Below are 563244 nucleotides of genomic sequence, written 5' to 3' on the forward strand. Positions count from 1 at the left end.
CCAGCCCGACCCGAGTTCGAATTGGTAATGGACGGGCAGCATAGGCCAAGCTTTTGCCTGCCCGTAAGCTTGGCTTAAAAGCCCGCTGCCCTCTCTCTCTCTCTCTCTCTATAAATCCTAAAGCATAAAAATAAAAGTAGCCGAAGGCTAAAATGAAAAACTAAACTAATAGAAGAGAAGAAAAATCTTCTTCTTCTTCCATGGCTTGCCGTCACTCTAGAGATCACTCACCTCCGTTATCATGAGCAAGAGGAAGAAGGCAAAGGCTAATGCTAGATCATCCATGGCCTTCCTGCACTTCTCCTCTGTCTCCATGGCAAGCTTGAGCTCCGATTTAAGCAATGCAATGTTATCTTAATTGTGAGCTACGTTTGATGTGGCCTTTAAAATTTGGATGCACTTTAAGAGTCCTTATCTCAAGCTTAGCCTCTTTAAGTGAGATCTTGGTTTGTTTAAGCTATTTGGTTTGCACATTGAGTGACTCAAGCATCTTCTTCTCAAATTCCTCGCCTTCTTCAATTCACCTTCTAAAATCTCCACTTTAGTCTTGCCATTTGTTGAATTCTCTAAAAAGCTTCTATTTAAAAAAATGGTATATTTCATCTCTTCGAGCTCTTGCGGGGGCTTGAGATTTCTCCTCCTTTGCCTTCTTAAGATCTTCTTTAAGCTGAACTAATTGGTGTTGCATGTTTAAAGCTTCAAACAATAAATGATCTAAAAAAAGAGGGAGGCTCAAGATCATGATGAGGTGCAAGGTGTAGATGAGGGTTTCAAAGCAAATAGACTTGTGAATTTGGAGGGTAACTTTGATATGAATCTCGCCCTACTCGAACCTTTTAGCCCGACCCCTCCAACCCAAGCCCACTATCTCATGAGCCGATAGACGATAGCATGCTAGATTATTCTAACCCGACCCAAATCACTTATGGGTTGGCCAGATAATAGAGCGTCTAACCTGGTTGGACTAGTAAGCCCGGCTCGCTCTGCCCGATGATTACCTCTACATAAGTATTATGATAGTTTTATGAATTAGATTTATGGTTGCATATTTTCTCCTATGTTTGCTATTACCATTTCTAAATGGTTTAAAGGAAAAAAAAATGGATCCAAAAGGCGCATCTCTTCTCCCCTCATTTATTTAATATATTTATTAAAATCTCTTATCTCTTGTGAAGGAAGTAGTAGTGCTTAACAATGATATCCAATCTTTCAAAAGTATGAATGATTGAGTTACTAGTCACTTGATGTATGCTAAGGATTTGCTTATCTATATTAATGCTTATCACTTTTTTTATAGTAATGTAATGATGACTTTTAATATTTATGAAAAACTTATAAACCTTTAAATCAACTTTAGTAAGTCTGAAGTGTTTTTATCATTCCAAGCTCCATGCTTTGAATAAAAACTCTCTTATGTACATCTATAGTATGTTGGAAGGGGGTTTCCTCTTTAAATACTTAGGGTCAATATTTTTATCTAAGTTGTTTGCTTAATCACGAGCACGAAGACTTCTTGCTAGAGCTGAATCTAGATTAGCGGGTTGAAAATGCACTTCCCTATCCAAAGCGGGGCATGCTTCCCTTATTAACTTAGTTGTCTATTCAACGCCAATGCATCTCCTCTCTTCCTCATGGAAGCCTCTTGGTCTAATCGACTAAGTTGCTAAGCTACATATCTAGAGAATTTCTAAAAAAAGTCTAATTATTTTTGTGGTCTTAACTTAGTCGGACGGGATAAGATTACTGTCTAAAAAAAGAGTAGCTCTATCATTTGTGAATAAAAATATTCTTAAGATTTTAAACAGAGAAAATATGCTTTGGAGCATTCTAGTAATGGCTAAGTATAAGGGCCTTCACTAATGGAGGTTTTGGAGGCCTAGGAGTTGTACTTGGAGTTGGTGATTGATCTTTGTTTCCATGGTGGCCATTTGTACTACTCTTTTTAGAGTAGGTTTTGTAACTCGAGAACCTAATAGACTTCTTATAATTATAGGCACAAGATGCGTAAAATTTGTCTTAACGTTGTTCCTAAGGTTTCAATAGTTCGTCATGTGTTAAAAACACCGAAAAAGAGTGACACAAAGATTCTCAATAGTTTTTTGGTACATGTTTGGCCATTAAGAGCACAATTAGTGATATTTGTTTTAAGCCACATAAATACTATACATACAAAGTCTTTTATGTATACCAAGAAGCCAACAAAATAATTATTTAACTTTTTTTAAAGATCAAAGAGGTAATATATTAGCTAGGAACACTTCGACCAATTGAACCAGTCAAAATGTCAAAAAATACAAGATGGAGCAGATCAATAGATGTTTGGCTGTCTTTCCGTAAACTACATATTGAGAGACAAATCCTGCCCTTATTAGCTGTTAATCTGCAGTGTGAGAAAATTACAGTCTCAAAACAAAATGAAAGACTAAAAATTTTATTTATAAGAATTATTAATCTCTAAGGGTCAGGATAGTCTCTCCTCATAATTCTAATAAGCTCAAGAAAATCAACCTCTATAACCACCTTAGCGTTATCCTTTGCCAAAAGACCCTAGCTTGACTATCCATGCTTCTACCTGTAGGACCGACCCAGAGGGGGTGGGCTCCCAAGCTGCAACAAAGAAGACTCCATCATTCTTCTTTAGGATGGCACCCGCCCCACCTTGGTAGCCATCTCTAGAGATAAGTGACCTAGTTTGGAGAGGGCCTTGTTCAAGTAATTTGGTTTATTACTCTAGGTGGAGGCATTTTCTTCTTCCACTTCACGTAGTCTTTAAATAGCTGAAACAATCTCTTGGCCACAATCTTGTGATGAGTTGCTTCACCACTAAATACCATAGAGTTGTGGTCTTTCCAGATGCCCCATAAGACAGAAGCTACCACAACTCGAACCCACATATTGCAAGGCTGAGTTAGAGATCGATCAACCACTAGCCAATCAAGGTCTAGCCAATCTACCCAATTTCTTTATAGCCTAAGGCCCTTGCCTATATAGGTCAATACCTAATGACACACAAAAAAGAGGTGTTCCACAATCTTCCTAAAGAGACCACAAAGCCCACAATTAACATTCGATCCAATTTTGAGCACATGTAAATATGTTAGGCCCGAGTTGGAATTCTTTTTTGACATAATTTTCAACAAAACCTCCTGATTCTCAGCATAACAAGAAGGGTCCAGAGGTGTTTCTATCCTTCCCATTGACTCAGGTCCACAAGATTTAGAAGAGAGTAAATTGAGCATAATTTTGGCAACCCCTTTAGATGAGGGTTGGTTGCACCCCCCTGGCAGGATTGAGGAAGCCATAAATGTTACTTTCGAGAGTCCTTCCCTCGTAAGGGAGTAACATTCTAAGCTGACCTAGTGATAAGGTTCATCAATACTAGGTTTTTTTATTCATAAGAGATAAGTAAATAATCCAGGACTACAAATTCTATGAAATAATAGTTAACTTAACTTACTAATTCAGGGAGAAATTTAGGTTGTTTATACATGAGAAGGTGCTTTTCGTCCTCCTGTGCAAAGCTTAACTTGGAGAGGCTTTTTATAACCGAGGCGGTTAATTAATGCATTAAAAAAAATATGACCCGCTATAATTGGATCTGATAACTTTGTTCAGTTTCGGATCGGCCGACGAACTAACGGGTTCACAGCGCCTCATTCTAATTGTCATCTGGTTCCTATCCGATAACCGTTCACAACAGATCCAACGGTTCACGTTGCATCTCTAATCGCACTGCAACCCTCACCATCTCCGTCCATAAATTCTCGCCTAGGGTTTTACTTCCTCGTGCTCTCTCCTCTCTGTTCCTTCTTGCTCTCTCTCTCTCTCGCGGCGCCTTCGCGGCCATGGTACGAATCGTTTCTCTCGTCCTCTTCTTTCTCTTCCTCTATTCTTCGATCTCTCTTCGCCTCATGTGCTTCGGTTCTTTTCATGTATTGTTTGGTAGGCATCCGAGAAGAAGCTGTCGAACCCCATGAGGGAGATCAAGGTGCAGAAGCTGGTACTCAACATATCGGTTGGAGAGAGCGGTGATCGTCTTACCCGTGCCGCAAAAGTATATCTCTTTCCTTTTGTTGGATCGATTTTGTTACTGATTTATTGGCTCGAATTAGTGATATCGTAGACCTCTTGAGTGATTTAGACATTAAACCGCATTTTGATTGGATAAACTTTTTTTGCCTTTCTGACTTGACACCTTTGTGAAACTAGATATCTTCCCAGTGAAGATGTATTCTGTGATTTGAGTCAAAACTTGCTTTTTATACTAGTGCTGGTTGATGCAACTGGATTTCATTATTCTTAATAGAAGCTTACATTTAGTGGAGCAAGGGGTTAAAACGAATATAAAGTTTTTTATTTTTCTTTTTGACAATGATGGTATCTCTCTCTCAGGGAGTATAGAGCTTGTCTGGTTTGATATTTATATTTATGCATTTGATGCTTAAGCAAATTTGTTAATGTGCTTTACGTACAAAAAATTTAAGTACCAGATGAAGTTTGATGTGCCTACTATATATTATTTCATTCGATTGTACTAAATTTTGGGGAGAAACATACAAGAAATTAAATTTTGTACTGAATCTCAATAGTATTAAATTGTATAAGCTAGAAGGAATTTGGTGAATAGGATGTTTATTTTCATTTCCAGCCCGATAAATTGTAGTTTTTGGGATCAGCTTTCTGTTTTTTTAATTTTTTTTCTATAAAAAGGGGATCAGTATACTTGAGCAGTAATGTACTCTATCATACTCTGGTGGTTTCTCTAGAAGATGTGATTATAGAAGCATGTGAAAAGTTCATAAGCGATGAGTCCTTGCCTCCTTTATGGCATGACTCAAGGCGCAAGTAATCTGCCAGATGATTTGATAGCAAACATCAAGGCTATATTTAGGAAGGGAATTGCTTGGGATATTTATGTTAGTCAAACTAGCCAAGCTTGCTATATTGGCTTGGCTTGAAATAATCAAAAGGGGAGCTTGAGGTTGGCTGGACCTTGGCCTGGTTTACTATCAAGCTGACTCAAAATCAGCTCATTAAGCTTGCTACATGATTTAGTAAAACAGCACAGCTACAAGGATGGGAATGTGAACCAGAAGTATTTATAAAGAGAGATAGAGATGGAAACAGGAGGTAAGATGTGTCATTGGGTTGAAAAGAGAAACTCAAGTGGGTTTATTCTGTGAGTTAGGTTCTCCATAGGGGTTCAAATGCTAGTTGTTGATATTTGATCTAATGACTCATTGATTTCTGTGGTGGTTCTCTACACCCTAGTCGTACGAATAGTTAGCCTATTCTTGTGAGATGGTAAGTTCATCTGTGGCATGCATTTACCTATTGGGCTTTGGCTTTCCACCTCCCGAGGTAAATTATGAAAGAGGTTGAAGTTTTGTCGATGAATTTCCTTTTGGGGGGCGCAAATTCTAGGCAAAATATTTGGGGGAAGCTTGACAATATTGAACAACTATGGCAATTAATGATGTTAAGTTGTTACTTTATCCCCTTTCTAAACAGACTGACAACCTATTATGGTGCTTTTGTTTATTACATTGCTGCATATTTATGGGTATTATTGGACACATTTTTTCATGACACTGGTTTAGAGAATAACTGGTTTTATTGTTCAGATGTTCCAGTGATTATTTTTTCATCAGTCAGCAGAAAAGCACAAATAGTTATTATTAGCTCGATCTTGTGCTATTTTTTCTTTTTTCAAATCAAGTATCTCTTCTAGATTAAGTGCTACTTTTGAGATGTGTTTTAAAAATGAAGTTTTTTTTTTGTTTAAATATGTAAAGAATTTAATCCAAGGAAGGTATATAAAATGTACTTAGAAGAAAGGAAGGGGATATTAGATGACTTTTGAGAATCAATGGGCAGAGGTTCAGCAATTTCAAGCCAATTGTCAAACTCTTTTCTTTTTCTGTAATGAGCTGTCTTTGGATTATGAACATTATTTTGTGCCATTTATCTAGTTTGTCCTTCTGGATGCTTTTCATCAATTTTAGAGTGTTCTTGAAAGATATTATCAGTACATGCTTGTAGAGTTATGGGTTATCATCTTTTAAAGTGACTAAACACAAATTTTATCTGCTGCTATGTTGTTAAATATATCTTTACTGAACTTCCGTGATAACACGTATTCTCATGCCTTATAAGGGTATTTAGCTTTCAGTACTAATCTGTCTTAATCTGTTTTTCAGGTGTTGGAACAATTGAGCGGACAGACTCCTGTATTTTCTAAAGGTCACTAAGTGAACATTGTGCTGTCTTTTTTTGCTTATGTATGCATGGATACTAAAACCCTCATTTTCTGCAGCCAGATATACTGTTCGGTCTTTTAGTATCCGGCGCAATGAGAAGATTGCTTGTTATGTCACAGTCAGAGGAGATAAGGCCATGCAACTTCTTGAGAGTGGCTTGAAAGTAAAAGAATATGAATTGCTGAGGAGGAACTTTAGTGAAACTGGGTGTTTTGGCTTTGGCATTCAGGAACACATCGATCTCGGAATCAAGTATGTCATCACAGAATATATTGACATTTTATGATATTTGAAAAGTTTGACATATATTAGCTACAATGGGTTTGATCTTTTTCTGCTCATATACATCTATTTAGATTTCAGAACCATCTTGCTGATATGACACGTATAGGTTAGACACTTCTAAAATCTCAACATAGAACTAATGGCTTGATTGCAAGTCTACATAAATATGCTTGCATTGGGGTATTAATGTGCATGCTAGTGATGAAGGCAAGCATGTGCAAGACTTCAGATTTCCTCTTTGCCCTACGAGGATTGATATTTATTTTGCTATTTTGTTATTTACTTAAAGGAGGGGAAAAGTGGCCTGCTTGATTGTAAGTGAGCTACACACTACTTCCAGCTTTTTGTTGAATCTGTATTTCTTCTTTTACTTGATGTGGATAAAAGAGTTTCTCCCATGGTTCGAAGTTTTGGTTTTGCCCCTGAGAGAGACTGAAATGGAATGGGTTTTAGTCTATTGTGATCTAAAATAAATATCAAAACCAGAATCTTGATAGTTTTGGTCTTTTGGGCCTTTTGGCCTTAACCAATGAGTTTCAGCTTTAATTTTTGTTAAGTTTCAGCTGTTACTGTTCTGTCTTGGTTGAAACAACAAAGTACAAACCATGGTTTCTCCGAGTATTTTTTTTGGCAGTGCTTTGTTATACTGTACCACTAAATCACTGCTTTTTTAGTTACCTACGGCTCTTTATTATCAGTCATAAACAGGGGCTGCTGTGATGAGTACTGCTTTCTTCTGACACCTCTTGTATGAGAAGGGTTTTCAAAGAGGCCCTTTGCTGAGCAGTTTTGCAACTCTCTGAGCTCCCTTACTGCTATTAACATACTACTGTGAGAATGAGATTCTTTTTGTGTAAAATTGCTGGTTTGCTTGTGTACAATTTGAATGAAGCCTTTTATTCTTTTTTCATGCTGAACAAAGTTTCTACCAAGCCCTTTTAGATTAGTTCAGTTGAATTAACCATTGCCACAAATTCTTACAAAATTGTTGGCCAGGTACGACCCTTCGACTGGCATATACGGGATGGACTTCTATGTTGTCTTGGAGCGGGCTGGTTACCGGGTGGGTAGACGCCGTCGCTGCAAGGCTCGCGTTGGAATTCAGCACAGGGTCACGAAGGAGGATGCCATGAAGTGGTTCCAAGTCAAGTACGAGGGTGTGATACTAAACAAGTCCCAGACAACTACTTCATAGGTGTATGAAGCTGTTGAATCATTTTGGGGGTTGTTCTATTTACTCTTATATGACCTCTTTGTTCCAGTCAAGTGTTCAGTACTTTTGCTCTTTCCAAGAGTCAGTTTTGTTTGAGTTTTATTATTAGATACTGCTTTTTGAATAGCTCTTTAGGATAATGAAGTCTGCTCTTATAATGCTATTTGGAGCCTTCAGAATTTCTGAAGAACTTTCTTCTGCTAGCTCTTAGCTCTTTGTGGTGATAAATGCAATTATCATTTTATAGCTTGCAAGAATTTAAGCATGGCGTGTACCTGCCCAGTTATTTCCTTGTTATGCAATTATTCGGTCTGATATATATTTTGCTAATTGCTATTCCAACTGAATGCTTTGGGATCTTAATTCCTGAAAAGTTTAGGCTTCAGGGGTGGGGGCCAGGTGATGAATTTTCTGGCAGCTTTGCTGTTTAGTCTTGTTTAGTCTGCACCAGTAAGTCATTAAATTGCAAAATCATTACACGTATTAGGGGATATCCTCCCACGCCTGCTGAGATAGTCATCTATTCTTCCATCTGTTTGTTATGGTAATTGCTATTTGAGTATTTGTGCTTTCATAGGTTTGCTTAATTGCTTCCCTGAGATCATGTAGCAATTATTATTTGGATGCTTTTATTCCCCTTGTGTGAAGTCACCATCATCTACATTGTCAAGTTATTTTAAGCTATTTGAATGTTGATTGAAAGATACCCTGCCTGTGTCATTCATACTTATCAAGCCACCTTGTGCTTGCTTATTGGAAGAAACCATCCTTGGCATCTCTTCCTTTCATGAATAGAATCAACTCTAGGAGTGGAGATATGACATTGCAATGTATGTAGCTTCATTGCAAAAACGAATAACAGCAGGAAAAATGCCATAAGACAACACAATTCCTTCCCATCTGTTCTTGATTTTTTTTTAAACCAGGAAAATATGGAGGATGAAGGCCATCCCTCGTTCGACATGTAAAATGCTATCCAGCGGATATGAGAGTCTAAATCTTCCATCGTTCCTTAATATACAAATAGAATACAAGAACCCATCAAACTAGCACAGACGAGCCAAAAAAAACAAAGCACGACACGAACCTACTGGGAAGAGATGGAGCTTTCAATGTTGCCTGCCTATCAATCATTTACTAGGTCTTATTTCAATAAATGAAGTAGGCATTGCATCCGTTCTTTTCCCTCCACTTCCTGGATGTTTGAAAGCAGCAGCGTTAGCCTTCATTCCAACACCATAACCTGCATACCTCTGGTCTCCCTTGGCTTCCATTCTTCCGGCGGCTACCGGCGCCGGAAGTTTCACCGCAAAGCCACCGCTCTCTACGTCGTCTTTGGCGACGTGCGTGGCTCTCGGCTTCGACAGACGGCGAGCGCAGAGCCGTCCGAGGACACATGCAATGATCGCAAGAACGGCGATGACCGCCAGAACGACGAACACCGGCCCGAACGAGCCCGTCGAGCCGGCGGCCGCGGCCCGGGTGGAGATGGACTGTGGATAAACCGTTGGCTGAGGCAAGGAAGACATGCTGAACTCTAAATTCTCTATACTGGGTCAGTGTTGTAATGCCTAAGAATGTGTCTTTTTATTGTTGAGCTAAAGAGTAAAGGTGTCTGCATATGTTGCTTTGAAGGGGTATGATGATGGCATTGCTCTGTCTTCCAGGTATTTGGTAATGCTTTGACGTTTGAACGCTTGGGAAGGAGAGAAAGCGTGGCTTTGGAGCCTTTGAGAGCTGTAGGGCTGCGAATAATTTCGTACCAAGAATTGCATTGGATCGAGGAGTGGGGGCAGTCCATCGATTTTGATTCTCTACTTTGGCAGAGTGGACCAGCCTCACTCTTTCAACTTTTCTTTGGCTTGTCTGGCTAATTGAAACATTTTAACCATTGAGCTCAGGATGTTGTCTAGCTCCAAAATATATTCATATTCATGGGTTTTTTTTTTTCTTTTTCTTTTAAAAGACTTTAGAGATATATTTAACAATAAAAAATGTTACTATGATTCCTTTCTTTATGTATCTGATCCTCATCTTTTCATATACCACATATGATATTCATTCTACTTGTCAGTATCATTTAAAATGACACTGTAAAATACTCATAACACTACCTTGTATTTAAGATGGATACATAATCTTGTCTTATTATTTCCTTTTCTTTTCTATGACAAGTGTGACAGGTGATGCATATACCCCTCGTACCCCTCTAACTATCTGAATATAGAGTCCTTCTATTAATTTGATTCGGACAAATTAAATAGTGCTAATCGAAATAAATATGTGTATTAATGTTGGGTGCAACGTAGGATACTCAATAAGCATTCTTCCATGGATAATAATAGTGAATGTTGATGCTATGCTTACAAAGTTTGTTTGTATTAGTAACAACTTATCAACCCTAGATAGTATCTTTTCATAGATTGGGATTCCGTCTGAGCCAACCTGAGTTGGCCCGGACGCATCATCCAATTAGAGATAAAAATAAATTGGATACAGAACGAATATTAATGTTCATTCGTATTTTTAGTTCGGATATAGATATTAGAAGAATAATAAATTTTAAAATTATATCTTAACTAAATGGATACAAATAAATTTTTGAATACGGATCGGATAATATCCGAATAGATAATCGGATCTTAAATGAATCGGATTATGATATTTTTTTGACATAATTAACATAAAATACTACGAGTTAAAAATTAAATTTATTATATGTCAAATACATATAAAGTTAACAAAATCAATATCTACATATAATATATAACACATTGTAAGTAACAAATATTCACTATTTAAATAAGTAAACTAAAAACTATAAATTATTTAAAAAATATGTGGATAAATAGATATTCAATATTCGTATAAGTAATCAAAAAATTAACCCGAGATGTATCTATTTTCATATCCGTATTAAAATTTTTTTTTAAATCTATTCATATCCGAATCTGTATTTTAGTCAAGTAGAAACTTTTTATACAAATCTAATTTGAATAAGATCGGATGGGTCGGAGTTAATTGGATCCATTTTCGCCCCCAGTGACAATACATCAATCACACATATTTTTATAACTCTAACCTATCTTGCTAACATCCTACGCTTATTCTTATTCTTATTAAGGTGCAATCGGAGCTGTTGAATATGAGCAACTAATTTGTCGACAGCCATTCAAACCAATCAACAAGGATTGGCCAATTGGAAACCGTGCTCATCTTTACACACCTCACAACTATCTTTATTCAGTATAGGTCATCTGTAGCATGTTCTCAGGAAACATTATTTTTTTCTATCAAATATTTTTCTTTTAGGTTTATGAGGTTCAGCATTGCACAGTAGAGCTGGATGAAGGTGGCATATAATGCTAGATTCGAATCAAAAGTAGAATTAAAAATAGTTGGTGTGGTCTATTCCTGCTTTTCCCCACTGTAGTCTTTTGTATTGGTGAAGCTCTTCTATTCTAGTATATATGGAAGCTCCTTTGAGGAGATTCTTAGACTAGTTAGTTGCCTTCTCTGATCTCCAAAGACCACCAATTCATAATTCGAATTTTGAAGATATAATGAGTCTCTCGAGGTGAGAGTTCCCAAAAATGATGAGGAGCTCCACAAATTCATGGCGTCTGCAGGGAAAGGACTCAAGGAGTCCCTTTATTTTGAACTTTTTGAGAAGGAACAAGTAGGTAAAACTAATTAGGATTGCCCAAGGGGATTAAGGTCTGGCTCGAGACAGTTTGCCTTTTATTAGGCTAGAGTTTGGATCAATTGGGGGTATGAATTATATGATATCTTTTTCCTGATTTAATGTTATTCTAATAAAAATGCATTTTTAATAATGGGTTCAAAATACTTATAAATTTAGATTTCTCTTTTTCTATGTATGAAAGAGAACAGCTAACTCATCGCTTGTGTGACAGTTCTAAAAATAAAAGGGTTTTGTCGGGCCTACTCATACACTATCTAAACTAAGAAATTCTGTGAAATGTCTTGACCGGTTCAAATCCTGTCATCCTTACCTATTACTTCTCCTATGGGCAGTAGCGAGGGATTAATTGAGATCAATTAAAAGGCACTTAATTGCTTGTGATGAAATCGACCGAACTACCGAATTGGAAAAATTCGGTGCTATCATAGTATCAGCTAAGTTCACGGGAAATACCCCTGATGAAACTATTTGGTTTCTTATATGTCAAAATATTGCTTACTCTCATGCATAACTTTTTTCTCCCGTGCACAAGTGTTAGGAATTAAAACAGGTCATTCTCTTCTACCACATAGGGGCTTTTCCTCGTGCCTGTAAGCTTTCCTCCTCCCCTCTCCTAACCTGAGTGGCTAGGGGGGGAGAGACCTTCTATCTCTTTTTCTCATTCATTTTCTCCTCTCCCCACTAAAACTTCCTCTCTGCCTCAATTGTCTCTTTTATTTTATTTTATTTATTTTTACCGACTATCATCCTCAATCTCTTGCCTTCCTCCTTCTCTATCTTTGTAGTACGCACACATTCTCTTTGCTAGGCTTTTCTTCCCCATCGTTTGTCGATGTCCTTCTCCAAGCTCACCTTCCACCCCCATTAGATAAGTGTTTTTGTTGCCACTACTTGTCAGGTCTACACATTGCCGCTTTCTTGTCTGATCTAAGACTCACGATCGAATCTGAGCCTTGTCACTGCTCCCTTAGCATATTTGGGTCTTGCCATCTCTCTCTCCATCTTCCTCCCTCGAGCTCACCTCTTTTCTCGACATCATTCAACTCCCATCCTTCCGCCAACATTATTGGCCATGTTGGTTTGCCGAGTTGATGCTTTTGCAAGATGTGGGTCTGGGACTCATACACAATAGTAGGTCGTGCTTCTCAACACTTTGACTTGTATGTTCTTGACGTTGTTGGAATCTTGACATCGTGCTTTTTGAGATTTCTTGAATCCGATTTTCTTTGCTCTGCCCTACTATTGGGTTTAGGGTGTTGTATGATTTTCCTTTCTTATTTTTTATTCTAGGTAGGAGATCTTCGATCTTTCTACTTTTGCAGATTCTTAGGATTGTGCTTTAGATTACCAAATTGATGAAACTTGCAGGTTGATTTGGGGCTCTTATCCTGTGATTTTGCTAGGGCTATTTTGCATTTTTGATTCAAATATGTGTCATTAGCATTGCATTGATACTTTGTTTTATTTACGGTGCTATTTATTATGGGCATAGTGTGTGACTTATGTTAAAGAGTTGCCGTGCTTTTTCCCTCCCTTATGTGTATCATGCTGTATTATTGTAATTTCTGGATATTAATAAATTGCTCTAGACTACATGCTTTTCTTAAAAGTAAAAAAACACTGCTTCTATAATTTTAAATAAGAAAACAAAAAATAATATTCATATTTCACTAGAATGCATAGTTGAATGTTTAAATATATATATATATATTGCACTTTATCTCTCCTGGTTTGACTTGATTACATAAAACCTCTCTGTATTTGAAATTCAAGGACTTAACCATTGTGGTCAGAAATGAAGTGCAACAATTTACTATTAACGGAAAGATAAAATGATGATAATTCGAGCTCTGTGTATTAAGTCACTGTAAATAATGTCTTACTTTTGGCGGGATAAATTGGTCAATAATTAGTACCATTGAATATAATTAAAAAAATTACAGTGTCACTTTAGTCTAGACGACGAGAGAATTAAACACACAGGTTGAGAATACATGGAATGTGGTGCAACCAACCAGATTAGGTACCATTGTAGGTGTAAAATGTTATTGTCCTTGTATACACCCAAATGTCCCCTTAGTAAATTCCAAAAATAAGAAATTATGTTCTTAAATATATATTTTTTTGAATAAATATTTAAGCTTGGAAATTGGTTCTAAGCAATTTCGTGATGTTCCTAAGATATTTAAGCTCTGTGTATTTAAGCTTGTAAATTCCGTGCCTCTCTCTCTCCCCCCAGAAAGAGAACAATTTTGCAAGAAAATTTCAGTTTGCTTTCGACCTCATTGGGCTCATCTTGGGCCCAAAAGGCCCAGATCCAATTAATAGGGGGGAGCCGCCAAATATCCTCGCAGAAGTCACGCGCGAGGCACGTGGCAGGCATACAGCGTCGGGCACGACCGCGACCACCACCGGCCCAGGAATGCTGCGCGTCGAAAGCGACGTGAGATCGTCACGCGCCGACGCGCTGTCTCGGCCGGCACCTGCCGACACCAACCCCCGTACGGAAGCGAGGATCCGCTACCCATCCTCGAACATCAAACACCAAGCCGACCGTCCCTCTTTCCCCCTCCCTCCCTCCCTCCCTCCCTCCCTCCCTCCCTCCCTCCCATCTCGGGTGCTGGGAAACTGGGAATCGATACCTTGCTTGTGAGAGTCGAAGGAGAATAAGAGCACAAAAATTAAAGCTCATATTATCAAAAAGAGACAGAGAGGTGAGAGGGGAGAGGGGAGAGGGGAGAGGGGGGACTTACTTCTTGCGATGCCTTCTTTTTGTCTGTGTCTGTGACTTCGAGAAGGAGGAGGAGGGAGTTGTCGGGTCCCACCTGGAGTGAACTTTCGGTTTAGTCCGCCTTTTATTACGAGTACCAATATATTCCACCCCTCATGGCCCCCATACGAATCCACTAGCCTTGCCCCGTGTCCGTTATACTCCCTCAGAATAGCCTTGGCTCGGCTTATTATAAAGCCATTCAATCCAGTACTTTCGATTACAGAGCCATTTAAGATTTATTTTACCAAAAAGAAAAGAAAAAAAAATTAAATATAGCAGTCATTACAAAATATAGACTATTTAATTTTAAGTATATCTTCTGGGAGGGGGAGGAGTGGGGGAGAAAAACAAAAAACAAATAGGTTACGTGGCAATTCAGAAATGAGGCCCATTACTGAATACAATTAAAAAAAAAGGCCGACAAAATCTGGAGGAGTTGTAGCTGAGCCATGTGTAGTAGTAGCAGTAGTGCAGCCAGTGAGCCAAAAGCCGATTATTAGAAGCGGCCTATAGGCTATAGCCCTATACAAATTGCATGGTGATGGTATGGATGGATGGATGGATTGATGGTGTGTGGGTTTGGGTGGGTCTTCGGTCTTCCTGAGGGTCCGACAAGGTGTGGCCCACCATCACCCTCAGTGACCACAGCTTATCTGCTGCTTTGCTGCATGCTTCGCCACCTTTTCCTCCCTTCTTATTCCCACCTCTCCCCATCTCAACCTCACCAACAACCCAATATCATATCTCCCTCTCCTCCTCCTCCTCCTCCTCGTCTTCCTCTCTCTCTCTCTCTCTCTCTCTCTCTCTCTCTACTTCTCTACTGTACTCCCATCAGCAAATCTTAAGAGATATAAATATAGATAGCACATCTAAATTAAGTTAGCTAGCTAGGTTTCATAAATTCCCTTATCAAATGGCTGCTACTTCAATGCATATCTGCATGGACAACTCTGATTGGCTCAAGGTAAGCAAGATTTTTGGGTAGAAATGAGTCGGAGAATTAAGTAGGAACTAGTGAATTCCATGATAAGTTAAATGTATTCATTTTTATATTTGTGATGCTTTTAAGGCTTCCCAATGCCTTAGTTTTGATCCTTCTCAGCTGCTGTGAAGGCATATTTATTTTAATTTTACTTACATTTTATTGTTTTAATTAAAGGGAGTTTCTTGAGACTCTACTAGCTAGTTTTGTTACTTTGGCACTGGGATGTAAGTTGACGCATGCATATGAATCAATCAACCAAATCACACGCATTCCGATGCATGCAATGCAGGGTATAGATCCCGAGGACGGCCTGATGGATCCTTCCTTCCCATCCACCGACCTGCTCACGTGCACGCGGCTGGCGCAGCCTACGCCGCCGCCTTGTTCCGGCGGCCTAGACCGGAGACTCCGGCCGCAGCAAGAGCAAGCTTTGAAGTGCCCGAGGTGCGACTCCACCCACACCAAATTCTGCTACTACAACAACTACAGCCTCTCCCAGCCCCGATACTTCTGCAAGACCTGCCGCCGCTACTGGACCAAAGGCGGCTCCCTCCGCAACGTCCCCGTCGGCGGCGGCTGCCGCAAGAACAAACGTCCCCCCGTCTCCAAGAAACCCTCCTTCGACAGTAGCACTCACCACCACCGCCCCACTGCCGCCGACCTCCACCTCTCCTTCTCCGACCTCCAATTCTCCCACTTCGACCCCGCCTCCGCCTCCGCCTCCGCATCCGCCGCGGTCGCCGACCTCAGCTTCATCGAGTGCAAGTACAATCCTTTCATGCTAGGGGGGTCCGGCAGGCAGTTTTTGTTCAGCGGAGGTGACTTGGGTGGCGTCGGAAATGCCAGTCCCGGCTTCGCAAACGCCACCGGATTCTCCTTGGCGCTGCCGTTCGGGGCGACTGGCGACCACAATGATGCTGCGGTGGCAGCAGCGGCGGCGGAGGTGAAGCTGAGAGATCAGCGGATCCTGGGGATCGATTGGGACGAGCAGCGATGCGCGGACGTGGGGCGGGAGCCGGTCGGGTACCCGAACGGGCTCGGACTGTGGGCCGGGATGATCGGCGGGCACGGCCACCCGGCGGCCATATGAAGTAGTAGCTAGGAGTGGCTTGTAGTGTAGTTCCTGATGGTGGTATTGTTAGGAGAAGGACTGTTTTGTCATTTCATCTTTTGAATGCTTCTTCTGTCTTTCCCTCCAAAGTGGTCCCAAATTGCATTCATGAGTTGGAATGTTTTGAGTGTTGATTGGGATCATTATTAGAAGATTGGAGTGGCTAAGTACTTTTGATGTGCTTTCTTTCTTTTATAGTGGTTCTTTTGTCATCTTTGTGCTTAGTTTACTTTGTTGTTTTAGCTCTCATCTTTGCTTTTAGCTTGCAAATGAGTAACTTTGTTAGATCTAAAGCAAACGAATCAAAATTGAGAGGAAAAAGAAAGAACACACAGATTTACGTGGTCTGGCAATTCTGAACTTATGATCAAATTTTGTTTTTTGTTTTTCTTCTTCTTCTCATGTCGAAGATCTTGAAACGTTTGAACTTAGCTAGAACAAACTTCTCAATTACTACAACTGCAAACACCAATTAGATCCTCTATCTATTAACTCACAAACTGTTATAAAAGCTTAAACCGTTAGAGAACAGTGAATTTATCTTTTTATAATTGACATTTCCTAATTCTGGACCAAAACGTTTTAAATGCAAACACCAGTTAGACCTTCTATCCATCCTAACATAGCTGGATAACCTTTCAACTTGAGTTTGTTTGTAGGTCCACAGGGTTTGATGTATGAGAGTTTCCAATTAGGAGAGGTACTTGCATTTCCTAAACTAAAGCTTGCAACTCTAAGCGTGACGCATGCTTTTCAAAAGATTTAAATAGCACTGTAGATTTAATCTATATCAGAGTTACATAGATCAATTCACCTGATCTGGAAAAGGGGTTTGGCTAAGAAAGAGGACGAAGAATCATGAGGAACATCATGTTGGTTATGATATCAACACATGATGTACTCCTATGTTTTTCCTGGCTACATTAAGGATATTTCCAAGAAATTCCAGTGCTGCTGTTCTGTAGTCCTTTTATCATCATGCATATATATAAATAAATAAAATGGTCAAGATTAGCTTTCTTTTTTTTCACTTCAGATTGCTTAGTTACACTTTTGCTGCTCCATTTAGGTTAACTAAAAAAGACTTCTCTCATCTCATGAGGTGGACTTGCATAGATTCAGGAAGAGAAAACTCCAATTAGTCAAATTGATATCCTCGAAAATCTGCATGTCAACACATCTTAATCTTATTGCAGACGGCAAAATCTATACTAAATCTTAGCTTCTTTTTTTTTTTTTTTTTGACTTAACAAAGAAGTCATTGATGGTGAAGATTACAAATTAAATTCTTTTGTCCCTATGGACCACTTGATCATACAAATCTGATACATAAATTGACATGTCTGTCGGTAGAAATTAATCGGCACGACGGTTTAAGTCTAGATCGATCATGAGATACCAAAGGAATGTGTAGTTTTCTAGCTTAGTAACCTTGATAGTGGCAGTATGAATTGATCAGTAGATTCAGTAGATTGAAGAGGGGGAGAGAAGAAAAGGATATGTCTTAAAGAAGCCACTACAAGTAGGGTCCAGAGGAAAAGTTAGCAGCACGACATAGACTACTCTGTGAAAAATGTGGAAGTTAAGATATAAATCCACAAGATGGTCTTCTTCTAGCTCTTTGTGGGAAGGCTTCCTGGACGAATTTAACGTTCTCTGTGGTTAAAAGAAACTTTGCTTACAAAAGTACAATAACAATGTCAGATGCTTTTGTAATTGTTCAGAAGCAAAGACAAGTAGTTGTGTGTTACTTACACAGTAGACGAGCGGTAGAATCTCTTTTGATTGTGGAACTGTTAGTGTCGAGAGAGAGAGAGAGAGAATTAAGAATTAATTATATTTAGACTTTTTGATTCTGAACTATCACTATTTTTTATCTACATTTACAAACGTTTTTATAACACATAGATCATATGAAATATTAAATTATCTCAAATATCACTTCCGTTTGCTTTCCATTATGTTTTTCATCCATACTTTATTGAGTGCAAATTGAGTGAGTATATTTATTCTTATGTTTTGAACGAAGAAAAGGGAACTTTTGGTTTGCTAAAATATTTTTATGGGTTAAATATATTTTACTCCCTATATTTTAAAAAGTCTTAAATTAATCTTCGTACTTATGATTAAAATGATATTGTTAGTTTTTTCATTCAAATTAATGAAACGCGCCAAAAAAATTTCAAAAATTAGACGGAGAGTTGAATTCCCTCAATTTTTAATTTTTTATGGACGAACATACTATTTTCTTCATATATAATCATTTTTTCTCTAAAAAAATCAACATTTTTTTCTCTTATTTTCTAGATTATACCAAATATAAAATAAATTTTATTAAACCTAGGTTTTTATGAAGTTTAATAATTATATCACATCTAGAAACAAGACAAATATGGATTTTAAAAAAATTCGATAAAAAACTCATCTATTTTGGCTAATAAATATGAAGGGGCATTTTAGTCATTTGAGCATTCTTTAGCAACTTTGATAGTAAAACTGACGATTTCACTTTAGTCATAAATACTGGAACTGGTTTAAAAAATTTTAAAGTACATAGGAATAAAATGATTTTGGGCATAAGTATAAAGGGGTAAAATATATTTAACCCTATTCTTATCTTCTTAGGGATATTTTGGTCGTTTTAGATTTTTTGTTTATAGAGTGGGGGAATTGAAGACATTTTCAATAGCTCAAGAGTTCTAAGTATAATTATTCCAAAAGATTAATCCATAGTTACGGTAGAGACATCAATACACTGATAACAGAATTACGATCTTACTGTATATACTATGTTTGGATTGATTATAGCTCCAAAACTAATTTAGCTACTCTCATTTTCTAACCTTGAATAAGATAAAATGAGTTTAGAAAAAATGGGTGCTTGATTGTAAACTAGTCTAGTATTATTATTATTATTATTATCTTTGATGTGATATCAAAATAGTGAATTTAAAAGATATTTTATATTAAATGACCACAATATATTTTATAGCCGATAGATGAGAAGAAGAGACATATGAGAGGAAATGATTAAAATGATTAATGGATTAAAGTGATATCTTAGGGCAATACATGAGTTCGACCTATTAATTTTTACAGTCTGGCTTCTTTTTCTCTGTTGAAGAGAGAGAGAGAGAGAGAGAGAGAGAGAGAGAAAAGAAAAGAGAAGTAACTCTATATATTTACAAGACAGCAAACAAGAACAAACCAGAAATTCAACTTCCGGAGTTTAATTTCTTTGGCTTGGAGTGCTAATAAAAGCTTCAATTTGCAAGCCTAGATTCATCAGTGGATCCACCCATAAATGAATTATAATCCCCGTATTCCATAATTTTATTAATTAGATGAATCGACGGGCTTCATTAGAGTATAAATTCGAGATATAATGACAAATAAACAGTATGTACCGGTAACCATAAACAGAGGAATGACAATAACTTTGAGAAACAAATTCTAGAAAACAAGTAAAACTCCCAGAGACAGATAAGCAGATTACAGCGAAAAAAGGAACATACTTAATCTGATCAGGATTTGAGCAAAAGCATAGGAACACCTTGAGCATATCCATCAATTTAGTCACAATTATGTAATCATCGGTGGCGCCTGATAACTATTTCAGAACATACAGAACAGAAGCAATTTTCAGAGCTTTTCTTTTAGATACCAAGAACAAGAAAACATGCATATCTGAAAGTTAAGAATAACAATTTCCACAATAGCTATTGAAATTATTGTGGGCATAGATTTTATTAGTCCATTCTCATGACAGGCTATTAACCCTTATGCTGTTCGATGAGAACTTCATAGGGCCCTGCAATTTTCAGACAATATATGGTAATTGCAAGAAAAATATAATATAGTTCCCGTTTCAGGTAAAGAAGACTAAACCATACATGATCTAGTAAGGAAGAAAAAGTAATAGTCAACCTTCACAACCATCCCAACACACTTATATAAAAAATTAAGCCATCAAAACACACTCTCAATATATCTATCTTCATATCAATTTCAAGTTCAGTTACCTCCTGACAGTATTCAGAGATTGTATTAAAATGTAGAAAAAATGACAGTATTTAATATTTGCATAAGTAGAAAGCTCGAGAAGATTTAAACGATGAATGCAGTAATAAAGAAGCTCAAAGCAATTGCTATAGCAAGCGGTCGCAACGATCCATTTAGAAGCACATGGAAAATGATGAGACCAAGGTTAAAGCTGAAATGTTTATCATGTAGTATGGAACATCGATACAGGAAGTCCCCATTGCGCAAAAGCAATTTTATAGGTACCACTAAAGGTCATAACATCAACATTCAGGAAACCTAAAAGAGCAGCTAGTCTTGAAAAGATAAAACAACTAACATAGAGGCAAAGGGACTACATGAGCTAATAGCGGACAGAACCATATTTATAAAATAGTTGAATTAAGGATGGGCAACAGCAGGCGGCCCACTCAGCATCTTATCAACCTTCTTCAGCAGGCCCTGCATCTCGCCAACCAGATTTTCTTTTATCTCTGGTTTTAACCCATCTGGTGATGCTGCTTTTTTCAGTGGCGAAGAAGTGCCAGTCAGAGATGATATCATCCTTTCAAGGCTTTTCCTTATAAAAGGAAGTGGAGGCTTTGGAATAGGTATAGGTGTTGGTGGTGAGCTCACTTTCATAGGAGGTAGATACCGGAGTTGGTAAGTAGTAAATGGGGGCCCAAAAACACCAAGTTTATCAGAGCTATTAAAAGCTGCCTCTGCATCGGTGCTCTTTGCAAACACAAGACGAGCAGAGCCACTATCTTGTAGCAGCTCTATCTCGGTCTCAATCAGTAACCCATACTTGCTAAATGTAGAGACAAGCTCCTCTTTGGACGGCAAGACAACACCAGGATTAAAATTCAAGAGAAGTGCAGCTGGATTTCCGTAGATATCTCCGCCCTTCTTTCTCTTCTGCCTAGAATTACCTACCCCTGAACCACTGGAAGCTTTATGACCTGTGCAAGGCAGAGTAGCACCTGTAGGTCCATTATTTCTTTTCCTCCTCTTTTGTTGAGCTTTAGATTTACCTTCTTGAGGATGATCTTTAAGTTCATGATCCATTACCATTGGGCTATTCCCATTAGCCACCTCTTTGCTCTTAAAACTCTCCAAACTCGCTTTAGCGGATTCAAGGAAATCAATAGAATCTTTAATTGAATTTACTGTCGTTCCACCATTAGCATCATCATTGTTCTTCTTATTCATAGATGCATAATTACTTTCTGCAGGAAAACTTACAGAATGGAGATCCATATTCATAGGAGCTTCAGTCTTAGATTTGTCCTCCTTCGCGTTCCTCTTCTCTGTTGGCTCCTTTTCTATGGAATGATTGGTTAAATCAGTAGCTAAACCCTTTTGCGCCTCTTCGCCACTTCCAACATCTGCCTTCTTCCTCTTCTGTTTTTGCTTCTTTTGTTCAGAGGTATTGATTGAAGCAGGAGTTAAAAATGTACCAGCCAGAGTCTCTCCACCACTTCCACCCTCTACCTTCTTCCTCTTTTGTTTTGCCTTCCTTTGTTCAGGGGTATTGATTGAAGCAGGACTTAAACATCTACCAGCCAGAGTCTCTCCACCACTTCCACCCTCTGCCATTTTCCTCTTCTGTCTTGCCTTCTTTTGCTTGGAGCTATTGATTGAAGCAGAACCCAAACACGTGTGAGTCTCTCCACCAGCTCCACCCTCATCCTTGTCCCCATTCCCCTCAGACTTCCTGACATCAGGATTATCTGCCACCTCTTTAACAGGAGATTGTCCTATTCCACAGCAAGAGTCTTTCACGTGCTTCTGGTATGACCCATAACCAGTAGCTTCAACATACATCGAGCTTCTATACATAGCAAAAAAGCCCCTGACAACCTTCGCCGACCGGTTCCATTTCAGGTGAGATGAACTTTGAGCTGTGCAAATCAGCTCCGAGAAAATCTCTCTTACAGACATCCCATCAGATTTGAATGGCGGGCCCTTTGTATTCTCTTCATTCTGGACCATCTCACTATTGCATTTCAAAATGCTTGCAGAATCACTGAGCAAAACCTGAGAAGGATCAGTACAATTCTTAGATTTCTTTGCCTCTGCAATCTTCGGCGGGACCAAATCTTTTGTATCAGTATAGGGAGGTGACAAATATTTGCTTTTCTTCCTTTCCCGTCTTCCAGACCCCGAACCCAACTCTTCTTCATTCTTAAAGCTACCGATCTCCACATTCATGCTCTTGCTCTTCTTCTTCTTGTTAATTTTCTGATCCTCGGGTTCCACATTCCCATCCACCTTCACCTCCTCGGCATCACTAACTTCAACTGTATCCAAATCCATCTCGGCAATGAGAGAAGCCATGCTTCTCTTCTTCCGACTCTTAGACAACTTCTCCTCCTCATCCTCCTCCTTGCCATCAATCAAGTCCCCTGCCGGGACATCAAGATCAATCTTATCCACCAATTCTGATATATTCCTGCGCTTGTGATACCCAACCGACCCACCGCACCAACCCTTACCAAGCGCAACAACCCAACCCTGAAGACTCGCACATTCGATCATATCAGCAAAGAAGACATCAATGGCCACATTGCGAACACAATCCAGAAACTCCATAGGCGAGAAATTTACAAACCCGAGCTTCTCCGACCGGCTTATTGGGCCCATACTTCGTGCCTCCGGGGGGATGCAATGGCAAGTGAGGCCCAATTCCAGACACCGGGAAATAAACCCTAGGGCTTCCTCGATGGCCGTGATCAAGCCCTTCGAGCGGCTTTGCCGCGCCATCTCGCCGAGGTCTTCCGAGAAGAAGGGCTTCAACTGCGAGGGTTGGCACCAAGCGAAGCTGCCATCGCTGCCAAAAAAGGAGACGAGAACGGAGGCTCCGCCTTTCCGGCGAGCAAGCACAGCTTGGTCCGACGCTTGGGTAGGGTCGATCACCTGTCCCGGCCACCACGGTTGGCTCTTGATCTTTCCCCATACGAGATCGCCGGCGGCGAACGGCGAGCTCTCCACCGGCGCCACCGCATTCCCCTGCTGCACTATTCCTAACCCTAAACCAAGCCCGAAATCATCTCCTTGGGGAACCTCCGCAGCTCCTCCGAGAGTTTCTAGGGTTTTGGGCTCGGGTGGCTTCTCGGAAGGACCGCCATCTAGGGTTTCGCCGGGGCCTAGGTTTTCCATTTCCGGAAATATTTCGTGGACCGGGAGCTTTCCAAAAGGAGCAGCAGCAAATGAGTGTGCGATGAGGACTAGAGAGTGAGAATAAGTTGGGATGCGAGGGGCCAAATGTAAAAAAACAGAGGGAGAGACACAAAAGGAAGGGGGGGAGGGGGAGGAAAGTTAGAAACTTAAGCGGAGGGGTTTTGTGAAAAATTCTCTTTTTCCGACAAGGGGAGGAAGAGACGAGAAGAGAGAGTAGAGCGGGTTGAAGGAAGAAGGCTGCAGACATTAGTGTTTGGGTGTTCGGAGGAGGAGCTTTCCCAAGAGAGATAAAGGATCCACAGTCCTCAATAGAACATCTTACAGCTTAATGAACCAATCGAAATTTGACAGATTCTTTTGCACTGTTGTCGTTAGCAAATTTTAATGATGCCTGTTTGCTAATAAACATCTGATACGCTCTTTTCTCCTGCTTCACTTGAGCAGTGCATGCATGTCAGGTTATATTACCAGCCTCTTAAAATTTTATATATACATAAATAAAAAATTAATTTTTTTAATATATATATATATATATATGTTTTATGTGTGCGAATCTCGGCGCATCATGCGTCTGGATATCACCTATTGTATTCCAAATTAATGAAGATAATATATATAAATTATTAAATATATTTTACAGCTTTGTACTCGTACTTAAAATTAATTTATCTTAAAATGTCTCAAACTATTTACGATAGAATTGAGACTTGTTAATTTTTCTGTTAAATCTAACCGAATATTTTTAGCAGTATTATCTTAAAATTTAAAAGAGAAAGACGGTAAAGTAATTTTATACATAAGTATAATAAGGTATATTTATAAGATTGACTTCAACAAAACTATTTGTGTAAAAAAAATTCTAAAAAATAATTATCAATCACTAAATCAAACTTCCAATCTAAATATATATATATATATATATATATATATATATATATGGAAGCACATACTAACTTCAATACCTTCTTGTTTAAAAGCAAATTTGAAGTCAGCAGCAAATTGAAGAGCTTAAAAACAGAGAAGGTTAAGATCAAAGAACAATTAGCCAAATAGATTAATGAAGCAGAGCAACTTGAAGAAAATAAAAGGCTTCAATAGGATTTGAATAATTCCTTATTTCCCTCTCATAATTTAGCTTCTAAAATTGTTCCCTTACTTGGAAGGACATGGCAATAAGAATAGAGTGAGCCAATATTTATCCAATTCGATTAAAGAATCTCTCATCAAATAAGAAGTGTGGACTTGTTGCATTACTCTGGGTGAAGACAATGGCCTCTATATGGCATAAAGTACTTGTTATGCCACCACCTTGTCAATTACCTTTAGAGTTAGACCACAGAGATTTGGACTTAACATCTTTAGTCTATTAATGGTCCATGACTTTTTCCGATACTCATGGATGTTTCCTTTAAAACAAACATCTAAGGTGCTCATTTGTTTCACTAATTTCAAAACCTTAGATTGAAAATCTATTATCTTGTAAAATTAAAACACCACATATAAATTATGGCAATGATATGTTAATCCTCAACCAATTGTGTCAATTTATGTACTCACTAACTACAGTTCACAAGTGCGTTTTGTTTTGTGTTACTTATAACATACTATTTATTTTTATTTACATTACACATAGGACCGTCTTAGTCTTATCGCCTAATGTGATTACTGATTGAGAGGCACATTAATATAAATTGGGTCAAATCGGGTCACATCATGAGGGCATTGGGTTAAATGAATTGAGTTTAGTTATCTTATTTATTTAGTTAGAGCCTTAGTATGTTATGATTTTATTTTAATTAGTTAAATTTAGCTCTGCGCAGTTTTGAAAAAGTGTTCGTAGAATATTCTACAGATATCCGAATAATATCAAAATAAGATCGACAACCTCTAGATCTATAACTTTGATATTCATGACTTCTCAAGATTTGGAATCTATCTGCGGCGAAATGAAAAGTTAATAACACTAATTTAGTTAGTTTGTTAGGGTTTTAACTTAGTTGTTTGGGTCCCTAGGGTGACCCTCTATAAATATGTGAATGAAATCCTAATTGGAGTGGAAAAGAATTTGATAATTGAAGTTGGCATTGTGCTTTCTAGCTATTGGTGCCCTCTCCCACCTCCTTTCTTCTATCACCTAAGTCTTTGGTCGACTTTCTCTAACTCTTAATCCTTCTCTTCTACAACAATTTCTCCCCTTCACACAAGGCATTTAACTAAGCATCTAGGCTATGCTAGACTTTAATTGATCTCTCGACCACTGTTTAGTTAATATCTCAAGATCTAATCGTCCATACCCTACAATCTTGGATTAATTGGAAAGCTTTTTCTAACAGAGACAGTATATCTAAAATTTAGGAAGATTCATCGATTAGATTGTTCACAGATTCTTTCAAAAATTACGAGTCTAATCGAGTCCAAAACTGTTTCGAATTAGATCAAGCCGGTTCATAACATACATTTTATCGATCGTAAATCCATCAATAACTATAATATCTTTCTTGGTTGTAAGCGAGAAACAACTATATATTGAATGTATTCTAATGCCTCCCAAGATTTTTTCTAAACTTTAGCAATTTTTTCCCTCTCAATTTCCTATTGATGCGATAATTACACAATTCATGCAAAAATAATTTGGGAATAGAAAAACCTAAATTACAATTTTGCCCGTTTAATATGATCTCTTTTCTATATACCTAGATTTATTCTTCACATAGCCTTGGTACGTTTGGAATATTGTTCCTTTACCAAGTTATCAATTGATATCTTTTATCAAGAAAGGAAGATAATATCATGTAAATTAGTACAAAAAAAATAGAAATAAAATAAAATAAAAATGGAGCACTCGAAAGCAAGGAACAATTAAAGTTATATGTGGTTGTTGGATATTGGATCTAAGGATCGAGCATAGCACTCAAGTCACACAAGTCACCTATAAAGATTCTCCTATCCACACTCCGCTCCACCCGAGAAGTGGAGAGAGAGAGAGAGAGAGAGAGAGAGAGAGAGAGAGAGAGAGAGATGGGGAGGGCCTTCGTGTACGTGATTCTTGGGGGCGGCGTGGCGGCGGGCTACGCGGCGCTGGAGTTCGCCCGGCGAGGAATATCCCATGGGGAGCTCTGCATCATCTCCGAGGAATCCGTGAGTTCTGTTCTGTTAGCCCGAGTCTTCTCTGTATCTCGATTCTTCGATGCTGTTATTGGCCTTTTGGTGAAGTAGTTTGCTTGAGATTTCGGGGATTGGATGATTTATTTTTTATCATTATCTTGCGAAGTCAAGATGAGGTTTTTTGTTGTTGTTTTTATTTTTATTATTATTTTTAGGGTGGTTTACCCATTCTCTGGTGTTGAACAGTTGAAGTGATTACAGGTTATAGCCACTGATTTAGTGGTATGGATATTGTTGATTTGTGCGAGAGAGAAGCGTGATTCTAATTGAATCTTTTAATTACTTACTTTAGGTAGTATTCTAATTTAACAATTTGAATCCAGTTATAAGGACTTGTAAAACAAAATTTCTGTGTAGCACATCAAGAGGTAAATTTGTGATATTTACTCTTGATTCTGTGCACTACCTGTCAGAAAAGTAAACCGCAAGGCTGTCCAATTTTGACGCTTCCGCTTAAAATTGTCGGGTTTTATGGAAGGTTATGAAAATCGGTATCGCGATCGGAATCGGCCGGCTGCAAAAACGATAAGCAACAGCCGTATCCCCCGTCTGTATCAAATTAGACTATTTTAATTAAATAAAATTTTAAATATTATTTAAAAATATTAAAAAATTTCTAAAAAATTATAAAAAATTATAAAAAATTAGAAGAAAATAATAATTATTCATATATAAAATTAAAAAATCTCTTTTCCTCTCTATCCCTCTAACCATTAGTATGCCGTATCCCCCTCTCTCTCTCTTTCTACTCAGTGTAATTTGGAAAATCTTCAATCACAATGAAAATGCCACCTTAATTATATTTAGGATGGAGAAAGAAAGACTCTAAAATTAAAAATAGATTCTTTGGAAGAAAAGGAAATGGAGGTCACATGGATATATTCAGAAAAAAAGATTAAAATAAATTCAGCTCAGCTTTAAGGAAGCTTGTTAATTAATAATAGAAGATATCAAAAGGATTAACTATTAAACTTGATTATTGAGCATAATTATTGCTTGGTAAAGTCATATATATGTGGTGGTTGTTAAAATTGGAGAGTTAATAAACAAGGGAGCTAAAATGATTGCAAATTGTGTTAAGAGCTTTATGCTAGTACAGGGGCCTTCCATTTTATTACATGATTTTCCAGCAGCACTTTGGGATGAGCTGTTCTCCAATTAATATGACTGTAGTTGGATTGCTATAAGCATGAGCTTGCTTAAGGTTGAGAAGTCAAAATATTTGTTTAGATGGTTTTTCTAATTCATATAGACTAAAACAATAAAACTTTAATGAAAGGAACTGTCACAATCTAGCTCCTTTGGTGCCATCTCATTTTTCACTTATTTAGTGTCTACTAGGTTGAACCGACTGTACTTCTACAAATCTAGGATTTAATCTAGTTTCAACTCTAGAATCTAGACAGGTTAGTAGAAATATCATTTTTCTGGCATGTTGCCATGCACCTGCATAGAAGTGGGCTGGGTTAAAGAAAAACCAATTAAGCTAATATGATTACGTTGAGATGTGATCTCATGTTGGCATGTGTACTGCATAATTATCTTCCTAAATACTCAATGGAACACATCCTAATAAGTCAAGTTTACTATTTGTTTTCAGGTTTTTAGCTGTTAGACTGTTCAGCTTGGGTTGAACAGTATAAAACTTTGAACAGGAAGTGTGTATGATTTGTATTCTGTTCCGTAGTTTGATTACTTATCATATTTCTACTTAGAGTTGGAGAAAGGTGGCCAATTCCAGTTTATAAGTATCAAATCCTTCTAATGCTCAGAGTTTCCACCAGTGACAACTACCAAGTTCCACAATCGCACCCAGTTATGTCCTGTTGACATAGATGCTTTGTGATAACTGCATGGTCTAAATTACATAGTTTGCCATTTCATCATTTCATCCATTAGGAGTTTTTCTTCCCTTTTCTTCCTTGAAACATTAGCCTGCCTTTATGTCATCCTTTTAGTTCCACTAATCTGCTGTCATATTAGAGTTGCATGGGTCCTTAATTAATAGGAAAGTCTATGCTTAATCCTTTTAGTTAGATTTCATACTAGATTTGCATTTATCCTTGAGTAAACAGAAAAGTTTATGCTTCTGTGTCCAAAAGTTTCGGTATATTGAAACCCAATTTTGTGCATGTTGAAAAGTAAAACTGAACTTGTATTAACTTGTGCATCTTTCTGCTAAATATGTACCTATAAATGCTGCACCCTCTTTAGTACATTGCCAAACAATAGTTGACACGTTGCCCTCCTCGTACCCCTTTTTGGCTGGAGCATTATGTGTCAGAATGCTTTTTATGTAATGTGCCTTCAATTTTCTTTCCAAGATGAACTAATTTTGTGTCTCATATCTCCTTAATTTGATGCCAGCATTGTTGAAGTAGGCGTAGTTCCTTTGGTCAAAATTGGTGCCACCGTATTTTCTTAGTACACAAATTATTTAGTGTCCATTAAATCTTTTCGAATAATGGAAACACTTTCTTTTCATGCTTAGCTCCCTGCTAAGGTATAATTATTCCTTTTATTATGAAGTAGAAAAGTGCATCTGCCAAAGTTTAAGGATGTACTAAACATTCTCACTGAGTTTGCTATGCCACTGTTAATTTGTCACAAACAAGGTACACTAGTATGGCTTTATCTTCTCTTTGAATCTTTAGAGTCAATTGGTCGAAAAATATTGATGTGTCAATTTTCTGAACAAGAAATCAAAATCTCTGACTGATCATTATGGTGAATTCTGTACACATTAAAAACACACATGCATGTATTGGTATAGTTTTGGTGACTACATAAATTACATGGAATCTAGCCTATCTAGGTAATGTTATATATTTCTCAGTGAGTTGTGCCAAACCTGTGATTCTTGGGCCATTATGAAATGGTTTTCATTTACATATAATGAAAAGACAACAATCTACTTTATTGTTTATGATGGCTTTCTACACATCAATTTCAGCTCCTATGGCCTAATGTTTTAACTGTCATTGAGGGATTATTTTTAATAAAATTACATGCTTGTCAGGTTGCACCTTATGAACGTCCTGCATTAAGCAAAGGTTTCCTACTGCCAGAAGGTACAATCATCTTTTCCTTTCCATGAACTTCAGATAACCATTTCATGGTATATGATATTCACAATTCTCATTCATTAAATATAAATACAGTGTATGGTAGGTTAATTTTGGAGCTCAGGTAACTAGAGGAAGCAATGAGGCATTCATCTATCTTCTCCCTATGACTCTTCCCTTCTTATCTCATCTCCATTTCTCTCGCTCTCAGAGAAATCATGATATATATCTCTCTTGATCTTTCTGTTGTCTGCCCTACTTGGAGAACTCGGTTAATTTTATCCAAGTGAAAAATATTTTAATATCAGCATGACTTATATCAATGTTGCTATCCACTTTTAAAGAAAGAATAATAATGTGGCTCCCTGAGTCTCAGTATACTGAAAATGTTCTATCTAATTATAGTTTGTAAGGATTGCATCCACTTAAGTGAAAAAGAAATGATTTTCTGGATTTTCAGCTGTTCATGGTGCTTGTATCTTAGCAATGTTCTGAATAATAATGTGGCTCCCTGGTCTCAGTATAGTGGAAAAGTACTATCTAATTATAGTTTGTACAGTTTGTACTAATATGTATCGACTGTCAGCCTCTAGCTCAAGGCATGGTTGGCTCTTTATATTTACCTTGGGAAAATCTGAGTCTTGATATCAGTTGGTAAATTGCGATTCTCTCATATTCATCAAAGTTATAGGAATAATAGTTTACATGGTAAACAACATGCTCTGATGTTCAGGAACTTTACTTTGTCATTTCTAATGCATTTATCAGATAATTCAGGAAAGTAGTCTTTTAGAGGCTTTAAGGTGGAATTTTTAAGAAGAAAAAATATCTATTGATCATACTGTATACTCGGTCATTAGCTTATAATGTTACTGAAAGCAACTCCACTATGTTATGTGTGATTCTTTACTAGATTCTCCTTTGCTCCTCATTCTTGGTCTTACCAAAATGTTGCTCTCTGCAGCTCCTGCACGCCTTCCATCATTTCATACTTGTGTAGGTACCAATGATGAGAGATTAACACCAAAATGGTATAGAGAGCACGGTAGGAAATTCTTTTCCTCCAGACAAGTCTTTATTTATTTACTTCATTTGGTATAGGTAACAGTAAATTACATAATTAGGAACTTTTAACTTATTGGTATAGTTATATACTTCTTTATTTGTTCCAACAGCATTAGATTATATTCTTTGATAACAAAGAGTATGTTACTGCTTTAACAGGTATTGAACTTGTTCTTGGAACAAGTGTAAAATCTGCTGATGTGAGGCGGAAGACATTGTTTATAGCAACTGGAGAAACTATCAGCTATAAGTTTCTTATCATTGCAACAGGTGCTCGGGTATTGAATCTAAATTTATAGTCACTAGGCTTTTATACTTGGTCCTATTAATCTTTTATTCCTATTATATGGTTTGAACTTTGGTTCTGGTTGGTTTTGGTTTTGACCCCTAGAGAAAATGGAAATTGATGGGTGCCAATACTAATCTGAAACCAATGTAAAAAGCCAGCAAATGTTGCTGCTTTCAGCCTTGAAAAATGACTTTTGAATTTTTGTTCTCAATAAGTTTTGGCTGGCATGTTTCCTTCTTGGGTGAAAGTTCAAACCATGGCTATAATATTTAAGAATCTCATAAGTCATATAAAAATGTCCACATATAAATTATATACTAACTGTTATCAGGAGAATATATTTTGTTTAGGCTCTGAAGCTGGAAGAATTCGGAGTGAGTGGCTCAGATGCTGAAAATGTTTGTTATTTACGCAATTTGGCTGATGCAATGAGGCTAGTGAATGTAATGCAATCTTGTAGTGGTGGGAATGCCATTGTCATTGGTGGTGGCTATATTGGGATGGAATGTGCAGCAGCTTTGGTTACAAATAAGATAAAAGTAACCATGGTCTTTCCTGAGAAACACTGTAGTAAGTACTAAACGCTTAGTTGAACAATGAATCTTGCAATTTCTTACTCATAAAACATAATACAGCAATCTGTACTTTCACTGCAAGAACTGATTAAATATTGAATGCTTTCCTTAGTGGCTCGTCTATTTACACCAAAGATTGCTGAGTTCTACGAGAACTATTACAAGTCAAAGGGAGTTAGATTTGTAAAAGGAACCGTTCTTTCATCCTTTGAGAACGACTCAGCAGGGAAGGTAAAATTTATTCTGCTATTTTCTTTTGTTGAAACTTGCCATTGTTCCATTGAACACAGTTGTTTCAAAATGTGGCTGTTTATTCTGAACATGTAGCAAGCATACGGATGAATGGTGATTGCTTATCAATTCTAGCCACAAGATCTAATTATAAGTTTGTAGGTTTACTTTTGATTGTTTTAAAAGTTAAGATTCCATTTTTCATATTGATGTCAAGTAAAATGATGGAAGATGCCAGACATAACTTAGTCAGACAGATGGACTATGCTATTTCATAGATCTGGAGGATAATTACTGCTGTCCGAGATTAGGATGAAAGGAAGCCCCCCAAGAAGAAAAGAAGACTAGCCTATGATAGATTTATGGAAAAACTAAATGCAGAACCATGTTACTCATTTTGCTTTCTGGAGAAGATAGTGTGAACATTTATCTCCATTTATTCCTTGATGTTCTAGACAGGGAGGGAAACCTGCTTGTGTTATTTGGGTGAAAAATCAATTTTACTTGAGAGCGAAGATTCTTTATCTATGTTTTCTATGCTATATGTACAAGTGTATTTGTGCATGATATGAGTTCAGCACTTCCTCAGAGTGCATGATATACCTAAAGGCCTTTTCTTTCGGGGGAAAAGACAACCATATTACTGCCTAGGTACTAATTTTAGACAGAGTATATCAGGGCTTCATTTAGGTCCTACCAAGGTGCAGATTTTGCTATATTTGTGACAATTCTAAAGCCTATGGTTTATAGGCAAAATGGAGTGCTTAATTCTATAGTCTTTATATCAATTTTAACTGTTCTTTCTTTTATAGATGCCTTGATTTACGGGTGCCCACCTAAGAATAAGCGGCTCCTTATCTGTCAGTCACTCTTAAAACTAGGATTGTGAGAGAAAAAGGGAGGGACTGGGAGAGGGAGAGTGAGGGGGGAGAGAGAAAGATGGGGAGTCCAAGAGTAAGAATTTTGAGGGAGAGTGAGCATTGCTGTTTTTCTTTTAAGTGAGTGAGAGATTATAGATGAGATGAGATGAGATAGGAGAGAGAGTTAGTGGGAGAGAGGGAAATAAAAGGTTTTTTCATTTGTGACAAAGGGAAACAAATATTTTTTTTATTTGTGTGAGAGGGGGAAGAGAGAGAGAGAGTGGCAAAGGGAAAGAAAATGTTTCTTTATTTGTGTGAGGGGGGAGAGAGAGAGTGGTAGAAAAGGATAGAGATAGAGATTGTGAAAATAATATATTTTTTAGTTTTAGACTTCATAATAATTTATATTTTATATCTTATTATTATATTTTCTAAAAGTTTTAGAGTTTTTTCATATTTTAAACTAAGGGCTAGTATTGACGGTCAATATATATCTTGTTTTCAGAAATCCAATCCAATCCCGATACTTAAAGCTTTGCTTAAACCTTGCCTAAAAATCATTGCTTATAGCATTACTTTCTAGTTTCAACTAATTTGTTACTTTTATCTTGATAGAAGCAAAATATAATTGTTTTGACTACCTTGATCTTGATGTCGCAGATAATATGTTGAAGATCATGTAAATCTAAAATAAGCTATCTGATATGGATTTGACTTTCATTCTTTCCCTTTTCTGTTTTAACTTGCTGTACCATTGAAATGGGGAGTGAGGGTGGAAAATATTCTCATGAAACTATATTGAGCACCTTCCTTATTGCATAATCTCTTGCAAGCTGTGACATTAATCTGATAAGTTCTGTTTGCAGGTGACAGCAGTGATTCTTAGAGATGGTGCACGTCTTCCTGCTGACATGGTTGTTGTGGGCATTGGTATCCGTGCAAATACCAGTCTCTTTGAAGGTCAACTACAACTAGAAAAAGGTGGCATTAAGGTGAACTGTCAGATGCAAACAAGCAACAATTCTGTATATGCTGTGGGAGATGTAGCTGCATTTCCCGTTAAGCTTTTTGGCAATGATATCCGCCGGCTTGAGCACGTGGACTCTGCTCGTAAAACTGCGAGGCATGCTGTTGCAGCAATTATGGCACCTGATAAAACTGGTGACCTTAATTATTTGCCCTTCTTTTACTCCAGAGTCTTCACACTATCTTGGCAGTTCTATGGGGACAATGTTGGTGAGGTTATTCATTACGGAGACTTTTCTAGTGGGAGATTTGGTGCATACTGGCTTGTTAAGGGCCAGATTATAGGTGCTTTCCTTGAAGGTGGAAACCGAGAAGATTACGAGGCGATAGCTAAAGCTGTTAGGCTTAAGGTGAAGGTCAAAGATGTAGCTGAGCTCGAAAGACAAGGCATTGACTTTGCAGTTCGAGAAAGCCAAAAGGCAATATCCGAAGGTGGACTAGTTGTTGAAAAGCCAACATATGCATGGCATGCCACAGCTGGTGTTGCTGTGGCTGTGACTATCGCCACATTCGCTTACTGGTATGGCTGGAGGCGCCGCAGGTGGTAGTATCATAAAATCAACTGCTATTAGCCCAGTTCATTGCTCGATGTTTCCTTGTATCTTGAGCAACAATACCATGAAAGATTGATGTAGCATTTGCAGTGATGGATCCAATTCAACATTGTTATTACAGGAAAAAAGGGCTGTACAGTAAAAAAGAAATAAGTTGGACAGACAAAATGACTGTAATGAGGTACTGATTCTACTCTTAATGATGAAGATGCAGAATAACAGATTATACAAGTATATTTTTCAATGATCTTGTGTTATGAATAATTACCTTTGCTTGTAAGAATGCCCTAATTGTTCCACTTTTTAACTACATAAGCTGGTATCCTGTGAACTATCCAGGTGCTGGTTCCGCGTTCCACTTTCCGATAGACACGCTGGCGATTCTGAAACTATCAGTTCTACTACTACTTTTTTTCCCCTCCCAGATTAACCTTAAATTCCAGTACAATCATATGGGTGAATTGCACAGAGCATATTCCCATCCAGCAAGGAATGCAACATTTCTACTACTAGTGTTTTTCATGATGGTCACAATGAGGCATCAATATGCATATTAGAGGCATATTGCTATCCTAACACACTGACCGTTGGTGAAAACTCTGATCAAGTCTTAGAATGAATTGAGCATTGAATGATACAAGATTTTTTGAAACTGCCATACTCATTGCCGTGGGATATTGTGAATTTCTTTTTATTGATTATTATGTCAGTATTTGATCTGCCGATTGATCGGTCATGACCCCTGTGAATAGGCCCCTCTTGCCGTCTTTGGATCCGGTCTGCTACGGTGACCTAATCAGACCTTTTATTTTTTATGAGATTTGTGATACCCTCGAGTCAGTGCTGTCCGGCGGTCGGGATGGTTACCATGTTGATTTTTTTAATGATTTTTAGAACACATTGGAACATCGTTGGTAGATCTATTGTTGATTGGGGGCAGGACTCGTTTTGCCTTAATTAAGATTCTTCATCCTTCCAAAATGAGTTAGTTTAGACCTATCTCTGTCAATGTAATTTATAATACCATCCTAGTTCTAATTCCTCCTTGAACGAACGCAAGCTTTCTCACTGTCTTGGTCCTATTCTGGGTTAGATCTTTGTCTGATTAGTGTCTTCCAATTGGGCCTGTTCAGGATCTGGAAATGGTTTCAAAGTTCTTGTCGGAGTCTAGGTCGTCGTCCCCCTTTTTCTTCCTAGATAGATGGCTAATGCAACCAAATACAAATTAAATGAGTCGTACTGATATCCACCAAATACAACCCGTCTAATAATCACTTTATATTCATATTAGGGCAAAGTCGTCCCAACCCAAATTCACTTTAACACAACCCGATTGCCAACCCTACCTCTAATCCCTTATGCCCTATATGCCACTTTTGAGAACACAACTCGTTGGCACAATAATTATTAGGTATCAAATTTTAGTTTCGTCAATATTAGAGTTGCGGCGAGTGGATCACCGGTATTAGAAGTCGCATTGTTTACGAGACGTGGACTCTTTGGAAAGTAGAAACGATGTGATTTTTTTTTAGCAGGACTCAAAACAACCAAGCAGCTATTGTTTCTCTCTTGCCCTACGGTTGAATCAGTTGCAGCTCACAAAACACACCCAAAGGGTATTCTCCATCTTACTTCTCTGTATGGTTCTGTTTCCTTTGCTCATTGTTACAGGGAAGATAATCCTGCAGCTAATTGGCCAGGTAGCCTGGGTAAAGAGCAAGGTTTCTCCTCTGTCTGGTCGATTCCATCCCATCCCCTGTTCACTCAACACTCGTGAGATAAAATAGCATTACCTTTCTTACCAAGAAAACAAAGAAACTCAAAAAGAGTTTATTAGACAATCAAATTATCTGATGGCACAATAAATGAGCAATTGCACATTAATGCAAGGTTCTTCAAGTGATTATGTGACCGAATTGCATTTAATGCTGTTAAAAGGCCCATTTTGAACCCTACAATGTGAAAGAAAGAAAAAGGACACTGAAGAATTAGAGAAGATCTCGTAATCAGCCATTATCATCTCAAATCAACTAAACCAGTAGTTTTGCCGATGAGATGAAATGATTCAGAAATTGAACCTGCAAAGAGTTACATAGCTCATTAGACGGTGGACAAAGGAAGCTGCACAGTTCAAAACACTCAGACGGTAAAAAGAAAAAAAAAATGTAGCGAAGTAAAAGGTTCAAAAGCTTATAAATTTAGGACTTAGAACTGCAAAGCAAGGTCTTCTAACAACTTGATTATTGTCACTTCTCAGTAACTGTGCAATGTTCTGAGTTTTCAGTCACTTTGTCAAGAGAGATAGTAATAATATCTGCATAGTACACTGATATTTCAATTAAGCACAAATCTTTGTTGTTTTTACTCATCCATAGTAGCTAGTACTACTGGGGCTATGGAAATGGATTATCTGGTTTATTCAGCTACATACAATCCAACAAGTTGACGGCTTTGAACATATACGACTTTATAGTAATTAGTCATCTAAAGATATATGTATAGAGTGCATTGTTGTAAATGAATAGAATATGCACACAGATAAAAATTGGACCCACGTTGTTGCATAAGCTCATCATATTTGAAACCTAATAGGCTAATATCATACGCCAGAAATCTGAGCAAGATTTCAGTATTGGCACCAATATTAGTAGTTGTATTCTCATGTGGTGATGATGGATAATCATCAGTCATGTATCTGGTTAAGATTTTTAACCAACCACAGAGTATACAACCTACTTTATAGAGAGAGAAGTTTGAGAAACTGAAAATCTTAGAAGGATTAAATGACAAGGAATTAGCAATAACTTCACTAAGAAAAAGATATCTTACCAGATGATATCTACAGCTCCAAATCCAACTCAATCAGCCTCACTGTAGTTACTGGACAGGCTCAAACCGGCAGATGCAGTCATATATATTTCCATTGAAAAGCTTTTCTGCCAACCTCTGATTCTTCACCATCGCAAGCTATGGGAAATAGATCACAGGGTCATGACACCAATGAGATAATTAACTTGTAGATGCAAGAGGAAAATGGACTATGGAAACATTACACAATTCTAGAGGACCTAGAGTGCTATTGCCTTCAACGTAAACAACATTTAAAAACTTCTTTATTAATGGTGAAAGAGTTGATTGCTACTTCATATGGATGAAAAAACCCATAAATCTTCTTAACTTGTTGGTTTTCAACTTTCAAGTGCTTCAATTGGAAAAACAGTCTTCCACAGACAACATTTTTTGGCTGAGCTCAGTTTATATGATATTTGACTGATTAGACTTGTACAAACTTATTCAGCACTTGATAATTGACTGGTTAACCAAGTATGTGATATAGAAACTGAAACAATGTTATCATAGTCATCATTGTACACTTAATACCTTAAGGGCATCACAAGTAAAATGAGCGTTGAGGTTAGTATGTAGAGCTCGGCCCATCCCTTCCAAGATTACCTGTGCCATTATGACATCAAATAATAAATTGAAGTTCTTGAAGGCAATTATAAAGATAATAGATGATAATTCAGGAGATATATACTGAAAGTTTCAGAAATGTGTAACTTCCTACCAAGTCTGCATCCTTTGCAGCAGCAGCAAGCTCTGAGCTGACCTGCCGAAGGTCTATGCATGGACTCCCACACCCATTCTCGACAACCATTAGCGGAACTGAAACTGATGTTTCTTTCAGGCCATCTTGGCCGCTAACCATCGCATCCACTAACAATCCTCCAGCTTCAGCAGCTTTTCTGAGAATATCACAGTGCTGCAATTTGGAGAGAGCACAATTAAAATTATAGTAGTCAAGAACTGAAATTCTCAGATATTACCAGAAAAAAATTAATAATATGGAAAAGAATAGACGCTGAGACTAATGATTCTTTTATTCCTTCCAACCTTTGCAGCCTCCGCAACAATTTCAGGAAGTTCATTAGCAGTAACATCATTTAAGGCAGGTAAAGAATTTGCAACTAGAACAACCTGCAAGCAAAGAACAGTTAGCATCTAATCTCATAGCAGAACCGACAATGGTTTAAAGAAGGTAAACAATTTGCAACTAGAACAAAGGTGAGAATATGATTTCTGGGCTGACAGTGATAAGTTTTAGGTTAGAGGTTTGTAAAATAGACATTCTTATTATAACTATTAGAGTTGTTAAAATGATTTAAAACATTAAGCATAGACAGATATTAATTACCGACCACTTCTGCAAGAAAGTTTTCATCCTCATGACTTGAAAAAAAAAATTATGCCAAATATTTCATGTGCAATGCTTATAGTCAAATGGTGATTGAATAGTTAAATTAAGGGCATTAACTCCTATTCCAGTCAGTATGTCAAGTGTTGACCACACCATTGTCACATGCCAACAGGCACAATGTTGGAGTTGGGCTTATAACTCTGTAGAGACATTCCCTATATTTTTCCAACATTCACAAGAGAGAGAATAGTTGGATAACAACCATATCATCCACAACATCCACATATGCCTACAAATGATTTAAAAGGCATTAAATAAGCAAGTTAATCTCGTTTGCATTCTTTTTCCTCTTTGATGAATTTTGCAGATAGCAGAGCAGAAACTGAGAATAAAACGCAACAATTATCTTTCTACAGTTCAACTCACCTCAGTACCACGTCTTAAAAATTCTCGAGCTAATGGAAGCATCCCAAGAACAATATCAGCACCAGAGTTATCAACAAAGAGCAGGGCTCTTTTATATGGTTGTTGCTTATTCCCTTCATTAGTAAGCAATCTTTTCTTAAACATATCAAAGTCGTCAACCTGTAAGAAAATCAGTTTTTGCTAAATGAAAAAAGAGTATCTTAATCATGACTTAACTGGCAATAATATGACAGAACTAAGTGATATATAATCTAATATAAGTCTTGTATACTATAGCATTGGATAGAATCTATTTATCCAAAGAAGAAACTTGCCCGCCAGGGACGTTGCATCTTTTTGCGGCTCATGCGATAAATTTCAATGATAGTTCCTTTGTGATAAAGGTCCACACAGGCACGAGATCCCCAATCAAATATGTTTGCAGCAAGGACACCTTCCATGAGAGCAAGCAGCCTATCCTCCTAAACAACAGATGTTTAAAATCATCAAGTACCAGTACAAGATAAAGGCGTATATGATTCTTAGCAAATAAAAATACTGGACTTCGAAATTAAAATCTCATAAACTGCACAATATACCATCTCTACTAAGTTTAACACCTGGACCACTTTTCATCATCATATAGCATAAGCTTCATGTGAAGCCTGTAAATTGTACTGAATTTACTGTTTTTCAGTTTCATTTGGAATATTTGTTTTCATCTTTTTATAGAACATTTGGAATCTTGGATATAAGTCAGAAGAGAAAAAAGAAAATAAAATATTAACGTTGAATATTATCTGCAATGGAGAGCATAAAAGTATAACTCCACAAAACAATTTTTCTTGAATAATGTCACATGAATGCAATGGCCTAAAGCAAACTCCCCTGGTTAAAGAAACTTATGACTGGTGTGGCATGTGGAAAAAGTCTACATGCTTCGCACACTGTTCTCGATGTCATTTATGAATAAAAATATAGATGGTTGAGTTAATAACAACTTAATAATATTGAGGCACTATTCCTAGGAAGTAAGAGCATGGTTAAGCAAAAACTAGATGAGAGAGTAACTCTTACGTAATATTATAATAGGTTGATCAAAATACAATACATCATCTGTGTGCACAGATCCAAGCACGATGGCTAGGAATCTAGGATTAGTACTAGATGAATTCTCTGGCTCTCATAAGTTATGACTACTAACTATCAGACTGAAAACTAGATATTACTGAATAAACATGACTATTGCAACCCATAGTGTTCAAGAAATAAACATTATAAATTTATAATTCTGATATGACGACTAGATGATTCACTACAGGATCATTCTACATAAGGGATGTCATTGGAAAACTATCAGTACCACTCTTCAGCTATCAGTATGATATAAACCTAATCCATTTGTTCATTTTCAACAAAGTATGAACATCCAACCACCAATGGAGCCACCAAAGCAAAATTTGTTAGTATATAATAAAGAAGAAAATAATTAATATATTTCATCTAGTTTGATATATGAGACATAGATCCCGACATATACCTCGTTCATTGTGTCCAGCTCCATAAGAAGGTCAGGTAAAACAGCAAGTGAAGCCTCATTTTCCCTATCCACGGAAAAAAAAAATGCAGAATATGAGCTTATGCACAAACCTAGCCCTGATACAAGGGAAAAACAGATAAAGAACTACTGAAGCCAGTTTATCTCAAAAACATTTACACACGAAGATTGCAGGACAAGCCAATCAAAATATCTACATGGTGTATTGCATCAGCAATGATCATCTAAAAAAGTTTAAAAAAAAAGAGTTCATTTTCTGGCAAAATAATGGCAAACAGATAAGTCAAGAAAATGATGGCTCAATGTCAATAATAAGATTTAAGAGGACCCCTCGAAGATATTAATTAAATATATGAGAGATTGTCAGTTGAGTGACTACCCTCAAAAAAATTTTGAGAAAAATCATGGCAAATAGATAAATCAAGCAAGAGATGTCTTGCCATCAAAACCTCAATGTGATGAATTGATTGCAGTGCAGGCTCATGCAACCAACTAAAATACTCCCAAATGTCTTAAAGACGAGAAAAGGACAAAAAGAATGAGAAAAATGGTAATTTCACTTGCAACGTTCTTGGCAAGTATTATCATGTAAACTGAGCTCTCATAAAAATCATGAGAGCTCGACTGCAACAAAATATCTGAAGTTAAATGTTCAATCAGAAATCCAACATTTTTATTAGACAAATCACATTAAGTACATTTGCAGATACTCAAATTAATTTCAGACGAAAAAGAGAGAAAATAGTAGACAATGTTGGACAAGTTACCTCTGTTTGATAGTGATATAAGCATCTACAAATTGGAACTCTCTTAAACATTCTTCCCTTAACTCCAACAGATTGGCCAAGCCTAACTTTCCATAAGCAGCAGGCTCCTCCATCAACCTATAGTTAAGATAATAATAAAGTTACACATGGCAACTGATGGATGTACAACAATGTCTCGTATTGGGTAAATGATGGACTCTGCTTTATATGCAGAAGATAACAAGTCATATACTGATATAATCGACAACACAGAAGATAACAAAGCATATAATGATATACCACTTAAAAAAAAATGAGACACAAAATCGAATATAAAAGTATAAAACAATATGAAGTTGAGAGACACAAAGGTAGCTCAATGAAATTCAATTTATTGATAAGAATCATGGGCATTCTACTATTGGCTTGCGGTTGTTTATAAAACATGATAGTTATGAGTACAACTTCTAAATGTACAAAAGTTTCACAAGAAATAAGTGATTACTAAGGACTTGATCAGTGAAATTATGCTGCATAAGCTCTGCCCTGATACTAATTCTATGGATGTACCATTGGCATAAGCCAGTAAGCCACAATCAAACATTATGTTTGACCCCAAAAGAAATAAAGTAAGGAGGATATAGATATTGAAGTACGGCAAAAGCAAGGACTGGAAGAGAGGAATTAAATTCCTTTCAAGAATACAATAATCTTGGACAAGAGTGAACTTGAATAGGTGAAAACAAGAATCTCATCTATTAGCTTGCTCAACTGGTAGTCTCTTCTTGACAATGCATGAACAAAGAAATCTGGTAGTATCTATGTATAGTTATCCACTTGTGAGAACTTAAGTACAGCTCCTCATTTAGTACCAATTTTATTTTATGCCGCTGAGTCATGCTAGATAATCACATGCTATGAAAGTGGCTGTCATCTATTTTATCATTTTGACTCATACTGGGCTACTATTTGCCTCCTATAGACTAAGTTAGCTGATGATTATATAATATATATACCATCATCTTCTCAATTTGTGAGATATTAGAGCATCCAGCTGGTGTCTTCAGTTGACTCATTGAGCTTGAAGACTCCAAATAGCAAAAAAATGCTCATGAGAAGAAGCATGTGGCCCATCTAGGCCATTCTTAACTTGTGCATTGGATTATAGTTGGATTCAGCAGAATTATACTGTCAAAAATGTGAACTCTGAGAATATGGGTATACAAGTTAACCACCTAGAGTCAATCCATGATGGCTAATCCATGACGGCTAATCCATGACTGCCAATTCATGACTGCTAAACTAAAGGAGTCCTTTACCAAGTAAGCTAGATAACCATCTTTACCTGCCTCAACTTATCTTAGCTCGGACATGCCAACAGCCAATACTTACTCCTTTCCCTAGGATTGCTATCCAAGATATGTTTGTTTTCCATCAGCTCTGACAAATCTGGGAAAGAAATGCATCTTGCATCTTGAGAAGCCTCTGAATAGGAACGGATTCGCTTACATCTTGCACCCTCCCCATTATGGCACCAACTGTAAGACGGCCAAAACAAAAGTAGGACAGCTGCCTAAAGACAAGATAAGCTACTAAGGCCTCAGGCTCCCTCACTCATCAAAGAATTTTTTGGCTTTAGCAAACCAAAGTCATTTGATTCCATTCCCCATGAGGATCACTCAAAACTGGGATCACAGTTCAAGGTCAGTAGAATGAGAGAACTAGATCAATGGAATGTGAGTCAAGCAGCAGTGTGAGATGAGAGTGGAACTCGTCCTGCTTGGGTCAGTGATAATAGCCCATCTGGACAGTAAAGAGATTCTGAATGAAGTTCATTTCCCTCCAAGATAGGAGAATGCAAGCAGCACTGTTTTACCCTACATAAAATGTAATTAGCAGGTTCTCTTGCTTCAAGACTTCCTCTTCCACCACTGTTGACCGGCTTTGCGGGACCCTTGGGGCCTGGGTACACTCGAGGCTAATTTTTTTGGGCAGTGGTTCTAAGATCACGATCCTGAACTTGAAAAGTGATACTCAAATAATGAAGTTCCTAGAACAACCTTCTGCAGAGTCATCTTGCTTGATGTGCTGGATGTTCCCTTACTTAGTAGGACAGGCCGGTCTATCTGAACTTGTTTAGGACTGACCAAACCAATGGGATAATGAGGAACTGAACCAGCAGAGATTAAATAGAATGCCGACAGAACTAAAAACATGCTTGGAATTGCTTCTGAGCAACTCAGTCTCGCACTAGATTGAATGTTGGATATTCAAAAAACTATTAACTCGAGCAAAACAAGTAGGCCTATATGGTGCACCTTATAAAGTAGTACATTACAGGAGAGAGTAACTCCATATACTTCTACTGGACCATTTACATTTCGCAAAAAACATAGATTAACTACTGCGGTAATGCCCTCTTCCTCCACCCCTTTTCACTTGATCCATTGATTGATAAATGATAATTGATCAACTATAATTGGATGGAATCATTTAGTACGGTCATATTTCCACAAGGAAAAAAGGACACAAGGGTGTAGAAAGTACTGGTCCTACAAAACATTATATGATTGCATCAAGCAGTGTGTTCGGGTTGGCATGCCATGTTTAATTTTATCTGTCAAACTGACAGAACCCATCTAACACGACCCTACTGCTACCTCTACTTATTGATTGCCAGGGGGAAAGCCATTGTATGTTTCCTTCCTTGTGTCAGAATTCCTTTTTCATTACAAAACTTGGAACAGAAAGCAGACTAGTCCGATACATAGCTTCTTAGTCTTTCATCAATTAGCCCTACCATAGTTTCATAATATGATGTACATAGTCAGTAGTCACAGGTTACCAAAACATTAATGAAGTCAAGAGAGTTATAAATGCAGCTACAATCACTCCATATATCTCAAATATGAACAACAGCAATAATATACATTACAAATGCAACTAAAGTCAGCTAATATTTTAACTTATTAACTTATTGTTAACTTGGAACACTTTCATCAGCAAACTAATGTGGGCAATTGCACTACTATTCAATGCAGTGTTCTAAAAATCTGTTTTAGTGGTCACCTAAGTGGGGAGGGCACTTAGCAACTCTGCATACACTATACATGGCCCTACTTTGTGGTTAGGCCACATATAGCACCAAAACAGTTGTCGTGGCAGTTGGTGCTAGAGGCAAACTCTTGGTGATTTAGGTGCATAGCCAATTGGCGGACCTTTTTCTGGATTTACTATTAATGTAATAAAAATATTTATTTTTAATAGTGAGCTAAAAATATTTACAAATTTAGGTTTCTCTCTCCCCACTTAGGAGAGAAAACAACCAACATGACGCTTGTGAGCCGGTCCCAATTAAAATCGCTGAAATTTTTAGCAATTTTATAAATGTTGAAACTTTCAGCGTTTTCTTTCAAGTAGATACCTAACAGGAAAAGTGAAACTTTGTAAGTATTTACATGTACTGGAATGAAAATGTTGAAATTTTCAACATCTTTGAAGACACTAAGACTTTTAGCATCTTTAATTAGAACTAATACTCTAAGCGCCATGTTAGTTGTTCTCTCTCCTACATGGGGAGAGAGAAACTCAAATTTATAAGTACTTTGAATTAGTAATTGAAAATGTAAGTTTGTGTTAAAATAATATTTAAACAAAAGAGGTCCTAATTGGTAAGCTAGTGTGTCAAATGCAATTTTATTAGATCTATAGAAGGTCAAAAGAGAGATGACACAAAATACCTAACTGAAAATCTATTATACCTTTTGATTTCCTTGAGCATCACGTCATCATCTCGGGTTCTCACTCCCAATGGAAGACACTCGCCCTACTGGCACTTGCTGTGCTAGTAGTGGCACATGCCGAGCCGTGTCAGTCAGACATGACCACATGCTAGTCATTGTGTCGATATAGAGTTTTTTTATAAATTTTTTATTTCCATTAATAATGATTAAATCAATTTTAATCATTTTCTTAACAAACAAATATGATATGACATGTGGAGTCCATTATTTAACTTTTTCTTCTTATTTTCATCAATTATCATCAATTAACTACTAGTCAAGCTAGATCTTCACGACCGATTACTAATCAAGTTATATCATCTTCACAATCAATTGATTCTTTAGAAGGCTTAAATAAATTGCTGATGATAAGACTAGAGATAATAACAATAATGATAATGGTGATAATGACAAGACTCAGTCTGGTGGTGGTGATGATGATAATAAGACATGCGTCCTTGCTATACAACATTCTCAGAGAGGTATTGTTTTTACAAAGGAGGAAAACTTTATACATGCCACCCAAGATCAACACCATAGGGCCAGACCTAGACCATCACGAGGCAGAATTTATCAGAAACAGAAGAAAGTAAATGGACATCTCAAGCTCAGCATAATTACAGTCAGATGAAGGAAAAAGTTGAGTCTATAGGTAGCAGGACATCAGGAGAAGTGTGCCCACAGGATGATGAGTTCATCATCATTACTATCATATCAATCACACCTATCAGAACCACAACACCCTTATTATACTCCATATTCACAATATGCATATGCTTATAGTGTGTTTGTGCCAGTGTTGGTGCCAGTTGTTCCTATGCATGTTCACTATCCATATCATATCATAGGAGAATTATAAATATTTTTTTTGTATGAAGACTATGTGAGACGTTACAAAAAGCAGCATTCTCGTGTTATTTTTGTGCCGGCAAATGAAGTCTTTGATTCTTCTTGCCATTCTACGTTGAACTAGATATTAGTTTTAATTATTGAACTATTATCAATTAATATTAGGTATTGAATGTTATTATGTGTTCAATTATATTATGGAGTATTCAATCATATTATGGAGTGTTCAATCATTAATATTAGTTTTAATGAATGTATTCAATTATATCATGTGTTGAATAATATTTATATTTAACTGTTACTTTATCTTTAATAAAATAGATTATTTATAAAAATGATATAAAGATAAAACATTATAACGTAGGTTGAAATGCCAAAAACTTAAAAATATTTCTAAATATTATAAATGTGTGTCAGTTGCATGCAAGGGTGTGCCATGCCAATGATGGCACGGCACATACCACTAGCACGACCATTGTTGATAATTATATTTAGTTATTTGCCATTGCTAAATAATTATCATTCCAAAAATGTTAGCTTATTTGTTTATTAAAATTATAAGGTGTAATCCCATGTAGGATAGGTTTTACATTCACACTCCAGTTAGTTACCTTTGCATATAATAAAATCGACTAATGTATAATCATTTTAATATTTTTTTAAATATCTTAAATTACCAAACCGCCATGGTGTCCACATAAGTGCCCCACTTGAACCATGGCTACATTTTTAGAACACTGATTTCAATGTAAATTAGGAAAGAAGTGTTTTAAGTCATATGCCTTGAAAGCTACATTAGCTGCATAAATATAGTTTTTGACCAAACTAGCCCTCCCAAACTCTTACGCATCTGGTACACTTCAAAAATTAAATACAAGACTAGTTATTTAAAAACGCTGAGTAGGGTAATGGATTCTAAATATATATCACTGACCCAACCAGCAACTTATATAGAAATTTTAAAATTGCAAAAAAATTGCTAAGTCTTAGAAAAAAAGATTTCCATATAAATTGCTTTTAGGTTCAGCTATTTATGTAGAAGTCACTGAACTAGAAACTGATTCATATAGAACTTTTTTCCTAAGATTTAGACAAGTTTTTTTACGGTTTGAAAATTTTCATAGAAGTAGCTGGTAAGTGACTTATATTTGCAAGTTGGTCCCAGTCAGCAATTACAAGAGGCACTTAATTTTGTATTTAAATTTTGAAGTGAGTAAGACACAAAAAAATTTGGGGGCAGACTTAAAATAGTTCAAAACTCGTACAAATAAGTGAACTATGGAAAGATATCATTCATTATTTATCAAATTGTGTGCCTAAATGGCTATTTGCCAGCAAGTTTTTCCAAAAATTGGCCTGTAAAGCAAGGAAAATGTCCACTGGGGTGATTAGCTTAACTCACTAAATGACTAGCTATTAGCCAGAATCATGACATTTCTAGGCAGAGAAACTCCTTCCAGTCATTGAGCGATGTAAATCCTACTAATGCATATGAATGAACAGGAAATTTCATAAGAACTTTCTAGAAATGTCAGACTTGGAGGTGGCTGATGAGCACTAGTGCATTTTGCACAAGAACATTCTCAAGCCAGACTAGATAATGTATAGTGCAACTTCATCTTAGTATTTGTAGCTTGGTCTCTGTATGCAACAGTTTCTCTAAACAAACAAGGAATTTCACTTTCCAAATTACTCAAAAGATGAGCCACTATGTCCAACACCATCAAGAGTCTGTAAATATGGAAAATGATGCTGAGGTGTTGAGAAGTGAATCATCATGGTTTATTGAAAAACATATATTTCTCTTATTTCTTTTACACAATCACACCCTTTTTGCTCCAAATAACATGTTTGCATATCACGGACATATTATAAGGTGGACCTTGATTTTTCTTGTTGATATAGCTTATTGAGAATAACTCCTCCATAATTCAATACCAACAAGGTTTTGTAAATGAAGTTTTCTTATATCATTCTTTATAATTACGTATCTCTTAGCAAACTTCAGAAGATTTACCTAGCTAAATGAGCTGAAAATGCATGTGCAAATGCATCTCCTCTTCTCTTCGCATCATCAGTTCCACCTTCACTAGCAACTGCCTGTAGAGTCATGAATAAGCATCAAATATCTGAATAAGTACCAATGTCCTCTAGCCTCTAGTTATACTGCATGAGAATAGAAAAACTCTACTGCATTAGAACCCAGGTTGGAGAATAGAATACTTGAGAATCTAAAGATTTTGAACCAATAATGACCATGATGATTGGCACTCAGCACAGGTTATGCCAGTGGCACAGCCCCATGACTAGGTATGTTGCACCATGTTGGTCGGCACGGGTATGTGCTGAACCGGCACGGACCGGTGCCGAAATGAAGTTTTTTAATTTATTTCACTTTAAAAATTAATTTGGGGTGTACAAACGATAGATCTAGCTCAAATTTGCTAGATCTATTATTTGTAAGGGTCATTCTACATAAACCTAGCATTTTGGTGTTATTCTATATAAATCTAACATTCTGGTGCTAGATCTATTAAAAAACCTGTTTAAAATATGGGAATCAAATGGAAATTTTGACTTCCCCTAAAATTGCCCCCAAATTTTGAAAAATCCATCATTAATATGTCATATTCATTTAAACTGGGTAAACATTGGTACATGAATATATTAGATTTCTCCATATGAGTTGATTTGAACTAACTTTATAATTTTTTAGCTAAATTTTAGCATAATTGGATTTTCCCTAAATTTTTTCCCCAAATTTTAAAAGATCCAAAACTGATATTGTCAAATCCATTCAAATTGGGTCAAAATTGATATAGGAGCATATTCGATTAACTACGTTAAAGTAGGTTTTAGTTTTAATTATTGAGCTTTTCTTAATTAATTAATGTATTCAATCATATTATGTGTTTAATCATGTTTCTACTTGACTATTGCTATATCTTTAATAAAATAAGTTATTTACAACATTACTTAAGGATAAAAGACTCTAATATAGGCTTTAATATGTAAATTTAAACCAAAAAAAATGTATAAAGACACTAAAAAATATATTAAAGGCATGTCACTGGCATGTAGGGCATAATGACCAGGTTTTGACACGACACATGCCTTTGGCACGGCCATCCTTGTATTGAACTATGAGATTTGGAATATTTTGACGCCACCGATAAGAAAAGAGATGCTAAAAAATTAAGAGATAAGAGCTGAAAAGAGTTGCATCTATATCAAAACTACGAGAGGGTTAAGTGACACAAATGGAAGTTCAAGGAGGTATTTTCCCCTTCAAAGATCATAAGAATCTATATTTCTAGATCTTATAGCAGAAATTTAATATTAGTCCTTCTACCAATACAGGCATCTATTTTGAACCCATCAGCCAACTACATATTAAGAAATCTCAGAAATCCTAGAATGCTGAATGATTAATAAAGTAATATATCTGGCTTCTAACATTGAAGAATGCAGTACAGGGAGTAGAAGACTAGAAGTAAAATGTTACCCAGTCGGTTATTCAAATATTAAGGAGATAGGTGGACAAACTGAGTTCTACCATGCAGATTCCAGAAAATGGTTTCTTGAAGAGCCAGTAGCAAAAATAATTGTAGTTAAAAAGTCAAGATTCAAGTTCATACCTTATCAACAAGGTCAGGCATATGCCCTGATAACACCATAAACCAATACCTATATGGTGCATAGCTTACAGATCAGTTACAGAAGAATTTCCAACTTTTGACAATTAATGTTCCGAAATAAGAAAGAATGTAGAACATACTCAAGCTCACCATGATCCGAGAGATCTATAGTATTTGGCTCATACCTGCACATTTAAATCTTGTATGGATTAAATTGCTTTATATAACCCGATGGTTCAGATGCTTACATAGTAGTCATCAACATGTCAAAGTAACTACTTCCTTTACAAAGAGATAATGTTCCCCATAAAAGACATGATGGTCGTTTAAACAAATATTAATGGATAAAACTGATACGTATAAAAAAAACTGCAAATATGCAGATAACATCTTGGAAAAGCAATATATGCACATTAACAAATAAAAAGAAATTGAGCAAAAACATGGAAAAACAGAGAGAGCAATAGTGATTCTTGAATGGCAGGCTGAAGAGAGCTTAAGTCATATCTACTTTGTGGTTTCAGCAGAAACTTTCCAGGACAAGGCCAAGTGGCTTGTTATCAGGCGACACTTTCCATCAGAAAGATGTTTACTGATTCAGATAAAAGAAAAGAAGAGTAAAGTGGCAGCGTACATCTTAGGGTCTGCTAACAAAGGGAACACCTCAAGCGTGGGCACAAGATGGAGAACACCGATATTCAATGCTGCACTAGCATCAGAACGCAATGTGTTTCCCCTTGAAGAAGGGCGGTCAAAACCTCCCACACCAGTTGTTCCAGGAGGAGCCATTGGAACAGGGGCTGTTATCTCAGTACCCTTCTGTACAAATTTCTCCATCCATGATATCTGCAAAGAGACAAGTATTCATGCTTTCACCGCATAAAAGGAAATCAGAAGAAAGGACAGAAATCCCAAATCTCACAAAAAGAAAAGAAAAAAAAAAGACCTCCTTCATGACTAAAACTAGCATGATCTCTATTTTGAGATTCAAAAAGTAATCAAATAAGATAATAAGATAATATAATATGAATAAGAGTTAATAGGACTGGTATATATAAATCTTGGAGCTATACGGTAACAAAATAAAAACGTTAAAATTTGAGAACAGCATAACCACCAAGTGCAAGGTAAGAATCTTATATCCTTACCTTCTCATTCAAGTCACTAAGAGGAGGACCATGAAACTTTCCTCCAACATAAGGAGAACCCATAGGGAACCGTTCTACCAACTGATGTGACATCAAGTCATCCAGACCATGCTTCTCATAGCTCATAAATGCACCAAGAGCTCCCAGAAAACCCTCATGACGCAAAAACATGGCTTGTGCCTGTCCCTTGGACCTACATAAATGAAGAATAAGAGAAGAAACTATTCTAACTAAGAATTAAATATCATTATTTCAAGAATACCACCCTCTAACAGTTTCCAAAACTGAAACTGATATGTGCATATATATATATATGCAGAGATAATACTGTGTAGTTAAAGGCTTAAAGCAAAAGAATGATAATCTCTACCATAAACTATTAAGTGTAAGTCTTAAAGCACATGAGTAGAACTATGTCCAAAGAAGTTACCAGAAATGGACGGCAAAAGAGATAGTGTCCATGGTGTAAGCATGACCGCGAATGAAAAATCCACCAAAAAATATTCTTTTGAGCCCATAACGAAGCGCATTCAAATATGAGATCTATCAAACAGAAAGCCAGTGAGCAATATGGAAGGTTAGAACATTTAAGACATTTTGGTTTGCATTTGAGGTAAAAGATACTTCGCAATGGAACCTATAACTATTGCTTTTCTGCATTTGTTTGTCTGCTTGCTGTTTTCTTTCTTTCTTTTTCCTGCTCTTTTCTCATGTTTTTGTGTATGAGAGAGAGAGAGAGAGAGTTCAATCGAAAACAAAAACAGATGAACTGCCTTAAAGAGCAGCTGCAAATCTACAGATATAAGTTATGACATGAAAATGGAGGCCTCAAGTGGAGCAAAATGTTATGGATATATAGAAGGCCCATATCTTATCCCTGGTGAGTCAACATGCAATCCATATGCACATATTCCAGTTCAAGATTATTAAGTGTCTTGAAGTATCACAAACATGTGAATAGATTTAATCAACTATATGAAGTTTAAATGTGCATTGGCTCTTTCTCAAAAATTAAGTCCAAAGGACTAAAAAAATTGGAGGTTGAGGATAAAAGCGAGTTAGCATGTCCACATAAATTGATGTTATCAGTTTATCACCGTGCCGCCAGAGTAGTAGATTAATACCACCAAGGTGATTTATTATCACAAAGGAAGATATCTTTTTGCAATCTATACAGATATCTAAGAAAATTTCTCTCTAAAATTAGTTTGCTTTCTCATTTATGGCTATGAAAGTATAAAACTACCATCTAGTAATACTAGAGGACAAAAGCCAGTTATTATTTCCACAAGTCTCACATAATTATGACGTTAATCAGCATGCCACAAACACTAGGGTATTATACAACCAACGTGTAAATTACCACAAAGGAAGACATAATTTTGGCAATCTAACCAGATATGTAATATAATTTCCATCACTAAAAGCAATTTGCTTCTCACTCTTAACAATGAAAATAGGATACTACCAGTACCTACTATCTCAGTATCTTATTATGTTAACCACCTTGTTTGAGCTCCTTATTTAACAAGACATTCCTTGAATATCTTCTTCTGATCAACAAGATTGAAAATATTAAGAACAAAAGGATGGTATTAGTTTTGAATGTTTTATGAATTGGTGCTAACTACCTTAGTGCATCAAAAGTGACTTTCAGCCCATTGACATCCCATAGTCACTAGCTCCAAGGAGATGGATTTCTTAGTTACCATTATAAATAGAAAGAGAGAGAACACTATGTTTTTTTTTCTCTTTTTTTCCTATTTTTGAGAGAAAGGAAAGAACAGTCAGCTCCAGTTCATCTGTAAGAATTCAAAAAAAAAAGTTCATGTGCATGAACGTGCAACTCCGTCTCTCACCTATTTTGCGACAAGAAGAGGGATGGCCATGAAACCCTTGGCCGAATCCTAATCAAAATCAAATTTTGCTCCGATAAAATAAAACCCTAACCCTAAATTTTGAGAGATACACTGAACTCTGTTCTTCCTCTTTCTCTCCTCTTCTTCTTTCTTCCTTGTCCTGAGTCGTGTCCTCGGATCGGCATGGCGGAGCACCGCCGGAGCATTCGGAGAATGCTACACGACCCATCAGTGAGTGCTCTCCCACTTCATAAAATTAAATTGAGTATTTTAGGGTGGAAAATAAATACCTAATTATTTGGGCATCTGCAGTTTGGCGAAGCTTGCCAGCCGACAGCTTGGAGTTGCTACCGCTCCTACTCCGGAAGCTTCACGTCCTCAAATTCATACCGTGCGTACCTCTTTTAGAGCCCTTGTGGATTGGATCGCTGTCGGCCTTGAAGTTGACAGTTGACATCGTTCATCGACGATCGACCCGACCTCCTCCTTTCTCGAGCACATGGTTGTAGTGGAGAGGAGTCGTCGGGTGCTGTCGAAGGATCTCCGGCGGCAATGCCGCTGCTAGTCCTCTCTCTCTCATGTTAGTCCCTTCAAGGGAGAAGAAGGCCCAAGTCTTCCTTCTCTTAAGTTAAGGGATTCAGGTCGGATTTGGATTGTGAACCCAAAAGACCCGACCCGACCAAATTAGTTTTATGAGATTGGGTCTTTAGCCCAATCCATTTAAATATGAATTTGTGGGTGGGTTGCGGGCCAGCTGTAACCCAGCCCAACCCTTTGGATTTGGATTTGAATTGATGCGGGCCAATTGCAGCCCAGCCTAACCCTTTGGGCTTAATTTAGCACATTTGAATAATCTAATTAGTTTTAAATTTTAGAAATCATGATATTCATTAAATTAAAATTATGTTATTTATTTAATATTAAAGGTGGTGATTTTTAGCATGTAGACTAGAGACTTTCGTTGTTTCACTTGGACTCGGGTGAGTGGGTTCACTCATATATTTGCTCAATTTATTTGTCTTAGACTTTATGCTTTTTATTATATCACATATAACTTGGTGTGCAAATACATTCTTATATTTTTGTATGCATATTAATTATTATATTTTGTGTCTAAAATATGACTTATTGCATTGCTATACTTCGTGCAAATAATAATTAAAATGAGAGTGAATATTAGTTGAAATTTGAAAAACATAATTGATATATGGTAAGACTTTGAGAACAAACATAAATTAAATATTCTTCATGCATCTCCCTATAGTGACCTAAGTCTACTTTGAAGTTCAAGGAACAAATCTATACCTGATCAGCATGTGATCCGTTTAGGTGACTCTAATACGGGAAGAAAATAGTTCCAGGCTAGATCAGAAATCTCTTTGAGGTGGCTAATCTTTCTCTTTGGTTAGTGAAAAAGATAGGATAAGTTTATCGCATAGTGACACCTGCTGATTCTAGTTAGATCAACTACAAAGAAAAAACCCGAGTATCATCTCGAGATGACTTCCAATTAATGTGAATCCCCAGAGCATTAACCTAACTAAGACATTTATTATTATTATTATTATTATTTTAAAAAAATTCAGTATGTTGATGCTAAGCATGTTATGAGATATGACTTACTCTGTTATTACATATGCCATTAATATTATTGTTATCATAAGCATGCTTAGTGAGATTTTCATTTGTATTATTAGACTTTTATTTATTTAAAGTTGTGTTTGTGGATTCAGATTTATTTGGTTTTTCAATGGATTTCACTCACTGAGCTATAGTTATTAGCTCATAGATTCCTTCTAATATTTCAAATATTGATCAACGTGATGGCTGAGCAAGATACACTAAGACCCCATCTTCACTTAAGATTTTATTATTTTATTCATCAATTATGTTAGACCTTTTATTCTAAACCATCTATTATTTTAGTTTGATTAGAGACACATTAGTGATATTATTGATTTTTTCTTTATTATTGGATTATATTTAATGGAGTTAGATATTCATAATTAAATTATTGTCATTTTAGGACTTATTAAAATATTAGTTACGGTTTCGTGTATCTCAAATGTATTGAGGTACATGGTCAGTCATGACTCCGATTTCGAGTCGTGGCATTATCTACCTTAGAGTGAGGCAGCAAAATGTTGTGGCTCTCGGTACTAAACAGCAAAAACTTAACTATCAATTATTGGCAAAGCTATTTCACAATGACCTAGTGAGCATAGTGGGTTTATTGAGAAGTCAAATCCTTCAACTTTCCCACCTTTTCCAATATGACACTGTTTCCAGTTATGCTATGAGATGCTTGAGATTATCCAAATACACCTAGTTTAGCCACTCAAATTCCCACAATAATTAAAGAATAAGGAAATCTAACCTGTCCAATGTTATATGAGATCATTCGCAAGAGAGAAAGAGAAATATCCTCAGGTCTGTAATCTGAGAGTTCCTTGTTTTCTGAGATGGTCTTCCCAAAACTAGAGGCAATAGTAGATGCTGAGAGGCCAATCTGCAATGTTTTGAAGAATTTAAATAAGCCAGAATATTCAAACACAATATGGAAGAAGCTCTTACTGTGTGCTAGTATGTAAAGAGCTTGAAAATGATCCTAAGTGTAAGAAAAGAAAGGAGAAAAGAGCATCAAATAATGAGTTGCTAGGTGTTTCTTTCTTTTCCTGGCTAAAGAAAAGTCCCTATGAATATGTACTTTATCTTTTCAATGTTTGAGCTTCCATCTGTTTCATTTTTCTTGTACAGAGTATAACTGATCCAAAGCAACAATCAACTCCATAAAACTAATCTGAATGAGAATGGAATTGTCAATCTTTTTTTTTACAAGGAGAGAATTTATCACTTCCAAGAGGATTATAACCAAAATAGTTCCAACAAAAAGTAGTTATAGAAAAGATTGTCGATTATCTTCTTTTTCAGGGAGTAAAAATTAATACTTAGCTATATAGGAAACCATCCATCAACGAGAACAACCAATTAGCTCATCCTAAACTACATGAAACACAATTAAGAATTTTGATCCTATTTTTTTCCTTCTTTGGTTCTTCTGGTGGCAGCTAATCCTATGACTGTTAACTCACTTTTTTTCTGATATTGGAGCAACATAAAACGTTCCTATTGCTTGCATCATCGAGTTTATGTAAAGGACTAAAATTATACCACCAGATACGAATAGAACATTTGATGTTTAAATAAGCATAACATGAAATATTAGCACTATAAAGATTTCCATCGAGTTGATCTGGTAGCAAGTAGCATCACAGTTGACCCAACCTTGTAAGGGAGCCGGCCATGATAATTTGCTAATTTACGGAGGAGATCGTCAAAAGCTGCATGTAAGGTTTGGACAGAAAAAGATATAAGCGGAAAAGGGTATCATATGATAATGGAAGCTTTTAGATTGAACTGGTTATGATCCAGGTGGTATGAAATCTGTGGAAAGCTGATAGAGATATAAGGAAGAAATGTAGCAAAACAATGACGTATAGCAATAAACAGTTTAAATGGAATCGAAGAATGGGTTTGTAGAGAAACTTTTTAAATTGAGATAATTAAAAGCTCACAATTTGTGATCCTAATAGAAATTTGAGAACAACATGAATTTTGAACAAGTCAGAGCTAGACATAGTTGCAAATATCTACAGGCTATATAAAAACTTTCCAAATTTAACCAGGTTGCAGGTTTGCAGCCAAATGATCTTCTGTAAATATCTTACAGTTAATAGGCTACATGTTCTTCAAATGATAAAATCAAGCAGTACATTGGAATTTATAACAGCATATCTTAAAGTTTGCATAAGACAAGAACAAGAGGTACCTTGGAGTAATCCAAACCACCATATATATCTCCAACAAGCATGTCGACATTGCTATTGTCCCCTTGCTGGCTCAATTCCAACAACTCGTCAAAACTGTGGTTGAAGATGTATAAATTACCAGACAGAAAGAAAGCCTTAATTAATTGCATAAGATAATATATTGATTTATCCCTAAAGGAAAAGCACCTCTTGCACTTTGTCAACAACCTTCCCAATCCCCAATACGTACCACCACCAACATTTGTGCCACTTACTCTTTGAAACTTCCCCTCCCCATCAACCTTAATAAAGGAAAGATTGAAGAGGTTTATAAAGACAGAATATTTGATATGAAAAGTGACCCAGTCAAAGAATAGGTAGGCTTGAATAGTACCTTAATCATACTAACTCCAGAACCAACATTAACAAGAAGGTATGGGAACAAATCATTATGATCAATCTGCACGAACTCCTTCTGGCCTTCCATGTGAGTGAAAGCTTCATGACGTATAGCCTATCAAACATAGTATTGGATTAACAGTATATGAGAAATTGTACCAGCATTTTGACAAATGATTAAGTTTGACAATGTACAAACCGGGTATATTAACAATGTGACTATCTTAATACATATGTTTTGTTTTTGTTACTATGCATCACCTATAACATTTTAAATTATTGTATAATTCTGTAATTGAATGTTACAAGACCACCAATTCAACCAAAATGACCTAAAATGTTACAATGCCAAAATTTAATCCTCCATTGTACATTCTTTCTGCCACTTCATAGTATAGTGGAAGAGATAAAAACTGTCAGGATATTGCAAAACTTAATTAACCATATTTTTATTATATTGCACAGAACTTGATGACAGCGGAAAGAATAGAATATCCTTTCCAAACAACACCAACATTTTCTCCAGCCAAATGTAGTCACAAGAAAAAATAAGTCACCACAAAATGTCCATTAAATGGTACCACACAAGCCTTTAGTCCCAATTATTGGAATTTTTATGGATCTTTTTCCTTCCATTCAGCTAATCAGCTCTATCTAACATAAGCTAAAAAAAGGCCGAAAGGTACCATGTGCATGAATTTGTCCCAAACTTATGATATATTGAAGTAAGCACTAATCCAATGTAATTGAAACTAATTGGTGTCTATGTATAAAGAAACCAGTAGTAAATATTAATCCATTTAAATCATTTTTTTAAAATTGGTTTATATATGACAAGGGGTATGGTAGCACATTGAACTTATCAACTAAATGGAAATTGTTGATATTGTCACTAAATGTGATCAAGGGAGATTCACGGATCCTTAACAAATAATATCATGATAGATGTACTGAAATATGCATGTTCTCAATTTTCAATCTTGTATAACTGCTATAACATCAATAGAGGTGATTAAATGGCCTGGCTTGCCCAAGCCTAGCTCAAAACCGTTCGAAATGGACCATGCTAAGTCAAGCCTGAGCCTGACTTGGCCTCGACCCAACCCTAGCCCAATTTAGTAATGGGTGATACAAGTCAGGCTTTTGTCCGCCCGACTCGGTCTGAAAGCCCGACCTAACTAGCTTGTCTACAGCCCGTGCAGCCCTATCAGCCAGAAATCCTTCACGTTCTCTATTCTGACTTTTTTTTCTAAAATGCTTCATTGTGTTGACATTTCTTTTTATATTGTTGATACAAGTCAAAGAGTTGACATTAACTCTTATTAATTAAAAAAAAAAGTCCATGAGATTGGCAAATTAACATGAGGGTATTTTGAAATGTCCAATGGCCTAGCCAGTTACTCCAAGCCCGAACTCGATATCTCACGGGTTACTTGGTAGTAATGAACTAGACTATTTAGCCGGACTCAAACCGGATCTGACCTAAGTGTCTCTCATGGGCGAGCTGCCGAACAGACGCCCAGCATGAGCCCGGCCCGTCTTGCCCGAAGATCACCTCTAACATCAATAACGCAAGCATGCAATAAAAATCATAGCACTAAAAAAGTACAATTAGGAGCTCTTGGATAAGTTGCAGCCTATGAAGCATGTATACGAATACAAGATACGAGGATTTGGAGATATGGATGTGGAGATACGACGATTGAATTCTTGCGCCAGATATTCGAACACCCAAACTCGAGGCTCGAATTCCTAGCCTAGCCGAGTCATAACATTGGCACGGCCATCCATGTGACGAACTAAATCTCTGATACAACATGCATAGGAGTGTATCCTACAAACAATAACCTTATAGATACATAATGCGTATTGCATGCCAGTAATCAATAATAAATCCATGTACGGATCTCAACATCGACAACTTATTTCGTTCACTTATGTTAAACTTCAATTTGGCTCCCACGAAACAAAACCAGGATCTTAAGCAAGCCACTAGGATTATATTAGCAATGGCACTAGTTAGGAGACAACGTGAGAGTTAATGTTTCATAGTAATGTAAAATTATGCCTGCCAACAAGGAAGTACACATTTAGATCAGCTATATTGACATTTGACACTAATAAAAGAACATGAATTCCAATATTGACATCTTCTATATTATATTTAGATCTTAAGCAAGCCACTAAGAATATATTAGCATTAGCACTACTTAGGAGACAACGTGAGAGTTAAGGCATCATAGTAATGTAAAATCATGCCCACCAACAAGGAAATGCACATTTAGATCAGTTATATTGACACTAATAAAAGAACATGAATTCCCATATTGACATCTTCTATATTATACTTAGAGAAGAGTGCTAACATGTAAAGTGATCATAGCAAAAATTTACAAGGAGTCAAGGGCACACCTTAAGCAAAAAATTTGCTCCAGCTACAAGACAGTCCATTTCATCCTCCTTATCGATACTAACTCCAAGTCTCTCCTTGAATACATCTGCAAATTTATATGCTCCACCACCTGTCGCCTTTCCATTCAAATGTAACCACTCAATACAGTATCTTATTAAAGCAATTGCAACCTAAAGAGCTGCATTAGGTGCACATAAATGAGGTGCAAATAAGTATATCCGTCGTCATCGTTGAAAAAGAGAGAGCAAAACTATTAATACAGTCCTATGGCATGCATGAACAGCATCAGATATGCATCAGGTATAGATACTAAGAACAAAATAGGAACTAATAACTAATAAGTAAAGTAGTGCTATACAAAAGAATATGATGAGAGCATTTTATTTGGCTGCTCCATCAGTAAGCAAGAATTTTTTTTCTGTTAATTTTTCCTTTTCTATGGGTGTATTTCTGTGTGTTCTCAGTTGGGTTTATAAATTTTTTGCTCCCTTGAAAGGTGCCCAATATGAGGCTCACATCGTTGTCTCTTGTTAAATAATAAATATAAAATAAAAGTATAAAAACCACCATTTTCTAACAACAAAAAATTTTAGAATAGTTTGTAAATTAACATAGTATCAAAGCAAAAGTCTTGAGTTTGAATCATGTCAGGCTCATTTGTTATTTAAAATATAAAGCATTCACTCATTTAAATTAAGTACAATTCTTGACCCTATGAAAATATCTCATTCTTGAAGTGAGAAAGTATTAAATATAAAATGTAAAAATTATTATTCTTTAACAGCTTAAATTTTTAGAGTAGTTGGTGAGTTAACACATATTCTAGGGAGAGCAAGATCAAACGCATAACTTAGCAGCAAGAGTTTCAGTTATTTTACCTAGACTCAGGTAAATGAGTTTACTCACATATTTATTCATATTGTATTTCGTGCTTTTTATTAGACCACGTATTTCTCTGTATGCAAATTTATTTATTATTTTTATTGTGTAATTTAATTATTATAATTCTATGTGTAAAATATATGATTCATTGTATCGCTATACTTCTTGCAAATAGCAAATTTTAGTAGGGAAAAATATAACTAATATTTGATATGACTTAGAGAATAATCCTGGTATAGATCTCTTACGACTTTCCAAGGTGACTCAAGTTTAGCAAAAAATTTAGGAGAAAATTCTATTAGATCACTGCATTGACTTTCTCAAGTGACTCTAGCGGAATTATAAACAATCTCAAATGAGATCGAAAGACTTTCTGAGTGACTCTAATCTTTTTCAATAGTTAATAAAAAAGACATAGTGCGTTTATCACATAATGACACATCTTAGTAATCCTAACCGAATCAGCTATGAAGAAAAGATCCGAGCATCATCTTAAGGTGACTTTTAGTTAATGTAGATCCATAGGATATAGACCCAATTGAGAGAAATAATATTATTATATTTGAGAAAAATTCAGTATGTTAGAACTGAGCATGTTATGATATATGACTTTCTGTTATTTATTATTGTTGTTATTATTGTTACTTTAAGAATACGCTTAGTGGAATTGTCATTTTATATCGTTGGACTTAGATTTTACCTAAGTTATGAATTTTGAATTTATTTGGCTTTTGAGTGAATTCCACTAACTGAAATATAGTTGTTGGCTTATGAAATTTTTTCTTCTAATATTTCAGGTAATAGTCAGCGTGACGACTAAGCAAAATGCACCGAAACCCCATCTCCACTTAGGATCTATCCCTTTTACCTTCCAGTTCTTTTAGTCTTTATGTTTTAGACTATTTGTTAATTCAATTTGCTTAGAAATACATTAGTAATGATATTAATTATTTTTATTATTATTGGGTTAAATTATCGAAATTAAATTTTTTCATTAATTCTTGTCATTGTGTACTTAAAAAGTATTAGTAAAACTTCGTGTATCTCAAGTGTATTGAGATACATGGCCGATCATAATTTTGATTTCCGATCATGACAAAGCTTACTTGAACCTCCATGCCAAATAGGAAACACAACATCATGATTATATGCTGGTTCAGCAGGGAGTCAACATAAAAGTCACATTATGTCCTTTATCAGTGTCGATAAGGCACTACACATCACATGCCAAATAGCAGAGCTCAGGACTCTACTAAATTTGCATGGTTGATATGGTGTGGCACAACCAATGCCAAACAACAAGTGCCAATTCAGCAAGTCTTTGGCCCAGGGTCAGCATTGGTTGGCATGCCTCTATATTAGTGCTAGTAATTCGCTAGCACCATACATGTTGAGCTAGCAAAAAGTCAAGATAAAAGGTTGAGCTAGCAAAAAGTCCATATCAGAAACTACAACTTAGGTATCACTAGTTAGCTGTTATGCATTTGATATTAATCATCATTCAACAATATAGTACAAAAATTATGTACAACAACACCATCTTTGGTAGACATTTAAGAAATCCCACAATTTTTACCTAAAACATTCATACAAATAATAGAAAAACAAAAGAAAATTTAGCCAGTTAAATGCTCACATAACATATCATTGGTATACTTGTCAGTATTACCTTTATTATTAGATTAGCATCAGGTCGATCCCTAGAATGCCATGAAGGTGAATCAATTCCTGTAACCTAAAACAGCTCCCATCAATAATATAATAAACAGAACAGTTAAGAACACTATGATATAAGATAAAGGCATAACAAGAATTGATATCCTAGTGAAACAGGGGGAATAAATTCTCTTTTTGACAAGTGATGCAGGGAAGAAAAAAAAGATGCTAGAAAGGTCAAACTTAATATGAACAATTAAATAATTAAGAACAAATAGTTCATCTCTTTTAGACTTAAATCTGTAAAAAAAAATGATTTGGATAACAACTACAACTAGATGCAAGTTATCTTCAACCGACTCATCAAATAATAGACTTTCCTAATGTCTTTGTACTGGACCTAATGAAAGAGGTGGAAAGAACGATTGAGTGAGTGAGAGAGACACTATCTAAACACCCGAAACACTATAACCAAGCTAGGTGTAAGTTGCCACATATTTCTTCCGGGAAGAGATTTGCTAGCATTAGAACCATGAATTGTTTTGGGGATATACACAATTGCATCTCCTTTTGCAGGGTTACCTGCAAACTCTACAAAGAGTTTCAGTTACACTTCCAAGGTGCTGATGGATCATCTCTTACGTCCTTATAGAATTATTCTAGAATTTGCTAACATGATGCTGCCATTAATGGATATTGATTGCGCCAGCCAAGCTTCTTAGCAACTGGTGGGATGATGAGTAATTCTTATTGCTGTAAGGCTAGCTGTTAAAAAAGAAAACAGGAATATTACTGAATTAAGAATACCAAACAGTTCTTAATTTGTTATACTGCTTTCTAGTTCAGAAGGATGTAAACTACAATATGAGGTGCAACATTCTGCCAGTACAGGTTTGCTAGTTTCACTAGTAGTAGTCGAACAACCAAAACAGTTGAGCAGCAGCTACTTTACATACCCATGTAGATCTAGCTTGGATTTTATTACACATTAAAAGCTAAATAGTAAAGCAGAACTTTTAGTTAAATAGTTAGTCCCATAGTTTTCTGTGATCTCCTAGAATCAGTTATATTTCTTAGCCTTTAAGAAATACAGTACGCACGTACCACCACGATGAAGTTGCTTAGATGAAATAAAATCCAGACATTCATTCAACTTCTCAGTCTCAAATTTTACAAAGTGGAGTCGCCCGCCAAGAATTGGGTAGCTCCTCCTGCTACCATTGGAGAGTCCAAACCTTTTCTTTATGGATCTTCTCCGCTTATCATCAGGTGAATGTTCCGCATGACGTGAAAAGTAAACCAACTTGATGAGTGACCCTAGCAGCATATGATAACACTAACATTTAGTTAAATAACATGACTAAAGAAAACTAACAAATTGGACATAGTTTAAAGGGTAATGACTTGGATGTAGACATATTTCAACAGGTCAATGAGTAACACGAAAATCTTGTCAATGACTAACACGAAAATCTTTTAAAGCACTAATTGAACTAACATGTAATTGATCAGCACCATAAATTTTTCCCTTGTGATTAGAAGTAAAGAGAAAACTCATTCATAAGAATGTAGCAACAACCTGAAAGAAAGAGTTTGTGGTCTCTCTCCTAATTGGTTGTCCTGGTGTCATATCAGCTTTAACTGGTGGGGCAGTAATTAAGTTTAAGGGTGCAGAAAGTGAAACAATAAAGGTAGGACTTCATAAAGCTATTGGGAATCTGGCATAATAACTGTGAAATTCAGGAACTAAACAGAAAATTAGAAAAAATGTGCAATATGATACACTGTCCAGTGGCATCAAACTTAAATAACAATCACAAGGCAGAAGCCAAGAACATATCACAATAGTAAAGATTACTGTTGACGCATTGAATTTCCAACTTATTGGAATAAAGAAATTACTAGAACAACATCATTACAATAACTTAAATTCTTATGCTCTAGAAAGCTAAAGGTAAACAAACCAACACATGATAGTTTGAGAAACCAACAATTAAACAATAGGAAGGCAAACCTCCAATATCCAAAGATAAATGTGAGATGTCATCAGACTGGTTAGGCAACAAGATTGTCGGGTTCCTCTCCTCAAAATTTCCCTGTATAGCCGCTCCGCTGAGGTCAAGCTGTGGCCGCGAGCTCGATCGGTGCATCGGGTTCGACGAAGTTGGGGCCATCTCTTTCTCCACTTCTGCCGTGTTAATCTCCTTCAGAGTTATCCCTTTGCTTCCAGTATCGCTACTGCTATTGGGGCTTCCAGCCATTAATCCGCTCTCTACCCACCTCCTGCCAAACCCCAACTGCCTCAGTTACTCATTAGACAAACTAAAACCACGAAGTATATATCTCATAAATAATAAATAAAACAACATCACAAGCCTCGATCCATACTAAAAGCATACCAATTTATGGATTAGCTGGCATAGGTTTATTATATGTAATATATAACAAATGTCAAAAACTAAAAGATACCTCAGATACTCTGTAAAAAGATCGCGGTAAAGAACAATAACAAGTCAAAAGTCTCAACTAGACCATCATATTCAGGGGAAAGATCAAATATTTCATATAAACACCCAAATAAAAGTAAAATTCAACTGCAATGAACAAATGGACATATAGACGAGAATCCACAAAACAACTAATAGATGGAAAATTGCCGCATACCCAAATCACCTAATCGGGATTAGAGCTCAAGTGAGGTGGGGTTTCGCGAAATTTCACAGAGGAAGACAGGAATTGTGTAGTTCTTTTCGACCTTCTTTGGGAGAGAAGGAAACGACTGTGAATTGTTCGGTCGAATGGGTCAGTGGTGCAATCGCGACTTTGCCTTGTATAATAGTAAGCAGCAGGATTACTATTTTGACTTATTGTCTACCGTTCATTTCAACGGCTGTGATCTGCAATGATAAAAAAAATGGGGCCCATTATTTGACTAAAACTTAGATTGCCTTTACTTGATCACCCTCATAGAGGAAATATATGAAAGCTGCAAGTGGATAAAATTAGATCTTATTCATGCATCATAATTTAATTTACTTTACTTATCTTTGGTTAAAGGATTCAAAATTCTCAGCTCACGAAAAATTATGAAGAAAATAAGGTTTGGTGGGTAAATTTTACACCACGGATAAGACAATCTATCTCTCTCCTCTCTCTCTATATATATTGTGGTTTGGTATTCATTGGTATCAAATATCAACAACCGCTTGACCTTATAGTCTAGGATTGAGTTAGGTGGATTTTATTTCCAGGGTTTTTTTTAAACAACAACGGCGCATGTGATCTAATCAATCCATTAATTCGCGTTTTTGCAATTTGTCTCTTTGAATGGTACTTAAAAGATAAAATAAGGAAATAAGTTATGATGGTGCTAGTAATTTGCTAAACCATATGGATCTTGTGTTTAAATCCTCTAGTACATAAATATGGTTGAGGTGTATCCTATGCTGGTTTTATAGTTAGCAATCATATTTTCCTTATTTATACGTATGGATCATATTTTCCTTATTCTTATTTATACGTATGGATTCTAAATTATTCTGTAAAAAAAGATTGGACACTTTGTTGCACTAGTGATGATATGAAGTTATCTCCCCTTCCAAAGATTCGTATAGCCCCTACATTGGGCTGTCAAGCTTGACAAGCAGCTCGAGCTTGGCTCAGTTGAAACTTAAGTCCGGCTCGATCAAAGCTAAGCCGAGCTCGAGCCGTTGTAAGCAGCTCAAAATTAATATCGAGTTGAGCCTGAGTCGCCACCCTCCCTTCCCACCCTCCCATCCTCACCCTCGCCCACCCCAACCCTATCCTCACCCCAACCCCACTGTCACTCGTCACCGTCACCCTCACCCTCCCCCACCCCCACTCCCACCCCCACCCCCACCCCCACCCTCACCCTCATCCACCACCGATAGCCTCACCCCACGCACCACCACCTCCTCCCTCTTCGTCGGCCTCCTCCTCAGCGTCGACCTTCTCATCTTCCTCCACTCAATCGACTTCCTCCTCCTCCTCCGACAAGCCGTTATCCACGCCGTCACCACCCACGCCACCACTGCCTTATCCTCTAATCAAGCTCGAGCTTTACTCATGCTCGACTCGGGCTTGGTTAAACTCAACTCAAGCTTGGCTCGGGCTTAGTTAGGCTCAGCTCGAGCTTAGCTCGAGTTGAGCTGAGCCGAGCTTGAGCAAAATTATAAGGCTCAAAAGTAATTTCGAGTCGAGCCTGAGCCAGAGCCGGCTCACTCAAGCTCGGCTCATTTACACCCCTACCCCTACACAAAGAAGTAATTAATTAGCATCCGACAAAATCATGCTGGCTCCTCCCTCTTGAATTAATAGGTCAAATGACTTATCAAACTAGGCTCAAGTGTGCGAAGTGGCAGATAGACTCTCATGTGTATCACATCACTCTTTAGCTAGGGTCTGATAAGCTCTGATACCAATTAATAAGCTTTGATACCACTTGTTATGCTCTGATACCACTTTGATAAGATTTGAAACCAAAGATAAGTTACGCAACGATTCTTTCAAGATCTGGATGTATTACACAAGTCAGGAAAAATATTCGTCAAATATTTTTTGTAGTCATAAAATTATGAAGTAATTGAGTTAGATCCATAACTTTCTAATCAACAACTTTTATATTTACGCCCTTCGCAGATTAGAATTGTAGCAGGGACAAAAATACAAAATAATGTGGGTGATGGTGGTGGTGACGAGTAGAGTGGATGTTAGGGTTATGAATGAGTATGGAGATGAATGTGGATTGTGGAAGTGGTTAAAGGATATAAACGAAGGGAACGAAGTGGTCGAGATTCCAAAGAAGAGGGCTCGACAGTCGAAACGGTAGAGGTGGAAGGTCGCATAATGAAGTTGGCTGCCATCCATATATTTATAGAAGCTAGCCAACAAGTCCTACAACAATATGAAACCTTAACAAACCAACTAAACCAGTATTTCTTATCTTCTCCGATTACCTCTCGCATTTAGCTTTTATTTTGTCACAAATAGATTCTGAATCTGGAGAAGCAATGAATATAAACATTGTGGATCTAGAGATTGGAAACTTTATGCAACTAGTTTGATATTATTTGGATATATGTAAAATATTCTACGAATATTTTCCTAAAACTATGCAGGATTTAGCTAATTAAATAAAATATTAACCTACTAACACTTTAACTAAACTAAATAACCAAATAAGATAATTAGACTCAATCCATTGAGCCTAATCTCCTTTTGATGTGATTCGATTTGATTTGATTCGTATCAGGGTCCTGACTTATGAGCCAAGATTATAGAATTACTCTGGATTTGTCAAAAAAGAATTTGCAGTGTTTCTTCGATATTAGTCAAAGAGTTAAGCAATAGTAGTTCTAAAGCTTATGATAGGAGCTACATTATTCAAGAAATTATATATAACTATTCGAAGAATACAGTATCAGTGACAAGACACTCAATGACCTTCCAATATGAAGCCAAGCTTTAGACGACATCTACAAAATAAATGACAGGTTGTTTCATCATCAAAGTCATAGAGTGAGCAAGACTAGGTCAAAATTATTTTTGAGATATCTTAAAAGGATATTAGTCGGCAACTTATATAAGAGTTGCATTTCAAAGCCCATTATAAATAAGAGTGCTGATATGAGAATCTTTGCATTAAAAAGAAGATTACCTAAGGGCAACAAAGAGGGATCCTATCAAATTATCATCCTCATTTCTAAGAGAGAAATTTCTATATGAGTTGAGTTTTGTAAAACCTTCTCAATCATTAGCATCTCAATTTAGTGGTTTTGACGAAGTGGCAAAATGCACATAATTTCAGATGCCTAAATTACACTTTGCCCCCCCTATATTTTGACCATATAAAGCGTATAAATACTCTCCTATGCCTTTGAAATGCTACAATCCCTTAGACGTAGTTAACTGAAGCCGTAAAATTACGTTTCTATCCCTTTATAGTTGGATGAAATTATTATAATTTATTAGCTTAAAAAATTACATATATATTTACCCTCACCTACCACTAATTGGACAACTCTACCTCGCACAATCACATTGCCCACATTGTCCACATTATTAGTTTTGAGAGAAGAAAGAAGAGAGAACGAGAGAAGAGAGATCTCAATTTTTCTTCCCTTCTAATCTCGTCTTCTTCTCTTCTTTATCCCTTCTTCTTCCTCTTTAATCTGTCATTCCCATCCCTTAAACTCTTTTCTCTCAAGGACGTCAAGGCACTCAAGCATCGGAGAAGACATAGAACGCCAAACATTAGAGGAGATCGAGCATATCAAAGAGTTTGTAAGGTTTGTCCACTTAAAATTTTTTTTATAATGTGTAGAATTTCCTAGATATATTGTAATATCAATATCTTAGTCCCCACCCTAAATTTAGAGTTTTTTAAGGGCTTAGCGAATATTCTGTACTCCACCCATCTTTGTTTGCTCTTCTTTTCAAGCATATAGAAAAATAGAATGAAAACACTTAGGGCTTAGGGAAGGTAATGGACTCGGAAAAAAAGTATAAGCCACTTTGTGGTTCATCTAAAGAAAGAGATGATGGTAAAATTGTCTAAAACATATTATTTTGACCAACATGAGGGTAATTCTGTCTATATGTAAGTAATCTACTATTCACGTGCTTGTCATGTGAGTTTTAATTCACGGAATGCTAATAGATGAATTTAGTTGTAACATTTCAAAAATATAAGAGGGTATTTGCACGCTTTTATAGTATAGAGAGGTAAAGTGATACAGAGTCAAAGTACAGGGAGGCAAAGTGTAATTAAGTCATTTCAAATTTAAGTTTCGAAGTGAATTAGACACCTTAAAAAATAGCTATGACTTAAACAGTAAAATCCATCTATTTATGAGTTTTTACCAAACTAAACCTCTTTTAAATTTAATTTACTAAAATAGATTACACCTTACACTTAATATCAAAATGGGTTTATTTCATGGTAACCCTAAGTAAAAAAAAAGCTAAAATGTCATTTACCTAGCCAAAAGTAAAATGTTTATCATATCAACATTTCTCTAAGTAAAACACTGATATGATTAATATTTTTATTAAAAGTAAAAATGCTGAAAATTTCAGCACTTTACTAGAAGAGGATACACATAAAAATGCTGAACAATTAAGTGTTTTATTATTTAAAATACTAAATTATTCAATGTCTTAAGACGCTAAATTATAAAGTTTTTGCGGATCATAACTTTCTAATCGATAGTCCATTTTGGACATATGATATGTCAATTATGAAGATGAAAGAAAATTGAATATAATTTTTTTTTTTTGATGAAACTTAATCGGACCTTAAACGAGAAAAATATATGTAAATATATAAATAAAAAGTTTGTAGTATCAAAAATATTGTGCTCAATTATCTACTTCAGGCATAAAATATGTCGTTGTAAAGATATTAAAAAGTTCTATAAGTTAGAACACTATAGTATATTGGCTAAAACTTGATAAAGCTTTTATACCTTTGTATCTAAGGATGATTGACTCTATATCTAGTCAATATTTAGCCTTCAGGCTTTTGAATGATAAAAAAAACGAATGACATAGTCATATTTCTGAATTAATTTGCTAAGAATTACACACACACAAAAGACCATCGTTCTTCCAAAATTTTCTTTTAATTTGTTATGATAAAATGCTCAACTCTTATAAAACGCTTTAGAAAACATAAATCGCTGAATAATTAAATGTTTTATAAAATAAATTTTTTGATATTTTATCTAACTCGGCGGTGTTTTATTTAGGGCTTAGTAAATTATACCTGATATTAAGGTTGAGATATAGATAATTTAGGTAAATAAAATATAAAATAGGGCTGGCTAGTTTGCTCAAAAACTCGTGTTTCATCTTCCAATAACTTGTCCTAGAAGATTCAGAATACTCTTATTCTTGATTGAAGAGAGAGAAAACATAATATATTGGGAATTACTTCTTCGTCTTTTTTCCTTTTAATTTCACATGGAATATTCCTGCCTCCGAAAAGTATTCCAAACCGTGGGCATTTCGAACGATTCTCATCTAATTTCTCATTCTTAATCTGTTTTTACTCCTTTCCATTTTCAATTTATTTACCACCTTTTTATTTTTATTTTCGGTTTTTTAGTTGATTTACTGGTCGATTCAGAGATGCCGGATCTCAGGATCGCTCTGCCGCTTGTCGGTTTCTGTCAAACGGATCCGCGATTCCAATCCCCCGTTAATGCAGATCTCGAGTAAGCTAAATAGTAACAGAGATATTCCAATTTTAAATTGTACTTTTGTTTAAAAATTTATATGAGCTAGTCAAATTAAAACAAATCGGTATAAGAGAATTTATCTGTGAATAATTGGATTTTTTATGTAATTAATCTGGATGAGCAGTTTCGGATACTGGAGTCGGGAGCAGCTTGGTGGAGTTTGAAGAATTAGACACTGCGTTGATACCCCTTTCCAATGCAAAATGGGGTAAATTTTAAATAGTTGTGTTTTAGTAGAGAAACTGAATAAATAATTTTCTGTTCTTTATGGCGTGGAGATGATATTTCAATCTCTTCAGTTCTCTATTTGATCTAATTTTTGTTCAAGATATAGGCGTTGTCTTGGAAACGATTTGGTTTAAGTGTGTGTAAAAATCTAGTCAAAGAGAACGTTGAAAATGGATTATGTTCCGACAAGGAGTGGAGATTGATAGGGACATTGCATATAAAATTAGAACATGATAGTTGAAACCGAGAGTGCCTCTAGTGTGTTGTGTGATCATCATGAACCCCTTATAGTAGGAAAATTTTATAAAGATAGTTGTAGGAAGATAAAATAAAGAAAGTCAGGAGTAGTACTTTTAGAGGATAATTTAGCAGTCATAGAAGATTGAGGTAGTTTGGACTTGTACACAGGAGACCGTGATAAAAAGAGTTCAGGAGTAGTACTTCTAGATGGAAGAATAGGATCCACATCCCTGACCTGAATGGCCAGGACATCTCTGTGTATAAATACCGGCTTTTGTTCATCTTCTAGGTCATAGATTTTATTTAGAGAGACATTTTATACTCCTTGCAGAGATTACCTTATCGAAAACTAGAAAAATTAAATTGAAAAAATTCTCATTAGCCGACATACATTTTATATCTCCACATATTGTGAGCTGTTCACGTATTTTCTGCTTATGAGTTGAAAACCAGCTTATGTACTAGATTATGCAGCATATTCTCTTTTAATACCTTAGCCATCATGTTGGTTAATTTATCTTGTAGGAGACTTGCTGAGTTGCTGGATATTTCATGGACATGTATAAGAAAACTTCTTTCATGCTTCTGACTTTTTATTAGATTGATCGTAAAAGTATGGGTACAGTTAGGTTATATTAGATTCTAATATAGTTGGGGGGAGAAATAGATAGAGATTTATTATGTTAAATAACATGATGGGTCCTATAGGAACAAGTCAAAGACTCAAATGAAATAAAGACTACTATCTTTTATTCTGCTTCTCCACAGAAGGTTTATTTGTCAGAAACTATTTACATGTTATTTGGTGTTTTGGGGTATGAATTTGAGGCAACCTTAATTCGAGTTATGATGTGACAAATATGATCAGTTGTAATTCTCTTTTTTATTCTTGCTTTTCATTAGGCACCTTATATGGTGGTCGGACATTTTGTTATGAATGCATCTGTCACAACTGATGACTACAGTTTCTCAAACAAATTAAAGATACACACACACACATGATACATGCGTATATTGCTTCAGATATGAATCAAATACATATATAAAATAATATTTACATTAGATCCCCCTTGCGTGTTTTATCCATGTTTCTAAATGAATAACATACCTTTATTAGTGTTTCCCATCATCCATGCTTCATAGTTGCTGTGTCGACAAATCAGTTTGCTGACAGACTTGTGCAAAGTGCAACATTGTCCCTACCATCATTAGATTTAGCCATTTATGTTCAAATAACATAAGCACATAGAACATGACACACTTATTTGAAGAAAGAACATTCTCTTTTCAATCAATGACCAATTGAATTATCATTATTACTCTATTTTGCTAATTAATTATCTCTATCCATTTGTAACACTATGTATCTTCTCTTATTGCAGATGGGATGCTCTTAATTACAACTACTGGTAATTCCTCTCCTCCATATCTGTTGTCCACACAATCTCGAGAACAGTTTTTACCTTTTGAGTTGGATTTACTTAATCGTGCAGGTTCTCACACTTTTCACAAAATAGTTGAAAAATACACAAATGATTGTCTTTTACTGTTTAATCAGAATAAGAGAGAAACAATATTTATGAACAAATATTTCATTGAAACCACACGATCCATGTGACTTAAGAGTTAAGACGGACTTTGAACACATTGGTGTGGCAAAAACAATAAAATTCCAGATAGGGTCAAATCAAAGCTAATGTGAATGGAGGTTAAGATAATGTACCAATTTCTGAACCCTGAAAAGCGATCTTGGTTATGAACTGGGATTTGCAACTTGTTAGCTTTCATCGGTGTTTGATTTTGTTATAACTTTTTTGTCTACTTGGCTTATAGAATAAACTTGTAAGATTTGAAAGAATCCTCCATCAGCCATTAGTACATGGGTAGCTGATGGATAATACTATGGGGTTTCATGCACTCTCAATTTATTTGATAATAGTGTAGCTCTAGATGTACGAAGATGCCTTTTAAAGATCTATATAGTCCGTTAGGCCATCACTTCAGCTTAGACAATACTATTTGCAGAATATTAATTACATACATATGGTTCATTCTCTAATCTCCTAGGAGTACATGATAAAGATATCTGCCACTACCAATTGAATATCAGAGAAGCAGTTTCTTCAAGAACAAGGTTTACCAGATTACCTCCCACATACAAGACTTGTGGAATATTTAGGCAAGCAATCCACTACTTTCATTCAGTCTTATTCACTGAGCTGAGATATCTTCAGAGGATTTAAATGTTTATAATTACTTCAGTGGGACTGAAGTATGCTTTTCCACTCCAGAGGAAGAGAATATCGATGACTTTATGGTATGGGTTGTCGGCTTTTTCCACAAGGTTCATCCTCTATACTTGACTTGTTCTGTATTATTATTCTGAAAGTTGAGAACAGTAACCGTTAAACTGGGTAAATTTTGGTGTTAAGGTTGTAGTGAACATGATTCCGTTTCTTAATTTGAAATTGTTTACAATAGAGGGTGCAACAAGGTCACAAGATGGAGCATCTGATACATCCTCTCCAGAAATGGAGATATCACTGCTACCTCAGTTCCTCCCTAGACTCCTCAATGTTGGGAGTCTCATGATTGCAACACCGTCTCTTTGACAGAGGAAATTTGCCTAAATTTTAAAATGACCAACCAAGAAGATGCTGAGGGAAATTGAACTTTTCTTCGCATCATGCTTATAGGACTTCAATAATTAGTCATCTAGCCGTTCATTTTTAGAGCCTGTCAAGACAACTCCTGAAAGGCTGAAGGAGATAATGTTAACATTTAAGTATTTAACAAAGACAACTAAGGGTACAAAATATCCAAAAGATTCCAATTTGTTGATCTGGGTACTCTTTATGATTTCCAGCATGTATAAAGTTAGATCTGTCAGACTCTTATATCATCCTCATTCTGCCTTTAAACTAGGCGTAAAGTAGTATAAATTTTTGTATGCAAGTATTGACAAATTCTGATATAACTTGGTCTCTTAGAACTAAAGCATGATGTAGAATCAATGTGATTGTTTATATATTATAAATCTCATTCCAATTTCTTCAGCATTGTTACCTAACTTGCTCTCTCATTCCATTCTTTTGCAGATACTTGTACTGAAAGATCCTGTAAGATCCTTTGTCTATTACTTTACTTCTTAATTATGAAATAATTTTCCTTTTCTTTAATATTCTTTCATTATCCTTATCCATGAATGTGGAGGACACTTCTCAGTGTTGTTCTTCCAATTTAATAATCAATATGCGGTCATATTGTCTTTACTTAATCTGATAAATGATTGTGGTACTTGAGGCTATATACTGCAACCCTTTTAATACATTGAGTTTGTGCTGTAAGAATGCACATTTTAGATCCTTGATCTGTTTTTTTTTTTTTTCCTGTTATCACTTCTCTGCTACTGGGAACTGAACTAATTAATTTATTATGTTGAGCCTTATCAGGATATAGTAGTTGAGCTATCGGTTGAGCAAATTGGCAACCTTAAATCAAAAAATGATCTTTCCCAAGAAATTAATGACATTCACCTACCTCTCATGCTGTCAAGTGTTGATCACCTAGCTTCTGGCCTTAAAGAATATGCTCTCAAGCATGGAAATTCTCCTGACAAAGAGTGCCAGACTTGCTATGAGAGTAGGTAAGAGAGTCAAAACCATGCGATAGTTTGTTGCGTGTTTATGCAGCTTCATGTCTCCACAACCATTTTAGGATCTCTGATCTATTACTGAAGCTATATTAGATCCAAAGCAGTACTGGGCTAAGGAATAATTTCATTACTCCTATGTATGTTTTGTCGTACTCTCTATTAGTCTGTTCACTCATTATCGCTTTGTGAGGAATACGTTGTCATATTTTAACACAACAGGACATTGCCCTTTGGAATTTATTGTCTTCAACCTCAAGAGGAGATCTAAATTTTATTCTTTATTTTATATATTTTATTAAAATAACTTGTACATCTACTCATGCAACCCTATAGTGTCCTGCTACACTGACAATGAGGCCATAGTTTGGTATATGCTTTTCTGCAGGAAAGAAGTGATTGAGAAAATTTTCTTCTTGAGTTCTTACCACATTTCTCGTTTGGCAACTTATTTAGTTATATTGCTTCTGCTGAAACAAATTCTACAATTTCTGAGTTATTCCTTTGTGTGTATAAGTGCTTTTTTTATTGGTAGATTTTGAGTCCTGTAGATTTAAAAATTGGGAGTGCTAAACCGACATCATGGACATATATGTGCAGGTTTTTGAGGCTATGAATGATATATGTATACACCAGTTACCTCATTGCTTGCCTGTGATAATATTATATTCATAGTTTCCTCATATAATGTGTTGGGCTGTAGGCCATGGACCTGTTAACAACCATGAGCTTCTAATGTGATCATATCTTTCTTGCCATTCAAGCATTTTGTCTCCTCTTTGCCACATTTGAGATGCATGTTTTATCTACAGTTTGTAAGTGCTTTAATCTGTCCTGGTCAGTTGTTTAGTGCATGACATTCTTCTGAGTTCTGACATACATTTGAACCCAGCTGCAGTCCATGTACTAGTTATAGGATTGAATTGCTTCATCATCTGCACAGGGAAATGTTGGATGTTTCGTTCTCTAGCTAAAAAACACTTATATTGAGCTTTTATTTTTGTTGTAGAGAACATTTAAAAGTTGGAAAAGGAGTTGCAAGCAACACTGGTAATATGAATACAGGAAAGATCGTTGAAGCGGTGATTGTTATTGCAGCTGTTGCATCACATCCATGCTGTTGGATGGCTAACTGTTCAACTGCACAGGTTTGCTTCATGTGGGAACATTTGTTTTACAGCTTACTCTCTGTGCTGTTTTAAGAGTTATCAAGATTAAGTTAGTCTGCACATTGCCTTATCTCTGGCTACTAGACATAGAAGGTACAAACAGAGGATATGTTTACACTCATTCACAAGTTGCATTAGCTTGTTGAGAAGTCTTACTCTGTCTTCTGTTAGTTCTTGTTTATGCCTTATTTTGATTACTTCTTGATGATTCTTAAAGTTACTTTTTATTATTATATTTGTATTGATCATATTGGGAATAGAGATATGCTGCAGATAAAACTCAATTCCTCTCATTGTGTAAAGCATAGAAAGTCTACAAGATATAGAGTTATAGACTAATAAATGCATCTATTTGGATTTAAAAAGGTTTTTAGACATCAATTAATTAAAGCACACTATGGTTGTTGGAAATGCTGGAAAAATTGTCATTTCATCAGACAGAAGTGTAGAGAAAGGAGAAGGAAATTGAATGACAAAGTTCAAATATTTTGTTTTTACAATGTTTACCTGACAATTTATTGCAAATTCAGATGTTTCAGCTACACTGGAAGATCAAATGACATCGATAACATTGAGCACACATCGAGAAATATCATTTGCTCTTTATGTGATGGAGTCTGCCACTTCTCATCTCTTAACATGGTTTTCCTATTCTATTCTGTAATTTTCATTTGCTCTTTATTTGGAAAATATTTTCTAATTACTTAGCTCTTGCAGGAAAATGTTGGAAAAATCATTTGTTGTTTCCACAAATTATGATGATATACCAATTCACTTGAGTCATACTGCTAGTAAAAGAATGACATATTTGGTTCTAACAACTGCAATGTTTTCAGGTTTTGCATTTCCAAGACTTTACACCTTGTACAATGTCACTATCCTCATTAAATGCACTGAGCAGCATCAACTGGCAAAATTATGGTCTGAGCTTAAAGGAAAAACATGTGGACGCAGATGGAAACATTGTACTTGAGTGGGAGATGATGACATTGTTTGCTCGCATGGACATTGCCATCCACTGTTACCACAGAAGATATCCGTACATAGTATATGAGCATATATATGCAACATGATTATCTTTAATTAATTAAAGCCATATATATTCTCTGTTCTCTCAATTGTGCAAAGTTGTCCTTGACCTGTTAACTAAAGTCACTGCAAAGTATACAAGACAGAGATCTACACCTGACAGAAACCTTGTCAAGAAAGCTGTCAAGGTTGCACTAGATGACTTGAAGGCAAATAATATAGGACTTTTTCTCAGCTCCCATTCTATAAAGGTTCTTATATTATCTCCTACCTTGGTTTATGATTATCTGTTTTGTATGTATTTAATTTTTTTTAGGCTTTTAAACTATGACCTTGTAGGAGTTATTCCATTTAATGCCGACCAAAAGGATACTGTCCTTAAGTATTGGCAAGTAATCTGATTCATATATTTCTACCAAGGTTTCTTTATCAAAGGCGAGCGCTCCAATCATTTATAGAGAAGTTTATTCTTTTCTTTTCTGGGCTTGCAGTTATGAGACTTAAGTGCTTCTAGTTGATTAGGAAGCAAGTTGACCTTCAAGCAAATTCTTTGATTTACTTCTCTTCCATGCAATGGAAGCAATCACTTTCACGGAGAGGCAACAAGAAAGCTCAGCTTCTCACAAAGTGGGAAAGAGGGGTTTCTTTGCCATTGGGCATAGTTTATATTACATCCCGGAAATAAAAACAAAATGTTGGATCAACAAATAAATAATAATTTCTATTGTAGCCCCTTGGTCAATCCATAATATAGTCCTTGATGAAGTCTTATGTCTTAATTATCTTGGGGCGTCTACACGATTTTTCTTTCTGTGATTCAGCTCTACATAGTTTCTTCTGGCGTACCAAGGTATATCTTGCCCTTTTTTTAGCTTGTCTTTGTTTTTTTGTTGCTTCTTTCTTATATTGAAGTGCTTTTTGGCACAAATAGTGCTGGAAAAGATTTCAAATTTGTTCCTGTTGTTTGCATATATTTTTAATAGAGGTAATTATACTTGAATCTCATGGGCTATCATCCTACTACTCATACTTCTCCTCAACTATTTTTTGTGACATATAGGCCCCTTTAACTATTAAAAATATCTCATCATTTTAACGTCGTAGATAAAAAATTTAAAAAGACCATAGTATCCCATAAGAAGGTAAGAATATTTTGGTAATTAAATTTTCTCTTTTTTTCTAAAATATTATATACCTGTCCATATGGACATGATAACTTATGTACAAAAAAAAAATAACAAAAACCTAACAGAAAGTTTGTCATTAAAAAAAAGTTTGGAAGAAGTATGCAAAAAAGAGTAATTGTTCAAGAGGTCTAATTACTCTTTTTTATGTTATGTTACCTTCCTGACATCATTGTTATTTTTGTTTTCCATTTACCAACTGGGATTACTGGCAAATGCTCGATATTATGCTATGGTTATAATTTATTGCTGTCTTGAGAACTTTCTCAGATTCGAGAGAATGCTCCCGAGCTGTCAAGAGCAATTGCTGGTTTAATCTTGTCTTCCAATGATTCCGAGTTCCAAGATGAATGCGCTGCTCTTCTTGGGCTGCCGTCAGTTAACTCCGGTACTGAAGGATTAATTGAGTCTTGCATCCATGAGAAGATCGTCGGGATTATAGAGTTGAATGATAAAAAGCCAAAGGAGGATAGAAACAGTGCACCTTGTCTGTTTGAATGTGAGAACCTGTACGAAGAAGACGCCCCTTTTGAAGAAGGAGAAGGTGCCGAAGAAGACAATATGTTGGATTTTTAATGTGTCATGTGTAAACTTTGTTCTAGTTATAGATGCACTATTGATGGCAATTTTGATAGGAATGACAGGACGAATGTATCAGCTCCTAACAGCCAACAGGGAAATACTGGATTGGAAGTATTAATGGAGAGTAAAGAGCATCTTTAAGACTTTGTCCCAGTTATGATGAATTATTTTGATGTTATTTGTAGGTTAAATCAATTCTTTGATTGCATCATATGCTATGCATGCTTATCAGTGATCGAAATTCTTTCATGGATTGGTAATTACATGACTCACAAGTGTTGGTTGCAATATCAATATACTTCTGTTTACTTGTATTACACTCTCTTGTTTGTTAACTCTTGGCTTAATAAATTTGAGATTGCATGAGTTGCAGTGATGAAGTTATAACGTACACGATCCTGCTTCCTTATATGCCAACTGACAAGCTGCTGTCCAGACAATATCATACAGTCTATCATGGTGCTACATGAGAAAGGTAATGTCCATTCACAATAATAATTGAGTTTTTGATCAAACTAGCTCTCCCAATCTTTTCCAGAGACATCCTCGTATAAGTCAATTTTCCTGTTCACAGTTTATATTTAGAAATAAGTGAATCAAAAAATAACTTATATACAATTTTCTCTTTAACTTAGTAATTTTTTGAGCAGTTTTTACATTTTCATATCAGGTTTTGTAACTCACTTGTTTCGTATTTAAGTTTAGCTGATAAAAAAAAATTGGTAAGACTTTCAAAAACTCATAATAAGTTTTATATCTTTCCTGATACAAGACATAAAATATGTTATTAAATGGTCTTGTTAAGTTGCAGTGTTTAGATGAACTTGTCAATTTTTCAGAAATTTGCATCTAACACCCTATATTTTGATCTATTTGTTGTTTACACCCTTCAGTTTTAATATTTGTAATCGTATGTGCATAAAGCATCTTAAATTTATTAACTAAACTCTCAGATTAAATTAATCTACTAAAAAGATTAAATGAAAAAGAAAGAAAATAGTAAGAGCATTTTAGTCTAAATTGTTCTATTTCTCTTGCTTTGGGGGTCTCTCGCCTATGGAAGAAGAAGCAATTTTGAACTTAAAATAAAGGAGGAGGAGGAGAAGAAAATAAGAGTATTTTAGTTATTTTAGGAAAAAATAATTAGTAGTAGTTTATTGAATAGCATGCGTAAGAAAAGATCCTTGTGGTGAAATGATGAAATATTCTCCTTTAATGTTATCTGCCCAAATGGTGTCACTGTTGATCTAACTATGAATATTTTCTCCACATATTTGATGAAGCATAAGACTTAATTTATAGATATTAAAAACTAGAGCGCTAATAAGTTAAAATGCAAATCTCTATGTAATAGGAAGGAAGATGTCTCCGAAGGATCTAAAAAGACAAGATTCTTAGAGGGAAAAGACTTTCCCATTTATCAACCAACTCTGCTAGTAGGTACCTTCCTCGTGACTAAAGAGGTCATAGGTTCGACTTTAATCTTAAACAATATTATGGAGAAATTGTTTAGTAGTTTAGTGGCCTGACTTGATTTAGTTGATGGCTCGATAGCGTAATTAACTTGGATGAGTAGCTCGGCAGTGCGACGGCTTGAAGTAGGTCTCAACAGTATTTGGTTCGAAATAATTGTTCAGCAACACATTTGACTTGAAACATATATTAAGCAAGCTAAAAGCTTGGTGGGGAACTTAAGTGACTCTGTATTTAAAGAGGATTGGCTCTCTGGCCCATATCTAGTCTTCATGCTCATAAATGATAAAAAAAAAATCTTCCCATTTTATCTGTTTATTCATTTATCACCTTTTTAACATTGAATAACAGTTATCGGCATAATCAAACATATATAAATGGTCTTATTAAATGTCAGCTGAACTTAAGATATGAGTTGAAGTTATCTTGTGCAACTAAACTCACCTTTCTCTTGATCAAATAAAGAGGAAAGATTATTTTCTTGACCTGTTCATCAATTTCTTTCAAGTTAGGCTTCTGCCTCTCAATATCTTTGCTACTGCTGCTTAAGTTGATTTCGTCCAAATAAATTTCCTAAACGTGACCAAGCAAAAAACAAAATAAGAAAGCAAAGAAAAGAAATAAAAAGTAATACTATGATGTGCAATAAATCAATGCAAATAACTTCTCAATGATTTTTTTAAGGGAAAGCCAATAGGCACAATTTTTCAATGATGATGCAGGAGATTAAACATTTTACAATCCAATCCTAAATATAGAGCATAATATACTTGAAAACAGATTGACCACATATTGGTAAGGGATGATTGGAGATGCAAACCACACAAACCATGTGAAAGTTAAGTTCCTTGATAATGCTATTAACCTGACATGCACAATGCAGGATAGTATTTTGCTCAAGATCTCATGGCTCATCAAATTGCTATAGAGAGTATAATAGGCTAGATTGTATACTAAATATTGAATAATTTACATTCGGCCTTTGAAGCATACTATGCATTCCAAAGGTCCAAATAGCACTCCTTATTTAGCTTACAAGCATATCACATATTTCACTGTCTTATACAATGGCTTTATGCATTTGCAGCTTTCTCAACTGGCAGGGGTTCGGTGTTTCCAGCTACTACCTTGGCTTTCTTAGCTTCGTAGTCTTTTACAGCAGCCTTGATTGCATCCTCAGCAAGCATGCTGCAGTGGAGCTTCACAGGGGGTAGAGAAAGATGTTTGGCGATCTCACTGTAAATTTGGTTAAGCAAATGCAAGTTGATTCAGTCGTCCAATTTAGGAAAAGAACATAGTATTACATTACAACAATTACATATCATGATGCATTTTTGCTATAACTAAGAAATCCTTAGAATACTTCATGCTGCCTCATAGAACCAAGTTTATGCACTTTGCCACAATGCAGAGGTTGCAATCTAAATTCTATCGTGCAATCGTAATGGCAAAACAGGATTTTCAAACAAAATTGTCTCTTAAGTCTTAAGTACAGTAGCACCATGATATGATCAAACTCACATAATAGAAAGACTACCCTGAATAACAAAAAGAAAAGACCAGCCCGGTGTAAAAGGTCCCTGCAGGGTTTATCAATCTCATGATCAAGTAAGCAACTTTATGCAAACCACCTAAATTGACATTCTTCCTGAAGTTGGTAGTTTTTAGGCCCTAAAGTCCACTGCAAGACAGTTGGCTTGACATATCAAAATTGACCATTCTTCCGCAATATGGTTGCTCTTTAGCTAGCTAATTTAAGACAAGACAATAATAGGGACCAAACCTTGCTCTGTCACTTTGATAATAATTTAATGATTTTCAACCTTACAATCTTTCCTACCTTACTAAAGCCGGTAGTGTATTACTTTGATTCAGACAATAAAACATAAAAACCATAGACTGATAGAAGAAGTAGAAAGGGACAGGAAATAATATACTTATTCTCAAACAAGGTCAAGAAATGGCTTATGAGAATCCTTTCCAGAAACGAAGAGTATATGAATAACTACTATTATCAGAAAGACTGAAAGAGTAAGAAATGGGAGAGGTGAACAATGTAATCACTTACGTGTTTTTGATTGATAAAACTTCTTCCGTCTGCTTTCCCTTCACCCATTCAGTAGCTGTAACAAAGTCATACCAGTATCTTCAAATTGCATAATCTATGCTAAAACACAAATCAGCCCAAAGCAACACAAAAACCATTGTTGTATCAAAACAAATTGCTATATGCTCAGTGAGCATCAAATGGCCAAGGCAATGAGTTTCATATTCTCTAATTGCATTCATGTAGACAAAAAGAAAAAAAAAATCTGGTTGTGGTACAAGAAAAGAAAAGGAAAAGAAAGAAGAAAATTCTTTATGGGGAATTCTAGCACGCCTTTCAATATTATCAACAACAAACCCTCGCCATTAATGTACAGAAAAGAACAAAAGTCTCAATTCTAATTGCATTCGACTATAAAACTACAACCTAACAAAAAACTCCAGTCGCAAATAATATGAAGAACATTAACCTGATGAGTTCCAACTCTTTTAAAACATGAAAACACCATCCTTATTTCCACGAAAAAATAGGTTAACCAAAACACAAATTTTTTTTTGAGCTTGGTTAAACCTTCTCCATGTTCTGCTGTAAACCAATTTAGTTCTATTCTATTAGATGTAATGAAACATAAAGTTACACTCATTTAATACAATAGAAATACACAATTTCACTACATCGTAAGTTTCATTGATATTTGTCACTAAAACTTCATAACATCAGTAACTTCAGTGTTAAACTAAATTATATAGCAGAAAAGTTTCTTCTTCTTCTTTTTTTTCTCTTGGTTGAATTTTAGAACAGAAATCTTTCAAATAAGAATCCTGATTACCAACGGAGGAGGAGGCGATGGCGGATCCGCATCCAAAGGTCTTGAAGCACGCATCAACGATCTTCCCCGTGGCATCGTCGACCTTGATCTGGAGCTTCATCACGTCGCCGCACGCGGGAGCCCCCACCAGCCCCGTCCCCACTGTAGGATCCTCCTTGTCGAACGATCCGACGTTCCTAGGGTTGTTGTAGTGGTCCACAACCCTCTCGTGGTACGCCCTCGCTCCCGCCGATGCCGCCGCCGGCCGGAACCCCAACCCTAGGATCCTCTTCGCCCCAACCCTCAGCATTCTTCTCTCTCCTATCTCCCCCCTGCGCTTGCTTCTCCTCGAAAGAGAGAGGAGATATAGGGTGAGAGACGAGTTTGGGATTCACTGAAAGACTTATAGTACAAACGATGGGTGATCTGGACACGTTTCGGCTGGTTATTGAGGAAGGACATTTGATTGCGCTATACCGCCAGGACTCGATCCGTTGAATAAAATTGATGATGTCGTTGTCCCAAAAAATTGGAGCCCTAGAAAAATTAATCCAATAAGCAACTGCTATATGAATATGATTGGATCGTAACCGTTTCTTTTTGCGTGTTTATCCCTCTGGAATCTCTTATTTCAGCGTACCCCTTAAAAAATCTGATATTTGTATGACTACCCTTTAACGCCTCCTTTTTTTAGATGACGCATAAAATAACATTGTCAATTTGAGAGTTTTTTTTATAAAAAAAATTATTTAAGAGTTCGAAAATTAGATATAGGCTCGATAAAAGGAGCTATTTTGCTTTTAAGCCCTTCTAATTGTGTTATAAAAGGAGCTCACCTCCCTTTAGTTTCCTCCAAATTCCAATCCATCGTTGCTGGTTCTTCGCCCCAAACCCTCCTCTTCGAGGTATCGACGAACCAACCCACATTCTCGGATCCATTGCATATCTTCTCGCATTTGATCGTATGTATTAATTATTTTCTATGCTTGTCTTGCGCATTCTCTTACAAATTGTCCTTCATCCTTAAATGTTATATGTAGAAGCTAACAACGTCAGATTATTGTAAGCGAGAATCTTGATGTTTAGTTGTTTCAAGATGATTAATAAGATCTTATTACTACTTTTGTTTGGCTTCATTTTATCAAGAAAAGGATCCTAAGAAGGTAGGGGAGAGGGATGGATTTTCACTCTTTCTTTGTATAATTTTATTCACTTTTACTCAATCTTGAGAGGTTTAGGACTTTCAAGAGTTTGAGAGAGATCTCTGAAATATGAATTATCTTTATAGTACCGGATCAATACTGCATTTGTTTTTATGAAGTGTTATTGTTGTGATCATGGACTGTATGTTTCACGATGGTAGGCTAATCACCAGATTATGCGTCAGTGAGGCTTGCACGATCTTGGTATCATGAGTTGAAGTCGTAGATATAATCTCTTCAGCTGGGGGGGGGGGGGGGGTGTGGTCGTGGGGGTGGTCAGATTGCATAGGAGGGTCAAGAGTGACTCATGAGCTGGAATGCCCTTTCTAAGCTTATTCTTGAACCATTGACATGTGGATGGATTGACCCTGGGAAGATCCATACCACACCAAGGTGATGCAGTTCAAAGCTGCCACACTTGTGCAAAGAGAAGATAGGATCAATCCAAGTTGAATCTGGATTGACCCAAAGGTGGCGGATTCCCAGTACTTTTATGATGGTCTACTAACTGGCCCTTCATGAACTGTGATACTTTTGGAGAAGTCTCTTTGGGCCATTGCTGCTGTGAGGACTCTTAAGAGGCTTCAAGAGATAGCTGAGACTAACTTATTGGGAGAGATAGCTGAAACTAACTTATCGGGAGATACTACCAAGATTTTTTCATAGAAGCTATCCCTCATCCCTCAATGGAGCAATGCTTAAAGAGGTTTCTAGGAAATATTCTTGGTAGGCTTGAGGAATGACTGTTTCTTTACATTCTCATCCCCTGTTAGCGAGGTTATAGAGTGCTGTTAGAGACTCGGCAGAATATGATGTTTCATTTACTTCATGTAACTATGATAGCTCTAAAAGACTAAAACAAAGACAACAATTTTTTCGTTTCATTTTCGGAACCCTTGGAATCAAACACCTGTGAGTTTGAGCAATGTTGGTGGATTTGGAGAAAGATGCACTTCTCATGTTATGTTACTTATGAGCTCACTGGTTGCTCTATTGTTTCTCCTCTTATCTGTATGTTAAGAAACCCTACGAAAGTGTTCACAACGTGTTAACTTGATTCTCAGGTAATTGCTAAATAGATGTTACAAGATGATCACTTATATAGAAATAAGACTTACTATTATAGCAGTCTTCTGTATGGTCATGCCATATGGAATCGACTCTACTACATTAACCTACACTCGATACGTAATTATAGAAATGCTCTTACAATCCTAGTATATCAATTTCTTTCTAGTTTCTACACTATTGGATCATACTCCTAGTGATCCTTCTTTTACATTATAATAGTCTATTTTGTACAAATCCTGATGAATAGTAGTTGAGGGGGTGGAAGACTTCCCACGACTGCACTTGTATGTACACCATAAACTAGTAGATTGCTTTACTATCAGATGGAATCCCAGTTGGAAACTATCTCGTCTTGTTCATGGATTTCCGCTCTCCAAACAGCTGATTGGAGGTTCAGTGGGGGCTTGTACATCTCCGTAGGCCTTCCAGCAAAAGGAATCATACATATGGTGATTTTCTTCCACTGGTTGAAGTTCTATGTCAGCTAAGTGAATGTTCGAGCATGGTGTGCTGTCACTGCATGCTAGGTAAACTGGTTGGACCGTGTATGTCCCTATGATGCCCTGGTACGTGATGTCTGACAGTGCCACTGCTGATGTTTGGTTCTTACATTTGCTTTGGTCACAGTAAAATTGGTTAATGACTATAGGTGTTTGTACCTCAGAGACTTGCACATTTGTATATCTTATGTTCTTGACAGAACCTGAGCCTCCCTGTTATAGAAAAATTAGAACAAACAGACAGTTTAATCACTAGCAGATAATCTCATTTATTTGGAAATTTCACCATATGGGTTAATCTTCATGATCATGAAATAACAAGAAGGTTAGAGAACTTTTAAGTTTTAACAATTTACTAGATATTGCCAAAGGTCGTGAAAAATACACTAATGAGGATGTCCACAATATTTGTGAAGTTTCAAGTAAGCAGAGAACTGTTACTGATTACACATAAGAACTTGCACAGAGGATGGATAAGGAAGAGTTTACCTGCCAGGTTTTGATTCTGATAGCAGTCATCGTCTTGGTGATTTTGACATCCTGGATAGTGATGTCGGAGACAATAGCTTGGCTATTGTCCTTTCCAAGCCCTCCAATGCTGATACCATGGCCTGGCCCACAGTTTACATCATGTATGTAGACATTGGAGCATCCTGTCTGTATGGAGATACAGTCATCACCTGTACAATACAATAAAAAAGCCCATCATTAGAAAAATAAGTTCACACTTAGTAACTTCAATCTTTTGTGTCTTACTAACTGATGGAACAAGCTAGATGTTCAGAAGTTCTTTCTTAGACAACCATGTTAAAAAGAATTTACTGTTGTACTGCTTGTTTTCAAAGTTCAAACTTTATCATCAGAGACAGAATCTACTTGAAAGATTGAATGGGCATACAAGCACATAAGCTTTTAAATTAGTTTCTGTACGAAAGTTATATTATTTCAATCCATTAGCAAGTTATCATCTCACTTGATTCTATAAATTTATTAAAGTTTAGTTTGTAACTTTGAGGTCCTGATTATAAAAAGACTAGGTTAACTTTTTATAAAGAGAAAGGACTATAAGTTGTGTATCGTGGAAGTTTTTATAGTGTGGCCTTTATCTTGAGGTTAGTCATTAACTATTAAATACATGGAGCCGTGCTGAAGATTCAATCCTAGAAACAGTTGCAAGCAGCTCACATTAATCAAGACAAGAAGCACTTCTAGGCAGATTTTTATCTCAAACTAGACAGAATCAGTGATATTATCATAGTTGTCAGAAGAAATCTGGGTGGAAAACAAGTGTCCTTTTAGGCTGTTTTTGAGATTTTTTTCCATAGTGCGAGTGATAATTGTTTCAATGGTTTTTGGAGGTCAAAAATTAAAACTAAATCATTTATATTGTGGTGTGCCAATCATTTAGTTGTTTCATTTTCATGGGACTAGTAGCAAGCAGGCAACATATCTATTTTGTCCCTTCTGGCTGAACCCACCTAAAAAGAAAGTTTCAGTTTGATTGTGTTGGAGATATCTTTATGTTTATGAGGCTTCGTCTTTTGTCTCCTCAGAAATTATATTGGGATCTGCTGGTTCATCTCCAGAAATTGGAAACAAAACAGAACATTGTTTGTTTTATCAATGTAAGGTTAAGAACTCTTTGTCGCTTGGTTACCATTTATCGATATATCTTATGGACATGGAGAAATATTAGGTAGCCCTGTTAGTTTCTACTGTGATCCACATATTGTCCTTCAATATTTAGTCCTTAAAGATTCTCTTAAAGTATTGACTGGAAAACTAGTTTCAATTATTTTTGATCTTATGGTGAATACCCAGTCTCTTGAAGCCAAATATTGAAATTATTACCAAAACCATTTCAAATAAGAGGTTCTGAAGTAACGTGGTAGGTAAATACTAAATAGTTTAACTTTCACTGAATCTATGGTCATTGGCAGTATATGAAAATATAGCTGGTGTAAAGTAAGACACAAGAATTACCACAAGCCAGGTCACTGTGATGGATGGTGACTCCTACAGAGTTCTGGAGATGTATTCCGTCTGTGTTCGGGCTGTCGCCTGGAGAAGAAACGGTGATGCCATGAACCACAACAGCTTGGCAAGAATCGAACTTGAGATGGAACTGCGGGCTGTTCTGTATTGTAATGCCTGATACTGTCACATTGGTACTGCCATAGAACCTCAGGGCCTGCCATTAGACCTAGTTATGAACTTTCTGTTTTAATAAAAAAAAATATGGTTGATAAAGAAGAGTAGGTCAGATTAATCAACCAAACTTGGCCTCAGGCATTATGTATTGAACAGAGAAAAAAATCAATGTGAACTTGTACATGTCAATTAGAATTTGTACATGACATGATAGGAGGTCAAAACTCTCCAGTTTATGGCCATCTGAAGGATAAAAAATTTGTACATATGATAAATTTCCTCAGGTGACACAATTTTTGCTTATTTAGCCTGTAATATTTATGTGCATGTACTTATCAGTTTTAAGAAACATTGTGATACGATGTACTTTGGTGATATTTTGATGACTTATAGGCTTATAGCATATACTATCTACCAGAATTTAGATTATGGGAGATAGTGCTTCAATGTTTTCAAAGAATATAAAAGGATAAGCAAACTTACTGTTGGCCTGATGTTTGGCATTCCTCCCATAAGCTCAGTGTCTAATTCCTGTGAAAATATATATACACATCATGAGTTAAACTCAATGAAGTACTGCAAATGTTGGGAAAGGAAATTGAGGCATGGTTTAAGAGTCTTACTGGGTTTTCATCTAGCTCAGAGTTCTTATGCCACCAAGAGCTGCCCTGACCTTCAATGATACCTTGCCCTTGGATTGTGAGTCCTTTTAGCTTTGTGAATTCAAGCCATTGTAGAAGTCCAGATCCCCAAGGCTTGGGGCTTGTTGGAGCAACAATTGTGCCATCAAGCTGAAGGAAATATTATGGTTTATTTGTAAAATATCATCACTTAAAATCTAATATTGACAAATGTTTCTAATGCAGATTTCTTTTTCTGTAACCTCTCTCACTTTTTGACAAGTAAGTTGTTTCAGAACTAAATGTATATGTAGTCATTATTTGAACAATTATATTTAAATTCTGATATGAGGGTGGGATTAGTGTTATGTTCAACATAAAATGGAAAGTGGAAGCAACATTTTTTTAAAATAATTTTTCCATTAGTACAAAAGAGTGCAATTTTCAGAGCCCTTAAATGATGAGTTCCTTCATAGTCAACTAATATGAGCGGTTAAATTATTGATTCTTTTAAGCAAATTGAATATCGGCTTCAAATTCTTCTGTCGTTGATTAGAGACAAATTTGATACTTGAAATAAATACTCAACTGTAAGTCATGCATGCTTTTAGTTGTTATATTCATGGAATAATTAAAAGCAGAGAATGACTATTCAGAAAATATTTCTTCTTCTTTCTTTTTTTTCAGAAATTCCTTTTCTTCCTTCTTTTCCTTTCTTCATCTGACTATGAACTTCTTATCTGCATCAGATCTATGCTAAGCATATTGTAGATGCTAAAATAGTCCTTACTCTTCCTGGACATGAGGGCGGGCATGCTTGGATGGTGCAATTTATTGCCTAGAGTGTCAAAATCTGGATGGTGGAAGCAAGATGTTATCGGAGCCTCAGAGGTAAGCAGTTACATGTCAAAGTAGTCTAATTGCCAATCTGTTCCTAGGAAGTTGATCTTTTATAAGCTAGGTTGCTAGACGAGCAGTTGGTAAGTCTATGCAAATACTTTTGCTTTCTTTGTTCCTGTACGTAAATATCTTAGCATGGTGACATACTACAATGCATCAAGTTACTGCAAAACGATGCTTAATATCACTACAAGAGAATAATTGTCTTCACTAGTATAGAACTGTACTATATTTATGATTATGCGGAAATTACAAACTATATCGATAAAAGGTGCATATCATCGTTAAATTGATTTTCCTATACTGTACTGTAGTATGATGCAAGTTTCATATTGAAAGCTAATGGATATTAATTTGATTTAAAGTCTATCTGTTGCAATTTCTTGTCATGCTTCCAACTAATGATACTTGCCTGGAACACAATGTTGGGCTGGCAATTAGGGCCTGCAAATGAGATCGGCCCAACTAAGAACTGAAAATTTGATGGAACCACAACTGTTGATGCGACCACTTTACATGCTGCCAACCATGTATTGAGAAACGCCTGCATCTCACCAGGTTAAGAATGTATTTTTGTTAGTACACAACAATACTAGTTTAGGATCTCAGATGTTTGCTTGTAGTGTATTTTTAGAACTACTAAAGCTTGAGATATGTATGGTTAAAATGATAAATGACTCCTCATTCAGTGATAATTTACAAACCAATTAATGAGCATCAGTTTTTCCATGAATTGTTTCATTTTTTTCTTATTATAATATGCATTATTATTGCACAATAACCTTAGGCTACTCCTTTTGAAACCTAGCATAAAATCAAGATAGTTTTTTAAGAAGAAGAAATGAAATGCTAGAAGCTTAGGGAAGAATGATCTCTTGATGACCTTAGTGTCATCGGTTGTACCATCGCCCTTGGCTCCGAAATCTAGCACGTTGAACGTCGTCCCCTGTGGCGCTGGCGGGCTTGGGGTTGGGCTTGGGCTTGGTTTAGGTGTTGGACTATGCTTTGGTGGTGGACTTGGCTTCGGCTTTGGGTCCGGGCTTGGCTTGGGAGATGGGCTTGGGCTGTGGTGGTGGTGACTGTTGCCGCTGGACTTCCCTTTCGTCTTCTTCTTAGCCAACGAAGAGGTGAGGTCACTCTTCCCTCTCCAATGCCTACCACTTCTTGCATCACAAGTATCAAAGTAGGAGCAAGTAGCAAAGAAGAGGAGGAGGAGGATCACAAGTCCTCTTAGACTTGAGCCTCCCATCTCTTCTCTTTCTATTACCTACTTTGAGTTGAGATGTGTATGTCGTGAAGAGAAGAGAAGAGAAGAGAAGAGAGAGAGAGAGAGAGAGAAAGGAAGAGAAGTAGTTGCTTTGAATGGAGGGAAGTTTACGTTGGTTTAAATAGACGCAGCCTGAAACTTCAGCACACAAATTTGGACTTCAGTTGCTAAGAATTGTTTTGTCGTATTCTTTTGCTCATGTTACCTCCTAACTTTGTTATATCACATTATAGTTCCTTTTTTCTTATACTCTTTGTGGTTTTTCAGTATTATCTTGATTCTTTTGCCTTATTTTGTTTGATAATATTTTCTTTTGCAAGTAGTTGCAAGTGTATAACTAACCCTCCTGTCCACATGCAAATGATCACGGGTGAGTATGTTGGTACTTTGTGTCTACTCCTCAGCAAATGGCCAATCGACAGATAGAAAAGAAAACCAAGTGCTGGGCCTACAAAATTACTTGTAAATCTTCCAAACCAAGCCTTCACTCAAGGAGGAACACTACGAGGAAAAGGAATGCAAGAAAAATGATCATCATAACGACAATTGCCGGATTCATTTAAGATAATGGTGAGTTGCATGATGTTCCCAAATCCCTGGTATAATGTTCAAAGTATGCAATCCTTTCTGGTGTCTTAGTTTCATGGAAAATAGAACAAGAGAAAGAGCTATGCTTGGATTCAGTTAGTTGATTAGAATTATTTTATGTGTTTAGGGTAATGACCCTAAGGTATTAGAGAAATTACATTTGTAATTGTTTCATAGACGTAGAAACCCTACTCATTGACAACATATTTTTAGGTATTTTTTTCGGTGCATTATTATTATTATTATTATCAAAATCTCTTCCACATTTCAGCATAACTGTTATTATTGATAGTTGGAGTCGATTCATGGGACCACTTGTACTGTGAATTGCAGCTCTAAGGCCTCTCTCTCTAATATTTTATATGCATATATGATAAGGATATATTGTGCAGGCCTCTGAAAATGATTGGTTTGACCAACTAGGGCATGCTTTGAGTATCCATTCTAAACCACTAAAAGAATCCAAGACCTTTTATTTCCAACCTTATTTCTTGCAAGTGTGCTCTTTTTTAGCCAAATGACATGCAACTTTTTCTCACCTCATTATGTTAGTACTTTAGCTCAGTGAACAGAGTCCTACTAGCTGATGACAGAGGCAATTAGTTAGATATCCCCTCGAAAAAGAAGACCTTCCGTGGCTAAAGGAAGCATCCTCCTTATAGGGATGGATGATGCTTCTTAATATATCTCACTGGAGTTGACATTTGGAATTTCTCAAAGATAATTATAAGCTAGTGTTAAGAAGTAGTGTACATATGCATATGCATGGTTGAGTGACTCATATGATCTTATAGGTTTAGAGTAAATAAAATTTCATGCGTGCACACATGGGCATTTTGGTGCGAGATGAAACAAAATAGGATAGATCCAATGTGGAGGATATAACGTAGATTTGCCAACAATAACCTAGTAGATCTCTAGGTTAGTTATTCATCTGGGCTTCTGACATAGGAATGGGGCCCATGGCCCCCACATTGTGGGTATAGTGGCCCACTGTCTTAGAATTAGTACTTTCTAGTTTCTAGTTTCTATGCATGAACTTCCAGTGCCATCCCTTTGGTGTACGCCAAACTTCTCGTTGTCGCTTGCACGACTTGAACTCACCAAGACAAGCAGGCTCACGATGTTTGAGAGGAGGATGATAAATAATAATAATAATAATATAGAGAGAGAATTTTGAAATATGTCATGGCGACTTTTGCAATTTAATTACATTTGGTTTTTTTATTTAAAATACAAAATTGAGTATATATATATATATATATATATATATTACCGTAGATGCATATTTTATTATAATAGAGTATAAAACTTATATATTCGGTGTGCACTAGAATTTATTATTGTAAATAAAAAAATTAAATGTAATGAAATCGCAAAAACCTTCTCATCATGGACTATGATACCACATTTTGGTCTGGTTTGCTGTGTCGAAAATTTTTAGGTCATCTAGTATCTCTCATATTTTTAGGGAGACTAATGTTTGGTTAGCTCTTGATGCAAAAATTTATTTCGCTTCTTTTTCATGGTCGGCTTCTTAGACTTTATATTGTTGTTCGTAGTGATATTTTGGTCTCAATTATTGGCGCCCACTTTATTTAGTAGTCTTTGTATGGGTTTGCTGAATCTTTTTAATAAACCTTTTTTAGAGGTAACTTCACTTAGACTATCTAAACTATTAGTTATTTTAACATATAAACTTTTTTGTTACACACAACCCACCTAAACTATTGAAAACTTCTCAAATCTCTTTTCTGTTAGCTTCGTATTACTTTTTCTGTTCATAAGTTGTCATGTGACTCACATGTGTTAAATTTGTGATCTTTATATCTTTATTTTTAAATGGAAGAAAAGAAAGAGAAATATTATGCACCGAAGTATCATTACAAGTAGAAAGATATTTTTGTCTTTTAATAAAAAAAAATTATTTTGTTTTGTTTAGGTTTTAGATTTTTCCTTTGGATATACAGAATCATCCAATTTTTTTTTGTCACTTTGTAGTACAATCCAATTCAAAAAGTTCAAAAATTATTTTGATTTTTCACGCCAAAAACTATTTTTGATAAAAAAAAAATATTATCATGTGTTCTTAAATTGCTATACATATCTTGATCCTAAAACATATTGTTTACGACTTAATCTAATAAAATCCAATATGGGAGTATAGATTTCATGGTGCCAAATCTTAATTAGGGTCACACTAATAATTAGGGAGTAAGATGGAAAAAGACCTTAATGACTCTTTCCTCAAAGACAGACTACTCACATACTGTAACTTATAACTTCTTGCTTCATCCACTTGACCTTAAACCTTAATTAATAGTATAAGGAGCAATTAATGGCTTGCACGCCATTTCCCAATCTAGTGCTACTTATATTTGAAATGGTGATTTATTTCCATGTACAACTCCAAAGTAGAAAGTAGATCAACTACATCTACTGACATTTCTCACTATGAAGTCATAAGATACATTGAAATCAAAAGAAGGTTGCCCCCAAATCCAAGTGAATCTATAGAAGAAAAGGTCTAATAAGATACATGACTTATGTTTGAAATAGTGATTTAGTTCTAGGTTTTTATTTTTATTTTTTGCAAGTATACCCTCTCTATGATTCTTTATCTGTGTGGATATCTTTCAAAGTTTCATATCTCCATGTACTCCTTTTGAATCTCATAATTTTTCGCATGGATATTCTTGTAAGTTAATTTGTGATTGATGAAAGTTAGAATCTTAGTAATTTAACGAGCGAACAAAAAAATAAATATTTTTTAACCAAAAGAAATGCGTGTAAATAAGAATAAAGATATTTATATCATTAAGTAATTACTTTGATGAAATTTTAATAGTTAGTTAGTTTAAGAGATATCTATGTTAAAAATATGATATTTTAGAAAGATATACATAAAAAAGAAAATATACACACTTAAATTCAATGCACAATTCTAAAAGAATATAATATGCTAACTACATCTATTTGCATAGGTCATTGTGATGTCATAATTTGAAATCAAAAGAAGGTGTTGCCTCCAAATCCAAGTGAATCTACAAGAGAAAGGTCTAAAATAGATGGATACATTGCATCTTGTGAACTTTTTGTCTAGTGACTTCCTCAACTCACTTAGCAACAAACATGAGCATGAGCATGAGCATGGTTAGTATGAAATTTTTCTTTGCTTTGCCGGGTAAGCTAGGTTGGCCCCCAAACACATGAGGAGCAATTGGTCCCATGAGCTAGCTATATGATAGCCCATCATACTAATATAGTGTTCAAATTTGCTGCACCTAAGACTTTCATATTTACATGTATATATCAAGAAGTGTCAATGTCTACTAGGCTTTCATCTCTTGCTTACTACTGTGGGCATGTCTCCTCTGGAGTTCTTAGTACACATCTCATTTGGTTTAATAGTGATATTTTGTGGACTTAATTTGGATATAGGGATAAAAGATGGCTGGATATTATTCACACAGTACTCTATCAAATGTTTCTTCTTTCTTCCACTGTTAAAAAGAAGCTAATCAAGTGCAGATAAATTCCGCATCCTTTCATCTTTGTTAATCGTCTGTATATTTTTGCACCGTTTTTCAGGCAGATGCATTCAATGAATCCTATAGGAAGACATGCATCTTCACCAATGTAATCTTGTTAGTTTTTTTAAAAAAATTTAGGCTTACTATTCACCTTTGCAAATAGAATGGCTTAGAATGTGAAGCAAGCAAAAGAATAATTTCAACCATGGTGTCATGCTCATATGTATATCTTGGTACTAGTTGAAAGAGACTTTTGCAAACTATTTCTCTGAAGGGAAACTTTTGGCATTGGCTTAAAGAGTTCTATCTCTCTCTTGTCTAGCTGATTGCAATCCTGATTGATTTCATATGGATTATGATCCTTGCTTGTATTGGTAGGTATTGTTGTACAAGGATTTAGTCCTTTAAGCAACTTCATTAGGAAAGAATCACTTAGGGACTGCAAGTGATGTTGAACAGTGGAGTGACATATACTGACATATATCCAAGAGGACCCATGGCTCTCCTAAACTTTAAAATCTCTTCCATTTTAGATGATTGTATAAGAAAAGTCTAATGGGCTCCTCCTTTGGTGGAATTCTAGCTCAGCACTTGGATATATTTTTTTGGATACTCAAGGGAGAAGGAAATTTATTATGTCATTATTAAATTGATGTTGTCGGGATTCAAATATAGAAATACTCATACAATATAAGTCTCTTTTTGATCATCAGAACATAACCCTGCTACTTGATGTTAGAGAATTTATTTTCGAGAAAAAGTTTAAATTAGTTAGATTGAGGTAAATCTAACGCTAAAGAGACATCAAAACTCTTATATCAAATTCAACGGTAATAGGAGAAAATGTCTGAATTTGGAGCCATCAAAAACTCTTATATCACTATATATAATATATCTAGTAAAGCAGAAGGCACATAAGAGACCCAAAGAGTAGAAAAAAAGTTATGAGACCTCTTCAGATTAGCTAGACAATCGGCACACTGATGCAGGTGGGCTTTAAACACATAATAAGTATATGGAAAAAAAAATCCAAAGGTCCTCCAAAATAATAGTCGCACTACCATCACCAGCCTACCCAGACTCTTTGCTAGATAATGTGTAGAATAAAAGTAGTTCTATAGATCTTTCAAGTTCTGGGATTAACCATTTCCTTTCTCTAATTTTGGCCGTTCTAACTTCTAACAGAAAGTTTCTCAATGTTGAAGTTGAACAACAGTAGTAGCTCTTTGTCCAGCCACTGGGTTGGGCTCAGAATGGATTGGGCTTACTCCCAGGCTTGGAATTGGGCCCAAGAATTTGATCCCACAGGTCAACTAATTGTTTTTATTTGACAAAAAGGTCAATTTATTTGTTAGATAGGTTAGTTACACCCATCCAAGGAAACGACAGGATTAGGCCACTAACCCCCCTGAGATAGTTAGGTCTCACCGTTGAGAAGCCCATCTACATTCCTACATAATCAACTTTATTCTCCAGTTTGCGTGCCGTTCTCGGATCCATTCAACCTATCAATATATACCACCCCAAGCTGCACTAGAGAGCTACAGAGGAAGAAGAAGAAGAGGAAGAGGAAGAGGAAGAAGAAGAAGAAGGAGGAGAAGGAGGAAGAGGAAGAGGAGGAGGAGGAGGAGATGGTGAACTTTGTAGAAGCCCAGAAGCCACTGTTGCATGGCCTAGTAAAGATGGCAGGTCTACGACCGCTCCTCATTGAGGTGGAGCCAGGCAACATGATGCACTTCTGGGTCCCAAAACACCACCTCGCCAGTAACAAGAAGATCGCACCGAATTCCTCAGACACTCCTCATGAGGATAACGAGAGCGAGGAGAAGAAGAATAAGAATAAGAAGAAGAAGAAGAAGAGCAAGCCGGCACTGCTCCTCGTCCACGGGTTCGCGGCGGAGGGCATCGTGACGTGGCAGTTCCAGTTCGGCGTCCTCGTCACCAAGTACGACGTCTACATCCCGGACCTCTTCTTCTTCGGCCAGTCCACCACCGGGAATGCCGACCGGTCGCCGGACTTCCAGGCGATGTCGGTGGCCAAGGGGCTCGGGAAGCTCGGGGTGTCGCGGTGCGACGTGGTGGGGTTCAGCTACGGTGGGATGGTAGCGTTCAAGATGGCGGAGGCGCGGCCCGACCTGGTGCGGTCGCTGGTCGTGTCCGGGTCGGTGATCACCATGACCGACTCGATCAACGAGGCGAGCCTGGCGGGCCTCGGGGTGTCCTCGTCGTCGGAGTTGTTGTTGCCGGAGACCGTCGACCGGCTTAAGGCGCTCCTCTCCATCTCCATGCACAAGAAGATGTGGTTCCCCAATAGGCTCTACAAGGACTATCTCGAGGTGAGTGTGGACTTCTTTTTTCCCTTTTCTTCTTGGTCGATCCATTTGAAACAACTAACTTATATAAAGATTAAATAGTCTTTCTTATGATCTAACTTCAGTTTTAATCGTGATTAGTTAGATTTTACTGACCGAATATTGAAATGATTTTTCCGGTAACGATTGTATTTTGAAATTGTGGATTATTTTTTTCTTGGCAGATAATGTTTGTGCACAGGAAGGAGAGGAGGGAGCTGCTGGAGGGATTGGTGATCAGCAACACAGACGCCAAGATCCCTGTTTTCCAGCAGGTATTATAGCCAGCACGAAAATTAAAGCAGCGCATTAAATTATACTAGTTGATTAAATCTTTCTCGTGAAGGCATTATGTATGGACCTCTTGGATTCGAAAGATCTACCTGGTTTTCGATCAATTTGATTAGATTTTTAAGAGAGAGAGAGAGAGAGAGAGAGAGAGAGAGAGAGAGAGAGAGAGAGGGTTAATTTACCAAACTTTCATCATCGTAAGCCAAAAAAATTATTAGTTGATTTACTTATGAAATGCTCCTATATGTGTCTCGTGAAAAGAGAACACAAATTCTTTAAGCAAATATATGTAATTTAAACCGCAATCTCGCAACTGCTCTTGAGATTTATTCATTTATTTTTTGAAGTTGATAAGGATGGCTATGTTGTTATTGTTGATACTTTATTTCCATTTTGATGCTATAGAGAGAGAAAGAAGTTATGATACTTTAATTCAATCACCATATTATATTATATCTCCTCGACAAGCTGAAGTAGAGAAGAAGATGGTTGACGATGTGAAATATGCCAACAAATTTCTTTGGTTATGCCATTTTTTTTCATAGGATTATATGGTAAAGACTTTGTTGAGCTATTATCACTGAAAGAAGTCTTATATCTCATCCATTATCATCACAAATTAATCCAATATATACATGTGGCTATAGATATTGATGTTTTGAATTGTTATTTAGTAGAATATTTTTCAAAAATTAATGCATCTTCTTATTTTGTTTGCAGAGGATACTGCTTCTTTGGGGAGAGAATGACAACATATTCAACTTAGAGCTTGCTAAGAAGATGAAAGAGTATGACTCCTATGCAAAGATATTCCTCTTCTTACTGCTTGTGTTATATTGCCCATGAACTATTCATGGACATGGAAGAAGTTTCTATGTTGATATAAGTTTTCAATCAGTAGACCATGTAAAAAAATTCCCCTTGTTGCATCTTTAATTTAGATATCAAACAATTTTTAAAGAACAAGCAACACTACAATGAACCTTAAAAAGTAATGTAAAGATGTACTTCAGGAAATTTTTTTATCTTGGATGTAAATAAGATTTGACAAATCAAACTTGGATTCATTTTCAGGCAATTGGGAGAGAAGGCCACACTGGAAAGCATACCCAACGCCGGCCATCTTCTTCACGTCGAGCGCCCTTGCGCCTACAACTGTGTCCTCAAAAAGTTCCTTGCCTCCGTTAATGCCGAAGATGCAAATTAACATCATATTATCATGACAATATTGTATCGATGTGTTATTTATTTTCATCTAATTACATTCGTCAATGTATGTCTTTCCATGGCCATCTATCAGTATTTACTTTCATTGAAATTATTTGGTATTGAATGTATTCATAAGAATTGTATTTCGTTATTTGCTATTATTGATGCTTTCAAAAAGCATACAATGAAAGAAGAAGTTTATTGTTAAATGTCTCTATGAACAGTTTGCTGAATTGGAGGGCAGGGATAGATAATTTGCTGCTGTTAGTTTGATATATTTCCATCCAGTCTTTATACCTCCTTCAAAATCCTCTTGCAAATAGGATTCCAATACTTGAAAGCTAGGTATTGCACACAAAGAAGAGGACCCATAAGCCTGTAACAGATTGGGCATTGCTGGCAAATACAAGCTATAGTCATTTCACAAGAACAATGCACAAACAGGAGAAACATGCATCTTCTACTCAGCTGGATTGGCCAAAGCTCTGGTAAAGATACATCAAGCACCTCTGTCATAGTCATGAAACATGATAAATCTTAAGAGTAGAGAGCAATCAATATACATCTAAACCACAAGCTTCTCATTCTGTACTTAAGATGAAAATATCTTGAGCACAATGACAGGTCAGGTGTCTATTAATCTTAATCACTGAATAGAGGAGTTGAACAAAATGCACTTATATAGCACGGAAGAAACATAATTAATCTTAATCACCAGTAGATAGCTCATCTACACTCAGAAAGTCTTTGGTGCAAGAAAAGGAAACTGTGTACCAAAAGCAATCAGAAGAAAGCCTGATACTTTGTGATGACCATCTCTCTCTCTCCATACAGCTACGGTTTAGTTGAAACCCATCCTTTCTTGACATTGAATCTGCGATAACATAATGTATCAAAGTAATTGATTTCTATGCTTTTCCTAAACCATAACGTCATTACGACGAGCTTCTGCTGGGCAGAGTCGCCTAGAAAAATTTTGGCTTTCAAAAATGCCAATCTGTATTCATGCTACAACAGAAAATTACATGGCTCTCAATTAGTAGCCTCAGCAGAGAGCTTGATGCGCTGATAATGCTCAGCTATTTTGTAATCAACTATTTCTCTGAAAAGCTGGGAATCCAATGTGCAGTCTGGATGGCCGTAAACAGCTGCTTGAATACTAGCCATCAGTTTAGCAATTTCTCTACCAGAGAAGCCTTCTGTCTTCCTTGCAGCCTCTCTAAGCAGGTCTTCCGTAACATCCTCAACAACTATCTTCTGTTGCTTCCTCTTAAATAACGTACTCCATAAGGATTCATCATTTTGTTCTTGTGAAATATATCGGTTCAAGTATAGTCTGAGCAGCTTGAAACGCTCCTCTTCACCAGGGAGTGGAAACTCAATCACTTCATCTATGCGGTCTGTTACAGCAGCATCAAGGTCACCTGGTCTGTTTGTTGCGAGGACAAGAACTATGTCCCTTGATTGATCACCTGTTCGAAAGAGTAGTGCATTTAGAGCACTCCGCTGAGCTTCACTCATGTGAGTGCTGTTGCGCCTGATCATTTGGGAGAAAAACAGCAAGCTCAGCATATAAAGTACAGAACAAAATAGGTTATGTTATGAAACAGCTTACTAGAAAATGGCAGCTAGTACGAAACATTAGAAGGCATAATGAGTATTTATTACTGTACTTAAGGAAAAGCAAAAATCATGTAGAATCAATCTAATGACTTGTAACAGCACAACTGCAGAAGTATCCAATGCAGAAAATGTCAGCATTAAGACTACACCTACAAGTAGGAACTACAAAGCAACATGCTATTCATACGATGCAATGAATATAATGATTACTTAGATGCAGAACAATCTTGCAAAGATGCAAGTGTACTCTTGTCATGCATTGAATGCTGACTCCAACATAATTCAAGAGAAGGCAGTCTCATGAGCTTTAAAGTCCTTTATTTGCTTATATACCTCTTCAAAATTATGACTGCATGTTTACTCTCAGAACCCTTCTTTTACTTTTGGTATGTTTGGACTCCTTGATAAACTACAACTATAATATAAACTATTTAAATACAAAAGGACAAAATACGTTATGAGTCCAGGAGTACTGACTCTATCCATACTTTAAGAGTATAAGAGAAAAATACTAAAGGTATTTTTCCCCCTAGCTTTAAATGTCTTCACATTTTAACTGTTGGTTAACCAAAGAGTAAAGTAACCTGAACACAATTCATGCAAAAGATAAGGTTTGATGGTACACAACAGTGACTTTATGGTAATTACAAGAATATATATATTTCCGAGCAAATGCATAATGAACTCTAAATTCTCAAAACCTAACTAGAAAAATGGTGTGGAAAAGGAATTTAGGCCAATTAATGTAGCTCAGGTCATGGATTTGGTGCTCCCAAGGATAAACACTGCCACAGGCAATCTGCAGCAGTGGATCACCTGTAGCATCTCAAGGGTGTGGAGACATGCCTTGCAGCATGGAAGGTCAGGCCATGCATCAGCACAGCATGAGCAGTGCCATGGAAATCCTTAGTTGGCCTTGGCATCTTTATTATACGACAGAAGGCTGATGATTCCATATGCTTGGTAAGACACACATGCCACCTTTATCATATTGCAGATGCTGGCATTTTTTCATGCTTGCCTAAAGGAACTAAGATGCTTATGTAACTAGATTATACATCACTAATAAGAATAACACACTTCCAGAAGAAGAAGAAACCTATTGTGTCAACAAATTTAAGACTCAATGTGCTGCTTTGTCTGTTAAAAAAAAGATTCCCATAATTCTGATATCTGCATTTCTAAAAACATACTTGACGCATGATTATCAGCATGAACTAGTAAATGATCTATGCTATCAAGCTAGACGTTTACTGTCAGGAATGGCTAAATCTCAGTACTCTCATCTAGAAAATCTCAAGTAAATTAGCAGTATAATTGAAGTAAAAATAAATGATATGTTAGACATGTCAGATGCCAACTTACTCGCATAAGAATGCATCAGCCTCGTCGATGAAAAGCAGTAAACCTTTTCTAGATTTCTTAGCCCAATCAAATATCTGATGAATCTTGGTAACAGCCTGTGTCCCCAAAGGCACAACATCCCCTCCTGTCATCATTGCATAATCAAGGCCCTGTAACATGAACCAATCAGCATGTAACAACATATGTGTGCCTGTACTAAAACTTCCATTTTTCACCAACGGTATGGTCTGCTCACACTATAATATTTATAATAGAAGAAAAAGATAAGGATTAACTTAAGAGACTTCCTCTAGGGCATGTTTGGCAACGGGATAAAGAAATATCCGTATAGGGACAAAAAGAGGACTTATCTCTGGATAAAAGTAGTTTTTATCCTAATTTCTTTAGGGGTGTTTAGTTGGAAAAATTGGGATAATTGTTAGAAAAAAAATATGTAATAAGAATGGTGTTGGTTGTAATAGTTGGGATAAGAGATCAAACTGATCTTATTGCCTTTTCTTAGTTTAATGTAAATAGATTTTTTTTTGAGAAAGATGGAAAAGAGGTTTAAAACTAAATATAAATTATAATTTTATTCTACAACTATTATATTATCTTCTCTTCTCATGATTAATTTAGAATTCTTGGTGCCATAATTTACACATAAATACTATCACAAATAGCATCATGGATGAACATTCCATATCAAACATTTTTACTATACATATTTTATTATTATTACAAAGTATATAATAATCACATCACAATGTGAGTACCTGAATCTAAATTGAGATAAAGATTGTCATTTCAATATATTACCAAGAGTAAATTGGTTATTAGTGAAATAACCTCTTTCTTATTCCAACCAAAACCTGGATAAAATTAACCAAAGAACCCTATTTATCTCCTCTTTTATCCTAACACTTTAGCACTCGTTGGACACTGATTTCTGGGATCAAAAGGGGTTTATCCCAGATAACCCCCTCCCAATCCCACTTTCTCAAACGGAGCCTTAAGGTCACACTCTATTCTTCAATGTCAAAGTTAGGAGCTTGAATATCAATTAATCAAAAACAGAGAGAAAAGTACATAACTATTTTATCTGAAATAAGTAGGCTTTATGATTTATGACCAAGTAAGGAGGTTTCGTAACTCTGAACTATTTTCATGTGTGTCATAAATCATAACAAACTAATCCCGATGGAATAAGGTTTTTAATAATATTTCTTAAGCCACAGGACATATCAAGTATGTCAGTACTTCGAAGCAGGCCACTCATTGCCTCTCGATGCCTGCTGCCTACTCACAAAATAAATAAAAAACTGCATAAGAAAGTTAAAGGAAAATTAAAAGAAGTGGTAAAGAATATTAAATATACCGATTTTTTAGCCATCTCCTTTGCCACTAAAGTCTTTCCAGTTCCTGGAGGTCCATAAAACAGCATGTTGCGGAATGGTGCATCATGAGACTTGGTGTTCTCCGTTGCTCGTGCAAGTTGCTCAATTCTCCTTTTCAGTGATGGGTGAAGAATAACATTCTCAAAGCTAGTCGCACTTTCCAAGGATGGCACCATTCCAGATGTTGAGCTGGATGATCTACCCTTGTTTCTAATCCGTGAAGCAAATCCTGACCATGGAAATTTATCTATTGATGATTCGCGAATCAACGAAGGCTGCCCCAATATTCGGTTAATGTAACCCCACATTACCCTAGCACCTTCCCTGTAAACAAAAATAACCAAATATAACAAGGATTTTTTTATCTCATGAAATTTGACAATAAACAAAGGCATAAAGATCTGATAGTTTTCATAATGTAAGGAGATATTCAAATTCAAAAAAAGAGAACAGCAATACAATGTTCTGAATAGACCTAGTAGTGTAAACACCGGCAGCCAGTGCAGTAACTCCTCCAACAGACATAATTAATTTACTTCGATCAGTTAGCAACATTCTCAAACCACCTATAAATTCAAAAAGAGGGTCCAAGATCAGCATGCAAGTTAAATCGAATTATATAACCAAAAAAGAAATTTTTCTACTAAATCTGAGACTACTAATACAACCTATAAATAAAAGAGATAAAGGCACAGATAAATCAAACTCTTTACAAAAGATTTTTTTTTTAGTAAAATAAGAAAGTAAGATATTTAACCATGATAACCTCAGAAGAACACCTTCTATGTGGTTAAAAGTTGCATTTATTGCAGCAAGCCACTTTTCTTTCTCGCCACTCATGCGTTCCAGAAGCATTCTCCTGCTTTGTTCTTCTGTCAATTTTGCTTCAAGAGCACGACCCTCAGCCTCTGCCATAGCTTTAACTCTGATTGTTTCACGCTCTATTTCAGCTCTCTCTTTCTCAGTTTGCCGTTGTTGCGCCTGAATTTGCTCTTCGGTAGCACGCCTAGCTTGTTCCTTTCTTACAGAAGATTCCTCTTGCATCCTAACAAGTTCTGCATTTTGTCGCCTCTGAACTTCATGTTCCGCCTGGAAATTGACAGTATATGAAATGTTGATATTAACAAAATGGAATGGAAATCACTGAATCAAAATTTGAAGCTAGCCAAAATAAAATTCTAAAAGCTAATAAACATTAGAAGAATGCACTACAATACTCTACTAAACTTAGAAATAAGAAAATGTTCAAACAGTAACCTGCATCCTTTTTCTGGCTAATTCATCTTCATAGCGAGCCATTTGTGCCTTAGCTTGTGCTTGCTGTTGGACAAGATTTCTTTGTTCTTCGGCCAGTTTACGCTGCTTTTCCTACCAACGATAAATTACACAAATATAAACAAATGACACAATTTCTTATACCTACCAAAAGTCAATTTTGTATACAATGATATAATTGCACCAAACAATTATGAGATGATTTTTGCCCAAAAAACAACTATCTATGAGCCCCAAAATTTCTTCACTCTACACAAACCTAGTATAGTGACAGAAACCTCAAGGATGAAATTAATGATTAACAACGAGATCATGGCAGAGCATCAATATAGGGATATGATTCTCCCGGAAAATTGTATGCTTCATCAATGTAGTATTACATAGACAAGTTTGATAAGTGTGGCTAATTACAGTGATATACAGGTACCAATATATCAGAAGTGTTCAATACTTCAACTCAGGTGAGCAAGTACCACTTAAAAAATTATCATGTCAAGTATCATTTGCAACTAAGAAATTACTCATGTACAGATGCTGATAAAAAAATCAAGTGGATTGCTGGTCTACAAGGTGAAGAGATAACTAGTTATAAATATGGAGGAAAGAAATACATAGGAGCATATATGATTTCCATTCTTACATATCTGACTGTAATGAATGTACTTTCTATTCTTACTCTAAAGTAAGGGAACTTGAGGATACTATACCTTATCAAGTGTTTGATAATTTGAGCAGCAATTAGAACACATGATATACTAACTAAGCAACACAAAAAATAACATCAAGAAAAAATGTAGTTTACTCCCTATAATTTGGCCCAATTTCAACTTACCCCCTTGTACTTCAAAGTTAAGCATTTAAGTTCCTATGATCCATGCCAAGTTGTAATTATTAGATTTTCCATCCAAAACTACTGATGCAAATGTTGGAATTAATGTGGTCCATTAGCACTAATATTTTCCATTATAAGAAAGTTAGTAAATGATCAAACTAACTCTACCATCATCAAATCAGACTATACTTTATAGAGGTAATTAAGTCTTTTCACATCTCTATTAACGGCTCACTAATAGTTGCAACTTGCACATAGGGATAGACTGTAAGTCTGTAATTCAACCTAATATCAAGTAATGACCCATAATAAAAATAGTTAACTACAGTTCTAGATAAAATCATATAGAAACCAAGCTAACTTCATGTTATAATAGGAAACCAGGAGAGCGACAAATAAGAGGAACAGTCATCAAGACAGGTTACAGACTAAACTTCAATAGCTAAGTAAATTAGTGAGCCAATACCTGTTACTAAGTTAAGCATGTCAATGGAAAATCAAAATAATTGAATTATAAATTGTGAGAGCAGGCAGTTTGTATGCTAAAATAATCTTGACTAAGGCAAACAAGATGAACTCTCACAGAACTGTCCACTGTTGTTACTGCCTTATGCACATCTTCAATGTAAAGGAAATAGAGGAACCTCATTTATCCTGCTGCCGAGATTATCTCTACAATTACTCAGCATCATTAGAAAGAATAACCATTTAACTATTTGAAATTTGATCATTTCCATTATAATTTTTTCGATTCTAAGTTTACAAGGCATGATTTATATATAGAAAAAAAAAAGAGATGAATAATCTATCAACCTCAAGATATTTCGTTCCTAGACAATGTCTATATCGATATCATAGGTCTAGCATATACTGAGGTTCACAATTGTCAGCCAACTTCTAGAAAATTCCAGCTGGAAAAACACGTTTCAGGCATTAATGGTTGTATTCACACAATCGCACAGGGCACAGGAGTGGTGAAATAATGACCATATGCTAAAAAAAAAAGATTATATAACATGCTGGACTGCTACAAAAATTTGCCCTTCAGAAAAATGCAGACTTTTTTACAGCTAATTTTCAAGTAATTACCAACCAAAAGAAATCCTTCAATACCGAAATGCAGAAGTGTCTTCTAAACCAAGAAACCAATTCATTCTCGCAACTAGAAATTATGTATTTATTCTACAAGTAAATGCTCACGATCTCAATAAGAGATTGGTTAGCGAGAAACTGGGCCTTCTCCGCCGCCAGCTCCGACAGCCTCGTCTCCTCCTGCTTCCTCATCAGCTCAAACACCTGAGAGAAATCCAAGAAACGAATTAAAAACGACTTTAAAAAAAAAAATCGAGGACAGAAAGAAATACCTGCTTTGAATATGGAGAGCTATTGATCTCACGCAACGCCTTCGCGCCCCTTTCCAGAGACTCGGGATCGAAACCACCCGATGAAGAAGAAGAGGAGGAGGAAGAGGAGAGAGAGGGCGCATCGGCGTAGACGCGGTTGGTTAAAGACTTGAGAGAGAACGCCACTGTCGCGGCGGCGGCGCCCGCCGTCGCGGCAGAGTAGCTCCGGCCAAGGCGCCGCATTTGCGGCGGCTGTGGTGGAAGAGAGCGAGGGTTTTATTTTATTTTTTTCACTTCTCTCGAACGAGGGTTTTAAGCGCAAATGGAAAGCGGCTGGCTGCGAGGTTTTTCCCTTCGACTAAAATTTTGAAGGGTTAATTACATTTTGATTCCTCGGTCGATATTTTTAATTACTATTTATTGTTTTGGCGATTTCCCCCCCTAAGAAATAAAATTAAATTTTTTACATTATTGTTTATAAAAACCTTATAAGACGGAGATAGAATCAATGGGCCTTCCCCTCAGGTTGGCTCGCTAGGCCTTTTCGATTGGCAGCCTATTTTTTGGGACCCAAAAAAGGTAATCTCCTGCATTAATTTATCTAGAGGGTCTTTCTATGGAAACGAGGAAGCTTCGATTTTGGATTTTGCCTCTACTATAAGAAGAGGATTCAATTTACCCCTCTAGGATGTTCGACCTTGTAGACAGATGTTCTTAAGGCAGTTGAGACCTTCTTTGTTGCAATTTCCTTCAACTCAAGTCTTAGATGCTAGATTAGCTTATAGATAGACAAATAGTCCCCAAAAGACACTTTGAGTAGCCAATTCTCTCCTCCTCTCCCCAATGTCCAAAAGGCTGGGGCTATGGATGAGACTCCCTCTTTGAATTTCTTAATTCCTTCCCAAAACATCAAGTGTGGATGATTAGAATTATTGGAGGTTATCCCCTTCTAGAATCTCTTGCTACTCTCCTCCTTACTTCGCTAGATGAACAGCCTATAGCTTCTCTATTACAGGTAGATGCCACCTACTCAGCAAGGAGCTTGAATGATATGATCTAGATTGAGTCCCGATATAGTAGGTCGATTGAAACTATTATTTACTTATTGCATTAGTTATATTATTTCCATACTGCATGAGTTGTATCTATTTAAGGTTCAATACAAATTTAATTTTAATTAATTTTGGCTGGGTCCTAATTGAGTTGGCTAGTCGAGTCAAGTTAGGTTAGGCTCAATCGACCTGCTATATAAATGTGGATGATAGCCTAATCTCTCTCTCTTACGCCCAGACTTGACTCATCCCTTTTGCAAAGCTGAAAAAGCCCTCAGACTTTCCCTAAGCCAGACTTTCCCTCAGACTTTCCCTTAAACCCCATTTTATCCTAAACCATGCCTTCCCCTTACCTTTCTTAGGGTCCTCCTCCTACCACCTCAATTCTTAATTTTTGAAAGTAGTGAAATATTCTCTACTCCTTAGGTTAAAGTTACTCAGCATGATAATAAATATTTAGGATGTTAACTGACGCAAAAATGTAGGATGCCTTTGAATAAATATTTTAGAAAATACTGTCAACTCAAAGACCAAAGTGAGCTAAAAGAAATGATATACTTCTAGGAATTAATACTATTATTGGATTCATTACTATCATATGGAAAAATACTAGTTTGAATTATAACCACTAGATATTGCAGCAGTCATTCTTGCATCAATTAATCTTTTAAGAACTATATGTAGGTTATACAGTTTCTTCTTTTTTTTTAAAAAAACTTTTTATGCTAGCAGTGATACATGTAGAGCCATTCTAGATCATCAAGTTAGCATCACTAGTAAAAGAAGCTATAAAATGACAATTTTACAGAATAAAAAAAAAGATATTACTTCATTGGAAGTTTCCCAATGCAAAAAATCTGCTTGAGATGAAAGAGTTGATACAATAATCAGATCAGCTTATCGGATGAGTTTGCCAGACACAAAAATCTGTCTGTTACAATGATCTAATCCTTTGAAATTTTATAACGAGAAATACAACAGGAACATCAGAAAAATGAAGAAAAGGAAAAAGAAACAAAAGGATCAGATTCTGGACCACCATGGATTGCCAAATCAAAGCCAGCAAATTAGTCTCGCAAGAAATTATCATAGGCTTAGGTTCAGAAATCATCTTCATCGTCCAATTCTTGGTCATTCTGTCGGATTCTCTTCCCTTCCCTTAATGCAATTCTTCCACCCTTTTTCGGTTTTCCTCTGAAAGTCAGAAATAAAGAAATTTGCATATGTGCCCTTTTGAATAGAATTAATCAGTGAAATAACAAATCAAAGAGATAAATAATAAGGTTATGATTGAGTAGGAAAGCATAAATGCAACCGAAAATTTGAAAATGCAACTGAACTTCAGCAATAATAAGGTTATGTGCCCTTTTGGTTGTTGGCTTCTCATTAGCACAATGCTCACTGCATGATTACATGAAACCCTAGAAGGTTGACAAGATGCAAATATGAAGGGAATCACATCATCCATTGCAGGCTATAGGTAGTGCAACACACTTCCTTCCCCAGAGGACGATGTGAAACATACCATCATTATTGTGGAATTTATTTCTACACTATGAAACTGAACAAACAATGCACCCAGGACAACAAAGTCCATAATGCTCTTCAAAGATTTGTCATAAATTCAACCCCCTAGTATATGCTAACCTTTCTAAATAATCATAGATGATAGGATAATATTTCAGCATACATTCAACACAGGTACACTGAGGACGGCACACACATGCACAGAGAGTTGTTCAGGTAACATATGAGCTTCTATAAGTCCATTCATTGACAGACCAACAAGGAGAAAGGAACCTCTTGTTGCTTGTTCAGCCAACGGACAAACATATGCATTATAACCACATAAGTAATTGGGAGAACGATCAAATAACTTACTGCCCATTTGCAGGAGTGCTTCCTCCCTTTGACCGACCTGGTCCATATTCAGCTCTTCCATCTGCAAAGATAACACAAAAATACAAGTCAAAACTCTTGATCAGATGGAACGTAACTCTTCTATCTTTCTACGAGTACTCACCATCTCGTCCAGCTACATGTTCTTCGACCTGGAAATAGAAGAGGAAATTGGCATTTAAAAAATCTGTCAGTGTAGAAGTATGTGGGACTTGAGAAATATCTCATGAACCAAAGATGACACAGCCTCAAAATGAACGTATTTCTAGCTATTAGTATTAGGTTGGTGGTCAATTAATGAGTTTTACGATGAAAATTTCTAGAATGACAACCCAGAAGTAATGTGACCAAGCATCCTGTAAGATACTTGTCATCATCAACTCGAAGAAGCCATAAGTAAATAGTAAATGAAAGAAGCAACATAACTGAGTACAAGTAAGTGAACTCAAAAGCAAGGGGTCACAAACAAAACATCAGTAGTAAGCTTACTAGCCTACTTTAAACATATTTTAATAAATGGTTGTAGTTACATACTGCTGGAGAGGTAACTGAGGACAAAGAGAAAAGCCTATCATCAGGCTGAAACTTCCTGGAGCGCTTCAGGCTGAAGGCACAAGTTTAAAGAAATTTGTGTCACAATATTATTTGAAAAACCAAAGGCATGATACATCTCAGCCAGAAACATTATGGGACTGGACAAGAAACTATAAGAATGAAAACTACAAATGAGTATAAGGGAAATTTGCAGATGGAAGAATTGATCAGCAAATCACATGTTATCAAGATTTAAATATGAGATCTGTGCAAGCTTTCTATTATCAAGGTGTTGTATATCAATATGCATCTCAAGAACTATTTCAGTACGAATTCCTTATTGCTTCTACAACTTAAAAACTCCAAAGGAAACATGGAGAAAATATAAGTTCTCATATTAATATGTAATCAGCCATATACTGCTCACTATTTAGCTTATAATTTATGTAACTAACGCAAAAACCATTTTCCGCAAAAGTTCAAAGACCCAAATATATGTTTTGTAGAGAGATAGTCTTCTCATATTACGCATAAAGCTGTTGAACTTATATTTTCATCTATCATCTAGCATGTCTCTGGGATAATAGTACATATGGAGATGCTCGTGGCTCATGCAAAGAAAGCCAGCCAAATAAAGAATCAGCAGCAGACAGCAAAACTTCACTTCATGCAACATGATATAACGTCCTCATTTAGCTTACCTACTGAATATTACTGGTAATGCCAACAAGTTTCTCGCCAGCCAGTCCAGCATGCTTACCAGAGATCTATCACATTGGAATCCGCAACTAGAATCCCAAGAAATGACCAGAAGTCTGATCCTTTTACTGAAATTAAGTATTGGCCTTCTGTTTCCCGTAGGTCCTTTTTTTAAGGAACCATTTTTAGCTTGAAATTTCAATAAGAGGTGAAGCCTTGCTTTTATAATCTACTAGCCAACTCACTGTATAATCCAAAAGTCTGAACACTTGAATCATGTGAAAGGTATTATAAGTCAATAATTATCTGAAATTTTATTGATGGTTCCTAAAGATTCAGGATCCCTGAAACTGAGATGGACTAGACCAGAAAAAAGAAAGAAAAGAAAACTGATTTTAGTAGTCAGGGTGTTTTAATCAGACTGGCACAATCTACTACATATGTAGACAATATTACTTGCCAAAGAAAATAAAAAACAGAAAATAGAAGTGAAAAATTAAAATTCGCATATATTGGCAAAAATATATTTGGCTAACGGTTGGTTCAAATTTTAAACAGTATGACGTGCAAATTCCAGGAAGGTAATGAATGCCCATATGCTATCTCTTGGAAAGGATAAAGGCAAACTTCCTAAAATTTGATCATGTTGCATATGGCGCATATAAAAATGAGAAACAAGAATGAAGAATATAGCTAGAACTTCAAGACAATTGATGCAACTCACTTTGCAGTGCTCTTTGAAGACGACAAAAATCCATCAAAACCTTTCAGTACACTCCCAAACTGATTTGATTCTTGCAAATAGGTGGTCTCTAAGTCATATACCTTGTGGCATACAGAGTATGAAATGTAAAGCGTTACTCATTAACATGAAAACCAAAAGCCTTCACTATTAATTGACTGTTAAATAAGCAAGCTTGGGAATAAAAAGAGAAATGACTTATTGGTCATGTTAAAACATTCTCATTCTCTTTCAGAAAACAACTAAATTCAGATACAGTTTTTCTCATGAATTATTTCCATAAGTTAATGATGATTCTGCCCTTTTCTTTTTCAGGAACAGGTAATATGTACTGTAAAAATCAAACGAATGACAAGAAACAAATCCAAAGAGTCTTTAGTACATACCATCAGGAGACATAACCAAACCAATGACAGCCAAAAATAGAGTTTCTGAGTAAAACATAGTCCAAAAGCATACTATAAACCAGAAATCTTGCAATTGACAAAACCAAAGACAAATATAACTACATTAAAAAAAGTGTGCGATAAAAAAAAAGAAACATCAGACTCAATTTTGTCATCTTCAAATAAGAATATCGAGAAGGTCAAGGTGTCAAGGAACTTTTCTATCTCAAGACATATATCAAGTAATGTAGCTTTCTTAATGTGGATCTCTCAGAAAATCAATTTGCCAGTTCACATAAAGTTTTTAACTTCTAAAATCTTGATTAATGACAAGATTCAACAAAGACCACATTAATCCATTCCTGAACTTCTTATTTGTTAGTGATTGATTTAGTTGTCTGCCTTGGAAATATCATAAGGAAACTTATAACAAATCTATATTTCAAATCTGCACAATGCCTGCATCGGGTTATTAAAAACTTGAAGTTGATTTTCAACCTACACTAAGAAGTTTGCTTCAGAAATCATTGATACAAACAGAAGGAAGAAATAATAAATAAATAAGTAAAAGTACCAAAAATGAGGTCTTAATTAAGCAATACAATTATAGTTTAGCTCATTAGTCGGAAACAAGCTGACCGCTACTAGTGGCAAAGTAAATCAACTGCTTGCAAGTTAAATATGGAATCCTCGATAAAGTAAAGCAAGTTGGATTTAAATTCCATCTCTTCCCACATAACCAAATAAATAAACTAGGGCAGAGAATCTACCGTGACCCCAGTAGTAAATTTGCAAATTAGAAGGATTCAGATAAAAAAAGATCAGAACTTCGCGAAGAAAGAAAGCGAATGGTTCAACCAATTGGACTTACGTACTTGCCTCTCGATGCTTCGCAGCTCCTCCTGGAGCTTCGTCCTCTTGGTCACGAGGGCCGAGAGCATGGCCGCGGGATTCGCCCTGTGCCCTAAATCCATGGCGTTTTAACAACATCGAACTTTATTCGGAGAGAGATCACGAATCGAACTCAAAAGCGAAAGAGAAATAATTTGCAAAACAATTCTAGGGTTAGGGTTTCTCCCAACGGTTACCTTCCGATTCCATCACTCCCGCGAGACTTCGAGCTCGCTATCCCAAATTATTTATATATATATATATATATATATATATATATAGCTATATATACCATCTCTATTCTCTCTCCCTCTCCATGAGACCACGATTCGAAATTTCGGTTGATGTTTGATCTTTAAGATTCGTGCAAGAAGGGATGGACGGCGGATTTTTTTTTTGTTCAAGTAATTATTTTAGTGGCAAATTAGATTATACATATACATATATATATATATATATACACGTCGTATATGTTTAATTATGAGTAATCTGCATTAAGGTAATCTCAGTACTAGATAAATTAATTACTAGAGGAATTGGCTGCCAAATTATCAGCTCAAAAGAAACTTGTAACATGAATAAATAATTTATTTTCAAGCACAAAATGTTGATATAACCCATGCTTAGCATATTGCAATCAAATATACTACAAAGAGATATTACAAACGCATAAATAAATAAAAAATATTGTACTGCAACTGGATAAACTAGAGCGTTATCATATTGCAGTTGAATAAACTAGAAAAATATCGAGCTAAAATCTAGATCAGATAAACACACATTAGAAAATAAGTAATTTTGTAAGAATCTAAAAGATTCTTCGAAGAAAAGCAATAATGGAGTCGATAAATTGCTAATTGGATTGGTGCTTGACATCTAACATAAAATGAGAGCTATGTTAGGTGATTTTCTTAAAAGATAACAAATGTCATTTGAACCTCCTCAACTATCTCTATAGTAGTGAGGAACTCAAAGAAGTCCCCCAGGAGAACATAGCAATCCAACAGCATAATTGATGAGGAGAATATGAAAATGATAAGGAACACAAGGTTAAGGGCTCTCATGTATATTATTCTCCTAGATTTCTAGGGTTGCATCCATGCAGTCTTAAAATTATTGAGATGATATAAGTTGGTCACATACCAGCCCTAGGAAGCTAAAAGATAAAAAGTGTCAAGGCTTCTCTTTTTCCTTTCACAAAATAGTCACCTACTACCTTGTTGGCTTCTCAGTAAACATCATCTCAAATTGACATCTTAGATAGTTATCTTGGGCTCTATCTATCAGTTTTTGGGGAATACATTTTAGTGTATTCTACTCACCAATATTATATCCTTTGAGTAATTAGATGTCCCTTCTTTCTATCATGGTCAAATGGAATTTTTTTTTAAAAAAAAGAGCAAATTTGCCATTACATGGTCATATGAATTTGGTGATCTTCAAGTATAGATCTCAAACTAAAAATATTATTACTTGTCTATCTATTATTATAAGAATAGAGATTTTTACATAATTATCATTTTTAAATATATGGAAAACTATCTATCCTCCTCGATATTATAATATAAGAGGATCTCGATAAGGATTCAATTATTCTTATTTAAAATGTTCGTTACATATACGGTGTAAGGAGACAAGTCTTAGCATCACATTAAGTATGTCTACGGACTTTCACTCTGAAAAAAAGAAGAAGAAAAAGAAAAAAAGAAACACATCAAGTAATGCCATTTGTTAGAAAAGGACTTTAAAAAAAGCAAGCAGACAAAGGCCCAATTAAGGGGAGGAGAAGGCAAGAGGGGAAGTTGTGGTTGAAGGGTGGGTTGCATGGTGGGCTCTAATGGTTAGAGGAAATAGTGACATGCCCACATGCAAAGATAGAGTGGTTAGGGTTTGACACCTTTGGTACCCCTTCTCTGGCCATGCCCTCATGGATCCACAGTTTAGAAGGTTGTCTACATCAAATCCACTTGCAACATTAACTAATTATTAAGGTTTTGTATAATTAATGGTGCTTTAAAATATTTTAAATGTGTAAAAAGATTTAGAATCTTTGTATGAGTATGTGCATCAGTTTTACAAAGGTTGGTGAAAAAACTTCACTAAAGAAACATATTTTCAAGATGTGGTTCTAACCATCGAAAGAAAATAATTCTAAATACATTTTCTGGATGTCGTTCTAATCAGAAAGTTAGAAAGTTATTTTTTTTTAGCTAAGTGTTAGAAGAATGGTTAGCTAGGTATATAAAAGAATTTTAATATTATCCTAGGCCATCTCTTTTATTATTGTTTGAAACACTTTTAAAGATAACATCATAGCTTTGGGACGCATTCCATGCTGAATATATTTTTTACATATCTCATTTGCTTACGATTTTAAAGAATCTTGTTTCAAGGTTACTAAGGTCGTAAATTAATCACGGAAATCAATATATCATGGGTCTGAGCGAGCAATACCTTACAAATATAGTTGTGGGTATTGACGGACGGTCAATAAATCTATCTTGTAACTACTATATTCGATTTTAATAATCGGTTTAATTTTAGATATAATCAATAGTTTTTTACCTTCGGTTTAGGGTTTTTTTCATGTAAAAAATATTTGTATTTGCGATTGCTTCTCTCTCTATTCTATGCTTTATTTTTAATAGTGTACTATATATCCAATCTCTTAGGGTTTAAAATTTTCACTATTTAATATTAGTCCCTCTAATTGACATAGAAGACTTCAGTTAGGAACATTTTAGTTCTTATTGGTAACATTCTCTTGAGTGATAAATCTCATCTTCTATCAAATACATTACACGGCATGCAATAGGTCAAAGGGTATCAATGATGTTTAGGAAATTAGCATGAAGAGATTTATTACTCCAAAATCAAAGACACTCTGCAGAGGTTGGAATGATCATGCTGAGATCATATGATAAAATGCCACAACTCCTGTAGATAATCTTAATAAACATATTAAATCTTTGGGATAATTACACAAAAACCCTTTGAAATATTGTCCATATATCCTCTCATTTATCTTTGGTGATACATTGAGCTTCTTAATTATATACAAAATGCTTCTTTCATTAATTATCCATCGTATACTTTTATTTTAAAAAATCATGAGAACGTCACATGATTAATTTTAAACTCTCTGGGGACCATTTCACTTATATAGATAAGAAAAGAAAGAGAACAAAATTGAGAGTTAAACGATCATTTAATATTACAGATAAGTGAGAGATTTTCTATAGTTTAATGAGTCAATATGTACCAGAGAAAAAAAAAAAGGCGGGCTGGAGAATTTCCATTTATCTTTGTTGCTAGAGATTTTACATTTGCAGTGTGTAATGCCTGAAAGACCACAGCTACAAAATCAAGAGGTTTCCTTGTCACATAGAATCTCATTAATTTCAACTTTCTCTTGGGGGGTTGAACTAATCCAAAACTCCCTACCCTATACACAATGTCATGTGCAATGTTTGTTATGAGTGGTTTTGATCTCTCTCTCTCTCTTAGATCTCTTTCTCTCCATATCATTATATAGATCCTCTTTGCCCACCTATCTCTCTAACAAAGACAAGTAGAAGACAAAAAGGAGCACAGGTAAGCAAATGCAGCATGTAGCACCACTCCTCCAAGTGGGCTAATAATAATAGGCAGGAATAAACAATGATCAAGTTTCAGAGAAGCTGTTCAGGGACTTGTTCAGGAGATGGGAGGCACTGCTCCCAAGACTAAATCCCTCTCTTTCTTTTATTTAGGAAGTCTAGGTCTGGAGGAGAGGGAGGAAAAGGGGGGGGGCCTCCCATGCAAGTTCCATGTTCATATGGTCCTTGACCTAGTTATGACCCCACTAATACAAACATTGTGATTCATGCACTCTTCCCTCTTTGATTGAGAGGAAGATTTGATGTGCAAATATGTCAAAAGGTAAAATTGTAGGGATTTATCACTCAAGATTACCTAAAAAACAGTCTAAGCTTGGTTTAGTCTACTTTTGAAAATAATAACTAAAATATCTAAATTATCTCTCCGATCAAAATATTTCTGAGGCATTTTTGAGAAATGACGGGCAACGCTCAATTATAGATTAAAAAGAAAATTTACAAAGGGAGAAAAATGAGGTGAAAGAAATAGATCACACATAGATCAACCAGCTCAAGAAGAAAGACAACCAGGGTGAGAGTTTTTTCCGTTTTTTTTTATTGTTGCCATCGTGATAAGATGTTAATAATAATATAAAATATAGTTTTTTCTATTACAAATTTATATATAAAAAAAATGTAACTGGCTATATGCAAAAAGATCATATCAAGCACTCCTCTTTAACCCACCCCCCCCCCCCCTCTGAAAGAGCTGGTCCCTGTCACTGCAATGCCTACAATGCATCTAATACAACTCCAACATCAGCTCCATAGCAATAAATGACCCATAAAGAATTTAAGGACCCACTCAGCCATGCATGCATGGAGGAAAAAAAATAATGCAAGTGGAACCATAAGCAGCCCTTAAAAAGGGCAAAAGAAAGCATATACATAGAAAATGTACACTGTTGAGGTTATCTCTTCACCAAAGAACTCAAGATAGTGCTTGACACACTGTACATCACCAATGAGAAAGTAGTAAGCAGCTGAGTCACTACACTGTGGTCCTTTTTTCTTTTCTTTTTTCTTTTCCTTCATATGATCATATTTGGGTTAATTAATAGCTTCACAATTTGTAGGATTTTATGAAGGGTGGCTCCTTTAATATGATCCTTTTAGACTATTTGTATGGAATATATAACTCTTAGGTACTCAGTTATTTTCACAACTGCAAGTGTCCAACTATTAGATTCTTATAATTATTGGGCAACTGGGGGGTAGTGGAGTCATAATTTTCAGATAGGATAGACAAACAAATTGACATATGCAAGTCAAATATATGCCTAAATGTGCATGTCAATTAAGGAGACTGTAAATATTGCAAAGTGAACAAAAAAGAAGAAGAAGTAAAAGCAGTGCTACAGTCCTTTGTTTTATCCTAAGTAAATAGGGTAATTCTCATTAAAAATACACTTTATATTTGCATGTCAAGTTTTTTTCTCTTCCAATTTTGCACTTATTAAGTAGTGAACAAAAAACTAAGTATGACTATCCTTTATTGAGATGAAAAAAGAGAATAAAATAAATTCTATCATTTTTGCCTCAGAAAGACACTGACATTAATAAATAATTATTCTCTCACATATTTTTATGTAATACGTAAAATAACTATGAATTATGTCCGATAATTATGAATTATAATAGACATAACTATGAATTATAAAAGTAATAACCATAAATTATAAAACTAATAATTGTGGACTATAAAGGGTAAAAACTTAGGAACTATAAGAGTAATAATTTTGAATATATTACGTAGTTATTATTATACTTTTTTCTTTGGTTGTCGAAAGAAGAAGAGAATTTTTAATTAATATAGAATTACTTATTCATTTTAACTAGAGGTCGGAGAAGAAGAGAATTTTATATTATTAATAACATATTTAATGGAGAAAATTATATATGTAATGCTGCTAATAAATAAATTGTATAACTCTTTTTCTTCTTTTCAAATGAATTGTGGGCAATTTGTAGGGCTGTCAAAACAATCGAGCCGGCTCAAGCTCGACTCGAGCTCGGCTCGATAATGCTCGATCAAGTTCGACTCAAAAATAGGCTGAGCTGAGCTTGATCATTAAAGCTAGGCTCAAAATTAATTTCGTGCCAAGCTTGATCCCGAGCCGGCTCGATTGAGTCGGCTCGATAAGGCTCAAATATATATATATATATGAGTAATATCAAACTAATATGAACCATCAGATCAAAACTCTTTCACCCATTCAAAATTTTAGCCATTATTTTCTGACACAGTTATCTTTATTATTTGTAATTTTTTGATGCAATTATCTTTGTTACTTGTAATTTATATTTTGGTTGCCTGTAGTTTTCTAACCCATTTATCTTTATTATTTATAATTTATATTTTGATAATATTTATATCTTTATAGTTGAATTAAGTTTTATTTCAAGCTTGATTCAAGCCTAAATTAATTCAAGCTTGCTTAGGCTTAAAAATGGTTTGAAATTGATAAGACTTGAAATTGCTAATTGAGCAGCTCGTTTAAGCTCGTTTAAAAGCTCAAAATTAGCTCGAGTTCGAAATTAGTTCGGATTGAAATTATTTTAATTCAAGCTTAATCACAAAGACAGGCTCGAAATTAATTTCAATCCAAACTTGACTAGCAATTTGGAACAAAATATTAAAAAGAAAAAAAAAAGCTTATTATACAAAGAAACAAGCAGGCCTCTCGTCTAATTAAAAACAAAATGTGTATTTTGTGCAAATTTCTCCTGTAAATTTGCCCCATGAGTAAGATTTCCTACGTAGCAAAGGTAAAAGTTCAATATGTAGAAAAATATTAAGAGTAAAGTGTGATACATAAAAATGTGGTGGATATTACTTATCTGTTTAGAAATAGTTGGGTTAAATTAACTCAGATAGTTATATAAAAATTATTAAAAAGAAACAAGGAATTAGATTATAAAATCTTAAAAAATGAGCTGGTTAGTTGTTTGAAATTTTCGAAAGAAAAGTATGTGTTGGACAGTGGGAACTAAGATTTTCTATATGCATATATATTAAGGCTTTTTTTTAATGTATATTTCTCAAAAGCTTCTGAGCCTATACCCTAAACCTTTTTTATTTTGTTTTGTTTCGTTAAATATATCAAAATTTAAATGAAAGTAAACTTTCATTGATATTGATGCAAAGACTTGAGAAAGAACAAAAGCCATGCATATTCCAAAGACATGGACTTTCTCTTCCAGCCAATGTATCTTTTTATTCATCTCCCTCTTTGTAACTCATATCCCTGCCCATTTATTTCTACCATCCTCCTTCCAGTATACTGGATAAGATTTTTGTATGCCAACTAGGGCCATAAGAAGAATGTGAAACATATATACATATATGTACATGAGAACTCTTTCTTTTTAAAACTAGATGTATTAGAAATCAAGGGCTCTTCTTTTCTTGTCTTTTAGTTTGTGGCTTCCATCGTTTAACTTATTCTTTCTTTAACTTAACCTTAGGTAAGGGTAATAGATATAAATATCCATCTTAGAGAGAGATATATGCATACAGATAGTCCATAGATATAACATATTGCAGCATCTACTAGGGCAGCAAGTGGATGCATGGGTATAGATCAGATACATAGTCAGAAACATTCTGAGGCCATTAATCTATCAGAAACTTTGGGGTGTCAAAAGCTCTCAGAGACTCTAAGAAGCAATAATAAAAAAAAATTCCTTTTTTTTTTTTTAATTTTTTGCTTATTTTTTTAACACCCAATTTGAAGCATGGCATAAGGAATAGGTGCATTGCATGAGCTCTATCTGACTGCATAATTTAGGATGTCTCAAAAAGACAAGTGGGTCCAAATGAAAACTTTTCTCTGGTATGGGACTTTGTTCATTTCAGTCCATACATTATGTATTTCTTTCAGTTTGCACCTCATTTTTTCATTTTTTATATTTTTAAAATTTCTGCTCTTACTTTTATTTTATTTTTTTATTACTTGGATATGAGACCTTTCATGTTACTTTTATGATGATACTCTTAATTAATATAAATAATAATAATAAGGGTATTTTTATCCTTTACTGTTAATTTAATAAAATCTTACAGTTACCTACATTGTAGGAATAATTATTAAAAAAAATCAAGGATTTTAAAATGCATGGATTTGTGCAAAAAACTAAATATTTTGATATATATATATATATATGTAGGATTTTTTTTAAGAAGTGAAAATTTAATAATTTCTAGTTAAATCGATGCTATGAATTCTAACAAAGTTACACTCATAATGTATGGTGTTAAATGAAAAAAATATATATATCACCTACTAATTTTAATTAAGCTCTCTCTCTCTCTCTCTCACTCAGCTTGAGATGCACAAGGCCACGTGATCCCAGACAAGGGATCACGTGCCATGTCAGCTCCAAAAATACCTGATACTTATCCATTCATATTAATTTTCCTTACGTACCCAAGTAGCCAATAAATTCTTTTTTATAAATAATAAAAAAATGTAATAAATCAACTTCATGCTATTTTCTCCAAATGATTAGATAGCAACAATAAATGGTGTAGAACTTAGGCTATTCACTGTTATGAGGGCCCATTCCCACAAAATAATGATTAAAAAAAAATTACAAAGAGATTAAAAGAGATTTACTACAAATAATTACTCTTTTTCCGTATTAAATTCTTAAATTAGGATATAATTTCACTGCTTAGTTTTGACCTAATCCTGCGTCACTTTAGGAATGTCAACCTATCAGAGCGGGCGAGGGGGGGAGTTTTTGGTGGCTCCCACTTGACGCAGGAGATAACTCTATCATTGTCCAGCTTGGAGATCTTAGACAATCCCACGTGGCAGTCATGTCAGGTGGGCCCCGTTCCTCCCATACGGACAGCTGTCATCCTCTCATTTACTTCCCCCCCTCCTCATCGCAAGGTTAAGTCTCCTTATTAGTATATAGGAATAGAGTTCAAACTCATCGTAGTATCTCTCCTTCAGAGACCAACTCCAAGCATCCCAAGTTGTGTTCTTGGATCATAGCTAGGATTCAAAGATGTCACAGTATATGAAATCTAATTCCTCTGCTTTAGAGAGACAACGAGCTAATCTCAATTGGAGACGACGACAACAACAACAACAACTGTTTGCTGATCATGCCACTGAGAGGCTCTCTCCTTCCTCCTCGCTGCTTCCCGACGTGATCGACGGCAAGAACGGCCGGAGTCGCAACGAGGTCCATGAACAGATCCACAAGCTTAGCGATGGATGGTCAGATTTCGCTACTGCCCATTACCCAAATGTTACTCCTGCCAATGCTGAAGAGAAGAGTGTTAAAGAGACCAGTAAGTGTAGCTCAAAGAAGAGGAAGTCTGAGAATTGTGCCAATCCAAAGGTATGGGCATCAATAGTAGTAGTAAAAGTACAAGAAAACGAATTACTTCACATGAATGAGTCTGAGCTGTTTCAAACTTACTTTCTCCAAACAGGTTGGTGCTAACAATGCAGCAGAGCTCAGTGGCAGCTCTAAGAGAGTGAAGGAAGACAGCAATGCAGGGGAGACCTCAAAGGAGCACACCAAGGCATCTGGGTCATCGGCGGCGGTGCCGACACCGAAGACCGACTACATCCATGTCAGAGCTCGCAGAGGCCAGGCCACAGATAGCCATAGCTTAGCTGAAAGAGTACGTGTGGAATTCTACTGCGTGTCAGTCTAATTCTCTCTTTCAATCTCTCTTTTTAACTTTTTTTTGTATTGATGTAGGTGAGAAGAGAGAGGATTAGTGAGAGGATGAGGTACTTGCAAGATCTGGTACCTGGATGCGATAAGATCACTGGGAAAGCAGGGATGCTTGATGAGATCATTAACTATGTTCAGTCTCTGCAAAGACAAGTTGAGGTAGTGATCACCACTACTTTCTCTCTTTTACTTTCAAGCATTCATGATTTGTTATAGTAGAGCACTAAAGGATCTTTTCTTCTCTTGTGACCTTAAACAGTTCTTATCAATGAAAATTGCTGCTATGAATCCAAGGCTAGACTTGAACATAGACAACTTCTTCAGTGAAGAGGTGATTCTCTCTCTCTCTCTCTCTCTCTCTCTGTGGTGGGGTCCAAGGTGGTCCTTAGTTTTCAGGACATATCACAAATAGTGGCTACTATGGTGACAAGTCCCATTTCCCCTGTCATCATACATTCAATGCACCCATGTACAGTGACATCTAACCTTAAGGGGTCTACTTTGGTTGCCAACTTTCAGAAGCACTTTTAAGAGAAAAGCCTTTTTGGTTTTAGTCTTAGTTTCTGTAAAACAAATTGTAGAACTTTGCTTTAGTTCTTTGGTAGCATAAAGATGTTAGATGCAACTTCAAGCACAATGTACTGAAACACCCTGTGATCTTGGTGCAGATAAATCTTGCTTGCAACTCTGGCTGCCTTTCAATTCCAGGAATTGATATGCTAGCCCAGCAGGTGAATCAAGCTTATCCTCAGTTCAACTCCTTGGACATGGTCATTGACACCCAAGAGCTGGCCCTACAAAGAGCAATCTCTGATACATTCTTGGATTCTTGTATCAGTGTAAGTACCCACACACCATTCTTGAAAAGTACCACTGGGAATTAAACAGGACTGGAGTAACCAATGTAATAGTTTTCATCTTTTTGTGTACATTTTTCAGGTGAATGACTCATCCAGTTGGGGCATTGGCTTGCACAATCTCTATGGCATGGAACTCCAAGCCAAGGGGGCTGCTGCCTTGCCACTCCAACCATTACAAGGTGCAGGGAACTTCTTCCCTAACAATCTCAAGATGGAGATGTGAGAATAAAAATTTTATTAAAAAAAAAAAACTCAAAAATGCTAAGGTTGAATATTCTTTCCAAGTGCAGAGGGTCCTCATATCCATATTCTTCAAGCAGCAGTAGTAGCAGTAGGAGTGACAAGTCTGTACAATGTTGACCATTTTCCTTTCTTGATTATATTTGTAACAAACAGAATGTGCCAGCATTCGAGTTTCGACGATATGTTAGCTACAAATTTACAAGAGTTCTTATGGTAGTAAAATACATTTGCTCTATTAACTATGTCATATTTGATAATTAACAATTATCATCATACTAAACAGATAAAACTACAACATGCTTTACTGACACTTCCAGGTGTACAGTAGAAAAAATAATGCTCTGCTAAACTTTGATTTGTACCAGGGAATGAAAAGAAAAGGCAGCCAATGACAAGTTGAAAAATAGATCAGGGGACAACATCTTCATTGAACTTATCATGAACAAAATGACAATCTAATTCAATGCATCGGTATGTTCCATTATGGTACATAAGCTATAGCTTTCTACTTATTAATATAAGCTATTTGACAAATGCCATAATTAAACTATGTTCATATAAAAATAAAAATTGAGAATTTTGTGGAGAATTTATCAACAAAGTGGATCCTGTACTTAGCAATGGAAAGGATCCTTCAATATAAAGGTAACTGCATATTAGCAACAGATACATATTTCAGCAGCATATGTGATAATAAAGTTGTGAGAGCCCTATATCGTCAATGTACTTCAGTAAGTGTTACATAAACTATTGAAATAATTACACTGTTAGCGACAAGCATTAAAGATGTTTCAGACACATTTCAGCACAATCTTGCAACCTTAGCTTCACTGGAGAAACTAAGTGTAGTTTTCTAAAGAGCAATCTTATAGCATCACACAATTTCAAGCATCTTCATGTCCTAAATCTTCATTTTTCTGTCATTTATAAAGGAATTCCGACCTTAGCGTTAACAGATTATCGATATTAAGAATGATGAATGTGATAAACTTCACACTATCATTATATCACTAGAGATATATATGGAATTGCAAAAAGACCAGCTAGTAACTTGTGAATCAAGAAAGCATAAAAGAAATTCCAACAGTTGGATTTGATGAAATATTGAACTCCAAGCAGGCATATTGCAACAGATGATGCAGAAGACTTATAAAGACAGATATCAATAGATCTTAACAGCTACTTTGCTTCATATCACACTCAAAGTTCGGTAACCTAACAATAGAGCAACTAGGACGAAAATATTATTCCATGGGTACTTAGCAAGGCAGTTTTCCTTGAATGAATGCTTCCTTTTAAGTCAAAAGGACTGCCGACTTGTAGCAACTTGAAAATACCAACTTGCCATAGAAGTTAGGAGAATCAGATGCAAACCTGGTACGTGGAGATGCTAGTAGTATAAATCTTTATATATAACACAGGAAGATGAATTCTATCTGACTCCTCCAACAATTCCTGTTCTGCTATCTTCTAACCCTTAACAACTGAAGAGTCATCAGAACACCCATGTCTAACAAAACAGGAAGACAGCAATCAGCTCGCTCCTGGTTCTCAAATCTAGCAGTCTCTTCACATCCTCCTTTCTCAAGACCGTGGTCACTGATCCGCACCTCACAAAGAGCACCATCGAAACATCCAAACCCACCTCACTCCCAACCTATAACTCAAACAAAAGCTCCATCACAGTCTAGATCCACATCAACCACACAGCCAAAAGAAACCACTCGGGTGCCTGTTAAAAATGCACCATCATCGCCATCACCTTCACCATCACCATCACCATCACCATCACCATCACCATCACCATCACCATCACCACTGCACACTTCACCAAAAACACAATCAAAAACTCTAACCTCATCTCAGTCCCCATCTACAACTCAAGCAAAAGCCTTGTCACCATCTAGATCCTCATTAACCACACAGCCAAATGTAACTACTCAGAAACCTTCTCAAATTGCAGGATCATCTCCGTTGGCATCACGGCATCCGTCATCGGCACCATCACCTTCACCTTCATCATTGTCATCGCCAACATCATCACCATCACCATCATCAAGGAGACCATCTCGACCGCAGTCACCGGCACAGACAACCCGGGAACAGCCATCCCCACCTCTGAGAAAACTATCTAAGCCGTCCAAGCCCTCCCCGACGAGAACTCCGGTAACCTCTAGATCTCCATCTCCAATTCAAAGTACTATGAACCCACAACAAGCAGGAACCCAAGTGCCTCAGATCCTACCACAACCCAACCAACTAGCCTCGGAACCTGAATCAACCACCAAGAAGCCAACTGAGCAGAAGCATGAATATGAATGGTTTCCTCTATTAGAGTCCCCACCTCAAGTAGTAACTTCGCAACCCCAAGACCAAGAACAACGCTTACTCCAAAAAGCCACTCAGCCAACTGTAGGAGAAAACCAGTCTAATGTGGATTTAGAGCCTAAACAGGTACCAAGCCAAGACCTCATATCTGAGAGAAAATCCGAGGAAGGGAAACCCATAGAAGAAGATCCAGGATCAAAAATAAAACTCTCCCAACTCCCTGAAAGTAAAGAACCACAAAAAGATACAGAACCAAAAGACCTCATATCTGAGAGAAAATCTGAGGAAGGGAAACCCATAGAGGAAGATCCAGGCTCAAAGCAAGACATAAAACTCCCCCAACTCCCTGAAAATAAAGAACCACAAAAAGATACAGAACCAAAAGACCTCATATCTGAGAGAAAATCTGAGGAAGGGAAACCCATAGAGGAAGATCCAGGCTCAAAGCAAGACATAAAACTCCCCCAACTCCCTGAAAATAAAGAACCACAAAAAGATACAGAACCAAAAGAAAATCTACACCCATCCCAACCTCCAAAAATCGAAAAAAATCATGAAACAGATGCAGAACTGGATGAAGACATAAAACATTTGATTGTCCTGCAAGCAGAAGAAAAACCTCAAGAAACTAAAGGGCAGCAACCAAAATCAGACATGGTTGTAAAGCATGAGATCAACACAAGTAACCGAGAATCAGAAAAAATGTCTGAAGATGATCAAAAGGAAATGAAGAAAGCAGCAGCAGAAATACAAGAAGCAGGGAAACTGACAACCATACCTAGTGAGGAAATAAAGGAAAATATAGAACAGGAGTTACCTTTAGCTGATCATAATTCCAAGCCAAGCAGACTTCATCAATATGAGAGTGAACACAGTACAGAACTTCTGAACCCACAGAAGCATATACAAGAGAAAAGCTCAAAAGGAATGAAGAGCACCAGTATGGAAGCTTCCAGTTCAATGAGGGCATCGTCTTATCATAGTGAACAGGCAAGTTTTCAAAAAGAGATCAAGGAAAGCATTTCCAGACTGATCAGTAAACTGAATATTGAACAGTCAGATCAGCTGGGAAGCAAGCAACCAACAAGCATCATAACCTTAGCTGGTAAAAACAAAGGGGCATCCATGTTTATAAGTCATGAGACTAAAAACAAAGAAAACTTTATTCCAGTTCACCAAGGCTACAGAGTTGATGAGAACAAAGGTGGGGAAACAAATGGGAATGAAGAGAGCCAGAAAGAGAGGCTGAACCTGATAACTGATGAAAATGCAGTTACTACAAGCATCAATAGCAATGTGCAAAGCATCAACAACTCACTACTACATGAGGGTTCTTGTATCCAAGGAGATCCAGGTGTTCACTTGATGCTCTCCAGAAAACCAGGAAACAAGATTCAGCTTGAAGGAGGCAATAAGTCGATTGAATCTCTCAAGAGTGTCATTAGCATAACACCACCTCAGAATTTTACATACAAGCCAAATGTCAGGAAATGCATAAGAAAACTACCCTTGGAATCTACTGAAAGCATTGAGGAGACCCCGCCAAATTTGCAGAACCACAGGTGCTATTACAGGTCTGAAGATTCAGGAAAAGGGAAGGCCAATCGGTGGCACCCAAATATCTAATAGAAGTATGACTAATTACTATGAAAATATCAGCAGAGCATGAAGAAGTTTACATATGAGTTAATGTTGTACATTCATCATATCTATGTATCATGAAAGGGGAAAAAGATTTATAAAATAGTCAGACATACCATAAATGTAGTCTGCTTTATGCCAGAGGCCTATATTGATGCAAATATATACTTATGGTTTATGTACATTGTATTTGCAGTTCACATATTGTAATTAAGCAAAAATGTATGCCATTTATCACTAAAAATAATGCATAAAAGTTTTGTCCAGCAGCAGGAAACAGAAAATAAGGTGACCTTGCTTTTAAAGTATCATATGCTAAACAACCTCTACTGTTAATCACCAAACAGAAATATAACTAATACTTGGTGGCTGATTCTGAATAGCAACAAACGCTGTCAAATAGTGCAATAAGCATGTACAGCATCAAATTGCAAAGAATATGTATCGAGCAAATAGACAAATATCTATGTGCATTCACCATTCATTCACATGCTGGCTTAGTGTCAAAGCTGGTTAAGCAAATTGCAAATGCCTGAAATGCAGATAACGGATATCTATAGTCCATTGTAAATATGTCTTTCCCTATTTTACCAAACTGGAGAATTACTTTCTCTTGCTCTTCTAGAGAGATCTGGTGTGAAGGATCCACAGCTGCAACAAGCTGAAAGTTTTTGACAGAAGCTACAGTTACTCGCCCTCGAAAGTTCAGGCACCAGCACTGCAGCTGCTCGTGCCACCTAGGGGCTTTATTCTTCAAAATTAGTGCCTCCCCACTGGTAGGAAGATGTGCAGGTGGCTCAGAGGTAAGACTCATAGATGTAAATTCTGTAACTGGCTCCTTTTCCTTCGCCACTGATAAGCTGGAGAATTGTTCATCTAGTGAGTGAATGAAGCCCGTAGGTGTTGGAGCTGTCCCGCCTTCCTGAATAGCCAAGACTGGAACATAATGCATGGTACACTGCATTTTCCTAGGTCCTCTAGTTCGGAGAACATTGAGTTCATAAGAGATGGTGGAAATGTTGTAATTCCCCACTGGTACTCTTGGGGTCACTTGCTTGGGATGGATCCTTCGGCGTGGACGGTTGTCTGACATTACAACAGCATCACAAGGAGGCTGGCTATCAAAGATGGTGAACTTGCAGCCCAGAAAATTTGACCTGATCAGATTCAAAAAAAATTCAGGGAGTCGGAATAGAAATTATATCAGCCATAAAAGAACAATGAAAACCACTTGCCTCAATTTTCCAATGTAGGCACTGCTAGCACGAGAGAAATCATCAGATGCCAGTGAGATTACAAAATCTGTGCTTGTTGCACGTCTGACCTTCCGAGCTGCTAGTAAAAGCTTGTCATTCTCACCCTGCACTGCTGCAATTTTAGAATTACTATTAACATCAGTACTTCATTACTTAGATATTTAGACACCATTGTGGTTCCAATGGACACAGTAAGAGAGATAACTTCCTTGCAAAATATTGAACCCTCAGCCTTCTGAATGGAATTTAATGAGGTCTTATTTAGGGTATAAGCCTACATCCAGGTTTGTAACTCCCACTTATCGGTTATTTGAATCAAGCAGATAAATAGTGCTAACCGACATTGTGCAATGGTGTGTGGTATGCGAATCCAAGATACCTAGCACTTCTTACCAAGGCTCGAAAAATCGGGATTGGGATCGAGATTGGCCTTCCGAAAAAACAATGCGTATTGGTCGAATTGGCCGTATCGGTCAGATCGGCCGTATCGGTCGCCCAAATCGAATCGGACTATTTTTAATTACATAAAACTCTGAATATTATTTTAAAATATAGGAAAATCTCTAAAAATTTAGAAAACTTGACCAAAAAAATAAGAAAATAATGATTGTTCACATAACCTAAAATTTGAATAAAAATACTAACTTACTTAAAAGTCAAAACTTTAATGAACTTGATTCTCGTAAATTCCTATGGTCATTGTCATCATAATCATTATAAATTTATAAATAATAATATCTAGGGTCAAGTGCTCCAAAAAGTGATTGCATCATATCATTCGTATAAAATGGATCTGATTATTTCTGAGGAGGATAATAATCAATATGTGAATTTTGTGTCTAAAGATATTGAGGAGGATACTGACTCGGAGCTAAATCTCTCGTTAGAAAGAGTGAGAGAATGAGAAAAGAGTGAAAGAGAAAGAGATTTCTAGCTTAGAGTCATCAATAATTGATGTCCCCAGGCTGGATCCAAGTTAGATCCATAATGGATCTAGCCTGGTATAATCAAAACCAGCCGATCCAACAAACCTTGCTTCTTGCGTAATAATTTTCATACTAAAACATATTTCCTATATATGCTTGATCGTCCTACAATCTACCAACATCATTGCCAATTTGTTGGTCATGATTTGGCTAGAGGCAAAAAAAGAAAAAAAGCAATGCAGGGAAAAAAGAGTACGAAAAGGTATGAATAACTTACTGTTGTAATGCATTCTATGATGCTCAAAAGCACGTAACATTTTCTGAGGAATAATGTTTCCAGAAAACCTAATTCAATAATCAGATTCTCAATGTGCATGATGGTGTATATTGTTATAGGCTTCTATGAGTAAAATAAGCATTATTCCAATATAAATGGATGCTAATGAAACAAACAATAGAGACCATATACTACAAGCACCAAAACAAGCAAGGTCTTACATGGGCTCATTCCTAGATACAGGCAATATGTTGATGTTGCCCGCTCCCTCCTTATAAAGCACTGAATCGGATTACCACGAAGTCCGGGCTACATCAATTGAAGAGAAAATGGTGGATTTTTTTAAGAGAGACAACTAGATAAGAATTGATAAATGCATCATTAACTCAACTATAAAGGGGAAGAGCGACCTGCTTGAGGGAGATGGGAAAAGTGATCCGACCACATTCCTCAGGTGTCTTCACCACCTCCTTGGTGATGTTCCGCCATGACCTACATACTGCTGCACAGGCCACCACATGCCTTCTTGCAGGCCATGACACCTCACTGGCCTCCACCCTCTGTATGACATCTAACAGCAGCTCAGACGGGAGATTTGCCCACCTCCCACGGTGCTTCTCCTGCTCCTGTTGCTGGTGACACAAATGCTGGGATCCTCCACGGTGGAGCCTGGCCCTCCCTTCTCCAACACCACTCCCTCTCCTCGACATGCTACCAATCCCATCTCTCATCTCCTTCAGCTCCCTAACAATGCTCTTAAACGACATCCTCACTTCCTCTCGTCCACCTCAATCAGTATGTAGAAAAAAAGGTTCCTAGTATGAAAAACCTATCCTTAGCTACTTCATTTTCCTCCTTTTCATAAATCGACAGCAGGTTTGCTCATTAATGACCCGCTACTTCAAAGGCAACAACAGCTCAGGTATCTCTGGAAATATCAAAAATTAGAAGTGAGTGGTTAACAAAAATAATTAATTTCTTTCAATGTTGCCAATCTCTATTCACTAGAATCAGATTTGTCCCCGAAATACAACAGAAAGTAGGAACAGCCTTATAAAATTGAAGAAAGTCCATACCTTTACTCTGAAATTTTTCTCTCTGAAGCGATGCAGGAGGTTCGAACTACTCTTGAGAAAGGATATAGGTCAACAGAAAGAATGGCTTGAATCCCAAAGGGAGCAAACTCTTTCTTCCTTCTCCCTCAATTTATCCTCTCTATTCCACTCAGATCGAGAAAATTCAAAAGAACCCACATATTCAAAGCAATCAAAGATATCAACTTTACCATAATCCCAATAGGATAAGAGGAAAAGGGGACAAATCTGTCTCCTTTTCTATGCAAACAAAGCAATGGCGAAGGAGAAGAAGAAAAAAAATCCCTCGAGAAATAGAAATCGCCTAAAGAGGAGCTTGGAATCCTTGGATCAAAAAAGAAAAAGCTTCGATTTTTCTACCGTGGGTGAAAAAAAAAAACTCTCTCCTTTCGCCTTAATAACGAATGGGTTCCTTCCCATCTCCCTCCTCCTCCCATTTCCATCAAAACCTCCACTGCCTTCTCGACTCTCGCCCTTTCCGGATCCGAGAAAGAACCCACATGCCTTCCCAAATAAGAGTTTAAATCATAGTATATATCTCTCAGTTTTTTTTTTTTTTTGAGTAAATGAGCTAGTATTAGCTATTGTCTCAGATGGGGAACTTCCCATCTCAACCAAAACGTACAGGACCGGAGGTATTGGTTCACCCGCTCAGATTATTCCGGCCTGGGTTGCACCCAATCCCCTATGCGCTGCCCAATCAACAGGCCTATTACATGTCCTACATACATGAGCTACAATGCACACCGCCAACCCATCCATCTGGGCTTTATAATCACGTATTATACTTTGGATCTGCCATGGGCATGGGCTATCCTCTCTCAAGATCTTCACCAGCAACTTTGAGTACGACTCCACCTCCAGCGGCTGCTCCGCCCGTAGTAAGCTCGGCCCAATTCTCATTGCCCATGCCTCCGCGTGTAAGAGTGACACTGCCGAAGTGGGTTCCCACCTGGCCATCACTAGCCTACCCATATCGTCTCGGATGACAGTCCCAGCACATGCTTGACAAGCCCCCATGCGGAAGGCCCCATCAGTATTTAGCTTCACTCGTCCTTCCCGTGGTTTGCACCACTCGACCACCTCTTATGTTCCTCTCTCTGTTCTGCTGATCGTGGCCAAGGCATACTCCTCAGCAATGTAATGGCTCCGTCTTGCCACTGCGCATGCCGCCTCCAAGCTCTCACCGAAGGCAGCTCAGTTGCGTTGCTTCCAGATGCCCCAGCAGGTAATTGCTACTAAGGCTCTAATATAGTCATCGCTCATCGAGCTTCTTCCCTATGCCATGGTGATCCATTTCGAGCTCACGGGAGCACCTAGCTCCGCAAAGTCCGATTGCACCTTACCTAACATGGTCCATACTTCTTTGTTGTATCGACATGTATAGAACAGGTGTTCAATGGTCTCCGTGAACAACCCGCATAGGCAGCACCTGTCGTCCCCTCCTAATTGAATAGCATGCAGCATCTCCTTAGTTGGCAGTCTTCCCCATAGGAGGTTCCAGCATAACATCCTGACCTGTGGCACCACCTTCAGCTTCCAGAGTCCTCTCCAACTGTGCCATACATCGCCTTCAGCATGCCTGAGGAAGCGGTTAATAGAAGCGACCTTCGGAACCCCCAGTGGGTGTGGCCACCAGATCCATTTATCCTTTGCCTCTTCTTCACCCAAGGTGGTGCAGGCAATCTCAAATGCCAGCTCTACTCTTGCCACCCCACTAGATTATGTCCGTTACCCGCTCTCCTTCGAAGAATCTCCGCTATAGAGAGGTCCGACCTTAGTAGTTCCAGGTGCATGACTTGTGGTTGCCACCTCCACGGCACCGCCGATGTCCAAGGATCATCTGGCAACGCCGAGTCAGTTCCATTGTAATAACCCAAGCCCAAGTAAAAAAAAAATGTAGTAACCTGGCCGAGCCAGCTGGCGCGGTGGGCCCCTGCCGCCACCGCCGCCGCCGCCCCCTCCCCACCACTTCTCTCTCTTTCTCTCTCTCTCGGATTCATTTTCATCTCCCTCTCTTTCTCTCTCTTTCTCTCTCTTTCTCTCTCAAACACCCCTCCTCTCTCACTCTACCCGCTGCCGCCGCCACCTCCACTAACGCCGGTGAGCTTCCCTCATTCTCTTTCTCTCTTTCTCTCTTTATCTCTCTCTCTACCTCTCTCTCTATCTCTCTTTCTCTCTTTGTCGGCTTTCTCTCGGACTGCCGGAAGATTGAGCTGTCGGCGAGAGGCCGGCCACTGAGTGGCCACCAGTGGCCGCACCCCTCCCCCATGGCCCAACCTTCTTCTTCTTCTTCTTTCTTCTTCTCCTTCTTCTTCTTCTTCTTCTCCTTCTTCTTCTTCTTCTTCTTCTTCTTCTTCTTCTTCTTCTTCTTCTTCTTCTCTTTCTTCTTCCTCTCCTCCTCCTTCTTCCCTTCTCTCCCTTGCTGCACCCTGCAAGGGGTGCTGGGCTCGGCCCAGCGCCCTTGCAGTGCCAGGCGCTAGGCGGAGCCCAGCACTATATATAATTATATATATATATATGCACAATTAATTTAGCTCAGTTAATTTACTGTATTTAGGTTATACAAATTAAATATAATTATATCATAGTTAGTAAATAATTCTAATTATACCATGTTTAGCAAAACACCTGTAATATAAATTACTATTATTATCCTAGGTAGGTAATAGTAATTATTAGGGTTATGTATGTATATTCTTACGTAATTATTTGTAGTAACTTAATTCTTATTTTCTTAATTATTAAGAAGAATAATAGGTAGATAATTATGTTTTAAATACACTATTAGATAACATAATTATGGTTAATAAATAGCAAAACAATTATATAAATAAAGAGTACATAATTACAACAAGAAACTATCTTTTTGTCGAGTTAATTTTAATTAATAGAAAGACCGACATATTTGTTACAAATAATTTCAGCTCCCGACCCCCCTGTTCAAGACCCCGTGGACTTAACTATCGAGGTTTGACCGTTATCGTAGCAACGTGAATAAGTGGTTGTTTGGTATTTGTAGTGGTGGTGAGTAGTCTTATCCCTTAGACGCCTTTCTCAAATTAGGTTATATTATATATTTATGTACATGCATGTTTTAGCCTCCAGCATATTATATGATTTTATCTAGAGATGATTATAGTCGAGCATATTTTATCATGCATTAGATTATGCTGATTTGGAATATGAGTATATTGGTGATATATATAGAGATGATTAGAGATGATTCTACTGTTATGATTGTTTACCGAGTTGATCTGAAGCATGAGTATGCATGTGTTGACGATATAGTTGGAGACTACATTGCATCATTTTCTCTTGATTTCTATTCCACCTAAATTCCTATTATCCATTGACTCGTTATCGTACTGAATATATGCATGTGATCTGACATTTAGAAGGAAAGCATGAAATGTGATTGATAGGATAGTTGATAAAAAGCATGAGGATACCCGAGTAGGCGCCAGGGTTAGGGGTGCCTGGAGTGATGATTATGGTCGCCGATATGCGATATCTCGTGGCCCATGTCCGAGGTTAGTTGAGTCTGTGCGCACAGATAATCAGGCACATGCCATTCGCCAGGGCATATGTGGCGAGTTATCCTCACGACGTTTCTATCAACTATGTGGGGTGCCTGGTCTGGATGGATGTTGATACCCTTAGTGAATGGCAGGGTATGGTTATATTTGAGATACTCCTTGCCGATGGCAGAGTATGCTTGGAGCTTTCGGGATGAGGTTGAGATCGGGTACCGGGTATTGACTGTGCATAGTGGTTTAGTATGATGATATTATACCGGGATGTCGATGATGATCGTGATGTTAAGAAATGCATATGATTTCATTATTATCTGACATACCTGATTATCGAGTGGTTAATATACATCATATATGATTGCATTTGATATCATAGCATTGTCATGGTCGGCATGCATCATATATCATATTTTTGAGAGAGTTATGATGATCATATAATGTGGTGACCTGTTTATTCATTGTCGAGGATTACGTATTCTTATCAGTTATGACATGTTATATATATTTCATTTATGTATTATCGAGGACACATTCATTTACTCATTCATGACATGATACTCTTTCTGATTCATATTATCCAGTACTTGATTTACTCTCTGTTTGACATCACTGATTCGGGGTAAAGTCTATTCACTGAGCCTTTAGCTCATGACTCTCTTTGTTTTCTCCTTTCCTAAAAACTCAGGTGAACGAGAGGAGCAGAATTCTCCCTTAGAGGTCTTGCCGGTGAGTGAGGAGTAGAGTGTGATTAGTGTTATATGCCAGATGAATTATCTTATCTAATGTATTAGTAAACCTTCTCCAAAGTGTATCTGTATCCTTGTCTTATATTTTAGCAGGTGACTTTGTACTTGTATAATTATGCATATACCTCTGTTGTATATATGTAGTTGTGAAAAGCTCTTGATGATGTGTTGTGGCCTGTATGGGGCCCAGGTAGGGTTATCTGTATGCTGTTGACAGTTAGACTTGAGTTATTCTCGGTTTAGATATTGTGGATAAAATTATGATGTTGCTACAGGTTTATTTGATTGTTAGTATCCAACCAAATGGTCAGGTGCTATGCACGTGCCGTATGGGCTCGTGCTATGCACGTGTTTAGGGTTTGGGTGTTACATCCATCGCCAATAAGCTTCTAGCAGCCCATTCTAATGGCACCTGTAGTCCGATTTAAGGCTCTCCAGATCCACGACGTATTCCTTCAGTTGTCTTGTCTCCATGGGTGCATTCCACCGTACTTCTCCTTCATGATTTTAATCCAGAGCGCGTCTTCTCCATTAAGGATGCGGAACACATGCTTGCCGAGTAGACTGGTCCTAGTTATTTGTAGTCTGCTTACTCCAAGGCTGCCTTCCAACTTTGGCTGTGTTACCTTCCCCCATCTAACCAGATGCAGTCCTTTACCTCTTCCATTGGACCAAAGGAAGGACCTCGCCACTCTGTTGATCGACTCCAGCACAGTTTCTGGCACCCAAGAGTAGCTCATCCAGTAGTTCGGTATAGCTAGCAAGGTGGACCTGAGGAGAGTTAGTATGCCGGCAAATGAAAGGTTGTTACGTTTCCAACCAGCTAATTTCTTGGTTACCCGCTCTACCGGCCAGCTTTGGTCCTGGACACTAACTCGCTTCCTTGATATGGGCATGCCAAGGTACCTAAATGGCATCCTTGCTCCCGGTAAACCCACCAGGTTGCGAATGTTGTCTACTACCCCCTTCTCATTCTAGTCAGGCAGGAAAAGTTCCGACTTCGCTACATTCACCTTTTGGTTTGTGGCACTCGAGTAGACCTGCAGACACTCCTGGACGGCTTCAACATTCTTCACAGATGCTTCCACAGTGACCAATAGGTCGTCAGTGTATAGTAGGTGTGACAGGTGAACCTCCCCGGCCTGATACCCTTCTAGTAGCCCTTGAGCCATTCGATCCTTAAATAAGCTTGACAGAATCTGCGACACTAGTGTGAAAAGATACGGGGATAGAGGGTCTCCCTGTCTCAGCCCACTGTGAGGTGTTATCCATCGTGTTGGTGAGCCGTTCACGAGGATGGCATATCTCGGTGACTTGATACAAGCACTATCCACCGACACCATTTGCTCGGAAAACCCAAGGCTTCCATCACCCATAGTACAGCATTCCAGCTAACCTTGTCGTAGGCTTTCTCCATGTCTAGTTTGAGCATCATCGTTGGCTGCGAGTGCTTGGAACTAACCATCGAGTGCGCAATCTCCTAGGCCGCCAGAATGTTGCCGAAGATATTTTGACCTCTAATGAAGGCCACCTGTTCTTGGTCCATTAGCTGTGGCAGAAGACCCCGCAGTCTGCCAACCAGCACCTTGGCGATTACCTTATATGCCACATTACATAATGAGATCGATTAGTAGTCTCTCACCAAAGTAGGTTTATCCACCTTCGGTATCAGAGTTATGTAAGTTTGCCCTCACTGCCGAGGAAGACTCTCATGCTCGAAAAAGTGCTTGACAGCATCACATAGGTTAGCTCCCATCTCCTGCCAGTGCATCAAGTAAACTTCAACTGGTAGGCCATTCAGACCCAATGCCTTCCCTATCGGCATGCTTTGAAGGGCTTCCAGGATCTCATTGCTGTCAACCGACTTCAACAGGTTCACTCGATCCTCAACAGATAGAACTGGCAGCTCCAACTCCTCCGACAAGGCCCAATCTTCCTCCTCAATTGGTCCCCACAGCTCCTCGTAGTGATCTGGGAGTTTCTTCTCTATCCGCGCCATGAGATGGAAGAAGTGAGTGTTTCGATCCCCCTCCTGCACCCATTTCAGACGCGATCGCTACAGCCACTTTAGATTTATTTGTCTGCTTAATGCAGCCTTCCTATTGTAACAGCATCGCATCATGGTGAGGCCAGCATCATCCAGTGCACCATTGGCATCAAGTTCCTCCAACTCCTTAATCTCCAGCCTCACGGAATTCATTTGTGACTCTAGTCGACCCAAGGCCGATTTGCTCCAGCATTTGAGTTGATGTTGCATGTTCGACACCTTATGTGTAACGCCCCCGCCCGGCACGGGCACGTGCACGCCCACACGCCCACACGGCGCACACGATAGGTCGGGCGGGGCCCGTCACACACCGATAGTCTCCTATATACATATAATCATGACATTATCAAATACTACCTACTAACATATCGATGATCATATAACCCATCACTAATTAAATCATACTATTAACCAAATAAACATGTTAACATATGAATATCCCAGTCCACAATAATATACATTAAACCATTACATAATCTGTCAGGACTCACATAGGCCACAACAAACTATCAAGATACAACTAAAACGACTAATATAAGAGTACACTATGATTCGACCTGTATTATACAATTCATCGTCTAATACAACATAGTACAAATATCAAATACTGATATAACTCAATTCCTATAAAAACTGTCATCTATATCGATTCGCATCTATAGCTCACCTCATCATCGCTCTAAAATATCTTCCCAAGTTATCTCAAGTCGCTATCACATACCACGTATCTGAGAGGGTTAAAAAAGAAATAAATAAAGTCATGAGCAAAAGGTTCAGTGAATAGACCTTACCCTGAATTAGTGATGTCAAACAAAGAGTAAATCATGTACTGGATAATATGAATCAAAAATAGCATCATATCATGAATGAGTATATGAATGTTCCTCAATAATACATAAATAAAAAATAGATAACATGTCATGTCATAACTGATAGAATATATAATCCTCGACAATATATAAATAAATCTCCATGTCATACCATTATCATAACTCTCTCTCAAATATGACACATGATACATGCCGACCATAACCATGCTATGATATCAAATACAACAATATATAATGCATATTGATCACTCGATAATTAGGTAACCAAATGATAATAAAATCATATGTATTTCTTAACATCACAATCATCAATCATCACTGACATCTCTGTATAATATCATCATACTAGACCACTGTGCACAATCAATATCCGATACCTAGTCTCAACATCATGTCCAAAGGCTCAAGCATACTCCGCCACCTGCAAGAGTATCTCTAATATAACTATACCCCGCCACCTGCTAGGGTATCAACATCCATTCAGACCGGACACCCACATAGTTGATAGAAACCTCGTGAGGATAACTCGCCACATATGCCCTGGCGAACGGCATGTGTCCGAATGTCTGCTGCGCACACAGACGAACGACCTCAGACGTAAGGCCAATAGGATCACGACTATGTCGAGCGATTAATCATCTCCAAGCACGCCCTAACCCTCGCGCCCACTCGAGTATCTTCACGTTTTCTATCAACTATCGTATCAATCACATTTCATGCTTTCCTTCTAAATGATAGATCATATGCATATATCCAATACGATAACAAGTCAATGCATAACATGAATTTAGGTGGAATAGGAATCAAGAGAAAATGATGCAATGTAGTCTCTAACTGTATCGTCAACACATGCATACTCATGCTAATCTATTACATGCATATTCATACTACAGATCAACTCGATAAACAATCATAATAGTAGAATTATCTCTAATCATATCTATATATATCACCAATGTACTCATATCCCAAATCAGCATAATCGAATACATGATTAAATATGCTCGACTGCAATCATCTCTAGATAAAATCATATAATCATCCTAGAGGCCAAAACATGCGTGTACATAAGATATAATATATCATAATTTGAGAAAGGCATCTAGGGGATAAGACTACTCACCACCACTACAAATACCAAACAATCACTCGTTCACATTGCTACGATAATGATCAAGCCTCGATAGCTAAGTCCACGGGATCCTAAACAAGGGGAGGTCAGAATCTGAAATTATTTAAGTAGGATGATGTTAACCGTTTATCTGATTAAAATTCGTTCATATAATATATGATGATTTAGAAGGTTTTAGAATTTCTACTTATCTGTATAACTAGTTAGATTTTTAACAGATAAAAATAAAAATATAGATGAAAACCTAACTATAATTATATCTTGATTAATTAGAGATTACTTTATAAAATAATAAATAAATACATAAGCCCATGTATTTTATTTGTTACAAAAATAATAATGTATAAGACATTAATAGAATTACTTAAAATGTATATCATAAGAATATTAGAATATAAATCTAATAATTATAATTTATAAATCTATCTATTAATCTAATATAAATATAAGTAAATAAATAAATAAATATAAGTATTACCTATATTTATGTGTAATAGTTTATAACCTAATTAATCATTAATTAATTATAATTAACAATAATTATATTGATGAATATATATTATTATTAAAATAAATAATGTCTAAATTTCTTTGTATTAATTAAAACAGAAATACTTAAACAAATAAAAAAACCAAAATATGGATTACTAGTACTAGTGCTGGATTAAATAAAAAAACCAAAATAAGCAGCTGAGGAAGAAGAAAAAGAAAGGAAGAAGAAAGAAGGAAGAAGAAGAAGAGAAGAGAAGAGAAGAAGAAAAGAAAGAGAGGAGGGGAGGGAACTGCGGGAACCGGCCGACGAGGAGGGCACTGGCTGCTGCTGGCCAGCCAGCGGCCGTCCTCTCGCCAACGGCTCGATTCCGACGAGCCCGAGCTCGGGTGTCAGCGAGAGAGAGAGAGAGAGAGAGAGAGAGAGAGAGAGAGAGAGAGAGGGGGGGGAGGGAGAGAGAGAGAGAGGAAGAGAGAGAGAGGGAGAGATAGGAGCTCACCGAAGCTTGCAGAGGTAGCGGCAGCGGCGATAGGCCGGCCTCAATGAGAGAGAGAGAGAGACTGAGAGAGAGAGAGTGAGAGAGAGAGAGATGTAGAGGGAGAAAGAGAGCGGTGGGGGGGGTCTTGGCGGTGGCTGCGGCGGCGCTGCGGCCCGCCGCAGCCAGCTGGCCGTAGTCGGTTGGCTGCGGCGATGCGAAGGGGGCGTGCCACGCTCCCCTCTTGCCATTGCATGGTACGAGGCCGGGTACACTGTGGCCGGCCACGTCGTGCCATGTAACTAGTGTTTTTTTTTGTGGGGGGGATTGGGTTGTTACATTATGTGTGAAGCCATGCATGGGGTTCCCATGCACGTTACCCCTCCAGACCCTTTCAATACCTCTCAATAATGCTCCTACAATCCTCATAATCTGTCCAGTATAGCTCAAAACGAAACGGCCGCCTTCTATCATCCGGCTCACTCGGCACCATGACCAGTAATGGTGCGTGGTCTGAGGCAGAGCGATCTAGGTGCACCACTCGGCTCCTAGGATACTTCCGGATCCAGTCAAGATTCGCCAGTGCTCTATCCAGTCTGACCCATACCCGTTTGTCCCCAAGCTAATTGTTGCACCAAGTAAACGACAGCCCTCCAAAACCTAGATCACATACCCCAGCATCCTCTACAAACTTGGCGAATGCGGAGGATTTCGGCCCAAGAGCAACTCGGGCACAACTCCTCTTCTCTTCCGCGGAGAGGATTGCATTGAAGTCATGGCAACTACCCACTCCAAGCCTAGACTCCCTAGGCTCACTAGTTCTTCCCATAGTAATACATGTTGGTCTTGCTGGTTACTGGCATACACTGCTGTCATCAGCCAGGTCTCACCATCCATGGAGGAGACCACCATATGCGCCGCATACCGCGACAGCCACCACATCAACGTATCCAAAAGTCGTCTTCCATAGTATTATCAATTCGCCGAAAGCTCCTTCGCCGGCAACTGTAAAGGAGGACTAGCTTCGTCCCAGTGCACGGCCTACCCCCTGTGCTTTCGTCCAATCTGCATGAGTCTCTAGCAGGAATATAAAATCCAGACAGTGCTCCTTGTTCATGTCGTGACATCTGTCGAGTACCTCCTTCAGGGCTCCTCGGCAACTCCAATAAATGGCTTTAAACATTAATGCATGGTGTTAGGTTAAGCCATTCTGTCGCCCTTCGCGGCAGATCTCTCCTGGTCCAGCTTGTCCATCTCCACCACCTTCTTCCCGTCCATGGCCAGTGCAATGAGTCCATTATTGCTCTCAATGCAAACCAGCGCCCATTGGTCGTCCTTCAAGCCTTCCAGCTCCATAGGTGCGTGGTCATTGGTTGGTGGGTTCGTCAGCGCCTCCCAGAGCTTCTTCACAGCTTTACTGTGCCCCTCAGATGACCCACTCTTCTCCGAAGGTGGCCTCGTGCCGGTAGCCGCGACCCCCTCCCTACAGATTTCCTCTGGATATCTTGCCATTTTGGCACCACGTTGATCTTTGCGTGTTTCCATGAAGGTAGGTTTCCAACTCCTTTCGTCCCCCGCGCCAAGTCTAATAGCAGTCCCATTGATGTCGACACAATCCTGATCTGATTCCGAAGTCGTACCTCTACAGGCGAAATCCACCAACCCATCTTGGCCAGATGGGACAGGTTCCTTCAGAGCCTGACATGCCATCTCCTCATCTTGCACCTTCTTCCCTTTACCCACCTTGCACAGGTTTAGACCACTAGTTAAAGGGGTTCCACTCTAGCTCGATTGCACCACACTATTTCCTTTCATGCTACCGGTAGGGTGTGCACCAAGCTGTGCTTAGTTCCCACAACCTTTTCTTTCCCCTTCGCTGACGTCGCACGATCGTAATTGAGGCTTGAGCTCCCTACCTGTTGGCTCATCTTCCTGCCCTGGCCCGTAGGCTTAGGTGACGTTTGAGCTTGCTCTGCCAGGTTCATCTTCCCGGTGCGTCCCATGCATGGAGCAGCTGTGTCATTCCGATGCTAGCTTCTATTTGTGCATAAGTGCAGCTCCCTGGCCTCTAGTTCCTCCTCCCTAGGCCCTATTTTTCCTTTCTCCAGCTTTGACTCTCTCTCATGGCTCATCGAGGTCCGTGCCTCATCGGACTGCTTCGCTTGTGGTTGCACCACCTTCTTCCGCCGCCTCGTTATCGTACACCATGGGCCGTAGGTCATGTTTTGTTCCATCATTGGAGGCTGTCCGACCCCCTCCTCAGTCCGAGCCTTCCCGCTCACTGCTTTTGCATCTACAGTTTCTTCCCCCCTCGCTTCTTCTCTCTTATGCTCACAGCCCGCTGCCCGATGGCCGATTCGACCGCAGAGGTAACAAAACACAGGCATGTTTTCGTATACCACTCTAAGGTCCACCTGGTCCTCCTTCGGCCCCAACCACACCGCCTTCTTTAGTGACTTCTGTAGATCTATGTCCATGCGCACCCTAGCAAACCTACTCCTGGTGTGGTCTAGCGTCGTCTCGTCCACCCTCAGTGGCTTCCCGAATTACCCCGCCACCAGAACCAACGCTTCCAGCTCCCAGTACTCCTGAGGCAAGTTCTGCAGCTGTATCCACACTGGAGCGGAAGTAAATGCTTCCACCGAGGGCTTGAAGTTGTTCCTCCAGGGAATAAGGCTGAGTACTCGTCCTTGTATAGTCCACGGCCCCTTCATAAGAACATGCACCATATCCTCCTCCTTCTCAAACCAAAATAGATAATATCCCCCGGACATGTCCTATGCTGCAAACTTATCTATTCCATTCCATAATCTGATAAGCATACGCTTGAGTAAATCTAGTGGAATACTTCTTCCCAAGAACCTCCCAAAGAGGGTGAGTTTCCATCGGCTTCTGCATTTTTCCAGGACTTCCGGGTCGATAATAATACAATCCTCTGTTTGCTCCCTTAATTTTTCCAGAATTTCCTCCGGAATGCGGCCATTCGTTCTTTTGGCCGACCTCCCACCCGACGCTAGGACGCCCACGAACGTCTCAGGTTGTCTTTCTCCTTCCCCAATGACTTTGGTTCGCTTGTAAAGTGGCTGTTCTCCCCACCAGCTTGGGCTGGTGGGGGATTCGCCTCCATCCCTTCGCTAGCCTCGCTGATGAGTAGTCGACCTCTGTGTAGCGTTTCACAATATTTCAAGACATGGGTGGAGAAAGGCTCAGAAGAAGAAGTGTTTCGATCTAATATATATATCTCTCTCTCCCTCCTCCGGCTTCTCTGGCTTACGAGATTAGGAAAAACAGTAGCCACTGATCATCTACAATTCGGTTGTAGGAATTATGTACATTGGGTGTCAAATACAATTCAAATTTGGGATTTTTATATAGTTGCCGCTGAAAAACTTTCAAAATATTATAATTACATCATTATAATTGCCGCTTATTGTTTTTACTCTTTCAGAACTATTATTATGACTAATCTTTATCAGATATTCCTAATGAGTTATTATTAAAGTTAATAAATATATATAAATGACTAAATACCCCTTTTAAATATGGAGTGCAAAATGTCTATCAACAATTTTTGTCTCGTAAAAAATAAGATATATTTTATTGTACTATTGTATTGGGTATAATATTAGATAGTTTTTAAATTATTTTTAATAATTTATATAATGACAAAATAGTTTTGTAATTTAAGTTGTGTGTTTAATTATGGTTAGTTAGGTTTAATAATTTATATAATGTTATTTTTTAAGGACCAAAGTGATTTTGACAGTAATTATACTATTTTAAAGAATGTCTTGACAATTATAATATTTTGAAATTTTTTATTGCAATTATGTAAAAAATCCTTTCAAGTTTTTCTCCAGTATTGACCGGTAAATCTGTTTAGAACATGTTTACTATATTTGATCCTACGGAACTAACTACTTGGAAAGGCTGGAAAGCAATCTGGCAACTAAGGATCCTACTAAAAATTAAGTTATTTATTTGGAAGGTAACCTCGAACCACCTGCCAATTATGCTCATGTTGGCAAGCTTGGATTTAGGCTACCTCAAAGTCCGCCAAACTTGTCGACTAAATGACGAGTCTTGTGATCACTTACTCTTTGCTTGCTCCTTTGCTAGATTTAACAAAATCTAGCCTATTGGGAATTCGAACCACTCTTGTTTTAATGGGGATTGGACCATGGCACCTTACTTTCAGTTATGATTGTTACTCTATGGACCATATAGAACAACATAAATAATATCCATTTTAATTAGCTTAAAGAACTTATGGGTATTCTCTAGGCTAAGGCAGTCGCCATAGCTATAAATAACACTAAGTTCTCTCCCCAAGCCCAAAAATTCATTATCGAGTTCCAACGAGCCCGGCAGAGCGGGCTTCATCTTGTGCTCCTCGTCGATTTCCTTGATAATAGCTAGAAGTCGCTGTGGCAGAATCCAATCATCAATTTTGCCCAAAGTTGCAACTTTGAAAGAAGGGCTATTCATGCTTTGCTCCAAGGATAGACTTATGTGGAGGTCGAAATTGAATTAGAATTACTGGTCAATGTTTTGAATGGGTAGCATCCTCCACCATGGACAATATCTTCCATTATTGCATACTTCAAGTGGCTCTTATCATGTTTTCTTTATATTTCTATGAAACATATCTATTGGGAAACTAACAAAGTATTGTATTGATTAGTTATCACCAGCGGAAATGATGGCTTTGGATGTACTTGGCAAGGGAGATTTTTGTCCCCGTTGGTATAGTTTTTGCTCACCGATAAATTTCTATCTTTTTTATAAAAATAGGAACACCGCCAAATTTTAGTAGTAATGATTTTGTGAATTTGAGGATGTAGATGATCCTCTCATAGATAGATGTGTAATTGACTCGAGCTTGATCAAGCTTGAAATTGAAAATAAGCTTGAGCTTAGATTTATGATCGAACTTGATTGAAATTATTTTAATTCGAGTCAATTTTGACGAGCTGAACTCGACTCCAAATGAACCGATCGCAATTTTAAATCTTAATCAATTCAAGCCTAATTTCAGTCCTAATTAAGATTGAATTGAATCAAACTTGATTTAGGCTTAAATCAAATTAAAATAAGGCTGAACTCAACTATTAAGTTTAAACATTATAAAAATATAAATATTACAAAGATGTAAACTAATAGATATATCTGTATATTTAGGAAATATATGATAGAATCAAAATTCCGAACTAAATTCTACAATATCAAAATACATAATAATCCACTTTAGTAAATTTTAAAATATAACAAAAGTATAATATAGTATAGGAAGTAGTACACATATTATATTATATTATTATTTCAAAAACCTTGTCGAGCCTACTTGATCGAGTAGGTTCATGATCAAGCTTGTCTTGAAATCATATTCGAGCCGACTCATGTTGAGCTTATTTTCTATTATTTTGATAGCCCTACTCATAGAGGTCCCGCAAGTATGCCATGAGTTAGTTGGATCGATAGTCTGACATCTTCCTTCTGGACTGGATATCATCAGACTTGATAGAGCGATTGTGTGAGATCTTGGCTTATGAGTGGCAACCATGTTATTTGTTTATCTGAGAGTGCTCATCTTGAGTAGATGAATCAAGGTGAAAGACCATAGGCCATTTATGAGTAGGGTGGAGAGGAGAATGGCAGGCTAGAAGAGGTCTCTCCTCTATATGGCTAGCAATGTAATGTTGGTGAATGCCACCCTCTTGGCTATCCCCACATACTCGACGGGGAGCACCTAGGTGCCGTCGTTGGTCTTAGAAGCTAGTGCTGCCTCGCAAAGCTCATGCATTGCTGTGAGACAAAGGCAGTGGTCGTGGCTTGCATTTAGTGAATTGGGATGAGGTGACTAGGCTAAGGAGGAAGGAGGACCATCTATTAGACGCCTTGATCTTGCCAAGTCTTCTTTACTAGGCAAACTGGTCTTTAAAGTTTTTAATAAGGTGGAGGTCATGTGGGTCCAAATCCAAAGAGCCAAGTATAGTGACTATGACCTATGGGAGGCAAATACATTGGCCTCATGGGTGTATGGCAGGTCATCATCTATACCGCTACAAAGATCAAAGGAGCTGTAGAAAGTTGGTGAGGAACAACTTCACAACAAAAGTCGCCACTTCTCCTTGGTTATCAGCAATGCCGTGGGAAAGGTAGCTAAAGGTTATCGCTCTAGTGCTTCTCAATGATGACCTCACGATGGCAGAGCTTCTCGATGAGCGCTCATGGGGTGTTAGTAGAATACTAAGGGATGGCATGGCATTAAGCTTGCGTTCAGCATAGCGACGCTCTCACTGGGATATGCCACCATTATTGTTTCGTGGATATAGTGACCACACCCAACGAGAAGAGCCTCGAGCGATGGAGATCTACGACTTCCTTCTCTTGCCTAAATCAGAGCGCTAGCCGGGATGGAAGATATTATGGCGGCAATTGGTGGCACCATGGGCAAGACTTTCTTCTACAGAGGAACAGGCTACCGACAAGGGAAATTCTTTAGGGTTTGCGCATCTGGCAAGCAAACATATGCGCACCCTGTGGTATGCATGGAGAAATAGTGGGGCATTTATTCTACAGACTACACATGCATGTCATGTATAATGTAGTTGTTTGAGGTGAGCTAGGGGATGGATGTACTTGGGGAGGTGGACACCATTGTGAACCAAGATGGGTTGATGTCCAAGTGACACCAAGATTGAGGGCAGGGACTTGGAGGATTGTGCCACGCTGACTAACTTCTTAATAAAGCCTTCTAGCAGGACAAAAGCTTCACCTTTAACATATATGTTTAAATAGTACTCCATATTTATGGTGTTTAAGCTTGTAGAAATTAATTTTGCTAATTTTATATATATTTAACATATAAGAAATAGTTCTTTTTGGACTTATAATATTTTTGTGTTAATTATCTCTAAATAAAATATTATAATTCATTTAAAATTTAATCTTTAATTTAAAAATTATTCATATTCGTTTAGTTAAAATATAATTTTAAATTTTGATATCCGTACAATATCAGAACATATAGCTACACATAAGTCTGAGATGTTGGGGTTACAAGATAATAGGCGAAAGTGATATATTACTATTATTGAGCTAAGGCAAACAGGGATCCTTTAGCAACCGAAACACACCTTGTGTTCTCCGGATAGCATCCGTCGTTTGCACGGTAGACCTCCACGTCCAAGAGGCTCTTGGTTTAGAGATGGGAGTCCTAAAAAAGTATTAGGAATAAAGAAAAAAAGACATTAGCTTTAAGCAGGCTTAGCCCAAGGAGAATCCATGCGGTTAGTCAACCTCCAAGTCCAAGCTGATTTATTATTAAGAACCAGGGTTTTATTAACCCGATCTAAATCTTTAATAATACCAAGTCCGCCACCGCAAACGGGTCTGCAAATACTGACTCCGCTTCCGAGATGGATAGCGACCAAATGTTACGAAGGATATGATAGAATATCAGAGAGGGAGAGAGTGGCCATGGCGATGGAGGAGAACGATAAGAGTAGGGTTCTGGTGATCGGAGCGACGGGCAGGCTAGGGCAAGAGCTAATAAGGGCCAGCCTCGCGGCGTCGCATCCCACCTTTGCCCTCGTCAGGGAGACAACCTTCTCCGATCACGGCAAGTCCCTCCTCCTCCGCTCCTTCGAGTCCCAAGGCGTCACCCTACTCAAGGTTCGTCATCTCCTCCTCCTCCTCCTCCTCCTCCTCTTCCCCGTCTCTTCTCTTCTCTTCTAGTCGAGCGAGAGTATTCTAGTGAGACTATTTAACAAGTGAATGCTACTGGTCCACCAAAGCTCCGAGCTCCTTATATTGAATTGTTCTGGTTACTTATTCTTACATCTTTTTTGTTGACATTAAAATTAGTTGCAATGGCGTTAATTGGGGAGAGAGAGAGAGAGAGAGAGAGAGAGAGAGAGAAGAAAAGGAGGAATTTGCTTATCAGAGGCAGAGAATTTTAAATTGCTCTTTTTCCTCTTGGTTTTTTTTTTTAAATTTTCTCAGATCCTTTCTCCTCATACATGTATTGATTTATTTAACTTGTTTTTAGGGTTCTTTGGAAGATCTTTCGAGCTTACTTGAAGCTGTCAGGCAAGTAGATGTTGTGATATGTGCAATACCATCCAAGCTGGTCCTTGAACAAAAGCTTCTCATTCGGGCAATAAAAGAAACAAATTGTATCAAAGTAAGTGAGCTTAGTAAATCCCTTTCGGTTAACCAAATGTGCATTTTTTTTCAAGACACTAAATTCCTTCAAAATTTCTTGCAGAGGTTTATTCCATCTGAATTTGGAGCCGATCCCTCTAAGGTTCAAGTTCTTAACATTGATAATGGATTTTATGAGAAAAAACTTGAAATTCGAAGGTGCATAGAAAAAGAAGGCATCCCTTACACCTATATCTGTTGCAATTTTTTTATGCGATATTTGCTCCCATCGCTAATTCAACCGGGGTTGGAGGCTCCTCCAAGAGATGAAATAAAGATCTTTGGCAATGGTGATATTAAAGGTTACATGACAGCCCTAATACTTGTGTTGCTACAAGTAGCTGCTAAAGTCAATACCTCTGTTTGCATTACTTCTTTTTAGTTAGTTCCATGTGGTTCTATAATACTTGTTCCATTTTCTGGATGATAATGAAAAGATTAGTTTGTTTTTTAATCTTTGATATGTTTTCGCAGCTGTCTTTGTTAAAGAGAGTGATGTTGCTATATTCACAATTTGTACCATTGATGACCCAAGGACATTAAACAGGACATTATATTTGAGACCTCCAGGCAATGTATGTTCAATGAATGAGCTGGTCAAGATTTGGGAGATGAAAATAGGTAAGGAGCTTAAGAGGGTTTACGTATCAGAGGAGCAGCTCCTGAGAAGTATTCATGGTAAGTTAAGGATGTTGATTTGTCGTGTTGAACATATTCATCTAACTATTAGAAGGATTTTCTCTCAAAGCTTTTTTAACTTGGAAAATCTGCCATTTTTTTTAATTCCCATTATCTGTTTTATTTTCCTATATAATTCTGTGTTTGTAAATACTTATATGATTTTCTTAGTGTCTTCTGACCTTCCCAATATAGTTAGTAATTTTCTACGTAAAATTACATACAAAATGTAATGTAGCTTTTCTGAATTTTTCTGATTAATCGAGATGCCTTTGATTAAGTTCAATTGTCAATTACACTTCCCTGAATCTCTGCTAGATCAATGGGTGTTCACAAACAAGTGCACTTGAAATGTAATTCTGATCTCAGTAGATATGCTAGATGTTTAGATTAGAGTTTATTTTAATATCACTTCATCAACTGTAAGGAGTAAAAAGAGGAAAGTACCTTAATAATTTACTTTGCTGGAGTCTTATGTTACTCCAGAACAAGTAAGCATATATTTATCACAAGAACACCTATGGTAGTGCAGAACTTCACTGTTTCGCATTATGGACTTGTCGTACCAAATTATGTAATTATAATTTCTTGTACTATTGCAGGTACACCATTCCCAATGAATATGGATTTTGTATTTATATATTCTTCTTTCGTGAAGGGTGACCATACTTACTTCAACATTGACTTATCAGGTTTTGATGGAACACATTTATATTCTCATGTAAAACACACCATTGTAAGTGACTTTCTAGATACTCTTGTCTGAAAAAAAAGTATGTATATTTGATGAAGATCGAGATGGTTTTCTAGATGTGCGATGACAATAATATTATATCAAACAATGGTTAATATGCAACTATGTCATTTATGTTGATCAATTCAATCCTCGGCGGATCTGAATTTGATCTTTGATTGAATCAATTATGATCTAGAATGATGTATTAGGTTTTATTTCATTGTTGGGTCAATGACTCAAGTTGGTTTTCTTTTAGACTCAATTTGGATTTAGTTTGAGTCCATTAGAGTCTTATTTGGTTTATAAGGGGGAAAGTAAAGATTGAGGCATCTAGTTTTGATCGCAGACTAGGCCTTAGGCTTTTCAAGATTGGCTAAGCGATATGGGTCAATTATTTCATTAGTATGATATGTCTGAGAATCTTAGGATTAGGTTCACCAAACTCAACTCAAGTTGACGGGGCAAGCCAAGCAATATTGGTTAAATATGGAGAGGCAAGAAATTAGGTTAGATCACCCACCACTTAAGCATTAAGGTAACATGACAGTCACATGAATACATAAGTCGATTTAATGAATTGATGATTAAATGTGATGTGACCGAGGATGGTAGATACATTATTGCTGGGTATCGTTCTAGTTTGAAATCTAAAATTGCACATGATATAAAGTTACACCCATATGATACATTAGAGCACTCTTTTTGGTTAGCCGTGGAATATGAAAAATACTCGAAAACTTCAACTCATAAGAAGTCTAGTTATCAAGTCAGGGAGTTTAGCATAAGCAGCAACACTTCTAGATGGAGCCCCAACCACAAAATAATAAGAGAAAGGTTGCTGCATCTTCATCCTCGAAACAAGGGAGCAACGCAACTCGTTGCTACAAATGTCGAGGAATATGCCATTTATGAATGTTTCACTAGGAACTTTGTTATTGAAATAATTAACGAGGACATTGAGGAAGAAATTGAGGAGGTAGCCCACGAAGCAGATGAGCCTGCTAGTGATGAAGATCTCCACGAGTGTGACTATGATGATGCCCAGTTAACGGTCATGAGGTATGTGGATGGATGATTGGAGGTGCACATCCATCTTTCCACACTTATTTTAAGAGTGGAGATAAGAGCTGCAGCAATGTACCTTCCATACTGTAGCATCATACCACTGACTGCAGCAGCGTACCTTCGATACCTTTGAAATTGTAGCATCGTATCGCTGATTGTAACAGCACACCTCCTTTACTGTAGCAGCGTGCTGTCAGGTACTATAGCCCTCGAAGTACCGAGAACCTGCTGAGTCGTTCGAAGTGTTGATTTTGAAACGGATCTTAAGGAATTAATTAGAAAAGCATAGGCCTTGCACTGTATTTGATTTCTTTGGAATATTATTAGTTACTCAACCGCTATCATTTTTTGGCATCTTGTATCGCTGAATTTTATTTTTCTTATGTCTCTGCCTCTTATAATTTGCATCTCATATGAGTGTAGGACTTTTAGATTATTCCTTTCGTATATCACAGTTTCATTGCATGTTTATTTGAGTGTGCATTTGATTTATACGCATTAGGTCTTGAATCCTAGATTGTCTTACATTAATATTTTTTTCTTCTAGTTCGCTAGTTAACGTTTACGACTACTTTGCTATTTCGAATCGAGTTTGGAAACTCAAAATAACACAAATACTTCTAGACAAGCAGAGAGTTGTTTTAATTATTCTTTTCTGCCTCCAATGTCAAATTGGTAACTTCTAACTCAATATGCTTTCTCAAATGATTTGTTTCCATCACTAACAAATATTAGAATAAGAAATAATTAATAGATTGGTCCTGAGCTGTGCTTTATTAGTAAAGGTTAATACAGAAAAAACACTTTCTATGCTCCAGTTGTATTTATATATCTTAAGATTCGTCTGAGGGATATGATGAGCGTAATATGTTATAATGTTTCTCTTCAATTGATTTGTTAGGAAAAACAACTAGATTATAAAGTTTGTTGGAAGTAATTAATCTTGACATAGTTATTGAAAGTAATTAATCTTGAAAAAAAAAAAAAATAAACTGGGACTTCTACAAAAGTGTCGCTCAAAACTTTCAAATTATCATCTTTCTACATTCTTTAAAATATTAGAGTCTCGAATTGCCATTAAGATTAATTTTTAACTAAATATTTCTAATAAATTATTATTAAGTTAATAAACACATCTAAATGACTAAAATGCTCCTCTTTTTTAAGTTGTGTGTAAGATATTTCTCAACAATGTGCATCCTGATCCAGATACATCGGATTCTGATTGTTTCACTTTGCTTTATATATTTGAAGTTGTTTAAGAAGGGATTTTTTTTTTGGAACAATCATGCTGCAATTCCCTTCAAGATACTATTTTCAATTAGTTTCTCCTGACATGCAGAGAGTCTGCTCAGTAACAAAGAATACATTCAGATGGTAAAATAATCCGGCCAAATTGTTCCTGATAACTATTTGCCCTTTAAAATAAGTGTTCAAATGACGAAAGTGTTAAGTGATCTTTCTATTTCATGAAATTTGCTAATCGATTTCCCTAAAAAAAATCTTAGAAGACTTCATCAGAGGAAGTATAAATCACTAGATTTAACTCTTGCTTTCTGTGGAGTTTGCAGAGACTCGATCGCCCAGGTTCCAGTATAATGTGAATTGGATGAAATTATTCAGAGTGAATTCTTCATTATGCCATTAATCTCAGCTAGATCCTTTCCAGATTTTCCTCCCTATTTTGGGACTGCGAAAGAGAAATAGCTAATACGTTATTTTCCTCCCAAAAGCTCACCTGGTTTACATTACTGCTAGCAGGAGCAAAGATGACAACAGTTGTAACTTATTTGTATGAAAGAGATGAAGGAAGTTTAAATACTACAACAACATTTGTCTGAAAGGGATGAATGAAAGTTTAAACTTTGTGATGATAATTGACTGTTATATAGCAATTGGCTTGGTGCAAAGTTTATGGTAGAAGCATCAAGTAGAAGGTAAAAGGAACAAAGAATTTGCAAGGGAGAAACTCCTCTTAAAGGAACAAACTGCAAGAGGATGTGCATTGGGAACTAAGCTTTAAGAACACCCTGGAGAATAGTATGATCGTCAGTTCATCTTGCATTCTCTTAAGATTAGCCACTGCATAACAATGTTCTAGTGTCTATCTTATATAAACAAGGAAATTTTTTTTTTTGTCGATCGCTTGTTGAACACACAGAGAATATAAGAACAATTAAATTAGCTCTCTCTCTAGATTTTAAGACTATATCAATAGCAAATATAAGTTTCATCAGTGCCTCTCTCTTTTGGGCACCATTAATTGATCCATAAAACACATAGGATCTTGTCAAATGAACAATAAATTATACCAACTTATTCATTGCAACCTAACTTTGCTTTCCCGTATGGCCATATATGGCTTGTGCTCTCTTATTAGAATCTTCTTTATTTCTGAAGGGCCCTACTGTATTGCTAACTGCAGACATCTTTCTCGTAGTTGAACCACAAAGTTGATCCACTAGAAGCAATCCTAAGCAGATCAACAACCTTATATTTTAGATGATTGGAATGCAATTTCTCTTTTTCGAATTTTTTAATTTCACTAAGAATAAGAGGAAGTCAATTATATGAGACATTATTAGAATCAAAGGAGAACAAAAGAATTGGAACTGCCTCAAATCAATTCCTATAACCACTACCCTCCCCGAAACAAAGAACAAAGAACCAAAGTACATTATTAACAAAAATTTTGTTCCCCAGTTTACCTGACAATATCATCTCCTCTTGTCGGAATCAGAGACGGCGCCGGTGCCGGCAGCGGTGGGATTACCACTCTTCTATTCTTTATCTGAGCATTCTCCATAGAATTCATGGACCTCCTTGCTATGAAATCATCCCTGACCTCTCCTACATATATAAAAAAGTGATGAATACTTTAATCATTGAGAACAACCCAAAAAAGAGATTAAATAAAAAGGGACAAGAATCAAACTTTTCCCAAGTTTAATGGCCAATACCTTGAGAATCAAGATTGGGTCTTGCAGAGGCTGACCAGAAGATGAGAGTTGGGGTGATAACAGCAAGAAAAGCCCAGAAGAAGAAGATGAGAACATAAGCCCTTGGAGGCATTCTCTTCCTATTCTTAGTGGGGGGCAGGAAAGAAGGGCAGACTTTTTGAGGTGCTTCCTTTTACAATGGAAAGAATAGGAGAGGAGGAGGAGGAGGAGGAGACCAACAAGAGAAAATAGCTGGCAATGAAGCAGGGAAGAGAAGGGATGGTAAAAGAATGTGGGCTCCAGAGCTGCTGCTATCATTTGCTTTATGATTAGTTTCATGCAAAGTCAAAACATATTACGAATTAGTCTAAAGGTATTTCTGCAAATTGCCAACATATTGTAACCTTCTAGATAGGATGTTGCTGAGGGGGGCCCAATTGGGTGGGCTCCATGGTTTTTTCTTTTGCTAAATTATATTTTTCTACCCTTAGAAATAATGGTTGCGATGTGATTCTGAGCTATTTTTTAGGTAGTTATTCATAATATTTAAGAGCAATTTGCTTATACTACTTAACTGGTTACTTATATTATACGAGTGTTCTAGGGCTTAAATCTTTATAGTATTAATTTAAATAGGGCACACTAATAGACTTTAATCTCATACAGATTTTAGTGTGGCTATGATATTTCTCTGGACTATTAAAAGTCGACAAGGAGCTCCCGCTAGCCTCTAAGGGTATTTCTTCCTAAATTGCAAGATTTTTTTTTTTCCTTTTTTTTTTCGTTCTTCCTCCTTCCATCCTCATTCATTTTATTTTCGTTAATTTTTTTTCATTCCTTCGATTATCTCCCTTAATATTTCCTTGTGGTTCCTCTCTCCTCCCTATTTTGTTTTGGCTGGCGTCATTGAGACCATGGTGGTCGCTACTGCAATCGTCGAGGCTAGGGCTATCACAATTATACTTGTCGAGGCCACAATCATCACTCCGGTGGCTCACCCATCTCCCCTCCTCGTTGATCTTCCCTATTGTGGGGTTGTGTGTCCTTTAGTTTTTTTTTCCTATCTTAGGTTGATGATCTTCGATCCTCCAACCTTCAGAGTTTCATAGGGGCCCATGTGTGCGATAGAAGGATATAAAGCTTGTAGAATTATGTTATGTGTCTCTCGAACTAGATATTATATTTTTTAAATATAATACCGTCTAAAATATATCAAGTGTTAAGGCTTGTGTTAAAGAATCGTTGCTCTGTTTTCTAAATTTATATATATCAAGCTTCATTAGTATAATCTTCAAAAATTAATGAATAACTATCACCTACATACTTTCCCTTAAAATATTAAAACTTGGGCGCCATTAAGTTTTCACAATTCAATAGCAGGTTAATTTGTCACAAATATAAGATATTATTTATATAACTACTTTCATAAAATAAAGTTGCATCGTTGCAATAACGTCATTTAGTGCAATTATTTAAATGGGTCTTAAAATTTGGAAGGTGTTCATGAACTCCAACAAGAAATACAACAGCGACTTTTTAATTATTAAAGTATTACCCGAATTAAATATTCTTATTTTTATTGATCTTTGTGAATGAGTGGAAGCCCTTCATTTGACTCGTTCTTAGTCCAAAACTAATTAAAATATCTGTGCCTTTTTTTTAAAATTTTCTTTGAGAAGAAATATGGCTACATTAAGACTTAAAAGAGCATGGAATCTGTCAAGAAAACACCCGATTAAAGTTCAATATTGGTAGCAGCAAATCTTATAGGAAAGATGAAGTTAAGCTGTTGAGTAACGCAACAGAAGTTATAAATTTTTCAACACATTGACAAGGTCATAGTGCCTCGGAATTCAAAGTAGGCATGTACTTTGGATAATTAGGGTATGGATTAGAGATCAATTGGGAATGAAATATAAACTCTCTTGGAATTTTTATTTATTTTTAATAAAGCACCTTTGCCTGGGTTGTTTTGTTTAGTTGGTTGTATTTCAAGAGGAATATGTAGATAGTGTTACACCTAGAAAGGAATATGCTTCGCTCCTTTGAAGTGTGGCAATGACCTAAGCGGTAAGTTTATAGGTAATTATATATATAGCTAATATAATAATTACCAACTTTTCATGTATTATGTTGTTATTCTTACTAATACCTGCTATTTTCTCATATATTATATTATTACCCATGACAAATAAGATATTCTTTTTTTTTTATATATCGTTGAAATCTAAGTCTAGAAATACTCATACAATATGAGCTGCTTCCATCGATGCCAAGACGGTGACTCAACCTCTTTATGTCGAAAAAGGACACAAGGTTGAGCTATTCAGCTAAGCTTCAATTGTCTTGGAGAGGCTTGAGGAGTTTCTTAGAAGACGCCCTAGTGGAACAACCTTGCTATCCGGTGACCAATGCCGATGTAGAGATCGTCCAATCGAACTTCCCAACTTTAGGGTTTCTCACACTAGTAGGGTTAACAACCATTCTGCACTTTAGGATTTCTCACACTAGTAGGGTTAACAACCATTCTGCACATAACCTTGCTAATATAAGGCAGGTATCGTGACAGACTTTACAATGTATGGTTTGATCCACCTCAGGATCTTGATGTAACACCGGGCTTGCATTCGGTCCGAAGACCTTCAAATAAAAAAGATTAAAAAAAATAAAATCATTTGAGCAGTATTCTATTGACGATAAATAAGATCCTTACTTATAGATAGAATTTACAAGTACGCAATGATGTACTTGTAGGCTGAGGCTGGAGCCTGCAGCTCTACTCATCTTGAATTCAAAAACTTATTCCATCTTAGCATTATTTCATTGGCCACGAATTAAGATCCCTACATACCCGTAGTATTTACAGCACGCATTGAAGTCCTTTTTGAAAAAGTTGTTTTTAGTTTAAAAAACCCTTTCAAATAATTGTGAGAGAGAGAAGGAAGAATCTCAGCAAGACATCTGAGTTAAGCTAATTGTGTTTCTGAGCACATCTATAAATACCTTTAGATGGCGTATTTTTTTCAGAATTTTAAGTGGTAGGTAGTGTAGAACTAGTTTGAAGCGTACTAAGGAAGGAAAAAAGTGCAGTTCATCTTTAGATAAAATTGAAGACAAGCAAATGCACACCTAGTTATACCTGCAGCTTAAAAGTAGAGAAGACTAACACAAGCTTACCAGGAATCCTTCAATATAATAGGCGAAACATGAACTGCTGGAGAAGATGACGATTTCACCAGCTCTAAATACTTTCTTTTCCCAGCCATGACGCACAATTTGAGGATTGCCATCACAAATTACTCAATATAGAAGGAAAATGAATTAGCAACTGGAAGTAACTTTCTTCAAATTCTGAACTATGTTTCAGTTTAAGTATTATGTAACACATCAAATATTTCAGGCCTCTAAATTGCCTAGTCTCCCCTAGGCAAAGGCAAAGCCAAGTTCAATCTTTGGCTAAACTGCTGCTTGCTGATGACTTCTTCCCACCATACCTCTGCCAAAGACATTGACATAATAATTGTAAGAAACTGACGCACACTTTAAAGGGTAAGCATAATGATAAATCAACTAAAATGTTAAGCGGATTTAGCATATTTGATCATTAAATGCAACTGCAAACATGTGAATGATAGGCCAAGAGCGGATGCATGAGCACAATAGCTAAAACAGCGATGCCAACCATAAAAAGTTGTACGAATAAAGAAACAACAGAATGACAAACTAAAGTTCATAGAGTCCTGCAAAACCCTGCACAATTGGTCTACCTACAATAGGCTATGCAAGTTGATGCATCAACTAGAATGGCAGACAAAATATGGCTGCATAACATTTGGTTGTTAATTGCACTGAACATGGTACATATCATAAGCCAAATAAAATTGGTGCAAGAATAAGAAAACTGATGCTGTGATGGCAACATTTTAATCAGAAGGAATCATCAGTAGCAAGAATCGTAAAGAACAAACTTTTACTAGAATTCACCAAATTGCTCCACGAGTTGGGTAATCAATATAATCTAACAGAAAATGGTGATTGCATGTATCAGTAGTCTACAGGTTTTCAGTTGCTCTCAACTACAGCACTAGAAGCTAATTAAAGCTTTTGCCTGGATCTTTTTGCATTTGACAAGTTCAAACTTACCTTTTTTATTTCTATTTTATTCTTCCTTAATTTTCCTTTTTGTTGGTCTGTGCCGAGAAACATTCACACCTTTTGAAATCTTTGTAAACATCTAAATGCATGGCACAGACACGGATATGGGACACGGATACGACACGATACGGACACGGAGATACGACAAATCTTAAAAAAAACATGACACGATACGTTTAGGACACGGCAAAATAAATAAATAAAAGCATTATATATATTATCGATACGTTTAAATAAATATTTTTCTGAACTTATAGTATAAATACAAAAGCATGCATAAATTATTCATGAGAGAAAAACAAAACGTATACAATACTACAAAGCCAAAAATGATAATGCTAATGCGTGATAATACAATTCTATATTATAAGAATAAATATCTAACTACCTGAGAATAAATAACTAACTACCATTACTTAACTACAATGGATGGCATAGGTGAATCTGTAATTTTATATTAATTTGCATTAATATTAATTTTCTTGTATGTACTAACTTGTGATTGTTGCATTATATTTCTATAGCATATGCAGGAATTTCCTAAAATTGATAATTTATGTTATCAACTTTTATAGTATATAATAAATCTTATGTCCAAAAAGTTTCTCAAGAGTGTCTAAAAGTGTCTAAGGAGTGTCCGAATTTATTCTATAATTTTTTAAATATGGGATATATCGTAGAAGTATCTGACACGTGTCCGACGAGTGTCGGTGTCCGACGAGTGTCGGTGTCCGACGAGTGTCGGTGTCCGACGAGTGTCGGACACGGACACGGCATACTATTTGAAGTGTCCGTGTTTCATAGGCCAGCAATCATGATAATATATATAAACAGACCAGTTCTCACCTGCTTCCCTATGTCGAATGGCACGTACTTGTATTTGATCATATGTAGAATTTGACGCTTCATTGTCAGTGCAAAAAGAACAAACCAATAGCAGAGAAGGATAGGCCAGAAGACAGGAACATCAAATACAGAGAAAAATGTCATCATGAAAGCGACACAAAAAGCTTTTGTGATACTATACCTGCAAAAGAAGAGATACCAAACTTTGAGCACTGTACGGATACCACAATTTACAAACTAAAAAAAAAAAAGAGTAATCAAAGACATGCAATCTTTGAAATATGCATCCTTAAGAAATAATACAAATAGAGACCAAGAAAAGTTTTACAATTAAATGAAACTGCTCCACTAAGAAAAAGATTAACATGCAATGCCACCTCGATTGGCTGATGCATATACAAAATATGTATCGGCACCACTCATATCCAACAACAATTTCTTACAGAATACTCCCAGTATCAAGCTAATACAAATGGATAACATGAGAAAAAGGTTAAACAGACGAGTAATCTCATGCTGCTAATTAAAAAGAAATCATCTATATCAAGTTATCAACAAACATATGAAACCACTATACATCCTTAAATGTCTCAATTAGTTAACTACCAGATTGTAGTGAGCCGCTTATCAACTTTCATGCATATTAGATTATCAAATGGAACCCAATAATTGCTTCTACCAAATAATTCACTAATTCAGAGGGAGGAGTACCTATTCATATCTTTAAATGAGAAATATGACCAAATGCAAAGATTTTCTTCAATGCCCAGCCATCTCACTCCAACACTCTCCAAAAGTAGATCGGTTGAAATCATCCATATAGCAATATGACCACATGTTGATGACGATATATATTTCCATATATACATATTGTCTATTTGCAGCTCAAATGAACCTAAATCTAACAGAATCTCTAGCACGCTTGGAAACAATTTTTTTAATAATTCATTTCTTTCTATTATTCATTTGAAAATGCAAATATTTACCTAGATTCGTCAAACAGCTCTTAAACAACTCATCTTAATATATCATGTTTCTTTTGTCATGGTCAGAGCACTTTCAAGGTAAATTTGTGGCAACGAATCCACACATCCACTTACTGACTGGACTCAGGTTGCACAGATATAAATTGGATATCAAGAAGCATAACTTATTTGGTGTAATGATCTTCCAATTTAGACTACAGTTTCTATGTGTGCAATTCAAGGTCTCCTTTCTTCTTTGTTCTTTTTCTTCTTTAAAAAAAAAAGGAGAAAGTTTGATAGGGAAGGTCCTCTTTCATATCACATGCGATTTGAGACAATGATTTCATTACTTTACAGTAAAATTAAGCTACACCTTCCATTTTCTTTCTTTATTTTCTACTCAAGCTTTTGACTTCCTATCAGACAGTAAAACTATTGCACTCGCCCCATGTTCAAATATTTAAAGGATTGAAAATTTTAATACAAGAAAACAACATTGACTAAAGTCATAAACAATGACCGTAATAATAAATCCTAAGAAATGAATCAAACTCAATAGACAAGAAAAACCATACCAAGATGTTAAGTTGCTTCGACAGCATTGCAAGAAACAATCTTTCATACAAGAACAGAAAAAGGAGTAGTCATAAAATTACATCATTGGAAGACAATTTCCTAAAAGCGATATTATAGACATAACTGTAGCAAATGGCAATGAAAGTTAAACATGGCTTAAAGAAAGAAGAAAAAGAATCAGAGATATGTGAATCTTAACCAGAATTTGAACTCGGGGAGACGGCGAATGAAGGGCTTGAACTCATCCGAACCCCTCGTCGGCAGCGCCGGCCCATCGGATACTTCCAGCTCCGGATCCACCATCGGGGACAGGAACCCGATCAGGAGATTTATCAAATAGATCCCAAGACCATATGTGACGACATAAAACCCCTGCACATAGTAAACCCTAAGCACATAGATGGCGGCCACCACCGCCGTCCCGACCCATCTCTCCACCGCGTGGGGAGTAGATTTGTCAAGATAGTACTGGAAAGTCCTCGAGAAATCGCTCCTCCACTTTGCCAGAGGAAAATCAGCGGCAGCGGCGTTACCGGGGGCCGCCTCCATGAGAGCAATTACAAGAACGGTCCTTTAGATCCTCCCAAAGATCGCCGCGAGGAATCGCACGGTAATTGCGACGGGAATCGATATCAGAAATGCTTGGAGATCCGGCGAGATCGAGGGTTAGCGTTAGGCTTTGGTCGCCAAGGGATCGAGATCGAGAGATCGAGAGAGAGAGAGAGAGAGATGTGAAAGGTTAATTCTCCTCGATAGCTTCGTCACGGTCAGTTGGTCCCGAACTGGAGGAGAGGAAAGAAGGGAAGAAATCCCCCACATCCAAGATTGTATGAAGTTACTACATCCTGTGAACGTGGCAGCTGTTACCCGGCCCAGACAACAGTGTATCAGGGCCAGCATTTCGGCCTGTTTAGGCCCATAAGCCATTTATCCAGACAAACCCACACAAGAATAAACAGTCATGATTATTTTGCAGATAACCCCTCATAATATTCTTGTATTAAGGACAGCCCCAAGTGATGTGTTTTTTGCAAACTCCCCCCTTCTGCATGTATATAATATTAGCAAATACCTTCAATAGTAAGACTCGACTCCACTGTAGATAACTTTACAATCTTATCCAATTTAACCGGATAGATTTAGTTGGCAACTTGTCGGAAAGAAAAGATCCCATCTCCAAACAAAATTATTGCAAACCATCCCAAAATTCCAAAACACAATCATCTACAGGAGGGTTCATGTTGGATCGATATCCTATCTGTTAGATTTATATCCAACATCATATCCCATCTGTTAGATTTATAGGCAACATCGTATCCAATCCGAGGCCAGGATACTGGGACAAGACGGGAATATTTTAGTGGATTTGTGCCCTAGCAATGGATCACATCATTGACCTGCAAGTTGTGATCTCAGAGTTCAAGCATTTGGCCAAATTATAAGCTTCAATTGATTAGGAGCTCCGGCCAGATTTGACTACTTGATTGATGATACGTGCAAATAATATAATATATATATATATTATATAATCATCAAGATAATATATAATATGTTATAGATATAAGATGTACACATATATATATCATAAATAAAATGATAAATAATGAATAGTCAGTAATTAAGTAAAACAATGCACATGCATGTCTTCGAATGTAATTAGAACATAAACTAATCGTCGTCATGCATTTAAACTACTCGTAGACTAATATAAAATCTAAACTTTGTTAAAATGTATCTAGAGTGAACCAACTGCCCTCATGTACATCGATAACAAATCTAACAAGGTTTTAAGCTTTTACATTTATTATACAAGTACACGATTGATACGATAAAGCGTTGTTTATAGATATGATAATTGAGGTCAACTTATGTCCATAATTATACATCATATTCCATAATATAAGTGTTCATCTGGCTTGGGAATAATTCCAAGTGATAGAGGAGGGTTGATAATATGCAAAGAGTTAATAATTCATGTTGCATCAGGAAACCAACGGTGGGATGCATAGCTTGAGTACCCAACCACAGTATCCATAGCAAGAGGGTGGTGACAAGGTAAAGCTTCTTAGACTAGTGATAGGTCGACACAAAGTCGTCGGCTAGTGATTTCTTTCGGTGAATCCCGAGGACGGAAACTGTACCAAAATGCTATACACATAATCAAATTTAAATTAACTAAACATAAGACAAGGTCACTCACTGGCAAATCGAGTGGACTCTACAACGATGAACACTGACCTTCGGTCGAGAAAGAGAGTGAGAGGGGGACTGGGGCAATTGGTGAAAACAACTGGAAAGAAAGTAAAAAGGGGGAGAGACGTGGGGGATTAAGTTTTGAAGAAATCCTTTCCTCCTTAGCGAATTCCTTGGGTTGCAGTAGTAGGAGTACTCATGGACTAGGTCGGGTTTGACTTGATTTGAAAAGAAAAGAAAAGAAAAAAAGCTTGCTTTGAAACAAGAATTAAAAAGAAAATAAATCTATTTAGATATGGGCGAGCCAATTGTGGGCAGACAAGCTAGACCTCAATGGACGAATAATTATCTACGGGCTCTAATAGACGGGTCGAATGCTAGGGGCTTGGACCAAGTCGTACTTGGACAAGGCTTAGCATGAGACAATCCAATAGATTTCTAGGTAGAATCGGGCCAAGCCGATCCAAAGTGAGCCCAGGTCGGGCTTCGGCCTAATTTTATCAAGTTGGACATTGACCGGCTTCGATCCCATGGGCCTTTGAGCACAACTATCAAACTACTTGATAAGTAGATTCAAACATAATTCAAGTCTAAATCAATATCAAATCAAGCTCGAATCTGTCTTAAATTTGAGTCTAATTCAATTAATCAAATTTAACTCATTTCAAATACCGATCCAACTTGATCAAGTCTTTTTGAGCCAAGGTCGAACCGGCTTGTTTATTAAAACAGCCCGAGTATATAGAACTAATAAGCCAGAGCTTAGCTTTCTTTTATCTCAAGTCAGAGATATATATAAACTAATCTCTGCTCACTCGAGCTTGGCTAACCTACCAAGTAAAAAAAAGACAACTATGAGGCCACAGATTTGATCACAAACCTAAGTAGTTGTGACTCTCATCAAAGCTAGTCAATATAGAACAAAGTAGGGGCCTCCATAGTTGCTTTTGGCTGGTGCAAAGGACAAAGAGGCCTAAAATTAGGGGGCTCTTTCTTCTTCCAATTGGCTCTAATACTCTATGCCATATCCCTTTTGGAATGAGGGGTGCCCTATGTGGCAGTGGCCCAGACTTTTTTTATGAACTTTAACTATTGGTGAATGATTGATTGCTTATCTGATCCAAGGCAATCATTTTGTATGAAGCATGATTGGCAGAGTGGGGGACAGAATTGTGAGGGTTTTCTTTCTTTTTCATTAGAGATTACTTTTTGAGTTTATAAAGCTTTTTATCACTTAGTGTGTGTAGTAGCTCATAGAATATCAAGAGAAAATACTAGTGGCTTCCTAGATTAGTCATAATTTTGTGTCAAAAGATGAATATATTTGGTGGGAATGATAGTTATAGCAACTATGTTCATGCACCACAACAATGAGCTGAAAAGTATCAATCACTCTATTATTTAGAAGGTAATGTGGATACGGGCGAAAAATAAATAAATAAAAATAGGTCATTTTGGGAGAGCGAAGAAATTCGCTTCTTTATCCACTGTTTTCCACCAAACATACAAAGTAAGAAATATTTAAAAATGTATTACTTATCTTCACTATTCTCCATTGGTCAAACACATTCTTTGGTGTTTGAAATTTATTTAACTTGACTCTATCAAAATCTTTTGGCAAAGAAAGTATTAAGGTGTGGAGATGGAATTAGCCTTAGTTAGACGAGTTCGAGTTCGAATGTCATTTCTAGAGAGCAACAGTTTGATAGACATTATAATAGGCATTGAATAAAACAACTAAAAAGCAACTTTTAGTTTGGACATCGATTTTCACTACTTCCATATCATTGGTTCAAACGCACCCGACGGAGTTTGAACATACCAATGAATACTTCACGAGTTGGGTTAGTTTTCTTAAAAGCCCTATATATAACTTATATCTAAAGGAGTTGTATGAGCAAGAGAATATTGTAAAAAGAATCTTGATAGCTTCGTAGAGAGAGAAAAGAGAGGAAGAATAGAATGCTTTTATTTTTTAGTTGAGAAGGCTTTCTCTCAGTTGTAATCTCTTTTTGGTTCTTCACAGTGAAATATGTGAAAATTCTATGAATGTAGCCTTAGTTGAGTAAACCACATAAAATTTGTGCTTCATTTATTTGTAATTTTTTGTTCTTCTTCTTGCTTTCTAAGTTTGGTCTCTAAAAATTAGTCTCAGAGCCCTAGTTGGGATTCAAATGAGAGTGATGGTAGAAGAAGAATAGCATCATATTAAGAAGTTTAATGGAACAATTTTGCTCTATGACCTTTATTTTTCCTAGGTAAATCTAAAAACATGGATGATGCGAATAATGTAATTGCAAGTGGCATCAACTAGAATTGACACTATGGCATGGCATCAACTATAATTAACACTATGACATGGCATTGAAGGCTTGGGTACACGAGCGATAAAGTAATAAAATAATAATTCAAAAGAGAAGCTGGATGGTCTTAGATTAGCGAATATGAATATTTGTGAATATTACATCTTTAGGAAGTAGAAAAAGATTAGTTCTACAAATATTAGAAGAACACATTTAACCTAAAACTTGTTCACGTTGATATTTGGAGACCGGCATAGGTATTTTCTCTTGATGACTCTCCTTATTATGTTACTTTCATGGATAATTTATTTCTTAAAATTTAAGTTTGACGTATTTGAAGTGTTTAAGAAATAGAAAGCTTTAGTTGCAAATAAGACATGACTGAAATGAGGGAAAGAGTTTGAAGAATTATATGCAAAGGATAGAATAAGGAGCAAGATGATTGCTCTAAGAAACACTACAACAAAATGGTGTTGTAGAACATATAAGCAAAACACTTTTAGAATGTGCTAGGAGCATGAGGATAAATGTTGGGTTACCAAAGCTATTTTGGACAAATATATGGTGCACCGTAGCTTACTTTATCTATAGAGGACCATAGTTACATTGAGATGCAAATTAATACATGAAGTTTGGATATAAAGAAAGGTAAACTTGTCACATTTGAGTTCTTGGTTGCGCTTGCTATATATACATTGATGCTAAAAATAGATTCAAACTTGATGGCAAAGTCAAAAGTATGTACTTTCATTAAATATGACACTAATTGCTTTGGATGCCGTCTTTAGGATCATAAAAGTTGTAAGGTTATTAAAAGTAGGGATGCAATATTTAATGAAGCAGCAATATACAAAGACTAAAAAAGCCTGAGGAAGCCTCCACAAAGATAGAATTTGTAGAGCTTGAAAAATTATATGTTAAAAGATGTAAGAGGACAACTAGATGAAAAATATGATAGAGCCAAAGACACCGCCCGTTGTGATTAGAAGATCAAACTAGAGTTACTAAAGCACGGACTCGTTATTATATATCTTTTTTTATTTCATTAATCTAGAGAGAATAAAGAGATAAAACATGAAATTATTTAGTTTTGGGTTGAGAGAATGTTCTCTCCCTATTGTAGTATTTTTATATAATGAAATCGGCGGGATCTCCATAAACATAAACCTAGTTAGATGAACGACATAAAATTTGTGTCTCCATTGCTTATGATTAGTTTTCTTTTTTTCTTACTTTTCACGTTTCTTCTCCCAACAGAAAGTCCTAAAATTTCGGCAATTTAGCGATACACTTAGTGCATAAAAGAGATACGTTTGTGAACTAACAAATAATTATAAAACAAAAATTAAAATTAATTTTTGTTTTCTCAATATTAATCTCCAAAAAAAAAAGTAGTACAAAATTTGCAGAGTTGTTAACTGAAATATACCTACTTTTTAACTTATTTATCAAAGTGAATAACACCCAAACTTATATATCAAAATAGGTCTATTTTATTATAATTCTAAGTAAAATGTTTAACTTTACTTAAAATGCAGATAAGATTAATAATTTATTTAAGTAAAACTTAAATTTTATGTGCAATTTTATTAAAGCGTTTTAGATAATACTTTATATCCCCTGATGTTTTAGTAAAATACCTAATAGTTATCATGCTTACACTTACACTCCCCCTGCATACCTCTAGACTCCCCCAGTCCACATTCTCCACTCGCTGTGGTCCTTTTCCTACTCCCTAGGCCAAATATTTTTTGGAATTCACACACAATGAGGTACAGGAAATTTCCGTGGGGAAGGATTCCCTGCAGCTCTGTATGTAGTAATATCCTTAAATTGGTACCGTATCCAATGCCATCTCGAAAAGTAACCGGCTGTTGTAAATTGCTGCAGCGGGAATTTTATAGGGTTGGATCCCATCTAATTTATGGAGTCTTCGCTATATAAAAACACAGCAGGTGGAATCCCTCCATAGGCCGAACGTTCTTCTTCTTCTTCTCTCTCTCTCTCTAAGACCGAGCTTAAGAGGGAGGAGGAGGGGAGGCGGATGGGTGCGGAAGGATATGCGATCCCCACCCTCCACCGCAAGAAGGAAGGGCAGCCTCCCTCTCGTCCTCCTCCGATCATCCTTGGCCTCCAGCTCTCCGCCCTCATCGACCATGTCGCTCGAGTCGACTGGTCGCTCCTCGATCGCATCCCGGGAGACAGGGGAGGGTCTCAGCAGGTCGAAATCGCCCAACTTGGCAGTACCCACTTCGCCTTTTGGTCTCTCCGATAGTTTCCGACAGATTTTGTTTTGATGTTTTCTTGGTTTCTTCTCATGTTTTCGGCGTGGGTGAGATGATATTTTTCGACGCCCACGCCCATCTTATGGAATTGCTTGTGAGTTTGTTGGGTATGATTTCTGCTGGGAGGAAGCCTTGATTTTTATTGTTTAGATTGTCTCAGAGCAATGCATCTCTTTGATCTGTATGCTCGGATTGTGACAAATTTTGGCCAATTTTGTTTTGAAGTGTTTAGGTACTATCACGACGAAGGAAGAGTTTTTGTTTGTTTTGTTTTCCTTTTCTTGGTAATTTTACAAGTAATTCAAAGTTTGATGTAGTTTATGCAACTAGCTGTACTTCTTTTCCAAAATTCGATATTTTTATTATATGTGGGCCTTTGTCATTCTCGAGTTTGACCACTTCTTTAAGGAGAGCTGTTTTTGCTTATTACTCCTGAATTCTACTGTTATATTGCTTTCCTTGTCATGGGTAAGACTGTGGGTTGCAATTGTTGGTTCCTTGGCTTGAACTGAAAATATTTATGCCATGCACAATTATCATACGCGTAGTGTTCAGAATTGTCATTACAGTACTTTAATGCCAAACTTTTGTTAAATTAATGATGGTTATTTACTTTCCCTTTGGTGCATAAGTTGCAAGTCTCATGTTTACTGAACTTTGTTCTTCCTATTTCGTCCTCAAATTTTCCGTTCACTACATTATTGGTGGGCTGAGATCCTCTCCAAACGCCGTAGATGACATAGCTCTTGGAACGCACTTTTGGAATTTTATGGTTCTTCAGGACACACTTTAACATTCTAATTTCTTTTTCATAGAAAATTCTCCAAAATAATTAATTCTATACTTCTATTACATGCTGACATATCTATTGTTTCTCATACTGATGGAAGTCCTCTCTTTCAGTGAACTGACAATCAGTCTGATGGTTTTTTGTTTTTCCTGTATAAATTTCGGACCCAAATACTTCCACAAAATTTACTTCTTTTGTTTTAACATGGATACCATAGTGAGTGATACTTGGTAGGTTTGTTCCTTCCACCTTTCTCTTTTGACTTTGGCTCTTTGGCTTAATTGTGCTTTAGAGAGGAAGACATATCGGTAACCAGAAATTATAATCTTTCCCTCTTCTATACAGTTTCTTTTATTGGACTTCTCCTGGTTCCATGAGCCTAATCTACAACGAAGAAGGCAGATTACTTTACCAACTAAATGGTCTTAAAGCTTTATGCGAATTCACAATATTGTTTGATTTTACCTTGGCCAGAATTTAGACATCAATTTCTACTGGGCTGATTTTAGATTGATAGCTGATGATAAAAATTCATAAATTCTTCTGAAGCCTTCTTGTCTTCAAGTTGTGCTATAGTCAACCCTGTACCACTGAGAAAAAGTTTGGATGATGATACTTGATGCTCTCATGTGTGCAAAAATTTTAGGAAATCATTCTGTTATGACAGCCAATTTATTCGTAATTAGCGCTTGAGGTCAACATTCTATTAAGAAGCAAAAATTTGTCTACTGTTCTCTCTTTTACATACTTCTATCTATCTCTCCTCATTATAACATTTATTCCTAAGTAGTGACTTGAGCAGTTTATGATGGGAAAACAGGTTTCTTTTGAAGATTTGAATCATATACTGAGTGAAGTTAACACCCATATTCTCCCATTCCGGAATGATCTTTCTCCTTTAAGGACAATGGCTGGGGGTAGTGTTGCCAATACCATTCGGGGCCTGATTGCAGGTTTTGGGGTCTCAAGTGGAATAGTTGGCGCTTGTGGTGATGATGATCAAGGCCGTTTGTTCATCCGTAATATGAGTTTTAGTGGTGTTGATCTTTCGAGATTAAGAACGAAGAAGGGACCTACTGCACAGGTGAGAGCTTGAACCATGTTGTTTTCCTTTTGGGTTAATCGGTAATGGCATCTGAAAGCTAAATATAATCTCTTACAGTGTGCATGCATGGTTGATGCTGATGGGAATCGTACGATGCGTCCCTGCCTGTCAAGTGCAGTTAAGCTTCAGGTAAGAAAATCAATCACTTTTTGGACTAAAATGAAAATCAACTTTTCCTTGACAGATTCTGCAGAAGTTTGCTAGTTGTTTGAGTATGCATGTTTAATTTCAGGCCAATGAGTTAAATAGAGAGGACTTTAAAGGTTCAAAGGTGATCTTTTTCTTTCAATATATTTGGGTCAACTTTATCTAATTATCTCATTCTGGTTTGGCATTTGCTGATAAGTCATAACGAATGCAGTGGCTGGTAGTGAGATATGCATATTTCAACTCGGAGCAAATCACTGCTGCTATCAGGATTGCTAAACAAGAGGGTGTTTCTGTCTCCATGGACTTGGCCAGTTTTGAAGTATGATCATATATAATCTCATGCTTATGTGTTTCTATTCAATGTATGTGAATGCCATGGTGTAATATTTCTAACCTAACTTCATTTGCCAACTATTGACCTCGTTCAGATGGTCCGTGACTATAGGTCGCATCTCATAGACCTGTTGGAGACTGGTAATATTGATCTTTGTTTTGCCAATGAAGATGAAGCTAGAGAGCTAATAAGGTGATTATCGTTTTCTTGCACCAGGGTGTAAATAAAAGCTATAAGAAAATGATTAGTAGCAGTAAGATCACATCTACAGCTGGAAGAAGCCTTCTAGCTTACAGCAAAGTGACATCATTTTGAAATTTATAGTTGTTAGACATATAAAAATAAGCTAATTTGAAACAATTTTTACTCCATTTACCTCTAGAAATTATGCGTTTAGACACTGACAAACTTATAACTCTTACTACTAGGTTATATGTGTAGTAACTTTGAACTTTATAGTACTTACTTAAGTAGCAGATAGTACTTAAAACAGTGATTCCTTTTATGATACAGTGTTTCCAAGGGACTGATGAGTCCCACTGGTAGTTGAGAGAGAGCAGTGCATAGAATTTATGTCATATGTGTGTTAACAGGGGAGAGCCAACAACTGATCCAGAGGCTGCAGTAGGGTTCTTGGCCAAGCACTGCAAATGGGCTGTGGTGACTCTTGGTTCTAGAGGCTGCATAGCAAAGCATGGTAAAGAGGTCAGTGGCAAGAACTTGGTGCTTTTTATTTGTAAACTGTCCGAATGTAATAATTTCTTCTAAACTTTTTAACTTTACAATTCATGAAGAAATTACTAAAATATCATAGATGGCATATAGAGTTTTATACAATCCATAAAGCAAAAGGAAGATTGTATACCAATAAAATCATTGACCACGAGGTATGGAACAACAAAAGCACCCTGCAAAACAGAAGTTTGCACTTTTGTGTGAGAGTTCTATAACATCCATAAGTTTAGTGATATTTACAGGTGTGAGAAACTTTTCAAAATGACAATGCTACTCCTATAGAGAGGTATTGTAGTCTGGAACTGTAAAGTGATAAGCAAAGCCATATTTCAGTTGCTCTGTAATAACGTTTTCATATATGTAAATTCATTATCTCTAAGCTTTATTTTGTAGTTTGTGATCAGTATACTCATTGAGTATCATTAAGACATTCCATCAAATACCTTCCAATGGGGCAAGAGTTCAGAGACTTGCTTCTAAATTCACTAACGGAAAGTACAAGTCATCTTATATAGAGTTGATACTGGTGATTCATGAAGGCATGGTCACAACATAGATAATCTGACAAGCACTACAATATTAGTATCACCTGATCTATTTCAGGTTGTTCGTGTTCCTGCCATTGGGGAAGCAAATGCTGTTGATGCTACTGGAGCTGGTGATCTCTTTGCTAGTGGCTTTCTATATGGACTGGTGAAAGGGCTCCCATTGGAGGACTGTTGCAAGATTGGAACTTGCAGTGGTGGCTCTGTGATCCGAGCTCTTGGCGGTGAAGTCAGGCCCGAGAATTGGCAGTGGATGTACAAGCAGATGCAATCTGAGGGTCTCTCAATTCCTGAACTCAACACTTGATATTCCTACGCCTGTTGGATTTCCTTCCACATCCATACTAATTTAGAAATGGCAGCAGAATGTTTCATTTTGGCGGCCATTTATGATGATTAGGTTATCTATTAGATTCAATCAGCTATAATATATGACTGAGGGGGTAGGATGGAATTTAAGCTTTCGTCGAAGGCGGGAGACTTGTGTGAGAAGTGTTCTAAACTCTTCCATACTATGACTACGTATTGAAGGTCTTGTGTATTATTTTTGTTACCCAGATCTAATGCTGTCAACTGATTTTTTTTTCAAATGCTCTGAGTTTGGATTCTCACTTGTGCTAAATTGAAGGAAAACCCTTGCAGTTGGTAACCAAAACCGCAATTGCAGGAATTTCCTGCAGTAGGTTAACCTGGCCAGCAAGCAAGCACTTCATTGATTTCAAAACCATGCATTAGATGAAGTGGAGAAGGTGAAACTTGAAAATCTCAAACTGATATCCTAACTAAATTTCTTTGGAACAACAATTTATAGTGTCACAGGTACCCGAGCTATCTATTTTTTTTTCTTCTAACTGAGTATTCAAACTTTTCAGAAAAATAGGTAAAACCGCTTTTGAAAGTGATTCTCTATCACAATCACAATCAACTATTTGCCATCAAAATGAGCAATTCTTTACTCCAATATTGTCTTAATATTGTTGTCTATTTTGCCAGAAAGTTCATACCAGCCTAGCTACATGGGCCTAGGTGGCCTATATTATCTATCACCTATTCAAGCATGTAGTTTCCAAACTCATCTCAAGAGCTTTTACAATTTAATTATATTTAGTTTTCTATTAATATATAAAACTAAGTGCATACATTTTCTATAATTGATGCATATTTTATTACAATAAAGTGCACACTAGAGTTTATTATTATAAATTAAAAAATTAGATGTAATTAAATTGCAGATGTGCCTTTTGATATGCATATTTTGGCGAAAACACCTGAAATGATTAAAGGAAACAAGTTCTTAGAAGTATTGTGCTTCTTGGTAAGTAGGAAAAAAAAAGAAGAAGAAGCTGATGGCTTTTGTAATGGTGTCTGACTGTGGTAAGGCTAATACTTTCATCTCTATCCATTTTATAGTTTACAACACACAAACACTTGCTAGTGGCAAACATGAGGGTCCCTATAATGGATTTCCTTTGAACTGGTTCAGAGAACCTACAAGGAGAGAGAAAAAGAGGAATTGTGAAATGCATGCAAGAATTAGATAAGCATATTTGTGCCTAATTGAATCCCACTTTGAATCAAATTCTATAGCACTCCTTCCATCAACACCTCTTTGCCAAAAGAAAAAAAAGAAGAAGGGAAGTATATAATTGGGTGGATAATAATATCTATTCCATTATGAGTCTTTATCATAATGTTTGATTATTATAATTAGTTTATCTTGTTTATTGAAAAACATTGTATTGTTAAACAACAATGAGACATGATTGATCATGATGACCAGCTAGCATCTAAGAGATCTTTTGGGGCTTTGGCTGATGGGTGATGTTAATTGCATTCTTAAATTCTTAATCTAACCTAGTTTGCTTTTTAAAGGAAGAGAAACTCTCAAAATATTCACTTGGCCCTTCTAAAATGCAAGGGAAGGAGGAGATAAAAAGGTGAGAGTGTGAACATTTTAAAGACTAGAAAATGGCCATCTAAACTTTTGGATCAAGTTTTGGGCCAGTCTTTATAATTAAGGGCCACTTAGTTCTTTTAGTTTGTTTTTTCTTTATGAAGTTTCAAATAGAAAAAGAGGGCATTAGGTCCTATCTAATAATACATATGTAATTTTGGGACCGTAAGAAATCTAGCATCCGTTTACTTCAGGGATAACTTTTTTTTTTATTCCAAAATAACTAAATATCAAATAACCCCATTTTAGAATACAAATAATATTCGTCAAAATTACATCTTATACCACACACTAATCCAATTACTAATTTACTCTTGATATCTATCTCATTAACCTACTTTATATCAAATCAAAGATTATTCCTAATAATTTCATAAAAATATATATATATATATATATTTTTTTTTTTTTTTTAAAACTTTCAATCACATCAAAGTTAATTATTACACTTTTATTTCAGAATACAAATAACACAAGAATATTTTTTTCTGAAATAAAATTTTTATTTTAAAAATTACAAAGAGGAATATCTATTCTAGAATTGACTTTATTACTAAAATAAACAAGGTTTTTTTTTTTTAATATAGGGACAGTGGGAGTCAGGCCTTTTAGGGCCCAGAGAGTTTGTTTACAGTTACGTATGATCATGAAAGTTGCATGCATGCAGAGCTAAAGGAGGATACTGTCTGCCATCTTATTAAGTGCATGGGTCCTCAATTCCTTTCATCCATACTATATGCTAACTAGAAGGGTGCAGAGATTTCTCTCTTTTTTTTTTCTTTTTTTTTTTTACTTTTGAAAGAAATTAAATGAAAAGGAGAGACGAGCTGATCCCAAACATGATTTCCCTTAATCAGAATAATCTCTCTTAACAATTTACATCACAAACTATTAGCCTAGACAAAGAGCCATCTATAATAAAATATAGTTTTTTTTTGCATGTATACTTTTTTTTTAAATCTCGTATATATATATATATATATATATATATATTCTTTAAAATATTTGGTTTTTTTGCATGAGTATCCCTTTTCTTATTTGTATATCCCTTTTTAGTCAAGACTTTTATTTATTATTATTGGTTAAATTAGCAAGATCTTAATAACTTTATTCATCAAAAAGTCACCTACTGATGAATATCATCCACAAGTTTTGAGGGGTATACATATCACTATGGAATTTAGAAGGCTATGCAAATAACATTCGAAAATATATTGATTTTTGAGTTGGATAAAATTTAAGGGATAATTACACAAAGACCCCCTAAATTCTTGCCTTATTTTGAGTACACTTAACTCTCTAAACCATATAAAATCTCTCCATCTCCTTGATAATATTAATGAAGAATATTAAACAACTAGTTTACTCCTAAATTTTCTTCTTCTTTTTTTCTCTAAAATAAGGGTAAAATAGTTCATACTCACGTATTATTATTTTTAATTTAAATTCTAATATATAACTAACAAAAGAGGTATTTTCTAAACCCCAGTTCACTTTAGGAATAACTTTTTTTTTTCTTCTTATTTTATAATATAATTCTTTATTTTTGAATAACAGCTAAACATTATAATAACCGTATTCTAGAATACAAATATTTAAAATTATATTTTTATACCACACCAACCTAATTACTAATTTACTCTTAAAATTTATCCCATTAATCTACTTTATATCAAATTAAAGATTATTCATAGTAATTTTATAAAAAAAATAAAATAAAACTTTTTATTTTTTTTTATATTAAAAATAATTATTATACCCTAATTCTAGAAATCCAGCTAAACATAAGAATAACTATTCTTAGGATAAACGATCTTATTTTGAGGATAGCAAAAATGAATACTTCATTAATTTTATGCAGTTAATAGGATCAAAGTATTAGGAAAAATAATTATCCTCCTACTAATTTTTTATTTTATATATATAGTTTACAAAAGGAAGCAGCAGACAGAACAAAAGACTCAGGAAGTCTTCCATGTGAAGCCGCCGCCGCGTTTTTCTTCCTTTTTCTTTTTTTTCTTCGTCTTCTTTCTAATATGCGTTGGAAACTGACGTCGTCAACGGGGGGCAAAGACGCGGCCAAATTATTACTACTTCGATTTCCATAAATGGAAAGAAACAACCACATGCGCCGCTGTGGGGCCTACGACATCGACTTTCCAAAGATGGAATAGTTTTCCTGGTTGTCGCCTGTCGGCGTAGTTAATATCCAAATCAAACCTCCCTTGCTGCTTGCTTGCTTGCCTTCTTTTAGTTTATTTTTATCTTTTATAATAAGAACAATACATAGGCCCAACCGTTAATTAGCACAATAGTTAGGTAGGTCGTTAGCATAATATATATATATATATATATTTCTAATTGTTCAACTTATAAATAAATAATTTTATTATTTAACTTATAATTTAAGTACTTTTGAATTATTAAATAAAATAAAATAAAAAATGTTCCATTTTAATTATATTTTATTTTTAATTAGAAAAAAAAGAATTACCTCAATTGGCACCCTTTTCAATAAAAAACCACCACCAATTTCGCCGAGACAGAGGTTAGGAGTTTAAAAAAGAAAACCAAGGAACATAAAGCTGACGCTGCTATTACTCAATACCAGCTGGTCTCTTCCTCCTGACGGAGATCCCCTCCTTTCGTAGCTGTACACACTATCTACATCCTTGTATGTGGCAGTTTCTCCTTGGTCTTCTGGTTGCGACGGGAACTGAATAGCTGAAATCCCTGCTGCCTTGGCTTTACACGATCTTCTGCTTCTCTCTTCCTTCCTCTAACACTACTGACCATTGCGCTCTCTCTCTCTCTCTCTCTCTCTCTCAAAACGCTCTTGCTCCCTCCGTCTTCTCGTCTCTCCGTTTCAAACCCGAGCTCGAGACCTAAACCCTAGGTCTCCGCTGCCATGGAGGAGCCTCTGAGCTCAGGCCTCGGGAGCCGCGTCGACGCCGTAGCCGGCGGCGGGGCGGTGGACTACGCGGACATCTTTGGCGGGTTCACGAGCTCCTCCTGCACCGTTCCCGTGCTGGAAATCTCGCCGCCCGTCGACGCCGTAGTGCCGGGTTTCGACTACATGGAGATCTTCGGCGGCGGATTCGACGGTGGGGGATTTGCCGCTTTCTACGAGGAGTTGGTGGCGGAGTCGAGGAGATTGGATGAGGGTGAATCTTCAAGTGGCAGGTGATAGTTTTTCTTCTTATCTTAGTAGAGAAAAATAGTTATTGAAGTAGTTTCTCTGAGTTAAATGCTCTGATTTGAGAGCAGAGTATCTCACAAGAATGGTGAGAATAGGGAGTACTCGATGTTTCTCTAAAGCAACGAGAACTTATTCCATTACTTCAATATCACATAAACCATCGAGGATGAGATTTGGATAGATTGACTGATGCTTTTTTCCTACAAGAAGCTTGTTACCTTACCATCTTCTCTAAAATCGTAGTTGCTAGAGAATGAAAGGTTCAATCCCTTCTATCAGAAGGCTTCCCCCCTCAAGTCTGGTCCTCATGCTCAGAACCGTAATAGAATCTTAAGATGTCAGAGAACACAGTTTTAATCTTCTGTATTTTAACATAATTCAGTTTTTCTTTTCCCTCATAAATGTCTTTTTTTCAAGAATGATTTTTTGGACATGTCTAAACTCTGCATGGTCTGGAAAGGGGGATTGGCTGGTGATGGATGCCTTGAATGTTACAATTAGATGTGACATCATGTTGGCAAAAGCAATATAAGATTTTTCTTAGAAGAACAAAGGTTGTAGATGATTGCAGAATTCAGAAATGCAACACCGACAACAAGATCATCATTACCGCCACCAATAACAATTTCAAATTGAGTCACTTTTTATACTTCATACTACATGCTTTCTTGGTATACATCTCATAACACTTTGACCAATCATTTATGGAAAAAAAAGAAAAGCTCTAAATTCTTTGTTTCTCTCACACTTCTAGTTACCAAGATTTAGTTTTTAGACCTTAATTTTTTTTTCTTCTTTTGTTCTTTTGAGGATGTTTATAGCATTAGTGAAGAAACGTACCCTTACCACAAAGCAACAGAGGCTTCTGAACTTCCTTATGAAGTGCTGGGTGGAAATAGCACTGCATGTTCAGGAGCAGATCAGATCTCTTCGAGTTCCTTTCTCTCAAACAAGGGATTATATCTGCATGGTGTGGAATATCACAAGAAAGCACCAGTAAGCGACGTAAATGGTATCGATTGGAAAGGACAAGCAGCTGAAATTCATGCTATTCCTAAACAAGTATCCGAGGCTAATGGTTGCTCATTGCCAAATTTAGAATGCAATAGTCCATCAGATCTGCCCTCAAATGATCTGTGCATCAGTGGAGATTTTGCTACTAGGAAAGCACGAGAAGAAAATGGAAGAATTCTTTCATTATCCTCTAAAGGTGACAGAAGAAATGGTTTTGAAAATAGTGAAGAAAGTAAAAACAGAGTGGTCAGTGAACCTCCTGCGATAAAAGAAAGACCTGCACCAGATGTCAGTATTCAGATGCAGCCTTCGAAAATGCCACCAACATCAAAACCACCATTTAAAGTAATTAATGAGCAGGAAATTGCAAAAACAAAGATATCCAGAAATCATAAATTTGAATTGGAAGGGGATTTGCATGAACCTACTATTAAACACCAAAGTCAGTGTGCCCAGCAAGTTTATAAACATAATGTACACCAGGAATCTGTCCGAAAATGCTCGAACCATTTCCTTGATGTGGAGATGGATGCTACCTCAGCCGCTGCTGCCGTGAAAAAAGCAATGGAACAGGCTCAAGATAGGTTAAATAGTGCAAGAGAGTTCATGGAACGAAAACATAGCCTCTTCCAAAGCAGCAGAAAGATTAGGTGCCATGTTGAGAAGAAGGAGAATAGGGTGATAGTGAATGTAAAATGCGGCAAAGAAGACATGACTCAAATAGCGGCTGTAAATGCACAAGAACCTAGGAAATCCATAATAGCTCCTAGTGATGACGAGAAGGAAACGAGTATGGTGGACAGTAAAATCTCGCAAGGAAAAGAGACTAAACTGTTTCAATCATCAGAGATTAATGGTAAACAGGAATTAAAGAGATTGAGAGAAAAATCAAAATCAAAGACCAGAGAGGAGGAAGAAAATGATTATAATGTAACTGAAGAATGTAAAAGAGTTAAAGAGATTTTTGATCAGGAATGCTTCGCTAAGAAATCTAAAGTAATTCTGAAGGATCCTGGTGAAACTGAAAATGAAAGTAAAGCTGCAGAAATGACAGATGAAAAGAATATGAGTTTCTACGTAATTAATGAGTCTCGTGGATGTGTTTTTGATGCTAGAGAGCATGCAACTTCTATCGTGATTGATAACCAGGAAGAATTTAAGAAGATGCTCGATGCACTTGCAGAGGTTTGCATGCCAGAAGAACATAATAATACCCTTGATGTATCTCCAGAGGTTCATGTGCAGGAGCGAGACAAAGTTAAGAGAGAAAAGTCCCTTGATATTTATCTGCAAGAAGAGACTGACGAGACGTTCAGACTGAGTGATGAACTTCATGTCTGTGCAGCTGAACAGAATTCAAATGCAGCTCAGGGATCTTTCACAGGGAAAGAAAAAGATTGGACATCTGATGCTTCTGAGAAATCTTGTAAGCTCGAAGAATTTTACCTGAGAAAAGAGGAAGAAAAGACTCCTTTTGCTGGTAAAAAGGATAGTGAATGCATAGATATTCTGAATGCAACTTTTGCACAGCTTGAATTTGACGAAAATGAGAAGATGCTACTGTCTAACAAGTCAGGGAAGCAAGATGAAAGCAATAGAGAATTTGAAGTGTCCAATGAATCATGCTTGTACAAAGTGAGCGAAAACATAAAAGAAGCTCAAGAGACTTGCACCTTTGAAGAAAGTGAGAAGACAGAAGAACTGTCTAATTCCTATTTTTCTGACCTAAATGACTATAAAGTTAAAAAAACAACAGATGTGAGGCTTGAGCAGGAAGAGCTCAAGGAGTCAAAGGAGATTGAAGGAACAAGCTGTCAGCTGAAAGTTGAGAAGAAGAAAGGACTCAAACTAGCAGAGGGAGCTCTAGGAGATACAAAGAATGAAAATAGTGTGGAAGATTCAAAAGAGGTCTGTCAGCTAGATTGCATTGAGAAATGGACAAGGGTAACTGAACTCCTCCGTCAGCATTCTGAGAAGAAACAAAATGCAAGACATGAGCAGGAAGATTCAGAGCATATGCTGACAGAAGGGTGTCAAGATACTGATTATGCGGAAACAACTGGGACAAGATTTTGTAAAAAGAAGGATAACAAGGAAGTGAATCTGAGCCAAGCTGTTGGAGAGGGATTTGAAAACTGCTGCTCTGAGTCTGTTGCAACTCTGTTGGAAAAGAAACGGAATGAACCAACTGTAAATGCAACAGAGGTATGCTTCACAGCATCAGCAGCAAAGACTACTTCACATATTCAGAAAGAAGATGAGATAAGAAATAAGGGAAGAACAGACAAAGACAGTGAAAAGGAGAAGGAGCTGATGAGAAAGCTAGAGGAAGAGAAAGAGAGGGAAAGGGAACGAGAAAAGGACCGTCTTGCTGTCGAAAGGGTAACAAATCAAGCTTGTGAAAGGGCAATTCCTGAACCTGGGAAAAGAGCAGAAAGGAGTAAATTGTTAGATGAAACGGTGAAGAAACATGGCAGAGTGAAGACAGAGAGTGCTTCAGTTGCGAGAGGAACTTCAGAGGCTTGGGAGCGAGCTGCAGAGCAAGATGCTTTAGGAGTAAAAGGATGCACAGAGAAATCAACCTTCTCTTACAGCAGTATGGCAAGGAAAGATGGTGAGGCAGAAGGGTTCTTTAGGACAAATGACAAGGAAAATAGTAAAATAATGCTAAATCCCAATGTAAGTAGTGAATAAGATACTGTTTAGCCTTATCCCTTATGTTTTGTGCACACATTTTGAATTAATGAATATTTGCAGGGTATGCCTGATGCTTCAAAGGGTCGGCAGATTCATACTTCTTATCAGAGATATTCTGGTCCACCTAATCATGGTAAGATACTATTCTTTTAATATATTTGCAAAAAATTTCAAACTGTACTTGCCGTTGTACTTTAAGAAACCTTTCTTCTCTTATTTTGCATATGAAATACAAATGGATATCTGAAGGCCCTAGGTTTGAGGGTAATTCAGCTTTAAGGTGTAAAGCAAGGTTAGAGAGGCATCAGCAAATAGTGGAGCGGGCGGTAGGTGTTTGAAGTTTATTGCTGTTCTTTGAATAAATGCCCTTTCACTGGATCTTTAGTTTTCCACTGCATCACTTTGACAGTCTTAAACCATGTGTTCAGGCAAAAGCTCTTGCAGAGAAGAATATGCGTGACATCCTTTCTCAAAGAGAGCAAGCAGAGAAAAGTGTAAGATATAATTCATGAGCTTTTATTTGCCTTTAGTAATATAGAGTGTTTTCCCCATCTGAATATTCTTAACCTATTTGTGTTACAGAGATTAGCGGAATCTCTTGATACTGATGTCAGAAGATGGGCAAATGGAAAGGAAGGGAACTTGCGAGCGTTGCTGTCCACGCTTCAATATGTATGATGCTTTTGTCAAATTTTATACTAACTGCAAACATCGATATGTGGTTGCTTCTAGGCATATTATATAACCTGACAGTTTTTTCTGAAGTCATTGCATTAGACAATTTTAGGAGAATGAGCATAGGGTATTAGGGTGTTTCATTGATAATCATTTCCTGACCTAGTAGATAGATTGATAATGTTCAATAGGGACCAATATTGTTCAATAAATCCTGGTACTTGTAGCTGAAATCACTAGATGCATGGTTTTATTGCCATCATAGCCGTGCTGAATATAAGGTATAGTTATCCAAAATGACATGTACATCAGTTTAACCAACTGCACAACCAGTGAGGGCAATCTCCTTCTTGCTATTGTTTTTAATTTTGATATAGTCTAAATAGCCATATCAATTTTCCAAAGGAGTCGAGATTTTCTACTGTGTTCAAAACTTAGATTAATAGGTTATAAAAAAAATTCTGCATTTTAGGCTTATTTTTCTTTTCTTTTCATGATATCTTTTCAGCTATTCTTTTCCCCTATGGTTCTGTGAGAGTAATATCAATTCATAATTTCATATTAAGCCATATCAATGTTGCTTGTTCTCTATGTGGGCCTAGGAATTATATTTTTACATCTAGAAATAGTTTAGCAAATTCTTTGGTAATCAGCACTGTTAGTCAACTTCGGACAATTATTGTTCACTTGCTGATTGTATTTGCAGATTCTTGGGCCTGAGATTGGCTGGGAACCAATTTCACTGACAGAGGTTATAACAGCTACTGCTATAAAGAAAGCATACAGAAAGGCTACTTTATGTGTTCATCCTGACAAATTGCAGCAAAGGGGTGCAAACGTTCAACAGAAATACATATGTGAGAAGGTGTTTTATCTCCTTCAGGTGTGCACCATGTTTCACAAACTTATCGTTCATCTGTTCCTATCACTGGGATTAATCTTCCCAAATAAATTTCTTTGAAATAAAAATCCTCTTCTAATAGTTTGATCAATGCTAGCTTCAATCAGATAATATGATAGACATTCCTGATTTTAGTGAATGGCAAAATTTAAGTTTGATCTAAGATTATAATGGTTCTTAATAAAAATGAAGCACTAATTAGACTAATGACCCAGTAGAGTGATTCAATTTATTCTATTCCTTAGTGTTGTTGCAAGGCTTGATTATCTGAGTCTTCATGTCTGGTCTCTACAGACTTTGCAATGCTAATTAGGTTGCAAGTAGTCAAATTTTTTAATCCTGAACAAGTACAATGGTGAACTACTCCAAGAACATTCAGAACTACTCAGATCTCAAGTTGCTTCTTTTAAAATGTGAATGAACAAATGTTTGATACCAAGATGTCCTGTCTAATGCATTATAGTTAGAATGTTGGATACTAGGAGGTTAGGCATGCAACATAGTTGAGGTGTTTAAAACATTTTTGAATTTAATTTACATCCGTTTAAATTTTAAATTCAAGCGATTGTGACTTAAAAGTAAGTTTATCACATTAAGTTTTACTGCATATGTTGCTCTCGGATTTGGGTCATTGACTACAAACTTAAAGCCCTTCTCTCAATCTATCCAAATTTTCTGTTTGCAGGATGCTTGGAACAAATTTAACTCTGAACAGCGATAACAGGGCAGCTCACCTTCAACTGCTTGCACCTCCGGTAGCTTTATATCTCATGCATGTTATATATTTTCTTGAATTAATTTCAACTCTATTTATATGTGCACACATGCACCACAACCAGTGTTTCAACCCTTCCATTCAAGAGCATTTCCACTAGTGCCACCAAATGTACTATCGAATGCAGTTGATGACTTCGAATTGAAACTATGGAAGATGCTCAACGTTCCTGAGAATGCTAGAGATTGTAACTGTAAATATAGTCTAATTAACACCCAACTCCTTTCTTATCTAATAGATATCCACATTTTTCGGTTGAAAATGACATTCACTAGTTTGGTAATGGCTGCAATCTTTGCAATTTAAGAGCTTCCTCATTACAATATAAACTATGCACAGTTAATTGATGAACACTGAGTACAAGCATATGCATTCATTTCCAATGTAAGGGCTTCCAGAATCTCAGATTTAACTTCTCTTACCTTCCAATTAATAAAAACTTCAGACCAGTTTCTGCTATGAATTAAAAAGCTAATTAACACCCAATTCCTTTCTTACCTAATAGATATCCACATTTTTCGGTTGAGAATGACATTCACTAGTTTGGTAATGGCTGCAATCTTTGCAATTTAAGAGCTTCCTCATTACAATATAAACTATGCACAGTTAATTGATGAACACTGGGTACAAGCATATGCATTCGTTTCCAATGGAAGGGCTTCCAGAATCTCAGATTTTTGTTCACCTTCCAATTAATAAAAACTTCAGACTAGTTTCTACAAACTCATTATATAATGCTTTCAAGAGAAAGAATTCTGTTGGATGTATTCATTCAGTTATATGTCATAGGCATTTATTATAGTTCATCCTTAAGCCAGTTACGGATCACGTAAAGTAAGAAGGCTGCACAGAATGCTACTGAACCAAAAACCACCAGAATCCGAACCCAAACAGATGAAATGAATGCTCTCCATACAAATGAATTCCAGAGCCAAAACCATGTAATACCACAGGTTGATCCCAGCACAGCTCCAACAAGGATTTGGCTGATGGTATGGAGCTGCTGCGATACCCGCAACCACGACTGCAAAAAAAAACACCAAAAAGGGCAAATTAGGAGTAAAGAAAGAAACATATGGAAATCATTTATGACTTTGTTCTTAGTTCTTACAGTTCAGAATTTCGCTTGCTTAAAGGTTGTATCATGAACAAAAACTAATTTTGTAGATATACAGAAAATGGTACTAAAATAGGTTAAATAATTGTAAAAGGTGATGGTGGAGATGTGTATACAATGACTACTGAAATGCAGAAAATGAAAAAAAAATCTAGCATTATAGTTGCAAAATATAAATGTGAAGAATCACATAACATTCTAGAAATGTCTCTTTGCTTCAGTCTTCATGGATGGTTACTCCATCTTTGATGGAGCATAGTTATCAAAATCGTAATGCTCAGTTATCAAACTATTTATTCTTGGCTAAGTGCTTACTTTCCCTCTAATTCTACTAGTACTGCATTACAACTAATTGATTCACCTCTACTAATTAGACTGATGTTTGCTAAGAATAACTTTCTTATCCAATATAGAGAATGATTCTCTTCTTATTTCATAAACTAAGATTGCTTATGCTTTTCTTGAAACAAAAAGTAAGATCGCTTATCTTGAAGCATGGATAAACATCAAAATTGGACTCAAATTTACTGTATCTAATATCCTGATATCCTCCTTTTCTCTTAATAATAATCTGGAGATTAACATTTTTCTTCAGCTCTACTTAGTGCTAGCATATCTTTCCTTACTAGCTCCTTGCAAATTAACTTTGGTCTGCCCCACCCCAAGTCACCTTAAATTGATTAGCATCTTTCTTTGTTGTAAAGGACATCTTTCTGGCAGCCAAGTTTTCACCCATGAAATAAATGCTGAATGAAACAAGAATCTTGGAACAAAATGATAATCAGCAATAGTAAAATCACAACAAATCAATTAACAACCAAAGATCTTTTTCTACCAGATATAGTGAGATTATATATGCAGTGAGTTATCCAGTGAAAAGCTCTTACAAGATAGGAACCGCATGCGAGGATAGCAGTCCCAAGCATCACTGTGAAAATATTTACTCCCAGCCAATGAACCACTGTATCACACAAGAATAAGAAACATGTATCATCATTTCTTCGTCTTTTTTGAGATAGAAATATTGCATGTTAACCATTATAAAAAGACATATTCTTAAAGAAAGAAACAATAGGATTGCAGTGACCAGAGGTGGTGAATTGAATAACTAACCAAGAAATTATACTTATCCATTATAAATGTCTTGCTAAAATGAATATACATAGCTACATTTCAATTATCTCACCAGTATTACATGCATCCATCAAAGTTGGATAAACATTTCAATTATCAACTTTTTTTTATTGAACATCTTGTTGCACTCTTTACCTTATTTCTCAACCTACCGCTTAATATGAACATTTACTCATGAAGTCCCGTGGTATGATAATTCTTTATGGGAAAAATCATATTCATCAGGGTTAACACCTTTCTTTGTGCTTTCCTTCTGGACTAACTGGTGTAAGTGTAACTAGATACCAGGCCAACTCTTCATCCAAAGATGTCAAACGTTCCTTGATCTAAACAGTTTTTGTGTTATTTATTGGAGCTTTAGATAAATGCTCCCAAAAATGTCCATGTACATGAGCCAAAAATATGACCAATTGAGAAGAAGTCTTGACCGGTCGAAAGTTATCTCCAAATATCTCCAATCCAAATAGGTCAAGAGAAGATGAAAGTCAAAATTAAAAGCAGATACAATATTCTTCTAGGATCGAGTATAAATTTTGTTAGGCTATATGAAAGTCTCTAGTGTTTAAATGCCTGACTTCACTAATCATTTAAAACTACCTAGCAGTTTAGCTTGTCTTGCTTCTCACATACTATCTTGGATCATCAAGAAATCATTAATCAATGGTTGCACTACAACAGACCTAATATTGTATTATCCAGAGAACCAAATAGGATGCGCACTAAAGATTGATTGATGTGGGCATTTGTATGTGAAAGATATTTCAATATGCCAATAAGGATATTACTTATTTAGATGAGGGGATAGTGATACCCTTTTAGCATAAGCATGAAATGCTCATGATGTGCATATAACATATGCGACAGAAGGTAGTGCTTCCTTTTGACAGAGCATAAGATAGATAATATGAAAACAACATATTGAACTTAGATACAATAAAAGTAGCAACTCCCTGAAGCTTACATGAAAGAATTGCAAATGCCGCTGCATAGAAGATGGATTGTGCATGTGATGATGGCATTCCAGGATCAGATCTCAGAGCAGAGGCAGGCCTTTGGTGATTGATTATCTGCTTCAAAGTAATTGAAAGCCATGAATTTACGACCGACCCCATTGCAGCCCACAAGACTTCAGCATCGTGCTTCCAGAGAATGACAATGCCAAACAGAGCAGCCACTACCCACTTGCTCTGGTAATAGCAAAAACAGAAACAGATCTTATGAAATAATGTAATAAGGATAAATTTCCCAAGTGATAGACAATCCAATTTATAATTCACAACAAGTTCACTGTACAATACGCCGAATGGAAATATTTGTAAGGGAAGGCAACTGCCAAGGGATGACAAAATAGAAGTAATAGATTTTCAGAAAGAAAGTATTTTGAATAAGACCTAAATTTTGATCCTAAGATAATACCAGAATTTATATTTAGAAGTAAGAAGTTTTAAGGATGTTCCTATTAAAATTTTGCTTTTCTCTGGCCAACACTTTCAGGACAACACACAAGTTGTATGACCTTCCCCTCGTATGATCATCTAGTTCACAATGTCGTAGTAGAAGTTTTCAGTTACAAAGAAGGGAAAACTTCAGGAATGATAGGTCTTGAATCAATGACCAAAGTCCAAGTGCAAGTTGATCGAAATGTCATTTGGCATTTCCACCAGACTTGGACGTCAATAATTGAAATATTGTTCTAGTCAAACAAATGCTAGATAATTGACTTCCTCACAACTTATGATGCATATAGTTTTCTTTCTTCAGTAAACTAAGAATGAGAACAACTAAAAATAGATAGTGTCATTAAGAATAGTTTTTCCCCTGCAAAAGTTCCTGGCTCAGACCTATTCACTGCCGCTAGATCGTTAGTGGAAGGCAGAAGACTATGACATATAGGAATTGGTAGAACTGATCTCAAATTGATGGAAAGATCAAAATAATATCTGTCTATTATTAAAGACGATACACTAATTATTCCACTTCAAGGTTAAAAACACTAAAACCATGAATCCGGACACAAGATTGTGTATCCCATATGAAGAATCGTGAACTTAAGTTTGAGAAAAGAAAAACGAAAATATCTCATTATTCAAAAAGTGAGAGAGCAAAAAAGGCTTTGCTACCATTCGATTTAGAGTTGATTCAACATCAACCCACGCCGGCTTCCAACTCGAATGCGACGACCCATTTCCCAGGATTGCATCCGCTTCTCCGGAACCATCAACTTGGAAACGACTACTACTCCCAAAAGTACCAACACTAACCACTTCCGCCATATCCCTCGAATCGGAAGCTCTCAAACTTCTACCAAGACGGAAATTGGACACGGACCCAGGTACCAAAATCGGAATTTTCAAAGTGGGCAGCCGATGAAACGAGTTGGGCTCGCGAGATTTGATGGGTGGGGCGTTGAGAGCTGATGGCATAATGTTAACGAGCATCTTTTGGCAGTCAAAGAACCTTCCTCGGTTCCAAGGGGCTTAAAAGGGTAGGGAAGAGAACAGAAGAGCATCTCTATAGAGAGAAGAGATCGAAGAATAGTTTTTAAATAAAAAATTCTGGCCTCCAATGGTTGGTTAGAAATGGCAGATCTAAGTAGAGGACATCGAGAAAGGAGACGAAGCAAACAAAAGGTCGCGTACCTTCGAGAGACAAAGACCCCCTCGAGAGAATTCACTTTTTGATAGCATTTTTGTGGATTCTATGTGTGTGTGTGTGTCAGTGTGTGTGTATTTTCATTAAAAAATTATTAAAAACACCCTCTTTTTATTATTATTTAGAAATAAAATTCCAAACTATTTCACGTAAACCCTCTCATTAATATTTTTTTTATATAAATAACCTTTAAAATATCTCTTTCATTAATTATCCATTAGATTTCTTAATAAAAAGAATATGTGAGTATCAAGTAATTAATTTTTAGACTTCATATAGACTATTTTGTGATGACAAAAATACTTTGCCTTTTGTTAAGGAACTCTTAACCCAATTCATTTTAGGAATATTTTTTTCTTTATTCTAAAATACAATCCATTATTACAGAACATCTTAATGCTTTTATCCTATAATTAAAATACTATTTATTAAAATTATATATATTTTTTATTTTATATCACGTCAAAAATAATTTTTACATTCTTAATTTAGAATACTAATACATAGAAGAATAATTATTTTCAAAATAATCTCTTATTTTGTTAATAAAAAAATATGAATGCCTTCCAAAAATGAGTTTCCGACCAAATTAACCATATTTTATATTTTATTTGTCTAAATAGACTTTATCTCAAATTTAATACTAAAATAGGTTTATAGCACTGTAGCCCTAAGTAATTCAATGTTTTCTTCTAGATAAAATGTTAAAAAAATTATTTTATAAAATGATCAATTATTCAACATTATATGTTTAAAAAATACTTTCTTTCAATCAACACTCTTCCCCTTTCGAATCACTGTGTCGAATCCTTGGAACTCAACACAAATCAGAGCTAAGATCATGGGAGATCTCCTCAGTCACAAACAAATCACCGGATCAGAGCCGTAACCAAATCTAGAGATGTGAGAGCATTGATAAGATGAAATAGAGTTGATGACCAAAATAGATATATTTTTTAAATTTATTTACCAAAATATATATCACCCTCAAATTTAAATCACAAAATAGGTATATTTATATCGTAGTTACAAATATACTTTAGATAATAATGCTTCGTATCCTTTAACCTAAACGATCCCCGCCCCCATAAGCATTTTAATTAGAGCTATAGTAAAATATATGGTGTTTAGAATTTAAGTTTAGTTGTAGTCTATTTTGATAAATAAAATTTAAAATATAGGTAGTTTGGTGGAAAAAAAAAACTCGAAGAAACGTACCTGGATCAGGAATCCGAAACGACGTTCGAAAGCGAGCGAAGGGCTGGGGTTAGGGTTTTGGGTCCTCCCCGAGGAGAACGACGACATCTCCTACTCCGTTTGTTCTTTTATAGTTTGTATTTGGAAATACTAATTGCTTTCTTTAACTGTAGAGAAGAGAGAGAGAGAGAGAGATGCAAATGGTATTGAGAGCGGAAGACGCTAAGGACTGGGTTTATAAAGGAGAAGGAGCAGCGAATCTAATCCTCGGCTATTGTGGCTCTTCATCAGCTCTGGTAGTTCGATTCGTCTTTCTTAAGTTGGCTTCGATGAATTAATTTTACATTTAGGCAGCTGTGCTTTAGGTGATTCTAAGTCTTTATGCAAATATTTAGTACTTGGCGAAACTTTGTTAAACTTTTATTGCTTCAAGGAATGTACTTGAGAGGTATTGCAATTCCGAGTTTCATATACTATTTTTCTTAAAAAGAAGAATATCTTCGTGCAGAGAATTTGTTTGCGTTGTGCCAACTTATATTATGTTTTGTGTGGCTATATATTCTGCAAGCTATCTTGCAGTACATTGTTCTTTTTTATTGTTGAAAGAAAAGGGGAAATTTCACTCGCACTTGGGGGAATCCTGTGGTTATGATTACGTGCTTTGTGAAACTATGGTTTCTATGTTCTGAGTTATTTCTTTCACCAAATAAAATTAATGTTGTTCACATGTTGGCAGTTCCTCCAATTTATGTCCTGTTATCTTTGTTACCGTGAGACTGTTAACGTCTTCTGAATTATGATTTGTGAACTATATAACAGCTCAACTCCGCTGATCTTCACTCCTTTTATTTCTAACAGCTTGGAAAAGTATTGCGTGTTCAAAAGGTCCCGAGAGACAGAACTGAACCTGCAAATACATGTGTTATACTATCAAAGCATGAACTACTTCTATGGGGAGAGGTTTCTGAAATTGTAGAAGCCTCGTCAAAGGATCACTTGGCGCAAATTTTCTCTGTGCATGTGATGAGTCATTATTTAGGTGCAAAACATATTGATGGTGGGGTATGAAATATTCTTCTTCTATATATCCATGAGTTTTTTAATCATTAATTGATGGTTGTGTCGAAGACGTGTGCTGTGTCAATACTTAGTCGACACGCCCTTGTGTGTCAATGGCATGCACTGATGTCCTTGGCATACCTCTAATATAGTTTTTAAAGATTTTAATAAATGTTTTTGGTTTGAATATACATATTAAAATCTACATTTGAGTCTTTTATCATTAGATAATATTGTAAATAACCTATTTTATTAAAGATAGAACAATAGTCAAATAGGAACATGATTTGACATATAATATGGTTTAATACATTCATTAATTGGCAATATTTCAATAATTAAAACTGAACCTAGTTGAAAGTAATTAATCTAACATGTTTCTATGACAATTTTGATCCACTTTGACAGTATTTCATATTTTTTATAATTTTAGGAAATATTTGGGGAAAAATCTAATTATATAGAAATTTTAGCTAAAAATTATAAAGTTGGAGATCAAATCAACTCATATGGAATTAAATTTAACTTCTTCATGTGCCTGTTTTGACTCAATTTAATGAATTTGATATATTAATTTTGGATTTTTTAAAATTTGTGGGAAATTTGGGGAACATCAAAATTTTTCTTTGATTCCTATATTTTAAAGAGTAATTTCATATATCTAGTACCAAAAATCCTAGATCTATATTGAAAGATCCTTACAAATAATATATACAACAAAGTTGAGCTAGAATATATCATTTACACCCCAATTAGTTTTAAAATGTAAAAAAAAAGAATATAAAAAATGTGCCGACCAACATGGGTCGGCACACCTCGGAATGGGGTTGTGCCATTGGCGTGTCTACCGGGACAACCATTCTTGATTTTATCTCCATTCTTCCTTAGCTAGTGAATTGGTCATCCTCTCCATTGAGTTCAAGTTGACTCTAGCACTTTACCACATTTACTAGCTTGGTTCCAATATTCGTTATCTCTTATATTTTCAATTGGGTCCAAAGAAGGCATGCAAGTTGCATGATTGCATCAGTTGACACGATTGGACCACATCCCTTAGTCAGGTGGGACACAAATATGAATATCTTCTTTATTTAACATGGTGCAAGGGATCGATCTATCAAGGACCATTCTCTGTGTGGATTTCTTTAACGGAAAAGTCATCAAATATTATCTCAGTTCGTAACTTTGGGAATTGTTCAAACTTAGTTTTGACCTTAGTGGTCCGTAGGTTTTCATGGAAAAGATGCCTGCTGTTTGAATTTCAAGTGGAGGCAATGATTTAAATTTCTGAGACATTTTGACACTCTTGTTGCTACTCTTTTATCTCCTTCTTCGATCATATTTTTCCCTTTGTAAGTAATTCCTATTTTGCGTAGGTTGATCTTAGGCTTCTTAGCCCATTCACACAAATGTAAATGTCAACCTCGTTAGTTAGGTTTGTTGAACTTATGACAGATAAAGAATATGTGAAGCAATTGCCAAATGTGACTATTGATTATAGCTTATTGACAATTTATTTCTAATCAGAGGATTTTTTCCTCATCATCCGAAGCCTTAATTTAAAAATCTATGAAAGAAGCATAAACTTGTAGAGCTGCCTCTTCTTATATAGGAGAATTTGATTGCATTATAATGGTCCGAACTCAAAATCTATAGATTTTATACTATCAGAGTATGATTACAGAAAATAGTTAAGACCTTAGTTAGGATATATAGGATATGAGGTGGTATAACCTATCCTCTCAATTTTGTCCTAGCTTTGCTAATCTGTTCAAAGTGTTCACAAATTGAGCATGTTGAAGCATCATGGTTCTCAATGGAACTATGCTATGACACTTGCTAATAATTTTAGAAAAAAGGAAAAGAATTGGTTAGTTCAATACTAGTATAAGGAGTAATAATTACAATTGATATGATATAACGTTGATATTAAAATATTGGAGAATAAAGAATTTGTATTAGAAATTGGTGATATTTTTTACCAAATGACGAAAGTACCATTGATTGGATGTAAAGTAGTAGTATAATATATATATTTTTGAAATTATAATATTTTTATTATAAATGCAAGCTTAAAATGCTCCACATATCTGTATTAAGAATAAATGTGAATATACAAATGCATGATAGTGTAGACATATAGCCATATAATGCATAACAATGTGAACATATAGTCATATAATGCATGACAATATGAAAATATAACTATATAATGCATGGTAGTACGAGCATATAATTATATAGTGCATGGCAGTACAAACATATAGCCATGTATTGTGTTGCAATGTGGATATATATAGTTATGTAGTGCGTAACAATACGGACATATAGCTATGCAATGCGTGAAAGTGCATTATTATGTAGTGCGTTGCAGTATGGATATTTATGTGACATGACTGTTTTTCAAAATAATAGAGAGAAAAGAGAGAAGAAATTTCAACTATATTTAAAATGATGTGTAATTAAGTAATGTTTAGTTTATGGATAATATAGTAGTGGGTTGTTATTAAATTATTTTTTAAAAGTTGTATGAAATAAAATGAGAGAGAATAATGAATTACTATACCAGAATAAGCTATTTTGTTTGGTTATTACACCAGAATAAGGAGCCTTATTTTAGAATGAGATTATTCCTATTCCACAAGTGAACGAGGGCTAAGTTTTTAGGCCATGTTTGCTTTGAGTTTAGAGACACCCCCTGCACTCGTTTAAGAATCCCTAAACTAGTTCAGTAACTAAACTTATTTTTATCTTCTTCATATCTAATCAAGTTTACTCCCCAAAAAATTTAGACTAAAAAATGAGACTAACTAATCGAATTCAGAGCTTAGTCTCAAATCAAACAAGGCCTTAGAGAACATGGTTAGCTTACATGGTACCAAAGCAGAGTGTCACAAGTTCAAATCCTGCTAGGCCTTTCTATTACTTAAAATATGAAATCTTTATCCATTTAATTCAAATGGAAGTCCTGGGTCTATAAAACTATCTCTTGCCTAGATGAGAGAAAGTGTTAGAATATATAGAAGTAAACCACTTTCTTTTATAGTGTAAGTTTGTAGAGAAGATGATGAGTTAACAACACTATTGATTGAGCTTGTCAAACTCATCATGGTTCTCAACAAAACAACAATTGAGTAAAAACAAATACAATTTCTATAGAGGCCTAAAATCTTCATTATGATATATATAAATTGATTAACTCAATCCATCATTGTAGCTTAGTGATTGAGTCTCACCAACTATGCCGGAGATTATGAGTTCAGTTCTCCTCATAGATATTGGGGTTGTAGAAATGCTACATATACATGTTTGAATTTGTTGTGGTCTGTTTCTTGAGAGGAATTGTCCAATTATCTAATCCATATATCGGGGAGGATTTGCCCCTTTGTTTAGCCTATTGTCTATAAGCTTGTGATCGATCAAAAAAAAAAAAAAAAGATTAAACTCAATCATTGTTTTGATATTCCAATAATAACACTTCTAGTGATCATATTAGCAAACCTTCTTAACTAATCAGATGATTGATTCAAATTATAAAGTTTGACTAATTTTGTTGCTTATAGATGAAAGTAGTGTTTGGTAGTTATGAAGAAACTATATAGAAACTCTATGAATTCCAAAATTTTGCCCTCAACATTACATAGCTTTTGTTGGTAGAAAAGGAGATTTCTAAAATGCACTCCCAGGCCTCTTGAATTCATGTTAGCATTGAAGTATATTAAGCCTTTACTTGTAAATATTTTAGGGAAAATATATTTCACACCACGCCTTTTGACGATTGAATAGCATCTTATTTCTGGATTGGAACTATATTTGGACCTTCATATCCTGATTTCTCTCCACTTTCACTTCCCCATCACTCTTGCTTCTTCTTGTGCTTGAACTATTATTCAAAAACGATAGCGGATAGGGCTCATCAGGTAGACTTGAATTTCCAATCTAAGGCATCAGTTAACATTGCGAGATTAGCATAGAGTGAAATGGGGAGTTCGATCATAGGATCTTCAGTACCTATGGAGAGCTATTCAACCATTAAAAATGTCGATAAAATAGCATCAAACAATAGAACATTCCATTCTTTGCAAAACTATAACTTGGTTACCAAGGATGGTCTTATTCTTTTTTTTAATAAGAATCAATCTCTTCCTTTTTTGCACCTCATCTTTTTGTCCATCAACCGAGCAAAGGGGAATCTACTCCTGCTAGTTTCAGATGGTTTGTTTGTAAACTAGCTGCCGTTATTCCCTTAAAGCCTGCCATCATCGATCCTAACACTTTGCTCTCTTGATCTTAGATTAGACTAAGGTAATTTTGGTAAATTTCTATAGATGTTTAACTTAACCTAAAATTTTGGTTAAACTTTGTTTGGCACACTAAAGAGTAAAAATACAGTGTTATGTGGGTAAAAACACGAAGATATAGGTGTATTTTAAATAGTGAAAATGCAGGATATGAAATGTAGTACGATTAAATGGTAAGGTTGAAGTTTTTCTGCTTCAGAATGTTTCTAAAAGCTAAAACTTGAAGCTGCTATTAATGTCAGACACACCCTATACTTTTATAATTTAGTCTTATGCTTTAGCTCTGTTGCCCTCCTCTAATCACAAAAGACAAATGTGGAATGTGAAAAGCATGTCTAAGTGAAATTCTGCAAATTGTGACAATAAAATCCTTTTTGTACTATTTAAGTTTTTATCTTTATAATAGTGAGAGTTTACCAACTGGGAAATTTCAAACTTGTATTGAAAATAGGTAACCTGGGAGGTGAAAAATGTGTAATTGCAAATATGCTGTTTAAATTCCTGGATAGGCAATCATATCTGAGATTTAGTAACAGACATCTTGTCTCCAAGTATTGATCTGCCTTCATAATGAATTAATAGTATTCTCTTCTTCTGTGCAGATTCGTGTCCTTGTGTCTACAGATTTCTTGGAGTTTGTTGAAATTAATATTCAGAACCACCGTCCTTCTTGTCGAGTTGATGTCACTAAAATTGATACCCTCAGTGATTCTGCACTTCTTATTTCTGACCATTCAGTTTTCACTGGTAAATGTTGATTCCTAGAGCTCTAAATCCTTTTAGACTGCCTGATCTGTTTCAACATCATTATGTAAAACTGTTGACATTCTAAATTCATATTGGAGAATTTAAGAATGCATGATAAATAACAGAGTGGTATTTTCATAAAATCATTGAAGTATGTAGGGAATTAATTGGAATGTTCAAATATTTCTGCTTGAAGTAACTATAGGAAAAATATCAGTTGTTTTTTTATTTGATTTTTTATTCTGAAGTAACAAACAGTTCTTCATGTCATAATTGGGTTAGCCATGTACTTCACATGCCTCTAACAATTCAACATGGAATCATCAAATGATACAACGCTTGGATTGTACAGTGCGAAAACTTCATTCTCAATTCTCTGAGAACTTTTATCAGGCTTATACCAATGAATAAAAGTCTTCTGGTTGCTGCGCCAAAACTGGGCTAGGGTGATAGCCTGAAAAGACATTTAATATGGAATAAAAGGTATAAAGGGACTCCTCAATCTCACTAATTCCTTCCAATTTAGGTTAATCTGCTCCATCAAGGCCAACTTCTAAGGGTGAAAACGAATCAGATACGGATTGGATAGTGCTTAATCCATATTCGAATCCATATTTTTAATCCGGATACATATATTGGACGGATAGCAAAATTTTAAAATCATATTCTAATTAAACGGATACAGATAATTTTCAGATAGAGGATTGAATTTTAAAGAATATTGATTGAATTTTAAACAAATTATAAGACATAATTAACACAAAAATATTAAGAGTTTCACAAAAAATAATTTTTTTGTATGTTAAATACATATAAAATTAAAAAAATTAATCTCAACAAATAATATATAGCACATCATTAGTAATAATATCAATATTCACTTTAAATAAGCAAACTAAAAATTATAAATTATTCAAAAATATATGCGGGTAAACGGATATCCGAATCCGAAAATTATATCCGACCCGTATTCAAATTTGTATCCTAGTTTTTTTTTTAAATTATATCTGTATTCAAATCCGTATCCGAATCGGATAGGAATTTTTTATCCAAATCCGATCTGAATCGGGTCAAATAGCGGATTAGGTTGGAATTAATCCGACCCATTTTCACCGCTACCAACTTCAGTTCTGACGTTACCTCCTCTCTTACTGCCCTATGAATCGTTGAGCACTGAGTTCCCAGACGAGGAAATCACTTCACAAAATGTAAGGCAAGGCCATATTTATTGGTCCCTGGTGGTGAAACCATTGTGCCTTTATCACATATATAAAGTTTCATTATTCACTGGCTTGTTGAGAAATTAATTTGATTGTTGGGATAAGTGGATAACAGAGATTTTTTTTAAGAAAAAGAAGAAACAGACTATTTATTTTTTAAAAAGGGAAAGAGATGCAGTTTTAGATAAATTTGACAATTGTCCACAGTAGATAGCTGTTTGAGTATTTTATTTTCTAGAGCCAGTTTTTTTTGTCTATCTCTGCATCTTCACTCCTCGAATGCAGGCATATTGATACTTTCTCGCATTCACTAGTAAGAAAATGTGATGTAGATTGCTATATTGTCAATTTGTAACTAACTTATACCGGTACAACTATAAATTATAAAAAATGAGCTTAAGATGTCACATATTGATCATGATATGATACATTTTACATTCTTAAAAAGTAAAAATGGAATTAATGAACGCTTCTTATGTGGGGTTTAGATGGTCATGAAATCAAAGTAGGATACATGAAATAAAATTTTCTTGGTTAATTTCTGTTTGGGTCTTTACTCTAAATCTCTAATGCGAGTTGTAGAATGGTAAGTATGTTTGCATGCCCTAAATGGTTAGAGGAAAGAAGAGCCAACTTGTTTTTGTGTGTGTTTCAAGGGCATTATTATTCATCTCCAGGTTCTGATACTTGTGCACTTCAGCCTTTCATTATCTTTTCTCAAGGGCATCTCGTGACCACATGATTTCACTTGTTTTATATACCTATTCCTTTTCAAGTCATTTCTTTTCTGATTGACCTGCATTCATCTAATTTGTTATGCTCAACTTTTTAATTAAGATATAATTGCCAGCCTGCAATTTACTCATAAATTGCTGCTTATGGCACAGTGATGTTGCAATAGTCATTGAATATATTGTTCATGTGATTGGTTACTATATAGTATAACTAGCATGATCTTTTTTTCTCATAATATATTCAGTGTTTCATCTCAGGTACTCCTAGAGACAGTGTCTGCATAGCAGTAGAAATAAAGGTAGGCGTCCCTAATATTGTCTTCACTGTTGTAGATTTTGTTTTACTTTGCCTTTGATTTGTTCATTTTGTGATCCACTGCCTATTCACATGTTCGATTGCATCAGCCTAAATGCGGATTTCTCCCATCTTCAGAATACATATCCAAGGTAAATTGTATCAAGAAATGTGTTACTCGATACAGGATGCATCAACTCCTTAAACTTCACCATGGAGAGGTACATAATTCTTCACAATATAGTGAGCAAAACTGAAGCAGTACATTTTTCCAGGCTATTTATAGTCTATCAGCAGAAGAACTTTAATAGTATAGCAGTTTCCCTTTTCTTGAATGTTTTGCCAAGTCAGCTAGGTTTTGTACTCACCATGTTCTTATCCATCTTCTCAGATATTAAAGACAAGTGAGTATGACCCACTTGATCTGTTCTCTAGATCGAAAGAGAGAATACATCACGCCATCAAGGCATTATTCTCTACTCCACAAAACAACTTCCGTGTTTTCTTGAATGGATCTCTCGTATTTGGAGGGATGGGAGGTGGCATGGACATTATTCAATCCCAAGAAGTCAACAAGAACTTTGAAGATTTGATCAGTGTCACTGGCCTACAGATACCTAGCTTTCTTGAGCTTGTTGGGGATGCAATATTTGACTCTGGTGTCCTAGATCAACTTCTAGCCACTCAAAATCTGGATATTCTTGATATTGAGGGAGCAATTCATGCATATTATGACGTCGTTTCTCAGCCCTGCTTGGTTTGCAAAAATATCACGGATACTGAACTGTTGCATCAGTATTCTTATCTCCATTCCCTTCCTCAAGAGAAGAAACTGAAAATTGCTCGAGAATATCTGATAGCTGCGACGGCAAAGGACTGTAGCCTGATGATCAGCTTTAGACCTAGAGAGAATGGAATCATGGTTTCAGAGTGTAATTCAGTATCTCTTAAATCATTGAACCAAATCTATGAGTACAAGGTATCTCTTGTTTTAATTGCTCGTGCAACTTGGGCTTTTTTGATATATAATGCTCCAGAATTAGCATCTTCAGGACCTATTATTGAGCTTTGTGTTCTTATCTTTTGTATATCTAAGCACATTTATATGTGTTTATGCATATTGGTTATTATATCCGGTGTCTGATATTAAATGATTCTCTTTCTTTTCTGGTAAGTTATTGTTTTTGTGGTATGATAAATTTCTCTTTTAATAAAACAATAGTGAAAGTTGAATTTTTTAGGATAGTTATTATCAGGAAGTTTAGTGTGTCATTAGAAACTTTTTTATGATAAATCTGTTAACTAGGAAGATTAGTAACAGGCTGTCATATGCTGATATATTCTTTTCCTATTCTTTCTAAAATTTAGCTTCCAACTGCAGGCATATTTCATTGACCTTGATATGAAACCCCTTGAGAAGATGATATATTACTACAAGTTAGATCAGAAGATAGTGAATTTTTATAAGAGCACTTTGGCATGCAGTTCTACAATTGGAGATAATAGTGAAAAGAAGATTCAATATCCAGACTCCTAAAGTGACGCGACTTCTAGCACTGTCCTTATAGTTGAAATACTGTGGTATGTCATCTTCTGTTCTTGTAGGCTTACTCAGCAAAGTATATAAGTGATACACATAATTTCAATGGGCAAAAACTGCATTTTTCATATATCTAATGATATCCTTAATTTGGAAAATTATCTATTTCGTGCATCTATCTAATACTCACTTATGTCATTACACTCCTTGACTCATTTTTTTTTCAAAATTTTCAAACAATTCTTTTTTAATTATAATATTTTTTCCCCTCACCTTCTCGCTAATGCTTAGATCCTTGCCATTAGAAAGCCTTTGTATGGTTCTTGTTGCATGAAATATATTATTGAAAGCCAAACAGTCAAGATTGTTTCACGAAACAGCTCTATTTTATTTTATTTATTTTACTTGAGACTTGAGACTTGAGATAAATGATTTTCTGGTGTTCCGTTTAAACTGTCAGGTACCAGTGGGATTCAAACCTGCGAATGCTCATTCGGCATTAGTGAACAAACAGCTGATTTTCTAAGTGGCTAAACACATTTGGGCTTTGATCATGAACTATTATAAATGCTTGCTTTGCATTCTCTGCTAATAGGCTGGAGACGGCTAGCTTGAGGAAGGCATTGATGTGCAACCCAAACAAAGGTGAAATCTCTAGCCATTATTGCTAATACGTTTTTGGCAAAGTTGGAATGCCCGGAACACTGTTAACTTCTTCTCTAAGAAGCCTGTATCTGATCATGGCATTAATTCCACCATCATTTGCATTGTAGAAGCAATTACCTGCACTCACTTTTCTCTCCATCCGAATCCTCTACGAGATCTAATTCGGATCAGATTGAACTTGCCTCAAAACTCAGATGGGGCCCACTCTGAGTTTTATGTTTACGATCATCTAATGGGTAGATTATTTCTGCAGATCGGAGGAGGCGAGAAAGGGCTGCAACTACTCAAGTAAGCTGCAGTGTTTCAGCATGAACCAGGTTTACAGAGAAGCAAATCAAGCATTAATTTGGCTGGCCTGGCCTGCTTCGCAAAAGAATATACTTACATTTTTTGGTTTGCTATGGAAATAATATGCCCATAATGATTGTTTTGTCGATACTTACTGTTTTTTGTTTGCGATGGAAATATGCCCATAATGATTTTTCTTTACCTATTTTGTCAGCAGATGTGTCGAGGTGTTTGTTCCAGGGCTAAACAGTAGCTGGATATATTTTGAGGGGCCTCCTTTGCTTTCTCCCTAATGCAATTAATTCACCAAAAAATAAAGAGAGATAGGAAGTGATGGTTACTTGTTTGCCCTTTTCTGTTTTTTGTTTTTACATACTTAGTGCTATATAAACGGGTTTACGTAATGTGCTAAAAGGTTTTAAATCAATGTCTATATTTATATGACTAAAGTGAAATTATTAATTTTTTCTATAGTGTTTGTTAGAAAAGATATATAACTTTTAATATAATGTAATAAAATTATTAAAATAGTTATGATACTCGGTTAAATTTAAAAGGTAAATTAATAATTTCACTTTAGTCTTAATTATAGGGATTAGTTTGATATTTTTTAAATAAAAGGTATAAGTGATTTTAAGCAAAATAAAATATATTTAACTCTTAAATAATTTACTGTTTCTAGTTGGCAGTAGTTCTTGGGGAATGACTTGCTGCGAAATGTGTACTTAGTATACTTCTATTTTCATCTTTCTGGGGGTAAAAACGAAGCGTAACTCCAATCTTATCGGAGCTGAGCTACGAGCAGGATAACCGGGCCGGAAAACGATCTGCCCGTATTGTTCGTTACTAAACTGGGACAGAGCCGGGAGATTTTATCACCACTAATTGCAATAGAAATGAGTGTCAATTAGAGGCTACGAGAAGTGCAATTTGTCTAATGATTGGTCAGTAGGATCCAACACTAACAACCCATAGCTGTCGTTTCCCGCGAAAGGAGAACCAGAAAGAACCAACACTGGTATTAATCCACCCTCTCCCACTGCGGCGCTTCCAAGCTTTCTTGATCTCAGCCATGGCCAGTAAGGCGTTCGTCGTGTTCCTCGGCGGCCTCCTCTTCGTCCTCCTCCGACGAACTGCAGATGCCTCCCCGAAGCTCCAGGTGGGGTATTACAACTCCACCTGCCCGAAAGCCGAAGAAACCGTACGCCGCGTAGTAGTAGACTGGCACAGGAAGGACCCGAAGGTCGGCGCCGGCCTCCTCCGCTTACATTTCCATGACTGCTTCGTTAGAGTAAGTACGAGGCAATGCCAAAGTTGTATATATATATTATATTATATTTGTGGATGATAATAATTGAATTTGTTAGTAAATTCAGGGATGTGAAGCATCCGTCCTGCTGGATGAGACCGCCTCCGGCGATACCTGGGTGGAGAAGTCGGAATTCACCAATTCCGGCACCCTCAACGGCCTCGAGACCATCGACGCCGCAAAGTCTGCCCTCGAGTCCGACTGCCCCGACACCGTATCCTGCGCGGACATTCTAGCGTTCGCCGCCCGCGACGCCATCGTCCTCGCAGGGTTCGAGGACTATGCTGTCCCATCCGGCCGCCGCGACGGCAGCTCCTCCTGGCCGGGCGACGTTGGAACAAGCATCCCGCAGCCGATGAAGCCCAACGGCGACATCCAGATTCTGACCGAGATGTTCCACAAGAAAGGGTTCTCGCTGAGAGAGATAGCCGTGCTCTCCGGCGCCCACTCCATCGGCGGCGCCCACTGCATCAATTTCGACACGCGGGAGGACGTATTAAACGGGAAAAGCAGTGTGGATGTACAGAGGGACGATACTCTCCTAGATTACACCGATGGACCTGAACCTCATATTCCTACTGACGCGAACTACACTAGAGCCCTCAAGAAGATGTGCCAAGGACGAGGGAGTGGTAAAGGGGATGAAGAAGACCTCGGCCCCAAGGTGGACTTCGATCCAGTGTCGCCGCTGAAGCTGGACAACTCTTACTACGTCAGGTTGCAGAAGGGGCAGGGGCTGCTCATGTCGGACAACACTCTGATGGAGGACGAGGTGACGAGGGCGGCAGTGAATGAGATGGCGAAGGATCAACGCCTGTGGGAGAGGGAGTTCATCGAGGCCATGATCAAGCTCGGGAAGATGGAGGTGCTCGTCGGCGCCGACGGAGAGATCAGGAAGAACTGCAGATTTATCAACAAATGAAGAGAAAGCTGCTGCTGCTGTCTGTCAGCTTAATTCAATGTTCTGAGGCAGTAATATTCTGTAGCATGAAGGGAATGTTTATACGTAGACCTCTTCTTAATTCGTATCTATCTATCTATCTTTCTAAAGTATATATATATATATATATATATAAATCTATCGATTAATATACTTAAGGATAACGAGTTCTTTTACATATAACCCTCAAATTGTTTATTTATTTACATATATATTCTTTTAAATATGATAAATTATCTTAGTAATTCATCAAATAAAAGATTTATATACTCGCTTAGAGTAATATATATATATATATATATATATATATCTTTTCCTAGTTAACTTGATGAAGGTATTATTAAATTCTATCTCTTCCATTATTTTTTAATTACTTATATATACTTGAGAGAGTTTAAGATTGATGTAAACTAAATTTAATAACGGATAGAGATAGAGAACCAAATTTAAATTAAAATCTATCTTTTATAAAGATAAAAAATTAAATTTAAAATATTTAGTATTAAATAATATCTCTTATAATTAAAATTATATATATTATAATAATATTTAAGAAAGAAATCTTATCGAAAGAAAAGATAGCACATAATCTAATCTTATATTCTTTTTTTTTAAGGTAATGCATTATTTGAACCGGTACCGAAAAATCAAAACAAAGTATAAAAACTAGCTATTATAACCGATAGATTAAAATTATAAATTGAAATATTGGACTTATATGTAATGTCAAATATTTATCCACATGTTCTCTTGCTTGTTCTGGGAAAATCTCTCCTGCTAATTCAAGGATTGCAATGGATGAACTAAAACAAGCAATTACCACATATATGAAACACCATATATACCTTTGTCATCTCATGCAAGTGTTGGATCACACGTCCTGCAATGAGCCATCATCTGTCCTCCCATGGAAAATTTACAAAAGGCCAATTAAATGGAACAAAATCAAAGAACATGAAGAAAATAATGTATCGAATGAATTGCTTCTATGAACTGGAGTAGGCATTTTTACATGTTGTAGTTGTCATATCAAAAAGAACCCTGTTGACACACACTCCAACGTACAAGCAGACAAACTTCCTACCATTAGCAGCAAAACATTCAGTGTTCAAGCAAAATTCCTGTATACCGTTCACATAGCGTTCTCGTCATCTTGATTACCTTTATTTATTGTCTCGCTTGAACAAAAAGTCAGGACATACTAATCTATTAAGAACTTCGAATCAAGGGGTACATAAGACGTACAATTCAATGCATTGCATGCACGTACGTGTTACAGGAGCGAAACAAAAGATAAATACACTGGGTGATCAAACTTAAATATTAAAGACCACTGAAGAATTTCAGGAAGTCTTCAAATGTCTCTCCATGCCTTATTTTCACCACCGATCCATTGTCCACCTGTAAGATAAGGCAAAATTAGAATTAAATATAGCAAGCTTAATCAATCTGAGAAGCCAAGACAGAGACGACAAGTTGCTATAGACTAACTAGCATCCGTACCCAATATTCAGGAGGTCGCATTTTGAGGTTGTAAGTTGAAGCCATGCTCATGCAATATGCACCAGCATCATGAACAACTAAGCCAGCTCCCTAAAATATAAGACCAACTGACCATTAGGAGCAGTAAAAATGTTTTAACTACTAGAACATATGGAGAGAATAAAAACCTTGGCTGGTGTTGGGAGCTCTCTGTCCTTCCCTAGAAAATCTGCAGACTCACAAACAGGTCCAACCACATCAAAGGTAGAAACTTCTGCATCAGAAGAGGGAGGAGAAACCAGTTCTATGTGCTGCACCAAAAGAATCACAGTAGAGCCATGTGAGAAACTCTCATAGTAAGATGTAACTGGATCAATAATTCTTCTGTACGAATGAAAAGATAGGGCCCAGGATCTTTATCACTTTTGAAAGAGTACAATATGATTTCAAAATGACGGTTTCTTGAAGGGCTTGTGGAATCCAACGTGGTAAAGATCTTTGTCTAAGCCATTCTCAAGAGAGAGAAACTCTTTATCAAACAATCACCTTTACTGAGATTGTTCTTATTTTTTTATGAAAAATTAGTTTTCTTGTTTCTCTTTACTTATGATCCAAGGAGATGATCATTGATATTTGTGATCCTCTTGTTTTGCTTGAGAAGAATTTTGTAAGCCTATTATTGTTAATTAAAGTAGAGATTTGAGATGATCTTAGTCCCGTAATTTTTTCCTCACAATTTTTTCATGTAAATTGCTAGTCTTTGATTGTGATTTATTTGCTTACTTTTAATTGTTGTTAACTCATTCTATTTGCATAAAGATAAGAAAGTTGGTATCTTGATGAATGTAGTCCCAGTCCTACTATGTATATGAGCATAGGCATTGAGGGCATTCTTCAACTGCTTGTCTTTGATTGTAGTTTGTTTGTTTACTTTTGATTGTTGTTAACTTATTCTATTTGACAAATGTAGCAAAGTTGGTATCTGGATTTGGGGCTCTTTCCTAACACTTTTTCAGAGAAATGGTTTTTGGAATACATTTGTCAGGTCCCATCCCTACTAATGTATATGAGCATAGGCATTGAGGGCATTCTTCGACTCCTTCCTAATTTGTTGACTTGAAAGATTATGAATTTTAATATTACTACCAGCTTCTCCTTGATCATCACAGCTATTATAAGAGTTACTATCAAAAAAGTAAAAGCCTTAGATAACAGATCTTCTTACTTCTTGAATGATCCTATCTACCAGGGTATATTCAACAAAAATGTGAATTCTGCATGTGTGATGCTCTCCACCATTTCACAGTAATCCTAGGCCAAGTCATGCTTCAACATTCTGCAGATTGCCTAAAAATAGATAATTGCAAATGCAGGATTCAATATTATGTGCCAAACAACCAAGTTATGCATTCCTTTTTCACTAAATAGCCAAGATTGTAATCTTTTGAAATGTCTCTAAACCATATGAGCATTCCAAGATTTTATTGGTGATAACCAGAAACCAATATCATGTCCAAAATTCAAGCTAAATTATTAATTCCAAAGTCATATCGCTAGAAAATGAACTCAACTATACTTTCTTAACTATTCATACAAATGATGTCTTAGAGGTCTAGCTAGTGTTATATAATTTCTTGATATAGATATGATATCCTTCAGAACTAAATAGATCAGTGGAGAACTATTAAGAAAAAAATGCATAAAACCAACGAATACTGGTGATCCTTAGTATTAAGAAAAAAAAAAGAATAAACCAAGGAATACTGGTGATTCTTAGTCGCAACTAGCAAGCTTCCATAATATTACCTGATATGCTCCATATAAACTAGGACGAATGAGCTCTGCCATGCTACCATCAACAACAATGAAATTTTTTGTGCCGTTGGTTTTGACACCAGTCACCTTATTAACCAAGCAGCATGTATTGGCGATAAGTGATCTCCCAGGCTCAATGATTAGAGTCAGATCTCGAGAGAGAACCAATTCCCGCACCTACATGTGCACCACAATTTAATGAATTATAACAGGAAGAATAAAGGAGCATGCTACAATGTCTCAGTTACTTTTTTGTGCATGCCTGAATAATAAATTTAACTGAAAAATGTAGTTACATGAGTAAAAGAATATGACCTACATATAAGGTGAAGCCACTAGCATGTATATTGTGAGGGAGGAGGTATGAGTACAACTAAAGCATGCTAAAGAAACTCAACATAGACATTGAGCTTACAGTATTGATAAGATCCATGGGAGTTGGAAGGACTGCATCTGTGTGATAGTAATCTATTCCCAAACCACCTCCTATATTCAAATACTCCAATTCAAAACCTTGCGCTCTAATTTCATCAATGTAATTCACCATAAGAATTGCAGCATCCCTGAAAATGTCCACCTATGCCAATACAAATAACCAATCAGACACATTTGCAGAAATAAATAACTTCTAGATCAAATTTGTGCATCTTTTAACTCGCTTTCCTAATATAGCATCAGGACCTGACAGCAACTGTGTGTTAAAATTGTTCAGTAAGAGATAATGTACAACTATCTGTTAGAGAGCCTCCTTCTACAGGCAGAATATGGTTGTCTTTGCATGAACACATCAGAATCACAACATTAATCTGATACAGAAGCAAAAGTGCAAAACTAAATTGCAACCTGACTCTGATTTATCTAAAGCTTGTTAGAAACATACACAAAGATCAAGCATGAACAAAATGGCAAATAAGCGGTCTCAGGGTAAAACATAGAGTCTCTTGTGAAACAACTAACAAGAGAGATCGATACTCAAGTGAAGAGCTACTGTTATAGATTGAAGAAAAGCAAGCAACCTCTTGCTTCCAAAAACAGCAGATTATTGTTGTCAATAATGAAATATTAGTGTTCTACAACCTACTGAGAGCTCTAAACTGAAAGACAGACAAAGATGGTACCTTTGTAATAGTAGATCCCAAATGACAATGAGCTCCAACAAGCTTGATTTCATTGGCGTGGGACTTGATAGCATCCAAAAACCACTGTAGTTTTTCATTTCGAATACCAAACTTGGATGTCTTGTTTCCAGTGGCAACATAAGGATGAACCTATTAAACAACAGATCAGATGAAATCTTAGAGCCAACTGAACCAAGAATTTCTGAGAAGATTGGAAGATATCTTGCAATCTCAATTTTGACAGGAAAAGGAGTAAACTATATAAAAAAAATTATATTTATGCAGGACAGATCATCTTAATTTATGATATGCTCCCAAGTTCTGCAACTCCATAATTAGATTATCCAGGAAGAAATGCTAGTTATATTGCTCCAGAAGCTTAGCCTACTTTCGTTTGCTTAACAAGTTGAATATTTTCTCTATTTGATAGCACATAAAACAACAGAACAATAAAAAAATTCATGCAAGCACATACAATATCAGTGAGTGCATTAAAGCGTGTAAAAGAATAATCCCCACAAATGCAAAGAGCATGAAAAGTATTTAAAGTTAACTGGGGCTTTTTTTGACAATGTCAGCCTATAAAAGTGTCAACCGTTAAGCTGGTACTTGTTAACCCAGAGTATATCTAGTAAGGTCAGAAATAACAGGTGCAGAAAAGTTTGAAAGTTCCCAAGAAACAAAGGTGCTTCATCCTATTATCCATCTAATTTACTAGATTTATATTTTGGAGATATTAAGGATGCCAAAATTCTAATGCGATGTGAGCTTCACATTAATCTAGCAAGAAGGCCTGTCGTACCTGCGGATCCACATCAGGGTTTATCCTCAGTAAAACTGGAACTTTCTTTCCTACAATTCTCGCAGCAGTGACAATGTTCTCCAAGTCGAATTCACTATCTATGTTTACAAATACTCCTTCCTGAGCAGCTAAAATAAGGTCTTCCAACTGCTTCCCATTTCCATTGAATATACACCTGATCTTCAAAACAAAAATTGAACATGTTAAACGTGACAAGCACAGATTAAATAACCATTTTGAAGAAGTATGAAAAGAAAAATATCTAATTTGATCGAGGTTCTGATATATGATCGAGTCGGACCAATCTACCACAAAATAGCAATACATAGATTAACTCAAAGGGTGGAAAACTACGGTCTCACCTCGCGGGATCGAATCCAGCACGAAGAGCGAGACGGAGCTCGTTCCCGCTCACCAGAACAGCTCCGCACCCGAGCCCCCTGAGGTGCTCCAAGATCTTAAGGTTGTTGTTGGCCTTGATCGCGTACCCTACGATCGACCTCAGCCCCTCGAGCGCCTCGCGGTAGGACTCGTAGTTGCGGGTGATCTGCGCTTTGCTGTAGAGGTAGAAGGGGCTGCGCTCCGCCGCCGCCATGGTATCTTCAACTCGGATGCCCTCGCAGTAGAGAAACCCGTCGGAGGACTTTGAGAAGCAGTGGCGAGGAGGCGCTGCGGCGGCCGGCGGAGGCGGTGAGTCGGAGATGATGGCTCGGAGAGATAGGGCCTTGGAACGGGAGGGGGAAGGGAAGGCGAGGGATGGCTTGGAGAAGGAGACGGAGAGAGATGGGCGCGGGATAGGGTTTTGGAAGGGTTTGGAGAGAGGAGGAGGGTGAGAGACGAGTTGGGCGGCCGCCATTTCTTCGGGAACGAAGTTGAGGGATTAGGAATCAGTGGGGTTTTATAGGAGAGAGAGAGAGAGTAGGAGTATGAGGAGAGTGTCTAATAAAATACGGAATAATTACACAAAGACCCTGCCCAAATCCAATATATATTTGTCACAAAATTTTATCTTTTGTTAACAGAAATTTCTCTAAAATTAAATTGTCTAGTGCTTAGTACTTACAATGGCTTGGGTAATAATTTGAACAAATCAGTTGTTTCTTGAGGGAGCAACTTAATTTTTTATCAACACAAATACAATCGATTCATGAATAAGTCACTAGCTAAAAGTTTTGTCTATCTTACGTTATTATTTGATTGGTCATTAAATTATTCAGAATGTCGAGTCAATTCAGATACACTATCTGATATATGTCAATACATCGATTATGTGCCTCCAATGTCAAATGTGTGAGATTGAAGTATTAATGCAAATCTAAAAGTGTGTGTAGATAGATCCACACAAGTTGGTATGCATCGAATCCATAATTATCAAATGTTGTATTATTTCTTTTTAATTATATTTTACTTTGCTTAATCAAATTGTGATGTTTTTGCGGATCATGTTTATAAGAAAGCTAACTAGCTTGCAAGTTAGTTGCTAAATGTAATTGTTCTATTTGCTAAGGCACTTCTAGAAATGTAGAGAATTCTCTTGCTAATTAACAGTTTTTGTATAGGATAATTTTGGTGATCTTTATATTTGCCAAAATTAATCTTTAACTTTGATGTTTTCCGTGGAATATAGAATTATTCTTCGAACAATGTTTTTTTAAAGAGGAAGCCACAGGCAAGATTTTATTCATAACATTAAAAGAGCTATAAAACTTAATATATGAGAAATACTAAGAGATACCACAAACTTCTCCACAACAAATAAAATAACAAAAGAAGAGGTATAAAGCCCTAACAAATAAAAAATAAGAGAGATAGGGTGATGACCCTTTCAATAAGCCTCCACAACCTGAGTAAAGTACACATTGCAATAAATAAAATATGGCATTAAGTTCGGCGGGCACAAAAATCACCAAAACATCTAGCTCCAGCAAAAATACAGGCACAAAAGGGTTTGATGTCTAATAGCTTCCTCACGACCTTTATCACACATAAACTTGTCGCTTGTGTATATTTAGTTGTGTAAACAAGCCGAGCTTGAGCGAGTTGGGCTCAGCTCGATTCGATTCAGCTCCAACTTGATGAGGCTTAAGCTTGGCTCGACGACTCGTGGGCTTAATAGGCTTATTTGGGGTGACGGCTTAATCCAAAATCTAAGTGTTATATTAAGCTAACCCAACAGCCAATTTCAATGAGTTTAGAAAGAATGATACTTATAAAGACTATCTATATTACCCAATTTTCGATATGGGATTAAACATCTAAGAGTCTCTATGGAAAAAAAAATTTAGAGAATAAATTGTATACGAGAGGATTTAAACTAGTTGGGTTAATAAGAGTTGCTTTAACCAACTATGATATATGCCATTTATACATTTATTGTGGTGTGTGTGTGTATATATATATATATATATAAAATATTATCTCACATATTATATTTTAAGTCAAGTCGAGCTCGGCTCAATTAACTTTTCGAGCTCAAAAATCCAACTTGGCTCGCCTCATTTAGAGCTCGAGCTCTTAATGAGTCGAGCTCACGGGCCTCGTGAACTGGTGAGCTTGAGCTCGACAACCGTACTTGTACTAGAGAGATTGAGGGAAGTAATGCCAGATAAAATGACACTCATATAGCAATCTCGGGGAAAGTAAAAAATAAATAAGCTCAGATTGCAAAAGAACGACGGTGTGGGAGAAAGTCAGAGTATTGAACCATTATTGAAACAATGAGATTGATTGTCACAAAAAATTTCAAATCTTATTAACCAAAAAAATCAACCCCAATCCATCAACCAAAGCTAAGGAAAAAAAAGACAAGAGAGCTCGACCACCCTTTGATCTCTCTTTATTGTATTAGTTGGAGGTCGGTACGGACAGTGAGAATCAATGATGTGGAGAGCGCCACTAAAGCCTTTCTTATGTCGTAACGAACAACTACGATGGGCGATAGAGTCCTAAGTTAGGAGAGGAGAATGAAAAGATAAGAAAAAGGGGAATATACTATGGGGGAGGAGAAGAGGAAAGAGATGGGAGGAAAAGAGAGGAGGCTCACAACGAGAAGGAGCCTTAACCGACTAAGGGATGGGAGAGAGTAGGTTGGCAACTTGAGGATATATCTTTCAAGAAAGAGGAAAAAATAAGAAAATTCTAGCAAAGTATCCAAAACCTTAATAGAGTTTCAAATATCATAATTGCCATTATATTCCTTAAAATTATTATTGCCACTAAAATCTCTCAACTCTTTCAAAATTGGCATTATGGTTAGATTTTCATGGAATATTCACAGCAGATTATTATTAAAATTAATAAACACATATCAATAACTAAAATACTCCGCTTCTTAAAATGTTGCGTAAAATATTTACCAATAAGTTTTATCTCGCATAACAGAAGATATAGATTTTAAATCATTTTAAATAATTTATACAAGGGTAAAAATAAAAAATTTATACGAGGAAAATTAGTTTTTTTTATCTAAGTTCGCTTTTAATCCTAATTAGTTAGATTTAACTAATTAAATGATATTTTTGAAAGAACAACTATCGAACAATTATAATATTTTGAAGAATATAGCGGTAGTTATAATATTTTGAAAAGTTTTAGTAGCAAATATGTTAAAATCCTTTTTTTACTTTTATTCTCTTCATAACTCGGCGTATCAAACACATGAATAATAAATACCAATCTCAATTTCACAATCTACCTTTGGATAATAGTCTAATTCACAATGTTTAGTTGGATTTAAATTTCATGTTCAATGGCACCATACCTTAATTCTCTCAACAAATAAAAAGATATCTAAATTCTAACTACTAGCTCAACAAATTCACAGTCAGTCTGTGAACTTAGAAAGAAAGCACGATCCACCTGCAATTAATTTTTGATTTCAATGATGCAAAAGAATCAAGCTTGAGTCAAAATTTCCGAGAAGCACAACCTGACCAACATTAAATATTTAAAATTGCTACATTTAATCTTGATTAGAATTTAGAAGACAAGTAAAAAGATATCTTAATTGCTCACGTTTGATGTATGAGTTCATGGGGCGCACCCTTATACTAGTTTATGCAATTTTGATTTCTTAAATTTTCTTTCTTTTTCATTTGTTTTTTTTAAATTGTAATATATATCTAAAAAAAAAATCAAGAGATGTCTACTTGTCCACCATGTTGCCCTACAAAGCTGGCAGGTAATTAATGGAGTTGACATTATAAATGGAAGAGATGTCCATCAATATCACCAAGTAAACTAATGATCTTAAGTTTGGCATTTTTAATTAATATTTATATATCACTCAAGGAAGTAGTCATTAGTGGCTAACTCTATTCTAAACATTCTTACAATTTAAACGTACCAAGCTAAATTGTTTAAAATAGGAGCTGTCTTTTAAGTTATTGTTTAAGTTAAAAGAGTTAGTTATAGTTAATTATAAACCCACCGCTTAAGACATCGTATAGATTTTAGGAGGAGATTGGAAAGAGCCATATATAGCTGTCCAGGATAAGTAGTAGCCGTTACTGGCGGTTGGTTCTTTCCCTCCCTCGTTCTCTGATCAGCTTTTGCAGTTATTGCGTTTAATTAATAGTAATAGAAACTTGTGGGGTTGGAAGGAATGGAGTGGCATGCATTTCGGCAACGTCTCCTTCTCTCACATCCCAAACGCGTAGAGATTATGAGATTAATGGGAGAAAAAAAAAAGAAAGAAATTTACCCAACTGTCGCTTTCTTTCTCTCTCATCCTCCCTTGTCGTGTCTCCCTCGCCGTCTCCTCAGCGTATTCTGTGGTCGTTTAAATCTAACCTTCAACCCCCTCCCTCTCCTCTTGCTAAATCCCAGGCCCGTCTCAGAGGTACAATCTTTTCCTTTTAGTTCTTCTCTCTGTTTCTGCCATCTGATTGCATTCCAGTTCATTGTAAGATCATCTTTGAACCGATCTTGTCTGTTGGTTTTATTGGGTTTGTTTCATTTTTTTTGAGCAATGATGGGTCGTTGCTTTGATCTGAATGGGGCTTAGTTTTTAACCTAACCTGGGGTCAAGATCTCATATGGGTATTTTAGCACTTGTTGTCATTAGTAGAAGAGGAGAAGAAGAAAGATCATCTTTCTTTGTTGAGATTTTATGGAACTTGGTATTACATGAGCTTAATATAATTTTTCTGACATACAATTGATTATGATTTCTAGAGTTTAGATGATTATATTGTTTATTCTAATGGTGGGATTTCAGGTGTTTGAATTGGCTTTGCCTGGTATAGCATTGCTGAGTTCTCAACGCTCCGCCCCTTTGTTGTCTTAAACCAGGTCCTGCTTGCACGCACGAAACACGATGACGGAAGTCATTTCGGCACCTCTAGATCGATTCCCAAAAGCCGGTGCGTAGAAGAGAAAATCTGCACTTTTTTTCTTTTTGAATATATATGAATTCAATTGTATTGTATTAGAATGAACGAATTCATTCATCTTTGTGTAGTTTGTCATTCATGCTTCTCTAAAAATTCGCCATTACTATTAGAATTTTGATAGAAAGAAGTTAAAGGTACATCTACTTGTTCTTATTACTGCAGCCTTTGACGGTTGTAATGAAGAAAAGAGAGACAGAAAATCCGACGTTGAGAACTCAGAGGATGAAAGGAAGACCAGACTTGGATCTCTGAAGAAGAAGGCAATCAATGCCTCCTCAAAGTTCAGGCATTCTTTGACAAAAAGGGGTAGGAGAAGCAGTAAGGTGATGTCTGTCTCCATTGAGGATGTACGTGATGCTGAGGAAATGCAGGCAGTTGACGCCTTCCGTCAGATCCTTATTTTGGAGGAGTTGCTACCATCAAGACATGATGACTATCACATGATGCTAAGGTCACATCCCGGTATCCATTTTTGAGTATGCTCTAGCTGCTATATATGTGGAAAATTTAATAATGAATGTGTCAATAAAATGCAGTAGTCAATGGCTGATTATATCACTATTAATGCGACAAACAAATATATGTCGATGAATGGAAAGTTAACTCATCTCTGAAAACAGGTTCTTAAAGGCCAGAAAGTTTGACACCGAGAAGACAAAGCAAATGTGGACTGATATGCTCCAATGGAGAAAGGAGTTTGGCACTGATACAATTTTGGAGGTAATCAATTATCGCTGCTTTCTTAATTCTCTTCTCCAATGGAAAAATTTTTAGTTAAGAATAGTTTTGCTTTGTCAATCAATTTATCTTTTATGGTTTCGTCACGGTAAGTATAAAACTTTTCCAAATCACATTGGTTGACATAAACAAGTTCATGAGAATGAGGAAAAATTCTCTATTTATATTCTTGTTTTGTTAATCTTATAGCGAGAAGGTCCACAGCACATATTATACAGAAGAGACACAAATTTGACTTGTAGTTAAGGATCTTCAGAAAAGAATCTGGAACCTAGAAGATTGTAGTATCACTTGAACTTCAACATGACTCCATTTGTTCTATATTACTTACCTTTTAGCAATTCGGTATGTGACGACATGTAACGGTGACGTACTACTGCTGACTCTTTGCTTATCTCTTTTCTTAATACTTAGGATTTTGATTTCAAAGAAATTGATGAAGTCTTGGAGTACTATCCACATGGTCATCATGGTGTTGATAAGGAAGGCAGGCCAATCTACATTGAAAGACTAGGACAAGTTGATGCCAACAAGATGATGCAAGTTACAACCATGGATCGTTATGTTAAATATCATGTGAAGGAGTTTGAGAGAAACTTCGCCGTTAAGTTCCCAGCTTGCTCAATTGCGGCCAAAAGACACATTGATCAGAGCACAACTATTCTTGATGTCCAAGGAGTGGTAAGTGAGGAATGATTGCTTCAATGAACTTCAATATTACCTAGATTACTTGCATCAGAATTTAAAATCCATAAAAGCCAAATTCTCTAGAGGAGTTTTCACAAGAAGCCCTTGTTAAATTTGGTCAGAATATGTTTAAGTTTGAAAGATAGTGATCTGAGGAGAATATTTTCACTGTGGAATAAATACTAGGGGTATAAAAACTTCAACAAGGCTGCAAGAGATTTAATCGGCAGGCTTCAGAAAATTGATGGTGATAACTACCCTGAGGTACTCTCTGTCATTCCAATAACCAAAATTTTGTACATCCATGCCACTAAATTGATATAGATGACAGTTAACATTCAAGTTTGTTCTTTCCTACTCCAGACGTTGTGCCGCATGTTCATCATTAATGCAGGTCAGGGATTCAGACTGCTTTGGAACACTGTAAAGTCTTTCCTTGATCCAAAGACTACCGCAAAGATTCATGTATGCTCTCTCCATTCTGTACCGGCTACTGTTTTTGACTAAAGAACTGCATAACAAACTATATGTTATTTTTTTCAGGTTCTGAGCAATAAGTACCAGAGCAAATTGCTCGAAGTTATCGATGCCAGGTATGGCTTAAAACCAGGAAGAAGTACTGCTATTATTTTGAGTCCTACATACGATTTTGTATGGATCAAAATTTCACTTGAGAATCTGCTCAATTTAACAAAAATCTTTATTTTGAATTGAAAAGTGCAACTCATTCAATAGAGATTTCTGATCTTTCTTTCTGTTTCTTACAGTGAATTGCCAGAGTTTCTTGGTGGTACTTGCAATTGTGAGGGTGGTTGTCTTCGGTCTGATAAAGGCCCATGGAAGGACCCTGAAGTTCTAAAGGTTTTCTATTACCTTTCCTCTCACCTTAGTTTTTTCTTTTTCTGGTTGAAACTGCTCTTCATTTTATCTATTTGCCAAGGAGTTTTAAATATAAGTTGGAAATGGCACGACATTCACTGGATACTTCTTGAATACTTCGATTCACAGATGGTTCAAAATGGAGTTGGGAGATGTGGAAAGCCAAACATGACTCCTTTTGGTGCTGAGGAGAAAACAATTTCTGAAGATGAGATATTCTATCCCAAGGCAAGATAAATCTCAATCTACTTTTCTCTCCATTGTCATGTAATACCTTTATATATTCATCCATTTGCTAAGTGTATCTGATATCGATGGCTAAATACATTTTCTTCGCATGCAGAAGCAGGAATCTTTCCGCAAGGAGACTAGTTTAGCTCTAGCTGATTTGCGATCTGTCTCAAAAATCTCACGTGGCATGATTGAGCACCCGCAGTTGTCGCCTGTGCGTGAGGAACTAGGATCTCAAGATTACCAAGTAGGCCTACAAATTATTAGCACTTTGTTTGAACCTTAACTGCTATTAACTTCTAAGCAGCTATAATCGAGCTTGGCTTTTTTCTGTCATTAGAATCTAACTCTGGCTTTAGCTAGTTGGCCCTATTACTCCATATCTAGTTACACTTCATCTGTCAGAAGAATAGATGGCTCAGCACATTGAGTCTAAATATTTCTAGTCTAATGGTCCTTTTTGCTGAACTTATCAGGTTTCGAAGGTTAATGAGAATTTCCCTCCTCCATATTCCTATGATATTCCTATGATCGACAAAGCTGTAGACAGTAGCTGGAACAAAGAAGTACTCAATGAGAAACTTGCCATATCCAAAGGTCAATATAACAACTTGTGACTTGTTTTTCCTCCATTTCTGTAAGTTATTGATATAAAAACTGTGGAGAGAATTTCTCTTTACAAGATCTTATGTTGTACCAGATATCTACAATAGGTCTGATGGGATTAGCAACAACATGTTTGGTGGTGTTGTGGCTCTTGTCATGGGTATTGCGACTATGCTGCGTGTCAGCCGCTCTGCGCCAAAGAAGATTGTTGATGCACAAATTGACTGTGCAAGAGCTGTGTACAATACAGAATCTAAGGTTGTTAAAGGCCAAATGCAGCACTTGCAGCTGCCTGCAACAGCAGTATCAGCTGCTGAATATTCCTTAATCATGAAGCGCCTTGCTGAACTGGAAGAGAAGGCAGTAGTTCTCAGCACAAAGCCTGCTGAGATGCCAGATGACAAGGAGGAGATGCTGAAGGCTGCTGTGGACCGTGTCGGTGCTTTGGAAGCGGAGCTTGCAGCAACCAAGAAGGTCATTCCCTTTCCAATTATGTTCTTATCTGAAACCGTTGAATTTAACGTAGCGATAGCATGCATTGTTTCTTAATTCAGGATCATGATCATAAGGCACATAAGTAGCACTAAGAATTCAGGATGCTTTTCACTACATAATTTGCTTATTATTATAATCTCTTGTCTCGGTAAGCTAAAAATTTAAGCTGATAACTATTTTGCTCATAATGAAGATACAATATACTCTGTAGTTTAAAGTGGTACTTGTTAGACTGTGGTATGTAGCAAATACTTTTCATCAGTGCACTTCAACTTCTAATGTGTATGCTCATTTTTATCCACTGTTTTCAAGATAATACTAGAAATTAAGCCTCTAAATTCTACTTCAACTTTGAAGGCTCTGGAGGATACTCTTTCTCGGCAGGATGAAATTCTGGCTTACATTGACAAGAAGAAAAAGAAGAAGAAGAAGAGCAAATTTGTGAGTCATTCTCATCTCAATAGATAGAATATCAAGTACCATATCTCCTTCAGATTATGTCAAGTTGGTGTATAAAACCAAATGCCATAGCATTAGCTTGATGATTCAGAGAAAGTACCAAGTCAGACTAAATAGTAGTTCATGTCTTACTCATGATGAGCTCTTTCGTCCCTCTTCTTTTTTGCTACTTTATCTATGTCTCAATCTAATGCCATTAATGAATCTAATGTCTGTCTGCAGAACCCATTTCGCTGGTGAACAGACGGCAAATGACAGGGTGTGTATAAAAATAAGGCTGTGAATCTGTTGAGTTTGGGTGATGTTTTTCTTTGTCAGCAAATACCTTTTGAGTGTAATATATGCCTGCATTTCCTAAACTGGTCCAAATTTTCATTGAACATTTACTCCTCTGATTCCTTTTGTTTTGATATTGGTGAGCTAAAGAGGAGAATGTCCTTCAAAAGAAGTCTTTATTAATATTGTGTATGACTAAGATGCTTGATGGCATAGCAGGATTTAACATGACTGTGGAAATTTTGCTGGAATGGTTTCAATCGAAAACTAAGGTCCACCATTCATTGATCCGGGTCGAAATTTGGGGTCAAAAGTGAAGCCAAATGAAACTTGGAACCATATTATAAATTAAAGTTATATAAGTGGTTTAGTCAGTACTCTCTGCCTTTCCATCCTTATGTTTTCCGTCAATCTAAGAAATAAGTAAGATCGGTTTACTCTTCCTTCTTTTTATACAATAAAAAGCTCTTGGGCAAATGGACCGGCATAATAATGAAAATTAAGCATCTAGCCGAGAGGGCAAATAAGATCAAAATAAAACAACCCACAAACACAAATGGACGGCTATTTCTAGTTTCATCCCAATTGTCATGGATATTGAAGCAGTGTAATAATTTGACCCTACATAAAACTAAAGAAAAGAGAAAAAAAAAAAAAGTGGCTCTACTACCACGAAGAACTGCCTCCGATATCTAACCATTGGAGGGGAGGGATATGACATGGGGAGCAGCAAAGAGTAATAGCTGCGGACAAAGAGGTAGGTCTAGTGGTGTTAGACTGCGGTAGTAAATAACGAGGTGGGTGTAAGGGAGGACGAGCAAGATAGGCAAAACAATAAAAGTTGACGGAAGAGACCACCTTAGCAATGAGGGGGTGACAACAGTGTGTGATGCCCCATCCTAGACTCGGATATTATGTGGTAAATAAGTAAGATTAATATTTATCAGTTACTATATTGTTAGACAGATAATTGGTAACCATTTTTATTGACTTTAGGAGAAACTAAAGTCTCACTTGTGACATTATCTAGTTAGATGAGATATTTATGACTTTTAATTTTATTTTGAATCTTATAAATATTTAGAAAAGATATTTAGGAGCTTTAATATAATCTCTAGCCTTTTAAATATCTTAGAGAAGATATTTAAAAATCTCATGGAGCTAAGTTTTTTTTGACCTCTATATAAAGGTGTAAGACGAGAAAATGTCGTCTTCTCTAACTTATTGAAGCCGCCTTCTATTTTCTTATATCTACACTTCTTTTTTACTTCAAGTTTTATCTTATTTTACAAAGAAGATAAAGTGCCGCGTACTAAGAAATCGATTAAGAACGATAAATTCATAATAGGCTCCGAATAGGATGAGAGCGAAAGAGAAGAGTGTAGTAAAATGAAGTCGAGAGAGAAAGAATGCCTCTCCTCGAGAGAAGAGAGTACCCTAAAGAGGTTTATTTTGCCGATTAAACCTAGCTTCCTTGAACATATATGATGCAATGCAAGATTCATGCGATTGAGATGCATGAACCCTTGTACTTCAAGGTATAAATAGAAATAACAAATAACGTCGGGTGTAAAATGAAAAATTCCTTACTTTGTTTTAGTCGGGTCGGATCCAGGAAGAACCTGATCCAATAGTTGACACCCTTGTGCCCTTTTTGGTAAATTCATGTGGCCTATAAGAGGAGTCCGAATATGGTGCCGTTTCCCAATTTCTCGTCCCAAAGTCGGTTCTCCAATTTCTATTATCTCACGTTGTTTTCCTGGCGATTTTCCTAATTCCATTCCTAGCTTCCGGTGAGTCCTCGAATCAAGCGACCAGTTTTTTTTTTTAATTTTTATTTTGAATCTACGGTTATACTCTCTTCAAAATTTTGCAAGAAAGGAGGAATCTTTTTTAGCGCTGGAATCGTTCGTTCCATTTGATTTCGGCGTGAATCTCAAATATGTATCTGAATGTTTGACAAAAATCGAGTCTATTTCCCTTCATTTGGAGGTGTAAAATAGTATACTTGTTGGTGATTGGTTGTCGAAGGCTATATTTGGTGGTTCTGTTGACAAAATGAATTCTCTTTTGTAACTAGGGTTACATCTCTTGATAATTTTAACAGAAAGGAAGAGTTTTTATTTCTTTTTTATTTCTTTTTTTTTTAGTTTTGGGAGGTAAAAGGTGTTTAGATACTTGTTGAGGACTGTTTTTGTGATTGGTGTTTTTTGACATATAATTTCTTCTTCATTTTTTGTATCACAAACTTCATGCTGGATTTTTGCAGAAAGATTTAACGTTTTCCTATCAATTGATTGTGCCTCTGGAAATCCCATGGCACATTCAATGGTTAAAAAGGTGCTGAATTTATTTCCTAAGGTTTAATATTAAGTTTGTAGTATTGCCCTTAATCCTTCTTCCTTACTTTTCATCTGTTAAGGGTAAGTGGCTCAGCTTTTGCTTGCCACCAAGAAGGACAAGGGATAGGCATGGCTTCTTCTGTAATGAAGGCAATGGCAGAGAAGGCAGGGTCTGCCATGCGTAAGCAGGCCCTAACATTGACAGATTCTGCTGCCTCTCGAATACACCATCTGCTCAGCCTTCGTCAGCGGCCATACCTTCGGCTTGGTGTTAAGTCTCGTGGTTGCAATGGCTTATCCTACACACTGAATTATGCCGGTAAGATATGTCATCTTCTCTTGTTTATTTTGGTTGTTCTTGTTTCCCGTTTGAATTTAATTATGCCTTGCCTTTTGCAATATCCATAACTTTAAGTGAAATACTAAGCTGGGGAACTAACTCAGTTTTATTTTATTATGTCTTGTATTTTGGTTCATGAGTCTCTTGCTTGAGTTCTTCATATAATTGATGTATCATATGAAACTACAGCTTCATTCCTCTTTTGGCATATTTCTGTCTTATGAATGAAGAAGTTTCTCATCCAGTTACTTGTCTCCACTTTGTCTAAATTTGAGGTCCAGATGAACTTTTGAACCATTTATTGGAGCTTGAATTATTGCTATATATTAGATATGTTGACTGCTGATTGGCCTTGAGAGTTTTTTCTTTCTTGTCAAGTCTTTACAGGGTCAATTGAGAGTAATCTAATCTTCAATCCTATGTCCTTTTCTCCTTTTGAGTTGGATGATCAGTTGATGGTTTTCTCCTTTTTTTAGTTATGTCATCACAGAAGGACATTGTTGAGTTTGTGTGTCTTGTTAATTACTATATTGGCTTGTTCTTCTAGTGCAGTCTGTGAATAGACATTTGATATTGTCTAAAATACATTGGTTGTTAGGACTAATTAGTACTATCAAATTTAGCATGTCAATTGGTATAAAAAAGGAACGGCACAGAATCTCTGCACTTCTCTAGTCATGCTTTTGCTTGTTCTGTTGCAAATTTAGTTCACACTTTTGTATTGTTAGCTTTTACAGTACATACTACTATTTGAGTTACTCTATTTTCCTTCTCTTGTTTGCTAGCTGATATATGCTTACATTTACCTATTGTAATAGAAACAATGGTAGAGACATTGGTAACCAAGGTTGGTCATGGATACGTAAATTTTCTTGCACACCACGAATTCCCAGTAACAAATCAAATGCATCACATATGTTGAATATTTCATTTTATACTTTGCGTCTTTTGGATAACTTCAACCATCCTTATTATAATGGCGTGAGCACTGTGTAGGTCATCACATGATGACTTGCAGTACATGGGGCTTACTACATAAATGTTCTCGCCTTCTTGCATGCCGCAAACCTCCTATGAGTCAAATGCATCCTTTATTGAATGAATTTTTATTGCTCTTTTCATCCTTTGGGCCCGTGGGTCCTGAGCATGTTGGCCGAAAAATCTTCTTGTTCTCAAAATTTGTGTTGGACAGCACCATGATGGGCAACGATGTAATGTATTCCAAGTCATGGACAACTTCAGTAATGGCAAGTTGCCCAACATGCTCGGTGGCGTAGTTCTTGTCATACCCTGGTGCATCAAGTTACATAGGTAGTTGAAGATACTTATGAAGGAACTTGAGTAGCCTTATTGTGGTGCATATATAGTTGAAGATACTTATGAAGCAACTGTAGTAGCCTTAATATGGTTCATCAGAGATGAGTTGGTATGTGGAAGCTTTTATCATTCTGTGAAAATGCTGAGGAGAACTGGTTACATATTGATTAAGCCTGCATAAGTTATCACAGTAAATTAATATCTACTTAAGGTGCGTAGAAATCTAAGTTCATTTCATCCGTAGACTTTCTTGGGTAGGGTACATAGATTATCCACTGCAGGGTCCTGAAACAATAATAAGATGCAACTGCTATCTGCTTTCAAAATTTCTGCACTTTATATTTAGTTAAAATAATTACTTTTCTAAGCAGTATGAATAATCAATATTGATGCACATGGTCCAATAGGGTGAGTTGTATATTGAGACAAAATGCTGCAGATTCTCCGAGAATGGTCTGCACTTCACTGAAGTTGACATCAGTTTAAGATACTTTAAACTACCTTAAGATACCAGATTACCAAATATACGGAGCACATTCCAACTAGATATGCAATTGGTGGAAAACATTTGAATATATTTACTGCTATAAGAAATTGACTATTTGTTTCTTATTGACTAAGTGTCTTTATGGATATATGTTTTAAGTTAAGATCAAGGAAATAAATTATATTTCTATTTTGAGATGAACTTTTGTTGTTTTGATTGAAGGTGACCTCTCTTTTCTCCTATTCTAGCTTTTTAATTGCTTTAATTGTATTGTACTATTGCATATCCTATCACGAGTTCAACAGTTCTTGTTCTGTTGCAGATGAAAAGGGTAAGTTTGACGAGCTGGTGGAAGATAAGGGTGTGAAGATACTAATTGATCCGAAGGCTCTCATGCATGTAATTGGAACCAAGATGGATTTTGTTGATGATGCACTAAAGTATGTTTATGCTTGAAAAGTTGACTAGGCTTATTTTAACATATAGTTGCATGTATTATGTCGGTAAAAATATTAAGGGAAATATGACTAGGCATTTCTACCTGTATTTCCATCTAATCTCTCTCAAAACAATGATGATCCTGCAGGTCAGAGTTTGTATTCATCAATCCTAATTCTAAAGGGCAGTGTGGCTGTGGTGAATCCTTTATGACAAGCAGCAGTCAAGGTGCCCAGTCAGGTGGTTCAAAATAATACTATCAACTAAATATAGAACTTACTCCTGTAAGGCTCTGCAGTTGGATGATTTGTCGACTAAAATGATAGACCGGCAGAATTTGGAGGTGCGATAGCACTGAGGATAATACTTTTCACCACAGATATCGCTAGCATTGTTTAAACAAATCATCATACCTTGTAATAAGCAAGTTCTGTGCCACTATATGGCCATTGCCATTGTATTATCCTGTCTCACCCATTTATTTTGAGGCCTCCCTGGATGTGGTTGTAAGCAATTTTTTATAACTATATAATGCCATTGCTTGATGTATTGTTGTATAAAGTGACATTCTCTCTCATTTGTGGCTTGTCTTTAATATTTGAATGGGCACCAACAGCCCCAATTGTTGTTAGCTGACAGGCGTGCTGAAAATTGGAGTGAGTATTTCGATCCTAGTAAATTTTGTTAATGATTGGTAGGAGCAGAGATTTTTACTTAGAAGGCAAGGAAATCAGTGCATTTCATAGAGTCGCCTGCAAAAGTAGTGGAGATGTTAGACAAAAAGACAAATCTAGCTTTTGATTGGGTTTTAAACTGAAGAGCAAATAGTTTCCATCCAATTAACTATCTGGAGAAATAGTTAAACCCCAGTCGCTTTGGTCCCTTCCACAGATTAACACTCAAGAATTTATTTATTTTGGATAAAAAAACCTAGCAATAACCTCAATGCCACACCAGATTAGCAGTACTGGAAATGATTGCAATTTTGTTCATATTTGGACTAGCAAGAATCGCTAGTACTTTGAGAAGGTAATCTCACATCATCAATATATGACAGAACAAATACCAGAAGGCAGGAAACTCCCATCAATAATTCATTTAACTTCTATCAGTAGTCCAAAATGAACAGTCAAGGGGTTGTATGATCTTCTAATGGTGAAAATTAACAACAAATACGCCTTCGGTTCCTCATACAATAAAGAAAAGGAAAAAAAGGGAGGAAAAAAAATATTATGCACAATGTTATACAATCAAAAGCCTCAGATTAGTGCACCAACTTCAAATGGCTCCTCAATCTTTTGCAACGGCATAGTAGCTTTCACAAGCTCAAGTACAAAAGTATGTATGAATATATGAAACAATGCTGATCTACACCGCACTGCTTGATCGGGATATTTTTTGTGCCTCCTCCAAATCATGTAAAAATCTGCAATCACAAACATATTATGTGATGCAGTTTGCAACTAATAAAACAGGAGATAAAGCAAGTTAATGGCAAAATAAAAAATCATGCGTCCAACAATTCTCAAATTTAATTGGTATGCCAATTCACGTAATAGTCTACACCATCCTGCTGATAGCAGTATCTTCACTAGCAGAACACAACCAAAAATAGCATAGGGAGTTTACTGTGTCCTGAAATGGCACAGGAAGCCAAACAAAGCTGATAAAATTCTCAACTCTGTTGAAACTTAACTAGCGATGCTATCTTGAGTGACCAAGGCATTTATTGGCATATCATCTGCTCATTCAATTGGAAAATTCCAACAACAATACCTCATAGGAGGATTGTAAGGGCATAAGGCAAAGTCATTTAAGTGGCTACACTACATTCTTTTGCTCAGCTTGATATTAGCTTCTTATTCAATCATTCCTCAGCTAACTAGTCTGTAAATACAAGCTTGCTCAAACAATTCATGCAATATAAAGAAAAACTGAATACAATCAAAATATTATTACAGCAAAACAATGCACTAAAGTAATATTTCTGTGTTAGAATGAAATAATTTATGGAGTAGGCTCACCGCTTAGAATTGAGAACTACAGAACCTCCAAGAAAGAAACGAGTTCCAGAGTTTGTAGCATTATAAAGAGCCACACTGCGTGCCTCCTCATAAGTTGTCCCTCCAACAATGAAAATTACTACATCCTGCGGTCTGCATTCAGATATGAATCATACGTAACAAGAGAAGACTGAAGACCATAAAGGAATCATAAGGATCATTTTAGCACAGAAGAACAAAATGACTTCACACTGAACGTATGAAGCAGAAGCACTTCTCTTTGGTCCTTAATAAAGTATTAACATTTCATTTATGGCTTTCCTGTTTTTACCATGAATTGCTCAATAGGTTATCTATATGCTTGACAGAACTAATATTTATTTATAGAAAGAACAGACGATGAACAATGTGGTTCTAGTTTCTGTTGTCCTTACTATATCACATGAAAGTTCATCTTTACAAGTGGAGTTACAAGATTCTACTCTTACGAGTATAATGCATAAATAATTCATCAGAAATTTCTGTTAACATCTGAAAAAATGTATTGAATACTTGAAATGGCAAATAAATGAGGCCAAATGTGAAGTCAGATTCTCACTATTGTAACTGATTGGTCAGCCGGCTTGCCAACGATTAATGGAATAAAGACATTATGTTCACATACCTGCCCTGTTGAAAGTGATTGCCAACAAAAGGATAATCAACATCTCTTAGTCGCCCCTTGACAATCCCCTCCATGGTTTGGAAGAGAAGAGGCTGGTGCTGGGTATAAACGTTCTCAACGCCCTGCAATCAACAACATATTACTTCATATACAATTGTCTCATTATCTCATGTAACTTTAATGAGGACTCTTGTTACAAACCTTGAGCCCACGAGCCATATTACGGGCAATATTTAAGAGATCTCTGTTTCCATAAAGATCACCTATTCTCTTATCAACACCAGCCTGCTTGAGGAGGAATTGGACAAGCTGTATACAAAAACATCAGTCTTATTAGAAGCCTAAGCATAAAACAGGAAGGTGCAATACATACTAACATCTATTCAAACGAAAAAGCTCAGAATTCCTAAGCTTTAATGTTTCAAAATGTTTATGCATAACCAGGGGAGGGATGAAAGTAAGAAAGGAAAAAAGTGTGCTTGTAAAACAAAAAGAACCTCAATTCCTACAGAGCATGAATTCAACTTTAGTCTAAGTTGCATGAGATTAATACCGAGGGAACAGAAGAGGAGATTGGGGATGAGAATAGTAGAGTAAAAAAAAGGGCTTTACATACTTTGGTAGTTCTTACCTATAAGCATGCATTAGGTACTCCTATAACTGAAAGTCTGTCTCATCCATTGATGTGAAATTGTGAATAGCCATGTGGGTTTCACTTCGTTGTTAATATATACACATGGACATGTATAAGTTTCTTTGCATGTGTAGGTAGGATGTGTAAAAATAAGAACATACTTCTCTTCAAACATGTCTACATCAATGTTTTAAAGAGCTGCGTGTGCAGCCACATATGTGGTAACATATGCAATTTTGGTCCTTTGACATCCCCACATAAGTTGCATCAATACAAGGGTTTGGTACAGGCAAGCCAAATAAAAAGTGCATGAATAATCAGTGTTTCAAAATGAGTTTGGTGGGCATATGGCCACTAGTAAATTCATAATGCTCAGTAGATTGAGGCAGCCAGGCACCAAAGCAGGTGCCTTTGAGACTAAAGTGGGCTTTTAAAATCTATAAGATTCATGCTATTAAGCAGTATGTTTCATGAAAGCTTGAAAATTATGAAGGCAAAAGATACTATTTGTTTATGGAAAAATGTTATCTACAATAATAATATCCTTGAAAGAACATAAAGGAAGCAAAAATAACCTATAAAAGTAAGTAAATACCAAACTCTAACCACCATTTATGATATTAACATGTCAGTTTAAATCACCAGAGCAATAGTTGATTTGGCAGATGGCACCCAATATGAACTTGGATATATTTCAAGGCAGGCAAGATACATAGCATAGCAGAGAGGTCCTAAGCAACCACAGTAAATTTACATTTTTGTTACTTAAGCAAATTAACATTTCTAGATCTAGTTTAGATGCTCATTATTTCATAAAGAAATTACATCTTTCTGGCATTAGCTTACTCAAAATTTGAAACTATTGCCTAGTCTTTATTGTGCTACAATGTCCTACAACTAATTCAAGCTTATACAAATTGCTGTTTTCTTTTTTTTTTTGTTTTTGGTTTTTTAAGCTTCCTATTTTATTAACCATATACTACTTTTATCAACTTATTAGAATTATTGGTTTGTTGGGTTACTATGGTAAAAAAGGTAAATGTGCCATCCGATTTGCCAATAGGAATTTCACTAAAATAATTAACTATAGATCATTTAAGTATTTAACTACATTTACCTACTTATTCATTTTTTAATAACAAAATATTCAATTCAATATCAATACATATACTACTTAAGTAATGTTATTGATAGACCACGTCACCACCTGCATATGCACTTGCATACTGCATATGGACATTGCAGTGTCTTCGCTGACCATGTAAAATGAGACTTTTCAAAAATATTCTCTATATAAGTAAAAGCGGTTGGAAACTGGAAGTGGCATTGTTTACAATATGAAATGTCGCATTGCTTTTTTGCATCTTTCTAACACCTAAAAGCTTTTCCTGGCTGCCGAGTGTGAAAAGGAATATATAACAGCAAATTCTATTTACATTGCTAACCCTAATGAACCATAGATACGAGCATGTTAGTTTTTTTGCATTGAGACTTTATGAGAAAAAACAGGAAAGTTAGACAACTGCAGCTCCATGCTCCCAATTTTTAATAACTAAGGGGCAACTAAGACATGATCAGTTGGCTGTAGATACGTCTCTATGGCCATAACATATTAAAGTAGAAAGAGGCGCAATTTGATATCTAGATGGATGAAAGATGCAAGTTCTGAATAAGGAAAAAGATGTCAGTTTAGATACATTACACCTGACTTATACTTTGCAGAACGTGAAGCTAATTTATTGAAAAGCTGCATCAACTGAACTGGGCTCTCCTTCTCGTAGCGCAGAGCATACAACATCACTAGTCTTAAACGGTCAACATCAGAGACACTTTCATTGTTTAGAAGATTGGTCACAGCCTGTGGACAACAAATTAATCACTCCAGTGAGTACAAGATGCATGGTGTCTTGTGTGCATATTGAATAGTAAGTAAAATAAGTCCAATTAAGTGTATAAGGCCAAAATAATTGAATAAATATCAATCAGGAAGCCAATAGGTGCTACATACAACCAGAACTCAGAATGGCAAATAAAAGAGAGACAAAAGAAAAAAAAACATGTGTGCAATATGTGAAACAAACTTATCTGCATTAATCGGACCCATTTCTTTTATAGCAGAAAAGCAAATATTACTCTGTTAAGATTCAATAACCTATGAGCACAAGATATGACAAAGATCTAGATAAAAGTTCTGTGTTGGAATCAACCATCTCCCAAGATACATGATAGCTCTACACTCTCTAGGATCATAGCAAATATCCTCAAAAATTTGTGGAAATCATCAAAGTGATATGTTATAGGTTAACTTCTTATGTTACAGAATATAACATTCTTCAGTATCAATATGGTAATCTACTTCTAACAACAGAAGCTTAACACAACTTTGGTGATAATTTTCTTCAGCTTTATAGATGATGATAACAGGGTAATAATGGCCATGACAATCAGAGCATGTTTATGGTGGCCATTTTGGTAGATGTGGCAGAGATAGCAACCATATCATGTAAGATATTATCTGATAAGGACATAAGTAACATTGGCAATGACTGTTAGTCGAAGTGGTGTGTTGCAACCTCAAAAGAGTAAGTCTATAAGAAGGAAAAGCAATATTGGCCTAAAATTCCATTAAAGATTCAGATTTCAGAGTATTAGGTAAAACAAGATTACAGAATAATCCTGCTGGATCAAGAGATGTATAAGAAGGAAAAGATAATATAAACTTACAGAAGCAGAAGATGAAATGCAATAGGAAAAGAAGTGGAAAAGCGAAAGAAAAATTAGGACAGAGAGAAGGAAGAAGAAACCCAACCAATAATCAATATCCTCCAGATATTGATGCAACTACTGTTTAGACTCTCCTTAATAGGTTCCATTCTGTAGCATTTTTCATTCTATCCGGGATTCATGACATTGGTGTATCCATGATCTATTAGGAGCATTCTAGAGTACCATATTTTTTTTCTTCTAGCATAATGGCGACAAGAAATTTTAAATTGTAGTTCAGTTCCACTAAAATTACCATAAATATATAGATCACATGGATGCAATAATGGCATACTATGCGCAGAACCATTCAGAATAGCAACAACATCTTCTAAGTCTATATGGAGATAACTATGGTTTTAATAACTAAACTCGACATGTTTTTGTTTGAACAGTGAAACATGACTAGTCTAACTAGGTATCCATAACCAAATCAGATCAAAAATTGAATTGTACATCTCATTCTGCAGAACTAACATATAAGAAATGCAATGCATTCATTAGGCAACAACAATTTGTAAAAAGAAAAGATAATAGTCTAGATAATATGACTCATAATATATATCCTTAAGAGAAGTTAAACTAAAAGTATGTCAAATGAACATGTAAAGTACCTCAAATGCTGCCACTTGTCCACTATTACATGCAAGCTCTTGCTCTGTTTGAGAAACTAACATAAGCTTTCGTTCCTCCACAATTCTGCTCATTTCCGTAACCATAGTCACATGCTTTGATACATTTCCGTGCATCTTTCGGTACTCAGGGTAGTTATTAACAAACTTTGCCATATCCTCTGCAAAGCAGAAAAGTCAACAATCAGAGGGGTTTCTTTGTCAAATTTTATGGCGTTCAACCATATCCTCCTTTTCCCTTGATTGAAGCTATGCCATATCCTTTAGGATAAAATTGTTCAAATATAGTAGCTATACTAGGTATAACAAATATAAAAAAAGAAATGTGTTTTTCTTTTCACAATGTTGAAAAGCTCGATTTGAATGTACCTATTGTCTGAATGTTCTGGTTACTCTTTGCAATCTGTTGAAATTCATCCACCATTCTCTTGATGTTCATTCCAAGATCTCCAAAATTTTCAAACATGTTAGCTTTAAAGAAATCATCCTGTTCTGATGACAAAACCACCTCCTGCATTAGAACCAGAAGAGTAGCTGCTAAGATCAATAGAATGTTCAAGTGTTCTATATTAGCAAATGGCATGACAACACAATTTAGATGTATATCCAGTGACCTGCTGATCATTGGGAACTTTGCCAATATCCCGCAGATCTACTTTATTGTCTTGTATTCCAATAAGTTCATGGACCATTGCCTGTGACGGCAGGAGATAAGAAGAATATTAGAATAATATTAGCTATAACAAATATAAATAAGTTCACAGAGTTGGTAGTGAAAATACTTGATATGTCCATTGATTCAGCAATGGAGTAACTGGGTCATCCCTCCTGTCAATTACTAGTAAAAGAGGGGAGATCTCGGTACGCCTGAAATCAAAAAGACCACTTTCTTGCTCGTACATGAGCTTCTGCATAAGTTAAAATAGAAGTACGTCAAAAGCAAATTCAACCTCAAAATGATCGATAGATATCTTAGACAAATGAAGTATGATGCTGTCACCACCTCAACTAAAGCTTCTGCCACATAATTGACAATGAAAGGATATTAGGAATGACTATGAACATGAATAAACATATACCCACCGCAGACTCTTGTGCTATTCTCTTTGCCATTTCTGATGTACGTTGATATCGAATAACAGGGCGGCGTTTGAGGGATAGGAAAACTGCAGCAATACCATCAACTGCTCGATCACAAAAGCTTTGTGAACTTGGAGGGTCTGCTACTGCAGCCAGCATGTATATATGATTCATGTGCATATTCAGAGTAAAATGGTAAGGATCAACAGCACAAAAATCTGCGTAGAATTCCTGCAGAGTCAAAAATGAGTATGCACATAAGAAAGGAGTAACATCACAACCTAGGAGAACATACCAAATTTAAATTACAAGTTTATATCATAAACTTCTATCATCCAGTCTTTCCCTATGCACATTTTGACACCACAACTTGTACTTCAAGTTCCCACAGGAAAAGTAAAACATTGAAATCACATAAATTTCATGGTTAGTAGGATCGGGATCGGCCAAACCTAATTCCGATCCAGGCTCAATTCGAACTATCTCTCTCTTCCGCTCTTTCTTCTCATTGTCTCTCTCTTTCTCTTTATTTCTGTTTTTCTCTTCTTACTATGTAATAATTGTTTCTCTTACAGAGAGATTTAGCTATGGTGAACTCCGAAGACACAAATATAACTCCGGCGAAATCTGATATATAATTTTCTAATCTTATTTCTTTATTTCTCTCTCAGTTCTTTTTTATGTCTTCTATTCTCCCTTTTTTTCTTTTCTTTTCTTCTTCTTCACTGTATTATAATTTTTCTTTCTTTTGTTTAATTTTCTTCTACTCGCTATCTTTCTAATCTCTTCTTTTCAATTTTACTGCACCATAATTTTTCTTTCTTTATTTTATTATATTTTATCTTTTTTTTTTATAGAAATTTTCTGCATTTTTAAATAATATTTAGAATTTACGTAATTAAAATAAATAAAGAAAGAGGTCGAGTTGGAGCAGGGATCCCCTTCAATGTTTCCATCATGTTTGCTCTCCTGTTGTTTTAATGGAAGTGATAGAGTCGGAAGGGGTCGAGTTGTGCTGGATATATGCCGACCAATCTTCAATTATCTCCACAAAAAAAAAACTCACATGTCGGATGCGTGGTGATAGAATTGAAGTGGTGTGCATCTAACCAACAAAAATCTCCCACTGTATTTTTTTGGGGGAATATATTAGCATCTATGTTTTAATAGTTTTGATGTGGTAAACTATTTAAAATTGTATATACAATTATATATAATATTGATTAAGTGCACTATTAAATTTTTTGTATATACTATAATGATTATAACTAACATGTCAATGTATAATGTATATTATATATCTGTATTATATATGTTTATTTTTATTTCTTATTTTTTATTAAAAATGCTAGACCGTTTTATTATCTATCTTATCGCCTGTCTTCCCCTTAGGCGCTAGGCAGTGGGGTGACCGCTCGCCACCCGCAACCGTCTTTCAAAACATTGTCACAAACCACAAAATATATATACCAGTTTAGAAATTTATTGAGATATAAAATAAGGTTGCCCGCTACCAAATTGAAGCCCAAATTGATTTAACCTAGAAATTATTCAATGCAAAAGGACATCCATAAAAATCTACAAGTACCCAAGTTAACAGTGCAAAAAATGGATTGCTATCATGCTATGAAACTTATATATCCCAGTACTGATGGTTTTCCTAATATTTGTAGCAGCATTTCTTAGGTCATCTATGTAGTCCGTGATTGCTATAACCAAAGTTATTAGGCTAGAGTAGACTTTCTCTATGCAGGCAGGATAGAGTTCTCGCGATTAAGGGTCAACCCCATGAGTCCGGAGTAGGGGTGAAAACGGATCGGATACGGATCGGATAGTGCTCAACCTATATCCGGATCCATATTTTTAGTCCGGATACGAAACGGATTCGGATATGGATATTGGACGGATAGCAAATTTAAAACCATATCCTAACTAAACAGATACGGATAATTTTCAGATAGAGGATCGAATCTTAAACGGATATTGATTGAATTTAAAATAATTATAATATTTTATTTAGATATAATTAACACAAAATTATTCAGAGTTTTACAACAAATAATTTTTTTGTACGTCAAATTTATAAAATTAGAGAAATTAATTTGTATAAATAATATATAACGTATTATTAGTAACAATATTAATATTTACTATTTAAATAAGCAAATTAAAAATTGTAAATCATTTAAAAAAATATGCGGGTAAACAGATATCGGATATCCATATTCGAATCCGAATCCGTATCCAAATTTTTTTCAAAAATTCTATCTGTGTCCGTATCTGAATCGGATAGAAATTTCTTATCCGAATCCGATCCAAATCGGGTCGGATAGCGGGTCGGGTCGGAGTTAATCCGACCCGTTTTCACCCCTAGTCCGGAGGCATGGCCTGAGTATGAAATTGCCTCTCCAAATGAGTATGCAAATCTTGCCCTTCCCATCTTTCATATTGGCAAAAACATTGTCCATGGTGATGCTATTTAATTACTTTGATTATAAAAAAATGTCGACATTTTATGGACTAAAGATCCTCCTTAAGTAGAAGAACCATATATGGATTTGCATAGGAACTCATTTCTACTCATATTTCTTTCCTTGACCGAGTGCTGCAAAGGGGGTCATTAGAAAGAGTGTCTTTGTATATAAGATTCCGTCATTGCAGGACTTATAAGGGCATGATGCACTTACCACAACACTGGAGTGGCATCTTTCAATTTCACTATACTTGGCTGTTAACAAAGTTTCAAACTATAAACAGAATGACCGCAACATCTTCCAATAGAAGGGGAGTAAATGCAACTTACTTGAATTTGCTGGACTACCTCTTGATCATCTGAATCTGCCAGTACTTGAATTTGAGGAATCTTCAATATGTTGGAAAAAACTTAAAGAACAAAAAATACTAATTATTAATAGAAACATAATTGAGAAATTCAATAAAAGAAATTGATGCATGGCAGAACATACACAAGTGGTATTCTGCAAATCTTGGAGTAGCCAATTGGCGTCGTAACTTCTGGATATTCTCAGATGTTGGACGAAGGAAGTAAACAGCTTTGAGGTGTGCCATTGATTCTTTTGACATGTTATCCACTGTTTCGACCAGAAATACCTCTTTCCTGAGTAAATCTGATTGACTATATACAACACTGACGATACTGACCTGCATGGACATCATGAAAATTCATCAAGATGAATTTGCTTGTGCAGCTGCCCAGGATTAAAATGCATTAGAAGAGCATATTTTAATTGCTAAACTGTGATGGATATGCACATCCTGTGCAAGCAGACATCAACCAATGCTAAAGAATAAACTACAAATTCTAGTAGAAATTACTCCATCCTGTGTATTCAAATTTCCAACTTATCTTAAGATTCTATAAAAATGACCTTGGAATAAGAAACAACTCCAAAAGGAAATGCAGAAAAATAAAGAGAGCAAGTAGGACGCCCGTTAATATGGGCATCATTTCTTAATTGAACTCAAATTTGGTTATTTGCACTGAATTGGATCCAATTGTAATTCAATTACTCCAGGTACACTCATTTCTGGTCATTAATTTAATTCATTCAGTAATATAATTACAGAAGCAAGCATCATTTTTTACGAACACTTTTCAAGAATATTCCATCAAAGGGATCGACTGATATCACCTCCATTCTTCTTCATCCCAATAACTACCCAATCCAAGACTCAGCAGTTTGCACTTACTTAAGCAAGTATTACACGTTTGAGCACAAAACCCCATTTAACAGACCAAGATCTAAGGTTTTCAGATTCCAGGGAGCGATCGGTTACCGTGTGGGAATCGAGGATGAGGACCTTCATGCCGGTGATGTCCTGCAGCATCCGATCGATGTAGTCCCGGACGGGACGGATCAGAGCCATCTTTGGAGGGCTCGGAGATCGGTATTAGCCTTACGGTCGGGGGGCGGGTTTAGGAGATCGACGACGGTTTTGCGATTCCTTTGGCGATCTACACCTGCCTTGCTGCGACGAGGTGGAGAGCGGAGCGGAGGAGGTCGTCGGTGCGGTTAATCGCGGTGAACTTTAAGGAGTCGTTATCCTTGCGGCCGACTAGGCTTGGACCAGTCCACCACACCATTCGCTTGTTTCCAGGGTGGGTTCCTGATCTCGGATCAAATTGACTCAATCCTTGTTCATTTGGATCCACGCTTGTTGATATCCACTTATTATTTTCATTGTTTAAAGAGTAAGTAAACGTTATTAATGAGTTATACGCCATACTTAGTAGGTTAACCATGTATTAATAGATATAAAGAGCATATCGCAGCTCTTCCAAAAGATACAGGGGAAAGAAGATAAATGTGTATTAATAAACAATATAAGTTATTCTATTGTTTAATTAAATATTAGTATAAGGAGTAATAATTAAGAATTTGTATTAGGAATTAGTGACATTTTTAACTTAATAAAAAAAAGAATACGTTTGATTGGATGTAAAATAGTAGTAATTAGGTATTGTCTAATTTAGAGGTAAAATAATAATTTTAAATTATTATTAAAATTAATTTTTATATGTTGTATGGAATAAGAAGAGAGAATAGTGAATTAGTATACTAATAAACTATATTGTTGTTTAATTGGCTAGAATAATGAAATATGAAAGCTTATTTTAAAATAAAACTATTTCTATTCAACAAGTAAACCGGAGCTAAAGTATCAATGTTTAATTCTAATAGCTTAATAACAACAACAACAACAATAATAATAATAATAATAATAATTACCCCCTATAATTAGGTTTGCCTCTCTGTTTTTTTTAACACAAACTTAAATATAATGTGTGTTTGAAAACTGCTAATCCAGTCATCAACAATTTTTAAATATTACATATATAAAAATTTTAAATTTTTAAAACAAATTTGTCTAAGTTTTAGAAAGAAAATTTTATAAAGTTGTCTTTTGTTTAGTAGTTGCTAAATATAAGTCGATAATCAAATAATCAACGATAAAAATAGACAGTTTCAGACTGGATCAAAGACTTAAATTCTTGGAACTACATTGCCCCTATCAGAAATCAGAAATGGAAAAGCAGTATGTGAATACGATAAATCACGTTAAAGAGATGTAACCTCTGATCCCAAGCAACATCGATAATGATTATAAATATAGTTCGTGGAAGAATACAATCCTCAACACTGCACTAACTGAAACTCTCACTGCCTTGATTTTGATGTATATAGTTGATAAAAAGAAAAGCAAGATGAAATGGATTGTCTTCTCTCATCTATGGGATAATCAGCGTAAGTTATTATCTCCTCCATGGAAGATACCTTTAATCATCTGAGAAAGGATAAAAAGACAGACAGAATAGTTCAGCTAATGGCTGCCTGTTAAGAGCCTTTGTTTCTTATCAACTGGTTCAGCTCCAAGAGCAATCCCAGATTCTAACTCTCTCTCAATCCACACATCTTCACTTGAATCATCTGAAATCACCGGGTGACCATTAAATTCTCTGTGTCCTTTCCTCTTCTTTATCATCTCCTTGATTCTAAGTATATCTATTTTATTGACTCCACCCGCAATATCAGGTTTCGTCTTTTCTTTGTCCACATAATTCTCAAACCTATCACCATCGACAGAAATATTGAACGAGCTTCCACTTTCTCTTAGCTGGCCATTCAAGCACGAGCGATCTCCACATTTCAGACTGCTAGAGGAATTGTGATCATCGGAATTTGCAGGCTCACGTGTGTTGGCCTGACCATTATAGTCATGGGTTGAGCTGCTCATGGAAGAGACAGTCCTACACAAAACAGAGTCTGGGCTGTTATATACTTGTTGATTGGCCGCCAATGGAGTTTGGATAGGCTTCTCTTGAGGATGAGCCACGAGAGACTTTCTTCTAGAACCAAGAAGCTCTATCATATGCTGAATGACAACTGCAAACAATAAAATATCCATAAATCTCATTGATGCATGAAATTTGCACTGGTGATCTTTGTTCAAATTGCAAAACATAACTTACTTTCTAACCGCCGAGGATCGACATCAAACTCATGCCACCAAACATATCCCCGCTCTGATGGAAGCTTGACATTATGGAGCTTAGCAGCGACGTAGAGGGAGCCCGCAGCAATGTAGTGGGCTTTATATTGCAGGCACATTGTTGTTCGGAGCCTAACATATACAAGTAGCACAGTAGTATGCAAAAGTTATAAACAGACTGTTATACCATAAGGGAGAAAAGAGTTGCAGAGAAAGCATAGGTAGCACACCAGTCATTCACAAAATTCCATGCTACTTGTCCAACATCCTTCCTAGTAATCCCAAGTTTCTTTAAAGCATCAAGAAGAGGTCTATAGGGATGCTGAATGTTGAAATCAAACCGAATAGTTGAAAGCAGTAATCTCTCTCCAATCAAAATTAATGCTTTCTGTTTTTGGAAAATATCCTGTTCATTGAATAAAAAAGGTGAATATTGAAACAATAATGCCTCTGCACTGAAAATGCTAAGATATGAGAAGGTTAAGTACTTTTTGATGAATTCTCTGTGCAGCAGCCGGATCCCTTCTGTGCGTTGTCCCATAGGCGGCTCTAACAACGTCGTCCAATGCGCAAGGTGTATCTTCAACCTTGGAAGCAAGAAAAATGCATGCTGTTGCAATGGTCTGAAAAAACAAAAGAAAAGCCCAACTGTTAATGTCAAACTCACATACATCCAAACTGAAATAAGTCTTATATAACTACTCAAATTCTTTTAAGCAATATCAAAACATACTTCGATTAACTCTATGAAATATGTAAACATATTATGTTAAGAAATAAATGACACCACAAAATAGAAGATATTCATTAAACTGATAATAATGCAAGGCAGCAAAACATGCAAAAGATTATCAATCATCTGCAAGGCTGCGTTGCCAAAAAGACATAGCAAGAGGAACCAGCTTGACTCTGGCAGGATTAGTAGTCTCATACCATACAAGAAAAGAAGTAATTGTACACTAAGGTCGAATATAGTTTGAGTACTTACTGAACTGCGCATTATCAAAAATTTTGAGCCATCAAGTTTGTTAAACTCCCCTAATTGCAAAAAATCTCACGACCCAGTACAGAAACTTGAATCCTTCGTGCAGTAATGCCTTACGAACTTGCGTGGTGGATGAAAGTAGCATTTAATTTCTCTATTCTGGTATCTGCCAAACATCTCAAGACTACATAACCCTGTACTAACCCAAAACTTGGTATATAGTCAGGGTAAAGGGCCAATATCTGACATAAAGAAAAAGGAAAAGATAAACCCTTAGCCATTTCTTGCTAAATTTGAAAGATCATTAAATTTTTTAACAGATTGCGCCTCTCATGTGGAAAGAATATTCAAATTGTCATTAGCAGAAGAAGTCTTACATTATGATAATGTGATTAGTGATTCCAAGAAAGAAGAACAAAAGTTCCATGAGAGAAATCAAGGGCTATCTCTCCTTGTTGTATGTACATCAGAGAAAGAGATGAAGCATGCTCCTTACCTGCCATTCATTTTTTACGTGAGACTGATGGAGGTAAAAGCGATGACAAAACATTATGGCTGTTGCAATAGTGAGCTGAGGTCTGCAAATATATATGAAGAATTCAAATCAGACAGAAAAAGAGAAAAATAAACATTCTTGCACAAACCAAAAAAGGTGTCATGCTCATCAAGAGGAATAAGGTATGACCTTAGCTACAGAAGATAAGGCAAGTATGTTGCCAGCCACATACATGTCAACTTCTACAGATAAAAGATGGAAGGGAAAAAGAATAAATACAAGCAGGACTTGAAAATTTGACGAACAATCGACAAACAAACGACAGCATGGCTGTTAGCCACAACTATCTGGCGTTGGGCTATATGGATCCCAGTTTACTTCAGCTATAGTTAATGTAAGGTTCTTTATTATACAAAATCCATGTTTTCTCTCACTACTTTCTCCCACATTAGGTTCAACCTTCCCTTCCCTTTCAAGACACTTTTCACTTCAAGAAAGATAACTCCTCTTACTGGACAGTATGTCATCTCCTTTTCAAATGTTCAAAACCATCTCGAGTTCTCAATATATCCTCACAAGACTTATCCTCTATAGGTGTCAACCCAAACTTGTGTCTGATACAGTCAATTTATAATTTATACTATCTTTCCAAGTAACCTCACTCTTCTATCCCAATGTCCTTATCTTTATCTCAGCTATATTCTAGTTTTGTATAAGTAGATCAGCAGTTCTATATGAAAATTGCACCCATAGATGGATCAGTGCAAAAAGAGCTCCACCTCTTAAAAGGTTGCATATCACTCACTATAAAGCTGAAATAAGGAAAAAAATGATCAAATGTACTCATAGGAGATAAGCAATGCCAATCACTCTATAAAATCTAACTAAAAACAGGAAACAAGGAGAAAAACTAGAATATGTGCCGATAACTGGTAACAATCATATGTTACATTTAGGGAAATATCGAAATTGTTGCATGATGCAGCAGCATCTACCAGTAAGTCAAGAACAAAAGAACAATGTTCACGCTAGTGGAAGTAAATCCAACCAGCTCATTATATGTTGAAGTGAAATATAGATAAAAAGAAGTGAATTCAAACAAAGATAAGGAAAACTCATACAATTTAAGCCTAATGCCAACTTCCCGGAGGAATAAGCAATATGACATCCGAAGTTCCGACTCCTTTCTCAAATTAATGCCATCTTTCCTGGAAGGGGAGTTATTTTCAACCTCTTCTCTACTAAAATACCAAGAAAGCATATGCTCAGAAGATGCTTCGTCTGTGACCCTGGTATCTTCATTCTCAAACATCCCTAGCAGAAAAGAGGCCCTAAAGGGCTCCTGTGCCACTTGTACTACAAGCTTCAGTGGAATAACACCCTACAAATGTCACTTCTTCTTTAATAATAGTAATATGCTGCTTCACTTGACAACCAATTTCCTGCAACTCAATATAAATGTTCCATGAGAAAAGAAAGAAATAAGAATGAGCTCAAGTAACAATGTTTGAGAAACTTAGGTCAAATTAGGGGAAACAGTAAGTACATGTTTGAGAAACTATTATAGTTCTATTTAACATACTCCTCATTGACCCATACATCAGAATATGGTTGGACTTTACAGAAAATAAGAAGTAAGATTACTTGTGCGACTGCATTTAGTTAAATTTGAGAGCCAACAATGCTGAAAAGAAATCCCAGGCCACCAATATGAGAAACTATTTACAGTCAAAATGCCATACCGAAAAAAAAAAAAAAAAAAAAAAAAAAAAAGAAAAGATTGCCTACCAACTTACCTACAACATAACAGGATACCTTGCATAACAAAACTTTAGACAAAGAGGTCCATTTTTGAATGTATCTTAGCTCTAAACATAACATAAAAATCTCACAACCAAATTAAGATATCAGTCACCCATTAAACCAACTATAGCTTTTACTGCATAAGGCTACTTCCGTTACAAATTACAGCAACAAAATCAAATGCCTCAGTGGATCTACCGATAATAGAAAGAATGTCTTAAAGATTCCATTTTTTTTTTAATTGATTCCGACAAGTATCAGCTCCAGAACCAAAGAAAAGAAAGAGAAGGCAGCTGAGAAACAATCAACATCTTAAATCTTGTGTACAACAAAACGATTGCAGTTTAATTGATTCCCATCAAATAATAAGAGATATCTACAAGCCCTAACTCATTTCCAACCACAACCATACCATAATTCAGCAAGAATTTAGAACAGGTGACATCTAGAATCACGAAAATAATAACTTTGGAAGGAAACGAACAAGATTTTATCTTCACTTTTATTTTGCACCAAAACAACGAAATCTCACATCGAATTACTAGAATTTTACGAGATCTCCATAAATTTCATGTGGAAAAAGCTTCGATTACCTTCGAAGATTCAACGACTGGGAGTAGAAAGGACTCGATCGCTGGAGCGGCGGTAGATGGGAGAAGAAGAATCCTTATAGGAGGGGGGGTGGGTTGGTTTATAACCTATAGATTTCCACTTCCTTTCCCTTTTAGGACAATGCCAGATTATCTTTTCCACATCCCCCCCTGGAACGTTATATATTTCTTTACTGGATCAAATTGCAAAGACGATCCACTCATCATACAGTAGGAAATAGTGCGCAGGGATAAAAATAAACAATTTTGTATTTATATATTTCCAATCTAACTCCACCTTTTTCTCGATATTCTCTATAAATTTGAGCAATATATCATTCATTAGATGCACAAATAAAGTATTTATAAATAGATATGGATAAGAATTTTCCACTCAGAGAACTTCAAATGATATTTATGTTTATAGTCATATTTATTCTTTATCATTTCTTTAAAAAAATTTTTAATAAATTAACGTCGACGTATAGAAAATGATCCAATCTATGTACGCCAAGAATTAAAAACTATTTAAAATTGACAAACCAATCTATGCACTCCAATCTTGCTCTTATTATGAGTAACCACCAAATGACTCATCACCAGAGATAGCAGACAGACTATCGAATCAGATTGCTAGAAGGCCATTAAAAGCTTGAACGGAGTGGACTATAGCCCTTGGCGCATCAGGAACATGGTGTTTGAATGCCTCAGATTAAGAGGAGAATTTTTGGAAGTTAGGTTCGTGCATGTAGGGAGGAAATGCAATGTTGTAGCTGACTGGGCAACGGCCAGGGCTAGAGTGTCCTCCGATTATTGTAGTTGTAACCTGTTAGGACTCATCCCCCCAGAATTGTGTAACCTTATTTCTGCGGATGGAGGTAGTATATTACAAAGTAACATTCTCCTTGGCTTAAAAAGAAAATTTAATATAAATAGATGAGGAGTCTTTCATAATTTAGTACTATACAAGGGGTTTATTGCAAAAGTTCTTTTTGATGTGACTTAGAAAAGACTTGATAAAGCACGTGAAAATACCCCAGTGGGAACGGTGGTCGGCACGGAGTTCTTTTTGACCGTTTACTATCTTCGTCAAACTTATTTTAAAATTATTAATTTCTACCAGCTAATAATTGCTATGCGAAATAGTGATATTCATATTCTTCATAGATTTATTATTATTTTTTATAAAAAAGTTGTTCTCATGAAAAGCGATTTATATTATGAAAAAATATATAAAAAATTTGTGAATAGCGACATGAGCTGAGGTTTACGATGTAAATCGATTTTCGTAGGAGTAATTTCTTTAAAAAATATATTAAAAATTAAAAAATAAAAATAGTATTTTAAATGATAAGTAAAACTCGTAATTCTTTTGGAATAAGTGTGAACAATGCTTTAGACATTTTGGCTTAAAACCCGAGATATATTTTAGGTTGTATATTTCTCCCTATTTTTATTTGCATTATAAATTTTTTATATATATATATATATTTTTTTGGATTTGCTCTTGACTCACCTTTTTAAAATTTTTGATAAATTTATTTTTTTTATTTAATAAAGTACAAAGAAATTATAAGACACAAAATATAGACTACTTGTAGGTATGAGAAAATAATTATGACCATTTTTTGAGCTCCTCGTCCCGTCCTCTTACCTATATGAACTTTGATAACATAAGGATCTTTCCACTGTGAAGTCTGATCAACATTACTTGCATGTGTTGGAAATTTTATTTAATTTTAAAAAAAATTATCTTAATGAATATTCATCTTCATCTTCAAATTCGATTATTTAGCGGGTTTAAAGGTTAAATTTATCAATTTAAATAATAAAATTATCTCTCATTCACTCCTTCAGGCATGTCTTTCCAATATAAATTTTGATTGGCATTATTTTATATAAGTTAGAAAGCTTATGTAATCCTCTAAAACTTTATCAGTTTTAAATAATAAAATTAATTTTATTTTACTCTTATGATCATATCTTTCTCATATCTATATTTTTTTATATATGCGTCGGCTTATTCAATCTTTTATAACTTCATTTGTAACGAGTATCTTCAAACTCGATCTTTGGAAAGCTTAAAATTTATTTAAATATTATAACTTTAAAAAAATTAAAATTACTTTGCTAGGAATAAATTACATTAGTAGACCAACATAAGTGAATAAACTTACATTGGTAATACTATTCACTTATTCATTGTTTTACTCATATCTTTTTCATAGGAACTCCAATCGATATTTTTTAATATACATTGGAAAGCTTATTTAGTTATCTACAACTTCAACTCTAATAAAGTATCTTTAAATTTGACCGGAGGCTTAAAAATTTACTTATGTTATTATATTACGAACCGGCCTAATTCGATCCGCAACGATTCTGAAACTTAGATCCTAGCTTAATAGCCCTCCAATGGCTAGATGGATGCTAGGGTTAGATCTTGGTGTGAAGGGGGAGAGGTGAGAGGCTGGAAGAAGCCGACCAAATATTTGGGCGGTGGAAAAAGGGAGGTGGGAGAGGGCGCCAATGGCTAGAATCAAGAGAGAAGGAGATAAGGCTAAAGCCATTTTCAGTCTAGATAAAAAATCTCAATTAGGGTTTCTTCCACATATATATAGAGGCTCACCATAAGGACTCCCTAATGAACATAAAAATACCCCAAAGAACCCTAACAATCCCTAACTTAATCCATACTTTCGTCGTGGTGCGTTTGAACGCGCCTGATCGCGTTCGAACGCGGAATTTCCGTTCTTTGTCGATGCGAACGTGATGTAGGTGTTTGAACGCCCGCGTTCGAATGCTCCCGTTTCCATTCGAACACGCCAATTCTGTTCTCTGTTGATGCGAACGTGATGCAGGCGTTCGAATCACCCCGTTCGAACGCAGTTCTTGCGTTCGAACGCACCTTGGCAAAAATAAATTTTATTGATTTTACTTACTCAACTAGATAAATAAGCTCATTCCCATGAATCCAATGTCACGCGTGGAGCTAATATGGATCGAATCGTATCATATTACCTACATAATTTCATATATACCTATCTAATTTCATAAGTAACATAATTAATTTTTATTCAATATTTTACTCTTTTTTTTTCATATGAACTGAGATCGATATTATTTTATATGCTTTGAAAAACTTATTTAATTATTTATAATTTTATATATAATATGTATTTTTTAAATTTAACAATAAAGTAATAAAATTAATTTGATTTATCTTTTTCATAAAAATTCTGATCAATATTATTTTATATACATTTGAAGATTTATTCAGTCCTCTATAACTTCATCTCAAATAAGATATTTAAGAGCAAGTTTTATATCATCTATGCATAACCAAGAATAAATAAATAAATAAATATTTAAGATTTAAATTGTGGTAAAACTTATAAGGATGATTTGCAACAAAAAAAAACACATTTATTTAGTAATTTAAACTTATGATTTGTTTCATCGTTACTAATACATAATGTGCTTTTGCTTTTAATAATATCTAAATATCTATCAAAATTAGTATGGATGAGATTAGAAAGATAAATACTCTTAAAGTAAAAATAGGTTTGACAGCCGATCCATATTTTATATTGTCCATGCTAGAATACAAAATATAAAAATCATCGTTCTTTAATAACTTAAGCTTTTGAAGCAGTTGATAAGTTAATAACCTCAAGATCTTAACTAAATTGTATTAAATTTTTTATCAACCCCACACACTTTGAGTTTATTTATTTTTTAAAATCTTTTATGAATCAAACACGCCATAGGTTTACAGCCTAGAAACTGTACACCAGAGGAGAACTACCTAAGAAAGAAATTCAAAGCTTTGAAAATAAGGCCTCTTCAAAGCCAAACAATTTGTTTCTTGGAAGCATCAAATTGGAAGGCAAATATGCCTTACAAGATATCCATGAGTTAAGTCTCCTCATATACACTGTTTGATCCTCTTATTTGACTATTTTTCTTCAAACATAGTTAGGTACTCAGTGAGGTGGCATGGATATGAAAGCTATGTCTCAACCTCCCTTCTATGTAGTTGCAACTCTTTGGCATTGAAAATTTTGTATAATATGCTCTAGCATCATTCTGCCTATATATAGTTAACTGTTAATTACACCTAGACTCTCTAAACTATCATAGTTTTCACTTATACCGTATACCTCCTCGTTATGTTTTATCGCACTTTGATCTCCGTTAAGTATCTAATGTTACTTAATATCTCTGATCTCTTAAACGTGTTGATGAGAAGCATTAAATGATCATCTTATCCTTAAGTTTTAACTCATCCTTTCCTCAGAAGTAAGGGTAAAAGAGCTCTCTCAGCGCGCAGAATTGATCATAACAAGCATGTAAGTAATCTTACGTTAAATAGGTTTTCTTAATAATTGCAAATAGTATTCTTCTAGGAAGAAGAATTTTGTGATAAGAAAGCAATATGCAGAGAAGCAACATAATAAATAACGCATTGTGCCTAAACAGTTAGATTCCATTCACAATTTATAAGTTTGTTTTATTTGGATCAGCAAACAGAATGAGTTGACTTCAACTGAACAAGACATGCAAAGTGTTTAATACTGTAGCAGTGGAAATATTATATCTGCATCATTGATTAATGTTAGTAATTTCATGTTTTTGACATGAATTTTTATTAACTTTGAGCTAAGTTTTAAGTGGGGCCCACACATTATTAATGATGGTTTAATGGTGGAATTAATTTAGCTCAAAGTGTACTTTATTGTCAAATATTCACTTAGTCAAATCCATGAAGAGAAGTGAATGAAAATTGGCTCTAAAGTAGATATCATGGCAATGGAAAATAAAGAAAAATGAAATTTAGTACCATATTGGATATTTGAGAAATGTTAGTATGGTATATAAGTAACAAACTTCTTATGGGCTTTGGGCCCCAAAAGGGGTACCTATTTTGTGGGTAAAGGTTACTATGCAACTTAACTCACACGCGCGCGCGCCGCCCGGCTCGGTTCGGTTCGGTTCGCACGCACGGGTCAAGTCCAACAATGTAACTCTTCCAGAAGCAATCGGTGGAGGGCGAATTGGTCTTAAGGAGATAGTGTCCAACACTAGACTCGACTATTCAGAATTTTATATTCTGTAAGTTATTTATATTATTTTGATCGAATTTATTGTGACTCTTTGGAATCAGATTGTTACCGCCAACAATTAATACTTGTGCATGAAGAAATGCCTTCAAATTATGAGCAGAAAAATTGGAATTAAAGAAGTCAAAGATGATCTAGTTGTGGCTCAATCTCTCTTTGGCTGATGTGTATGTCAAATAGAATTTTTTACAAGCTAGGCAAAGGCCATGTTTCCTTGTATCTAGTAAGCTCACATACTTAGCAAATGATCATTATTATTTGCAGGTCACATTGTAAATACTTTAGGAAACCACTTTGCTTTTAAGTAAAACCTAGTTCAGCAGTTACTTATTTATGAAGAAATCATGAGTACTTGATATTTTACAATATTTAGTGGATCTTCTTATCTTCCACTGCTCTCCTCTCATAATGTATTTGATTCCCTGCCCCAAATTTTCTAGTATATTTAGGAGAACAATGCATCTATAAACCTCAAGCTTTGAAGATGATACATTCCAAAATAATAAGATATGTCCTACTGAAATAAGATAATTCTAATTCTTATGTCAATTCTACATTGATCTTGCTATTGAATACACAATAGACCCCACATTGTTGGTTAGGCACATGCTACACTAGTTGAATCTTTGAATTAGTACTTAGTATTTCCTCTGAAGAATGCTGAAAGAAAGAACTGCTCTTTTCTCTATGATGCATCAATGAATATGTTGAGTTTGAACTAAAGAGTTTTGGCAATTTAACTAGCTGAATTTGTGAGTAAGTACTCAATATTGCTCATGAAAAATTGGTAAGGAAATAGTTCCCTCTGAGATTGCCAATTTGTTGGACTTGTTCTACTTTTCATATCTTGCCTTAAGAGGCAAGGTTGTCAGATATATATTCCTTGATGTCTCATTCATATTGTCAAGTTACATTTAACATCAGAGGAAAAGAATTTGAAAGGTGTGATGATTACTGCATGCGGTAAAATTATTATCCTACTCACAATTAACTAAGATTCACAGTCTTCATCATACTTCCCAGTTGTATATATCAACCTCCAATCCTACCAGAAAATTATCTAGCTAGGCTTGCATGATTAGTAGCTAAAATCGAAGATTTATTGCGTGCCGACCAGCCTTATTATGTGATCTACAACTGGCAGTTATTAGAGGAGGCTTAATTTTCTATGGTAATTAATGAGGTTAGTATAATGAAGTCTATCTACTTGTCAATTCCTTTTATTTATGGTATAAACTAAGAAGCCCAACAACCCTAATGACCACAACCCAGACACTCCACAGGAGAAGTGTTGACCCTCTCCTTATAAATTTAAGAAGAGAAGCCACTAAGATTTGCATTCCGCGACTTCGAAAGAATTGACTATCTGATTCTTAGCTATCACAAGGTCAGCCTGGAGGTTTCATTGAGTTGTAACAAATCCAACAGCAGAAGGCTTCATCTCCTCTCTCTGATCTTGAAGAGGTAGAAGGTAGTTTGTCTGCATAGTTTCCATGGGGCCTAAGATATCCACCATTCTATTTGCTCTCATCTTGGCATCATTGCTCTCAACTTCATTGGCAGGTTAGCTTTAATAGTTCTACATGCCATAGATTTTGATCTATCAATAAAGGATTGATAATTCAATTAGAACATTATATTGTTCATTGATTGAAACAATATATAAGCTTTCATGTTGTATACTTTCTTATCTATGATAATATTAACAATGCATGACAATACTTAGATTATTGCATTCTTATCAGATTTCTAGAAGCAGTTCAATTATAAACTTCAATTCATCAACACAAATCTGTTGTTTATACTTCCTTTTGTGACTAAATTTTGTGTTTGTAGGAGGGCAACAAAGATTTCTCAATAAATACACAGTGCAAATAGAAAAGGAGGTATGGAGCTAGAATGGAAACTATTAGTTTAAGATTCTTCTATATGTTTTCTTTCTCCTTTTCTATTTCTTAGAATTTTTTTTCTCTTGTTGCATAAGCATCATCAGCAAGTCATTTTACTCCCTTTAAATTGGTAATTAGCTTAAATTTCACTTTCAAGAAATCTAGGATTCCCTTCTAAGACAAGGGTGTCCTCCAAGAGGGAAATGCTTGTTTAGCTAGGATGGATTCTGATGAGTAAATAATTTCCATCATTAAATGTTTGAGCACCATTTTGGAACCTCAACTCAAGTAATTAGTGAATAATTTTCTTCTTGTGTTACATACTAAAATATTTTTCCAATCAACTGCAGGAAGAAGCTAAAATGTCTTTGGAGCAAGAAGAAGTGGTTTTCCATGCCAGAGTTTTAAAAGTCCAAACAAATGACTATGGAAGCTCTGACCCTCCTCCAGCTCTTGCCAAGCCTCCATTTAAGCTTATACCTAACTAATTGAATTGAATACTATTCTTCTATGGGCTACAATGTACAACATACATACATACATACTATATGTATATATTGGTGGTGGTGCACAAGCAAATAAAAGAGATGGAATTGTTCCTTATAGTGTGTTGATAATGGTATTGTTTTGTTTATAATTTAAAGTTTATTATTCTCTATGTTGGCATAATAACTCATACCATCAAGGCAGGCAGAAAAATACCCTTAGGTTTTAGTAATAAAAAGATTAGGCTCTTAAAATCAAATGTTTTTATTTTTTATTTTGGAAATTTGCATATAACACCCTATTTTTTTTAATAAAATTATATTTTATATTCTATATTTTTACTATCTATAAATCGAGCTTTATGATATTGTGAATACGTGCAGAAAACACTTTGCTGTTATATTTATTAATTAAACTTAAGCAAACATCTTAGTTAATTTAACTATACTAAACAAATTACGAAGATATCCTCGACCAAGTTATACTAAGGGTATTTTAATTATTTTAGAAATAAAGATATTTTAGTTATTTTAGAAATAATACTTACTGGAATATTTTCACAATATTAGTTCAAATTTAACTCAGGATATTTTCTGCATATAATCATAATTTCTCATAGAGTTCAATTTACAAATAGTAAAAATGTAGAGTGCAAATCGTAATTTCGTTAAAAAATAGGGTGTTATATGCAAATTTTTCTTAAATTTTTTATACTAAATGCACATATTTTTATAATAAAATACAGATAATTTATATAAAAGTTGCATGCGCATAATAACCTATATTTTCTATTTTAAAAACTAAAGATTTTTTTTTTTTTTTTTTTTTTTTTACAAATGCCCATACCATCAATAAGAAAAGTTAGGAATAATTGTATCCCCTCAAAGAACAAGACAAGTGATATATGCATCAAAGCTTTTAAGTTAAAAGAGTAGGGTCACCTTGAGACCCTTAAATAAATCAACCCATTTAAGTTAAATTGATTACTCGATTGCCACATAAATAATCTATTAAAGTCATTTATGACCCGAATAATTCATATAACTTGTGTGCATCTAACTCTTTTAACTCATTTAGTTACATATAAATAGGTGGGAAGACTTTAACTTATTTAATGCTGGTCATGTTTGTGTTGCCTTTTAATTCAACTCGATTAAATGAATTTAGAGTATCATTAATATGTGTAAACTCTTCTCAAGTACAAGGCCGAGATAAGCTACCACACATCATCTGTGGCTCCAAACACTTATCATGTCACTAGCTACATCCATCATGCAATGGAAAAAAAAGAGAGTAATTAACTATCATCCTATACATCTAAAAGAAGAAGAAAATGCCCTTCATGTACACAATTACATTGCATGTTTAATGGGCTAAGGAGTTCTTGCTTTCTTGGACTTATAGAGCCCATTTCCTCTATCTATTTTTGCAAACCTAAGATGACAACATATCAAAAAAATTCAATTCTTAATTTAATTCTGTTGCTAAGGGCAAAGAATTTTGGCTCCGTTATTGCTTATTTTCACATAGACTCTTTAGTTTATTTTTTATGATACATTGACTCGTTTAACTATGTAAAACCTATGTAATGTCTATTTCGGTAGTTAGTCGCTGCATTGTTCTTATTGAGATCTTTAAAATGAGTCTAATATTAATTTGTTCTTAAGTTATTTAAATTCTATAATAAATTTTTTTTATTTATTATTTAAAATTAGAGTGTCATAAAATTATTCGAATAACGACTCAAATTACTTTTCAATGTAAATACCAAATATTAAAATACATTAAACATAGCATACATCAAATAAAAATCATATTAAAAAATTATATTTATTCATTCTCATGTCTCTGTCATAAGTGTTCAGTCAATACATTTCAAAACACAAAATAAGCTTCTTTATCTTGGATCTTCCTATATCGAGCGAGTAATCTTTGAAATCGTTCATCATCGTTAGCTTTTATCCCTTCAACGATTAGAAATTGAGTAGAAATAACAATATTAGGTTCCTCATCTCATTCATCCTCCCATCATATTATGTAGTATCGTACAAACAGTTATAATGTCATGTAATATTTTTTTTATCCCAAAATTTTGCTAGTCCTTTAATAATGGCAAATCGTGTCTGGAGATTACATGAAATAAATATTGCAATAAGCATTACACGTCATTATTAAAACTATCAAAATTACATTACATAAAATAAATAGAATTAACATTTAATAATAGAAACAATAAGTATTTAATAGTCTCGTAAGTCATCTCCATAACCATCTATTCCGTAGCCACCTCTTCCTCGATTGTATCCACCTCCACTACATTGATCTTTCGACGAAGCTCCGACTTGAAAATAACTATTGCTTCTTCTACTGATTTTATGTTTTTTTATTTGAAAAAAAATACGTTCATCCGAATATTCAATCTTATCTAAATTAATTGACAAGATTTCTCTATCTTTGCAATCACAATCAATATTTATTTGCATAGGTTATTGTTCTAATTGCATAGCTCATTTTTTGATAAGATGTGAAGCAAGCATTAAATATTATTTTTATTTTAAAGATCTCAATTTTAAAAACTAATAATATTAAAATAACTATTAAATAATTTAAAATATAATATATATACATATATATATAATAAATATAAAGCCAGATGTATTTGAGTGTATGGGATCTTGGCTTTATATTTGGAGCCCAAAAGGCTCCAAATATTGAGCTCTCCTTTGGAGATACTCTAAGAGTGAAGGATTCGATTTAGTTGATATATTTGTTATAACTAGGAAATAGTAATCTTTGTTAAAAAAAAAAGGGCTTTCTAAATATACCACCATTCTTTGTTAACTATATACTAGCAAAGGATAAAAATTCTATTTAGATCTGGACTTAATGAAATATTATGGTTGTAGTATTAACTGATGGATTTGAGAAGAACGAGGATTCAAATCATTATACTTGGATTTCAAGATCAATAGCTTATAAAATTATTATGTATAGCATTTGACTTTGTAGCAGTGTGGATTACTTATAATATCATACCTATTTCTGCATAAAAAGATGGATAAACTACTATTGTAATTAACCATTACTTTTTAACAACAATAGGGATATAATCTAATGAACATTCTATTGGAGAATGTATCATTGCTTTAGGGGTTTAGATCCCCATGCTCACCATGGATTACATATTCACTTTTCAAGATATAAGCAGTGGATTAATAAAGTACTTATATAAGTTCTTAATGAAGATAAGGTTAGCTAAACTTGTCAAATTCTCCAACAACCTATATATCCTAGCATGATTTAAGACATATATACAACCATCGCCTATATGCACAATTTGCATATATTTTATGACCATCTTTCGCAATCACAAACATGATTCATTACTCCATGCATGCATCACCATTGATTGGAAAATGATAGGTGGGATAAAGATAAGATTATTGTCAATATTATCCACTTGATATAGAACAAGATGTATAATAGTTTGGCCTATGGAGTTCTTAGTTAATTATATTCTAGGTGTAGTAGCCTATCTAACATAATCAAATAACTTTAATTATAAGAGGTTCTTGCATCAACTTTAACTGTTGGCCAACAGAAGGATAGTAAAATTTGTTTTGGTTGTTAGGTCAAAATCTGCAAACTAAAGTAAGAAAATTAGTATTTGATGATTGTGTGTTTTTTTTTTAATTGTTCCTCATAATTTCATCTGGTTGGTAGATTATCTTTGTCATGTTTAGGACTTAATTGGCACCCATTTTTAAGGGAGAAAAGGACTTCATAATTTTATACTCTAAATGAAATACTTATAATTATACAAGTAGTTTGACATGCACAGGAGTGTACTTATTTTGATCATTGTGATGCATTGGATAGTGAGAAGTATCAACACTTGTCATAAAGAAAGAGTGAAGCAAATAGGAAATAGACTTTTATACTATTACTATAAAAAAATATCTACTATTTTTTTTAGAACTATGAGTTAATTATACCCCCTAAGAAGCATATAATTTAGTTATTGTGAATCATCTGAAACTAAACAGTGTTGGATTTTGTTAATTTTCTCAATGTAAACTACCCAGAAATGCAAATTGTTTTGTTTTAGATAACTAATGAAGAGTAGCACACTCATATATTAGTATAATACCCTAGAGTATGTATCATTCAATCACTTATTTTGCTTTTAATATCTTAAATAAACACCTAAAATACCTTTCATATGACCTTAAAATTTAGTTCCCTATTTATTTTTACTCTAACCTTAAGAACTCACTCAAGGGTACTAAAGCTAATTTGCATCTATAATTAATTTAACTCATCTATATGACAACAGATCATTAAGAAAAATAACGTCCAAATATTTTTGAAGAAGTACTAGCAGCAAAATACAAAGGGTACACATAGATGTGAATAATAATATAGGCAAAATACAGAGCTTATTTGTATATATATATATATATATATATCGTAATAGATTATGAGTCAATAGATTAATCATATGTCAGACAAAAGAGTTAGCTTTTCTCAATATATAAATTAGATAATTTTGCTCTCTCCTAAGAAACGAGACATAGTAAATCTAATTAATTAAAGATCAATCCTAATATCTAAAGGGAGATATAAAGTATGACCCTTATCATGGGACACTAAACCCCACCACTGAACTATTAGTGAAGCATAATTAGGGGGGGGGGTGGGGGGGTGCAAATTTAAGCATCTTCTTGCAACTGGAGTTGGACCGGATCCACCTGCTATGCCACTGTTTCCGAATCTATACCAATCTTGTTGCTGTTAAGTCACAGAACCTGGGCCCCACCCGATCTACCGGAAAGGAGGAAAAAAAAAAAAGAAGAAGGCCACGTGTCTTCGTTTTAGAGGCTCTTTTGTACGAATGCGTACTACGCACTCCGCGTCCTCCACAAGGGATCCGTTTTCCCACTCCCTCTCTTTATAGAATAAATGCTACATCCACCAACACACAGTGACGGCTATAAGATTGAGAAAAGAAACTATCAATATATAAACATAATACCATTACTTTCGGCTCCAGAAATAAGAGATTGCTAGATTGACCATAAAATTTCTCGTAGAAAAATTAAAAGAATAAATTATGCTGACGTGCACGCTTACTTTGACATGTTGTGGCTCATGGTTGGATTCATTTGTGATATATTTTTATTAGTGTTGATCTATTTATTCAACTTATGATTGAAGAGAATCTATGGGCCCAGTGTTGGTAGAAAAAAAAAACTTCTATAATCAAGTATTAGTGATTTTTTAAATACTAAATATATCTTTTATTCTAAAATAAGATAATATAAGAGTATTTTTATGATTTAATGTCTTAACTAATCTTTCTTTTAAAAATTTTAAAGAGAAAATATAGGGTTGCAAGTCTAAAAAAACATCACAAATAGGTTGATGTAAGAAAATATGATAAAAAAATAAATGAATAATTACGTTTTATTTCAGTCGTATCAAAACTTATAAGAAAGATTAGATAAGATTTTCTACTTATATTATATTTGGAACGTTATTTCAGATATTATTTATATCTATTTATTTTTAATTCCAGGCATTATTCTTACTTGAGAAGAGGGTAAGTTTGTTTTATTTAATATTCGTGGGAGAATCTAATTCCCAGATATTAATTTATAGCGATTAGTATCTCGAAACGGAGAAATCGTGACGGAACGTAACGGAGATAGTCCGAATGGAGAAAGAAGCTTCTATATCTATACCCCGTCATTTCTCTTCTCACCTCTCTCTCTCTCTCTCTCTCTCTCTCTCTCTCTCTCTCCGCAGTGGGATGTCAATACGATCTTAGATCGATCGAGTAGGGTCGGATTCGAAACCCTAGGTTTCCTCTCCCTCTTCGCGATCCGATGGAAGTGAGTATCTCTGATATTTCGGCATCGTAGTTCGATTTGGAGCCTCTCGACGTCGATCGGATTGTTTTACTGATTTCTTGATCATTTTAAGGTAATTTTAACTTATCAGGCGATGAATCTGGCATCAGGTTACTGAGTAATTGGATCGAGTTTTTTTTTATATATTATTATTCTTGTGATTTTTGAAGAGCGAGTGGAAGAACGGATGTGAGAAGTTGGGACTATGCGTATTTAATTTTATTTATGGAATATTTATTGTGGTAGTTAATGAGGTAAGTTGTGATTAGCTATATTGGAGGTAGGATTCTTATTCAATTACTATTTGGAGGAGATATTTCTTTCTTTTATGATATTTTTTTTTTCGGATTCTAGTGAATTTTCTTCCAAGTCTGTAGTGGATTCAAACACGCATTTGACGAGGTCGGTCACTATTTATTTATTTATTTTTTGTAATAAATGCATGAAGAAATTCTTCTTTTAACGGAGGAGATCAGGCGTCTCCAGACTATGTGGATATGACTGTAAATTTTGCAATTATTTGGCCCGTCAAAGGTTGCCCTTGGGCTGCTTGAAATTTGACCGGAGTAAGGTTTTTTTTAACCTTTCTTTTTGTTTGTTAAGACATGTAAAAATTTTTCTTTTGATTTGTTCAATAGCCAGTTAAAGATGATGTCTTGAAGATTTCAATTTCAGAATGACTCATCTTTCTTTTTCTTTCCTTTTAGTTGAACTCCTAATAAGAAATGACTTCAAAATGCTTACCTTGCTATCAATTTTCTTATATCAGTTTTTAACTCTTAATTAGCCATACTCCATTTTGGTTTCTAACTGTGATGACCATGTTTTGATGTTCAGGAGTAGCTCAGTGTTTGCATAGAATTAATTTTTGTCGAATTGGTTATGGGCATTGTAAAGCTTCCCTCCTCCAACGCTAAAGTCTAAACGCTGTTAAGGACAAAGAGCTTTTGACAGTCTTCCTCCTGAACAACATGGGGGCCAACTGCTGTGTGGCTACAAAGGAAAAACATTTGCCTGGTGGAACTCAGTTTGAACTTTCTAATTATAGGAATGTGAGGCACTCGCCTTCGTGGAGCTTTCGATGGGATAACCGCACTCATGTAGAGGATATAATGAACAGTCCTGCTCACTTGTCTCTTAATAATAGTGGTGACATTGATTCTGCAATTAAGAACAGACTGACAACTGAAACTGATGAACTTTTAGTTGGGGGCACTCTATCAGATGCTTTTCAGACAGAAAAAAGGCAGAGATCTTGTATTAAGACTAAAAGTTCGGGAAAGTCTGAAGCAGCAGGTAAAGGATATATTTTTTGATAATTCTTCTGTCATAACATATACGATTATGGAATGGCATCTTGTATAGCTTATAAATCTGCTGAGACAATAGGATCTGTATTAGGAAATAATACCTAGAATTGACACTTCATTCATTTTAAATAACTTTTTAGGAAGTGTAAGTGTTGATGTATGGTCTTAACTTCTTTTACATTCTCTAGAGCTATCAGTTGAACAGAGGTCCCTGGCAATTTGCATCCGAGTCTATCACATTAAGGTGCACCCATCTCATTAATAGATGAATGGTCACTTGTGATTGCAAACTCAAATCTCGTATTTAATGGAAGAGACGGAAAGGTGGTAAATGGCAGCGGAATGAACAATGCGTTGCACATTAATGAACCGAATGAGATATTGTACCCAATCCTCTCATCTCTTCCACTAAAACAAGGTCTTCTTATCTTTTGGATGCTACAATCATGGACGTTCATTCCATTCACAAATGTGCTAGCGCCCATCGTTTATCTTACTAGGATAGGCTGAATGCAAACTGCCAAGACCAAAACTGCCCTCTTAGTTGAAAATAAGCAAATTGGCTTCTTGGCTTAGAAGGCAAAAGATCAACAAACATTTCATTAGGTTTTGTGTGTTTGATTTTGAATAAATTTATGAGTAGCTACATTTAGTATGTGCAACAACCACTTCAGGTAACATCAACTCTTAAATTTATGTTTCTCACTTCTTTTGTATTACTATTCTAATTTTAGTTTTGAAGGTTCTTGATCTATTTCCTGATGTTTGAATTCATGTGGATATCTGTAACCATATTGTTCTTGCTATTACTTAGAAGCTTGTCTGTCATAGTTATTATGATGGTCTTTCTGTTGATACGATGATATAAAGACAAGAAGGTAAACTGATCTACCAGCCAACTAGCTTGTACATCTTTTGTAGCATGTTCCTCTATTGTTCAATTTTCATTAGAAAGTAAATTTGTGCCAATTTTAGAAGGTTGATGTCATATCAGCAGCTAATCCTAAATATTATATAAATCATTATGGAACCTTTGTAATTTTTGAGTCTGGAACATAATATTGCATAGAAAACTTATTTGTGTCACAGATATATTGTTGACAAAATAATGGATAGTTGCTGACATAAATAACTTTCTTAATTCACAGATGTATAAATAGATTGCTAAATTGTCAGTACTAAGCAAAACATAGTGTTTTAAGGACTTGGATGCGTATGAATAGGCAGACCTGCTCAGGAATTTAGTAGCTTAATATGTACATTGTCGTTAGCAGAATAATAGATGATTGGATGGATAAAGTACCTTCTCAATCTGCAGATACTTTTGATATCAGTAGAAAAGTATGTCAAATTATTTGTTATGTTAGGTAAATCAAAGATGGATTATATGGGATTTGTTTGAGAGAATGGGTATTCTTGATTCAGAAATTGATGCAATTGTCTTCAGTCTAGATTAGAGTATTGGACAAGGATGCTTACTTGGAAACGCGTAGCTTATTGCTCATGTGAAAGAATTATGCTGTGGATATACTATTGGCATTAAATGTATCTATTGACTCATTTTGAGTGTCTTGATCTGCATGTGATTTTATGTGAATGGCACACAACCAATGGAAAGGTAATCTCTTTCAACTTTGATAGCCAGTTGATTCAATCCAATTGAACCTTAGATATCTAAGGCATATTTGTTAACAAGCAACTTTGCTAAGTTGCCATCTACAAATTCATAATCAATACAAGCAACCTAGTCTGTCATTGAGATAATGTGGTGAATAACTAAATAGCAACTTCCTAACGAGTCATATAAAGAAATATTATTAAAGAAGTTTTGTTTTACAATTGGGATAGCTCTTGCATGTTAAATTTTGTTTTCGTATTGGAAAGTATTGAAATCTATTGTCAAATTTCCTATAAGGATATCTTGGTAATCTTTTGTAGTGACCTTTTCTTGCTAGAGATAATATATTAAGCAAGTATCCGTCAATTGCTGGCATCTTGTTAACATGAGTTTTACCATGTAGCATAGTTAGTGCCGCAAGGCACACTACTTATGACTTATGACGATGAAAAGGAAGCTGAGGTGGACGGAAGTGGCGAACCGGAGGGATGTGGACGGGGCTGCAAAGGGAGCGAGCAAGAGAGAATAGCGATGAAGGAAGGGGGTTTACACAGGGAAGAAGACTGGGAAGAAAGCATAGGGTTTGAGTCTCAAAATATTTGGCCCCTGAATGCTTTATTTAGTAACTGAAGTCTTGGCTTTGGGAAATGTAGTAGATTATTTTGGAGAATTAGTCTAGAACCCTAAGAGACGGACCGATAGATTGGGAACTTCTGAGGGGGTGTATGTTTTGTCTCAATTTATGCTTGATTGCTCTTGTTTCTGCTCAACATATAGAATGTTTCAACTTTCAACATTTGGTCATAAGAATCTGTCAATTCTTTTGGACCCATCTCATCTTTGAGCTGTGCTATTGGCAACACCACATTAGTGGGACAAGGCTTGATCCCACCTCATCATGCCTTAGACTGATATATTTTACAATGTAGTGACCTTCAATTGACGAGCTTGATCATGATAAGTGTGATAATGTGAGAAGAAAGGATAATTGGAGAAGAAGATCAAAGAATTAAGTCAGAAGTTTTCCAAGGATGTAGGAATCTCCGAATCTGGAAAATATATAGCTATATGGATTAGTATGTAGGTTTGTTATTTCTCATCCTACAAAAGCCTTTCTCACTTGTTAATACAAACATATTTTCTTGCTATTTACATAAGAAACTTTCTGCTTCATTCCTATTTAATCCTTCAACCAGTTATTGTTGATATGGTAATTATTTGTGTAGCTTGGTGTTGATTGTAACAATTTTCTGAAGGAAACTTTCTAGTCATTAATGAACAGTCCCTTTGTTGTCTATCTTCTCTGGATGAGATAGCAGGAGTAACTTCTTAGCCTTTTTCTTTAATGCACTGATAGAGGCCTAAATAAGATAGCTGCACTGCAAATAAAGTTATGTTTTCTTGCCTTCATGTCTCTGTCCTCATATAAGTTGTACAGAATAGCCCACCCAAGCCAAATACAACAATGCTCAGGCTTGGTGTATATATGGGCTTATCCAACTCGAGGTTAGCTTGAGGTAAAAGTTCAGAACTGTGCAGAAGCAGCTTTTTAAGCGGGCCACCAATTGAAGTCTATTCGCAAACCTTGACTAGTCCATAAATCTATGTTTCTTCTTGGGCAGTTTAGTAGCTGGGTCCAGAAGTATTGCTTGTCTTCTTTATTCACCCTGGAACCAAGTTAATGGTATGCCTTTAGCAAACCAAGTTCCTGCTATAGCAAACTCCAGTTGTTCATGACTATCTGTTTGTTATATACTTGTATGCATTCAAGTCCTATTCTCTAGTTGTCTGCTGATATGATCTTCCAGACTCCATGTAAAGTTCTTATCTCTTTGTCTAACATACATATGTATTTCTTTTTTTCCTCTTGCAGATCAATACATGGAATGCAATTCATGCTCAGAGGTAATTTGAAATAACTCGCAGTGACATATTCAGTGATCTTTATTAGGATGACATATTTATAATTGTCTACAGGAAAAGGGCGTTAGTAAGTCATCTGGTGTACCAATGTCTGTTCCTACAGTTCCATCTTCATCCTTCACTGAGGATCCTTCGTCCTCTCGGAATTATTCTGTACCAGCTGACCTGGCTTCATCTAGTAAAGAACAGCATTCACTAGGCTCCTTCTCTAGGCAGGTCTTGGATCAGAGGGCTCCATCTCTGAATTTTCTGAATGAGAGCAGCTCCCATGAAATAAGGCAGTCATTTGTGCCATCTCCTTGCAGCAATGACTTGTCCACAGGAGGATCCCATGGTAGGTCTTCTGACGGCTGGTCCATGCAAACTTTTTCTGAGCTTGTGGCTTCCTCTCACAGTGAGAGCCCTTCATTTGATAGTGAAAACCTCAGTGCCATCAAAAGCAAGGCAACAAGACTGAACACTCAGCAGTCAGTTCCACTGTCCCCTGATCAGCAAATATGCAAGATATGCTCCAAGATACTAAAGGAGAGATCTCCATGGAGTGCCAGAAAGATACTGTCTACCAATGAGCTCTCTGTAGTTGCCGTTCTGGTTTGTGGTCATGTTTACCATGCCGATTGTTTGGAAAAGATGATGCCAGAAAATAATAGCTATGATCCACCTTGTCCTATCTGCACTCATGGAGAGAAAGGGGTGGCAAAGCTGTTCGGGAAAATTGAATCAAAGGTTAGAAACAAGATATCTAGAAAGGCAGTTGCTGACATTGATGTTCATAAAGATTTTCTGGGTGAACACCGAAAAGGTGGGAGAGTGCCGAGGATGGGAGCAAGCAGTAGCCTGAAGCATACCTTTAGCAGGCCCCCCTTCTTAAGGCGTCACTTTTCTATGGGTTCACGACTCTCAGTGTCATCTACATCAGAATCTGAGTATACAGGAAGAAGAGGTTTCTGGAAAAAAAAATACCTGAGGGATTGAGCTGAGGTCTCTCTAATGGAAGTAAGGCTGTGAGAAGCTACCTTAGTTATATGCAACACAAGCGTTTCTCCATCATAGCTGCAATCCAAATAAATTTCTCATTCTTATTGGGTATCAATACTGCTCTGATGACATAGGTACTAGTTATATTTTACCATTAAGTGCATAGACACCAACATTTTTTCCCGAGCAAGCATGTGTTTCTGTAGTGAAATCAAACTGGTGAAGTGGAAGGGAAGGGTTATGGAACAGCTCAGCCTGGCAATCTTTTCCACACCCTTCTCATTTTCTGAACTGGGGCACTCGGCATGCTATTGTTTTTCCCAGAATAACCTACCATAATGCTCGGGAGAATAATCTATTGTTCAGTAGTGGTAAGTCTATCTTGTTTTAAGAGTATATTAAGCTGGTGAGAAAGATTCAAATCCTCATCTTCTTTCCATTCTTTTCATCCTTTCAGACGGGGGCGCATGTGGATCAGTTTAAAAAAAAAATTCATTCCGTACAAATCTCAAAAGTATGGCAATGGATCAAATACTGGTGGCTTTTGTGGTATTGTTTCATGAATAATTCAGCCATTTGAATGTTGTTTCCATATCTAAATTTTAGCTTTATCTATGCCTACTTCTGGGAGTCCCAGTGAAACAAACTGTGGTTTTCACTCTCCGGGATTAAAGCTTAAGCTATGCTTCTGCTTGGAAGTACAGCGTACAACAATCTTCCTGATCTCCTGTAATCTGTTCAATGTGTGACTAATTTTTTTACTACAGAGGTTAGTTTTCTTGCTTCATTTGATCGAGTTATTTTACTGGAACCTGGCCAACTTGCGAGCTTTTGACCAAATTGTTACTCCCTATGGAAATTCTTTTACCAGTACGGTCCACTAAGGAATCTTTTTAGTCAGCTCAGTTAAAATTGTTAAAATGTCGAACGATTTATATAAAAAATAAATTGCTGAATAGTTGAAACTTTTTATTTCTAATCTCTACTGGAAAATATCTCATCCTTTTTATCTCAGTTATTCAACACTTTTATATACAGTAAAGCTGCAAGACTGTTCTGCTGACCATCTTTTTATATAAACCCCTCAGCAGTTTTAGCTGCCAAAATAGACCCCCTTTAGTAATATTTTATTTAGCGTTTCTATGAAGATAAAATCGTCTAACAATTTAATTTATTTAGCATTTTGGTCAGCCAGCAAAAACTATTAAAATTTATTTAAAAAGATAAATCGTTCAACTGTACACCGGTTCATCTTTAGTCCCCATCGTCTAAGAAAAAAGAAATCTCACATTTCTATCTCAATTACATTTTTTAAGTTAAATATTTTATTTAGCATTTTTATAAAAAGTAAAATTATTATGTTTAACGATCAATCTTTTTGTCGAATAATTCAGCAGTATTAGCTATGAAAACAGATCCTACTAAGTTTGATAAATAGACCGGAATAATCAAATAATTTATTAAAGAGGGCTCATTTTGGTCAACAACTCTCACCTTCCTGCAATCGATAGATAGACACGTTTCGTTCTTTATAATCTATAGAGAAAGAGAGAGAGAAAGAGAGACGACGACGACGACAACGACGACGACGAGCACATGAAAGAGGAACAGCAAGCAGCTAATGATAAAACCCAATCCAACATACTCATGTTTCAACAACCATAACTCGTTTATCATATGCATCTCACTTCTTTCTAAACCAAGTTTTATATCAAAACTTTGTTCACATTAAAAATAATGAAAAATAGAGAGTGTAAATCATAATAAACACATAAAATAATGTAAATAATTAATAATAGTAATAAATAATAAACCCCACTATTAAATAAGGATATTGTTGAGTATAGTGCATATTCCTACTTGACATGAATACTCATGATTAATTTGAGAGATTAAAGTGGAATTAAAGTTTATTCTTTTGACTCATTTTTATTAATTATCCTCCTTTCTTATTAAGCCAGAAGATTAGAAGGCAAACTTGTCCAATATCCTAATCAACTTCAACCTTCCTCCTCACCTTTTAGCCTCCTTTTACTTTTGTTTCTTTTTCTCAATGTTTCAAAGAAATTGATCAGGCTGCTAATCATGTAAGATGAGAGCAGAGATTTACTACTGTCAACTATTAGCCTAACAAAATAAATTCTCCTCGATACACTATGCACTTTAGTCCCATATTATTTACAAGGGCCTTTTCTACTTCAGGTCACAAACATAAATTTGCTCATAAGAGATGTACTTAGTGTACTTGCCTAGATATGAAGAAGGGAGTACTAGTACTACACCTCAAAGATGAAATAAAGGGAAGAAGTGTGGCTGGTGTTTGTTCTACCTGCTCCTCTAACAGCAACGAACAGTTGACAGAGATGAGAAATTCTGAACTTTAGAGTTGGAAGCTTTATTTATTTGCTAAGCAATCAAACTTTAGCCTGAAAGGATTGTTCATCTGATGCATTTGACTTAAAACTATGTCACTACTTCTAAGCAAGTTTGAGATTTAAAGATGAAGTTTTGTGGCTACTCTCGCAATCAAACTTTTTGGTGTAGGTTTGTGTTAATTACTTTGGGTCAATTCTGGTCCTTTATATTTACTATGTTTGAATCAAATCATGGGTTAGATATTTTATCTTAACAACTACCTCACTTAATTAATTAATTAAAGAGTAGTGCATGAATCAAGGTTCCATGTAGCAGATACCAACTGCAATAAAAATTCCTAACGTCATTCTTTAAGACATTTCATCTATTCATTCATGGGATGACAAGGGAAGGCAGGAGAAGATTTGATGGAGAATAGTAGGGATCATTGTACGGCTAATTTGTTGTAAATTAGGTGGTTTATTAATTGCAGTGCAGGCTGTTTAGGTGGCTCAAATTATATCATGACAATCTAGCAAACATACAAGTTTTAGGCACCTAGTAGGGAATCTTACAATCCTAATCTTAATATAATCATGTCAAAAGGGTTCTTAAGTGTGTTCTTTCTATCAATTACTCGCAAAAATTCTCAAAAACTCATCTATTACATACAATATTAGTCACAGCGATATACAAAGTAATCTTCTCATGTACATCTAAAACTTTCAAACTTAAACATCTCTTTATAGAGGTAGTATTTTTTTTTATTACATTTCAAGAACAAAATTATCAATAATATCTTCTGAGAATCTATATGTTAGGTAGTAGCTAAGCATTAACTATATCAATCTAGGTCTCTATTACTTATTTTATTGACCTAATTTATCACACAAGTCAAATTTGTCTCCAATCTTTGCTCTGGTTGTTGGGTAGGTGCAATACAAAAGCTAGTGAGTGTCATATATCAGAATAAATATTAGTTACAAGGTCACAAATGGACAACTATTGGACTTCAAATGCACCTTCCTATTTGCCTCTTTCTCTTTGACAACACCAAGTGAGTAGGCATCCAAATCCAACAAAACAAACATATAGAAGGACAAGCATCATTCACATGGAAAATATATAGAAACCAGGGGAAAGCCTAGCTTCTAACTCTAGGAAGGGGCTACATGGAAATCTATTGTATCAATTTCTCAAAAGAGGAGGGGGACAAGATGATGGTTAGCACCAAATATTGTAAGATCAATGTTCAAAAGATGTAACAAATGACCTACATTATTCAATTCTCAGCTCTCACACCTTTGGAGGAAATAAGAGCCTCACTATTCGAGTAAAAACTCGATATTCTTTGATGATTTCTTGTTTGTTTGTCAATTATATATCTACTGCAATCCTTCTTACCTCGTATATTTTACCAATCTTAATATACCTAGAGTTAAAGCCTCTATTTCTATATTATTATCCTTTATTATCTCATAAGCAAAATAAAGTTTTCCTGTTACACTTTTAATGAGATTGATTAGGGTTTAATTGTTATTTCTTTAATTAGCTTGCTAAGCTAAACGAGCCAAACAAGAGCTTTCTCGAATTCTTTCCAAGTCACATACAAGCTAGGGTTTCGGCTCAATTGTAGCTCGGTTGTATGAATGTTCGTGTTCGATAAATTTAATTCTAGAGTCAAAATTGATCTCAAGTTTTAAAATTGCTCTAATTCTTTTTAAGCTACATACAAGCTAGTTTTTCGACTCAAACTGTAGTTTGGCTATGTGTTCATATTCGATAAATTTAATTTCGAGTCAAATTTGGTCTCACATTTTTAACTTATTCAGAATTCTTTCCAAGCTATGTACAAGCTAGGGTTTCGGCTCATTAATTGTAGTTCGGCTACGTGTTCGTGTTCTATAAATTTTATTTCAAGTCAAAATTGATCTCAAGTTCTAGAGGGGGCCATGAACCCTTTGGATGTTGTTTGTTGGACAAACAAAAGTACATAATTGATCTCAATGTCCAAGAGGATGTAAAAGGTCCTACATTATTGCCCTCTATGTGCATCAACAAAAGAAAGTTTGCAAAGTATAACACTTGAAATGAAATTAGACAAGGATTGGGGGTTACAACTTGTTGAATTTACACACTTGCCCCTGGTAGTAAGTATGAAAGTAGCACAAAAATTATTAAAGACCAAAGGGGGGGGCCTTCAGGAAGACTAATGTGTGTTGCCATAATAGCAATAAAACAATTAGAAGACCAAATGGGCCCATTGTGAATGCTTTGCATCCAAGTTATTTGCCTCAATTAAAAACAAAATAATAGTAACACCTAATACTTTAGTTTGTACCTTTTACATGTGTTTATATACACTAACACTCTCAATTTTTTTTTTAAAGAGTAGTGAGAAACTCATGGTAGTCTCAATTAAACTACTATGGTTGGAATTGTTATTATTTGAGCACTATCCCTTTGGCCACTAGCACTCTCGTTATTTGCAATGTTATTTTTCTTTTAAGAGAAGTAGAAACTTTATTACGCGGTTGAGATAAAATTATTAATTTATAAATAAGAAAAGAGTCATATATAATGAACCTGTTAATGGATTTCTTGGCAGGATATGAAAAATCTTAATTAATTAATGAAAAATTTCGTACAAGCAGATGAGATTTTCTCGAATAACATACTTTGAAATGCTTGGATTTTTATAATCTGAACCGAATAATTATGGTTGCAAGTGTTATCAATTATATTTTTATTCTTTTAGCAGTCTATATAATTATTATTCATTCAAGACTTAGTTTAGACACCAACAACGTGTCACCTCAACTTGATACAATATCACTTTTTTTGGTCCTTCCTGAAGCTAAAAACTTTGCTGATATGATATTATGAAGTCTATGTCACTCAAAGTTTTCCCTAGCAATATGCATAGGAATATTTGTCTATGTTACTCACATGGAATATTATTCCTTCCAACTATTATGTGTGATTGGATGCAAAATTTTGATGGATTACCAATTTACCATGCGATAGTAATTTTATTTTATAAAGAATAAGTTGTTTAGTTCCATTATCTAGTGTAATACAATAATTAAATATTAGAAATAAAATCCTGGGAGACTTTTTTTTATATATATATATCAAAACATCTAAAATGGTAAGGATTAATTATATCTAGACCTCGGAATTATTACTCATTTTAACTTATATCTCTTTATCTCCTGATGATAATAAAAAAAGAAGTTAAATAATCATCTTATCATTAATATTTTTTTGTTTTCTATAAAATGAAGATAAAATGATTTCTATGGCATCTACAATTGATCACATGACAGTCAAATTAACAGAAAAAATTAAGTCGATAATTGACTAAAGGTGTATTTCAGAAGGTTTTATATAGTTAAAGAGGTTTGATATGCCAATAAATAAATAAATAAGTAAATGAGTAGACTTATATATGACATGAATCTAGGTGTCCTTATCCCAATTACTCATTCAACCCTAGTAAGTTTTCCAGTTACTTTTAGAAGTTCCATTGCTTTTGCTTGAAGTTGGGGCAGGACTAAAGTTAAGAAAAAACAATAGCAAAAGAGGATGAGAGATTGCCAATTAGTCAAAGGGCAGGTATCTCTCCTTTCCATGCACTCTCTTGTCTCCCCACCTTTGCAATTGAAGCAGTCCACTTTGTTTTCAAGAAGCTGCATCTCTTGGGAGGAAGCCAACATGATCACCTACTCCTACAGTTAACTCCAATAATGCTTGACCAGGTACTAGTCCTTATCCAAAATTCAGCAGCTGAGACTTATTCTCAGATCACAACATTTCACTCGATTGCCTTCCCATAGTAGGATTTGAGGGGGGGGGGGGCGGGGGTCTCTAGTTAGTAACTTACTACAGGCTTCTGCAATTGGTATTCAGACTGTAGATAAAAAAGAAAAAAAAAATTCGAAGATTCGGATTAAATAGTAAATTGGTGCTCGTCAAACCCAGTTTTTTATTGTCTATTCTTATGCAGTTTGGAGGTCACTGTTAATCTTATCTAACTGCTTGTCTTCTCTGTATAACTTCACCTTCTAGTGATTTAATTTACAGGTGCTGAGTCTAATTCAATTCCATCACTTCTGACCAAGTTACAGAAATCAGCTTGAGGAAAAAAAAGAAGCAACTATTAATTATTTTGAGACTTTTCTCCAATGTGAGGAAGATCTTTTCTTGGATATTGTTTAATTCCTAAGCTAGTAACTGATACAGCTAATCCACAACATGTAATCATCAAAGACATATGTCCAAGGGGGCAGTTTGACCACTCACTCTCCTCCATCTTTTTGCATGCTCCTGAAGCAAGAGAGTAAAGTCTTTCTACAGAATAAATCAAGATAAAAGTGCCTAACAACTCTCTACCTTTTGGTTAAAAACCCCCTCATATCAAGGCATCATTACTTCCCATCTATAAGTAGCCCATGTCCTCCTCCTCTTTCTAATCACCATAGAGAAGAAACAATTATCTTCTCACATCTCTCTCTTTGTGCTTCTCTAGCTTTCCTTGTTCTACTAAGTATGGCTCTTCCTATGGGTTGGCTTGCAATTGTCTCACTTATAGTTCTTGCTCCTCTATGCTCTGCTGGTGGCTTTCTCTACCCACAATTCTATGCTCATTCCTGTCCGAGAGCCGGCGAGATCGTCAGGGCGATCGTCGCCAAGGCCGTCGCAAAGGAGGCGAGAATGGCTGCTTCTTTGCTCAGGCTACACTTCCATGACTGCTTTGTGAAGGTAAGGTCATTAATTTCTGCCATGCATGCATGCATGCTCATGCTCAAAGAGAATGGCCTTCTATGCTCAAGGGCATTTTAATAATTTTACTACTTAATTTTGATTACAGGAGATTAAAGATGCAGTTAGCTAATTAAGTGTCGAAATTAAATGTCTTGCAGGGCTGTGATGCATCTATTTTGTTGGACAGCACCGGGAGCATTGTAAGCGAGAAGGGGTCTAATCCTAATAAGAACTCGGCGAGGGGTTTCGAAGTCGTCGACGAGATCAAGGCCGCGTTGGAGAAAGCGTGCCCTCAGACGGTTTCCTGCGCCGACATTCTAGCCCTTGCTGCTAGAGACTCCACTGTGCTGGTTAGACTCAAGAGTCAAGAACCAAACTTTTTTAAATTCTAAACTAAAAATTCGTTCCTTCAAATTCAAAACTTTGAATTTGTTTTCAAACAGGCAGGTGGGCCATACTGGGAAGTCCCACTAGGGAGAAGGGATTCCCTGGGCGCAAGCATTAGCGGCTCCAACAACAACATCCCAGCACCCAACAACACTCTCCCCACCATCATCACCAAGTTCAAGCTCAAAGGCCTCGACCTTGTCGATCTCGTCGCCCTCTCCGGTAATAATCAATCATCCCATGCCCATGCATCTTCTTAGTATCACTACACCAATCGTATAGTATTTTTTTTAAAGATTCTTGGCTAAAGATCGATGGAATGAATGCAGGTAGCCACACGATCGGGTTCTCGCGGTGCACCAGCTTCCGGCAGAGGCTCTACAACCAGACGGGCAACGGGCTGGCCGACAGCACGCTGGAGGAGTCCTACGCGGCGCGGCTGCGGGGGGGATGCCCGCGGTCGGGCGGCGACAACAACCTCTTCACCTTGGACTTGGTCAGCCCTGCCAAATTTGATAACTACTACTACAAGAACATCATGGCTGCCAAGGGTCTCCTGAGCTCCGACGAGGTGCTGTTCACCCAGAGCCAGGCGACAATGGCGCTGGTGAAGTTGTACGCCGAGAACAGTGGGATCTTCTTTGACCATTTTGCCAAGTCCATGGTCAAGATGGGGAACATCACGCCGCTCACTGGGAACCACGGAGAGATTAGGAAGAACTGCAGGAAGCTTAATTAATTGATCTGTTGATTAAGTTTTATGTGGATTGAGAGTTACTTTGGTTGTTTCGTGCTGTTTAATTTGGTCCTTTTCCAACCTCCCCCCAGCTAAGTGTGATTTGTATGGTTGATGATGTTGTTTCTGCTGCTGTTTTTTTTTAATAATATAAATAATTAATTTAATAAAATTGCTTGGCACCTTTCGTTTGATCTAATTAGTGGTAATTGGCATTACACTACCAATTAGGGCCCAACTCGTACTTTAATTAGACGGATCCCGTAATATAAAGTGGTCAATTGGCCCAATAAGAGCCCATTTAAATCGGATCCGGTAATCTTTGACCCGATTAGGGGCACAAGCCGATCCGCTTTTCATTCCCTGTGGGGAAATTTATCAAAAGCTCCCTATGTTTGGCCTTTATTATTATTTACACACTACCCGTATAAATATAACTACATAATTCCACAAAGAAGAATTAATGATTGATCCCCGGAAAGAACTAACTTTCCTTCTTGTCAAAAGGTATTAGTGTTCACTCTGCAACTTCCATACAATTGATTACTTTTTTTTTTTAAAAGTTTGTAGATAGATAATATCATTAGCTTCAAACTATCGATTATAAGTTGATACACAAGAGAAAGTAGAGTTGCAGCCTTGGACACAATTTCCATACTATGACAATGAGATAAAATAACAAATACAAGTACTCATACATTATAAGAGATAGAGTGGGTATAACAACAACTCTAAAAGTAAACCTCTCACTTGACAAACTATGGCAACATAATAGATTATCATAGCAGGAACCTTGGAAGGCTATAATGAAGCTATTCACAAGAAAGGGAGTCAGTGATTACGTCTAGACCACTAGAAGACCTATCACACAAACACCTGCGAACCCAAGTAATAGAAGCAAAATAATAATAATAATAATAATAATCAAAATAGATCTAGTTCGTATTTGCATCAACGTACAAAAGCACACACAAGCATAATCTAGTTCGTCCACATACACAAGTGCAAACTAAACGGAGGAAGACATATTGGCCGAGCCAAGTCAAGAGGCGAGGTGAGGGAGCCAGAGCTTGGGGCAAAGTCGGGGCAGGCACGGCGAAGACAATAGCTGGGCACGAGTGGAGACGACGATGAAGCTAACACTGGGGAGAAAATAATGATGACATCGTAGTCGACATGAGAGGGAAGGGAGGCGAGATGAATAGCAGCAAGAGAGGCACCGTGAAGAGGGCAACAAGATGGGGGATCACAAGACGGACAGTGGTAAGTGGTCAATGATAGGATGGGATATTACGAGGCGAGTATCGGCGAGGTGGGGGAGATCGGAAAAAAGAAGACAGCAACAAGATGGACCGTGATGATGTGGAAGATCACAAAGCAGACGGCGACAAGATAGGAGATGAACAGTGAGACTAGAGAAGGAAGAAAGAGGAGGAGAAAAAGAGAAAGAAAAGAAAAGAAAAACTCCAATAAAAAGAAAAAGAAGAAAGAGAGGGGGAAATTTTTTCAAACCCTACGCTGGCCGGCGGTGTGACTTATTGCATAGAATTAATTGTAAACCAATCATAAGTAATCCAATACTTAAAACTTCTACTTCTTCCTTCATATGATCTAACAAAGCAATTCACTACTAGTTAATCTCTTGGGCCACTCTCCCACACACAAATTTCCTCATAGCCATGTTCACAATCTCCCTCCTCCTAACTGCAATGTACTTCACAAGCGGCCATATACACACCCTTGGTATTCTTAAGAAATTCTTTATGATCTTTATACTGACTATATATCTTCTTAATTAGAAAGGAATTATAATTAACCTTCTACCTAAGCAGGTGAGAACAAATGTCCTCTTCTCTGAGAAAAAGAGAGAAGCAGCTCGTCCACTTTTTTATGAAGTTAATTAACGTAGTATTATCAGACAATATTTGTACTTTAGTATGTACTGCCTACAATCTATTTGAATTAAAATAAGTCTGAACGATTAAATGCGAAGTACATTGGGATAAGTTTTAGTTCTTTTTTCCTTCCTTTCTTCTTGATTTCATGTAAGACTTGCATTTGACTCTGGCATTTCGAAAGATTCAACTCAACTAGTCAAAATAATACAATTTTCCAATATTAAATTCAGCTGGAAAGATGGAAGTGGAAGTGCTACAACTTGTCCAAACTAGTTGAGTCAGTCTCGGAAAGCTATCATTTTAAAAAAAAAAAAAAAATTCAAACTCGAGAACATACGTTACTTTAATCATCTACCAGTCACGTTAACATCAGCACAATAACATTATAAACACACCAAATACTTTTTTGAGAATTGCCACCGTCAAGCTTAAATTTGAAACTTACCTCTTATTATATTTTCCTAGCAGCTTACCTCTCTATGATTTGATCCGATTTTAACTTATTTTATAAACTTTTAAGTTAAGCACTTAACTCTGCCATAATTTAGACTAAGTAGCAACCGTTAGTCAATCGTTAACAGAGATATAAAATAAGTTAATTACTCCTTTAATAATATTAGTGGCACTAATGGAAGGAATAGTTTGCTTAAGCTAAAATCGGGTCAAACTAGCCATAAGACGTTATTTTCCTATTCAAAAAACGTGTGTAATCTTTGACTTTTTATCTAATTTATATGTCAATCACCCACCACCGCGTAGCTTTGTTTGTCTCTTTGCGTGTTCATAAGAATCCCACACATATAATATATACTTCATCGTTATCTCATCGACTATATATAAATATATATATATAAACATAGAAGATTAGGGGACTTTGGAAACTAATTGGAAAGCAATGGCTCGATTTGGGCCAAAGTTTGGAGCTGCAGTGCTCGCCAGTCTTCTTTTGATGAGCTCTTTTGCGGCCTCCTCCTCCATTCCTTCAGGTAATTTTTACTGATTCCCTCAATGTTTTTTAAATCTCCTTTCTCCATACTTAAATTTTTTCTTTTCTTTTCTTTTGAGGAATGTTAAAGAAGAAGATAGATGCTAGAGAAGTCGACTGTAGTACATTCTAAATAATTATCCATGCAAAATCTAAACGTTTTTCATGAACTCTTTTTAATTATAACAATGGGATACTGAAACAGGTGAGAAGAAATGGGTGGCCCGGCGATGCCTCGGAGATCATAAACCGATCGGTAATCCGGCGCCGGCGGGGCAGCAAGGATTCCAGTGGGCCCGTGGAAAACCACCACCGATTCTTTTCCGAGGAAGAGAAGATCGAGAGGTGCACTGGAGCACTCAGGAAACACGTCCTCCTCCTCCACCCTGAATTTAATTTGCTCAACTTTTAATCTGAATGAATATTATGAATCCATCAATGTAGCATTCATTAGCTCTTTGGTGTATCTGTAACTTGTGATGTGATATAGTTGGTCTTATTTGGAGTGGTAAACTTTTGTTTGCAATTTTCTTAAGTAAGTGCTTTTGGCTCAGATCTAGTTATTGAAAGAGTTCAATTTTTTTATAATTATTGTGGACAATTTATAATCTACCCTTATCATTTTGTATTTTAAATATCTTATACTCCCAAGTGGTTCAGACTAATTACAATTAAAATGCACGAGATAAGTTAAAATCAGGCAAGCGTATCAATAGAGGAACACATTATAAGTTCCCCATTACAACATATTAAACTTTTGGATTATTTGATATGATATCACAGTTAGTTTTTCTAGAGGTAACAAATTTATTCCTAGTTAAATCGTTTTTATTCTCTAATTTCTAAATTATGGTGAGCTGATTATTAAACATATTGGATAAGCTGAATTATGGTCTTGCATATATGTATAGAATCTAAGGACCAATTTGTTTGGATATATTTGTAGATAATTTATATGCAAAAATATATTGCTATGCATCGACTGTAAAATAAAATATTTATCAGGATTAAAGACTTATATATCGACATGATAGATAGGATGTCAATCCACCCTAACTCTGTGAAAATATCACCTCCCTCGTCATATGAGATAGCAATTTTTTTTTACCAAACATGAATATCTCTAATAGATTAAACTATAACCGATTCAAATTGATCAGGTTCAATGAATATAAGATAATGGGCCACTAAATAAGGAAATTCATTATCAAAATATTATATTAAAAAAATTATATTGATGTGACATCCTTAGAAAAATAACTCTTTCTCCGTACCTTTTTTTCCATGTCGGTATTTAGTATGGAATATAAATCTACCAGTTGATAAAAGAGATTTTGTACTAATTACTTTCTAAATCGGTCAGAAGGAGCAACTAAAGGAAGAAATTATTTTGGGTATTATTTCAAATTAATACTAAGAGAGATGACCATATTTAAATTAAAGTCTGTGTAATTTTTATCAATATTTTAGATTTGAGTCTTATTAATAAAAAAAAATTAACCCGAACTCGATTATATTAAAATTTTCAGTTTATTTAAAGCTTAATGTTCATATCAGATTATTCGTTTGGTTATTATAAGAAAAAAAACTGGATATAGATAAAATATAAATTTATCATAAATTGAAAAAAAAAGAAGGATAAATATAATAAAATATGGTTGGTTGTTATAAATGACCTATAAAATATGATGGCAGAAATTTTCTTTTTACGTATTAATCTTTATTATTTTATTTTATTTAAGGATTTTAATTTATTTAAGGTGAGTCAAGTGATAATATTTTATATGTAACTTGAGGTTTTAAGAATTATTAAGATCCCATGAGGTTTTAAATTTTAAAAGTCAACCGAGAGATGGAAGCAGTCAAAAAGAGTTCGGTCTGCCTCCACTAGGGTCCACGCGCACTGGGCTGACTGCACCCCTCTTTTAGTTGACTTCTCAAGTCTCAATGCAACGAACTTAGATCTTATAATATATTATAATAAATATTTTATAAATCACACTCTATATTTTATATATATTTTTTCTATAATTTTTATCTGGTACTCTTATTATTATTTTTCCTCCACTCTGCCCCTCCTCTCCTCTTAATAAGGAATAGATAATACCAGTATGAATTATAAAATATATAAAAGATTAGGTGTGATGTTGAACAAAAAAGTCAAAGAGTGGCTAACAACCCTTTCGATCAATCGCAACGAGCCACGTACGTGAACAGAAAGCTGTTGGCTGTTTGATCCTCAGTGGTGCAACTACCGTTTAGCTATATATATATATATATATATATATAAAGAGCAGCAAAGGATGATGGCTCTAATGGTTATCTCGATCGAAGACGTAACGTAGCACGGCAATGGCTCGGTTTGGGGCTAGATTTGGAGGTGCAGTATTACTAGCCATACTTCTCTTAATGACCTCTTTACATCTCTCGCTCTCCATTTCCTGTGGTATATATACTCATTTCTAACACTATTATGCAGCTTAATTAGTTCATTATCTAATGGCTTAAACATTTTAATCTCTTCTTATTTATTTATTTATTTATTCGCAGTGATTCCGAGGAAGATTGTGAGTGGCATACGAGAGAGTAGCTACGGATGTAGAAAGGAAGTTGGCCCACCTGGTAGTAGGATGATATTGATACCAGAAGGGTTAAGGGTTGGACCCTCACCTCCAGCTCCAGTAGCAGGGAGATCGATGCATTACGAAGATGTACGGCCTGCTCCTCCCCCAGATAAAATCTAATTTGGTTGCTAATTAATTAGTATTACCTGCCTAATTAATAGGGCATGGAATTGGCTGTGTATGTTTAGTTAGCCTGCAGCCAATTTACTCTGTATTAATTGCTTGTGATAAGTAATTAGTTTGATAATGAATGAAAGGGAAGATGTCTTTAATATATATATATATATATATATATATATATATATATATATATATATATTTAAAACTAGATGATGAAGTTTCAAGAAAATTAAGAATTGGATGTTAATATCAAAAACAAGTGCTAATGCAAGCAATAATTAATACACAATTCACTCGCATCTTAAATAAAATATTTTAAAGAAATTAAGGGAAAATTTTATTTATCCCTTTTGTTTTTGTTTTATTTCCGTTACGGCTCCTGCTATTTGCTCCGTCTAAATTGACTCCTACTTTTTACATTTACTATCTACTAAATTCCCTACTATTAGTTCTAACTAGCTTTTAAATTAAATTAACTCATGGTACTAAAATTTACTTTTAGATATTTATAGTTGTTATGAAATTAAAAAAAAAAATCTTAGAATAATAAGGGAAGAAATAGTTTCGACAGAATACAAAGCTAAAACCTAATATGGGCTCTTAATCTCTAAAGAGGAATTTATCATTTTAAAAATTATGTTTAAAAAAAGTCATTAGAAAATTTTATTTCGTTATGTACCATTAGGCTAAAGTTAACCTAAGAATTATTTTATAGATTTATAATTAAAAAAAAATAGAAATCGATTTAGAAAAGTGAGAAAAAAAAAAAGGAGAATTAGGAACAAAAATAACGCCAAAAAGAGGATGACGAATAAAAATTTTCCAAAAATTAAACAGCTTACAAAATCCCTCCAACTGGGAGTTTAACCACAGTGTTGAACTCCTCCAAATTAACAAACCTACAGCTCGTCCTAACCTGCCCCTCGTCGCCGACGAGCACGCCGGTCGTCCCGAGCTTGGCCATTGCCTTGCGGAACTTCCGCTGCCACCTCGCCGGATTGTCCACCATGCGTCCGATCATAGTGCTCGCCCTCCGATCCTCCATCATCTCCTGATCCGACGCGAGCAGTCCCCTCCCGGTCTGCAACCCGAAATAGTAGGACGTGTCGAGCGTCAGCGACGAGTTCTGGTCGAAGTCGACTTTTGGGCCCAGCACCGAGTCGTCATTGGGTAGTGGCGGGCCGCAGGTTTTCTTCAGCTGCGAGGCCAAGGTGTAGTCCAGCCGCGTGTCTTGGGGCTCTTCCGGTGTGAAGTTGTAGAGCCGGTTGGAGAAGGAGAGGCAGTGGGCGCCGCCGATGGAGTGGGCGCCGGAGAGGATGACCATCTCGGTGTGGGAGAGGTTCTTCTCGGAGAAGAGAGCGGCGAGCTGCTCCATGGTGGAGTAGGGCAGGGGAACGTTCGAAATGACGTCGGCGGCACGGGAGACGGTGCCGTCGCGGCGGCCGGAGGGGACCGGGTAGGAGCGGAGGCCGGAGAGGACGACGGCCTCGCGGGCGGCGAAGGTGAGGATGTCGGCGCAGGAGACCGTCGCCGGGCACCGCGACTCTAGGACGGCCTTCGCCTGGTCGATGACGTCAGCGCCGCGGAGGGTGAGGCCGTTCGCCAACGAGGCCTTCTCCACGGGCTCGCCGGTTGGCGTCACGTCGAGCAGGATTGATGCATCGCAACCCTAAGAACGAAGAAATGCATGCATGAAATATATTATTATATTCTTACGTTTACCTCAAAAGCTTTTAAGTTCCCATTCACTTAATGAATAATTCTTTTTTTATTCTGGACTCTAGTGTACTAAACACTCATCTAGTTAATTTACTCTTGATATATATATATATATATATATATCATATCAATCTATTTTATATCACATCAAAAGATATTTATTATAATTTTCATTTACTAATCTTTTCATTTACTCTGTATCAAGTTAAAAATAATTGTTACTCTCTTATTTCAAAATTATAATAACAAATAGCAATTGTAATTCATATTTCAACTATATTCCATGTATAAACTAGGCCTTAGCTTTTATGACAGTAAGTGAGGATAAAACTATAATATATAAAAAGATGATGAATATTAATTAAGCTATATGCTCAATTACAAACTTGCCATGTAGATGTAGGGCATCTTACTTATCGATTATTAATTGAGTGCTTGTAAAATACATTACAAAGAGTACTTCAAATTGTTTTTCTTACATTATATATTGTATCGGCAATATAAATGCTAACCCTAACATATAGCTCAACAAGAAAACAATAACATTAACATCATGTTTGAATGAATAAAAAAAGTTAGAGAGAGAAAATAATTTCAATTAGTGTTAATATATTTTTTCTATAAACAAATTACTAATATGACCAACTACTATTATTATACTATTTTATATTTTTATAAGAGTAATTATGTCATTTTACAATCTTGCAACTTGGTGGCATGCATGTTTAAAGTTCTTAAGCTTAATATACAAGAAGATAAGTTAAAAATCAAGCCAAATCACAGAAAGTAAATTATAATTTAATTTCTTTCTCATCTTTAATATCTCTCGCATTCTCTTTCATCCAAACATAGGTAAGTGCATAGAGACGAGGATGACTCACGTGGACGAAACAGTCGTGGAAATGGAGGCGGAGGAGGCCGGCGGCGATGGTCGGATCCATCTTGTATTGCATTGTGACTATTTGACGCACAACATCTTCGGCACCCGGGCAGGTGGAGTCATAAAACCCCACCCGGAGGCCCGACGTTTGCCGGCCAACCACCGAAGAATTTGAAGAATACTGAGCTAAAATGAGGGAGAAGATACCAACAAACACCTTATAGTAGTAGTTCATGGCGACAGCAAAGATAGCCTCTTCCGAAGAAGCTGAGAAGAAATTAAGCAAACTGATGTTGTTGGGAGATGAAAGATTTATACAAAGATTGGTTAGTTTTGTTGAGGCTTAGTTCTACGTTTTGCCTTCGGCCTCCTTGTATTTAATGGTGCTAAGAATAGTAGGAAGTTTTTTCATTCTTTTGAGGTCAATCTATTGGTCATAAGAGAAAGAATTGGTCAATAGATCGTTTGCAACCTCCCGAGCATGAATGGATGTTGTTAGATGTATAGAAGAGAGAAGAGAGTCTTCTTTCTTTTTTAACCAAAGTTGATACCTTATTTATTCAAATAGCTCACCGTTCAAACTTCATAACAAAATGTGTCAATTTTGAACACGTCAACTGCACAGAAATCCTAAATGAAAAGTGTTAAACTTTTATTAACATTTTATGTAAGTTAGGAAAACAAAAGGAAGTTATTCCTTGATTTATATTTATTTGTTAATTGGATAAATTTGAGAGGTTTATCACATTACTATAGGATAAACTTGAGAGACTACTAAATTTAGATTTAGATAAAATAATATAAACCAAATCTTCTATCTTCAGTTTCCTCACATGTTCTCAAATTTGCATGTACTTTTCATATATAAGGCGATGACAAAATTATTGGTTTGTATATAATTGTAATGCTTTACATCTTAAATAAAACATTGAAGAATTTGACGTTTTCTGTTGAGCCTTTTGTTCACTGTTGGTGTGTCCAAAAAGAGCTCTTTAGACAATAAGTTTGATAGCGAGATCATTTGGATAAACAAGTTTGTGAAGAGGCCAAGTATAGTCAAAAATTTGATAAAAATTGGTAATCATTAATAATATTTTTAAAATATATTAAATTTGAGGACCCCAAACATTTTCCTTTGTTTAGGTGGAAACTTAATGTTTTCTCAATTAAACTAACGTTATTGAAATTTGAGCCCAGGAATACTTATACAATATGAAATCTTTTAATCATTTAAACATTATCTAGGGATAAATACGAGTCAGGTTAAGTCAAACTCGACCCATTATCTAATTGAATCTTACTCAATCGAATATGGATATGAATATGAGTAGAATTTTAATAAAAATGGTAATGGATATGGGTATAGATTTTCTTTTTCGAATATGGATAGTGAGTATCCATTTACCTGTGTACTATTACTCGGCTACCAGACCTTTTAACCCATCTCATAACCCTCACTCAGCTCAATTCCCTCTTCACTCTCGACTCTCCCTCTCTCGCTCTTCACTGGCCACCACGAAAGTTAAAATCCTCATCCCTCACCATGGTTAACTCTATTTCTCTCCTCACACTTTCCGACCTCTTCAGTCTTTACTCGTCATACATCGCCTCCATCTGACCGTTAACTTATTTATATGGTAACTGATCTTTAAGAAAATTAACGACAACGATATGTTTGAGGTATTAGAAACAAAATATAGGGGTCGAATAATAAATATTTATAGAGTACTTTTGGTAAATTTAACATGATTTCATATCAGGTTTAATGTTTTCGAGTACCAACGGATATGCAGTGGGCACCGGAGAGGAGCAGAGGGACAGAATGTTAGGATGGCAAATTTTGGAGGCGTCGATAATGTTGAAGCTGTTCAGGTTCATGGTCAGCATGGTGCCTTGACATCCAGCTTTCTCTATTATATCTCATTCAATCAAAGCCACCTTTCCTCTCACCGCCACCCACCCACCCACTTCTTCCTCTCCTCTCCTCTCCTCTCTTCTCTTCTCTCCTCTCCTCTCCTCCCCCTTCGTCACCCTAGGGAGAATGGTGATGCAAGAGAGCAGAAAAGAAATGGCGGCAAAAGGCAAAGTCTGACTCGACGACTCAAATGGAGGAGAATGGTAGTGGTGGAATGGAAAAGGGAAGGAGCAGAGAGGATTTTGAAGTAGGGAAACAAAGAAAGTTCGATGAGAGGTTGAGGAGATGGTTTTGATTGGATGAGAAATGAGAGAAAAATAAAGATGAGAGATGGAGAGGAGCTTTAAATGAGGTGGCAAATGACAAAAGAAAAACCTAATAATTTATAAATAATTTGAAAGAGATACTAATTTTAAAATTTAATATTAAAACAATACTAAATCTTAAAAAAGAGTCATACACTGCACAAGAACCCACTACAGCTAATTCTTTCTCGTGCATGAGACAATGAAGGTATTCTTTCATTGAATTTGTCCCCGAAGCACACAACATCAGAAAGCTTCATAGCTAAATAGAAACAAACCTTTTGAGTTTTATACATGGAACAAAAGAGATTTGAACCTGCAATATACCACAGAGCAGAAACAGCGAAAGGTAATAACTACTGATGCGAAGTTCCCTTCAGGATAACACATTAGAAGAAAACAGAGCTCTGGGCTCTGCAATCTGCTTCGGCAATTGTTATCGCTGTGATCAGAGTATATAAAACCGATATTAACAGCATAAATGGGGAGCAAAGGCAGTTCAAGCGGATAAGAGTTGCATGATAAATAAAGCAGCAGTCATCATGTTTTCTCTTTGCTGTGTAAAAATCTAATGCTGATTTGTTGATCCCTATTCAGATGAATGATGAGATGCACCTACTTAACCAGTAACAATAATAATAATAAAAATAACAATAATGACAACATCAATAATATAGATGCTGACAATTTTGGTCTCAAGCATATACGAGATCTAACAAATCCTTGTCACTTATAAGCATGACTGACCTTAAATAAGAGGTGTTCTCAAGGTTGTTGAATGTACAATTCTTGCTTAGCTATGATGAAACATCCAATGGCAGTTCCTGGTTCCAGGATGAACTGCTCATGAAAAGTACCTATTCGCTTACTGGCAATATCAAGTGAAAGATCTTCAAAATTGGGCATGCCTTCAGCTTGCATCCCATCTCCACATATAAGAAAGTGAGTCCCAACAATAAAGGATCCTGACGCACGAATTGCAACCCCACCATGCCCATGGGAACGACACTGAAGCTTTTCAACAACATGTACAAGTTTCTCAGAAGACCGATCACCCGCTAACTTTCTTCTTATATCTGATAATTTTGCAAATATATCATTCTGCCCAACATAGAGTTTCCCTGAGAAGCTAATAAAACAGATATCATATTAAAAGATAATACTTGGAAAAAGCTCTAGATTGCATCTTTCTCCAGATAAAAATTCAAACAACCCATGTTTAAAATGATTTCTAGATCTCCTAACAAAGAAGAAAATAGAATGCAGAATTTCACAAGTTACAGGAATTGTTGATCCAGATAATCAATTATATACTTATAATGATTTTCAACACACACACAAATAGCTAGATTTCCATTTTACTTCTGGGTCTAAACTAGACAAGAACGAAGGAATGTAAGTTTCAGAATAAAAGAAATTCATCTATTGGAGGCGAAATTCAGAACTAAAAAGAAAGTCTTAATATTATATAACTACTGCATATCTCCAATATTCATCGTCACCAATAGAGAAACACAGGTAATAAAAAATAATGGAACTACACCATTCATGAATCATAACTAGATTAACATAGCAGATCCAACAGTGATGGAATCTAAAGAAAATGCTTCTTTGCAAGTCAAGCTTCATTAGAATTTAGAAGCATGCATTTCTTCTTTTTTATCCTTTTACAGGAGGTTTGCATATATGGTTACTCTGCTATAAGTACACAGGATTCTTCATAATTTGAATCCCTAACTGTAATTAAAAAAATTCAATTCCAGTCTTTTGCATAAATAACATCTCCATTCACTCGAATAAAATAAAAATTAAAGCACCAGTACCTGAAAGTAGAACCTTCAGAATAAAATGTCCTTATATGATGCCAAAGCCCATCAGAACCATCAAAAAGCAAGTAGTAGTGTACAGTAAGCATCTGCTTAGCAAAACAAAAGGCATGCATCAACCATTGGAACTAGTAACACAATCTTGAAAATTTTTCTTTTGGTTATAACTTATAACAGTAGCATATGGTTTCAAAATGAAAAATAAGTTCCGTACTATGCAAAATACTTATTATCCATATACAGAAATCAACAGGCATAGCATCAAATAGATGAGCTGGCCTGGCATCTTCACTGCATGATCCAGAATCTTCTGATAGTATTCAACATGGCATTATCATCCACACATTTAATTCTATGTTATTACTCGAAGAAAGAAAATCAACAATGACAACATACAAGGAGCTTACATCTGCCGTATCCTTTAATCTCTTTGTCAGATCAACAATGCTGCTAACATATGCTGTCAAGTCTACATTGTCATTCTCATACTTTGTGATGAATGGGTGAGACAAAAGCTGCGATGTGTACAATATTAGAAAATCAAGTACAATGATCATGTAAAATTGCAAAACTATGATAAATCTAGATGCAATACCACAGCTCCTAAGAACCTAATAAAAAAATATCTGACATATTTAAATTGGAAACAGCAAATTAAATTTGTTTCATTTGTTTTCATTAGAGTAACAAATCGCATCTTGCAGAAGTGCCACTTTGATATTAGATTATGCTTTGGTAGATTTCCAACTGAGCAACACGGAGCAAGGAAATTACTGAAAAAGTCCATTAGAAACTTAAAACCAGACAAGAAACAGATTGCAGATTCCAGAAAGAAAGATGAACAGAGGGAAAAACAACAGCTTGATGGCTTTCAGGTATGCAACTGGATCAGTTAAGGATGGGTAAACAGCCCCAACAAATTGAAACTCATTGCCTCTTTTTCTATCGAATTTACAGTCCAACCCTAGCAAAACACCTACTAACAAGACTAAGAGGGTTTTAGATTTTAAAGTTGAATTATAAAATTACATCAATTTAACACCCATCATGACCAGCTTGTCACCAGCTGGAAACCCATAACCAACCAGAGACATTTTAGGCTTCATTAAAAATATCACTTTTTTTCTCACAAAACCAATTATAGGCCTAATGAGATAGAACAAAATTAGTGCTATAATACACAGGATCTGACCAAAGATACAAAATCATAAAGTTTTCACTTTACAGTAATTACTGCAAGTCTGCAACAAAGTGTACAGACAACAGAAGTGCCTAATCCACAATGCTTAGTTCACTCTAATTTTAGGCCAGCAAGAAGACTACTCAAATTTCTAAGACAAAAGGAGAGAAAACACCAGCAAATGGAAACTTATTGCAAATCAATACAAAGTAAACAACTTCAATTTCTATTACCTGGTCAGCTGTTGGCCTTGCATCAGGATCTTTCTGCAAGCAAGCATCAACAAATGAGCAGAATTCCAACGAAAATTTGTCTTTTGGAAGGGTTGGTGATACATCGTACAATATCTGTTAGCACAAATAAGAGGAACCAAAAAGGTATTAATTTAGCAAAAAGGAAACATGTAAAATGATACTGAGGAAGGATGACGTCACAATACACTAGTAATACTGCAACTATTTCTATGATAGTCCTTAAGACTAATGAGCAGATAATTCAATCTTGAAAGTAGAGATGAACTTTTTTCACTTTTTGTGAGAATACTGTCTTCCTTTCTGAAGCTTTGCTCAGAGATAGTCTTGAGACAATTATATTCATTATCAACATAATCATCATTAGCAAATTACTCCAAGAGGAAAGTGATGCAGATGACTTAAGCATACTATGTTCATGATTCAACATATTCCAAAATCAGAAAAATAGAAGAGCAGCAAGCTGGACATGGATAGAATTAACCTGATTGGGTTGATTACTTGATTTTCTTTTTTAATGAGAGAAGTGGAACTTAATTATCTCCAAATTAAACTAGTGTTGTAGAATTTGAATCCATAAATACTCGTAGAACATGAGCCCCTTTAACGATCTAAGAACAATACCATTTTGATTGGGTTGATTATGCGCATGCTAATCAAGCAAACTTCACACATAATTTGTTTTAAGATGCAGTTTAGAACCACTTTATCCTAAAGCAAGAGAACTAAGATAGAATTTCCTAAACCTCAATTGAGTAAAATCTTCATCAGCCACTAAATTGTAATTATGAACTATTGATGCTAAGGTAGGAGCTCTAGATATCATTAATTGATTTACTTCTGGTTTCTAAACATTCCAAAATTTTATGGTCATGCTATGGCACAGATCTTCAAGAAAGAGTCTACGTGAAAAACACCCCATCCAAATCCTACCTGAATATGGCACCATCTTGTGCATCATTAGAGTATTAAAGCCCTAATATATGGGATTATTCTAACACAACTCCCAATAAATAAATAAATGACTAAAGAACTACATGTATACATCATGATTGGGATCGACCAATACTACCATCCAATCAAACAAGTGCTTATAAGTTATAACAAATAACAACACATTAACCAATGCCCATAACAAATAAGAATTACAATAGCAAATAACAATGTTTTGTATTAATAGAGCAACACCCTAATATATTGTGAACAACTACATGAAATCTTTTTTCTAAGCTCCATCTTACTAATGTCCATCAGAGCAGGATTGTCATTTCTTTTCCACTCTTTTCCAAGTTAACCTTTGTCTTTTATCAGCCAATGGGGTGCATTCCACCTTGTTATTTGTTAGAACATGAAATATAAAAACACTATTATCTGATGGCTTAAGCTTTTGGTATCAGGGCAAATGTTGTGAATTCGAATGCTGCTAAACCCATATATTATTAAAATCTAAAAGTCTCTACCTATTAAAGTTAAGTTCACTTCTTGGACTTAAAATCTAAATGTCTCAAGCTCAAAAGTGAGAAAAAATATTAGAATATAGAATCATGTTAATTACATTTTGACCGTCTCAACTATCATTTTATATCACTTTCACCCCCTCAAGAGAAAAAATAGTGGATACATACACTCCATGAATTATCTAATTGTATAACTAAACCCCTCCATTAAAAATTCTGTTAAAAAAATATTAAAAAATAGATAACTAATTAGATGGACAAAAGTATACTCACTATATTTTTCTCTCTCCAGTTATAAGTAGATTTTGAAGCAATTAGAGAATATCGGTTTAAAATTTAAGAATAATTTTATTTAGACCCCCTGAATATTTTTTCACATATACTTCCTGAACTTTTTTGTTAGTCACATACACCTTGTGAACTAAAAAATATATCCACATATCACCTTGAACTAAGAAAAAAAAGGTAATTGCATAGACCCCTAAATCAAAAACATTTTTAGTTCAGAGAGTGTACGGGGTGAAGAAAAAGTTCAGAGACTGTATATAAAAAACAACGGTAATTGGAATTATCACTAAAATTTAATATTTGGAGAAATTGCTATAGAGACCACTAAAAGAGAAGATAAAAGGATATAAAAGGAAAACAAGGGTATTTTTGTTTATTTATTAAGTTAGTAGAAAATTTTAAATTATTTCTATCAAAATTTCTAACAGTATATTAACGAAGAGGGCTTGGTGATATAATTAGATAATTTAAAGGGTGTATGTGTCTACTTTTTTTTTTTTTGAGGAGGTGAATGTGATAGAGTGATATTTAAGGGAATCAAAATGTAATTAACCCTATAAAATATAAAAATCATTGTTCTCTAAGGCATCGTTTACTTAAGAAATAAGGTCAATTTTAGAATAAGTATTCCTCTTTGTTATTCCCAAAATGAAGACTTTATTTTAGAAATAATTATTCTTATGTTCACTTGTATTCTGGAGTAAAAGTGTAATAATTACTTTTGATATGATATAAAATGAAGAAAAATATGAAAAAAATGTGTTTCCGTTTTTTATGAAAATTACCATGAAGACTCTTTGATTTGATATAAAGTAGATTGATAGAATAGATATCAAAGATAACTTAGTAATAGAGTTAGTGTGTGATATAAGAGGTAATTTTTATGAATAGTGTTTGTATTTTGAAATGAGATTATTATGATATTTAATTGTTATTCTAGAATAAGCAGTTGTATTCCAATATAAAAAAAAAGTTATTCCTGAAGTGAATGAGGGCTAACAACTTAAGCGGTTAAAGTAATTGGTAAGTTAACACACATAAGCAATAACACTTCCTTTAGAAGAAATCATGTAAGGCCTTCATGCCAAGGATTTACAGATCTGACCACAGGGATGCACTGCAATAATCTCAGCACAATTATATAGTCGAGATCTCTAAATTTGTAATCACCAAGCATGAAATGGGTCTCCATTAGCCCAATCATTGATAGGTAATTCATATGATTCTAGATCTAATATACATTAATAGCCTTTCTTAAAGAAAAGTCCTCAATAATATAATATATCTGCCCATTGTTCTAAAATGGTCATGGTATAGCAGCAGTAGTTTCGATTTGAGACCCTCCTGCGATGCGTTTTAACTTTTAACCACCTCAGAATAGTGCTTATATTCATAGTGGCTGTCATCTTGAACTAGAATCAAACTATTGCTCGGGTTTACCAGAATATGGAGGGTTGTTGCCATTATAATTAGCAGCTAGTGGGCTCAGCACTCCTGGTTCTTTGATATGTTGATTTTTCTTGCCATATGATCTCTGGATGACAATACTTTTGTACATGTACATTATATCTTTTTTATTTTATTAGCATCTTTTGCTTATGCTATTCAGACAAGTAATTATATCAGTAAAGGTCCTAAAGGAGCAGCAAAAATATGTATCATGGATGATATAAATGCAATTGTAAATCATACTCAAAAAGGCCTATAAGTAATAGTTTACCACTGGTACTATATATATGATATAGATGATCAGACCATTAAAACACAATTTATCCCATTTTTGCCACTAAAAAAATTAAAAGGTTTTAGTTTTTACCTATACTTTTCCTGCATGAATCAAAACACAGATGTTCAAAACCTCATGCATGGTAGAAGAAACAATAAAGAAATTACCATCTCACCTGCAGCATTAGATTGGCAGGCCCTTCATTTGCTGTGTATGGAAATCTCCCGGTACCACATTCCAAAATGGTTAAACCAAGGCTCCAAATATCAGCAGGGTAAGAGTAGCTCTCATTTCGAATTCTCTCAGGTGACATGTAAATGACAGTGCCAACAAAGGTAGCACACTGGCAAAGGATTTATATGGTTTATTAAAGTTGTATACCTTTCCTAATCTTTATGTCTAAGAAAATCTGTTGCAACACAAGTTGCAAATGAGTTTCGCAATAATATACTGACCTATGCAAATGAAACAAGCTTACTTTTGTTTAAATTGTATAAATGACATACCATAGCCATTGAATTCTCTAAACCTGCGCTTACACCGAAGTCAGTGATCTTTGGCTCACCCTTCAGATTTACAAGCAAATTTGCTGGCTTTATATCTCTATGCACTAGATGCCTTACACCATGCAAGTAGTGCAGTCCCTTGAAAATTAAATGTCATGATCACTCACCGAATATTGCTTTTCCAACTGAAGTCAAACTGTAGACAACAATAGAAGTGATAGAAACTTACTTCCAACAATTTCTTGACTAGATGTGAAAGAATTGGCTCTGGTATGAACTTCTTCACTCTAAGAACATCTGCCAAGGAACCTCCATCCATGTACTCAAGAGCGATACTTATTTGTCCTGAGTCAGGAGCATAAAATGCCCCGTGGAATTCAACTAAACCAGGATAACAAGATGCCTCACATAACGTCCTTATCTCATTAAGAAGCTGCTGCCTTTTGTCCTTTTGAGTCAAACAAACTAGGTGTAAATATGATGATGCAGTCTTTAATGCTAGTAACCATCCACAAATATGGAAGACTGAAGAAATTCTTTGGAAGAAAAATTGGAAGTTTGGAACAACATCTAAGTTCCACGAAATATTTAATGGACAGTGAATATTAGCATCCAAACATTAGTGAGAAGGCAGAAAATCATTCGATTCCAGTGTATTCTGAATGATTGAAATATATATAAGCTATGTTATTTAAGAAATGTTTGTTTCGAATCCCTTACTATGAGGCACAAAGGGTAGCAAAGAGCCATATGATGATTATGGCAGTTTCCATTTTCACATGGAGGCGCAAATAAATTTTAGCTTAAGTTTTTCTTTTCCTTTTCTGCAAAGCACATGAGATATCATTTTTTGTTTCCGACTCACTTAACAAGAAGAAAGGAAGTGAGGATGTAAACCTTCTCAAATACATTTATCTTCTTTAGGGCCAAAACTCGATGAATGGGTATGTAAATAGCTCTTTGAACAACACTGCTTGCTCCACAACCTATGGCATCAAAAATATGCATATCATTAGAGGCACAACGATATGTCTTTTCATTATTATCCGGCTCATCTGATATCCCAGTTGAGCTTTTTTGGAAGCCAAGCTCATTAATATTGTACACCCCATACGATCTGCTTAATAAGTTCAAAGTTCCACCATCCGATACCTTCATAAAAGCAGAAGTTAGAAAAAGGAAAAATTGTATCACTAGAAGATTCCACCTGATTAAAGAGAAGGCAATAAGGAGTAATAAAAGCTGCAAAACAATCATGGATGGCAAAGCATCCAAAAGATGAGGTATAACAAATGATGGATCAGGAGCAGCTCACTAAGTAAGTCAACTCCACATTGAGATTTGAAAAGGCTCAATAGGATGATCGAGTAGCTTTTCGCAACTTTTAGAATAAAATATAAAAACCACCATTCTTTAATAATTTAAGTTTTTAGGGAAAAGGTCATAAGTTTAAATCTTATCAGGTCCATCTATCATTTAAGATATAAAACATCCACTTATTTAAATAAGTTTACTTCTTAGATCCATCAAGATATCTCAGCCCAAAAGCGAGAGGAAGAGTTAGAAGTAAAATATAAAAACCACTAATTTCTATTAACTTAAGTTTTTAGAGTAGTTAGTGAGTTATATACAATCAACTGGCAGCCTTACATTCAACCTTCTAAGAAGTAGAATTGAACTCTTTGGAAAAAAAATAAAGCTATGCATAGGAGGAGCTTGAATCTTGTCCATAGATGGTTAGTTTATCACGTTCTATTGATCATATATTTCCATCTCAGATCCAAAAAGGAAAAGCTTCAGTGATAGGATTCCAGAAAGCATTTCACAAATTGAAGGAAAAATGGTAGACAAACCAAAACCAAAAGTGTTTCAACTTTTTAGTTTTTACAACTTTCCAACAGTACTAAACAGTTAGGTGCAGTACGGAAACTAATAAAATGAAATTTAATGGTTGAACCCTATTGATTCAGGCGATAAATTGTTTTTATTCATTAATAAAGAGATGGTTGCTTACATCTGATTCCTACTGCAATAAAATCTCTTTTTAAGAAAATTTTATTTGCATCAAAAAGATCAAAGTTCTATTACTTGGAACCAAGTTGTATAGTTCTATATATCTCATTGACTAGCAGAGAGGAAATGTATAATGCTGTAAGCATATTTTCTGAAAACAGAATTTATTATGATCTAGAGTTGGCCCTCATCTTCTACTTGGCCCATCTATCAGTCTTCACCCCCTCAATCTCTAATCTTTCTCCTTTTTTTGCCGCTTTTCCTTCTTTCTCCTATTTATGATGATTCTTACTGTTAATTTCTCATATTAAAAACTCTAGAACTCCTTAATTGAGGATTCAATCACGCTCCAAAGGCCATATTCAATTGCTCCTTCATCAATTCAATGATTATTACCTTTGGCACAATATTGGTAGCACTTCAAGAACTTGTCTGAGGTTTCAAGTTTCATTCAAAAGCATTAACAATTCCTAAGGGTTTCTTTACCTTGTGCGACCTCTCTAATGAACTAAAGTCTCACTACCCATCTCTCCATATCAATGACCCCATGGTTTATGGTCAAATATTATAAAATTCACCTACTGAGGAAAAAAAAAAAAAAAAAAAAGAAACAACATTGCAGGGGAGGCTATTCTTTCATCAAAAGTTCGCAAAAAAATTTAGCTTAATGCTACTCCATCTTCTTCTCAGTTCCAAATAAGGCATTAAATATTTTTCACATTGTTTTACCATGTATGAATCAGATGGATCCAGTGGCATTCCATTGATGAGCCCATTTTCCGCATCAAATAAAGGCTGCAACTTCTTTTTCAGCTCCTCAAGCCCAGCCATAAGGACATTATCTATCTAATATAAGTCAAATCTGAGAGCAGCATCTCAATGACCCTGCAAGAAGAGATTTGATACTCAGATTACAGAATATAAATCTTTGTCACTTACTATTTAGATAAATGCAATATTCAGGTCTGAACTTAATGGAGACTACTGAAGGTACAGTTCAGTGACATCATGAAAACAAATGAAAATTTAAAGCAAGGATGATTAGGTTCTATTATCTTCTCTCAGAAGTTTATTATTTCTCTAGACATCAAAAATACCAAATTGATCCATTTTCTCACCATCAGAAACAAAATATTTACTTAAGCAAATTGAGATATTACGCCACTATGTCCAGAAAAGGAACAAAAGTAATAGGGTACCAAGGAAAAGACTGAAAATTTAACCAACATGGATAAATAAGTTGCCTGTTTAGCTGTCGACTATATAGTTCCAAAATAATGGAACAAACATAAAAAAAAGTTGAAATTTTACATTGATCAACTACGTCAATACTTTAATCAACATGTCAAATTAATTGCATATTCGCTTACGGATGGATCATCTTTCTCGATATAGTCTTTCGATTGGAAACTAAAGTTGCTTATATTTGGCAATCATGGTAGCACCAAGGTTCCGATTATCGATGTCGGGATCGACCTTATCAGCAGTATCAGCAGTTTCGGTATATAGGACTATTTTTTTAATTATATAAATTTTAACAATTGTTATAATATGCAGGAAAAATCTAGAAAGTTCAGAAAAAAAATGACAGGAAAAATAAGAAAAATCACCCGTCCCCCTATATCTCTCTAATCTCTCCCTCTCATTCTCGGATACTGTAGCAGATAAGATAGGATAGCTACAGCAGCGAGGAGAAATGGAGAGAAAAGAGTAGGAGTGAAGGGGTAGGAGAGGGAGGGAAGAGAAAGGGATAGAGATGCAGAGAGAGATTAAGAAAAGGAAAAAAAAAGCACTAACTAAAAGAGAGAGAGAGGGAGAGAGAGACTCTTCACTTCACCGGAGAACTAAACGCCGGAGGCCTCTCCCGCCGGAAAATTACTTGCCGTCGTCGGATCGAGAGGGAGAAGCATCGGGGGAGAGAGAGAGGGGGGAGGATTTTGATCGTGAGAGAGGAGAGAAACTTAACTTATTGGGTATCAGGTCTGGATAGGATCCGACCCATTAATACTAAATCTCCAGACTTCCCAGGCTTCCAGCCCATTTCAGCTGAAACGGGTCCAAATTAACATTTTAGTCTTTTTCTTAATTTAAAGTTTAGATTAGATTAGAACTATAAAGTTAAAGTGTTACTATTAAGATTATTCCTTGGGCCTCCACGATTCGGTTTGGGCCCCCAATTTTGGTACTCCACCACCACCGTCAACACTTTGCAGTACTGAAGGACTAGTCCTCGGATAACTCGCGTACCATTTTCCGGATAACCGCGTCCCTTCCCGGATACAAAAGCCGACTTATCCCATATAAGTCCAAAACAGAGCGGTGGCACCAAGCATGTGACATCCAACTCCCTCCCATTCTCCACGTGTCACCTCACCTCCCACGCGTCCTCATTTTCCCGCCCTTTATAACTCCCACCTCCCATCTCCCATTCTACTATTCTCCTCGTAAACTTATTCCACCCAACGAAGAAGAAGAAGAAGAAGAAGTACTTATTCATGGCGGAGCAGCACCAGCAACACCAGCGCCAGCAGCAATCCCAGCCACTGCAGCACATGGAAAGCATGAAGGGCATGCTCCAACAGAAGGGCCCACGCGCCTCCACCGTGGCCGCCCTCGCCGCCCTCGTCCCCCTCGCCGGCGTCCTCCTCACCCTATCCGGCGTCACCCTCGCCGGCACCGTCGTCGGCCTCGCCGTCGCCACGCCGCTCTTCATCCTCTTCAGCCCGATCCTCGTCCCCGCCGCCTTCGTAGTCGGCCTCGCCGTCACCGGGTTCCTGGCGTCCGGCGCGTTCGGGCTCACCGCGCTCTCGGCTCTGTCATGGATTGTGAACTACTTCAGGGGGAGGAAAGGGGCGGCGGGGATGGTGATGGAGCCGATGGACTACGCCAAGCGGCGCCTGGCGGAGGGGGCCGGGTACGTCGGGCAGCGGACGAGGGACGTCGGGCAGGGAATACAGAGCAAGGCGCACGAGGCCGCGAGGACGTGAGTGATCGTAAATATATAATATCTCTATATACATATCTCTCTCTATATATATATATGTTTGAGAAATGAGAGGTATAGAGGTGTTGTTATTGTTGTTGTTATTTTTGTGTTAAGAGTTGATGAGCTTATATTAGGTGTAGTATATGTGGTGTCGTAGGTGGTAATAAAGGTAATGCATGTGTATGCATGGTTGGTGTTTACTTCTTTTTGTGTTAATAAAGGGGAAGACTTATTATTCCCTCTCTCTCTCTCTCTCTCTCTCTCTCTCTCTCTCTCTCTCTCTCTCTCTCTCTCTGTATATATATATACAACTACAAGCAGCACAAGAGGCTTAAGTAAGCTTCAATAACTCCTTTTTGTCAGTCAAAAGTGTTATGGAATGGTTCACAGCTAAGCTCCTGCATTTATTCAATAGAAATAAGCGACGAAATGGTAAGTAAAGACAACAACCCAAAATCTAGTTGTTCTAAACTCTTTTCAATCTGGAGATAACGCGAGGGTAAAGGACTATAGCAGAGTAATGTCCAATGGTTCTTGCACCGACGCTCACTGCGCATGCCAACCTTTCAATCCCGTGACTATTGAGGATAAAAATAATAGTTAGTAGATTTTTTCAATCCCGTGAGTAGTGATCCAATTGTGTAATTTATATAAAAAGAGTTTTAATAAGGGATGTGCATTAGAACGTATTATTATTATGTACTTTCTCTAATCACTGTATCCTATTTCAAGCATGCGAATTTAGCCCAATGCAATTAAATGTGCCAAAATTTTAAGTGTCCCACCGAAACTTTCATCATTAATTTTTGATTCCCTTGTGCTATTAACTTATAGGGATAATTTATTTTTCACCCTGTGAACTATTACCCATTTCCACCACATTGACCGTCTGAACTTTTTTTTGGTACAGACCCCCTAAACTATCATAAATACCTCACTTAACTCCTTCCGTTAGGGTTCCATTACCCATTTCCGTCCAAAAGATCACCTGATAAATATATGACAATTTTACCCTTGTATATGTGGTATGCTAAGTCATGAGAAACTTTTAGGTGGATGAAAATCATTCTCTCCTTCCATTACTACGGTCTCAACCTAGCCCATCGTAGCCTCCACTCCACTGCCACAGCCACCGCATCCATGGCATTGACCATCGTCGCCTCCTCCACAGCCTACCATGGTCTTCCTCTCCGACATGCTCAAGCTCGAATACATCACAAGATCCGCATTTCCGTTGGAGTTGGATCTTGGATCTACGTAGCTTCGACCACTACGTCGCCACCTCCGGCGATTGCAGCCAATCAAGGTGAGACAGATCCACTCTCTTCTCCGAGCCCCGCCTCGACGTTGCCGTCGCCTTCTTCTCCAAGCCCTTTCTCTCTTTCTAAATTCCCCCCGTCGTCATCGCTCTCTTCTTAGAGCTCTCTCTCTCCAAATGCCTCACGCCATCATCTCCAAGCCCGACATCCCTCTTCTCCGAGTCTAGCGTTGTCATTACCCTCTTCTCCAAGCCCGGCATCGTCGGAGAAGTCGCAAGAGCCATTGGGGGAGGACGGAGATTGGCATCACCGTTGCCCTTTTCTCCGAGCCCAACGTCGCCGAAGAGATTGCAAGAGTCGTTGAGGAGGAGGAGAGAGAGATCGGGATTAGGACTAAGGCATAGGGAGATGGTAATTAAGGAATTAAAAAAATTAAAATATTTAGAAAGGGGATTAAGGCAGAGGGAGAGAGTTATGAATGAGTTTAAAAAAATTAAAATATTTAATATTAGTTAAGCCACTTAATTATCTCATTATTATAAGTGGAGGGGTAATTTGGTCAATTCATTAATTCTGTCAACGACATCAGAGGGGTGAGGGTGAGGTATTTTTGATAGTTTAGGGGGCCAGTGTGTTAAAAAAAGAGTTTAATGTGGAAATGTGTGATAGTTTAATGAGTGAAAAGGGAATTATCCCTAACTTATATGCAATTACTGATATTACTGTGTATACAAAAAAGACTAGAATACCTTAAAAGTTACAACAAACAATCAACAAAATTTACTCTCTTGTGAGAATCCATAAGTTCTTTAAAAAAAAAAAAAAGAAATCCATAAGTATTATAATGTTTTGCAGGCCATTCTTATTTAAAATACATTTTTTTATTTAAAATAACAGAAAATATTATACTAATTCTATTTTAGAACAAAAATACTATTTATTAAATTTTATTTTATATCACACACTAATCAAATTATTAATTTACGTTAAATTTTATCTTATATCATACACTAACCCAATTACTAATTTATATTAATATATATTACATCAACCTAAGTTATTTTAAATAAATATATTTATAGTAATTTTATAAAAGAAAATAAATATACATTTTTATATTTATTATTTTATTTTATATGATATCAAAGATAATTATTATATTATTATTTTAAAATATAAGTGAATATAAAAATAATTACTTTTAAAATAAAAAATTTATTTTAGAAATAAAAAAGAGAAATATATCTTATTAGTGAAGTAAACGCCACCAAGGGAATGCCATTTTTGAAATAGCACTTTGGTGATAATTGTAATAGTAAATATGATATTTCGAGAGTTTTAAGTGGCAATTATGTAAAAATCTCGACATTTGTTTTTTTATCTAGACCTCCTCCCCTCTCTCTATGCACACACCACCTAATTAAATCATCCTATCTCCTCTCCGTCTCCCAAACTGTGCCGTCGGCTCCGGCGCCGTGCCGGTTCCAAGTTCCCACCCGCTCTCTCTCTCTCTCTCTCTCTCTCTCTGACGTCTCAGCCGGCCGCCACGCCCAAACCTCGCAGCCCGCTAGAGGTATTCTTAATGTTATTGCCATGCTTTGTAATTTTGCTGCGAGATATTTTGCAGCGATCTTGGAAGTATTTTGTTTGAATTTGAAATCAGTGAGAAAACACATGCAGACATTTTGTCTTTTCTTTCTTGATCACTTCTTTTGCGTCCATATGATTGTGCAGCTCTTCACTCGGATCTCTTCTTATTTCTTTGAGCTGAAATTCTTAGTATTGGAGATGGCGGAGCAGTCATTTCTTGACCGGATGCTTTCCCATCTTCGGGCAACTAGCAAGTGAGTGACTTCAAGACCTTTCCTTTGTGATTTTACTTGTTAGATGATAGGAGCTTCCTCTTTTTTCTTTTTTTTTCTGCAACACTTGGAAATCTCTTGTCTTTTTCTTTCCTTTAGTTCTCTGTTATTCTTGTCACGGACAACCTTTCCTCTTTCTCCAGTTATTCTAATAGTGGTTTGTTTTGGTAAAAATAGTTATTAATGACAAATATGATTATTACTGAATAGGGAAGCGTAGTTATTTAATAATATGGTTTCTATAATATTTTGCAAACTAAGGGCTTGTAAAGGCTGGTACATTTGATAATAGTGTTATATTTTCTAACCAGAGAAGGTCCTTTGAGAATCAGCTAAGTGAATTATCCCCTTCTTTTTTTCGAAAGTAATATATCAATATTTATATTTAGCAGCAAACTGACATTTGAAATTATTGATAATTTATCACGGAAGTATAATTGTATTGATCTCTCTATGAGCCGTACTTTATTGTCGAGTGCCTTCTTGAGTTATGGATGATATATTTTAGGGCAGGCCTCATTTGCATGTAACACTCGTGAGTCATGACTTGGAATTTGGAGCCTATCATGGATGTTTGACATTAGATCACAAGTATTCTAGACTATCTCTAAAAAATAGGGCTCATCCAAGGCAAATGGAGACTTTTTTTTTGTTGCTTTTTATGTGGGTTTGACCTGTCGAGAAGAATCAACAGTTGGTTGATCGCTTTTTTTTGTGCCTTCTGTGAGTTTCACTTGTGAAATTTGTTCATTTTGTTTTTCCCCCATTGTCTGCCCATAATTTGCTCTACATCCAATCATATCTTGTTATGTCAACTCTCATCTTGATCTCCTCTCTTTTGGAAATTCGCAACTTAGATTTTTAGAGGGAGTTGAACTTATCTTACATATTCGACTAATTGACATTTCAATTTTGCATTTTTAACCAACATTTGCTTACTGTCAGCTAAGGCACTCGCTATTGTGAGATTAGATGTGGTAGAGCTGATATGTTTTTAAGTAAGTTTCTTGCTTGATATGATGTTCTATAATGAATCCTTATGAACAAGCTTGTACATCGGTTATTGTAAAGTTGGTACTTAGTTTGGGTATTTTGTTGCTTACAGTTTAGAAATGCTGTCTATATACTTATCCAAAGGTATATGTGTTAACTTTCTTCAATTTTCTGCACCTTGATGAATTTTAGGTACTACACAGGATATCCCAAGGATCTAGGACTGTCGCAGATTATTCCTTTTACATCAGAGCGTCAATTTGTTCAGCTATTGCATGAAGGTCACCCTGTGGTTGTTGCATTTACTATCAAGTACCTCCATTTATCCTCATCTAGTTGTTTCTTTGATTACTTTTGGGAAGTCCGGCACAAGAAGTACTCTTGTAGTTGTCTATCTAGATCCAGTTATTTCATGTGCTCTCAGGCTTCTTCAAATCAATTCTTGACTACCATCCAATAATACTGAACATTGAGGGGATTCAGATTAGCTATAATCAAGAGTTGCACAACATTCCTTTCAGTTTTTACTGTAGGAGTTGCCTATGTTTTGAGCATAAGGATTCTTGGATTTGATTTCGTTAGTTATAGTGGAGAGCTGAGCTGTCTTCTATTGAATACGAACACTGATCTCTGATCAGATCCATGATATGGATGTGTTCCAGAATCCATTTGTTGTCTAATATACATGCAAATTCATCAGTTGACTGACGTATGTGTTTAAATCGTCATTGTAGGTGTCCTTATACTAAGCATCTCGAGAAAGTATTGGAGGAAGCTGCTGCCGAGTTTTATCCACACATAAAGTTTGTTCGTGTATGAGTAGTATGACAAAGTTCTGCCTCTAATTTACCTATTGTTCAATAACAAGCATGTTGTAAAGCATCAAATGTTTTCGACATATCTGTCATGTTGATAAATCTTCTGCTATTCCTAGCATATTTGTTCAGTTGTTATACTAATTTCTCTACATGTTTGGTTCGAATTCAGTTATATCAGTTTATAATTGCCAATTGCTCTTTGGGTATGTTTAATTGTATTTTCACCTTTTTAGGGTTCTTGTACATCGCAACCATGTTTTGGTTTCTGAAGTTGTAATGCCAAAATTTGGTCTTCTTGGAATTCTTAAAACTTTACAATGTATACACTTGTCCAAGACACAACCGGCTAATATCAGTTAATCCTTGGTCTACACTGCAGTCCACTTAGATATGAATTGAACAACCTATTATTTAACCAGGCCAGATCTGATCAATCTGACCTGCAATTTTATAGATCCATCAAATTGATGTGTAGAATATGCTTGAAATAGCTCAACTTTTAGCAAACTCTGGAGAAGGAACCAGCGAGTACTCATTTATTTTGGAATTAGGTGTATCAAACTAGCCTTTCTATAAGTTTTTTCTTTTCCTTGAATTTTTTTTTTCTTTGTTATCTGTTAAAAAGCTACTCTGCCTTTCGTAAATTATAAAATATTACGAACTGCTTCTCATAGTAAAGTAGCAACCATGTCAAATGAGTAAATGTAATTGTTTCAACCAAATTGGTTGAGAGATTCAAAACCAAGAATCTTTAGGCCTGATGAGATCATCAAAACAAAGTAAAACTGGTTCGCATTCATGACAAATTCTCTAATATTTTCGTTTCTGTTAGTACTTAGTACTGGTATGATCTTCGTTCATCTATTCTTTGCATATCATTTTATCATTAATCTTGAATTCTTAGCTAGTATTTTTCTGTTTTTTTAATATGATCATGTTTTCCAGGTTGAGTGCCCAAAATATCCTGGATTTTGCATGACAAGGCAAAGGAATGAATATCCATTCATTGAAATGTTTCACAGTCCTGAACAAGTATGGCTTCTTGTGCTTTGCATCACTTTGTTTTTCTTTGCTACTGATCTCAGATAGTTACTTTGCTGGAATAGGAATGCCATTACTACCTATCTGTGATAATCCACTTGAACCATTTATGATCACTATCAGCTTCTTGTTAAGTTGATCAAGATTAATATGTTAAATGAATAAATTAATTTGGACCAGGGAGTGGAATATGTTGAAACTTGGAATCAAAAGATTGTATCTTTTGACAACCCTCCTTACAGCATTGTCTATGTTGTTAGATGTCTCCTCCAACTTCTAAGATTTGAAGAAGAATGATAGAACTCACTTAAGCAGTTAAGTATTTCCTTGAAGTTTTAAGCAGTCATCTAGATGGAGGTATCCAGAGAATTGAATTGATTTAGTTTTGACTAATTTTGTCAATTTTATGTAATTTATGGCACTCAAGCTTGTATAGGTGGTCAGCTGTTCTGTCTATACAGCTTGCTGTGCTGGTCCACCAACTTGGTGTGAGCCAACTGGGTTGGCTTATGTGATTGCTACAACATAGGGAGTACTATCTGTCAAACTGGCAATATAGGCCACTTATTGATGCAAAATGACATGGTGGAAATAATGAGGTGGAAGAGTAGACAATAAGAGAGAATATGAATGGGATTTCACACCTCCATCCTTAACAATAGTTTCACACAAATTTCACAAAGGAGTGCAAATTAAAAAATTTCATTAACCTCAAAAGATAGCACAACAGGTAATATAAAGACCTTACAATGAGAATAAGTAAAAGACACCCTAGACAAATGAAAAATATAAAAACAACTATAAATGTCACATATAAATAAAATGACATAAACTCTCAATCAAAATCAGATCCTTACAGGGGGAATTATCAAATGTTGGCTCCTTCTATGCTGGTACACATGCCATCATAACCTGTCAGTGATATCTGCATCACTTACACTACGTGCTGGGTGAAGCAGCTGCAGCGATTGCCTATGAGACTTCATGACTGCTATTTAGAATTTTGAGTAACTTGTGTGACCATCAAGTACATTTATCAGATGAAGGCTGCTGATTATTATCTGTTGCATTTGGTAATTATTATTGACTAGTCTCGGGTTGTGAAAGCTCTATTACTTTATGCAAGTAACTTGTGATCATCGGGAAGTTGATCTCATGATGTTGAGTAAAAATCCTTACAAGACCACACCTGTGCTAACTGATAGTTATCATTGTTAAAAGCACCTTGGAGTCTTGGATTTCCTAAATCCTTTTAAAATTTCTGGGACATAGAAGATTCAGTTTCTAACTTTTACTTGTTAGCTGATCTGAGCCGTATGCAATGAACAAAAGATGCCTGTATGGTTGTTCAATTCTATTTTCTTTCTCTTCTTTTTACTTTTTTTTAATCTTTTGCTTGAGTTTAGCTCAATCATTTTAATGGCTATATTACTTTGGTTTCTACTGTCAATATTACTTTTTTATCTGTCAACTCAACTAGAATTACAGAATATCACTAGGGTTCATGTGGCTCCTTTTGCCTAGATTTTCTTGAGGTTCTTTATTTGTAAACGAGAGTCATGCTCATCTGTGCTCTGCTATTATATTACTTTTATTCCGTTACATCTGTTTTGCTTGGGTTTACTTTCCTGCTCTTTTTCTTGTTCTTGCTCTTAGTTACTATTATACCTGGGGTGTACATTACTTGTGTTTTAGTGGCCGTGCTGTCTTCTTTGTTTTTTTACCGGCAAATATTCTAATGGTTAATTAATTAACTAGTAATGTAGCTGTTTCCCTTATGATATATCCTAACTTTTAACTATGTTTAATTCAAATTTCTTAAACAACATTTGTTTGGCTGGATAATTTTCTACAATATACTAATCTGCCGTAATCCTTCTCCCCTCAATTATTTACTTTTGGGCAGGCAGCAGCTAAGCAAGGAAAAATGGTGGACCCTAGCATAACAAAGTACTCGGTCAAAGTTTTGCCAGTAAGTTTGTTATTTTAGTTACTCCATTCATTATATATTTATCTTTTTTAAGATGCAAAGTTCTGGTTTGGAATGGTAAAATGTCTTCGTCAAAAAAAAAGAAAAAAGAAATCAGTAAAATGCAATATCTATCAATAATAGCAAACATATGGTGCATCTTAGGTCTAGTAGTCCTTTCTTTCAGTTTCATACTTAAAATAAGATAACATACAGATATTTGCAATTAGACGGCATAATCGCCATCTATATCTAAACGGCAGAACTCTTGGTACATACTGCTGTCATGATTGTCGAAATAAATAGATATGTCATCAATGCTAATATAAGCTACAAGTGTGTTAGCAAAAATAGATGCAGGACGGACAAATAATGTTCTAGAGAAGTTCTAGATCACGATGATCTCCCTATTACCATTGAGGTATGGAGATGCTGTGGACATATGAGATTAATTTGGTTGACCTCAGGGTGTAGAGAGGGTCAAATCTGCTGGGGTCATGCAAATACATATGCCCCTTCCCTTCCGGCTTAGTTGTTTAGACTTTAGAATGCGTAACAACATGTAGAATAAAAAGTACATGTAGATGCACACAATGAAACTAAGCTTGTCGGCCATACTATGAGATTTTGAGAGAAGATAGTACAAGAAAGGTAAAGACACAAAGCAGCTGTGCTTGAAAATTAATTTGGTTATGCTATGCAGATTGACTGTGGAAGCTATCTACTTATTAAAGATGCTTGATGTTGAAGTATAGGGTAAAGAAAAGAGATTTTTATTGGAATTTATTGATAAAGTGAAATGTTAGATAGGGTTAGGGAACAAATGTGATGACTTTCAGAGAAGAGCGTGTAATAAGGGTGTTGATATTACCAAGGATATATATGATGGTGCTATGATGAGTGGATGTCTTGCAATGTCAGGATTTCTTCATTAAATATGTACTTTTTTGAGTTGGTAATAAAGCAGCCAGATAAAAATATTCAATATTAGGGTCTATGATGTATGTTATTTGATAATGACATGATTTTAGTTGATGAATCTAAGATAGGTAGAATACGAAATTAGAAGTATCAAGAAGAGATTTGGAACCTAAAAATTACAAAATAGGGGTAAAACTGAGTATATTGAAGGAAAAAAGTAATTTAAGGGAGTATGTACGTGACCTAAGTCTATAATATGGAAGAAGGGGAGACCTTGAACAAAAAAAAAATAGTAGAATAGGTAAAATGAGAGAAATTCCTCCATCATATTGAATGATCTTCACATGATCCTTAAACTTGAAGGGAATTTTTTTAAAAGACTTCTTTAAATCCAAGCATGCTTTATGGATCAGAATGTTGGATGACTAGTGGTTAACATATAAAGAAGTTGATTATCACTGAAATAAGAACATTGAGATGGTTAAGTAGGATTACTCAATAAGGTAGAAAAGAATAGTTGTATCCAACACAAGCTACAGGTAGCACTCAGATAAAAAAGATATACAACTCTCGCTTGAAGTGGTTTGCTTGTGCATGTCAAACTAAGATCATAGAGCGCACCGTATTGGAGGAGTGAGCTCATTCAGGTGGATGACACTTTGAGATAAGAGAAAAGACAAAAAAGTTGTCATGAGAACATAAAAAGCATATGATAGCACTTGATCAAACTGAGTACCATGCACAAATAGAAGTGACTGGAGGAAAGGTTCTGTGAAGCAGATCTTGAATAGTTGAGCATAAAGGGTTGGTTGTTGATCACAGGACTTACAAGACTAATTTCACTATTTCCGTTGCTAGCTCAAAGTCCAATATTGTGGTTAAAGAGGACATTCAACACTTGACTGCCTTGTCAAATATCTCCCTACTCAGGTTGCTAGTATGCACTGATCTCCTATACCGAATATCTGGCGCTGTCAGTTGAATATGATAATCTCCATGTATTGAGGGAAAGGTATGTTACACCTTCAATTGCCCTTTTGATTATTTACAAGATGATTAATGGAAGATTAAAACTATCAAAACTTAGAATGACTTGTATAGCACGGTGTGTGTTTCCACTGACAAAGTGATGGAATTGAATGAGTGGTTTTAGATCCACCATCCAGATAAGACCTCAATTATCTTCAGGGTCTAAGTTGAATGCACTAGTCCCAAAATTGAAACAATCTTAATTGCACAAGGTAGGTCTTAAAACTTGGGTTTATCCACGGTGTAGTAGTAGTTCTGGTCTCTGTTCTGAGTCATACAGCTGCAATTTGAGCAGAAGGTAGGGCTAATAATATGTTCAACCAACCCAGTTGATCCTACCTAGCATAAATTCTCGATATTTATGAATACATTTTGATGTGTTGCCTACTGTTTCTGTGGAATCACTGCTTATATCCAAGTATCAAACGATCACTGATCTGTCATAGAATGGGTGCCTCATTTAATATTTGTAATGTTCCTATTCTTTCTTTTCCTCTGCAGTTCAACTATGATCAGAGTGTGTATGGTTTCCGGGAGTTCTTCAAGAAACATGGCATCAGCTATTCTGAAACCAACTGAACTCCAGTATCCAGCTTATAGCGTGCTCATTGTCCTGCAATTTTTATTGTCGAGAAGGATTAAAGATGTGTCAACCCTAAAGTCATCAGCCCGCTAAATGACGAGAATATTTAAGCATTTTGTTATGCTTAAGAAGATGACACTTGTTTGTTGTAAAAAATAGAATTGTATCAAGCTTTCTGTGAGGAAATGAGAAAGGATTTTCATCATTGAAAAGTCCTTAATGCGGAGGCAATCCCCATTTCCTCCAAACTTTTGCAACATGCAAAAGCAGGGATGCTTACTGCACCAAACTATACAATATTTAGCCAGCATTGTGGGGTTTGAGGACATTTCAAAAGGTTCTGCTTATTCATGTTTAGATTTTCTCCCAGTATCATGACTTTGTAGGTTCCGCAGCTTGTTCTTACTATTTCTGTGCCTCATTAATGAGCAATATATGCATTAGGGCAAGGATCGCAATCGGGCTGGATTGGGTCAAATTAATTTCAGGCCAGTAAGAATACGATCCGTTTAATAATTATCAGATTATGTAAATAATTTAGATTGTAAAGAAGTTTATTCATATTGTAAACAGGTTATAAACTAGCTATTTAGGTGATAAAGAAATTATTTTGGGTCATAATTGGATTGTCCAAGTTAAATGAATTAGTGGGTTATAAATAGTTTAAATAGGTAGAAGTAAAAAACACAAACACTTGTTTAATAAGTGGATTAGGCGGATCAACCCGACTCAAATCTGATTATATTAAATCTAAATCCATTTAAAACTTTTGGATTGGACTCCGGGACAAAGATTGTCCCTGTGAATTAGGGCATACATTTAAAAATAAGCCAGGCAGTGCTGAATAACTTCTGGTTTACTATTTAAACAACTGTTTATTTCAAAACTAGTTTAGTTACCTACTTTTTATCTCTTTCTTCCATCCAATATTTCATATTTACCAACAAAATCGAATTAAGATCTTAAAAAGGCATCACTTATAATCAATTATCATTTCAATCTCTTCCTCTCCACCAGCAAACAGAGGTGCCAGTGCTGTCCCAAGACCAGATAACAGTTGGTAACTGCTTTTAAGAGGTTGGGAGACAGACCGGTGAACAATCTTCTTCTTATTTTCTCCGACCGTCTGCACTCACTTTTCAATCCTTCATCCATCCATTATAAATAGTATTTTAATCATTTACCAAAATATCTCCTAAATGTATTGCTTTTTCATGTCACATAACCACTACACTACTTTATATTTAAATATCATATTAACCTAAACCAATTTAAGCTAACTTATTTTAGTTCAAAAAATAAGCATAATTAAATAAAGCAATCTAACTTTGTGAATCCATCTTATAGGGAAGCATATTCTGTCAACGAGAATGCAATATAAGTTAGACTAATTTATTCAGATGAAAACGAAAATGAAAAGACAGTAGTCCAATGTAAGAGAAAAACTAGGAGAATGTTACATTTTCAGCCAGACTTGCTAGCAGATAACCCTTTAACATTGAGGCTAGTTCTGCAGATGAGACCATCCCTGAATTTTAAATTATGCTCAAAATAAACACGAGAAAATTCTCAGCAAACTTGATTATGCCCTCAATAGATATGACTATTTTAAGTAAACTCTCTCTAACACTCCGACCGGGAAAAAATAGTTTAGAAACTCATTCCTCTGATTTTACAAGATCCTCTTCATTACTTCCTTTCCCATCATAGGCAGATTCATCTCTTTCTTCAGCCATTTCTTTGTTAGAAAGCATTTCCTTCAACTTTCTCAGTTCATTGTCCTTTGCTTCTAGCTTGTCTTGTAGAATATACACCTGAAATGGACGTGGTCAAGGAGGCCAACGTTTGTTAATCAAAGCCACAAATGATATGAATGAGCAATCAAACAACATAATCTTCTGTAAGTGTCATGAATATAGTTCTTCCCATCAATATCAGCCACAATGTTATAGTTCATAAGATAAAGTGAGTTCAATTGACACTGGAGTGGAAACTAAATGTCAACCCAATAATGGAGCATTTGAATTATAAAAAGTGCTATTCACCCTTGTTTAATAACGTAAACCAATGGAAGCAGCATTTACACTTCTGTGTAAATAAGACTAGTTAAAAAGATTAACAGACAGATGAAGGTATTGGGGGTTCCAGAGTTCTTTACGTATATGTAAAACCTATAATAGAATAACAGACAACTAATGCCCAACCTGAACTGAGCTGGCCTGAAAACTTTGTTAAGTTACAAATATTAGGACCGGATTGGATTGGTTCCGAACCGACCCGACCCGGCCTGTTACGGGACTTCTTCCTTCCACCACCCCCCAATCTGGACCTCCGTGTTCCTATTCTCTTCTCCCTCCCTCCAACTCTGGTCCTTCCGCAGCATTTCCCCCTAATGGTACCCCTCCACCTCTCCCTTGTTGCCAGCACAACAATCCATCCCAGGCTGCACAGTCCATGCCGCAGCTCATAGCACAACAATGTTAACTTCGTCGGCTCATAAATCCTTGATACAAAATAGCAGCCTTCTTAGGAATTAAGGGCATAGAAGGCTCGACAAATCCAAAAAGATAGCTGGACCATTGGACAGAGACCTTTTGTTCACGGTGGAGAAATCAGGTAATTGAAGGACAAATTCAATAGAGAAAAGAACCCATAACATTACTATCATGATATAAAGCATAACACAAACTTGCAATTGAGTGAGTTCAAGAAACCTGCCAGAATAAATTATATATTGAGCTAAATGATACAAAGATTAGTATAAAATAGGACATATAATTCCTAGTTTGATGTTAAAGAAAGATCTGCAGGTTGGCTCTAACAATAAAATGGCATCAAGAGAGTGTTAATTAGTGACAGTAATACGGCAAACTGTATGCATTTTGTTGAAAATGACATGCAATGTGTCCAGCATAAAAATCCTTCTACTAAAGCATCAATGTTACTTTGTAGCACTAGTCGTGGGAAAAAAAAGTTAATAAATGCTTTACCATCTCATTTGATCTCTCAACATCGTTAGTTAGCCCCTCCATGTGCTTATACAGTGCTGCATGAGATAAAAAAGACATCAACATCAATCTTGCATGAAGTAGGAAACAGAAAGTCAGGTTATCATATTCATAACTGAATTTTCTTCCAACTTTTGTTAAAACAAAAATCTAGTCATTCACATATGCTGGCCACTCTCATTGTTTTCCATATTGAGTAATCAAGATTATGTCCAATACTTTTCCGTGTGCCTTCACAGTCCCCAGCCATTTGTACATCTGGGTAACTTGGATCATAATAGAAAGTACATATGAAAGTCACCTATGGTTAAGCACATAAATAGGCAGACATACGCAGGTCAAGGGGATCTAGGTGGTTAGCAGTTGAGAATCTTCCAAGTTATCTCACAGAAGAGCATGCCCTTCTTAATTTATGATTACTAGGACACAATTCTTATTGTAGAATATTAAGTATCTATCTTATTAATGGCAGATTAGCTTGTTGCTAAAGCATATTTTGTACTTCAATGTCACTTTATCGAACTGGAAATTCTACATACTATACTCAATTATCAAATGAAATCACAAATTTCTACATTTATAGATGTTACTGGCTTCTTTTTGGTTCGTTATATGTATAATTATTTTCCTAAATAATGAGCATACAAATTAAGCATCTAAAAAATCTCACATTTGACCATATGATTAAGCTAAATAAGGCATATTAGGTTTAGAAATGGGAAGATCGAATACAAGATATTGAAAAGAAAGAGCATCAACAGATGATGCACGATTGGTATTCAGCATATCAATCATAATTGGTATTCAGCACATTAATCAGAGAATGCCTGTCATAGTGAACATAAGAAAGGTACCAGAGATAGACTTTACAGAGCTAACAATGCAACTATTAATTTCATACCCTATTTGAAGATTTGAAGATCCAAAAAATACAAGGCAGACAAAAAAGCATGAAATTAACATACTACTCACCATCAAATTGATTTCTGAGCTCTGCATTTTGGGACTTCAGTAATGCGATCTTCATTCCCAATTCATGAATCTAAGAAATAACTTCTTGTTAACATCAGATAGCTGTTGAGAGTTAAGACAACACCTATCTTCTCTTTTTCTTTTTTCTTTTGTTTCTGTATGTTCGAGTAAGCATGCGTGCATACATATGTGTGAGATATGAGCTAAGAATACAAACTTTACATTAATCTATAAGAAAAGATTTACACTCTTGTAGACCTTGAATGCTCCTCGAGATATTAAAATACTCATCCTCAGGTGGAAAATAAACGAGAGAACTTTATATCTCTCCACCTTAGTGTTAGCTTTCTAAAATCCTGACATCTTAAAACAGTTCAATGCATGATATCTGGTACGTGTTATGAAAGTACAATATGAGAGCAGGATTTACTTTTCCTTCAGAAGCCATTGCTCCAATCTCCTCATTTTCCTCCTGCAAGGTTCTACACTTGGCCACCAGCATTTTGCCCAGCTTGCTACCCGCGGTGAAGTTGAGAGCAGCAACATTGTCTAGCAGTTCTTTTATTTTCTTTTCTTTCTCTTCAACCAAATTCTGGTACATAAGGGTACACAGATTAACGGTAAGTTCTCAATTTTATTCAGATTTCTTGGTATATGGGAAAACAGTACTGAGCCAACATAATACAAGGAAAAGAGCACCAAGGTCAAGGAAACATGCAGAGAAAATTACATCTTTAGAAGGTATTTACAAGTAAAATTCTTTAAACAAAGATTTTAATATCGCAAGTGGGAGACCATGAGTCACCTTTAGACGTGTAAATTCCTCATGTATTGCTGGGTCAAGCAATAACCTCCTTGTCTGCCAGAGTCGACATTGAATACATTAGGATTTATCCATAAAGAAAGTTATATAACTAGAATAAGTATCCAGCTCAAGGTCATAAGTGTCCAACCGACACGGGAAAGCACAAAATTAGACAAATAAGGAAGATAACCAACAGAGAATCTAATAAGATACAAAAAAATAAAAACCACAGAATAAGCAATAATGTTAGATATATTGCAAAAGAGTGCTCACCAAAAGCTCCAAGAGAGAGTACATAAGAATTTCCTATTATTGACTGGTTTTGGAAACAACATGATATAAATACTCTACTGAGCACATCCAACCACTGAATATCAGGGAGACCATGGCATCTAGCTTCCTTTCATATTTGATTCTATGTCACAGACTTGAGCAAAGCTTCTAAGTTCTAACTTGGAGAAAAGAAATTCTAAATACAACTCCTTACTTCTATAATTCTGATTCAACAGTTTCATCCTTCTCTAGCAATGGCTGAACTCAAATTTATCCCAAAGTTTCCATTAAACATGGTTAATCACTTTTCACCCATGCTATACATCATATGCAAGTATTATGGTTCGACGGACGCATAGAAGGCCATATGAACAAAAGAGAGGGACGAGAACAAGGATTCCTTGCATATAATCAAACATTAGTACCTTTAGATTAATAATTTATCTTCACATCCATGATTGATGAAACACCTGAAAATTCGTAGGAAATGGAAGACCCGATATAGATTTCTTATCTATGAGATACTCAAAATATATTGAAAGTCCATAAAATGTACTCAAACCTGGATACCTAACGCACTTATACATATTTTCCACCGAATTAACTACTGTCCTTATATAGGTAAGCTAAAAAAAGATATTACTACTAAATCTGGGCGTTTAAAACATTGTTAATCATCTTAAATATATTTTTCTGGTTGTAAAATCATAATGTCACCATAGGCAAGGGAAAAAAAACTAGTACTCGAAAGGAGATACTACTAGCACCTACACATGCAGCAGCTGACACCACCTTCAGCATCACTGCCACAACAAATACTAGCGTAACTACCACTAGCCACCAACACTACCACTCAAGCAGCAATCAACAAAAACCACCAACAACACCAAAAAAAGAAAAGAAAATTACTACAGCCACAAACCAAATTTCTAGATAGCTTGGAGGAAAATCTGAAGAAACTTATGTCACATGTATTTATGGAAGTCATTATGTTCATGTTAATCATCATAGACAAAAATGGCAACCACTTAACACACAAAAGGAAGAAAAGTAATAGATGAAGATTTCCCATTCAAGAAAAAGAAATCATAAGTGACCACATAATCGTTAGTAGGCCCATGCAATTCATGTTACAGATTGTAAAAACTGACAGATAAGTCAAACAACACAATGTTTACCTGCACCGATGGTGGCCTCAACTGTGTCTTCAAATCCCTAACTGCAGACTGGAAATTCACTAATAATTCTCAGTCAAAGATGCCATATGAATGTAAAAGGAATTTATGAAGCTAAAGCTACCAAGAGATAATAAAACAACTGGGATATTATAATTTAAAAGTGATTGACAGGATACTCTGATTACATAGTGGCAGGTACTGCAAAGAAAATAAGCAACAACCTACATAGCCTTAACTGTTTCATTGTTGCAACTTGCAAGAGACAATAAGTATTATAAGCTACTTAAGATATAAGATAAAGTTCCAATCATATTAATTTGTCAATAATAATTCAAGCATGTGCATGTGCAAAGGACAAATGGCATTTTCCTGGAAACAGTACCAGTGCCACAGTTATGTGTAAGCATTTTAAGACATGGAACTCAAGAAAGAAAAATGGCTTTCCGTCACTTCAGAGCATGCATATTAATGAAGCTTCATGCCAGTTTTGCAATGTCAAACATTAAAAATTATGAAATATAGGTGATACCATGATAGGACCTTGTGTTATGCGCTGACAATTTATGTAGCTTATGAGACCTTGAACAATAACGATGTATTGCATATCCAAACCACCAAGTTATCGGACTTATAAAAATGGTATGTCCAAGTTATAATAAAAGCCAGTTCAGGCTACTGGACTGGATGTTATAAACTTATAATAGATAGAGTACCTTCAGGTCTGCAATTTCCTGTTCTCGTTTTGCAAAAGTTACAATGAATGCAGCTTCCCGTTTCTTTGCTTTCTCCAGCTGCCAAGAAATAAATAAGATGAATATCTAAAATTACAATCTGCAGTTACCATTCTATCTGTCTAGGCTGATGAATGTATAACCAACCTGCTCCTTCAGCGACTCCTCAGTTGACTTCAGATTTTTGAGATAAGATACCACCAATCCGGGTTCTAAATTGGAAAAAAAAACTAATAAAGATTCTCCAGACATACTACAGTTTAGCTGCATGTTAATCACACTTGCTAAATGCTAACCCGGAGTGGTCCCTGAAGGTGTAACTGGACTATTCTGAAATGCTGAGTGCCACTTCTGGATTTCCAGTCTAGCAGCTTCCAATTCTCCCTGCAACAAATGCAAAATGATCTTTTCAATTTTCAAGAACGATAGCGCCAATATTATAATAAGCTGGAATCTAATTGCAACCTATGAATAATGGGCACAAGTTAAGGGTACAAACATGGCATGTTACAAACATAATGCTACAACAAATCCTTAAAAACAAAATACAGTTCAGCATTTTTATAGATATGCATATATTTATGTGTATTAAATGTACACTTTATGCTTGAGTTGATTTGACCGAGGAATTACAGCGTATCTTGTGATAATATAGACAAGCAAGCATTTTATAATTTGTTCACAAGCAAAAGAGGTAACACAATGATGGGAACACCACTATTCGTCACGTTTACTCTTATAGGCACAAGAGGGCTGCACCCGCGGCTCTCTGGTTTAACGAAGATTTTGACTAGCCATATAGGGCTATTTTCATCTTTTTGTTTGTTAAGCTATTTTTATCTTTTGCTTTGTTTTGTCTACATAAAGACTTGTAATCCTATTTTTATTGGTTAATGGATATTTTAAGAGTTTTCACATAATGAGTGTTTGTTGATGGATTCCTCGGGTTTAGTTACTTTTCTTACTTGTTCTTCTCAAATCCGCAATCGAAGAGTTTGTCCTACATCACACAATGACTAAAACATGAAATGATGCAAGAATAATTAAACAAATAGGGAATAAGAGTAAGGTTGCACAATGCATACATCTAGTCTTGCTTGACCAGGCATTGGAGAAAGCCTCATTGGAACACCCTTAAGATGCTGGAAAATATAAGATACTGCATTTGTTGACTATTAATCACAACAATATTTATTGTGGTATGAGCCCCAAAATTCAATAAGACACACCATCAATAATAGACATTATAACCCCCGATTCCTCCATAAAATCCAAGAAGTATCCTGCAAGTATGCAAGCCATACCAAGGAAAGGACAGGCTTTGCCTCTTTCCCTTGGTAAATTCAATGATTTATCCCATGTATTAGTAATTTAGCACTCAGCCGCTTGCATAACACTTCCTTGAAATCTAGGTTTCTTTCTAGGACTTACCAATCTTGATGTAGATCTAACACTAAATTGATGTAGCCTAGGGATGAAAAAACATGTTGATACTAAAAAATGTAAGGATATATATCCAATGAAGGTTGTGCCGATGAAGTACCAACACATGGCATGAGGGCCCCACATGACACCCCTTCTGTTACCTCTTAGTATTGATCCGTCACTATGAAGCAATCGGAGGAGCTAAGTATCGACAGAGAGAGGTCACTGTGAAGTCGTTGTCCTCCTTTCATATGCTACTTTAAGTTAGATTCGCTTTGCAGATCTTTTATTCTTGACCCAATCCAACATGTTAAGACTTTTAAAACCCTCCCATACCGACTCATCTTCAATCTTGGGTTAAGGCACACAAGAGAGGGAGAGGAGGGCCGTGACATGCGACGATGAGACGATTGGCCGTGGTGGAAGCGCCCTCCCTTTCTCCTTTTCTTTTTCTCTCCCTTTCTTGCATCGGGTGGCGATGACACGGTCGACAAGCCATGGGCAAGCCCATTTGTCATGAAAAGAATATTAACCCTCCTTACTTTTAGAAGAAGAAGAAGAAGAAGAAGAAGAAGAAACCTCGTCTAGATTGTGGGAGACAAAGAAAGTGTGGAGTCCATCACAAAAGGAGGGAGGAGGAGAAAGGGGAAGGAGATAAACTGGGGATTCTCCACAAGAATAATATTTTTCAAATTTTCATAATTTTCTTCTCATTTTAGGAACCATCACCTCCATATAAGGAGATGAGGAGATTATGTCAAATCACAACCTAAACTTATCAAAATCTTTTCTAATCTAATCTATAATTAAATTATGACTCTTTTAACTTAAAGATAAAACAAATCCTACCATGACTTATTTCACAAGAAATCAACAACCAAATCCCCTTGATTTTTAGGGGTTTTAAATAAATAAGACACTCTACAAACAAATCTAATTTTTAGATAAAAAATACATCCAAAAACTTATAATAAATGAAGATCAAATTCTCATCATTTCTTCCAGCCTAGGGGCCCTCTTGAAATCAATTTCCTAACATTTGATAAGCACTTGTTGGAAAGTTAGGCATGAAGACTTTAGAGATTACTAGGTCAATGTGGCTCCTTTATTACTCTATCTCTCTCTTAAAACTTCCTATTAAAACTTCTTAAATCTGATAATAAGCTACTAGTCTACTGCAACTCTAAAGCTTTTTCTTCTTCTTTGACTTCTTCTCCTACTATCAACTAACCCATTTTTCCTGATTCATGAGTCATCTATATCCCTGATCAATTTCGTAGAAATGGAAAATCAAGCAAATCACCATAAAGAATCTGACAAGTACATCTATGCTGCATAGATCGCAGCTCTCATAAGCTATTGACTTTGTTATTGGTAACCCAGAAGCAAGGAATTCAGATAAAATAAGTCTTGTTTTGAACTATAAAATGTCACATAACTCCTGGACCTACTCTAGAGGAGATGACACATATACAAATTAGTATTAGGCTGCTTGAAACTCTTCACTTTAATCCAATTCTTATGCATTTGACTTATGGTGATCATAATTCATGATTGTCCCAAATATAACCATGTCAAGCTGTGCACATTGGGACCTAATGCTAGTTCACCAAGCAAAATCATCATTTGCGATTCTTGAAGCATTACTGAAGTTCAGTTCAGAACATATGCCTTTTAATTGCAGCAGAGAAAAATCATCTCGTAACCAATTTTCTTGCATCCATTTAAAAAGTTAAATATAAAAGTATAAAACTAAATATCCATTTCCAAACAAGCAACCTGTTAGTGAGACATAGCTGTATGTAATGATTTAAATTTTTAGACTATCTAAACAACCTAGTTGAAGAAAACGGCTGATAACACATAAGCCTTATGTTTTACTAAAACTAGAAAATTCATAAGTAATACATGATAGTACAGGATAAACAAGATCAAAGCAACGAATTCCCTTAAAACTATCACAAACCTGGCATGTTGTGAGGCTCTCTTTACAGCTCTGCAGACTAACAGAAAACAAAATCAAGTCATAAGTTAAGCAATATATTCCTCACAAATATATTCCAAAATATTATGATGAGATTCTAACTTCAAAGTAGATGGTACACACCTTTCACGTAAAGACAAAATCATCCCTGTGGTAACACCAGGTACATTTTCTTCGGCTTTTGTCTTCCCCTAAAATTTCAAATTAAGGGTTCCGATATAAGATTCATGGACATCAGATATTTTCCTTCAAGTAAGCAGAAGATATGGATGAACTTCATTAAAACAAATTATATGGATTCACTCAACATAAAAGTTAAAGATGAGTACAGAAAGAAAATGATGGAATAAGCTTCAAGCCTTCAACTGAACTAAAGGCTAACAAATGGATAAAGCAACTGTGATGTGACTGATAATCTGATAAACACCATCAAGCATCAAATATAGCCTCTTAAGCTTTGTAAATATGTTTTATAATTTCTTCAGTGTCATTATCTCTTGAAAATTTTCTCAATGCTTTATAACCGCTTAAAAATGCAACATAATTGCAGGTGTATTTCTAGCTTCTGATGAAAAGCTAATAGGAGGACATCACTTGGATCGATGTTTCAGGCTTATCTGCTTGTTTTAGTGGAGCGAGTTTTGAGTCATGGAAATGCCTCCTCAACCAATAGTGTAAGGTTGTGTACATCTTGCAATCTTTAGACCCTTCAGAAGCTAACATCCCACAAGACAATAATAGTAGGTTTTAGCCATCCTAAATTCATTACACATGTGCATGGGTACTATTATTTCTTAATCAGTTCTAAGAAGGCTGTTTGAAATACATGGACAGAATTGAAAAGCTCAGAGCCTAAGTAGATGCACAAAGATTAAGGTGGAAATTTAAAACATTCAAACACTACTAAATCAAATAAAATTTTCAATCTCATAACAAAAATCAGAAAATACATGTGAAATATGTGATATGAACATACTAATCAAATTTGTCAACAACTACCAGATACATGCTAGCAAAAACTGAAATTCCGGAAATAGGAAGACAACAATACGACTAAGAAACTAAAAATTTCAAACTTCATGCCTGTTATGCCCTAACATCAAGGTCTTAACAATCACACCCAGGTTTTAAGTGCTGCCAGCCTATCAACAAGGGCTGTGCTGACACATGATATAAGTCAATAATTCAAGGTCATGCCAGTCCTTATGATTTGTGCCAGTTCATGACAAAGCTTTGCCACCAGGCACTTAAATTCTATCCTGCAGTAACTTGGTTAACTGGTTTCTCCTAGCAAAATTGGTCATTAGTTTGTCATTGTTCTGTTAAGTTTCTGTGATGTCATCATCCATAACACTCACTGTGTTAATTTCATGTCACATACAGGAAAACAAATTCTCCAATTCCTACTCAGAAGCCACATGACGTGAAACAGAAAATGATACTGACACTATCACAATTAACAGATAGCGCGATATAACAAACCAACCAATATCAGTTAATTTTATCAACGTTCAAAAAAGAAAGTATCTGATACATCTCAACTTATTGCAAATTTTCCAAACCTTTAAAAAAGACCACAAGTTGGGCTTTTGACAACCCACAATTTGATTGAGCAAAAGAAAACACATACCTTCTTACTACCGAAGACATCGTCCTCTTCCTCTTCAAGATCTCCAAAGGCTCTTTTTTCGCCTAAAACCATTAAAAAACAACTTTAATCGAGAAAGAGATGAAAAATAGCACTAGAAAGAGATGGGAGCAATCAAAAGCGTAGCAAACAGACCAATTGATACTACCTGAGCTTTTGCCGCCGCCGTGGCTTCCAGGATAATCGCCGCCAAAGTCATCTTCCTGTAGGCCAAAAGATCACCAAAAAAAAAAAAAAAAGGCTTATAAAACAGGATTGGGGAGAGACCCGAAGCATTGGGCATAGATCGGAGAAGGAGATAAGGAAGGAAAGAGAAGGAAGGGGGGGGGGGTAAAAAAAACGGATCAGAGATCTCTACGTCGTCGAGGTGAGGGGTAGCCATTGGAAATCCGAGAGCAAACCCTAATGCCTGTGCCCTTTGTTGTTCTGCTCCTTTCGCGCTTCCTGCAACGGGAGAGTGGAAACGGAAGCCCCGGTTTAATTAATATTCACTTTGATTTCATTTGGAAATGAATTTTTCTGTGAATTAAAATTAAACCTACGCTAATGGCTATCACTTTAGTTAAACTCTTTATATCATTGAGACAATAAACACATCAAGACTTGACTCACTAACATTTTATGCTTGAAAAATTTTAATAGACTCAAAAAGTAAATTTAACTTAAATAAATACATATTATATTTTTTGAATAACATGGACTTTATAGGTACTGTGTTACCATAATATTTTTTTTTAAAGAACTAAATTATATTAAGTGGTTAACTTAGTACAAAAGTCTTCCCCAGAATCGGAAATTAAAAATTAAATAATTTCAGAAGAAAAACACTCATACCAAGCACACTCGAAGCTAAAACTTTTTTTCTTTTTTGCAAGCTAATCAACAGCAATATTAGCTAGACGAGATGCATAAGTAACTTATAATTATTAAAATTGTTAGTTAGGTTTTTGATGTATTGATAGTAGGGGAAATAGACCACGGAGACTGTTGACAACCTTTTAAAATGCCAATTAGAATTGTTGAGTCTGACTCGAGCCCAACCCTACCAATTTGGGCCTACATTGGGCACCTCGGCTCAGCCCAATTGTTCTCCATCTTCCCTCTTTCCTTCTAGCCAGTGGCAGTAATAAAGAAATCAATCTCCTACCACCTCGATTACTCGAAACCACAGAGGTAGGGAGGTATACGAGATGTATTCGCTGCGGAGAGGTCTTCTCCTTTGCCACCGCAACCCTAATCTCTGGTCGAATGGGATCAGGGCATTCTCCACCTCCGATCCTTCTTCTTTGAGGAGATCCGTCGCGTCCCTCCTCGACTCTCTCTCCCTCAAGCAAGGTATTCCCGGATCCCTTACTTTGACTCTTTAAGAGCAAGATTCGAGTCCCGGTCTCTTAGTTGGTCTTGGTGTAAGTGTTATTTTGGTGCGTTCTACGCAAATCTCTTGAAAGTTTTGGAAATCCTCGCGAAAGGGCCGTAGTCAACATCTGTGCCGCTAGTTTTATTACTCGTTTGTCGCTTCACATCTTGATTAGTCGCAAAGTGAGTAGAGAGGAACTTGGACAATCTTTACCTACATTTCCCGCATTTTTCACCTTAAAAATCACTGCTTTGTTCAATTCATTTAGATCCTGGTTTAAATCTGATTAGCATCTCATCTTATCTCATATCTTGGTATCTCGATAATAAGGGAATTTTAACCAGTCATTTGAGACAATTGTTTCTTCTCTACGTGATTTGTGGGATGGGATTCGGGATTAAACCCAATTATTTTTCTTTGAGAAGTAGTTATTGGTCGTGAATGATTGATCTCTAGTCAATATAGTCAACTTGGTCATGACAACATATGGGAGGAGGACTTCTTATGCACATTATGTGCAACTACTTTGTCTCTTCTTCCTATTTGTACTGCCAATATAAATTTTGTAACTTTTAGATCGTTCTTTGTCTAGCTTTTACTTAGGATCAAGAGATCCATTTAGCACGCTAAAACTCATGTCCTCCTAGTAATCTCTGAATGGTGCATGAAAGATCAATTCTTTTCTTTTTAATATGCGTGAAGGATTACTATGGTAGACACACTCTTGCAGCTTGCAGATATGTGCAACTGCATTAAATTTGAAATAACATGGTTTTTTTGAAAGGTCAAACGCTGGTGCAGAACTGTGGAGATAGTGATATTGGGAAGCTTGTTGTCGAATTGGCAAAGGAGAGGAAACTTCAAACTATTAGCATAATTGAAGACAAACCTGGTACTCCTGAAATAATTGAAGAATTGAAGGCCCTTGGTGGGGATATAGTTGTTCCTGAAAGCTACACAAAGACATGGTATTTTCTCTATCTTTTTCCAGAGGCAAAGCTAGTAAACTTTTCTATTGCTAGATCCAGTTGTTTTCTGTTTATGATCAGTTTGGCAATTTTCTAAAGTTGAAGGCCTTAGGTATGCTCTTTAGATTTATAGATTGATTTATCACCCCTCCAAAAAAACGAGGAAAAAATATGTGTTGAGCACTGTCTTGTCAAGGAAGATCAGGACTTCTTGTCATCTAAAAGTATTATGCAAGTTTCTTGTTGTATATCTCCTCTTAACAATTTCTACATCTATTTGCACTTCTTTTCTCAATTTTATTGAGTTCCATCCTATTACTTAGTTATTTCGTCAGCCAGCTAATTATATTATTTCTGATTAGCTATGGATATGATATGTTCAATGGAATATCGATTACCACATTTTGGACAGTCTATGTAGTCGTATTCTGTATCTTGAGCACAAGGTATAAGTTAGTTTGAGTTATGAACTTATGATGGCCAATAAAAGAGTTAGTTTGACCATTTATCACCCCCTGAATATGGCTTTCAAACTGTTAATGTAGAACTGCCGCTTCCTTTTCTGCTTATGTATTTGGAGATCTTAGTCTTTAGGATCACGATTCTTTTGTTTTTTTGTTTTTATATAGCTGGGTTTTAAGAGAAAATGTCTTGTTTCTAACATGCTTATTACCCTTCAACTTTTTAGTGCTTCCAATTGATCTTCCCAAATCGAGTTCTTTGTTTGTCAAATTCGTTCTTCAGCCTTTGCTTTAGATATTAGTAGGTTGTTGAATATCTGTTTTCTTAACAGAATGACACCCATTATTTTTGCCACCGCCGAAGAGATACATGTGGACACAATTATGAAGGGGCATAACTCTAGTGGCTTGTCCATATATTATTGTGATAGGTTCAGGAATAATCAGCTTGCAACAATCTGAAGATCAGCCCAAATTCTTCTTAGGGAAGAACTTTCGAGGAAATATGCGAGAGATCTAACTATCCAATAGATCCGTAACTTGGACAGATTATTCCTCTTAAAGTAAGGAATCCAACGCAATCGAGATCACGTCGATCAAATTTCTAGATCAAAAGTTGTGGTGAACATACTGACTGTGGATCAGATGGTGGTGTGGGGAACATGAGTAATGGAATAGAAAAATAATGGTTGAGTTTTGTGGAAGATGGTGACTATGGTGGTAGGGTAGAGTATTAAGCTAGACGAAGGGAGAGAGAGTGGATCAATCCTTGAGAGGCAAGGGGGCATGGTCAGATTGAGGGAGGAAAAAGACGACGTCCAAGATTGGATGCCGTTGGAGGAAAGAGAGAGGGTTGGGAAGGAAAACTCTAATATTTCATCAATAATCCTTAATTAGATTGTCTTCCACATATTTAGATGCTAACTTATCAAATAAAATAATTAAAAGATAACCCTAGGATCATGCAGTTCGATGATTGCGTTCGAACGCGGTCGAGCGCGTTTGAACGCGAATTTCGCATTTTCTATCATTGCGAACGTGTACAGGCATTCAAACGGCGCGTTCGAACACGGTCAAATGCGTTCAAATGCACTAAACACGTTTCTTGCTTTTGCAAATGTGTGCATGCGTTCGACGGTCGCGTTCGAACGCCAAGAAGTCGCGTTCGAACGTGACTGCTAGAAATCTTATTCTTCCAAAACAAAAGTAAACAAAGTCATAACTAGTTGAATTGTAACATATTGTACTTATTTCTTCTGCATTTAGTTTCCTTATACTTGTGTCCGTTCAACCATCTTGCTTTCTCATGTTCTCCTCTGTCTATATTAGAGGCACTGTATAGAGAGATAGATGACATTTCTTGTGCGTTAACCATCTCTACTGTCTCTAGCAGGAAAATTTAAGTTCTTTTTAGAAACTTACAATTTTAAGGCTGTTGAATATATTATCCTTCTCTCTATACTTTTCCATTTTCTAGCATTAATTCTTCTTTGGCCTTTATATTTTACTAGTTAAAGAAAATTTTCTATCTTTAAGATTAAAAGTTGATAGTTCTTGATATTGGATCTAGTAAGAAGGTATATAAATATTACTTAAAATTGTTGTTTTGTTTAGTTCATGGTTCCTAGTTTCAGTTGATCTCAAGTGGGATCGGCCGTATCGGCCGATCCCGCCCGAGACGAGCATGGGTAATAGAAAAAGAAAGGGGAAAGAGAGGGAAAAAGAGAGAGAGGGAGAAAGAGAGAATTTGTGGGTTGCAACAGTAAGAGGGAGAGGGAAGAAGAGAGAGAGGGGGAGGAGGAGAGATGTGGAGAAAAAATAAAAATTAAAAAACTATGTTAAAGAGTGAAAGAGGTGGTAGTCGGTGAGGAAGATGGAGAGTTTTTTTAAGGGAGAGAGTTAGTAGGATAGAGAGAGAGTTAGTGGGAGAGAGAGTTAATTAGGGAGAGAGTTTGATAAGAGAGAATTAGTGGGCGAGAGTAAGAATTATTTTTAATTTGTGTGGGAGAGAGAGTGTGTGAGTAGTAGAAAGGGGGAGAAATAGGAATTGAGAAAATAATATTTATTTTTTAGTTTTTAGACTTTATATATGAATAGTTTATATTTATATCTTCTTCTTTTTTAAATTAAGAATTTTTTAGTATTTTAAAATACAGGCCGATATTGCCGATACCGCCAATATGGCCGATACATATAGTTTTTTCAGATGGCCGATTCCGATCCCGATTTCGATACTTGAAACCTTGGTTTAGTTACATAGTTGGCACCTGTGTTGTATACTTGTATCTGTTTATGGACTTGAGTAGTACACTTATGTGCATATAATTGGCTCAAGGAAGTCAAAAGAATGTTTTATATTTGTACTTCATCTGATTTATAATTTTTCCTTTTTCCTGTTGGCTTCTTTTCTTAACTCAACATGAGCAATACATATCAGAGACAAGAAATATGAACAGGATAATTTAACAAACTTCTTATGGTTCCTATCTTTTTTACTAATCTTTTAGAAGACTCTGCTGCAGACTTAATTTCTTCCCAGGGAAAAATTCTGAGATTATTTCAGTAAGCAACATGTTCTATATCACAGCCAGACAGGGAATGAGACTTGTTTGATTCATATATCTTTAGTAACTACATATGAAACCAACGCAAAGCAATACCTCCTAGAGGAGGAAGGTTCCAAATTGTCTTTTGTGGCTGCAATGTCTAGTTGGCATTGCATATTAGTCAATACATGCCAATGCATTGTGTTTCCTGAGTATATGTTAACCCTTTGGAAAGGGAATTTGGAACATTTAGATACTATCACTCATGGGTTGATTGTTTTCACCTTTGCACATTCTTGGTGGTCAATCAACACTCATTTCTGTCAGTTTGTTTGAGACACAATCTTAATACTGCAAAAAATTTCTCTTTTAGTCATCCCATTGGGCATTGTCTGTTCTGTTTGGCATCAGAGTTATCACTTAACTCCTTGCTGCATGTCTTTAAATGAGACAGTTTTAGAATAATTTATTCATGAGGTAGTGTTAGAGAGTCAGGTCAACTTATGATTTTGTTAGTAAATAATTTGATTGTGTCTCATTATAGTGACTATAAGTTCTACTGAAGCAGGGCCATCTTGAACCAAATCTGCTTTCTCTTCTATTATTTTATGCTTTTAAGATGAACCTCTTATTGTGGTCCAAAGAGCTATCTGGTTTACAAATAACATTCATAATTCCTGATTATTACCTAGGAAATGTAAATTTTGTACTGTGTAAGTGCTGAATAGACAAATAGTATATGAAGGTACACAGCTAATATCGTAACTTATTCAGGAAATCAGGAATTACTAGATTCCTTGAGCTGATTAAAGCTGATTGCTACTGTCCCCTTTATACTGATGTTTCATTGTTTCCATCTGACTTCATTCAAACCATGATCTGAATATCTTTTTTCCTGTCCATGTTAGTTGTGTTTTCTTTCTTTATCCAGATCAAATATATTATCAACACAATAGCCACTGACTTTTCTTTTGCTATGCCATTTCTTAAGTGAAATTGGTCACATCATTCTATTTCTTGTTTTGAATCTCTTGATTGCTTAGAAATACACAATAGAGATATTCACTTCAGTTGTTCTCTAGCATGAGCTAAGGAATTATTTGAATCTATTTTAGTTCTTTTAATGTGAGGTTCTGAATAGACCAGACATGCCTTTAGTTTAAGCTTCTCCATTCACCTCTTCTTCATTGAGTTCATAGATCTCGCAAGTTATTAGGAACTATTTACCGTTCATTTATATTTTGCAGTCATAATTATAACTAATAAGTTGTTTCTTCTTTTCCCTTCAAAGTTCAAACAAACTATGTAACTACATTGTAAGGTGCTAATGGTATACAGAAGTTTTTTTTTGTTAATATTGTTTGGCTCCATTATCTGCTGCCAGAATGGTATAAGTTGCTTACATTTTTTGAAAGTAAATATGCTATCTTTTTACCCTTCCAATGTGAAATGATTATGAATCTATGCTTGTAAAGACATTGCAGAAATTTTCTTATTTCAAAATTTTAGTTTCTTTCTCCCCTCGTACAATATTTTTGTTACACCTGGCTGAAGAAATCAATTACTTCTCTTTCTAGGTACATGAAACGGCTAGTTAGTGAAATGAGCCCTTCAGCAGGCATAAATTTTGGTGACGGGTACCAGGCCACTGCTGTTGGTAAGGCTGTGGTAGATGGAGGAACTTTGGTTTCATACAAGAAAAAGCTTCCAAAGCATGTTGTTTATGATGGAGCAGCCCGCAAAGAAATTGAGTGGGACGCATTCACAAAAGAGAAGAAGCTCAAAGTGTTGAATGTGTAGTCTGGCCCTATTGGTTCTTCTTTTTTTTTTCTTTTTCTTTTTTTGTTTTAATATAAGGAAAACTAGAGCTGTCGCTCTTGTTCAGATTTACCTGTTTTGCTTTGTTGCTACCGATAAAAATGAGGTTTTCCACCGCCTTCAAATAATTTGGTAGAACATGATTATTCTGGACTAATCAGCTGTCTTATTGTATGTGATGGATTCCATTGGAAATTATGTACTGTTCATTTTATTTCTATTTTTTGTTCTTTTTTTTTATGAAGTCGTACAGGGAATTTTATACAATCTGCAAAAAGTTGGGTAATTTGTTGGTCAGCCAACTGATTTGCTATGAAACGAAACATTAAATTGTTGTAGGTTGTCATTTTTGAAAGATAACATGATTCAATAATGCAGGAATGTGATGCATTTTTTTTTCTTCCGAGATCTCATATTTGACTTCGAAAAAGAGACTAGTTATGATTCACTGCCTGAGAACAGAATATTATTTTCAAGTGAAATGTGAAGATTTTGTTTTTTTCTTGACACAATGCTCCATCCTTTCATTTATAACAAAGCATGATATTATGGCCTGATTACTTTTTTCCTTTAGTATATGATTGATTAACAGAGTAGAAACTATTTGATACGGGAGTGTAGGTGATATATCCTTCTTGTCTAGTTAAATATGTTTTCACTGGTATTCTTTGAGTATCCTCAACTTACTCTCTTTTGGCTTAAATCTCTCAACCAGTCCCAAATTTCGAACAATCGTTGCCACTGCAGCCTCAATCCAGCACGATGTCGTGCTTCAGCTTGAGCTGGTGTCTCTGCTTCCATATCTGCTTCACCTACACCACCAACAACAAATTAAGATGTGAATCATTTAACCTTCTATAGTTCTAACTTCTAACTAAAGAGGCTATCTCTTTTCTTATCAAATTCAGAATTACCCTTAGAATCTTAGCTAAATAGGCCTCTATATGATCTGCACTATGACTCTTAATTACATTCTGAACTGATGATGGTCACCGAGAGAGAGAGAGAGAGAGAGAGAGAGAGAGAGAGAGAGAGAGAGAGAGAGAGAGAGAGAGAGAGAAGTATACTTATGGGGTCCTCATGTTGTTCCTGCTGCTGTTTCAATTGCTTGTTGAAGGATTTTGCAGCTGCAAATACATCATTAGGCCTCTCCCATCCTCCTCCGAACACACCATGAGCCTCCTTCGGCTGCGGGCGTATGAGAAACTCGAGCAGCGGCAATTCTTCGCTCTCCACCCAATGGATGCAGTTCACAGGGCATGAATCAATGGACACCTGCCATGAAAATAATCTCTTATCACATAACCAGTTAATCCAAAAATGTGAGATGCTATGTATGTATATCATAACTTAACAATCTCGCACTAGTTCCCAAAGACATAACAAGTATGGATGTTATGTATCACTCTTATCTTTGAGGATTATTGCAAAGCAATAATTTTCATAGAGATAGATTTGTGTCCACTCTTCCTGTTATTGTTAGTTAAGTTTTAACAAAAATAAGTGGATAACATGAAATATAAGACTCGAGATAGCATGTCAAAAATGTGAGGCGTAAAATCTTAATTGAGCTACCATTTTTTTCCATAAGTCAACAATGCAACTATGCAAGAAAAACAAATGAACATAAGGGAGGGAAATATAAGACCTATGCTTGTGATATTCTAACCTCGATCTTCTTCTCGGAGTCGCCAAATTGAACCTTGATACGTGCACATCCTAGAGTTTCATCCATCACAAATGTCTCCCCTGCGTGGTGCACACACTCCCTGCAACCTGCGAGGATTGCCATGCTATCTCATGAGAATGGAATGATAAGCTGAATAGCATCTAAGGGAGAGGATGGTTATAGCTTAGTGTTTGATGCTTCACCTATGCATTTATTCTCGTCTACAAAGAGAGCTTGGGATCTCAGTGGTCCATTCCATGAGCTATAACCATTCCCGGAATAATTGCTTTCAAATCCTCTCCTACTCTTGGCATTAGCACCATTATAATTTCTTCTCCTATCCTCTTTCGTTAAAGCACGGTATGCCTCATTCAGCAGAAGAGTGAATTCATGACCCTTTGATATATGAAACACCATAAAAAAGTGCAACACTTAATCTTCTTTTCTTTTTCCTTTACATACACATATTTCAATTAGTAGAGCCACATATTTTATGTTTGTACTTTGTGAGAAATATATTACACATATGTCTACTTCTACTCAGTAGAAGAAGAGAAACTATTGCACAATAAATTCATCTGGTTTAAAACAACATCAGGCCCACAATAAGTGAGGCAAATTTTTACTTTTACCTTAATGTTGAAAAACTTACTCAAGAATATTAAGTCCATTTTTGCATCTATAGTTAATTTAATTCATCTACATAGTATCTATCCGGCAAGAAAAATACAGGGAGTTGGAGTCAAAATAATAAAAGATCTATCCCGTAAGAAAACTAATGTCAAAAGTTGTTTGAGACATTAAAAACAAAATACAGGGGGAAGTTCGAATCATAAATATCCATATAGAATGGTATGAATGATAGTAAAGGCAACCATTAGAGTGATTGTTTTTATTATAAATTTCCCTTATTTCCTTAAACAAAATTAAGGATAGAGTGAAAGAAAGGAGTGGACCCTATGGCCAGCAATATCAGGATGGTGTTGCTTCTGTAATCTCCTATAAGCCTCCTTGATCTCCTGAGTAGAGGAGTCAATTGACACCCCAAGCACTTGATAGTAATCTTTAGGCCCTGCTGCTTCCTTCCCAGTTTTGGAACTGCAGCATCTTATGATGCTACTTGGTATCTGTCTCAATCTAGTAAACAGAGGAAGGAAGGAAGGAAGGAAGGAAGGAAAGAAAGAGCAGTTAAAATAAGATCAGAGAATATGAGAGAAACTACAAAGAGGAAATCCAGATTACTAGGTAGTGGATCGATTGGTGCTCACTTTGGTCCTGGCTTCCATGCGGTGGTCAAGTGGTTTGGATGAGTTGTTGGAGGTTTCAGGAGTGAGAGATGGATACAAGAGGAGGTGCTGCAGTCTATCATTTTTCGGTTCTTTTCTTTCTCAGTGGTTTCCTATTGTTGTTGCTCATTGGCTTTCTAATTTCTAGTCTTCATTGTGGATGGATGAAGAAGATATTTGCACGTTGCTTTAGAAAGTGTTATTTTTTTTATATGATATTTTCCTGGTGGGGTCCAAAACCTGGGAGTACATCGTCTGCAAGGAGGGTTTGAGGAATTTCTTACTTGCCACTCTTAAATAGCATGAATTTTCTGGCTGACGACCTTCTCGGTCGAAGAGCTTGAGGGTATAGTCTGTCACCGGTAACATCCGATTAACCCTAATCATGCCTGCGGCATTGGCGAGTACTTGGGGCTTCGAGCTCCTCCATCGTAGTCCCTCGTGAGCTGTGATAGACCTCCACCACTTTCTCCTAGAGTTACTACCCTTGCCTTGCCACTTACTGTGCCATCTCTCCCATATCCAGCGCCAAATCCATATTGGCCTCCATTCCATCCTCTTCCTTCCTCTGCTTACAGCGCCAATGATTTATATTAGACTTTATTGAGTTGAAGCTGCCCCCTCCTCCTCTGGCCGGTCGGCGATAGGGGGTCGCCGAGGCACTCCCCGCCGTTGGCTTAGCCTTTTTTTTACCGTCGTCATGGGGTTGAGCTAGAGTAGCTCGGGCTGGCTTGGCTCGAGGTCGTATTAATTAAAAAGTTTATCTTCTTTTTCCACAGACTAAAGAGAAAAATACAATAACTATATGATATATATACAATTATTCTCTTCTATTTCACAGTTATTATTCCTTTATAGTTCGTAATTATTTTATGTATTGCGTAAGTAAATATATGTGAGAGTGGGAGCAAATATTTATTATTGCTCGTATCTTTCAGAAGCAAAAAGTGACATAATAATATATTTTTTATATAAAAAAAAAGGCATACAATACCAAGAGAAAAAAAAAAAAAAAAGAACTGCGGGGTTGTCCTCTAAAAACGTGCATGTGTTGTGTTTGTACAAATTACCCATTGTCTTTACACAATGTCTTCTAAAAATTTTTACTTGCCTCAGCTCCCATGTATCTTCCATTGTGGTGGACTTTGGAATTAGCCTTGTATAAAGCTCGCTTAGGGCGTTTTTTATAATTTAATGGAACATAGGACTTTAGATTAGAAGCAGTGAAAATATAAGGTTTACAGTGAAATAAACTACAAAATATCCCTGTAGAGATTTCGGAAAGTATGGAATTTGTTTTCCTTGTTGGAGTCTTCAGCATCGATGTGGGCGAACCAGTAAATGGTCACGCAGTTGATGTAACAGGGTATAAAACAAAGGCACAAAAGATATTTGCACAAGGGAAGGTTGCATGCATGACAAGGAGATAAATGCATAAATCATTGACAACAGAAGAAAAATTTTGCTTTCTTATTGAACTTTAGGTACCTTAAATAATATTTAGTTATATTGTAGGCCTTACATAAGTGGTTTATTTATGTATAAGCGACTATAATACATAGTATCCTTGATAGTTCGCCTTTATGGATCCAGAACTTTTACAGAGCAAGTGTGGAAGGCAAAAGGGGGAGAAAAGTGAAAATTTCAGCATGAGCAGCAGTACCTTTGGAGTGAAGCAATGCTACTCAGCTACAAAACGTTCCACAATGAATAAATCACATCTGCGGTCTCGTTTGGACGACAAAAATCTTTCCATCCCTTACCACTCCTTCAATGTCCTGCGGGGAGCCATAGAGCTCCTCAATGGCACTCCCAGCCTGAGCAATGCTGGAGAGGATTGAGTTGCGGAAACTGCCATCGGTGATCAGGCGATCAGACGTGTAATCGAGAACCACCTTTTCTTCCTCATCCATGGGCACGCTGTAGTTTGATTAGAAACATAAACACCATCAATTTGAGCACATATAGTTATTTTCCTAAATACTATATATTTTCTGGAACATTGCATGATTAGTTACACTTGAAGGTTGGGTCATCTTAAAAAAGGAGCACTGACCTGTCGTAGAGTCCAGCTCCAGCATAACCTTCCAAATCTTCACCATTAGAATCTGATCTGAAGATGATTGATCTTCTTATGAACAGGCCAATTGGTTTACTTGGGTAACCCAAGACCTGTAAAAGGGATGGAAAGAGCTCACTTCTTGCATATGGAAAGATGTTCTTCCATGACATGCTTGCAATTGTTGGCAAAGGATGATGCCTTACCTTTGGAGAGTTTAGATCGTTCTTCTTACAGATGAAGCTTAAGGCACGACCTGGGTAGGCTCCCACTAGTGTCTCTCCCAGTCCTTTCACCACCTGCATGTGAGATGGAAATGAATAAATATCTGATAGTGAAGAAACAGTGTAGGAGTAGCTTCTATTTCCAAAACGATACCTCAGCATATATCTCTGATGCGTCTCCGGTTGATGGGTTAGTAGTATGGATCACAAATGCATAATCTGCATTTATAATTTCTTGGACCAGGACAGCCATGCAAAGATAGTCATGATCCAACTTTACTTTACGGGTGCTGAAGTATGCTCTCTCATTCCATTTTGAAGCCCATACCTTCATGGAAATGTCTCAATTAGAACTAAGTGCTAATGGCTCCTGAAGTCTCCATCACAACGAGACTGTTGATCAGAAGACTGAAATCATAGATGACTGAGATATGATAAAGAAGATAATGTGTATCTACTTAACTCCTGTTTTTCTGTACTTTTGTCTTTACAACATTAATCTTCCTTCATGACAATAATGAAAAATAATTGGGCTTACTCAGTTACTTTTAAAAAATGTCTACAACCGGGCTTATTCTAAGTTATTCTTACGAAAAAAGATGAATCTGCTTAACCTGAAGAATAAAATGGAAGGAGGCTTTAAAATTTTATGAAAAGCATTTGCTTTCTCTCATGCTAATACTGTAAGATAAAGTGATCCGAGATGATGTCATTTTTTAAAAAATATTGATTTAACCCATCAGATTTATGACATAGATCAAATGAATGAGAGGAAAGATTAATCATATACAAATATTAGAACTGGAAGTCCCCCAAGACTGGCAAAGTGGCCTAGACCTGTGCAGCTAGCTTCTGATGTTAAGAAGGGCAATACAAATTAAAGAGAAGTATCAGTCCGTAAATGGAAAGCCAGCTTTAAGAAAACATACCTACATCCACAAATGAAAGAAATAGAACTTCCATCTAATTTATAGTGCAATTTGTCCTAACCTTTCATTGAAATTTGGCATAGCCTTTCAAAGAAAGCATGAACTGTTTTTACGATACACACTGGATTTCTCACCTTTTTTATTGCCATCCATGCTTGTTCCCACCGAGATTCACCTTCATCACCAGGCCATGGCATTCCAGCACCATGCATTTTTTCCTTCAACTCTTCTACCTGAAATACCATTTATTGAGTACCTCATATCAGGTTACCAGAAAAGACTAATCATCTTATAAATTGTACATCTGAAATACATGAGGAATTATATAAACTAAAAGAAGCAACAGGATGGAAAGTTACGGTGCAACTTCAGAATGGACGAGGCAAAGTAAAGCAGTCAACTCACTAGTAGGGCCTATTCTGCCATGATAAATTTGGCACATGACAAGGTCACAACTAAGGGCATCTTAAGATATACATTAGCTGTCATCATCCTTAAAAAAAAAAAATGTCTATTGGATATCTCACAACTTCACAACAATTTCCAAAGTTAATTGTCAGAGGTCAATTGTGCCCCTTGTTGGAAAATGTAGATTTCCTAACTCTTTTTTCCTCTTTTATTGTTTTCCTTTTGCTCCACTTTGTCTCCAAATGTTGGTTGACTTAACACTACAGCATATAACAAATAAATTTAATGAGATCAGAGCTTGTATTCTGTCAGTGTTTGTATGCTATACAAAGAAGAGCAGGAAGATTTCCATCAGATATCCAAGAAAGAGATTGAAGTATACAAAGGTGAAATTGCCAGATTTCTCACATTAGTATGATTTGAAATTTAATATTTCTTTCATATGTGGTGAAATATATAAAGGGTTTTGGACCAGTTAGTCTGAAAATCAGCCACTACATAATGATGAAAAAAATCATCTATGTATGCAAGACCTTGAATTTCTATAGAGCTCCAGCCTTCAACTATACTTGAAACTTCTACGATCACAATCATCATGTTTTGATGATAAAGAAGATTAGATTTGATTGAAGAGACTTGAAAGTCCTCAAAGGATGGCAAGGAAAAAATTTTAGAGGACTTACTTGATCATAAGAAAATATAACTAAATCAAAAACCATTACTCTGAAGTTTAAAGTACCCAAAAGGAATATACGACATTGAGACCTATTATCTGATATATAAATATCAAAAAATTTGGAAAGAACGATCATCTGGACAGCCTTGAGTTTTCAACTTATGGGAGCAATCTAAACAATTTTGGCCACCTGGAAAGTTACAACAGACATCACTAATGATCATCCCATTTAGTTATGAGGTACAGATGTACTCAAAGAGTACGACTGCAGAATTCATGACATTTTACTACCTTTTTATGAGAAGCTTATCCATATAAAGAATCTAGGATACCTGCTTCAAATGTTCAAACTTCAAATATTAGAATGAATTTGAGAGCATTACAAGAAATAGAATAATATTTTGGTAGCATTCCATAACATTCAGGGTGGATTCTAGAAAACAGTTATCACAAAATTTTGTTGGATTTAGAAGGATGAGAACTTTCTGGCCAACATGCAGAAACTCAGAGAGCCAACCTTGTAGAATAATTTTTCAAGGTGCATATAATCTATGCTTATTTTTTTCAATCTGCATCATAGTAAGCTTTTATGCTAGAATTTTGATATTCTTACCAACGGATTTGGAGGTGCTAATTGAAGAACTGTTTTTCTTATTTCACCAAGAGCACTAAATTCTCCCTGCGTTAGCCTTTTCTTCAACATCTGTAGGTTGCTAGCTACTTCCTGAGAATTAAAAGAGAAAGGAAAAGCATCATAGAGCAACAAGATCAGCGTCATCCCAGATTTGTGGACCTTTTAACATGAGCTAAGCTAAAATGTAAATCAAGCTGAGAGTAGTATCGCCTAGTAAAACCAGCTGATATCATTACTCATTCATACTTCTTACCATAAGATACTACTGAAAGAATTAAGTATAGACATACAAGAGAAGCTACTAATCACTAGATCATTCTAATTATTCACATCAATGCACACAACACAATGTTCAGAGATATCGAACCAACTCTGGATAATGCAAAAAAATGAATAATTTAGTGTTTCAAAAGGCAGCCACACCAAAGAACGTTAAAGGACCATGGTATCAGACAGGAGTAGATAATTTCAATTAAGTGCATCAAAAAGTTCCAAATTACTAACTTATGAGCATGTAACTAAAAAAAACAGAACTACACAGAAAACACACAACTTATAGGATATTTTTTTATATCTTGAAACGTTCCCAGCAATGACAAAATCTTGGTGCTTGAATTTTGAACAAATAAGAATGTACAAGATTATAGATCAGAAAGTATGTGATTATAGATCAGGAAGTTAAGAACTACACATAATAAACGACCTATCTATTATATCATGCTGCACTGCTTAGGTCATAAACAGGTCACTTACTTATCTGCTATGATAGCTGACAACATAAGAGAGGCACCTAGCTCCTACCCTGTTGATCAAGGATTGTATAGGCAATGGAGCTGCTTATTAAAATGTGTGATACTACACTAGTTATTTTACACATGCATACTAGCAGATATTATGCATGCATAACATGTCAAGGCCTGGCAATCTTTGTCCTTAGAAAGCTTCGTGCTAAGGACACAGCATCTGGGCATGTTCACCAAATTAAACCCTCACGATGCTTCGGTCTTCAGACATTTCCTCTACACATATAAGAAAAGTGATTTCTCCTACTATACATAACTCATATAGCTAATCAGAAAAGAATATCATGATATGAAAATCACCCACTTATGCTTGGTTATTCTAAAGACTCATATTTTTGTATGCTTACTTTTAACATGTATATGCTATGCATATAAACATAAATAGATACTTATGAAAGAATCCATATGGATGTCTAAATTTTAATGAGAATGTTAGTCAGCTGCCTGCCCCACCCTTTCCACACATAAGTGGTCATATTACGAATACCGCACAAAACACTTTCCTGTGCATGATCAGAGTAACTTACTCCAACTCTTAAGCAACAAATCTGTGTCTACTTGAAGCATCGAAACCAGAGAAGCATAGAGCGAGATAGAATCTCCATGAGTTTTCTTTCTTAGATATCAATATCTATAACACAAAGCAACCATGAAAATGAGAAAGGAGACCCACCTGATTTACATCATCAGATAGAACCTTCTCAAATACGCCAAATGGTAGTGCAATTGAGGTCGGAATCCCAACCCATTGAGGCACTTTTCCTTTCAGAAATGATATATTCCGTGATTTAGCCCCAACCTGTTAGTACAGAAAAATGAGGAATCATTACTGCAGGGCATAGAGGTAACATGCAACCAAGCTAAACATTAGGAATTATTAACTTTATTTGCAAAGGGAACAAAATTTTGGTTCCTTCTAATGAGCAACAAGCTCTTATCATTCTATATTACAGTTGAGAAAAATAGTAAGCCAAAATAATACTGGAAAAACTCAAACGTGATCCATGAATATGCTAAATGCATGTTAGGTTACAAACCATTTCACTGGTGAATTCCTCAGCTGATATGGCATATCTGCCAATAAACTGCTTCTTGACTAAATTTACAGCCGGTGAAGATTGATCATCTGTAATGTTTAAAGAACTCGAACCTGACAGTTCGCTTTCCTCTATCACCCTAAAGAGAGAAAACCAGGAAACCATGAATAATCAAATAAACCATAACTATATAACCAGAGTTGCTTCAATCAGAAAGATGTTAGGAAAGTGAAAGTGATAATAGTAAAGATGTATAGACGCTTTTGGTAGTAGGAAAAGGATTAGTTCTTGATGGGATATACAAGTTTAGGAGATAAGATTTTACCTATATACAATATCTGCAGAAGTGGGTTTTAGGCGAAATAGCTTCCCTTCATTTGCTTGAAATTCAGACAGAATGTTAGTGTCAAAACATGTTGCGAAGCATACCTTACATAGGGAAAAAAAACATATTAAGACATTGAAATATATTCCAAAATATAAATTCATTAGAAGTAACATCAAAATTCAGTAACTTCACTTAATGATGTGAACCAAAAATAACCTTGCTGTTTCTTGCTCTCACAGAGACATGAGATAAAACATCCGGCATATCAGGTGTAAGCACAGCAACTGTGCCATCTGGTATTTCTTCCTCCCCCTTGACACTTTTTGCCACCAGAACAGTTGGTCGGTCATAAGATATGTTCTGGACAGATAGTAGTTCATCGACAACTACGACATAGCCAGCTACTTCGACAGGACTTATAACCTGCCAACTGCTCAGTGAATGAAACCCAGGTCAGAACATGTATTATGCCATCTGAGGATGTCTTTCTACAATCACCTATATGGCACGTAGATCATGTGTCATTAGATGCAGTAAAAAATGGAAGGATTGACAAACCTTCCCAGATGTGCCACTTTTCGGAGAGTGGGATCAAGTCGATTAAGAAGTGTAGACAAAGAAGCAGCTGATCCACTACGAATAATTTCTTCTGTAAATATGTTTACCTGCAGGACAGAATTTATTAATGCAATTATCTAGCTGAGCCAAATATGAAAAGATAGTACGTACTGCCCATTGATCAACTCCAAGTAATGAGCCAAGGTATTCAGCTGAAGGTTGCAGAATATGATGGTACTGTTCTCCCTTGCTTGCGAGCGCAAGTCGTGTTCGATCAAGAAATGCTTTTGCATATAATGCCCACTGGTCATCTTTTCTCTTGGACATCTCTAGTGCATGATTCCATCCCTTCAGAAACAACATCCAGATAGAGTCAATCATTGCTAGACCAGAAGGATAGGAATGAGCAAACCCTATTCAGATGCCAAAAAATGTCATAACTCCTAATTGATATGATATTATCATATTACCAAAAAATCTAATGGCTATTGACAATTCACAATTCATTAGAGTGATCGTCATGATTAATATTCAAGACAACGATGATTGTGTCGAAGGCATGAGGCATGCCAACCAGCATGCCCCTGCGTGCCACTGGCATGTATCGGCAAACCTTAAAATATTTTATCTTTTAGGGTATTTAAGATGTTTTTGGGTCTTCAGCATGTTAATCTTTAGTTCTTGATTTAAATATAGTATTAAATCCTACAATAAAGTTTTTTCTCTTTAGATTATTTTTATAAATGACATTCTTTTCTTAAAAATATAGGAATGGTCAAATAGAAATATTATTCAATCACATAATATGATTGAACATATTCATAAAAACTAATATTAAGAATTGAACTCTATAATATGATTGAAAAATAAAATTGTTAAAAAAAATAGGCTCCACATGACGTATTATATTTGTCACATGATAAAAAAAGAAATTATAAAATATTTTAAATTTACTACTCTAGTAGATTTATTTCAGATCAATAAAATGTGTTTTAAACCTCATGCTCGTGTCGATCAGCACAACTTGGCACAGGGATGTGCCACTGGCATACCCTGTGCTAGGGGCCATGTCATTATCGGCATGGGGAGTGCCGACCAGTACGGCCATCATTGATTTAAGATACACATTTTTTGCACCCTAAGTTATAGAGTGATCCATGCAGGTAGAGACAATCTAAAGTACTACAAAGTGTAGTGCATAAAACAGCTGATTCATAGCTCATAATTAGATTGTTCATATAGATTGTGCTTTCACTTGAAGATGGAGGATTTGAACTTATAATACATTCAATATCAGGTTGTACAAGTTTAACTATATAAAATTTTGTCCAGATGCTTTTACTATGAATAATTGTGGAAAATTAGAGCTTCATTGGAAGTATGACATTTAAAAGATTTTCTGATGATATAATTTTTTAAAAAGATTTCAGAAACCAGAGAACCAGTTCCAGAACAACTCATTCTTTGAGTCAAGAATAAATCAGCCACAAACGGACTGTAAATGCACACAGAGGAGACTAGTTCTACTATCATTTTAATTTCTAAATGAAGAGTAAAATGAAAACTAGATGAAATAGTACCTTTAAGCAGTATATGAGATCCTCATTGTCATCCATAGAGAGTGCAAGATTTTCAAGAACTAGAGTGATGAAGTACATTTTTTTCTGGCATAAAATGCAAGAAAATGAGTCTATAATCCAGCCCAAGTAAAGAAACACAGAGAAAAAAAAGATGATAACGGACTAAGAGCCAACAGGAAGGAATTAAAATATATAGATGTATAGACCTCAGGTTCAGCACTGTTCAGTTCCTCATATCCTCTCTCTATTGCTGTCCGGACAGTAGAATCAAGAGCAATATCCAGAAAGATAATATCCTTCAAGCGTTCATGGGAGTTAAGTAACAATGGTCGAAGTTCAGCTCGTGCCTCCAGCAAGCCCTTCAAGGTCACAGTTGTAATAGTCATTATTTCACTTGCTTAAAGATTGAAAATATGTATACTATTTGGAGGTTAAGAGATATATTATCCTTCATGATGGCACTCAGAGTTTCTAGTAAAAGCAATTGAAAAAAAGTCACCACGTTAATAAAATAGATGCCATAGATGCTGGAGAATAACTATCTGAGTAATGAGGCACCCACCTCAAGAAGAGGCTCCACCTTTTTATCTTCCACGTGCTCCAGTACAAATTCCAGCAAGTTCTATTCAAACAATCAAATATTTGTGTCAAAAGAGCTCTCAGTATAAGAAACCACTGGTTAGTTAATTTTCTGAAAATGATATTAAAGCTAATTACATGAAACCCAGATGGCAAACCCTTCACAGGATTTATCTGAACACCGACCATGAAGCCTTGACCCTGTAGATAGAAGTTTCATTTAGCATTCATCAACAAGACTATGTAAAATGCAAATTGAAGAGAAAGTACCTCAGATCTGTATCCCATACAGGTTGCAATAGAAGATTCTAGGTCTGCACCTGAGTGGACTGCCTGAAGGTAGATCATTATCGGGATTTCAGTAGGACTGAAAAAATATTTTCCAAAATAAAACAGGAAAAGAAAGGCATTTACATATCAAGAAGCAGGTATAATTCTAGCGAATGCAAGCCAATAGAACAAACAGTTGCAAGTTACATGGTTTCAATAATTTGCATCTAGTAAAAATATCTACAGTTCTACACATGTGACACCAATTAAAAGAAAAATTACTTCCAATCTTATCGATGTTCACTTGTTTATACCTTAACTAGTTTCATATGCAACTAAGTCATATTCTGACAATAATTCACATCATATGCTAATGTCCTATTTTCTAATGAATTTGTTCACATCCAGCAAATAGAATTTAATTTCACGTCGATAACAAAAGGAGGTCTAAATGACACAGAGCACTTCACATTGCAATAGCTTTCCTGAGAAAGGTTAGATACATCAAGAAATTTGACAATGCTTACGCATGATAAGAGGACAAATTTTATCCAGATAATTTTAGGACTAGTATTTATGTCGTTCTCTATAAGTTACTTTACACCAGCAATTTTCTTCCACAAGAAAGTAGTGTTCTTTATAAGTATATTTGAAGAAAGATAATGGCATAATGTACTGAGTACTGACCTTGAGAGTCCTCATGTAGTGTCCAAGATCACGCAGCAGACTCTCTTTCTGATTGTGATTGAAATTTGGTTCTGAATGGATGGCCCGATCATAACTTAATAAACGTTCTTTTGTTATCCCATTTGTCTTCAATGTATCCCAGTAAACATTAATATCAAAATCGCTTTTAATATAATCAATAAGTGCCTGAAAATAGAAATCATGGTCAGAGAGTCTGATAGAAAAAAGGGTTTAAACATTCAACAGCCCACACATCAAGTACCTGACAGATTACTACATCATCTGGGCTCGTGTTATTATGTAGCTTCTGGTGCCATTCTTCCATCATTCCACCTTTGCACTCATTGTTTCTCTGTCATAACAAAAAACTACTGATGATGCATCTAGCACAGCCAAGTCATGGACCAGCTTTTCCTTTTTCTCATCATAGATCAACCGCATAAGATCATATCATCATAAATAGATGATCTATTGATTAATGATGCATACCTGGATTACTAAGATCTCATCACGAATACGTTGACCAACATCGCCTTCACCTCCACGACCAACAGTGGACATGATCATCCTTAGAGTCTCTCTGTACTGGGGACAGGTTTTGTACATATTCTGAAGCTGGTCTGTTAGCCTATCTTGAGCTTTACTGATCTCACTGCAATTGTGAAATTGTAGGTTTAGATATAAAAAATACAGTATATGATCAACCAAAAAAGGCTTTTTCAGAAACTATATCAGCAGAAGTAACGAATTTCTGATTATCTCCAAAAGATATAGAGAGAAGAAATATCATGTCACACAGTTGCTTGCTATTGGATTATGTTGAATGGAAATCACCGCCATTTAAATCAGGAGGTTCTGATCCGTAATTTCATAATTCTTGGACCAAGTTCATGCTCTTTAGAAGTTTTTAAAAAACCTATAAATTAGGGATTGTTCAATTAACCCACTCTTTCACTTGCCATTTGTAGTCAGCAACTTCAATCTCAGGAAATATCATAGTGATGGCCAGGTCTATTTGTAGTACTTGGTTTAGTTGCACATACATGTTAGTCTTTTCCTTCTGCACCATTTGTTCAAAGTTTAAAATTTTCAAGTTTTTTTAGCAGAGAGAATTTAATCTAGCCGTTCTAAGGAAGAGTAATGTAAATTTCTTTGTTAATTTTAAATTTTAAACAAGATGTGAGCAAGAGATTACCGTGGCTTGACATTATAGTTCTTGTTCCATGTAAGTTGTCTTGTGGACATGAATCTCAACCAAACAAGAAGTCCAGCAAGACCTAATTGTCCAGCATCTTTGGCCTCCTCGGCTAGATCTGCCACAATGTTGAATCTGAGAACAAAAGAATAATCAATTATTACTAGAAAGATGGACATAATTATGCAGAGCAAAGAAATGTTGGAGTAGCATATGTAGTTCTCCCTTGACACTGACTCTCCCTAAGAAGTTTCAGTCACACATTAACCCATAATTTTTGTTTCCAAGCATAATGATTACAAAACCATAGCAATCAAGTTAGAACCTTCTTATGTAAATTTTGGACAGTGTAAAGAGAAACTTCTTGAACTAACATCACTTTGACAAGGATTATATTCAAGCTTAACTGAACAGAAATATCTAATTGTAAGACAAAATTCAGTGAAAAATGAGACTTTCATCTATTCTAGCTAATAAAATTTTGGTATCACAAGGTTCCTGACTTATAAACATTTGAAGACTAAGCAGTTTCATGACGCCTAATAATACTAAAGAATTTCATCATCAAACACTGAAAAAGAAAGTGGGAGAACTAATCAATTTAACTGCTGTCTTATCAATAAGAACAGGTGTAACTGTGTAATATCCAGAAAAAAAAATTAGAGGAAGGGTCAAGTGCGTTGCACATGCCTTCTTCCTATTCTTCTCTTCTTTTCGTAACAACTCTGATCCACCATCCATTGGCCTAACCCTAAGAATTCTTCTCTTTATAAACTCTAGCCCTACTCCTCCTTACCATGCCATCATCACCCTCTTCTTCCTTTTCTTCTCCTTCCTCCATACCTTGCCAAAGTATTTGTTAGATTCGACTGTTAGGGTGTCACTGGAGCAATCGTAGTCCACCTCTCAACTCACTCATAAATCCTCTTCCATCTCCTGCATTTAGTTTCAATTTAATTGTGTAGAGAATAGTGTAGCCCTATTTTCATATTTGCAGCTTGTTGGCAAAGTGCATTGGTCGACGGCTTCGGGTCATTGTCGGACATGTCTGGGTCCTTTGGGAAGCTTCGCCACGTCTTCCTTGTGTTTTGAGCAATGATGGTCGTATTAGTAGCACGTGTCGTGCTATGCCGATGGTAGCATGGCATGCCCCTGCATGCCACTGATACGTATTTATAATATTTTAAAAAAATATTTAGAGATATTTTTGGATCTTCAATATGTCAATTTTTGGTCTTTTATTTAAATATATATATTAAAACCTACATGATAGTTTTTTGTTTATAATTATTCTTTTAGCATGAGGTTCGTTACATTTATGATAAATCTGTTATTAATAAGTATTTTGTATAGTTGCAACAAATCAAAATACATAATGATAAAAAAGACTATGTAGCTTAAGAAACGAAAAATTCATACCATCAGTTGAAAACTATATAAAAGAATTAAATTAAACCAAGGCAAGTGTGAATTGTTAGACCTGTGCATAAGAGATCTCTGAGCCTCAGTCTCCAATTCTGCTATCTTATCCAGCAAAGCTTTTGCAGTGCCCCTACCATCCCCAGCATCCTTTTATTGGAAAAAAAATGAAAATTCATTGTCAGAAAAAGATCTAGATTATTCAATCATGTGAAATCTTATCTTAATGAACCCACAAAAAGACATAAAAGAAATGTCTACCTTTCTACTCTCTTTAGTTTCACTACTGAAATCAATGTAAAAGTCGGAGCCGTTATTATTGATCCATATTTCATTAGAGCAAAGAACAAAGGGCAATCCCTTGTAATTCCCTCCATCAAGTTCTATCTCAATACTCTGCATTTGAGAATAATATTTGTTATGGAAAGACCTCAGGAATAAACTAGAAATATGGCATTTAAGAAAATTTTCTGCAACATGTTAATAAACAGTCTCGACTGAAAGATCTTGAACTGATTAGCTGTCCTCTGTAAAATGCAGATATCATTTTTGGTTAATGAATGGATTCAGAAAGGTATCCATACCTGATAAACTAAGCCTGCTAAGGAAGCCTCAATAAATGGCGTCTCACATGCCTTTTCTAGTAATGTTGAACCTGAAGGCACTGTATCTGGAGGAGGTACCTGAATGATCAACAATTACCTTGTGAACAAAAGGGGGATTTGGCACAAGTTACAGTGCCGTGATTCTGTGAGTAGCCTAGAGAATAGGTACTAAACATGAAAGGTAAATTTTAAACCACAATTTTACCATCCATTCTCTAGCTTTTCCTGATAGTGACCAGTGAAGAATAAGTGGCCCATTATGAGTTGTGGCAAAATGAACTTTTGTCTTACCAAAAGCACTGACGACAGTTACCTTCAAACCAGGAAAGAATTGGTATGCATACAATGTCAATAATTAAGAAATATGAGTAACAAAGTATTGAAGAATGATGTTCGGAATTAAGATCCCTAACCAGAAGCCCTTTGTCATCTAGTTTAAAGAGTTCCTTTTTGAGAATGATAGAACCTTCCTGCTCCTCTATAGCCTTTGAGAAGAGCTCAAGCACTGTTGGGGATTTTGGTGAGACATACACTTTCTCTTCTACAGTTTGTGGAGCATGTTTATTAAGGAGGTGCATGATATCCCTTTCTTTGCGCTGTATTCTTTCCACAGAAAAATACTTCTTAGTCTTCAGCTGTTTGGAGACTTTACTCTGTATGTTTCCTTTCAAGATTTTTTTCCTTAGGTCCACGATAGAAGTTCCTTTCTCTACCTCAAGTTGCAGCTCTTTCCGTGCTTCCTCAAACTCTATCTGTTCAACATGAAACCAAAGAGATTTCAAGATTTTGTCGAATGGAGGTTCTTTATGTTGATAGACGGATGTATTAGTCATTCGCTCCAGCATAACTAGTTAAATAAACAAAATATCTTGAGAATTGGTGAGATATAGGAACATAGAGCATTACAAGTTGCTTTTCTGGAGGATAGTTTGGTTTTCCAGCTTTTTCCCATCGTACATATGCCTGCACTTGCACGAGGTCCTCTGGAATTTCACTTTCAACAGTAGCAGACTTAGTTCTACTCTCTTTAGCCTCGGGCTTTTTTGTCAGCCTTGCTCGCAGCTGCTCCACAGAAGCACCCCTGTTAATTTCCTCTAGCAATTCAGCCCTTGCAGCTTCATACTCCTCCTGAAAGATGTCATGGCTTGCCATCTTATTAAATATTTCCAGTGAAAGATGATATTGAATATCTAAACTGGAATTATGAAAAACCAAAGTCATTCTGTTAAATGTAGAGAAAAGCCTTTGTTCACAATTTACGAAGTGTGCCTTAGACCAGATCAACCAAATCTGCTTCTTACATAAGGCACTCTAAAAACTTCCTGGTGAATTCACCAGCATAATGAAAATTAAGAGATGTAGAATAGCCGATATGGTTGATAGCTACAAAGAATGAAAATATAGTTACTTTTTATCAAGAAAGGCAACTATGTATAAGAAATGGGAAGCAAAAGGTTCATTTGAAAGGTGTTTAAAAAAATGTCAAGATAACAAGTAAAGGAGAAATAATCTGGCTAACTATCTAGTTAGATTCAGGACTTGGAGGCCAAGATAGTCTTTGGAAGACAGTTAAACATGAATGCAAAATTACCTAAAGAAATTAATCTTTTATTTGCCTATCAAATTATTAGAATATAAAATATAAAAATTATTATTCTCTAACAGCTTAAGTTTTTAGAGTAGTTAATGAGTTAACATAATACTAAAACAAGAGGTCCTGAATTTAAATTCTTATAGATCTTTCTATTATATAAAATATAACAGCTCATACTTAAGTCAAATCCACTTTTTAAGTCTATCAAAATATCTCAAACCCTAGAAGTGAGGGATAATATTAGAATATAAAATATAAAAATTATTATTATCTAATAATTTAATTTTTAGAATAGTTGGTGAGTTAACACAAATATATAAAATATTTAAACTACTAAATTTATCACATATCCCCTCTCTCATTTCCTTCCGATAATTTTCTTGTCTAGATAACACCAAAATAATAAAGCTACTTAGAAGGATTAGACAAATCTGTAGAACGGCCTCCAAGTTGACATCAACCCTTAAGAACCCTTAAGAACCATTGTCAAGTTGCTGACCAGTTTTTTAGGCAAGAGAAAACTGAAAACAAAAGTATGATAGGAAAACTGAATCTTACTGGTCATGAAATTAATCTAAAATAACCTGATAAAAGACTTGAAAAACAGCCATATCAAAGAGATATCCACAATAACAAGGATTACCCATTGCAGTGCATTGCAATGTATCCAGTTTTGAGCCAAAATCATGTCACAGGAGCAAAACTGGATCACAATTACGATGGATCTATCACTACAAGGCTGCATTTTCAAGATCAAGGCATAAAATAAGGGACTTATATATGGTCTAACTGAAATGTGGTGATGAGCTATCAATCAGGTATTGAGGATGAACCAATCTCACACCATGGATGTGAAACCCTAGCCTTATTTATATGCTATATGTGTGTCTGGTTCCATGCATCAAATGCCAACACTATATAAAGTATATCATTAGTATTTAGTGTTTAATATTGGTGACTGGAGCTAAGGATGTGTGTGTATGTAACACATTAGACAAATTCGCCAAATCCAAAAAACAATATGAATGAATTGAACATCTATAAACAGCTTCATGATGCAGATGCTTCCATGCAGGGCCTTTTTGGGTTTTGCTTCTTATATTAAATATTATCATATTGTCAGCAAACAGAGAGCAGATCTTGCCTTCTCCTGATCAGGTGCATACATTTGTTTTCCCTTTCTTTCCCACCTAAGATATGCTTGGATCTGCACAAGATCTTCTGGTACTGTAGCATTAGAACTCGCAATTCCTGAAACATTTTGATTATCCTTGCTGCTTCCTGATAGCTGAACTTGGAAATTCTTGCCATTATTTTTGAACCTGTTGAAAGTAAAAGGAAACCAGATTACAACCACACACACACACACACACACACACACATATGTAGATATATAAATATATTTGTCCTCTCTATAAAACAATAATAGGCAGCTGATACTTTGAGCACTGCTTACCATTTATTTCGTGCCTCGTCAACTATTAGAAACTCAACTGCTTGTATCTCAGGATCATCAATCTCTATTTTCAGCAAAGAGTTGGAACCAGACTGCATAGTTATGAAATAGTTTCTGTTCAGATGAAAGGATGAAAAAAGAAACTAACATGTGAAGTGAAAAATAATCAGACTAGAGTTCTTCAGGAGATGGCAGATGAATTTTCTTAGCATCGACTGAAGTATTTCATTTGATAGAACTTACTTTTATAAAGGGTGTCTGTAGAGCCTTGTTTTTATATGTTCTTGTTCCATCTGGTCTACTTGAAGGAAGAAACCAGTCCCTGTAAAGAAGCAACAGTAGTAAAAGACAGAAGAAAAGAACTGAAGCCAAAGGTCATGTGTACAAACCCACAAAGAAAATTCCAGCACTAGCAGCTAGCCTTACTCTTTTCTTGGACAAATGGCACCCCAATGGAGAACTAGAGAGCTACTGCTATTGGTAACTAGAAGGTCAATCTGCGCAGGAGAACCCTGAGAGGGGGCAGTAACGGCAACCTGTTCAGTTATAGATATGAGAATTCAGTTAGAAAAAGGTTGTTTCTCTATTGAATCAAATTATTTTGCATTTACAAGTGCACTACCTGAAGTTCAGAACTTGAGTCGAGCTCAAATTTTCCCATAAGCTGCACCAAAAAGGAAGAGTTAGGAAACTGTCATCTTAAGCATTTTGGATATAAAACCAGCATGGATGCAGATGGCTGCAGGAAACCAGCTCATTCATTTTTATAGTGCTTGATTCTTTCTCATGAATATTTTGATTACATGTTAGCATCAAGCGAAAATCTAATTGTAATTTTGAAGAAATCAACAAAACTCTCTATGTGAAATGTCACAAATTTCTTTTTCATGTGAGAACTAAATCCATTTTTCTTTTTAATCCTTTAGGTGTACATAATATTTTATAAGTAGAGATGATTAAAAAGTTCAACAACCAAAGTAGCATAGCTCAAGAAAAGAAGAGCTTTTTAATCTTGATCTTGATCAGGTTACAGAGCACCATTTCTCAGTGCATTGTCCGTCAAAGTTCATCCAGGTAGTACAGCAGGGCGCCCTTTGTTTGAAAAAGGGTTAATTTGTCAACTGCTAGATAAAAATGCAAGACACAGTAGGACAAGTGATTCTCCAGAACTCTTAGATTATACAACGAAATTATCATAAAATTCTTAAGTGCATAAGATATATAGTGGCAAAAGAATAACATAGCCATTTTGCTAGTGATTGAGGGGCATGGACTCTCAGGTGTTTATTGAAGCCTATGCAAGAATTGAAACCTAGTGGATCAATATATCCCAAGGAAGAACCAAAGAACTGATTTAAAAATGAAAAATGACAAAAGGACAGGCTAATGTAGAGGGAAGAAGATGCTGAGGCAGATTTCTGGTAATAAACAGAGAGGTACATAAGGAAAGGAAAAAAAAAAAGAATACTAGGATATGATTTCAAACTTGAATACCAACTACTGTCCTGGATTGGAGAGCTGACTAAAGGAAATTATACTGAGAAGAAACTTGGAATGTGAGTTCAAATCCACAGGTCAAAATTTTCAAGGATTTAACATAGAAGGATATTAAAATAAGAAAAACGAATTCCTAATTTGCATCATGGCATACGTATTCTGGTATAATAGAATTAAAGTGCTTCTATAACAAACATCACGATGTGAGGCAAAAAGCAAGAACAGCCTTATCACTTATGCCCCTGTGATGATCAAGGCATGGCAAATCAACAGAGGTGCACTAGAAACAAAATATTGAGAGAACATCATAAACTATGTTCACAATTGCTGGTTCCTGCATAATTGATCTATAACGTTGAAAAAGCCATCATCTTGTTCTAGCGCGTGATAGCTCCTGTGACGTGCATTTGTCATCCAACAGTTACAGTAGCACGAGAAGTAGGGGGGCAAAGAAGTGCCTACCCAGAAGAGTGCGCAAACCATCACATGATGAAAACGCCTATCATCCCTTGGTTCGTGATTTATTTCAAGATCTTCAGAGAATTTTCAAGTAAAAACTGATACCTTTTATATGTGATCGTTTGAAACGAGATTAAGATTCTAATTTTAGCAATTCTGCTACAAGCTACCGTCACGGTTAAAGTATCAAACAGGTGTGGAGCGTATTGTATCACCTCGGAAGAACGATCTGGCGCCAAAACAGCACAAGGAACCATGGAAACGGCTCTACGCCTTTGATTCAAGGATTTCGTCGTCGACGAACTCAGCTTGCTCCCAAGGAAACCGTGCTCTGCCTTCGACGCAGTCGGAATCCCACACAGCAAACTCGGAGAGCTCCCCTGGTGTGATCTACTATTCGGGTTCCCCACAGCACAAGGCCGGCAAAGAGCTCGCTGGGGCAAGCAATGTCCCACCGTGTTGCTCATGTTCCTAAATCATACACCAACCTGCACACAAATCGTACCGAATTCGCATCACCGAATCGAGCAGGGAAACCGCGAATCGAGACTAAAAAAACTTTTGGAAAATATTCGAAAGAGAATACCAGATTGAGCAAGCGAGGAGATCGGTCAAGGAAATGGAGGTGAGGCAGTGAGTGATTAAGAAGAGCTTTCGAGCGTTCTCTCTCGTCGTCGGGATTTGAAAAAATATCAACAAGTATATAGAGAGCTCGTGAGATATGAATGAATAAATAAATTATTTAAAAGAAAAGAAAAAGTAAAAGATGGACGAGGCGATCACAGGAATTGGCGGAAGCGCTCTATCTCGATTGTAGCGTTTGACGCTCTCTAGGAGAAGGAGATTGTCTGTAGAAACGTACGCAGGAATTTCTTGCATCGGACTACTTGGAAGATTTCTATCGGATGCCATATTTTTCTCGCTCTCCTTTTTCTTTCGTTAAATCACAATAAAACTGTAATAGGTTATTTTAGAAAGCGCTTTTACAAATCACACCCTATATTTTATTTATTTTATAATTTAACTCTTCATTTTTTTCTGTAATTCCGACGTTATTTTATAAGTACCTAAATTATCCATCTTCTTTTGTCCTCTTTTTTCTCTTAAAAAAAAAAAAGAGGAGGAGGATGAGGGAAAAATATGAGGAAAGATAGTGGTGACGACGGCAACGACGACAACAATGATGATGGTGAAGGAGGTAGGTAAAAAAGATGGTGGACATATAAAAAATGAAAGAGAATTGTGGGAGGTATTTTAGTAACTTGGTCAATGTTAATTAGTCAAAATAACGTCAGGGTGTTAAATGAGAATTATAAGAGAAAATCAGGAGTCGATTTACATAAAATTCTTAAAAGACAGGATGCGAATCATAAAATAAATAAAATACAGGGTGTGATTTATAAAAAAACTATTTTTTTTTTAGACAAATCAAAGGTTAAATCAGGGTTTTGTTGTTAATATTTTGATGAAAATGCTTGGATCGAATTAAAAATAATAAAAAGATTAGGCGTAAATCGAGAAAAAATAACACTTAAAAAATATAGCCTTTTCTTCTTAAAAGTGTGAAATAACCGTTTTTGACGGTAATCAGGCTGCCAGGCATACGTAGAGGTAAGAATTTGCTGCACTCTCGGATGGTGATGCAGTCGATCTACGGCCACTTGGCAACGCACAAGTTGAAGCCACTGTATGCTTGCTGTTCTAAACCGTGCAGCTTCCATTATCGACACGTCTCAAATCCATTCCTCTACGTGTGGACGAAGGTTCTCAGAGGCGCATCACGTGGCTTTCAACCTTCCAAAACGAGAGGACGGCCATGAGAAAGAAGGGATGGGATCATGGGACCCGACCCGTTAATATCTCAGATATTTTTCCTATTATATATGGAATTATTTTATCATTATATTATTGGTTTGAGTTGTGACACTCTTATCTTCTACTATATATATATATATATATATATATATATATATATATATATATATATATATATATATCAACAGTAATAATGCTGGCAAGTCTTCTGTGAGACTGACTCTCTCAATTATCAAATAATTATCTTACTCTTAATTTTTATTTTCTCTAGAACAATCTCAGAACATTTTAATTTATCTCTTCTTCTTTTTTCGACATTTTCAAGTTCATTGAAGCTAATTTTCATTTAAGTCCTCCTCAGCATACAAAGTTATATAAGTAAGACATGAACGGCCAGCAATGTGAGAAGTAGCTGCTGCTAAGTAGGAGCCAAAGTAAAGAGTTTGTCAACAGTGGTGGTGATTAGAATAAGTTTGAGAGATTCTTGAATAAAAGTTGGTAATATATATATATATATATATAATGTTAAGATATACATAGGAGGAGGAGGAGGAGGAGGAGGAGGAGGAGGAGGTATTCTCCGACCAGCAAAAGACTTCCTCAGAAAGAAACAAAGTTGATAAGGGAATGCTTTGCTTTCTTAAAAGGAGGATAATTAATAGCGGACACTTACCCACCACGGAAGCAATCCCACGTCTCTTTAGCGTGGAGTGATGGATATGTTTCTTCTTCTTTTTTTAAGGTTAAATAAATTTTATTCACATAGTTATGCATAAAATTATCTTTATTTTTATAAATTTTTTTTTAATTAAATTAGTCTCTAATTTATGAGTAAACTAAAACAATTAATATAGTCCACATAAATTAATAAATTGCAATATTACTAAAATATCTGAAGTATTCTTTTGTTCTGTTGATAAATAAATATATTAGTAATTTGATCGATGCTGCAGCCGTGAGGTGCCATGCCATAGAAAGTAAATTCTACAGATTTAACTTATTTATCTTTTGATTGATTAGAACAAGTAATTATTCTATTTGTGTTCTTTGTGAAGCGAAAAATATGTCAGTAAAATGAATAAAATTTTATTAAAAGAGAACCACTGAGATGAAAAGGAATGGGTCTTCTGATGAACAAGAGTCAAAGAGGTAATATATATATAAATCATAAATGCGTGCGATAGTAGCAGCTACGGACCCCATTGAAGCACCGTGAAAGTACGCAAAAGAGAATTTAATTTGACACATGATGTGAGTGGCTCTTAAAACATAATAATATCTCCAGATTATTTACAAAAAAAAAATTTATTATAAAAATAGAGAGATTATTACAATTATCAAAAAATAAAAATTCATATAAAAATCTCCAGGCAGGCACATTGTACACATGCGTGCAAATTTGAGCTATCACCTACATTCGTTTTATTGTTTCTTTATGAAAAGTCTTTAGTCATACAAATCCACTAGTTTAAGAGAGATAGATTAACATTACTCTAATTATTACACAATAGGAGAAAATAAACGTCAGATCAGAGGGTGATTAACTAGCTAACTATAGCTTCATCGCAGCCGTCTCGAATATAAAAGCAACCGAGAGAAAAAAAAAACATAGAAATTTAATGCTGCACCACCCAAACTGACTTATCCTTTTAGGATGTTATAAAGCTTGTTTGGTTTGAGGTTAAGTCTTCTAACTTGATTAATTAATTTTATTTGTTAGTTTTAATTATTTAAAAAATAAAATTGATTAAGTATAAAAAATTTGACCATGAATAAGTTTCAGAGACCTATTTGAACTCTAGAAGCAAGAGGAGGAGACGAATGAAAGGCTTAATAATAGGCTCAAGTATGGGCTTGTTTGCACCCCAATATACATTGGAATGTAGAATAACTTTTACTAGCTCACTAAAAATTAGGCGTGTAATTGAGACGTGCTTTGGGTTGGTTGATTTCAATTTAACGCCTAACAAATGAACTGAACTGCTCACTAAGTAGTCGGCTCCACTCCATTGGTTCACTGAATTATGATAGCCTTAATAAATTACATAATAAAAAAAATTTAATATTTGGACTGTAAGATTTGGGTAGGGGCCGCGCATGGCGCGTACCCCCTCTGCCACAAATGATGACGTCCACTCTCCCACTTGGGGAGATGGTAAGCCAGCGCTCCTCCCACGTGCAATGGAGGCCGCTGGCCTAGGCCATGAGCCTTCTTGATCGCCCATTGACCCCGTCCAGGTAAGTATGATCCTACGTTGCCCCTATCGCTGCTTTTATGCTGCTCCCGACCTCCCATACTTGCGCCGCTATCCGATGTGGGACTAAATCGAATGCGGGGGTGTAAACAGATAGGATTAACTTTGACCCGACCCGACCCGTTATCGGATTCGGATTGGGTTCGGATAAAAAATTCCTATCCAATTCGGATACGGATACGGATACGAAATTCGGATTCGGATATGGGTCGAATCTAATTTTTGAATTTAAATACAAATATCAGTTTATCTGCATATATTTTTGAATGATTTAAAGTTTTTAGTTTGCTAATTTAAATATTGAATATTGATATTGTTACTGACGATTATTATATATTATTTGTAGAGATTAATTTTTCTAATTTTTTATGTATTTGACATACAAAAATATATATTTCTTTTAAAACTATTAATATTTTTGTATTAGTTATATTTAAATATTATAATTCGTTTAAAATTAAATCAACATCCGTTTAAGATCCGATCTTCTATCAAAAAATTATCCGTATCATTTTAGTTAGGATATAGTTTTAAATATTGCTATCAGTCCAATATTATATTCAAACTAAATATATGGACCTTAACGTACCTGGCCTGCTAGGAGAGCCCAACTACAGAAGAAACTCTTCTTCTGAGAAATAAATAAATTTTTTTATAGGGATAAATGTAAGAAGATGGGGTTTAAATTGCAAATAAATCACTAAAATATAGGAATTTTATAATTAGGGACTAGTTTAGAAATCTTTGCCGAGAGGAAACAAAGGTAACATAGCACACAGAGATCATCGCTAGGAGGAAATCGGCGGTAATCCATCAAATTGTATTCAAATTGTGTTTTGCTACTACTATCATTCGTTCCATTGGATGATGAACTTAGGAATCATATTCTCTCTCTCTCTCTCTCTCTCTCCTCTTTTTCTTTTGCACATTAAATCTTTGGGAATCTAGTCAAGTGGTTCCATGTAAAAAGTTAGGTTCGATCCAATCTTATCATAGAAAGCGAGCATATTTTAAGAGTTAAATATATTCTTACCTCTCTATATTTTGGACAAAAATACTTCATGTTTTAAACTTTGTTTAATTTAAATAATCTATTTTTTATTCATCGTAGCTTTTAGTGGTATAGGAGTGACTACATTACTATTTATTCAAACCAATAATAAATTTTAAATGAGTTAATTACACTTAGCTAAATATCATCACAACTTTTCTCTGGAAGTTTTTTTGCTATTCATTATAACCTTTCCACGTGGTTAAAAAAATGTTTAAAGGGTTATATAGAAAATAATGATAGTTTATATAAGCGTAATTATTCTATGTATATACTTAAAAAATCTCTTATTTAATTATATGCCGTTCTAAATTTAATATCTACACATATACTCTTCAATATATATATATATATATATATATATATATATATATATATATTCGCTTTAATATTTTTCAAGTTAAGTCTTAATAATTAATAGAAGAAAAAAAAGAATGCCCTTAACTAAGAAAAATTTATATAAAAAATAATAAAGATATTTTAATATTTTTATGTCTAAATTATTTAAAATTTAACTGTTAGTTAACTATAAAGGGTATCCATACAAGATATTTGAAGGGTACGTAATAATTATGTATGCAAAATAAATAAATTTCTTTAATCTATTTTCCTTTTTAAGCTCCTAGTCCTGGAAACTTCACTACTTAATACTCTGGGTTGTTGCGTTCTCCGTCGTCGAGTTGCTTCTTCCTTAACAATGGCAAAGAGACACGTCGGAGTGGCATCGGACTTCTCGCCGTGCAGCAGAGCAGCGCTGAGATGGGCATCGAGGAACGTCGTCAGAAGCGGCGATCGTCTCGTACTCGTCCACGTCGTCGCCTGCTACCAGAAGGAGCAAGGGGTGGTTCATCTCTGGGAACGCACCGGCTCACGTAAAACTTCTATCTTCATCTCTTATAAATCCACCGTCTTCTCTCAAAGCTTAAGATGTTAGCTAGAGAAGAACGATAGTTTTTAAATCTTTCCTCTATTCTAACACACTTTGAGACTAGGAAGATAAGAAGAGCTTAAGATGTTCTTCTTCTTTGCAGCTTTGATTCCTTTCAATGAGCTTTCAGATCCCTCCGTCACCAAGAGGTATGGCATTTCGCCCGACAAGGAAACACTAGATATACTGGCTCACGTGGCAAATCTACAAGGGGTAATTATAATCCAAAGTAGTTGTTAATGATCTCGTAGTCACTGGAAAGGAGGAGGAGAAGATCATTACGTGGTGTTTTAATTGCAGGTGGAAGTTGTTGCTAAGATATATTGGGGTAATCCTATGAAGAAGCTATTTGAAGCAATTGAGAGTATGCCACTGCACTGCCTTGTGATGGGAAGCAGAGGATTAAGCAAAGTGAAGAGGTCGGTCGAGTGTTCTTAGCCGTCATAAAATCCTTCTGGCTAAGCAAATTCTTTTATTAATTTAGTGAATCATGCTGATGGAGGTCTTCCTGGATCTTGCAGGGCTTTTCTTGGAAGTGTTAGTAGGTACTGTGTGAATAACGCGACTTGCCCTGTGACAGTAGTGAAAGAACAGAGCAAATGATTTCTGGAGGTGTTGTTGTTACAAGAGATAGCTTAATTTCTACTTGGGACAAAGTTGTATAGTTAATGAGCTATTCTGTATCCTAGTGTTGGTGCTATCATAGTTCGAAGTTTCGGTTTCAGACCTTTTTTTTAATAAATAGTCCTTTTTTATCTTATTTTCAATGTGTTACATAAAATCTAATAACATACAAATTGGATTCAAGTCAAATTTAGCTTTAAACTTTAGGACATACATTAAAAATATTATTAGTATGATTGTTTCGGTTAGATGCTAGTTTTAGGGGAGAGTTTCGAATCAAATAGGACTGAAACGCGAAATGTTTCAATGAAATTCTCAGGTTTACAGACGAAACTTCAAACCATGAGTACTATCATGCTGCTGTGAATTATAACAGGCTGATATGCCTTATGGATCAGTGCTCAATTAGAGTTCATGCAGTTATAAACTAGTTAGGTAGGGATTAGTTACTTTAATTTTTGTTTTTCCTTTTAGACTATCAGCTGCAGGTATACTTCCAATGGTGCAAGTTTTTTTTTTTTCCTCAGTAGCAAGCTTGCAGTTGACATTATTTATTTCTTATCCAGCTCGCCATAAGTCACCATGCTGCAGTTCTTCTCCAGTAGAATCACCACAATACTTTGGTTGGTCAGTCAATTCTCAAAAGGTTGAAGTATTGATATTGATAATTAGTAGCCCAGAACTCTTAAGTGTTTACAAAAAACATTGCTAAAAAAAAATATTCTTTAGTGTATAATTTAGTCAGCTGCAAGGTGTGCATAGTTTAAGTAAAATTAGTTCTGGGTACCCTTCATTCATAAGAAACATCATCAAGAACTTATTTAGCGTTTGGGTTGAGTTTAATTTCTTGTGTTAAACCAGTTCAGTAAACACTAAACTGAATTTGAATTCAAGCACCTGTTTCTGTTTGAGATAAAATAGGTTTAAGGGCAATCTACTTAAACTTAATTTTTCTTCTCTCTTTATCTATCCAACCATTTTATATATACCAACAAAATCCTACTATTATTTTGCCCATGCAAAAACATCATTTCAATCTAACAGTATCATTTTAATCATCCTCTCTTCTTCCTCTTTCTCTCTCCCCTCTCTCCTCATTCATCCACTGGAAAATATATTTTAATCATTAATATAAAATATCTCTAAATCCACTAATTTTTTGTACCACATCAAAAATAATAATGGCACCACTAAACTCATTTGAGATATATATGTGAAATTATAAGAGTAAACTAGTTTTCGAGCTACACTCAATATGGAGTTTAATGCAGAAGAAATCAGTTTCTCTCATTTTATCTTCTAATTTACTTTTCGGATGTCTGCAAATATGTCTCAGTTTACAGAAGACCCAAATAGTGTAAAGAAAATAGGCAGCATTTTTTTTGGAAGAGTACTTTCTGCATATCACTTTTCAGAATTCTAATGATCGTCAATATCAAAAATGTTATCGATTCCAAATGCAACCTCCACCAGAGGCAGAGTGCCAACCCTGCTACCTAGCAGCTCAATTGTAAATTTGTATCTACAAAACAATAAATTACAAAAAAACATAATGGCACATTAATGAGTAAGCGTTTTCCTCAAACGGATTTCTTTTTCTTCTTTTGTTTTCTATTTGTTGTTTTCTCCTCATTATTAGTCATTAGATGTTCATAATCTTCTAAACTTGCAAATGGTGATGGTCGACCTTTTGCACCAATCTTCCGCTTCTTTCTGTTGGCAACTACCAGGTTGGGTTTATCATCATCACCACCACTACTGTAGTCATCTGCATCATTGTCATCATCATCATCATCGACATCGTTGTGTTCCTTAGCATCATCATCCCACATATCAAGACTACCTTCATCATCGCTGGAATGTACGCCTTCACTAGTATTATGATTGGTAGGAGATCCAGCCTCTACATCACTATCATTTCCAAGTAAGTCATCGTCGTCCTCATTAGCAACTCTGTCGAGATCATCATAGTCATAATCCCCCTCAGGTTCTTCCAGTGTCTGACGCCCCGATCCCAACATGTCATCAATCTCTCCTTCGCTCTCGTCACTTGCATCCAGTACCAGTTCCTCAGCATCCTCGTCATCGAGCAAGGTTTTCTTCTTTGCCTTTGGCTTTTTCGAGGAGCTTGTCTTGTTCATGTAGAACCTGTGGAAAATGACGTCTTCTGGAGGCACTTCATCTTCAGCTAGCTGCAGTATCTCATCCCCAATAAGGTGATGGCTCAGGTCAATCTGCAGAGACACACAAGAAGCTCAGTGCCCCAGGGATATTGAAGGTAAATCAGTGCATGAACCCATGCAAACAGGGTTAAAAGCAGCGGAAGCAAGCAGCAAGCTAAAACCAAGTTTTAAAGAAAGCAAGATGGTAGCACAGCAGTCTTGTTCCAGCAGCTCCGATCCGCGGGGAGCCGGGAAGCCATGCTTCAAGTTGACAACTATCAAGAGCAGGGAAGCAGCCGTGAAGTTCGTGTAATTTACCCCTTTCATCCAACTATGCGAACTAAGTCAGTTCAGAACTGTTAAATATTGTAGGGCTCCATGCTTTCTTGGAATGGTATAGGCCAATTAAGCAAATGCAGTACAGAACTGCAAGGAAAATTCAAGCACTTGCTTGGAGTACAAATATCCATAAGAATTAATAGACAACAATCAGATTTGAAGATTTCAAGTATAAAGCAAGGTCAGTCCCATCTAACTGAATTTTGACGGAGGACTTGGAAAAAAATATAGCAGGAAAACTGAGGAGAGATTAAACAAGTTTGCTCTGCAACGAACACTGAAGAGAAATGTGAAGTCTAAGCCACCTTGGAATAATTTTTCTTTAATATAGACTATTCTCCCAATAGACAATTCTCATTAGAAGAATAAATCAGAAACAACATGAGAAGAAAGGACCTCACAGTCAAGGTATAGTTGGAGATCAAACCTGTTTATGTATATTAACTCCTCACAAGACATACATCATATTTTTCCAATTGTAGTTGTATTAGGTACTTGGGTCATGTGCACTTTGAAGTAGAAAAACTAGTTGGGAGGTGATATACTGACCAATTCATGTGTAATCTGAATCACTTTTCCTATATTATAAGACAAAAGTTAAAAAAAAATAGGGAAACATACATTTTACCCCCTTGTATAGTTTGGTTGTAGTTTCGACTTATGTGCAATCTAATATTTCCATCCAAAGATAACAATCAAACTTTTAACATTTTATACCATCTGTTCTCTTTCGGGATGTTCATGTCTCTAAATTTAAAAATATGAGAGGTTTTTGAGGTGAAAGGAGTACAATCTCATAGATTTTCCTGCCAAAAAAAATCCATTTTTCCAACTGATCAGTATAAATTAAAAGTTGCATTTTGGCCTTTTTATTTTAAACTAACAATTGTTAGGTAATTACAGAAAGATCAAAACCATAAGGGGTTAAGTATCATAAATGACAATTCTGAGGAGCAGTTCGAATTTTGGCTTAATCATAAGGGATAAAATATATTTTTCCTAAAAGAATATTATGAAGACACTGACATCAGATAGCCAACTACTGTGTGAAATCTAGGACCAAGAAATTCTGTGGTACCTCATTCATGGATTAGAGACATCCTTGATATGATATTATTTAAATCCCTCTTTCCTCCCTGATCAGTATAAATTAAAAGTTGCATTTTGGCCTTTTTATATTAAACTAACAATTGTTAGGTAATTACAGAAAGATCAAAACCATAAGGGGTTAAGTATCATAAATGACAATTCTGAGGAGCAGTTCGAATTTTGGCTTAATCATAAGGGATAAAATATATTTTTCCTAAAAGAATATTATGAAGACACTGACATCAGATGGCCAACTACTGTGTGAAATCTAGGACCAAGAAATTCTGTGGTACCTCATTCATGGATTAGAGACATCCTTGATATGATATTATTTAAATCCCTCTTTCCTCCCTACAATATTATGTTAAAGAAAAAAAAAAGATCCACTGACAGGTTTATTCCAAGTCAATATTGGATAAGGGTCAGGTCTTCCCAATATTGCATGCACTATTATCATGATCAGAGCAAGATAGTAGGTGAAAGTGTGAGCTTTTCATCAAGTTAAAAACAAGAAAGAAATCAGCAAGATTTAATGCCATAAGCAGTGATTTTTCGAACCAGAATAATAAAGCAATTTCAGGTGATGATAAACTGATTTCTATATGATCAATGCAGGAAAGAAAATCTTTAAGAAACAAGCAAACCTTTCTTGCAGGTGCAATCTGGGATCCACCATGCCATTTGCCCTCTTTCTTGATCGATTTTGGCTTCTTCTCCATGAACTTGTCAAGAAATGCAGCAAGTGATAGGTCACTCAGAGGATCGCCATTGTAAACAATATTGGCCCCAGATAGCAGGGTCCCAGCCATAGTAGCCACGGATGGATGCACATGCAAAGACAGCATATTCAACTCCCACCAACTTGTACGGTCTGCATTGCTATTAAAACCAAATACAAAGAAATTTCTATATAAAGCACATCTTTTCTTGGTTGGCATACTAAGAAACACAATTATAAGTATCTACATATGCTCAAAGACGAAAATCATCATGCTGGTCAGCACTTGCCGTGCCGGCGCGATACCAACATGTGGCATGAGGAGTGCCGCATGACACCTGGCGAAAGGACTAATGCGAGACAAGGAAGACAGTCTGCAAGTAAGTTGGGCTACTTATCATGACAGAAACTCTCCTTATCGTCATTGCCCCCCCTCTATCTCCTCTCCTCCCCTAGATGATGAGATCAGAGAAGATGATGGGGAAGCGGGTCGAGAAATAAAGGATCTGCAAAGCGGATCTGACTTTTCATCCGCTATTTTAAGTTAGATCTGCTTTGTGGATCCTTTTATTTCTCAACCCACTTCCCTATTGTCTTCTCCATCTCACCATCTAGGGCACAGACAAGAGAAAGAGGAGGGCGACAACAAAGAGGACAGCGTCGTTGGCAAGGGCAGCATGGTAAGTAGTCTCCCTTTCCTTCTCTCCTACTCTTTGTCTCTCCCTCTTTTACATGGGGTAAACAGTGGAGCCTCTACTACTGTGGCACAGCTGACAAGTGCCACAACGCGTGACGCCATGGCAATCCTTGCTCAAAGGCATTCGCATGGGAGCTGAAGATACTGATCAATAAACTTCTATGTAGACCAATAAAGGAATGGCAAAATATGGTACCAATAAGGCAACAACAAATAATTTGGTCATGCATCACATGCCACATATAGACCCAAAAATTGAGAGAACAGAGAATATGTGACTAATGATGCTTGCATGCACATAAACTACAAATAAGGAATTCATCCATGAATTCATGCTATTTGCATAACTGATAGGTTCATCTGTAATGGTAGTTGCTACTTTTTAGATACTACAAGCCCTTAAAAAATGCCAAGCAAACGGATTTAGAGAACCAAAAAAGATGGAGGATGTTATATATTTACCAGTAAGAAGGTTCTCTATGTCGTGGATTATATCCGGCAGGTAGTACCAATCCTTTATTAAGTGTATGATTTTCCTCTTTGTCCTCATCTCTTACATTTCTTGTTTTTAATCTATCATTATGACCATCTGCAAACTCAGAACCATGATCCTCTTCGTTATATGAAGCCAGTGATTTCTCACCAACTTGTGCAGTAGTCTGCCCAACTGAATTTGTAGAATTGTCAGGTAGAACAGAAGCTAAGTCCTCAGGACTTTCGACAATATCCTCAAAGTGCTCCAGATCATCATCAACAGATTCACTCTGGAGCACCATTGTCCTGCAATTTTAGATATATGAAATCAAGATTACAACTCCAAATATACGATGTCTCACACTATCCTAATGAAGCAAGAAATCAACATACCACAGAGGTGGCTTTGCTTTAAGAACCTCGGATAGTATAAACAGGCATCCACAAGCATACTGAGGAGGCCGCTGAAGTGCTACCTATTCATAAAAAGATTCAATTAATGCATACTAAATGGAAGGGGCAAATCTTAACAACAGCATACGTCTTTTTAGGCTAAATTATATGCTAATGAAAATTTCCTTCATGCCAAAGCAAGCGTAGAGTGATTGTCTAGATGAAATCAAGGATTATTAGCAAGTTGGAAGAGACCATCTCCACAACAACAAAATGTTATGCTCCAACTTTTCAGGAATGTCAATCTGAGTCCTTTTACAAATTCTGTTATTTTGGCCAATCCTCCAACAATTCAATGAGCCAAGTGACGAAGAATTTGCAAACAGTATAATTTAAATTACTTCTCTCTTTTCTACACAACTACGAGGGAGATCATCTATTGGATCCCCTAACCCCTCAAAGCTTCTCTTTGCTTAATTGACTCTTTGAAAGCCACCTTCTGCTATTCTTATTTTGAAATATTAGCATAAGTATACTGTGGATACTAATAACTTAATAAGCTGAACCTCTATAAATAATACAATAACAATGATAAATTGGGAAAAAAAAGCATTCAACATGGAAGTGCACAGAAGTAACTAAAATTTAATGTAGCAATCAGTAGTTCGATTTATATAGTGATTACATGCAAGATTATTCAGGTGTAGCATTAGTTAGAATGACATGAAACCGAAATATTTCATCACTAACCTGTAGAAGGCGCTTAGAAAAGGCAGTGACTCGCTTCAGGTTCACATCATTCTTCATAGCTTTTACTAGTAGTCCAAGAAACAATTCTGGCTGCATTTTTTAAAATTAAGAAAGAATGATGAAGAAGAAAATAGGACATGACATTAATAAGAACAACAGGAGAATATATGATCAGAGATTAAGAGCCCCGTCCCTCTTGTCATGAAACAGAATGAGGAGAAAACATCTAAAAAGAAGTTAGCATTTAATCAACTAACTACTCTGCCACAACTTCCCTGGTTGTCTTAGATTATCAAGCAAGTCAGCATTCTGAAGAATTAAAAAGGAAAAGCAAAATTGCTGATTAACAACAAGATTATTTATAAAAATTCTCCTGTTCTTACAATGGACATGTCCTTTAGTTCTTAAATGCTCTATCCATATGGAATGTTTCTCCTAATTCACTCAATGCATGCATTTCCAGGAACAAATTGAGGAGATATAGGAAACATTCCATACTATCGAAGTCTTCATGAAAAAACAAAAAACTAGAAAAAGAATATCAGGAACCAACCATTCCTAAGCAGTAGTTTCAATGATGAGAGTATCAAATAGGGGATTATTTTCCAAATGGAAAAAAGGAAAATCCTAGTGAAACTATTTAGCAAACTACGCATCTGAAATCTAGAGTGAAACCAAATTCTATCAAGATTCAAACTGAATTTTTCATAACCAGATGACAATGCATGTGTAAAAATTGATCATGTTTTGCATTCAAAAGATGTTAATCAATACTTATCAAACATAGGGCCAAATTTAAAATCTAAGGAACAACACATATGTAAACTGTTACTAGTCCAAAAAAAATATTTACTTTCTACAATGTAAAGGTATTAATTTTTCCAAACAATTGAAGAGTAATCACAGAACATGATCCAACAAGTATGAAGCCTTTAGGTCAAAAAACTTGGGTTGGCTCTATCAATCTTTTTCTCAGATTTTATTTACAAAAAGGTTCCCTTCAAATGGTATCATGTTTTTATGGTTTTGCCAAATACTACATGATGTTTGACAAATATTACAACTAATTTGCATAAATTTCACTAATTAATTTGTGAATTACTAGGGCTTTACTAATTTGTTTACGTACATGTCAGCAAAGCAAAATGGAAATTAATTGCAAATTATAATTCTAGTGTATCTAATCTTTGGATGGTCCCAAGGGAAATTTTTAAACTGTAGTCAAATAGTCATAGGCATCAAGTCCACTGCCACTATATGTAATCGATGCTACGAATCCTCTCAACAAAAAAACTGTTGTGGCCATTAGTTGTTGGCTTATCCCATCTCATTCTGTCTCACTTAGTGCAGAAAGGCAAGTGGAAAATAATCTGGCCCTTATTCCTCATTTCCTTGCCATGCATACTATTAATGTAGGACACATTAATAGAACAGTTAATTCAGCCAAGCACATAAGGCCTGAACTGGTAGTAGGGAAATGACAAGCACATAAAACGCTGTATAGTTGGTAAGAAAATTGAAAGAAACTCACCTTAGATGAAGTAACAGCAGCAGGGCTCAGAAGCTTTGCATACAAAGCACGATAAAAACGGTCGCTCACTATCTGATTCTTGGATGAGATCTGGTAAAGAAGCATCAATGACTGAACCCCTACATTGAAGTTTTCGGAATGGACCTACAAGCAAAAATTAACCAAACTGAAGAACATCCCATTTACGTATTCAAGCAACAAAGTTAAAAGTTTTAAATTAAGTTATGTGAAGTACTGAAACTCACCAATCTGAAAAGAGTTGGTGTTTGTACTTCCATAATATCATCCGCTTCATCACTTGAGACAAATGGAAATGCTCTATTCACTCCCTGCATAAGATTGAAAATCAAAATTAGAAGAGACTAATAGCATCAAATATTGAACAAGCGTTCAAATTACACCAAAGACAACAAAAATAGAAGGAAAGAAGCTTCTCTTTCAAAATGGAAGAGAAGCTTAGCAGCTAATATGAAGCCAATATGAAACTACTGCATATACATCAATTCGCCAAATACCCCTACATTGATTAACCATACAATGAAGTTTTCGGTATGGGCCTACAAGCATAGATTAACCATACTGAAGAACATCCCATTTACGTATTCAAGCAACAAAGTTGAAGTTTTAAATTAAAGTATGTGAAGTACTTAAACTGACCAATCTGAAAAGAGTTGGTGTTTGTACTTCTATAATATCATCCGCTTCTATAATTCCAGCCCAACACAACCCCACCCCAAACACCCCTATTCTACCTCCCAAATGAAATAAAAAAGTTCTATTACTTCACTCTTCAATCATCATTGTCAATTAATGTGGAAGACCAACATCTGTGATTGATGCAATATAATGAGCAAACCTGAAATTAATGTTCTTTAAGAGGACCTAAGTATACAGAGGAAACATACACAATCACAGATAGCTGCTTGTCTATGGATATACCAATTTAAACAGGCAAGGAGGATATATTAACATACTTACAGTTAGCAGCGCAGAAAGAAGCCGAGAATCCATCTCAATGTTCGACTCTAGTGAAGATTCATCTTTGTTTGGATGAGAACTAGGGGCTTTAACCTTTTCTTTCCTTCCTTTCTGTTTCGCAGCTTCACCATTTCTCTGTCCAAATTTGCTGTTCTTGTGTACCTTACTACCATGAGACTCAGAGATAAGTACCTGAAATCACACAAGAGAATAACATATCAAATTAGTGACTTAGCATTAAAGAATGCCACACCAAACAGTGATTAGAAGAAAAAGAAAAGGAAGGAAACCAGTGAAGCTTATTGGATATCTAAAAGTCCCTATCTAACATCAGAGCATTATAGCACTCATAGGTACCTTTCGGATCCTAGAGTACAACACTGGTCTAATTAATAGTGCAAAATAAAGTACTGCAATCTCCACTACAAGTAAAATAAGTAATAAAAAAGAGTGCATTTAAACAGTTAATTTTTATGCCATACAAAAGAATACATATATAACATGTGTAGCTATGTGTTGAAAAGTGTTCGATCTCTTAGAAAAGTGCTAGCTCCTATTACTGAATATGTCACCAATTTAACATCACTTAATTTTTCATGCCATGCAAAAGAAGACATACACACCAGGTATAGCAATGTGTTGAAAAGTGTTCTATCTCTCAGAACTTAAATGTGGGTGCATGTCTAAGTGCTACCTCCTACAACCCAACATATCACCAATTTCTATATTTTTTTTCAGGTTTCTATTGGCCTTATGAATACCAATAGTTTGTGTCAGTTCTTTTGAAGCCTTATCAGCTTTTTGTAATGCTTCAGTAGCATACATTTCATTGTAATGACAATTGACGACAACAATGGTAATGATACCCAACATGTATCAAATATATCCATTACATTCATATTTTTCTTCATAATATCACTCATCCACTTCAACATGCTCATTTAAACAACATGCCTTTGGCATTTAATACGAGTCCAACATTCTGATTTATAAACGGCTGCTAATATTTCGTCTTTTAAAATTTTAGTCCTAACTTAAGGGGTATTTTCATCACACCAATCCCACTTGCAATATCCCAAACAATCTTCCTTCATTATCAAGATTTACAATAATATTCCCTCTTAGATACTTAGATAGTCATTTTCTCTTCATCTTAATGAATGGATTTACTGAAACTACACCCATATGCTCAACCTTAAATCTCAGTTTCAAACTTGATCTTCAAACACGTCTTAGTTTAATCATCACTTAAGACAATTGAAAAAATAAATATGCAACACAGCTTCAGTTCAACAATTTTAATCCTGTTCAATAATAATTAAGGTGATCAATAACAATTCAATGTCACTTTTGATCAACCAAATTCTTGTAGAAATTCACTATTTTTTATAAAATATATCCTTGACCACATCTCTACATACTAGGCATCTAGGTTATCCTCTAAATTCAAACCTAGGATTTCAAGGGACTGTGTTGTTAGCATGTCCTAAGTACCATTTGCATGTCTCCTTAATTTGAACTTTTCCCATTGAATATCTTAACAAAAAGAGCTTAACTTCTAAATTGATCTACCAAGCATGGAAGCAGACTGATCTTTATATACACTTTCTTCATGTCTCTAAGAACCTCCAGAGTTCCATTGTACAACCCATATAATGTTCTACGCTTCATCATCATCACATACTAATGAGGAGTTGATAAATACTTGAGTAAACAGAAGAAATTTCATGAAACATATTAGAAGTTGCTACATAAACTGACAATATAATTTTATTCTAAAGAAATCTCAAAACCAAATATTCCTTGTACTCATGAAATCCAATTGGAATAGAGGAGTACCAGCTACTGCCAAAGAATCCATTACTCAACTCTGAAAATGTTTAAGAACAAAATGGAACATTTGGCAATTTAGATTAGATGTGCTACAGAAATGACCTAAAGTCTACTCAGCCAGAATTTGCAAGCAAAAGGAAATTACCTTTTAGGAGCAGTTAATAAGATAGAGAACTCTCGTGCTTGAGATCACCAAATATTGTAGTTTGTTAGGGAACTCATTCATCTATCATGAGAAAATCAAAATCTAACATCTACAATTATAATTAGCCTTCATCTAGATTCAATATTCCAATCGAAAGCAAGTATATTTGGAGTGATATTGCTCCATGCCTCCATGGTCCCTTATATAACTTCAATTGGCATACATTAGATCATTTCATGCAGAAATTTAACAGTACCAGTACAAAAGACAGGCATTTAAAAACAGCAACTATCGAGAATTTGAAATTATTACAATTCAGCCAAAAAAAAGGGAAATTTCATAAAAAAAAAGAGTGGCAATGAATTTAAGGAAAGAAAGAATAATGAATAAAGATGAATATAATATAAGACCAACCTTAAAGAGTGCAAAGTAAACATCCACCAAACGTTTTGCTATTTTAGGTCCATCCCCTTTTTTACTAAGAAGCATCTGGCTTAAGAAGTTGACCTGCAGGAGAAAAGGTAGTTAACATGCTGAGACTACCAATTTAGAAGAGGTCATGACTCATAGGTATGTATATAGAAAGGAAAATAAAAATATTTCTTTTCATGGTATCTTTTGTCAAAAGATGACAGCAGTGGGGGCCAAAGGACCTGATGTTAGGACAATATATAAATATTATACAATTTCCACAAGGAAATGATTTTAAAACCTAAAGAAAAATGTTTGAACTGTAAACGATAATTAATATCATAAAAACATTAATCCCAGTAAGTAATAACTAACTTCCATATAGATCTCAATTCAAGCAATTCAGAAATCAGAGCCGATCAAAACTTTCAGAAAGCTCAACTTTAACCTGAACAAAATGAAAATATATACGAGTAAATATTAATGCATTCCAACGATTGGAAAAACCAGATGGTTACTCAGCCACAATAAGCTTCTGCTGGCTGACTCGAGTCTAACTATGTTACAGTGCCAAACAAAGGCTCTCTACTTTGACCAAGCTCCAACATTACAATGAAGAAATAGGTGAAAGATTCCACTGAATTGGATGAAATATTGCTATTTCATTTATGAACTTTAACATTAAATATCGTCTTCCATACCTCCTCAAAGATTTATCTGCAGCTTCTCTAAATAGCTTTCCTTGTTCTTTGTTACTTTATTAGCTTAATTCAACTTGTAAGAGAAATAATTCCTAAATACTTGTTTACAATTCTTTGGATTAGTAACAAGAAAGCTATAAGATGCATAAAATTCCTCCCATGCAACCAACATTCTTGAAACTCAAAAATCAATTCGACAAAATAGAAGATTTGAGAATGTGAAGATAAAATAATTTGTAATTAGGATTTAGGAGATGACATAAACAAATAGCAGTGCAAGATTTGAAAGTTGTCAAAATATTATCAGAAGAATAGTATAACTGAGAGACATACAGCTTGGTATTTGGCACGCAATCCAATATGTGGCCTAAATAAAAATGAATCCACCTCATCGATCACCACTGCCTGCATAAATGTGCATATACATGAACATGATATTTAGTAAAGCTCAACAAGGCGACAACACAGGAAGAACCAAATATATGCAGTGAGTACACCATAACGGAAGCAATGAGACAGAGTCTTGATTTGAGGAAAACCTAGAATGCTAGGAGGTGAATGCTATTATTTTGGAGTACTTCTAAAGTCTACTGATTTTTCAACTTTATTTTCAAATTTATTTTAGTTAATTGAATAATAGAAAACATAAAGTTTCAAGCTTTCGTCTCTGATGCTGAATTAGAGAGCTCCATGCAGAGACTCTGGAGAGCATAAATCCTTGAACTAGACAGTCATCTTCATTCTCCCCATAGTTTACATATTTGGATATACAGCCATTTTTACGGAACAAAAGATGAGGGAATGAAGCATCACAAAACCTATACATCATGATATGGACCTGAGTCACCTGACAAAGCTATAAAGCAAAAAAAGACCTGAGTGAATATATGCCAGACAAGTAAAATAAGTTGATAGGCATCCATCCATGGAACGCTTAAAAGGCATGGGGAACTCAACAAACGTCATCTCATTGACAGGAGAAAAGGGGTACAAGTTAGTTGATTTACCTTCATATTAGGATGTGCAGAGAGCAGACAAGATAAGTGATACCCAGCACTAGATGCTGCCTTCCTCTCTGGGTCTCCCAGCTGCATGCAACCAAAACTTTGTCAACTTTTGTATTGTAGTTAGAGTCATTAGCATTTACTGAAGCAACATTAGGTCAAACAAAAAGAAAAATAAAAGATCACAAACAGCATAAGTGAAGCTTGCAGGACTAGAAAATTTACTTACTTTATTAACAAGAGCAGTAAGCAGCCTGCGTTCTTGTTCTGATTTACTTTTTAATAGGATGAAGACTATCTGAAAACACAAACATGCACAATCATTTAGCATCAAAGAAGCTTTTATAAAACAATTACAATTGATCTTGCAGCATCCCTAAAGTAGTCAGCAAATGCAAGAATCTGGAATGAAGAATATTCTTAAAAAGTAGCAGCAGCAGAAAGAGAAAGAAAAGAACATTGCTCCCAAAAAAATGAACATAAAATGAGAATCTTTTCAGGAAGAAATCAAGAACACATGCAAGATCAAGTAAACTAGCCTATTTATGGGATTCTTACTAGTCATTAAAAAATGCATGCTCGAAACATTTATATAAGAACTAAGAAAATGAAAGGGCACATCCAATCATTCTCCTTCCATCACACCCTTTCCCATTATATTTTTCTATGCCTGTTATATCTCTTACATGTTATCTGGCTTCTCCAAGTGTCCCCTTAATACTTATTTTCTGAAAAATACAGTTTTGACAACCAAACATGTCCATTGTTTCCAGCCAACAAACAAGTCTTCAAAAACTAAATAGCATACGCTGCACAATATTACAAGAAAGTACCTACGAATTCTTCAGCAGAAGTTATAGAAGAATGTATTAGACAACTTTGTAGGTCAATAAAGGAAAACAAAGAATATCGCGAATAACCTTCATCGCTTTGTCCTTGAGATTAGGCAGCATATCTTTTAGTGCTTCCTCCAATGCAATTACAAATTTTTCATATCTATAATCAAAAGCACAATAAAGGCTTTAGAACTTAATAAGTAATCCATTAATAAATATGCACGACAACTTCAGAATAACATGTCAAAGGAAAATTTATTTTGAATTACATTGATGTCACATAAACAACTCAAATGTTATCTTCATCTAGAAAGTCAAGATTCCAAATTGTTTTAAAACAACAGAAGTTCAGACAATCATTCTCAATAATTGGTTCCTACTCAAAAGTTCGAAAATTCTGTCTGCTGAAGGCTTAACCTTCAAAAGTATCACCCATAACTATCACTTGATCTAATATGAGGTGCATGACTAAATCAAGGGGAAGCTAACCTGATGTATGTGTTTGAAAACTCAGTGAGTAATGAACTAACCCAAACAAAGTGCATGAGGATTTCAAAATCAAGCCAATGAACTTAAACAAATCTCGCAGACACAGTAAGTTCTACCCTCTTAAAGAAAAGGATAAGCGTGCAATAACAGTCGATGCACACTCTTTTGTCTAGCAAAGGAAGCAGTCAGCCAGATAAATTGTCTCGCTGACTGACAGCCATGTCAAGCTTCCAGTTTTTTAAGATTTAACATAACAATATATTCGACAACATCAAGAAGAAGATACATTGAAATTAAATGCTCCCCACCTTTTCTTCCCTCTGTAAAACGATCAAACTGACAATGTGAAATCTAGAAAAAGACACAGAAGTCAAATGATGGTCATTAGATGAGGAAAAGAATAAAGGTACACAAAGATGCCTCCGTGGATGAAAAAATGACCTAATTGCAAGGAATGACGCAAATTGATAAATATGTTTATATTGCCAGTGATGTGGTAAAACTTTCAATCATGTCCAATGGCTAACCAGTAACCAATAAAAAATTAAGCCAGTATTAAAACTCAATAACATGTATGGAACTGGAACCAATTTTTCATTCAAAATTTAGATAAGTATGAAAGCACCTTTGCTTCAGACATTCCTCCCAGTACCAGAAGAGTAACAGAGAGAAACCATCCCTTGTTTCAGGCAGAATATCTAATGGGCGCTGAAAGAGAGATTTCAATTTATGATCCGGTAGTAACCTGGAAAATATAAATGAATCAGGTGGTCACATGTCAGTCCGTTATTGTGGTTCCAAAGAGAAAAGACATGAATAAGCAAAAATACATTTACAGCAATTAGATCCAGTTTGTATGACCAAAGAGCATAAGCATAAGACATGAAAAATCATTTCAAGTCACCACAATGGGACACCCTTAGGACAAATAGACCTGTATGAATCAGATATAACAATAGTGGTCCAGAGAAGGCATGCCAAATAGGAATGGATCAACATAATACCAGTGCTACAAAACAATGGGAAGAATCAAGATAGCTTGTCAACTCCCATTACCGCATTAGCATAGTACTGTTTGCTGGCACAGATCAGAACAATCATTTGTGTACAATAATAAAATAAAAGGGGAAACTAGGGAAGGGTCAAATATAAATAATAAAAGTAATCAATAGATGATAAAATCTAGGAGATGATTTACGATGTTAGCACTGCTAGATACCCACAATAACAGTAAATAAGCTGTTCAAATTTGAAGGCAAGGGGGGAATATCGCTCCATATTCTCCAACATTTAAAGACAAAAAAAAAATGTAAATTGTACTTGTCTCAATGGATCTTAATATCTTCCCCCATTTTTCTAACTTTAACGCCATCTAGACTATGCAATAGTGTTCTATTCCAAGTAATTGGCCACTACATAACATATGAAAACTTAATGTGTTTTTGTAAACCAAAAAAGCATTCATGAAATCTTGATAAGTCCACCTATCTCACCTAATAGCCGAAGAACCCCTTGCAGGTCAGACTTTATGGATAAATAACATCAGAACATGCATAATTTAACAGCTGCAAAAGATATCAGCTACACTGCAAAAGGATAAGTCCACATATCTCCTCAGAGTCTAACAACTCAGCAACCTCTTGCAGGTCATAAATGAACAGGACAGTTATGCTACGACCCCTTCAATTATTGTCCATTTTCACATGCAGCCTCATGACACAATGAACTCCTAACTATGAAAAAGTTCACAAATTTTCTGTCCATATATTATTATGTGTTAGTCGTATGACCAGCTTCCTAAGCTTTTACCCTTATTTTGGAGGGAAGAAAGAAATGGAACTTTACATACAAAATTACACTCAAATCCTTCTTAAATATGCATCTCTCGCCTTCTTACCTTCTCCATGTCCAAGTTTTTTGTAGTGTTCCAAATGTTATGATCTGACTACATTGGTTAAGTCGAGTCGAGTCTATTTATCTTTCAATTAATTTACGCTTATGTAAGCCATTAAGACAAGTCCTACTTTAAGGCGTATAAGCCTTTAGGATTAGTCTAAGGCAAATTCTAGTTCGAATCATATAAATCTTTAAAGCTAGTCCGAGTAAGACTCATTGTGTCCGACCTCTATATAAAGAGGGGTTGGCCTGCTTTGTTTAATCATCGAAACATTAAAAATTAATTGAGTTTAGTTATTTTCTTATTATTACATTTATCATTTTTATCGTAGCCATTAGATCGTTTTTATCTTTATAAAAGTAAATCGTAACCATAAAACTCTTCCAAGCACCCAAACCCTAGCCACCACCTTCCTCAAGCAGCCACCCTACTATAAGGCCATCTATCACCACCCTTGGCCGTCCACCACCCTTCGACGACCATCGCAATGTCAGATATTTACCGTTTTATCCTATTTCAACCTTCCTCCACTATTTTATTTATATATTTTTATCCAAACCTCTGATTTAGGTGAAACCATAACCATTAGAACCCTAACTCACGAGACTACCATCACCTAAATTTCTATAATTTTCTTACGTCCGGATCGGTTAAATCTGGTTCATAACACAAGACCTCCAAAGCCTCTCCTTGCTCTTCCCAACCTCAATCTTTCAGCATGCTCCCTTATACTTTCTCGGACTCTTCTTTCCTAAAGGCAAGAGTAGCAACAACCATCCTATTGATGTTGTTTGTCAATGGGGTCATATCCACCGGTTAGCTACCTAGCACGAAAAAAAATGAGGTGAACTTGGATCTTGGCAAACATCACAAGCATGGTAATGTTGATCAAGTGGGTAAGAGAAGGGAAAGGCACACCTTTCCTAAAGCAATCTCAGCAATATCGAGTTATGTGATGGTTAAATAGACGTTACTCGAAACTGGGCGATCCCCATCACATTGAAGATGAAAGGCCAAGTCATAGGAGATCTCAAAACTTATGGAGTCAAGTTTTGTCGCAAAGTACAAAGGCCCCTAGATCCCAAGGATCTAGAGCTCGTTGAGCCCGACGGCACACGAGGAGGCAATGGTGGCAGTGTTGCAGAGGTCGTTGATGGTGACATACCCGGTTGCGGCAGCAGTGCTGTCAAAGGCCTCGCGAGCAACGTTGACGACAATAGGAGTGCCCATGAGTTGGACACGAGCGAGCTAGCCCTTGCTCGTGTTCGGCTCAAAATAATTTTATCAAACTCTAACAAGAGCCAAGCTGGCAAAAAAAGTTGAACTCTTAGCTCGTGTTCAGCTCGAAAAGAATTTGAGGCAACTCATGTTCGGCTCGGTAGCAAGCTAAGTCAAGCTCGTCCAAAGCTCGGCATAAACCTATGGAACTAAAAACCTAACCATTAAATCTCAATCTAGCAGCTAGAATACCTATTAAAATAATCAATTTACAACCGTTACATTTGACTATGACAGTCAAGCTCGTATTTCAAACTCAAATCTTAGCTCATGTTCGACTCGTTTATTAAACAAGCAAGTCGATCTTGAACAAAATTTTGAGTCAAACACAAGTAATTTGCAAACAACAAGCTAGACTGACAACCCTAGAGGGCGAGAGCAGTGAGGGCGAGTGGAACTGGAGAGGGGAGGTGTGTGGTCTCTGTTAACCAAGGGAATGCAGAAGAGAGGAGGGCAAAAAATGAGAAGAGGAGAACAATGAAGGAAAAGCGAGTACTTTAGAGATTTAGGGTTGAGTTTGGAAATACGAGGCAAAGATGGAATTAAAAAAAAAACATCTTTATTAAGAGAGATCATCTACCACTTCCACTAGTTTTAAGTTGAGGGTAGATTTGTCTTATCGCATTTTCCCTCTACGACATTAGGGAAGTCAGAGATTTTTCATAGCTGAGGGGGTCGATGTGTCCCAAAAGAACAATGAGGAGCTGGACGTGGAAAAATGTAATAGTTCAGAGGGGTCTTAGTTTAATCAATGACACCGCAAAGAACAGCCATGTATATGGTGTTCCCACATAGTGAGAAGACGCACCAGGATAGTAGATAGATTAAGAACTTGTATCTTACAGAGATCAAAGTTTCAGAATGCTGAAGAGGGAATAAACCGTATAATAAACAGGAGGCAATTGACAAATTAAGTAAAACTTTATCTTCACAGATCCAAGCGAGTTGCTAACCTTGAAAGGAACAATTCTTTTAGAGCTTCAAAGCCAGTGAAAGCATACCGCTTCCCAACTTTTGATGCCACCATAGCTGCATCAAATAGAAAGTTTTCTTGAAAATTCATGTGAAGATGCAAAAAATGGAATGGCATTATAAAGAATGCCCAAGATTAATTGAGAAAAACAAGACTCTGGTTCAATTTCCTTGAAAATAGTTAGCTTAAGATAAATAACTGCTTAGATCAAAGAGACTCACACAATAACGCATCGAGAGACCTCAAATTTGCAATTGGGTTATCCTCCACCAGGCACGTGAACGCCGACACCTTATCAGCCGACGTCCCCGACCTCGCCGTCATCTCCAAAAGCCTCATATCTCCTTTCTTCCTCCTCGACGCCTCATAATCCAGAGCATACTGCTCCATCAACCTCTCTGCCACCTCCTTCTTCCTCGCAGCCAACCTTTTCAACTCGTCAATGCCCAAAGCTGCCACCTTCTTCCTCCCCTCCGGTCCCAAAACCTTCTCCTCCATCTCCTCGGCATCGACGTACCACTGCCCAGAGAGCGCGGTCGCCTTCATTAAAGGATACTTCTGTGAAGCCTTTTTGTCATCCGACGGCCGCTCGAAAGGGTCGATTTGTAGAGGATGTGGCTTGGGTTTGGGCTTCGAGTCGTGGTCATCGTCCTTCTTCTTGGAATTGGGGTTTGGATTCTTCGGGGGATTGATGGGGCCGGACTTGCGGAAGTCGGAGTCGTCGAATCCGGCGGCGGAGGATGAGGTGGGCGGGGCAAGGCCAAGGGAGGAAGCGAAAGAGGCAACTTCGGATTTGATGGCATCGATGTCTTCAGAGGAGGTTGGGAGGGACTTCTTCTTTGGCTTCGAGATCGCCATTGCCGTTGTATTCTCGTCTTCCTCCCACTCAGTGTGGAGCTTCTAAGAGAGGAGAGAGGGAGACGTTAGGGTTTTAGCTTTTAAAAGACGAGTTTGGGTGCGAGAGGGGTAACCGGCTACCGATTGGACCAAGATCAAACGGGCTGGGTAATATCCGATCCGCTTCAGTCTTTTCATCCGATATCATTCTTCGGTTCCGGACCCGGATCCATTTGCACAGTAAGTGACTTTTTTTTATTTAATATGTTAAATGTATTTTACCCGTATTTATGCCCAAAATCACTTTACTCCCTATACTTCAAAAAGTCTCAAGTCAGTCCCCGTACTTATGACTAAAGTAAAACAATTAATTTTTTTATTAAACTTAATATCAAAATAATCAAAATACTCTGTTGTTTATTAGAGAAGACATATAGATTTTAATATAGTATAGTAAAATTATAAAAATGTTCATGATACTCGGTTAGCTAACCGTCTCAATTTAATCATAAGTATAGGGACTGATTTAAAACGTTTTAAAATATAGGGGGTTAAATGATTTGGGCATAATGTATTTAACCCTATTTAATATTATTATAATAAATAATTATATTTTTAATTGTGGGTTTAAGGTATTTTTCCCTAGGAGAAAGAACAATAAATATTAAATGTTACAAAATATTACCTTGTGCGATAGTCCTACGTATAAATATTAAAAGTTCCAGTGCTAATCAGGCTAGGTAATATAAGTGGCTTTTTTTTTGTAATCAATGTTATTATTATAAATAATTATATTTTTAATAGTGGATTTAAGGTACTTATAAAGTTGGATTATTCTTTTCCCATATATGAGAGAGAGGCAATCCTACTTACAAATGTTGAAAGTTTGAGTGTTTTATATGTACTCTAAAAAAAATACTCTTGATTGTTCTCTCTTCTCTTCTAAGTTAAAAATATATATATTTTAACCGAATGGTTATCTATATATTTGTTTAGTCTAAAATAATATGAAATAGTGAAAATTATTTTGTGATTATGTTTCTGCCAATTTCTTAATAATGTTATCTTTTAACGTATTATAAATATGTAGCTAGTATACAAAAAAAAATTATTATAGCTATATTATTTGTAGAATAATTACTAAATAGGCCATAGATTTAGAAGTCGACTCAATTGATGTCCAGAAACTTAATGATATATCCCAGTTAAATAGATGCTAATAGAAGGGTAAAAACTCGTATACTCGTATACCATGAGCCCCTTTTTTATTTGGAAAAAAAGGTCATTAATTACCTCAAAAGAGGCACAAAAATACTTCAGATATCCGAGTATGCTGTAAGGTAAACAAGGGAGATATGACCGAGTTAACCCATACTAAAGAGAAACCTTATTTCCTAACGATGTTCGCTAACCAATTCGCCGGTTGATTAGTATCCTTAAAGCAACGGGAGAAAGGTTGAGGATGTTGGAGAGAGTTTGGGTTATTACAGAGATGTAGTAGAGCTTTAAAATTTATTTTTATAAATCACACTTTATATTTTACCTATTTTATTATTCACACTCGTCTTTGAGGATTTTGTAATTCGACCCTTTTTTTTCTCTATAATTCTCATTTAACACCTTAACATTCTTTTAACTCGATCAAATTACTAAAATACTACCACCATTCTCTCTATTTTCTATATTCTTCCACTATCTTCCATACTTACCTTCTTTATCATCGTTGTTGTAGCTACCACTACCATCTTTTATCATCTCCTCCTCCTTTTTCTTCTTCTTCTTTCTTAAGAAAAGAAAATTAGAATTGAAAAAAATATTAGTAATTTAGATTATAAATTATTTTATATATTATAATAAAATAGTTTTTCTAATACCTTATAAATTAACCCAGGGTATTAAATAAAAATTTTATAAAAAAAGATAGTCAAATTATAAAATCCTTAACCATCGAAGCACTATCAAATTAGCTTCTTCTAGATTAATAATTATAGTATGATATCGTAAATTACTACTTTAGTCTACATGTTACTCACCGGAGTTGGTAACTATTTGAACTTTACTACTTTCTTATCTTCATAAAAACTCTGTTACTACTCAGATATATGCTCTGTTGTATTATACCAACTTTTTAGACTCTTTTTTTGTCTTCAATTGTACTTTTTATGTTACTATATGCTACAAGGAATTTTATATCATAAGCAATATCCAACAAATATCCAAGGTATTTCACCTTAAGCAAAATAGCTTATGGTGCTATAAATACTCAGTGGCATGCATCCAGCTATCTTTAATTTTACAAAGAATACATTTAGTTTCTTTCTTTCGTTCATGCAATACATTTAATTTTTCTGTCATCGGCTCCAATCTGAGGAAATAAAGAAAACTCCCACGAGCCTTGCAACTACACTATCAATTATCTAACTATCTGCAGCAAAAGCTTGGGAGCAATGCATCTTTGTGGCTCCTCTTACCTTGGTCCAGTTATTGTTCACCAATTTTGTGATTCATCTAGAACTTATAATGTGTACGTGTAGCCTGCCATTTTTGCCGAACAAACCATGAAAGAAGAAATTATGCTCTATGCGTGATACATATACAAGCTGCCTTTAGCAGCACAGGCAATGAAGTTTGTTGTAGGATGCCATGCCAAATGAATCAGTTTGGAATCTAAGTCGCAAGAGATATCGTCGTTACCGTCAGAGCTTGGATTTTCATGTCCTGCAGTGAGAACAACAGAAGGAGAAACTAAATTTGTAGCTTTGAAAGTGAATGAAGTGAACTCATGAACAAAAGATTAAAGAACCAGTCTTAAGTCTTAACCTCTTCGGTTGAGTCGGGCAAAACTGGTGAGCAGTCCTGTAACTTTTGGGTGAAAACTGGGGTGTGATCTCCTGAGCACAAATATGAATGAAGTCATCAAGCAGCTATATTTCTGGAACCTGATCCACAATGGCTCAAACTACAAGAGCAACTGATAGGGATGACCAAACATAGGTTTCAATACAAGTTGTGGATATATCATAATTCTAGATCTGATTGTTCATGACTTACATGTACTTAAAACTCCTAAGACATGTCCAAACTCCACACTTGGATAGATCATAGTAACAATAATATATAACGTGATTGGCGTAGACCTCTCATTGAATTCAGTTTAAGGACAACTTAGCTCCAAATGAATGAATTTAAATTTGCACAGAGGGCAAAAGTAATTACAAACTAATATATATTTGGTTTGCTTCAACTGATAAAATGGATAGCGTCCTACTACATATAAACAGGGCCTAGGAGGGGAAGAAGTATTCCTTCAGTTCAGAATTCAGAAGTTGATTAAATGATTAACCAGTAATGGAATATCAAGCCCACCTGTTGGAAGTTCTGCTAGCCTCCAATGTAATTGCATCATCATGGCCACCATTATGAGAGAAAACTTTGAGAGTATTGCTAAATTCAGTGTAGAAAAAAAATGTTAAGAACAGCAGAGTGCAGTACTAGACAGGATGCATATTCTCGCTGCAGTTAATTATTTAGCACGGACCTATAAGATCCAGTAGCAAAGTGATGCCCATCGTTGCTTATGCAGCATCCAAATTTGTCGAAGATGGAATCGCTGTTATACAACTCAGATAGCTGCAGGAAATAACATCTCTGTGAGAAGAGCACTTGAATTGCAGATCCTGATCCTTAGCCAGAAAAATAACATAAAAACAGTAAAAGATTACTAATAACTTCGGGATGTTCAACTATGGAGCGATAAGGAACTCATGAATAGTGATAAACTGTGAAACTATTTGTATGCAAGTGCAATATTATCTCAGTGTATGATAAGCTTTCCAAAATGTGCTTGTTAAAGTGAATGTCAAGAGTGTGGGTTGGGTAAGAGAAAAGGTAGGTGTTGCTCTTATCATGAGTACTTATCCAAACCCTTTATCCCTTATTAAAACCCAATAAGAAGGTCTTTGATCAGTTTTGTTCTAAAATTGTGTGTGTGTGTGTGAGAGAGAGAGAGAGAGAGAGAGAGAGAGAGAGAGAGAGAGAGAGAGAGAGAGAGAGAGGATCAAAACAGACACCTTATTCACAGACGGGGGTTTGGGGTGGGGGGTCCTTACTATCTGGCAATCTTGTCAGATTTTTCTGATTCACTTTTAGATTTAGTCACACTGGCTTCAATTTTGGTTTAAGGAGTTCAAAATTAACAACACAGTAGCTATTTCCTCAAAAAAAAAACAAAAAAAAAAGTAGCTAGGAAATTTCTCTTCAGAATCTAATAAATTTCCTCGGTAGCATATTCTCAGGACAAAGGTGCTCATGTATTCCAAATTCAATCATATTTTCTAAGGGGAAAAGAAAGTACCTTAGGACGAAGGTATTCGTGTATCTTAAAAGTTGCAACAGGAGATCTTTCCATGTGCAAGTCCCACAGCTGCAAATGGAGGAAACAACAGCAGAAGTTGAAGGCTGACTGAAGTTATTTCTCGCTAATATAAAATTACTATTTTTCAGAAAGTATAGAACAACATCCAAATAAAATCAACACCTTCCTAGAAATTAAATAATAAAATATCATTATAAGCATCAATTTTTTCCATTATATTATCATACAACTGCACAATGTACTGATGTACAAAATTGCATCATCATGTAACAAATTTGAGAGGACTTTGTTCATGGGACATTGAGAACTTAGTATTGCCAAGAACTTTGGGTTATATTGGGCAAAGAAAAGTCAATATGTAGAAAAGTGGGACTGTCGATGAAGTTGGGGAAAAGAGAAACTGGGTCAAGTTGAAACAATGAGAGAGGGGCCTCGTCAAGCCAGATATACTTTTCCTGATTGAAAACCAAATCTTAACTCACTGAAATGAGATGAATAAGCCAATGGAGGATCTAAATTATATGGAGTAAGCCATAGTTATAGGCTTCTAGCAGTGCTTGTTAAGGTAAACTACAGGCTTCCAACATAGCCCTCTAGAAATGAGTCTGACTTTCCAAGCTTGTAAACTAATTAAAGCAACTCAGAACCATTAGAGTTGGTTCTAATATACAGCTATGATACCTTCAGATTCATGTAGTTGCGACTTAGAATATGTCTTCCATCTTTTGCGAACTTTATATCAGAGATACAAGAAACTATCTCAGAGAAGAATGATGATATATGGGTTTCACGATCTTGTAGTCTGTTACAGAAATATGATATTCATATTAGCACCTCACTTTAAAGAAACTCTAAAAGAGCAACATGAGTTTGAGTAAAAGGAAGTAGTGAATGTATAAAGGCAGAAGCACCAAAGCAAAAGCTCACATTCTCACGTTCTGGTCACACAGTGCTGATTGCCGCAAGTCGACTAGACGGATAAAACCTCTTGAACTGCTAAAGGCTAATAGATTACAGTAAGATGGATGGAATTCGGCTTGAGTTATCACCTCTGACTGTAAATTTTGACATACGAAAGCAATTAGTAAAGCTGGCCAGCAGAAAAAAGTTTTAAAAAATGATAAAATGCACTGTCATTTTAGTCGAATATCTAAAGATTAACAATATATTATGCTCTTTCTACCTTTCATTTGTTGCCATGGAAATAACTACGACTTTAAAAGGATACATTGCCCAAAGGTCATGATCAATAGACTGTCCAATATTAAAAGGAAAAGATACTGATCTAAACCTTGTGCAGTCAACAATATCTGACTAAAAATAGATTATATCCAGGTTGAAGGTTCTGAATTAGATGATGAACTCCAAGTAGGTTATAATCTATTTTTAGTCAGATCATATTGTTGACTGTGAAAGGTTCAGATCAGTATCTTTTCCTTTTGATATTCGACAGTCTATTGATCATGACAGGAGTAATGATCATCAAGATAATAAGAAAGTAGGTGAATAAATTTAATAGAGAAAGTTGAGTCCTGCTTTGAAGTATTGAGTTAAAGAATTTAGCAGATCAGCTGAGGTATGAGAACTTTTATTGGTTGATAAAGTCAAAGCCTTTCGAGCAAAAACATTGGGAGAACAAAGTCCTCAAAAAGCAGATTTGTCAAAGTCTATTTCCGTAAAGTAGGTCCACAATTTCACCAATGACATTGCAAAGGCAGATATGCTAGGACTGGGAATAAGTGAGAGATGAGGAATGTCTAGTGTAGACTACGAATAGCTAGAACCAATTCGCACCATATCTCCTGAGTCGCACGGTACCGCATGATTCGTGCAAACTGACATATCCTGCTGACACAGAGATTGCCCAAGACACTTTACTTTGCATAGTTTCTTCATCCAGCACAACTCAAACTTAATCCTATGCTTGTTCTACAGACCAGCACTCATAATGCATACTTTCATGTTACACCTGTGGTGCACAATGTGACATAAGTGTTGACACACCTGGTAATTGGGAGCTTCCAAGATTAAAAATCATGATTCTAATGAAATGGTTAAATTTCTTATAGTGTTTAGATTAGTTAAGCAGAGACGGTCTATGTCCTTAATACACCAAGTTTCATACTTGAGTAGGCTCAAGATTAAGTCAAGTGTTGCATCTACAGTTGTTTCTATTCTAAAGACAAGAAAAGGAACACCAATTCCAATAAAGGAATCCTTCTGCAACAAAAGAGTCTATTAGCATTCCATCAAGGACAAAACAAATGTGCATCAGAAAGAAGATTTGAAACAGAGATAACTTCCTTCCATTAGTGTTATCAGCTTGTCTACTTTTTCTTTAACTAGAACACAGAAAAGAAAAGTTTTACATAATAGTAGGTAAAGAGTACACTACGAAGTAAACAAACTGCTTTATAAAGTTTTAAGTTACAAAATAAATCACCTACGAGATCTTCCATGTCTAAAGGCTTCATGTCAACGATATTAAAGCATCGGTTACTAACTTCCAGGTTCCATAAGTTTATTCTCAGTTCATCAGAAGATATGAATGTCTCACCGTCACTGCATATGAAAACAAAGATTAGGTACAACAGGGAACTATACATTAGTATCCTACAAAGGTTATCCAAGATTCAATAGCTAACTTCACAATATGTCAAAAAGGGGTGGTTACTCCTGAATAATGAGAAGAAATGATCTAGTCATGAAGTTCTAATGTAATAAGCCATAACTTCAATACAGATAGATAGGTGAGCAAGAAAATAAATATATTACCTGTTATTAGAAATGGAGTTAATGTTGTAATCATGTGCATGAGCATAGATCCTCCGACACTTTGCAAAATTACCCTCTCCTATATTTAGTACCTAATAAGATAAGATACAGATTTAGAATATAGATCATTTACATTTATATTTTATACAAAGATGCAGAACACATGAGATCCCGTACTGTCTCTGTCAGCCAATTGTGAACAGGATGATTAGGAGCAAGAGGCTGCTATGTTAAAGCAGATTATGATTTAAATGTTCGCATATACTGGTGGCTACATCTCTACATCACACTTGTATGGTCCAGAAATGGTCAGAACTGTACGATCAGAGTCTTGATATATTAACTACCATAACTGTACCTATCATAATAATTTCAATTTTAGCATCCTCCAATTGAGGCCATCATGATTAGGCAGATAGAAGTAGGCTCAGAACTAAGGGTCATTCAACTGAGCAACCATGAGTTTAAAGCTGGTTGATAAGGGCATAAGGAATTTGAAAAACATACGCAGTAATGATTAGAGAAAAGTATACAAAACTGACCTTGTTAGGACCTTCATTAGATGTTGGAGATGCACTCCTTGGCTTTTTGTTCGTCCACTCAAGATAGTAACCATTCCTTGCAGCTTGATCATTTTTCCCAATCAGAAAACTTTTTTCACCAAGTAATACATTCTCTGAGGGTACATGCAGACTCTCTTCCACTTCTTTAACTTTCTTAGACTTATGTTCTGAAACCTAGATCCAAGCTATAGAAGCATTACAGTCTGAAGGAAGCTTCTAAACATGTTTCATGAGATGTCTTTCAAAAATGAGTTGCCTATTGAAAAGCACCTTTACCTTCCATAGTTTAATTGTCCTATTATTTGCAGAAAGAATGAAAAGGGAACTATTGGGCTGTGTACACCATTTCAACTTGTTGATCTTCTCCCCAATTTCTGAACTGTTCATATAGTCAAACTACAAAATGAAATCAGGATCTGTTAGACACAATTCTGTGTACTATGATTTCATGGGAAATAGGTCAAGGTGTGACCTAAAAAGTAAAAGAATACCTCTAGCTCATGACTTTGAAACTCTGTCTTGTAAACATATCTAGGAGGCAATGCAGCAGGATAATCCATCAGCTCCAGCTGATTCCGAGATCCCAACTGATACTGTTTATAGATATTTAGCATAATAGAATGACCATATTGTGTTTTAAACTTAAGATGCAAATCAAATTGCATATGTGCTGACTAAAAGAACCAAATTGACAGATTAATTCATGGAATTCTCGATTTACATAATCCCAACTTGATCTTTCAAAAAGGATGATTCGGCCACCATAATCTCCAGCTGCAAGGTAGTTGCCTCTGCTGTCAAACTCCAATGCAGATATTGTATCAACTGGAGCAGCATAAAACCAATCAGCAACTTATAAGATAGTGACCATGAGTATAAAGTTACAAAATGATGCCAAATAGTCAACAAATGGGAGATGCGACATAAGGATTCTCTTTCAATGCCTGCCATTCTTGGCGCAACTTTGCATAGAAAACAACAATAACAATCAATATTTTAGCTTAATAAATAACAAAGCTCTCTTTCGTCAAAAATTCTTCATATATTAATATTTACAAGAGAACTTGTTCCATGACACTCACATCACATTAAAAGTGATGTTCCCCTACCCAACTGCAAAAGGCAGTACATCAAAAACAGTTCCATTTCTGGGAAAAATCGTAGAACAAAACACACACAGCCATCAGAACGACAAGCTCAAGCACAAATTCCTACAAAGTTTTTCACAAAAATTACGCTTTGAAAAGTGAAGCACCCGACTTTAGAATCAGGACAGAAAAAAAAAAAAAAAAAAAAAAAAAACGTTTCAACACATATCGGCTAGTAGAATCATCAAATACTCCGCCGAAATGCCGTGAATTGTACTTCGAGATCAAGAAACCATTTTGATTGCACAATAGAATTCAAATTCCTCAAAGAAGCCAAGCAATTCCACCATTAATGGACCAGTATGGCTAATTCTACTCTCTATAGAGTGTAAGATGAAGAGATAAGAACCGGTTACCGTCTTCGACCTTCTCCCCTGGGGCCGCTTCCCCGAGGATCTGAGACAACCTCCACTGGAGCGGCGCCGCCGATGAGGAACTCATCGCCCTCCCCCCCCCCTCTCTCTCTCTCTCTCTCTCTATCCACTTTTTTCCTTTTTTATGATCTCCATGCCGTGGTTATCTCTTCGTTAACGGTTAACCATTTCCATTCCAGGAATCGAGTGGTGGTTACCATGCTACGTTACTATTTCTAGGAAGAATAATAATTTAGAAAATTCTCAAAATTCCATATTTACAATTTACATGCTCAATAGGAGTTAGAAATTATAAAATTAATACATAGAGAAAATTATATTTCACACCCTCTATGTTTGATCTTACAGTGTAATTATATAATTTCCAACATTTCAAGAGTTTAAGCTGTTAGTTAATAAACTAACATATTATATTATAACACATCTTATTTATGATTTTTAGAAAAACTAGCTCTAATACTATATTAGATTGCGAATCAATAATGTATAGTATGTCATTAATAAAATAAAAGGTTGGGATCAAATTACACTAAACATTATTGCAAAGATAAGAGAATATTAATTTCAAAGAATTTTGAGATGCGCCTGTGATCTCTTATTATTTTTGTAGAGATAATTCTACTTAGACTTATGAATTATCACAATTTTTTACGTATAATTTCTTTCTTTTTTTTATTACGTACACCCTAAATTGATTTATTTTAGTTTAGGAGTCGGTATAATTTTTTTTTCTTAATTCAAGATAATATATATATATATATTTTATTAGTTTAAGAGATAGTTTAAGGAGTGTATTTAGATAATAAAAAAAAAGTTTAAAGAGTCTATGTGAATAATAATAGTTCAGAGGGTTTGGGGTGGAATTATTTCTATTTTTCATCAGATAGAGAATATAATAAAAATAATAATATAATATTTGAGAAGAAGACCCTCACAAAACATCTAATAATTGTCTCTATTTTTCCTAGGATTAGTTTCTTAATCCTATGAAGCTGCATTGGCCATGTTGGGAAGTTCTTTTTAATCAACCTAAGAGTTCTATTTCTTTCTCCTATTTTACTTCCTTTATGTAACATCTAATTTTTCTTTTTCTTTTTCTTTTTATATAAATAAATAAGTTTATAATCAAGAAAAGAAAAATATATATATCGCCATAGAGATGAAAGAATGTTTTCAGAAAAATTATATTTGAATTTTTTTTTCATTTTAAATATAAATACGGAAAGGGGGAGGAATTGAAGCATAAATTTATGAAATTCTATAGCATGTGAAATATAAAATTTCAGAGAAAATTTTGGATTAAAAATAATTCGCACCCTGTTGACTTGCCTCGTTACGTTAACATCACCTGAGTTGTATTTAGTCATAGTGGTTATAATAACCAACGATCTTAAGCTAGATTCTCATTATTGGCGTTGCATCATAGCGAAAGGAAGATCAGGGAGGCATTCGGAATTTTGGCCTAATTGCAGGAGTATAAATGATATTTTCCCCAACTATTTTTTTTTTCCCTCCTCCTTTCATCTTCCCCACTTCCCAGTAAAGAGCACCCAGCAGCATTTCTTAATGAAAGGTGGTGTAAAAAGTCACTCCAAGATAACCAGCACTGGTTAAATTTTGAATACAAGAGGCACAACACAAATGAAACAAAAACAAGAGAAGTAGTTTGTTTCACATAGTTTTCATCAATATATATATATATATATATATATATATATATATATATATATATATATATATACCACAGGAAGCTTAACAAGGACTCTAAGAAGTAAGATATACATACATATTTTCCTTTATAAATGACCTCAAAAGAGAATGATCTTACAAAACTCAAACAATAAAAAGCATATTGCAGTCGCTAAAAATTAGTCATCTAGTTGCCACTAGGTTACCCATGAGGCCGCCGCCAATTTCGTAGTGCGAAGAATTGGAAAATCCAACTTCTTTAGCAAGCTTTTCTAACTCTTTCCCTGCAAAAAGAACACCCAAGATGTGACAACAATAAAGGGACGCTGATATTCTGTGAAATAATAAGTCAGCCTGCTGAAGGAAACAACCAATGATTATTCATACTATGAGATGCAAGACATAAAGCCCAAAATCTTAATCGATACAGAGAAGAACCATCTCCTTCCTGAGAGGTTGCTAGAGGAGTGAGATATTTAAGTTCCATTCACTGAAATTGCAATAATAACTTGCAATAGGGTGCATGCAAGTTTAGTAACTTGAGTGACATTAATATGGTATACTATACTTTACATTTGACACTGTTATGAAGCTGCAAATGCTGAACCAAAAGACTTCTTAAGAGGACAGTTTAGATCTTGTACCAACTTGCTGGACAGGCATCATAAAATTTGTTTCACATTCACAATTAGCAAACGGAGTCAATCTAAATTTTCATCTGAATAACTCAATTGAAGTCCAATGCAGGATGAATTTCTAAAGGGAAAAAAGCTTTAATGCGGGAAGGAGTATAAAATTATATTAAAAATATATGCATGCGTGTTACATGATAAAGATGTACAGATAGAAATCACTTCTTGGAACGCCGACAATGGCTATAGAAGTACAAACCTGTTAAAAAATCAGCTATTGAAGCTTTCAGATATTTGTACTCCTTTGAAAGGCCATAACTACTTGCAACGGGAACAACCATATTGTCTATCATCCAATTCTGTACAAGAATATGTAACTTGATCAACTAATCCAAAACAAAAGAAAAATTAGACTCCATGAAATAATGGAATAAGCCCAAGTACTGTAATTGTAAGCGGTCTTAGGAAATGCCAAGGAGATTCTTCCTCAAAGAGTTGAAATAGTTGAATGGTACTATATTCAGTAGAAAATAATGGTATAAATTGACAAGTACCTGAAATGAGGATATAAAATGTGATGTGCTCTTGTTAAAATCTAGAATGGACACTCTTGACCCTGAAAAACCCATTAAAATTTAGGCCAATAAGAATCTATGGCTTCCCAATATGGCTAGTGAAAAAGACAGAAGAACCTAACCTGGCTTTAGAACTCGAAATATCTCTTGCATGGCTTTGGGTTTGTCAACCAGATTGCGTAAACCATAACCAACAGTAACAGCATCAAAGTAGCTGTCTTCAAAAGGTAAATCAAGTGCATCACCTTCAATCCATCTAATATATGCATTTATGTCAGCATAAGCCCAAAAGAAGAGACTCTATACAGGATATGTAAGCTCAAAAGGCATGCATATTTCTGAAGTCTTAATACAGTATTGGCACAGTATGGTATGATGGTATCCAAATTTTGGGGTATAGGAGCATACAAGAGATAAAGATCAGGGAACTCTAATCTCCTTGGATGAGCAAAAGCTAAATATGCCAATGATATACTTTAGACAAATAAAAGTCCACATACTGCAAGAACCTTTTACGTGAGCTCTATGTATTATTGTGAGCTTATATTTTCACATTAAAGATGCTCACTTAATGTTCTTGTAGCAAGCCTTCCAATATAGATCTTGACGAGTAGAAGCAATCTGCAACTGTTCTCTCGAGAAATCAAGGGCTCTCACCTGTGAAGTTGAGAAAAAAAAAATAAGACTATGTTCTCTTCTCTTCAGTGAAAAAAGAGAGAGTATGTGTAAGATGGATAAAAGAAATGCCAGCCACGATCTCCCTTAGTAAGTACGTTCTGCAATATCCTCATCATACTGAAAGATATGCTTATAGGATGATCCAAATCCTCTAATTCCAAAGAGACTAGAAAGAATCACTTCTCTCATGATTATCAACTACACATTAATAAAATAAAGCATTAACGCTCAAGTTACGGAATTAAGATCTAATACTTAAACCAAACTTTAGGAACTTTATATCGAATAGTTTGGAGGGCTGCAAGGTTTCCTAATCCTAAGCATCTAAATTCCAGCTAAACATGTAAGAATAAAAGAAGTTAACAATGGCAAACCCCACCTCTCCATCTGGCCCAACCTTCTGAGACAGAAGAAACGCCAAATCACCGCTCCCGCAGCACAAATCAAGAACCTTATCCCCTTTCCTCGCTCTACCAATTATCCAAAAAAGAGCCAAAAAAAAGAAAAAAGGGTAACAATTTACATTTTACCTCAAAATCTAAAAATTGCATTTTTACCTCATAATTCATTTAAAAAAATACTAATAACTAGATGCAATACCCACTCCAAGAGACGGACATCCTCTTCCATGTCCGGTGCTGCCCCAAGCTCAGCACATCATTCAGCTGCTCATTTTTAGCTTAAATGTTAATCCCACTAACCTGAGGTCCAAAAAAGCGATGGAGGATGGAGGATGGAGGATGGAGGAAAGAGAGTACATTGTCGTAGACGGGAGAGATGCGGCTAAAGAGAGCCTGGCGGTCGGCAGAGCACCGGACTCGAGCAGCCGGCGACAAGAAGCGAAGGGGACGAACTCGAAGGGAGTGGCGAAGAGGAGGAGGCGACGAGAGGGAGAGGAGGGGAGGATGAGATGTGATTCGAGCAGTGGAATTAGGCGGCGCTGCAGCGATGGCCATGAGGCGGATTGCATGTAACGTAGTAAAAGGATTATGCCCCCTCCCCTTGTCGGCTTTTTGCAAGATTTGTTCTTGGATTTTGGGTTTGGATTGGTGTCTGTTAGAATCCGGTTGAGCTTGGGCTCAGTGGACAAAAGGCTCTTCGGCCAAACCCTAGCCCGAGTTTTTTGCAACTTTTTTCCATCGGAATAAGCATTATAAGCGTCGTCTATCAAACTTACCCTCCAATCCAAGTACAAAACTAGTATAATTTGCCACATCAGCAGACAGCAATTGGCAACTTCTAAAACTAAACTTAATATAATAATTACTAAGAAAATTGCTAAGTATTATAAGAGAAATTTTCATATAAATCGTTTTCTAGTTTAACCAGATATAAATCGCTGAATCAAAAAATAACTTACATTATTTTAAAAAGATACCAAAAAAAAAAAAAAAAACTATTTAGATACCTGACCTGTCCATAAATTGCCAAATTTACCCTTATTGCGCCCAAGATTCTATAAAGGAAGTTTTCATCCTAGTTACGTAATTGTAAGTAATATACAAGGCTTGGAAAGAAGAGAAGAATATCTACAAGTAGAAGATGAGTGAGAAATTCTATAGAATGTTGCACCTTCAAGAACACACCCAACTCTGCACAAACCCACTAGGCATTAGTATATTACATAAAAGCCTCAATGTAATTAAATTTGACAAAATAAATAGTTAAGAAATGCCAATCATCAGATTTAATTTTTCGTTTTATTGACAGTAAATAAACATATAATCATTACTAATAAACAATTTGTACAATTCCCAAAAGTTCACTGAAACAAGAGCTTGTTATTATCTGATGATTATGTTACGAAGTCCCGACAGCAATTTGTTCCAGTATCATCTGATGGAGATTCTGAAGCCTGAAAACTTTAACTCTTCCTTCCACTTCAATTCCGCATGACAATTGTAATCTGCTGAGAGCACCAGACATCCATGCAGAAAAAAGATGCTTTGACATTGTAGTGCTTGCACAGGCAATGCCATCTAAATAGGATCCAAAAATCCATGCTGCTACAAAACTTTGCGATCTTAAGGAGAGTAAATCAAAAATTTCCTATCCGTCAGATCACAGATGTCTTCCTTCAGAGTGATGGACCAATGGCAGTATGTTTTACCAGCATCTCTCCTATCCTGGTATCCATTTCAAACGACAAACAAAACTTCATATACGATATTACTCCACCAATGAAAAGACTGGAACACCCTTTGTAGAGAAGCTCGAGCATGTCACACGTAGTTCCTTCCCCACCTCAAAATCCCTTCTGCCATTTATCTGAAAGTTTATTTACTGTAAAATTAGTCTTGTTACTATGCAGGTGAATTGACAAATAACATAGCAAGTCCTCTTTGGAAAATCTACCACCAATCTGAATTGATGTTCAGAGCTAGAACTAGGTAGAACTAGCTCCCATTTTGTCACATCAAGTTTAAGACATTACAAGCAAATGTCTTATGGTCTTCGAGAATGCAAAATATAGAACTATTCCAAATGCCCGCTAAAGAGGATCCTACCAGACTGGAAATTCTGAATACCCTTCTAGAAGTCCGCCCAAATTTTAGTAAACAGATTGATGCAAAAATCTATCTCATGGGTTGTCTGAGACTCCTAGTGTGAAAGGTTTGTAAACTTGGTTACTAAGGCTCATCCTCATGCATGATTAAAAGATATATAGAAGGCTTGGAAATAAAAAAGAGCATCTACAAATGGGCAGTGGGTAAAGGTTGCCCGGATCAGGAATTTTATGCAAGACTCTACTTCATTAAGTTCAACTGGAAATTGTTGGAAACATTACCCAAAGAGGAAACGGATCTCAAACTGTAAAGAACAAGTATCATTAAAAATTTAAAATGGTGATACCTCAAATTTGTACATTCCGCGGACTCCATCCTCCAATTCAAGCACCAAACCATGGGTACGTATCTGATATACCTTCACCGTCACACTATCTCCCAATTTCAACAATCCTGACCGAAAACTGGCAGAGCCAGAAGATTTTGGTCTCTCATCGACAATTTGTTCTGAAACATGTGATATGTTCTTAGCATTGCTGTCAGTTTCTTCCTTGCTTCTTGCATAGGAATCAAGTTCTCTATCTTTTTTCACTTTCTTGTCAGTTGACATACTTCCAGCTTTTCTGTTAGACATGGTTGATACCCCAATCTCCCGCTGTTTTGTCGCAGGTGTATAAGGCCTGGGAGACTTTGTACCCTTTGCAGATTTCTTCATGACAGGTTGACCAGCCACAGTATCTTGAGCATCACATTCAGCAGCACTTCGAATTACTATTGCTGGAGTGGAATACCCAGAAGACTCTTCTCCATTAATATCATTGTCATCTTCATCATCAGATGGCTCAACATTTTCTGCGGTGATGGGCATGTTCTCAACAGATGCCCAGAAGTTATGTTCTTGTTTTGGGGAAACAATAGAATCTTGATTTTCCGAATTCTTCTTCTCAGTTCCACGCTGAGGGAGAGTGGCCTTCAGCGACAGCTTAATGTTCCCCCTGACATCTTGGCCGATGCACATCAGTGATAGATCTTGGCCAATTGATACGACATCAGAGACTTTTGATACCTGGATGGAGGAAAAGATGATAAATGTCACATATAAATAGATATAGATAAGATCTCACTTCTTTTGTGATTATTTCAGGTACCGATGGGGAGAATAAAATCTACAAAATGATGCAAAAGTGAAATTAATATGCACTAATATGCTTTAAAACACAAAATAATGGACAGAACCTGGATTTCAGCTGTACGACTTCTCAACAATGTTAATTGAAGCGATATAAAAATGAAGCTGATTCTATAACGAAAATAAGATTAAATATTGTGATTGACTGCTAAGAGACCTGAGAGCTTGAGCATTTATTCAGGCAAATAAACTTCAAAAATATACTAAGTTGGTAGGCTGCTAGTGCAATTGAAAAAAACAGTTTAAAAAAATTTAACCACTTGTCACAGAGCGACAACATTTTCCACTTTGGTGACATATGACATACTGGCCAAGGTTCAGAACTTCAGATCCGTATTAATTGATACGGATCAAAAGATCCTTAAACATACAGATTCCAATAACTGGCCTCACCATGGGCTTTATTGGTAATGGTAGAAGAGTATCAAGAATGCTGCTAGGCCTGTGGAAACTGAAAAGTCCTATCACAGTGAGGTCTCCTCTCTGGTTGGTCCTGACCTAGGATGATATAAAAAGAAGGAATTGGGCCGGGGCTGGCAGATGTGCATTCTGTTATATAAGTAACGATGGACCATCTATTCCTGAGAAGTGCATATGCTAGGGATATTCTCAATTGAATGAAGACAAAGTCACAAGAAGGAAACATGCTGAGTTACGGGTGGATTGGAGAAAATTAAAGTTACAAAGGAAGATATGCCTTGGTGGAAGACTTGGATGGTTACAGTCATCTGGTCTATATGGCTTGAAAGTAATGGCATATATGTCAACACACAGATAGAATCTGGGAGGTGCTAATATTCTGCATTAAGACCCTCTTTTTGTTCTGGGCAGGGGCACAAGCAGAGGAACTTTTGAATAATGTGGAGATATTGCTGCATGGCTCAAGCATGGAGAATCCGTGTGTTTGGATGTATGAAGCTGGAGTTTACAGTTTTTGCAAGTCTTTTTTATGCAGCAGTTTTTTTGTTCTGTCTTGATAATGGTTGTATAATTTTGTGAGCCATGGTGGGGGTCTACTGTAACAGTGTATGAGTGATTGGTAATCAGTGGTTTTCAGGCTGCTCTTGGACTGAGAAGAGTCCCTAAACATGCAAAAAATTGGTTTAATTCCATGGGGTCCAGAAAGAAAGAACTTAACAGATGGACTACAATTTGGGTTGCGGCCTTCATATAGGTGTTTGGTTAGAGAGAAACAACAGAATTTTAATTAATAAAACTAAAACTTGGAAGGAAATCCAGCATAGAGTAACCTCTTTGTTCCTTTGCTGGGCAGGGATGCAGGGGGAGGAGGCAGCTAAGAAGGCAAAAATAATGGCTCAGCAGGTAGATGTGGAGAACCTGGACTAATTGGAGCAATTCTTGGCTCAGGAGTTTCTTTTTCTGTTCCAAACTAATGGTGCCTGTGTAGTTTACTATGACCTTGAGGGTCTGTGGTATTTTGTTTCATACTGTTGTTGGGTTCTTTTTGCTTGGTTTTAAACCGCTGATGTTTGTTTGCTGTTATGTCGTAGTTGTTAGTGATGTTGTAAGGGGGATATGCAGGAAATGTTGGCTATGATCTTGGAAAGTTCATAGTATCTTTGCTTAGGTTTTGTAAAACTGTTTTTTACGTTTAAGTGAAATGGGCCTTCGGCCTTTTGTCAAGAAGATAAAATTATCAAATGACAGCTTCAACGAGAGAGTATTACCGGTTCATGTGATAACTCAGAAATGTGAAGCAGACCTTGTTGACCACCATTGAATTCCACAAATGCACCATACTCTTTGATGGATGAAACAACCCCTTTATAGGTCCTGCCAACTTCAATTTCACGTCCTACAAGAAATTCGACCTGCAGTACAGAAAGACACCCATGATATCTGGTAGAAAGTAGAAACTAGAACACATAAAGATATAATAGTGACAGAAAGAGGCAAACGTGCATATCTATCTATATATATAGTGGTGTAACCACTCTTTCTAAGTTTTCTTTATCGTGTAAATCCTATCTTTAAGATTAGCCCAATATCGAGCACTTAAAGGTTATCAAAGAAATAGTAAAGTTTTGAACCTCTTTCTCTGAGTGTTGTAAGCTCATAGAAAACAACGCAAATATCTTCATATTAATTTTTGTGCAACATTGTTGTGATTCTATTATCCTGTTTTACTTACGCAAGACATTCTCTATCAAACATATACATGATAAAAGAGATGAACTTTGTTTTGCCAGAACCCAAAAATTAATTTCCTGCGAATCTTATCACAAGTTCCTTTAAGTCAATTAAAACAATACGTAAATTTCTTCTCTCCTTGCTGAACTTCTCAACCTAGAATAACGTTATCACTAATCTCACGTCATAACATTTTCTTGATCTATTCTTCTAAGTTTTCCTAACATAGCTCATAAGATAGATGGATGATTTTGTATACAGGTACTTAGGCATTGTCAGTCCATCTTCGGTATCTTTCATGTTCTTGAAAAAATAAGTGAATAAACATAATGAAACAACCTTACAGATCTCCGATTTCATATACTTCAAAAGAATATTCAGCATTAAAAATACTAATATTTGTACCACACACAGTAATTTATGCCTAATTGTCCTTGTTCCGCCCTTTCCAAAATATTAACAGGTTGTATAAGTTTTACTCCCACAATTTAATAAATAACCCATTAACTTGCCATAGGTATTATTATTAATATTCATTAACCTCTTCATTTACTTCTTCTTAATCCCCTTTAGCCCTTTCTAAATTTTTCCCTATTGTTATGTCTTTCTTCCTCTATAATAATTTTTACTGCAGCAATCTTTTCGACCTCATCAACTCTTTTCATTAGTCATCACTCCCTTAGATTTCTAAGAATCCCTTATTTGAATATTCTTAGTCATCCAAATTCATGTGTCTCTTTCCAAAAAGAAATCATCATTGTATTATCCATGATTATCATAACCGAACCGGACTGGTGAACCGGGAACAAGCCACTAAACCGGTTCAATTTTGTTATTGACTTGGTAAAAACCGAGTCGAGCCAATATTCAACAAGCAAAACATACATCCTAGATGGGTTTCGGCAAACTAAGTTATTCATTTTTTTCAAAATTACCTAGTTGTCCTTAATATTTAACTATTCTATTATTTAATCCGAGGGTAATTCAGTTCTGAAATTAGAATAATTACAATTTTTAAAATTAAAAGTGTAATTAAGATATGGTTTTGTACAAGTCATATGATTTGATGTACTTAAATCTAAATTTTAGTTAAAAATTGCTAAATAATGGAAGAAAAAAAATTGTATTGCCTTTGTAAATATCTTTTTAATTTTTAGAATTATTAAGGACTATAAATATATTATCTAGATATTTAAAATAATCTCAATAAATGAGTTGTCCGACCAGGTGACCCACTGGCTTACCCAGTAACCCAGTGACTAGGACCTCTAACCAAGTCGACGTTCGTTCATACTTTAGTGACTATGGTATAATCTTGCTTTAAAGAAATATTACCTTCTTTTAAGTTCTACCTATAAATAATGGGATACTTCATAACTTTGTCTTTTCCCTTTCATCTCTTAGTATTAATATTTAGCAACATCTTCAATTGCGCAACCAACTTAGCATTGCAAATTTTGCACAGTAGAAAATTATCTTCTTATCCACTCTAAAATCTACAAATGTTACGTCTTTCTTTAATGAAATAGAAAATGTTTGTCACAATATTGAGAAACAAAGAAACCCTAAAAGACATGTCCTCTATTAATTCTTTTCTCCATCTTCAAACCCTCCTATATATCTTTTTTGAGTTACATAATTGTAAATCTTTTCTCCAGATTCTTTCCTGACGAACAAGCTTTACATCTTTTCTAATATATCCAAATCCTTACCCACTTAGCTTCTTGCAAGCAAATTATGTGTTATTTTCTTAGCACCCTACTTTTGACTTCTTGCTTTGCTTGAAAGTTATGTTCATTTTGAAATGAACCTAATAGATACTAAAAGTTGTAGAGCACAAAACATAAAAAACTGTATTTCCCACATCCAAGATTGGTGTATCTACCACACTCCAAATGTGACAAAATGATTTATAAACAATATTATGCATGTGCCTTCCGTAGGGACTTTCCTTGCAGATTGTTCGTAAGTACTGCTTTACAGATAGCATGTGATATATGCATAGCACACCAATGCTAACAAAAATGTGTTAAATGATAATACCTTTTCCAGAGCTTTTTCCATAGTTGATTGAGTTTTGGCGACTATAGTAACTGTGCCATCACTTACAGAAACTCGTGCACCTTAACAAAAAGAAGAAAGAAAAGAAGTTAGATTGCATGTACAGAGCAAGAAAAATGTTGAAATTTTTTAATAAAACCTAATTCTACAAGTGCGTGTGTGCGTGTGTGTGTATATATCTTCAAAGAACTATTCCTGTTACAGGAGTAAATGCATCAACAATGCATACCCAATAACATTAAAAAAGAGAGTATAATGCAGTACTAAGATTATAACATCAAAACATATTTCCACATGCTCAGTGGTGCAGCTTTTCTTCCCTATTCAGATGTGAGCATAGTTTCCATACAGGCCAACCTCATGTGGGTCGGTTTAGACTACCGTTGGATGAGTGACAATGCAAAAGTCACTCTCGCCTGAATGCAGATACAAGGGGGCCATTGAACAGGCACGATCGAAGCCGTCAGATGTGTGCGACTTACTTGTTGGCACGCATCCGACGGCCAGACTGACCGGCACAAGGTCAGCCCAGGAACAATTCTTCATATGTATTTGTTCTCCAGGTTTTCTCCATTGAACATCTGCATTTCTTAAGCTTGTGTTTGCAACTGAAAATTATTTGTGAACAAAAACACACAGAAGATACTATTTAGGGGCTTTATTCCAGGCCATGGTATAACCTATATATACAATTATCATACTCTGATATCTGGAATAAATTTCAACTGAGTTCATCTTCTAATAATTAATTTATCAGTACCCTCAACCACCCTCAAGTCCACATTTGGAGATGCGCTCTAAGTGGGTAAGACATGTATGGCATCAACCTGCAACGATGGAACCATCCAAGGATCCTAATGCATCCAAAAAAGAACATTTCATCCTCTCAATTTGTAGGTAGAAAACTTCATTCAAGCTGTTGAGCCTATTAAAAGAACATCTCACATCATCATCGCAAGCAAGCACAGCTCTTGCAGAAATGTCCTGAACGGACTTTACCGGAGCTTGTTCATGATTAAACCAATCTCAAGAGAAAGTGGCAGTGAGAAGATGTCATTTCTAGACCTAAACTTATGTAAGCACAAAATGCACTGCACTAAAAAGGATGGCAAAAATTACTTCTATAGGTAGCAATGCATTTTGGATAAGATTGCGCATTGCCACTCAACACCATCCAATTTACCAAAGTAAATGCCAAACGAAAACTTTCCTAAACGTCATTAGGTACCTGCTTCTTGTTCAATTCTTTTTCTATGAGCAAGCAACCTTCGAAGAGAATCATTGCTGAATTTCAATGTAGCTGCAAAAGGGTAAAAGAAAAGTAGCAATACATCATGCCCACATAAAAGGAAAAAGGTCTAATAAGAGAAAAGGTAGAAAACTGCACACCTAATCGAGGAGCACTTCCATCATTTACATTGCGTGCTGCAATTATTTCCTGTTCCATGCGATCAAGAATATGGTTCCTCCCCTTGCGTGCAGGTTCTAAACTTTCACAGACTATGTCCAATGGTATTCCAGCAGGTTTTATATCTAGCTGGATAGCGGTAACTCCTTTCCTTGTTCCTGCAATTTTGAAATCCATGTCGCCCAGGTGATCTTCAAGACCCTATAAATATTAGAAATCATCAGGAAACAAGTCAACAACAATAGAGTAGATAAGACAATTCTGTGCCATGAAGTAGTCTCCTTGAAGTTAGAGGCAAGTCTACAATATTGGATCTGAACAAGACAAGAAAGTTAGTGCCCTTCTCTTCATTGAATATGACTACAGAATCAACAAACCAGATGCATGGCTAAGGATAACTTCAGCAAAGCCAGATGGTTTGCTAATTATAACTTCAATGTAAGATCATAATTTAAAAACATAAAGAAAAAGTTTTGCAAATCTCTACCAGTATATCTGTAAGTATACGATAATTAATAATCTCTCCAGTTGTTGGATCCACTTCACTAACAAGACCTACTGAAACACCAGCTACGTGTTCCCTTACAGGTATACCAGCATCCATCAAAGCCATACTACCTACAACAATAATATAGGTCAGCATTTACCAAAACAAAACTGATAAGGAAACTAATAAGGCAAAAAAAAAAGATTGGAAAGATCAGATGACATCTTTTTGACAGAAGAGAAATTTCTACATGCTTACAGTAATGAATATGCATATCAAAATAACAAACTAGAGGGAGAGTATGCATTTATATGCTAAGATAAAGCATATGAAGTTACACCATGCTGTTTGCTTAACTTGCTAAAGTACAAAGTTACAAACTCATAATTAAACATTTGTCTGTGATTCCAAAAGACGCATGATATTAAGAACGCCTCTCTGCAAACTAAAGTTTTAGCACAACACCACCTATCTAGAACGATGCCTACTTGAAACACCAATAGAAGTATAGAATTATAATACCTCCACACACAGTTGCCATTGATGTTGAACCATCAGATGCCATGACCTCTGAATTTACCCGAACAGTATAGGGGAAATCATTTTCTGGAGGTAGAACAGCGAGCAAAGCCTTCTCTGCAAGAGTGCCTACATAACAAGACAAGAATATACAGCAGTTCCCAGTAAGTTCTAATTTGAAACTAACATTAGATACAGAGAAGCTGGCTTGCATGGCATATGCACATTCAATCGTGAAGTGCTCACTAGTACACTAAAGTAGCAAAAATGTCACAACTCACAAGAAAACAAACCAAGATAAACAATGTCCCAATTAGTTTTGCTCCTAGTCTCAATCAATGGAAGAACAATTGATAAGATAAACCCAAAATTACATCTAATATCTTCACAAAACTACTACTCTGTGATGTATACAACTAACCATCCGCATCATCACTAAGCCTTCAGGTCTTACTAGAGCACAACACCAAGTTGTGAAAGCTCCTGAAGAACTGCTAAAATTTTTATGAGAGGCTGTCAGATTTGTGCAACCCTCAAGAAGATGAAGTCAAAAATTCCTGACAACAGGAGAATCAAGTAAAACAAATATACCAATGGGTTCCAATGACCTTGTGAGGTAGCTGATGTTTATAAAGATCAGACTTTCAGAACACATATCTTACTACGGTTCACTGAACAAGGGAGTGAGTTATCCTAGTAGAAGAGATCTGGCAGTCATCAAAATAGCAGTTACTCCAAGTCTCCACATTTTTGGTGCATCCATATTCATGAGCCTCAGTCTGAAAGGTCCTCCAACCTCTATAAATGATTCTACTTTTTTTCACATATGGTTCATCAGCATCCTGGCCAGAATGCAATTGTACTGACCAATCTACTTTAAACAAGCAAGCCACTCTACAGATGAAAAGTTGAAAGAAAACACAACTATAAGAAATGGGATCAAGTATGAATTATTTGTTGACTCCTTGTCGAAATTATAAAAGTATGGAAACCCGTCTTACAATTTAAAGTAATACCACTGAGGAGTATGTTCTACCCCAAGCTAACTTTTGAAGAACAGCATAAAGTTATATAGGAAGTACCATGCCCAACTTCCCGCCTGTTCAAGCCTCCACGTTTTGCAACCTCATTGATAGAGAACGGTGGAAAGCTATAATGAAGCATGAAGCGCTTTGTTGGTGGACCAACAATTGAGTCCAGTCGTTGAGCATCTCCAGGAGCACCAAGGGTAACTGTGCATAAAACCTACAATTAAGATATTAAAATTTTTCTTCTTTTCTAGTATCCACAACTGATTCAACAAAAGAAAAAGATATTTGAACAAAGAAAAGTTTTCATATACCTGAGTATCTCCTCGTGAAAATATTGCAGATCCATGCAAAATTGGATAAGTTCCAGATTCACAATACAGTGGCCTAACTTCATCAAGTTGCCTACCATCAACCCTAAGACCTTTCTCAATAACTCTGCGGCGGACAATCTACACATTTAAAATAACTCTCATGAATGGGAATTTCACACTTGGGGTATATCACGACAAACTTAGAATATCAGACCACGTAGAACAACACCAAATTGAGCATACATGCAATTTTAACATAATTCAATTCCAGCAATATAAACATGCATGCCATTTGTCACAGAACATACGTGCCATTTTAACTTTCACATGAATGGAATTTCACACTTGGGGTATATCACGACAAACTTAGAATATCAGACCACGTAGAAGTATAGAACAACACCAAATTTAACATACATGCAATTTTAACATAATTCAATTCCAGCAGTATAAACATGCATGCCATTTGTCACAGAACATAGGTGTCATTTTAACTATGTCGTGAATGGAAATTTGACACACTTGGGGTATATCACACCAAACTTAGAATAATATCAGACCATGAAGAACAACACCAAATTGAACATACGTGCCACTTTTAACATAATTCAATTCCAGCAATATGATATTATCTGTTTCTGCCAAGTTATTAAGTTTTTTTTTCATTCCAAAATATCACATCAACTAAGAGAAGAGGATTAGTTCTGTGCAGAAAAAAAATACAAAGATAGGTCTGCCACAATAAAACCTTCCAATAGAAAATATGAAGCACAACCATTATCACTTTCCAAAGGTCAAAATTTCTTTAAAGTTGGTAGAGTTAGAAAATTTATGAGCTCAGAGTGTAGCACAATTGTATTGTTGTCTTGGTTCCATATAGGTAAAGCATAAATGCAATAGTAAAAGAAAAGGCCTCTTAGTATATCAAAAAATAATATTGGCCATAAACAACAACAGTGTCAAGTTAGTATAACTGATGACAAAAATTGAGATCTTGATATATCACATATGCATTAAGTGAAAGCTAGATTATCACACAAACCAAATCCAAAAGGATATATTTGGCTGTTAGTTGCTTCCAAGAACACTTGAACATCCATCACCAAAATATTTCTGTATCATTATTTCTAAGATAAGTAATTCTCTTTAGTAGTCAAACAATAATTAAAACCCCATAAAAGAAATTGGTGAAATTAAAGAGAAAAACACATGAGAAATTTTAAGGCACTCACAGCAATAGAAGCAGATTAAAATAGTTAGTAAGAATTGTAAAGGAGGCCATAGTTTATGCATTATAAAAAGACACAAGGAAGTATCATATGAGGAAACATAACATACCTTTTTCCTTACAGTGTCAACTGCCTTTGAAAGAAACTTCAAGCTTTCCTCATCACACTCTTCCTCAAGTTTCAATTTAACGCTTTGAGTAATTTTATCCAATGCTTCTCCACGCTCAAACTAAGGAAAGAAAATGATGAATTGCGTCAGCTGATAAGTTTGGCATAAGGAATTAATTCACAGAATTATACTTCCATTAAACAAACAAATGATGGGCTATTCCAAAACAAAAATACGAATCTTTCTCTTAAGCTTCTACAAATCAAGGGGAGAAAGACAAAATATCATAGGTGTTGAATTCTTCCACACAACAAAAATAACAAGAGAGGAAGACGCTATACCTTGCCATATGTTGGATCTGTGAAGACTTCCTCAATAGGTACTTCTGATAAGGTTTTGATCTTCTCAAATGATCTATCAGAAATCAATGATAGCTTGTATTCTTTCTTTTGTTTCCCAGCTCTTTCAGCCAATCTAATTTGAGGGTCAATGTATTTGACTGCCTGAGTATAAGAGTAATTGTATTACGATCAAGCCTCATGCAATGTCATAAATAAAAGGAGATAGAAAGACCTCAAGATGTGCGAGCTTTAATCCAGCTTGAAGGTCCCTTTCTGTAATCTCTCGGGCCTGTACATCTATCATTAATGTTTTATCCCGTGTACATGCATAGACCAAGTTGAGATCACTCAAGCTTAGCTGCACAATAAAGCAATATATAGAAACTTATTAAATCAATTTCATGAATGAAAAAAGAGATACAAGATATTAAGGCATTGCTACTTATTAATTGATGTGAGCGATTACTGATTAGGGAGTCAGGGACCATAATTAGAACAGCAATACGGATAATTGTTTAAGAAAATATACTTATTCACCAACATGATGAATATGTAACAAAAATTAAGGGCATACCTCATCCATTGTAGGGTGGAAAACGAATTTTCCATCAATCCTCCCTACACGTATCACCCCAATTGGCCCATTCCAAGGAACATCAGATAACATAAGAGCAGCAGATGTCGCATTTGCTGCCATTACATCTGGATCTTGCTTCCCATCTGAAGAAAGTACATTCACCGTGACCTATAAACACCAGTAGTAATCAATATCAATAAATTTAAAAATAAAAAGAGAAGCCTGAAAATCAAAGAAATATCTGTATAGCAAAGCAAACCTGCACTTCATGGTAAAAGCCGGGTGGAAATAGTGGCCGAATAGGCCGATCTATAAGACGACCACATAGAAGTTCCCGTTCTTTAGGGGCACCCTCCCGACGCATAAATGTCGTAGGAATGATGCCTTGAGCATATTGTTTTTCTTGATAATCAACCTTCCAACATAAAACACTTAATAAATTAAAGACAAAAGCATGAAAAACACAGTAATACTGATTTTAGAAAAAAAAACATTGAAGACTTAGATGAGACATGCAAATCCATGGAAATGGATAACAACTGTTCCAGTCTTACTTTCTACAGCATGATAGGTAACGTCAAGTATGGTATGGTAATGCCTGATTATGGTGTAGCTTATGAACTATCAATTTATCTGAACATGAACATGCAAGCATCCTCTAATCAGGAGCATCAAATTTATATGAGTTTACCAAGAAAAATCCTGCATTTCAGAAGAAATTTTGTTATTGGTCCAATCTTACATGTAGTTACCTACCAACTGGCCTTGCAGCTTCTCTGGCAATTACCATTGTTGCATAGTTTTTACTTTTGTCAGGAATTTGGTGTCAAATTTAGAGGGTTGAAGTCAGATTGACAGTCATTTGTATGTATGCATATATATATATATATAGTTATATACCAATTCAGTAGGAGCCTTTTCATTGGGTTGTGCTATAACCTGCACCATATAGTGGCAAAAGGCTCAGTATGATATGGTTCCAATTTGGATCGCATTTGGCAACATGGCCAAGTGGTAAGGCAGGGGACTGCAAATCCGTTATCCCCAGTTCTAAAAAACACAACCGAGGAATAAAAGTAAAGATCGTCTAAAACTTTAAAAACATCAAATGCATTAATCCATTAATAGGTGTATTCAACAATTAATCAGATGGATGAAAGTCATAGAACTCACAAACTTCTTGATAAATAATCTCCTTAAACAGCTCCTAAGACTAATAGTGCCAAAGGAAGGATAGAAAGATTTGCTCAGACAAACTTCACTTCTATTTAGCTTCCTCTTAAACTCCATTAAATGGTATCAGAATTAATCGAGCATACCTACTCTACTCTGTAGTCCACATCTTTATGAAATATGCGAGACTAAATTTGCTATACCATAAATACTCTTGAAGCAAACCTATATCTTGTAACTATCGAGGTGTCTTTCTCATCCTTACAGACAAGGCCTTCAATTCATATGTCAATAAACATTTTTGATTCAAATTGCTGCACTCTTTATTTCCGCCTTCATAATGCTGGTTCTATCTTTCAAAAATGGTCCCAAAGAGGGATGAAAGAGGAGGTTTCCTTAAATAGTTTGACAACCAGTGTGATACTTTTGCAACGAAATATACACACCAAAAAAAAAAAATCCTCACAAAAGTTAGCTAAAGGTAAGTCTCTGTCGTGACTTATCAACTATCAACAACAAATAGTCTCATTACAGATAATTATATTGTTGAGACTAAGTCGACCGCATTATCTGTTCCTGAAATATCCAAATACTATGTTTCCCGAACAATTACTGTATGAAGAGGCTGACGGTAAAAACATAAAAAGATCATTTATTTTGCTGCAAAAGTGATCCAAGTATACAAACTCCGAAAATTATCCTCAAACAGTAGACAGTAAAGAAAGGTAAGCTTGCAACTAACGAAAATTAGCATATCATAAAGAAAGCAAAAAGGAACAAACTTAGTTCTTTCATGAAGGAATTTATGAATATTAAACAAGGAAACGAAGAAGGTGAAGTACCGTGAGGGGCAAGAAATCGCGAGCGGCATCATTCCCCTTGGCGGAGGCGACGGTCGAGAGGACGTTCGTATCTTCCATGGTGATAACGGCCGATCCGTTGGCGAAGCGGGCGATCTTGCCCGTCTCGATGGAGATGACGCGGGACCCGATCTCGAACTCCTCTCGAAAGCTCTCCAGAACCTTCCGACCAGGGATGGGGGAGGTGGCGACGGAGGAGGAGGAAGAAGAAGAAGAAGGTTCGGAATCCGGCAGGCTGGAGAGGAACCTGATGCGGCCGCCGGAGAAGGCCCGCAGGCCGAGTAGGCGGTGCCGCCGGAGAGAGAGGAGGGAGGAGCCCGCCGTCATTAGAGGGTACGCTCTCCGCCTCAGAGATGCCGCCATGGCCATGAAACAGTCACAGGACAAAGTAAGAGAGAGTGGGTGAGAGCGGAGAAGACGGGGTTTAGGGTTTAAGCGGGAGAGGGGGAAGAAAGCGGGAGTAAACTATTTGGGCTTAGACTTAGACGGGCTTTAAATGGGTTAAGTTAGCCCAATAAAACTTAGGCATGCTCACAGAGGGGAAAACTTATTTACTTCTTTGCATAGATTATTACAGTGATAATAATCCACGTAGATTTTCTCACTGAAACTTCCAAAATACCCCTATCTTTTTTTGAGTTTAGAGTGTAAAATATTTATCAATAACTTTTTATCTCACATGTAATAAAATATACTGGGTTATACTATGATATGATACTAGGTATAATATTAAATAGTTTTTAAATAATTATTCATAATTTATTCAAATGCAAAATAATTTTTTTTTATCTAAGTTATATGTTAATTATGATTAGTTAAATCATAATTAATAGAATGACATTTTTGAAATAGCATGATAATTTTGGTGACAATTATAATATTTTAAAGTTTTTTAGTAACAATTATGTGAAAACCCCTAAGTTTTTAGTTTAAATATAATATGCATGCATCAATCTATTAATATTAGGTCCTCTAGGGATCACTGTACCCTTATTATAAAGAAAAGGAGGAGAAATATTTTATAGTTTTCATAGTTTAGAAAGTAATATGTTAAAAAAAAATGAGGGTTGCATATTGAAATGGACAGTAGTTTAGGAGTTTAGTGTAAGTATTCTAATACTGCATTATAATTATTATTATGCGAAAAAGAAAAAGAAAAGGAAGGATAAAAATAAGTGAGAAAGTATATTGTAATTTTTTGGACTAGAATGTCCTTTCTCCTCCTCCTAATATTGAATTGAATCTTGGTAGTCTATACTTTATATTAACATTAAACATATATATATATATATATATATATATATATATATATATATATATATATATATATATATATACTGCTAATGAAGCTAACTAGCATTTAGTTATTCTTGGTACACATAAAACATCTTATTTGGCTAAGGGAAACTAAAAATTTAGTTGAAAACATTTGAAACATCTCATTTTTCTAAGGGTACTAAATTTGCCAGTCACTGGAAGAAGAGTGAAAGCATATGGCATAAATAACCATGCAAATGTAGAGTTTTTGACCATTCGAAGTCTTCCCATCATACATTGTTACCAGGTAAATAAATTACAATCTTTTAATGCGTCAACCAAAATCGGTTTTGGCCACAAAAAGTTTTCTCCAATAAAAATCACTAACCCTTTAACTATTTGTTTTAATACAAATCTGTCACAATTTTGCTCCTCCTCCATCTCTCTGACTTAGAAAAATAATAACTACATGGTAATTAAGTAACAAAGTCAAAAAAATCCAAGAGATGTTTATAAAAATGGTGATAATTTAGGAGAGCTAAATATAATTAACCTAAAAAATAAATTATGTTGCATGAAAATTGATCACTCAAAATTCTATCCGGGTACACTATTTAGCATGCAAGCCTAAAATATGAAGCCAAAAAAAAATTCTGCAAATGGGCTACAATTACAAGCCTTGTAACTAGTTGTCCTAGAATAATATACATATTAAAAGATAGTATAGAAATCTTGCCTATGGATCAAATGAACTAACCCAAGTTGCCAAGCAGTCAAAAGTTACAACAAAAAGATCCGATACATAGAAATCTTTTTATCAAGTATTTACAACATACGGTATAATTCCCTACATCATCTGCAATTGGGGAGAATTCCTACTGGGAATTCAGAGAAGAGAATCTAGTCAGTTCGTTCCCACACATTCATTCATTCAACAGAAGATCATCTAAATCAGTCATCCACATAGAAAGGCGTCGAGAGGCTATCCATGACGGCAAATTGCATGTTCTCCGACGGCTTCCAGTGTCGCTTCCGCTGATTTATGAACCAGTTGTTTATCTGCTTCTGATCTAGGCCAGTTGATTCGGCCAATGCGATCTTATCAGCTTCCTACGCCATTGAAGCATAACAAGATAAAAAGGTTACAGTTGTTTGTGTTAAAATATCAGTTGGAGAAATCATCAGCTACAAACAGCTTAAGGAATTATCTTTTTCCTTATTTTAGATTAAGAAAAAAAGTATCAAATTATTCATATTCTAGATTAAAAACACTATTCAAATTATAATACACATCAATCAAATTACAATTTTATCCTTTCTTTACGTAGAATTATTTTTAAAATCCTTGCTTCTCTCTGCGCCCACTTATCTTATTCAACAAATTAAAAGTTTTGGCTTGATTTTCCCACCCAAAATTTTCCCTCAATTTTCTCAACTATCTAATTGTATAATTACAAGTATGCATTGCTGCACTACAAGTATATAATGTATACATATCATTATGCATTGCATACTTATAATAAATGAGAATACTTTAATTAAATTTATATGACAAATCATGAGCATCTCAGTTAACTTTTCTTTCTTATTTGTATGATTTCTCAATTTTCTATCACATCAAAAATATATAAATATTTGTTCAGTTTTTCAACTTTCTTATATAATTACAAGTGCGCATTGCATGCGCTAGAAATATATAATGTATGCTTATAATTGTGCTGCGTATACTTACAATAAATGAGAATGCTTTAATTAAATTTTTATGTCAAATCAAGAGCACCTGAGTTTAATTTTTCTTTTTCATTTGTACAGTTTTCTTACTTTATATCACATAAAAAAAACATTTATACACTATACTAAATTACATGTTCACATTAGATATTAGAATATTCTACTCTAAATTAGAGGTACAATTTTAGGACTAAGAATCTAGAATAGCTATTAGACATATTAGAATATCCTACTCTAAATTAGAGGTACAATTGTAGGAGTAAGAATCTAGCAAAACAATTGACCTACTAGAGTATCCTACTCTAAATTAGAGGTACAATTTTAGGAGTAAGAATCTAGAATAGCTATTCTAGATTATCTCAAAACAAACAAGGCCAGGGTAATTAGTGAGTTTCCATAGTATATCACTCAAAAATGATGAGTGCCAAAATATAAAAATGGTTGTAATCTAGCAGGTTCAGAAGCCTAAAATGGCAGCAATAACAATTAAATGTTGATGAAATCTAAAATGGCTCCATGAACTTTCATTTGCCACTTAACCCCCCGTGGTCTTAATCCCTGCGCAACCATTAATTATCTTAAACTAACAGTGAAAGTAATTTTTCATTAAAACAATTAAAATTTGACCGTTCTACCCCTTATTTTATCTTTTTGTAGAAGATGCATTATATCCAAAAGAAACATAAGACTAAAGGTTTTCGTAAAATAAAAAACAAATCACTATTTAATTAATTGTTGTAAAACATAAAAGGGGAGTTTAGTCTATCAATAGTAAAATTAATATCTATGAGACTGCATGTAAGATAGAACTATAAGGAGGTATGTTTACACCTAAATAATTTCTCATGAAAAACTAAACTGTATATGTATGTGATAGCATCAATGTAATCGATCGCTTACCGTCGGATATGGCCATTTATAATGAGCACTCCACCAGTCAAGTAGTTTCTGCCGTGCTTCTTTTGGTAGCTTCCCTATCTTCTTCTTCTTTGAGAATTCCTGCTTCAAGCTACTTAGGTAGCCACTATACTTGCGCAGAAGCTTGTCTTTCAGATCTCTATCCTCACCTTTCAGATGAGATTCCTGGGCCTCTATTTCACCTCCACTGACTTCCTCTTCCGGGGATCCGGTAGCCTCATCTGGTCCAGAGAATAAGTTGTGCTTTTAAAACCAAAGCAATGCGTATATCACTTCATCTGTAGCTTAAATTGTATCCCTAAAAATAATTAATTTGCAAGCACTTGACTCCATCTTCTAAAGCACACAAGAGGGAGATTCAGAGCAAGTAAAGCACTAAGTGATCACTCTACTTCGTTTATACTATTGTCTTTCAGATCCACAACTTTCTAAAATCCAAGAAATAATAGGACTTTGACCATCTTTCAGATATGAATATAGTAAGCATAGGAGCTGAACTCAGTATCAACAGCCCTTATATCATCATCACCATCATCATCTAGTTATCTGCTCATCCATTATAATCTTCTCCAAGTCAATCACCATGATATTGTTGTGATGCAGGCGTGCAGCATAAACTGTTGCTCTATGCATGCCTCCATTATGATATAGGTAAGCCTGCATGAGTTCTAATAGCAACAACACATGCATGCAACGGTTGCTGATCAAACAAACAAGTACGTGCTATATATATATGCCACAGGCCCACCCCCACGAGTGCATGCAAGTGGTCCTAAATGCACACATAAGGAAGGGAGCATATATATATATATATACATACATACCTACATATATAAATATATAAAAGCACGAAACAAATAGAGCATACAACTGCAGTGTAAAGTAGCCACGTGTGCTACTTTTCCTCTCCAAAGGTTTAGTAGTCAGAGGTCTACAGTGCCCAGGATTCCATATGACACGCTTCTTTTCCTCTTCCAAGGTTGGGTATTCACTTCTTTTGTGTATAACCTTCTGAAGCGTTCACGAGAGTGTTTCCTTTTGCATCTGTGTGGTGGGAGGAAAGAAATAGGCTAACTTTACCCTTTATATGCTGTCTTGTCGTATGGATTTCCTCATGATGCAAAAAAATCCACCTCGACCACAGAGCTACAAATTCATCTTGGCATAATTATACCATTTCAATTGCAAAACCCAACAAACATGCAACCGTAACAACCAATTCTCAAAGTCTAGATCCCAAACCATAAAATTCTCACCTCTCAAAAATACAATAATAACAGTTTTCTTATTTTGCAAAAGAGTACCTTTTTTTTAATGTTACAGACAATTTTTAAATATTATAACGGTAACGCTCACTATTATTAGCGCTTAAATTACTGGCTTACTGAGCCCTTTTAACAATGCATATAATTAAAAGAGTAAGAAAAAATAATTTTATCCTTGTATAGATGGATTAAAATAGTTCGGGCAGCTTAAATAAATATTTTCAAAGTTTTTATTCGCAATCGTGTAAAGGAAAATTTTGCATTGTGTTCCTCTCATATATAGATTATATGCACTCAAACATAACAAGATATGCATTTAATATAGAAAATATAAGCGCTCAGTAAAGCCCAAATTTACCTATAGAAAAGAAAAGGAGACTAAATTAAATTTCAAAAAAAGCCCCAATAGACGACTACGCAAGTACGATATACTTTCCGCACGTAAATTTAAAGGGTCTTTTTAGTAATAAGGGAAAAGTGTAGGTGGTGATGCGCGAAAGAAGGCTATAATGGCAGAGAGAGTAAATTATGCGCAGACTACCGGCGGAAATGGTGGGGGGCGTCCTCGGGCTGGGAGCAATTAATGAACTGCCACTCTCCAGTAACTCATTTCCTAGGGCCGACCCAAAACTTCTTTGCCCACATTACCCTTCACTAAAGTGCAAAAGCCCGCCTACCCAGAAGGGTAAAATCGACTTTTGCTACCAAACATTAGTACATAATAGTACACAAATGGAGCACCTATATATGTTAATACCAACAACTGTTTGTAGTCCTATTATTCTATAATCAAAAGGAGAAGGCATGAATAAAGTAGCTGGAAAAGAAGCCATGTTAACAGCAGATGGGGTTTTACTATTTAATTACATCCAAATTTTAGTTTAGCATATAGATATATTTTTCATACTCGATACAAACTTTGTTATAAAAGAGCGTATGCTAGAGTCCATTATTACAAATCAAATACAAATAAGTTATAAAAGTACAATCCAGTTTTCTTGTGGAACATTGAGAGATCAAACATAAATATATATTAGTTATCTGGAGATAAGTTGTTTTATATCCACAGGGCCAAGCCATATAATAGTAACCAGGTAGATTATATTAGAATGACAATAACTAAGAAGTTATCACTAGTTACTGAAAAAGATGGCAGCTTCCCGAAGCCATAGTCAATAAAAATAAATGCATACATATGAACGTCTAAAGAAAAACTTATATTATAGGTCAACCGGGTTTACTCGTAGTATGTGCAGCTATTCTAACAAGTATAAGAATTCTTGACCAACGAAGTTTTAAATGGCCACTTGAAAATTTTAAGGAGGGTTATAGAGCATCCACAAACAACATAAAACTGAAGAAAAATATGGCTAAAGTTGACTATAACGAAAGAGAATTGAGAAGAAGCAAATAGATGAATCTGCTCAGAGAGTTAATTTTCAGCATGTTGGTAATCCCATGCATGTTCGATGATCACTATATATATTTCTACTTTCTTTTACATTTCTAATTGATAATGAAGTACTTTGGGCTAATCAAAGATCATATAAAGTGACTGACGATGAGCATAACAAATCCCAGCATGCATTCCTATTACGAATTATACCTCTTTCTCTGGTAAAAAAAACATCCTAGTATTGGTGAAGATATAACAACAGCTTACTATATTATTTACGGTTAAAATTGTGAAGTTCTAGCATACACAGGTTTTGAAAAATAATCAAGGTCTAGCATGTCAAGTGACGTCTAAGTAAAAAGGATATTCATTGATTCCTAGCCACTCAGTATACACCTTGTATAACTTGCTAGTGTGATCCACAGCAATCAAGTTAGTGATTCCTCAAATACTCTTAAAAGATGGCGTTCGATGTGATAGAACAACTATGAGATCCTTGACTACAACATACTTGATCAAACTTCTATTATTTTGAGAATGCAATATAAGATCCTCACCAACTCATCAGCCTTTTCCTAAAAGAATCTCTAACCATTAAGATGCAGAAGGGTCACATTGCACTTCGATCTCTTACCTTTGCAATCCAAGAGATTAAAGCAAAATATTTTAGACTTCTTCTAGACCTTACTATTATCAAACCCTGACACCAAAGGATAATGTCCTCAAATGCCACTTACAGTTCGTGAGATCTCAGGATTACTAAACATGAAGAACAAATAAGTAGGAAGAAATGAAGACATTTCACAAGGAACTAACTGAAAGTCTGAAACCATATCACACGCAAATGCACGTAATAAGCAGTATGCTAACTAATGAATTAGCTACATATTAATACTGGTAAAGCTCAAAATGCAAGTATCAGTTATATCTGTTGTAATAACGGCCAGTGTTGTCAGGTAGTCAGGAATGAAATATGCAATTGATGGGAGCTAGATTGGACACAGTTGAACTATAAATGAATATGAGTATGTCAGTCCAACAATACAGTACAGAAGAAAGAGCAACAGCAGGGCCATAGTTGAAATAATAGACTAAGAACAGACTGAACAGTGTCAAAGCACAAGCCCACTACCTACTTGACCATGTTCAATGGTAACTGGGATAAAAATGGGAATAAATAAATAAATAACTTTTACATATATTCATAACAGCAAAAAAAACCAAAAGAAAACATCCTCAAACTACTCATCTAATATGTGCTATATTACTATATATATATATATATATATATATATTCCCTTTCATGCTTGACATTGAAGTAAATATTTTCCTACCTTTGAGAAAACAGGATTTAAGTAATGCAAAAGAAGCACTATAATTACTGAGAAATTGCTAGATATTACCAGATAAAGTACTTTGCATACCTCTAGTTCATCAACCCAAGCATTTCCGAGGGAAAGATACTAAAATGCACACGTCAATGGTTGGTTAAAATAAAACTCAAGGAGCAAAATGGAAAGAATAAGAAGAGACTTTATGGTAAGAGTGAGGAGGTCTGAAGAACATTGCCAGAGAAGTTTATGTGGCAAGTCACTAAAAAGTGCATATTCTACAACATTGCAAGCGTATGCGAATCCAACAAACCATTGTCTTAGGTAATTTTCAAAGATATCCAAACATTATATAATAAGATAGAACAACTCCCTAGGCACGGCACAAAGAAGGTGTGTCTTAAGTTTAATATCGTATCCATAGGCCTTTCCCAAGACGGCCAATTTTTTTTCCAAACTCTCACACCCCAAACTACGAGAGAAGCAAAGATCTATGGATATATAAATATAATGCAAGAGAAGCAAACATCTAAGGAAACACAAGTAAGCCATAATGTGAAAAACCCATAGGGGCAAGAGGCCAAAACCAAGTTAATTTTCTTTTCTTTTCTCTCTCTTATTAACTGTGCACTGGAGAAAGGGCAAAAGAGAAGAGCAGAAAGAAGACAAAGGCAGAGAAAGGCACAGAGGGGAACAAGAAGAAAAAAAAAGAAGCTTATTATTTTCTGGGCGGCCTAGAAGTTAATGTTAATGGCGAATAAATGTGAGTAGCAAACGACAAACCCCAGAAGGGGAAGGAAACAAGAAAAAAAAACAGCTTCTTTCTCATAGAGATTTCATTCAATTAATATGCAGTCGAGATTACTGCAGCAGCAGCAACTAGTCAACTTCAGTTGAGTATGAGTCGCTGCAGAGATCATTCCTCCCTCTCTCCATTACACCATGACGACAAACTCCTTTTTCCAATTGCAATAATCCCAATCATATCCTATGTTGCTTTTCTTTTTTGTATTAACGAAAAAAGAACGAGTAGAGAGAAATGAAGTACCAGGGAAATGGGGTAAGCTAGTGGAAGGAGGAGGCGGCTTGCAGAGATCGGAGAGCTGCGACTCGATGCTATTGAGGAAGTTGGTCGCCTCATCGAACGGCCGGGCGAGGTCGGATCGGTATTTTACCAGCACGTCGCAATAAGTCTCCTGCGTATAATTAATTCTTTGTTCGAGAATACATACATACATATATATATATATAATAAGGTGCAAAAAAGAAGAAGGAAGTCGAAACCATGAAGTCGTCGAGCTCGGGATCCGCTCCAAGGAATCCAGAGATCGTCCGCCCTCCGTTCTCTCGTCGGATCTCGTCCAAGAGCGACGCGATCTCCGGCGGTGCTCCCACCTATACAAAAACAAAACGATCAAACGTAGTGCAACTAGCGAAAGAGAGAAGAAGAGCTTTGGTACCTTTTGGCAATCGATGTACGCTTGGAGGAGGTTCGGATAGCGGGGATGGGAGGCGATCCGAGCCTTCATCTCCCTCAACGCGTCGTCGTCGTCTCCGGCCGCGGCCACCACATAGCCCGCGGAGCCCATCCGGTCGTCGAATCCGACGCCGAGCCCTCCTGCGGCGGCGGCGATTAGCCCGTGGAGATCCTCCACCGTCCGATGCGTGTACATCTCCTCCATCGGATCGCGATCGCGATCGAGACGAGATCGTGGGAGTCGATCGATCTCAATTATCGTCGTCGTCTACACTAAGAAGAAAGAGAAGAGAAGAGGAAGTAGTGAGAGTATGAGACAGAGAGAGAGAGTAAGGAGTGTGGTGTGATTGTTTCCTCCGCGAATGGAGACTGCGGGCTTTCTTCCGCGTTAATAAAAAGGAACTTTCTTAAACGAAGAGAAACCCGGATTACATTAATCACAACGTTAATTAATTAAGAACTCGTTAATTAGGATACGACCAATAGATTATAGTTAATTAAAGTTCGCTAACGTGGTCGCGACTTCGCGGTCTCCGAACGCTCACCGGAGTCCGCACGTGCGTCTCTAACGCCGTAGTCTAACTAGCGACAAAAAAAGGTTTACCCGATTAGTTATCCTAACGAATGTTGGGCTTCTTCACGGAGCTTTTCAGTTAACGGAAATCATTTCGAAAATAATTTTGGCCTTTCTTTTCCTTTTCCTTTTCTTTATTATACTACCTTTTATAACTCCTTCCAAATGGCAGCCACGTGGGCTAGTAAGTTCCGATCAGATCATGTGAGAACGCGAATCTTAAGGCAAAGCCAGCCACACGTGCCACCTCCGAGGATTGAGATTGGTGTTTAACAAATCGTTAGGGTGATTTGAAGCGCCATTACTTTGACTACAATTAGTGAGATTCTTCGTACCCTCACATTTTCTTTACAACACTGGAGGCGTCCATCTTAATCCTAATAAGATACTTATATAAATATTAAAAAGGGGGAGGGGGGTGTTTATTCTTTATGATTTGATTTTGGTTACTCCACTGCCACTCCATTATTTTACAAGTTGGGTTTTGATTGATTGGATTGATTGATTGACGTGTAGCAGGAAAAAGAAAACAAAAAAGTATTGAGGGAACCTCACATCCTACATACCATAGGCTCTACATAAATCCTCCTCTTCCCAAAAACACCCTCACAACTCTCCAGTTTTCTTTCTGTACATCAAATATTATGCCAGATAAGTAGTTACTTAACATGTTATTTGTATACTACTGCTCTTTTGCTAAATTAGATATGTCTATAAATCGATCATCTTACGTTAACTAAAAATCACGTAAAATACGTCTATAACTCACTTCTCTTCTTAAGTGATTTGATGTGTATACTTAGAATAGGAAAAAAAAAAAAAACTCTACAACCATGAGGCAAGCCTTACCTGGGGCAGTTTAGTATTTTGGACTCACCAGGAAACCAGGGGGAATAGGCTCACCCGAGAATATTGGTACTGGAGGTGATACTGTGAAAAAGAAGCTAAATATAAATATATATATATATATATGTAATTAACAAGATGTGATCAGGACCGTTGAAGTTTGTGGATCGTAGTGCACGAAATCTTGGTGAGGTGGGCACTTGTTGGTCATTGCTATTTTCACGCAAAGATAGACAGGGTTGGTCAGGCACGGAAGTTTGGGTCAGACTCAGACATGATGTGCAAGTCAATGTCGGACGGACGAAGTAGGATATGACTGCACGTAGTAGGACGGAACCTGACTCTGGCGTAGGTTAATATACGATTGGATACTTAACTTGGTTTGGATACTGCTGAAACGGGTCGGATAATATCCGATAAGAATTCTCAATTCTTTCCCATCCGGCCCGGCCTGATACGATAAGCCCGTGGCCCAGCCCGAATACCGACCCGTTTAGCCGAAAAAGCCCTCAAATTCTTTTTTGTGTTTTTTTGGGAGTTTTACGGAACACATCCTGTTATTTTATCTACGGGGATAATTTTGTAATCTGACCCTTTATTTTATCTAATATTGACCAAATTACTAAATAATATAATATTTAATCTTATTTTTTATATCCCTTCAGTATCTTTCTCATCGCCGTAGCCGCTAACTTTTCTCATTTTTCTCCTCCTCATTTTCTTCTTATTTAAGTATTTTATATATTATAACTTAATATTCTTTTTTAATATCGTCTAAATTAATTTAAATTATTAAATAATAATTATAGAGAAAAAAAAAGTAACACACAAAAAACCCCTCAATTTCTATCTTCTCCACACTTTTCTTCTTCGCCTTCTACCTCCTCGTTCGTCCTCGCCGTCGATCTCCTCTTCCTCCTCCGCCGCAATCGCCTCTGCCTCCTCGCTGTTTGTCACCTCCCACTCAAAAGCTCGGCGCATGGCCACCTGTAAGGGAGGCGGAGGAGGAGGAGGAGGACAATCTCGTCGCCGCTGGCTTCAAGAGCTCGACGAACAAGCTTTCCGTAGATTTCGGGCTCTGAAATAGATCCGGCTGAACCCGTTCCGGTCCATGTTAGGTGGCATCGACATCGACACCGACACCGACACCGACACGTGATCCCACACCTTCATCCTCATCGGCGTCCTCGAACTCAGGTTGATTACAAGACATCCAAATCCTATTAGTTCAATTATTGGAAAGATCCAAGGATTTTGTCATGTTAGAAAGGCCGTCTTCATCAATTTTGCGCTCCGGAGGAGATTTCTTATCAGGATCAATCTTTATTGCATTTGGATTTGTTCTGTTCTTGGGCTTTTTCTCCGCAGCCATCTTATCCAAGTTTCTTCCGCCATTTGAGAATCAAGTTTTGTCTGCCATTCAGAATGACAGGTGCGTGATAATTGTAGATATTAGTTCTTACTCTTTCTGATTGGTCCCTGGCACCTTACGAGGCACGAGCATTTTCCTACGAGGTTAAGTGATTTGTTCTGTGTTAAGTCGTCTTTCTTTTTAGTTTTATGCCGTTGTTATACTTGGTGATGCTTGGAGACTTACTGATCGTATTCTCACTGCTGCAATAGTCAGACCAATCAATTGGAAAGTATTTAACGAATCACATCATAAGATTGGTTTTGTAACTTGATTTAGCTTCAGTAAAATTAGTAACGCGAAAGCAAGTCTTGATATTTGTAGTTATGCTAAACATTGTTCGGTTAGTGTCATTATTTTAAAATACTTCCGTTTTAATGCTAGTCTCCCGCCTTAGACAGAATATAACTAGGCTCCCCTTTGGTCCCTCTTAACCGGCCTTAATATCTTGAACCATGTTTTGGTATGTATTTTGACTTTGAAATTCAAAATTATTGTAGATCCTGATAAATTAATGGATTTGAATTGCTTAGTATGGTTCTTAACAAGAATACATTACTATATTTCTAGATTGTATGTATGAATTTTAACCTTTTCGTTGACTATTCTTTCTTATATTTGTTCATCTTTAAACCGTCTTGAATTTTGGGTGCCTTCTTGGTGCTTAGGCATCATAATCCCTTGTCCACCTGCAGTCTTTTAAAACCTTGGTTGGTGTATAAGCCTTAAACCCGAGTAACGAGTTTATATGCTCATTTTGATAAGAAAAGGGGTGCCCACCCTCGCCCGATAAAGAAAACTGTGTCTAATTTAAAAGTTGTACAATTTGACCACACTTAAGCATACTTCTAGAAAGAGATTAGTGTTTGACACCTTATTTACAAATAAAGAGGAGCTAATCTACAAATAAGGGAGGGTTATGCACCAATGAAACACCACCTTAGGTTTTGGTTTGAACAAATGCTGAAAAATTGAGTAGAAGATGTGGACATATATATATCTGTGTCAAAGAATATTCACTATATATGGGACAGGTATCTATAAACTCTAAAATTGGATCCTGTCTGAATTTATCTTTTAGAGTTCATGATATTGTGAGCATATAAATGAAAGCGAATTTTTTTCTTTTTTGTTTGATGTAAGGGCAAGTTACTAGTTATTTGGTACCATATTGAGATATTGCAATGTATTTATATTAGGTTATTGTCCACATAATTGTAGCAGATCTTGATCATCCCTTTTCTTCATTAACATCTGGGTTTTTTTGGACCTTTTTTTTTTTCTTCCTATAGTCACTAGTAGCATTGACAGCTTTTGTTGATTATGAATAGTGCCTTTTTTGAAGGGGTATAATACATATGAAGGTATTACTATATGGACAAAGAAAAATAATTAAAATCGTCAACCTTATCTCACAGACTTGGAGAAAAGTAGATAAAAGTTTAGCTAACTTTAAAATTTAGAATATAAAGATCCAGCACATCAGAAGATTTTGAAGAACAATTTTTCTTGAGCATTCTTCTGGATCTATGGAATTCTTTTATAAATGAGTTATATATTTATTGTCTGTGATCATGCATAAGTTCACCTAGCAGAAACAGGACTGAAGTAAGGCTTTATCTTCTGTATTTGAATTTCTGCCCTAGTAGGCAAGCTAAAGAAAACTACACGAAGTTTGACACTTTACAAAGAGAAACTGAAATTTCATGACTTGAATTTGGCTGCTATTGACATGATTCATACTTTAATTAATTTTTACTAGCTTGAGTGTTGGCCATTTAATTTATTTTCTAATACCTTGATGTGTGACCTTGCTGCTAAGTTAAGCTTATGGCTTTGAATCTTGAATTGGATATGTTCCACAGCTGCACAGCGTGACATCGTCACACCTTCCATCTTTTGCCTGTATTATTGTCAAATAAAATGGGAGCATATATCCTCGTAAGCTTCTAATGCCACATATTGGTAAAATATAAAATTTAAATTAGCCCTTGCGACATCAATCTTTGGCATTTGAATGCAATGGAGAAAGTCCTTGAAAACAAAGGATGGACTTGAAAGCTAGGTTTTAGTTCTGGTCAGCCGTTTCTAAACATTAATTGCACTGGATAAGATCAAGTGGAATATTTATCACTGTAAATGCTGGAAAGGCTTACTTCTACATTTCAGCTAGCTGCAATTCTATATTATACAGATGATTTGTGTATCATCTGCTTGTACAACCTACCTCATGAAATTCCAAAACTTGTTCTGCATAAACAACTTGGAATAAAGAGAAGGGAGTGATAATGAAAGAATTTGTTTGTCAGATATGTGCTGACATTTCACATGAAAATTCTAGAGTTGCTCAATTATTGGCAAAATTGTATGGTCTGATGCACTGGTAGCATGAGCCAAACCATAACATGTCAGCATTTCGGATGCAGTTATTACCATACAGAATATTACAACCATCTATTCTATTCCAACTCATATTCATTATCATTCTTTTTTCCATGCAACCAAGCATTGCACTTTCATTGCTGATCTTTCTGTATTTGAATTCCTTCATGACAGATACTACTGCCTGCTTGTGCCATTGACACTACCTGTAATAGTTGTGGCTGTTTACCTGCACTGGCTCAGCATGAAACTCTTCAAACATGCATGAAACTCTTCAAACGTTTGAAGTAACCTGGTTGATTTGTAGAGCTGCTGCTTAGGTGATATTTTCAGGTGAAAATTGGTTTGTGAAGGCCTCCCAATGGAGGAGGTGTCAGGTAACTGACCAATTCTTCCAACAAAATGGACCATATGGTTTTCATTATACATTTTTATGTGTTCTTTATTAAGTAGGCTGAGTTACCTACTGGTGTGTGGAGTCCCATTCAATTTGTCTTTGTTAGACAAGCAGCTACCTTCGTCGTTTAGTTCTTAAATTTTATGATGAATGGTAGGTGCGTTCAAAGATTCTTCTACCCGAACAGTGATTTTCCACACGAACAGTACAAGTGTATTAAAGTTAATCTGAATATTATGAATTTATCAAGTTTGTTGTGTTATTTATTCTTTAAAAAAAATTATTTTTTTTAGTAAGTTGCTAATTTCTAAAACCCGTCTACTTCTAGAATAGCAATAGTTTTATTCTAGATAAGCTTCTTATTCTTGTGTAGTAATTAAATAACGATTTATCTTATTTTAGTATAGTAATTCATTATTCCATCTCATCTTATTCCATAAAATTTTTGAAAAAGTAATTTAATAATAATCATAATTATTAATTTACTTATAGATTAGTGTTATAACACTCAATTATACATTATCTCAGCTACAATTAATATTTATTCTCTACTTTCTATTTCTTCTCTTAAATATTAGTCTCTCAGTTGAGATTTTCTCTCTTATCTATTTTATTTATTAAATATTGGTCATCTCTATTTTCTTGGACTAGTACATTCTACAAAAATAAAAGTAAAAAAATTAAGCCCACACTCTTTCAAATAATAACTCCACACTGCATAGTTATTCCTCGTAATATTTGAAAATAGTATTACAGTACAAGGTTATTTCCTCAAAGTGTAGACTTATAATCACTTATAGTGCGAGTACATGAGGTATTTTAAATTCATAGTTATAATAAAAAAATATTATAATTAAATAAATATATATTACTGTTGGTTATTATTTTACATTCGATTAAAAGTATTTTTATCGTTCGGTATAAAATAACTAAAATTTATTTTGCTAAAATCAACAAAACTCATATAAATAACTAAAATTTATTTCTGTAAAATATTTTATCAGCGATTTTCTTTCTTATACTGTATTGAGAGATGTGTGACATTAGATAGCTCTTCCACTCTTCGGACTATTTTTAGCAACTTATAAATGAGAAAAAAAAGATGCTCTTTTTCAAACTCTTAACTTCATTAATTAGATATAACCAAGGAAGTGAGAATTACAGTAATTTGAAAAAGATTTATAACAATTTAAAAGTCTTCAATAGAAATTATATAAACATAAGATATAATGATCGAGTAATAAGTACATAAACAATAAGATGTTAGGTCTCCTATATATATATATATATATAATAAAAGAAAATAATAAAAAGGTTTTTTTAAAATAAATTTTGCAAATTTTTTAAGCTCATGTGTTAAACATAGGCTAGACAAATAACTATTTTCTGTCATTAATATAAAGACACTTAAATCTCAAAATATAGTAAATAATAGGTTGGACAACTAAAGCAACTATCTTATTAAACAAAATCGATCTAATTCTCTAAGCTGCCGCACTACTATTTGCATACCTGGGATTTAGTTGGATGGTCCCTTAAAAAAAACTGAAAAAAAAGGTCCCCCCCCCCTCCCCCCAAAAAAAAGTTAGTAGGCTCAATTCCAATCTTTCTCCTCAGCTGCACCTCAACAACGTTGGAATCATCTCCAGAAATCATGCCCACCGTGATGAGAATATTTCAAATATAATAATCCCATTGCTGATACAAATAGATCCACCAAGGGACACTGAAGTGATGTCTGCTTGTTTCTTTGCATGAGCAAAAATATGGGCAGCCAACATAGAAAGCAGAGAAAGAGTGGATAGTCTAAGTGTCATAATTGGGTGCATTTCTGAAGAGGAGATCACTGCCAAAAGGAAAATTGTATAAAACTCCAAAAAACAAAAGAAAACAAAAAGTCCATTTAACACCTTTGGCTAGTTTCAATTCATCTCACATTAATCTTATTATAAGACTATACAAAGAATTTATAGCATACTGTTCATCTGTGAGTTTTTACTCTCAGTCACATTTTATTTTTCCTGTTTTAATCTCAAAATATTTTATATGTTCAATGGGTTATCCAAATTTATTTTATACCATTGGAAGCCTTCCTCCCTCAACTCCCAGCCACTAACTTCCACTTCAGGCATGTACCCAATTTTTCCTTTTTGGTACCCTTTCAATTATTGGTGGTGGGAATAGTGATCCACTAAAGATGCCCATGTTGATTTGCTTGAAAAGTTTATCATGCCAGAGAAGGTTAAAGGATGGGATATTTATTTGATGACTGGAGGATGGAAAATTTTTTTGTTTTTGTTTTGGATAAGCATGAGATAGTGGGTGAACAGGTAGACAAAAGCATTAGCTCTAGAAAATTCTGTTTCTACTGAAAGAAAGCCCTCACCTTTTTCCAAAAAATTCATCACCTCATTCTTTTCTTTTCTTTTCTTTTCTTTTATATATATATGACATACATTATTGATCCATTATCTAAAAGTTTTAAGTTATTGGGTCATTTTTCACAACTTGTTTTAGTTATCTATCCTAATACGATACGATGGTATTATCTTGTCCACATGCATGCAGTCTATATATTATTGATACGTTACTTAATAACTTAAGATCTTAGTTTAATAGGATATCGAACGGTTACGATTGACGAGGATAACTTATTGCGTCATTAACTCGTTGGCACTGATAATAATTCTTGGAAGAAAAGTATGGGAAAAAGGTTAGGATGCAAATGAAATCATGATGCACAAGAGCTGCATGGATTGATATCTATTAGTGCAAAACCACACTGGACATAGGACAGTAACTCAAATAATATCAAGAGTTAGATACCTAACCTCCGGATGTGAATCCAGGAAAGTGATGTTATTAATAATTCTTAACAAAAGGGCAGTGCAGCAGGACCAATATCTTAATTGATGTGAAAGGATTTGAAAAGAGAAGAAGAAAAAGAAGCAAGCTAAGTTGCACCAATTTGCTTTAACAAGATTACTTCTTGATATAGATTTAGGAATAAGTACAATTATAGAATAAATAGCAAAAAAATATATCATTTGATTTAAATATGAAATAGATCGATGAGAGAAATTAACATTGGTGAACAAGACTGTTATGATGTGTAATTGTTATTCTGAAATAAATATATATATATATATATATATATATATATTATATTATAGAATAAGAAAAAAGTTATTTCTGAAACGAAGGGTGCGGACCAGACTAGGGTGGCCGGGTGGCGTGTTGGATTTTGAAGATAATATCATATTTCCATTTAGAGAGAAGACTTTGTACAATTTGCAGTCTAATCCAAAAGGCAAGGGCCCTTTTATTTCAGTAGGCTTAGGCTTAGTTTATTGAAGGCCTCTTTGTCCACTTCCAACCATACACAGCTATTTAAAGGTAAGACATGCAGATTCATCTAAGAATTAAGATATATATCCCTCCTCCTCTTCTCTCTTCTCCACTTTTCTTTTTCTCTTGCTTCTTGATAGCATGGAGGATTTCTGGCAGGAGCAACTCTGTGGGTCTTGAGACCACCACGCTTCAAAAGGAGGAGTGAGGCTACTTCCTACTTTCTCTTCCAAGAACTAACCAGTTTGCCCATGTTCCTTCCGGCCACCGGATTCGCCAAATTCCGGTGCAGCCTCGGCGTGAACAATGGCAAATCGGCAAGTCACAAAACGGCAAGGGTGCACTCTGATTGGAGTCACTTTTTCTTCTTCTTCTTCTTTCTTCTTCTTTTCCAGCTCTTTAATGTGGAAATAATAATCACCTGCTATGCTATGATAGATCTTCTGTTGTTGTAGATGGTTTTCCAGTTTCAGGATCAGAGGGTCTAAATCTGTTTAGTAGCAGTTATCGCCGACTTGTTTTCATAATTCCAAACTTCTCTTTCACCCATGATGGATTGATTGCATCCAGTCTCTTTAACTGTGTGAAAAAGTATAGATCTCTAATATCCAAAACCTTAAGACGTGGACAGATGAAAGATTAAAGAGTGCGACTCTTTACAATGCACAAGAATAACTAATAAATAGTAGTAATTAAATTAAATCAAGTTAGATGAGGTTAGTTAACTTAAAACCGGCAGACAATGTATATCATACCTTTAAGATACACTGAAAGAAAATATCGTGCTACCGCGCGCAATTATGACAAACTTGAATTTATTATGCACCTGTAAATCAATATTCTACAAAAGATTATAACGAGTTGGCATAAACTTTCCTAGGGAGATGTTTCTCACTTACAAACAAAAATAAATAGAATGATAGAATCTATTGCAATGTTTTGGAATGCCCTTCGTGGTTGCTCCTGTTGTTTTATGCGGTGATAGTTACAGATGGAAATCTTTTTTAATATGTGTAAACATCTATACTGACATTTCCAAGCTTTGCAACTGGAAATTCTGCAAGAGTATTGGACGTCATGTCATAGATGACACAGAAGAAACACCTTCTCATCTACTCCAAGATCCTTTGCCAGCCATCAGAAGAGAAGCGTAGAGGAGCTCATTCCATGAATCCGGTATTCCTGGCAAGCACCAGTGGCTGCAGTCTTGAGACTTCTCAGCTGCAATCTGCTCCTCCACAGTGTTATATTTCTTTCGATATATTGAAGGGTGACCATCCTTCCTATAATCTGTGAGCCTACTGATATTGAGGTATAACACTGGGGTTTTCATCTGTCGCAGAATTTGCTCCAAAGCCCTCATCTTTGAAGGGTAATGATGAAGATAAGATTGATTGAAAATTGGATCCATTTCCTTGTGACATTGTCCTCCAGAGTTCCACTGTCCACCCCTGCAACCAAATCGACAGTAAAATTAGGCATATATTACCATGTCCCGAGACAAGCTTGGCTCAACTGCACCCTACTTTGAGCAGACACCATAAATTCATCTTTGAGGACAGAAAATCCATGTACTAAAAGGCTTTCTCATCACATATTTGTCTGCAGAGTATTTTCTACAGCTTTTAGCCATGTTTTCTGGTGTAGAAATTGATGTTAAGTTTTTAAGATCTGCAAAAAGTTTTTTTACATTGCGACCTTGTGGGCGTCACACATTGAAACTTATAAAGCTTCAAAAACTTTTTGGTAGAGATGTAAGATATTGAAAGCAGAAAGGTGCTGAATTCACAAAGACTCCAGCAAATGCAAAGATATTTGAAACCATGGGATTTTGGCATACAGTTATTAATCCCTACTTGCTAACCTAGCATAGAGAGTGCTAATAAGGTAAGTTTCCTTTTCAGTAAAACTGAAGTCAACCAGTTGTCGGTAGAGAAGAACTCCTACTAGGGAAATGTCTAACAGAAGATATGACCAGTCTCTGGACATTTTTGTAGAGATATGAACTCTTCACATATTGGTGCCCAGTTCACAGCCAAGAAAGTTCAGGCTAGGGAGGGTTTACCCAAAGACCTATATGGCCAGTTGGCAGGTAGTACGTTCTGCCTTGTTCGCCGGAATGAAGGCTCACATAGACAATAAGTAAACCTCCTCAAACTTGTCTTAACCAACAAACATAAGAACCAAAGAGCCAAAGGCAGCAAGCCTCTCAGAACAACAAAAACTCCATCCATCAAGTTTAAACAATCATGCATTTTACCCTCCTCCACTTATTAGACAATTCAGACCTTTATCCCTTACCTATAGGATTTGATTGTTCAATCTGAGCTGAAATATCTTGATGTACATAAGGTGTGCTTCCGTCAGAACTCACATAAAGTGAAGCACTCTGGACATAAGATGTCCAAATCATAACACTCCTTTTCCAGTTTCATCAGGCCTGTTCCTTGCTTATAAATGTCAACAATTTCTGTGTAGCTTATCTTTTACTGTGTAGTTCGCAATTCGAATTTGATGAATTAATGCAAAAGTCAAGCCTTTAAAATTGCCTAAACTTCTTTAGCAAAAAAGCATAGATCATTTTTTATGTAGAGCCATTGCCCATTAGAACAGCTTGTCAAATACTCAAATTCCAGAATTTCAGGGTTACGAATAGTATAAACTATAAAATGCTAAGTTGCTAACAAAAATAATGATAGGATTACCTGAAGTGGGTGAGAGAATATCCTCTGAAGACAACTTGAGTTCTTTTGGAGTTGATGTTCTTGTCTACCCATGTAGCCCAGGTTGTAAGAGCCTTCTTATAAGCTTCCATGACCTTGAGAACAGGGTACACATAATTGCCTTCTTGATAGTAGTGTATTCTGCTTCCCATAGTTAAATGAAAAAAAGAATAGAAGCAGAGTAAATTAATACTTCTGACGACCAAAAAAAAATTATGCAGGGTATAACATTTACAAACTGCAAGTTCCTTCCTGTAATTATGAGGACATAACCTAATTTGAAGTGCATAACAAAGCATCAACAGTCCACATGGAAGAAATGTAATCATATGGTAATTAGAAAGAATAGTTATAGTACTATACTCACCCCTTTGATGTTTTCTCATGAGTCCACCAGTGGCCTGTATTGAAAACTATGATATCAGCTTTACGATATGCTGAGGTTGTTTCATCCAATATATCCAACCTCAGTTTCTCATCTAGTGATCCATTCACATTCTTAAAAAACTCTTTAACAATAAAAGGTGATCTCACAAAATCTACATAGCACTTATAATCCTGCATTGAGATTTATTGGATAATTAATCAAACCAATATAATTTCCTAAATGAAAGCCTGTATAGTACGCAAAGTAAATCAGTACCTCGAATCTGAATGAGTAGTAGCCTCTTGTTTTAAATTGTTTCTTTCCTGATACCTCATAAACTCTTTTCTTGTTGCCAACACTATGACGAAGAATACAAACCAAAGATTCCCACATATTACGGTTTAGTGAATCACCAACAAAAATAATCCTTTTGCCTCTTAGCCTTTCCAGAAAATCAGTTCCATTTAATCTGTCAGAAGCATAAAAGAAGAAAATTATTATTTGATTAACTAACATTCAGGTGTTGAGAAATATGACATAGTAAAAGATAGCCAATAGAAAAAGAAAAGGATATAAATGATGCCTTCCCTCAATTCCAATTGCTACCAGAATAAAGAAACAACTCTCTCTCTCTCTCTCTCTCTCTCTCTCTCTCTCTCTCTCTCTCTCTATGTTTGTGTGTCACCACTCTGTTGTTCTCATTGCCTAAAAGTTAATTTATTAATAGTCTGGCAGCAATGTTCTTCTTATCAACTTTAAGAAATAATCAAAATGGTTGACGCTTACATTGAGATATTGCTATTAAGCTTCATTGATAGGACAAGATGTCAGCCTTTAGGATGGTAAGGGGCACCACTAACTACAATATCACTTGGTGAAGACTTGACAAACTCTTTTCCAACTATTCGAATGAAATATGCATTTACATGAATATAGACAACAACTCGACAATATATTACGCCAATATCAGGACACAAAAGCCTGACTCCTTTCATTGGATAATGGTATTATTCTATAATGTAGTTTAATCTTCATTCCAAACAGAAAAAAATCTAATATCTAATTATCAATCTATAAGACCAGCATTATTAGATATTGTACAAGCAAAAATATCAGAGCAGAAATTACCAGATCTAAAGAAAGAATATTTAATAAATTAAAAGGGGCATCAAGAAAATAGAGGCAAGGGTACACATTGTATTGAAAAGTCAAAACTAAGCTTGCTAGGATTGTGCTCTAGTGTCATGTGCAAGATCTATTTGGAGCTTGCAGCAAAACACATCTCTAAATATTCCAAATGTGATGTCAGATATAATATAATATCATTTGTACTTCTTTATTCCCTTCCCATGCAAAACAAAATTTGAACTGTGAATTCCTAAAAGAAATCCTAATCTATAGATGTTGACAAAGAACTAATTGTGACACAAAAAGAATACTAGTTGCTTTAGGAGAGAACAAATTTGCAATAGCAAGGCCTGCTGCTATTGTATATCCCAATGCTGAGGTCTAAAAAGAAATACACCACATCTAATTCATGAATCTACATGGTATTGCAAGACTGAAACTATCAAAAGGAATTTTTAATGAAGAGAGAAAAATGATCCTGAATATGCAATCACCTTGGAATGTTGCAGCCATAAGGTTGCCATCTCCATTTCAAGAAATCGCGGTCAGGCCTCCCATTCTTATGACAGTTGAAATCAACATCTATATATGGGCACGAACCTGCAGGATAATAAGCATAATTTTTATCTCTCACCCATCTTCCATCAAATATATCACATTTCTGGGAGGGCTCTCCGTTTTCATTTGCTCCAGCTCCCGCCATTCTCGCCGTAAGGTTTGCTTCACTGCTGCTATGACTAAAGTTCTTTCTTTGTCCATATGATTGGTTCCTCTGATGATCTCCATCTCCATCCTTAGTCTCAAAGATCGTTGCTTTAGGTATGCCTCCTCCACGACCGGTAGTCTCATTTGAAGAAGAATTCCTTCCGTGAATCCTCTCTGATGGCATTGTTTGTCCTCCGGAACTTCCAACGTCATCCCCTCCGCTGGGTTTGTTATCAAAATCCACTGAACTATTCGAGCCTTTAATCTCCTCAGTCCAATTCTCAGTACTGTTCTTTCCCAAATCTGATACTAATCCAGTAGATGAACTATTTGACGAAAGACTTCCATTTTTATCCCTTAAACCAAGTTCCCCATCATGGGCTTTCTCCAGAATCCCACCCGCAATCACCAAGTTGCTGGATCCATTCCCCCTACTAGTCAAATTACCCATCTCCCTTCCATCAAAAGGTCCTTTTGACGAATTCCCATCATGGGCCTTCTCGAAATCGACTCCTCCTTCCTTGCTCGACGAAAAAGTTTCAATCTTTGGCGGTTTCAGGAACCAAGAGAAGAGAGCAGAAGAGTAGGCGCTCGCGGGAGCATCAATGGAGGAGAGTAGAAAGACGACGGAGAGAGAAGCTACCAAAAAGACACCGAAGCCAGAGACCACCTTGCGCTTAGAGGAGAGGGAAGAGAATGCGCGCTCGAAGGAGAGAGAAATCTTCCTCCAATCCATTGCAGAGCTCGAAACCGACCATAGAGAGGAGAGGTACTTCGTCGCCTTCTCCTCCTCCTCCGGAGTAGTAGCAGTTCTTGCTTTTGTTTTGGTATCCTCGGAGAGCGTGAAAGTTGTAAACAGAGGCAGCGGTGTGTTGTTTGGGTTTGGGTGGGCTCTTTCTATCACGCGATGCCAGTAAGCAGTGGATGAGAGAGAGAGAGAGAGAGGGAGTTATCTCTATCGATGGTTTGAATAATTGAATGCATTTCTTTTATTGAGGTCTTTTACAAGATTGCCACTAAACACTTCTTTAAAATATCATAATTGTTATTTGACTGTTTCATAAATGTATAACTGTGTTAGTTTTTAACTAAATATTCCTAACATATTATTGTTAAAGTTAATATATATATGTGAATTACTATTAATATTTTTTTTTCTTAAAATATTTATTAGTAATTTTTGAATTGCATAAGTTTTTTTTTCATTATACTCTGCTTTTTCTAAATTATATTAGGTAAAGTATTGGATAGTTCTACGAACTATTTTAAATAATTTATTTAAATCAAAATATTTTTTAAGTAGTAAATTATTAAATAATTTATTTTATATTAATTATTTAGGATTAGATCTTTTCAGAAAATGATACCTATTAAATTATCTGTAATTAAATATCTTTAATATCTTTACTTTTTCTATTTCACTCTCAACCAAAAGTAAAGCAATCATCGTGCAACCCACGTGTCATTTTTCTTGAGAAAAAAATATATTAAAAGGATAGAGGCATCTTATTTTTAAATGAGTAATGTTTTAGAGGGTGTATATATAATTATTCATTTTTTGTGTTAAATTAATTTTTTTTAAAGGCTTCTCCTCATTAATATCTAAAGTTAAAACCGTAACTAAAACACTTAATTAGTCATTTTTAAAATAAAATATTAATTTTATTAGCATTTTTATTAAAACTACTTAGATAATACTTCATATTTCTTAACCTACGAAGATCTTATTTATAATAAATAGATATTTTAATAGTTAAATCTAGGTGTTGTATATTTTGATAAATAAATTATAAATTATAAATTATAAAATAAAATTAATTTGGTCAAAAACTAGCGTGTCGGTGGAGTCAATTTTGTAACATATAATATAAATACAATAGAGACGTCTCAATTATTGCAAGCGTACGTGTCTGAGACTATGGCGTTTTATTGTCTTATTAAGCATCTTCTTATTATGTTATAAATTGTTCTATAAGCTCGATTATTTATTTTAATTATAAAATATATTTTTAATAAAAATATAAAAAGTTTTATAAATTAAAATAATATAGTAAGTAATTCCCAGAGCCATATAGAACCGCAAAAGGTAACGTAGATTCTCAAAATTTTACTTTAAATTTCTTTTATTAGTTTTTTTATGATAAAACACTTAACTCTTTAGTGTTTTATAAACTTTAGAATTATTTAAGAGTAAAATATTAAATTAATCAACTTTTTATATAACCCATTTTAATATTAACTATTTAAGATGTAGTCTATTTGCGTAAATAAACTATAAAGGATCAAGAACTCTCGCACTCTGCTCTTCGCAATCGCAGGGTAATTGTTTATTAATTAATTTGATAAAAATTTAACGGTTAAAATTTGTAAGGGTATAAAAGAAATATAATAATTTTAAAAAATATTTTCCATTTAATAGGTAATTATTATTTTTAAAATATATCACCTTGAACATTATTTTTAAAAAATTATATTATCTTAATAATTTATCAAGTAAAAAATAATTTAACGGGTAAAATTCATAACGGTATAATAGAAATACAATAAATTTAAAAGATATTCCGGTTCAATAGATAATTATTATTTTTAAAATATATTATCTTACATATTATTTTTCAATAATTATATTATCTTAATAATTTATCAAGTAAAAGATATATATATCCTTAACTAGGAGTAATACATATATATCATAATAATAATAAGGGTATTAATATCTTTTTATAATTAATTTGATGAAAGTTTAATTAAATTTTATCTATTTAATTATTTTTTATTATTTGTATATATCTCTCGTTAGTTTAATATTAATTTAAATTAAATTTAATAACAGATGGAGATAGAGAATTATCTTTAAATTGAAGTCTATCTCCGAATAATCAAATTTAAATAGTTTAATATTAAATAATATTTTCTATAATTAAGGTATAATCATACCTATCATAATCATATCTAATAGAGAGAGATTTTAACAAAAGAAAAAGAATATTTAATTCCCAAGTTAGCCACGTGTAATCAAATTTTCTTGCTAATATGTCCTTTTAACATAATTTGATTTTGGAACGGGTGCTGGGTGTAAAAACTGACTGTTATAGCAGTTAGATTAAGATTATAAATTTTAGAGGGTACCAAAGTATATATATATATATATATATAAACTATAAAAGTACGAACTTATATTTGCGTTTCAGTCCAGGGCTAATACGCAAAACTACGACAAATTTATAGGGTTTTCGAAGTTCGCATCGCAACCGTTCGGCCTGTATATGCTCGTATCTCAACCGTCGACACCTATCGCCCTCCTACTTATTATAACAGGGAAGACCTCGCGTGTCTTCCGCCCCCTCTCTTGTGGATTCGAGAAGGGAAGAAAAGAGTAGCTTCTCCTCTCTAGTTTCCTACTTTGTAGCCACCCTTTCGCGTAATCTGTTCATTTGATTTGATTCGAATTCGATTTGATCGAGTGGGGTGAGATAGCTTATACGCCGTCATGGCGGGTGGGAATTTCCTCGGCAGAGTCGTCGGTTACCTCGTCAATGAGATCGTCGTTGAGGGCCTCGCCAACAAGTAAGTTTTCCCAAATCGTAACTTTTTAACATCTAATTAGATACTTATGAGTTATGTCGATCAGGGGAACTCAATCATTTGGATTAGATATTCCTTCTTTAAGTACTTTTCTTTCGTTTTATGTTATGTTTTTGTTGTTGTTTTCGATGATCTGTTCGAGTAGTGATATGATTTGGTAACTTTTTTTTTTGGTCTTAGAAAAGGTCAAATTTTGCCTATGACCGTGTACTTTTCTGATTTTTTTGGGCTGCTTGTTTTGATTTCCGCTTCATAATCTGGTCATTGAGGATGATTTCGATTCCCAATGGACTCGTTCCCTTGAAGCCATATTGCTTGTTGTAATTGGTTGCCATGTTTAAGCCAACTTGCGGTGCTTTAGGTCGAAGTTGGTATACCGCAACTGTTACATACATTTATTAGTCGTATTCTCCTCATTGATCTCTTTCTTGCCCCTATTTGGATCCAAAATTTGATAAGTTTGTACTTTGATTACTTGGTCACGTTAAATCGTGGGATTTAGTAGCCCAATTGTTCGTCTTGATGAGAGAGAAATGCGTCATCACGTTTTAAACAGTGAAGAGAGATCATAGTTTCTATGCTTGCATTGGATAAAGATAGTGACCCTTCACATTGGATGATGGCAAAACCAAAGACCATCTTATTGACTGAGTTGTGCCAGTTTAATTCTTCACTTTATTGTTTTGTTTCCATTGTTTTAGATTGTCAACAATATATTGAAATAGAGATTGAACTTTCAATCTTGTGAATTCGTTCCTATAAAGTTTGACCAGTTACAACATTACGTTGCTGACCTTCCCGAAAATTGTTTAGAATCTTTGGATTGCTATCTCGTGGGCAGACTATCTGATGATACCTTTTCTCTTAAGCTTGACAGTAATTTTACTTTGAGGTCACCTTGCACTTGTGTGCTGACCTTCCCACGGAATTTAGTTTTTGCTGGCTAATTATGTTTCTTGTTGGTTCTATATTTCCTCACTAGACTGTTAAAGTAGAAACTCCCGTTTTGCTTTTGCTTATGTTGTTTGTTGATGATGATATTATTTTGGTATTTCCAATGCCTGTGAATGCTTTTTCCTGAATTATTCTGTTGTTGACGTAAAATGTATGTGAATTTATCCAGCACATAAGATTATGTATTTATTATAGTGTACTCATTGTGGTATTTTTTTATAACAGCCCTTCATTTCAAAGGTTTGCTGTGAGAACATCAAAGGCTATAGAAGGGATTTCTTCTAAAGGTCACTTCCTTTCTTGTTCTTTTGGTTTTAGAGTACATTTTGCTGAAATCTCACTAAATTTTTGCTGAACATGGGAATTCTTAAATTTTGGTGATGTTTCCTCTGCCATCATAAACTTGGCCAGTAGTGTATAAATTTTCAACTTTAGACTGCTTTTGATGTTTTTGGTATCAATCCAAGTTTGTAGCAATACTGTGTGTGGCCAAACTGATTAACAGGAGATAAATACATTTTCAACAGCCCAAACCTTATGAAGAAAAAACATGCTTTATTAATTTAGCAAGTGTACTCAGATAATTCATGTAATATATGGAATCACAAAATCTTAGCTCTTTCTAAGAACTATGATGTTGATTATTTCCATTCCAGTTAGTGTTCAGTTTGGCATTATACTGCACGCTAACAATTTAACACCTAATTTTCTTTCATCTACAAAAGTAGGATGAGAATACTCTGCAGATGATTATATACTCATTATGTATTTTTATGTTTACAGCTGCCCGGGCAAAAGAAGAACTAACAGAGCAATTGAAGGATGCTTCCAGAAATGTTGATGTAAGAGGGTTCTTTTGATAGTTTTCCTTGTCTTCTAGTCCATTAGTATAATTGATAAGGACGTAAAAGATGTTAATCTCTAACTTCTTTTTATTGTGTTGTTGATACAGTCCTTCAAAAGGTAACAATGGCCTTCTTGGATCTTCTGCTGATTTATAGTTCCAGTGTACCATGGATTTTGGAAGCCAGTGAGTCAGACATGAATGTCCTGTTTATATGTGATTTTTCGAAGTTATGTTATATGAATAATGTGCCGAACTTAGAACTTGAGATTGTAAATACATTTTGTAACATGGCAGAGCCACTTGGCTAATTAGTTGTGTATGAGATTATGGGTGGCATTTGATTGGTGCTTAAAGAATACTGGTGAATTAAGTTTTTCTTAAATATATTTTATAATTAAATACTTATTTATATATACTATAGTTAAATCTTGAATAAAGTAAGTTATATGAAAAGTTACGCATAAATTTTTATTACATGTGTTTTTTAAGCAAATATTTTACTATAGTTAACATAGCTATTCACAGTTTGATAATCAAACATAAATTACTATATAAACTTATTTAACATAATAATTATATTTTGTAATAAAATATAAGTAAAGTTATAGATATATATTTTTTATTTAAGTGGTGTTGAAGTTTTCTCTAACCACAAACTAAATTTATATTGGGAAGGTGATAACAATTTTTCCTTTTCTTGTTTTCTCCTGTTTCATAGCAAGCATGACATTCATCTACTATGTGCTGACGGCTTGTCTTTCCTTTTGTAACTCTATTGTACTTTTGCCATTTAATTCCAGCTTCTGCATCACAATGAAACCAGGGAGTGGTTTGATATCCTCTTTCTGCTGACCAAAGTTTTTATTACATAATTTTTGGTTTGAGCTGAAAGCTTGTACTTCTGAAATCAAGTTAGATTAGAATGCCACCATTGCCAAATTAAATTGAATGCCACTAGATGAATTCTGATGCAGGTAAGCCTTTGATACTGAGATATTATTATGATATTACTAGACACTGCGGTTAAATCATAACTGAATTAAGAAAAAAAACTTAAAAACACTTTTATTTCAAGTATAAACAAAATCACCCCATTTTGTGGATCTATCAGAGGATTAGTTACACCTAAACAATTATTATTTATTCTTATATATTTATTTGTTTATTGTGACACTTTGAATCACCTTTGATGGTGTAAATGGAAAAACTGGTTATTTTAATTTTTAATTTTTAATTTTTTTACTCTTTATTTTCTCTACAAGTAAAATGGCACCTGCATTTGGAAAAATTTTTTACCAAAAAAGTCCAAGAACTAATGAAAATGCTTTGCTTATATTCTAAAAATTTGAGTGCGAATATATGTCGTTGTTGTTAGGGGTGGCAAAAATTTATGTGACCAAGAATGAACCCGTCTTAAATAGATTTATATTTATCTTAATTGGGTTTGAGTCATATATTATTTCAATATGTTTAATCCATTTATGATTAGCTTACCAATTCATTTTCGACAAAATAATTTATTTATAACTTGACTAACATATTTATGATCCCATTAATCAGTTTATTCTCAAAATTTTGTTTATAATTTGGTTAATTTATATAAAGTTTAATATCTTATGTTTATGACCCTTGTTTAATAAATAAATTATTATTTATATTCGTGTTTAGAATTCTAACTCGTTTAATAAATGTGTCATAATATTGGTGAACCTAACTAACTTGACCCGGAAACCAAGGATTGATAAGATGCAAGATGATTAATTTTTGGAGAATGTTTGTAATCTATTTGTAAACCTAAATGAAATATACAATAGTTTAGGGGTCTCTGTGTAGTTATACCTTCTAGTTATTCCGTAAATATGAAACGAGAGATTATAGTCGGATCTATTCCCACTATCTAAACGAAACGGGTTTATGAAATTCTTTGACCCGTTAACGCGACATGTTCAATTTGGCTAAACTCCGACCCGACCAGGCCGCCTCTTGCGTGAGAGGAAAGGGTTTAAGTCCTTCAAAGATTGTCTAAATGTCTGCTTGCAGGAACTTACTACGTCCGACTACTTGGCATCCTCTGACTTGCTGACAAGTCATGCACCAACGTTTTGTTAAGAACTTGTTTCTCCTCTTCTCTTCACGCTTCACTGTTCTACTCTGATGCTGCGCCTCCGTCTCGGAGCCATGGCGATGCCGCTCTCCTCTTCTTCGACAGCGTTCCGAAATCCTAACCCTACTTTCTTCTTTCAAAACCCTAACCCTAGCTCCCATGGGGCCTTATTCTGCGGCGCCGCGTTCCCCAGCCGCACCTTCGCCTTCAACGGCTCCCTCCGCTGCGTCGCCTCTGTCGCCGCCTCAGATCGCATCAAAGTCCAAAACCCGATCGTTGAGATGGATGGTGATCTCTCAAACCCTATTCTTTCGTCTCTCTCTTTTCTCAATCAAATGAGACTGTCGTTTCTGCAGGTGATGAGATGACGAGGGTCATTTGGAAGATGATAAAGGATAAGGTGGGATTTTTATGTTTCTTTTAGTCTCACGAGTATCAATATTTGATTTTTTTTGTTATTTCTGATAATTGCAGCTTATATATCCATATTTAGACTTGGATGTTAAGTATTTTGATTTGGGGCTTTTGAATCGAGATGCTACTGATGACAGGGTTACTGTTGAGAGTGCGGAGGCTACCCTCAAGTAAGCGTTTTGGCTTCTAATGTTTCGTGTTGTAGATTGGGTCAAATAACATTTTGGTTTATTTTCTCACCCAATTTGTTTGAATGCTCTTGCATTTGAACTATTTAAACAAGGATGTGTCTTCGTTCAGCCATTTTATTATTACTGCAATTTCATGTTGAAAAGCTTAAAATGAGGCTACTGTTATAGGACTTCTTTTTTTCTTTTCTTTTTCTAATTCTTAGTATTTTCTTTTTCAAACATAAGATGGATATTACCAAATCCAATCACTGTTTTGACTTTTTTTTAACTCTTGTGCAAAGACCCTTGCGATCTAAAGTTTTCCTGGTCAGGAGCTCAATAACAACTGTTAAATGGTTGATATTATATTAGAAAGTGTCTGCTCTAACTTGCCAAATACTTAGAGATCCCTTTCAACTTTGAATTTTGTGTCACATCTAAGGCTAATTTCAGCAATATGAGTTCACTCTACTTTTTGGAGTTTTTTCTATGTTCATATCTTCTTTTTTATGGTCTATCATCATTGTAACATGTTGCTTAATGTTTCTAGATTGAGCTAAATACAATTTCTTCTAACAGTAATAAAAGGCCATGCGGCAGTATGCCAACGGGGAGCTAGATACAATTGCTTAATGCCTCAGCCTTCATCACTTAGTTGTTATCTTTCCGTGGATACAAAATTACATCCTGAGAAGTTAGGATTATGTACTAGACACTGGAAAATCAAAAGAAAGGTACACTCCATGAGCGAGAGGCAAGTAAAACAATTATGGAATACTTTGGACTACATAGTAAATGTCCTGTCTAGGATCTCGTCAAAAATGGTGGAACTCAACTGCTAGTGATCTGTTTGAGAAGGATCATTCGTGTAGTCCTTATTCTAATTGTTTTATCTGTTAAAGCACAATCCTATCAAGCATGTAGTAGCCATGTACTTTTCATTCTTTTGCTATATAATTATTATTTCATATTTCTATGTAAAGTGTCATTGTTGAAATACATAGCCACTTAATATCTTTTGGAACTTTGTTCTCTAAATTTATACTTCTCATCCCTTCTTTGCACAGGTATAATGTTGCTGTGAAGTGTGCGACTATAACTCCTGGTAGACATAGGCTCTTTCTTTCTTTCTTTCTTTCTTTCTTTCTTTCTTTCTTTCTTTTTTCCCCATTATTTTCAGTCTCCGAGGCATGTTATGTGATCTATCATTTCTATACTGTGCTGCCTTTATTGTCTTTGTTTGGATTTTTATTGGCATGCATTTTTATGGTGTGCTATTTGCATTTGATTGTTGCAACATCAACTTCTACCTGCTTTTGGAAGCATGAAACTATGAAAGAACTGACACTTTACATCTGTAGTACTTGGTAGGAGATTTATTTGGGAAAAAATAGCTAGAATGTAACTTTTCAATGTCTTTGAAAAAAGGTAATCTTAAATGAGTTATGCATTTGTTGACCAAGTGTAAAATAAAAGAGAGAACTAAGATTGCATTTGTAGTACTTGGTAGGAGAATTATTTGGGAAAAAAATTAGCTAGAATCTAACTCTTCAATGTTTCTGAAAAAATAATCTTAAATGAGTTATGCATTTGTTGATCAAATGTAAAATAAAAGAGAGAACTAAGACCGCTTTTGTAGTATTTAGTAGGAGTTTTATTGGGGAAAAAGTTGGCTAAAATGTCGCTCTCCAATGTTTTTTTTTAAAACAAAGAATCTTAAATGAGTTATGCATTTGCTGACCATATGTAAGATAAAAAAGAACACTAAGGTTGCTTTGTAGTACTTGTAGGAGATTTATTAGGAAAATTAAGCTAAAACACAAATTTTCAATAAATTTTTTTTTTAAAAAGAAGAGAATCTTCAATGAGTTATGCATTTGTTGCCGAAATGTAAAATAAAATGAGAACTAAGGTCACTTTTGGCTTTGGTAGAGTGACTTATTATATTAACTCAGACGAGCCTGCCAAAATTTGAACCCATCACTTTTGGTTTTGATAGCACATTAACTTATCAACTATTCTAAAAGCTTAAGCTATTAGAGAATGATGTTTTTTTAATTTTATATTCTAACATAACTAGGGAACTACCTTATTTCTTTTGTTTATTATAATCCATTGTTATTTTTAAACTCTTCCGGCTAGCTGCTATTTTGATATGTGATAATCTGAAGGAAATACACCTAGAATTGTCTTAGATATAACCTAGGTTCAAATGAACATGGAAATCTTGTCTGGCTAAAGATAGAATTATACTTGTCTGGTGAACTATATATCTTTTTCATGACTTAGATGATTCTCTTCTTCCTCAATCTGTGAAAACAAAGACTTAATTTTATCAGGCTAACATTTATGACAATGCCATTTTTATTTTTTATTTATTACATCTTTCATCCATCAAGGACTTATTGTAGGTAGTGATTATTGATTTTTCTCTCTATTCCTAATGCAGACGAAGCTAGGGTAAAAGAGTTCAAGCTCAAGTCCATGTGGAGGAGCCCCAATGGCACCATACGGAACATCTTAAATGGTTTGTTGTGCAATTGTTTTAGTTCTTTATGCCAGATATTCTTCCATAAGCCAGTAGATGTGTAGCAATGGTGTTCTCTGAAAAGACTACAAGGCTACATTATTTGATCATAAGTGCATGGCCATTTTAGTTTTAAATCATAATTCATTAATGATTAGCATCTATCTACGGATGGCATTGTATGAATAATCCAGATTATTGTTGAAATTTCCAACAGATCTAAATCATATAACATGAAAAGGGTATATTCATAATTTGAGATCAATTTCTCTGAATTTTAAGAATGACCACTTGTGTACAAAGCATTTCTATTAAAGGCATGATTTTTTAATGTTAAATCTTGTTTACTAAGTCTAAATGTGTTACTAGGTTTGATCTCCTAACAGTTTTGACTATTGATAATAGGAATCAACCAAGTTCGAACTTAAGTAACTTGAAGGTGAATCATGGTAAACTAATTTTTTTGTCCCTCTATGTTGGACTTATACGCATATGCCAACTCCTTTTATGGCCTCTGGATAACATTTGTAGCCTTGTTAGGCCCTTTAAAGTCAGAAATGATAGGTAGACACCTTTCATAGAAATGCGTAAGAATTCCTTAGAATCTTAAATATGTCAGTTGATGGAACAAATTCTGTGAAGTGGAGGATGTTAGAACATTGGATATTGCATGATGGTCATCATGTGGATATCTGTCACCCTATTTTCCACTTTGCTATTTCAATGTCAATTGTATAATCTGTAGTTCTGAACAGAGTTCAAGAAGGGAGAAAAGTCTAGACTAACCATAGTTCCCAGTTTCGGCCGATCCCAACCGGTTGGCTGGTTTCGGCCCTACTGTAGGGGGCTGCAACTGTTGTTGATAGCAGCTGAAGGAAAGAGGAAGAGAAAGTCAGGGAGAGAGAGAGTGTATGTGAGTGAGGGAGAGAGAGGGGGGAAAGATAAAAAGAAAGAGAGAGTGAGGGAGAGAGTGGGATAGCTCAGACTAACAGTTAGAAGGATAGAAAAACAGAGAGGGAGGAAGGGATAGTTTTACTTTTTAGGCTTTATATGTGAGTAATTATTATTTCTTATTTTTTTTAATAATTTTTTCTAAATTTTTAGAAATTTTTTAATATTTTTAAATAATATTTTGAATTTTATTTAATTAAAATAGTCCGATCCGATACAATCGGCTGATACGACCGATATGATCGATACAACCGATATGTATCATTTTTCCGGACGGCCAATCCCGATCCCGATACTGATTTTTGGAACCTTAAAACTAACTACTAGTACTTTTTTTTTTATCGACTATCTTCTTTGGTAGATTCTAGATCATCTTTCATTTTGATAGTGAGTAGTTTTCTTAATAATAAGTCAAGTAAAGAATAATAATCAACCTGATTGAGCTTGCCAGGACGGCTTAGTAAGCAAGCAACTTGTTGCGTAGGCGCCAACTCCCAGTTATTTCTCTTCTTTCTTTTCTTTTTTTACTAATAGTTCATAAAAAATTGTCCAAGATTACGTCATCGAGCACACGCATTTAAAATAGTCCAAGAGCTGGTTGTCTCCTCTTCTTAATCTCTACTACTTCCTTGCATCCCTCTGCTTTCTTCATCTCCTTCAACTGGGATCCACAGTGGTACCCCATGTCTATCTGTATCCCTGAGGACCTTCACATGCACCCCTTGTGTTGTGTTCTACCTTTGGCAGCTAAATCAATTTAATTTGGAGGTGGTAGTCAATTTTCATGCTGTGATTTCAAGAATTTATCATTAAGTTTTATTCTGTTGGCCATTCCATGTGTAACTTTATGTGATAGAAACATTTACGTACAATGGCTAACCGTATGATTGATCTTAATTTTCTCTTCTATGTTTTCTTGATATTTCTGAGCTAACATGCCCCTTTATGTGTGGTTGCCCTTCATCTTGATGGGGTGTTTGTTCTCTCCAATATACACATTCAAATGCTTCCTAAATCTCTCCTTCTTAACTTCACCTCAGGAACTGTCTTTCGTGAGCCAATTTTGTGCCGCAATATACCGAGGATTCTTCAAGGTAAGTTGGAATCTGGATTGTTAAACTTGAAAGACCATCCATACTATGAATATTAGACTATAAGCAATTTCTTAAACATGCAGGTTGGAATAAACCTATATGCATCGGGAGGCATGCATTTGGAGATCAATATCGAGCAACCGATATGGTTATTAATGGTCCAGGGAAACTTAAAATGGTTTTTGGTGAGCTCCAATATTTTACCTTTTTTTATCTTGTAGCGTATCAGTACTCATGTTGGTTGTATTTTTGACCATTTCTGTATTTTCTCTTGTATTGCTTTGGTAAAACTAGTCCCAGATGGAGATGCACCTGTGGAGCTAAATGTTTATGATTTTAAGGGGCCTGGTATTGCATTAGCAATGTACAATGTAGATGAGGTGCTCACTTCAGAAGTCATAAAGTTCATACTTCATAGTTTCATTTACTTTCTTTGTAGTCTTTGATGCTAAAACTGGTCTAGCTCTTTTCAGTCTATTCGAGCATTTGCTGAATCATCAATGTCGATGGCACTTGCAAAAAAATGGCCTCTTTACTTGAGCACCAAGAACACAATTCTAAAGAAATATGATGGCAGGTACTGCTGTTTCCCATCACTGTTCTTGTCTATTAAATAGTGAACATAATGGATCTAATTGTCTGATTAGATTTGCTAGTCCTTTGCATATATGTTTCATTAAGCATTTGGATATTAATCTTGTTGTGTCTGCCTTTGGCATGTTAAGGTGGCAACTATAATTTTTTATTTTTTTGTGCACTTCAAATGCATCTTAACTTTTTCACTCATTTGTTGATTTGAGTTCAGCAATTCCCTTTCTTGGACTAATGGGTGTTTGTTGTGTTCCTGTTATAACAAATAAAAAATATTCTCAAAGGGGGAAAAAAACTCCCAACATTTTAAACCCTACTAATCACTAAATGACTAGGAAAGAACCTGGATTTGAGTGCTCGGCTAGGCTGTTTCTTCAGCATCTGGATTAACGAAAGAGTGATTTACTGAGAAAGTGGTATTGCACTATTGCTCATCCTATCCCTGTGAAAGCCCTTATAGAGCATATGTGGTCTTAAAGAATGAATTAATTATTTCTTGTTTTTTTAAATCTATTTATTTTCGCAATAATGACTGTCAGAGAGGAAAATAGTTTCTTTATGTTAATGTCAATAACTGTTAAGTTTGCATCTGCTTTGTGATCTTTGCAATTTTGTTACGTCTTTCTGGTAATGTGAAGGGGACTTTCACTTTTTGTGGCCTAACTTCCAAAGGATCCATTTAATGTGAATTGGACAGAATTTGACTCTGGATAAATTTGACTTATCTTAGGTTTAAAGACATATTTCAGGAGGTGTATGAAGAGAAATGGAAGGAAAAGTTTGAAGAGCAGTCAATATGGTGTGTGATTATCTATATGAGAAAAAACCATTTGTCTTACTAAACATTTGCTCAACAATATCTCCGACTTTGTTTTCACTCATCCAGGTATGAGCATCGGTTGATTGATGACATGGTGGCGTATGCAGTGAAAAGTGATGGTGGGTATGTGTGGGCCTGCAAAAACTACGATGGAGATGTTCAGAGTGACTTCCTTGCCCAAGGTCTTGAATGTGCTTCCAAAATCTTGTTCAGCCATTTAGTAGATAAATATGATATTTTATACCTTACAACAAAATTATAAAATACAGAAATTCTGCAACAATTCCAAAAATGAAGTATAATTCCCCACTAATGTCTCTCCATTTCTCACCATCGTATTATTTCCCAATACTTGTCCTTATTCATGGTATCTTCATGCTCTTCTCATGCTATAGTCCAGTCTTTGCCTTTTGTTCAACCTCTCTATGTTTTCTCCACAATCTCATTGAGTGGTGCATAAAGTTCTTCTGTTACTAGGTTTGCACTCTGCAGAATTAAAAAGAGTAACTTACAATATGTTTGACTATTGATGCTGCTGTGCAGTTTCTTGTGTCTCCCATCTTTCTTATACTCTCTCGTAATCCTTGTTGATTGGTTCACTTAGTTTTCCAGCGTTCAAGTTTCATATAGTTTTTCTCTGATGAATGTTTGTAATACTTGAGATCCCCTATGAATATAATGCATGTGCTGCTCTTGTCTTGTTAATTTGCATTGAATTCAAGTTTCTGGCAATCCCTATGTAGCTATTCTATGAATATGTCATCATTACAGTCAAGTCCTCAAGCACAGAGGCAACAATCTAACATAAAAGAAAGCTAACTCTTGTTGTACTGTAAGGCCACATTCAACATATTGGATCTAAGAAAGATTGCCAGTTCTAGTTGAAACAATATTGCAGGTTAAGCAATCATGTACCAGCCATGGTATGTCTGGTTGTTACCATTTAGTACCTTGCCTTCTTTTTTTATGTCAAATGATAAGGAATAAAAGAGGATATGATACTCCAGTGAAGTAATGATGTGGAGCAAGTCATATCAGAATAGTACTAGGGAAGTTTTATGTTACTTTTATGTTTGAGAGATGCATGTCCTTTTGCGTAAGGATTATTGGTCCCTTTTTTAGATTTTTGAAACATGCTATTTTTTATGTTAGATTATTTAATGAATGAGTTTTATTGTATGTATATATGCCAGAATCAAATTTATATGTTTAAGAATCTTCCAATATACACTTGCATTTTATTAATTGTATTTACTATTGTTCTATTATATCTGATTTTATAGTCTGGTGGGTTTCAAGATGGTTTATATGATTTCCTTTCACACTGATGTAGTAACAAATCTATCATCTTTGTGTTGCATGTCATACATTGCATGAGATTAGAACTTTTTTCCCCTCATGCTTATATTGTATGGATAGAACAAGCTTGCAAAAGAACTGCAAATGTGTAATTTACGTTCGTAGGAATAAGTTATACCCTGAAATCATTCAAATCTGGTACCCTCTGTCTCCCTCTTCTGTAACCTTATATCACATCTTTTGCAGCTTTTACTTTTGGAGATTAGATGACTGTTATTTATAGGAAAATGTGAGATTATGAGTCACTAAGATGTGACACTAAAATGATGAAAAAGGTTCCTACTCTTGGAGATCTTTTTAGAAATTTGAGGTTGTCATACATGGTTCAGTTAAGGGATGCAATAACAGTTAAGGATGTTTAAAGCAATTCTTAAACGATTGGGGTTACCTTTTCTTAGGAAGACTTTTCTTGAGGCAGTATAGAAAACTTATGGGACAGCTGTTTCTTCTTTGACATTAAAGGATGTGAGTATCATTAAAGGATGTTTGAAGCAATTCTTAAATGATTGGGTTTACCTTTTCTTAGGAAGATTTTCTTGAGGCAGTATAGAAAACTTATGGGACAGCTGTTCCTTCTTTGACATTTCTATGATCAAGTCCGCTTTTTTTTTTTTTTAAATTTCTTTTTCTCTATTTTACTTCATTCACTTCCCAGAATGTCTCATGGAATCATGATGCTGATTTCTTAAAATTTATGGGTGCCTGCAGGTTTTGGTTCATTGGGCTTAATGACATCAGTTCTGGTAGCTACCATTTATTCATTGTCTTTTGATCTTGTTGAGTTTACTATATTGTAGTTGGATATCACATAGAAGTTCTCTTCTGTAGTTATCCTCGGATGGTAAAACATTAGAAGCTGAAGCAGCTCATGGGACTGTAACTAGACATTTTAGGCTGCACCAAAAGGGACAAGAGACTAGCACCAATAGTATTGCCTCCATCTTTGCATGGAGCCGTGGACTTGAGCATAGGTACCTGATATTTTTAATTGGAAATATCTTAACTTGTAGATTTTTCAGATGTCATAGTTTTGTAGGTTAGACCAGGTAAAATAATGTCCAAGACGCTTTGTTATAAAATTGTTCATCCTTCCAATTTAACCTCTACGGTCTGTTTTATGCAGAGCAAAGCTTGATAAACATGATATGCTGCTGGATTTTGTGCTGAAGCTTGAGTCTGCATGTATTGAAACAGTTGAATCTGGTAAAATGACAAAGGATCTTGCACTTCTTATCCATGGTCCCAGGTCAGTTAATTCATCTGACTTTCCTTTTAATCACGTACAAATTTCAGATATTATTTTTGTGAAGTAAGCTTGATTTATGCTAATCAACACACTTATCATTATCAACTCACAAATTGCACAATGAAACTGTTGATTATGAATCACAGGGTGGACTGATGTCAAAGCAAAGTGATTCTCTGAAATTTGTTATAATTCATAACTATAAATTAACTTGCTGGAACTTGAGGCATTTGTTAAGATGAAGTTGGAGTATTAAGACATATACATGGAATATCATATTAATGGATTTTCTTTTGGCGAGTGTATCATATATGAAAGGAAAAAGAAAGAAACAAATGATGAGTGTTCTGCTTGTACTTGATATAACTATGGCTTGTAACAACTCTCTTTAGTGTAGTATATCACTTCTGTAATGCTCTTGTTGGAGGTCATATTTAGTGTGTCCACTAGAAGAAAGGGTAATAGGTGATTTCATGTGACAATTATCTGTCAAAATATCACATACAGTTCAAGTAACATTAAGGTCACTGATTGACATGGGAATTTATGCATTTGTCTTGATCTTGTATCTGTATCTATGCAACTTGTTCCTCATGTTTTTTCTGCCTACCTTCTATCAGTGATAACACACATGGTGTAAGTTACATCAGCTCAACTATTGTCCATTTCCACATATTTTGTGAACTCTTTTTTTTTTTTGGGTACACATAAACCCTTAAATTGGACACCTCTAACCCCTCTGATGCTGTTCACAGAAAATGTGAGAAGACAGAAATACCTCTCTATTTTAACATATTTTTTCTTTCTTTCAAAAAGTAAAGGTACAAAGGCCACAAAATCTACCTATGTGAGTCACATGACAATTTATAAACGAACAATGTAATAGAGAATGGTGAATTTAATAGGAGGCGAATTTGAGATATTTTTAATAATTTAGGGTGGTCTGTGTGTACCAAAAACAAAATGTTCTGGGTGCGTGCATAGAAATAGACGATAGCTCAGTACATGGTCTCAAAATTTGAATTCAAATGGCATTCGTTTGTAATTCATACTTAAGTTTATGGGTGTCTAACTACTATTTAAGTGGTTCATGATGATGGCATACTGTGTACCTTGTGGTTTTCTGTGTTCGCTTTTGTAGTTGCTTCTCTCCTTTTATTTTCCTTTTCTTGTGTGGTTTGTATGATCAAAATGGTCTCTTTTTTATTTACTTCAGGGTATCAAGGGAATTTTATCTAAACACTGAGGAGTTCATCGACGCCGTTGCGCAGAAACTTAAAGAGAAGATTCTATCCCCAGCAGTTCTGTAAATAGGATTCTAATTTTCGAAGTAGCACCCTGGTGAGATTAATTGAAGCAGGATGCCATGGAAGACTTCGTCTCGAGAACTTGGTATACTTTCTTCCCTGAAATAATAGCGAAATCGAATAAAAGAGAACCTCTATTGCATGTTGATCCTTAAAGCATTCTTTACAGTTGCTATCAACTTGTTTAAGTTGTCAGTTTTGTGTGTTCGTAATTGTTCTCGAAACAAGACTTTAGTGCTCATATAAAAAATTTTGATCGTTTTAATGAAATAGTTAAATAATGGTCAAATATGAATGTCTTGCTACTTTAGACCTCATTAGCTTGCTAATGGTCTGTGTGCATCATAAGATTTATTTAATTATTTTATCACTCGTGGGGTTTGCATTTTTTTTGGTGGGTCCACCGGCCCCTTTATTCTGGAACTTAAGATTTTAATTTTAATTTTTAAAAAAACAAATGAATAAATAATTATTTTATATTATTTACTGTTATTGGCATCCATTACTTGGTAATGGTAGCTCTTCGGGATTCGTGTCCACTTTGTGAGCCCAAATAAATTGGAAAAATCCATCCTGGTATTCGTATACAGAATTTATACCTATTATATATATGTTGAAAAAAGTATTCGAACTATCTTTTAAATAATATAGTTTAAAATATAAAATATATTAATAGTGACTGTTAATATCATAAGTTTTTATAAATTCGAAAACACGTACAGATGTATATAATATTTGATCCATGTCTGTCCATGATATGGTAATTAAGATTATCATCCATTCACTATCTGTATCAGAATATTAAAAAAAAACTGAATATAATTTTATAGATAATTCTACGTAGATCTTTTAAACTATATTCTTATTTTCATAATCACCTCTTAAATTTTTTCTAAACTACTTAGATCTGAAAAATATTTGCCATCTAAATGCAGGGTACGAAAATCACAAAGATATTTATATGTGAGTCACGTATCAGTTTATGGATGGAAAACATAACCGAAAACTAATGGAAGAGTAATTTAGGAGGCTTTCAATACTTTAGGATGTATTAAAAAAAGAGGGAAGGATGTATATAAAAATGACTGATAATTTAGAAGGGTCATAATAGAATTATCCCATAACTTTAGCAGGATTGTTTTTTGGAAAGGAATATTTTATAACTCAGCGCCACGAGTACATATCACTCCATTAGAGTCATAGATTAAAAGTTGGAACAAACCAGTTGGGAAACCTCTATATCCTAGGTATAATTATATTCTAATGACCTACCGAAATTTGCCAGCCAATCTGTAGCTTGATTGGCTTCTCTAACACGCATGTATCTTTATAATTTTAATAATTATGAATTAGTAAATAATGCTTATTGACTAAAAGTAAAAAGCCCGAGAGATTTGCATAATTTATATTCTTTATACGAGAGTTTCACGAACCGTAATAGCCTCGCATATAAGGCATAACTAAAATTAGCGGCAACAATCTGATTCTAAAAGTCACAAGAAATCCGATCTAAAATAAGTAAATAAATTAAATAAATTTATAGATTACAGAATGTAAAATCTGTATAGTGGAGTTTGGTATTGGACACTATCTCTTTAAGATCAATTCGCTCTCTATCAGTTTCTTCTAGAACAGTGGACATTGATCTCCTAAGATATAACGATTATTTTGCACTCAAAAGAAAGCAACTATTCAAACGTCTTATTGTACAGTAACCTTTACTCACAAAATAGGTACTCATTTTAGGCTCAAAATTTATAAGAAGTTTGTCACTTATATACCATACTAATATTTCTCAAATATCCAATATAATACCCACTTTAGAGCTAATTTTTATTCACTCCTCTTCATTAATTTGACTAAATAAATATATGATAATAAATTACTCTTTGTACTAAATTAATTTCACCATTAAACTATCATTAATAATATATTGGCTATACTTAAAACTTAACTCAAAGTTTATAAAAAATTTAGGCAAATATATGAAATTTCTAACAATATTCACGGCACACCCTGCAATAGCAAGAGCCCCCCTTCAATATTAAATTTTGTTTCATTTATATTAAAATGTATATATATATATATATATAAAGCTTCTTATGGGGCTGCGTGATATCCCAGCAGGACATGGAATTCAAAGCGGGTGTAATGCGACAAGATTCGTCGACGTGGCCGTATCGTGGCCGTGCAAACTGATCGCTCAGAGGGAAACGACGTGTGTATCCCGAGAAGACTTGGAGAGGGGGCACTTGCCTTCAACAAACCTTCTCGGCTATATTAAAAGTCGGGCAATGGGAGGCATCTGGTCTTCTTCATCGTTGTCAGCGGAGGAGAAGAGATCGAAATCGGAGATGGCGCTTACGAAGGCGAAGGAGATCGTTGCTTCCGCTCCCGTCGTCGTCTTCAGGTCTTCTCCTTGATTCCCCCCCTCCTTTCTCTTCGATTCCTTTTTCTTTTTCTTTTTTCCTCTCTAACGTTAGGTTAGGTTTTGTTTTACCATCTCAAAACCCTAAGTACGTTTGGAGGATCGCTCGTCTTCACGATTCCATCTTTTTTTTTTTCTTTCGGTTTTCTTTTTTCTTCAAGTTATACATAACAAATGGGGTGGAGATCGTTGGAAATTCTATTTCTCTATGATGATTGTTACCTTCGGATAATTGGAAAGTGCCAGTATTTGGTAGTAAACAACAATTCATTCTCTTGAAAAACTTGTGAAAAATAGAAGAAAAAAAAACGGGGGAAAGAAGAGGACTGAGACATGGGGGAAATTGTCTGTTGTAGGAAAGCTAAATTTATACTTATGATTGGGTAGGGCACCATTTTATCCTAATTCTGAATCGACTATAAGGGATAGTTTCACTTAGAATTCTACAAACTATTATTGTTTTTCATGTACACTCTTTGAGCTACCGCTCTACACCCTCGAAATAAGAACAAAATTTCCACATATACACCCTTGAATTAATATGGACTCCTACACGAATTTTTTTTTTTTTTTTTAAAATCCCGGGGGCTGTCAAGGTCTAAAAATGGTAATAGTTTATGAGGTATAAGTGAAATTATTCTTAAGAAAAAATAATAGAAGATTAATGAATTTTTTCACGTTATATTTCTTGTAAATATAATGAGAGTTCCTGGTTTTACTCAACTTTATGCCCTTAACTGTTCATGGCTTCATGCTAGCTCTTTATGTTATGTTACTATGATAGAATAACTTTCTCTCCTATTGGACTATAACTTTGTGTTTTGATGATTGCAGCAAGTCATACTGTCCATTCTGCGTACGGGCTAAACAGTTGCTAACTCAGTTGGGAGCAAAGTATAAGGTGGTTGAGTTGGATGTGGAAAGTGAGTATGCTCTGTTATTTTACCATTCTTATTCTCTAGATTTTGAGATAATAGTATTTAATACTTGTAGAGCAGCAGAAGATAGTAAATGATGTCTTCTGTTTACAGGTGCCCTTTTATTTCATTACTTTTGCTGGACATACATTTTCATATGGTATCTTGGTTAGCATGCTATATTGTTTCTTTTCTAATGGACCCTTCAAGTCAAGTCTTTAACATGGCTGCATGAGGGAATCAGTTTGTTCTAAAGATAAGATAGTAGTGTCAACTCTCCTCTCTCGATTGATAATTTATGTCATGACAGTAATCCATTATGTCTGAATTCCTGTTGTTGTTCAGCATGACCCTACATTTAGATGAAGGGAGATATATATTCATTGATACTTGTGTATTGCTGCTTGTTTATCTATAGTAGATTATGTGGGATTGAGAGAATGGTATAAAACAGGAAATGAGGATCGAGAAGATTACAAATTGTTGCAACATACAGCAATCTGGTATTTGTGCTTTAGATGTAGAACCAATAGTGCAAATATGATCATTATCATCAGGATTTTTAGTAATATTTTTGTAATGAAAATTGCAATCTGAAGGGAAATGTAACCAACCATTCATTATGGTTGAGTGGTCAAGTAAATTACCTTGTCTTGTTTTATGTAAATGATGCTTTCCTCCTTAGAGAACTCACTTCTTTAGATGATTGATTTATCTAGATTCCAACCTACTGATATATATACTTTTAAAATATTGTTGGGAATTTTCTGAGACGTTTTACTTCATTTCATGAAGCTGATGGATCAGAAATTCAATCAGCACTGGCCCAGTGGACTGGACTGAGAACAGTTCCGAGTATTTTCATTGGTGGAAAGCATATCGGTGGTTGTGACAGTAAGTCCCTTTCTGGCCGGCTATGTCTTTTAATCCTTGAGCTTCAATTCGTTGTGGGATAAGATATTGTTGATGTTTTGGCTCAGTTCTGCTACTTACCAAAAGACTTAATAACCTCTGTTTAATCTTTGTATAATGTCATCCCCTATTGTAGTATTTCTTCTCTTGTGTACGAAAATGGTGCCTCCCTCAGTAACTTGGAGCTCTTGTTCTTCTTTCTCTGAGGAGACTGTTACCTTTTTCTTGCAGATATGGTGGCAAGACACAATGCAGGGACGCTGGTGCCTCTGTTGACCGAATCCGGGGCCCTTGCCAGCCCTGCGGCATAGACATTTTCTATGTATTTGATCGTTTCTTTGGTGTGGTTTGGTGGCAAACACAAGGTAATAAGAGGGAAGAACTCATGTTACTGTCAAGTGAAATGGGTGTTAAAAGGTTCATCTTGAGTGTTTGCTATTGTTTCTTGTTGTGCCTGAACATCTATTTAATGATAATGTGAATTTAAAATAAAGGGAAATTGGACTCTTTCCCAGCTGTATAGTATGAAGCAAGGTAGGAGCAAGGCCGGTGAAGTGACGAAACCTGGAACTTAGTTTGACCTCTTGACGTTTATCTCATGAAAAAGTTACACAAGGGTGGGTGGACAAGAGAAAGAGACGGCGAAAGATATGTAAAGACGATAAAAGGGTTTGACTCACTTTGCAATCTCCAAATAATATGATCCTTCAAATCTATCTAATCACTAAGATTTCGAGAGTTCTAAGCTCTCCTTTTGTTAAGACTAACTTATGAAGTACGATAAGTTTAGAGGCAGATAATTTTGTGCAACGACATCAAGCCTTCAAACTAAAATTGGCCTACATTGAAACTGCTCGCAATTCACAACTGCTGACTTTGGAGTTCTTTTTTTGAATTAAAACTTTCAAGTTAACAAATGGGAACAATAGGCATGAGGAATTTACAAGAAACAAAAGAAGGATAACCCATCAAGGTTCTTGCTCTGGTTGACGAGAGATCTCTTTGGGGAAACACAAGCAATAAAGTAACATAATTTCTGAGGAATGACTGGCACGATTGCCAACATGCAAGGCTACAATAGTAGAAACACAGAAATCTTGCACCCCCTCGTACTTCTTCAGAGGTGCCACATCTCCCAATCTTTTGTAGGATTGTTGTAACACAACCATGGCACGTTCAATCTCAAAATCTCTGCATTCGTAACAAGGGGAAAAATGTGAGATACATGAAACATTAAGTGTGTGCATCAATTCCCCAAAATCAAAGTGAGGAAAATATCAAAATATACACACATTTGAAAGCTCTGCCCATGATTCTAGCGTCCTAATGGCCTTTCCGGATTGATGTGTCTGTTGAGCTACTGCCACACCTTCATGTAAACTGCTCACATGACCGCTTACCAGAAGAGCAGCTGCCGCATTTAGGATCTACATATTCAAAATATCTCGAGTCAATCAGCATACAAATTATGACCAAGATAATGTCTCTATTGATCTTGAGTTTCAGGTCTGCATCAGCCTTTTTTAGTAGTAGCATCAGTTATTAACATACAACACTGAGTAGTAAGTGGGCACGGAAGTTTCTGCTACTGTTGTTCAAATGACCACAAAAGATATTATTCGATTTACTAGAAAAATGTTTCTAATCGAACTATGAGACCAAAAATGCAAAACTTGCATATACAGCTCAAATAACCAATGCTACACAAGACAAAAAGGGCAAAATTAAGTAAAGTTGATAGGGACTTAGGAAAAGGGCTACTTACAAGGGAGTCTGCAATAGGACCTTTCTCACCAGAAAGGACATCCCTCATAATTTTGGCATTAAAATCTGGACCTCCTCCTTTCAGGCTCTCGAGAGTGCAGCGAGGAATTCCAAACTCCACTGAAAGGACAACATTAGCAAACATTACTCACACCATTGGTCAGGAAAATCATGCCTGAAAAGTTCAGTGTATATAATATTTTTGAGCAACAAAAGGTAAGCCATTTTCTGTTATTTGACATGTTGAGAAAGGTTAGGTATATACGCGGGTCAAAATGCAATCTTTCAATCTTCCCAGGAGTAACATCCAAGAAATATCCGGGTCCTGGAGCAATTTCCGCAGTTTGTTAGCAATAATAAGAGTAAACTTTTGGGGAGTAAGAACAACATGCCTAGTACCAATCCTTCAAACTTATGAAGATGCTAGCATACCAAGTGGGCTTATTTCATCCAGTCCCTTGGAATGAACTACTAATGCTCTTTTTGTCCCAAATCGTTGCAGTGCTTTAGCCATCTTCATGACCTATCCAAGCATAGTTTCAAGATATGTCACTTCTGATGATCTCATCTATCAGGATAACATGTAGCATAAAAGTATAAAGTGAATAAACATACTAACAATTGATAGAAAAGACCATGATGGCATGGCATATGTAAATCATCATCCATTAACAATTTAAACAGCTCATATTCCATTCAAAGAGAAAGATCTGTAAAATTGACTTAATACTAATTAGAGTGAGGTACGCTAGCAAGATCTGTTCTATGCCCCTACAATCATCCTCGTAAAACACCTGCATATTTTTCTCTTCAACAATAAAAGAAATCACCCCTCAAAAATAATTATGCTAATAAAACGCATAAGAGGTAATGTGAACAGCTAAATATTGTAAATATGCATTGGTTAACCACTATAAAAAGAAACTTACTATGTCTTCATTGTAAACGCCAACAACAGCAAAAGGTACTCTTGCTGGATTGAGCATAGGACCTAGAATATTAAACACTGTCTTTACTTTAAGCTTTTTCCTCACTGGACGAACAATTTTCATTGCTGGGTGATAATTTGGAGCCATCATGAATCCTATGCATGTCTCCTCCACACACATTTTCACCTCCTTATGCCATGAAAATAAGATTACAACAAAGTTAATCCATGAAGACAAGCCATGAAATTTGTTGAATCTGAGTTACTGATGAGTACAGTTCAACAAAAATAGAAAAAAATACTTGATTAAACGTGCATTTTCCCAAGAAGCAATACAGTAAGCAGAGAAAACTCAAAAAGATAATAACTAATGCAAATTAAAGCTTGTCATGTTCTATGAATCACATCAATTAGAGTAGAAATAGGTTCCATTCCCATATAGTAATAGCTCTACATATTAACTCAAGAGAAAAAAATAAAAGATAAGAAAAATGAATTATTTTAACCTTTCAGAAGCCTACTTAAGAGTGCATATATCTTTCCACACAATCAAATCCAATAGTTGAGCCATCAAAGTGACGACAAGGGTCAAGGTTTCAGCATCTACAGAATATATACCAGAGAAATCTAAACCTAAACGTTTCAACTGACTCTTTCATTGTTTTACTGTTGTCCCAGCTTCCTAATAACAAAAGTCCTCCTCCTTTAATGAATTTTCAACCTTTCTCATATTTTCAGTGGCTGATCTTACACATTTACGAACAAAACCCTTATTTTAGGATTATTTGTCAAACACCAGCATGCAAAACTTTACATTTGACTTATTGTTATAGTTATTGCCTAATCCCTTTAATCCATGCTTGCTGAACAATTATCTACTTTTCTTTTGGATTTGTGTTTTCAAATGATACCTTGTATTTCTTTGCATTAGGCATTCATATTGTGCATGACAAGCATATTGGAAGGTGACCAAATGCAGTCACTAAGGAGTACCTTAAATGCAATCATGTAAAATGTTGATGAAATCATTGAAATAAAAACTGGAGTATGCATGAGATATTGAATCGATGGACAACTACCTAAAGTTGCCAAAGGGTCATCACTCGAATGGTACATCCAAAGAGCAGTTCACTAGAGGTGGATTAATTGATCGCAGTTCACTAGAGGTGGATTAATCTAACTGCATGTAAAAGATCTTAGTGGATTAATTGGGAATTTCGGTAAGTACTTCTTTTAACAAAATATTTTCCCTCTTCTTCTGATATGTTACTTTCTTGTTCTCATTCCTCTCTGTTTGATGCTCCACTTTTCCAAGCTTCATCTTAGTTCTATTTATCAATTTTGTTGTCAAAGTAGGAAATACTTCATTGTTTCCTTCACTTTTACTATATTGATGTCAACTGGAAGAATTTCTACTCATTCATTTCCTACCAAAGCCACAAAAGTTGACTATTCAAAATGAATAAACTTTTGTATAATGAACTCCATAGAGACCGAAAAGGGGCGTTTTAATCATGAATACAATTCGATCGATTATCACACTGTGAAATAAGCAATCATCATTGACAGAAAGAAAACGGAAAGGGGGGGAAAAACTACCTCAGGACCCAAATTGATGTTGATCCCTAATGCTTCCAGCACATCAGCACTTCCGCAGGCAGAGGAACTCGAACGATTCCCTTGCTGCAAGCCACCACAAAGCATCACGAGACTCTAATACAATTTCCACCATTCTCCAAACAAGCAAAAGACTTCACCTTTGCAACTCTCGCGCCGGCAGCAGCGGCCAGGACGCAAGCACCGGTGGAGATGTTCACGGTGTCCGCCCCATCGCCGCCGGTGCCCACTATGTCGACCGCGTTCTCCAGGCCGTGCACCTTCGTGCACCGATTGATCATTGCCCGCGCCAATCCAACAATCTACATAAATGGAGTTAAAAAAACACACACACACACACAAAAAGTTCTCCTAAACCGCATAGATCACCAAAGAGCACTAATTAGTTTACCCACCTCTTCGTAGGTCTCTCCTTTGGCTCTGAGGAGGACGAGGAAGGCGCTGATGAGCGCTTCATTCTCCTCCCGGAGGAGTAGATCCAGAGACGCCTCCGCCTCCTCCTCCGACAGATCCACTCCATCGATCAAACTCTCGATCAGCTATTCTCGGAAGGTAATAAATACTTGAGATCCGAATCTTGAGAAACACACACACACACACACACACACACCAAATAAGAAAAAGAAAAGGAAAAATCAAGAATCAATCACCTCCTTTATCGATGTCGGCGTCGACGTCTTCACGAGCGGAGTCGCGGTCGACAAAGTGGAGACGACGGAGGGAATCGAGCAAAAGTGGGGGCGTCTTTTAGAGGGGAAAGCCGAGGAGACAATACTTGGAGCTCGAGTACCGGGTTTCGGATTCCACGAGGTCAACGAGAAGATTCGCCGTGCCGCTACCGTCGCCTCCATAGCGTCTTACTTCTTCGTCTTTCGCACTCGATTCTTTCCTCTCCTTCTTATTCTCCCCCTCTGCAAGGAGATAGAAGGGGGAGAAGAGGATAGAAATATAGACGGAGGAAATCTTTCGTTTTCCATATTGGAAGCAGAGGAAACGCTTGCTTCCGTTTGGCTCTACGTGCCGGAGAGAGAGAGAGAGACGAGTGCGGGGCCCGCCCCGTTAGGGTTGCAAAGTTTGGAAATGAGTGTGTATTTTTTGTTTTTAATGTGTGTCAGACTGACAGGTGGCCTTCCGTGGATCCGCTGCATTCGATCTCCCCCGCGATGCGCTGGAAAATCAATTAATAACCACACGGGAGTTTTTATCGGAATATTTTTAAATAAATATTTTCCATTATTTTTTATGAAGAAGGATTTTTATGTATCATAAAAATAATTTAATTTATGTGATTCTCTCCTACTGTCAAAACTACTACCAGTATTCTCCGCATACCTCTAACTTGCAACAAACTTTTGCTTTATAATCGATAAACCAACTTAATTATTAAGTTGTAAATGTCTTTTTATAGATTTTAATAGGCTTTTCTACTTGAGCTCCACTCTATAAAATAAATATTTAAATATTTCAAAAGACAAATACATTAAAACGAGTGAATTCACCGACCTACTCTTGTAGAGTTAATAGTTACCCTTTCCCTACGACTAAGGATATGATTGACTCTAATCCCAAACAATTATTATGGAGAAACTATGTGGTGATTTGATGGCATGATGATTTAGCTCAAGGATTCGATTCGACTGATGACTCCATAGTGCGATTGGCTTAAAAGAGCAGTTCAGCAAAGCGACGGTTTGAAGCAATGTCTTAGCACTTATTTTATTTATCATCTAATGAAATAAATTTGAAAGAAGTGGAAAAACTCACCAACAAACGCTAAGGAAAAAATCCTCTAAGAGTGAGAGGAGAAAAAGTATATTTTAACTCTTGATAACCCCCATCTTGTTTATTTATGATATCATAATCCATTTAAAACTCAAATAATTTATATATCACACGAATAATCCATTCGTAATTCTTTCGTAACGCCAACAAATTTATTTATGGTCTGAAAATTATATCTAAATATAAATAATATGTATAATCCAATTTCTCATTTATTGTGTTCGTATTTAATATTCTAATATGTTCAATAAATAACTCATATTTGTATTAATCTAAACTTAATTCGTTCCTACTCGATTAAACTTAATATTCTAACATGTTTTTAAGACATTAAAATGACTTTTGGCAAAGTCATTACCGTACGTGGAAGATATGAAATATGTGGACTTTCTAAGCAGCCAAGTTGAATCCCAGATTTGGCTTCCATAAAGTTAGCTGAGATTTTGACCGATTAATTTTTTAATCTATTATAATTTTTGCCGATTACGATTCTTAATTAAGAAATCACCGCACCACAATGTTAAAAAAACTATTAAGAAAAGTGATTAGTAAATCACCCTCCTAACAAGTGATTCATAAATTACTCTATGAGAAAATGATTCTTCCCATACCAGCCTAGCAAGTCCCTCTAATAGTTTTCAAGGTATTGATTTAAGGAACTTTTATAAATCACATCTAATATTTTATCTATTTTATTATTCACACTTTGTTTTTAACTCCTTATTTTTTTTCTTATAATTTTTATTTAACATCCTCGCTTAATTTAGACGGTACTAAAAAAAAATCTCGTTATGATATACAAAATAATGTATAAATATCTAAATTATATTGTCTCTTTCATCCTTGTTTTCACTTCCCAAAAAAGAAAAAGAAGAAGGAGAGGAGGAGGAGCCGGAGGGAAAGATGAGAAAATGTGGTGGTAGCGCCGTAAAAAAGGTAGGTGGAGAAGATGGTGGAGGAATATAGAAAATAAAAGAGAATTGTGGAAATATTTTAGTAACTTAGTCGACATTAGTTAGTTAAAATAACATCAGGATGTTAAATAATAATTATAGAAAAAAAATAAGATGTCAGATTATAAAATCCTCAAATACGGAGTGTAAATCATAAAATAGGTAAAATATAGGGTGTGATTTATAAAAATCTCTTATTTTAATAATTAATTCGCTAAGAATCTTTGTTTAAGATAATTATTTATTAAGCTAATAAAAATTACAGTAATATTAACTCGAACAACACCGTACTACATAAATTATTTTTCTTTTGTAGCAGTAATTTGATTTTTTTTAAAAAAATTGACTAAGTTTTTGATATGCCAAATAATTCATACACTGTGCTGCGAATGGGATGGCATTTAATAAGACTAATAAAAAAAAATGCCTCTGGATTATCTTTATTTAGTCATTCACGCATGCATCATAATTTTATTTATACAACATCAAAGAGAGCGGCAAGGAAGGTTTATTTGGTTTAGAATTAGATCAAGCATGATTCAATACATTCTAAGAGTAGCATAATAATTCGACTTTTAAATAAATTTAAGTTTAATTTAATCAAGTTCATATCATAAATAAAATAATTTATTTAATCTAATTAGTAAATGGGTCGTGTTCTTAGTAGAAGACTTTATTGAGTTTGACAAAATTTTAAATAATATTAGCATGGTGATGGGAAGATCAAAAACACAGATGTAGAGGCTTCACATGAATGGCTAAGTTGACTAAATATATATATATATTCTAGTAAAAAATCTAAGGTTTCTCTTTTAAGAAGTCAAATAGTTGGCCCAATTAACAAGTGGGAGACTTTAAAATTAAAAGCAAAAAAAAAAAAAGTTTAACAAGTGGGAGACTTATAAAATAAAAACAAAAAAAAAAAAGTTTAACAAGTGGGAGACTTATAAAATAAAAACAAAAAATAAAATAAAAAAAATTAATAAGTGGGTCTCAAGGGAGGCAACCTGGAGAAATATTTCAAGTAAATTATCATTTTCTTTTGTTTATAATAAATATTTGTCAAATATCAAGCAGGAACTTTGTAGCAGATCCTACCAATCTAAATTATAAATTTCTTTTTTTATATAAATATTAAGATTAATACTTATAATTTTTAAGTGATTTATACTAAAAATATTATGCATTTTTATTTCTGTAGGGTTAGACCCGTTTTATTTTTTCCCATTTTTTCTAGTTTATCTTTTAAATCTGGTCACGAAGAGATGCATTAATACAATCCGGTTGTTTATACAAATATTTTACCTTTGTCTAGGAAAGAGGCAGATAGTAAATATAACATTATGAAACAAAAAAAATATATAATTGTTCATTATATAAGAAAACTATACAATTTATAAAAATATAATTGTTTGTTAATTGTGAATCTCGTAATAAAATTGTGAAACAGAAAATAATTAAATTAAAATCTCACTTGTAAGGAAAAACCAAAAGAGACCTAAGTGATAAAAATTAAAATCGTATCCACAATATCTTTTAGTATATATATAATTAAATTTGTCGTGAACTGATAATTATTTCCGCACCTACTACGTTTTTATTTAATTCACTAATAAGTATCTCTTTTACACCAACCAACCTAACTCCACCTAAACATTCATGCTCACTAATTTCATCCCATCAACATCTAATTAAATTAACATGTCTTTTAAGTCTGGACCAGAAAAAGGATCATCATGAATGATCACATTGTCACTGTATGATAGGAGATCTCATTTTCATATTTTCAAAAGTAAAATAGTACTAAAGCAGTAAGAACTTATAAAGCTCAGGTTGTATCTGAGAATATTGAGACAGTTCAAATTATAATAGAATGAACTATGAGCACCATTGGGAGAGAGGGATGTCATGTATGTTTAAGTGAAAGAGTCTGCCATAAATCTTAGAATACAATCTCCCTAAACCTCACCCTTATTTACATAGGCATTCTATATTTTATTTTATATATGTATATAATATTTTAAACTAAGAAAAATATTCACGTAAACTCCTTAATTTAAGAAATCTATGTGGTAAAAAAATTCTTATAGCCTACGTGGTAAAATAAAATTAGAGAATATATGTGAAAAATGGTGGGGTTCAAAAAAGAGAGTCAAATGTAATTAATTCAAATATAAACTCTTTTTTTCAATGCAGAATTAAGCCTTCATATTTGAGGGACTTTCAGATGATAAAAACTAATTATTAATCTTGAAGCTATCCGGTTAGTTAAAAAAGCTAGCACCGAGAAGAGAAAACAATAGAAAATCCTTAAAAAGATTAATTTATTAGAGGATAACAAATTTTTTTTGGTGAATTTCAAATTACTCCTAAGTGGTTATCCATAGAATTAAATACACCATTTAACTTTTATTTATATCACCTTTTTTTTTATGGTTTGAATTAATATAAAATCGTCAACTTTTTCATCCAAACTTATCAAAGGAAATATAAATTATCATAGTACTTCTCATATTATGTTAATAACTCAATTATTTAAGAATAAAGATAAATCTTCTCTCTATATTTTTAAGATGATTAAAAATCGTCATGATCGTATATTTAAAAGGAGGTATATTGCGATAGGTAAATAATAGCTAATATTTAATATTTATTGTCTTAGATAAAAGAAAGTATATTCTGTTTTAAATTTAAAGAAACCATTATGGTTGAAAATTCTCCTTTAATATATATAGTAAATATTCTTTTGTACTTTTTTTAAAGTTTGAATAGAAATTTAAACTATTTCATACTAATTTAAATCCAACCAAGCCTATATGTTCATTTAAATTAATCCAAACTTTCCAATGAATTCAAACCAACCTTGACTCATTTCATAAATGTATCTAACCATTCAATTGGTGATTATAGTATCACAGGTCACATTCTCCCCAAGAAAAATATGGCCAGGTAGCTAGAAAGTAATTAGTCGACCATCCTCTCGTAATCCTTCTAGATTTCCATTCTAATGTGTCAACTAATGAAAGCAGCTACACAGACAATGTTCTTAGTGCTTCTTTTTTTTTGGGGGGGTAGAAAATGTTGATAGTTTTTGTTTTCTTTTGTAGAAAACGTTGATAAAAGAAGTAGATCTTGTCTCCCAGAAAAATTGGAACTGTGTTATTATTTATTTTTTTCAAACATTCTATCTAAACGAGAGAAAATATATCTCTATGCTAAATTTCTCTCCTCTTCTCCTCTCGGAATCAATTTATTCTAGATGTTTGAATAAGCCCTATAGAATGGGAATCTTTACGGCTTAACTAGTCTTCCTCTAAATTTGGATGTTCATATTAATAGATGAGCAGTACTGTGGGTATTTTATAACGCCCTTCCAGATTGGTGTGTATATATGTATATTACTAGGAAGATAATGACAAATAAATAATAATTAGGCTAATCCTAACATGGCTTATATCTCCTTCACCACGACAAAAGGAAAATATAAATGTCCAAAATCATTTTATATCCTAGTGGTTTGAGAAATACGTCTCCATGAGGTGGGGAGTTTTGACTTCCCTCAAGGGTTGTTTTATAGCTTAATTGAGATTTAGAATACCTCAAAAAGACAAGGGATTACTGAAAACTCCACATGACCGCACATAGGATAGAAAAAAAACACCTCTAGGAGAGAAAAAAAAACAATCAACACAATCAGCAAGTCAAAGGAGAGAGAGAGAGAGAGAGAGAGAGAGAGAGAGAGAGAGAGAGAGAGAGAGAGAGAGAGAGAGCAATCATGATCTTCTTGAGAACTGGTAGTCAAACCACAAAGGAAATAGCAAACCTGCGTTAGGCAAACAAATGCTCTGTTATGATAAAGAACTTGTTTCAGAAAGATGAGCGATATGTTTATCCCACGTATGATTATTTTCTGGTTGATATAAATGTACTGTTGAAATATAAGATATAAAAATTAATATTTTTGATAGAATAGCCGGTAGTTATAGTATTAGAAATTTAGAATCAGAGTCATGAGTCTAAATCCTACCACACTCATAAAAACTATCCATCTATTTAAATTAAGTTCTATTCTTGAGCCCATTAAAATGTTTTAACTCTGAAATGAAAAAAATAGTGTTAAACTATAAAATATAAAAGCCACTGTTTTTAAAGAATTAAAATTTCCGAGTAGTATGTGAGATAATTCGTACCTTAATTTTTAGTCCATTATTTTGGTTATTAATTTCATAGGGGAGAAAAAGAGAGAGAGAAAAAAGAAAAGAAAAGAAAGAGGAGTTGCTTAAAAACTTACCCCATGCTAGCGTTGCCATGAGTGATCTCGACTTGATCACCGGAGCAAACGAGCTAACTGCGCCAAAGCCAAGACGAAAGAAACAGTTAGTCATAGTTCTAAAATCTTGAATGGCATCGAAAAAAAGAGGATGGAAAGTTGGATCCAGAGGTTCTATTCATTGTGACATCAAAGATTCATCTGGGAATTGGGTTCTTCAAAGCATTGCTAATGCATGCAGAATGAATGCATTGGTGTATCAAAAGGAAGCGTTTACGTTTACGTACATTTAGAGTCACAGTTGGAAGTGGAGTTCCAGTCCCCACAGAGGCAGAGATCGGCGCCGCTGCCGCTGTCGTGGCCGCACACGCCGCCGGTGGCCTGACACGCCCCGCAGAAGCCCTTGTTATCCATCGGCAACGAGTAGGCGAGGCGAATGCCGTAAGCCCACGCCCCCGGCCCCGGCGGCCGCACCGGAGCGAGGCTGTATGCACTGCTGTACCCCTCGCATCCTAAGTGGCTCATGTTGATCTCCCGGATCGCCGCGAACTCCACCGCGCAGCATTCCGGCGGGTTGGTCTTCTCGCCGTAGGCCGGGGAGCGGCGGCGGTCCCAGACGGGGCAGCGGTAGTAGTCCTCGCAGCCCATCCCGGAGATGTTGCGACAGGGCAGGTGCCTGTCCGGGAATCCCTGGTGTCAGAGTATACATTAGTAGAACTACTTTTCTTTGATAACAGCTTTTAGATTTTAGAGAAGATATCGAAATTAAACTAACTCGGCATCAGAATAGGAAGTCATGAGTTTGAATCTCGTCTAATTTTATCATTGTGATAACAACTTTAGCTTAAAAAGAAAGAGATTTTCTAATTACTTATGATTAATTTTCGACAGGTAGTTTTTCAAAGTGTATAGATTTAAATTGATAAAATACCCTTCTCCTAAAGTTAAAAGTTTAGGGTGTAAAATATCACTCTTTTTTTTTTCACATTATATTTAACTCTCTTGTAATATGATATCAGATTAACATTAGACAGTTTTTGAACCATTTTAAACAATTTCTTAAAATTTAAGTTCTTAATTTTAATTGAAAGAACGGTATTCTTGAAAAAGATAAACATTTGGGTGCCTAATTATGATATTTAAAAATATATATAATAGCAATTACGATACAATTATGGAAAAAACTGTAAAAGAAAATAACTAATTAATTAATTAATACGGTATTAATTATCAAAGCACGAGTTCCTGAATTTAAATGTAAAACTGTTCCTGACTGACTGAGATAGAGAATTATATACGAATAAAACTACAGTCTCTAACTGCATAAGCTTTTATACCTGGAACAGGGGAGAGTCAGCGCTGCATCCAAGCAGCATGAAGACGTTGTCGGGGTCGGGCTGGAGGTAGGGGACGCGCCACCGCTCGACGACGAAGCCATCATTGGCAACGGCATTGTGGGGCCGGCGGCGAAGGGCGTAGCAGTCGGACATGGCGGGGTCGTGGAGGGTGAGACCGCGGTAGGCGTAGTCGATGTCGAGGACGCGGTAGGAGCCGGAGGGGATGTGGAGCATCAACATACCGTTGATGCAGAAGAGCAGCTCGCGGAATCCGGCGTGGCCACAGCCGGCCTGGAGCCCGAAGGGGTAGTCCACCGTGATGTTGCCGCAGTAGGATCGGCACGTCAGGCTCCCGATGGGCAAGGCCGCGGCCGCAGCCGCCATGATCAAGAAGAAGAAGAAGAAGAGGAGATGTAATAGTTGCAAACCAGAAGGAAGTTGGAAGAGCATAGCTTCAACTGTAGCTGACTCAGCCGTGTGTAAGAAAGTGGAGAGACAGAGGAAAGGCATTGAAAAAAAAAAATTAAAAACCAATGGAGATATTGGAGAGGAACATATTCTTTGCTTGGTCGATGAGTTAAGTAATTTTTGCTTTCTCTTTTGCCACCACATGCATGCAATAGAATGCGTCTCCTTTTCTTGGTCTTGGTGCATCGACAACACCTTTGCTTATATAAAAATTGAAGACAGAGCTTAAAGTAAAGCAAGAAATATCTTGAAACAAACTTACAATAAAGAGAAGAACGTAGGCTGGATTTTTAATAAAAGAATATAGAGTAAAGAGAAACGGTAGGTACGGCACGAGAACTGGAGATTACAGCACTTGAGTCCGACTGCATTCTCGAGACCGCATTCAGCGTTTCCTCTTTGTATCCAGACCCTGCAATTGACTCCCAAGAACAGGAGAAAATAAATGTTTTTGAGTGATTGTTTGATACCTATATATTTATACGACGTAAGGAAAAAATTTCAAACCAGTTGAACTCAAGACGAAAGGGATATCAAACTGCAAGGGGTTAGGATCTTAAATTTCAAAACAATAAAGACCCTGAGAGATACATACAGTATTTGATAGTAATAGAACATTCCTATGACAAAATTAAGTATATAAATTTAGACAGGGCATTGATCCAGGCAAAACTTGTAATTGATGCTGCACCGGAAAGAAATCCTGAAAGATCAAAGGAACTCTGCCTATGCAAGTTCCACTTTGAAAAACCTCCTTATCTTCAAATTTAATTCGAATTTTTTTTTCTTCCTTCCATGAGCCGACAACAGTTTCTTCCTTCCATCAGCCAACAGATGGTACGAAAATATTGTAATTGGAATTTAAGTATTACTTCTTTAACCTCCCCTCGAGCTTTTCTATTGCAGCACCAACACGACTATGGCTTGCTTCTCCTCTCTCAGTCAAATCAGATGATGGGTTAGAACTTGCAATCTCTTGATTAGCCTTCTCTACCAGCTTCAATTGTAACCAACCTGATCAGATTTATTCAATAAAATAAGCCGGAGACGGATTATATAATTGCAATAATTTTATGGACAGATTTAGTTGAGAAACAGAAAAGGAAGTTGAGTCATATCTAGCCACTTCTAAAAGGCAACTTTGTTACTAATAAAAGTGAACTGTTAAGCACATTACAGAGTAGTTATGTTTGTCATGAAGACAAACAAATTGATCAGTTAGACTTACGTAGTGACAGTAATCAAAATTTTTATTAATAGATTTATAATTTATTCAGTCGAGAATATGGATTCTGAACAAAGTTGCCTCAAAAGAGTAAATTTAGAAAAATAATGGATATATCAGTTTCCAAAGCTCTTTTTCACAATGGCCCATATGATACTAATAATGTGTTGTATTTCTCAGGGTCATTTTGTGCCATACTCTCAATATTTGATATAATTTCCATATATTTGTCTTGAAGATTAAAATGTGAAGGATACCTTTGTCACTGAGATAAAGTGATTCTCGAAAAAAAATAGTGACTGGTAGAGGCAAGCATAGAAGTTATGCGAGATAAACATTACCAAGAGGAAAGCAAATTCCAGCTCCGAGAACTGACCCAAGCAGTATGTTCCTAGCACGCCACATCATGGAACCTGGTACTGAAGGTCAAAATTAACTAGAGTCAGTTGACAGGAAATTTTCTTATCATCTATCATAGCAATTATAATTCTCCAGGTTGATTTCGAAAAGAAATCTGGACAATCATAAAACTTAAGAATACATGGAGAAAAATGGAGCTGACAAAAATAAACAAAGACTGTAGATAACCAATGAAATAGACAGAAAAGTATACAACAGAAATACAAGAACCCCTGTAGCTACAGTGTGTACAAATGAATTAGAGAAAAAATAACAATAATCAGGAAGGAAGTAGCATAAGACATAGTGAGCTTGGCAGCCTGCCATTAGAATTTCATAGCTAACCATGTGCAAGTTTTCAATATACTGCTTGCTAACCCGTATGCAATGCAAGAAATATCAGCCTTCAAAAATTAGGAGTTTGGCATTGGCGGAAACATGAACTATTAAATATACATCCAATTCAGACAACAAAGCCTCAATACAATACGATACAGAAAACTGTATCATAATAACCCTTGCCTAAATATGAAATGAAGCATATTATTCACAATTTAGTTATTTACAACATCTTGAGCTAACACACTATAGTATCATATAGTTAATTCTACTAGAAAACTTTGAGGAATCCAAGTGTTTATCCATAGGCAATTAACTTTAGGTGTCACATTACTGCTTAACCTTGCTTAGTTGAACAGTGTTGATCCCGTCCTGGAGAACAGGTGAATCAAGAACTTGAGATTAATATATCAACTAACCAAAAAAAGTGGCAATGCTTCATTTCTAATATTTCTTCTAAATAACCTTTTTATGAACACTTAAAATGTTACAAAATACTAACATTCTAGGCAGAATATTTGAGGCTTAGAGCAGACAAAATAAGTCAAGATTCTCACATATAAGACCAAACATGGCAGCAGTAGCGGATCCTGCCCCAGCAATATTCAGTACATCATGCACACCCCGCTTATCAGAAAGAAGATTTTGTATGCCAAAAAATGTTGCAGTGAACATGCCAAGGCGAACACCACCAACTAGTGAACCACGGGTTATCCTGTTGAACCTCTTCTCCATTGCATCTCTCATTAATCTGTATTGCTCACGCTTGTCCGGTGTGCTCCCCATCTTCAGCATAACTTCTGCATCCTTGCTCTACAAATAAGATATATTCAACTAATGGAGAGAGAGAGAGAGAGAGAGAGAGAGAGAGAGAGAGAGAGAGAGAGAGAGAGAATTGCAGTTATAAACTATAATAGGTGTCACCACTACATGAACTCAAGATTTTGCTTCCACATTTAGGATCCATTTGATTGTGGAATAAGAAAAAATTGTAATTAGAATAAACAAGCACTTATTCCGAAATAAAGGAAATTTTCGTTCCAATTCCAATTTAGTGCTAGAATAAAAAAGATGTGGTAAAATGTTACGAAAGAGTAACCAAAAATCATAAAAATGAATTCCCATCTCTTCTGTAGAGGACTTGATTGCAAAGACTAATATCCATGTTACAGAAGGAAACATGATTTTATCAAGTAAAATATGATGAAAGACGAAAAGTTAAGTATTGCTTTCCTACTTCAGGAAGTATTGAGAGAATAAGATACAATGATGATCTTTGTCTGACCATTGCAGGTTCTAGAAAATATCTTGAAGATAAAACCAATATTTGAACACATACATTTCTTATCGTATTTTATTATCAGCATATTAGGTGATTTAGGATATATATATCACCTAATGGTGGTGATTCCTGTGACTTTGTAGGACCATTGCAGGTTCTAGATAAGATCTCAAAGCCAATGCCACATATATTTTTGATAATGTAGTTTATTTATCAGCATATTAGGTCCTAGGAATGACTTGTTAAGAGAAAAAAATTCCTACCATGTCAAGACTACTAAGCCATATATATATCACCTAATGGTAAAGACGTGTGACACAAGATCATGGACTCCAACATGTTGAGACTACTGTCTTGGCATTCGAAATGCTTAGAGACATTTTTAGGATGCATCTCAATTTGAAGTGACAACATCTTAATGCTGTCTGAGCACCAACATATCATGGAGATCAACTCTGATTATCTTCTATTACTTTGGTTCTACTGTACTAGAGGAATAAAATAAGATAATTAGATTAAAAATTCATACTTATATTTTGGAGATCAAATTTCACCTCATTCCTACTCAAGCCGTAAATCTTACATTTAACTGCCAACATTAACAGGAGAAAGAAAGAAAAAACTCTATAATGTACTTTTCTTCTTAAGATAAATAAATAAACTGATTTCATCTACCTCATATTTATCTTTAAATAAACCCATAGCAACAATACTATGAGCTTTTATATACTATTTCTAAAACAGAAAAAAAATTCAGAAAATTACATCTTACCACAGATGCAGCAGCTTCCTTGGTTCCACCATATAACAAACCCGTGAAGACTCCAAAAAGTGTCGCGGTGCCCCAATTAACTGTTCCGACCAATTTCTGCCTTTCCTAAAATTGGGAAAAAAAGTAACTATTCCTTTTTCTAACCAAAACTAAAAATATAAACAAATTACACCATAATGAATTTAGCTGCCTTCCACCTGATTTAACTAACATTACTTTGAATATATCGACAACAAAGAGTACTTGAACAATGTCACAATTTCTGGGTAATCCAACCATAAAAACCCTCTCAGATCGCCCATAACATATAGATAACTTAGATTGTTCACCCAGTAGAGGGAGAAATCGGGCTAATTGTAGGGAGAGGAATCGGGCTGCTTGGGTCGTTTGGAATTGACTCGAGCCTGAACTCGCTATTGGAGTCCGTGACCATGACGGAGAGTGACAAGTACATGGCCGGGTTAAGTCGCCAAATGATTGGCTCCTTCCTCTTCGACGATGATAAGGATGCTACCACCAACATGAATGATTCTTTTCAAAGAACAAAAGAAGAGGATTGTGGTTTTTACTGTTTCTTTCAGAAAGAAAAAAAAAGAACCTAGAAGAGTTTAGCAATTCCACAGAAAACATTGAACACTTCAGTAGTTTTTCTCATTCATAAACCGCTTTGCATTTTCTAATATCCTCATCAAGAATTACAGAATTTACGGGTTACAATATCCTCATCAAAAATCCATTCTTTGCATTTTCTAGATGCTGTCTGTAAGAGAACATATTCAGCACCTCAACCTTACCGTATGGGCATTTAGCTCTTGAGCAGATGTTATCTTAGAGTAAACTAGGCTTTCAGCTTTATCAATATTTGTACAAAAAGGTATCAAGCAAAGAGACAACCACTGAAATCACACTTTAAGATCATATTTCTATTTTCATATCTGCCGTATTTCAGAGTCTATTGTATATGCATGGCATGCAATTATAAATATGGGCTTTTAAGTTCTTGTAGGAAAATAAATATTATAGCAAGACCAGTCCACTTACTATGACAGTAATCTCATGTTGATGACCATCGGCTTCGATAGAAGAATCCCTTCCCATATCCGATGGCTTATCTCCTAGAGTAGTTGCCTTCAGATTTTGCATGCTAACTGCACTAGCAGATGACTCTTGACTAGCATTTGGTCGATAACTATTTGAACCTAAGCTGCTGCCTCTGATTTCTGAATGCTGAAAAACAATTTATTCAAATCATTGTCAGCAAGCATAAATATATCTCATCCTCTATAACAGAGGTCCAGAAGATCAATAGTCAAGTTCTCATCATACAGAATAGGATCTCTAGCAGAGGAGTTGCTGCACTAATAGAGAAGGGATAAGTACCAGCAATGGCTCATGCTGTTTCAAGTGCTTCAACAACACTACCACCTTTAAAAGGATCGGATTTGAATTACTTATTTATATGCAATTTGAATTAAGAATAGGGGTAATTGGCATACAGCAGCCTACATATTAGTGAATTTGTCATTTTACCCATGCCGTCAGGTATTTCAACAGAACTTAGCCGCTGTCTGAGATTAAGGCAGCAATTCTACAATCATCATTATCCTTTCCACTCAAAAGGTGTTAACTTCAGCCTAACCAAGGGAGCTTTCTGCTCATTTTGCAGATACGGCAGAGGTTTGAAGTGCAAAATTGATTATATTCAGGGTTTTACATGCAAATTTCAGTGAGAAATATACCTGATTGCTGAATGAGCCTTGTTCAGGCTTTGCTAGAGGCGGGGTTGATTCGGCGGTGGCAGTGGCGACAACCGGGCGTTCGTATTGGGTGGCATTCGTGTCCGGGTTCCAGAAGTAGATGTAGCCAGTGCTCCCATCGATCAGACCCTTCCACGGCTTCGGCAAGGTAGGATCCGGCGGCGCGTACCGCGGCCCCTTGGATGAAGACGACGCCGTCTCGGTCATGGTGATCGGGCTGGAATGCCACCTCGCGAACCCTAGAACTAAAAAAACAAAGAAGCCCCGAACGATCCAAATCCAACTAGATCGAAAGATAGAATGGAGATGAGAGCAATCTAGGCTTTATCCTTTGGGATTGAGAAGGGAAAACACTAGAGAATGGGAGGAGATGATAGGAGAGAAGATAACTCTCCCGCTTTTCTCAATCTCGAGAGCTTTTGGAGAAGACGGGCGACGGAGCCAGCCGAGTAATGGATGGTTGAAGCCTCCAAATCCTACTCATTTTCCACATTTTTGTTTTACCTTTTTTTTTATTAAAACTCTTTTGCTTTTACTTGCTATTTTTTTTAGTTATTAGAATATATTACTGTATTATTATAACGTATTCCAATATCAAGTATCTATATATATATATATATATATATATAATTAAAGCGAAATTTTACAATGAAAAATACGTAGAAACAAAACACTGAGGGTGGTTTAGTTTATCGTATTTAAAAATATATTTATATTAAGAGATATATGTTTTTAGATGTTGTATCTAAATAAATAAATAACTTTTTTAGTTGATTATATTTCATAATATTGTATTTGTTAAACACATATTTTGTTAGTTATATTTTATAACGACATATTTATTTAATTACATGAGTAGAAGAAAGTAGAGAAAAAATAAGTTAGAGTTGACGATGAAAATGAGAAAAAAAAAAACAAGAGAGATGAAAGATCGAAATGTAAGGAGAAGGATGAGTCAAATTGGAATGGCTAAATAGATATCAAAAGATTGAATCTTAGTCTAATTAATTTTTTAAAATATTATTTTTTAGATTTAGTACACCAACCAAATAATAATTTTTTATTAGATACTACATCGATGGTTTGCCTTTCGTCCAGCCTATGCAACACGGCCGCTGACTACCGGAAAATAACGAGCTCATATCAACAACAACAACAACAACAACAACAACAACAACAACAAAACAGACAGCCAAGTGTTGTTGCTCTCCCTTTACATTTACATCAAAGCAGACAGCCACCCCTTATGTTCTGCAGAATGTCAATGACTCAGTAACAGCACAGAGCAGAGTGTCTCTATGTTAACTTTCTCTGAACTTATTCCTGAATCCAAGCAGTCTGGGGACTCTACAAAGTTAGACCAGGGAATTCCATAAGAGATGTAACAAGTGGGAGGACTGCAATGGAATAAAACAAAGTGCACACTCTTTGCTTCAGCCTGTAGAATATTTTTATCAGAAAGGGACTGCCAGTAGTGGCAGAACAAGCAACCAATCCCAACTCCTCCAAGATAATATTCCACAATAGAAGTGATCAAAAGCATCCAAAGGTCCTCCATTATCCCATAAAGGATTCTTTCACAGAAACAAGCACAAGAGATTCCAAGTAAGCATTTCTAAGGTACAAAGAAATGAATATGGGTTTGATTTATATGTTTGCAATTCACAATTTGTTCAATACAAAACTCAATTATATATGGTATGAATTGGAGAGTATAAAAGAATAGAATTCATGAACATTTTGACTACCTATATGTGTCAAGTGGCAGTCATTAGCCTAACAATCAAAGGGTTAACAATGTAGCTTAATATGTACAGTAAAATTGTTTTTGTTTTTCATGTCTGGCATTCCTTCAGATATTAATGAGATCGTCACCTTCGAGCTTAGCAATCTGTTTTCAGTCATAAATGCTGATCCTGGCTGCTTAATAGGATGCCCCTGTCATTAAACTCGACTCGCTGCTTTGCTGCTTCTAGGAGTCACCTCGGTCTTTTTTGAGCTAGCTAAACAAAACATAGATATATACAAGATGAATCTGCTTCGTCTCGGATCACTTTGGAGACCGGAAGGACTGAGGAAACCACCTTGCTAGTAGGAGATATTTCAATCTCAAAATTAAGGGGAATACAGCATAACAGGGGATATGCATCAATGCCACCACGAGATACCTGAGAAATAGTGTGTAGCAAAGGAAAGCACGTCAAGATCTATTTGCTAAAACATGTGCAGCATGCCAATAAGAAAAAAGAAATCCAAATTTCAAGTGATAAACAAAATACAAGTTTCAAGCAATAGCTAAGATGGGAGATAGGAAGAGAGGTATCTTCTTGTTCAAGTAAAAGCTATTTCATTCCACTATCCAGTCTGGTCTGTCTGTTAATTGCTCACATGTTATCCACTAAGATATGGAGTTAGACTAAGATGAGAAGTTGTCTAAAATTAATGAATCAATCAACTAGATGTAACGACATATATTGCAGATTGGAACAAACAAGAGCAATTCTTATTGTTGGAAAAGGGAATTACCATATAGGAGCTTGCGGAGATTTTAAATCAAGAAAAGGATAAGGCCACCTGTTTGAGAGAAAAAGTAGAGAATGAGCACAAGAAAAATACAAGCTGTCAAGCAACAAAAGCACATTATCACAAAAGTTACCAAATTGGGATGGTAGCATGGATGACCCATTGAAAAATGACGTAAATGGCCGTCCATAGTAGGAAGTATGAAATGCGGAACCAGGGGAAGCGCTAGCAGAACCATCCAAAGAAAATGTCAATGGATAAACCAAAAGAATCACTTGATTGATTGAGCTACAATATAAGAACTTACTAAGCTATTCAACGCAGTATCACCGAGAAGGAAGACAGCATTTATTGAATGCATCCAAATAAGCGTCTGCGAAGGCATTTCCACTTGTTTGTCAGTAAGAAGAAGAATTTAATGTAACAATCTATACTATCACCAAGTGATGTTTTATATTTTAGAAGAAGAAAGATATACTTAAATTTATTTACCTATTAAACTGTTACTTGATGACATCTCATAGTCCAGATGTCTTAGCTAGAAGAGAAATATAAAAAAAATCCTATACTCATAGGTATTCCCCTTTGGTGAATGATATTGAAGTGCAGATTATTTCAGAATTGCAGTTCAATCAACCTTTTATCTAAAGCATATCAGTTGTTTTCTAGACTATGTTGATTAGGGACTTTCCTCACATAGATAACTATATATTAACATATAAACTCAAAAATAAGTAATATCTCTGAATCCAGATGTCTTTCCTCTGAAGCACATCAGTTGTTTTCTAGGATAAGATTATTAGCCTGTCAGGAACTTTGCAGATATGCACATATATAGCCTAGGGTAAGATGAAAAAAAGAAATCTAGTACTACTAAAAAAGTAGAATATTTTCTAATAATTCAGTTCCGTAGGATGAACAAGCAGTACTACCAGATAGTCTATGGAAAAGTACAAAATAAAAAGTATAAAAGCAGGAAAACATGAATACTCACAAAATTCAGATTATAATCTTTGATGGCAAGAACAGGGAAAATGATGAACCAAAATACGCTATCTGTCAGCATCACTGCACCTGCATTTATCTGGCAATAAAGTAACAGGTTAAATAATTAAATTGATTGATTAGCAAGTTTGAAGGAAGAAAAGGATTCTTTTTTTCTCAGAGTATAAATTCTTTCGAAGTTTAAATTTGGCACATCCTCATTCTACTTTTAAGATGAAGCTGCTTTCCCGGTAAGCTCTTTGTATGGGTATATTATTGAACATCAGTATTAGAACCTATCCGCAGGATATGCATTGAACCAATCGAAGGTTCAATCTCAAGAAATACAACCCAACATATAAAAAGGTTCTACGGCACCAATTTGATGCTAGAAATTTTCAAAATCAGCTTCTATTACTTATTTGTTCTACAAAACATACAGAATGCTTTATTTTGTGGGATAAGTCAATGTGTTACTATTATTAACTATCAATTATCTTATTCATATTTTGTCTCCACATGGATAGGAGGATAACTGATTAAAACGACATTTCTAGTCAAGGAAGCTACCTGAAAAATAATCTGGAACAGATAACCCCAAAATCCAGCAGTTTCTCGATTGTCATTTTCACAGGAACCAGAGCTTTTCGAAGGATGCACATTTGCATTTTCCTCTGTTGTAGGAGCTAAATATCCTCCATGTTCTGTGTCCGACCTTACAAACTCGACCCTATCCCCGCCAACTTTATTGAGATATTGATGGCACCCGTAAATGGACAACAACGAGCCAAGCTAGACAATCAGTGAAAGAAGAATCCGATTAAATTATCAGCATACAGCCAATTGCCTACGCCAAGTAAAATTAGCAAACGATTAACCAGAAATCTTCCAAGTGAGAAAAATAACATACCCCAAAATACATGGTCACCAGCACAAATGTCCACCTGCCCAATCAACAACATCATAGGCGCATTCAGAAATCAGCTAAATTTTACTGGTATGAAGAACTCGATAAGGAACTTCACTACTTTAAATACTGGAACATGCCAGATATATGCTGACAGTTAACTAGCGTGTAGCATGTAGAGAGAAATAATCATCCATTAAGAACAAATTGTTGAAAATATAATGCTGATATGAACTTAAATAATTTGAACACATGGCAGAGTTTCTACATCGTAGTAAGTAGCAACCGAGTATATGAGCTAGCATGTAGCAGAACAAATAGTATTCATAAATGCAAACAGAGTGGACACTAATTGTGTCATCTCGTCCTCTGTGTAGTCTGAGGAGAAGGCCTGATGCTAAGAAATCATAAAAATGAAAACCATAAGAATGATTTAAGTTCACCTCATGACCTTGGTTGCTTGCAACCAACATATCCTTTATGATTTAAGTTCACCTCATGACCTTGGTTGCTTGCAACCAACATATCCTTTCTCAGAAAGAGGCCTTACTACATGATCTTGTGCAAATTGACATGGCATTTGAACAAGAATTGAGACTTGAATGGCACTCTTATTTAGCACTTGTTACATGTTGCAGAAGTTTGAAGAGATACGTACACTCAGCAAAACATTACAGTGGATGCAACATACTTGGATGAGATTAATGTAACTTTTAATCACAAGCAAAGTATAATGAGGAAGTAGGCTTACTGAGTATAGTAATAAAAGATGCTCTCTCCATCCACAATGACATTGACTGTGAGCAACACCAAAAGAATGAAGAACGACACAACCCGAAAAGCTAGTAACCAAGTAGGGTGGATTTCCTTAAGGCATGGCCTCCAAGATTCATCGTCGTATAAATTTCCGACGGTAGCTCGCCGGCCTTCGCCTTCGCCTTCGCCGTCGCCTTCACCTTCTCTCTCGGAATCAGGACCCTCATATCTCCATATCAAAATGGATGCTATGATCATGCTAGAGAACACCCAAATCGCGCATAGCAACACTCTCCAATTCAACCAGTAACTCGCGGTGGTGGTATCGGCGGTCGCCAGGGGCTGCCAAGAATGATCTGATGATCCAGTTGAGACATGCATGGTGAATTACTCCTAACAACTCGTTTGCTACTACTACTACTACTCAGCTGCTACTGTTTTTATTGATGCTATCTCTTGGCATTCTGAGCTCTTCCAGGATGCAAACAATAACTCAGAATGCCAGGATTATGAGTTGTCTTGGGACGTAGGATGTGCAAAAGACAGCAAGAACAACAGGTGTGGGTCCTTAAATGTTTAGCCGACGCGGAAGTCCAAAAGAAGAGGAGATCCACAAACCAACCACAAGACACAAACCAGAGATCCAAACGTAATCTTACTCACAGTACTGTGAAAACAATTGGAAGTAAATGAAGAGAAGTAAACAAAAAGAAGCTAATCAAAGGCTAAACTTCAGCTGCTGCTAGCATCATAGATTAGCCTGAGCTTGGAGAAGAATATGAGTAATAAGCCACTGCTTCCAAAAAATTAAACAATACCCACGAAGGAATGCGTGTGAAGGGAAACTTGGGCACCTCCTTAAACGAAATGGGGAGAGGAAAGATGCCAAGCTTTGGATGGATTTTTCCATCAGAAGGATTAATTAATTAGTGAGATGGACAAGCAGGAGAGCAAATGGCAGAAGCAAGAAGGTAAAGTTGGATGCTTACACACAATAAAAGCATGGAACTGAATGAGATTCTTTGCTTCCCCACTTAACCACTTTGGTAGGAAATTCCATGGGTGGGGACACTCTTAATTTTAATTTTAATTTTTTTACTATTTCATTGCAATCAAATCTCACATTTCCTATGTCACATTGATGAAGAAATGAACAGATGGTAGCTTTTCCTTTTTCTCTTTTCCTTTTTTCTGAAATCATTCCTAACTAATAGCAACCAACTACCACCCAAGATAAATGTGACGATTTGTTATATCAAAAAGAGAAGGAACATTATGAATCACTGTTCATGATACTGAAAAGAGAACTGAATTTGCCTTTTTGACAAGCCATAAAGATTTGTGGGAGTAATTTGTAATGATGTTTAAGTTGAGTAAATAAATGCAAGCTTTATTTCTCTTTCCTATATAGTGATAGTAATATAGTATACAAGTAGACCAGTCGTTTTCCAGTGTCTTTTCTCTGCCCTGCCCTGCATCGAAGGGAGAGATAGGAGAATCTATTGGAGAGATCATAGATTTCTACATATCTGAGTTCCGAAGTAAATGTAAGAGCGATCCAAAGTTATGGGTAGATATCAGGAAAAGGAGTTAAGATCCAACTGCATTGGTCGATTTGGTGTTCGAGAGAGGTGAGTGGGGAATTCGAAATCTAGCCTGAGAAAGAAGGTAGTGCCACGTCGGTTATGTCTTTGTTATGAGATATATATATATATACCTTGCATAGGTGGACCACTTCATGTCCAACGAAAAAAGGTGAAGACGAGAAACATATGAGCTGTGAATTACCTGAACTACCCTTGCTTGTTCGATTAGGTTTGCTTTGGCTCCATCCCACTTCGGATCTCTGTCGTACGAGCTGGGACTCTGGGAGGTTATGGAATTGGAGGTGGAAATTATTTTCAAAATTCCATATTTACGTTTTTTTTCTTATAAAAAAAACACTCCTTTTGATGTTATATGAATAAAATATATAGATGCAAAGAACACTTTTTGGAAGGACCAGGAGTTTTTGACTATTTCTAAGTTGGATGCCACATAAAATGTCTAAATTAACGATTTTATTTGATAAAAAAAATGTTTTCTCTACAAGTTATTTTGAATAACATAATAGGCAAAGGATAAATTTATATAAATAATGTGTATCTATGACACTCTGATAGATTTAGAAGCGACATAGTGTTATAAATGAGCTTAGAACTTAGTTAACTGTACTTTTATGAGTAGATGTAAAAGAATAGGCCAATAAATTTGTTGGGTCACGGAGTCGTTCTGTTTTACGTTAGGAAACGTGAAGGGGCATTCTTTTCGTGTTCCCCAAGTAGATGATTTGCTTGAACTGATTGGGAGAATAAAACAAAATCAAACAATAGATAGCAGAACGACAGGTGAAGTGTGTTGGATTTTCTCGGTTGATTGTTGGGGGACCAAGGAATGCTATAGTTACAAGAAACAGGTATCCAGCAATCCATTATCTGTACGCGTCTCTATTATTTATCTATTAAAGCTCCGGACTACAAGCAGATGATGCCTGCAAGTTTAGCAGCTTTCTGGGCTGTAAATCTGGCTAAATTTTGACCAGAATCCATGGAGAAGATTAGTCTCATTTGTTTAATATAATTATCAATTTACTTGAGTATAATGCAACTATAATATAATAGATTAGAATATATAGCATAAAAATATTTTGATATAGAACGTCTGTCTATGATAATTTGTTGTGATGGTATCTATATTTTACAGCGTGAACTTCATTTTGTATCTATATGTCCCGCTTTTCACTTACTTTCTAAATAAAACACAAACCTCTAATAATTGAAACTTAGTCAAGAGTTTGGTGCACAAAACAAAATTCAGAGGTACAGTATTTTTAAGACTAAAATGTAATTAACCCAATATAAAATGTAATTAATCGAGCAAGAAAGTAAGTGACAGACCTCGTCTGCAACAAAAGAAAACTTCTGAAAGAAAGTCTGTCATACACCATAATTACGACAAGCAACAACCACACCGAAACAACAGTTAAAAGGATCATATGAGGAGCAACTGTGCAGTACAAACAGAACAAGTTAAGTTCCATATGTACATTAAGTTCTCCATCCGGAAGCAACAAAGTAAGCATTAAGATTCTAGTCACATCCTATTTACTCGAGGATGCAAAACTGACATAGCATACACCCAAAATAGGATAAGAGTAACCATCTTACTATCCTACAAAAAAAATCTGAACCATCCTCCATGAACCGATGTCCTCCGCTTCTTGGAAGTCATCCATGACTTTAGTATTTTACTACTGTAGTGTGAAGAAACTTACTGAGACTGCATACAAACTGCAGGCTCACCGTATCCCTCGCCGCCATGGCTAGTGGGGCTATTATGGACATCACCATTCGGGCTCCTGCTGCGACTCCTGCGGCGGATATTGTTCCAGTCACCACATCCCATATCATTGCTTAAGGTAGAATTAAGGCTCCTACTATGGAATGAGTCTCTCACAGCATGGTCTGTTGTGCCTACGGCACTCTTTGTATCACGAGAGTTGCGTTGATGGGCACCATAATACCTACAATATCATCAAAATTCACAAGCTCAAAAAGGATATTCATAAGCTCATAATACATCTACATCAATACCAACAAAGCATCACATAGTCCATAAGACAACGTCATGCTTCAGAGTTGCAGTAATCGAGTATTTCAAGTCACTTGATTACATGCTAACAAGCCAGAGATCTATAGGTATGAACTTTTTAATAAAATGTTAAATTCAGTTTGCGCACATCTATACATCTATCATATGCATGTACTCTAACGTCCATCATGTGCATGTAACAAATTACATGCAAAGCCCAAAACGAGAAGCCCACAGGGGAACCCTGTTTTTAGCCTGGTCCCAGAAATAACAAGTAATAAATATCCTCTTTGCCAGTACAGCCCACTCCAACCTTTATTTCAAACAATGTTCTGAAATACTGTAGGCAGTAAATAGGATACTACATCAAGCGATCAAGATGCCATCAAGTTAGTGTGCTCTGCGGTAGTCTAAAAGTTGAAAAAGTTGAAATGATTACTCAAATAAAAATTGTCTGAAGTAGCGATAATTATATGAAACGAAACAAGAACAAAACAACCAACAAGTCTCAAATATGTGGCGTCAGCTCTACCTAATGTAAGGTTTCTTGTTAAATTAATTGCTATCATATGTCTTCTCTTACAGTCATAAACTGTCCCCTTCCTCTCAGTTGAAAAAAATATAATTGATTTCAACTGACAAGTGAGAGGATCATCAAAATAATAACTAGTAAGGACTCAAACTTCAGTGTCTTTTCATGCTGAAACCAAGGTAGCGAGAGCAACCATTTACTAAATTATCTTACACATTATTTTATATATATATATATATATAGACACACACATACTGAGAGAGAGAGAGACCTGTCATGAAAGCTTCCGCAATGAGCAGAGCCTTGACCATCAGAACTGTATGATTTATCAATGGTTGGCCCCCAATCACCACTTTGGCCATGGCCAGAATCACGTACACCACCACCAGCGTATGAATGATCCTGAGCACGTGCATCATACCTCGAGTAGCGAAACTTACCACCATATCCACCATGAGAGACCATATCCCGTAACTGTGAAGGGACACTCTGGCATGCCCCCTCAAGAACTTTAACAAGATCTGATGCATATTTTGAATCCTGAGCACAGAAAAAAGTATAGGCAACTCCTGTAGCACCTGCCCTACCTGTTCTTCCAATTCTATGAACATAGTCCTCAACACCAGTTGGAAAGTCGTAGTTGACCACTACCCTGTGGCACCAAGATTTTACAAAGTGAACTTAAGTAAGAAAGAATCAAGAATGCAGGAAAAACATATACATTTTTTTGTTGTTGTTGCGAGAACCATGTTTCTATTGTTTTCAATTATTCATGTTACTAAAATTGCAATGGTAACAAAGAAGAGAGATGAAGTAACCTGATGTCTTTTACATCCAAACCTCGAGCAGCAACATCAGTAGCAACAAGAATAGGGGATTTTCCACTGCGAAATTGGCTCAGAACTGAATCCCTCTCAACCTGGGATTTGTCACCATGAATAGCAGCAGCACTGTACTGACGAGTAAGTGTCCTAGCAAGCTGATCACACATTCTCTTGGTAGAGCAAAATATTATGACTCTAGAACCAGGCTGTTGTGAGCGAAGGATTTGTTCAAGTCGTCTATGTTTCTCTGTTGGTGTAATTACTTCGACATACTACATTAAACAGAAAAAGATAAGTATTAGGTGAAAAAGATGAAACAAATGATATCTAGCAAAAATGAAATGGAACAAAAAATTTCCATACAAACCTGAGTTATGGCTTTATTTGCAACAAGCTCATCAACACTCCCGATATTAACCTGAACAGGACTAACCAGTAAATCAGCAGCAATTTTCCTGACCTCCTTTGGCCACGTGGCAGTGAACATAAGAGTCTGGCGACGTGGTGGTATTTCTTTCACAATTTTCCTTATTTGTGGTTCAAATCCCATGTCAAGCATACGGTCAGCTTCATCAAGAACTAGATATGAAATTTGGTGGAGGCTCACTCTTCTCATTTCCAGAATGTCATTCAAACGTCCAGGAGTTGCAACCACAACATCTGCACCACGGTCTAAGTCCCTCAACTGAGGACCTTTTGGAGCACCTCCATATAAGCACTTTGTCCAGATTTGTATGAACAGAATGTTAACAACATCATCAATGAAATGCATAGGTGAAATAGGTATATGACATTATAAAAAGCACTATGATGGAAATAAGAAGACAATATAGTAGATGCAAGTATGATGATGATGATGCATGTCTGGCATCTGGCAGATCCATTTGACTAAACCAGAGACCTCAATAAAACTGATTTATAGAAGAACGTACCACAGAAGATATTCTTGATGATCTACCAAACTTCACAGCTTCATCTTGTATCTGTGTTGCCAGCTCCCTTGTTGGTGACAGAACCAATATCGTTGGACCCATCTTAGAATTATTCCTGAGTTGCTTGAGATGAATGAACCCTGGAAGGAGATAACCCAAGGTTTTCCCTGATCCAGTCTTTGCGACAGCTACAATATCACGTCCCTGTAAAGTAATTGGCCATGACTGAGCCTGGATTGGAGTGGGAGCAGAGAAGCCTGCTTGGAGAACCTGAAATACCAATAAATTAAATGTGGATACAAGTTATAGCCTTAAAAAGGTTCACATGATTATTTTCTTTTATATTTGAGTCTCATCATGAAGTAGAATACAAAAGGTTTTCTTTTCTGTTTTAGAGTTAAGTTTATGCCAGATGCGTATGCAAGCTGGAGCATGAGAGGGGCCTTCTTTTTGTTCAGACCAGGTGCAGGCTGGACCAACCAACACGGGCATCCCTGGTCATGAATAGTTGACTCAGAGAGTCTACTCCAAACAAGGCAGCCCAATGCAGCAGCCCAAACAGCATTAGCCTCTCCTTGGAGCAAAATGGGTCATTGTAAAGGGCACTCCAACTGCATGCAGGCTTCCCAACATAGGGCAGACAACCTTCACAGAGTACGACATTAGCTCCTAGGAGCTAATATCGCACCTGCTGCAAAAACTACAAAAATGGAAATAAAAATTAGATCTTATAAGATACTAATAGGTAAAGCTTGAATTATGCAAAAACATCCGTTTAGTCTTGCAAAACCAATTCAGCAAGACTGGTGCTGATAGTTTAAGGAAGTTTTTTTTTCCAAAACGCATATAAGATTTTGAAATAATTACCTCTCTGAGAATCTCCGAGGGAAAGCATGTAGACTGAAATGTTCTGAAGGGTTCTGGGACTCCATCTCCCTGAAAGCAAAGTTCAAAGTGAAATAATTTCAAAGAGTCACCAACAAGAAACAGGATAAGAAGTCCTGGGCGAATGGAAGGAAATTAAAATTGTATAAAAAAATTTATAACAAAGAACACATACATGATAACAACATAAGGTAGCTGGAGACAACATTAATTCCATATAAATTTATTTATATAGTTCTCACAACAAAAGCTTACTGGCTGTCAACTAAAAACATAAAAGCAATCACCTAACTATCAAGAATAGAAATAATTAAAACTAGAGAATATAAGAAATTGAGAAGCATCAAATTGGTATGAAGAACATGGGGGAGGGGAGAACTTGATAAACTTTAGATTATAATCTTTTGGTTTGTATTTTTCTTCATAATTTGGATATGTTTTTAGTCAAGAAGAGTGTACATGGATCATAGTTTTGATTTTATGACAATTTGTGCAACTTTCTATATGTCCTTAGGATTTATATATTAGTAATATGGTACTATATTGACACTCACATTACTAAACGAATATTGCATCTCCTAATACACCCAAACCAAGATAAGGATGCAATAAAACCACACAAACTTTCTGAGTTCCATCTTCAAAGCATCCCTAATGTAAGCACCATATCCTTAGTCCTTTAACTTTAAATTGATTTATCGGGCTAGCCGACATATGGTTTGAATTAGTCTAAGTGTCAAGACATCAAAAACAATTAGGCACTACCATCATGAATATCATCCTACAACGGCACAAAGAGTAATATGGCCATCTGTATCTTCTTAAATACTTGCATAGAGACCTCCAAGTAGTTGTACTGAGGCAACTTGCAGGTAGGGGTGTAAACGAGTCGAGACTGAACGAGCTGGCCCTGGCTTAGGCTCGGCTCAAAATTACTTTCGAGCCTCATAATTTTGCTTGAGCTCGGCTCAGCTCAACTCGGGCTCAATTAGAGGATGAGGCAGTGACGGCATGGACGACAGCTTGCCGAAAGAGTCGGAGACGGATGGAGGAGGCGACGATGAGAAGATGGTGAATGAAGGAGGAGGAGGAAGCCGACGGAGTGGACGAGGAGGCCAACAGAGGAGGAGGAGGACGTGGCGCCGTGGTGGTGGGTTGCCGATGGAGGCCGACAGAGAGGGAGGAGGTGGCGGCGCGTGGGGTGAGGCTATGAGTGGTGATCGGATGGATGAGGGTGAGGGTGAGGGTGAGGGTGAGGGTGAAGGTGGGGGTGGGGTGGGTGAGGGAATTGAGGGTGATGGCCTGATAGGTGAGGATGGGGAAGGTGACGTGATAGGTGAAGGTGAAGTGATAGGTGAGGGTGGGGTAGGTGAGGGTGATGAATGGGTTACGGGTGAGGGTGAGTTAGTGAGGGACACATGGTAATATTTCTTTATGCCACGTGTCCTTAGTTATAGCTAGTCAGGCTATCGAGCTTATCGAGCCGAGCCTGAGCGAGCCAGCTCCAGCTCAGGCTCAGCTTGATATTAATTTTGAGTCTGTTACAACAGCTTGGGCTCGGCTCAACTCTGATCGAGCCGAGCCGGACTCGAGCTTCATCCGAGCCGAGCCTGAGCCGAGCCCGAGCCGTTCGTCAAGCCTGACCACCCTACTTATAGGGAAGGGAATAGGGGAATATTGCTAGCACCACAATGGGTGGTTACAACAAGAGCCAACAAGAGAGAAATATGAGAATCATTTTGACATTCTTGAGGAAAACTACAAGGTAGAGAGTGAATTAAAAGCTACTTATCCCATTAAAATAGATGGAGCATGTCATTGTTAATTACTCATCCTCCAAGGTCAGTCCATCGACCTTCCTAGCAATGTTATCATCATTGCTTAGAGATCGAAACTCCCTACTTACATTTCACTTCTTCTACCATCGTTAGAGGAGGTCTCCTTTTTAGGAAGCAAATATCTATGCAATGCTCTTTTAGCCTACGATAGGAAAGGAGTATGATAGCTAAGAATAAGCTTGGCTCCTATCCTGTTGATCTATTTTTCTCTTTGTTTAGTTGTAGTCCTTTTTGTGTCCTTTATTTCTAATTTTCAAACTTATAATTTTAATATAATGTTTAGCACATAGATGGCCGTGCTGGTGGCGTACCGGCACATGGCACGAGGGGTGCCGCACAGCACCTCTCCTAATAGTTTCGTCCTCACCATCGACCTCGTTGTCGAGCTACCCATTGTCGATCGTCGTCGCCGTCGGGTGCCCTAGCCCGAGGGAGAAGGAGAGACCGAGAGAGAGTGAGAGAAATTGAGAGAGAGAGAGAGTGAGTGAGAGACATCTCTCTCTCAGTCTCTCTTCCCTCGGCACGGTCCGTGTCTATGACACGGCCGGCAAGTGCCGCGACACGTGCCGTGCCGGCCGGTGGTCGGCACGGTTCGTGCCTGTGGCACGGCTATCGTTAGTTTAGCATTTTATCTATAGTAAAATGTATTGAATCTAAAAATGTCAAAAGATTAGTAATTTTTTGTTGCGAGGGAACAATTGAGATCAAAACAGAATTGGAAATAAAAATTCAGAACCTTGCCTACACCCATAAAGAAATTCTAAAATCCATTACAACTGATTTCATAGGGTTATAATTTTCCTTTCTTCTACAGTCAATCAAAAAGAATTATCTAATATATAGAAACTTTTTTCCTTGAGAATTGTCCCACTCACAGCAACGGTCACGTAGATCCCACATCATCCATTTTACAACATTTCTTCATCAAAAGCATCTATTTGCATTTTCTAGATGCTATCTGTAAGAGAACATATTCAGCACCTCAACCTTACCGTATGGGCATTTAGCTCTTGGGAAAATGCATTAAACTAGGCTTTACATTTATCAATATTTGTAGAAAAAGGTATCTAGCAAAGAGAACCACTGAAATCACAATTTAAGATCATATTTCTATTTTCATATCTGCTCTATATTAGAGTCGATTATATATGCATGCATGGCATGCAATTATAAATATGGGCATTTAAGATCCTTGCAGAATAAGAATAAAGCAGAAATTCTAGCAATACTGGAGCACTTACTATGACAGTAATCTCATGCTGACGACGGTAGGCTTCGATAGAACAATCCCCTCCCGTATCCGATGGTTTATCTCCTCGAGCAGTTGCCTTCAGGTTTTGCATGCTAACTGCACTAGCAGATGACTCATGACTAGCCTTTAGTGGATAACTATTTGAACCCAAGCTGCTACTTCTGACTTCTGAATGCTGAAAAACAATTTGTTCAAAATCATTGTCAGCAAGCATAAATATATCTCATCTTCTATAACAACAGCAAATGAGTTCCCAAAGACCAGATTAGTGTTCATCATGCAGCATAGGATCTCTAGCAGCGGAATTGCTGCATTAATAGAGAAGGTATAAGTACCAGCAATGCTCACGCTGTTTCAAGTGCTTCAAGAGCACTACCACCTTTAAAAGGAATAGGATTGGAATTACTTATTCAGATGCAATTTGAATTAAGAAGAGAGAAAATTGGCATATATCAGCCTACATATTAGTGAATTTGTGATTCTACCCGTGCCGTTAGGTATTTCAACAGAACTTAACCGCTGTTTGAGATTAAGGCAGCGATTCTACAATCATCATTCTCCTTTTCAATAGCATCCACTCAAAAGGTGTTAACTTCAGCCTAACCAAGGGAGCTTTCTGCTCATTTTGCAGATACGGCAAGGGTTTGAAGTGCAAAACTGATTAAATTCAGGATTTTACATGCAAATTTCAGTGAGAAATTACCTGATTACAGAATGAGCCTTGTTCAGGTTTTGCGAGAGGCGGGGTTCGGGCAGCTGGGGCGGCGGCGACAACCGGGCGCTCGTATTGGGTGACATTCGTGTCCGGGTTCCAGAAGTAGATGTAGCCGGTGCTCCCATCGATCAGACCCTTCCACGGCTTCGGCAAGGTCGGATCCGGCGGCGCGTACCGTGGCCCTTTGGATGAAGACGACGCCGTCGCGGTCATGGTGATCGGGCTGGAATGCCACCTCGCGAACCCTAGGATTAAGGAAACAAAAAGGCCCCGAACGATCCAAATCCAACTAGATCGAAAGATAGGATGCAGATGAGAGCAATCTAGGTTTTATCCTTTGGGATTGAGAAGGGAAAAACACACTAGATAATGGGAGGAGTAAAGAGGAGAAGAAGAGGAAGGGAAGAGATGCGAAAACGATCCGACTCTCCCGCTTTCCTCAACCTCAAGAGCTTTTGGAAAAAAAAACGAGGGGACGGATGGCTGTTCACTCTTTCTTATATAAGTAGGGTTTGGTTACGACTTACGAAGCCAGCCCCCCAAATCTGACTCATTTTCCACATTTAGTTTGTAGTGATATTTCTCTATTCCAAAGTTATTTTACGTATTACGCTTCTCTCTCTTTTAGTTTTTGAGGTGTATCTTCCTGCTGTATAATTATATCACATTGCTGTCTTTAAATTCTATAGTTATATCGTAGTATAGAAAATTCATATATTACGCTGATTTGACTAGTATATATCCGATAAATATTATTAAGCTAATACATATAACTAAACGGTCAATATTTAGATTGTTAAATATCACATTTAAGATATGTGATATTTAAAAAAAAGAAGAAGAAGAAAAGTGGTAATTAAGTAAGAAAGATCCTTTACCTAATCTCGGTTTTACTTCTTTACCCTCTTACAGGCTTCCTACTTTGTTTTTTCTACCAGTAAAGCCAATTCGAGCTCGGTTAAATCCAATGTTGAAGTATAAATTTACTTGAGATCTATTAGATTATCAACTGAAACAAAGGAATAAAAATCAATGCCCTTTCTTAAGAAGTAGATTAACTTCATTTCCTACACCAATATAAGTTTGGGCCTGAAAAAAAACCATGATTAAAAGATTATTCAAAGGTTGTTCTTGCGAAAAAGTTGAAGCAGATGAATGACAAGAAAGTACTAGTGACTCACAAGGTTCAATTGTTCTTCCTTTTCCTTTTATCAGGAAGAGTGTTATAACAACTATACATTTGATAGATAAGCTTGTTTTTTTCTTAAACAGAGAAGAAAAGGCACACCCTAAAGAGTTGCAACTTGTAAAATTGGTTTAATAGCAATAATGAAATGACTTGTTCATGTAAAGTTTGTACAATAACAATAATTGCAATCACTTGTGCATGTAAAATTGGTTTAGTCGATGGTGATCACTTATGCAATAAAATCTCCATCACAGAGGGAGCTGGGAGATCCAGATAATGCAAAGATGGGTAAAGATCGTAAAGATCTTAGCTGATGAAATGCTACTTCAGGATGATCTCCATTTATTTTGGAATGGTGAGGAAAGTCATAGTCCATCTCTTCAGCACAGAGACCGGCATCCCTGAATACTTGCACTAGTTCTTCATAGACAACTGCATTTCCTTCTGATGTTAGGTGCAAGCCATCGCTGGAAAATAGAAACACAAAACTGCCCATTAAACTGATATTTGAGACAGCATGATCAGCTCTAGTAAAAAACCATACCAGAACGGTAAAATAATAGCCATCATGATTGTCCTCTGTTCACCTAAAACTAGGGAAGGATGCCACAAAGTACTTTACCCAGATTACAATGACTAGTGGCCTTCTGGATTTATCTAATGCCTATCGAAAGCAATATAGTACAATACAAATGGAGGAAACTGGTAAAGATATTTAAAAAATTTATCTGTGACTTTGTGTAATCACGGCTTGGAAACCAGAATCTAAAGAATAATAGGTATGATGTGAGTGTAAATGGAACATAAGTGTTGTAACAGTCGAGACAGTGCTCCAGAAATAGGATGTTGTTATGCTAATACAGGACATATCAATTTACTATGAGACCACAACTTACATTCTCTAACCAGGACATTATAGGAAAACATTATCTCTTTCAATCTCTAGGCAATCCACATCATTGATCAAATTACCACGTCAACCAAATAGGTTGGATATTCGCAAACCACCAAACAGAATTTGAATTTCTGTTCTAATCAAAATCAACAATTTCTCTTTATCTAAAAGTTTCACATATTTTGGTGTTTGGCGTCTAGACAAGAAACCTTTTCAAATTAGGCATTCTAGATCTTGATCCTTGATTTTCATTAGTTGCACAGTTTAATAAGGATCACTTTTCTGTAAAATCAAGCACCACATGATGTTCTGGTCTTCCTAACAAATACGAAAAGGAAAACATCGGAAACAAGAACAGTCAACTGCTTATGTTGATACTTGATAATATTTGGAAATTAATTATCAATGCTAATTAATCCATCTGGCTGCTTAATATGAAGATAAACATACAATGGAGCCAAAAATCAAACTTACCTCAAGAACATTTTCTGCCATCCTTTAGTTTCTTGCATTTTTGACCAGATATCAATGCAAGGAAGATGCATTTCTTTGGCTAGCTCAAGACACTTCTTTGCATAAACTCCAGTGATCTCATTTGTCCTTTCTGAGAGTTTCCTTGCGTTATCTCCATACAAAGATCTTGGACAAACAAATCAAGGCTTGTTTCAGAAACTGACTAGCCAAAAGTAGCATCTCAAGAGTACGAGGATGTTCAATAGCACCAATAAATTAGAAGCATTACTAGGCGTGAAGCATCAAACAGGTTCTATAAGAAGGAAATCATTTGAGCTTATAGTGCTTGACCCTCTGAAGCAAAGTTGGTAGTCAATTACCTAGGTATGTGCATAACCAGGCTGGCTTAATTAAACAGATCTGGAAATCTAGTTCGACTGTTGACTTGACAGAGGTCAAAACCTAACCCCTCATTTCTTACTGCAAGAAATTTGTTGCAGAATTATATAAAGAATGAACTGGGGCTTGATTGGCCCCCCATTAAACTGAATTTGGCAAGACCTAGCTTGGATGCAGCAGATATATTTTAGGCCAAGCATGACAGAAGTTAAAAACCAGGACTAGGAATTCATGTAAAAGCAAACCAACTGACACCTTACAATTAAATGTCAATATTTTCTGACTATAATATGTTTATAAATCTTTTGAATTATCATTCTAGGCTTTTACTTGTAGTCTTACAATACAATACAATTTTATCGCCAAAATCTCCACCGAAATTACCAGAAGGAAATCAATCTGCAGAGATTTAATATCTCAGATTCCTATAGAAGAAAGAAAGATGCCAGACCGTGCATATTCTTCACGCCCATCTTCATCGACAGGAGGAGGCGTGATCAATACTACCAGCATAGACTGCGACCATTCCTGAATATCATATGATTTACCAAGTTGTAATATAACAGAATTTGTGTATCTATACAAAATAATAAGGATATAAACCAATATTTAAAGTGTTGTAACGATATTCATAGCTTGTATGGAAAAAAGAAAGAAAAGTTGCTGATATAACTTGTCATGATCTGTAAAGTTTTAGATTCCTAGGTGTTGATTTTGGCAATAGGTAGATGGCTTCAAAGTTTCTGGATAAGAAGCTCAACATATCTCCAAGATAATTAATTTATTAATAACATAGTGCTATCTGTATGCACACTCAGAAAAAAAAAATGATAATACCTAAGAGATGCACTTCAAAAAAAAATTGCTACACAGCAAATGTGATGTAAATTAGATTTTTCATTTTTTTTTAAATTTTGGATGTATTTTGACAAATGGACCCCTTTCTCTTCAACTGTCAAATAGCTGATTCAGCAACTATGTCAGATCTAGCTGCTATTTGTACCTTCTACCTATTTGATCATTCCTAGTGGTCCATCATGACAACTATCAACTAAGGCAGGTGAAAGGTATTCAAGAGTGAAATATACATCTTTAGCTTGAGTAGCATTTGCTCTCGACATGGGAGTGAATCATGCCGTCCAATTGCCGAAGAAAGCACAACTAACAACATAATAACTATCAGCTTTCCATGTCTGCGTCGCTTTATGCACCTTTGTGGTGATAGTATGTAAGTTGTTGAATAGACTATTAGTAATCTAACATTATAAATCACACAATCATGTCAGATCAGATGCAAGCTGTTCTCTAGTTAGTAACACATACTTTCCTTGTTATTTCTACCTCATTGCTCGGCATTTTAGATATTTTTGTAAGTCCAATTATCCACTGTTTCCTTTCAAACAAAATCACTTTAAAATTTGCAAGCACCTTCATCACAAATTTACAACCACTTTGCCTTGTATATTCCCAGTTGAAGCTTTAGTGTGTTTCTGCCAAAGTTCCTTTTGGTACTTCAAAAGCTAGAAAAGTACTTCAGATTCTAAAATTATTGATCAAACTGTTCAGAAGTAATATTGACATTTTGTAAAGACCCTTACATAAATGACACCAGTAAATCAATATAAAAGTTGCCAGAGGTTTTGATATTTCTAACCGGCTACTTTACTGCTTAGTCCAGTAATACATCACAAGCTCATGGTATATTCAATGAACAGACCTATGAAAAGCGACAGAACTATTGTGGAAAAAGAAGAGAAACATTAAATTATTGACGTCATTTTTTTTATTAAAAGTAACACACTGGCTCAATTCAGAACTAAAATGGTTGCGCCAAGTATAACCATGATCAAGTGCACCTGAAAAAAAAATATTAGGATAAATAAGCTATGATTGTTACCTTTAAGTGATGAACAATTTTTTTGAGGTTCTCCTTGTACTCTTCAACAGGGATATGTTGTCGCTCACTTGTCCTTCCTAGAAGGGCTGCATCATTAGCACCAAAAAATATGGTTGTAGCAGTAGGTGGTGGTGATGATGAACATGTCTGCAATAATAGAGAGAGATTTAAATAATATATAGGTAGTTCTAATTTCTAAATAATTATAAAAACCAAAAAAATATCTATCAAAGCAGTATAATTTTATGTCTTCTATTACTTAGCCATTTTTAACTAATATTTATGTTTAACAACATCAAATTTTTAAAACTTATAATTTTGCATATAACTGCTAACAACATATTGATCAATTCCTAAATAGTAACACAATAATATGTTATTAGTTAAACATTTTCAACATATAAATACAATTTATTAGCAAGAAACATGAAATTAAAATAGAACTATAGAAATCAATCCATTTGATAAATTAACAATTACAAAATTTTAAAACACAAATATGTTATAAACTAAATATTTTCAAAATTTTAGGACTAAAATACCCTTAGAAAAAAGAATATAAAAACTAAATATTAAGGATAATTAGGTAATGTTGCAAAAAAGTAAGACTCGGCCAGTTCACTAAAAATGGCCGGGTTGCACAGATTGCCAGTTCAACGGCCATGTTGGCCAGTTTGTAATTGCGTCGGTTTTTTTTTTGGTCTGATAACAAAACCAAACCAGTTTGATGGTCGGTTCATGATTCACCTATCTAAACGCCCGGTTCAGTCCAATTCTGATAACTAAGATTAAGATAGATTGTGAAGTCAATTGATAAGATAACAATAGTTTTCATGAAATAAGTAGGTCGCAATATCTATTGTGCTTTCACATACCAATCTATACTAGTGCAGCGTTGGTTAAAGATTCCTAAATGATGATGACAAGAACAGAATGTTATCGTTATTTTGGGTGACTATTAAGGGTGTAAATGAGCTGAGCTGAGAATAGCTCGGCTCAGCTCAAAAAAGGGAAATGTCTAGCTCAGTTCGAGCTAGTTTAATTTTTCAATTTTTTAAAATATATACTCCATAACTACAATATTTATGCTTTTAAGAGGTGGATAGATATAAAGATCATTCTTATTTCTTAGCTTTCCGATGTGGGACTAAATGTGATAAAACTAATTCAAAATATCAAAAAAAAAAAATTTACATTGTAAAACTTAGGATTCAAACCAAGGTCATTTTATTTGAAGTTGAAGCACATAACCAATTATGCCACAACACATAAATATATATTATAATTTATAAAAAAATATATATTGAGATAATTCGAGTCAAGCTCGAGCGAGTTAAGTCTCAGCTCGATTATTATTTCGAGCTTGGCTTGGCTCATTTAGAGATCAAGCCGAGCTCATGAAACTCGCAAGCCCACAAGCTATTTTTACAACCTTAGTGACTATGCACTGTTTCAGGGATGTTTTTTAAGCTATTATACACATATAAGTAGCCTTGGTTGAGTTATCACATCATTTTCTTCTCAATTTTAGACAATCAAATAACCAAAGCATCAATATGAAATTATGAACAGCCACTTTTGATTGTTTCAAACTTTATCATGCAAGAGTTGCAATTGATGCAGTAACAACTAAAAAATTGGAAAGAATAATAGGACCGTATCCAGTTGTAACAATCCTGTGGTGGAGACAGGAGATCACAACAAAAAATGTCAATGGTTGGAGTAGATCAGATCACAAAATAAATAGAACTTTATAAATATATCAATCTTTTCATGGTCTTAGGAATATCAAGAAGCCTTTTCTGCTATTACTGTAGCAGCATAATGCAGGTTATAGTAATTCAGTAATTGTTCATATGGCTAGTTTAGCAAGCTTGCTCTCCCTGATTTCCTGTTTCATCTTGTCGACTGCTATTCAAGGGTCATCTGATCATCATCTAGAGATCTTCCTTGATTCATTTCTTAGACTAGAGAGTTGCTTTTGCTAGTACAGCATTACTTACAGAGTAGATTTATCTTTCACAAAGGGAAATTAAATAGTACAGTGGTGTGAATGATAAACTCGGATTAACTTTGCGTCTCTTCAAGCAAGTTGGCTGATCACAGTTTCTTTCTCCACCAATTGTACTATTGTCTACCCACAGCCTTTGTTCGTAAGATAGAGTGAAAGTAGACATAACGATGCTGTAAAACTGTCCAAAACTCCAATCCCTATATTAAGTGCTTGCAGCCTACTATACATTTAGTAAAATGATTTTCAAGAAAACAGTTGGTCTTAACATCCTTCCTTGTATTTGCCTCCTTTCATAGTATCCATCAAAAGTATTAGCAGATGGCTAGTATGCAATTCTCATTTTGAGGAACATATGCAGCTAAGCACTTGCTGGTTGGACTGATTGACCCAAAAATGTAAATCATTTGGTAATTGGCCAACATGTATATCATGCCTTAACATCTTTTCATGTGTGGCCCCTATACATTGCACAATATTGATAGATGATAGATAATAGGATATTGGCGCTGCAAACCACACAAGAACAAATAACAGAAAATTGGGATTCACAAGGGTTTAACGAGATTTAAACTTAAGACCTCCTGACAAAAATTAGCTCTAGCAATATCTGACATAACCAATTAATCCAAAATCTTAAATATATTAAGCTACAAGCTAGATGAAAGAAACTTTCAGCTAGAAATTTGCACAGTAAATTTATGTCGATCAGTTCCTATTGAGAGAACTAAAAAGAAAGAATTGGCATGCAAGCAATGACCAAGCATGAGGAAGGTTACTGAATTCCAATGGTTCCCTTACCAGAGGAAAGATGTGATTGAGCAAAAACAGTGCCCACCTTGTGTTGTATCCACCATAGCCTCTAACAACTATATCAGCCTGATATGGAGAAAATAAAGATGAGACACATATAAGCAATTAGTTGGAAGGAGAAAGGAAAAACAAAAAACTCAATATTTTTTTCCTCCATTTTTCTTTTCTTTTTTTTCCTTTTTTTTGTGTGGAGAAAAAGGACTAATCTTATAACTCATAGAATTAAATCAGACCAACTTATACTACCACCAGGCAACAAAAGAAAAGAAAAATCCAACAGCTTCTTTTGGACAAGAAATGACAATTCCACGCATAATGTTGTCGCAAATAAACAGATGAAAGAAACGCTAGTTATTTGGATTACTCTCGTTCCAATTAACAAAAAACATAGAGCTTGGAAGGGAGATCTGAGGACTTATGGAATAAGAATAAGAGTATAGATCTCTGACCTTGCGAGAATAGGTATCGGCGAGAGCCGCCCCCCAGCCGCCGGGTCTGAAGGATTGCTCAGTGATGGAATCCCCGAAAAGAACGAACTGTGGCCTCACCTGTACCATTCTCTCTCTCCCTCCTCAAAGATGGTGAGAGAAAGAGAGAGAGAATAGTGGGAGGAGTCGGGAGGAAAGAGGAAGAGGACGGAGAAGTCGGGCTGGGTTTCGGGCCTTCCAGTCTCAGGCCGGATCCAGTTGGGGGCCCGAAAACTTAAGAAATTAATGCTATTTAAATTATTAATATAAATTAAAATCTGACAAGAGATTTTTTTTTTGTGCTCAATTTCATAATCATCAATTTCGATGTGATCGATGATAGGAACCGGGTCAGATCCGAGGTTAGGATTTTATTTAATTAGCTAAATTTATGCATAGTTTTAAAAAAATATTCGTAAAATATTTTACACATATTCAAATAATATCAAACTAGTTGGTTTGTTAACCTGGTTTATTAGGATGTTAATTTAGTTGTTGGTTTGTTAGGATTTGAGGATTTTAATTTAGTTGTTGGTTTATTATGATTTATTAGAGTTGTTTAACTTCGTTGATGAGTTTATAGAGGAAACCCTAATTGGTGAAGAATCTTGGATAATTGAATTAGCTTTGCCAAGTCTTTGGTCAGCTTGTAATCTCTCTCTTCTACAACAACTTCTTCTCCTTCACACCACGAACTAAATCTAGCATCTATCTAGTCATTAATGGACTATCAAGTTAGGATCTAATTGACCTTTGATCACTATTTGATCGATATCTTGATATCTATCCGTCTGAATCATATGATCTTAGATTCGTTGGAAAGCTCTCTCCTAGATCTAAAATATATCAAAAATTCAGGAGAATCCAACGGTTATATTGTTCATAGATTCTATCGAAAATTACAAGCTTCATCGAGTCCAGGACCATTGCGGATTGGATTAGGCCGATTCGTAACAATCGATCAGTAATAAGTAATTAAATTAGAATTATAATAATAATAGAAGTAAAAAATTTAAATTAATATTTATAAAATTGGCAGGATTAAAACCGAACTAAATATTAGATTAAATATTTGACTAAAATAATTTACTAAAAAGTAAAATTAGTGGTAGGTGTAAGAGAAATTTGATCTCTTACTGGAATGGGTGATTTCTCTCGTGCCTGATTCACTGCATGTTAGCTTAGAACTGCTCATATTTTTTGTTTATTTGTTTGGATTTTTGGGAACATGGGTTCGTATATCAAGAATCATGCAAAGCCATCGGCCTCTCTAAAAGAATACATGAAGAATCTTTCAAGAGTATTTCCTTATCTCTAAGAGAATTACTAGAGAATAAATATTCTACCTTATCTTTAAGAGATATACGGGGGTTTTAATCTATCATATATCTTGATATTATTTTTTATAGGCTATTTGAAATCACTCTGCAACTATAGATGTCGACGCATATAAATTAAATTTAAAGGAATTATATCTCAAAGGTCACTGAGACGGAAAGATCAATCTTGAGCGTCACTAAAGATTAGAAGAGAAGCAGTGTAAGCGAGCAAGGTTATTTCTAATTGAGTCGTAGAGATCATCGAATAATATGTAAGATTATTATTATATGTTTTAGTAATTGATTTCAATCCAAGTTTGAATCCATGATTTTTTTTTACCTAGTTTAAAATTTCTTCACGTAAAAACTTTGTTTCCATATTATTTTTATATTTTATTATTGATGGTGTGTTATAATCTCATCTCTAATAATGAATATTATAATATTTTAGCAGTTGTACCATGGCATACCTTGGATTCTCGTTTTTTCAACTATTTAGTATGTGATTTGTGTGGTCGCCCTGATATGCTAACATATTATTGCCTTATTATAAGTGTTAAATACTCATATTTCGAGAAAAATATAAATGATAAATGATACTCTTACTCCTGAGTTACGTTGTATAATATTAAGACATAATGTAGGAGATAAAAATATAATTACTAATACTTAGTATGTGTTTTAAGTAAGTTTATTTCGTCTTGGTATTATTAACTAAAAAAACTTTGTCACGCATTAAATGTACTACAAAATTCTCTCTTCATGCAAGTAGGATATTTACTCAGGAATTTTAGCCTCATATAAAAGAGACTGAAATCGACGTTGAAAAATAAATAGAATTTTAATGCGAATTGGCCACTAAATTTGGCTGGGAAATTTTAGATTACTCCAGTGATTATGGTTAAAATTATACTAATTTGAATTTTCATTTGTCTCATGCTGCCGCTCTACTAATGTGAAAGCATTAATTTCTCTATCAAAATTTAATAATAAAAATATATAAATTACTATTAATAATCTTAAAAATTATGGGTTGGGAAGTGTCAACTTCTTATTACTCTTTTCATGTCATGCATGCCCATTCCTATGGCCATTCCTTCAATACTTTTGGCTCTCTGGAGTCTCTTTGTAGGATACTAAGCGTCGTTGCTCACTTGATACGATTGAGGTCACAATTCACCCAACACAATCATTTGGGGTGAATAAGAATTGGGGATCAAATGCGGGTGAAATTCCCGCCAATGGCTGAGATGAGGCCCTGGTGAACCATCATAATAAGTGAACAAGTGTAAGCTTCGCTACCCGACAGTATGGAGTACTGACCACACCGAGGGACATGCCCTAAAGTGAAGGACAGGAACGAACGGAATCAATGTGTTCCATTTTTTGGCCTTGCACCGACCATCCAACGGACCATGGATTAAACGACCACTACCTAAAAGGACTATGTCCAGGGGATCGCCGCCTCCCACAAGGTACATCTCGTACCTTGACAAAGGAAGGATAAACAAACCTACCAAGTGGACTGCCGAGCTAAAGTCCTACGACACAGGAGCGGGATTCTCTAAAAAGACAAAGTCGTGGGTGGCCAAGAGGGCCCACTTGGAGACTTGGGATCTCAGCAGGTAATGCGAAGGTTGTTTAAAGCCGGCTCAACATAGGGAATACCCTAACCCTGGGAACTGGAGCCTCGTCATCCCATCCCGATCGACGTTAATGCAAAGTTTGTCCGTCGACAGCTTCATCTTTCAACCTGGTTTAACAACGGATACCCAATATTTGGGGGATCCCTTCCCTGAACCTACACGTGTTTTCTGTAGGTCTTACTGTCTTCTGTTTGTCAGGAAATATATTGAAATACCCATATTTTTCCACCACGATGTGCATATCGTGTCATTGCTCTTCGCCCTGCTTCTCTTTGTCTATATATGATTGGTTCGACAAGATATTCCCTTTATTCTTCCTCTATCTTGTTTACGAAAGAAGGTTCTCTTTTTAACACACCTCAGAGGCTTTTCAGATCTAGGTTTAGATCCATCCTATAGTCACAAAACTCATTGAAGATCCAAATCAAGTGAATATACAATCTATAGCCACCACGGGATACACATCTAGGGGCAGGCTGCCCTATCTATATACCAAAAATGATCAAATATTCACATTGTTTTGGTTTCACCAACAAGGGTTCTATATCCAGTGGTGGTTTGATCTTGTTGAATAGGCTAACTCTGTCTCTCAATTGCCTATCCCGTGCTCGAGAAGGTCCCCGAGTTCCTCGGCTCCACCTTGAGGTGCATTTGGTTGTCACACTTTATACTCGGGATATTCCCCACTCCATGGCACCTTTCGCTCATCCATGAAGTCCGCCCGTCCAGACGAGGCGCCCTTTCGCATTATCAGTCCTAAAAATTCGGTGAGCAAAATGTAATAGAATGGGAAGGATAATTATGATATTTTAATATTTAGAGTTAATTACGCTAACACCCTTGAACTATACTCGATTTTTACTAAGACCCCCTAAGATTTTTTAGGTTATCATGTCGCCCCTAAACTTTAGAAAAATTTCAATGCTAACCTTCTGTTAGTGCGCTGTGAGAAAAATTGGGGAGTTAGCTTACGTGGCAGTAATATTTCCCCGAAATGACCTAAAGACCATTGTTATGTATTTCAATTAAATTAATAGAGATTTAAATATAATTTTATTTTAATCCTTTAATTAAATTAGGATAATTAAATGAGATTTAATTATGCTCGCCAGAGCACCGTCCGCCGGCCTTGAGGAGGAGCTTTTGCCTGCGACGGCCGAGGAGGGCAAGGTCACGGGCAACCATGGGTAGTGAAGGTGAGGGCAGCCAAGGTCGAGGGTGATGAGGGCGAGGGCAGCGCGACACAGCGTGGGTGAGGGTGGTCGAGGACGGGTGGTGAAGGCGAGGATGGCTGAGGACGGCGACACAGCGCGGGCAATGTCACACAGAGTGGAGGAGTTAGATCGAACAGAAGAGGAGGTGGCCAAGGAGGGCGGCGCAGGCGATGAGGGTGAGGGCCGAGGGTGAGGGCGGTGAGGGTAAATGCAATGGGGGTAAAGGCAATGAGGGCGAGCGCAATGGGGTGAAGGCCCTCAATCTCTGTGCCATTGTGAGGCCGGGTGGTTTGGGGGGGAATGGCAGTGGGTTTGGGAAGGGGAGATGGTGGTTTGTAATTTAATTATTTTATTTTATTTTTTAGGTTATGACTAAATTGATGATCTCGTTAACTTATTATAGTAACTCCACCTAGGCTCCAACGCTAGCTCCAAATTTGGAGCTAGCAACAGTGTGGCTCCACATTTGGAGCCCCACCAAAAAAAATGGAGCCCGACTCCATTTATCTTTTCACCTTTTAAAAATATCAAATTTGTCCAATAATTATTGCATTCAATAATTTTAATTACATCTGTATAGTTAGTTAAACTGAGTATATAATTAGTTTTACTAATCGAATTTTAATAAAATAATACCATTAGAAAGGTCTCATCGAGACCTTTAAAATGAGTCTAATATTAAATTAATTTATAAAAATGAGTCTAATAAATTATGTGTCATAAAATATAATTACTCAAAATTATTTTCCAATGTAAATATTAAATATTAAAATACATCAGATATGAAATACATCAAACATGAAATATATTAAATAAAAACTATACTAAAATTTATATTCCTTCATTCTCGTGGCTCTGTAAGTGTTTAGTGCATTTCGAAGCTCAAAATGAGCCTCTCTATCTTGAATCTTTCTATGTTGAGCAAGGAATCATTGAAATCGTTCATCATCATTGGCTTCCAACTCTTCAACGATCGGAGGTTGAGTAGAATCAACAATAATAATATAAAAATTAGTAATTTAAAATTACTTCTAAAACTATTGAATATTAGTTTTATTTTAAAGATCTCGACGAGAGTTTTCTAACCATATATTTTTTATTAAAAATAATACTACTAAGAGTACCTATTAAGTAATTTAAAATAGCTAATATATATATATATATATTATATTATTATTTTAATAAATATGGAGTGCACCAGGCTCTTCATTTTTGGCTCCATATTTAGAAAATATGGAGCATCCAGATGCTCTTAGGGGCATAATAGTTGGTTATTATAGATTTTTTGTCGCCGCCGTTACCCATTCTCACTTTGTCTCAAAGTTTAAGAGTGAGATTGTAACTTAAAAAAGTTCACTGGGTCTCCGTGAAACTGGGTATAGTTTAGTGTCTCTTAATTAACTCTAATATTTATTGCAGTAGAAAATTCTCTCTAATAAATTTTTAATACTTTTTTTATTTGATGAAAAAATTAATAGTTTCATGTTAATTACTGGGAGCAAGATGGTCGAAGTTTAAGTTTAATTTTATGCAATAGGCGGAGGCAATTTGTGATTTACCATATTTGATTATATTCCTTTCCTAATTCATTCAGGCTTTCCGCATCTCCTTCCTTTTCTGGCTCTCTCTCGTCTTTATTTAATCTCCTCCTCAGCTCTGATGGGTTTTAACTCCATAAACCCTAGAATTTCTCGTTCTTCCGATTGATCTCTCCGTAATCCGTTAAACTTGTACAAGATTCAATCAAGTTCGAGTGAAAAATCTACTATTTTTTGTTTCTCCGTTGCACGAAACCCGATTTTTGAATTAAAAGGCGTTCTTGGTAGCTATTATTCGATCGACTGGCGCTGGGTTTCTCGGAAAGGTGATTGCTTTTGTGCCTGATTCAATGCATGCTGTCTAAGTTAGAACTGTTCTTCTTCTCTTGCTAGTTTTCTTTTTCACAAAATTTACATTTTTATTGTTTGTTTGTTTGGATTTTTTGGGTACTTAGATAGGTTAAACATGGGTTCGGTTGCTCCTGGGGATTTTGGCGATGTCGAGAAGGATATCGAGAAGCTGCTTACGGAGCAGAATCATGGCAAAGCCACCGCGGCCTTCGAGCGTAGTGGCAGCGCTCCGCCAACCGTGGAAGGATCAAGAGCAACTAATAAGAGTTTCTTCGACATTGATGGTGGAGAGAGGCCATTGCCGGAGAAGGAGATGCGTTTGCACTCAGGTAATTTATCAAACAACCACTATACCAATGACGATGTGAACTCGAGGTTTTTGTGGCCGACGGTTTCGAGCAAGGAGGACCTGGTGGCTGTGCAGAGGCTTCCCCCTGGTGTGGTCGGAGAGTTGAGGAGGAATGGATTGGGTGGCTGTGCGAGCAGCGGGGCACAGAGGATGATGTCTCAGCAAAGTTCTTCTGATTGGCTCCATCAGGGCTCTGATGGTCTTATTGGATCGAAGGCAAGAAGAAAGAGCTACGCAGATTTGTTGAAGGTAAGAGCATTACATTCTTCTTTTAGTACTGGTTGATCAGTTCAGTGAATTTTAGGTGCTTTCTTTTGTCCTTTACTGTAATCTCTTGTTAACTATTTAACTGTTTTGCGTTGTTAACCAATGCTAGTAGTTGGTTTTTAAATTATAGAAGATACAAAATGTTGAAAGTTTCATGAGATAGAATTAAAGGACATTTTACCTTTGTTTGGGTAGATATTAGATTTGTTCATACAGTAACGGTACATTTGAGCACACAAATACAAGGTCCGTGCAGTCCTGTCACATCACCCTTGGGTCCATAAGGGGATGCACGGAAAAAATGTCTACGATTGTTGTATGTCTGCATTTAGAATTGGACAATCTGGATCTTAGGATGAACTATAAATGTGGCCATCTGGTTCTGCAAATGATACTGAAGAGTAATCAGAGAGCATTCATAAAAAGGAACTTTGAGCTTGTATTTCAGAAAACATTGATGAAAAGAGTTTTGAGTTTGTAAATTCTGAGTGTTCCATGCAATTTCTTAGTGGTTTCCCTAGAAAATAACTCCCTTAAGTCTTTAAAAGACTGCACACGGCATATAAAGGTCCTACTGAAAGTATGGAATATCCTCCTTATTTTAATACATAAGATATGAAAATATAATATTATACTGCTATTGGCTACCTGAAAGCGTGGAGGAGGTTTGTCATTAAAATAGCAATAAATACTCTTGACAGGCTCAGATTGCAAAAGAATATCTAGCTGAAAGCAATATTACATCAAAACCTCAGTTAGTAGCACTTAACATGGCTATACCACAAATTGCAGATAGGACTTCTATATGACTATATCACAAGTTTTCCTAATCCTAGCTCAATTACTGTTTCCTTCAAAGTTATAAAAGCAGTCCATTTAATATATGTTACCTATTTCTTGCTCGGTTTGTGGCTTGACAATATTATTCTTATCAATTTGCTGGACAAATAAGGAATATATTTGGATGCATTGATTTTTTTTTTATCATTTCTTTTCTTTCATGATGTCTTACATAATATGCGAAAGTAAACCATTGAATTGCAGGAGGATTCTGGTAATTCAGCATCCTTTTCTACATATTATACACAGTCAAGAAGCTCCAATAAGTTCAATTGTGTTATTGATCCAAATGGAGTGCCTAATAGACTTAATGGACAGGAAGATATTGATCACCAGCAATCTGGAGTGACTTCTCCCAGCCTTCTTAGAACCCAGAGCTTTCATTCAATGTCCAATCCCTTGGCATCTGTTGATGGATCCTCTCTCACAAATAGTAAATTCTCTGATCCCACACAAATGAGGCAATTTCCTAGCCCCTGCATTACACCTTCTTTAGGGAAGGCTGCTAATGTTGATAGGGAAGCACTTGCAAAAGGTTTTCAAGGTACTTCTTTTTATACACCAGATTATACTGATATATCAGCTGTTTTATCTGGCTTGAACCTGTCTAATGGTATGGTAATGGATGGAAGCATTCCAATGTCAAACAATAAACTTCATTCAGGTATAACAGAAACTTTATTGTTTGGTTATCTAACTGAACCAAAAATCTTACTAGGTACTTTACTTGGCAGGTGCCACATTTTTTGGTAGTACAGTAGGGCAATACTATAATAGAATGGGAAACCAATTGGGATCTGATCTCCAGGTTCCAGTATTGGCCACACTGTACCCTCTATCATTCAAAGAGGATTCCGGTGCTCCAGTACAAGCTGTTCCAAGCATGAATAGTTCTCCTTTAGTAAATAATTGCATCAATGCTGCATCGGTAGGTCTTCCCACTGTTCCTCGAGGTTGGGAACCATATCTTGAAGCGCTTATTTTACAGCAGAAAGCCCAACAGAATGAGCTCTTCTCATGCAAATTTGGTCTGGCAAGTCAAAGGTTATATCCTGGTTCCATATCTGGCTTCCCACATCTGGGATTCAAAACAACTGGCTCTGTTTGTTGTTCTTTGGGTCTTGGGAACCCTTTAGGCCAGAGTGATCAACAATCACATTTCCCTTACCTGCGCGGAATTGCAAATAGCAGATCTATGGAATTGTGGAACCATAAAAATAGTCTTCTAAGAGACAGCTTTGAAGTATCTTTGTTGGATGAACTGAAGAACAGCAAATCTCAATCATTAGAACTTATTGATATAGTGGATCATGTTATTAAATTTAGGTACTTTGGTGATACTATGATCTTGCACCTTTTCTTCTTTCTAACTTCTTCTGTACTTTACGTGATTGACATTTTTGTTTCAACTTTTCTCAAGCAGTACAGATCAGTATGGAAGTCGATTTATTCAACAAAAACTTGAAACCGCATCAGTTGATGAGAAAAACAAAATCTTCCCCAAGATAGTAACTCATGCCCTTGCTCTGACAACTGATGTATTTGGGAATTATGTCATTCAGAAAGTATGCTGGTATTCTTTTTACAAGCTAATGCTATTATTTTTTTTTTAAATATTTTGAGACTTGAATGAACAATCTTGCAGTTTTTTGAGCTTGGTACAGTAAACCAGAGAAATCAGCTGACCTCTCAACTTCTTGGTCACGTTTTGCATCTAAGTCTTCAAATGTATGGTTGCAGAGTAATCCAGAAGGTTGGTTAGTTAGCCATTTAGTCTGCTCATATATCTATTTTGGTAGTTCTGGTGTAGGCTGCAGTTCAAATCCTTAAATTTATCCCAGTTTTCTTATCTCTTCTGATTAAATTTACATTCTCTATCAATTTGTTATTTTCTGTACTTCAGGAATGCTGAGAATCTAAGTTTTTATTAAAATGTCATATAAGTTCAATACTGTGATATTCATTTGATTTGTTTATTCTTTTTGTTTTTTTCTCTTCTTGTTTTCCTGAGAAGGTCATCTAGTGTGGATGCATAGTACTGGACATGCAACACTCACTAGCTACATCAATCTAGGGGTGTAAACGAGCCGAGCCGAGCCTGAGCGAGCCGGCTCAGGCTCAGGCTCAGGCTCGGCTCGAAAGTAAGCTCAGGCTCAGGCTCGGCTCGAAATTACTTTCGAGCCTCATAATGTTGCTCAGGCTTGGCTCAGCTCAACTCGAGCCGAGCTTGAGCTAAGCCTAACCGAGCCCGAGAGCTCGGGCTCGATTAGAGGATGAGGCGGTGGCGGCGTGGGTGGTGGCGACATGGACGGCGGCTTGCCGAAGGAGTCGGAGACGGATGGAGGAGGAGGTGACGACGAGGAGATGGTGAATGAAGGAGGAGGAGGAAGCCGACGGAGGAGGAGGAGGAGACCGACGGAGTGGAAGGCGTGGCGCCGTGGTGGTGGCTTGCCGTCGTTGCCGATGGAGGCCGACGGGGAAGGAAGAGGTGGTGGCGCGTGGGGTGAGATTAGGAGTGGCGATCGGGTGGATGAGGGTGAGGGTGAGGGTGAGGGTGAGGGTGGGTGGGTGAGGGAATTGAGGATGGGGAAATTGACGTGATGGGCAAGGTGAAGTGATGGATGAGAGTGGGGTAGGTGAGGGTGATGAATATTAAATTTGTTACGGGTGAGGATGGGTTAGTGAGGGACATGCGGCAACATTTCTTTATGCCACGTGTCCTTAGTTATAGTTAGTCAGGCTATCGAGCCTATCGAGTCGAGCCTGAGCGAGCCGACTCCAGCTCAGGCTCGGCTCGATATTAATTTCGAGCCTATTATGATGGCTCGGGCTCGGGCTCCGCTCAGCTCTGACTGAGCCGAGCCGGACTCGAGCTTCACCCGAGCCGAGCCCGAGCTGCTTGTCAAGCCTGACAGCCCTACATCAATCACTATAGGACCCAAGAACCCCTAATTGTGGACAAGTAGACATTTCTGTTCTCTGATTATGCCCCACAATATAAGTTGTAATTTGTATGTATTGTGATTTTGTGCATTGAGACACCCTTTGTGCTATAGATTCTTATTGTGTTGAAGGCATCAATCAACCTAACTTTTTCCAAAATCTTAAGTTTCTTAGCATGTTTAATTTGATTCACTCAAGAAAGAAGAAAACAAGAACCTTTCCATACCCAGAATGCAGCTTTAATAGCACATGCAGTTTAGACAGCATACCTCTTCTTCTATTCTTTCCATTTCATATGTGGGTTGACCAATCCTATAGACCTCATGCTTGAGATCCTGTTAGAATCGGACTTTATGCCGCTTAAATCTAACTGAAAAAAAATATTGGTAGATTTTGTGTAGTAGTCCAAGAGTAGGTAGATCTGTTATAGGTTGTTTCTTTAAATGGAACTAATGCCTAATGCACAACAGATGATATAGATATAAAATTTGTTGCTCTTCAACATGCAAGAAAAGGTGAACTACATTAACCCAGTTTCATTAACAAAAAAGAAACATGTTACCACAGCCCCAAACCTTCTATCTGATTATGCCATATTTGATCTTGTTTGATCACTTCCACCTTTTAAATTGTAGTGAGTCTGAACCTCATGCTACACGCTCATGCCCCAGTGCAGTTTGATAGGTGCCATCCACGATATGACGGAAAACCAAATGGAACAAGGTTTAAACATTGATTTGCCCTTATAAACTTGAAACTGTTTTGACTAAATATAGGCGGATTCGGGGCTATCTATGCTGTTACTAGCTGTTAGTATTTATCATAATTAGATGGCAGGGCCTTTTATTGTTGAAGCAACTGTCAGATATGTCCATTTCTCGAAGGAGATGAAATGACCAAATTAACATCATAACTGTACCATATGGGTTAAAGTTTATTTATGTCTTGTATGCAGTTTTAGGTGTAAATAACAACTAAATGCTAGGTATTTGTTTAAATTTGCAGTTCTGTTAGCCAATAAGCTATCTATTATTGTCATCTCCATTATTTTCCTAGCAGTTAGTCTTTCTATAAATACTGCAGTCATAAACACAAGAATTCTTGATGCCCGTTCATATATGTAGTTATTGATATTTATCAGTTGGACCTAATTCTAGTGCATATATGCATACACATGACATGAAAATTGATCTTGATCTGTAATGTGCCTGTTCTTGTGATAAATTTTCCTGGATCTACTTCTAACAAAATGTTCTTTTCAGGCTATGGAAGTGGTTGATGTGGATCAGCGGATTCAACTTGCATCAGAACTTGATGGTTCTATCATTAAGTGCATTAGAGATCAGAATGGCAACCATGTAATCCAGAAGTGTATTGAGCTTATCCCAGAAGACAAGATCCAGTTTATCATATCATCTGTCTATGGACAAGTTCTAATGCTTTCTACCCACCCATATGGCTGCAGAGTCATTCAGGTGCAAAAGTACTTACTTTTGATGCCTTAAATAATTAAATAGATTTAATTTTCTTTCATGTGGTATGAATTCTTTAGATGTTCACAGAGGGTTCTGGAACACTGTAAGAATCCAAAAACTCAAAGCACAGTGATGGATGAGATCATGCAATCTATGTGCACTTTGACACAGGACCAATATGGGAATTATGTTATTCAGGTACATTTTATGCAAAAACTTAGTTACTGTTCCTTCAGTACCTAACATTGTAATGTAATGATTGAATTTTCTCCTCACTTGAATGTTACCATGCATCTTTCTAGTAGTTTTCTGTATGCTGTAAGGGTTATTAACCTTTTTACTTGACTCATTTCATTTATGTATGATATTGTATGCCAATCTTGAAGTGCCATTGCTTCTTTATTGCCTTGTCTTAGTCATTCCTTCTCCAGAAAAGGACTTTAGAACTTAGATAATATGACAGATCTAGTCTTCTGAATATTGATTTGTCGTGTATTTTTGTAACTACGTTCTATGATTGAACTTCTTTTTGCTAATTATTTTGGTGGGTTTGGAGTCTTCTTAGAGTCATATCATCAAGCTTTTAGATAAGTCAGAGGTCTTCTCAAGTAACATCTGGGTAACACTTAAAAATTAAAATGTTGTTTGGCCATCAGCCTTTTCCTCTATTATATTTTGCTTTCGTCTCTTCACTTATGTAATCACTGAACAACAGTTAATGTTAGCCATGCACAATCCACTGATTTTTGTAGTACTGTCTATTTGTTTAGTATGTCCTGCAACATGGAAAACAAGAAGAGCGATCTGCCATAATTTACAGGCTTGCAGGACAGATAGTCATGATGAGCCAACAAAAATTTGCTTCAAATGTTGTTGAGAAATGCTTGACATATGGAACTCCCGAAGAACGCCAGCTTCTAATAAAGGAAATGATTGATTCTACTGATGGAAATGAACCCTTGCAGGTCTGCCCTACTTTCTGAACTCGTTAAGTATATTGATCTTGATAAATTTTGTGCTTTAGACTAATTAAGTGTCACTGAAATCATTGGACTCTTTTACTCTGTTACTACTGTCATTATGGTTAAAATTTTAAGAAAATATATAAAATATTCCTAACATATGGCTGTTAAAGTTAACAGATGGATCCAACATCAAATGGCCAAAATGCCCTTCTTGAAGTTTACAGTGTTAAATATGTGACTAATTTTCTTGTATTTAATAATATCTTCTTATACCATTATATCAAATAAAATTAGATAACTTTTGAACTGTTTCGGATATGATTTTATGTATTCATTTTAACTTTTCTTTTAAGCATACATGATTTTAGGTATTTATATTTGAACCGATTTGATGTCTAAGTATCCGCCTAGGCACTTGCCTAGCACCTAGGAACCATGTGGCCCCTTTTCCGTCTACCTGGCACTCTACAGTCTTCTAAAATCTTGAGTGGATACATCTTTCTCTAGGACACCAACCAGACCAAGCTGGTCCACAGTGAGTCTGCTGGTCTTTATGATCATCGAAACATTATGCATTCATGTTCATATCATATGAAATTTGTACTTCGTATTGCTATGTGAATGAGATTTGTCTCTATCTTCATTAACTTTTACAAACCAATAGTGTTTCTGGAGCAAATCAACAGTACATACTGTTTTTTTTTGTTTGTTTCCTTTTTGTCCTACAAAATGAACACCATAGGTGTTTAAAGCAGAAAGAAGGCATTTAGAATTGTAGCTAATCTGTGTACAAGCTCAGTGATCAACTGTAACTCTTGCAGATTTTCTGTAACACTGTAGCAGTACTAAACTAAGTAGTATTGTGCCCAGAATTGAGTAAAATAGAGAACTGTTGTGTGGGACTTGCAGAAGGAGGTTGTCGAAGACCTGGCATTGAAACCCAATGTCGGTTGTGGTTGTGTTGGCAGAAAATGGTTGTGGTAAAAATTGTAGGATTGTGGAGTGGTTGTTGGGTTGTGATGGCAAAATTTGTTTTGTTAGTAAAGGCACTACCTTAGTCTGTGGTATATTTGCTGAAGATGATAGAAGAACGAAATTTTGATCAGACTTTCTTGATCTTGAAAATTACTTTTTGCAAGGCAAGAAGAAGTTATTAAATTCTTCCGCGTGATCTCCCTTGTCCTTTTGTATTAGAACATAGCTCCCCATTAGGGACCAGTTTCGAGAATCCTTCTTTTTTTTTTTCCTTTGACATTTCTATGGAATTTGCTGGTCATAATCGGTCAGTTGTCTTTGTCTTCAATTTTTGGCCTAGTCTTTTAGGTTATTCTTTTGCCAATGGAAAATAAGTGCGATTTAAAAGAAATGGTAAAACATTATTATATGACATGCTTTATGTATCTCTTACTGAAGAAAGGTAAGAAATGAATCTTTATGTTGACAGAATTGGGTCTATATATGATGAGATATAATTAGAGCAGCATAAGATCATTATTCTGCTTACATGGTATTGTGCACTAGAGAATACGTGTATTTACTTAGTAACCAAACTGATTTTTCAATGCCTAGAAAAGCTTCTAAATTTAAGATGCTAAATTAATTTTCAATGGTTGCCAAAGATTTTAACCACAAGATATGCGATTCGCAATTAAGAGTGTTCTAACGAACGTCTGAATTAAGGCCATAATATGAGATGAAGGCTATTTCAACTACCATCTCAATGACTTTATGATCATTATCTTTAATGATGGTGATTTGTCAGCGCATACCTAAAATTTGATAAGCACTGATGTTTGGAAATTGGTGCTTGTCAGGAAAGAATGTACAGTAACTAGATGCTGACGTGCATTTTTTCCCCTGTGCTATGAGAAATTTTTTTGTATCTTGGAGAATCTGTGTCATGCTTTCCTGATTTATTGCTAGACTTGTACTAAGGTTCAATTATCAGTATCTTATAGTTGGATGCTGAATTAATTGGCAGGCAATGATGAAGGATCGCTTTGCAAATTATGTTGTACAGAAGGCCCTTGAGATTTGTGATGATGAGAATAGAGAAATCATTCTTTCGCGCATCAAAGTTCACATGAAAGAACTGAAGGATTTCACATATGGCAAACACATTGTTACACGCTTTGAGAAGTTATTTGCTGCTGGAGGTAATATGAACTGAACACGGCGTGTGCTCTAAGGTTTATGTAATCACAACATTAAACCTTCAGAAGGAACTCATCTGATTGAAGGAATAATCTACAGAAAATCTAATGACAATTTTGTATACATCTCGAGGTTGTTCTCTTGGATTGCGGCTGAAGTTTCTATATCTCAATGAAATAAGGAAACTTTAAACAGTTTTTCCTTTTTATTTATTCCCTATACTAATATGTAGTCCCTTGCTCCTTTCTGGTGATGCGTCCTTGTTTACATGTATATTTTGATTCTAGTACAAAGGCAAGAAAACTATCAGGATAATAAGTACCATAGGAGAGTTTGGTCTAAAGCACTGTAAATGGTTTTGGTCTCAGACAAGTTTAGCTCATTTGTATTTGTCGATGGAATAATGGAAAGAAAGCATAGACATTTGAGTTTATTCACAACTTCATGTGGTCTTTTTACATCTTATCAAATTACATAGAGTATGTCTGCTTTTATTTTTGGGTGAAGTATGCTTAGTGTATGTATTGGAGATATATGAAAAAGAATAATTGTACCAAATTATGTCCTAAAGATGAATGGAGCATCAGAGACCATCATAAACCATGATTTCAGTACAGCAGTAACATAGAACTTGCACAATATAATCGTTTCCTGGTTCCCCAGTTATGCTGAATAATCACATCAATATATCAAATTCATCATGTATTCATGCCTTTCCAAAGTGGATCAATTCATTACTTACTCTCGCATTGTCATCCTTCTAATTATATTTGATATGCTATATGAAAAAAAATTAAAAAGTAAAAATTAAATAGAGAGAGTAATGATCACCTATTGTAGAAGTTGTTGAAAAGAAATGCTGGAGTGATTAAAAGAAGGGTAAAATACGACCATTTTGTGTCCATACTTCTCCCTTTAGGCTCATCAACTCAAATCATCGAGGTATTTTCACTAAAATGTTGCTCTCTCTACAAGAAAGATGCAACAGTGCCGAGGAAAGTCTTACTCAAAGCACAATCACAACAGTTTTCTTTTTCTTTTTCTTTGTTTTATCTACCATGGCTTGTTAGAGTTCGTATCAAAAGAGTTGCACAGCCCTTGATCCTCCTGGATCAGGGGCTTTCCTTAATATTCTTGATTATCTGAAACCACAGCTAATTGATGTTTCATGATCCTCCAAGACAAACAAAATAAAAAATAAAAAATCATTAACATAATTGAAAATTCTTTTCACACTTATATTATCCTACATATAAATTAAGTGGGATGGCAAAATAAAAGACTCAGACATGTGAAGAAAGAAAACCTGACATATAACCAGCTTAGTAATTGAAAGGGGAGTGGGTCAAGACCCTGTGAGAGCAGTGTAAATCTGCGGCTGTTGTGTGTGAAGCCTTAAATCAGCATAATGAGCTTCAAATAAGGTGCTTGATATTAGACTAACAGGGTACCAACCATAATAGTAACAGCTTCTCCTTTAATCCTCACCCTCTGAGTCTCCTCTACCAACTGTAGGTCCAATCTTCCACCCCTAGGAGAAGCCTGAGTCAATAGAGGCAATTGCAGATGATCATCATATTTCTGGATTAGAGTAAATGACTTTAAAATCTACTTGAAGTCAACCAAATAATAGTTTAAGAGGAATTACCATGTAAGCGATAAGGCATTGTTTCTCCAGCTTTTTACCCCAATAGGGTGCCAACGCACAGTGCGCGCTACCACACACAGGATCCTATCAGATGAACTTTAGTAAGGAATATACTCCATTTGAGCTATTTAATATGAGAAATATGAACTTTTTTTTCTTCACATCACCTCTGTAAAGCATGAACGTTGACAAACATATGATACAGATTCTGTAAACATGCAGAACAATAAAGGTGAATTGAAATATAATTTATGGAATTACCTCATTGACTCCTAATTTTGGACAGAAGAAGCGACTAAAGAAATCAAATCCAGATCCAGCAGGAGCTTGCCCTGTTATAATAACTCCTCTTCCAGGACATTCTTTTAATTCAGTAAAATTTGGATTTATATCAGCAACTTCTTTACCTGAAGCAAGTTCCACCTACATACATAGAGTTCAGCTTCTTGAGTTTAGTTAAAAATAATCTCTCTAAACTCAAAAGTACATTATAAGAGAAAGAAACTAAATTGAAGTAGAAAAGGAGAAAGAATATACTTCGATGACATGCTAAATAGTCCCACCAATGGATCAGACATGATGCATGCCGATGAATGAAATAGTTCAAATTTTGCAAACATGGATTCTTTAAAAAACAAAGGCTACCACATGGTAAAGAGTTGAATATTTTTTCTGAATGAAACTTTAGTGATCATGGAAAGATAAAACTACACTATGATTAATCTAACCCAGTCATAGATATTGCAAAAGAAGAGTGAGTACAATGAGGTCACCATCAGTGGCTGTTTTACACATATTTACAATCGAAGCATCATTCAGAGTTTCTGGAATTGATGGGGTCTCTAAGGAGTTGCAATCTACCACTGGGATCAGAGGGAAATCCAACTCAATAGAGAACTTCTCTTCCCCTTCACTGAGTGAAAAGTTTGAGGTACCTAGATGCTTTAGTCCAAGGACTTTCTTAGCTGTTAAAACTCCGGATTTTGTAAGAAACTCCATTGTGTCACATTTTACCAGGCCAGATATGAGAAGGAAATGTGCAGCCGCTAGTGTTGCATGTCCACAAAGATTAACCTGAAAAAAGGGAGGGAAAAAGATTTTATACAAATCAAACATTCAAAATGTATAATGGACCAAATTTAAGAGTACCATTGATCACAAACAATGTTTCCAGTGCCTTTGAGATTTTCTTGACAATGGATAAAGAAGAAAATGAATTATGAAGAAGAAATTCTTCTGATTATTCAGTATATCATTAGCTGTATACATTCTCTGCACATTATTTGTGCTCTGCAGCTTAACAACCTGTTTCGAAACCACAAATTCCTGGAATTCAATTGATTCAGAATTCTAGATATCAATTTTTTTCCGTGGATTTGGATGGATTTCAGTATGATTTCCTACTTACAAGTTTTTATTTATTTATTTTTTTTAAATAAATCTCAACCTTCATTTTGTTTCATTCTTATTTGTGAATTGTGACCAAGGTTAAAATAAGAAAATGAGAGATAATTGAAATGAATTAAATGCATTTCAATTCCATTATTTTACGAACAGTGGAAATTTAATTTAGCAATGAAATCAGCTGAAATTAAATGGGAAATGGGTTGCCTCAACTGACCTCGGAAACCGGGGTGAACCATCGGAGGTGGAACCGGGGAGAGGGAGGATCGCCACCGCCAGCATCGGAATTGACAGCGGAAGTGGCGCGCGACAGGAAGGCGGTGTCGGAGATGTTGAACTCCTTGGCCACCGACTGCATCCACTGCTCGTCCACCACCCCGCCCTCGGCCTCCAAGAAACACACGGCCGCAGGGTTCCCCTTGAATGCCGCATCCGTGAAGGCGTCGATCTGAGCTTTTCACACAAGCCATAGGAGGAACAAAATCAAAATCAAAATCGAATCGAATCGAATCGAATCGAATCAAATAACCGAAGCTTTTCCAAAGAATCTTAGCTGCAAATTTGATGTCCAAAGGAGAAATTAGATTTGTTAAAAAAAAAAAAAAAAAAAGACTGAGAGAGAGAGAGAGAAGGGATTCTGACCACCGCGTATCTCACTGATCTCTTTGCCATTTTTTCTAAAAAAAAATGAAAGACTTGTTTGCAGGGAAAGTGGACTTCGCAGCTATAACAACAACAACAAGAGGAGTACCATCCCAAGTGACAAATTTATTATGAAAAAAATATTTAGTTAATGATTTCGTTTGAATTGTATCTTTTAACTAAAAGAGAGTTGACTTTTTCTCTACCCCACATCTAAGCCATCAAGCTCTTCAATAATAATAATAATAATAAATTCGAGAATCTCTGTTCTTATCTACATGTGGGTATAACTTTGCCACTTTCAAAATGGTGCCAGAAAGGAGTCTGCATTCCTGAACAATGGTGGAAATAGTAAAAAGATAATTTAGCCCATTAATTAGCAGCTCCACTAGTTCTTGAGCATTCTAGCTCCAGCTCCAAATTCTTCGCTCTCAAGATAGATATTGCCCGCAGTCCGCAGTGCCTCTAGAGCTCCTTTTGCCTCTGACCAAAGAGTACCAACTCTAAGCTCCCTTCTTTGCTCTTGCACATAATGGCCTACCATTAGAGTCCCTCAGGATTAAATAAATGATCCATTTTGCGTCTGCTTCCAACTAACAAGATGAAAGAGATGAGGTTCAGAAAGGGCCCTGTTATACATGATATGCCATTAAACTCTCTGGCCATAGCCAAGGTTTGGTGTGCCAGCACTTTGGCATGAGCCTGTGTCACTAATTCTTCCAAGGATAAGTGACACAGTAAATAATGAAAGATACCCATCCCAAGGATCGCCATTAACCTCGACCCATAATACTTGCTGATAAAACAAATGGTGCTGAGCAAATGATTGTATAAAAATTATTAATTTCTCTCTCCTAATCGAACGGGTAAATTAATTATATTTTATTTCTCTCTTAGTTATCTATTTTTTTTATAAAATAATAATAATAATAATAATAATAATAATAATAAATTAGCAAAAATTGACACTCCTATTATTATGAAAACAATTATAAAGATAAGTAATAAAAAAAAAATACTTAAATCTTATTTTTTTATTGATTAATCTAATAACTAATTGCTCATAGTCCAGATCTTCTTCGTTTAACCCACAGAACGGACACAGGATCAAACAAAAATCTAATTTTACACAAGTGTGATTTGGTAGGTAATCTCAGGACAGCTTTCAGACAAAAAGTCTGGTTTAAATGTACATATTCCTCTCGTTGTTGTCAAAATATAATATCACCAAGACTTCATTGGAAGACACAAGGAGAGGTGGTTTTTGCAAATACGCTTGGAAAAGGTAAATTGCAAAAGGGCCCAAAAATATTTTCATCCATTTAACCGGGAGTAAATTGCAAGGATAGTTAAGCTATCTGTTTGCCTATTTGCCTCAAATCACCAACTTGCACAAAGAGTGCAATTCATGCATGAAGCATCTATCCAACCTCTTGGAAGCAGTACGTAAAGGAGAGGATGGGAGAGATGGAGAAGCACGAAGAGTCAAAACTCTACCATTAGCAAGACAATCTTCTGCAACTTCTTCAGTGAACTTATTCCCAGGTGATGCTTGCTTGTTCCTTGAGGGTGTCGTAAAGCTGATGAGCAACGTTGAGAAGGAAATGATCTGCACCATGCTTTGCTAGGAGAGAAACAGACACTGGAAGGTTATCATGGATGCCAAGCGGCACATTAATCTGCACAACAAAAAAAAAAAAATAGTTTTGATATAGTCTTCTCTTGTGTTCGCGTTGTGAATACTGAAACTAGCTAATACCTGGCAAAATCCGGACATTCCAGCAATAGATAGCAAGGAGAATGCTTTAGCGCGAAAGTTCTCTAGTGTGATAGCTTCCATGGACAGTTTAGGTGGAGGCCCAGGAACTGTGGGGATTGCAAGGACACCATAATCCTACAGGAGAAAAAAAAAACATTGCTAGAGAAACTACTTGAATGCCAAACTGATTTATTCTCTATAAAGAGTATATATCACCTTAAATACTAAAATAAAAAAGGGAAGTTTTAGTTCATCTTGCCATTGGTGTTTGCTGTATATAATCATGGAGTAAGCAAAAGCAGGTGTTAGCAAGGAGCATAAAAGAGTATTTAAATCAAGTGACTCAAAGAGTTTTGCCATATTGGACGTGAATTTATAATCAATTCAATTTATTTGTGTTTGCCCTTAGAATTAGCACATATAAAGAAGAAATAAGTTCAAAGGAAAGAATGAAAGAAAATAGGAAAACAGATGACAGGCGAAAAATGGGAAGTAGCATTACCCCCAAAAGAGCAGTCAAGGCGGACTGGAGTTCTGTTCTTACTGCATGACAGGACTCTATGTCTTCATATGTTGCCGTAAGGGCTTCCGAAACTCGTTCTAGTATTCCAGGACCTAAATTAGGCTTTGTAGTGCTGACCCATTCTCCATGGTTTTTCTTGAATTCAAATCTGCAATCGAGCATTTCTTCATTAAGAAACTCGATAATAGCACTATCAAATATTCAATTCTACGAAAAGAATCTTGGGAGTCATTTAGCAAATGTTTCTGCAACTTCTATAACGAGAGAAGATTGAACAAAAATCAAACATTATTATACTATCAAGTAGTTCCTAGATTTGAACACTTAATAGTAAGATTTAGATATGAACTCGTGTTGGGATAAACTCCTTTCAAATGGCGAGGACATATCTCAAGGTAAGTTCAAAGAACTTAATGTATATACCGTGAGGAATATCGGATGTCTCTGAATATAAAGGTTATATCTCCAACAACTTAATTTATTTACCATAAGGAATATAAAGAACGCATCTTAACAACTAAGGAAGATATAATTACAAACTTAAATGCGAGATGAACTATAAAGAACATATTGGTGTTTCCTCTTGAAGGGTGCAGCTGATTAGAATTATTGAGTACATGAGCCAATTCTGAGTGAAGCTACAAGATACACCACAGTTGAATTTGGTGATGCAGAATATAAAACAGTGCAAATTTCAGATTACAATCATTAGTTGGTCTGATGTCATAATGATCAATATATGGTCGAATTTTGTTTAGATTGATCAAATCTAATTGTGAAGACATTCAAGTAATAATCCTCCTAGGTCAACATCTTAGTGCAAGATTTTTATAATACGGAAAACCAAAATTTCCTGATAGTTCGTGAAACTTAAAATGTCTAGTACATATATATATATATATTTGACAAAAGGCAAGCATTGGCCCGTTTCATTTAAACAAAATAAAAGGCAGCATAACATTTGTGTTTACTTGGACTTAAATCAAACAACAACAAACAGCATATCCCAAGCACCAAAACAGAATTAACAAAACTACATCACACCTAACCTGGGGGTCAAACTAGCATCCCAAAATAAGCACCACAACAAAACTCAGTCATACCAAACAAACAAAGTATAGTACATATATATTTATATATGTACTAGACATGGATGAAACATATGGTTGCAAGATGTGTGTGTGTGTGTGTGTGTGTGTGTGTGTGTGTGTGTTCAACAGAAATCATGTACAAATTTAATGAATGAAAGATAATCATTTTGCAAATATGGAACTGTATATAGATAAGCAATTTATAGCATTTCACTATGGGGTTCCATGACAAGAAACCTCTGACTTTTCCATCACTTATTCCACAAGCTAGACTTTGAAAGTGAAAGCACAGAAAGATAAATGAAAACAACTGCAGAAATTTAAATCAGATATGGTTGCAAGATTATAACCTTTGAATCAACCGCATGCAATGTGAAAGAACTGCCAATGCTGGTATAGAATATGCTTGATTCTCATAGAATTTACTGATGAAATTTCCTATGTTTGGAACATTGTTGCTGATATAGTCTCCGAGGTCCTTATTGTCTATTGTATTACCTGAAGTGATCAAATTGTACATAAACATACAATGACGAGCTGAAGTATGTCAGGAAATAAGAAGTGAATGCAGAGTCAAGTTTAACAAAAAGAACACGCACTTACCACCAAAGGTCTTCTCAACTGATACATTGAGGATATGATAAGTTTGGTCACTTGGAGAACCTAAATGTTGGAAGCAGTCGCTAGGAATTATAACATGAGTAGGTTGCTTGGTAGCATCAATAGGTAACGGTAACGGTAACAATACTCGGCCAACTTGAGTTAAAGTTGTGAGATCTCTAGCAAACCATCCTGGATGAAAAGTTTGTGTCAAACAACTAATACAGATGTTAAAGAACTACTAAGCATAGAGGTCAACAACAGCATGAGCTTAGAGTAATGGATAGGCATTTCGCATAAAATTTTGAAACATGGAAATCTGTTGGTGCTCGTGCTGAAATTATAATTTGAAGTTTCATCTGAAACTAATCAGTTATCAAAAATAATTAAGTGAATGAAAAACTACAATGCATTATTGTGTATTATCAGCACTTCTGCTGTACACTTGGCTCTATAGTATATCACTCACAAACTTCTTAATCTTTCCATGTCAGTTTGTGTCAAGTGCAGTTTTGTGGAACTGGCATGTTAGTTGGTAATTTAGTTATAGCACACATGCTCATTAAATTAAATGTATAAAAATGTACAACAATGTAACAATTATTCACTCAATAGGTTTGTCTTCATAGTTTCTGATGGAAAGGTTTAGCGACATGAGCTGATGACTTAGCATTTTGATGTTCAATCTTTACTGCCATATATTAAAGATGCTAGATAGTTAACCATTTCCTTATCAGGTGGTGAGAAGTGTACCGACAGTATCAAAGCGTTGAGCCATTGGAATGACACCAGTTTTCAAAACAACGCCATGTGAAGGCCGAAATCCAAAAATGCCACAATAGGCCGCAGGTACCCGAACACTTCCACCAGTGTCAGTACCTATTGGGAGCATCAAGAACCAATTACAAGATTCAATCAGAAAAATAAATTGATTAAAGATAGTGAAGAGAAAACCCAATTCATTGCAGCAAAAAAGCATGTAGATTGCTTAAAATAGTTAGAGAACTAATTGACTCAAAATCTAATGCTGTTAGTCAATGAACCAATAATCTACACCACACCACACACGAACAGATGATCAATAAGGTCATATGGCACTACAAAATGCAAGTTCTTGTGAGACACAACCTAGAGAGAAATCAACAAGCTTCGCCGCAACCACTACAGCAGATCCACTGGACGATCCTCCTGGTACTCGATCCGGAGCACATGGATTAACAGGTGTGCCGTAATGCTTATTCTCCCCATTTATGCTGCAACAAACCTTTAACATGAATCATTGAATCATGATATAATAGCTTTAATGAATGGTCTAATAGAAGCGAAACATCTATAATCTCTAACCTATAAGCCATCTCATCCATGATAGTTTTACCAACACATACAGCACCTGCAGCAATAGTTGCCAAGACAACAGGAGAAGTGGATGTAGCTGCTGGGTGCGTCCTTGCCCAGTCTGGATTGCCAAAGCCAGTGACATGGCCACTGATATCAAATCTACAAGTAAATTCACATTTACCCAAAAGGACTTATCAAGCATTGAGTGGATAAAAAGCTTTTAGAATTGCAAATTCTGAAGGAATTGGGCAGAAGAAATTAAAACTTACATATCTTTGACAGCAAAAGTGAGGCCTTGCAAAGGGAGTGGAGGCTGTTGGGGAGAGGGAGGAGGAGGATGCAGCTCGAATCTCTCGATGAAGGCGCCGAAATCGTCTCCTTTTGATTCCATCTTTTCTGGTGGATCTTGTCCGGAAACAGCTTAGATTTCTTTCCTATTATCCTTCGCTTATCTGTTGTGGCATAGTGGCTGCCAATTTAGCCGCAAACTTTTTGGCTAATTTAGCTTTTTAGTAAATTTTGAGATAGACTTCTGTTTCAGCAATTCAATATCGCTGCTGTAAATCTAACAATCAAGTTCATGTGCGGTAAATGACGTGTCAAAAATAAACTATTCGAATAAATAAGATTGCGAGTAGGGGCCTGGCCAAATACGCTAAAAATACTAAGAAAGATTATTTCAGAAGTAATAATATTTTAAGAAGTGATGATTGATGGTATCATGGGCCTTAGATTGATTCCATAAGTAGCCAAGTAGGCCTACCTAATTATCATCTATCCAAAGAGCAATGGTATGATGATATCAATTACAACCACCAGCTCTGCACAACAAAAAAATAAAAATAAAAAATAAAAGATGTAGATATTCAATGTACGTGGACGGAGGCGAGACTGAGATAGAACTAACCAAGAGTACATCATAACTAAACCCGTTTTATAAACAGTACATCATAACTAAACCCATACCAACTTGTACGGAGCCAATAAGTTTTTGGTATGAGCTGGTTCTTTCCATTTATAGTACTTTCCCCGGCTGCCCCTGCCCTCCCTCCCGATGTCATTATAAATATAGTAATCCATCGCTCTAAAAGCTAATAAGCTATATTATATATCTCCCCATTTCCCCTTTTATTTCTTTTTCGAGAAGGAGAAGAAGGAGAAGGACCCTCTTCTCGATGCTAACGTATTGATGATTGCTTGCAGATTTGCAGGTGAGAAAAATCACAAATTATTATTTTAAATTTTTTTCGTTTAGGAAAAGAGTTGCAAAATAGATTATCTATAGGGTTTGTTAGATTAGTTTTTATTTACCTTTATCTCGGCAAAATCCTTTTGTTTTTTATTGCGTAAATAATGGGGGCAGAATCGGGTCGTCCCTTGATACTATGACCCGTGTTCTTCGTCTATCAAATTAATTAACCAACCCCAACCCCAACCCCAATCCGTTTCTTCTTTTCTTTCTCCTCCTCCTCCTTCCCGAGAATGTCGGCACTCGCTCCAATGGAGAACCAAGCTTCCCATGCCGGCGATAAAGAAGGCACCGCCACCTTCCCCAATCGTTGGTTGCTCTCCAAGCTCCTCTCCGTGGCCCTTTTGGTTTCCCTCTCTCTCTCCCTATGGACCCTCGACTTCTCTCCTCCTCCTCCTCCTCTACATCTCAACCTCTACCTCGGCGCCTACTCCATTTCTACTTCTCCTCCTCCGCCGCCGAGACCCGCCATTTTTAAGTGGATCTCCGTGCCCATGCCCTCCAACTTCACCTCCACCCTCCTCTCCCGCTGGCTCTCCCCCGGCGGGGAGCCCTGCCGTGACTCCGTCGCCACTAACATCTCCCTCCCCGCCCTCGACGACGCCCCACGCGTGGAGCTCTCTGCTGCCGAGATCCACCGGTTCACTTTCTTGGCCCTCGATGCCTCCGGCCTGCCGCGCTGCCTCGGCGGCGACTACTTCGAGACCGACCTCTCCGGGGACTCTTGGAAATCGCGCCCGCCCGTCGTCGACCACGGGAACGGCTCCTACTCCTTCGAGCTCCAAGTCCACCCGGACTCCTCCGGCGAGTTCCAGCTCAGCATCGTCCTCCTCTTCCGGAGCTTCCAGGGGCTAAAGTTCTCGCCGCAAAGGTTCAACTACCGTAAAGAAGTGCGGAGAATCCCGATTAGCTTCCGCCGGAGCAATGCCGGCACCCTACCGGACTTACACGTCTGCCGCAGGGCCGACTTCGCGAAGGAGATCTGGTCGGGCCGGTGGACTCGCCACGGCGGGGAGGAATCCTGCGAGGTCGACCACGAAGGCCGATACCGATGCCTGGACCCCAACTTCCCCTGCAAGAAGCCATGGTGCGAGGGGCCATTGGGGGCGTTGGAGAGCAACGGCTGGGTCTACTCCGCCCATTGCTCCTTCAAGATCTTCGCTCAGGACTCAGCATGGAGATGCCTCAGGAACAAATGGATCTTCTTCTGGGGCGACTCCAACCACGTCGACACAATCCGGAACATGCTCAATTTTATCCTCGGCCGGCCGGAGATCTCCGCCGTGCCGCGGCGATTCGACCTGCGCTTCACGAACCCGAGGAACGAGTCGGAGTCGGTCAGGATCACCAGCGTCTTCAATGGGCATTGGAATGAGACTGAGAATTACTTAGGCTTGCAATCTTTGAGGAACGAGGAGTTCAAGAGGATGCTGTGGATGTACTTCTCGACGGAGGAGGAGGAGGACCGGGTCCCGGACGCCATGGTGCTAAACTCCGGCCTGCACGACGGCATCTACTGGAAAAGTATCCGGGCGTTCGCGGAGGGGGCGGAGTACGCTGCGAAGTTCTGGGAGGAGGTGATGAGGCATGTGGTCGAGAAGAGGGGAAAGACGATGCCGAGAATATTCTACCGGTCGACGATCGCCACGGGAGGGTACGCGAGGGACCTCGCCTTCAACCCCAGCAAGATGGAGGCATTCAATGGCGTTCTATTGGAGAAGCTGAAGGACAAAGGATTGCTTTCGGGCGGCGGGGTGATCGACGACTTCGACATGACGTTCCCCTGGCACTACGACAACCGGTGCAACGACGGCGTCCACTACGGGCGGTCGCCGGCGAAGGCGAGGTGGAGGGATGGGGTGGTGGGCCACCAGTACTTTGTGGACTTGATGCTAGGCCATGTTCTTCTCAATGCAGTCTGCAATGAATGAAAAAAAGTTGACTTCCCTCCAAGTGAGAATGGGGAGAGAGAGAGAGAGAGAGAGCGATAGGAGAAGCTCCAGTGGAGCTGAGCATGGACTTCCTCTAATTAATTTCAGGTAATCAGGTAGAGGAAAACCGGCAATTTTGGCTGCTGATTGTTAATAGAGTTGATTTCTTTACATTGTAAGATATACATACATTTATATATGGGTAATAGTATTAGAAAGGTTTCTGATACTGAAATATATGTCAATTTATGGTGATAGATGTAATAAGTTCTTGATTTATATATGCAAGGAAGTCATTGTTTGCCGCAGTTTATTCTTTTATTACAATGAAGTGATGTGAATCATTTGAAGGAACTATGAAACGGAATTATAATTGATGGTCAATTTAGCATCCTCTATTTAAGCAGACGGCCAACTGGAGGTTTGTTTACTCATCTATAATAATAATAAAGATTTGATGTCCCCTAAGTTAGGATTCCAGGAAAAAGTTTGTTTCTGGTGCTATCTGGCATGGATGGCTATGGAGAAAAGTTCGGTCTTCAACAAATATCTTACTCTGATGCGTTTCAAGAAATATTCGTGACATTATGATTTTCTCATTGAAACGAGACGTTGGAGAGGATAAAATCTAATATCAAAGGCATTATAATATGCATGGGCAGGGCTGAGCCAATGCCAAATTTTCAAAGTCTGGCATGGGCTTTGGCCCATCTGGATTGAGTTCAAATTCCAGCCTTGAGCCTGACTAGTATGTGGATCGGACTTAGCCGAGTTGGACACTTGGACACCAAGAGTTCTGTAGCTCGTCGTGTAGATAACTAGTTAAGCCGTGATAGAATTTGTTTAGACTAGGTTTGGTGAGGGTATCAGCTTATTCAAATTCTAAGTCCCTTTTCGGGCATTATCTAAGCCAGCAAATATGTACAATTAATGTGTTAACATACATCTAACGGCACACTCAAATTGGCCTGCAATAATCTGGCTGAATTGAATTCCTGCTCTACTTTAAATCCATTGCCTAATAATGTTCTTGATCGAGGTATAGCTTTGCAACACATGATTGACTACCAGTCAAACATAAGTAAACTTTTACTTGGTTGAAAGTTTGGCAACCACTCAGATCAGGCTGCCACTACCCCCCAGCTACTACTGGAAGTTCCTAACTCACTCAGAGCTAGCTGGATCTTATCACATGATACTGAATATAATATGAGCTCAACACAGATCAAAAGGTGCTAAATTATTTCACCTTCTTTTCCATTAGACCAGCCTGATTAAAAAACATACAATGAGCACCTTGGCCCACCCGAAATAGCAATCAATATTCTACAGACTTCAAAAGAAGAGGCTGCTGCAGCTTACTCTGAGCCCTCTTCACAGATACAATTGGGGCTTATGGCAAAATCTTATTGTTGGCAAGTTTACAAGCAATCACTAATGTGACCTTTAACAATTGTAAAACAAACTTAAAGGGCCAGAATATTAGAGTTAGTAATGGAGCTAATAGAAGAGGCCAGCCTTTGCTGCACCACCTCTTGCCACAGAGGCCTGTTTAGAGTACAATTGACTAGTGTTGTTAGTAACATGGGAGACTGCTGCTACTCCAGATCTCTCATGCTGCAGCCTCTGTGATTTGGAATTGATTGAGTTGGGCCTACTTGATCTGTTCTTCTTTCTTGGGAGTGTGGATCTTGGGATGAACACCCCTGTTCCTTTGCTTTCCCTTCTGTGTGCCACCTCATAGGTATATGACGGTGGGATGATGGCCTGAGGAAAGTATGGGAATCCCATTCCCTCCTGTTTCCATTCCAATTCCAAACAAACACTAATGAATCTGTGCACTTCCAGCAAACCAAACATCTAAGATATAAATCTCCAATAAGATGTGGGCACTAACCTGGGCTGGAAGCGGCGGGCATTGCACAGGGTATTCCTCCTCCTCATCCATTATTAGCAGCGCAATCTGCTTGCTGAGATCTGCAAAGAAGACATCATCTTCCACCTCCATAGGCTACCACTGTCAACAAATCGAGAGAGACAGACAAAGAGAGAAAGATAATATGGATGAAAGTTGGATCTTTTTCTATCTACTTATCACCATCTACTTCCATAGATCTTCCTTCCTTCCTTCCTTCCTTCCTTCCTCTTCTAGTTTCTGTGGGATGGGGGTGGACAATGGGGGTTTAATAGTTGAGCCTGGTGATGGGGGGAAGAGGGCATGTGGATTCGGTGTGGATTTTGGGCCCCACGGCAGTTGGCCAATCCCTCTTTTTTGGCCCCAGGAAATTTAGATGGAATTTTTTTGGTGCATAGGATTTATAAACGCGTTGTAATATTTATCCAGTTGGGAGAAGGGAGAAGGGAGAAGGGAGAAGGGAGAAGGGAGAAGGGTGTGGGGATGAGGAGCATCCGGCAAGCACTTTGCCAACGAAGACATCAATTATCCAACGTACTCTCCACCACATCCTCCTCTGCTCCCGTGGCACCAACTTGAGGAATGTCTTTCGGCCTTCCTTTTTTTTTAAGCTAAATTCCACTTTTATGTTTTAACCCCCTCGAATTAATCATATTAGTAGATCGAATTAATTAAAATTTGCTTCTTTGTTGACGAAATAACAACTGCCCACTCTTTTATTATAGAGTTGAATTTTAAGTCATAACTAATAAGGCTCACTTCCCTCCACGTCAACCACTCTACTTAAGCTCCACATCTCACGTCAGCTGATGATGTGGACCGTTAGACCACTACTAGCTTCACTTAGCCCAAATTCTCTATTATTTTATCTCTAATTTATTTATTTTTAAATTCTCTCTCACCAACATCATCAGACAGCAAAAATAGTGGTGGCCAAGGATGGTACACTATAAAGTCTAACCCACCAATCAAATCCTATCCAGCTCAAATTTATCGGGTTTGGATCCTCAGAATCCTATCCATTTAGCTAGCAGATAAGATTTCAGGTAGGAATTAGGAAATCCAATAATGGATAATGTCCATATACAACATTAATGACTACTCCTATCAGAATAGTTTTGACATTTGTTAACTACTTTTCCAGTAGTTATTGAGCTTGGTTTCTTGCACAGCTGGATGAAAGCAATATACATTGCAACAGCTCTGGTGAGCAGGTTCAATGCATGTTATAGCCTAGAAAATTTTAATCACAATGGTCTGGAGAGGATATATTGAGAGCATGGCAATCAGACTCCCTCAATTCATTTGACCTCTGCTAAACACATGACTCTATTTTATGTATTTTTTAAGCGAAGTAAAAATTTAATAGTGTCCCAATTAAATCAATACTAATGAGATTTAAACTCGAGAAACATTAATATAATACGAGCCTCCTTTTATTTTCACTACGGAACATTTTATCTCTTCGGCCATATTTTCCATACTGTAACTAGGTAAAATTGAGGTGATATTCGACTTTCATTAAAATCTGTAACACTAATAGAAGAAATAATGTTATGGTTGACAGCTTAAGCTAGTTATGCCCTAGTCACCTGTGTTAGTATGGTGTGGCTTGACCCACTCTCTAATTTCTACTTTAATTTTGTTTCGATTCAATGAATAGATCTTTGAACCATTTTCAAAACAAAAGAAATAGGTTGATATTTGAACAATCCAATAGCAATCATAATAAATGTTTTCCCCTCATTCTTACAAACTGCTCCGTACCTTTATCATTAAGTAATTGTAGCCTTCGTAAGGTTACTTTATCTCTTCTCCAAGACCCAACACTCGTTACTAATTTTTTTTACCAAATCTTATTACCTAATTTTTATCTAAACTATCTAATTTAGATCCTAGTTAAGCAAAGAGTTATATATTTTTTTTAATACAAAGACACTTAAGTTCTACTAAATTTTAACCAACATACTAAGCTATTCAATTTAAACTATAAAATATTACTCGGCCGAACTTCTCTGGTAAACCAAAACAAGTTAAGTCACTAATAACTAAATAGTTAATTCATAATAAATATTGTTTAGAATTGGAGTTGATCTTGTAACCTACTATTACTAGCAGTAAGTTTAATTATAAATTATAAGATCAATGAAAATATCATGAAAAGTAAGACCGACCTTTAATTTGATCATCCTATCATAGGGAGTACAGATCATAGCTAGCTGTCTTAATGAGATGGAGCAGTGGAAATCTCTAATAAGTCTTCTTCTTTACAGGGGACTTGTCTCACAGTTCACTACCAGTTGCAGGAATTATTAAAATTGCTCCACCTTTTCTTCTCTCTCTCTCTCTCTCTTTCTCTCTCTCTATATATATATATATATATATATATATGCTTTAGTAGTGCATGTCAGTCACCAAACAGCTGGGGATGCTGCCTTGATGCCATCCCTCAGTTGTTATCAGAGTACATGTCATCTCAAAGCCCTATTCCCACTGGTATATATATTGTCTTCTTCTTAGACTTAGAGGAGGTCAAAGGTTCAAACTTATTTACTTTATAACTCTTAGTTGATCTAATGTGAATCTATAATGTTAGACAATAAAAAATATATAATATATAAATGCGAGACATGCGGTCCGAAGATTGGGTCTAAGTTGGAAGCCAGATGTTTGTTTGCAGGAGTTGGCATCCAGGAAAGTATTAAGTATTAAATTAATGGAGGAGATTGCAATTAATGTTTGTTTTCTTTCTGGTATCAGATGCACGTCTATGCCCTCGTATTGAGTTGGGACACGTGACAGCATTGGCGGTGGTCGGTTGGGTGGGGGATGGTAAGGTGGCAGATGACTGTGGAGCACGTGGCTCCTCCCTCCAGCCTTTCATCCGATCCAGCTCATGTTCTCATCTCTGTGGGAGAAGAGATTCCAGAGGTTAATCTAATGGGCCAGGACGGTGGATTTGGCCCAAGACCAAGCCCAAGATGAAGACTGTGGGCTTTTAAAGCTATAAAAGATGCCTATTGGAACTTGGGAGAGGGCCCCACGGGGATGGCCTGTAGGAGTGTCAAAATAGACTAGCTCTGTTCGGTTTTAGCTGAGCCAAACCTAAATAGATTTATGAGCTTGAACTGAATTTTGAGTTAGAGCTGGCTCGCTTAGGGTTAGTAGGATAGGCTCGGCTCAAAAAATTATTTATTAATACATATTATATGTAAATGTATCTATTAGATCTTTTATCCAAATATAGGTTTGGGTTAAAAATAGCTTAGTTTCAGGCTTAGGCTCCGGCTTGACTTAGACTCAAAATTAACTTCAAATCGAGCCTGAGTTGGAGCCAACTCCCTCAGGTTTGACTATTTTATGCTTAGTGATGGATAAAAGTAAATACTAATGGTTTATATGAGAGTTTTTGACCAAAATAGTTATATAATAAATTTTATTTATTAATATATATTGCTCCTCAAATTTACTACCAAAATAGGCCTATTGTATTATAGCAATACAAAAAATATTTAATTTATAAGCGTTTTACCATTAGGGTAGAAATGCTACCAAGATAAAAGTTTTTATATAAAAGTAAAATTTTAACATAAACAGCTAAAATATTAACTTAAATGAATTCGTACAAATAAAAACGCCAAACTCGGGTTAAATAAAAACATAAAATATTTATAAATTCAGTGTTTTAGTTATAGCTACAGTAAAAAATTTCGTGATAATAAATTTAAGAAACAATCTTATTTTGATATAAAAAAAATATTAAAAAGTTTGGAAAATTTGATGTTAAAAAAAAATGACAACATTTCCATAGTTAATTAAGTATTATTTTGAGATTAAAGCAAAAGGTGTACATCCTGAGGTTCGTGAAAACTAATTCAAATCAATGACTGGGAAAAGTATTAAAACTACTTTCATATATTTTAAAGTTTACAATCCATCTTCCCCGTTTGGTCTCCCGAATCTCTCTCTCCTCCGTCGCCTTCTACTGGTCGGAGTGATGGTCCCGGACGGGGTTACGACGGCCGTCGACGTCCTGCCAGGGTTGATTTGATGCAAATTTACACCGGTGGAGGGAGTGATTTCCCTGCCTCCTCGGCTATCCTCTTGGAGGACTTTTCCTTAATTATCTCTTTGTAAATTATTCGTAAAAGGATTAAATCATATTAATGTTGCCTTTAATCATGGTCGTACTGGATTAAATCATATTTAATCAAACAATGATGCAAATCTAACTATGGTTTTCTTTTCTGAAGGAATCGCCGGCAACCGGACCTGGGCACTTTTATTTGTTTTCTTAAGCACCCTTTTTACTTAACATTATAAATGAGGCATTACTAGGAAATTAATTAAGTGTATATATAAATGAATCACTCATAGACTTTCCTTATTCTCAATATATTGAGTTATTCTTTTGGTTGAATTCTTAATCACTGAGTATCTCGACCATTGGAATACTAGACAAAAGAGCTTAATATATTAAACTGTTAGAATATAAAGGATTAAAATTGCTAGTCTCTAAACAGCTTAAGATTGTGAATTATATATCACTAAAGAAGCATCTAATGTTGGAAAGATAAGTCAAATACAACACTCCATGAAGATAACTTTCCTATGCCAGAGAAAGCCAAAGAACTCCGGAAATAGCTAGGAGAGGGCATCTAAATATCATACAAAGCCAAATAAATCCGAACAAAGTTCTGTTTTGAAATGTCAAATACCAAACTTTGAGAAGGATTTAAATTTTAAAGCTCCTGGTGTTTTTTTATCTGTTCCCTAGGAGAAAGATGAACAGCCTCACAATTGCTATGCTAGTGCTGATGTCTGGAGCAATGGTCAGTAGCATTCCCAACACCAACGTCACTCAAGTGCTATGCAACTCCAACAGATACACCAGTGGAGATCCTTTTGGTATCAGTCTGGCTTATGTCCTCTCGGATCTGCTAACAGTTGCACCAACTTACAAGGATCACAACTACTACAACATCTCCCCCTACCCTAATGCCTTTGCATATGGGCATGCGACGTGCGTGAATAACCTCACGACCGGAGATTGTTCGCTTTGTCTCCGGTCGGCGGAGCAGCAGATGAATAGCACTTGTGGCATGAGGATCGGAGCAAGATCAGTGCTCGTCGATTGTGCCACCAGGTATGAGCAGTATCCGTTTGTTAATTAACCTTGCCCACCAAAATGTTTAATTGTTCGCACTCCTGGTTTGTTATTGGTGTTCCCAGTGTTGTTTCTATGCATTTCCAAGAGCAGTGCAGACAAGCAATGTATGCCTATTGTGATCACGACTATTAATTATTACCATATGGAGCTGAACTGCTGATCCATGCTGCTATATGTATACGGTATACCATAATATTGCTTTCAATATTTGGCTCTCGAGTGAACCAAGAATTAATGAGACAGGGAATTCTTTGTTGGCAAGTTTACAAGCAACTACATAAAAACAACTGCACAAGCAATAGCACATAAAAACAACTGAATCTTTCTAAATAGGCCTTCTAGATCCTTTAAATTTACTACCTCTTTAGCAAAATTTAAGCAAGCTTCTAATAAAGCTTTTAAAACTGCAGTAAAGAAACATGCATGCACTCATTCCAAATAGGTCGGCAAAAAGAAAAAAGGAAAAAGAAAAAGATGAACTACTGTCTATGAGAACACATTGTTTCATATATTTTTTATACTCAGAAAAAGAAAAGATAAAAATCATCTAATACAAGATGAATGAGGGCAAAATTATGTCCTTACATAGAATTTCTCAAGTGAACAAAGAAGAATAGTCATTATCAACTCCAATATTCTGTTTCCTCCGGCATCACAACCCATTGTTCTACAATCTATACTTTCTCCCTTTTGAATTCTTTGAAAGGTAATAATCTCAGACACTGAGCAGTAGAGTGGATAGATCCAACCTGGCCCCGTTTGGAGGATTGACACACTAAAGTTTTGTATACCATTTCCTACTTCTATTTGGTACTTGTACCAAATAACTAGAACCCACATTGCATCTGATCTCAAATTAGACAAATGATTCCAAGAACATAACTATTCACCAGAATGTCAAAAGAAAAAACTGTACCATTTGAGATCTGAAACTATAAACACCTAATAATCTGTTTTGCATGGAATGTTCGATATGTTGTCTGATGAACAAATTCAAGATCTATCAGCTGTATCCATGTCCGTCATTCCATCTCCAACTCCTCGAAATACAACTCGGAGTTTCCTTAGGCAAGATACTTTCTTGCCATTCTTCTCACAAGCACCACTGACGTGAAGAGTGTCCCTCGAGACTTTACCCAAGAGATCAAACATTAGAAGAGTAAGATTTGATCGAGTCATTTCTTCTAGTATCGGAGGCGACTGCATGTACAAATTCTTGCCTTGGTGTGTGACACTAGGTTTTGACAAAAGAATTTCAGGATGTTTCCCGAGCATCTCAATGAACTGTCACAAGGGAAAAAGACGAGCATAATCTGTCAGTAAAATAATATGGAACTAGCTCCTCCATAAATGGTAATATATTACTGCTAAGTTAAGGTTTTCCAAAGGCAAAAGGGTGTGGTGCACAACTCAATTAGAAATGGATTGCCAATAACGATATAATTTGCACATGTGTAATCAAGGAAAAGGAAACATGATCCAATGACATCTTCCATTCTCTCAGCACTTCTGTTTTCACTTCTTTTTCAAACAAGAGGTTTCATGATATAATAACAACTCAACAAATTTCAACATTTTCTTAACTAAGCGTAATTCATTCCCCACATTCCCATCCCCACCCCAGCCTATAAACAAGTTGTGCTTACTTGCAAATTATGATATTACTTACTGACAAACCTTGCCCTTTTTATAATCAGATCATTAAGCTCAAATAAGAATTAGTAGAGTTTCTCACTTCTGCAATAACTTTCATGTACACACAGGCTTATTTTCTTGTTACACCAACCATCTTTGAAGAATCCAGAGTTCCAAATGAAGCATATACTTATACACGGTCCTTAACCATTCTCATAGGGCATAGGAACAGTTGGAAGTAGATAGATAAGCAACCCCTCCAATGCCAAACACATTATATATAGATTTACATATAGATGATATACCATATCTACATCCTTGTAGATTTTCTTTGATAGGGCATCGTTCATACTTGGTATTTATTTCTCGTTAGTGAACTTAAAAGTTAAAACTAGGACGGAGGAGAAGGAATTTTTAAAATAACTTTAATTAAATCAAAGATAAAATTGTAATTGAATTTATATGTAGTATAAGATTTAACCAATAAAATAATATTCTATTAAGAATTAACTTAAAAAGTCTTTAACAAAGTACAAATTTAATTTTCCAAATAATTGTTATATGAGCCTTCTTTTTTTAATATCACTGAATTTGAAATACATACTTAACAAGGACACATAAGATGGAAGGATCTTACAAACCTACAGTTATAGACCAACCCAATAACCAGAAATGGCTGAGATATAGTATCTGGATCTAAATCATTGCCAATTACAGGTAGCAAATGATAAAAAAATTAACCAAAATGATATTTGTCTAGTCTACAATCACATCATATATATATATAAACGTGTATATATGCAAATTGTTAAGCAACCTTCTCTAAGAGAATACCTAATATGCAGGGAGATCTAATCGGTTGACAATAAAGGAATTATGCTGGCAAGTGTATCTAGAACACATGATTGAAACAAATGCACACCCACTTATGGCATCAAAACTGGCACCTCTAATTGTTCTTAATGTGTGCTTCATCAGAAGCTAATAAATCCCCTCTCCAATAGATCAATCTTTCTAATGAAACAACTGCACTGTACCAATAATTCCCAGTTCATGAACAAGAAAAAATCACGACAAATAACCACTTTCCTTATATTAATGTGTTTCTTATTTATTTTTATTTTGTACGTCTTCCACAAATATGGTTCTTGCAAAATACACAATTTGGAGAAGTCTTTACATATGAAAATCAAATGAAGATCACAAAATATAAACTTAGCAAGAAAAAGAAATTAACTTCTGGCCTGAAGACTAGTTTGAATTACCTGGTAAAGAGTAACTGAGGGTTCTATCTCAAGAAGAGTGCCAGGTCCGCATACAAGACAGTCCTTATCTTTGACAAAATCAGTGACTTTGATGTGAGTTCCTACAAGACCATTATACCTAAAAAACTATCATGATTAGTTGATTACTTTGCAGAACTAACACTCTTAAAAATATTATGATTAGTTTGCACGCTGTAAGTTGAAAGACAAAATGCTCGTAATGATAATAATGTTAACTAGCCAGCAACTCTATATATAACCATAAAGGTCAAAAGATGACAAACCTTATATATAAGCAAATAACTGGTAGTAGAAAATCATAAAACTCCGCATCATTATATTTACATACTCATTTTCTAGTATTGAATAACATCATGCAATATAAGGACGATATTATATGAATATTTACATCATAAAAATGGTCTATCCTATAAGATTTTTATTTTATTGGCAATGTGTTTTAAAATATTCTAAAGTCTTTTTTTTAAAAAAATATTCTAAAGTCTTATGATGATCATAAAGAATTTCAAGTGAAAGGCATATCTTCTGGAAATTGTTCTAACCATATTAACAAAGATTCGAACCAAAAATTCCAAGACTTTTATATACAGGTGTTAAAAGATGCGCTCTAATTATATATGAAAGGAAAAGGCAAAACATGGACTTTTGGTGTCAGACATTTGAATGCATAAATTTTTGCAAACGTGAAGCTTTCATAGAGAATCTTTGAGGGCTTATTATACCTTATTTGAAGAAGGTATATAAGAAGTTTTTAACGCAACCCTATGTAGCCGTTTTTATTTATACTTCAAGAAACGTTTGAAGACGGAAGTGCTGAACCGATCTTGTACTCATTATATTTACATCGAATCTAGAAAACTATATCTCGAGGATTATTAAGACACAAGAATCAACATCAAGTGTCAATGAGATCACAAAATCAATCACAAGAAACAATGCATCATGAGTTCAAATGTACAAGACCTTATAAATATAGTCGTGGGGATATAGTTTGTAAGTCAATCTTGTAGCTACTATGATTATTAGTAATTGATTTTAATCCAAGTCTGCATCCATAGTTTTTTACCTAGGTCTATGATTTTGCCACGTAAATTTATTTTCACTTTGTGATTGTATTTTCACGCTCTATTTTTTTGTTTTTTTATTATTAATAGCATGTCGTAGATCTAATCTCATATGACACTCTTGCTATAACTTTCCATATATAAATTAATAAGATGAAACATAAAGATCAAAGATAGATGAAGCTTTGCAAAGCTAGTTCTTAGAAACATATTTTGAGACAATATCACAATTATCACCACAATATTCAAGCTTCTTATCAAAGTATTACAACCTATAGATAGTGATGATAAGTTTGAGATGAGATTTTTTGTATGAGATTATGCACAATAGTTATAGGAAGTGTTGAAAGTCGATTGATTCTGAGTAAAATAGACATCTATATCGAGATATACATGCTGGCAATATGGATGCTTGCAATTTATAAGTACTTTGAAGTTTGAATGCTTACAAATTATAAATTACAATATCCATGAGGCATTTCCTTAATTCAAATTTCCAATTATTCAAAAATGTACTAATGATGTCAAAATCATGATAGGAGTTAAGAACATAATCTGCAGATTCAAGCCTGACATTTAGAAACAATTTTTTTGCGAATAAGAAGTGAGTTATGATTTAATTAAATAATTTTATTATTGTTTCCTTTAAGTTTCAACCTAATTAGTATCTTATAAAATATATGCAATCGCATATTTCAGGTGAAGAGATTTAAATTGAATTGGTCAATTCAGTACTAATCAAATTGCTACAACTCTATCTCAAAACAATCCAGCCAAATGATGGCCTAATTATGGATGAGAAAAGACACCAAATTTAATGACAATAACAAAAAAAAATCTTAAATCAAATTGTATTGTCATCACAATGTGGAAGAAATTGAACTTTCTCATTGATTTACCCAAAACATGAAATAGATTGATAATAAAGAGATTAGAGAAGTTAGTATTTTGGCATTAAAATATGTGATTAGGAGATAAAAGTTTAATCAAATTTTTAAGTATCAGTTTTGAGATTGGAATCAGGAGCTTAAAAAACCAATACATACCAATCATATCAATCTTTCGTTTCGGACAACTCAGATTAGGGGTCGGCCATATTGGCCGATCCGTTTTGGCTATACGGATAGGGATCATCTGATACTTCAATCCATGAGTTTAAAAATAAAGGCACAAAATAATCATTTGATTGATTTAAATCGTGTTTTTAACGAAGGCATAGCGCAAATACTTCATTTAGACCTCACGCGATAGTGTCTCCCTCGACAGTGACTCCCTCTCGTGATGACTCCCTCTGATGACTGAGATACCCTACTTTATCTCCCTCCCTCATGCACCGTCCTTTCTCCCTCCCTTTCTTTCTGTGATATTAGAATTTGGGATTTTGATTTCATTTTTAGAATTTGGGGTTTGATCACAGTGATCCTAATTGCTGCTAAATGACTTATTTAGGAGGTTTTGATCACAATGAGTTGATCCCTCACGCACCATCCTCCCTCCCTCTCTATCTGTAATATTAGAATTTGGAATTTTGATTTCGTTTTTAGAATTTGGGGTTTTGATCATAGTGAATTGATCCTAATTGCTGCTAAATGACTAATTTAGAGGGATTTTGATCACAGTGCCTTGATCTCTCATGCATCATCTCCCCTCCCTCTCTGTCTTTGATATGAGAATTTGGGATTTTTTTTCATATTGTTATGAAAGAATTTAGAATATCAAATTAGCTCACTATGATCCTAATTGATGCTAAATGACTAATTTAGAATGTTATTTGAGTATTTGTGCTCACGGCCTCACTACCTCACTCATGTTTTAGAAATTAATTGATGTTTTTTCTAATTAAAGTATTTTGTATTAATGATCAATGCAGTCATTGTGATGCTGTGATCATTGTTTTGTTTTATTATTTTTTATTGTTGTATTATTGTATAAGTTCACCACTTTTCAACCCTTGTCAAAAAGTTACTTGCAAAACATTCACAAGATAAGTTAGAATAATATGGATTAAACCATATGTTATGTTAGTTTTCAATTAAATATATATTTTGTATTTATCTTTTATTGCTGTATCCACACCGTATCTTTATCCTAGTTTTTAAAATTTATCGTTTGTATCTTGTATCGTTATCCATGCTTTATTGAACGAAGGCCCCTTGATTCCATGAGTTAGAAAAGGATGGATTATTGGATAATAGAAATAACCCTTGGACAAACGAGGCATTATAGGAAGGACTGACAGCAATGAGGGTAGAGGCTAATATGAGTTGTTCGACAATAATGGATAAAGTAGTATTAGCAGTACCAATAATACTCATGATCCTAATGATACACTTGGCGGTAAAATCATCCCTCCCACATTTGCTAAGGGAATTCAAAGAGATCAACGCAGATGGATTAAAAATAGAGAAATTAAGGATATACATACATATCGGTCGAGCGTGGCAATTGCCCTCTCTTGATTAGTAAAAATTTCTTAGGCCCAACTATTTAGTTATTATTATTATTTTTAAATCATAAATTTTGTTAGATGAGAAATGTCGCATCCTTTCCTTCACATTAATTCTCAACCATTCAGTAGGGTCCATTGTCAACATGTTAGGCTAAAAATATGGAAAATCAAACAAGTTTTTAATTTTACAGCCCCACCCTTCTATTGTTTTATTCTACATAATCCCCCAAAACATTCTTTGTATTTATAGATTTCATATAGAGTAAATATCGAATTCGTGCATATGCTAATAGTAATCCCGTTTATGAAGCACAAATACTTCATTTAATCTCTGTACTGGTATCCGATATGTATCAAACCCCAATACGACATTATACCTATTTGATACTGTTGGAGAAATATCTGAATTAAAAACAATAGTTCTGATACGGCGAGATATGACTACGATACATTTCTTGATCTTTTTTTTTGGTTGCTAAAAGACGCTATAAAACATATACATTATGTATATAGGATCATTCAATCCTTTATGATATTTTAAGTTTTGTTTATTTGACAGTGAATTAAACATATATTTTGAAAATCATTTAAAGATTCGAAATAGTTGTGAATGTATAGTTGAATTAGGTTTCATTGTTTCACTAATATTTTGAGTTTCATATCAATTTTTGTTAAAATATTATTCTAAAGTTTCAAATATATAGATACTAAATCTGTAGCTTTCTTTCCTTTTATCTTATCATTTCTGGGATGTTATCATTTTTTACCATATGTTATATTGGTTGACAAAAGATTGAAAATACATTATTTATTTCTTTATTTATCGACGTATTCTTGCCAATCTATATCCTACTTTAAAAATTTATCATATCCCGTATTAAAGTATCCACATATCTTGTAATCATATCTCTGCTTTATAGTGGGTGATATATAATATAAATTAGTTGGTTCTATATGGTAAGATAAAAGAAATAGTTAGTCAAGATTGAAAACCATATCGTTTTTTATTTTATTTTATTTTATTTTATTTTGAGAGGTGGGAATTCACGATGTCTTAGTTAAACCTGTGTAACTGAAATTTGGACTCAAAAACACTCATATAATAAGACCCTTTTAACCATCAAAACACGATTCCCTTTAACCATTTTGATTTTCTTTTATACAAAATACCCAAAATTTATAGCAATTCTTTCAACAATGGAATGCTTTTAGAAAATTAGATCTCATTAAGGTCCTAGAAAATAACTATAATCTTTAGCAAGTTTAGATTAATTAACATTATTCTATTATCTCTTGATCACAAGTATAGGTAAAACTTTTTTCCTTCGAGAAAAGTGGGATAGTGCCCGATCATATTTGTCAGGTAAAAGTTCGTTGATATTAACCAACTTATATAATAACTTTTGAATACTGAACTATAATAAATTTTAATAATTTTGCCTCCCGGCCAACAAAAATTAGTAGCTCTGCTACTGCCTATGACTGATTCATAGAGTAGTCATTATTTAAAGCTGTCACATAATTCATATGTTAGTTATTATTTTAAGTTCTTAATCCTCAGACACAAAAAGAAAAACAGTCATTTGATATGACTAGTTTGATGCAATCACTCTTTAAAATACTTGGCGGTCCATCAATATTTTCTCATAGTGATAATGATTATGACCAACATAGAAATTTACAAAATCCAGCTTTTAATATAACATAGTTTTGAGTGAGTACTTTAGTTTCTAGACTTCCTATGTAAGTAATTTTGTTTTATTTTAGTATTTTTTTTCTAAATTTTTGGAAATTTGTCTACATTAAATAATTTTTACAATTTTACGTAATTAAAAATTCTGATTTTGATACTCAGAACCCTTGGCTTAAGCTATTAAAGAACAATAATTTTTATATTTTATATTTTATATTCTAACAAACAGAGGTAAGCAAAGAAGAATTATAGTCAATTCCAACAATTAGTATCTACTATCAAAAAAGAGAAAAGAATAAGAGATGATATTCTAAAGCTTTGAAATTGTTTTCTAGATCAGAAAATGAGATTGTTAGCCTCATTCACCATACAAATTATGCCTTGACAGTAGAATTGACATCAATAGCATTATCGTTAGACTTGCAAATAGCAAATCCAGTCCCTTATCAGCTAACACTCCAAGAATGAAATTTCAAATCTTGCTTATCAAAGTTCCTCAAGATAAAACTTTATCAACTGGATATTCCAGTGACTTTAACAGTTCAAACCATGGTTTGAAGTTTCACCCGAGAGAATTGTAGTGGCCGAACTTATTGAAAACTAAGACCAAATTCAATGGTTAAGGTCAAAAATATCAAGGTTGCTAGTTTTGATGTTTGTTTTGGACCACAATCAGCTGAAACCAAGTTGTTTCGACCTGAAATTTCCATTTCTTTTAAGGGGTCAAAATAGAAACAAACTGAAACTTTGAACCATGGTTCAAACTATTTTTAGCACCTAAAACATAGTTTCATTTAGTTAAAGTGTCCTATTATTCAACTGATCAAAAGACCAAAGTTGTGGAAATAGCCTCTTCAGTAATTGAGGGTAAGGCTGCCGGCTACATACATTTTCCCTCCCTGGACTTTATATCTCTGGGAGCATTGTACATTGCAATGCCCTTTGAATTGAATTAATCATATCTATCTAAGATTGAGTGGTCGATAAAGTCATGAAATAATGTCAATGCTATTAGAACATATATCACATAAAACATGTGAGTCAAAGACTGTTAACATTTCACAGTCACAGAAAGCTAAAATAAAGGTTTCCAATTTCTAAATTAAAAGATTAATTATCAGAAAACAAGACTCACGTAAGATAATTGGATAAAGTCTTGCTGCATCCAGATATAATCTTTAAGGCTTCCAAAGCACAAGCAGCAGATACAATTGCATTTGTAGAAGCAATAGCTGGAATGATATTCTTGATGACGCCCTACACAACATACAGATATAGCTTGCTACTGAATTATTTTTAACTTTGTGCAGAAAAAGTACAAAAGGTTCACTAACATCATATTAAAGAAACAAGAGCTTGCTTGCAGGTTCAGAGGGTGAAAAAAGGACAAAGCCCAGAGAAAATTTTGGAACTCCACTAACGGGGTCATATACGAAAACTAATATGATGTTTACATTTAGATAAATTATATAAGATGGATAATCCTGATGTTTGATGCCCTTATTAACAGCAAATATGTGAATATGTTATGTCTAATTGTCATTCTTAAGAGTGAATATGTTGTTTACTCCTATAATACTCGATGATGTACTTCTGCAGTATCTTAAAGCTTAAAATACAGATCCTTTACATAAAGGGCCTAAGTGACATTCTTGAACAGGTTGCTATAGATAGTCTTAAGGACTTAAGCTTAATAGCAATAAAAAAACAGATAAGATAAGAGTACCTGAGTCAAGGAATATGTAACTCCAGTGATGCCAAAAAGCTCTGCTCTCTTTAGAGCCTGTATAAGTATTACACATGAAAAGTTGGAACTAAAATTTAGATGAAAGAGTGAGGAACCTTATACGCTAGCAAACCTCTGAGTAAACCCACTGCATGTGCTCAGGATCATCAGCATCAAAAGGTTTTCCACTGTGTACCTACCAAAATGGATTCAAATGATTAAACTCCCAAAAGCTTTAAAAGTATCAAGAAATGAAGAGATTTTAGTAGTACCTCATCCCACTTGATCAAATGTGCATATTCAATACAATGAGCAGCAGTACGTGGTGTCTCTGCAAGAGTACATAATGGGAACTTCACCTGAGGAGGAAAAAGCCAAATGTTGCACTCAAAGCAAGGCGTTGACCCTGGCAATATCACTCGAGCGTGACCTTTAAAACCTTCAGTTCCACCATCGACCATAGGTTTGACTGTTTCTGCTACTGGGTTGTTATCATGGTCATACTCTACATTTCCCATAAAAATGACACATATTAGCTAATACTGGAGGAGTGAAAAAGTAACTATAAAAGCATGCATACATATGTCATTAATATAAAATGCGATACCCTTAATAACAAGCAGCTATACTGAACACATTGTCATACTGTTCTAATATAGGAAGGAAAAAAGCAAAATCAACAAATCTCAAATGCGATTATTACAGGAACCAAATGTGTTATCTGAATATGAGAAACTTACCTAGGAAACTACAAGCTACAGAATTTATATAGCTGCGAGCCTCAATTGAATCGAGACCAAGAACAATAATACTGAAATCGCTGTAAAATTCTATGTCCTTATCCTCAATCCTACAAAAATGAGGTACAATAGTCACCCCACTAACTCTTTCCATAACGCGCTTTGCAGCTACTTCTGCCTTGGACTTTCCAACATCTTGTAGCCTGTAGCACCATTATCAAAGAGAGAGTATATAATTATATATGTATCAGGAACACTTTAGAAAGCAGGATTCTCTTGAAGCTCAGTGAAAGATTATGCTAGAATGCTTATGCAGGTTATAATCATATGTTTGTGGTTGACTAGATCATGCTTGTGGATGAATTAATGCAAACGCTTTCTAACAAGTAAATCACGAGAGGAAATAATTTGAGTGGAACCAAATTTTACAAGTCCTAGTTCAGTCAGTACTTAATAATGCAATAAATGAGTTCAAACATGCATACTGATTAACAAATCAAATAGATTTTCCGACCTAAAGTTAACACCATTCTAAGAAGGAACGAAAAAAGAAGGGCAAATCCAAAAGGATCGTTTTAAACCTGAAGAGGAACTGGCGATTTAGATTGGAGACCTCGATGGTGTCCATATCAATGACATCAATGTTCTTGAAACCACACAGAGCCAAATCCTTGAGCAGCTCGCAGCCCAACCCACCAGCCCCGACCACCAAAACCCTCACGTACTCCTCGATCTCCTCTCGCAGCTGCATCCAAGAACCGGAATCCCCGGAAAGATTTGAGACAAGAGAAAGAGAGCATAGGGGTAGAGAATTGAAAGGATGAGGGACTCACGGTCGGGGAGGGCTCGAAGCCATTGGAGACGATGTTGCCGGGCCTGGCGAGGAGCATGTCGAGATCTCTCCATCTCCCTTGCTGAGATGAGAGGTCGGCCATCTTCTACCCAGAGAAAAAGGGAGTGAGCCTTTGACTGCCTTCGGTTGTTACGAAAAGGGGGATTGCTCCAAAACTTGATGTGGGACTATTTCAATTTCTTTTTTCAACTAATTACAGGAACATAGATGATTTAAAAGAAGTAGCCGAACAATATTGATTAAAAAAAAAACACTTGGTCTCAATAATCATTGATAAAAGAGTAGTCATTGTTTCATCCAGTTATTGCTCTTACCTATATTAAACTAAGTCGAATCAAGCTGCCAAACTAAACCACCAACATTTAAACAATTTATACATAACAAATTTATTTAGAGGCACACTTGCCTTGTGGTAAATTTATTTAGAGGCACACTTGCCTTCTTAAAGTTGAGTGGTAAATAATGAGTTTTTGACGGGGCTACTACTATTTTTTACGGAGTAACTTCGCATTTCAAATTATTCTAAAACTTTTCCTATGTTTTAAAGTATTATTTTCATAAAATATAAACCTAGTCGGCCGGCCTCAAGGAGCAGTTTATTATATATATATATATATATATATATATATATATATATATATATATATATATATATATATATTAATTGCTTCTAGAAAAGCAATTTATATTTAGATTGAATCAATATCCGGGAGAGCGATTTATATAGAAAATACATTTTTTCATCGTCTTAACAAATTAATGAATCTAATAAGAATCATTATCTTTTATAGTGAATTTTCACCTAAAGCTCGCAAAAAATATAGTAGTTTAAAAATAAATTTGTATAAGGTAGTAATTTGACAAAGTTTCAGACTCGAACTCCACTTATATTTAAAACGAGTCAAGCTTGATTAATTAGATCAGGCTAAAATTTAATTTATATTTAGTAATATGTATAAAATAATAAAATAAATTTTAATTTTGTCGCTTATGCCATTCAAGATTCAATTCAAGTTTTATGCTTTATCAAGCTACTCGAAATAGGTTGAGCTTAAAATAGATTAGGCTTGAAACTAATTTCAACCTAAGAACATAACCTGATAATGAGTAAGCTTAGTGTAAAATAGTAACTTTTTTAAGAGTGCCCCCTCATATAATATAAGCTCTTTTAACCAATTGAGCTCTATCACATTACATTGATATCTCGGTGTAAAATAGCAAATGCTACACTTACTTTAAAAAAAAAAAAGATTAACTTTGTATATATGCTATTCCTCTAAAAGAAAAGGTAACCTCTTCTGATAAAGGTATAAAGTGGAATAAAATAGATTTATTCCCTTTAGCTTCTGAGCCCTCTGAACCATCCATATGCATGCATCGTAGCAACTTGTGATGTTGTCGAAGTTTCGGGTACATTTTAGAGCATAGAGGTGTCAAAAGAAGCACAACGTCAACGGTGTGAGAATCTCGATAAGCACATTCAAGTCTATTTCAAAGCAAGCCCAATTCATGTCCAAATTAAGTCTCTAATTAATTTTAAATCCAACTTGAATTCTCTAAATTTTATAAAATCAATCAAATATATAATCAATTATATTTTATTCTATATATATATATATCTTATTCAGTTGATCTTAATCAAGGTGCAAGTTTCTCTTTTATAAAATGCAAACTATTTTTTATTCTTTTTGACAAAAGTTGATAGATAGATAATTCATTAAGCTTTAAATAACGGCTATATTTTGATAGAAAGATAAAAATGTGAGAGATATGATAGTAATCCTAGAACAAGCCCATATTTGGTTGAGAGTAGACTGATCGATAGTAAAGTGTGACGTATTAGTATGTAACTATATAAGTGCTCAAACAAATAAAATAATTTGAGGGAATAGAGCATCAACCTTGAAACAAGTCTCCTACTTAGCCTCAGCCCAACAAGAAAGCTCAGTTGCAAGAGACTTGAACTCGAAGTATGTAACAACCCATCCTTAAAAAACAAATAAAATAAAATAAAAAATTTGGGCCACATTGTGGCCGGCCTCGTGCTCATACAAGCTGCATGAGCAACTTCCGTGAGGGGGGAGGTGCCACGTGCCCCAGCTGCCGTTGCTGGCCCCCCGTCGCCGCTGCCCGTCTCTGCCACCGCCTTTCTCTCTTTATCTATTTCTCTCTCCTTCTCTCTCTCTCCTTCTCAAATGCTTCCTCTCTCCCTCTCTCTCTCTCTCTCTCCTTCTCAAATGCTCTCTCTCTGGTTCATCGGAACAGAGCCGCCAGCGAGAGACCTGCCGCTGGATGGCCAGCAGCGACCGAGCCCCTCCCCGCCGCCAGGTCCCCTTCTCGCTTCTTCTCCTCCTCCTCCTCTTCTTCTTCTTCTTCTTCTTCTTCTTTTTCTTTCTTTTTCTTTTTCCTTTCTTCTTCTTCTCCCTCGGCTTCTTCTCCTTCTCTTTCTGCACAGCGTTGGGCTCGGCCCAACACTGTAGTAGGCAGTGTTGGGCCGAGCCCAGCACTAATGACAGTGATTTACTATTTTATTTTATTTATGTTATTTATTTAGGTCTTTTCTTCTTAATTAATGCAAATAGATTATTTAGACATTAACTATTTTAATAATATTATATATTCTTCAATATAATTATTATTAATTATAATTTGTATAATTAATGATTAATTAGGTATAAATATAGGTAATACTTATATTTATTATTTATATCTCTATTAAATTAATATATAGATTTGTAAATTATAATTATCAAATTTATATATTAATATTCTTATGAGATATATTTTAAGTAATTCTAATAATTTATTATACATTATTATTTTGTAACAAATAAAATACTAGGCTTATGCATTTATTTGTTATTTTATAAAGTAATGATTACATAGTCTCTGATTAATCAAGATATAATTATAATTAGGTTTTTATCTATATTTTTATTTTTATTTTTATTTTTATTTTTATTTATAATTAAAAATCTAGCTAGTTATAAAGATAAGTATAAATTCTAAAACCTACTAAATCATCTTATATTACACGAACGGATTTTAACTAGATGAACGAATAACTTCATGCTACTTAAATATTTTCAGATCTCGAATCCCTTATTTAAGACCCCGTGGACCTTGCTAGTGATTTTTGATAATTGATCGATGGACGTGAGGGATATGTGTATTGGACTTCTGATCAGACAGTGAGTAGTCTTATCCCTTAGACGTATTTTTTAAATTAGGATATATTATATATTATGTACATGCATGTTTTGGCCTCCAGTATAATTATATGACTTTATCTAGAGATAATTTCAGTCAAGCATATTTTATTATGCATTTGATTAGGCTAATCTGGGATATAAATACATTGGTGATATATAGAGATGATTAGAGATGATTCTATTGTTATGATTGCATACTGAGATGATCTCTAGAATGAGTGTGCATATGATAGACTAATGGAAGTATGCATGTGTTAAATACATAGTTGAAGACTATATTGCATCATTTTTCTTTTGATTCATGTTCCACCTAAATTCCTATTTATGCATTGATTTGCTATCGTACTGGATATATGCATATGATTTGGCATTTAGAAGGAAAGCATGAAATGTGATTGATAGGATAGTTAGAAAACGTGAGGATACCCGAGTGGGCGCGAAGGTTAGAGCGTGCCTGAAGATGATTGATCGCTCGACATAGTCGCGATCCTGTTGGCCTTACGTCCGAGGTCATTAGTCTATGTGCGTAGCAGACATTCGGACACATGTCGTTCGCTAGGGCATATGTGGTAAGTTATCTTCATGAGGTTTCTATTAGCTAGGAGGGTGCCCGGTCTGGATGGATGTTGATATCTTTAAGGGTGACGGGGTATAATTATATTTGAGATACTCTTACGGGTGGCGGAGTATGCTCTAAGCCTTCGAACATGATGTTGAGATCGGGTACCAGGTGTTGACTATGCACAGTGGTCTAGTATGATGATGACATATAAAGATGACATTGATGACTGAGATATTGAGAAATGCATATAATTTTATTTTTATCTGATTACCTAATTATCGAGTGGTCAATATACATTATATATGGTTGCATTTTAATATCATAGTATGGTCATGGTCGGCATACATCATGTGTCATATTTGAGAGAAACATATGATGGTAGTATGACATGGAGATTTGTTTACTCATTGTCGAGGATTATATATTTTTATCAGTTATGATATGTTATTTACTTTTTTATTTATATATTATTGATAATACATTCATATATTCATTCATGACATGATGCTCTTTCTGATTTATATTATCTAGTACATAATTTACTCTCTGTTTGACATCACTAATTCGGGGTAAGATCTATTCACTGAGCCTTTTGCTCGTGACTCTCTCTTTATTTTTTTAACCCCCTCAGATATGTAGTACATGATAGCGACTTGAGATATCTTGAGAATATATTTTAGAACGATGATGATGTAAGCTATAGATGCGAGACGGTATAGATGATAGTTTATATAAAAATTAAGTTATACTAGTATTTGATATTTGTACTCTTTTATATTAGACGATGATTTGTATAATACATGTCGAATCATAATGTACTCTTATATTAGTTATTTTAGTTGTATCTTGATGGTTTATCGTGACCTGTGTGGGTCTTGTCAGATTATATAGTGGTCTAGTGTATATTATGGACTTGGATGTTCATATGTTAATAGGTTTATTTGGTTAATAGTATGTATTATTTGGTGATAGATTATGTGATCATAGATATATTAGCAGGTTTTATTTGATGATGTCATGATTATATGTGCATAGGAGTGTATCTGTGCGTGGCGGGCTCCGCCCGACCTATCGCGTGCGCCGCGCGTGTTGTGTGGGCGCATGTGGGCATGCACGTGCTGTGGCCGGGTGGGGGCGTTACAAAGTACATCTCATAAAAGATAATAGTTTTATGATTTTTCTTGTCTAAACTAGACCCAACACGCACAAAGACCAATCAACCCAACATAACTAACCCAACTAACCAGCACAGAGCTAATAAAGATAGACCACCTTGAGAACATAGGTTAGCTCCCTAGCAACTATTGTAGACTATTACAACAAATCCACCAACAGTAAGGTAGCTCACTATTGGACATAGAGGCAGATCCGCAGCTTGGCCATTGGTCATGGTGCGGGAAACCAACGGGGCAGGCAATATAGTGGGTAATAGAGTGGGTGGCCGTCTATGGTTGCAGACTTTAGCTTCGAGCAAACTAAAGGAGTTGATATCCACCATAGCTAAGGGAATCGAATGAGGCATAAGAGAATGGCCAAAGGCGCTAGCAAAGAGGGGGATAGAATCAATTGTGATGACCGAGGAGGAGATCGACTAGGTAGGTGACGGCGCAACTGAGAGGAAAGAGGAGGCAAGATCAGGAGGATAGAGAGGATGTGTTAGGTGTTGGCGGGGGGGTGGGAGGGGACCGGCGAGCTTTAGTCGCCAACAAGGGGAAAGGGAAGAGGGAAAACCTCAAACCCTAGTGCTCGGCTAGAAAAGGGGAAGGGAGAGAGCACTAGCCGAAAAATCCCTCTTGCGAGAGGAGAAGATGGTGGCCAACTCTAGCAAAGCAAGCAAGCACCCAAAGCATCGGTTGAAAATTGAGGGCTGGCGCCAAGAAAAAAAAATCTACAGAAGTGATTAGATAAAAGGAAGAGAAGTAGAAAAGATAAGAGAAAATCACAAATAGAAATGGAACTGCTTTCTATTCTGATACAGATATAGTTGACCCAATAAATCTCACATCGAATTCGGAAGTAGATTTTGTATTTAATGAAGTTGACCAAAACCCTGACAACTAGCACATTATACTAACATATCTGGTTTTCAAAGACATCCGTGGGCTCTTCCATCTTTTTTCATTAATAACAAAGACTTAGTAATACATAAATGCAAAAGAACAATTAAATCCACGCTTCTTAATGGCAGCCTCTTAATATCATATTTAAGATTAATAACATTAATTTTGGATTAGTTGATTCTATGAGTTTAATGTTTAATGAGATTTTAGTGTTTTAAGTGTTGATTGGGTTATGTTCTGTTGGAAATTGGACATCGTTGTTCTGACTTATTTTGGGGGCTTGATTTAATTCTATAATTAAGTTAACCTATTAGCTGCATTAGATTTAATTCTAGAACTAACATAAGGCTTAGAAACAGCTTAAAGACAAATCAAAACACTAGATTCCGACAAATAGGATAAAATTAAGCTTCTAAAATATAAACCGCATTTTAAACATTGAAGCCCATAAGTTTAACGAATTAAAAATTATTATTGTTTAATCTCAAAGATTAACAAAATATTATATTTTTTAATTAAAAAAAGGTTGTCCACAAGTGTGGGGTGTTATTTGTAATGTTCTCTTGTTTTACTCGGACAGCCAGGGGGTTGAAAGGACTCAACTGCAAATTTACATTTAAAATCCGTTTTCGTTCTGCCGCTCCCTCTCATTTATGGAAAGACTTCTTCCGACCCTTCGATGACCCCCCATCTCTGCCTCCCTCTTAAAGTCGTCTCCTTGGCTTCCCCGCGCTTCCAGATCTCCTCCAGAAATCAATCCTCATGGCCCCGGAATCGCAATCGGAGGCGATCAAGGTACCCTTCTCATCTCGATGTGTTAAAACTCTCTCAATTCCTACTCTTCTTTTTGCTCTCTGAGGCATTGAGAGGTGAGTGAACATGGAACCGAGTGGTTGCAGAACGCCAAGGTGCTGATGGTTGGCGTCGGCGGCATTGGGTGCGAGCTTCTCAAGAACCTCGCGCTCACGGGCTTCCAAGATATCCACATAGTAAGGAAACGCTCACTTTGATTCTTATCATCCTGTTGGATTAGGGATTTTGTGAGAATGAATCAATTGAAACATGCGGCAAATTCTTGGTTGAGGCTTAGTTTCAAATATTTTCTCAAGAAAATTTCATAAGAAGATGGAGGATGATGGAGGAATAATTCTTTATTTTTGATTTTTGCACAAAAACTAGCGCCGGATGTTGTAGAACAAGGCAACCAAAGAAATTTTGAGATGTGAAGCAATGTATTAGGAAAGAAATGTCAAAGGCTATTCACTTCATTAAGACAGTTTGATCTAGAATATTATTAAGGAGAAAGAGACATGCATTTGATTTTTGCTGTCTTAACAGAAACTGTGATAATTTTGGTATGTACAGGAGATTGAGTTACTCCTATAAGGGGTTGTTGGATGTAACTTTTGGTTTCGTTAATCAAACAGGGTGATATCTCATCTTTTGTGGAACAAAAAGGAAATGCAAATAGTTGAGTTGAAGAAGTAGTTCTAGCAGTAATCTTCTTTTGGTTCCACTAACTGTGTTTCTCTTTATATATGCCATCATATTATTTGATGTTTGTGGTACATCAAATAAATCAACCAGTCATTTTGAAATTCTAAAGTGGTTTTTTTAATTTTCTTTGATTATTAAGCCAAAATGGCAAAATGGAGTCATGAGATGATGATACATAGCAATTAGCAATGATAAGCAATTTTCGGACCAATTTTATATGCTCCCATTTCTTATTTATGAAGTTATGAATTTTTTGAAGCTATTATTCTCACCGCTCGATATAACTTCAGGACAATCAAAATTCAATCTTGATAACTTTTGCTCACCAAGCTATTAAAGTTCCTAAATACTGATTAGATAATTTGATGTTATTTGCAGATTGACATGGACACAATTGAAGTTAGTAACCTGAACAGGCAATTTTTATTTCGACAGAGTCATGTTGGCAAATCTAAGGCTAAAGTAGGCAATTTTAATTGTCTAACTTTTCCAGTTAATTTCCAACATTATTTTCTTTATGCCACTGTTCCAAGTGCTCTATGTCCTTCTTATCAGGTCGCTCGAGATGCTATCTTAAAGTTTAGACCCCACATCAATATAACACCATACCATGCAAATATTAAGGACCCTCAATTCAGTACTGATTTTTTTAAGCAATTCAGTGTGGTCCTTAATGCTCTTGATAACTTGAATGCTAGAAGACATGTTAACCGACTTTGCCTAGCTGCTGAAGTCCCTTTGGTTGAAAGTGGAACTACAGGATTCCTGGGGCAGGTAATGTGATTGAATATTATATATAAAACTTATTTTTTGTTTTGGTTAAACATTATGTTTACAAGCTTTTGAAGTCAGATTTCTTATTACTATATTGCTATCTAACCTTTAGACTGATTTCCCAGTATGAAGCTGATCAAATATTCAATGCAATTATCTGAATCTAGAGATGTTAGATAAGTTTATCTGGATTTCTTGATAAAGCATACAAGTAAATAAGCATTCTTCTTTTCCTCATGAGATGCTTTGCAAGTCTTTTTTTTTCCTCTCGTTCATTTCTAGAGCTTGTTAGTTTTACCTCTTAAAATTTGGTTTCCGCCTATCATTTAACAGCTCAAGTCCTTTTTATCAGCATAGATACTGAGTGGTTCCTATATGGACAGCATCACATATACTTTTGTTTCTCTGCTCGTTCACAAGAACTTGTTTTCACTTATAATTATTAAAGTTACTAGAGAATAGATGTCTATTTAATCTTTTAGGGGTGATTTCACTATGTAATTAATGATGTGAAGTAAGCAAGTGTTCTGGTATTAATTTATGTTACTTGTTTTTCATAAAGCATCAAGTGCCCTTTCAAACAGAAATAATAAAAAATAAATCGGTCTGTGTCTTTAAGAGGTGCATAATGGCACATGATGAGATCTGATAAAGATAATTTGATGTACACACATGGCTTTTTGGCATGGATGCGTAGCTGGATAAGTCTTGCTCAATCAACTAGTTTAGCTTCTCCTGATTCAGGTTTATCTCAGAATTCTTTCTTTTTAAGTAATAGTTGGAGCAATATGAAATGACATATACATACACACTTGCATATACACACACATATATAACTAGTTTGAAACTTGCAAATTCGTTAGTTGTTAGTCTGGATAATTTTTAGCGTATCTCTGTTAAGATCAACCTGTACATTATTAGAATATCTTATTAGTTGTTGTTTGCATTGCGTGAAAACCAAATTTATTAGTTGTTTGATATCAAATCTTATTAAACAACTTCAAGTTTATGTACCTACCAAAGATTGGTCTCTTATTGTCTATCCATCTACCCTCTTGTTTATTTATATGAAAACATAGACTGTCTCAATTAGTCATGCCATATAGGTAATTCTAAATATACAAAGCCTTGCACTTTGCTTGTAACTCTATATTCCAGTGTTCCATTGACACATGGTGGCAGTTATTGACTTGTTTTACTTTAATCTTAAGTATATATTTGGTGTATTATTCCGAAGTTTTCTTAGGCAGTGGATTATATGTTTGCTTTTAGAAATATATCAATTAAGATATGAACTATATATTTATTCCTTGGATGACCAGATGTATTGTTGCTGATTCTGCATTAATTTATAATAATTGCTTTCATCATGGTGCAGGTTACAATCCATGTGAAGGGCAAAACAGAGTGCTACGAATGTCATGGAAAACCTACCCCAAAGACCTATCCTGTGTGCACAATCACCAGCACACCATCAAAGGTCATTCTTTGCCAATTTTGCTTTTCTTTATGCCTGCTCTGTTTTAGCTGCCTATATATAAATATATGCACATTACATACTGTTTATTATGTATAGATACTGTCAGAACATTGTATGGGGAAAAAAAATACAATTTGATGCTTCCTCAGTGACACAGATATCTTTACTTTTTCTTGTAAAATTTCTTATAATTGACACAACTTCCACATAATATGCCTACATTATAAAGTGAAAAATTAAGTTTTTTACTATCTAAAATTGTTATTCATTGTATATACTATGCCCTGTTTTTTGCAGTTTGTTCACTGTATTATTTGGGCAAAAGACCTGCTTTTTCCCAAGTTATTTGGTGTTAGAGATATGGCCAATGATCTTGATGTGCATTCTGACGATGGTAGTAGTACTTCAAAACCTAGAGATATTTTTGAGCAAAGCCCAAACGATAATCCTGAGCAGTATGGTCGGAAAATTTATGATCATGTTTTTGGACATAACACTGAAGATGCATTAGCTAATGAGGATACATGGAAGAACAGAAACAGACCTCGCCCTATATATATTACAGATGTGTTGCCAGACAAACTCACTCAGGAAAATGTGTACCTGAACGACTGCAAAAATCAGGATTCAACACTGTCTGCTATGTTTTCTCTTGGTCTCAGTGATCCACAGGAAGTTTGGTGTCTGGCAGAAAATTCAAGAATCTTTCTGGAGGCTTTGAGATTATTCATTGAGAAGCGAGAGAAGGTCTACTTCCACTTCGTACACTTGACATGTTTATGTGACTTCTCTATATTGTAGAACTTTGCTAAGCGAGTTACTCATTTTGGTTTCAGGATATTGGGAACCTGAACTTTGACAAAGATGACCAGTTAGCTTTAGAGTTTGTGACTGCTGCAGCAAATATCAGGGCTTCATCATTTGGGATTCCTCTGCATAGCCTTTTTGAAGCCAAAGGTATTGCTGGCAACATTGTGCATGCGGTTGCAACGACAAATGCTATTATTGCTGGTTTGATCACTATTGAAGCAATTAAGTTGATCGAGGGTGATTTGCAGAAGAGTAGGTACGTATATTCTCGAACTTTTCAATGGTGCCTTCTCTTGAACACTGGGTACCAACGTACTAGGTCGTACTTTTGTTAAACAATTCTTACTAATATATATTTGGATTTTAACTCCTCTATTTTACCCCTTTTCCATGACATTCTGTGTGTTTGTGCACCCAAATATGCTCACACTTACCTATGTAATTTTTAAATAAGTTTTTTCTATCCCTGATTCTTCTTTTCTGAAATGAATGAGGTTGTCTCGTGGCTAACCAACTGTTATCATTGCTATTCTTTTTATTTGACAGGGTGACTTATTGTCTTGAACATCCATCACGAGAGATGCTTTTAATGCCAGTGAAGCCATTTGAGCCTAATGAATCATGTTATGTCTGTTCCAAGGTACTTTGATAGTTTGATATCTATAATATTTGTAATTTGTAGGTATGATATTTATTTCACTCTAGCATGCAACAGATCTGATGGTAAGTAAATTTAAATGAGACAGACGCCTCTGTTACTGGAGGTTAATACTTATACCACAACGCTACGGGATGTTGTCGAGAAGATAGTAAAAAGTAAACTTGGCATGAACCTACCTTTGGTGATGCAAAGCTCAACACTCATATTTGAAGATGGTGACGATTTGGAGGAAAATGTTGCTGCCATTTATGCTTTGAATCTTGACAAGGTTGTGACTTCTTTATTCTTTTCTGTTTGGAAGGTGGTCTTGTTTCAGTAGTATAATTTTCTTATTTTCATGTAAATTATGATTTTAGGCTATGTATATAATCTTTTTTCTTTGGCTGGTGCTCTTATAGTATCTTTGCATGATTGTGCTAACTATATTGTCCAGGTCTTGGTTGAATTTCCTACTCCAATTACTACTGGGACTCAGCTTACTGTTGAGGATTTTCAACAGGAATTTTCATGCGACATTAACATCAGGCACAGGTATTGGTGATATTTTCCTCCCACTATTCTTGTATGGCATTTGTTTCCCTGTCATTACAGATGATTTTATCAAGCCTGAGATGCTGATTTTTTCAGAGTCCCACATATGATTCTACGGTACTTCTGTTTCTTCAGTCTCAGTTTATTAAGTCTCGTGTAGTTTTCCTTTAATTAATATTTGGACCAATATTTCTTTTAAGTAGATTTGACAGTTAATTGCAGCTTTTTGGATGATTAACTGGCAATGACATTCAACAATTTGTGGATTTCATGATGCTTGGAAAGACAAAATGCATAATTATATTCTGTCTAGGGCAAGACGAGAATGGAATTACAAATAATGTTTTGGAATTTGGAAGAGATATTGTAACTTAGAGTGAAAATTTAAGAAAGAAAGTAAACCTTTTTTGCTATTCTATATACCTGGTTAAAATAAATCAGAGATTATCTATTGGGTTTTATATCAACTTTGGGAGAAACATAGATGAAGTACCATAGTATGATAATTTAGTGAGTTTTAGAGAGGAATTTATGAATAAATTGTTACAACATGAAAGTTTTGGAATTATCATCCATATAGCAAATTCACTACTATATATATATATATATATATAGCCTTAGTGCTTGATATTACACACTATCTGTTATTTATTCATGGTTGGAGGAAAATAAGAGCAGAGTGAAAAAATATAATGCTCTATGGGATCGGATCTACAACACGCTATTAATATAATAAATATGAAAAATAAAACATGAGAAGATAATCGTAGACACATATTTTTATGTGAAAAAATTCCAAACTTGGATAAAACTCGCAGATTCAAGCTGGGATTTAGACCAATAACTAATAACTATAATAATTACACGATTGACTCCAAACTGTCAGTCAATCCCCACGACTATATCTGTAAGGTCTTGTTCGTTTGAACCTATGATATACTACTTCTCTTAATTGATTCACACTTTTAGTAACTCGAGGTTAGCATTTTGTCTTAGTAACCCTTGAGATGTCTTCCAAATCTAATATAGATATAACGAGTTGAAAATGAATCAACACGTTTCGTCCAAGCTGTGAGATGTTCTTCAAAATCCTCCCCAAAAGATGATAAGACAGATCTAATTACCGAAAAAAGATACCCCTAAGATTAGATCTTAAACCCTTATATACCTCCTCTAAGAATAGCCCAAACTGCTTTTCAAAAATTTGTAAAACGGACTCGTTAAATCAAATCTACGTCCATGTGTTCGAACTACTTTTATTAGGTTTGAGCACTCATGAAAACTCATGTCATCCCCAAAGTGGTTAGAACTAAACATCTAACACATTGCATCAAAATCTTTTGCCTTTACTTAGACATCAAGTCACCTCATCTAGTTTGTCACCTTTCTCATTAAACACTTGTTCTTTTTCAGCATCCTTAGTTGTTCTTTCAGTTCACCAGTTGATCTGCCGTCTTGACTAAAAAAATCATGCTATTCTTTGAATTTGTCTGCAAGTTTTCTATTTTCAGATTCGATGCCTTTCAAGTTAGTCAAGAGTTCATGTTCATCTTTTTCAGCTTGTCAGACACTTCATATAATTTATTGTATACTCATTGAATTTTCGAATCATCTTTGGAATAGGACAGGTCTTTATCTTGTGCACCGACACTCAAAAGATCATAGAAAGTTTAGCATATAATAAATAAGCAGTAAAAACCACACAATTTTCTTCTTCAGTCTCGAAATCATCATTTTTAAATTCAGCCGAGTCATCTTTAGTAGTCTTTATGACTTTACCCTTCCTCTTAAGGCAATATAGACATTTATATGAAATGTGCCTAAATCTTTGACGTTCATAACATTGCATTTCATCTTATTGATTCTTATTTTTAGTTTTAGAATTTAATGTAGAATTCAAACCATTACGATTTTTCCTCTTTTCAAAATTCTTTCTCCTGTCTTGATTTTTAGGCAACTTTCTATGTTTTTTTTCTTTTAAATTCTTAAATTTCTTGAAGAAGAGAGCTATCATCTTAGGATCTAACTCACATTACTCACAAAACTCTTCATTTTCATCTCTAGTAGTGGTGAAGGCAATGCCTTTTGACTTTCAAGGCGAACAAAGAAAGGACTTGAAGGTTTACAATTTGCCAACAAGTTGTTTAGTTTTTAAGGAATCTATGTCTTTGCTTCATTCAATAACAATGACTTAAGACTGAAATTTTTTAGGTTATGACCTAAAATTTTTTTTAGCAATTCTGTTTTCTGGAATTGTCTTTTAAATTAAAACATGAGATTTCACACAAAACTTGTCAATAGACACACTCTTTTCCATGCTGAGAGTCTCAAGGCTTTTTATTAGTCTTTGTAGCTAGACAGATTGACAATAGAAATATTCTCATGACTCATGAGTACTCTCAAGGATATTCAATGCATCCTTGGTTACTTCACAAGTACATATTTGACAAAATTCATCAGGAATGACACAACTTAAAATAACATTTATTGTCTTGTTATTCAAACCAATTTCTCATAATCGACTTTCTTCTATTTGTCGACAAATTTCTCTATAATTTTATTATCAACTTCATAATTAGGAGGATTTCAATAGTTCCAACAACAACCAAACCATTTCATCTAAATATATCAAATAGACACACATTTTAGCCTTCCAATAACAATAGCTTGATCCATCAAATAAGAAAGGTCTAATGGAAGATAAAAGGATTATCCTTCTCTGAAAAAATTTATCTCCTAGAGAATCTCTCTTTGGAGTAAGAGTCCACTTTGATACTAATTGAAAAAATAAAATTGTCCTAAGAAATTAGATATATCATACACTATCAATATAATAAATACGAAAAATAAAGTGTGAGAAGACAATCACAGACACAAGGATTATTATGTAAAAAAAAACCTTAAACATGGGTAAAAGACTACACATCTAAACTCGGATCAAAACTAATTACTAATAATCATAGCAGTTACAAGAATGACTTATTGATTGCTTATTGATTTCACGGCTATATCTGTAAGGTCTTGCTCACTCAAATTCATGATACATTGCTTCTAATAATTGATTTCTAATCTCGGTTGCTTTTAAAGTTGATCCTTTTGTCTTAATAACCCTCGAGACATAATTCTTTCAGATCTAATGTAAACACAATGAGTAAAAACTTGATTCAACACGTTTCGTTCAAAGCCGTGAGATGTTCTTCAAAATTCTCTCTGAAAGATAATAGGATGAATCCAATTATCCAAAAAAGATTCCTTAGGGTTAGGTCTTAAACCCTTATATGAATCCTCAAAGAGTAGCCTAAACTGCTCTTCAAAATTTGCAAAACAGGCTCTGAAAACTAGATTTGCACCCATGTGTTCGAACTACTTTTATTAGATTCAAATACTCTTGACGAAAACTCATGTTGTTCTCAAATTGGTTAGAACTATTAGAGTCATTAGAATGTCTATCATTTAAATTTATCTTATTTTATTGTGAACTTGTGTAAACAGGGCTGAGCCCTCTCTTTCAAATGCATGAAACATTCCACCAAAATTCTCTTTTCTTCCCCTCTCTCCAAACCCATTCTAGGTTTGGATTTCTTATTGTTTCATAGTATAAGAGCTCTCCGATCACTGAATATTTTTTTTTCAACTGCCCCTGGACTTCACCACTCCAATTGAGCATCAAAATTTTTTTTCCTCACCGGAGACTCCATTTCATCGCTGCCCATCGTCGCTGCTCGCCATCGTTGCCCGTCGCACCTTCCAGTCGAGGGCGTTGTTGCTAGAGGACACTGCTCGTCGCGCCTCCCTCCTAATCGAGGGCGTCACTGTTGGAGGGCAGCTCCTTTTTCTTCACCGGTCGCCTTCCTCGAGCTCGGGATCGACAATTTTTTTTTCCGCTGCCGCCGGTGAGCTCTCTCAACCGCCTCCTTCCTTTAGTCGAGGGCGTTGCTGTTAGAGGTCGCTGCCCGTCGCATCTTCCTTCCAGTCGAGGGCGTCGCCGTTGGAGGGCCACCGGTCACTTTTCTCGAGCTCTATTTCGACCAAATTTTTTTTTTTGCTTGCTGCTGTCGGTGAGCTCTCTCAGCAGCCTCAAATTCCTTCCTTCATCGGCAAGTCTGATTTTGTAGCTCAAGCTCTCCCATCGAAGAGAAGGTGGTCTTCACTGGTCACCCTCTCGAGCTCGGGCCGACCAAACAGCTGTAGCTGTCGTGAAGCCATCCTTCAACGGCTGAGTTACGGCTCCTCGCTCAGCCATCTCCTCTCACTCACTCCAGCTCAGTGAAGGCCACATAGTGAAGGCCATATTTGCTTCCTTTCATCCAAACAGTGAAATAATGAAACTGTTTGATCGAAATTGAAGCTAATTTCTCCGCACTCCAAGTGTTCGACGAAAGGCCTGAGTAAAAAAATTGTGAATCGCCCTCAAGTGCTTGACAATTTTTTCGTCCTTTTCAATGGCATCTTATGTCCCGGTCTGTCGTGAGAGTGTATGACTAGTCGGATTTCTTCTTGTCACTCAACAAGACTGGATCACATGGGCCTCTTCTATTGAGATCGTCCTTCGCGGGCGACGTCTTCTCGGGCATATTGATGGCATGTCTACGGGGTGTGCTCCCGCTCGCACTATCATCCAGACTACTTCTGTAGCTTCTTTTGAGTCTACCGCACTCAAGACTGTTCAGACAGAGGTTTCGTCTCCAGAGTATGATGAGTGGGCCTTACGTGACATGGAGGTCTGCACCTACCTTATTCTACAGGTTGATCGATCGTTTCGGCCTCAGCTCCAGACCTTGCCCTCTGCGCAGGCCATCTGGACCCATCTCAGTCATCGATTCGTGCAATCGAGTTTGATGCGTCGCTTTCAACTCTATCCCAATGCTCACAAGGCCAGACAGGGTCAGCTCACTATCCAGGATTTTTTTGCTTGTATGACTGACATTTGGCGTGAGCTCACGTCAATGGAGCCTACTTTTTGCCCTACTAATTCAATGGCTGCTCAGCGACATCGTGATGAGGATCACTTGATGGTGTTTCTGTCTGCCCTTCGTCCGGAATTTGAGGATCTCACTCGTCATTTGTTGCACCGCTCCACTCTCCCTAGTCTGGACAGTGCCATAGCTGAGCTACAAGCTGAGGAACTTAGGCAGCGTCTCTTGCCCTCTCAGCAGATTACACCTACACAGTCTTCTGTCATCGTAGAGAGTGTGCTTGGTGCTACACCTGCCCTTATATCAGTCCAGCCTGACATTTCTACTGCTGCTCGTGTCACTCATGTGTCTGAACAAAAGCATCACTCATCACGACCTATGTGCACTCATTGTGGCCGTCCTGGTCATCTTGCCGCTCGTTGCTATTGACTTCATCCTGAGCTTGTTCCCCGTTCTGCTAAAGGGGGATCAAGTAAGGACAAGAGTCGTCACTTGTCTTCTTCGACTGCTGGTCCAAGCTCCAGTCCAGCTCTTCACTCCACTGATCCCATCTTCAGTAGTGCACAGCTTTAGCAGATCCAGCAGCTCATTCATGGAGCTTTTAGCTTCACTGGCGCCTCCACTTCTGTTCTGCTGCCTCTGGTATGACTAAACCCTGGATTTTTGACTCAGGTGCCTCACATCATATGACCGGTGACTCCTCCATTTTTACTAACCTCACACCTGCCCCACTTGCTCTTCCTCATGTTCACAGAGCTGATGGGACCCGTTATCCTATCTCACATTGGTCACATCACCCCATCCACGGATACTACTGGCCGTCTTACCTTATCTGATGTTTGGCTTGTTCCCGGTCTAACCATGAGTCTCATTTCTATTACTCAGCTTTCTGACTCTGGTTACACTATATCCTTCTCTTCTACTTCTTGTGTTGTGCAGGACCCGTCTACAGGCCAGAGGATTGGGATCGGTAGTCGGATTCACGGACTTTACTATCTGGATCAGCTTCACCTTCCATCACCTCATCCCAGTGCTTATCCAGTCACTCCTCTTTCTAGTTCATATCTATGGCATCAACGATTAGGTCATGTATCGAGTCAGCGCCTCAAGACCTTGTCTCGGTCTGGGTGCTTAGGCAGTAGTCGTTTTTCTCCTTGTATTGGCTGTAGGTTGGCAAAACATCGGGCCCTTCCTTTTGCTCTTAGTGAGAATATATCTGATTCCCCTTTTCATCTTGTGCATTTTGATATTTGGGGTCATGCTCCGCTCTCTTCGGGTCTTGGTTTTCTTTATTATGTTTGCTTCATTGATGATTTCTCTCGTTTCACTTGGGTTTACCTTATGCGGCAACGATCTGAGGTATGTCAGATTTATCGTGATTTCTCTTCTATGGTTCGTACTCAGTTTGGCCGTTCTATTAGGATATTCCGATCTGATGGGGCTCGTGATAAAATCTCTCATCTGAGTTTCGTTCTATTCATGCTTCTGTCAGTACCCTATCTCAGCAGTCCTATCCTTATACCCCTGCTCAGAATAGAGTTGCCGAGCGAAAGCATCGCCATCTCCTTGAGACCACTCGTGCTCTCCTTCTTGAGGCTTCTGTCCCTCGTTCGTATTGGGCTGAGGCCCTTCTCACTGCTCTCTATCTTATCAATCGAACCCCATCATCTGTCTTTGATGGTGTGACTCCGTATGATCATCTCTATGGTACTTCACCCTCGTATGGTCATCTTCGTGTTTTTGGGTGTACCTGTTTTGTTCTTCTTCCTCTAGGTGAACATAACAAGTTGTCCCCTCGGGCAACTAAATGTGTCTTTCTAGGATACAGTCCTAAGCATAAAGGCTATCGTTGTTATGACACTTATGCTCATCGTCTTAGGATATTACGCCATGTCACCTTTCTGGAAGAGATACCCTTCTTCACCTCCGATGATTTGTCTCCTTCGGAGTTATCATTTCTGGATCTCCCTACACCTGTCCTATCCTCCGTCCCCTTAGATGTTCCTACCCCAGCTCCACCATCAGTCCCCCACTTACTTGATGCTCCTCTACCCATAAACACTCCTTTACTATCACCTTCATTTGCCACTTTAGATCGCTCTCTTACTGAGATTCCAACTTCTCCAGAGGAGTACCCCCCTCCTATGATGACCCTACCATACTTCTACACTCGCAGGTCTTGTCCTCGTCCTACAGCTGAGGCTCCCTCCACTGGTAGTATTCCTCTGACGGTCCCATCATCTACTGTGACGGTTCCTGCACCTGCTCGTCGTTATCCAACGCGTGAGCATCACCCTCCTAATTGGTATGGCCTTTTGATGTCCTCCGGTACATACTCTCCCCACTTTCACACCTTTCTTGCAGCCATTCACTCCATTCCTCAGCCCAGGTCATATCGTGAGGCCGTCCAGATTCCAGAGTGGCAGCAGGCCATGGCAGATGAGTTTCAGGCACTTCAGCAGATGCATACTTGGGATGTTATCCCTTGCCCACCAGACATCGTGCCCTGTCACTGCAAATGGATCTTCAAGGTCAAGTATCGACCTGATGGATCCATTGCTAGGTACAAAGCTCGTCTAGTTGCTCGGGGTTTCACTCAAGAATATGGGATAGACTATGAGGAGACCTTTGCTCCAGTGGCCCGGATGACTTTTGTCTGCACTCTTCTTGCCGTTGCTTTCAGTCGCCAGTGGCCTTTACATCAGATAGATGTGAAGAATGCGTTTCTTCATGGTCTTCTTGACGATGAGGTATATATGGACCCTCCACCTGGTTTCCTTCTTCCTCCAGGTCACATTTGTTGTCTGCGACGAGCTATCTATGGGCTTAAGCAGGCCCCTCATGCCTGGTTTGATCGATTTTGTAGTGTTCTCACAGCCTACGAATTTCGGGAGAGCCCCTCCGAGCCATCTATGTTTCTGCGGTCTTCTGCTCAGGGTTGGGTCATTCTTCTTCTATATGTCGATGATATGATTATTACCGGAGATGACTAAGTTGGCATCCGCTCTCTTCAGCAGCATCTTCAGCATCAGTTTGAGATGAAGGACCTCGGTCCTCTTCGGTATTTCTTGGGGATGGAAATTGCCCAGTCATCTCATGGTCTTTTGCTATCTCAGCAAATGTATATTACCGACATTCTCAGTCGTGCCACCATCATCGATACTCGTCCTGCTGCTACTCCAGTTGAGCTTCATGTAAAGCTTCAGCCCGATGATGGTCAGCTTCTTCCAGATTCGACCAAATATTGTCAGCTTGTCGGGGCACTCGTATATCTGACCATTACTTGGCCTGACATTTCTTATGCAGTTGGTCTTGTCACTCAGTTCATGCAGGCTCCTCGATCTGCCCATTATGCTGCACTTATACGCATTCTTCGATACCTACGTGGCACGATCACTCGCTCTCTTTTTATGCCATCGACGTCCATCTTGGCTCTGCGAGCTTATTCCGATGCAGATTATGCTGGTGACAAATCTGATCGGAAGTCTACTACAGGCTTCTGCATTTTCTTAGGAGACTCTCTGATTTCTTGGCGTAGTAAGAAGCAGAATGTGGTGTCTCTCTCTAGTACTGAGTCAGAGTATCGTGCCATGTGTGCGACTACTAAGGAGGTTGTTTGGCTTCGTCGTCTCCTTAGTGATATGGGTGTTTCTTTACACCTTCCAACCCCTCTTCATGTCGACAATGATAGTGCTAAAAAGTTAGCTGAAAATCCTGTCTTCCATGAGAGAACAGAGCACATTGAAGTTGACGTTCACTATACTCACCAGGAGTACAGAGCTGGCACCATTTCACTCCATCGCCTCAGCACTGGGGGAGCGATTGCCGACTTCTTCACGAAGTCTCTTCTCCTTCCACACTTTGAACATTTAGTTAGCAAACTCTCGGTTTATGATCCACCTTGAGTTTGAGGGGGGTATTAGAGTTATTAGAATGTCTATCATTTAAATTTATCTTATTTTATTGTGAACTTGTGTAAATAGGGCTGAGCCCTCTCTTTCAAATGCATGAAACATTCCACCAAAATTCTCTTTTCTTATCCTCTCTCCAAACCCATTCTAGGTTTGGATTTCTTATTGTTTCAAGAACTAAACATTAAATGCATGCACATAAAAAATTTGTCTTTACAAAAGTAAGAAAATGTAAACAAACTTACGAACCACTTGTAGGTTCAAACCACTTCTAAAAAACCTGTCTTTCACTTGAGATTTTGCAAAATTCTTCATTCAACTTATGCATATGCTCGTTAAATATAATCTAGACACATGAATATCAAGAAAGTATATTGTATACATTTGCCAATTGCATTAAATTCTTACAAAGAGAAATATAAGCATAGCTATCTTATTAAGGAAAAGGATATAATGCCATTTTCAATCCATCACCTTTTTTTAATAGTAAGAGAATGTTAAAAAAATCAGCGATAGAACTATAGAACTTTTTTGAGTTTGAAAAATAACTTTTCATTTTGATCACTTCCAATAAGCGAGTTCTTATTCAATTTTAAATCTTTCTTGAAGGGAAATTGCTTTTGGGGTTGCTTTCTTTTCTGTACTTGACCCCATAACTTATTACAATTTACTAAAATTGTGAAAATTTTAAAAATTGAAAGTGTCAACCTACTTTTAAATCTCTCTTTTTTTACTTTACTGCCAACATCGTTTCCTCTCATCTGTATTCATTTCCTTCAACAAACTTCAGTCTTACTAGAATGCCAATTAAATGTGTTTCAGAATTTTCATGTTTTTTTCTCATAGTCAGAGAAGAAACTGCTTTTACCAAACATGTTGCTACATTTTAAAAAGTTGAAGAAAAAGGCAAGGGCCAAATATTTTAATTCTATTATTGGAATCAGGGAACTCGGATGATGCCCAAAAGGTACTTATAAATTAAAATAACTGGCTAAAAGTTTGTTCTTTGATGGTTTATTGAGGGATTCCCATTTCTTTAAGAAAATTGATCTTACAAAATGGTACAAATTTATCATTACAAAGAATTAGATCTTGTGCCTGGTTTATTCAGTTGATTTTATTTTGCTATGCAGTTCATCTGCTCATTCATACACAAGCATATACTATAGGTACTCATGGTTAGACATCATTCTGCTATGGTGTTACATGCAGGGAGGAGTTTGATGAGGATAAAGAACCAGAAGGGATGGTATTATCCGGATGGACAAATTCCACAGAGAAAGGCCAGATCACAAGCAATGGGAAGAGCCAACTGACTGACTCCTCAGAGGAATCAGAATTTGATTCTGATGACGGATCTGATGTTGAGATTGCTCCAGGGGTACCTGAATATGAAGAATAAACAGTCAGAATCAACAGACAACCAAGAATTTTCTGAGAGTTATAAATATAATTCCCATGGACCAAGAGAGTGCTCAAGAAGTTGGAAGATTGTGGATGATGTTGTTATTGTTTTCGTCTCAATTGCTGATTCTGAAGTGATAAAGAATAAGAGAATCCAGGTCAGCTGCAGCCAGTGTCCTCTACTTAAAAACTACTTCTGACATACAACTAATATTGGTTCTGACACCAAGCCTTGGTTATGTCTTGTTGTAGCAATCTCTTGAGGGAATTGACTGCTTCCTGCTACTGTAAATTCCTAACTGCTTAAATTGTGTTGGCTCCTGTTTTTGAGCAAATTGATATAAATGCTTCAACTGTTACATTTGACCATGGCGAATCGTTCAGATGATGATGCTGAAGTTGCTGTTAGTCATATTATTGTATCGAAATGTCGGCCATATTATTCAATTGAAGGTCTGAACGCTTACAAATTATTTTGTATGCTCTGATGATCTGATCCTCCATTGCTAATACCGGACACATTGATATAGATCTCTATTTAATTGCAAGTGAGAGCAAAAATTCTGGGTGTTAGAATTTGTTTGCAGGTTGCTATTGTTCAAATAATTAATTATATACTATTGTGTATAAAAATAAAATAGTAGGCTCATTTATTTACTATCTTATATAATTAAGTTAAGGATAAATTATATGTGGTTCCTAATTAATCAAGCAAGAGTAAGAATTACAAAATTAACTACAATTAGATTTTGTTTACACTTATATTTTTATTTATAATTATATATTTAACCTTTTTATCTTTTTTTTATATAAAAAGAGAACAAATATTTTTATTCTTATTTCTTTACTAGCATTTTATAATAATAGTATATTTATAGTATCATAATTATATCTATATTATAAATCTAATTAGTTAGTAAAAATAAATGTAATGACTCTAAATCTAATAAATCATCATAGTTTATATGAATTATTTTTAATCGAATAAACGACTAACTTAAAACTAATAAATATTTCCGGATTCTAAACCTTTTATCTGATATCCCATGGACTCTGCTAGTGATGAGTTGACGTTTAGTTGGATACGTGTTTTGTATCTTCTAATCAAACAGTAAGTAGTCTTATCTTTCAGAGAGCTTTCTCATATTATGATATATTATATATTATATATTATATATTAAATATACGCATTCAATTTTGACATTTAGCATTATTATATAATCTTATATAAAAATAATTATAGTTAAGTATATTTTATTATGCATTTGATTAGATTGGTCTTAAATATGGATATGTGGATATATAAAAGTGATTGGAGGTAACTATATTATATTGAAATGATTTCTAGCATGAGTATGTATGTGATAGATATATGATTGAAGATTATATTGCATCATATTCCTTCAAACTTTCTTACAATCTAAATTTAAATTACTAAGATGCATGGTTTGTTATGATACTTGATGATTGCATATGATTTATTATTTAAAAGAAAAATATAAAATTTGATTTAGATAATTGGTAGAAAACATGAGAATATCCAAGTAGGCGCCAAGAATAGAAGTGCCTTGGGGTAAATTGATCGTGAGAAATGCCATCTTACGGCCTTATGTTCGAGGTCGGTAGTCTATGTACGCAGTAGACATTCGAAAAACACATGCTATTCGTTAAAGTATATGTGGTGAATTATCCTTATGTGAGTTTATTAGTTAGATGGGATACTCAGTATTGATAGTTGTTGATATACCCTTTGCATATGATATGTTATGGTTATGACTAAGATATTTTTAGCAGATGGCTAGGTATGCTTTTAGCATTCGGGTAGGATGATGAGATTGAGTACCGGATGTTGACCGTGCACGATGGTCTAGTATGATGATGTTATTCAGAGATTATTTTGATGATTGAGATATTGAGAAATGCATATGATTATATTATTATCTGATATATATGATTACTGAGTGGTCGTTATGCATTATTGATGTTGCATTTGACATTATAGCATGGCTATGATCGGCTTGCATCATATATGTTACATTTAATAGTATGATTGAAGATTTATGTGTACATTGTCAAAAATTATATACTTAAGTCATGACATAATATCTACTATACATTTATATATTATTGAGAATATATTTATATGCTTATTCATGACATGATGCTTAATTTTGATTCATATTATTCAGTACATAATTTACTCTCTATTTAGCATTACTAATTTAGGGTAAGATCTATTTATTAAACTTTTAGCTTATGACTCTTTTTTTTTCTAACCCCCTAATAAGGTATGTGATAGTGACTTGAGCTATCGTAAAGTGTCATTTTAGAGCAAATATAAGGTGAGCTAGACGCGAGATGATATAGAAAATAACTTATATAGAGTTGTATTTATATTGGATATATTTGTACTATATTATATTACTATATTAGATAATAATTTGTATAATACATGTTGAATAATATTTTACTTGAGTATCAATTGTATCTTGATGGTCTGTCTGGCAACGGATGGTTTATCATGGTATAATTATTGTGAATTTTAGCATTGATATATTAACATGTTTATTCGAATGATAGTATAATTTATCTTGAGATAAATTATGTGAATATATATGTATCTCTACATAATGGTTCTGCCCATTTTGTCTCATCCACTACATATGCTGTGTGGACACATGGGTGAGCACGTACTTATGCCGGAGGGGGGGGTTACATATCAGATTACAAAATCTTTAAAGATGAGGCGTGAATAATAAAATATGTAAAATTTAGGGTGTGATTTACAGAATTCTCTAATTTTTATATTTAACAAAACCTTTTCTTTTTTAAGGAGAAAACATGTAGGCAAAGGAATTCATTCATTTCATAAAACAGATATACATAATACATCCTAATACACACAAAAAAAATAGAGGGAAAAATAGGCGATGGCCCTAGAATAAGCTCAACGTTGGCTCGAGGACCACTAACCTAGATAAGGAGTGACAAGTGATTCATAGTAAATCTCGTCAAATGAATTCTAGGTGTATTAAAATCCAAACCATTGATTGTACAAAGGTGGTGAGCATTAGGATGTAAAAAATAATGGGTAATTAAACTATGTATATCATACGGTCTTGGGACAAACTAATTATACAAAAGAATATATAGAGTATAATAATAACACAGTTCAATGGCTCATCTTTCCTGAGCTTGATTTCTTTTTTTATTTTGCTAATTAAGAATGCATTTATCAAAGGGTGAGACGCCCCAAAAAAAGATTACATATTGGTGCCCCGCACATATAAGGTGCCAACAACATCAGAACACAAAATAGAAGTTAACTCAGGCATCCTTGAGCCTTCCCAAGTAAAAGTAGAATAGGTTTTCCTAGCATGGTTTGCTAACCAGTTAGCAGCATCATTTGCTCTTCTAAGAATATGGATCAATGTTATGCTGTTGAAGGTACCGAGGAGATGACAGATGTCAGTGAATACATTCTTCATATTTTTGTCCCCCTTGTTGGTTTTAAGAGCGTTTACAAGTTGGAGCGAATCAGACTCCACCGAGAGTCTCTGAATAGCCAAGCTCTTAGCTTGTTCGAGCGCCTTGCGAAGTGTCAACGCTTCAGCAAAGAGCACTGTGGTGCATCGAATAGGGGCACCACCTACCAACAAAATATCCGAGTCAGAGTCTCTAAAAAGCCAACCTCCTCCACCCTAACCAGACGAGTGGTCAAAAGACCCGTCATAATTTAGTTTGATCCAGTTGTGTTGGAGAGGAGACCACTCGATCAAGGATGGAGGAGTGGGCTTTTTGGAGATAATTGTCATGGAAGATTTAAGATAATCCATAGTCATAGTGACAATGTTGCGCCAGCAAACATAAGAGGAGGTATTTAGCGAATTAAAGCGCCTAAGATTGCGGTTTTTTCAAAGTTGCCAAAAGGAATTGGCAATAATAGACAGCATGAAAAACTTTTGCTTGATTTCTTCATCGAGAGATCTTATCACATCCCATACATTAACTACACGGTATTCTTAATAGGGTAACTACACGTTTAGTTGTGGAATAAGAAAAAAATAGAATTAGAAAAAAAAACTTGTTTTGAAATAAAAAAATAATTATTTCTCGTTTTGTGTTTTATTGGAAAAGGAATGATAAATTAGAGGACTACAATATAGAATAAGATGATGTATAATTGTGATCGTTGGAATAAGAAATAAAAAGATTGAATTCACCGCATTTCCCTTTTTCTATGTTTACTATATCATAATTATTTTCAGAATTTTTAGCCAAAAATTAATGTAACTTAATTCATCATAACAGTCTTACAAAGGGACTCCCTATATTATATCATAGTATTTATATTATAATCACATTACAATTCAGTAATATATTATTAGAGAGGACAAATTAGTAATTTGCATTTTGAAATAAGAAGATGATATATTTTGAAGAATTAATATCAACCAAAATGTAGGATAAATATATATCCGGAATAAAAGAGTTTATTATATTTTTCTAGTTTAAGATTTTATCCTACATTTAACATAAAATATTTAAAATAAAAATACATTATTTTAGTGTAGCTCTACAAAAAATGCTGCACTAAGAAACATTTTACTTCTAAAAGATGAAAATACTAAGATGAGCATTTTTATATAAAAATAAAATTTTAACTTAAACTGCTGAAAAATTAACTTAATCAAATTCATACAGATAAAATATCAAACTAATAACCGGTTGTTTAAAAATATCGGGCTATGTTTGCTTTGAGTTTAGGGCCTCGCCTCCTCCTAAACTCATTTAGAGATTTCTGAATTGGTTCAGTAACCAAACATCTTAGTCTCTCGAACCAAACATCATGAAGTAAGTTTACTTTCAGAATTAAAAAAAAAAAAAAAAAGACTAACTAATCTAGTTCGGAGCTTAGTCTCTCGAACAACAAGGCCTAAAATGTTTATTAGTTATGACCTTAGTAAAATAGAACTTTATTTTCATAATAATGAACTTAAGAAGGTGAATTGGATGGGGATTGGGGACTAGTTTGGTCAATCACTAGTTTTAGAAAGGAGTCAAACAACCCAGCACGCTCCCTGTACTGCATCTGTCCATATTTATTACCCTAAACCCGTGATTGCTAAACCCGGGCCCACACCCCCCCCCACAATCCAATGCAAGATTAGATGATACACAGCAGTTCAAGAACCAAAATCCAAGTTAATTTCACATATTTATTCACTCTCTAATTCTGCACTACAAAGACCCACTAAAATCCATTTTATTCCCTCACCAAATTTATTTTACCCTCGCAAACTCTATTTCATATATCATTTTGCCTTCTTTTTTTCCCCAAGATTTGAATATATAAAGATAGGACTAAAAACTATATTGTTTTACTGGTCACATATCTCCATGCAGGCATGCATACTAAGAAGAAGAATCCAACTGATGCCATATCGATATTGTTGGTGTGATGGATGGGATGGGATGGGATGGAATTGGATCTCATCCTCTCAAGACATGCATACAATACCGGTACTAACCCCATCCATGATGATTCCGTTTTATTTCAAATATATATATATATATATATATATATATTATTTCCCATCTACCCGTCCGTACGATTGCCCCCCTATATCGTAGTAACCGAGGTAGAGATTAGAATTTCTCATAAAAAAGAAAAGAAAATAAAAACAAAAACTTTATAACACTGTGTAATCTGATCACGGTAAGAACAGCCAGTGCGTCCAATAGCCGCGTGACACGTACGAAAGGAACGGATCCAAGGCTTGCTTCTCGGCCGCAGTACATCTTAATCAATTACGGCAGTACAGTTTAGGTCAAAAAGTTCATAGGGAGGAGAGAGAGAGAGAGAGAGAAGCGAGTAAAAAGAAAAGGTGAGGAGAAAGAGAGAGAGAGAGAGAGAGAAGCAACCGAAGGGCATCATCATTCTATCCTTCTTGCTCGCCTCCCCATAAAAAAATTAAAGCATCTATCTCTTCCTCTCTCTCTCTCTCTCTCTCTCTCTCTCTCTCTCTCTCTCTCTCTCTCTCTCTTCTTTCTTTCTTTCTTTCTTTCTTTCTTTCTATACTTAAAGATAGGAGGGAGGAAGAAGGTTTTACGTGAGTTTAAACCTTTGATAACCTGGGAGTGAACTATCTTTAACCCTACTCCCCTCTAAAGAGTAAAAAGAGAGAGGTGACTCCCATCCCAACGCATGAGCCATGTGATTCCTCTCACTGCAGCCTTATGTACCTTTGCCAACTAATCTTTCTTTCTTTTTTTTGAAATTTCTCCAGTCCAACCACTAATTTTTAGAATAGGTTCTTACTGGCTAATGTTTTCAATGTTTAAATTTTCCCTGGTTGTTGGATTTGGTTGTCAATTTGAGTGTTCCATATAAAAAGCAAAAGGAAAAAAAAAATTAAAAAAAAAAAGTAAAAGAAAAAGAGAAGCTTCAATGCCACAAAGTGCCAAGCAAAGTATATACACACTTGAAGCTACTCTAATATAGTGGCGGAAAGCAAGGATGAATATTTTGCAGTCTCTATTATTACCACTATTATTTTGACACAACAATACGCTATGAAAGCTTGAAAGAGAACTTAAACAACCTTAAAACATATACCTATAGAGAAAGATCCTATTGATATGATTTAAGTTACTAGCTACTAGAGCCCCCAGTTCAAGAAGGAAACTAACAGAAGAACAAACAAAATTACCCATATTTTTTTTTTCATAAATATATGCAGGGGACCGTCGGCATATGCCTATTTCCACTAGAGGAGGAGGAGGAGGAGGAGGAGGATTACTTTCTCCCATGTAATTTGAAAGGAGAAATTTTGAGTCATAGAAAGGAAATTAAGATAAGCATAAACACCACCATCCACCAAATTAAGAGAGCAAAGTCAACTCCCTTTCACATAATTGAGCAGCTACTGGTGTTCTCATCACTGAAGAAATTGGTGTATGGCTCACCGGGGGGTGCGGCCATTGGTGGTGGGGCCATGTTATACATTGCCTGAGCCGGCATTGGCATCGGCATCTGCGGCGGCCGCATGTACCCCATCATCTGCGCGAACGCCGGATCTTGGCCGTTCATCATCATTCTCTGTTGTTGCTGCTGCTGTTGCTGCTGCTGCTGCTGCTGCTGCTGCTGCTGTTGTTGATGTATCATGGCAGCCATGTACTGCTGCTGATACGGGTTCGCCGCCGGGGTTATCATCTCCGGCGGCACCGCCATCCCCCTTGGAAGTACCCGGGAGGCGGTCGGCCGGCAGGGAGGCCCTGGACGGCCGCGGGAATATTTCCCATCTGGCCCATGGGGCCATGCATGTGGGCCATGGGGGCATGCATGGCCCCCCCCATCTGGCCCATGGGGAGTCCATTCATGCTCCCCATTTGGCCCATGCCCCCCATCCCTGCAGGGTAATTAACTTTGCCTCCCATCATCAAATTTTGGTTGATAATTGGATGATGGCTTCCACCTCCACCACCACCACCACCACCACCCACATCGTTTTTTCCACCAATTCCACCACCCTTCTTTGGGTGCCCCATCATGTTAGCTCCATTGACTGCATTGCCATTCTTGTTGCCATTATTGGTGCTGGGATTGGGTTTTTGATTGGATCCCCCATTCTTGGCATTACCATTGAGATTGGGATTCTGATTTCCACCTCCACCTTTCTTACCACCACCACTAGCATTGGCATTGTTTTGCACTTGAACATTCCCACCATTCCCACCTCCTCCCCCCTTCTTGTCCTTCCCCGCATTCCCATTTGGTGGTGGGTTCATAGGCTTGATCTTGATGCTCTTGAAATCCTCGTCGAAATCGGCGTCGAAGCAGTCGAGATCATCAAAGCCCTCGTCGTCGTCGTAGTCGTCGAATTCGTCATCGTAATCGCTGCCGTCGTCGTCGTCCTCATCGCCGCCGACGGCGGGCGGGTGGGCAAATTTCACGGATTTCTGGTCCTTCTGGAAGGGGACTTTCAGGTCCTTCATTTGGGGCAGCTTCAGATCTTTGAATCCTTTCATCTGCTGCAGCTGCTGCAATTGCTGCAACTGTTGCTGATGTAGTTGCTGCTGCTGCTGCTGCTGCTGCTGTTGCTGATGTAGTTGCTGCTGATGTTGCTGTTGCTGCTGTTGCTGTTGCTGCTGTTGCTGTTGCTGTTGCTGTTGCTGCTGGTGTTGATTCTTTACTTGATGTGGTGGTTGCTGACCCTTCTGGTCACCACCACCGCCACTCTTTTGGGGCTTTCCCTTGTCTTGCTGCCCTTTTCCATTCTCAGGCTGAGGCTTCTGGAAATGGTTGTGGTTGTTGTTGCCGATCTTTGGAGCAAGTAGCTCTGCATGTTTGCCAGCCTTGTTGAGCTTCTTAATGAGGGTGGTAGGATCAACATTGCCTGAAACAGTCACCTTCCCCTGCTCTGCATCTATGGCTATTGTGTACACCCCTGAGATGAACAGTAACAAGAAAGTGGAAAAAGAAAAGAGAGGCATCCACAAGCAACAAACAAATCATTAATACATCCACAAACAAGAAGAAGCAGATCACAGCAAAAAATGAAAGAAAGAAAGGAAAATGGGCATGAGATGAGAGTGGAACTGTGGAAGTACCCTCAACTTTCTGAAGCAGCTTCTTCACCTTCTTCTTACATCCATCACAGTGGATGTTCACCTTCAGGATGCATGTCTGCAAATTGAGCCCAAAAAACCATCAAAACAATGGAGAAGTGCCAAGAATAAACCAAGAAACCAGTAAGATAAACACACACACACACACACACATCAGCTGCTCACCTGTATCTTGAGGATCTTGATATCTTCTTCTTTACTCATCTTCTCCACAAGTAGAAGAGCAGAGGTAGAGAGAGAAACAAGAAAGAGGTGATGAAGGAAAAGAGATCTCAGATCACTTCAGTCATTACAGTGACCATCAAAACTTCCTCTCAAGTCTTTGTGTCGGTCGGTCGTATGAAACCTATCTCTCTCTCTCTCTCTCTCTCTCTCTCCACCTCAACGTCTCTTCCTCTTTATTAAGTCTCTTTTTAGTTCTGTTTGCAGTGTTACTCCTCTTCTTTAAGTTTCTTTTCCTTTTTCTGGAAAACTATATAATATATTTATTCACAAACTAGGCCCTACCAGTAGGAGCAACTGTGTACCTCCGCCACGTCCCCAAACAAAATTTTTCAAAAAAGGACCTTGTTTTCTTCTTGCATAAATAAGTTACTTCTTTTAGCCGTTATTTATGGTTTTTTCCTTCTTATTTTGCGATAGGAAGGTGGTTTCCTTTTGTGTGCAAAGGGAGAAGTCTCGGGTCTCAGGGGGTGGGGGGGGGTGAGGGGAAGGGAGAGTGAGACTGAGAGAGGAATGAGATGAAGCAGCTCACGTGAGATTATGAGTAAATCGCAGGGGGCGTGTAGCTAAGAATGTCAGACAAGCCAAACCAAATTTGGTAACCTCAATTACTTTGCCATCAATACTCCTCTTGCTCCCATCTCAATTTACCAAAATGCCCTCCTCATCGTGTGGAACTTCTATTGGTGCCTAGTTTATAAATATCTACCAAAAATATTTATTCACTCCTACAAATGAAGCTCGTCGGAGATCAAAACCTGCATAAGAGGAGTGCAATAACTCCGACCATGATTCTCGAGCTGATCAACAGTTTTTGTCGGTTTCAAGTTCACTTTAGAATTCGAGAACTTGTTATGGAGTTAGTTAAAAACAGTTGTCCACAACAGAGTCCATTGTTTAGAATGTTGCTTGATTAAGGATCATGTTCGATTCGATGTGGATGCTCTGCTTATAGCTTCATAAGAAGCAAAGGAGAGCTTCCTCGATCGGTCCTTGTAATAACAACAAGTCTATAATGAAATTAAGCACACATTCAAATGCATTGAGTGGGGTCCACTGTCTACCGATGAGGCGATCTAGTCTAACTTAGATTTAGAGGCTTTCCTTTTGAGGAGTAATATTTTACGTATAGTTTTGATGTGTATGAGCAAATAAGTTTTTTTTAGAAATACGAGTAATATTCTACGTATAGTTTTGTTAGAAATAGATGAGCAAACTATAAGTGAGGATAAGTCTTTTTTTCAATAGTTTTTTTAATCTTTGTCGAGGAAAAGTCTATTTAAGTTTTTTTTTTTTTTTTTTTTTTTTTTTATACCCAAAAAGTCTCTAAGATCGATTTAATAAAATTTGTTCACTTATGAGTATTACTAAATTTGTCGCAACAACCACACAAAGGAATTAAGTGTTTTAAATTTAAAATATTATAGTTAATTTAAAATCGAACAATATGACATTGGAGTAAACTGTAATTTTCTATTAATATACTAATACAAATTACATTCAAATTATGGGTAAGACTAGGAATTAGTGATCAAGTTTAACCCTAGGAATTGGGTTGGCAATTTACTGCTCCTGATTCCCTCTACCTCTACTCTTTCTATGTCTTTCTTTCTCTCCCTCAAAGTGACCACAAACTTTTTTCATGTTACTCTCCTAGAACACCATCTGTTTCTTTTATTCCTTTTTATTTTATGGCAATTGATTGAGGCCCAACCAAACAGCCCTGCATGTATTGCCATTAGTATCTCAGATTAATTTAAGTGCTCGTTCCATTGGAGCCTTTTGTGCTTTAAGAACCTTCTTCATTTATTTATTTTGACCCGTTACAAGAAAGATTTATAACATCAATCGCAGAGAAACCATTGCTTGTTCATACAAGAAAGATTTATAACCTTCTTTATGTATTCCACAATATTTAATACCAAGTGGAAAGAAACCATTGCTTGTTCATACAAATCCATCTCCATCTTCTACTTTTGTGTTTGCTTGTTCATATAATCTATCTCCATCCAATCTACTCCATTTGATTTGTTTTTTTAATTGCAGTTCTATTTAAACTAAGTGTGGAGCTTATTCTAGGGTGTTGTCTTATCTCTCTTTTTATTCTATTTAAACTAAGTTTAGAGACTTTTTTTGAATAATAATAATAATAATAATAATAATAAAGAGTTACCATTTTTTTTTTCTCTCTTCTTCTTATCAATCAAATACTAGACTAAGGTATAAATGACACTCGGGATGGGTTTTTATGAACCTCGAGGTCCAAAACCAAGTCCAACCTTTGAGGTAAAATACCAAGACAAGAAGCACATTAATTTTCAGGTGTAATTCTTCCACGTACAACAGAACTCTAATTACCTTTTCTTTGTCACTTCTTCATTTAAAGCAAAACTCTTCATTTACTTCCAAACGCAGATGTTATCATGAGGATATTGGTTTTATTGGCAATCTTCTATAACGCCGGCAAAAAAGTATTACCATTTTACTATAGTTTTTAATTTAGTTATAATTGTGGAACTAAATGAACTTTTTTGTCCACGAGATCTACTTATCCTCAACAAAGAAAAAAAAAACTATTGAAAAACAATAATAAGTTTTTCCGGGACAAAAACACGGAAGAGTTGATAAAATCAATCACACATCGATCGATAGTTTGTAGAATTTGAGAATCTAGCGTTTGCCTTCTACCATTAATAAGAGGTTTTGATGTGATCCTACGATGAATTCGCTAGCAGTCATCATGCTAGTGTTGATTATTAGAGAAGACTCTTTCTCTTCTTCTTCTTCTTCTTCTTCTTTTTTTTTGGGGGGGTTGAAACTACCTAACAAGAATGACATATTAATGGCACTACGAGCAAGCTTTGGTTGAAACACCCTTGTAAGAAAATTTTACTATAGTTTTGACTAAGTTTCTTGCTTCTTTATTTTTTTAAAAGTGTTATAAGTTAGAGTCGAGACTTTATTATATCTTGCATTTATTCCACTTGTTGGATTAAACAGTAAGGAGTAGAAGCATTTTGTCTGGTAGATTTAATAATGGGTACCATCAGAGAGTCCCTGAAACAGCCTTCTCGGACTGGAAGATATTGACAGTTACCATCATCTTCAACCCATTAAGCTATTGTCCTCAGAAACGATGATCATGAGTACTTAAAAAACGCGTAGCAGTACTTCAAGGTGGCATTAATAATGAGTTGGCTTTTAATGGAAGCATATGCAAGTGGCAACAAATAAAGGCACAGAGAGGCTTCGTTAAAAGTGTAGTAACATACAATCTTCTTCTTCTTCTTCTTCTTCTTCTTCTTCTTCTTCTTCTTGGTGATCTATCGTACCCTAATAAAGACCAGCTGTAACACGTGTCACAGCACCTGCTCACAGATGCAACTAATGGACATGAATGATGACATTAATAACTCCTTTTTCTTCTTCTTCTTGTCGATGGTGCCCACCTCTCTCATTTATACTATCACGCCGATCAATTTTAGATTCTTTGGAGATCACCCTACCCTATAAATATAAGAGATATTAGATAGTTGTTATTATTATTTTTTATCATTCAAAGAGCTATATTTAGACCTTAAAGCTTGTGGATCTTTCAGGTGTTATTAATTTCTTTTCCCCTTGTTTCACTCCTCTTTGTTTCTTAAAAGAAAAGGGGGGCATTTAACTGTGTCAGATGATCACAGTGCTGGCTACTTTGGTTGCAATGGAAATCGAGAAACAGGTGTAGTTGATGAGGAAATAATAATGAATGGCACACGAGTGACCCACCGCACCCACGGATCTAAACAACTGGAGCATGATGAAGATGAACCATCATCCATCATAAGGGGGAGTGGAGTTCTCTCATGGATCTAAAGCTTGTCCCTCTAGGTTCTGTGAATTATTAGAAG

At 36.0% G+C, this 563244-nt stretch overlaps 61 protein-coding genes, 2 long non-coding RNA genes and 2 other non-coding genes across 106 annotated transcripts; 30 read left to right on the forward strand and 35 right to left on the reverse strand.

Moving 5' to 3' along the window:
• The first annotated feature begins 3722 nt into the window (after positions 1 to 3722).
• Positions 3723 to 8020, forward strand: LOC140781165 (large ribosomal subunit protein uL5). Its single transcript, XM_073126998.1, has 5 exons — positions 3723 to 3848; positions 3947 to 4054; positions 6201 to 6243; positions 6317 to 6512; positions 7542 to 8020. Exons 1-5 carry the CDS (start codon positions 3846 to 3848, stop codon positions 7738 to 7740), a joined length of 549 nt encoding a protein of 182 aa, XP_072983099.1. The 5' UTR covers positions 3723 to 3845; the 3' UTR covers positions 7741 to 8020.
• Positions 7258 to 7351, forward strand: LOC140783108 (small nucleolar RNA snoR1). Its single transcript, XR_012108061.1, has one exon. It is a non-coding gene; the product is annotated as a small nucleolar RNA snoR1 (small nucleolar RNA).
• Positions 8021 to 14960: 6940 nt separating the features above from the next.
• LOC140781172 (dof zinc finger protein DOF5.6-like) lies at positions 14961 to 16545 on the forward strand. The gene is made up of 2 exons (XM_073127013.1): positions 14961 to 15201; positions 15512 to 16545. The coding sequence occupies exons 1-2, from the start codon at positions 15151 to 15153 to the stop codon at positions 16310 to 16312; spliced, it is 852 nt and encodes a 283-aa protein (XP_072983114.1). The 5' UTR covers positions 14961 to 15150; the 3' UTR covers positions 16313 to 16545.
• A 3995-nt stretch (positions 16546 to 20540) lies between these two features.
• On the reverse strand, positions 20541 to 23881 carry LOC140782585 (uncharacterized). Its single transcript, XM_073129224.1, has one exon. The coding sequence runs from the start codon at positions 23513 to 23515 to the stop codon at positions 20756 to 20758; it is 2760 nt and encodes a 919-aa protein (XP_072985325.1). The 5' UTR covers positions 23516 to 23881; the 3' UTR covers positions 20541 to 20755.
• Positions 23882 to 26393: 2512 nt separating this feature from the next.
• On the forward strand, positions 26394 to 34610 carry LOC140782283 (monodehydroascorbate reductase 2, peroxisomal). Its single transcript, XM_073128773.1, has 7 exons — positions 26394 to 26674; positions 29721 to 29772; positions 30731 to 30811; positions 30991 to 31109; positions 31471 to 31690; positions 31808 to 31926; positions 33653 to 34610. Exons 1-7 carry the CDS (start codon positions 26555 to 26557, stop codon positions 34358 to 34360), a joined length of 1419 nt encoding a protein of 472 aa, XP_072984874.1. The 5' UTR covers positions 26394 to 26554; the 3' UTR covers positions 34361 to 34610.
• Positions 34611 to 36180: 1570 nt separating this feature from the next.
• On the reverse strand, positions 36181 to 64516 carry LOC140781866 (pantothenate kinase 2). Of its 2 annotated transcripts, none has more exons than XM_073128141.1 (24): positions 64382 to 64516; positions 63723 to 63991; positions 62813 to 63025; positions 61722 to 61780; positions 59170 to 59286; positions 56753 to 56872; positions 56566 to 56660; positions 56379 to 56472; positions 54927 to 55058; positions 51121 to 51233; positions 50691 to 50883; positions 50177 to 50388; positions 49683 to 49727; positions 49543 to 49591; positions 47922 to 48004; positions 41295 to 41411; positions 40510 to 40573; positions 39305 to 39451; positions 38991 to 39149; positions 38261 to 38344; positions 37935 to 38129; positions 37748 to 37819; positions 37196 to 37333; positions 36181 to 36444 (listed from the first exon to the last, which is right to left on the reverse strand). In XM_073128141.1, the coding sequence occupies exons 2-23, from the start codon at positions 63967 to 63969 to the stop codon at positions 37244 to 37246; spliced, it is 2700 nt and encodes an 899-aa protein (XP_072984242.1). In that variant the 5' UTR covers positions 63970 to 63991; positions 64382 to 64516; the 3' UTR covers positions 36181 to 36444; positions 37196 to 37243. The 2 variants fall into 2 exon arrangements, with proteins under 2 accessions (XP_072984242.1, XP_072984241.1); XM_073128140.1 differs by having other exon boundaries at positions 64373 to 64516.
• Positions 64517 to 69582: 5066 nt separating this feature from the next.
• LOC140780885 (type 2 DNA topoisomerase 6 subunit B-like) lies at positions 69583 to 78194 on the forward strand. 2 transcript variants are annotated; one of them, XM_073126587.1, is made up of 12 exons: positions 69583 to 69727; positions 69837 to 69945; positions 70094 to 70177; positions 71820 to 71846; positions 72505 to 72616; positions 72700 to 72781; positions 73536 to 73556; positions 73890 to 74083; positions 75099 to 75237; positions 76095 to 76291; positions 76406 to 76538; positions 77742 to 78194. In XM_073126587.1, exons 1-12 carry the CDS (start codon positions 69692 to 69694, stop codon positions 78045 to 78047), a joined length of 1440 nt encoding a protein of 479 aa, XP_072982688.1. In that variant the 5' UTR covers positions 69583 to 69691; the 3' UTR covers positions 78048 to 78194. The 2 variants fall into 2 exon arrangements, with proteins under 2 accessions (XP_072982688.1, XP_072982689.1); XM_073126588.1 differs by having other exon boundaries at positions 76415 to 76538.
• Positions 78195 to 80445: 2251 nt separating this feature from the next.
• On the reverse strand, positions 80446 to 82962 carry LOC140780886 (iron-sulfur cluster assembly protein 1-like). Its single transcript, XM_073126590.1, has 3 exons — positions 82403 to 82962; positions 81595 to 81649; positions 80446 to 80762 (listed from the first exon to the last, which is right to left on the reverse strand). Exons 1-3 carry the CDS (start codon positions 82689 to 82691, stop codon positions 80600 to 80602), a joined length of 507 nt encoding a protein of 168 aa, XP_072982691.1. The 5' UTR covers positions 82692 to 82962; the 3' UTR covers positions 80446 to 80599.
• A 139-nt stretch (positions 82963 to 83101) lies between these two features.
• On the forward strand, positions 83102 to 89558 carry LOC140781931 (uncharacterized). Its single transcript, XR_012107776.1, has 2 exons — positions 83102 to 83343; positions 88675 to 89558. It is a non-coding gene; the product is annotated as an uncharacterized lncRNA (long non-coding RNA).
• On the reverse strand, positions 84619 to 90187 carry LOC140781929 (polygalacturonase At1g48100-like). 2 transcript variants are annotated; one of them, XM_073128240.1, is made up of 7 exons: positions 89709 to 90187; positions 89238 to 89369; positions 87929 to 88096; positions 87789 to 87836; positions 87138 to 87345; positions 85644 to 85834; positions 84619 to 85367 (listed from the first exon to the last, which is right to left on the reverse strand). In XM_073128240.1, exons 1-7 carry the CDS (start codon positions 90072 to 90074, stop codon positions 85011 to 85013), a joined length of 1470 nt encoding a protein of 489 aa, XP_072984341.1. In that variant the 5' UTR covers positions 90075 to 90187; the 3' UTR covers positions 84619 to 85010. The 2 variants fall into 2 exon arrangements, with proteins under 2 accessions (XP_072984341.1, XP_072984342.1); XM_073128241.1 differs by having other exon boundaries at positions 87789 to 87829; positions 87883 to 88096.
• Positions 90188 to 95689: 5502 nt separating this feature from the next.
• Positions 95690 to 98273, forward strand: LOC140781930 (uncharacterized). Its single transcript, XM_073128242.1, has 4 exons — positions 95690 to 96549; positions 96750 to 96839; positions 97576 to 97643; positions 97930 to 98273. Exons 1-4 carry the CDS (start codon positions 95845 to 95847, stop codon positions 98060 to 98062), a joined length of 996 nt encoding a protein of 331 aa, XP_072984343.1. The 5' UTR covers positions 95690 to 95844; the 3' UTR covers positions 98063 to 98273.
• Positions 98274 to 98741: 468 nt separating this feature from the next.
• On the reverse strand, positions 98742 to 106271 carry LOC140782540 (uncharacterized). Its single transcript, XM_073129157.1, has 8 exons — positions 105900 to 106271; positions 105736 to 105831; positions 103686 to 103796; positions 103208 to 103517; positions 102904 to 102994; positions 102410 to 102752; positions 101053 to 101201; positions 98742 to 99601 (listed from the first exon to the last, which is right to left on the reverse strand). The coding sequence occupies exons 1-8, from the start codon at positions 106119 to 106121 to the stop codon at positions 99097 to 99099; spliced, it is 1827 nt and encodes a 608-aa protein (XP_072985258.1). The 5' UTR covers positions 106122 to 106271; the 3' UTR covers positions 98742 to 99096.
• A 1469-nt stretch (positions 106272 to 107740) lies between these two features.
• LOC140782950 (uncharacterized) lies at positions 107741 to 112335 on the reverse strand. 2 transcript variants are annotated; one of them, XM_073129861.1, is made up of 7 exons: positions 112279 to 112335; positions 112066 to 112154; positions 110787 to 110887; positions 109364 to 109433; positions 108954 to 108981; positions 108812 to 108872; positions 107741 to 108124 (listed from the first exon to the last, which is right to left on the reverse strand). In XM_073129861.1, the coding sequence occupies exons 1-7, from the start codon at positions 112289 to 112291 to the stop codon at positions 108031 to 108033; spliced, it is 456 nt and encodes a 151-aa protein (XP_072985962.1). In that variant the 5' UTR covers positions 112292 to 112335; the 3' UTR covers positions 107741 to 108030. The 2 variants fall into 2 exon arrangements, with proteins under 2 accessions (XP_072985962.1, XP_072985963.1); XM_073129862.1 differs by lacking the exon at positions 112279 to 112335 and having other exon boundaries at positions 112066 to 112164.
• An 8315-nt stretch (positions 112336 to 120650) lies between these two features.
• On the forward strand, positions 120651 to 122760 carry LOC140781642 (basic helix-loop-helix protein 79-like). Its single transcript, XM_073127717.1, has 6 exons — positions 120651 to 121077; positions 121172 to 121366; positions 121447 to 121581; positions 121682 to 121753; positions 122091 to 122261; positions 122362 to 122760. The coding sequence occupies exons 1-6, from the start codon at positions 120739 to 120741 to the stop codon at positions 122503 to 122505; spliced, it is 1056 nt and encodes a 351-aa protein (XP_072983818.1). The 5' UTR covers positions 120651 to 120738; the 3' UTR covers positions 122506 to 122760.
• Positions 122761 to 123697: 937 nt separating this feature from the next.
• LOC140781640 (uncharacterized) lies at positions 123698 to 126672 on the forward strand. The gene has a single exon (XM_073127714.1). It carries the CDS (start codon positions 124032 to 124034, stop codon positions 126477 to 126479), a length of 2448 nt encoding a protein of 815 aa, XP_072983815.1. The 5' UTR covers positions 123698 to 124031; the 3' UTR covers positions 126480 to 126672.
• A 222-nt stretch (positions 126673 to 126894) lies between these two features.
• On the reverse strand, positions 126895 to 130658 carry LOC140781641 (tubby-like F-box protein 5). 2 transcript variants are annotated; one of them, XM_073127715.1, is made up of 5 exons: positions 130030 to 130658; positions 129364 to 129881; positions 129175 to 129262; positions 127730 to 127862; positions 126895 to 127651 (listed from the first exon to the last, which is right to left on the reverse strand). In XM_073127715.1, the coding sequence occupies exons 2-5, from the start codon at positions 129718 to 129720 to the stop codon at positions 126976 to 126978; spliced, it is 1254 nt and encodes a 417-aa protein (XP_072983816.1). In that variant the 5' UTR covers positions 129721 to 129881; positions 130030 to 130658; the 3' UTR covers positions 126895 to 126975. The 2 variants fall into 2 exon arrangements, with proteins under 2 accessions (XP_072983816.1, XP_072983817.1); XM_073127716.1 differs by having other exon boundaries at positions 127730 to 127859; positions 130030 to 130655.
• A 16066-nt stretch (positions 130659 to 146724) lies between these two features.
• Positions 146725 to 149045, forward strand: LOC140781007 (probable pinoresinol-lariciresinol reductase 3). The gene is made up of 5 exons (XM_073126755.1): positions 146725 to 146980; positions 147357 to 147491; positions 147576 to 147813; positions 147986 to 148189; positions 148792 to 149045. Exons 1-5 carry the CDS (start codon positions 146786 to 146788, stop codon positions 148953 to 148955), a joined length of 936 nt encoding a protein of 311 aa, XP_072982856.1. The 5' UTR covers positions 146725 to 146785; the 3' UTR covers positions 148956 to 149045.
• Positions 149046 to 151287: 2242 nt separating this feature from the next.
• Positions 151288 to 153232, reverse strand: LOC140782372 (uncharacterized). Of its 3 annotated transcripts, none has more exons than XR_012107853.1 (3): positions 152951 to 153232; positions 152699 to 152840; positions 151288 to 151680 (listed from the first exon to the last, which is right to left on the reverse strand). XR_012107853.1 is itself a non-coding variant. In XM_073128898.1 (3 exons), the coding sequence occupies exons 1-3, from the start codon at positions 153060 to 153062 to the stop codon at positions 151966 to 151968; spliced, it is 309 nt and encodes a 102-aa protein (XP_072984999.1). In that variant the 5' UTR covers positions 153063 to 153232; the 3' UTR covers positions 151847 to 151965. The 3 variants fall into 3 exon arrangements, 2 of the variants coding, with proteins under 2 accessions (XP_072984999.1, XP_072984998.1); XM_073128898.1 differs by lacking the exon at positions 151288 to 151680 and adding an exon at positions 151847 to 152020; XM_073128897.1 differs by lacking the exon at positions 151288 to 151680 and adding an exon at positions 152158 to 152463.
• Positions 153233 to 156225: 2993 nt separating this feature from the next.
• On the reverse strand, positions 156226 to 160262 carry LOC140782811 (protein RER1B-like). Its single transcript, XM_073129595.1, has 3 exons — positions 159671 to 160262; positions 157931 to 158111; positions 156226 to 156425 (listed from the first exon to the last, which is right to left on the reverse strand). The coding sequence occupies exons 1-3, from the start codon at positions 160018 to 160020 to the stop codon at positions 156375 to 156377; spliced, it is 582 nt and encodes a 193-aa protein (XP_072985696.1). The 5' UTR covers positions 160021 to 160262; the 3' UTR covers positions 156226 to 156374.
• Positions 160263 to 165917: 5655 nt separating this feature from the next.
• LOC140781738 (uncharacterized) lies at positions 165918 to 170501 on the forward strand. 2 transcript variants are annotated; one of them, XM_073127902.1, is made up of 8 exons: positions 165918 to 166188; positions 167863 to 168126; positions 168205 to 168276; positions 168380 to 168418; positions 168509 to 168616; positions 168726 to 168823; positions 169225 to 169336; positions 169970 to 170501. In XM_073127902.1, the coding sequence occupies exons 1-8, from the start codon at positions 166012 to 166014 to the stop codon at positions 170216 to 170218; spliced, it is 1119 nt and encodes a 372-aa protein (XP_072984003.1). In that variant the 5' UTR covers positions 165918 to 166011; the 3' UTR covers positions 170219 to 170501. The 2 variants fall into 2 exon arrangements, with proteins under 2 accessions (XP_072984003.1, XP_072984002.1); XM_073127901.1 differs by having other exon boundaries at positions 165944 to 166210.
• A 4166-nt stretch (positions 170502 to 174667) lies between these two features.
• Positions 174668 to 181393, forward strand: LOC140782233 (uncharacterized). The gene is made up of 8 exons (XM_073128703.1): positions 174668 to 175048; positions 175886 to 178757; positions 178836 to 178908; positions 179025 to 179101; positions 179204 to 179269; positions 179358 to 179447; positions 180157 to 180333; positions 181037 to 181393. The coding sequence occupies exons 1-8, from the start codon at positions 174774 to 174776 to the stop codon at positions 181070 to 181072; spliced, it is 3666 nt and encodes a 1221-aa protein (XP_072984804.1). The 5' UTR covers positions 174668 to 174773; the 3' UTR covers positions 181073 to 181393.
• A 294-nt stretch (positions 181394 to 181687) lies between these two features.
• On the reverse strand, positions 181688 to 186070 carry LOC140782234 (lipid phosphate phosphatase epsilon 2, chloroplastic-like). The gene is made up of 4 exons (XM_073128704.1): positions 185498 to 186070; positions 184339 to 184564; positions 183131 to 183204; positions 181688 to 182150 (listed from the first exon to the last, which is right to left on the reverse strand). Exons 1-4 carry the CDS (start codon positions 185813 to 185815, stop codon positions 181923 to 181925), a joined length of 846 nt encoding a protein of 281 aa, XP_072984805.1. The 5' UTR covers positions 185816 to 186070; the 3' UTR covers positions 181688 to 181922.
• Positions 186071 to 187229: 1159 nt separating this feature from the next.
• LOC140782239 (inositol-pentakisphosphate 2-kinase IPK1-like) lies at positions 187230 to 198277 on the forward strand. Its single transcript, XM_073128710.1, has 10 exons — positions 187230 to 187295; positions 187400 to 187522; positions 188085 to 188288; positions 193189 to 193333; positions 195546 to 195586; positions 195693 to 195803; positions 195974 to 196561; positions 196964 to 197163; positions 197583 to 197767; positions 198042 to 198277. Exons 2-8 carry the CDS (start codon positions 187421 to 187423, stop codon positions 197117 to 197119), a joined length of 1347 nt encoding a protein of 448 aa, XP_072984811.1. The 5' UTR covers positions 187230 to 187295; positions 187400 to 187420; the 3' UTR covers positions 197120 to 197163; positions 197583 to 197767; positions 198042 to 198277.
• An 808-nt stretch (positions 198278 to 199085) lies between these two features.
• Positions 199086 to 200427, forward strand: LOC140782525 (peroxidase 5-like). The gene is made up of 2 exons (XM_073129138.1): positions 199086 to 199367; positions 199453 to 200427. Exons 1-2 carry the CDS (start codon positions 199149 to 199151, stop codon positions 200305 to 200307), a joined length of 1074 nt encoding a protein of 357 aa, XP_072985239.1. The 5' UTR covers positions 199086 to 199148; the 3' UTR covers positions 200308 to 200427.
• Positions 200428 to 201504: 1077 nt separating this feature from the next.
• LOC140780951 (probable diaminopimelate decarboxylase, chloroplastic) lies at positions 201505 to 206454 on the reverse strand. Its single transcript, XM_073126684.1, has 8 exons — positions 205905 to 206454; positions 205543 to 205717; positions 204741 to 204890; positions 204038 to 204199; positions 203614 to 203799; positions 201996 to 202118; positions 201829 to 201918; positions 201505 to 201726 (listed from the first exon to the last, which is right to left on the reverse strand). Exons 1-8 carry the CDS (start codon positions 206396 to 206398, stop codon positions 201649 to 201651), a joined length of 1458 nt encoding a protein of 485 aa, XP_072982785.1. The 5' UTR covers positions 206399 to 206454; the 3' UTR covers positions 201505 to 201648.
• A 3799-nt stretch (positions 206455 to 210253) lies between these two features.
• LOC140782965 (phosphatidylinositol/phosphatidylcholine transfer protein SFH3-like) lies at positions 210254 to 215505 on the forward strand. Of its 2 annotated transcripts, none has more exons than XM_073129884.1 (15): positions 210254 to 210382; positions 210761 to 210905; positions 211098 to 211386; positions 211556 to 211655; positions 212088 to 212354; positions 212547 to 212624; positions 212724 to 212825; positions 212904 to 212953; positions 213128 to 213221; positions 213369 to 213467; positions 213583 to 213717; positions 213947 to 214067; positions 214171 to 214550; positions 214929 to 215012; positions 215253 to 215505. In XM_073129884.1, the coding sequence occupies exons 2-15, from the start codon at positions 210860 to 210862 to the stop codon at positions 215268 to 215270; spliced, it is 1863 nt and encodes a 620-aa protein (XP_072985985.1). In that variant the 5' UTR covers positions 210254 to 210382; positions 210761 to 210859; the 3' UTR covers positions 215271 to 215505. The 2 variants fall into 2 exon arrangements, with proteins under 2 accessions (XP_072985985.1, XP_072985986.1); XM_073129885.1 differs by having other exon boundaries at positions 210329 to 210382; positions 210835 to 210905.
• Positions 215506 to 217011: 1506 nt separating this feature from the next.
• On the forward strand, positions 217012 to 220791 carry LOC140781053 (iron-sulfur assembly protein IscA-like 1, mitochondrial). Of its 2 annotated transcripts, XM_073126831.1 has the most exons (5): positions 217018 to 217099; positions 217576 to 217646; positions 217729 to 217967; positions 220115 to 220232; positions 220379 to 220791. In XM_073126831.1, the coding sequence occupies exons 3-5, from the start codon at positions 217778 to 217780 to the stop codon at positions 220482 to 220484; spliced, it is 414 nt and encodes a 137-aa protein (XP_072982932.1). In that variant the 5' UTR covers positions 217018 to 217099; positions 217576 to 217646; positions 217729 to 217777; the 3' UTR covers positions 220485 to 220791. The 2 variants fall into 2 exon arrangements, with proteins under 2 accessions (XP_072982931.1, XP_072982932.1); XM_073126830.1 differs by lacking the exon at positions 217576 to 217646 and having other exon boundaries at positions 217012 to 217099.
• Positions 220792 to 221293: 502 nt separating this feature from the next.
• Positions 221294 to 232163, reverse strand: LOC140782732 (vacuolar protein sorting-associated protein 45 homolog). Its single transcript, XM_073129463.1, has 13 exons — positions 231805 to 232163; positions 230973 to 231168; positions 230810 to 230889; positions 228010 to 228237; positions 227709 to 227834; positions 227541 to 227621; positions 227296 to 227437; positions 226909 to 227087; positions 225234 to 225389; positions 223099 to 223206; positions 222898 to 223019; positions 222255 to 222386; positions 221294 to 221656 (listed from the first exon to the last, which is right to left on the reverse strand). Exons 1-13 carry the CDS (start codon positions 231892 to 231894, stop codon positions 221599 to 221601), a joined length of 1698 nt encoding a protein of 565 aa, XP_072985564.1. The 5' UTR covers positions 231895 to 232163; the 3' UTR covers positions 221294 to 221598.
• Positions 232164 to 233105: 942 nt separating this feature from the next.
• LOC140782617 (cyclin-T1-2-like) lies at positions 233106 to 238042 on the reverse strand. 6 transcript variants are annotated; one of them, XM_073129283.1, is made up of 8 exons: positions 237896 to 238041; positions 236621 to 236941; positions 235500 to 235581; positions 235007 to 235245; positions 234507 to 234641; positions 234249 to 234424; positions 233999 to 234150; positions 233106 to 233912 (listed from the first exon to the last, which is right to left on the reverse strand). In XM_073129283.1, the coding sequence occupies exons 4-8, from the start codon at positions 235016 to 235018 to the stop codon at positions 233350 to 233352; spliced, it is 1038 nt and encodes a 345-aa protein (XP_072985384.1). In that variant the 5' UTR covers positions 235019 to 235245; positions 235500 to 235581; positions 236621 to 236941; positions 237896 to 238041; the 3' UTR covers positions 233106 to 233349. The 6 variants fall into 6 exon arrangements, with proteins under 6 accessions (XP_072985384.1, XP_072985383.1, XP_072985387.1 ...); XM_073129282.1 differs by lacking the exon at positions 235007 to 235245 and having other exon boundaries at positions 237896 to 238042; XM_073129286.1 differs by lacking the exons at positions 235500 to 235581; positions 237896 to 238041 and adding an exon at positions 235381 to 235499 and having other exon boundaries at positions 236621 to 236760.
• A 6016-nt stretch (positions 238043 to 244058) lies between these two features.
• LOC140782415 (protein CASPARIAN STRIP INTEGRITY FACTOR 1-like) lies at positions 244059 to 245507 on the forward strand. The gene is made up of 4 exons (XM_073128964.1): positions 244059 to 244198; positions 244288 to 244578; positions 244852 to 244901; positions 245255 to 245507. The coding sequence occupies exons 2-4, from the start codon at positions 244509 to 244511 to the stop codon at positions 245390 to 245392; spliced, it is 258 nt and encodes an 85-aa protein (XP_072985065.1). The 5' UTR covers positions 244059 to 244198; positions 244288 to 244508; the 3' UTR covers positions 245393 to 245507.
• A 5647-nt stretch (positions 245508 to 251154) lies between these two features.
• LOC140782107 (uncharacterized) lies at positions 251155 to 257918 on the forward strand. Its single transcript, XM_073128492.1, has 5 exons — positions 251155 to 251375; positions 252140 to 252598; positions 256104 to 256135; positions 256208 to 257502; positions 257589 to 257918. Exons 2-4 carry the CDS (start codon positions 252274 to 252276, stop codon positions 257126 to 257128), a joined length of 1278 nt encoding a protein of 425 aa, XP_072984593.1. The 5' UTR covers positions 251155 to 251375; positions 252140 to 252273; the 3' UTR covers positions 257129 to 257502; positions 257589 to 257918.
• Positions 257919 to 263161: 5243 nt separating this feature from the next.
• Positions 263162 to 265548, forward strand: LOC140781166 (peroxidase 72-like). Its single transcript, XM_073126999.1, has 5 exons — positions 263162 to 263247; positions 263573 to 264250; positions 264412 to 264603; positions 264697 to 264862; positions 264970 to 265548. Exons 2-5 carry the CDS (start codon positions 264038 to 264040, stop codon positions 265377 to 265379), a joined length of 981 nt encoding a protein of 326 aa, XP_072983100.1. The 5' UTR covers positions 263162 to 263247; positions 263573 to 264037; the 3' UTR covers positions 265380 to 265548.
• Positions 265549 to 268140: 2592 nt separating this feature from the next.
• Positions 268141 to 268844, forward strand: LOC140782508 (uncharacterized). Its single transcript, XR_012107887.1, has 2 exons — positions 268141 to 268260; positions 268465 to 268844. It is a non-coding gene; the product is annotated as an uncharacterized lncRNA (long non-coding RNA).
• A 2997-nt stretch (positions 268845 to 271841) lies between these two features.
• Positions 271842 to 273873, reverse strand: LOC140781953 (peroxidase 5-like). Its single transcript, XM_073128265.1, has 2 exons — positions 273604 to 273873; positions 271842 to 272672 (listed from the first exon to the last, which is right to left on the reverse strand). The coding sequence occupies exons 1-2, from the start codon at positions 273835 to 273837 to the stop codon at positions 271842 to 271844; spliced, it is 1065 nt and encodes a 354-aa protein (XP_072984366.1). The 5' UTR covers positions 273838 to 273873.
• A 2568-nt stretch (positions 273874 to 276441) lies between these two features.
• Positions 276442 to 287044, reverse strand: LOC140781167 (mitogen-activated protein kinase kinase 3). Of its 4 annotated transcripts, none has more exons than XM_073127000.1 (10): positions 286895 to 287044; positions 285799 to 285954; positions 283954 to 284208; positions 283286 to 283504; positions 283057 to 283194; positions 282726 to 282893; positions 279062 to 279175; positions 278056 to 278163; positions 277646 to 277737; positions 276442 to 276951 (listed from the first exon to the last, which is right to left on the reverse strand). In XM_073127000.1, exons 2-10 carry the CDS (start codon positions 285898 to 285900, stop codon positions 276588 to 276590), a joined length of 1560 nt encoding a protein of 519 aa, XP_072983101.1. In that variant the 5' UTR covers positions 285901 to 285954; positions 286895 to 287044; the 3' UTR covers positions 276442 to 276587. The 4 variants fall into 4 exon arrangements, with proteins under 4 accessions (XP_072983101.1, XP_072983102.1, XP_072983104.1 ...); XM_073127001.1 differs by having other exon boundaries at positions 286907 to 287041; XM_073127003.1 differs by lacking the exon at positions 278056 to 278163.
• A 463-nt stretch (positions 287045 to 287507) lies between these two features.
• On the forward strand, positions 287508 to 288295 carry LOC140782214 (oleosin H2-like). Its single transcript, XM_073128680.1, has one exon. It carries the CDS (start codon positions 287565 to 287567, stop codon positions 288054 to 288056), a length of 492 nt encoding a protein of 163 aa, XP_072984781.1. The 5' UTR covers positions 287508 to 287564; the 3' UTR covers positions 288057 to 288295.
• A 2422-nt stretch (positions 288296 to 290717) lies between these two features.
• On the forward strand, positions 290718 to 298899 carry LOC140782937 (uncharacterized). Its single transcript, XM_073129827.1, has 7 exons — positions 290718 to 290887; positions 291049 to 291158; positions 292362 to 292481; positions 292904 to 292982; positions 293933 to 294019; positions 295935 to 296000; positions 298449 to 298899. The coding sequence occupies exons 2-7, from the start codon at positions 291103 to 291105 to the stop codon at positions 298524 to 298526; spliced, it is 486 nt and encodes a 161-aa protein (XP_072985928.1). The 5' UTR covers positions 290718 to 290887; positions 291049 to 291102; the 3' UTR covers positions 298527 to 298899.
• Positions 298900 to 299901: 1002 nt separating this feature from the next.
• Positions 299902 to 311099, reverse strand: LOC140781752 (FKBP12-interacting protein of 37 kDa). 2 transcript variants are annotated; one of them, XM_073127933.1, is made up of 14 exons: positions 310913 to 311099; positions 310703 to 310757; positions 310537 to 310598; positions 309030 to 309097; positions 308889 to 308925; positions 305794 to 305881; positions 305645 to 305709; positions 305480 to 305557; positions 304767 to 304814; positions 303316 to 303369; positions 302941 to 303102; positions 302511 to 302580; positions 301521 to 301576; positions 299902 to 300344 (listed from the first exon to the last, which is right to left on the reverse strand). In XM_073127933.1, exons 1-14 carry the CDS (start codon positions 310934 to 310936, stop codon positions 300189 to 300191), a joined length of 1023 nt encoding a protein of 340 aa, XP_072984034.1. In that variant the 5' UTR covers positions 310937 to 311099; the 3' UTR covers positions 299902 to 300188. The 2 variants fall into 2 exon arrangements, with proteins under 2 accessions (XP_072984034.1, XP_072984035.1); XM_073127934.1 differs by lacking the exon at positions 299902 to 300344 and adding an exon at positions 300939 to 301033 and having other exon boundaries at positions 310913 to 311069.
• Positions 311100 to 311647: 548 nt separating this feature from the next.
• On the forward strand, positions 311648 to 317861 carry LOC140781622 (uncharacterized). The gene is made up of 3 exons (XM_073127689.1): positions 311648 to 311889; positions 312696 to 312879; positions 317464 to 317861. Exons 1-3 carry the CDS (start codon positions 311745 to 311747, stop codon positions 317684 to 317686), a joined length of 552 nt encoding a protein of 183 aa, XP_072983790.1. The 5' UTR covers positions 311648 to 311744; the 3' UTR covers positions 317687 to 317861.
• Positions 317862 to 318142: 281 nt separating this feature from the next.
• Positions 318143 to 320805, reverse strand: LOC140781621 (chaperone protein dnaJ C76, chloroplastic-like). The gene is made up of 6 exons (XM_073127688.1): positions 320642 to 320805; positions 320330 to 320510; positions 319577 to 319769; positions 319374 to 319480; positions 318772 to 318979; positions 318143 to 318516 (listed from the first exon to the last, which is right to left on the reverse strand). The coding sequence occupies exons 1-6, from the start codon at positions 320740 to 320742 to the stop codon at positions 318383 to 318385; spliced, it is 924 nt and encodes a 307-aa protein (XP_072983789.1). The 5' UTR covers positions 320743 to 320805; the 3' UTR covers positions 318143 to 318382.
• Positions 320806 to 322101: 1296 nt separating this feature from the next.
• On the reverse strand, positions 322102 to 340597 carry LOC140781620 (alpha-glucan water dikinase, chloroplastic). 2 transcript variants are annotated; one of them, XM_073127686.1, is made up of 34 exons: positions 340243 to 340597; positions 339872 to 340144; positions 338323 to 338364; positions 338127 to 338236; positions 337944 to 338022; positions 337701 to 337792; positions 337389 to 337566; positions 335557 to 335778; positions 335064 to 335402; positions 334856 to 334963; positions 334630 to 334728; positions 334307 to 334441; positions 334107 to 334195; positions 332627 to 332761; positions 331921 to 332083; positions 331694 to 331783; positions 331432 to 331617; positions 330745 to 330807; positions 330613 to 330675; positions 330458 to 330517; positions 330102 to 330254; positions 329896 to 329979; positions 328487 to 328663; positions 328316 to 328422; positions 327974 to 328187; positions 327755 to 327858; positions 327430 to 327568; positions 327066 to 327191; positions 325569 to 325679; positions 324006 to 324104; positions 323097 to 323270; positions 322925 to 323017; positions 322716 to 322831; positions 322102 to 322579 (listed from the first exon to the last, which is right to left on the reverse strand). In XM_073127686.1, exons 2-34 carry the CDS (start codon positions 340121 to 340123, stop codon positions 322375 to 322377), a joined length of 4407 nt encoding a protein of 1468 aa, XP_072983787.1. In that variant the 5' UTR covers positions 340124 to 340144; positions 340243 to 340597; the 3' UTR covers positions 322102 to 322374. The 2 variants fall into 2 exon arrangements, with proteins under 2 accessions (XP_072983787.1, XP_072983788.1); XM_073127687.1 differs by having other exon boundaries at positions 338090 to 338236; positions 340243 to 340332.
• Positions 340598 to 343556: 2959 nt separating this feature from the next.
• Positions 343557 to 343717, reverse strand: LOC140783099 (U1 spliceosomal RNA). Its single transcript, XR_012108052.1, has one exon. It is a non-coding gene; the product is annotated as a U1 spliceosomal RNA (small nuclear RNA).
• A 1712-nt stretch (positions 343718 to 345429) lies between these two features.
• On the forward strand, positions 345430 to 346460 carry LOC140782492 (universal stress protein PHOS32-like). Its single transcript, XM_073129081.1, has 4 exons — positions 345430 to 345649; positions 345809 to 345918; positions 346006 to 346124; positions 346227 to 346460. The coding sequence occupies exons 1-4, from the start codon at positions 345475 to 345477 to the stop codon at positions 346306 to 346308; spliced, it is 486 nt and encodes a 161-aa protein (XP_072985182.1). The 5' UTR covers positions 345430 to 345474; the 3' UTR covers positions 346309 to 346460.
• Positions 346461 to 347687: 1227 nt separating this feature from the next.
• LOC140781928 (protein SLOW WALKER 2) lies at positions 347688 to 365944 on the reverse strand. The gene is made up of 16 exons (XM_073128238.1): positions 365249 to 365944; positions 365008 to 365083; positions 361505 to 361624; positions 360475 to 360550; positions 359784 to 359852; positions 359558 to 359638; positions 358884 to 358955; positions 357853 to 357945; positions 355461 to 355652; positions 354728 to 354811; positions 354483 to 354626; positions 352952 to 353041; positions 352202 to 352284; positions 351797 to 352114; positions 350564 to 350798; positions 347688 to 348563 (listed from the first exon to the last, which is right to left on the reverse strand). The coding sequence occupies exons 1-16, from the start codon at positions 365883 to 365885 to the stop codon at positions 347910 to 347912; spliced, it is 3024 nt and encodes a 1007-aa protein (XP_072984339.1). The 5' UTR covers positions 365886 to 365944; the 3' UTR covers positions 347688 to 347909.
• Positions 365945 to 368068: 2124 nt separating this feature from the next.
• LOC140780981 (serine/threonine protein phosphatase 2A 55 kDa regulatory subunit B beta isoform-like) lies at positions 368069 to 375261 on the reverse strand. Of its 2 annotated transcripts, XM_073126721.1 has the most exons (14): positions 375082 to 375261; positions 374299 to 374402; positions 374069 to 374170; positions 373854 to 373973; positions 373557 to 373751; positions 373015 to 373106; positions 372687 to 372801; positions 371167 to 371294; positions 370921 to 371041; positions 370219 to 370287; positions 369403 to 369494; positions 369231 to 369308; positions 368685 to 368755; positions 368069 to 368582 (listed from the first exon to the last, which is right to left on the reverse strand). In XM_073126721.1, the coding sequence occupies exons 1-14, from the start codon at positions 375164 to 375166 to the stop codon at positions 368443 to 368445; spliced, it is 1512 nt and encodes a 503-aa protein (XP_072982822.1). In that variant the 5' UTR covers positions 375167 to 375261; the 3' UTR covers positions 368069 to 368442. The 2 variants fall into 2 exon arrangements, with proteins under 2 accessions (XP_072982822.1, XP_072982823.1); XM_073126722.1 differs by lacking the exons at positions 370921 to 371041; positions 371167 to 371294 and having other exon boundaries at positions 375082 to 375217.
• Positions 375262 to 376871: 1610 nt separating this feature from the next.
• LOC140782178 (2-phytyl-1,4-beta-naphthoquinone methyltransferase, chloroplastic-like) lies at positions 376872 to 379731 on the reverse strand. 2 transcript variants are annotated; one of them, XM_073128623.1, is made up of 8 exons: positions 379432 to 379731; positions 379274 to 379338; positions 379053 to 379143; positions 378564 to 378652; positions 378118 to 378251; positions 377975 to 378036; positions 377680 to 377779; positions 376872 to 377072 (listed from the first exon to the last, which is right to left on the reverse strand). In XM_073128623.1, exons 1-8 carry the CDS (start codon positions 379627 to 379629, stop codon positions 376972 to 376974), a joined length of 840 nt encoding a protein of 279 aa, XP_072984724.1. In that variant the 5' UTR covers positions 379630 to 379731; the 3' UTR covers positions 376872 to 376971. The 2 variants fall into 2 exon arrangements, with proteins under 2 accessions (XP_072984724.1, XP_072984725.1); XM_073128624.1 differs by having other exon boundaries at positions 379278 to 379338; positions 379432 to 379573.
• Positions 379732 to 380334: 603 nt separating this feature from the next.
• LOC140782179 (polyribonucleotide nucleotidyltransferase 2, mitochondrial) lies at positions 380335 to 395024 on the reverse strand. The gene is made up of 16 exons (XM_073128625.1): positions 394609 to 395024; positions 392853 to 393008; positions 392591 to 392761; positions 392249 to 392374; positions 392017 to 392178; positions 391676 to 391795; positions 390338 to 390475; positions 390078 to 390240; positions 388999 to 389124; positions 388477 to 388607; positions 387971 to 388190; positions 387810 to 387881; positions 386564 to 386643; positions 384058 to 384201; positions 381527 to 382246; positions 380335 to 380941 (listed from the first exon to the last, which is right to left on the reverse strand). The coding sequence occupies exons 1-16, from the start codon at positions 394993 to 394995 to the stop codon at positions 380843 to 380845; spliced, it is 3015 nt and encodes a 1004-aa protein (XP_072984726.1). The 5' UTR covers positions 394996 to 395024; the 3' UTR covers positions 380335 to 380842.
• Positions 395025 to 396663: 1639 nt separating this feature from the next.
• On the reverse strand, positions 396664 to 404426 carry LOC140781623 (homeobox protein knotted-1-like 6). Its single transcript, XM_073127690.1, has 5 exons — positions 403985 to 404426; positions 403809 to 403919; positions 403573 to 403720; positions 398515 to 398753; positions 396664 to 396993 (listed from the first exon to the last, which is right to left on the reverse strand). Exons 1-5 carry the CDS (start codon positions 404204 to 404206, stop codon positions 396835 to 396837), a joined length of 879 nt encoding a protein of 292 aa, XP_072983791.1. The 5' UTR covers positions 404207 to 404426; the 3' UTR covers positions 396664 to 396834.
• Positions 404427 to 413757: 9331 nt separating this feature from the next.
• Positions 413758 to 418798, reverse strand: LOC140781490 (protein trichome birefringence-like 2). Its single transcript, XM_073127476.1, has 5 exons — positions 417672 to 418798; positions 416326 to 416518; positions 416050 to 416240; positions 415665 to 415823; positions 413758 to 414410 (listed from the first exon to the last, which is right to left on the reverse strand). The coding sequence occupies exons 1-5, from the start codon at positions 418616 to 418618 to the stop codon at positions 414068 to 414070; spliced, it is 1833 nt and encodes a 610-aa protein (XP_072983577.1). The 5' UTR covers positions 418619 to 418798; the 3' UTR covers positions 413758 to 414067.
• A 6506-nt stretch (positions 418799 to 425304) lies between these two features.
• Positions 425305 to 436140, forward strand: LOC140781739 (isocitrate dehydrogenase [NADP]). The gene is made up of 15 exons (XM_073127903.1): positions 425305 to 425660; positions 425729 to 425772; positions 425847 to 425956; positions 427024 to 427061; positions 428406 to 428483; positions 430475 to 430528; positions 430612 to 430713; positions 430823 to 430908; positions 431002 to 431105; positions 431850 to 431918; positions 432006 to 432121; positions 434007 to 434041; positions 434127 to 434269; positions 434422 to 434544; positions 435761 to 436140. Exons 1-15 carry the CDS (start codon positions 425423 to 425425, stop codon positions 435852 to 435854), a joined length of 1434 nt encoding a protein of 477 aa, XP_072984004.1. The 5' UTR covers positions 425305 to 425422; the 3' UTR covers positions 435855 to 436140.
• A 1940-nt stretch (positions 436141 to 438080) lies between these two features.
• LOC140782910 (glutaredoxin-like) lies at positions 438081 to 440601 on the forward strand. Its single transcript, XM_073129783.1, has 4 exons — positions 438081 to 438261; positions 439114 to 439202; positions 439992 to 440090; positions 440340 to 440601. Exons 1-4 carry the CDS (start codon positions 438146 to 438148, stop codon positions 440417 to 440419), a joined length of 384 nt encoding a protein of 127 aa, XP_072985884.1. The 5' UTR covers positions 438081 to 438145; the 3' UTR covers positions 440420 to 440601.
• Positions 440602 to 440979: 378 nt separating this feature from the next.
• LOC140782909 (anthranilate phosphoribosyltransferase, chloroplastic-like) lies at positions 440980 to 445475 on the reverse strand. Its single transcript, XM_073129782.1, has 10 exons — positions 445068 to 445475; positions 444813 to 444956; positions 444558 to 444719; positions 444400 to 444483; positions 442802 to 442990; positions 442305 to 442395; positions 442138 to 442197; positions 441874 to 441992; positions 441401 to 441535; positions 440980 to 441299 (listed from the first exon to the last, which is right to left on the reverse strand). The coding sequence occupies exons 1-10, from the start codon at positions 445266 to 445268 to the stop codon at positions 441291 to 441293; spliced, it is 1194 nt and encodes a 397-aa protein (XP_072985883.1). The 5' UTR covers positions 445269 to 445475; the 3' UTR covers positions 440980 to 441290.
• A 5212-nt stretch (positions 445476 to 450687) lies between these two features.
• LOC140782312 (uncharacterized) lies at positions 450688 to 453547 on the reverse strand. Of its 2 annotated transcripts, XM_073128807.1 has the most exons (5): positions 452760 to 453547; positions 451710 to 452112; positions 451444 to 451500; positions 450896 to 450975; positions 450688 to 450859 (listed from the first exon to the last, which is right to left on the reverse strand). In XM_073128807.1, the coding sequence occupies exons 1-4, from the start codon at positions 453411 to 453413 to the stop codon at positions 450926 to 450928; spliced, it is 1164 nt and encodes a 387-aa protein (XP_072984908.1). In that variant the 5' UTR covers positions 453414 to 453547; the 3' UTR covers positions 450688 to 450859; positions 450896 to 450925. The 2 variants fall into 2 exon arrangements, with proteins under 2 accessions (XP_072984908.1, XP_072984907.1); XM_073128806.1 differs by having other exon boundaries at positions 450688 to 450975.
• Positions 453548 to 453737: 190 nt separating this feature from the next.
• Positions 453738 to 459490, reverse strand: LOC140782313 (uncharacterized). The gene is made up of 6 exons (XM_073128808.1): positions 458984 to 459490; positions 458286 to 458471; positions 457245 to 457349; positions 455748 to 456003; positions 454794 to 454871; positions 453738 to 454241 (listed from the first exon to the last, which is right to left on the reverse strand). Exons 1-6 carry the CDS (start codon positions 459206 to 459208, stop codon positions 454096 to 454098), a joined length of 996 nt encoding a protein of 331 aa, XP_072984909.1. The 5' UTR covers positions 459209 to 459490; the 3' UTR covers positions 453738 to 454095.
• Positions 459491 to 460622: 1132 nt separating this feature from the next.
• On the reverse strand, positions 460623 to 465175 carry LOC140782781 (uncharacterized). The gene is made up of 8 exons (XM_073129558.1): positions 464167 to 465175; positions 463419 to 463452; positions 463079 to 463300; positions 462519 to 462608; positions 461832 to 461897; positions 461658 to 461749; positions 461528 to 461575; positions 460623 to 461169 (listed from the first exon to the last, which is right to left on the reverse strand). Exons 1-8 carry the CDS (start codon positions 464550 to 464552, stop codon positions 461052 to 461054), a joined length of 1056 nt encoding a protein of 351 aa, XP_072985659.1. The 5' UTR covers positions 464553 to 465175; the 3' UTR covers positions 460623 to 461051.
• Positions 465176 to 467095: 1920 nt separating this feature from the next.
• On the reverse strand, positions 467096 to 475256 carry LOC140781881 (ATP-dependent RNA helicase-like protein DB10). 2 transcript variants are annotated; one of them, XM_073128164.1, is made up of 8 exons: positions 474768 to 475256; positions 474054 to 474239; positions 470957 to 471025; positions 470090 to 470359; positions 469525 to 469875; positions 469152 to 469429; positions 468605 to 468985; positions 467096 to 467733 (listed from the first exon to the last, which is right to left on the reverse strand). In XM_073128164.1, the coding sequence occupies exons 1-8, from the start codon at positions 474990 to 474992 to the stop codon at positions 467481 to 467483; spliced, it is 2013 nt and encodes a 670-aa protein (XP_072984265.1). In that variant the 5' UTR covers positions 474993 to 475256; the 3' UTR covers positions 467096 to 467480. The 2 variants fall into 2 exon arrangements, with proteins under 2 accessions (XP_072984265.1, XP_072984266.1); XM_073128165.1 differs by lacking the exons at positions 470957 to 471025; positions 474054 to 474239; positions 474768 to 475256 and adding an exon at positions 470550 to 470787.
• Positions 475257 to 475949: 693 nt separating this feature from the next.
• Positions 475950 to 483132, reverse strand: LOC140782870 (GDSL esterase/lipase At5g62930). The gene is made up of 6 exons (XM_073129707.1): positions 482886 to 483132; positions 482425 to 482502; positions 479613 to 479759; positions 478167 to 478243; positions 477338 to 477502; positions 475950 to 476435 (listed from the first exon to the last, which is right to left on the reverse strand). The coding sequence occupies exons 1-6, from the start codon at positions 482991 to 482993 to the stop codon at positions 476198 to 476200; spliced, it is 813 nt and encodes a 270-aa protein (XP_072985808.1). The 5' UTR covers positions 482994 to 483132; the 3' UTR covers positions 475950 to 476197.
• A 5507-nt stretch (positions 483133 to 488639) lies between these two features.
• Positions 488640 to 498397, forward strand: LOC140781802 (pumilio homolog 3-like). Of its 11 annotated transcripts, none has more exons than XM_073128025.1 (11): positions 488804 to 488946; positions 489076 to 489300; positions 489396 to 489569; positions 490632 to 491091; positions 491162 to 491753; positions 491848 to 491992; positions 492073 to 492180; positions 494633 to 494845; positions 494933 to 495043; positions 495616 to 495810; positions 497792 to 498397. In XM_073128025.1, exons 2-11 carry the CDS (start codon positions 489118 to 489120, stop codon positions 497978 to 497980), a joined length of 2370 nt encoding a protein of 789 aa, XP_072984126.1. In that variant the 5' UTR covers positions 488804 to 488946; positions 489076 to 489117; the 3' UTR covers positions 497981 to 498397. The 11 variants fall into 11 exon arrangements, with proteins under 11 accessions (XP_072984124.1, XP_072984123.1, XP_072984128.1 ...); XM_073128026.1 differs by having other exon boundaries at positions 488807 to 488946; positions 489080 to 489300; XM_073128023.1 differs by having other exon boundaries at positions 488640 to 488946; positions 489076 to 489569; positions 490746 to 491091; positions 491851 to 491992.
• Positions 489746 to 501820, reverse strand: LOC140781804 (uncharacterized). 5 transcript variants are annotated; one of them, XM_073128033.1, is made up of 7 exons: positions 501659 to 501820; positions 501234 to 501464; positions 500627 to 500686; positions 499874 to 500035; positions 499613 to 499696; positions 499420 to 499506; positions 489746 to 489969 (listed from the first exon to the last, which is right to left on the reverse strand). In XM_073128033.1, the coding sequence occupies exons 1-7, from the start codon at positions 501686 to 501688 to the stop codon at positions 489916 to 489918; spliced, it is 708 nt and encodes a 235-aa protein (XP_072984134.1). In that variant the 5' UTR covers positions 501689 to 501820; the 3' UTR covers positions 489746 to 489915. The 5 variants fall into 5 exon arrangements, with proteins under 5 accessions (XP_072984134.1, XP_072984132.1, XP_072984130.1 ...); XM_073128031.1 differs by having other exon boundaries at positions 500375 to 500686; positions 501659 to 501819; XM_073128029.1 differs by having other exon boundaries at positions 489746 to 489981; positions 500375 to 500686; positions 501659 to 501819.
• A 945-nt stretch (positions 501821 to 502765) lies between these two features.
• LOC140780928 (amidase 1) lies at positions 502766 to 507519 on the reverse strand. The gene is made up of 9 exons (XM_073126647.1): positions 507239 to 507519; positions 506976 to 507128; positions 506760 to 506884; positions 506385 to 506510; positions 505635 to 505823; positions 505382 to 505529; positions 503920 to 504088; positions 503418 to 503552; positions 502766 to 503337 (listed from the first exon to the last, which is right to left on the reverse strand). The coding sequence occupies exons 1-9, from the start codon at positions 507358 to 507360 to the stop codon at positions 503194 to 503196; spliced, it is 1311 nt and encodes a 436-aa protein (XP_072982748.1). The 5' UTR covers positions 507361 to 507519; the 3' UTR covers positions 502766 to 503193.
• A 583-nt stretch (positions 507520 to 508102) lies between these two features.
• LOC140781109 (uncharacterized) lies at positions 508103 to 510457 on the forward strand. The gene has a single exon (XM_073126913.1). The coding sequence runs from the start codon at positions 508452 to 508454 to the stop codon at positions 510147 to 510149; it is 1698 nt and encodes a 565-aa protein (XP_072983014.1). The 5' UTR covers positions 508103 to 508451; the 3' UTR covers positions 510150 to 510457.
• Positions 510458 to 516712: 6255 nt separating this feature from the next.
• Positions 516713 to 517439, forward strand: LOC140782441 (antifungal protein ginkbilobin-like protein). Its single transcript, XM_073128997.1, has 2 exons — positions 516713 to 517210; positions 517297 to 517439. The coding sequence occupies exons 1-2, from the start codon at positions 516849 to 516851 to the stop codon at positions 517364 to 517366; spliced, it is 432 nt and encodes a 143-aa protein (XP_072985098.1). The 5' UTR covers positions 516713 to 516848; the 3' UTR covers positions 517367 to 517439.
• A 282-nt stretch (positions 517440 to 517721) lies between these two features.
• Positions 517722 to 528834, reverse strand: LOC140782286 (NEDD8-activating enzyme E1 catalytic subunit). The gene is made up of 9 exons (XM_073128776.1): positions 528661 to 528834; positions 528409 to 528572; positions 527828 to 528030; positions 527360 to 527592; positions 527221 to 527283; positions 527088 to 527144; positions 526497 to 526618; positions 520135 to 520252; positions 517722 to 518518 (listed from the first exon to the last, which is right to left on the reverse strand). Exons 1-9 carry the CDS (start codon positions 528760 to 528762, stop codon positions 518228 to 518230), a joined length of 1353 nt encoding a protein of 450 aa, XP_072984877.1. The 5' UTR covers positions 528763 to 528834; the 3' UTR covers positions 517722 to 518227.
• Positions 528835 to 535169: 6335 nt separating this feature from the next.
• LOC140781019 (SUMO-activating enzyme subunit 2-like) lies at positions 535170 to 550971 on the forward strand. 4 transcript variants are annotated; one of them, XR_012107622.1, is made up of 12 exons: positions 535170 to 535309; positions 535414 to 535503; positions 536390 to 536473; positions 536567 to 536785; positions 538164 to 538265; positions 538563 to 539012; positions 539102 to 539331; positions 539622 to 539715; positions 539822 to 540004; positions 540170 to 540267; positions 550307 to 550656; positions 550751 to 550971. XR_012107622.1 is itself a non-coding variant. In XM_073126767.1 (11 exons), the coding sequence occupies exons 1-11, from the start codon at positions 535277 to 535279 to the stop codon at positions 550494 to 550496; spliced, it is 1773 nt and encodes a 590-aa protein (XP_072982868.1). In that variant the 5' UTR covers positions 535170 to 535276; the 3' UTR covers positions 550497 to 550971. The 4 variants fall into 4 exon arrangements, 2 of the variants coding, with proteins under 2 accessions (XP_072982868.1, XP_072982869.1); XR_012107623.1 differs by lacking the exon at positions 550751 to 550971 and having other exon boundaries at positions 540170 to 540384; positions 550307 to 550439; XM_073126767.1 differs by having other exon boundaries at positions 550307 to 550971.
• A 6341-nt stretch (positions 550972 to 557312) lies between these two features.
• Positions 557313 to 559582, reverse strand: LOC140781634 (uncharacterized). Its single transcript, XM_073127706.1, has 3 exons — positions 559295 to 559582; positions 559112 to 559187; positions 557313 to 558948 (listed from the first exon to the last, which is right to left on the reverse strand). The coding sequence occupies exons 1-3, from the start codon at positions 559331 to 559333 to the stop codon at positions 557711 to 557713; spliced, it is 1353 nt and encodes a 450-aa protein (XP_072983807.1). The 5' UTR covers positions 559334 to 559582; the 3' UTR covers positions 557313 to 557710.
• Between the last annotated feature and the right edge of the window lie 3662 nt (positions 559583 to 563244).

The sequence above is a fragment of the Typha latifolia genome, chromosome 2 (genome assembly GCF_019914945.1).
Source record: "Typha latifolia isolate L0001 chromosome 2, TyphaL0001v2, whole genome shotgun sequence".
NCBI classification, from domain to species: Eukaryota; Viridiplantae; Streptophyta; class Magnoliopsida; order Poales; family Typhaceae; genus Typha; species Typha latifolia.

Excerpts from the sequence above, each read along its gene's own strand:
- LOC140781165 (XM_073126998.1), top strand. Across the intron at positions 4,055-6,200 it reads GTCTTACCCGTGCCGCAAAA|GTGTTGGAACAATTGAGCGG; the intron begins GTATATCTCTTT and ends TCTGTTTTTCAG. Across the intron at positions 6,513-7,541 it reads CACATCGATCTCGGAATCAA|GTACGACCCTTCGACTGGCA; the intron begins GTATGTCATCAC and ends ATTGTTGGCCAG.
- LOC140781172 (XM_073127013.1), top strand. The coding sequence starts at position 15,151 with ATGGCTGCTACTTCAATGCATATCTGCATGGACAACTCTGATTGGCTC. Across the intron at positions 15,202-15,511 it reads ACAACTCTGATTGGCTCAAG|GGTATAGATCCCGAGGACGG; the intron begins GTAAGCAAGATT and ends CATGCAATGCAG.
- LOC140782585 (XM_073129224.1), bottom strand. The coding sequence starts at position 23,515 with ATGGAAAACCTAGGCCCCGGCGAAACCCTAGATGGCGGTCCTTCCGAG.
- LOC140782283 (XM_073128773.1), top strand. The coding sequence starts at position 26,555 with ATGGGGAGGGCCTTCGTGTACGTGATTCTTGGGGGCGGCGTGGCGGCG. Across the intron at positions 29,773-30,730 it reads AGGTTTCCTACTGCCAGAAG|CTCCTGCACGCCTTCCATCA; the intron begins GTACAATCATCT and ends TGCTCTCTGCAG. Across the intron at positions 30,812-30,990 it reads AAAATGGTATAGAGAGCACG|GTATTGAACTTGTTCTTGGA; the intron begins GTAGGAAATTCT and ends CTGCTTTAACAG.
- LOC140781866 (XM_073128141.1), bottom strand. The coding sequence starts at position 63,969 with ATGGCTGGAAGCCCCAATAGCAGTAGCGATACTGGAAGCAAAGGGATA. Across the intron at positions 56,661-56,752 it reads CTGGAGTTAGTATGATTAAG|GTTGATGGGGAGGGGAAGTT; the intron begins GTACTATTCAAG and ends TCCTTTATTAAG. Across the intron at positions 39,452-40,509 it reads AGCTGGACACAATGAACGAG|GAGGATAGGCTGCTTGCTCT; the intron begins GTATATGTCGGG and ends TCTGTTGTTTAG.
- LOC140780885 (XM_073126587.1), top strand. The coding sequence starts at position 69,692 with ATGGAATATTCCTGCCTCCGAAAAGTATTCCAAACC. Across the intron at positions 69,728-69,836 it reads TCCGAAAAGTATTCCAAACC|TTGATTTACTGGTCGATTCA; the intron begins GTGGGCATTTCG and ends TCGGTTTTTTAG. Across the intron at positions 73,557-73,889 it reads TACTTGTACTGAAAGATCCT|GATATAGTAGTTGAGCTATC; the intron begins GTAAGATCCTTT and ends GAGCCTTATCAG.
- LOC140780886 (XM_073126590.1), bottom strand. The coding sequence starts at position 82,691 with ATGCTGAGGGTTGGGGCGAAGAGGATCCTAGGGTTGGGGTTCCGGCCG. Across the intron at positions 81,650-82,402 it reads CATCGCCTCCTCCTCCGTTG|CTACTGAATGGGTGAAGGGA; the intron begins GTAATCAGGATT and ends ACTTTGTTACAG. Across the intron at positions 80,763-81,594 it reads GTTTTATCAATCAAAAACAC|TGAGATCGCCAAACATCTTT; the intron begins GTAAGTGATTAC and ends CCAAATTTACAG.
- LOC140781929 (XM_073128241.1), bottom strand. The coding sequence starts at position 90,074 with ATGGGAGGCTCAAGTCTAAGAGGACTTGTGATCCTCCTCCTCCTCTTC. Across the intron at positions 87,346-87,788 it reads TGCCAAACATCAGGCCAACA|GCCCTGAGGTTCTATGGCAG; the intron begins GTAAGTTTGCTT and ends GTCTAATGGCAG. Across the intron at positions 85,368-85,643 it reads TCAGAATCAAAACCTGGCAG|GGAGGCTCAGGTTCTGTCAA; the intron begins GTAAACTCTTCC and ends TTTCTATAACAG.
- LOC140781930 (XM_073128242.1), top strand. The coding sequence starts at position 95,845 with ATGGTGAACTTTGTAGAAGCCCAGAAGCCACTGTTGCATGGCCTAGTA. Across the intron at positions 96,550-96,749 it reads TCTACAAGGACTATCTCGAG|ATAATGTTTGTGCACAGGAA; the intron begins GTGAGTGTGGAC and ends TTTTCTTGGCAG. Across the intron at positions 96,840-97,575 it reads AGATCCCTGTTTTCCAGCAG|AGGATACTGCTTCTTTGGGG; the intron begins GTATTATAGCCA and ends TTTTGTTTGCAG.
- LOC140782540 (XM_073129157.1), bottom strand. The coding sequence starts at position 106,121 with ATGCGGCGCCTTGGCCGGAGCTACTCTGCCGCGACGGCGGGCGCCGCC. Across the intron at positions 105,832-105,899 it reads GCTCTCCATATTCAAAGCAG|GTGTTTGAGCTGATGAGGAA; the intron begins GTATTTCTTTCT and ends GATTTCTCTCAG. Across the intron at positions 99,602-101,052 it reads GCTGATGCATTCTTATGCGA|GCGCAACAGCACTCACATGA; the intron begins GTAAGTTGGCAT and ends CCAAATGATCAG.
- LOC140782950 (XM_073129861.1), bottom strand. Across the intron at positions 109,434-110,786 it reads TCTTCAAAGAGCACTGCAAA|CCTGAAGCGCTCCAGGAAGT; the intron begins GTGAGTTGCATC and ends TTGTGCCTTCAG. Across the intron at positions 108,873-108,953 it reads ACATGTAGCTGGACGAGATG|ATGGAAGAGCTGAATATGGA; the intron begins GTGAGTACTCGT and ends TTATCTTTGCAG.
- LOC140781642 (XM_073127717.1), top strand. The coding sequence starts at position 120,739 with ATGTCACAGTATATGAAATCTAATTCCTCTGCTTTAGAGAGACAACGA. Across the intron at positions 121,582-121,681 it reads CTCTGCAAAGACAAGTTGAG|TTCTTATCAATGAAAATTGC; the intron begins GTAGTGATCACC and ends GACCTTAAACAG. Across the intron at positions 121,754-122,090 it reads ACAACTTCTTCAGTGAAGAG|ATAAATCTTGCTTGCAACTC; the intron begins GTGATTCTCTCT and ends ATCTTGGTGCAG.
- LOC140781640 (XM_073127714.1), top strand. The coding sequence starts at position 124,032 with ATGTCTAACAAAACAGGAAGACAGCAATCAGCTCGCTCCTGGTTCTCA.
- LOC140781641 (XM_073127715.1), bottom strand. The coding sequence starts at position 129,720 with ATGTCGTTTAAGAGCATTGTTAGGGAGCTGAAGGAGATGAGAGATGGG. Across the intron at positions 129,263-129,363 it reads TTCCCATCTCCCTCAAGCAG|CCCGGACTTCGTGGTAATCC; the intron begins GTCGCTCTTCCC and ends CAATTGATGTAG. Across the intron at positions 127,863-129,174 it reads GTATCTAGGAATGAGCCCAT|CAGTGCAGGGTGAGAATGAC; the intron begins GTAAGACCTTGC and ends CTAAAATTGCAG.
- LOC140781007 (XM_073126755.1), top strand. The coding sequence starts at position 146,786 with ATGGCGATGGAGGAGAACGATAAGAGTAGGGTTCTGGTGATCGGAGCG. Across the intron at positions 146,981-147,356 it reads AAGGCGTCACCCTACTCAAG|GGTTCTTTGGAAGATCTTTC; the intron begins GTTCGTCATCTC and ends ACTTGTTTTTAG. Across the intron at positions 147,492-147,575 it reads AAGAAACAAATTGTATCAAA|AGGTTTATTCCATCTGAATT; the intron begins GTAAGTGAGCTT and ends AATTTCTTGCAG.
- LOC140782372 (XM_073128897.1), bottom strand. The coding sequence starts at position 153,062 with ATGCCTCCAAGGGCTTATGTTCTCATCTTCTTCTTCTGGGCTTTTCTT. Across the intron at positions 152,841-152,950 it reads ACCCAATCTTGATTCTCAAG|GAGAGGTCAGGGATGATTTC; the intron begins GTATTGGCCATT and ends TTATATATGTAG. Across the intron at positions 152,464-152,698 it reads AGAGGAGATGATATTGTCAG|GATTGCTTCTAGTGGATCAA; the intron begins GTAAACTGGGGA and ends TGATCTGCTTAG.
- LOC140782811 (XM_073129595.1), bottom strand. The coding sequence starts at position 160,020 with ATGGAGGCGGCCCCCGGTAACGCCGCTGCCGCTGATTTTCCTCTGGCA. Across the intron at positions 158,112-159,670 it reads CTCCCCGAGTTCAAATTCTG|GTATAGTATCACAAAAGCTT; the intron begins GTTAAGATTCAC and ends CTTCTTTTGCAG. Across the intron at positions 156,426-157,930 it reads CATTCGACATAGGGAAGCAG|AGGTATGGTGGGAAGAAGTC; the intron begins GTGAGAACTGGT and ends TGTCTTTGGCAG.
- LOC140781738 (XM_073127901.1), top strand. The coding sequence starts at position 166,028 with ATGCGATCCCCACCCTCCACCGCAAGAAGGAAGGGCAGCCTCCCTCTC. Across the intron at positions 168,617-168,725 it reads TGGACTTGGCCAGTTTTGAA|ATGGTCCGTGACTATAGGTC; the intron begins GTATGATCATAT and ends GACCTCGTTCAG. Across the intron at positions 168,824-169,224 it reads GAAGCTAGAGAGCTAATAAG|GGGAGAGCCAACAACTGATC; the intron begins GTGATTATCGTT and ends GTGTGTTAACAG.
- LOC140782233 (XM_073128703.1), top strand. The coding sequence starts at position 174,774 with ATGGAGGAGCCTCTGAGCTCAGGCCTCGGGAGCCGCGTCGACGCCGTA. Across the intron at positions 175,049-175,885 it reads GGTGAATCTTCAAGTGGCAG|CATTAGTGAAGAAACGTACC; the intron begins GTGATAGTTTTT and ends GGATGTTTATAG. Across the intron at positions 178,758-178,835 it reads AAATAATGCTAAATCCCAAT|GGTATGCCTGATGCTTCAAA; the intron begins GTAAGTAGTGAA and ends GAATATTTGCAG.
- LOC140782234 (XM_073128704.1), bottom strand. The coding sequence starts at position 185,815 with ATGCTCGTTAACATTATGCCATCAGCTCTCAACGCCCCACCCATCAAA. Across the intron at positions 184,565-185,497 it reads AATCAACTCTAAATCGAATG|AGCAAGTGGGTAGTGGCTGC; the intron begins GTAGCAAAGCCT and ends TGCTATTACCAG. Across the intron at positions 182,151-183,130 it reads TCGCATGCGGTTCCTATCTT|TCGTGGTTGCGGGTATCGCA; the intron begins GTAAGAGCTTTT and ends TTTTTTTTGCAG.
- LOC140782239 (XM_073128710.1), top strand. The coding sequence starts at position 187,421 with ATGCAAATGGTATTGAGAGCGGAAGACGCTAAGGACTGGGTTTATAAA. Across the intron at positions 188,289-193,188 it reads CAAAACATATTGATGGTGGG|ATTCGTGTCCTTGTGTCTAC; the intron begins GTATGAAATATT and ends TCTTCTGTGCAG. Across the intron at positions 195,587-195,692 it reads GCATAGCAGTAGAAATAAAG|CCTAAATGCGGATTTCTCCC; the intron begins GTAGGCGTCCCT and ends CGATTGCATCAG.
- LOC140782525 (XM_073129138.1), top strand. The coding sequence starts at position 199,149 with ATGGCCAGTAAGGCGTTCGTCGTGTTCCTCGGCGGCCTCCTCTTCGTC. Across the intron at positions 199,368-199,452 it reads TCCATGACTGCTTCGTTAGA|GGATGTGAAGCATCCGTCCT; the intron begins GTAAGTACGAGG and ends TAGTAAATTCAG.
- LOC140780951 (XM_073126684.1), bottom strand. The coding sequence starts at position 206,398 with ATGGCGGCCGCCCAACTCGTCTCTCACCCTCCTCCTCTCTCCAAACCC. Across the intron at positions 205,718-205,904 it reads GCTGGATTCGATCCCGCGAG|GTGTATATTCAATGGAAATG; the intron begins GTGAGACCGTAG and ends TTTGAAGATCAG. Across the intron at positions 202,119-203,613 it reads GTTTATATGGAGCATATCAG|CACATAGAACTGGTTTCTCC; the intron begins GTAATATTATGG and ends CTTTTGGTGCAG.
- LOC140782965 (XM_073129884.1), top strand. The coding sequence starts at position 210,860 with ATGACGGAAGTCATTTCGGCACCTCTAGATCGATTCCCAAAAGCCG. Across the intron at positions 210,906-211,097 it reads AGATCGATTCCCAAAAGCCG|CCTTTGACGGTTGTAATGAA; the intron begins GTGCGTAGAAGA and ends TTATTACTGCAG. Across the intron at positions 213,718-213,946 it reads TAGGATCTCAAGATTACCAA|GTTTCGAAGGTTAATGAGAA; the intron begins GTAGGCCTACAA and ends TGAACTTATCAG.
- LOC140781053 (XM_073126830.1), top strand. The coding sequence starts at position 217,778 with ATGGCTTCTTCTGTAATGAAGGCAATGGCAGAGAAGGCAGGGTCTGCC. Across the intron at positions 217,968-220,114 it reads CTACACACTGAATTATGCCG|ATGAAAAGGGTAAGTTTGAC; the intron begins GTAAGATATGTC and ends GTTCTGTTGCAG. Across the intron at positions 220,233-220,378 it reads TTTGTTGATGATGCACTAAA|GTCAGAGTTTGTATTCATCA; the intron begins GTATGTTTATGC and ends ATGATCCTGCAG.
- LOC140782732 (XM_073129463.1), bottom strand. The coding sequence starts at position 231,894 with ATGGCTCTGATCCGTCCCGTCCGGGACTACATCGATCGGATGCTGCAG. Across the intron at positions 230,890-230,972 it reads ATTTGCAGAATACCACTTGT|TTTTTTCCAACATATTGAAG; the intron begins GTATGTTCTGCC and ends TTGTTCTTTAAG. Across the intron at positions 228,238-230,809 it reads AGGTAGTCCAGCAAATTCAA|GAATTCTACGCAGATTTTTG; the intron begins GTAAGTTGCATT and ends TTGACTCTGCAG.
- LOC140782617 (XM_073129282.1), bottom strand. The coding sequence starts at position 236,811 with ATGTTTGAGAATGAAGATACCAGGGTCACAGACGAAGCATCTTCTGAG. Across the intron at positions 234,642-235,499 it reads ACGTAAAAAATGAATGGCAG|ACCATTGCAACAGCATGCAT; the intron begins GTAAGGAGCATG and ends TTGTTTTTTCAG. Across the intron at positions 234,425-234,506 it reads CACAGAGAATTCATCAAAAA|GATATTTTCCAAAAACAGAA; the intron begins GTACTTAACCTT and ends TTCAATGAACAG.
- LOC140782415 (XM_073128964.1), top strand. The coding sequence starts at position 244,509 with ATGGGGCCTAAGATATCCACCATTCTATTTGCTCTCATCTTGGCATCA. Across the intron at positions 244,579-244,851 it reads GCTCTCAACTTCATTGGCAG|GAGGGCAACAAAGATTTCTC; the intron begins GTTAGCTTTAAT and ends TTGTGTTTGTAG. Across the intron at positions 244,902-245,254 it reads CAGTGCAAATAGAAAAGGAG|GAAGAAGCTAAAATGTCTTT; the intron begins GTATGGAGCTAG and ends AATCAACTGCAG.
- LOC140782107 (XM_073128492.1), top strand. The coding sequence starts at position 252,274 with ATGGGGGCCAACTGCTGTGTGGCTACAAAGGAAAAACATTTGCCTGGT. Across the intron at positions 252,599-256,103 it reads GGGAAAGTCTGAAGCAGCAG|ATCAATACATGGAATGCAAT; the intron begins GTAAAGGATATA and ends TTCCTCTTGCAG. Across the intron at positions 256,136-256,207 it reads AATGCAATTCATGCTCAGAG|GAAAAGGGCGTTAGTAAGTC; the intron begins GTAATTTGAAAT and ends AATTGTCTACAG.
- LOC140781166 (XM_073126999.1), top strand. The coding sequence starts at position 264,038 with ATGGCTCTTCCTATGGGTTGGCTTGCAATTGTCTCACTTATAGTTCTT. Across the intron at positions 264,604-264,696 it reads CTAGAGACTCCACTGTGCTG|GCAGGTGGGCCATACTGGGA; the intron begins GTTAGACTCAAG and ends GTTTTCAAACAG. Across the intron at positions 264,863-264,969 it reads CGATCTCGTCGCCCTCTCCG|GTAGCCACACGATCGGGTTC; the intron begins GTAATAATCAAT and ends GAATGAATGCAG.
- LOC140781953 (XM_073128265.1), bottom strand. The coding sequence starts at position 273,837 with ATGAACTACTACTATAAGGTGTTTGTTGGTATCTTCTCCCTCATTTTA. Across the intron at positions 272,673-273,603 it reads TCCACGACTGTTTCGTCCAC|GGTTGCGATGCATCAATCCT; the intron begins GTGAGTCATCCT and ends CTTCGTTCTTAG.
- LOC140781167 (XM_073127000.1), bottom strand. The coding sequence starts at position 285,900 with ATGGCTGGGCTTGAGGAGCTGAAAAAGAAGTTGCAGCCTTTATTTGAT. Across the intron at positions 283,195-283,285 it reads TAGTCAAGAAATTGTTGGAA|GGACTGCACTACTTGCATGG; the intron begins GTAAGTTTCTAT and ends TTAATTTTCAAG. Across the intron at positions 282,894-283,056 it reads TAGAGAATTCAATGGCTATG|TGTGCTACCTTTGTTGGCAC; the intron begins GTATGTCATTTA and ends ATCCTTTGCCAG.
- LOC140782214 (XM_073128680.1), top strand. The coding sequence starts at position 287,565 with ATGGCGGAGCAGCACCAGCAACACCAGCGCCAGCAGCAATCCCAGCCA.
- LOC140782937 (XM_073129827.1), top strand. The coding sequence starts at position 291,103 with ATGGCGGAGCAGTCATTTCTTGACCGGATGCTTTCCCATCTTCGGGCA. Across the intron at positions 292,983-293,932 it reads CACACATAAAGTTTGTTCGT|GTTGAGTGCCCAAAATATCC; the intron begins GTATGAGTAGTA and ends CATGTTTTCCAG. Across the intron at positions 294,020-295,934 it reads TGTTTCACAGTCCTGAACAA|GCAGCAGCTAAGCAAGGAAA; the intron begins GTATGGCTTCTT and ends ACTTTTGGGCAG.
- LOC140781752 (XM_073127933.1), bottom strand. The coding sequence starts at position 310,936 with ATGGCTACCCCTCACCTCGACGAC. Across the intron at positions 305,882-308,888 it reads AGAGCCTCACAACATGCCAG|GGAGAATTGGAAGCTGCTAG; the intron begins GTTTGTGATAGT and ends CATTTGTTGCAG. Across the intron at positions 303,103-303,315 it reads AGGAATTTACACGTCTAAAG|AATTTGGTTGAAGAGAAAGA; the intron begins GTGACTCATGGT and ends CTTATGTACCAG.
- LOC140781622 (XM_073127689.1), top strand. The coding sequence starts at position 311,745 with ATGTATTCGCTGCGGAGAGGTCTTCTCCTTTGCCACCGCAACCCTAAT. Across the intron at positions 311,890-312,695 it reads CTCTCTCTCCCTCAAGCAAG|GTCAAACGCTGGTGCAGAAC; the intron begins GTATTCCCGGAT and ends TTTTTTTGAAAG. Across the intron at positions 312,880-317,463 it reads GAAAGCTACACAAAGACATG|GTACATGAAACGGCTAGTTA; the intron begins GTATTTTCTCTA and ends TTCTCTTTCTAG.
- LOC140781621 (XM_073127688.1), bottom strand. The coding sequence starts at position 320,742 with ATGATAGACTGCAGCACCTCCTCTTGTATCCATCTCTCACTCCTGAAA. Across the intron at positions 319,770-320,329 it reads CTGATATTGCTGGCCATAGG|GGTCATGAATTCACTCTTCT; the intron begins GTCCACTCCTTT and ends CATATATCAAAG. Across the intron at positions 318,980-319,373 it reads ACTCCGAGAAGAAGATCGAG|GTGTCCATTGATTCATGCCC; the intron begins GTTAGAATATCA and ends TTTTCATGGCAG.
- LOC140781620 (XM_073127686.1), bottom strand. The coding sequence starts at position 340,123 with ATGAGCAACACGGTGGGACATTGCTTGCCCCAGCGAGCTCTTTGCCGG. Across the intron at positions 335,779-337,388 it reads ATGCACCTGATCAGGAGAAG|GAGGAGTATGAAGCTGCAAG; the intron begins GCAAGATCTGCT and ends GACATCTTTCAG. Across the intron at positions 334,729-334,855 it reads GAAAAGCTAGAGAATGGATG|GTACCTCCTCCAGATACAGT; the intron begins GTAAAATTGTGG and ends TTGATCATTCAG.
- LOC140782492 (XM_073129081.1), top strand. The coding sequence starts at position 345,475 with ATGGCAAAGAGACACGTCGGAGTGGCATCGGACTTCTCGCCGTGCAGC. Across the intron at positions 345,919-346,005 it reads ACGTGGCAAATCTACAAGGG|GTGGAAGTTGTTGCTAAGAT; the intron begins GTAATTATAATC and ends TTTTAATTGCAG. Across the intron at positions 346,125-346,226 it reads GGATTAAGCAAAGTGAAGAG|GGCTTTTCTTGGAAGTGTTA; the intron begins GTCGGTCGAGTG and ends TGGATCTTGCAG.
- LOC140781928 (XM_073128238.1), bottom strand. The coding sequence starts at position 365,885 with ATGGCGATCTCGAAGCCAAAGAAGAAGTCCCTCCCAACCTCCTCTGAA. Across the intron at positions 354,627-354,727 it reads CACCAACTCTTTTCAGATTG|GTCCATTCCGAAAACTTCAA; the intron begins GTGAGTTTCAGT and ends TTTTGCTTGTAG. Across the intron at positions 348,564-350,563 it reads AGATTGCACCTGCAAGAAAG|ATTGACCTGAGCCATCACCT; the intron begins GTTTGCTTGTTT and ends GTGTCTCTGCAG.
- LOC140780981 (XM_073126721.1), bottom strand. The coding sequence starts at position 375,166 with ATGAGTTCCTCATCGGCGGCGCCGCTCCAGTGGAGGTTGTCTCAGATC. Across the intron at positions 371,042-371,166 it reads TGTGACCAGAACGTGAGAAT|ACTACAAGATCGTGAAACCC; the intron begins GTGAGCTTTTGC and ends TTTCTGTAACAG. Across the intron at positions 368,756-369,230 it reads GCTAGCAGAACTTCCAACAG|GAGATCACACCCCAGTTTTC; the intron begins GTGGGCTTGATA and ends ATTTGTGCTCAG.
- LOC140782178 (XM_073128623.1), bottom strand. The coding sequence starts at position 379,629 with ATGGCCATCGCTGCAGCGCCGCCTAATTCCACTGCTCGAATCACATCT. Across the intron at positions 378,252-378,563 it reads GCTTGCTACAAGAACATTAA|ATGGATTGAAGGTGATGCAC; the intron begins GTGAGCATCTTT and ends TGCATATATTAG. Across the intron at positions 377,073-377,679 it reads AATAGCTGATTTTTTAACAG|GGAAAGAGTTAGAAAAGCTT; the intron begins GTTTGTACTTCT and ends TTCTTTTTGCAG.
- LOC140782179 (XM_073128625.1), bottom strand. The coding sequence starts at position 394,995 with ATGGCCATGGCGGCATCTCTGAGGCGGAGAGCGTACCCTCTAATGACG. Across the intron at positions 386,644-387,809 it reads AAGAATTGAACAAGAAGCAG|GTGCACGAGTTTCTGTAAGT; the intron begins GTACCTAATGAC and ends CTTTTTGTTAAG. Across the intron at positions 382,247-384,057 it reads CTGAGTTATCACATGAACCG|GTATCAAAAGTCTCTGATGT; the intron begins GTAATACTCTCT and ends TCCTCCATCCAG.
- LOC140781623 (XM_073127690.1), bottom strand. The coding sequence starts at position 404,206 with ATGGAGGAGATGTACACGCATCGGACGGTGGAGGATCTCCACGGGCTA. Across the intron at positions 403,920-403,984 it reads CGTACATCGATTGCCAAAAG|GTGGGAGCACCGCCGGAGAT; the intron begins GTACCAAAGCTC and ends GTTTTTGTATAG. Across the intron at positions 403,721-403,808 it reads CCGAGCTCGACGACTTCATG|GAGACTTATTGCGACGTGCT; the intron begins GTTTCGACTTCC and ends AATTATACGCAG.
- LOC140781490 (XM_073127476.1), bottom strand. The coding sequence starts at position 418,618 with ATGGATTGGAGGAAGATTTCTCTCTCCTTCGAGCGCGCATTCTCTTCC. Across the intron at positions 416,519-417,671 it reads TATGGCTGCAACATTCCAAG|ATTAAATGGAACTGATTTTC; the intron begins GTGATTGCATAT and ends TGCTTCTGACAG. Across the intron at positions 414,411-415,664 it reads TATTCTCTCACCCACTTCAG|GGGTGGACAGTGGAACTCTG; the intron begins GTAATCCTATCA and ends ATTTGGTTGCAG.
- LOC140781739 (XM_073127903.1), top strand. The coding sequence starts at position 425,423 with ATGCTGCGCCTCCGTCTCGGAGCCATGGCGATGCCGCTCTCCTCTTCT. Across the intron at positions 425,957-427,023 it reads AGTGCGGAGGCTACCCTCAA|GTATAATGTTGCTGTGAAGT; the intron begins GTAAGCGTTTTG and ends TTCTTTGCACAG. Across the intron at positions 430,909-431,001 it reads CAATGTACAATGTAGATGAG|TCTATTCGAGCATTTGCTGA; the intron begins GTGCTCACTTCA and ends AGCTCTTTTCAG.
- LOC140782910 (XM_073129783.1), top strand. The coding sequence starts at position 438,146 with ATGGGAGGCATCTGGTCTTCTTCATCGTTGTCAGCGGAGGAGAAGAGA. Across the intron at positions 439,203-439,991 it reads GGTTGAGTTGGATGTGGAAA|CTGATGGATCAGAAATTCAA; the intron begins GTGAGTATGCTC and ends CATTTCATGAAG. Across the intron at positions 440,091-440,339 it reads GCATATCGGTGGTTGTGACA|ATATGGTGGCAAGACACAAT; the intron begins GTAAGTCCCTTT and ends TTTTTCTTGCAG.
- LOC140782909 (XM_073129782.1), bottom strand. The coding sequence starts at position 445,268 with ATGGAGGCGACGGTAGCGGCACGGCGAATCTTCTCGTTGACCTCGTGG. Across the intron at positions 442,991-444,399 it reads ACATCAATTTGGGTCCTGAG|GAGGTGAAAATGTGTGTGGA; the intron begins GTAGTTTTTCCC and ends TCATGGCATAAG. Across the intron at positions 441,993-442,137 it reads AAGATTGCATTTTGACCCGC|TGGAGTTTGGAATTCCTCGC; the intron begins GTATATACCTAA and ends TTGTCCTTTCAG.
- LOC140782312 (XM_073128807.1), bottom strand. The coding sequence starts at position 453,413 with ATGCACCAAGACCAAGAAAAGGAGACGCATTCTATTGCATGCATGTGG. Across the intron at positions 451,501-451,709 it reads TTCCAACTGTGACTCTAAAT|TTAGCTCGTTTGCTCCGGTG; the intron begins GTACGTAAACGT and ends GCTTTGGCGCAG. Across the intron at positions 450,976-451,443 it reads CATGGCAACGCTAGCATGGG|GTTTGCTATTTCCTTTGTGG; the intron begins GTAAGTTTTTAA and ends TGCCTAACGCAG.
- LOC140782313 (XM_073128808.1), bottom strand. The coding sequence starts at position 459,208 with ATGACCGAGACGGCGTCGTCTTCATCCAAGGGGCCGCGGTACGCGCCG. Across the intron at positions 457,350-458,285 it reads AACATGAGATTACTGTCATA|GAAAGGCAGAAATTGGTCGG; the intron begins GTAAGTGGACTG and ends TCCCAATTTTAG. Across the intron at positions 456,004-457,244 it reads AGGAAGCTGCTGCATCTGTG|AGCAAGGATGCAGAAGTTAT; the intron begins GTAAGATGTAAT and ends TCTTATTTGTAG.
- LOC140782781 (XM_073129558.1), bottom strand. The coding sequence starts at position 464,552 with ATGCATGTCTCAACTGGATCATCAGATCATTCTTGGCAGCCCCTGGCG. Across the intron at positions 462,609-463,078 it reads TGTTCCAGATTATTTTTCAG|ATAAATGCAGGTGCAGTGAT; the intron begins GTAGCTTCCTTG and ends CTTTATTGCCAG. Across the intron at positions 461,898-462,518 it reads AAGATTATAATCTGAATTTT|ACGCTTATTTGGATGCATTC; the intron begins GTGAGTATTCAT and ends ATGCCTTCGCAG.
- LOC140781881 (XM_073128164.1), bottom strand. The coding sequence starts at position 474,992 with ATGACCGCGACGGCGTCGTCTTCATCCAAAGGGCCACGGTACGCGCCG. Across the intron at positions 469,876-470,089 it reads CATCAAGAATATCTTCTGTG|TGCTTATATGGAGGTGCTCC; the intron begins GTACGTTCTTCT and ends ATCTGGACAAAG. Across the intron at positions 469,430-469,524 it reads CAAATAAAGCCATAACTCAG|TATGTCGAAGTAATTACACC; the intron begins GTTTGTATGGAA and ends TGTTTAATGTAG.
- LOC140782870 (XM_073129707.1), bottom strand. The coding sequence starts at position 482,993 with ATGGTACAGGTGAGGCCACAGTTCGTTCTTTTCGGGGATTCCATCACT. Across the intron at positions 478,244-479,612 it reads AAATTGTTCATCACTTAAAG|GAATGGTCGCAGTCTATGCT; the intron begins GTAACAATCATA and ends TATGATATTCAG. Across the intron at positions 476,436-477,337 it reads TGGCAGAAAATGTTCTTGAG|CGATGGCTTGCACCTAACAT; the intron begins GTAAGTTTGATT and ends TCTATTTTCCAG.
- LOC140781802 (XM_073128019.1), top strand. The coding sequence starts at position 489,087 with ATGGGTTCGGTTGCTCCTGGGGATTTTGGCGATGTCGAGAAGGATATC. Across the intron at positions 491,092-491,161 it reads AAACAATAAACTTCATTCAG|GTGCCACATTTTTTGGTAGT; the intron begins GTATAACAGAAA and ends TTTACTTGGCAG. Across the intron at positions 495,044-495,615 it reads ATGGGAATTATGTTATTCAG|TATGTCCTGCAACATGGAAA; the intron begins GTACATTTTATG and ends CTATTTGTTTAG.
- LOC140781804 (XM_073128029.1), bottom strand. The coding sequence starts at position 501,688 with ATGGCAAAGAGATCAGTGAGATACGCGGTG. Across the intron at positions 501,465-501,658 it reads GATCAGTGAGATACGCGGTG|ATCGACGCCTTCACGGATGC; the intron begins GTCAGAATCCCT and ends TGAAAAGCTCAG. Across the intron at positions 489,982-499,419 it reads GAGAAGCTGTTACTATTATG|TATCATTTGCAGAACCAGAT; the intron begins GTTGGTACCCTG and ends ATTACTCTTCAG.
- LOC140780928 (XM_073126647.1), bottom strand. The coding sequence starts at position 507,360 with ATGGAATCAAAAGGAGACGATTTCGGCGCCTTCATCGAGAGATTCGAG. Across the intron at positions 507,129-507,238 it reads ACTTTTGCTGTCAAAGATAT|ATTTGATATCAGTGGCCATG; the intron begins GTAAGTTTTAAT and ends ATTTACTTGTAG. Across the intron at positions 506,511-506,759 it reads GCTTGTTGATTTCTCTCTAG|GTACTGACACTGGTGGAAGT; the intron begins GTTGTGTCTCAC and ends TGCTCCCAATAG.
- LOC140781109 (XM_073126913.1), top strand. The coding sequence starts at position 508,452 with ATGTCGGCACTCGCTCCAATGGAGAACCAAGCTTCCCATGCCGGCGAT.
- LOC140782441 (XM_073128997.1), top strand. The coding sequence starts at position 516,849 with ATGAACAGCCTCACAATTGCTATGCTAGTGCTGATGTCTGGAGCAATG. Across the intron at positions 517,211-517,296 it reads CTCGTCGATTGTGCCACCAG|TGTTGTTTCTATGCATTTCC; the intron begins GTATGAGCAGTA and ends TGGTGTTCCCAG.
- LOC140782286 (XM_073128776.1), bottom strand. The coding sequence starts at position 528,762 with ATGGCCGACCTCTCATCTCAGCAAGGGAGATGGAGAGATCTCGACATG. Across the intron at positions 528,573-528,660 it reads GCTTCGAGCCCTCCCCGACC|CTGCGAGAGGAGATCGAGGA; the intron begins GTGAGTCCCTCA and ends TCTTGGATGCAG. Across the intron at positions 528,031-528,408 it reads AATCGCCAGTTCCTCTTCAG|GCTACAAGATGTTGGAAAGT; the intron begins GTTTAAAACGAT and ends ATGGTGCTACAG.
- LOC140781019 (XM_073126767.1), top strand. The coding sequence starts at position 535,277 with ATGGCCCCGGAATCGCAATCGGAGGCGATCAAG. Across the intron at positions 535,504-536,389 it reads GCTTCCAAGATATCCACATA|ATTGACATGGACACAATTGA; the intron begins GTAAGGAAACGC and ends TGTTATTTGCAG. Across the intron at positions 536,786-538,163 it reads CTACAGGATTCCTGGGGCAG|GTTACAATCCATGTGAAGGG; the intron begins GTAATGTGATTG and ends ATCATGGTGCAG.
- LOC140781634 (XM_073127706.1), bottom strand. The coding sequence starts at position 559,333 with ATGAGTAAAGAAGAAGATATCAAGATCCTCAAGATACAG. Across the intron at positions 559,188-559,294 it reads TCAAGATCCTCAAGATACAG|ACATGCATCCTGAAGGTGAA; the intron begins GTGAGCAGCTGA and ends CTCAATTTGCAG. Across the intron at positions 558,949-559,111 it reads GCTGCTTCAGAAAGTTGAGG|GGGTGTACACAATAGCCATA; the intron begins GTACTTCCACAG and ends TGTTCATCTCAG.